The sequence below is a fragment of the Emydura macquarii genome, unplaced genomic scaffold (genome assembly GCF_026122565.2).
Source record: "Emydura macquarii macquarii isolate MOO-44397 ecotype Brisbane River unplaced genomic scaffold, CSIRO-AGI_Emac_v2 contig_1027, whole genome shotgun sequence".
NCBI classification, from domain to species: domain Eukaryota; kingdom Metazoa; phylum Chordata; order Testudines; family Chelidae; genus Emydura; species Emydura macquarii.
In genome coordinates, this window is record NW_027131164.1 from 17183620 (window position 1) to 17760335 (window position 576716).

At 41.3% G+C, this 576716-nt stretch overlaps 7 protein-coding genes, 1 long non-coding RNA gene, 2 other non-coding genes and 1 pseudogene across 24 annotated transcripts; 3 read left to right on the plus strand and 8 right to left on the minus strand.

Annotated features, from left to right (window-relative positions):
* Nucleotides 1–918: 918 nt before the first annotated feature.
* Nucleotides 919–28544, minus strand: ALLC (allantoicase). Of its 5 annotated transcripts, none has more exons than XM_067544816.1 (13): nucleotides 28413–28544; nucleotides 26008–26126; nucleotides 24107–24157; nucleotides 22475–22515; nucleotides 18894–18981; nucleotides 18055–18199; nucleotides 16847–16926; nucleotides 14513–14645; nucleotides 11957–12058; nucleotides 5622–5695; nucleotides 4768–4876; nucleotides 3817–3944; nucleotides 919–3370 (listed from the first exon to the last, which is right to left on the minus strand). In XM_067544816.1, the coding sequence occupies exons 2-13, from the start codon at nucleotides 26095–26097 to the stop codon at nucleotides 3218–3220; spliced, it is 1194 nt and encodes a 397-aa protein (XP_067400917.1). In that variant the 5' UTR covers nucleotides 26098–26126; nucleotides 28413–28544; the 3' UTR covers nucleotides 919–3217. The 5 variants fall into 5 exon arrangements, with proteins under 5 accessions (XP_067400917.1, XP_067400913.1, XP_067400916.1 ...); XM_067544812.1 differs by having other exon boundaries at nucleotides 11903–12058; XM_067544815.1 differs by having other exon boundaries at nucleotides 11903–12058; nucleotides 26008–26104; nucleotides 28413–28537.
* A 14513-nt stretch (nucleotides 28545–43057) lies between these two features.
* On the minus strand, nucleotides 43058–76975 carry COLEC11 (collectin subfamily member 11). 3 transcript variants are annotated; one of them, XM_067544819.1, is made up of 8 exons: nucleotides 76370–76975; nucleotides 75161–75486; nucleotides 67149–67304; nucleotides 61152–61223; nucleotides 49431–49502; nucleotides 48550–48603; nucleotides 45645–45740; nucleotides 43058–45486 (listed from the first exon to the last, which is right to left on the minus strand). In XM_067544819.1, exons 3-8 carry the CDS (start codon nucleotides 67276–67278, stop codon nucleotides 45077–45079), a joined length of 834 nt encoding a protein of 277 aa, XP_067400920.1. In that variant the 5' UTR covers nucleotides 67279–67304; nucleotides 75161–75486; nucleotides 76370–76975; the 3' UTR covers nucleotides 43058–45076. The 3 variants fall into 3 exon arrangements, with proteins under 3 accessions (XP_067400920.1, XP_067400922.1, XP_067400919.1); XM_067544821.1 differs by lacking the exon at nucleotides 75161–75486 and having other exon boundaries at nucleotides 43058–45468; XM_067544818.1 differs by lacking the exon at nucleotides 75161–75486.
* Nucleotides 76976–86399: 9424 nt separating this feature from the next.
* RPS7 (ribosomal protein S7) lies at nucleotides 86400–96870 on the minus strand. 2 transcript variants are annotated; one of them, XM_067544823.1, is made up of 7 exons: nucleotides 96812–96870; nucleotides 94187–94268; nucleotides 93631–93702; nucleotides 91635–91778; nucleotides 89732–89796; nucleotides 87564–87714; nucleotides 86400–86512 (listed from the first exon to the last, which is right to left on the minus strand). In XM_067544823.1, the coding sequence occupies exons 2-7, from the start codon at nucleotides 94259–94261 to the stop codon at nucleotides 86435–86437; spliced, it is 585 nt and encodes a 194-aa protein (XP_067400924.1). In that variant the 5' UTR covers nucleotides 94262–94268; nucleotides 96812–96870; the 3' UTR covers nucleotides 86400–86434. The 2 variants fall into 2 exon arrangements, with proteins under 2 accessions (XP_067400924.1, XP_067400923.1); XM_067544822.1 differs by lacking the exon at nucleotides 96812–96870 and adding an exon at nucleotides 95178–95234.
* On the minus strand, nucleotides 86616–86830 carry LOC137150862 (small nucleolar RNA SNORA73 family). The gene has a single exon (XR_010919101.1). It is a non-coding gene; the product is annotated as a small nucleolar RNA SNORA73 family (small nucleolar RNA).
* On the minus strand, nucleotides 92345–92544 carry LOC137150863 (small nucleolar RNA SNORA73 family). The gene has a single exon (XR_010919102.1). It is a non-coding gene; the product is annotated as a small nucleolar RNA SNORA73 family (small nucleolar RNA).
* A 5007-nt stretch (nucleotides 96871–101877) lies between the features above and the next one.
* Nucleotides 101878–143322, plus strand: RNASEH1 (ribonuclease H1). 6 transcript variants are annotated; one of them, XM_067544826.1, is made up of 9 exons: nucleotides 101878–102038; nucleotides 102892–102954; nucleotides 103258–103379; nucleotides 105961–106155; nucleotides 107723–107822; nucleotides 108412–108466; nucleotides 109425–109509; nucleotides 112427–112551; nucleotides 115835–119274. In XM_067544826.1, exons 2-9 carry the CDS (start codon nucleotides 102905–102907, stop codon nucleotides 115919–115921), a joined length of 819 nt encoding a protein of 272 aa, XP_067400927.1. In that variant the 5' UTR covers nucleotides 101878–102038; nucleotides 102892–102904; the 3' UTR covers nucleotides 115922–119274. The 6 variants fall into 6 exon arrangements, 4 of the variants coding, with proteins under 4 accessions (XP_067400927.1, XP_067400926.1, XP_067400928.1 ...); XM_067544825.1 differs by lacking the exon at nucleotides 101878–102038 and adding an exon at nucleotides 102292–102752; XM_067544827.1 differs by lacking the exon at nucleotides 101878–102038 and adding an exon at nucleotides 102540–102557.
* On the minus strand, nucleotides 121067–127852 carry LOC137150703 (uncharacterized; annotated as a pseudogene).
* ADI1 (acireductone dioxygenase 1) lies at nucleotides 138835–146805 on the plus strand. 2 transcript variants are annotated; one of them, XM_067544829.1, is made up of 4 exons: nucleotides 138835–138992; nucleotides 143266–143385; nucleotides 145045–145224; nucleotides 146283–146805. In XM_067544829.1, exons 1-4 carry the CDS (start codon nucleotides 138852–138854, stop codon nucleotides 146403–146405), a joined length of 564 nt encoding a protein of 187 aa, XP_067400930.1. In that variant the 5' UTR covers nucleotides 138835–138851; the 3' UTR covers nucleotides 146406–146805. The 2 variants fall into 2 exon arrangements, with proteins under 2 accessions (XP_067400930.1, XP_067400931.1); XM_067544830.1 differs by lacking the exon at nucleotides 138835–138992 and adding an exon at nucleotides 139199–139425.
* A 15649-nt stretch (nucleotides 146806–162454) lies between these two features.
* Nucleotides 162455–257831, minus strand: TRAPPC12 (trafficking protein particle complex subunit 12). Its single transcript, XM_067544831.1, has 12 exons — nucleotides 257808–257831; nucleotides 250356–251569; nucleotides 243148–243264; nucleotides 228418–228531; nucleotides 227570–227708; nucleotides 189043–189155; nucleotides 181111–181183; nucleotides 174863–174936; nucleotides 167795–167893; nucleotides 164724–164824; nucleotides 163836–163923; nucleotides 162455–163254 (listed from the first exon to the last, which is right to left on the minus strand). The coding sequence occupies exons 2-12, from the start codon at nucleotides 251562–251564 to the stop codon at nucleotides 163012–163014; spliced, it is 2370 nt and encodes a 789-aa protein (XP_067400932.1). The 5' UTR covers nucleotides 251565–251569; nucleotides 257808–257831; the 3' UTR covers nucleotides 162455–163011.
* LOC137150850 (uncharacterized) lies at nucleotides 179887–180199 on the minus strand. The gene is made up of 2 exons (XR_010919098.1): nucleotides 180150–180199; nucleotides 179887–180031 (listed from the first exon to the last, which is right to left on the minus strand). It is a non-coding gene; the product is annotated as an uncharacterized lncRNA (long non-coding RNA).
* A 141-nt stretch (nucleotides 257832–257972) lies between the features above and the next one.
* Nucleotides 257973–413508, plus strand: EIPR1 (EARP complex and GARP complex interacting protein 1). 2 transcript variants are annotated; one of them, XM_067544832.1, is made up of 10 exons: nucleotides 257973–258142; nucleotides 265656–265739; nucleotides 274776–274908; nucleotides 335991–336147; nucleotides 358596–358695; nucleotides 382825–382961; nucleotides 390583–390750; nucleotides 392241–392408; nucleotides 392501–392524; nucleotides 413168–413508. In XM_067544832.1, exons 1-10 carry the CDS (start codon nucleotides 258101–258103, stop codon nucleotides 413340–413342), a joined length of 1188 nt encoding a protein of 395 aa, XP_067400933.1. In that variant the 5' UTR covers nucleotides 257973–258100; the 3' UTR covers nucleotides 413343–413508. The 2 variants fall into 2 exon arrangements, with proteins under 2 accessions (XP_067400933.1, XP_067400934.1); XM_067544833.1 differs by lacking the exon at nucleotides 392501–392524.
* The last annotated feature ends 163208 nt before the right edge of the window (nucleotides 413509–576716 follow it).

Below are 576716 nucleotides of genomic sequence, written 5' to 3' on the forward strand. Positions count from 1 at the left end.
TCCTTCACCTTCCATTAGAAAAGGGTGGGGATCTGTTTCTAATAGCACAGAAAAAAGATGCTCAGATGCTGAAAGTCCTTGTGTGAGAGTGGTCTATTAAAAAAAAAGCTAAAACTCATAACCTGTATGTCATGCTGCTATATAGAAAACGAGATGATAGAAAAAAGGATTCAGTCTTACAGTAAATGAAGAAGGGGAGAGGTGGGGGCAAAAAACCTAACTGGCTTCAAGACTGAGCTTGATACATTTATGGAGAGGATGGCATGATGAGATTGCCTACCATGGCATGTAGCCAATCTGCAGCTGCTAGCAGCAAAAATCTCCAATGGTTGGTAAAGAGGAAGGCTCTGAGTTACTACAGAGAATTCTTTCCCAGGTGTCTGACTACTGGGTCTTGCCCTCATGCTCAGGGTCTAACTGATCACCATATTTGGGATCGGAAAGGAATTTTTATCTGAGTCAGATTGGCAGAGTCCTTGGGAATTTTTTGCCTTCCTCAGTAGGATGGCGCACGGGTCACTTGCAGGTTTAAACTAGTGTAAGTGGTGGATTCTCTGTAACTTGATGTCTTTAAATGATGTAACTCAGTCAGAGGTTAGAGGTCTATTACAAGAGCGGGTGGGTGAGGTTCTGTGACCTGCAATGTGCAGGAGGTCAGACTAGGCAGTGGTGCTGGAACAGTCTCTATAGTGGGGGTGCTGAGAGCCATTGAGCCAAACTGTAAATCCTGTAAATGATGGAAACTACTTCAAGCCAGGGAGTGCGGCAGCACCCCCAGCATCCCTAATTCCAGTATATATGAGACTAGGTTATCATGCTGGTTCCTTCTGACCTTAAAGTCTACGAGTCTGTGAGAGACTGGTTAGATAGGTGGAAACCCACATGATAAAGCAAACAATAGAAAATGTGAATCTCTTTATTATAGCACCACATACCATGGCCACAAAGTATTATGCAAACTAAAGAATAGAATACAAAGTCAACTATAAGGGTTAAGAAACAAAATGAAGAAAAGCTTCATCCTTAGAACAAGAAACTGACGTATTAGATGACTCATGAGAAGAAGGATGGTCCAGTGGGGAGGGTGCTGGCCTGGCACTTGTGGGTTCAATTCTCTGTTCTGCAACAGTCCTCTTGTGTGACCTTTGGCAAATTACTTAATCTCTCTCAGCCTCTGTTCTCCATCCACAAAATGGGGATAATGGTATTTCCCTATCCCAAAAGGGGTTCTGAGGAGAAACTCGTTAACAGTGGGGATCATAAATACCTTGGATAGGTTGCAGTATTGCAGATTAAGCACTTTTCACTTCATAAGAGTGATAAATAACATAATATTAGATGTCAGAAATATTAGTTAGGTGTAAATAAAAAGCATAGATTACAAACAGTATATATTATGCCATAACATATTTGAATGCTCCCAAATACAGTGCATTAAACAAGTAAAATCAGATACAATTCTGTAATACACAATTTTACCCCATATAAAATATACATTATATCAAATTTCACAGTGACAGACCACTTATATAGAAAGAAAAAACAGTCCCCATTTCATGGACAATTAAGCTTTAACTATATAATCACTGACAGTGCCTCCATAATTGTTACAGACAACGTTATTTTACATTCAATTATTACGCAAAATTCCAGAAAATTGCTTGCTGTATCTATCTTCATATATATCATGCAGCGTTTTAATTACTACACTATAAGCGTGAGTACAAAAATTAAAAAACACAAAACACACCATGAGGAAGCCTTCCTAGGGCCCAGCCATAGGTGCTGGAACTATGGGTGCTGGGATTGCTGCCACACCCACTGGCTTGAAGTAGTAATAATAACCCAAAATACATAGTTTCCACTTTCAGCACCCCCACAATAAAAATTGTTCCAGTCCCATTGGCCCCAGCTACTCTCCATCACCATCACACCACTTCCCTCCAGAAGCCATGGTGCAAACAAAAGGTGCATAGGAAATGAGGCAGATGTGTGCCCAGAGTTAGGAAAGTGAAGCAGTATGTGAGGCCACCGTTTCCCTGTTCCCATGCTCGTGTGGTATCGCATAGAAAGCCTCTCCATGGGGAATCAGCCCAATGCAGAGCACTTTTTTCTCTCCAAAAGAAATGTTGCCTCATTCAGTAGAATCTAGAATTCAGTAGAATTTTCAAAACTGGGTCCTTAGAGTTATGCTTCTGAAGCCATATTTCCGTACTTAAATCAGTGACCTGATTTTTTTAAGAGCTGAGCTTCCAATAGCTCCCATTGATGTCAAAGAGAACTCCGGGATGCTCAGCATTTTTGAAAATCAGGTCACTGATTTAGATTGCTAAATATGGATTTAGAAGAGTAACTTTAAGCACCCAGTTTTGAAAATCTTAGCCTAGACTGGTAAAGAAACAGACAATATTTGGGACATTATATTACAGCAAAAAAGTGAAAGGAAAAGGAGGGTTAAAATAATTCTGTGTGTTTTCACAAAGAAATATGCTTCCAAATTCCACCAATATATTGCACACACACAAACATGGGGTTGACAGAGAGACACAACTTGTCTCTCTTCTATGGTTTGGAATCCTTGCAAAATAATCCCTGAGAGCACTTTGTAATATCAGAAAGATAGGCTGTGAAGATGCTTATGAATACATAACAATTTATATAATGAATAATTATGAAATGGCTATGTATTGGAAGTGGAAACATGAGTGAAAGCAATAGAACATAAGTAGAGCTTTTTGATTGGCTTATAATAAAACATAACAAGAAAGCATAGCCTGTCTGTGATTTATTTTTATTTAAAAATACCATTTCTTTTCACCAATAAGACACTACAGGCAGTACATTTTAGGGCAATTAATTAATGGTTCAAATCGTTAGCCTTCAATCTTGATGCTCACATAGATGAGCTATGATCACCCAGGAATGCACTGTGTTATCATTGATTGATTATAAGTACTATAATCAATGTTTTTCCCAAAAATAAATTTAAACAAAAATATATTACATTCATTATATACTAGAGAAGACATTTTATTATTGCACACCCATAATAAATGCAGAATTGTTGTGTTTGAGTTATTGCTGGGAAAAAGTCATGCTTAGTTTAATGAATGTGTACCATTCGATGAATATATTCAAGTTTAATATGTATAATATGGAAAAAAGTGAACATCCATTCTATAGCCCTTAAAGCCTTTTTTTGAAAAGTCCTCTTTGTTCATTTGCTTGTATAAGACAGAGCCCGTGGGAAACTCCAGAGACGCATCCTACTTACACCTCCATCAGGAACAATAGTGAGTCTCACATGAGTGATCACGTCCTGCATTTGCAGGGTAGTACCATCAAAGAAATGCCTCTTATTAGGCTTAAGCTAAAACAAAAATGTAAGGTAAAATTGGCATACTTAAATACTGCCTTTTAACAGCATAACTGTTACGTACAGAGAGAAGGGTGCATATGTCCACTAAAACTTTAGCTACAGATAGAACAGATTCAGATAGACAGTGAAATTCAGATAGACAGTGAAGAAGCTACACAATTAAAGAATCCAGAATAATCAACTTATTATTTGACATGCTGTATAATGCCTTTCCATTCCTCAAGAAAACAAAAAGAAAAAAAGAACATGAAAACAAGATCTATGTCCACTTTCACTATTCTACTTTCTGTTTACTATACTATGTAGTTTCATCCTTTAGTGTTTGGAAATTGCTCTACTCATATCAAAACCTATAAAATGCTGGGTTTTTTTAAAGCATTTATTTCAATAGGCTAACAGTCCACAGTGCTCATGTGATCTAGAAATAATAGCCGTACCTTTGTAACAGAAAGCACAAGGTTCCATTTTGGATGCTGTTTAAAGTTCCATTTCTGTGTTATGCAATCTTTTTCTTCTTGTGTGTTCAGAACACAGGCCTCGAGTTTGCAAGCATCTGGAAAGTTACCTGATAGCAAACAGTAACATGTTTTTGTATAATGTTGTTGCATTATAACTATTTTCTTAAGATAGATTTAGTTTATAAAACAAATTTAGGCTTTCAGAGCTGACACACCGAGTAATGAATTTCACAAAACACAGATTTTGATCTTTAAGTTTGTATTGCACTTATGGTTTGAAAAGATGAGTAGAGCTGGACAAATAATTAAAAAGCTATTTCAAAATATTTTAATTTGAAAAAGATCACAAAGCTTGTATTTATTCATGAATATTAGTGAATTATGCACCCACTTCTATCACCAGGACCAATAATGGAAACATTCACTGAATAATTTATTCCATAAATTCCATATTTATCATACTACATTTGTTTGTTTGTTCAATAAAATACATTTTTCTACAAATATTTGATACCTACTGCTTGAAAGAACACAAATTAACTCTTTGTAAGAACCGATATAAAGGGCTCAGATTCTCCAATCCATTCAATCTACTCTGCTCCATATTTAACGCCAGTGGGTGACTTCAATGGAATTAAGACAAAATGTCTACTGACTTCAACACAGCCAGGATTTCTCCCAATGAATGCCCTCAAAGAATCCTCCCCTGACTTAGGGCAGCTATAGTGGCTTCTGTACTACCCCAGTCCTGGTGCAGATGTGCCCAGCAGAAGGGAGATATGTCTGAGGTGCCCCCTGAGTTCAGCTGGTCATCAACTACTGAAACAGCTTAATGCCATCTTTTGGTTCTGCACAATATATATACTGTTTAATGTATGTTTTGGTATGGTCAATAAAATGCAGGGGACAAACAAGAAGGATTTGTTTTACCTTTAAAGTGATAAGTGTCTATTTCAATGTGAGTTATTACACAAGGATGTGCCATCCGGAAAACTGCCCATTCACTTCCTGGCATGAGGATGATACCTTTGTCATCAGCCTGAAATTAACAGGAAAAAACCTTTTTCATGGTTCAATGAATCATAAAAATCAAAAAGGTAAAGGCAAGGCATGGTATATTTTTGGATTTACTATCTGAACTTGGTTTGTTAAAGAAAAAAATATACAGTAGATTTCACTTTCAAACTATTGAATGAATCTGATGAAACACAGGATTCCCCATCCCTCGTCTAACCATGAGTATTTTTTCTACAAAGACCTGTATTACCCTGGTAAAGCTACCTTCACAGAATGGTATAGAGCCATATTATTAGGACCGCGTAAGATGTGGAATCTGCAGGTCAATACAAGTATAACGCATTTAAAGAAAGAATTCACAAGAGATTCAGTAGATTTTGTTATGGACAGCTGTAAGATGATGAATAGTTTCTCTTCATCCCATTTTTAGAGGCTGAAAGCCAAAACCATCCAAAGCTCTATAAACAAAAGAGAGGTTAAGAATTCAGACAGATATGGTGAGAAAAAGACAGACCATATAGGGCTTAATAGCCTTGTGCTAGACCTAGATAATATATTGCAATGCCTACAATATGAGAGGCTGTTATCTCCTGGGAACACAAGACACTCTTCAAGAAAAATTTCTTTTAAGAAGATTTAAAAGAAATCTCAAGTTTCACCTAAGCACACACAAACAAATATATCTTCTTGGGGATTTAAAATGAAAATATTAATAGAAGAATTTTAAACAGATCTAAAATCAGAACTGTAACTCATTTATTCCTTACTTTTAGAACTGGTGGCCTGTCCAGTCTTCTTGCTGTTTCCCAGCCATCTTCCATGGATGTTGCTCTTCCTAGCCCTACAAAATAGGGAACTATGAACAGGCTTTTCCTTCAGCTCCTGGAAACCGGGCTGATAAGTCCTCTTTGTGAATTAAATAGCACACACAATACAATAGGATACCTCCATCAAGTGTCTTTATTGCTGTTTATATTCCAGGTACAACACGACATATCAGCAGTTATGTGGAACCCCTGTCTTTCTTTTCCTATCATTTCACTGCATAGCAGCCTGAGGCTATGATCACCACCTACCACAATTTTCACATAAGAAAAATATCAATATCCTCTCACCCAGTCCTGTATCCTTAAAAGAGCAAAGTGATGCTTTTTTAATGCTACCCCACTTTCGCAGTACTTTTACCAGTCCTTCTGGGCTATATTCTTTCATCCTGAGGCATCTTAGATTCTTTATGACAAACTTTCTTTCTGTGTATTTTTCCTTGCATTGCCACAACAGATGCTCAACTGTTTCTTGGACTTTGCATGCATCGAACAACCCATCTTTAGGCTTGTTTAGCAAATAAAAGTTACCATTCAAGTCACAGTGACCTGTTAGCACACTAAATATAGTTACTTCACTTCTTCTAACATAACTATTAAGTATACTATTATCCTCAGATTTAGCACATATTTCATATTTAGGACCTCCTTTTTGCTCTTTGACCCATGGTTGTTGCCATTCCATCTCAAGTTCTCCATGAATCAAAGTTTTGAAGTCCTATTTATTCAGGGGGATCTTTATATCAATCTCCTCATTTTTAAGGCATTTTTCACTGCTTTATCTGCCATTTCATTGCCCAGTGTCCTGACATGCACCAGAATCCACACTATCACTATATGTCTACTCAATTGTACTATCTTTGTAGTTAAGAACAATATTTAATTGATTAAGTCATTCCTGCTTTCTCTGGTTCCCTTTCCAATCACCATTATACCTGATAAAGTAAAGAGTCAGCTAGCAAAGCTTAACATAGCTGAGCATACATCACTTATTCAGGTGAATCCACTTATGACCCAAGGAAAAGACATGGTAATGCTGGTATTGCCCTGCAACTGGTGGACCATCGCTTTTGGTGCAGGAGAATCTCATTGTGTGGTGGAAGCACATTGTTTTGGAAATCTGGGATGACCAGCAGTGGCTTCAGTACTTCCAAATGAGGAAATAGACCTTCCTGCAGATGTATAACAAGCTTGTACCAAACCTCCAACAACAGAATACTCGATTCAGAGAGGCCATACTAGTACACAACGAGGTGACTGTTGGTTTATAGAAGCTAGCCACACCAGACAGCTGTCTATCAGTTGCAAACCACTTAAGGGTTGGAAAGTCCACTGTTGGCTTCATGGTTGTGCAGGTTTGCAAAGCAATTAATACTATGCCAATAATGTGGCCTCAATTCAGCAGTCATAATGGCCACAAAATTAGATATTGGTTATCCTCATTCCATCAAGTTTCTGTGATGGCTATTGTATCAATATCCTCATTTAATATGAGACAGTCAAGTTCACCCATCTTAGTATTTAGACCTTTAGCATTTGTTTAGAACACTTAATAAAAACTGTCACTTTTTAGCTGTCTGCCATTATGTGATGTAATTGAATGGGACTCTTTTTCATTTGACTGTTTCTGATTAGATTCTACCCATATTTTATCCTCTTCCATCCTCTGATTCTTACTAGGCTATAGAAAATCTCCATTAATAGCTCCTCTCCTAAGGGATGTCTCTGTCCAAACCACATGCTCTTCTGCACCTGTCAGCTTTCCCCCAGCCCTTAGTTTAAAAATTGCTCTATGACCTTTTTAAATGACCTGCCAGCAATGCGGTTCCATTTTGGTTTAGGTGGAGCCCATCCTTCCTGTATGGACTCCCCCTTTCCCAAAAGGTTCCCCAGTTCCTAATAAATCTAAACCTCTCCTCCCTACACCATCATCTTATCCATGCATTGAAACCCTGCAGTTTTGCCTCTCTAACTGGCCCTGCATGTGGAACTGGAGGCATTTCAGAGAATGCTATCTCTTACCTACCAGCCCAAATCTGGTCTCCAGGACCTCTCTTCTATCCTTCCCTATGTCACTGGTACCTACATGTACCCTGACCACCGGCTTCTCCCTAGCACTACATATAAATCTGTCTAGACGGCTCGAGAGATCTGCAACCTTTGCACCTAGCAGGCAAGTCACCATGCAGTTCTGCCAGTCATAACAAATACAGCTATCTATGTTTCTAGTGATCGAGTCCCCCATTACTATTACCTGTCTTTTCCTAATAACTGGAGTTCCCTCCCCCGGAGAGATATCCTCAGTGTGAGAGGATGACATCATCTGGAAGGAGGGTCCCAACTACATATACATTTGCCATGTATAAACTCATATATCATAATCATCATACTCAATTGTCCTGCTCTTCCCTTTGTTTTTTCATATACTTCCAAATGCACAACTGGAGAGACTAACCATTAAGCTGTAGTTTGATTTCCCATGACTAAAGATTTTAATTTCTCCCAGACTTCCTTTTTCACCCAAGTCTTTTATCCACCTTATGACCCTGTTAACATGTTGGCATTTGTAGCGACCAGTTACTTCTTGTCTATTTAATTCCCAACAGTCCTCATATATTCATTGAGTACTCTTATCTTCACTATTTCCATTAACCGTAGCCCAAATAGTCAAATCTAACAATTTCATCCTTAAATTTATAGGCATTTCTCCAGTTGCTACCTGAAGCACTCGTAATACTTGCACCACATGCAGTTCACAGAGATAGGGCTTGCATCTGCCCTGATTTTTGTGTGTGTGTGTGTGTGTGTGTGTGTGTTGATTTAGAAGCTAAATTAAAGGCTTAACATCTATAATCTATAACTGGTCTTATTAATGCCATATGCATCATTAACATCATGTTGTTATCTGCACTCCAATTGTCCCTAGCAATATTTTTACTCAGATTCATCCTATCTTTAATTTAGTCTTGATATTATCTATATAACCCTCCCAAGTGTGCTCCACTGGGGCAGAGAGTTCGTATTTTTAGATCTCGGTGGCGAAAAGAAACAACCGGACAAGGGGATACCCAAACAAGGATTTATTTAGCCATAATAGTTAGTGTTATCTGAGCAGCAACAACACTTAGCAATCAGTACCTGAGGTCCCATGAGTGCTAAGGCTACAGACTGAGAGGTATTACGAGTACGCCCCAATCTACTCAAGTGGGAAAGAAGGCATTTAGCAGCACAAGGGCGAGGAGGCCCATTCTTCACCCTATAAGCGAGTTGCAACCAGGGAACTGACTGCCTAGGGCATCCACTAGCACCTTGACGGATCCACGGAGAGCCTCAACAGAGCGGGTCCTGGGAACTCCTAATATACTCCTCTTTCCTTAAGCCTTACAATAAGCTTTACCCAGCAACAGGTGACGTGTATCTCAATCCACATGGGGATTGGGCCTTAATACTTGTTTTTCATTAGTCTATTGGCCATTAGCTAAGGGCTTTTTGCAATAAGGTGATGTCAGTTGTTTATCACTAAAATTGCTGATTTTGCTGCTAAAACTGCTAATTTTCTGCTGACTCTATGGTCAGCTGGCTTCTATATTCATCTCAAGGGACTTTCCAGACCCGAAGACAGTTCCTCTTATCCCTTAGGGGCCTTCCAGAGGGCAGTTTCGAGTCTGGTCCTTGAGAGGCCTAACTCTTCCTAATAAGCCTGCTATTACTTCTAGGGCCTAGCTCTTGCCATACTATGATGACCTCATGTTACAATAATCTTGCGCGCCCTGCACCAAGTTAGTTTATCATCTAACATAACTCGTAAGAAAGTAAAATTTTGAACTACCTGTATTTTTTCTGTATAGAGATATAGGGGTCATTCTTCCCCAATTCTCTTTTTTGTGAAGATTGTTCCCTTTGTTTTAGGAAGTGAACTTAAATCTCCAAGTATCTCCCCATTCTGATATGAATGCCTCATTCATTCTCTGCACTGCTATCTTAAGTTTACCATGCTTAGCTCATGTAGCATACTCATTCACAAGGAGAGTAATACCTATTTCTGCCCATATACTTGCTGTGAGAAATACCTATTCCTGCTGGGAGATTATTAATTATAATGTTAAATAGGGTTGGGCTGATAGGAGCGCCATTGGTAAGTTTATAAATATTCAACTAAGCCACTATGACCCCAACTTGTATGATTCAATCACTTAAGAAGTCACTTATCCACCAGAACACTCTTTGTCTTATTCCAACTGTGGCTAGTTTATACAGCAAGCCTTTCCTACATACCATGTCATATGCTTTTTAATGTCCAAAAAGACAGCAATCATAATCTCTCTGTTCTGTGTGGCTTTTTGTATTTCTGTTTCTAATCTTACAATATGATAAACTGTGCATCTTACTTTCCTGAAACCACTTTGCACACAATTCATAATTTCATTTTTTCCCCAAGTATGCTACTATTTCTCATTCATCACTCTTTCCATAATTTTGACCACACATGATGTGAGGGCAATAGGTCTATATGCATCAGGTCTTGTGCATAATTTGCCTGCTTTTCCTATCAGTATAACCACTGCTTGTTGCCAGTAGTATTCCTTTTCCCCATATATTATTATATAATTTCAATAAATCTCTTAAACTCCCTTCTGGTAGGTGCTTAAGCATTTCATTACATATACTATCTTTGTATTGTATTTACTGCTTGCATCCATGTAGCTGCATCACTGTAGTGCTTTTAGAGTAGACTAGCCCTAACTACAACCAGAGCTCTGGGTGTTCTAAGAGACCAGGTTGCTGGCTTTCAAAGGGCTCATGTGTAGCTACTAACAGCAGCCAGTCATAGTAAGACGGTGGTGGGTGTTCTCTCTAAACCGGCTGTGATTTCTCTTTTCTTTAAATGTTTCTTCTCACTACAGCGCTCAAGAAAGTTGCTTGACTGTAATTCCCAGGTGTGTCAGCCTGCTATTTATCCATGAACAAGTACTTTGCAGGCAGTGGATATGCTATTTTCATCACATTGCCCCACCAGTATGCCACAGCCATAACCAGGCAAGGTCACTTCTCGGGGTGCCAGAATAGTTGTTACTATACTCGATTCAGTCCTCTGGCCTCTGCTGAGACTGCCGACGGTGGTGCACATTGTGGTGCTGGGTTTTGTGATGTGGACACTTCTCCCTTGGGATATAGATTGAGAGAACCAAAACAGAGGCCAGATCTTATCCCCAAAGAGCCGTGTATGGAGGAATCTTCCATCCATATATCTCCTTTCTTCCATGTGAAAGGACGGCTCTGACACCTCCAAGGCACCATTTCCTCCCTTGCCCTGACTTTCTAGACCACCTCTCCTCATGATCTGCGATCTATGTGAAAGAGAGGATGTAATTTGGGAAGGGGTAGTCCAGTGGTGGAAATATTACAGCCCCTGCTCCAGCCCAGTAGAATTTCCTTGAAAGAGTTAAGGCAGCCCCAGACGATATTCACTATTTTCCATAACACCGCCCCCTCCACTCTTCTATTCCCAGAACACCCCGGGGTCCCTGGAAGCCACTTGAGGCCAACAGGGAGTCCTTTGTAGCATGGCTTCAGTGGAGCCTAACTGCCAGGAAGATGAGAGGTGTGGGAGAAGAGCATGCCAGGGAGTTCAGAACCTCTATATGGATGATCCTGTAGACTCCAAGGAATCTGCCATGTTTGGGGCAGCTTTTCCGTGGTGGAAGGAATAAAACCCTACTGTCTGCATGCTACCAGGGAATCTCCATGAGGAAATCCTTGCAGAGTTTTCCTTTTAAAAAGTCCCTTCCCATAGTTTTTGCCACAGGAGAAGATAATCTGGGCTCTGACTACAGAATGAGCCATCTAATTGTAACAATTTATATTTGCTACTGCCCAGTGGCCTAGACGTGAAATACTTGTAACTGATGGCATTAGACATCATGGCCCATATTGAAGATCTCACCTATCATAAATTAACAAAATAAACATTTCAAACTGGTAAATTCATAGAGCCATGATGGTAGGACCCAGGCTTGCATTTCATCTGACTTTTGTTTGAGAAAGGACTACAGGACTGAATCATAGTTCAGTAAATTCTACTTTAAACCAACTGTTGTGACTATTGTGATCAAAGAGGGAGCTTTTGTTAAACTACACAGGAGAATGATCCATATTGATTTTATGTTGTGAATACAGTTTACTTTCAGTATTTAAAACCAAAAACAGTAATGCCTTTAACGTACCGAGAATATTTCTTGGGTGGCCTAATTGAGCACTGCTAAATCCAACACAAATACCTCCATTCTCCATTGCCACCAAGTCATCTAAATCATTTGGGCCAGACGCTGACCAGTTTTTCTGCACAACACCATACACTTTGAGACGTGCAATCCCACCATCTGTCAAAAAATAGAATTAAAATGGATGATTTTATCTTTAGAAATGAGTAGAATCACAAGGACCATGCTTATACATATTCAGAAGCAAAGTAGAGCGCAGATGGCAAATACAAGATGTACATTCCTTATCATCTACAGTCTTTGGAATGAAAGGGAAGAGCTTGGGTTTCAATGTGAAAGCTGATCACTACACGTTGCCATACAGGAGTCTCTAGTTTATTACGTCATTAATAAATATCAAGGCCAGTAGGATATCCATGTTACATGTCAGTGCACTAATAAGCCACAGTTCAGCAGTATCTGAGAATACTGTAAATCCTTTTAAACCATTGTGTAGAGTTGTATTTTATAAAATTCACACTGAAAATCAAAGGGCAAAACTGATAGAAATATCAAACAAGTTTTATAACAGCACCATTCTGGATATATTTATGCATTCTAGGTGACCTTTTGAGGTTCCTTCCAGCCTAACATTTCCATCATTGCTCCAAAGTAACTTCTTGGCGGATGCCTTCTCATGAGCAATTCAGAAGTTCATTAAAATGCCAGAATATTATTTTAAATTCCAATTTAACAGTTTAAAATCATCATCTCCTGCAAGGTGCATTTACTATTTAAAAAGCTGCTGTTGTACAGCACATCCTTTATCCAGACGTCTAGTAGTGGGTTAAGAAATGTCAGTCAGGCAACTTTCATGACTGGGGATTGGGCAGTCATGCCTAGTGGTCCGAGCAGTGGCCATCAGAGGCCAAGAATAGCACCAAAGATCAGAGCCAGAGTCAGAAACCAGGACTTCAAGAGCAAGAGAGGCAGGCCTATCGCTATATCAGGTTGTGGCAGGGGAGCCAACTTTTTGCAAGGTACTTTTTGAAACGTCTTCCTGGAATACGATGCCTGGACCAATCAGGGACCACAAAAGAAGTTGGCTTTCTAAGACGGTACTCCTTGTGCTGTTTATCTCCACAGGGTTTATACAATAGTGCACACAGCTGCCAGGTAATGGTGCAGTGGGGTATATATTTTTGAAATTGAACTCATCAAAAAACTAATTAAACTCACATAAATTTGGAAATCTCAGGATATGTACATAACACAAAGAGGTTTCACTAGTTGATCTCTGGTCCCTCATAATTGCTGCAAGAAGGTCCCATAATGACTGGCAGTGAGCTTTCTGCTCCATCCACCAACTTTTATGTAAAAAACTACTTTTTGTCTCCCTGCCCATTCTGCTCCATCCTCAGCCAGTTTCAGCTACCTACCCCATTCTGCTTCCCATGCATGCTTTGCACATAAATACATAAGTGAGATCAGCATCAAGGGAAGGCAGAGAAATGATGAAAAGTAGGCTGGCAGAAACCAAGTTGTTCCTACCAGAAACAACAGCTTTAGCCAGGACTGACATTACCCTGGAAGCCTAGTCTGGCACCTCCTCCATCTCAGGCCCTCCTTCCCTTGTGGCCTAGTGCTCTGGCCTAGAAAACTGCCACACCCTTGAAGGTATAAAACGGGTCAGGACAGGCTAGTCTCCTTAGGATTGAAGTCTATCTTACCTATTTAAAATTACCTTTGGGTCACTAAATACAATCCAATTGTCAGAGAGAGGGTTATGTGCCTAACGTAGATTTCCACTATTTCCCTCTTAGCTGATGTGTACGTTTTGGAACTATTGACTATCGAGCAGTTGTCTGAGGCAGGACTGCCTGATCCTGTGACTCAAAAATAAAGAAACCTCAGCACATTTAAGGCAAAAAAGACCCAAGGCTAAAACATTAGCATTCATTGCACAAAGAGCCCAGCGTTTGAGGGTGCAGTTCCTTGCTTTTCTGCTGATTTCTAGGATTGTCAGATTTTGCTGCATTTGCTTTGAATTTCACAGGATATTTTCTGACTCTGAACCTCAAAATGCCAAGTGAACTTGATGAGATGCAAATGAAATCTACTGACCTAGGATCATGAAACCCATATGTGGCAGGGTGCAGGATCACCATCTACTCCCCAGTACACACAAGGTGTACTCCAGATTCCCTTTGAACACCTGTGTAAAAGGAAGGGCTGCTGGAAAGGAGGGAGGGAAGAAAAGGTCACTGCCTGGGGGAAATCAGGGCTCCCTACTCAGGCTGTAAAAGTTAGGTTACCCACTAAGCTGGGGAAATTTTTTGTTTGTAACCCTTTTGCTTTTGTTACCTTGTTTACTTTGTACTTAAAAGATTATGCCCTGGTAATAGACTTTACTGCCTATTGCTATGTCTTGTTTCTACTTGATCATCCCAATAGACTACCAAAAGCAGCAAAACCTAGTCTTGTCTTATCCCTAGCCCAGCACTTTGCTAGTTAATTTATTTCAAACTAGTTGCTCTCTTCCTGTTCTGATGGCAGCAGTAAGTGGGATTGGATAGACATGGAACCAACCAATCAAGAAGATGTTAAATACCACAGCTCTCTCTCATAAATTACCTGGATAGATGTTGACCCTTATGTGAGTCCATTTCTGCTTAGAACTGGCAGAAAAATAATTGTGGCTAGTATCAAGGTATCCTGGCTTCAATTGTTTCATAGGAACTAGAAGAGTCCATTCATCTGACTTCATCTGACAACAAATATTAATTAATTAGTTGTGTGGACCAAAGTGAATCTTTACCTCTTTTACTTCTTTACTCCATATGTTTCTTAATTAGGATTAAGACAGCCCAGCATGTTCTGATATATTTGAGCTCTTATTCCTCTCCATCATACTTGCTAGAATTCCCTTATTAATTACCTGTGTTTTACAGGTCTGGTTGGATGATATTTGCATTCTAAGCCCTAGTGTTCAGCAGTTTATACATTTCCAAAATAATTACCTGTGGGTTGAACTTTTAAACAAATTTATCTATCATCTGAGAAAGTTTGAAATAAACCAGCCATTTCTGAGGTGGGGCATTCTTTGATTAAATGTGTAAGGAAGTACTTTTTATTTCCCCAGATTTTTATTTAAAAGAAAAAAACAAAAAACTAAATATATGATGCTAATATACTGTTGAAGTTGAGATTTTAATTGCAAAACAAAAATGAAATAAAGAGTTAAGGGACCATATTCTGCTCTCAGTCACATCTGGTGTCAGTCTGAAGTAATTCCATTGGTTTCAGTGGGGTGACTCTGGATTTACACTAGTGTAAATCTGTAGAGCCTCACAAATCCACTGATAACCATTTTATATCCCCAGATGCAGAGGTGGATATCCGTGGACCATTTTTTGTAGATTGTGTATCGGATGCAGACCTCAAAGGTGGGGAAGCAGCTGTCTGCAGCGCCTAGTCTTTGAGGCTGCTTCCCTGCTTTCAAGATCTGTAGTGGGGGGCTGCAGGTCCAGTGCGTATGCCAATAAATATAAAATAATGAGTGCGGATTGCAAGTCAGGTAGAAGTTGATTCTCGCAAATGAGGATCAGACGCAGATCCACATTTTTGTATCCACGCAGGGCTCTATAAATCTATATAATCCTGGAATAAGCTTACGTCCAAATTTAATTTTTATTCCCACCTCTTCCACAGTTTTCCTAGGTCACCTTTAGGTCACTGTTTTCAAAAGTGCCTTAAGTTTGGGTGCCCAACTTAAGATATTTAAAGTGTCTGAAGTCTGACACCTAAAAATGGAGGCATCCAACATGAGGCCACAAGTAAGCAACAGATTCATTGAAACAAACTGGAATTAAATGAAGAAAAACAGTATACAATATAACTAAACTGTCATGTCAATTAGATACTTCATATTAGAGGCCTGTTTATTTTTTAAAAACATAGTAAGAAATTTGAGAACTCCTGAAAGGTGCCAGCCCTGTAAAATGAAGTCCTGTACCCAATGCAGAGGTCATGGGCACCGGGTAATGTTGGTGGGGGAAGGCTTAGCCTTCTCAAAGAGCCAGACGTGGCCCCACACTCTCCCTGCTGCCTCTGTAGCAGAAGCTTCCCAGGCGCTGCTGGGACTGCCGCTGTAGGGCAGCTGGGGCCACACTGGGGCCTCTACTCTGGGGAGGCTGAGGCCGGCCACCACACTGGGGCCGCCGGGGTTGCAAGCAGCCACAGCTCCGGGGCCACCAGTGGGTGATGGGGCCGCCACACCAGGGCCGCCACCGGGTGCTTGGATTGAATGCAGCCCCAGCTCCGGGGTGGCTGGGGCCACCAGCAGGCCATGGGGCCACACGTAGATGCATCTCCAGGGCAGCTGGGCCCAGATGCTGCTCGGGCCGCCCAGCTGGTGCTGGGGCTGCTGGCCGGGACTCTCAGGCAGCTGGGGGTGCTGGCCAGGATGTCCCTGTTGGGATTCCAGCGGTGGGGGGGGGAGAGGGGAGCTCCATGTTGGCGAAGGAGGGGGAAGGGCATGAAGGGGAGGATCCATAGGCTATCCTCACCTAATGGGCACTTCAGCCGGCGCCCATGGCAAAGGTACAGCATAGGCACACAAACTTCCCTAGTCTGTCCTACAGATACGTCTCAACAGCGCTTTGGAGAAGCCACCTCTAATTGTGAAAGGACAATAAAGTTTCCACGCCCAATAAGTTGTTGTCCTCCCTGCTGGTACTTCCATAGTAAATGTGCCAGTTAAAGCCACCAACACACTTGGCACTATGGACACCTGCTCACAATGATCTGGATTCAGCCCCACACTCATTCTAATAAGAGAGCTCTAAAAAGCCGTCAAGTTCAAAATTAATTCACAGTCAAATTAGGCCTAATTCAAACTGTGATCTAGAACTAAAAGCGTCTATCCCATTAGAATCCCAAGAAACACCCAGCCTCCAAGCAGTATACCTTCTTGACTGCTTTAAACTCTTCAGCTGAAGCTGCAGTCCCTATCCGGTCTCCTCTGGGCCAAAACTCTGGTAAATCCACTGCAGGAGCAAGATAAACACACAAACAATATACAGCACTATCCAAATATTTTTGGTTTTAAAAGTAAAATATATAGAATGACAGAAGTCGTAAAAGCACTATTTGATCAGCAGAGCAATGCCGCACCAAGAAACTGATCATTTTGTAGGAATACTTATTTTAGGTGTACCAGACCTATAAAAATATATTATGCTGAATGTGTATTTGAGATATTATTTCTACTGACAAAAATAAGTCCTTTAGCTTAATTATTTCAGATATTTTTCACTTTAGAATAGCTGAGTTTTTTGTCTGTGAGCCGAATCCAGCTCCCTCTTCCGCATCCTCAGGGCAATCCCTGGCAGTGGAACCAATGCAGTTCTGCTGTGCAAAGGGAGAGCTGTATAGAAGACGGTGGAGGAACAAAGCAGGGATGTGTAACATCGGCGCAGAATGGAGCCCACGCAAGCAACCAGTCTGGCACCAGGCAGGGAAAGAAGGAGCTAGAGGAAAGGCAGGAAGGGGGAGGAATGATGCTAAAAGATTTGCTCCTATATGGTTTTTCCCATTATTCCCTGAGCCCTGGATACTACTTCATTCATTCTGCTGGAGTAGTTCTTGAGCCATCTAAAGCCTGGGGAAGAGTACAATGGAAGAAATCCCACCACATCTGCTTGGCATCCAGCCTGGGTACTCAGGCTGGTTTGCTGAACTTTGAATTTAGCCCTTTATAAAGGATTTTCTTTCCTTAAAAACTAAAAAATGTATAATTTTTTAAAACGTATTTTGTTATTAAGCACACACAATACTGGAGGCAGATGGGGAGAGGGGGACAGGTTGACATGAATTTGTGGCATAAAACAACAGCTGTATTCTCCCATCATTCACTGCCTTGGGCACCCAGTGTTTCTGACACTGCATTGCCAGAAGTGCTGTTTTCCCAAGATGATATTTCCAGGAATTACATCACTCCAACTACTAACCCTACAATGCCTGAAATTTAACTATTTTGTCTACCATAAGAAACAATGTCTTGTACGTAACTTTCCCCCAAAAATAATAAGGTTCTTATATTAGCAATACAATGTAAGGAGCAAATAGCTCTTCCACTAAGACATCTGGAGACCTTCTAGAAATTAATTTGTTACCTGGAGTCAAGCTTGCTGCCTGAATTGATATACGAGGAGCACAGTTTTCAGCGAAGAAAGATGTGTTTACCTCAAACCCATGGATAATACCTGGTACTCCCAACTGGATAATACACCAATCATGTCCTGAAAGACAGAGGACAAACTACTTTTCTAACAAGTTTAATATAACACCAGGGAATAAAAATGGCAATTCACTTGAACAATATTTAAAGAGTATAATCTTGGTTTATAAATATGTTTAAGAAATGAGCCCAAGCTATTAACTTCAGATCCAGATACAGCCCTCAACAGCACCCAAATCTGAAGGTGTTCAGTTTTGTAAAATCAACTTATGTGTAAAACAATCAAAAATCTACAACACATTCCAATTAATTTTCGATGGAATTTGCATGTAATCAAAATCTGAAGAACTTCATAAAGACACTAAGGAGACTTGACAAAATATGAATAGCACCAACTTTCTGGTTGTATTAGGGGCATTTTGAAGAGCATTATATGTTGGAGTTTTAAAAAGATGTTTGGTTTCCTATGTACTGTATATATCACTTCAAATAAAAATAAAACACAAAAGAGCAATTTCATGACAACAAGGGCCATCTCAGAATATGCACTTAGAACCATAAAAAGAACTCAAACTTCCAGGAAGTTTGTAAGCCGTTTCTGGAGCTTTTTCTGTATGCATGAAACGCATGAATTTATCTACTAGTTAACCTCAACTTCAAGCTCACTACTCTTAAAACTGGAAAGTTTCATAATGATGTCAGTCAATTTCCTCCTCTCTTCTGCAAAGCCCCTACTGTTACTGTTTATTAAGTGACTAATATTAAATGTATTACCTGGAATTCTTTTCCTCCTTGTCTCCCATCCATCGATCCACTTGCCATAATCAGTAAATTCATCTGCTTTAAAAACTGGACTTTGTTTCTAAAAAATAAATAAGAACAACAGACCATATTTTTCCTCACTTATACCACTGCAACTCCACTGACTTTAGTGTACTGAGCACAGAATTTTGGCCAGCATAGCACACACAGATTTCAAGCAACTTGACTGATTTTATTGGTAAAGGAGCATGTAGGTGTCATTCAGGTCTCTAAAAAAATATCACACACAAAATATCAGCTTCATCAAACAATGGATTTATGCTAATCTATTCGGTCTGAGGAGATGGACTTCCATGTGCCCGTTTTTTCTAAATTACACAAGTGGTGTCAATCCAGAGTAACCCCACTGATTTCAATGGGAGTTTTGCATGTGTAATGATTGTAGGATCAATTTGCTAACAGTTTTTGTTTTTTAAATAGAAGTATTCGAAATTCATCATAAATTCTAATCAGAGCTAAAATATATTTTAAAGTTGCTTCCTCAAAAGAGAGTCAATCACAGGAAGAATGCATGCAAATAAAACTAGTTAATCCAACTAGTTTAAACTGGAGCGTGAAAGGTTTAGGAACAGGATTATATGCCTCCAAGGTTGCCTGCAATAGCAAGGGAGTGAAGTCTGTGACATAGCAGGTCCCTTCCACTCCTGAATTCCTAAATGTTTGTGCTATTATTTACCAAGTGATGAAAGGAAATGGTAGTTGTGGCAGGGGGGGAAATCCCACTTGCTTCACTGAAATAGTTTCCACTGTACTATAATGCCTGAATTCTGATTACACCTGAGTACCTTTCAGAAGTTATTATTACAGCAATAATGAGCCAGCAGTTGAAATAAACCAGCAATCAAGAATCAAAAAATTTGGTGATCATAATCAAGCCTGTACAAATGCTTCCTTTATCAAGAGTAGCAACAGTCACAGGTTACAAGGAAGATGTCAGAGTGGTAATTTGGGCCAGCACCCTTCAATATTACCAACTGGCTCATTGTATACCTTGCAGTCACTTTGCACAAGTGTAAATGTCTTCATGATGGAAAAGATAATGGAGAACCAGATCCTTTGTTTCTGGATGCATCCTACAGGCTATTATATTAAGCTGAGTGTTTGGGGGCATGTGACAGAGACTATTGGCACACTGGTCACTGAGGTTGCTGCAGCACTGGGAAGAATGCAGGCTTAATTGAAGCCAGTTAACCAATTTCCTTTGGGGATCACTGATACTTGGGTGGCAATTGCTAGGCTAATGGGGCAATTGGTCAGTAACTGGGAGGATATTAGTGGGAGGAAAGTAGTGATCAGAGGATGAACCTGGGCTGAGGAGTGAAGGCTATGTGGAAGCCTGGACTTGCTGTAACACTGCAGTACACTGTGATACTTTGTAATGAAAGAACAAATACACATATGCTGAAAGGGTGTGGTGTGTGTGTTTAGGACTGTGAGACCATCCGGACTGGCCAGACAATGCACTACATGGAGTAGTGACTCAGGTGCCCTGAGACAGGGAGGCATCTTGCCCTTCCTTTATGCTCAAAACAAAAACACACCTACAAAAAAAACCCTTTTTTTTTTTTTTTTTCATGTCTAGCACTGCTCAGACATTTTCCGATAAGTTTTCTGTTGCAGAATTCTGTTCTGTGGAATTGACATATTCCTGTAGAATGTGTCAATTCAGTCTTAATGTTTGATGGAAGCCAGGCAGCTGGTTTCCTGCCAGCATGCCACCCACCGCCTGCCTCCCTAGGCTCCCTACCAGCTCCTTGGCAGGCTGCCTGGAAGGATACGGGGGAGTCCAGGGATTCTTCCTGGGCTGCCCAGCTTCTCACCTGGCAGGCATCCAGGGAAACCAGACAGACAGCCCTACTCCCCAGGCTGGCCAGCTTCCAGGTTCAGGCTCTCCAGCAGCCCACCAAATGAGATGTTGAGGAGCCAGGACTCCAGGCTCACTAGGCTAGCCTGTTCCAGGCTCCCCAGCTTCCCAGACTACCAAGGGAGCTAAATGGCCTGGTAGCCAGCTGCTTGGGGAGCCACTGCCCAGCTAGCTGGCTTCCCAGGTCTATAGGCTACCTGGCCACCCAGTTACCCAGCATCCTATCTGGCTGATTCCCCAGCAGGCCGATCTCCATGCTTCCTGGACAGCAAGTTCCCAGGCTGCCCAGCTCCCTGACTAGCCACTTCATTAGGCTCCCAGGCAGCTGGGGAAGCCAGCTAGCCATGGAGCCTGACAGGCAGGAAGCCAGCAAGCCAAAAACTTACATTTTGGTTCTCCCAAAATGGAATGTTTCTGAAAATTCCTTCCTGCAAAAAGTTTCAAGTTTTTAACATTTTGTCCTGCTCTGGTGGTAAAAAACAACAACAACAACAACAAAAACCAGTCTTTCATGGAACAGTATTTCCATTTTCCAGCCAGTGCCATTCGTGTTGTTAGCACTGGGCTTGTTCCTGAGGCTTGGTGGACCCCTTAAGTTGCTTAATGTCTAAGGGCACGTCAACACTAGAAACTTAAATCGACCTGTATTAGGTCAACTTACAGCCACCACAGCCGTAATTCTCTGAAAACATCTACTCAATGTTCAGTGGCAGTCAAAAAAGTTAACAGAATGTTGGGAATTATTAGGAAAGAGATTGATAATAAGACGGAAAATATCATACTGCCTTTATACAAATCTTGAATATTGCATGCAGATCTGGTCGTCCCATCTCAAAAAAAAAGATATATTGGAATTGGAAAAGATACAAAAAAGGGCAAGAAAAGTTATTAGAGGTATGGAACAGCTTCCATATGAAGAGAGATTAATAAGACTGGGACTTTTCTGCTTGGAAAAGAGACAACTAAGGGGGGATATGATAGAGGTTTATAAAATCATGACTGGTGTGGAGAAAGTAAATAAGGAGGTGTTATTTACTCCTTCTCATAACACAAGAAGTAGGGGGTCACCAAATGAAATTAATAGGCAGCAGGTTTAAAATGAACAAAAGGAAGTATTTCTTCACAGAACGCATAGTCAACCTGTGGAACTGTTTGCCAGAGGATGTTATGAATGCCATGACTATAACAGGATTCAAAAAAGAATTAGCTAATTTCCTGGAGGGTAGGTCCATTAGTGGCTATTAGCCAGGATGGGCAGGGATGCAAAACCATGCTCTGAAAAGTCCATAGCCTCTGTCTGCCAGTAGCTGGGTATGGGCGACAGGGGATGGATCACTTGATAATTACCTGTTCTGTTCCTTCCCACTGAAGCACCTGACATTGGCCAGTGTCAGAAGACAGAAAACTGGGCTAGATGGTCTGACCCAGTATGGCCGTTCTTATGTTCTTAAATACTGTGGTGGTTCATGTCCACATTGCCTTTCTTCTGTTGGTGATGCACATCTTCACCAGGAGCACTTCCACCAATTCAGGAGGGGCAGTGTGCACTTATTTTAGGTTATATTAGCCAAGATATTCAGGGACGCAACCGCATGCTCTGGGTGTTCCTAAATCTCTAACTGCCATAAAATGGGAGTGGATGACAGGGGATGGATCACTCGATAATTACCGTGTTCTGTTCATTCCCTCTGAAGCATCTGGCACCGGCCACTGTTGGAAGACAGGATACTGGGCTAGATCAATAGTTCTAGGGGTGCATAGAGGTCTTCCCGGAGGTATTCAGTTCATCTATATCAGTTTCTTAACCTGGTGGTTGCAACCCCCAAAGGGGTTGCAGAATGGGTTTGGGGAGGGGGTCGCAAGCACAGAGCCGGTGTGAGGAGGTGGAAAGCAGAGCAATTGCCCGGACCCACAAAGCTAAGTTCACCCCACAAAGCTAAGTTGCATGCGTCAGGCCCAGGCGGCGGGGCTTGGGCTTCACACAAGGCTCACAAGTGAAAAAGCAGCTCAAGTCTCACACTGAAATGTAAGTTCAATATTTATATTCCAACTGATTTATTTTTAATTATATGGCTAAAATGAGAAAGTAAGCAATTTTTCAGTAATAGTGCGCTGTGACACTTTTGTATTTGTCCGATTTGGTAAGCAGGTAGTTTAAGTGAAGTGAAATTTTGGGTACACAAGACAAATCAGACTCCTCAAAGGGGTACAGTAGCTTGGAAAGGTTGAGAACCACTGGGCTAGATGGACTGTTGGTCTGATGCAGCATAGCCATTTTTGTGTTCTCACAATAATGCAAGCATGTTTTTGCATAATCAGTGTACACATTGGAGCTTGCTCCTTGCACAGCCGTCTTCAGTTGGTGGTGTTTATCTCTACAGCTTGATGTGTATTGTTCTGCATTTCAGAGGCATTAATTTTCCAATGATTGGCTTGATACTATTTGGAGAACTTTTGCTTCTTGCTAATTTAGGATGTGACTGGAAGGTTTCTAGGATTACAATATGTTTCAGGATGGCACACAATCACCAATGGGGACAAAGGAAGTCTTGTGCTTTTACCCACTCCCACTGCCCTTAGGTAACTAAAGGAGTTCTGCCTGTCTCAACTAGGGAGCCAGGAACAAGAATCTTGCAAGGTGAGAAGCAGAATTACAAGGTAAGTAATTTTCCCTTAAAGCCAATGGAAGTATTTCTAAGTAACATATATATGAAATTACAGAGATACATTAATAATTAACATTTGCAAAGATCATCATTTAACATTTATATTGTGACACTGCCTAATGGCCAACCAGCTCAGATCCATATTGTACTTGGCATTATACAAACAAAATAAATGTCAGAAATTAGGGCTTACAGCTGAGCCTGGAACCAGCTAGCTCCACCCACAGCAAGGGAGCAAGGGAGGACCCACAGCTGAATCACAGTTGGCTGCAACAAAATCACCTAACTCGCCAAATCCCCCAATTGGATATGGGGATCAGCAAACCTGCTCTTAAGACCAATAGCAGCAACAAGGCATTGGTTGCTCAAAGCACTTGCCCATGGCTGCATTGACTCCTGTGCTTGCTTTTTCCCAGTCCTGTCTCACTCCAGGTAACCCAGCTCCGGCCCTCAACTACGATTCCTCACTTCTGTCTTTGACGCCGACTCTTGGCTTTGGCGCCTGACTCCTGCTCTAACCACGAGGCATGACTGCCCACATCCTAGTCTCTGACAGAAAGTTACAGTCCAGCCTCTAAAGCCTAAAATCTTTAAAAGTCCATGTAAACCCTCCAAAGTGATGGAGCCTACTATACCTTTAAGAGGTTCTCCGCAGGAGCAAAAAAGTCATCTGTTGCAAATAAAACCTACACAAATAAAAGAAAAATTAAAAATAAAATAATTATAAATGTATCCTATTTTATTTCATTTCTTAGTGAATATGTTCATTTGTCCAGTAAAAAAGAAAATATTAAGTTGCCTAGAAGTTTGCACACGTATACATATAAGATAATATTTTTTAAATATTTTGATTTCTTCGTATGCATTTCTCTTTTATGCTCCAATCCTCCAAAGAACCTGCATAGCACCCCACTGAATTCAATTGTTTGCTTGAGGATCAGGGCCTTACTCTTCTTTCCACATCTTTATTTACAAAATTCCTACCTAGTGCTGTGACATAAGGAAGGATTTGTTTCATTTTCTTTATAAATAAACCATGCTGCGTACACCTAAAAAATCTTCACCTTTTTGGGTGGCTCTAAACGTCCAGACTAGAAGAATTGTTATAAGGATTCATATGACATGATGCAGAAAAACCAAGTGGACAAAATACCTTTATAATCACAAACCAGGCCACTGAGGATTCTTACCTCCCCTTAGCAGGACAAGAAGCCCCGCTAGTGGGGGTACATTACTGGTACATCCATCAAAGAGCTACAGTCCTATATTTGTGAATATGTATTTCTGTTTTGTACATACATATGCTAAACTGAAAAATCTTAAGGATAGGGTTCATTTTACATCAGAGCACCTTTTTCTTTAACCTCCATCCAGTGTTGAGAAAAAAGTTACATTATCTGTATTGTGAGGCACTTTTGTCCCACAAATGCATTCAGAAACTAAGAATAATCCTTTAATATTTTAGGTGAAAAATTTTTATTGAACTAACTAATTGAAAGAACTAGCAGGAGTCTCATTCAGTGTGAGCCTGTATGCAATTTTCACACATCGGTATCAGATGTCAGTGCATACAAATTCAATGCATTCTCCACATAGCTTGTGACTCTTCCTGTCAGCGAACCTTGGGCAAATTTGGCAGTGTCCACTTCTAAGTTTGCTAGGCGCTCCCATGGTGACTAGTTTTCGATGGTAGTCAAGAGACAAGAGTGCGACTTTGATAGGCATGGTGAGATGATGGGTGTGAAGGATTCTTCTCTTTACATGTGCATCTAAAAGTCATTCTCCTAGATTGATAAGGAACAAGCCCCTTCTCTGACTTGACCAAATGTAGGGCCAAGCAGGATTGCTGCTGACCCAAATGATGAAACTTGTAATGCCAGCAACATCAAGCATGTTGAAGAAAAGAACCATTGGCCACCAATTTATCTTCTGTCTGCAGGAAGTACTTTCTTGCAAGATGGTCATTGTTATTGACACCACTTTTGTCACTGTAGTGGAGCATTATGTGGGGTTTCTTTTTGTCTCCATCTACAACATGCATCATCAATAGCATTACTACTGACTTGCCCTTCTTTGGCACATAGGAAACCAGCGTGAGTGAGCAGGCACTCCCCAAACACTGATGACAATTTTATCTGCTGCAACGTGGATGCATCTCACTGGGTATATCTGGCTTCTTTCATTGGGTTGCTCCAACATAGGTCAAATTTTTGTTGACTAGATCTTCAGAATTTGAACACTAAGAAAACACTTTGTGTTCAGAATATAGAATTGCAAATTAAGACTTGTGGGTTCTACTCCTGGCTCTGCCAAAAGATCCCTGTGTGAATTTTGGAAAATCCCTTAATTTCTCTGTGTCTCAGTTTTCCCATCTGTAAAATGTGGATAATAATACTTAACACACAGACATGCTGAGAGGCTTAATTCACTGGTGTCTGCAAAACACTTTTAGATCCTCAGTTGGAGATAGGTGTAGAAATGTCAAGTCTAATCTGCACTAAAAGCACAATTTGTCTGTTTAATTGTATACATTTACCTTTCCTCCTACAGCTTCACATGCCAAGTCATTCAGGTGTAGAAAATCAGGTAAAACTTGAGTTTTTTCTCCTTTGAGATAGGCAGTCATCTTTCCTCTAAAAGCAGAAGTAAAATATTCTATTCTTAAGAAGAAACAAGAGAAATTAAAAGGAGCATGTTCAGCATAACTTCTCATTTCATGAATTCTGTCCCGGCTTCTCAGCAGTCAGAGAAAATTTGAAATCTAGGAGTGGGCTATTTACTTGTTGGAAGAAAAATGACTGCACATCAACTCAGGATATGCTCTTACCATTTCTACTGATTTTTAGTATGCATCTATCTGGGATAAACAAAAATATTATTAGATGTTAGAGTTAAACCTAATTTTAATAAATAAAAAGTCCACATATTTTCCAAAGCTGTAAATAGTAGTTTCTTAGTTTACCTTTCTGCATCACAGTATCAAAGTTCACTTCCTATTCCTTAACACCAGCATCATTTTTACTATTAACAGTAATACCCTGACGTCCCTATCAGGAGGGACTGCACTACATTAGCTGCTCTACAAACAAACAAGATCCCTTCCCTGGAGAGTTTGTAGTCTAAGAGGTTCAGATTTGCTCCAGAGTCCATGTCTTTGTGCCAGCATAGGCTCTGTAGGATGCAACCAGTGGTGAGAAATCTTCTGGGAGAATCAAGTGATGGTTGACCTCCCCTCAATTTGGGATATGGAGGAGGGCAATGCTAGCTGGAGAGCAGGCATAGCCCAGCGAGCTAGTGAAGACACATTATCAGCCACTACGGCTAAGCAGCTGCCATCAGTGGGGTTCCTCCATACCACAAGCCTTGACTGAAAACTGCCCTTTCACTGCAAAGATCAGGAGAACGGGCAGGTAAGAGCAGCACGGCCTGTCTTCCTTCAGGGTGAATCCCCTGGTCATTCAGATGCAGGGAAATGTACCTCCAGTGTGAGTGAATCTAGTCCAAGGTTGGAACCCTCACTTGGTCTGTAGATAAACACTATGCCAACAATCATGGTAAAATAATCACTGAATCCCAGACTACTGTCTAGGGGCCAGGTGCCATGGTCTGCCAATGGGCCCTGTGTCAGGAGATGTACGCACATACTATTCAGAATGATTATAGAACAGGGTTTGGGGACTGGGACAGAGAATGAGCCAGTGATCCATAATTTGCAGATTCACCTCTTACTCTTTTCAGTGCATAGGGGTGCAATTGCCATGCAGCTCACAGCACTCTGGAAGATGAGGGGAGATTATCTTGTTTCCACCCCCATGACCTGAAAGGAGAGGATTCTGTCCTCACGCCATCATGACACACCTTTAAGCCCAGTCCTGCTACTATAATTTAGCACAGGCAAATATGTTGCCCTGAATAGTACTTCCATTATACCTTCTAAATATGATTTTTTCTACATGGTGATTAGTTAGTTGTTTTATGCTTTCTTTATAATTTGATGAGTTATCTGACTAATGTTTTCCACCTGTAATTAGAGCAATCAGCAGCTAGTTGAAGAGAACTGTATTTAACTTCTCCCATGTTACTAGATTCTGCCACTATGAGGCTATACTACAGGTTCCTATTGTTAAACATGCATTTATGGAACAACTCCAGCAATCAAAAGCTTACTATACAGTTGATACGTTACGTTTTAGAGAAAAGTGATTCCTTCAATGCTCTTTGTATGTCTTGTATTGAGCAAATGGCAGTGTATCTAGCTGGCACTGTCCATTATTAGAAATCAATGAAGTTACATTGACATTGATCAGGATTATGGAAAAAATATCAGAGATTTGGTGCAGTGCCTCTTGGGAAGTCTCATATAGAATTTCTAAGCATCATTTCTGATGTAGCTTTATTCTACAGTATTTCGGCTATCGAAAAAGAAGTCTCTTTCATTTTAAACCCAAATTTACATCTGTCACATTGCTACCATAAAAATATTAACAGACATACTTTCAGTAACAGCCTCTACTTTGCCACCTGCAATTGAATGTTGGTGCAAATTTTATAGTCACATTTGAGCATGGATAAACACTTGAGAATCTAACTATCTGATCTGCAGGCACAACTGACAGTTCCAATTAGGACGTTAGAGGTCTGAATTCTGTGATCTGTGTCCATAATCAATTGTAGCCACAAGATGAGAGGTCAGGGTAAGGCCTTTATGTTTCATAACGGGTATTTTCTAAAACCACTTCTCTTTTGATCTCAAGGGGAAAAATTACAGGTTTTTTGTGCTGAAGAATTTCAAAATTCAAATTCTATTTAGGCTCTTAAATGGACATATCATTGTCTGATCTAGACATATCATCAAAAATAAATTAGAAAACCCAAAAGTTGTTAAACGTTGTTTAAGAGACTACGTTAGAAGTTACATTACTTTGGAAAACAAATACTTACATTCTTGGAGAGATTAATTCCAGCTGAAATATCTTTATACTCCCATGCAATGTAAAATAACCTATCAAAAAATAAAACTTATCAGCAATGGCTTTTTCATGTTACCTTGTGACTTGTTCCACTATGGTGTCTGCTAAAGAAATAAGAAATGTTTAGGAGATCAAAGTTTTTAAATGTTTGTATACAGCCCAAAGTAAGCATAGTGATGCAACTGATCAGTAAACAGTCACTGGACTTATTGATTCTGAAAGGCAAAGATTAACAGCTCATTTTTCCTTGTTTGTACTGATACAAATATTTTTCAGTGCAGCTTTTTTTGGCGCTTAAACAAGAACAGCTACAGCTTATTTATATCTTGACTTGTGCAGCACATTCCCTGGTCAGCCTAATTGATTCAAGGAGGGATTTAGCTCAGGGCACATTTTCTTGGCTGCACTTGGCTGCTTTGCATCATGCCACAAGCATGAAGCAGCCCTAAAGCTGGAATAACCAGCCACAGGAGGATCACCCACTTTGTTCTGTGATCTTTCTTGGGTACAGAGCCAGCATATTGGCTACTATGCCACACGCACTGGCTGCTGGCTAGGGAAAAGGGGCCCAGGCAGGTAATACCTGAACCACAGCAATTCCTGATTGCCATAATATTCTTAGGACCATCAGAAGCCACTTTAACTCTGTGCAGTCTTTAGGCTGCTCAAACTTCTCCAAGATACTGCACCAAGACAGCCTAGGATTGTGGGACTTGCATTTACTGTTGCAGCTCCTCTCCCAAGTCCTACTGTGTATTCGTTGGCTGCACCTGAGGTTTCTGGGTGGTATCAGGCAGACAAAGGTTTCCCTCCCCTCCCCCCCAACTAAATTATACACTTATGGGATGAAAAGTATATAGTAGATGTAGTATCTGTGTTACAGTAAAGCATCCAATGATTCTGGCATGCAGCCAGATGCACTTCTTTCTGGCATTATGAGGCCAGTTGTGTCTTCTGATGCTGCTGGATCTGCAGAAACTGAATCACCATGGTTTCATCTGCTTCTGTTGCTCCCTGTCCACATGCAGCTGCAGGAGGCCCTTTCCCTTCAGGCTATTCCAAAAAGACATAAACACAATCCCTCCCCTGTGCCACATGTGTGAGACTCCCTGCAGTGGATACCTTCATCGGCAGCTTCCATCCCTTTGAGAAAGGCCATCGCACCTGTATTTTAGATTCACAAACAAAAATTTATTTTCTCTTTGCATTAAAAAGGGAGTTGCACCATGTAACATACTCTTCATTCTCAGAAGGGCTAGGTAAAGAAAGATCCCTTAGAGTTTCCTGTATCACTGTTTAAAAGAAATACAGATAAGGTTCAGAGAGTCCTTTGACACAGCTGTGTCAAGTCCTTTCCATAGGGGTCCCAGGGAGAGTTTCCGTCTCTTCCCCCACCCCACCCAGCTCTCTTGCATACTGGAACAAAGCCTGTTAGTAGTGGAGCTGAAAATGAGCCCAGCTGGCTCAGCTTCTTCCTTCTCCTGAGCTTCCTTCATTTCCCCCTCCCTCGTCTTCAAGGTATCTGGGGTCTATACACCCCTTACATTGTATGCAACCTCCCCACTCTCCATCCCCACAAAATCAGTCCCTACCACAAGTTAACCCCCCATTCATCCCTCCCCAAAAACCACCCTCACTGTTTGGTTCTATAACTGGTCTGTTACAGAACAGAGCCACAAAAGAACCTCTGATTTGCAACCAGAGGGGGAAAGTCCCATAGCCTGGACTCCAGCCCAACCCCGAACATCCACACAAAAATGTTTAGCCCGACAGCCGAAGCCTGCCAAACCCAAGTCAGCTGACCTGGGCCATGCCACGAGTCTTTTATTCCAGTGTCGACCTCAGGGCTCTGTCCTTCCACTGCCCACAGAATAAGGGCCCTGCCCAGCCACAGGAGGCACAGAACTTAAAAATCCTTGTAGGCAGTAGGGCCCAGATCCTCTGACATAAACACTTAACACTGTGGTTCCTAAATGGGATTTGGAACCTGTCCCCAGTGCTTCTGCTTCAAGCTTTTGCCACTGGAAGTAGGCTGGCATTCCTCCCCCCACCCAAAGTCACCCAAATGACCTTCTTCAGTGATGTGCTTGGAACCTAATCACTGTGCTGGCCACTGTACCCCATCTCTCTCACTTTGAGTTGTGTGTGCTCCAATGGGAGGATTAGATCACTAATCTTACTCTGCAGCACAAACGAGCAAAGGGGCTACTGGCTCCCATACATCTCAGAGAGCAGCACAAGGAGAAGAGCAGCCTCCAGGGGGCACTAGTCCCCCTCCCACGCTGGGTGGGAGAGTATAAGAAAGATGCTTGGGTCCTCCCTACAACACGCTGATCAGCACAGCCGAGCCACCATGCCAGGGGAAGCAATCTGCCCCAAATATAGGGCTCTGTCAGTCATAGGGCATCTGGTTCCTGGTCAGCTCATGGGGAAATGCAACAATGTGCTGCCCCTTATTCAGGGTTTATGGCAAAGCTACATCTTAGCCTTAAATAAGTAAAGCATCTCAGAGGTCAGCTTGCAATAATGTTCCCAACATGTTCAAACATTAAGCACTGTAAATTAAAGCAGATTACACTATTTACCACCAATACATTCAGGAGTTAGGAAGATGTAAGGAAACATGTGAGGATAAACTGAAATACCTAATTCACACAAGCAAAACTTCATTATAAACTAGTTAAGGCTAATTAAAGGCAAAATCCACCCACTCAAGGTCATAAAAGCAAGGAAATGCCAGGTCAATTACGCCCTATGACTGCATTTCTCCCACAGCTCTTTTTACATGAAATATTACGAAACCCAACACCTTCCCATATTGGATTTTTTTAAATTTTCTTCTTTCCTAAGCTACTTTGTTTAAATATTGCATCCTACTGTGTGTTTTTCTTTGATTCCTCTTCATTTTCATTATATTCCTAGCAACAAATTTAGCGTACATAATCTCACTCATGCTCCATTAGATCTTTTAACTTGCATTGCAGGTTTAAATATTCTCTCTTAATCTTCTTTTTAACCTATGACAAATAATCTCTTACAGTCTGTTTTCTATTAAATATGCACCTCTGAGAGGGCATCCAACTATAGGCTGCTCCATCACATGTATTTATTGCTTTGTTTAAACAGTGATGGAATCTGTTCTTTAGTCCACACTCAATATGAAGATAAGTATGAAGTATGAAAGAGTGGGGAGATCAAAACAGAGCTGAATGGGGAAGGGTATTATAAATACAGCATAGATGCAAATTAGAGGACTGGCTTACAGCATGTAGTACATTTTTGACACTATGGGTGAGATTTTCAAAAGCCCTCCAGCATTGCCTAGCTCTGCTCCCATTGAAGTCAATAGGAGAGTACCATTTAAAATCCCCCAAATATTAATAATCTCGATAAAGGGAAAAACAGGCTTTGGATCAATATGCAGAAAAAACAGATGACTTCCTAGCAAAATGCAGCTGCAGAGAGGATAACTGATGGATGGATATATATGAAGAAACTTTTCTTGTAGGATAAGAGATGTCATAATATCATTTTATATTGCATCTGGAATACTGTACACAGTTCTTATCTGCACACTTAAAAATAGAAAAGATGAGACAAAGAAAGGTGACTAAACCAATACAGGCACCTACCGGAAGAGACTGAAGGACTTCATTTATTTATCCCCAAAAACTCTTAAGTTTAAGTGGCGCCACATTAGCTAATGAGGTAGACTAAATTTTCAAATAATGTGTTTTAAGTAGGTAATAAGCATATATAATTTTACATGGAAATCAGTGCATATGATAACATAATATAGGACATATAATATAAACTTTTTAAAAGTATGTTAAACTGGTCCTGTGGGCTTGCATAGATAAGAGAGGCTCATTAAAGAGAAAATGCTCACCAGAATAGTTAGAAGAAAAGATATTGTCACTGGCTGCTGAGAAGATACATATGCTTGTACAAGGGCAAGACTAAAGAACCCAGGAGTTCTATTCTATTCCCAGGATGTATGAATTTAAGAGTTGGTAAGGTACAACCATGAAGTCAGTGTACAATGATGACACTTTGTTGCACTGTGCTCAGCTACTATCTTTTCTTCTATATACACTTTTTGGATATTTAGGAGAGATTTCACACCTTATCTGCTTCAAGGACAAATTTTTTGTATTAAATTTGTGTCCACAACAGGATGGAATTTATGGGACTAAAACAGCAGGGAACTAGACAAAAACAATTGAGCTGGTATTTAGAAATGGAAGCTACGTTGTAATAATATAATTAATGGATTGCATTTTATACCATTCTATTATACTACATTTCATCTCAGTGAAAGACAAACACAATTCATTGAATGCATAACTTAATTCTCCTATTCCTGAAATTTTGTATCTAATTATAATTATGACTGCACTGAAGGATGAATCGGGAATAAAATGTGACTTGTGGATGTTGCAAGGCGTAACATGCCTTTCTTTTAGTAGGTAGCACCAACTTACTGTTATAAATCAGCTTTCAGTAAAGCAAAGAGCGTAGAAAGCTTAGGGCATGGCTACACTAGAGAGTTTACAGCAGCTCAGTCACTGCTTTCGTGAACATCAGTAGCTATTTCAGCGGGAGAAGCTCTCCCACCAACACAACACTGTCCACACCGGCACTTATGTCAGTGTAAATTATGTCGCTCAGGGGGGTTGTCTATTCACATCCCTGAGCAAGATAAATTATGCCAATTTAAGATGCAGCATAGACATAGTCTTAGTTGCCTCTTACTGCCACTAGGTGATGGTATGGTAACACAGAGACCATTAAACTGCATACCAGACCAGCAGTTGCTGAATTTTTTACAGTATTTAATATTTTTATACTTACAAGAACAGACAAAGGCACCTATCCTAGGTACCTAAGCTCTGAATGATCAGAACTTGATTATGCTCCCAGTACTGTGCATACATTAACATATTCCTACTAGTATGCAGTGTTGTTGTAGCCATGTCAGCCCCAGGATATTAGAGAGACAAGACGGGTGAGGTGATGTCTTTTACTGGACCAACTTCTGTTGGTGAGAGGACACTCCACCAGAAAAGTAGATCACGTCATGGAACAGGTCACCCAATTACACCAAGACAACCCCAGACCTGAAGAAGAGCTCTGTGTAAGCTCAAAATCTTGTCTCTCTCACCAACAGAAGTTGTTCCAATAAAAGATATTACTTCATCCATCTTGTCTGTCTCTCTAATATCCCTAATAGATCATTAGTGTGGAGGGCACTGGTACTTGGTCACAGGCCCACAGTCAGGAATTATGGTTATCTCTACCCTGCGATTAAAAAAATCCATGGCATCAAGTCTCAGAGCCCAGGTCATCCGACTCAGGCTTGCGAGGCTTGGGCTGCTGGTCTAAAACTAGTAGTGTAGATGTTCAGGCTCAGACTGGAACCCCGGCTCTGAGACCTTCGCCATCACAGAACCTCAGAGCCTGAGCCCAAAGTGGCATATTGAGAGGGGACTGGGGCCCCAAGCCCCCAGGCACCTGCCTGCGGAGGGCGCCGGGAGCACTGGCCCTTCACGACGCGCAGGAGGCGGGTGGGCAGGAGGATCTGAGGGGTGCAGAGCCTCCTGTGTCCCCCATCCTCCATGAAGTGCTGGCCTGGAGCGCACTTACCTGCCGCTCCAGCCCCACAGCCCAGTGCCAGCTCGGATGGGGGTAAGAGGGCGGGGCAGGGCATTCACGATGCACATGGGGTGGGGCGCAGGAGCAGAAGTGGGAGCAGCCACTTCTCAGCCTCCTGCACCCCCCATCCTCCGTCCGTTGTGAAGGGCTGAACTGGCACCAGGCTGGGGGGGTGAGGCCGCCCCATCCGAGCTGACTCCGGCTGCGGGGCTGGAGGCACGGGTAAGTGAGGGGCACCGGGCCAGCCCTATCAGGACAGGCGGAGAGCACAGGAGGCTAAGGGGCGGCTGTTCTCGCTTCCGCTCTTGCGCCACCCTCCCACACACGCATTGTGCCGCAAACTGTGGTCTGACAGATTTGGTGCCCCATCTCTGTTTCTGGCATTTAAGATGTCAGATAACGAAACCTGTGACCCCCCGCAGTACTGCCACAAAACTCTTCCTGCTAATGATAGACTTTTTAAATTTTTCCTTTGTTCTCTTTTTAGTTTACCTATTCTTCAGAATCCATTTCTCCTTCCCAATTATATTTTTACATGTCACTTGCCGCCATTTAAATTCCTTTCTATTTTCCTCAATTGGATTTCAGTTCATTCACCATTCACATATTTCACTTTCAGTAATCTACCTTTAATTTGGGGTTCAAGTTGCTGTTTTAATTCCCACATGGGTGTTTCATTTTATGATGCTCTGGCCACTACTACCAAGCAGTTCATCTATATTCACCTCTTGCACCACATCCGTGCTCCACCTACCACTAAAGCAAAGATTTCCTCTCCTCTTGTGTGTTCCAGGACTAGCTGCTACAAGAAGCTTACATTTAAGGTTCCTGGAAATTTTATCTCTGCATCCCACCCTGAGATGACATACTCACTCAATATGGGGCTAGTTGAAATCCACCATTTTTATTCAGTTCTTTATTTTTATAGTCTCTGTAATCTGGCATACCATTTCACTGTCCCTATCACCATTCTGGTCAGGTGGGTGGGAGTATAGCCCTACTGCTATATTGCTATTAATGAAGCACGGAGTTATGATCCAGAGACATTCCATTTTATATTTGGTTCATTTGCAAGTTTTCCTTCATTGGGTGATATGCTTTCTTTCATGTATAGCGCCATTCCCCCCAGCAGGCCGACCTATTGTGTTCTTACAATAATTTTGTTCCCTGGTATTACTTTATCCCATTCTTTAGCCTCATTCGTCCAAGTTTCAGTTTTGCCTAATATAGCAAGAAAGAGGTTTTCTTCTAATTTTCAAAACTTTATTATTGTATACAAATACACAATCAAGAACCAAGATTTATCAAACATGTCTTCAAAAACAACTATGTAAACATATGATTCAGAGTTATGAACATCTTTTTTCCTCTAATGACTTGAACAGTAATATGAAACTTTCCTATTTTCCATTTACATGCCAGATATGTTACTCCAAGAAAACTCAAACATTTATCTAAATACAACAATTATACAATTAAAACTTCTTAAGAATCATAGCAAGTACAATATTAAAAAGACAGATATCCTTCCTAAAAGTAATACCACTTATTTACTGATAAATATTTAGGGTAAGTATTTGCAATTAAAATAACTAATATATAGCACAGTGACATGCATCCACACAATGATAATAAAGGTAAATGATGACGTGGTAAGAGTATTAAGACGAATAAAAATGACATCCTAAAAGGAGCATACTTCAGATGTGTAGCACTGTTTCATGGAATCAGTTCCCCTGTAGCACCCCAGAATGTTATAGCAGGAGATGCTGTTTTTAGGTATTGGTATGCCTTGCTTGTCTTTAAGAACCCAGTCCTGGGAAGCCGGAGCTGAGTCTCCCTGAGACAGAGACGCGTGTGAGAGCAGAAACAAAACATCCCCTCAGCCCCCCCACCCCGCGCTATTTTTGCAAACAGGACAGGTGGCTCATCCCAGCGGGGTCACTGCTGCCCCCTCTGCCCCTCCCTGGGTTTTGCCTCTGTCATGGGCTGGCAGTGCCTCGCCCCTGGGCTAACCCTGGCTCATTACCCCCCCCCCCATCCCGATTTTGCTCCTCAGCCCCTCTCCTACTCCTGCCTCCATCAGCTTCACCCCCCGGACCAGTAAAATTCTGTCTCCGGATTACATCCTGCCCATCCCCGCCTCCAATGTGCCCCTTTGCCCCTTTTTAGCCCCTCTAAACAGCGGGAAACGGAGTCTGACTCCCAGTAAGGGCAAGGTGAGGGCAGCGGCTGCAGCAAATGTTACTGAGCATGCTCAGTCCCTGTGCACATGCTCAGTACAGCCCGAAACACCAAATCTGTCGGACCACAGTTTGCAGGGCTGGAGCAGTGGGTAATGGGGGGGCACTGAGCGAGCCCTTTGTGACAGGTGGAAGGTGCAGGAGGCTCTGAGGGGCGCCCCTCAGCGCCCCCCTCGCCTCCACATATCGTGAAGGGCCAGCCCAGCCCCCAGCCCCAGGCCAGGGTAAGGCCACCCCCATCCAAGCCAGCACTGGGCTGTGGGGCTGCCGCTGCAGGGGGAGAGGCGGGCGCCACCCGCTGGGTAAGTGCGGGCAGGAGGAGGAGGGGGGCCTGCATTTGCACCTCCCCCTCCCTGCCTCACGTCCCCTCCCCGTGGTTACAGGCCCCCACCCCCCGGGGCAGTTGGGGGACAGTGCTGGGAGCCTCCTGCCCTGCGCGGGGGGAGGCGTGAGGCCTGGGAGGGGCCGCAAATGTAGGCTTGGCCCCCGGAGACCCTCAGTATGCCACTGGCCCAAACGTCTACAATGCAATTTTATAGTCCGGCAGCCTGAGTTCCACAACCCTGAGTCAGTTGACCCAGGCCAGCCGCAGCTATGCTGCGGGTTTTTTATCACAGTGTAGATGTAGATCCCCTATGTGGCCAGAGACAAGGTGTTCAGCTGAGCGCCTCCCTTTCTCTTTTCAGACACCTCCATCCATATATATTGTCTTTTCTTTCACACAAGCACACACTCATTCTCGCTCACCAATCTCATACACTCTTCTTCCTTCTGCTTTGTACTCCTCTCATCTACCCTCTCTCTATCCCTCGTCTTCTCACTCTGTCACTCACCTCAGGAGGAAGGGGAAGTGTTGGTTTGTTTTCCTATCTTTCAAGTCTGGCACTGGTCCCTTCTGTTCTCTGCCTGTGGCACGCAACAGCTTAGCCTTCCAAAAGCTATAATACTATGGTTTAATTCCAGTTACTGTGTTTAGTGTGCAGGTAGTTGAGTGGTTTCGGTGGCCTGTGACATACAGGAGATCAGATTAGAGAACCTGGTGATTCCTTCTGGCCTTAAGCTCTATAACTATTTTTATGTGTGTGGGGCTCTATTTCGATTTGTGCAGATTTTAAAGTCACTGTTAACCCAGTGTTGTGTGCAGAACAATACCCTCTTCCCTGCATCAATGACCTCTTCACCGGCTTGGCTGGTGGACAAAAGTTCAGCAAGATTGATCTGAGTCAAGCCTATTTACAGATGCATGTCGATGAGAAGTTCCAGGATCTGTTGACTATAATTACGCATAAAGGGCTGTACTGATACTGTTGCTTGCCCTTCAAAATAATGTCTGTTCCAGCCTTGTTCCAGAGGGCTATGGACCAGATCTTGAGTGGCTTGCCAGGAGTCCAGTGCTATCTTGATGACATCTTGGTCACTGGCAAGAATGAGGAGGATCACCTTAAGAACTTGGATGCTGCCCTACAAATACTGGAAGAATATGGCCTACGAGTCTGCAAAGACAAATGTGAATTCTTCCAGCTCTCTGTTGAATATTTGGGACACATCATAGATGCTACTGGCCTTCGTAAGGCTCCTGCAAAAGTCAAGGCAATTGTGGAAGCTCCACCTCCTCAAAACATAAGCCAGCTTCACTCTTTTTTAGGGCTATTGAACTATTATGGAAAGTTTATTCCACAGTTAGCATCACTATTAAAACCACTACATGAACTCCTTGTCCAGAACAAAGTTTGGAAGTGAACCGAAGCCTGTGATGTTGCATTTAACAAGGCTAAATGCACATTGCTAAATTCAGAGATTCTGATGCATTTTGATCTCTCCTTACCTCTACAGCTGGCCTGCGATGGCTCCCCTGATGGAGTGGAAGCAGTCGTGTCACACATTATGCCTTTGGGAGATGAGAGACCCATTGCTTTTGCCTCACGCACCTTAAGCAAAGCAGAAACTAACTATGCTCAAATCGAATGTGAAGCACTGGGAATCATTTTCAGAATTCAGAAATTTCATCAGTACCTATTTGGACAGAAGTTCACACTTCTCACCGACCATCGACTTCTAACAGTTTTTGGACCACGCACAGGCATTCCACCACTGACTGCTAGTCTTATGCAATGATGGGCATTGCTGCTTTCCGCACACACATATGAGATCAAATATCAGAAATCCACTCGGCACTGCAATGCAGATGGTCTCTCAAGGCTGTCTTTACCAGTTAAACATCAAGATGTATTGGCCAGAAATAAATCGTCTACTATGAACAGGTAGAGAACACACCCATCACTGCTACTCACGTAAAGAAGGCAACTCGAGTTGCCCCGGTTCTGTACCAAGTTATGGACCTAGTGATACAAGGAACATCTCTGTGGGACTCTCAGTCTCACCCGACCTTCTTCCCTACATGCCCAAGAGGATGGCATTATCAATCCATTCTGGTTGCTTGTTGTGGGGGATATGCATCATTATTTCATCACTACTGAGATCACAGATGTTAGAACAGCTACATTCACGTCATTGTGGAATAGTGTGAATGAAAGAAATTACACGAAGCTACTTTCGGTGGCCTGGCCTGAACAGTGCCATTGAAGAGAAGGCAAGAGCTTGTACTTCATGTCAGAATGTGAGGAACGTGCCTCAGTTGGTGCCCCTACCCCATGGGACTGGCCTGAAAACCCATGGCAGCGTATTTATGTTGATTTTGCTGGTCCATTTGAAGGAAGCATATTCCTGGTTGTTGTAGATGCCCACTCTAAATGGCCAGAAGACTCTGTAATGCCATCCACTATTGCTGAAAGTACTATCCAGAGACGGTGTGAAATCTTCAGTCATTTTGGTCTGCCAGAACAACTTGTGAGCGACAACAGACCGCAGTTCGCCTTTCAGGAGTTTGAAATTTTATGAAAGCGAATGGGATACATCATATCACTTCAGCACTGTATCATCCATCCACCAATGGATTAGCTGAAAGGTTTGTGCAGACCATAAAACAAGCTTTAAGATCTGCAAGGGAACATTCAGCCATTCAAAATCGTCTAGACATCTTCTTACTATCCTACAAAAACACATCTCATGCTACTACCAAAGTGTCCCCGGCCTTTCTAATGATGGGATGATAGCTGCGCACTTGCTTGGATCTGCTGAAACCCACCAAAGCACAACAAGTTGTGCAACGTCAACAGTCAAACCAAGTGATCAGACATGCACACAGAGCAAAAGACCAAACCTTTAGTCCTGGACAACCTGTCCTAGCTTGGAACTATGCTTCTGGAGCTAAATGGGTTCCTGTTACAGTCATCACCCAAACAGGACCTGTTTCCTACACTGTCCAGACTGCAGATGATCTCACCTGGCGGCGGCATGTAGATCAGTTGTTGTCAAGTCATACATGTCCCAAGGACACATTTCCAGTTGAACTGCCTGACCTCACCATTACAGGTGAGCTATCACTGAGTCAAGAGTCACCTATTCCTGACTCCCTTTCTCCATCCACCTCTGCAGCAGATACAGCCCCCTCCCCTATTCGAGCAGATACAACATCCTCACCTGTTTGAGCTATGAGTCCTAAGCCCATTGTTAGACCCACACCAATAATACCTTCCGGTGCAAGAATACCAGAAGTTTGCTGTAATTCACCTAGAGAGAGAAGATTTCTTCAACGGCTGGATCTTTAGCTAGGACAAACCCACATTACGGGGCAGAATAATCCCCGGGGTTTAGCCAGGAACTGAGGCAGTCTACCCTCATTCCCTAGTTTAGTGATTGTTCTGTTAAATGGGCGTTTTCATTAAGGGGGGAGGAATATATTGTGTTTTTTGTGTCTTGCCTAATTGCTTAAGTTGCTGTACCAACAGAGCTTAGCTTGTTGCCATAACATTCCCGGCTCTCCACTGTCTTGTGAGTAGATTCTTGTGATACTTTATGCACTCTGGTCAATGCAATGAGCTGTTGGGATTCCTTTGCGGCCAGCTCCATAGAGATTGCAATTTCAATGGCCTTCTGCCAGTGAACTGGGGCTCTGTCAATAGGCGCTTCTGTATTGTTTCATTGTGCAGACCACACAGTAACCTACCACGTAGGGTGTCATTTAACACATTATTAAATTCACAGTGCTCAGCAAGCTTCTTCAGAGCTGCTCCATATTACACAATTGTTTCACCTTCTTGATTTCTTTTGTAGAACCTAAATCTCCATGCAATTAACAGCAGTTTTGGAGAAAAATGTGCCTCCAGGATTTTCACAATAAGATTTCACAATAAGTCACTGTAAGATTTTGTCTCTGGCTTATCAGGGTGCACTAAGCTGTGCAATAAAGTATAGGTTTTAGCTCCTACAACACTTAAGAAAATGGGCACCTTCTTTGCATCTGTAATTTCATTTGCAATAACAAAAAGCTGAGAACGTTCAGTATATGAGTTCCAATTCTCTAGAGTCTCATCAAAAGGTCCCAGGAGCCCTTTAAGTGTAGCCATTGCTGCCCCTCTTTTTTTTTTTTTTTCCTCTTGTCTTTTAGTATCTTTTATTCATGTGTGTTGGGGTCGTTCACACACAATTTCTAGTGATTTCCATTCACTAGCACTGCTTTGTTTCTTCCCTGTTCCCAGTCTGTCTGCTTCTCTTCGGTCAGAACAAAGCAGAGCCTGTTTTAGTTTCAGTTTGAACCATCAGTGTAAACAGCCCAGCCCCCAAAACAACAAAAAGGTTTTTTCCTTACATTGACTTTTACTTTTTTGCTTGTGCAGCACAGGTCGATCCCATCCTCATTACCACTTTTGTTATGTTGAATTCCTTTTAATTGCTTGTATTCAGAGAGAGAAATCAGCACAGGATCACAGATAGATGCAACATCAGGAGCATCTTTATTGAACTAACACTAAAACCAGCCAGGACTGGCTGATCTATCCCCTAATAGTCTAACTCTATTGCTATGGCAACAAGCTAAGCTCTATTGCTACGGCACCTAGGCTATTAGGCAAGACACAAAATACACAACAGTTACTTATTAGAATAATCAATGGTCAGTGGTTCCATTACTAGTAATAGGAGCTGAACTAATAACTATTGAAGTCACTAGGGGTATGCCTACATTGCCCCACTTCCATCCACAGCCACCTCAGTCTGACTTGGGTCAACAAGAACTCAGGAAGTAGGTCCTAGGATGCTGCTGAGGGGGTGGGTCAGACCCTAAGTCTCACTGTGACTGAGGTCCAAGCTCTGTCACTTTGTAAGGTGGACACAGGTCAAGCCACGGGCCCAAGTCAGAAGGTCTATGCAGTTCAGTATGGACAAATTAGCATTACTGTGAGTCCCAGGTCCAGCAAGTTATAAACCCAGGTTTATAATGCAGTGTGGACGCTCAAACATGGGCTCGGAAACACCGAGTTCACAAGCCTGGATCCACTTAGTGTGCAGAGTAGGTATACCCTTGGAATCTTTCCATTCACTTCAGTAGCCTTTGGACCAGGCCCATAAGATTGTAACTTGATAATCTGCCCAGCATAAGGGGCAGTGCAGAGCTCCACCTTCCCCAGAGCAAACCAGAGAGTGATTGTGACTCAGAGTCATAATTCCTTTCCTCCTCCTCCTTGTTCTTGGGGGCTAGAGGGAGTAGTTACTTCCACCCTTCTTGGAGAACATCTCACTCACCCACCCATGTGTGCTCTGCCAGCTACATTGGCCAGCAAGAGAGGGGTGAGTCAGGGCTCCTCTATTCAATCTCCTCCACACCTGCTTGCTCACAGAAGAAAGTATTGGGTGAGTAGCCTCTGCTCCCTGCAGCACAACCAAAGCCCCACCCTGAGCAATGAGGGCAGAGTAATGGTGGGCCCTACCTCTCCATGTAGTAGAGTTAGGGCTCTGACAATCTAGCTCATAGTGAACAAACGATATAGAAAGACCCTAGCAGTACAGTTGGTTTCCCTTTTATCTCATACTTCATGATCTGTTGAAGATATGGTGCAAGTACCATGAAAAATGGAGGGAAATAAATGGTTTTTCTGATGCTTTTTTTTAACTGAGCAATATGAGCAGATATTAGGATTGTTCACCAAACACTACAAATCTGTGAAAAAATGTTATGTGCCTGCTGCACATTCAAGGAAGGCTTTTAGGCATGCAGGTCTGTTTTCTAGCTCATCAGAAGGAAGCTGCAAAGAGGATATAGATTCATGCAGGCAGAATCAACTAATCACATTAGCACCTTGCAAAAATGAGTAAAGAGTGGGCAAAACTGACAATTTAGGCATACAAAGTGTCTTCAAGATACTTTATGTGGGCAAGTGCCATCCCAGGCAGGCAACTGTAGTCAAGTGGAAATGAGGCTTAAATTGCCCTTAATTAATACCATATAGCTACAATGACTTGACCCAAACATATTGGTGGTTTTAAAGGCCTCTGGTGGTTTAAAAGGTATCATTTGTAATGATTTGCCTCATTTTTTAGCAGGAGGCAAATCATTACAAAACTCAAAAGGCAATATTCTCTGAGTGCAAATTAACCCACAGAAATACATTTGCTAGTCCTTCTCAGATTTTGTAGATTAGGAATCTTTGTATGTAAATGTACGGCCACACCAATATTATTTGAGATCTCAGGTAAATCCCTGGAAAAGGCCAAACACATAGGAGCTATACTTTACCTGTACCAAAAAGAAACGCTGACAAGCAGAACTATTCACCATCTGAATTGTTCTTGAGAGTTACTGCTCACTGGCACTATGCCCTGAATTATTTTTCATATATTTGAATAATATTCTACCAGTTTTAAGAGTTCAGGAGTAAACCTTTATATATAAACAGGTTCACCTTCACAACACCAAACATGTCAGGGTAAAATTGTTTATTCCTTGAGAATAAGATTAACATGAAATTTCAAATGTTGTCATGTTCTGTGGATGTGAGCAAAAATCCTATTGTCAGTGATCCTCCATTAACCATAGTACAGTACAGTAACTATTAATTTGGTCTTGCCTAATATGTGGAGGCTATCTGGCAGCACATGTCAATTCTGTTTTGAGTTTCTTCTTGATATTTCTTCCAGATTGATCATACATGTTTTTGTGATTATTTTTTGTGATTGTTTTTGTGATATTTAGGGTTGTTTTCCCTTAAAAATTATTTAAAACATGGTGAGCACAGTTTCTGAAAAACACAATAGACAGATGTTTCCCAGTGACTATATGTAAAGTACTTGAGTAAAATATGAGAGGAAGTGCAATCCAGTATTCATCACTCTTTTCATCCAATTATGCCCTTCAAAGATATACCACATTTTTCAGTCACATGCAGTTGTGAATTAGATACACAAATAAGTTGGACTTACTGCATTCCTTTGGAACTACAGCCCTACGGGGGTATTGAAAAACAGTGCTTAAAAAATAAACAAGATTTTGTTTAAGGGAAGATAGAGCCATGAAGAGAAGCAAGGAAGAGTAGTAATCATAAAAACAAAATAAAGGAACATTGTTTTGGACCAATTCCTGAAGTCCTTACTCAGTGATAAATTCTCTGCTTGTGCAAATGGGTGAAATCCATTGAAGTCAATGGAGCTGTGCTCATTTATGCCTGCAAAGAAATTTGGTCTTTTTTAGAGAGCCCTTACTAAGGCAAATCTTCCATTGACATTAAGTTAAGGACTGAGTGAAAGCTAAATGAAGACCAGCATTTGCCCCACTGAAAGAAACTGTTGGACAGCAAGGATTTTGTGAGACTCATGATGTGCTGAGGAAGCCCTCCTTGTGTTTTGTAACCAAAAATATCAAACAAGAGTATCTTACACAAAAGTAGACTAGAGAGTGCTGCACTCAAGAAGTGCCAGGATGCAACTATCAGAAGTGCCATAAAATGCCATTCCAGCTCCCCTAAGACGTGCTGGAATGGCATCTGAGCGTGTTCAAGCAGGGCTTGAATACAACTTTTGAGAACTGGTTTACTTTGGCAAACTCTTTTATCACTCAAATAGTTTATGCACTGTACCACTCTCAGTTAAACAACATGAAAAGCAAACAGAACCTGATCTTGCATTTTCTGAAGGAACACAAAGTTGTCTTCTGTCCTTTCAGTAATGAACTATGAGCCATTTAGACTCCCCAAGCCAGTGTAAATGACTTAGCTCACTGATGTGTGTCTTTGTGTTGTTATTTGCAAACAGTTTAATAAAAAGATGTTACAAAAATGGGAGAGCTGATGGGTTGGTTTGCTCATATATGTGTCACAGAAAGAGATAAAAAGCCTGCCCTTTCAGAACCCTACAGCAATAACTGTACTAAGTAGAGCAATAGTAGTCCTAAATAGCTGGAGTATACAAAAAATGTTCATTAATGGCTTGAAATAGTCAGAAATGTCATCTTTGTACAGTATGAGCAATTAACATTAACAATCACAAATGCTGTTAAGATAAAACAATATCAAGAATCTACGTCTTCAGAAATCAAATTATAACAACAAAGATCCAAATTCTGCTCTCCATAATCATCATGCAACCTCATTCACTAATTGCAGTTATGGCAAAATATAGACCAAATTCATATTTTTATTTAGATACATATTTTCTTAGGGCAAGACATACTATGTCTTATTTAACTCTGCTCTTCCCTTCTGAAGGGTAAATATTGATATTTGAAATACCTAATTATATTTACAGCTGTACAACACTGATGTTATATACTTGTAAAATATAACTAGTACTTTATGAACAAGGGATAAGTTATACAATCTGCTTCCAATGGGGAAAAAAGCAGACATCCTCACACGTTTTCTTTGTCAAATTCACAAACAAAATACATTGTAATATGACAAGCAACATCATTCCATCCACCAGAGGTCACCATTTCCACACAGTCCTCCTCCTCATAGGCATTATTGGGTTCACCGCTGCGCCATTTGTTGAAGGTCTGCATGGGTGATCGATCAGAATACACAAAATTGCCCTCTTTTTCTAGGTCATTGATCCCAATGAAAACTCTGGTGAGCCCTGCTTGATTGATGTACGAAGCAATCAGACTATTGGTATTCTCATCCTTGGGCATGCTCAGTGTTCCTCCTCTTCCATGGCAGTACAGCTGGGCATCCATATATTTTTTCTCTTCCTTCACCAGTAGGTATATCTTATTATCTGTCTCACGCACACCAGCGACAGCTGCGGGGGAGGGCAGTGCTGAAAAGTGAGCACTCGCATTTCTATAAACCAACTTAATGTACACCACAAAAATAGATACATAAATCAAATGTGAAATGGCAATGTTCTTTAAGAGCAGCTTCATCATTAAAAAATATAGGGCACTGGGAAAGGGAGAAACATATAAAGAAACATACCATTTTTTATGAATTTTAATTCAGTTGTCAACTGGGCCACTTGGATATCCATTTCACCAATAGCCTTCCTTAGCTGGCTGCATTCACAGGGGATGCCTGTGGAGATCAGGGGGGATGCTTACTGTTAAATTATATATCCGAACATGAATAAAAATGTTTCATGAAATATATTTATGTGAATGTATTGTTCACAAAAGGGGTTAGCCTGATGACTCTGGAGAGTGAAGTCCTCTGGCCAAATAACAGGCAGCAACCATGCAAATGTCCCTACATTGACCCACCAACATCCCTCACTCTGACCTGTGGGTCTACCTATAGGAGTTCAGTTCACTCTCAGCCCTTGTCCTTTCTGTGGAGATCACAAACAACGGTGCCAGTTAGTGCCAAAACTTGTGTAGACACCTGTCTGCTGGGAACAAAAATAGTTCTTCTTTAAACTTCTTTGTTCTCAGTGTTGCATATATAAGGAATAATTCTCTTCTTCAGTCTTCACTGCAGATCTCTCTTCCACACAGGGAATCTACGTGGCATATTCTGCATTTGCTCTGCATATGGGATCTACACAGCAGATCAGAAGCAAATGTTGCTCCTACTGTGTAATGCTTATAATTAGCCCTAAAACACAGTTCTGGCCATTTCAAAAGTGTTAATTTGTTATAGTTCTTCCAATAAAAGATTTAAGCTCTAGAATTTTGTCCATTATCCCACATTTATATTGGTCTGAAAAAAAGCCATTTTAATGAGATTATTAAAAAGATTAAAAAGGTAACTTCTGTGAGCCCAGTTTTGAAAACTAAGTTCAAGGAAAGGCACCCAGTTTTGCATATGGGTATTCAAATCTGTATTTAATCTCTCCAATATCCAATTGAGGTACCTACGTATCTAGTGTCTAATCCCACCCCTGCATTCCTATTACATTTCTATTATCTAAAATAAAATCTAATCTTATTTTTAAAATATATTAGAATGCAGAAGAAGGGCTTCATATTTGTCCTAGAAGCACCAATAGTCTATTATTTTCCATCCTCTGAGTCTAAGGCCAAGTCTACACGACAAATTTACATTGGTGTAACTACGTTGTTCAGGGGTGTGAAATGCAATGCAATGATACCAACCTAATCCCTGGTGTAGACAGCACTGTGCTGAGGGGAGGACTTTCCCATCAACATAGCTACTGGGGATGTAAGCTGCTACCCGTTTAAACATTTAAATGGTGAGCAGCAGTCTTGTCATTTAATGATTTATTTAAATGTTGCCCTCGGGGAAGCCGCACTGAGGCTCGGCTGGATGAAATCAGTGGCGCCCACGCCCTGCACTGCAGTGATTGCTCTGCCTCCTCCACCCTCCGAGTCAGTCAAAGCTAGACCGCTGATGCTGAGGAGGCCATGGGGCTGCTTCCACAGGCTGTGCCTGCACACGGCCTGCAGCAGCTGTTAGCTCCATGGCAGTTCAGTGGGCCCAAGCCAGCCAGAGGAGAAGCTCGTCACCCCCTGAGGTGACGCTTTGGGCAGCAGGAGCTGAGGAGAGCTGAGAGCTGGCTCAGAGTGTTTCTTAGCAACAGGTGATCTTTTAGATCTTTTAGCCTGCAAGTCCCTTATCTCCTGGAGTGAGGTGTCGTGGAGCTGAGGCACTTTTTGAAAATGGCTTTGCAGCAGGAAGTATCTGTTCCTGAAGGGGCACCTCAGAGTCAGACAGACAGCATGCAGATTTTTCAACCAAAACAATTTTAGATGGGCATCAAAAGGCCTCTGTGTGCACTTAGTAAAATAATAGCAGTCCCTCAACAGGGCAGATTTTAAAGCCTGGAGATCTGATCTCTGTTGGACTCATTCCACGCACTCCCTCCCGCCCCCCCAACACACACACCTCTTCTGTTAACTCACTGCAGGGTAAGTTAATGCTTAACTGTTTACACGTTCTATTTTTAGACGTTTAAACAGATAGTTCATTAAAAGAATTTTTACATCCCTAATAGCTACTGCCTCTTTGGAGGTGGAGTCCCGTTGGCATAATAATGCCTTGACTGAAATGTTATAGTGGCGCAGCTGCACTGCTGCAGCATTTTAAGTGTAGACCTGCCCTAAGCTTTTCGTACTCCTAACAAGATACTCCATTGCTGTTGATCATCCAATGTTTTTTCAGAGTCTCAAATGACGTGTAGTAGGGCTTTGCAAAACAGCTTCTCTCCACCAGCATAACAGGCCAACAAAATCACAGAATTCTTGAAAAACAAAATAAGGTCAGTTCTTTAGATGAAAACATGCCCTCCTACCCTGCCAATATATTCTGCAAAGCCTGAGCCTGTTGGCCTTATAGGCTCTGGCATGAAGAAAAGACCAAATGTCTGTATCTGGAGATCACACTTCCTGCCTCAAGATCCTACCTTTTCCTTTTGAAGTCCCTGAATCCCTCCTTAGGTCCTGTTCCTGCACTGAGAACCACATGGGCAGCAGAGCTTTGTGCCCACGAGGTGTCCCACTGAAGTCCATAAAGGTGCAGGCATCCCCCACAGAGTTTTCAGTGCAGAATCAGAGCCTAAGTAGGATGTCCAGAGATGTCTTTTTTGCACAGCGGTGAATGACTGGGGGAGAGTTGCATTCCAGCTCCCATTAGCTTTCGGGAATAACTAAGTCCACGTTGAGTTAGTGGAGAGCTATGGAGCATTCTTTCAAGCAGTTATCTACTCCAGAATGAGTTACAGTTCAACTCCCATCCTCAACAAACTTTTTGTAAAAGTACCTAGTCGATGTGTAATATAATCCAAATTACAGTCTATAAATCAGAAGAGGTTAATCAGAAATTTAAGTTCTTATTGCATTCTTCAGCATTTTTAAAAGGAATGTATACTATACATGATTTACACATTTAAAAAAACTATACACTTTGAAGATGTATCATGGTTTACCTGGGTCTCCATTAGGACCAGGTGGCCCTATATCCCCATTATCTCCCTTTTCACCTAAAAAATGAAAAATATTGTCAATTTCACTGCTCAGTACATAGACTGAGTTTTATCAGTTTCATTAATAGAAAGGTTCTAAACAACAGGGGTTTTGTGTTAATGGCTAAGATTGAAGGTATAAATCAAATGCATAATGTACAGATAGGCCCCAAACCATGGAGAATTTGGATTTGTTACCCCAGACAGTTCATCTTCAAGATAGTTTGGATTCAGGGACAAACATCATAACTAGTCTTGTTCTGTTCCATCTCTCGTTATTTGTGCCAGCACTTGCACAGGCACTTTACAGAACAATGACTTCAGTTGAACCTGTGAGGAAGTAGCACTTCTGAAAATCAGCCCATTTTTATTGAGGTACCTAACATTTTTATTTAGAAGCCTAAAGTGCGACACCTTCATTGAAAATACTGTTGAAAATGATTTGACCAATGTCACATAGGAAATCTGTGGGAAAGCCAAGGAATTCAGGGTTCATGTCTCCTGAATATGTGCCTCTACCAAAATACATCTACTTCCCATCCATTCCCCTTTAAATATCTACACTTGGAGGTTGATATAATTTAAAAACTCTTTCATCTACCCATAAATCAGGTTTCTGTGACATCTTGATCCTGATATGTGTCAGGTTATAAAGTAACTAGTTCAGAGATTTCCTTAATTTGATTGATTAGATTGTGATTTAATTATAGGACTTGCTATCTATTGTGGTAAACCTTGAGATGATCTGAGTAGTTTTACGTAAGAATGGGACTCATCTCAAAGATAAACAGCCATGGATTGCCATGGAGACACCATGGGAGAAAAAAAGATAGAATCAAATATACCTTTTGACCCGATGGGACCAATTTTTCCATGTCGACCCATACTGCCCTTTTGTCCTTTGTCCCCTATTTCTCCTAAACATAACAAAAAGATTAAAGACACAAGTTAAAAACACTCTGCTTTATTCAGACCACCAGCAGCATTCCAGGATCATTTTCAATGGCAAGCAGCAAAAAATGTTGTAGCAAATTTTCTTTGCAATTATAGTAATTGATCACCAAGATTTGTTAAATTCTAGGAGTCCAGCTCTTTCCTCATCCATGGCATGCTACATAAATATCACAGAAAGCATATTTAATCTTTGCAGTGCACTTAACTGCACAGGTGTAAATGAAAATAGAATTTGTCTGAGAGCCATAAAAAAAGGCTTTGTGTGACTCAGTTCAGATAGCTTATCATGCCAAAATATTGCGGAAAATAAGGGGAAATTCCAGAAAAACTTGTGGACTAAGAGGCTAAATCTATTATGGAATTTAAGAGATTTAAAAATCTCCAGGCATAATGAGCCGATTCATCTAATGAAGTAGCACCAGAGTAACTGAGAGCAGAATTTAGTCTTTGTGTCCTGTAAGTTCAGTGAAAGGCAGTTGCATACTCATTCTTTTCTCTAAACTCTAGACATCTCAAGAGTATCCTAATGAGAAGTGGTGAAAGCCGTATATTTGCCCGCTAGATCACACACACACGAGTCTGAGTAATTCACATCACGAATGTAAAGTGTTATTAATTTTAATGAAGATACCATGCAGTATTTTAAAGTGGAGTTGTGGTAAATGAGCCACTTGAAAACCATCTTCCTCAGAAATTTTTAATGAAAAAAGGATAAACATGCACATTACAAAAGCTGACATAAATTGTCAACAGGATAGCATTAATTTGCCCTCTTCTCCTTTCAGTGTTTGTCCAAGCTTTCCATTATGTATACACAGAAAAATGTTTGATTCATTTTCTTCATCTGACTTTTTCTCAGTTGTACTTTCCTGTACCATATAAACAGAATATTCAGATGACTCATGGAAAACAGGTGCATTGGAAGAGGCATTGCAAATCACACAAAGTGAGCTGAAGAATAGAAACCACTGTTATCTGACTAATGAATCACTATAGAGTGGGTCCTGGTATCATTTATCTGAACTCTTCCCCAGAGGGTATCTGTCATGTCATTTATCACTAAAAGAAGATTTAATCAATTAGTGATGTTCCCTTCCAGTGGCTGGAATCAATGGCCACATTCCACCATCACTAGTCAAAAGGGGAATGTAATCCACCATGTGTGTCTAAGCTAGGAAAGCGAGCCAATAAGTATCAGGTGTGGCTCTTCCCCTTCACAGTCCTCAACCAATATGATAAATCATTATCCTGTTGGTATAGACAGTGTCAACAGACTTCAAAACCTACTATTCAAAAGCATGAGAGAGTTCTCCTGCTACCCAGTGTCTAGAATGCTTTCTGTAATGAATACTAAAAATGGTTTTGCCCTGTCTACACTAACAGCCAAAAGGTTTTCAGCACTGGTGGGACCAGTGTCTGACAACCATTGCTGAGCACTGGTTATTTTACTAGCATAGGCACCGCCCTCCTGCACATTACTGAAGCTTTGGCTTAAACCAGGCCACCCCTGGTCAGTAGCCATAGCTCTTTTAAGCAAATCCAAGTTGATATATACATGCTATACTTAGCTTGTCTGAGTTGGAAGTTGCTCTTTGCATGTAGTATAATATCTCTGAAACCAACAAGATCCTTAACCTTCTGGGAGGATAATCTGAACCTGGTGAATACCTGCTATGTCAGCTGACTTGTTTCAAGTAGGCTTTTCAGGAAATGTCCCAGTCCTGACTTGTAAAGAACATTAAAAGGGAGTAGCCTTGATTTTTTTACTGCACATCCTTCCATCAGGCCTGGTGGAGGGAAGAGGGGTTCAAAAGAGCACCCTGATCCTACTGCTGAGTATATGCCAGCTGGCTATGCCCCCATGGGCATCCAAGCCAGGCATGCCAGAGCACAATGCAATCTGGCCATATGCCCTGCTCGTGCCAGTAAGCCCTCTATACTAGGGACTGCACAGGGGATGTTGCAGCAGCTGGCTTCCCCAGCTGTACACCAGTTAAGGAGCTCCATGAGCTTTCAGTCCCCTTTGCCCAATGAGTCTGGCATAAGGGAATCAGAGAAGGGGAGACAATCTAGCCCAGCATTTCCTTAAGCAGTTAGATTACAACTGTTTCCGCTAAAAATCCTATGTGGTCTTGTTCTCAGTGGAAATCCACTGTGCAACATATTTTATGTATTTTCCCACAATGAAAAAACCATTCATTCAATGAGAAAAAAATCAAGGAAATATTATTATACACAATCGACCAGATCCTCAGCTTATGTATCCTCAGTTTATGTCATAGCTTAGTTGAAGTCACTGGAGCTATGACAATTTACACTAGCTGAGGATTTGGCCCAATGTATTGTCAACCTGTGGAATTCTTTGCTGCAGATCACAGTCACATACTTTGGCTGGAATGTTTTTTTAAAAGGCTAGATAATTTTAAGACTAAAAATATAATTTGAAGATAAGGACAATCAAATATCATGCTTCTGGGCAAAAACCGCAGGGTCAAGAAAAAATCTCCTTCTTACCCTGGGTGGAAGTTTCACACAACTAGCTACCAGTAGATGCATTATGCTGGGGGTAGGAAGCTCAGTTTCCATCTTCCTCAGATGCATCTGGTGTTGGTTGCTGTCTAAAAGGACATCTGAACTGATGGGCTATTCTCTACTATTCTCTACTGGCTAGCTGGCCTGATTCAGAATGGCAAGTCGTATGTCCAATGACTTTCCATTTTAGGTGTTTGCGTGCCCATGTGCATGGTAGCCGGAATGTTTTCCCCCTTAGTAGTGTCTGTAGGGCCAGCTCTGGCATCCTCTGGAGCCCCGCATTTATGCTACAGTATATGAGGCACTGTTAGCCCTGTATCACCTCAGTTCCTTCTTGCCGTCAACGCCGATGACAGGGACGGAGGGCAGGTCATGGAATGGACATAAGCAATACATCTCGAAGAACAACAGTTACAAAGGTAAGTAACTGTATTTTCTTCTTCGAGTGCTTGCTCATGTCAATTCCATTCTAGGTGACTTACCAGCCGTACCCTTGGAGGCAGGCTTGGAGTTCATAGATGTGCCATCTGTAGCACTGCCCTCCCTAAGCTGGCATCATCCTGAGTCTGCTGGAAGATGGTGTAATGGGATGTAAACATATGGACCGAGGTCCAGGTAGCAGCTTTACAGATGTCTTGTACCAGGAAAGCTGCTGACAAGGCTTGTGCCCTGGTGGAATGAGCTGTGACAATCTCAAATGGAGATAAGTTCATCTGCTCATAGCAGAGCCCGATGCAGAAAGAAATCCGTGAGGAGATCCTCTGAGAGGAGACAGGTAGTCCCCCTCATCCTTTCTGCCAGCACAACGGAGAGTTGCGTGGTTCTGTGAAAGGGTTTGGTCTTTTCAATGTAGAAGGCTAGTGCCTGCCTAACATCTAGAGTATACCATATACGCTCCTCACTGGAATTATGCAGTTTAGGATAGAATACTGGCAGGAATATGGTTGTTGTGAAATTGGGATATTATTATGGGCAGGAAAGCTGGATGTGGCTGCAGCTGTACCTTATCCTTATAGAAAATCATGTATGGTGGTCTCGAGGCGAGCTTTCTTGTCTCAGAGACATTACATGCCGACGTGATAGTCACCAGGAAGGCCATTTTACAAGAGAGAAGCGATAAGGAGCAAGTCGCTAGGGGCTCAAAAGGGGCTCATTAGTGTCCACAAAACTAAGTTCACATCCCATGGAGGTAACAGGTCCTGGACCTGGAGGTAAAGTCTTTCCAGACCTTCGAGGAATCTGGCCATCATATAGTGGGAAAACACCACCTTCCTTGGATCAGCAGGTGAAATGCTGAAATGGCTGCAAGGTGAACTCTTATTGATGAGATCATTTGGCCTTGTCCCTTGATTAGTCCAGAACAGATTGTACTGAGGCCTGCAGGGGTGGGATATTCCAATCCACTGCCCAGCAGGAAAACCTCTTCCATTTAGCAAAGTAGGATGTCCTGGTAGAGGGTTTCCTGCTGCCCATCAGAACCTGCTGGACCTGAGATGAGCATGCCTTCTCGTCAGTATTTAACCATTCAGCCTCCATGCTGTCAGGTGGAGGGATACTAGATCCGGGTGTAAGAGCTGGCCATTGTTCTGCAACAACAGATCTGGCCAATGGGACAGTTCTAGCGGGGGGGCAGTTGAGAACTCCAGCAATGTGCTGAACCAATGTTGTCTCAGCCAAGCGTGAGCTATTAAGATCACGTCTGCCTTGTCCTTCTTGATTTTCAGCAGGACTCTGTGAATTAGAGGTGTTGATGGGGTTGGCAGCAGAGGTAGGGCCATCAGGTCCCTTGCAGCCTGAAATGCCTCCAGCGTCGATGGCATGTTCAACTGGAGGGGCCTCCTTACGCCCGTTGGAATCAGGGGTGGCTCCCTCAGGGAGACTGCCGTAGACAGAGACCCCTGACTATGGTGTCTCAGCTCAGGCCGCTGGCCCAGCAAGGATCCTGTGCCCGGTGCCCCCTTTTTTGATTTCTTCAGCACCAGGAAACTCCCCTCTCGGCACGCTGTTTCTTCTGACTCCTCTTTGGAAACAGAGATGAGGAGCAGAGCCATGAAGAGCTCGGTGCTGGCAGGGCACTTTATACTGAGGCTGATGTGCTTGGTACTGAGTTGGTGTGGGAGGGTTCGGAGGCTGGTCTCTGCTCTGCCTCCATAAGCAGGGCTTTCAGCCGGATCTCCCTGTCCTTTGTTGTCCGGGGTCTGAAGCCCTTACAGATTTTACGTTTGTCTTTTGTGTGCTCTTCCCCTAAACACTTCAGGCAGCTGTCTTGGGGGTTGCTGAATGGGAAGGGCTTGGTGCAAGTCGCACAGGGCTTGAACCCTGGGGAACAGGACATGCCCCGCTACAGTGTAAAGTCCTAAACGGGACACTAAACTAACTACTAACTGCTAACTACATTAACAAAACTCAACACTTGAAAAACTTGAACTGCTAAAGGCTAACTGAGTACTTGTAATCACAAGAGAGATCTGGGTTCCAGCAACTGTCACAGATGGAAAGAAGGAACTGAGGGGAAACAGGGCCAGTGGCACCTCATATATCACACCATAAGCACGGCACAAGAGCTGGCTCTAAGGATACTGCTAAAGGGGAAAAAACTCCAGCTACCATGCACAGAAGCGCACACATCTAGAATGGAATCGACATGGGCAAGCACTCGAAAAAGAACCATTTAATTTACCCATGGGATAGCCTCTCTTCATATGATTATTTCTTCCTATGTAGTAGCCAATTTAAAGAGAGATTCTTTTGCATCATTGGTTATCAAACTATGGTTTGGGGACTATCTATGGAGTCCATTCTAGCAGACCACAGAAATGCCAAAAGAGGCATGAGGAAGTTGCAGGGGTGGAAGTCGGGAGGGAATGCGGTCCACATGCTGTATCCCCGGAGTGAACAAATTACAATTTTGGACAGGATCAGGAAGTTGTCTGCAATTCTCCACTGGTGATGATACACTTTGGAACTAATGACTAAGCATCACATGGAACTACACAGATGATAGACTTCAGGATCTTGGGAGGGAGCTGAAGAAGAGGAAAGTCCAAGTGATCTTCTTGAAGGTCCTGCTCAGGACAAATACTAATGAGGAGTGAGACGTGCACACTGATCCATGTACCCCGTTGACTGCCTCAGAAAATTCTAATAGATTGAGGCATGATTTCCCTTTACAAAAGCCATATTGACTTTTCCCCAACAAATCATGTTTATCTATATGTCTGATAACTCTGTTCTTTGATACAGTTTCTACCAATTTGCCAGGTACTGTAAAAATCATTACATTAACTACCTTCTGTAGGAGAGAGAGAGAGAGAGCCTGGAGCACTAGTCCTGGTGTATGATCTGAGGCCTTAACCATAGTCACCAAAGCCAGGCCTCATATTAAAGCAAATGCTTACAAGTTCACTGTCCAATACATGATCTTGGCAAAGATATTGCTAGTGTTGCTAAATCACAGGCACTCCTAAGAAGCAACAGATACTAGGTATGTTTTTTGTCTGAACACACTTCAAATTATTAGCCGAAGTACATCCTGACCTACCACCAGATAAAAGGATTTGACAGAAGTGATGAATAGGAATGTTTTGCCTGAGAAACCTGGAGCAAGATACAAGGAGAACTACAAGCAGATGTAATGAAACACGTAAGGTAGTACATAAGTTGTTTGTCCCAGTCTATAAATGTCAAGGTACCTTTCCTTAACCCTTTGTGTGGCTGAGGGGACAGCAGAAATTCCCACTGTTGACTGAGCCATTCCTTGCCACTGGCACTCGTGCCAGTGTACCTATGGCTCATATGGAATGCTAGGACTGTGCCTTGAGGGCTATAAACTTGGCTGAGTGCCTTTGTCACTGAACTGTGCCTGTGGTCTTTCTGAGTAGTACTATCAAGATCTGATGAACCAACTATCTGCTCAGAGCTCGGACAGCATAAGGAGAGAACACACATGCACACCAACTGACAACACCTTCCATCTAAGAGCAACATCAGCAGTGACAGCGGAACGCAGCAATGGCAGATTGACAGGGCAAAAAGACCCAAGACGAAACAGAGGGATTTAACCAAGAAGAAGGAGAGTAAGTATGACTCTTCTAAATATAAGGAATGTATGGGTCTGATTGTAAATAACACTGGACGCTTGCGTTTGAATGATCTGTAACCCTTGCCCCACCCGTTCTATGATTGCCTGATCAACACTCATAGAATGTTAGTTTGTAGCAATATTATTAAGTGTGTTATTGTAATATCACTGTATGCATGTGTAGAAGGGAATTGTATATTATATTGTAATAAGTCTGGTATTCTAATACAACACTGTATTAAGGCTTTATATATATATATGCAGGATTTCTTTATGTAATATGTTGCAACATTACATGTTTATTATGCCATGCCGCAATTAAGTACTCATAACATTGTAATATGTGCTAAGGAAATGTTACATTGTGTTATGAGTATTACAATTTTATGTTTTATGTTATATTTGATTTTGCGTCACATTAGGTTATATAGTTTGTATGATGTCTTGAATGATCTTAAGCAGCTTATTTCATATGTTACATTGTGTTGATTTTTTATTTAAAATCCAATTGTATTATAATTAGTATTTAATAAAGAGACATTTTGATTCTGAAGAAATTACTGAGTGTCAACCCTTTGAGCAGAGGGCTGTATCCGTGTCCTCCCAAGGGTAAACCGAGGCAGGCAGGTCTAGGGAGTTTTCCAATGATTTAAATGGAAAGCCTTGGTGAACCCTTGTAAATCTCCTAGGGCAGACCACTTTTGGTTACCTGCTTATAGAAGTTAGTCTTGGGATTAGTTTATTAGTATACCCAGGCCAGTATAGAGTCTCTTGGGTCCAAAGTTTTTAGGTAACAACGGGACCCCACTCAATATGCCCTTCCAACTTGCCTGTGAACCACTGATAACTACTCTCTGGGAACGGTTTTCCAATTAGTTATACACCCACCTTATAGTAGCTGCATCTAGGTTGTATTTCCTTAGTTTGCTTATGAGAAGGTCATGCGAGACAGTATCAAAAGTCTTATTAAAGTCAAGGTATACCACATCTACACATCTATCATCTGGTCCTGGTGACTTATTACTGTTTAATTCATCAATTTGTCCTGAAACCTCTTCCACTGACACATCAACGTGGGACACTACTTCAGATATGTCACCCAGAAAGGATAGCTCTGATTTTGGTATCTCCCCAACATCCTCTGCAGTGAAGACTGATGCAAAAAAAAAATTTTTATTTTCTCTGCAATGACCTTGTCTTCCTTGAGTGCTTCTTTAACACAATGGTCATGTAGTGGCCCTGCCTGTTTGGCAGGCTTCCTGATTCTGGTGTACTTAAAAAAATTCTTACAATCTTTAGTCTTTAGCAAGTTGCTTCTCAAATTCTTTCTTGGCCTGCCTTTTTATGCCTTTACACTTAACCTGCTGAAGTCCGTGCACCTTCTTATCCTCAGTAGGGTTTGTCTTCCAAAATTTAAAAGATGCTTTTTTGCCTTAAATGGCTTCCATTACTCTGCTGTTTAGCCATTGTGTTATTCTTTTGGTCCTCCTATTATCTCTTCTAATGTGGGGTATACATTAACCTGAGCTTCTATCATGGTGTTTTTAAATAGTCCCTGTGCTGCTTGCAGGCATTTAAACCTTGTGACAGCTCTTTTTAATTTCCACCTAACAAGCATCCTCATGTTTAACGTTCATTATGATGGTGGCAGGTTTTTTGGGTACTATCCCCCCATAAGGGATGTTAAATTTAATTACATTATGGTCACTGTTATTGAACAGTTCAGCTATAGTTACCTCTTGGCCCAGATCCTGTGCTCCACTTAAAACTAAATCAGGAATTGCCTCTCCCCATGTGGGTTCCAGTACTAGCTGCTCCAAGAAGCAGTCATTTATGGTACTTAGAAATTTTACCTCTGTATTATGCCCTGAGGTGACATTTACCCAGTCAATATGAGGATAGTTGAAATCACCCATTATTATTGTATGGCACTACGAATAAACAATAATAAAATAATAATAATAAATCATGCAAGTGGCAACTGGTGAGTTATAATAGTAGTTATAAAAGTAGCTCTTAAAACTGATCATGGTCTCTAAAATACAACAATTCTACACAACAACCTTTGTGGCAAATACGTATGACATATTTGAATTGTGTCAGCAAGATAGCTTTATGAGGTGCAAAGGCATATCAAATATGCAGTTGCACATGCAAAACACATAAAACTGTATTATCAATTATCTGTCTGTACCATACACATATGCACCTTTTGTGGACACAACTTAAGTACATATGTTTAAAACTTTGGCTCTTCTTATTAATATTCTCTTCACTTTAAAGTAAAACTAACAAAACAATAATGAAAGCAAAGCATCTTCTCAGTGGGGTTTACAATGCAGACTGAATTACTGTGCTAATGTATCAATGAAGCTATGGTAAATAAACTTTCATCTAACATGAGGGGAAATTGAAGACATCCATCAGCCTCAATTTTGTCAAAATATATATGGTTTTTAAAGTAGAATTGGAAGATATTTTTAAATCAGATAGTGACTTTGTGTTTATATATAATTGTCTACACAAAACATCTTTCACCAGGGCTTTTGTACTAAATTCTGCCAGCAACACCCCTAAGGGAGCAGTAGAGTCATGTGAATATTGAATCTGAAATGTAGGAGATTGCATATTAATGAGCAGTAGGTAATATTAAAATATCTATTGAGATATTGTTATCTCTTCTCTCATACCTTGATCCTGCAAGCTGCTGACCTACTCCAGTGATGTTAATAAGATTATTCACATGCTTAACAATTAGCATGCGGTAACACGCCTCCCTGGATCAGGGTGAGAGCTCAGTACTTGTAGGTTCAAGCTCTTCCACAACATCTTGAGGAAACCTAACTTATAGACCTTTGCAGTGTAATGACAGAAAGTTCAGACACATTCTGTATGTTTTTAAGTGTTTGTGTAAGGCTCTTAGTAAATTAAAATGCTGTTTAGAGCCACTTTTATTTTTAAGAATCCAGTTAACTTGACAGTGCTTTCTAACATTACTCCCCTCTCCCCCACACCCATTCTTATTTTAAATGCTTTAGGCTGTTTATCTGGGGTTGTATTGAGAGAGCATTTGTACTGATCTGGGGATATTTGCTTTGTTATCTTTTCTTATTTAAATTGTTGTGAGGAGTTTGTGCTCCTGAAAGTTTGGGCCTAACACACAGGCTCATGGCTCTGTCAAATCATTCAGATCACTCCTGACAAATAATCCATCTTCTGAACAGAGAATGTCAGTTGTGTTGAGGTGGACAGTCATTTCACAATGGGCACAAATGGAGACTTAGCTGAGTTCACCTAACTCATTTCCATTTGCAACCTTCATCAGGATTTAAACTCAAGTGGAAGGCTAATCCTTTTTACTACATTATACACCCTTGGACCATAATTTAAGACTAAATTCTGCCTCAGATATGCATGCAGCATTTTCATAACTTCATTGGGAGAAGTCCACATTCATTCAAAGACAGAAATTGGATCATGACATGTAATCATCAGTCATAGAATCTCTTCTACAGAGTATTTTCCTGTAGCTTATCCTACATAGAGTGTGATACTATAGTCTAAATTACTTTGAATGACTGATTATAATTGTTCTATGGACCTGTTTTTATCGAAATCCTACTCAACGCTTTATAAAATGCTGATATTATACAGATGGCAATCTACTTGCAGAATAACCAAAAGCAATAAGGAAAGTAACATGAGTTTATAATTAACCAATGTCTAGTGACATGGAAACATCAAACAGTTTAGCATTTGGGTTCATTTTAGACAAGTATCCAAAATGATGATTTTTTATTTGAACTATCCAAATCTTTTGGCTCTGCAAAATTGGGCTGCAAATATCACAAGAGTAGAGATTTTCTCACAAGGTTTCCAGGACTTCCTCCTTCTGATCAGGCCAGAAATATGAGGACAGCATTTATGTATTTAATTTATGTACTCGTTGATTTTTAAACATTTACAAATCCAAAGATAGTAGTTACAGAACCTTAGAATTAACTTGCCCAACAAATGAAATAGATAAAGGACACAAAAAGAATTACAGAAATATTTGAGATCACAAAGTGATACTATAAATAGAAAACACTGCAAACACTACAAAGGAATTACACACACACACACTCTGTCAAGTCAATCATCATTTACTCAAATAGCACCAGAACATAAAACATTAACAATGTTAACTTCCTTACAGATTTTGGCTGACAGTCTTCCCTACTGGGGGACCCAAAAATTGAAAGCTCCTCTCTTTCACTTAATGTCTGTGCCTTAAAAAGGAATTACTAAATATAAACCTCGGTACAAATATGCTTAAAATTATATGATAACTTAGTAACTGAAGGACACTGTCATCCAACACATCCATGGACCCCAATGGTGCAAGATCAGGCACATAAAGAGGTTAAAGACAAAGATCCCAAAGTCCTTTGTAAGCTTTAATTAAATGATCTTCACCATAAGTATTAGTGTACTCATTTTACAGATGGCTACATTGTGACACAGGAAGTGTGCAACTCACCCAAGGTCACACAACAAATGTCAAAACGTGCCTGTGCAAATTCTAATAATTGCATTTGCAGGCATTAATGCACCAAAAGTGTATGTACATGTGTGTGCAAACAGAAGTAGATAACAGGGTCTGAAAATCAGGCTTAGAATTTGCATTTTCAGTGATCTAATACTAATGTTTCACATTAATATGCAGCAGGTATCACCCAGGCAGCAAGAGTTAAGAATAACATAGAGGCCACATAAAGTAATGTCTTTCTGAACAGGGATCTCTCTGGCAAATCAAGAAACAGCATTAATGTGTTCCAAAATGATTCTCTTTGACCAAAAGAGTGGTAGCCACAGCCTCCAAAAGGGGTATATAGGCCACAGGGAAATAGCCAGGGAAGCCTTAGTCTTAGCAAAGACAGAGAGGATTCTCATCATGCACCAGGAAAACTTTTGATCAAGAATAACTTTCTTAATCCATCTTCTCTAACCGAATTACCTTTTTCTCCTGAAGGACCAACTCTCCCCGGCCGCCCTGGAACACCTTTCTCCCCCTTTTCTCCAGCCTCTCCTATTAATATAAAAGGAAGGAAGAAGAAAGAATAAAACATATTGAACCATCGCTTTCTGTAGGCATCTCAGTCTGAATTGCCATCAGTAATAAATGGTTGGAAGAACTTCATTTTGTTTTGCCATTGGAAAAAAGTCACATGTACATTAAGGAAAAAGCAGAAGGATTTTGACTTTGTTTGATAGCCTTCATTTGTTGCATGAAGAACACAGCATAGCCTATTAATCAGTCACATGGATACCTACATTAAGGGCAAAGGATGCATAACTGACCCTTAAGGCTATGTCTACACTACTTCATTTACAGCAGCACAGTTGCACCAATGCAGCTGCATTGTAGCGCTTCTGGTGAAGACACTCTAAGCTGAGAGAAAAGAGTTTTCCCATCGTCTTAATAACTTCTACCTCCGCAAGAAGTGGTTGCTATGTCTACACTAGCACTTAGGTCAGTATACCTTACTTCGCTCTAGGGTGTGGATTATTCACATCCTTAAGCAACATAAGTTATCCTGAAGTAATTTGTAGTGCAAACAGAGCCTAAACAAAAGGCCTGATTCTGCAGCCTTTATTCATCTGACACCAATAAGACTATTCACATGTGTAGACACTGCAGGATTAGTCCACCCAGCAGTACATCAACACCATCAAACTTATATCATCCAGGCTGCACAACTGTATTACATCCCAATTCAGCAAAGCACTTAAAGACATGCTGAAATCCATCTCTCTTCAGCAAAGCATGTAAGCACGTGCTTAACTTGACACACATGTTCAAGTCTCATTAAGCATGCTTAAATGCTCTGCTGAGTAGTGATAGATTGCTGAATGGGGCCTATATGAGGAAATGCCTTCATCTTCATCCCCCATAATTTGCTGTATCTCTTAATTTCTTTAGTTTGAACCCCTAAGTACTATATTCATGTTCAAATAGCTCAAGGCATAAAATATATCCTTTTCATATTTAAATAGCAGCCTCCATAAATGTAAACGGTCTTGTTTTCTTTAACTGGGTATTTGTGGATGAGCGGTTTATTCTGTACATCTGCTATTATATTTTGTTACTTATAATACAATTCAAATATCTGTACTAATTAAACAAATAAGAATCTTGATGAGCAATTAACAAAGTCCCTGCTAAGAAAACAAAAGCTTCTGTGAAAGAGAAGAACACTAGGAACATAAAAGAAAACAATGTCAATGTCTACAATGAGGGAATCAGTGCATTGACATCTTGAAATTTAAAGGGAAAGCTGGTGCCACCATACTCTGTGGAACCAGGAATGTGAATATCGATAAGTTTTCCAATAATTCTGTATCTTGTATGTAAAGCAGGGTAGCCAACATGAAGCTTATGGTCCACATGTAGCCATGTGGAGTTCGCTAACACAAACCACAGCCACCATAAGGGAGGGAAGTGCACAGAAAAGAAAGGTTGCTTAGAACAAAATGGAGTCTCAAATATTTGAAATCAGCAGTCTCCCTGGGCCTCTGCTCCTTATTCTAGTGCTGCAGTCAAAATTCCCAGGCTGCATGTGCCTCATGAGGAGAGCAGGTCCAACTAACGTCTTCAAGGCTTCTGTGGTCAAAGCCCAGGATCTCCGTGAGAAAATACTTCTGACAATTCACAGTAAATGGTATCATTAGTATGACTTTTATTAGTCTTTCGCACATTAAAGAATTTCTGTTTTTTTATCATTGAGTGGCCCACAGGCTCCATATTACGATCTTTTCTCTCTGTGAGCTGATTGTAGGCTCTTTACTTGCCAAACATAAATCTTGATAGCGTTTTCCTTCTAGCCTTTTTCCTTGGAGACTCAGAGCAAAATATTACAGCTTATTACTTCATGAATCCCTCCAGAGTGAAAGCCACGCATCAGGAGTCACTAATGTAGATCACTCCTGCTTCAGGACATTGGGCTTGCCTGCCTTTTTTTCCTAGCTTGATGCTGCAATAGACTGACACTGTATGCCTGACTGGGGGGTTAGAAGGAAATTTTCCCTGAAGTATGTTATCCCACCTTACTGCAGGGTTTCTTGCACCTTCTTCTGAAATATCTGGTTACTAGCCACTGTTGGTGACGGGACACTGGATTAGATCATGGATCTGATTCAATATGGTAGTTCCTATGTTCCTCTCTTTATGATCTAAAATGTAACGCTCATGAAAGTTGCAGAACAGATAGTCCTGTAGGTAGAAATCCTCCCTCAATTAATCCACAGAATAGGTACAGTGAGGCATCAGCAGGTTTCCTTGCAGTGGTCTTGACCTGGAGGGACCATTTCTAGGGGTGAAAGAATACATCAGTGTGTATGCCCATTCAGTCCTTGGGTGTCTGTTCAGACTGCTTGTGCCAGCCAGCACCTAAGACTGTTGTGGGTTTTGTGATGCAGACTAAGACCACCAAAAGGAGGAAGGCTTGTCTTACTTGTTAAGACACTAAAATAGGACTTAGAATATCTGAGTTCAGTTCCAGCCTCTGTTTGTTTGACCATCTGTAAGAGGGTGACAATAATATTGCCTTTTTCCCCACTTGCCTTGTCTCTTTTCTTTGCCTCGTAAGCTCTTTGGGGCAGGGGCAGTCTCTCATTATATGTTTGTACAGTACCTAGCACAATGAGATGCAGATTTTAGTTGGGGTCTTTAGGCTCTACCATAATACAAATAATAATAATAATAGTAATAATAAACACATAGGCTATTGAGAACCATTTAGCTGATGATAACTTTCTGTCATTATTAGCATGCCTTATATGAGAGCAGATCTATTAACTGGGTGAATAAACAGGAAATAGATTATAATTATTTTTATGTATTTCATGTCAACTATTTTTAACATATCATTGAGACTATTAAAACAGTCTCTGTTCTGAAGAGCTAATAGTCTCAAAGATAGAAGACAGGATAAATTGGCAAATCCAAAACTAAGGATAACTCAGAAGGATTTTTGCGGTTTTTGTATTATTTCTTCTCTATAATAATAGTAATAATAATAAATTCACTTCTTATGGGCCTGGCAGAAGAAGTGGTGTTTTTGGAGAGATTTGATTGAACAACGTAGTTTGTCTTAATCCTCCATTCCTTCTCTCATGTACTGTCATGCTTTTCTAATTATTAATCTTATACTTCTAAATTTCTAAATCATGCATCACTGTGCCACGTGGACTCCCAGAACCACAGTATCCTTCCTCTTCCCAGCCCTATCGAGGTCCCAGGATAAGTGATCCAGTCTATTTCATTAGATTTATATTTTTAAAAAAACCCTAAAATGTAAGCACATGAATAAGTAAATCTGTGTGCGACTTTTTTATTTTTAATTTCCTATTTCCTTCTTTTTTATTTTTCAAGTCTTATTTCCATTCCAGTTTTCTTTCTTTCTCTATTTTCTTCTTCTACGACTTCCCATTTTCTCTCCCTTTGGGTCCTCTCTTTCCTTCTTCTTTTGTATGTTTCTTTTTACACACACACACACACACACATGCACACTCCCTCTCTCTCTCTTCTCTGTGCCTCTCCCTCTCTCTCATCACCTTCCCTTTCATCATCTCACTAGGCCCATTTGGCATGCTATGCTATCTCTGTCCATTCCTAAGTCTCCCTTGTTATCTTTATTTCTACCCCCTCCTAGAAATCTCTTTCCCTTCCCAGAATATCCCAATTCCCCAGGTCCCCAACATCTCTTTCATCTGTTCTCCATAAACCTCTCTTCTTCCCCATTCTCCCCAACACCTACGACAGACAAGTTCCAGGGACAAGCCCCCAGAAAGGAACAGGGATAGAAGAACTTCTGGGACGTCCTTCTAAGGCTGTCAGAGCCCAGCTGGCTGTGTTGAGTTCCATTGTGAGATGCTTTGCTCCACTGTGGCTACAGATATCAATGGCAGCTCAGGAGAGGAGAAGCTATGACAACTCTAAGTGTTGCTTGTGAGCAGCATTCAACTCTGCACAGGAGCTGAGTTTTGGGCATATGGCCATACATATATTCAATTTAGAGGAAACCTTGGTCATTCCGGACATGGGCTGGATTTGAACCAACAGATGAAAAGCTCTACATATTACCAATCCTCTGAGACAGCCAGTCCCCCGGCAGTTAGTTTAGGCTTTTTAGAGATTTTACATTAAGCTTAGCAAGCCATTTTGTGCTTCACTGAAATTATACATCAATCTCCTTTGCCATGTCACTGACTATTTCTAATTAGGTGGAGTGAAACCACTAATGCATTCTCGTTTTCAAGCTTCCTTGTTGTTTTATGGCTCTATTCCTGATTGCCTTATTAAAAAAAAGAAGCCAGAATTATTGCTGGGAAAGTTCTACATGGTAATAATTGCAAATTTTAGCATTTCAAAGTGCTTTATAAGGATTAACTAATTAATCCTCCCAAACTCCTGTGAGGTGGGGTATGTTTATATAGTATATAGTATTATCCTGATTATAAAAATAGGGAAATGAAGGGAAAAAGACTAAGGAACTTGCCCAAGATCAGAGAAAGTCAACATCAGAGCCACGATTAAAGTTCCTAGTTCCCAATGCTGTGTTCGGACCTCTTGACAATTCTTCTCTATCTCTAGGTAATGCAATGATAAATTTGATAATGCTGTTATTTGTGTGATATCCATACTAAAGACGGCAGATGAATGGAAAAAATTAAGGCTCAGTCAAATCATGGATTATCTGAATGCATCAGACTAATGCTGCTCTACATTTCACCTTTTCGCCCCCATCTTGGATGTCAACATTGTTAAGACTTCAATGGCCAGCCTATGAAAAGAAAATTCTACCTTTTTTCTCAGGGCAGCAAACTGAAAGCTCTGAAAGTAAAGATTTTCTCAGCTGTACAGTAAAAATAAAGATTTTCATTACTGAACTTAATGCTGGTGGCATCCACCGTAAATGAGTGGCAACATTTGTGACAACAGTGGGCACAACCACAAGAAAAACTGTAAGGTTTAATATGTAGACAAACTATATAGTTTTTAGACTATACAAGTTTGTCAGCTGATGATATGTTAATTGTTCCTGGTCCTTAGCTCACAGCATGTCTTGCCATGTGCACTTATTGGTAATGGCACAGGTATAACATCCTTATTATATACATCTCAGCAAAATCCTGGCCATATTGAAATCAATGAGAGTTTTGCTATTGACTTCAACCAGGCCAAGATTTCGCACACTCCCCTAATTTAGATCATAATGTATAGCCTTGCCAATGCATTCTATTACTTCAGAACAACAATTAGTGTAGAAGTGCTGTGCTATTTACAGTATTGATGCTAAGGTATTCCTTTACATGAAGAGACCAATATTCTGTCATACCGTCTGTATCAGGCAATACTCTTGGCCAAAATATAGAGCAAATAATGAGCAGCTTTATTTTCATAATTATACATTGCCAAATTGAGAGGCATTGAGCATTTAAGTCAACGGAAGTTGAAGGTGTTCAGCATTCTCAGAGTCTGCCACAAAAAAAGGCGTACTTAAGTTTAGCAAATATAGAGTTAATGGTTACTTCCAAGTAGTCCCTCTCAAAGGGGCAAGAAAGGCATATAAAATGTTCTCTAGACAGTCATAACATAGAGCCTGATTCTGCAACTTTTATGTACGTTGAGTACTGTTCATGAATAGAAACCCATTGAAGTCATCAGGAAAACCCATATGAGTAAGCAAAGGCTCTTCCTTATGAGTGGACTTTGCAGAATCAGGCCTGCAATTTGTAACCATGTTGTTTTAATGGACACAAAATCATGTTACAAACTGTGTTTCGCCATGTTTGGAAAATGATTATAAATCATACTATGGAAAGAGCAATTATAAGACACCTTGTAGAGATGTTAGTCCGTGCTAGAAATTGCATATGACTTGTCACTGGTGCAATAAACCTGTAAGAAAAAGGATTACTATGTGGGCAGAGAGAGGGACTCAAACATTACCTTTGAGGCCTGGAACAAGAATCTGAACAGAGCAGGACTCTTCTGCAATATGTTGAGGATATCCAGATCTTAACAGTGACAGGAAGGCAAGGCTAATTAGAGTCACCAGAAAAACCAGATCTCTCTTCATAATGAGTGCTTGCAGGTCACTGACTCCTAAACAAAAGAATGAATAAACAGTCATAGGAATTCCAAAGACTTCTAATAGTTCCTGAGAGCATGCAGTGTGGTACCATGAATGGAGCGCATTTGTGCATACTATAGCCTAAATAGCATGAAAAGAATATGCACAGATTGTATACATTGTATAGTGCAATAGGGTTTTATGGACATTCAGCAATTCCTTTTAAGACTACACTGGTTGAGGTAAAATTCAGAAAGCAAATTAGGTAAAAAAGGGTGGGATTCTGAGTAAAATTCCCATCTGTTAACAAAAAAAAATAAGACCACTGATTGGTAAGACTTATTTCCTGTTTTCCATATCTGTCAACGGAAAAGATGCCCCGTAAAGGTGGGGTTACCATCAATGTCGAATGAGGAAACGTATCAGAGATTTACATGGAAAGATACAAATGTCTAAGCTGACATCCCAGGATAGGAGAATGCATACTGCACTAAGGAATCAAGTAAGCAGAGGATGAGAACTAACCAAATAGCCTTGAATTTTACCTTTCACAGCTCTGATAGCTGTCACTGGTATCTCTATAATATTTGATACAAGAGCCCTTATCTAGGTCATCCTCGAAATAAATCTTCAATTGCATCATGCTGTGAAAATACACCAAAGTCTTTAATAAATCAGAAGGTCTTCTACATCTGAGCAAGTTGAATAACAACTTTGAAAAGAGACTGAGGGCTAGTCTACACTAGAAGTGCTACAGTGGCACAGCTGCATTAATGCTGTAGCGCGTCTGGTGAAGATCCTCTATGCCAACAGGAGAGAGCTCCTCCATCAGCATAATAAAACCACCTCCATGAGAAGCTCTCCCACTGACATAGCGCTGTCTACACTGGCAGTTAGGTCAGTGTAACTTATGTCACCCAGAGGAAAGGCTTACTCATACCCCTGAGCGACATAAGTTATACTGACATAAGGCATAGTGTGTACAAGCCCTTAGCTTATTGAAATCACAGCCTCTTACAAATCTGTCAGTGAAACTGGCTTCATACTGTTATGCTATAGAGAGACCTCTTGGGAAAAGAAATTGCCCAGATATATAGTTTGATTAAATAAATCACCAAAAGCTGATCTACAAAAGCAAAAATGGTCTTTTAGGAAAGAAAAGAATTATCACAGTCCTTCTGATTTCTTCCTTTCACTAGCACTCTGTAGTAGCAGGGGTGGGGAGAAAATGAAAAACAGATCAAAGCTTCAAGTTATGGAGATGATGTCTGTCACCATTGTATGTTCTTCTGTGTAGCAACTGCACAGCTGTGTGCAGGGTTATAGCTAGACTGAACTAATTGATATCAGTTATCCTGGGGGTAGCTCAAGGATCAGTAATGGGACATGAAGTCTTTCACCACATGCCATCAATTTAAATCTAGCCTAGTGTGGTCGTAATTGAAAGTCCCTGACATTTGATTGCTGTATTCAGTAGCCAGTGTGAAATAAGCAGGTGGCCTCAATCCAGTTAGAGATGCATTCCACATTACAAACCCCACCATCAGAATTGGCATATTTGCTGGGAACCTCGGCAGCAAGGCTAAATATTGAATGAGCATAAAGTCTGAATTCCCTCACAATGTTAACGGCTAAGATGTCATTCTGGGTACGCTTCCACACAGAGGAATAACGGCACAAAAGGGTCCCCATATTCTCCTGCAGGGGTTACCATATGCTGGGAGAGGTGAGCAGTCAGGGAGCACTCAAGGAAGACGAGGCCATTGAAGAGAAGCTAAATGAATTCATTGCATCAATCTTCACTGCAGAGGATGTGAGGGAGATTCCACACCAGACCATTTGTTTTACATGACAAATTTGAGGAACTGCCCCAGATTGAGATTTCAACAGAGGAGATTTTGGAACTAATTGATAAATTAAACAGTAATAAGTCACCAGAACCAGAAGGTGTCCACCCACAAGTTCTGAAGGAACTCAAATGTGAAATTGCAGAACTGTGATATATAACCTATTGCTTAAATCAGCCTCTGTACCAGATGACTGTTGGACAGCTAATGTAATATCGATTTTTAAAAAAGGCTCCAGAGGTGATCTTGACAATTACAGGCTGGTAAGCCTAATTTCAGCACCAGGGAAATTGGTTGAAACTATAGTAAAGAACAGCATTATCAGACACATAGATAAACACAGGACGTTGGGGAAGAGTCAACACAGCTTTTTTAAAGGGTAATCATGCCACACCACTCTATTAGAATTCTTTGAGGGGTGAACATGTGGACAAGGGTGATCCAGTAAATATCGTGTCCTTAGACTTTCAGAAAGCCATTGACAAGGTCCCTTACCAAAGGCTCTTAAGCAAAGTAAGCGGTCATGGGATAAAAGGGAAGTTCCTCTCCTGTAACGGTAACTGGTTAAAAGATAGGAAGCAAAGGGTAGGAATAAATGATCAGTTTTCAGAATGGAGAGAGATAAATAGCTGGGTCTCCCAAGGACTGTTCAATATATTCATCCATGATCTGGAAAAAGACGTAAACAGTGAGGTGGCAAAATTTGCAGATGATACAAAATTATTCAAGATAGTTAAGCCCAAAGCTGACTGTGAAGTTATAAAGGGATCTCTCAAAACTGGGTGACTAGGAAACAAAATGGCAGATGGCATTCAATGTCGATGTGCAAAGCAATGCACATTGGAAAACATAATTTCAGCTATACATACAAAATAATGTAGTCCAAATTAGCTGTCCCCACTCAAGAAAGAGATCTTGGAGTCATCACAGATAGCTTTTTTTGACGGCTGCTGCTCACTGAACAAGTGTTTTCAGAAAACTAACAGAATGTTAGGAATCATTAGGAAAGGGACAGATAATAAGGGAGAAAACATCATAATGCCACTTTGTAAATCCATGGTGTACCCACGCCTCGATAACTGCATGTGGTTCTACTTGCTCTATCTCAAAAATATATATTAAAATTGGAAAAAATAGAGAGAAGGGCAACAAAAACTATTATGGGTATGAAACAACTTCCATATGAGGAGAAATTAAAAAAAGACTGGAGCAGTTCCACTTAGAAAAAGAGCTGACTAAGGAGGGATATAATAGAGGTCTATAAAATCATGAATGTTGTAGATAAAATAAGTGTTATTTACCCCTTCACAGAACAAATAACCAGGGGGTCACCCAATGAAATTAATAGACAACAGGTTTAAAACAAACATAAGGAAATACTTTTTCACACAACACAGCTAACTTGTGGAACTCATTGCCAGGGGATGTTGTGAAGGCCAAAAGTATAACTGTGGCCAAAAAAGAATTAGATAACTTCCTGGAGGATAAGTCTATCAATTGCTATTAGACAAGATGGTAAGGTACACAACCCTATGCTCTGGGTGTCGCTAAACCTCTGACTCCAGGTGGGACTGGATGATAGGGGATGGATCACTCAATAATTGCCCTGTTCGATTCATTCCCTCTGAAGTATCTGGTACCAGTCACTGTCAAAAAACAGTACATTGGGCTAGATGGACCATTGGTCTGACCAAATTTGGACATTTATATGTTCTATAGCCACCTTTTGCATATTTGAAGACTGTTATGTCCCTTCTCAGCCTTCTCTTCCCTAGATTAAACATGCTCAGTTCTTTCAACCTTTCCTCATTAGTCATGTTTCCTAAACCTCTTATTTTTAATCACTTAAAAAAATAATTCCATTCCATTCCCTTCCTGCTACCACCTTCCCCACCCCTCACCCCCAAAAAAGAAAACAGTAGTTAGGAAAACTTTACATAAGTGAAAGATTTAAACATGGTGTTGTGGAATAATGTGATTGGCTGGAGCATAATGGGAATAGAAAAGTTAGAAAGAAACCAAGCAATACAATCAGGAAAGCAAACACAACAATTTTAGAGGAGCTTTTATGACCCATGAAACTTTAGAGAAACTGCCTCAGCCACTGAGAACATTTTTATTAAGTCAAGTTTCTAAATAACAGATCATTGAGAGAGCATTAGAAAACCATAGAGGCAGAGACCTTCAATAGCAGAGATGCCTACAAAAACATTGTCGAATTGGCCAGAAGCCATATTAAGGCACTTTGTACGCCACATCTTTAGTGACTGGAGTCAACATCTGAACCAACAGATACAATAAGATAGCTAAAAGGTTGTCTGTTCCTGTATATTCTTGAAGTCAAGTGATATCAGAATCTAAGTTTCATTCTATCCTCCATGACTGTGAGGAAAGGCTTGGAAATGTGACCTAAATATAACTGAGGCAGTGATGTCTTCCTGACTCTGCAGATAGCCTAAAATAATTTAAGAGGTGTAAACTGCCCTCACCCATCTTAAATGGGTTGTTTGTGCTGAAACCTGAGGTTATTTGGGTAACTCCACTATCAACACCCCAGAAAGGGAATCCAGAGCAAAGGGCGAGTGTTGATGTCATTTCATCATGGTTCTACTTGGGTGGTGTCAAATGGAGCTCCCACTCACAGACTCCTCACCTCAATGAGTGGGAGCTGAGTTTTCTTGCCTCTGGAATGGGTGACACCCATCTACAGAAAGGGAGTTATGGTTCAGGATGAGGGGAGGAGGCCCCAACCAACCTAAATAAAAATGGTCATGGGCCCCTGAACCACCACATTAGACAGTTCATGTGTAAATGGCCCCTGCAACTACCACCCCAAAGAGGGATGAAGCCATAGCATGGGGACAGTGCCACAGTATAAGGGCTGGTCCTTGGGGGCCTCCATGTAAGGATGGGCCTGTGGCCCCAAATTGCCTTAAATTAGCCTTGGAACTGACACCAATAAGTCTACCCAACTTCAGCCATAGAATTAAGAGTCTTAAAATAAAATCTGTGCTGACTGGAGTCCACTGCCTGAACTAACGGACACAATAAGGTAGCTAAAAGATTGTCTGTTCCTGTATATTCTTGAATTTAGGGTTTGCATAATCCTACAGAAATTCCTATTATAATGAATGTGCTCTGCCTTGCAACACCTGAAAAAAATTTGCAGAACTGTGAACAAATTTGCCATCTTAGTCATAGCTACTGGCTCATAGATCCAGTTCTCCAAAGCATGCTCAAGCATTCTGATTTTGAAACAATGTTCAAATATAGATCTGGATTTAAAATTTCCCAAGATTTGGAGGCATTTCAGATATAAGGATCTGGGTTGATGCACTCCACAGAGATAGGGGCCAAATACAAAGTTTAGATTCAGCTCCAAAGTTTGATGTGTTCAGATCCAGTGTTTTGATTCTCACCTGTCTCTTATAGTGATTATTTTTAAAAGGGGAAAACAAGCAACTAGTGTTAGAGTATTGAAAAAGATTAACTAATAAAATTGTTTAAATGATGGTGGATGGAGCATTTTCATACATTGTTATGCTTGAAAGTTAAACGCTAAGGGTTGACTTAAAGGTTAGTGTGATGGGTTGTGAAGACAAAACTAGAGACATGAAAAAATATATCTAAATGTCAATGCTACAGATTTCTATAAATGGGGAACATAACTGTTGGTGACATTAACCAACTGTATATTCCATTAACAAACTGTAAACTCTACAATGCAAGAATTGGGGGAAAAGGTTGTGTCAGAAATAGAACACTTTGGACTCTGCTGCTGAAGAAGCATAAGGTTTGTTCCAGAAGGCAAAAGAGTAAATCTAAGCTGATGTGAAGTTTGGGTAGGCTAAACACCTAACTGATAGGAAATCATGGATTACTCCATTGAGATACATTTAACTCTGCCTCAACAAAGCTATTCCATCAACACAGGGTTCAGCAGGATATTAGTTCTGGGTGGATACATGGCTCCCCTTGCATTACATGGAGAAGTTGACTAGTTTCTCAGGGAAAATAATGATTTAAAAACAATAGGCAAATTTATTCCTGGTGTACTTCAACTGAAGTCAATGGAACTACATTAGGAAAAATGTATTCTACTGCGTGCTGATGGTGTAAAGATTTTATGTGATATAAAGAAACAAGTATTATTTTATTTCATTCCTCATTACTTGTTGGTTACCAATTGCTATACATGTTGCATAATATTTCCCACAGAGTATTGTAACCATGGTCTCAGTCAGAAAACAAGATCCCTAGTACTTGTGCACATGCAGCAAGATTTTGAGAAGTGGTCTGTGATTTTGGGTGCCCATCTTGAGACACACTGGATCTAATTTTCAATGATGCTGAGTGCTCAAACTTCCCATGGGGTTCAATAATATGTACTCAACACTTCTGAAAATCAGGTCCCCTCATTGTCTCAGTTACGCCAAGACCCTGTAAAAATGATTACATGTGACCGCAATAGTTCAGCCCCATGCATTAATTTGTAGGAACCAAAATAGTGAGGGATCCCCACATCAGTGAATGCTTTTGAAAATATTGGCTATAATTGGCATAAAGTATGTTTCTTTACTTGTAGCAAGATCAGGATAGAGCTATGTGAAATTTGACACTTAACTGGAAGGGATCTGCAATGTTACCAACCCTAAGTATTCAAAAAATCATGAGTCAACCTGCAAAGAATCCTGATAAAAAAAACTCATGATTATTTTGGTTTGTCATTGATTTCTGAGCCTTTAAGGTGCATGCAGGTCACATTTGCAAGCTTCTTTACAGCCCCAAGAACTATAAATTTATACTTAAAAAAATATATGAAAGCTAAGATTCTCCAGGAGCTGGGACTTTACAAAAACTATCAAATATTCCAATTCTCACAATAAAATCACAAGAGTTGGCAATGCTTCCATATAACAGTAATGGCTTAAACTCCATTGCAAATAAGGATATTAATAAACTAAGCCCTTCTCCTCTCAAATCCTCCCCAAATGGCTGCACAGAGAAACATGACCCACAGCTGCCAGCAGCTTCCTCTTTTTGACATTTAGAGACATCTAGCTCAAAGTTACTGGGCTCAAGTGCAGTAATATGACATGGGAAGAGAGGTGATCCAGCAGGTAATCCACTCCTAAATGATTTAAGGCTTTACAGGTTAAAGCCAACACCCTCAGCTCTGCCCAGAAACTCACAGCCAATGCAGCTCACATGGGAGGATGCCCCTTTCTAATATCTGCACTGGTTCTCCTTTCAGCAGACCGTTTCTGCCATGCACCTACCAATTTCTTGTATACGTTTTATGAGATCCATCTCCTCTGTGGGTTGGCCTAGAAGGTTACTTGCAGTGATCCCATTAATGACAGAGTGTCAAGCACCACAGAGAATGATGCTGTAGCCAGCTGGTCAGGGCACCCACCTGGGAAGTAGAAGACCTTGGGTCCAGTCCCCCTACTTCAATCCCTCTTTCGTTATTTATCCACAGTGAAATAGTTTCAATGGGAGAGAATGAGGGAGTCCCCACCTCAGAATACACCATAAGCCAATGGTTAGAGCATTCTTAAGAGACCCTTGTTCAAATCTTCTCTCTTCTGACAAAAAGGGGGAAAGTGAAGCTGGATCCCAGATGAGTATGCTAACTGCTAGGCTAAGAGTTACAGAGGTGGTCATCACCACCTCTTTCTCCTCCTGGTTTGTGTGGAGAGCCACAAGAAACATTTTAGGTGCCTAAGCCGCCTGGAGTCAGTAGGCACATTCCTGTCCGTATAATGGTAAGCAGAGCTAGGCATCTCCCTGCAGTCTGGACTTAGGCACCTACCTCAGAGAGGGGCAGAGGTTAGTGCACCCTCCCCCCACAACATTTCCCAGTGGCTAACTTAGGCAGTTTCCCCATCTAGCTCGCTGGCTTTTGGGGATGGCTTTCGAAGGCACCTCTCTCCCACCAGGTGTTATATAGGAAGCCACAATATCTTTTTGGCTGGTATCTGTTTCAGTTCTAATAAAAAATAGCTGAATTTCAAAGCTATAAAATTAAAATGCCATACCTTAAGAATATAAATTTACATATCTTGATCAAAGTTTTACAGGTATTTGTAATAAGTGAAGTCATAGAAGGATTGGGAATTTCATGTCATTTTTATGAATAATGATCTTTTCTTTAAATCAACAGTTGGTTCACATCCTCCAATCTCTTTGCTGTTTTAAATGACCACGCTTGTAAATATGAAATGTCTAACACCAAAATACTCAAAAAGCAACTGCTGAAAATGGAAAAATTGCTATTATGTTTCAGCTACATTTTCAGAGTCTTTCAACAAACAACTAATAATTTGTAATCTTTTAATCTCAGGGGTTTCTTTTATTTCTTTGTCTGAAATGAAAAATAAAAGTTGTGCATTTCACTTATTTAATTAGACATTCAATTTTATAAGAAACGTTTCCCCTCCCAAACCTCACAGCCAATAACCACATCCATAAACTGCATACATATAAACATTTTATTAGTTTCCCTTTATCCAATATACCACTAATCCCAGTCCTAATTATCCTTGATTCAATCTCCACTGAGTTACCCCTTTACTAGCCACTGATGTATTCTGTCATTCTTGAACCCTCTAGTCTACTTCAGTCTGATACCACTGCACCATATTTTCTATGCTTTGCTTTGGAGCTATATTATAAACTCATCTTTCATAATATAGAAGGCAGCCTGGTGCCCCAGAACAGATTTAGAGAGACCGAGAAATGTGTTTAGCATTGCTAGTGTTCAAAGGGGATATAGATTATTTGTTATAGAGAATCACAGCCAGTTCTCTCTTGCCACTCTGTCAATTAATAAATCATGTGTATTCCAACCAGACAAACATACTATGCTGAAATTACTAGGACCAGAACCAGTGAAAAGTTAATACATTTCAAACAATTTCTATTATTTAACAAACAAACAAACAAACATTTTTAAATCTTGTTTTAATTCACTTTCTCCTGCTCAGAAGTGTCTGATACTCTTACAGATCCTAGGTTAACCAGGGATTTTGTCAGCTAAAATCACGCTGGCTCTTGCAAGTAGTAAGGTCCATATTATCTCTCAGAATACAGTACATCAGGCTTTGCTTCTTATCCTTCACCTAACTTTCACCTGTTTTCACTCACACTTTGAATGTTGCCATTCACATGACTGGTCCCTATCATATATCCAGACTTTTTCCTCCTTAAATGCTTCTAAACAGTAAAACTGCAAAAGTCTCTCCTACCTTATGATTGCTGAGAAAATGGGGACTGCAGAACACTTTCTGCCTGCAGGGAAACTGCACAGATGACCCTCATGCTGCTGTTTACAGAAATCTGACAGTTTTTAATTTGAAAAGATGTTGTCTTTTGTTTTTCGACAGTTCAACAAATCAGGCAGAACAGTTGCAAGTGTTATCTGTAAACAACTTCCTGTTTGAAATAGATCAGCTGTCCTGCTGGACAATAATTAGGAGAGAAGTGTGGGAAAACTGAAGAGGTCTATGATGTAAGCTTCTTATTTCGGGAATGTACTTTTTTGGGAATGCACTCACTGTCCCCTCCCCCTCACTCGCAGAGAACCCCTTTTTAACCATTTACATCCAACTAGCCATACGCACAGTCCCACCAGAGCACAACTTTTCCTGCACTGTTTTAATTTCAGCAGTTGATATTCAAAAGATGGTGAGTAAAAGGTCCTACTCAAATTCCAATGTATGTGGTTAACACCTTCTTTGCCTACCCCAATTTCCCCTGTTTTTGCAACTGACTAAAGTATTCTTCACTTGTGGAATATTCTTCACTTGTTTAAAAAGCAGATGCTCCACACACTGCACAATAATGTAAATACTCAGTTCTCCACATGGCTGGTCCCTTCAAAGCTGTTCAGTTCTCCTTATCCATATGGAACTACCCCTTGGCAAAGGAAGTTCCATGCCCGTAGGAAGAGAAGAGACATTCAGAAATCCTATCGTATAGCTTCCAAGTTGGTGTATGTTGCTGCTGTTCACTCTGAAACAGTTGTCACACTTTAACCCTTTGCTATACAATGGCACTTCAGTGCGGAGTGAAGTAATTCATGCATTCTTTAAGCATTGGATTTTTTCCCCCTCTATGGTCCTAAAGGGGCAGCCAAAGAGCTATCTTGCAGAGGGGAAACCTCAGGTGTTCTAAAATCATTGTAGCTGGCTCTACTACCCTCTGCACATGGGGCACATCAGGGACAGACAAGGCTCAACGAGAGTCTATGGCATTCTGACTCATCTTGGCCCTGGTTGGACTGATGATCAAGGGGGGCATAAAATGTGGATTACAGACACCTTTGCCTCCCTTCCCATGACCCCTGTGTAAGTAATGTCAAACTCACACTTAGCACAGCTCAGGATTAAGCCCCATGTGCATGTACGTACAGTTATTCCATTAAGAAAGTCTTTGGGGAGACATTTGGATGTGTGAATGTGGATTCATTGAAAATACCTATTACCCCTTTTTGTTATCACAAAACGTTGTGCTTATTTTACCAGACTTCACTGATATAATAAAGACAGAATAGGGCCCACATTACACTAATAATTAACTATGCTCTGAAGAAGGGCTCAGCCATTTGCTGGTAACTTGCAATGTAAGGTTTCTTACAGAAATACCAACAGCACAGCTAGAGTTAAAAATCTGAACAGCCTTTTCCATTATAAATATAGATCTTTGCAGTTTAATCTCTTGGTCATTTCATTTCCACATTAGACTGGAACCTGGCAAACAACCCACTTTTTTCTTTTTTTAATTACTTTTCAATAATTATTAGACGTTAAAACTTGGCTAGATGATGGTAAAATTATGTCAGAACAAAACTCAAAGAGAGGGGACATATTAACGTAAATGTGGAAAGGCCACAAGGTCAAGTAAAGGATCCAGTCCTATTTACCTTTACTTACATAACAAGTGCCACTGACTTCAGTGAGAATAGAGGGCAATTAGCACGACACAGAATTGGGCCCTTATAGTAAAATGCTGCCAATGGAATACTAGAGAAACTGTTTGACAAAGAATGTAACTAAATGAATTCAGTCCAAGTCTTTGAAGATCATGTTACAATAGCCATGCAACACACATTTACATACATATTTAAATCTCTCTACATAAAACACAACTAACTATGAGACATAAGAAAGGAAGTATGAAGGGAAGCAAAAATCTTTGAAGGAAGCTAGCAGCAAAGGAGATATTAAACATTAAGGAATGTAGAAATAAATAAGAATATAGAATGATTGAAAGAAGGAAAGAAGAAAAAAGAAATCAATGAATGCAAAGGGGAAGACCAGGCATTGTAATGAGAATGTATTCCTGAGTGGTTTTTTCCCCCCAAGAAAAGGGGGAAGGAGGGGAAATGAAAGAGAAACCAGTTATGACTTTGGTTCATTTAAGGAGAGAGAAATGGTTTATCTATGGGAGAGGTGAGAGCAGATTTCCTAGCAGGAAACAGGAAGAGAAGAAAAAAAACATTGAACAAAACCACTGTGAAGCTGGAGGGTGCTCTTTCCAAATATTACTGGGAATTCGCCCTGCACATGGAATAAAGTGGACCCTAGACCCACTTTTTAAAATAAATAAATAGAAAAGACTGAGGGCGATCTTTACCCAGGTGAAACAACTCCCACTGAAGTGAATGGAATGCAGGATCAGACCCTATGGAGAAAGTTCTGCCTAAGGAACAAAACCTGTTAACAACCTCAAACTATTTAAAATAAAAAATCAAACAGTTTTTGAAGGAGGGAGAGAGAGAGAGTTTAAAATAATAAATCAGACCAGTGGCCATGGTGAGAACGTCACAAATGCAATTCCAATACTTCAGAGTGTAGCAACTACTCCCTCTACAATCCTGGGAGCATTCAGCATTCAGCAAAGGGGCAGGGCAGGGAGGAAGCAGCTCTGACTTTATTCTCTGGTGCAACAGCTCACTGGTGGTGCAGCCTGTACAGAACCTCTATCCTTTGGGCCATTCAGGAAGGGAATTTATTTTCTTGTGCTCTCCTTGTGGCAGTGCAAATCAATGGCAGACCTTATTTGGCCCAGTATCTAAAACACATTTTGGCCCTGCATGAAGCAGATAGAAGGGCACTAATAGATAAGAATGGCAACACGGGAAATAGACAAGAGCAGGTAGAGGGATGTTCAAGGCCAAGAAAAGCCTGGGGATAAATACTACTACTACTACTACTACCTGTCACTTTTGTAGGCCTTACTATCTGAGGATCTTAGAACATTTCATAAGCATTAATACACTCATGTGATATAGATATTATCATCCCTATTTTACAGATGGGAAACCAACAGACATAGCTGATCTACATTAATATTCCCACCATTGCTACTAACCATGGATCTACAAAACATGGAAGTTTCAGAAGGAAAAGGTTAGTGTAACAGCCAATGAGTTTTAAGGTCAGATTTATAAAAGTATTTAGGGCCCTACAGTTGCAGATTGAAAATCCACCTAACCGCAACTTTAGGCACATCAATACCTTTATAAATCTTACCCTTAGGGTATTTCTAAACAGCAACTGGGGTGGTGCTTCCCAGTATGGGTATGTAGACACCTCATTGATTGCTCAAGCAGACTTCACTAAAAACAGCAGTGTGGCTGCAGCAGCAGTTCAGCATAGTCACCAAGGTATGACCCCACGTGATCTCAAGTGCATATTCAGGAGGCTAGCCCAAGCTCTCACCACCTCATTGCTATTTTTAGCACACTAGCTCAAAACAGAGCTAGCACATGTTTGTCTACACATGCTGGGAAGCAGCTGCACAGCTGTTGCTTTGCTATACCCCTAGTCTCTCCCTTGCTGCTCTGGAGACAAATCAAATCTGAGTCAGACAGGGGACTGTGCCTCTGCTGAAAGAGCTTGCCAGCTCAACATTGTCCCAAGTAGAGAGAGCTTGCTGGCCAGACAGTATATTTATCATTTAACTATGACTACAGCAACTTGCTGCAAAGCCCAAGAATTACTCCCCATATGTGAGAAAACACTTGGACTGAAGTAATTAATGACGTGGGATGGATCTGTGAATCTGCATGCTATGAGGACAGAAGACTTTCAGGAACAAAATTTCCTCTTCTTGGTCACAAGAGAGTCCAAAAATCCAAACAATGGCTAGAAGAAGCCTTTAGGCTCAACTTTGTATAGGAAGCAGCCTACCAGGAGAAGCTTGAGTGTTAATTCTTTCCCCACTTCTCTCTTGCTCTGGGATAGGGTCATGTAAGCTACTGCAGCACTTTTCAGCGTGCTGCTTATTTCTCCATCTCACCTGTCCAGTTCTGGTAATCATTGTAAAAGAGGGGCAAGAGGAGACATGGCATTGCTACAGCTTTATCCACTTGCTCAGAATGAGGAGAGCCACTTACATAGGCTGTTTGCCCAATTTGTGGCCAGACGTGCAATTGAGGCAGTGTGCCCAGGCAACGGGCAGAGTCCTTACTCTGTCCTGTCAGCTATTTTACAGGGAAGGCCAACCTAGCCTACTGGGATTTAACTACAGCAGGATCGGGCCTGTTTTAAAACCTAATATCAATTATTTAACAAAACATTTTATAAAATTCTAATACAGCTACAAAGTTCTGCCTAGGGAAAGCCTCCTAAAACGAAGAGGAAGGGTGGTCCCGTACTTAGGGCACTAGCCTAGGATTTAATAAGAGAAGAGACTTAATAAAAGCTTCCCATGTGTACTTGGGCAAGTCACTTAAGCATAAGGAACTGAGTTTGTCTGTAAAATAGGGATAACAGCACTTTCCTATTTCACGTGAGAATGTGAAGATAAATAGTTTAGAAACTGAGATGCACAGACATTACAGTACCAGGGGGCAGCTAGAATGCTGTCAGACAGGCCTGCACACCTGGAACTGCAATACTTAAATATACTAATTTTTAAACATGTTGCTCTGTAACAAGTTTTCTACCCCACAAAAGAAAACGTAAAAGACTACACCTTAATGAGCAGGCTTTGCTGATTAGTAGCTCTGCTGGAAGTGTGCCCACTACTGAGAATTGTCTGTTTTATCTGAGAGTTGGGAAAAGCATCCTGACAAACCTGAAAAAACAACAAGAGTTCTGTGGCACTTTAAAGACTAACAAATTTAATTTTAGCAGGCTGCTAAAATTAAATTTAAATTTTAGTCTTTAAAGTGCTACAGAACTCTTGTTGTTTTTGCTGTATACAGACTAACACGGCTACCCCTCTGGAACTGAAAAACCTGATATCAGAAGCCTGGGTCCCAAGTACATCTGTCAGCAAGTGCTAAGCTTTAATTCACTATTTATCATTCATTCCTACTGGATTGAGGCTGCACTGAGGCTTTGGTAGGGGCTATACAACTTGGCCTTCCATGCTACAGCATGGGGCAATTGTTCCACCAGGCTGGTCCTACTACTGCTTACTACAGATTATGCTGTGACAGTCAGTCTATAATTTTTGCCTGATTAGGAATTTACTGTGGAAAATAGGTCCAGTTATTTTCAATAAAGACTGTTATAAAACAGATGCAAAAAAAACCAGACAAAGAGATACTAAGTCAGTCCAAACAAAAAGCCACATTAATATAATTCAAGGACAACGTTAAAGTCATGCTTGATAAAAACAGAAGATGTGGAACCAAAAATTAGTGAAGCAAACTAGGCCTAATATTTGAGACACCAAACTGTTAGACAAAATAATGAGGGGATGGGCAGAACAACCAAATAATCACTCCCTTTTTGGGGAAGAAGGGACACAGGCTACTAAAGCAAATGGCCACTACTATAGTTTCCTGGGATCCCAGACATTTATCACCTTAATCCTAACAAATGTCCAATTCAGATCAAGCAACTTGACCAGCTGGCACAAAACCCTCTGACTCCCAGGCTACCAACATTGATTTTATATGCGTCTTCTGGGATATAGAGGCTTGTTTTTTTATTTTTTTTAATATAGTATTACCACCACCACCTGAGGATATTTATGAATAAATTCGGACCAGAGTCTTCAATAAGGACTCTCTCCCCCAGGAATGAGTGTCACAGGAATATCCTTGACTTTATGTGGTTGATGCTTAACCCACAAGACCATGGAGAGAGGGTTCAAAGGAGTGTTTTGCCTTGTTCACATTTGAGATGGTGGTCAGGCTAATACTAGGTCTTTGATAAAGGCTTTCAGGAGTATGAGGAAATGCAATTGGTACAGCAATGAAAAAAAAACGTGTCAAATCCCATCTGAACATGTTTTCAGGCACATGCAGGCTTAGATTTCACCAGATTCTCAAGTGCTTCAAATCTAGGGCTGTTACTCAAAAGAGGGGAGGATCATTAGAAAGGGCAGGTCTAAATTTCATTCTGTAATTGAAAACAGGAAGAATAGTTACAGAACTTCCTTTTGCTTATTAAAGAAGAAGTTGCTGTGACAGCTAGGGAAATTAGATACTCACAAAAAACCCAACCAGTAAATCTGGGACCTTTTAAGGGCAGAATTATATCAGCCTACTATCCAAACCTGCTGTCTAAGGAGATATTTGGTAGGAGAATGAGGTGGCACTCAGGGAAATAAAGGATCCAAATCTAGCTGAGGCTGGGTACCAGCTAATGAGAGAATGACTCAAAACCAGGAATTTCATTATGAACCAAAAGATCTTCATTACTAGTCTGCCTGAGAACATACACCTTTCCCACATACCTGCCTCAATAGGCAGGCTGTTGCTTGACCAAACTCTAAAAGAAGCGGTAAAGAACCAGAAGAGAGGTGCTGCTGTTGATCCTTGTAGCAAGGTAGCCCAACATGTGGCTCAGACACCAAATTCAACCTGCTTCTTGTATTTATGGCTCTCAGGTCATTTGTTTTTATGAATAATGGAAGCTAGTGTCTGAAGTGTCTAGTGTAAAAAACCTTCCACATATGAATCAATTCAGTGATGTTGTTGAGAGTCTGAACACAGCTTCAGATGATATTAGATCTTCTGTCCTCTCTTAACCTAATTGGAGCTAAACTTTGAAATCCAAATACCACTTCATTAAAAGTCACTAATCTTAGTGAATTGAATGAAAAAGGGATTGGATTAAAACCAACAGGAGATAGGAATTTGAAGTTACTACAGGGAAGAACAGGAGACAGACACAAAAGAGGGAAGTAGTGGTGGCATCAGGATGGGCATATTTTCCTCAAATGATATTGTATTAATTGGCTACTAATTCAAGCCCACATTCCACCTGGTTCCTGTACAAATTTCCCACTGTATGAGCATCCTGTGGATAGATGGTAGCCTGTAGTCATAACTTACAGCCATAATTAGAAGTAGAGTTTGGCCCTCTCCACTGAAGTTAAGATATTGTCCTATCCATTCCAGGACCAGCAGAAATCACAAAAATCCTGGGTAATTCCTTTGCTGCTGCAGAATTGCTCCATTCCCTCTGCACTACTGAAGAGATAGGGAGCAGCTGGTGTCTCAATAAAATACAAGATTGCTTCTATCCTGCTGACAAGAAAGGACATGTTGGACAAAACCAACTTGCAAGCAACGATGTTCTCCTGCAGTTTCAGAAAGAAACCTATGGCTAGGACAGTGGAAAATGGGAGCAAAAGAGGTAGTAGTAAAATCAGAAACAGTAGAATGGACTGAGGAAAGGATCCATTTGGAGCCACTCCCGAGGTAGGAAAAGTTGTGGTATTAAGCTCTCCCCTCTCCATGGGCAGAGCCCTTATGCCCCCTAGTTTTTAAACAAAGCTCTTCACATACTTACCTCCCTACTGCCTTCTAGTATGTTAGTCCTTCCTTCTAATTCAATGCAGATGCCAACTCAACAGGAAGGTGGTCACTTGCAAGAAGCTCACTTGAATTAGAAATTAGATATTGCTCAGGGCAAATGTGGTACCTTACTCCACAGCAAGACTACATTCAACTGTTTAAAGAAGCAGGGATATTTAGTGAAACATTGCTTAGCTAGGAACCCAGTGACTTCAATTGTCAGACCGCAAAGGAAGACTACAGTTATCGTGTATCTATTGGGAGTGTCATCCTAGGCCTTAGACTTGCTTGTGTGTAGACAAACAAAAAAAAACAAAAAACACCCACCCATTTCAGAGGTGCCCATCCCCCCTCCCCCATCTTTCAGAAGTACTGACAACATCTCAAGCTGTTGAGGTAAACAGTGTAGGCTTTAAACAAATCCCACTGATCAACTTCTGAGGGTAGAACAACTCTCCAGCTCTGAAGCACCTAGAAACAAGCATGTTTATCTATTTTGATACTCTACAGACTTGCAAGAGCAGAGCTAGAACCTGGGCGCTGACAAAAGCTGCATTGTTGTTTGATAGAATTGTAGGACTGCAAGGGACCACAAAAGGCCTTCTAGTTCAGTCTCCTGCACTCAAGGCAGGATGAAATAACTAGACTATTCATAACAAGTGTTTGTCTAACCTGCTTCTAAAAATTTCCTATGATTGGGATTCCACAACCTCCCAAGGCAATTTATTCCAGTGCTTAACTACCCTGAGAGTTAGGAAGCTTCTCCTAATGTCCAACCTAAATTGCAGCAAGGGCAGTTTAAGCACATAACCTCTGAGGATAGGACAAGCAAAGGAGAACAATTTTTCTCCCTCCTACTTGTAACCTTTCAAGTACATAAAAGGTTATGTTTCCCCCCCCCCTTCTCTTTTCCAGACTAAACAAACCCAATTTTTTCAATCTTCCTTCATAGGTCATGTTTCCTAGACCTTTAATTATTTTGTTATTCTTCTCAGGACTTTCTCCAATTTGTCCACATCTTTCCTGAAATGTGACACCCAGAACAGAGTACAATACTCCAGCATACAGTCAGCATACAGTAGAGCAGAATTGTCTTCCTTAGAACAATGATTCTCAACCAGGGGTACACGTACCCCGGGGGTACTCAGAGGTCTTTCAGGGGGTACATCAACTCATCTAGATCAGTGTTTCTCTACTTGCGGGTTGCAGTCCCCAGTGGGTCACAGGACGGATTGGGGTGGGGGGGGAATCGCAGGTGCAGAGCCAGCATTAGGTGATGGCAGGCAGGACAACTGCCCAGGGCCCCACACCACAGCAGGCTCCACAAAGCTAAGTTACATGCTTCAGCTCCACTGCTGGGGGCTCAGGCCTCAGAAAGTTCACAAGTAAAAAAATCAGGATTAAGTATCACATTGAAATGCAAGTACAATATTTATATTCCAATCAACTTATTTTATAATTATATGGTAAAAATGAGAAAGTAAGCAATTTCTCAGTAATAGCGTGCTGTGACACTTTTGTATTTTTATGTCTAATTTTTTAAGCAAGTAGTTTCTAAGTGAGGTGAAACTTAGGGTACACAAGACAAATCAGACTCCTGAAACAGGTACCACTGCTTTAGAACACTCCTGCTAATATATCCTAGAATGTTTGGTTTTTTGTTTTTTTTTTTGGCGCGGCAGTGTTACACAGTTGACCCTTATTTAGCTTATGATCCACTATGACCCCCCAGATCCCTTTCTGCAGTACTCCTTTTAGGCAGTCATTTCCCATTTTGTATGTGTGCAACTGATTGCTCCTTCCTAAGTGGAGTACTTTGCATTTGTCCTCATTGAATCTCATCCTATTTACTTCAGATCATTTCAAATTTTAATCTTATCCTCCCTCGTTTGATGTTCTCAAATCCTAGTTTGATATTCTCCCATTAGTAGTTGTTCTGCCACTTACAGCAACGCAAAATAGTTTAATCTGGAGAGAAGGAAAATGCTTAAATTTCAGCCTTGTGACCTTTGAAGCATGTTTGTAAGAATGGTGTTCCACAAGCAAGTGGTCTTTTGCCTGCCTCTGTCCCATACTTAGGCAGTCATAGCTAAAGCCAAAAGTATTTATTATGCAAATTTATGTTCCCACCAACGTTGGGAACAGTAAGTTTCCATTTTACCTGAGTTTCTTAAACAAGGGCACAACTCATGAGTTTTAAGTTTCCCTACACAACCATGAATAATCCCTTCAGCCTCAGAGAAGGAATTTTTATTTAAGCCTGTTTAGTTTACTTCCCTACCAAGGTTTTCTCTGTGCTTTACAATATGGACATGTCCTCTAGAAACTGAAGAAATCTCTTACCTAATTAGATTCTGGTGACATGAGTTCTTAACTGACTTGCGTCTATTAAAGTAGGTAACTAGAAGGTTCCATAGGCAAGCAATTACCAGTCCCTTAAGTCAGCTACTTCCTCCTTCTGTAGTGTGCTTTTATAGAAGTGTTTAGTTTAATGAAATTGCTTAAGATATATGAACAATTAAACTGTTTATTCAGTCATTTTTGAACTTTACAGCTGGAATTCTGGGAACTCAAAAATAACATCTTTGCCTGTGAGCTTCTTGTAGACACCAGAAAATGTTTCCACCTGTAAAGAAAGAGTCAAGTTTAACAGTATTAGTTTACTTTCCATACGTTTTATAAAAGCTGCATGTTCTGCTGTACAGTTCAGCATACTATAGTATGTTTCAAGTTGCATCCTGCATGGTTTCTCTTCTCAGTAATTGTCTAAAGACAATGAGAAATTATAGGAATATACAGGACTCTGTCCCCATCAGTTCTAGAACCAGGGACAGACTTGCTCAGCCAATTGTGGAAGGGGATTGTACATCACTGCACTTAGGGCTATGATCCCATATGCCACTTGGCCAGAGCCATGAGTAACCTGAATGGATGACCATGTTGGTGAAGTTGACAGCTATATCCAGGAACTGATTTAGTCTAGCGTTCAAAATTCATGTTAGTCCAAGTTTGATTTGGATAGTCCTATTAAGTTACTACTAAGAAATCCTATATCAATATTAAATAACAGGCTTTCCACTCATTTTAAACCACTTAAGTTATCAACTGAGTAGTGCTGGTAGAATTCCTCAGGAAATATGGGCTTAAGTTGATAACAATTCTTCCATATGGAGATTACTTCCCCAAATTCTTTATATGGTAGGTGATAGTGTTCTGCAGAACACTAAGACTCAACCCAGTCATCCATCATATAGATTTGTGAGCAGAACAGACCCCGAAGACTTTTAGAGCTGTTCAAACCACAAAGGAGCTGAAGCTGACCCACATAACTATGTGTTACCACCTCACCCCCCCATGATGTATCTGGTACATTAGCTTTAAAGATCAAGTGTTTCATTCTAAAAAGAAACCCATCTTCTACCACTCATACTAAGAGGGAGCAAATAGGAAAAGGTCACCACAAACAAGCTAACCAAAAGTAAAGTGTAGAGCTGCCAAATACAGTCAAACTGAAGCTTGATTTTAAAACTTCTATTAGCATCTTCTTAGTGCAAAACATAATTAAATGGTCGGGGCAGACTTCTCACACCCTTGTCACTGCAGCAGAGTTTTACACTCAGCTGTGACTTCTCATAACCCCCATGTTTTAGAGAAGAGTTCAAAGTTTAGTTCCTTACCTTGTGTTCAACATTGTTCTGTTGTGCTTTGTCCAAATGGACCTTTATGAGTCTGCTGCCGTCTAGTTTCACGCGGATTCTCTTGCCCACAATTTCACTAGGGAAGACCAGATCTTCGAGAATGGCATCATGCACTGCAGTAAGTGTACGGCTGAAATGCAACATTTTAATGAATTAAACGTTCAAAGCATTGGCAAATGTCATCTAACTATAAATCATACTTCCCCCCACATACGCTGCTAAAGAGATATTGCCATAATTCCTGTGATAAAAGGAATGTTAACACAGCTTATTCACCATAGATAAATTCCATACTCCACCATATCAAAAAAGTTAGTTGTGACCATGTCACAATTCACCTCAGCAGCTATTCAGGGAGCCAAGGATATGGCAGTACAAAGTAAAACCAAGCAGTTTATAGTGAAAATGATATTTGAGACTGCACTATTTCTGTCAATGCATTATATTGAGTTTAAGGAAGTTGTAGTTATACAAGTAATCAATCAAGTTTACCTACAGCTACCATCTGTAGATGTGACCAATACTTCCTCAAATGAAGATTTTGAGTATTATTACTTTTAAGTGTAGTCACTAAATTAAGTTAGGATGTGTCCATCTGTCATTTTAACCAAAAAAAGAGGTGGGGGTGGAGGGAGAGGTTATTCTCCTCCAATGCCCCACTTCTTGCAGTATTAAAAAGAGGATTCAGTAATGGGTCAGACTCATGTCTAGCAGGTTCTGTAGAACAGCTTTTGCAGTTATAAGGGAATAATGCAAGTTTCCTCCATGAAGCCATATTGCTGCAGTATCTGATGTTTTCTACAGCTCATAGATCACAAAAATTCCTGTAAGCGCCCTATGAAATTCTTTGAAAGCCAATTTACATATGTTCCAAAACCAGAGTATAAAATATAATCCTTGACATTACAGTTGAAGTTATTGTACCCCAGAATGAAACCAATACCAAGTGCAAATTACTCAACAGTGAATGTAGACAGTAGTCCACAATTTCAGTCAGACCAGCTAGCTAGAGAAATGTTTAACAGACAAATTGTTGCTTAGATTTGAACTTACTCAGAGTACTAATGACACTATTTTTGAGTGATTATTTCCTTTAGAATACAGCTCTACCTCAAGTCAGAATTAAAAAGTTTCCCTCCTGGATCACAACTTCTCATGCAAACCCAACCTCCTTCTCCCACACCTACCCAGATAGTAACTGATCCTCATGACAAAAAAAAAAAAAAAAAAACCAAACCAACAACAAAAATACACCCTACAAAAGTGAGTCTATCCAAAGCAAGTACACAACTAAAAATCAAATCTCTTGGGACAAAACTTAAGGGTACATAGTATCTACATCCCTCAGCACGCACACTGTGACCACCATTAAAACGTTATAATTTTAACTTGCTGAACTAACACTAGCACATAATTCCTGGACTGAATTCTCTGAAGTACAGATGAAGAATTAATGCCCATTCCGTGTATGTTCCTCAGTTCCAATGCTAGCATTATAAAAGATGAATAGAGTTATTGGGGACATGCAGGGTGAAGAGAAAAAAACCCAAACCACTTAAGTTAGTTTACATGCATTGCCTCCTTGAAGGCATCTTGGAAAACCATCTTAAGACAGTGGCTAAGCAGACCAGAAGTTATTTGTAATTGCTTTTAGCAAATATTTTGCTAGCACCTACTGTAGAAGGAAGTAAGTTGGATGTAGATGAATGGGAAAATGTGCACAACATATTTAAAATGCAGTGTCAGTTTCCATGTAATGCCAGAAATCAGGCAAATCAAGAAAGAAACCAAAACCTCAGAATTGACAACCATGCCAATGTGGTAAAACATAGTTCTTACTACTATCTCACAGCCATTCTAGAACAGGATTAAAAAAAAAAAAAAAAAAAAAAAAGTGACAGTAGAAAGTTTTTGAAACACTGAAGGATTGACTTTGAAGCAAAGCAATCTGAATATGGAAGATGCAAGGAAATATGGGGTTGTAAAGGGCATTAACCTTGTGTGTGGAAAGGAAGAGGCTTTGCAGAGTCAGGCAATGTCCTAAGCCTATTTGCAATCTTTCTCAGATCCTTTACAAATGATTGAAAACGCTGTCATGCAAGCCATGTAGGAGGGATGGCACACATTTCAGCATAAAATTTACTTACCTCCTGGGACGCTTCTGCTTGTTTTTTGTACGGCTTTTCCTTGTTGGTTTGGGCAAAATTCTCCTCTGTGAAGGAAAGGGATATCAAGCCTCATGAAACATATAGTCAATATCATCAGAATTAGAGATATTTGGATCTGAAGAGTCATAGACAGACTCTCTTTCAAGTGTAACCACTATCCTGCAGAAGTGGAACAGTGGTTTCCACACAGCATGAAGAAATGCTCAAGAAATACCCAAAGCCACATTCCAATTGTAGAAGTTGAGCTTTATAATACGTCAGTTTCTGCAGTGCACTGCTGAAACCTCAAACTTAAATTCTCATGCCCAGTATGTTCAGTGGGAAGAAGTACGGGGGGGGAAAAAAAGACAAAACCTTAGAACCATCAGTTTGGGAGTAGTTTACATTTAACAGAGCTAACAGCCAAGATAATCTGTTTACCCACATGAGAAAAAGGACCTTTTCTAGAAATAGTGGCTAAAAACACCGCAGAGGGTTTTGCCCATTGTGATTTCCTGCTAGAGCATTCTTGAGATTGTTATTCATCTGCTCCCAGTGCCAGTTCCTTGGACAGCTATGATGCGCCTACATCAGTAAGCTGTACCTGTTTGACTAAAGGGATATTTACAATAGTTTTGTTAAACTGGTGCAGATCTCTGTGTGGACACTTACCTGGGTTTAAAAAATGGGTTACTTTAGTTTCTTAAAAACAGTCTTAATGGATTCTGGTTTAGCTTAAACTGATTTGTAAGTTAGAATGTTCACACCAGTTTAAAAAAAAACACCAGTGTAAAATGTCGCTTTAGTTAAGCAACTCATTGTAGAAGACCTTTATCTTCTTACATTGTGAGACATTTAACTATGAAGGTAGGAGTTAGAGTCATGGCTCTGATATTGTAGAATCCACAACTGTCATGCTTGCTATCACCAAGCCACTACCTCTGAAGACAACTGTTCTAAAGTACCCCCGAAACAGTGGTATGATTTGTCATATTCCTTTAACACAAAATTTGTTGCCCTGTTTATACCATTAAAGATTTCAATAATTAAAGTGTCCCACGTTTGTGGTACGCAATAGCTTACTCATAAGAAAAAAATCTCCATGTATGAGGCAGTTGATGTTATATTTGTGGCCTTAGAGCCCAAAGTGGAGGGTTAACAGATGCATTCCACTGTGGATATATTCAGTCACACACAAATTCAGTTCAGGTATTCTGACCCTTTTAAACCACAATACCAAAAAAAAAAAAAAGCATCTCTCTTCTTCCCTTCACATATGAAGTGCAGCCTTCATAACAATTAAGAAACACACATGCATCCATTTAAAGTTATCCTCATGGTAACCAGAGCTCAAGGAGTTTGCTCTCTGCTAGTGCTGGCTTCCCATCCACCTAGTCTCATCTCAAAAAACCTTTTCCTGGTTTAAATTGAGGTGGGAAGGTTAAGCTTAAAGGAAGCCAGGTCTCACTAGCAGTGCCCAATCTGGAATTCTTGTATTAAAGCCACAGTAAGATTTAGGTTCTTTGTTTTCACTTTAAAGACAGCAAGTGAAACTCCTCCTCTCAAAGCTTACTTCCATTCTACTCTTACTATAGTATGCAAAAATACTATGCTTACATTTTCCCTGCTTTTAAATTTCATAACTTCTAGGACTCTACTCCACCTCCATGTTATTTCTCCTTTTCAGAGTATAGTTCAACCATCCTATATAGTTTTCTTCTACCGCTTAAAGTAAATTTATGTAAACTGCTGGGATTTGTGTGCAGCCAGATTGAGACTGCCTAGAAAGGGATTTAATCTACAGCCACAAAAACACATTCACATCCCCAGCCACAACAAGTTCAGGACACCAATATGCCACATATAGAGTGATAAAGAAACCACAAAATAATCCACTATTTACCTGAGCAATGAACACCACATGCTTGCCGCTGAATTTTTTCTCCAGCTCACGAACTAGCCGGACCTGGATCTTCTGGAAAGATTTCAGCTGAGGAACTGGTACAAAGATTATGATTGCTTTTCTACCACCCCCCACTTCAATTTCCTAAAACAGAAGACAAAACATACATTTAAGTTACATTTGATTTTAAATCTCCTGAACACAGACCAACTTTGAAGTAACAGCAAGTACTTTTACTAAATCCATTAAACAGCATAATGGTGGTAGTTTTTCCATGCAAGCTTTGCTGCAATGTATATTCATGTTAATATGAATTGCTGTATGAAATGAACAATCTTTTCACCCTAGGCTAGTATCCCTATATGTCATGGGACAGCCACAATTACAATTCAGATTCACTATCCCTTTCAAGCAGGAGACTCTCACACAAGTAGACATACATATGTAGACTGAATGGGTATCTAGTACAACAGAATTGCATGGAATTTGTGTTGAGACCAAGTTTCAAATAAAATAAAGTTACTATTGGCCTACATAGAGTAAAAATCAGCACAACAGGCTGATCTCCTACATGCTGCCTAATGATCTTCCACACATCTTCATACAAATATTAAGTTGGCAAATCAGTAGATGTAACTGACTAAGCGAAGACTGACACTATTTCAATGGTACTTTGTCTCCCACCCAAATGCTTTTAAACATGGTAATGTGATTGTATCCTGCATAGTTTATCTCCCCAGTAAGTGATCAAATACTAAGAAGTTGTAGGAATACACAGAATGGTTCCCTCACCAGCCTTGGAGAATAAGCTTGTCCCCAGCCAGTGACTTTGTCATCACTCCTCAGAGCTATGCTCCATAAGCCACTTGGATAGAGCCATGACAGCCATCTCACTGGATGCCCATGTTGGGATGACTAAAATGCATTGTGTCCCTCACCATTTCATAATCTGTTCAACAAATAGCCCTCTTATCTCACTGGGAACAGCCATCTAGGCACAAGTACTACACTTCACAAGATAAGAGCAAGCTCCTTGAGACAGATTCAGGCCCCATGAGAAATTAGTGGGTATATTCCAACCATCCCCCTGAAGTCCACAATTCAATTTGCATCTTCAGATTTGTTTACTGAATTCCAGTCAATATAGCTGTGTAGATCCCAACAGATTTGCACTGGTACCATTAGGGACATAAAAGCCTGAATAAGCTGTATTATTGCTTATATACTAAGATCACCCTTTGAATCTCCGATTTGCTGTGCAGGGCTGACAAAAGTTTGTAATTTGAATACATTTTGTTCTGAAGTATAAGCCTCATGCCATTTTCACAATCACATCGTAGACTAAAATTAAACTTTGAAAAGCTGACACTTAATACTCTGAAGTGTGACTATGTGAAACTGGTATCTTGATCTACTCCTGTTTTATATAGTCTGAGTTGGTGGGTTTTATAATGACAAGAATAAGTTCCTTTGCTCCGATTAGACACCACAGAGCTGTTTAATAGAACAAAGTCTATTTTAGCCTGCATGTCATTGATGAAGATGATTCTGGAATTGCAACTTCAGTGTCAGCAAAGCAAGCAAGAAACCATTTGGATTTTCATATCCCAGACTGAGTTTGCAGGACTGGAAGTTAGGTTTTATACTTCTAAACTGAGCAAATTCTAAACTGGAGTCAGACTCATAGAAGCCCCAATGACTTCTTTTTAGTCAGTCACTTTTAAGAACTAGAAATGTACTTAAAATAAAAGCAGCTACAGCAGTCCTCTCCGGTAAACAAGTTCACAAAGCTTGAAGTCTGCCTCTTCCCATTAAATCATAACAGTATTCAGCAAGACAATCCCATGAAATCTTGCATTAATTGTTGTTCAAATTTTGCCACCTTTCACACTGAATATTAATATCTATTTAAGATACATACCAACATACTGAATTGTCCATTAGCAACAAAGTCAGTCACCTTTTTTGACTAGGGAGCAAGTTTTTTTAAACCTACCTTAGCTGCTGTGATGTTCAACTCTCTCAGCTGAGCTTTTAAGTCAGAGTTCATCTCCAACTCCAGGAGAGCCTGCAGAGAAAAATGAGAACAATTTTGATTACTGATGATTCTAAGTTGCTTTTTCCTCTTAAATCATTCTACCTTCTGATGCATTTGTGTACATGCACTAGATTTATAACAGATAATTGCATAGTGATTAGCAAAGGACTGTATAAGTAAAATATTTGTTTCCAAAAATAAATTGATCCAGGCGGTCAGGAACAAACACCCTAGTCCTCACCACCCAAAATGCATACATCATTCATTGGCTAGTTCTTACACCTTCCTCTGACATACAAGGTATTTGCTATCATCAGAAGCAGCATATGAAACAAAAAGAGTCATCAACATTGCAATTCCTTTATTCCTTAGGCAGTAGGGATTTATTCAGGCAGTTTAAATTTAAGTCTTGAATCAAAAAGGCCAGTTCTGAAATACACTATGATTATACCTGGGCTTCCATTAGTTTTTCTAGTTCAAGGTATTAAGTGATAGTGGAGATAAAGAGACATACCTGGGAAATACCAGACTCAAATTCATCTGGCTTCTCACCATTGGGCTTCACAATCTTTGCACTAGAACTGAACATGGCCTTTCTACAACATAAAGAACAGAAACATCTCAATTGTCGGCAGAAACATGATCGTTAGCCACAATGCAGTAAAAAGGACTTCATGTTAGTTGAACACAGCAGAGATTTAGGCCCTTCATCCGCAGAACTAAACAACTCATCTTGGTGTCAGACCTGAGGAGAGGTGAGCAGCTTCACAAGCCCCGCACAATTCAACAGACTCAGACCAGTCACATGGGGGAAAAGCGAGCAGTGGAGTCACAGAAGCCGGATTTCTTTGGGAACAGGCTCCTGACAGAAGCAGCCTCGCCCCTGAGCCCCACCCCACTGCGCTGCAGGGCCCCTGCTTGTTCGAGGGGGACGGTTCGGAGGGCTGCTCCCCTTCCTCCGCTGCCCGAACACGGCAGGAGCCCACCCACACGCTGAACCCGTCATTTATCGGGGCGGCCTCGGTAGGGGAGAGCCGCGTGGATTCCAGCCCGGCCCCGAAGCCGCCGGGCCCCGGCCCCCCTGGGCAGGGAGAGACCCCCGCGAGGGGTGGAGTAACGCTGGACGCGGCCGGGCTCATGCACCGGGCTTGGGGACATGCGCCGGCTCCCCCCAGGAGACTCATGCACCGGGCACCCCACACTCGAGCCCGTGGACTGAGCTGACAGAGGCCCTGGCTCTGCCCGGAGGAAACAGGCTCGGGGACGTAGGGAGGGGGGAAAGGAAGGCGGTCGGGTGCCCCCTGACTGCAGGCCCGGGACTCCCCGGGGTAGGGTGGCCCGGGTCCCCCGGCGGCCATCGGGCCGCGGGAGCCAGCTAATCGGACGCATCCCCAACCTACTTCTCCGGCCGGGGAGGATGCTGCCCGCTCGGCGCGGTATTGCGGGGACAGCGGATAAAACCGATGCTGCGGCGGGGGGGGCCTAAGCGGGCCCCGAGCACCTACCTCTCTCAGCGCCGGCCTAGGAAGAGGGAGAACTCTCGCGAGAACCGCTCAGGTCCCCCTGCCCGGGAAGAACTGGCCCCTCCCACGGCCCTGAAGCCAAACCCGGAAGAGGGGTAATCCGGCCTATAGCGTCCCGAGCCACTTCCGCCAGAATGAAGCCTAACAGGGGAATTCAGCTACTGGCACGGACGCTAAGAGACGGTACAGTAGTGTCTTTAGGATGAAGCGGTGGAAAGGAGGCTGCAGGCTGGCGCATGCGTAGTCTCTTGCCATAGAACTATGCGCAGCCGGCAGAGCGTACGCGTGTGCCATACTCAGAGTAGCACCTTTTCTGCTAGCAAGTAGCTGGGTGTCTAAATTAGCCGGGAGTTAAAACACAGAAGGAAGGGTCACACATTACGCCTGATCCTCAAAGAGATTTATGTCCAGCTCCCTCTGATCTGAGTGGTAGGTGACTGACAGGCTAGAGACAGGCACTTCCTTCTGCTCAAGCATCTGTGTGACCTCTTCTGGAATCAGGCATCTAAAAGCCAGGTCAGCTGATTGGCAGCCAAAATCCAGACTTTTCTTGTTGAAAAGCCAGGGAGAACAGTGACCTTAAACATGATCTCCAGTAAACCAGGTGAATGCCCTAACCACTGAGCTATAGAATCAAATGACTTCTCAAAATCAAAATAAAAGACAATTATAGAAACATGATAGAACTCCGGTATTTCTAGTTCCCAAGCCCTATGCTTATTCCACTAAGCATCACTGCCTCTTTGGTATCAAGAGTCCTAGAATAGCTCTCCATGATCACATAGTGGTACTATTTTCCATGCAAGAGTCAGAGCCCACCAATATAGAGGTACATACATAGCTTTTAAAGAAGAGACTCTTATGGTGGTAGCAATTTGTTCCCAGGTGGCTACCTGATGTGTATTAGTTATCTCACTGAAAACTCAAAACTAGTAAGCCTTTTCTTTTGGAAGATCTTTGATAAGAGTGTCACTAGGAGTAGGTAAATATGGTAGCTTGTTTTCCTCCAGTTTTGATTTTTTTGAGTAATGATATAGCCTTGCTTGCCATCATAGTAATCAAATATTTTATACCTGCAGAACTACTTGGAAAAACACTAAGTGAAAGCCCTGAGGTGGTAAGAGACTATCTAGTTACTGAATGACTTAAGAGAAGATGCATTTTGTTCCTGTAAGACTTAATTAAAGTGATATTTTTACCTATTCCAGGGAATCAACTTTAAATTTAGTTTAACATGCTTCAAGCTAATTGTCTAAATACACATTATTTTTTCTTCACCCCTATCAACCCTGACCAACTAAATGTTGTCAGAAATAGTTTCAGCTAAATAGCATTTACAATCAACTTAAGCATTTGTGTATTAAAGGAAAAAAAAAAAACTCCCTAAAGTCAGAATCTCAAAATTAGCCACTCACCATTTTTTTACATTTCTCTTCCTCTCTCTCCCCCCAATCATTCACTCAGCTATATGAAAAACCTTATTCTTTCTCCAGAATTCAAGTAAAAGAAAGCTATAAATACAATTTAATTAAAATTAAATAGATAGAACTGAAGGGATAGCCTGCAAATGAGATTAAGAAAGGACAAGATTTTAAAAAATGTTTTGAAAAACTTACCTAGTGTAAAATCAAGGCTCAACTAAATCCAATAGTGTTATTTAAAGAGAGTCTGAATAAAAAGGGTGATAAAACATGTCTGAATTTATAACAGAGTTCTACAATCACACTTTCCCCACAGGAAACTTAATTCTTTAATGTGGTAGTTTTCTCTCATCACCACTTTTAATATACTGGCTTTGGACCTGATCGTGCAAATACATACACATGTGCTTGGCTTTAGCCTGATGACTATTCTCATTAACTTCAATGGGACTACTTACGCACAGTGTATAAAGTTAAGCATGTGCTTAAATTTTGCAGGGTCAGGTCCTTGTGGGTATGAGTAAGAGAAACAGTACAGCAGATTCTGGAGAAATAGGATAATTTTTGTGTCTGTGTGAAAATTTTACTTTCATTTTTCCCTGGTTTTAAATTAAAATAACTTTTAGATTAAATCTTTTCTGCTCAGCTCTACCACTAGTGAACGGCCTACTGAGCAAATACATTAGCAACAATGACTACCACATAAAAAAGTTATCTTTTAGCTCACGTAATAGAGGCCTGAGTGTAGGGGGTTTAAGCAGCACAGGTTTAGTCCTTACTCTGCAAGGAGAGCATGTGTGATATATATATATAGTCATTGTGTCTGTTTTATGCAGCATATGGATTCACTATGGATTGGTACTAAATTACTGAACTATTGTGAAACACAGAAGCTCAAGATGAGCTTCATCTAATCAAGGAGAGGTTTTGGCCTTGATCTAGCAATGAGATCTGTGCAGGTGGACCGCTGTACCCATTTGGAGCCCCATTGAAGTCAATAGGGCTCATGCCTATCTGTGAATAAGTGAGTATGTAGGGTTGCAATCTAGTGGTTGGCCCACAGAGAGGATAAATAACCTGCTACTTCTATCATGAGATAAAGGAATTCTCTTTTAGAACAAATAATAGCAGCCTGTGTTTAAGGAGCTGTGTTTCAGGGGATTCTAGTCCCCATGCCCTGCGTGAGTGTCTTATTTGATTAATATAGTTGTTTCGGTATTTGCAGAACTTTTTCTGTTACACACTGGTGATAGATGGAAAAAAGCAGGGAAGTGCCCATAAAAGTTCTGATTTATTCTATAGTTTTTGTTTTCCTTGTATCCCACATTTGGGATCTTTGACATGTATTTGAAAGTCTAATGACATACATTGGGGCCTTCACAGCTAGAGAGGGTTATGCTAGGACTAGCAGAAAATCCTTTGAGTGAAAAAAAAATGGCAGATCCCTCAGTTTTAGAGACTTGTGTAATATTTGACCTTTTCCATTGTAAAGCAATGTGAAGTAATACCAGCGCTTTGTAGGAAACTGTCCCCAGACAAATTACAGCAGTAGAAAAGGTGTAACCTCCACCTCCCATGTCAAGTCATCTCAATATAACCTGTCAAGCAATGACAGTTTGGGGAAAATTTCTAACAGTTGCATTAGAGTTGGTATATCAACTATGGAAGGCATAAGAGTAGACTGGCTGCTGCCACACTGATATCAGGACCAGAGTTAGACAAAACAGTGGTAAAAAAATGCTGGAAGCACTGTGTGACATGCTGTACTGCATGTACACCCTTATGGTGTGATTTGTGTATCATTCATGTTCACCCTTACAGTGTAACTGTATTGTCTGATGCAAAGTATGTCATGTAAGGTGTTTTTTGAATGCTCATGACATACGAAACATTATTGTTATAGCGGGTTTCCTGCAGTATCATACATATGTACAGATATGAAACTCTGTTAAGACACACATTTAGGGATATGACCTACGTGCCTTGAATAGATGCAGACAAACACAAAGCTGAAGTCCCGCAGAGCATGCATACAGGAACAATGGACTGTCCTAAGCACCATTGAGCGCTTTGGCTCAAGAGGGAAAAATCATGCCCATTGCCGGACGTGGATGATCTCCTGACCTCAGGGGGTGTAGAGGAAACTTGTTAAAAGAAAGAGGTATATTTGTCTCAGGGCTCTCCCTTGGAATCTATCTTCTAAGCAACAACAAAGACTGAGAATCTGCCCATGGGGGGCGAGGCTGGTTGCTTGAGGCATTGCAGCCAGCCTGTGTGGTAAGCTAATGTCCTAGACTGAAAACTACTGAAATATTAATCTTAGTTTAGGATGCGAGTTATCTTTTAGTTAATTGTGACCAACTCTTTGATTCATTATTAATCTCTTGATTTATATTAATCTGATTTATATTCACCTAAAATCTTGCTGTAGTCAATAAACTTATTTGTTTGTTTTATCTAAAAGTGCATGTGGATAGAGTGTGTGCAGAGACCTAACTTAGAGTGGCAGAGCTGGTGCATATCAATTTCTTTGATAAATTGATGAACAAATGTAAATGAGCTTACAGAGTGCAGTGTACAGCACAGAACCTTGCAAGACAGCAGTTCCCAGGATTGCGTCTGGAACTGGGGGTGTTTGCTGGGAGTCTGTCTCATGAGTGGCGGTCCAGAAGTGCTCCTTCACTAGTTTAGGGACTGATTATTCACAGAAGGCTGGGCATGGGCTGGCCCAAGAGTGACTGGTTCACACAGCAAAGCGGGGTAAGTCGGGGTCCAGGAGTGAAGAATTGGGGTGACAGCTACACACCAGTCCAGATTGCAGGGGGGGAACATCACACACTGTTTCCCATACTTTGTTAAACACCTTAAACTGGGGAGTCACTTATACCATTTCTGGCAAAAACAATGGATTTGCATATAATTATCACCACCAGATTAAGACTGCATTAACATTGCAATTGCAGCTGCATCAGGGACCTCAATTACAAGCTTTCAAACTTTAGCCTATTTAGGAACATAGTTAAAGTCTGTCATCTACATTAAAAACTAAAACTATGCTGTAACTGGACAGGGGAGGGAAGAACTCTGGTAATTGGCTCCCCTGACTTTAGAGAAAGAAGGTGTGTGAAGTAATCTCTTTTATTGGACCAACTTCTGTTGGTGAGTGAGACAAGCTTTCTAGCCACACAGAGATCTTCTTCAGCTCTGGGAAAGGTACTTCAAGCATCACAGTTAAATGCAAGGTGGAACAGATTGTTTAGCATAATTAGTTAGTTCATATTCTAATGGATCATTCAAGGTGGCTCAAAAGCTTGTCTCTCTCACCAACAGAAGTTAGTCTAATGAAAAATATTTCCTCATTCACCTTGTCTCTCTAATATCTTGGGACCAACATGGCTATAACTCCCCTGACTTTGTCATACATTCTGGTGTAGATGGGAACTAAATGATTCCTATTATGCTTCTCTGTGAGTCCTGTCACTTAATACAAGAGTGTGACTTATGTAGCCTATAATGCTTCCCCTGGATTGTCTCTTCCACACTGAGCTTCTGAAAATCTCCACAAATCCAAGTGGTAGACAACCATGGGGCAGCTGGTGTAGACCAGCTGCTGGCATTTTTACTTCCTACTCAGTAGTGCTAGACAACAAACTAGTAAAAATGCCAGTGGCCAGTCTACGTTAGTGCTCCCACTATTTCCGTCACTGCAGCACTATAGCAATGGTGAGAACATTTCAGAAAAAAACTCTATATGGATGCAGCAAAAGTGATGTAATTATTTGATCACATGCAGCTTCAGTGTTATTGACAGAGAGGGACAGAGGTGAACGTGGATGGCATTCAATGGACCTCAAAGTCATTTCTCTTTGTCTTTGAATCTGAGGTCAGGATGTTGGTTATGACAGCAGGAGAGTTACTGATCAGTCCTTGCATGTAAATTGAATTTGTGGACCTGTCTGTTCAACCCAAGAATTGATTAGATGAATTTAACAGAAGGTCTTTTCTCTCTCCTTCATTTATTGCTGGTTGCTCTTTTATTATCTATTGGCCAAAAGAGAATATAAATAAAATGAATGTGTAAACCTATAATGAATGTGAAAACCTTCTGCTATAGCAGACCTTTAATTAAAGGAAAAGCTAACCAAGGGTAGTCATGCACAATATATTGCAAATACAGACAGTAAAAAATGCTGAGTATCTCAGTAAAAACCTTAAGAGCATTAATATTTTAATGAAAATTAAAGTAAATAAGGCTTGTGTGGAAAACTGAAAGCAGGCATTTTCTGAATGAGTATAATCTGAAGTTTCACAAATAAATTGTCAAAAGAAAAATACAATAGTTGTTATATTTTCATGGGACTCAGACCAAATCAATTATCCTTTCACTCAATGCCTGTGAAAGATATAAAGACCTTAATCTTGGTAAGAAAATGGTAATGCTGATTGGCAAGCATATTAAGGATTGGTTAAAATCTATAACCCCACCCTTACTTGAAGGCAAAATGATGTCAAAGTAATCCATATTCTTTCTATTACTAGACTCATGGTTGCCCCTGGATTTCCAAACTGTGGCTAGGAACACCTACCTTCATCTTTGTCTGGTGAAGATATTTGCATTTCCTTCCACGTACAAAGAGGTTTCAAAGGCAGCTTGGAAAGTAAAATGCAAGAGCCAGTTTGTAATGAATAAAAACAATGAGAGTTCTGTGGCACTTTAAAGACTAACAACTTTAATTTTTGTATTTGTAATGTAATGAATGTGGAACTAACGTGACAATTTGAGGGACCAGTCCATGTACAGCGTATGGATTCTAGCTGAGATTTTGAACGCTTTGCATATACCTTTATTAAGATGCAAACTCCGTTTTGATGGGAAGGATGGTCTTTCTCCTCCGCCTGTCTTTTTACCTCTCAGGGGTGGCGAGGTGAGTGGGGACGCTGGGCTAACAATGGAGAATCATTTCATTTTGATCGTCCCCTATACAAACGGGAGTCCAGTCTTAGGCAAAGAGTTGGCCACGTGGCTGTCACCTGGGACAAGTCATTTCTTCAGAACAGGCTGCCTGTGCCAAACTCATTCGGTCCCGGGCCCCGCCCCAGCCCTCTACTCTAGTCCATGAGCCCGCCAGGGGGAGCCCCTTAACTTCCTCTGATTGGCCGCCTGCCTCCGTCCAGTCCACTTGCCCCTCACTGAGAACATCTGCTGCAAAAGGACCTCTCGTCTCCCTGCCCCCTCCATCACCCGCAGCCATTCTAAAGGGGAGGGGGCGAGCCTGGCGCCGCTCCGCTCCTCCCCGCCCGCAGCCACACACCTAAGCAGGGAAAGCCGCCCTGGGCCAAGCAGCCCGCTTGCCGCCCCTCCCCCAGGCCCAGGGCAGGCAGCAGGGGGCGGACGGAAGCCAGGAGCGGAGCTGGACGAGAGGTGAGGCTGGCTGGGGACGAGGAGCGGAGTAGACGAAGCCAGACTGAATTGCTGGGCGGGCAGGGGGAGGCCGCCTCACTCGGTCCCGGCCCAGGCCCTGGGAGCGCGCGCGCGCGCACTGGAAAGTTCAGCCCGCGCACAGCAGCCTGTCGTATTGTTTGTAAAGTGGTGGGTGGTGACGGGGGGGGCAGCCACTTGTCCAGTGCTGGGAGGGGGCGGGGGTCTGGCGCATGAAGAAGTATCGGCTCCAGTCTGTATTTGTGATGAGGCGCTTTCACCTGACCGTCCCGTCCCGTCCCGAACAGCTTTAATAAAACGCTCCTTCGCTTAGTTTGGTCCTGTTCGGGCCCCGTAACCGAGCCTTCTGCCCAGTGCCCGCCCCTCTGTCAGTGAGTCCTATAGGAGGAGGAGGGCGGGCAGTGCAGGGCGCCTGCGCAGTAGGGGTTTAGGATGCTCGTGCAGAAGGAGACGTCGGGCGAAGGAACGGGGCGGTAGTTGCGTAGTGCGCCGGCGCAATAGGTAGGGGTAGCCTAGCTAGAGTTGAGGCCTCTGCGTTGCGCGTGCGCTGGAGGCGTGCAGCCGCTACGGGGACAGCGGAGAAAAGCAGCTGAGGAGCCTGTGCCTTGCGCTTGCGCACTGGGTGCTGGTGAGCGGATAGGCCGCCGCGCCCGCCGCGTAGAGGAGTGCGACAAGTGTCCGTGTGGGAGGAGGCAGGTGCGTAGGCGTGGGCAACGGCAGGATCGAGGCTGAGGACGGGCCGGGTGGGGGCCAGCCGGCCGGGCGGCGGCGGTGCCCCCGCCATGTTGCGGCGGCTGCTCGCGGCGTTTATTCATCCTTGTTTTGTCCCCGGCAGCGGCGGGAGCAGCATGTTCTACGCGGTGCGCCGGGGCAGGAGGACCGGGGTCTACGAGACCTGGTGAGGGCGCGCCCCGCCGCGGGTGGGAGGGGGCGCGGCTGCTTCCCGGGTGGTCCCCACTCTCATCCCGGCCGGGAGCTCCTCCGCGTAGGGGGCAAGGCCCAGACACCGGCCTGGATCCCCCTCCCGGACTGGGCCTAGCCGGGCTGGCTCCGTCTCACCCTCAGGCCGGGGCGCTGCCGTGGAGCCAGCCGAGGCGTCTCCCTGTCCGATCTGGGGTGGGAGGAAGCCGCGGGGTCCTGCCCTAACCTTGGAGCCGGCCGGCTCCGCGCTGACGGCCTGCCTGTCGCTGCTGTCTTGCAGGGAGGAGTGCCGAGAGCAGGTGAACAAGTATCCGGCCGCCAGCTTCAAGAAATTCGCCAGTGAGGAAGATGCCTGGTCCTTTGTGGGCAGTGAGGCTCGGCAGTCCTCATGCCATTCAGCAGGTAGCACCCCAGAGAGCCCTCTCCGACCTGGTGTCTGTACTGGAACATAGGAACATTCGCCTGGCAGGACACCGCATCATGTATTTGTACTTACTGTTAGAATTATTTTTATTGCAGTGGTGACGGCTCCTGCCCAAACAGCTTATGCTCTAGGGCCTGGTCTACATTTAAACATTGGATTGACATAGCCACGTCCCTGAAGGCTGTGAAAAATTTCACATCTGAAGTGCAGTAGTTAGGTTGACCTTACCCCTTGTGTAGCTGCATCTCCATCAGCTGCAGAATTTTTCCATTGCCCTAGCTACCATCTCTGAGAGGTGGATTAGCTACATAGACAGGAAAAATTCTTCTCTTGATGTAGGAAGCACCTTATGCTATGGCAATACAGTGGCACAGCTGCAGCACCATAGCTGAGCTGCAGCAGTGTGGACGTGCTTCTAGTATCTGATGAGATAGAGGCACACAGGTAGATAGTATAGGTCACAATGAGAAGCAGTTGTCTCAGCACACCCAAGTTTCATCTTAAAAAAACAGCTATGTTTCTTGCCCTCCCTACACTTGTTCCAGAAGTAATGGATGTTGCTTCCAAAGCAACAGCAAGTAAAAGTAGAGTATATTGGTCTGACTTTTCAGAGATACAGACACACCCACAACTCCCTCCCTGCTCAGCATTTCTGAAAACCATACCATCTTGGGTAGTATGTATTATATTTTGCATCATATAATTGAATGTAGATCAGTTGCTCTCCTGCATAGAAGCACTGATGAATTATTATCAGACAAACTTTTTTTATCATGAAGTTCACTCAAATATTTACATAAAAATTTCTATTTAAGGTTAGAGCAGAAGGGGTGTGTAACAAGACACACCCTCTGCTCGTCTTCCTCTGTACACAGAGACCACTTGGAGACTCTGTTTGTAAACACCACACCTGGTTTATTTAGATCAGGGAAACCTTGGTGCACATCTACCAGGAGTGTGTCTGATTGCAGTCCCTTTTCTGGCTGCTCCGGAACTGTTTTCTTAGGTTCTTGCTGCACTTTTCCCCCACACCTCCTGATTTACACACACCTTATCTGTGGCTCCATGAAGTTGTGAGGCCTTGTCAACCTCATGGTGCTGGCCAAGGTGACACCAGGAGGAGGATGTTGGGGATGGGAAGGTGCTCTGTAACACCAGGAGGAGGATGTTGGGGATGGGAAGGTGCTGTGTGACTATGGGAAACTATTTTCATTCCTCTATTCCAGTGGTTCCCAAACTTTTATGCTGCCCGCCCCCTCCCCAATCCTTGTCTGTGCTCCTCTCCTCATTCCCCATTCCCTCCCAGGAGCCAAGGCTGGGGCGGGGAGCAGGACCAGAAGTGAAGCTGCAGCTGTGTCTGGGCTGAGGCAGGGGGTGGTGCTGAGAGCCAGGGGGGGCCAGGGCCAGGACAGAACCGCAGCTGGAGGCAGGGCCGCAGCAGAGCTCGGGGCAAAGCGGGTCTGGGTGGTGCTCCCTTCCTGTCTCTCCATGGGGTCTAGCCCAGGCCTTCCTGAGCCTCCCCAACATTCTTCTGTGCCCCCCTTGAAGAATGCACCCCACAGTTTGGGGACCAACATTCTTCTGCACCCCCCTTGGAGAATGCATCCCACAGTTTGGGAACCTCTGCTCTATTCGATTATGTGTCCACACAGAGTTCCTCTGGGCTGGTCCTCTGGCTCCCTAGACACCTTGTATGTGCAGTGGGCACTGCCTGGGGTTCTCTGCTTGATATCCCTTTCTGAATCCCTGATTTTGAACATATAACCCTCAGGCCCATTTCCATTTTATCATTTATTGTCTTCTGCTTTCATTTGAATCCTGTGTCTAGTAGCTCTCAGATGGGATTAAATAGGTGCTATTACCCAGCTGTCTGTCACAGGATGGCATTTTCAGAAGGGCCCACCACTGGCTTAATGGAGGCTGAGTTAAGGCAATGTTGAGTGCTTCTGAAAACCTTGCACTGAGCTCATGTATCTTCAGTATCTAGTAAAACACACAAGATGTGGGGAAAAATCAGAGGGCTTTGTGTTGGTTATGTTGAGGTATTGTTTACTAGGCAACTTTAAGGCTCTGTCTTAATATTGAACTCCATTTCTAAAGTTTCATTTTATTATGCTACTGGTAATTGGAAATGAAAAAGCTATTTTAATATATGTACTACTGTTAAAAATATTACCACAGATAGAATTTTTTGCTTTTTGTGTTTCCTGGATTTTTTTTAAACATTAAACCATCAAGGTAGGCTTAGCTAAACACAATATAGAAAATTCTACATGTGTACAACACGGCTAAGTTAATTTATGAACTTTACTGCCTGCATGTCCTGACTCTTGTAATTTAATGTGCATTAATGATGTGTACATTTATTTTTCTTCTCTTTTTAAAAAGAAATTTGGGATTAAAAAGGATGCTATGGAATTTAACTTTGTACTTTTGCCAGAATGTTTTTCCTAGTAGTTTAACAAATCGCTTTTAATACTACTACAGTTACGCATGCATATTAAAACTTAAGTTTAATATTTGTGTATAATATTCCTTGGTTTTTTTTCTCTCCATAAGGTACGAGTGGCATATCTAGCGTAAGGCAGAAAAGTGACAGCTATTGGAATGAAGTGGAAACAGCAAGCCCAAGTTGCAGCACATTTAAGAGACCATATGAGCAGACTTCAGAGGAAGAACCAAACAGAAAACATGTAAAATACAATGAGACCTACTTGACACCTTCAGTTAGCAAAGATAAATTCTCATATATGGGTAAGCCTCTTTGGTAGGACTACAGTTTATTGAAATACATTGAGGGAAGATGTAGTATTTTAAACACAGTATTTAAGAAATCCCTAAAGTTGCTGCTTTCACTAACAGCCAAAATTTGGTTCAGTTGAAATCTATTATAGGAGTTTTGCCACGGATATCAGGATTTGTTTTTTTTAAAATAAATCTGCCTTCCTTCTGAATTGCTTAGAATGCTGTTAGCGGGGGAAGTGTCCCCATCACTTTAAAAATCCAAAAACAAAGGGTCAGGTAGTGACCAATGACAATTTCAAGGTAGGCATAAACTCAGAATATTAACTCCTGATGAAATTGGCTTTCAGCAACAGGTCTCGTGAATCAGTATTGAAAATTGCTTAGCTGTTGATGTACACTAGGTAAAATGGTTTTGTGTGTTCTTTCAAACTGGGACTGACTTCACTGATCTTGGTCTCAAAGGTCTGAGACTTTTGTCCCAGCAGGCTAAAAATAATTTCTCTATATGCTACTAAAAGATGGGAATGTGAAAACACTTGATTTTTAGTTCATGGCAATCTAGTTATTAATCAGGACAGGGCTGTGCTCTGTTAGATGCTGTACAGATCAATTACTTATTGGACTTCAAAATCATGACTTTCCTCTTAATTCTTTCGTTAGTATTTGCAATTTCAGACTGCTAGAGGTAGAACCAATTGGCATCATCCAAAAACTTGTAACTTCTTCTTTCAATTAGTATGAAATATTAATTTAAAATTTGTTTTGAGGTTATTGGCTAACAGAATTAGAAGGCAAATGTGGAGAAGCTTTTGCATGTCTTTCTCTGTGAGAAGCAAGACTTCCAGAGTCTATGGCTGCTTGGCTTAATGGTGTAGATCTGGTAACCTTTGTGGTATGCCTGGAAGGGTCTCTTCTTGCAGACATTTAGCCCCTAGTCTTCCCTAATGGGTGATTTAGTAAGGCATTAGAGGACCTTTTATTTTTGTCTGTGGAAGAATGATTTCGGAATGCAAGCATTACAGTTCTGGCTTTCTAATAGTAATGTTTAGAGTGCCTTCAGAGCAATAATACATTTTAAATAATCTGATTTTAAAGCATATTTTGAGCATATAACACTAGCCATTATTACATGCCTTGATCTGGCCACCGTCGACAGGATGAAATCCTGTTTTAACTGATCCAAAATTGTGTCAAAACCCTGACTAAATAGACTTGAGTTAATATTTTTAAACATGTATCTTAACTTTTCATTAAGACTGATGCTCATCCTAGAAAAATAAGGTAGGACCTGGAGTGAAGACATGAAGCTCTTCCCCACAAGACTCTTCTTGAGGTTTGACAAAAATTTGAATTTCTTGTGGAAAAAATGGGGGCTAAAATTATTTTATGAATTCTGCAGCAGTACAAAACGTTGTGTACAACTTTTATGTGTAGAAGTTGCCAGAGCACTTTTGGAGGAAATATAAATCTGTTAGCGAACAATGTTGTGTATTTAAAAGAGGCTTATGTCTTTGAACAATGCTCTGAAAATTGTTTTGTGACATTTAAATAGGTTGTATGTATCAATCTCTTGCAGGTGACTCTGTAGTTGTTTATACAGATGGCTGCTGCTCAAGTAATGGGCATCATAAGGCACGTGCCGGAGTAGGTGTCTACTGGGGACCAGGCCACCCTTTGTAAGTAATTTGAGATCATAGTTCAATCACTTGCTGTACAAAAGCTTAGTAATGTTGGTCTTGTGTAATTCATCACTTAAGTTGTATGACCTCTAAATTCAGCAACTTCAGAATGCAAAACTCAACTTTTTTGACTGAGACTTTGTTTAATGTCACCAAATTATATAAATAATGAGCTAAAAGAGTAAACTCAGTAATTACATTGGAATACTGAATCACAGTCATCACTAAGGGCAGAAATAAAGATTCCTGTAGAGCTTAGAAATGTAGGCAAAATATAAGAAGACTCAACCTGGGGAAATGGAAGATCATATTTTGAGGAAGATTTAATTTAGGCTCTTACATAAGTGGTTTCATAAGTTTACACAGAACTATATTAAAATAACTGATTGCCCTCCACCTGGAGGTGCAACCTGCAGTAGGATCAGGGCCAAGCATGCCCAAATTTTAGATTAGTTGCCACTTAACTAAAATCTCCCCTGCAGAGGGACTAAAATGTGTATGTACCAATTCTATGTAATCTATGACCGCACACTAATTGTATGCAGTAATGTGAACCACTAATGTATTTTGTGTTGCTTTTAAACAGAAATGCTAGTGATAGGCTTTCTGGACGGCAGACCAACCAAAGAGCTGAAATACATGTAAGTTGTAAAATTTTTACATGTGGAGTCATAGTCTTTTCCACATAACTTAATCAATTGCTAAAGCTCCTAGTTGTTTTCAGACATTCAATTTAGTTTTAGTTGGGCTCTGCTGTGAGAGATTTAGCAATGATACAAGTCAAGAAAGAAGCTTCTGATTCTACTAACAGCAACTCTGCATAGGCGTTGACAGAGTTGCTGCTTTCTGGAACTCCCATTGGCTAGTTCTCTGTTTCTGGGGTTTCCACCTCAAATATTTTTTTTGTATTTAGTTCTGTTCATCCTGTCTCAAGGAAGATAGCTCAGAAGTAAAGATGTGTTCAGAGACAAATGATGGCAAGACTTTTTCATGTGAAAGAGAACTTTAGGACTGTTCAGTTCAGATAGAAAATGAATAACAGCAGGATGATGGAGATCTACAGAACAATCTCTGGTGTAATGAGGATAAAATGGGTGCTCCTATTTAAAAGCCAAGGATCATCCAATGAAATTGAAAGGTGACATTCAGAACTGATACAAGGAAATACTTTTTAACACAATGAGTGATTAACTTTTGGAACAACAAAATATCATTTATGTCAAGAGCTTAGGATTCAAAACAGCATTAGATATTTATTTGAATAATCAGGACATCCACTATTAGAGGAAAATAGATCTGTTAGAGGAAAATAGCCAGGATATAAACCCTCATGCTTGAAGGGATGAGCCAATCATTAGCTGGAAAAGTTAAGAAGTTTCTTCTATGGACTGGTTATTCCTTAATTGGTTACTATGTGGTTTCTTCTACTGAAGCATGTTGTATCCTGTCTCTGACAGACTACTACACTGGGGGTCATCTGATATATTACTGCAATTCTTGTGTGTCTGTCTTCACACTAAATTAATGGTAGTTGTATTTCTTCTGTCTGTATTGTGTTCAAAATCTTCTGAATTATGGTTATTGAAATACTTCCCTTAGGCAGCCTGTAAAGCAATAGAGCAAGCAAAGAGTCAAAACATCAAGAAACTGGTTATTTACACTGATAGCAAGTTCACGATAAATGGTAAGTTAACTATTTCAGTTCTGCTGTGCATTGGCTGTAGAACACGTAACTTAATTTTATAAATCGTACAAATCTGTTTCTGTAAAATAGTTTGGGTTTTTTTTTTTATGGGGATTGTGTAGGAAAGAGATTATGCATAACTCATTTCAATTCTCAGTAATAGCAAGGAAAAGGATTCCAAGAACACCCTGCATAGCTTGCCAAAATCATATCCACTCTTTGTATTAAAATCTGGAATAGACAAGATGCCTAGGTAACTGATCTAGTAAAATGAATACAGGAAATATTTTAAAATATCAAATACTGAATGTTTATAATACATTCTGGCAGAAGCACAGGGTGCAATATACAATATGGTGTATGAATTTTCATATCGAACTTTGTAAATGTGTAGATTTTAGTGCTTTATATCTGAAAAGTGACCAGCAAAGTATTCTTAGGAAAATGGCTGTTGACCCCCTTTTTCTTGCTTTGATACACAGAACCTGAAACACTTCAAGATTATTCTGCTTATTTTTACCTTTAGAAATGTCATTCAAATCTAGTCTTCCTGGTTTAAATGAAGATTTCTGGAGGGTGTTGTCTCCCAATGTACATTATGAGATTTCACCTTAGTGGGGGGGTAGGATGTTGAATTTTTAAGACACCTCGTATAAGTAGTAGGCAGTGGAGTTAATGTTCTCTAATAAACCAAACCCCCTTTTCCCCTCCTCTTAATTGGTCAGCTTTCAGTCCCTTGTGATTTATAATTTCAGAGTATGGGTATATTCTGAATTTCTAACATGAAAGAAGGTGGTGGAGGGAGATATAGATCTCTTATGTATAAAACAGAAGCAAAAAGGGCACAATTGCATTGTGTTCTTTGTAGGTCACTTCTAAAAGACTTGATCAGAGTCCTTTTTTACTCCAATAAACTAACAATAATTTTGTCTTTGGCAAGTCAATTTCTCTGCTTCAGTTTCTCCCATTGTAAAATATGAATGCTGACTGCTGGCTTTTGGGATGAACTGATAAATTTTGGGTGCTTTCAAGACAAAGTTTGTATATGCTTAATGACTTGGGAGCAGTATCATGTCAGGCTTCCTTGTTGATCAGGTAAATGAGTGAGATTTATGTGTAGTTAATTGGTTTTTATCCCTAATTACTTCCCCAAATTAGGGAGGCTCTTGGGCCATAGAATGACTTGGGACATAGAATGATTTTTGCCTTGGGGTTGAGAAGTTAACTTTCATCTTTCTGTTTTCTACCCTGAGGCCTGAGCCAGCAGCTCAGAGGGCAAATGAGCTGGAAGTAATCTGAATCTGATTCCTCCTTTAGGAGGGGATGCCCATACCCCTGGAAAGGCCAAGGGAGAGGGAAACGGGGGGATGCTTGGGCGGAGCAAGAGATAGAGGAGTTGTCCTGCTTGCCCACTGTCTCAAACTCTGGTAGCTTCCACTTCTAAGTGGGAGAAAGTGGAGTGGAGGTTCCTAATAGCATTGGCCCCAGAAAGTGGAGGAATTGCTAAGTCAGGACTCAGTGGACCAGGGAATTAAAACCTGTGAGGAAGCAGAGGAGATGGGGTAGAGCAGAATGGGGTGAGTGGGTGGGGGAAAAGGAATAGATCCATTAAATAAACTTTTTTTTCCCTTCAGTTGCCCCACCAGGGGCAACCGTCTCCCAACCATTCCTACTGAGTAGTTTATTTCCCCGTTCATACAAATATGGAGATGGCACTGACTATGTGAACAACACCCCATCTTTTCAGCTTCTGCCAAGTATTGATCCACTCGGAAGAAAGGAGAAGTAGGTGGTAGATGCCCTGCTGCTCCTTTTACACTCTTCTGAGCTGCCACATTCCACTTCCTGACAAATGAAACCAGACCTGTGTCATGGGGCTACTGCCAAGACGCAGAGCCACTTGAGGCAGAGAGAAGGAAGAACATTTTTTTCCATTTCCTTCCCTGTGGAAGGAGAAACAAATTACACTGTCAGGAGCCTCCCAAACGTAAAGTATTTTGCAGAAGAAAAATCACTTTTATACTGGACAAATACTACCTTTGGTTTGACACTAAGTATGCCAAATAGTAGTGATGAAAGAAAATACCAATTGGCTTACTTTTGTAATTAGTGCAATGTATTGCTCAGTTTTATATTCTGTTACCAGCAGTGTGTCTGAGGCTTTTAGAAATGGAATCCTGAATGCACTGTAGTGCACCTGCACTTTGGGGCAAAATTTTTGTAAACACATCTTAGATATTAGAGAACAAAACAGCATATTTCACAGATTACTGCCTGTCTTCAATGCAGTTGTTGAGAAAGTTAGTAACTGACAGCAGTGTGGGGCTTGGTCTTGCAGCATTAAAGTCACTGGGAGTGGGACCATGTCCATAGCCTGTAGAGATATCAGAAAGAGCAGCAACTCTAGAGTAAATACAAAGCACATTACGGAGTTAATGAGTATAAAAATAGCCATTGGACTCAAAGTACATTCATCTACAAAAAAGCACAGCTGTCCAATTTTTTTAAAATATTAACATTTGATAGACATGCCTGGTTTGTTAAATATGTGAAATCAGAGATTTCACACAGTTGAATAAAATCACTGTAAATGACATATCATAGGTAGTATAAAGATGCTAACTGTGTAATATGGTAACCAGTTAAATAGCAAGATATCATAATTTTTATGACTGTTTCTCTAACCAAAAACTCGCTGTTGTACTGATTAGTGTTTGGTCCTCATATGTACATGGAAAGGATTTGTAAACCTGTTAAAACTTCCTAAATAAGTTTTTAAAGGCATGGGCATAGATAATCTTCCTATGCAGTAGACACCAGTTATTTACATTCTTGAATTTTAAAAACATATCCAGTTGTTTAGTTTCTAATAACAGTTTATTGGAATATTGCAACTTGAAACTTGTTTTTTCCATAGGTATAACGAGCTGGGTAGACAACTGGAAAAATAATGGCTGGAGAACAAGCACAGGAAAAGATGTAATAAACAAAGAAGACTTTGAAAGACTTGATAAGCTTTCAGGGGGAATGGATATTCAGTGGGTGAGTAACTTGGTATTATATACATTGTAACTGAATTAGCGCTACTAACTTAGGCACTTTTTCCTCAAAATATTTTATGTTTTCACAAATGAGAGCATCATAAAGAATTTTAATAAACAAAAAACTACCATACATTCACATAAGTACCAGGAAAGTCACTAGCTTGATCAAAAATAATCAGCAAGATTCTGTTACCAAGTAATCAATTTAAGAAGAAGCAAACATCAAAAGATCTATTAGAATGTATCAACCAATATACTTAAACATTTGCTCATATTTTGCCCACCAAGAAAAGCCCCCCACTATTAAATCCCTTGGGTATTTCCAGGAAAAGGGAGCAAAGCTCCGGTCTAAAGTAAAATACTGAGAAACTAATAGAAATGATGGTTATAAGGCTGAAATTAAAAATCTTAAAATAAGAATTCTTAAATTAATCAAACTTCAGGATGTGTCATTTGAGATTGTATAACTTTTTACTTTAGCAGAACAGAAATGTGTCAGTAGGCAGCTGGGTACAAAGCAAATTATCTGTCTAATTCAGTTTTCTGTGGCATACACAATACTTTTCCAAGAATATTGGAAGCATGAATATGGAGGTCCTTGAAATACACGTTAACTTTCAATTTTGTAGAAGTGAGATTGTGACATTCCCCTAGTGCAATCTGGACTTGTGTATTGCTGCGTCCACCCAATCTCCCACTCCTGGAGCATGTCTTACTCTGCTCTGCTGTGAGAACACCCACTCCAGGACTGTTAAAGCAGAACTTCCAGTATGTAAGCTGCTCCCAGCATAGTGCTTTTACTCTGGATTATGCAATAGAATGACTCCAGCCATTATCCCCAGTCCCAGATGCAACCCTAGGAACCTCCATCTTACATTGTTCAGTGGGTATAACTGAACATTGTAAACTCATAATAATCCATCAGTTTAACAAAGAAGTTGATATGCCCCAGCCTTGTTATTCCAAGTGGCGTCTCCAACACACTTCAAACCAAATGTACTGCATTAGGTAAAACAAACAAACAAATTTATTAACTACAGAAGGATTTTAAGTGATTATAAGTCAAAGCATAACAAGTTAGATTTGGTCAAGAGCGACAAAAATAAAACGCATCCTAAACTAAGCTTAACACTTTCATCAACCTTTCAAACTTGGGTGATGTTCACCACAGGCTGGCTGGTTTCCCTTTGGTCAGCACTTCAGTTGCTTAATGGTGTTTGTAGTTGGAGGTGGGGGAGAGAGAGCATGGCAACCAAGGCAAATGTCTCCCCTTTTTATAATGTTCTTTCTCCACTCTGGGGCTTTGCTGTTGTCCCCCAACCCTTCCCTTCCCCATGGTCAGGTGACAAACAGTGTCCTTATGGACTCATTCATGTCCTGAGTCAGTGAGCATTACCTCCTCAGGGTTCCAAGTTGGCCAAGGGAAGGGAAGTGACTCACTTGGGAATCATAGAAGATTAGGGTTGGAAGGGACCTCAGGAGGTCATCTAGTCAAGTGGTTCTCAACTAAGGGTATGCGTACCCCTGGGGGTACGCAGAGGTCTTCCAGGCATACTCAACTCATCTAAATCAGTGTTTCTCAACCTTAGGGTTTTGACCCTCAGGGCAGGTTAAGGGATGGGTTTAGGATGAAGGCAAGTTCAGGGCCAGCATTAGGGCGTGGCAAGTAGGGTAATTGCCCAGGACCCCATGCCACAGGGAGCCCCACAAAGCTAAATTACATGCTTCAGCCCTGGGCAGCACGGTTCAGGCTCCAGTCCCGCCACCTGGGGCTTCAGCTTCAGACAAGGCTCACAAGTGAAAAACAGGCTCAAATTTCACACTGAACTCTAAGTACACTATTTATATTGCAATTGCTTTATTGTGTAATTATATGATAAGAATGAGTAAGTAAGCAATTTTTAAGTAATAGTGTGCTGTGACACATTTGTATTTTTTTTGTCAGATTTTGTAAGCAAGTCGTTTTTAAGTGAGGTGAAACTTGGGGAGTGAAGCGGTACACATGACAAATCAGGCTCCTGAAAGGGGTACAGTAGCCTGGAAAGGCTGAGGAACTATGATCTAGTCCAAGTCCCTGCTCAAGGCAGGACCAACCCCAACTAAAGTGTCAAGCTGCACCTTAAAAACCTCTTAAGGATGGAGATTCCACCACCTCCCTAGGTAACCCATTCCAGTGCTTCACCACCCTCCTAGTGAAAAAGTTTTTCCTAATATCCAACCTACTCAGACAGTGCTGCATTTCATGTTCTTGGAGCTTAAGTGAGAGCTAAGAATGCTGTTTGGTTTGGGAAACAGCCAGAAATGGTGGCAGAACGTATGTTGTGGCCTTTGCGTGAGACTGCCATATGTAAGAGAGGCAAATTACTTATTTGAGCTAACAAATCCTGGGCTGCTCCCAGAGTACTGAGTTCATCTGCAAGGGTTGTAGTAACTTTTATCTCTAGTCTAGACCTCAGCACAACTATCCACGCCTTTGTCCCCTTAAGATGAAACAGCCACATGTAGGAACACATGCAGCAACATTTCAAGACCACTTGGAAAATGAAACTAGTACAGAATACTGATCTTAACTTGTTAAGCAGGGTTTCATGTCAGCAGCATGTGCAGCCAGTGCTCCAGGATTTAATTCAGTCTCCCAGCAGACTTCTGTGTGCCATTCAGGATGTTGATTTTAGCCAGTGAAGTTCTAAATGGTTACTTAAAATACTGTTTCTTTCTTGGTATCATGCTGTATTTGTACTCCTGCTATAAATGCATAGAGGCTACTGGCTGAGTGTTCTCCATGATGGATCCTTGCTTCTGGAACTTTTTACTCCTCTCTTCTACTCCCAGAACCTGTGTGTAACCTTCTGGACATAATGCAGAGCCCATCTTCTCTCTCTTCCCCTCATCCCCCGTTCAAAATTCTGGGGAGGGAAGTGGCTTAGGGTTGGAAAGATTTGGATTTGTAATTGATGATGAGTATTAACGATATTTTTGCATTAATAATGTAAGGAGTGGGCAGTCAAAGCATTGGACATGCGCTTATTGAGGCTCACCTAAATTTTAATAAATAAAATGAGGCTCTGACTCTGAGATAGGAACCAGTTAAAATACTGCTAGCTGTGTGAAGCCCTACTAAACGCAAAAGCAATCACTTAGTGCTCTTAAGAGGTGCTGTTACACTTGGGATTACTAAAGACGGACCATGTGGTCATATCTCATGTATTTGGTGTGGTCTTTCTTGATTTATTTGAATCTTGGTAATGTGTTAAGAGCTAAATAACTTTTTGTCTCAACAGATGCATGTTCCTGGTCATGCTGGGTTTAAAGGAAATGAAGAGGCTGATAGACTTGCAAGAGAAGGAGCTGGAAAACAAAACTGCTAGCATGCTATCCAAGACTAGAAAACTTCATTCTTGCTAACTAAAGACTATTGCAGCCGTAAGACATACAGACTATCTTTTCAGTATGAAAACTTCCTATTGGATTGTTCAAAATAAGTTAATTTAAACTTTGTTGGAACTATACTTCTCCCCCCCCCCCCTTTTTTTTTATTTAAAATTTTTAAATATACATTGTTCCCTACAAACACCTACTTTTCTAGGGTGTTCAGATTACTTAGCCACAGCCTTACTGGTGGAGGTTTGTTTAACAATTAACTGAACATTCAAATATTGGTCAAATTGAGGTATCCAGTGTTTAATCCCTTTTGCGACAGTGCCCCTTAAGAATTTTTTTATACGTTCCACAACTGAGATGTTTTACAAAGTGATTGTTCCAGAAAAGTTTATGAAGAGGAATATGTTGCAATCTGTCTGCTAGATAAATGTTTTATTTTCCCTTTACCAAGAGTTTTGAAAAAAATGTAAACTTGAAGTTTGATGTTAGTGTGTTTATAAACAGAGTGTAGAAAATACCAGAGGGCAGTGACAATCATTTGAACTGTATAATGCTATAAAACAGCATTTGAAGAGGTGCAGGAGGAAAGTTAACAAGTATTTGTTAGTGTTAGCTGGTAAGGGCATCCATATGTAAACTGCTGTAAAGTGTTTGTTAGTGCAAACTTGCAGTGGTAACAGTTAACATGCTAGACTGCAGGGAAGCATTAAACAGGCTTCCTCTTCAGCCACTTGAATTCCAGGTCCCCAGCTGACTTTGCTTCCAGCTTTCTTCTTCCTGAAGCAACCTCTCACTGGCCTCTAGTCAGCTATTGCCATCACAAGATGGGCTCCTGAGTAACTTCATACTGCAAACTGCCCTGTTCACTGTTGTGCTCTCTTATACCTTTTCACTGACCTTGATTATTTCACACTTGAATCCATGTGAATTCTGGTGACTTTCATACTGGTCAGTGTCCTGTGTACTATGGTTTGACACATTAGTTGATTGACTTCTGCCTTTTTGCCTATTTTTGCAAACTTCTTCCTGTGCCACTTATGTTTTTGTGGTCCCACTGCTTTTTCTGTCCCCTGCTTCTTTAGCACCCCCATGCTTTCCATGTTATTTTGCTGCTTTCTTTTCCCTTCTTTAACCTTCATAATTTTTGTTCTGTTTCCATCTCCTGTTTGTATGTTCCATTTTCTTTTCCTATGAACAAGACCTTATATTCTACTTAGTGTGTTCCTTGTCCCGACATGCTCATCACCTCTTGCCACACTGACACATTTGTTAACTCCATTCCTGCCTTGTTTCTATTCTGTTCTCTTTACCTGTGATTTGATTCTGTTAACCTCATCTCAATGGATTTCCTTTCTTTTAATCCCGTTCCAAACATACTTTACTGCTCACAATTCTTCCCTACCTGCCTCCTTTTTTTTTTTTTTTTTTTTTTGCCCATATGCCTTGCCCTGTAAGATGCATTTGGCTCCTCTTTCCAGTTCCATCTCTTGCCAGCTTCCCTTTTTTGAAGTGCAGATTGACTCTTCCCTTCCCTCTTGGTGGAATCTTCCATCTCATCCTAGCTTCCCTTCCTGTTTCTCCCCTACATTATCCTAGGGTATTCAGATTTCATTTTGATGTTCTGACCCTAAAGCTTTTCCCTTCCTTTCCTTCTGACATTCAGTAGTGTATTGACACCTGTCCACCAATGTGGTCACTCACTTGACCCGTTCTGACTCATTGCCACCTTTCCTTGGCATCAGTCATTCCCCCTCAACCTTGAGACTTGTAGCTTTATTCACTTTTTTGTCCTTTCCCTTTCAATAGCATGGGGTCCTTTTATAGCTGCACCCTCTCCATTCTATTACTGTAGCTTTGGTCCTTTCTCCACCTCAACTCCACCTCCTCTATGCCAGCATTTATGTACTTACTAAAATTTTGGTCTTTAGGAATGTAGGATCTTAAAGAAAATAAGATATCTTAATTTTTCATATATTATATTTCTATCTTCAAATGACATGGGCTGTGTCTAGATTGGAGTTTTGCCCCAATTACAATCATTGGTGTAAGATGAACCAGTCACTTCTAGTGTAGGTGGGCAAAAGATACTCTTTTAGCACTTAATCCTTTTGAAACCAGGGTAAGTTCCATTGCTTGGAATGGCTTTGCCTTCCTACAATTAGGAATTATACCATTTCAACTACATGTATGGCTGTAAAGGGGCAAATCCCCAATCTAGTCAAGGCCTTAGTTAAACTCTGCTGTAGAGTTCCCTATGTGGTGGCTTTCTGATACTCGTATTAAACTTTACTGAGCACATTTTTTACCTCACTGCAGGGTTTGATGGGTAAACTGGTCTTTTCCTGCATAACAAATCACCACTGGTTGAGGTTCATCAGCCTGGATTATAGCTTCATATCTGTGCAACTGCAGTACCCTTAAATAAATTTACATGGGGGGTCATTTGAGGGTAATGGAGACTACAGCGGTATATTGCAGGGTTGTATGTGACTTGCACACCTTCTGCTGGTGTTGATAGTTCATCAGACATTTTAGCTGTTGAAACACACAGCCTATTGTGGTTGCAAGCTCAAAAACACTTTTACAAATAAACCGAAGCCATTTAATATAAAAATTGGTGTGACTGGATTTAAGAACCCTAGTCTAACTTCAGTCACGTCTCAGGTGAAAAATGCAGCCACATGTATTGGTATTTTAATTCCATCTTAAGTTTGTCAGGGAATATTTATAAAAGTCTCTATATACCTCCGTATCCTTAATTTTACAAGAACTAATAAAAACCTGTTTTTAAGCTTCCTCAGTTCTCTGGAACACTGCATTAGTCAAGAGTGCTGCTAATATAATATAAAAGATTAAAATAATGTTATGCTTGCAAAGTAAGCACTCAAATGGGAAAATCCCAGAATTAAGGTTGCCTGTGTAATCTTACTTTGGTCCCCTTGTATGTAGGCATTGGCTGTTTATAAATAACTTCCTAATTTTTCCACAGGTCCCCATCCAGGATATTTTATCCAATTGAATACCACCCTGGAAATTTAGTTGGATTCTTTCTCTGCCTCTGTCCCAATTTTTGTATAATGCTGGGCCAGTCACTTAAGAGGCAGAAAAGGCCATGAATAAACAATTTAGTGGTAGGCCTGGGATTTGGATGATGTGTTGTAAATAAAGCCAAAGGCCCCACATTGAGTGATGAATGGAAATATTCAACAGTCACCTATACAGTGAGCACTGTCTGTCCATCCTATGCATTGAATGTGGCAAAAACAATGTTATCATGTAATTGAAGTCACTGTATCATAATGTGTACATAAAAGGCCAAATAAAGATGGAACAAACTTAATTCTGGGATTTCTTACCTTTTGAGTACTTCACTTTGCACCCTTACATAAAACTATGCTAAAATAGTGTTAATTATAGGGGAGGAGAAGGCCTCTCTGCGGAGTCAGCAGCACTGTACATTTATGCTGCGTGTACAAGCACACATACTTCTGACCAAGCTTCTCTTCTACACTAGTATTTCTGCCTTTCTTTTTTTTCCCTCATCCATCAAGCACCAACCTAGATTGTCTAGCTTTGGCCTTGTTTATTGAGAGCTTCATTACATATTTTGCTAGTCATAAATCTGATCATGATGGGAGAGGGGAAGAATGACAGTGCTTGGTTTGTCTGCAGTGTAGTTGTAGCTGTGTTGATCCTAGGATATTAGTGAGACCAAGTGGATGAGAGATCTTTTATTGGACGAACTTCTGGTGGCGAGAGAGACAAGCTTTGAGCCAAATGGCTGTTCTTCAGGTCTGTGAAAAGTGCTAAATGCAAGGTAAAATAGATGTCTTAGTATTATACTAAGTCCATATTCTAAGGGACCATTCAAGGTAGCATGACTGCAGTTGTATTAACAGGCCACTCTACCTTGAATGGTCTCTTAGAATATATTCAACTACTTATGCTAAACAATCTGTTCTGTCTTGCATTTATCTGTGAAGCCTGGAGTATATTTGCCAGAGCTGAAGAAGACCTGTGTGGACTCAAAAACTTATCTCTCTCTCACCAGGAGTTGGTCCTACAAGATTACCTTACCCCCCCTTGCCTCCCCAGAAATTAGTTTGTGATGCTGGGGAGTTGCTACAGGGGATTTTGTGTATTAAAACTGCAGTGTATGCAAGCTCCAATTTTGAATGATGCAGGCACCACATTTGGAATTTCACAGCAGGAGTGCAAATAGAACTCCGATGCTACTCCAGACCTACAAGCCCCTGCCACTGGAGCTAAAACAGAATCTCTGGTAGCCTGGAAGAGCCAAGGGGATGCAGATAAGAGGCTTTTGATTCCATTCAGCAGATGGCAGCAGTACAGTTAATGTTCTGTAGCAGTTTTCATCCAAGAATCTCAAAGCACTTTACTGATATCACTTCTCATGACCCTGCTCAAGCATTATATTCCCCAGTACACAGATGGGAAACTGAAGGAGACACACATTAAGTAAAACCTGAAGGGGTGGGGGAGAAGGAAGGGGATAGAATGTACAAGGTGAATCTGTGATAGAGCCAGGATTATCATAGAAATGTAGGACTGGAAGGGATCTGAAGAGTTCACCTAATCCATTGCCTCACGCTGAGGTGGGACCAAGTAAAGGTGGACCACCCTTGTCCAACCTGTTCTTAAAAACCTCCAATGACAGGGATTCCAAGGTGTTGACTGAATTTGTGGGTGAATTGGGGCACACCAGTAATTGGATGAGAGCCTTCCATTCTCTGATTAAGCAAAGTTTATTGGATATCTAAGCAAATGTTGACAATTCTAGTTTACATAGTCCTAGTAGTGAAGTCCCACTATGGAGCTGGCCAGGAACCGGAATGAGGCCTCAGGTCTGTGTCAATGGAGCTTGATGGCAGCCTGTGAGAATCTCAGCAGTCTCTGAGTCCCAAACATCTCAGTCTTTTATATTCTGTGATGTTGTCTTGGAAACCACACTGTTTGGGTGCTTTTCTTACATTCTGTGGAGCTTCTCTATCTTGTTTACTACATTCTCCCTCCTACCACCATCTTTTGCTGATTCAAACCAGTCTCAGCCAATTTTATCATGATCTTCTGTAACCTAGCAGGCCCTGGGCAACTTGAGTCAGGCTTACTTCTTAATCTACAACAATCCCTTCCTTGACAGTCTGGTCAGGATGTACTTCAAAATGGGACACACACTCATTAGTATTAAAACATGCACTGCTGATTTTAAAAGTGTCGTCTTCTCATATAAATCCTAATCCTTGCTCTACAATACAGACTTCTAAATCTGTTGACTGCCATTTATCATTGTCCCATACAGCCCATACCCTATGGTCTATTATTGGATAAATTACTGCACCCTTTTGGTTAATAGCCAGGGCTATTTGTTCTTCAGGAATGTTCTTCAATGGAATACACCTTTTCAACAGTAGCTTCTGCTATTGTCAATACATAAGCAACAACTGATGTCGATATAAGTAAAATTTACTAATCTCCACCAGACTTGTAACCATCATTCCTTTTGAGTGGCAGCATCCCATATGATTTTCTGAATTTCTACAGGTAAAATTCTATTTGCCCCATCTCTAAGATTTATGACAACATTTTGTACCCAGGCTTGGGCTTATATGCGGTTTAAGGCCAAAGAAACATTGCTTTCTTTAACACTAAGAGCTTTCAAAATTAATTGGTGATCTTATTCATTTATCTTTTCCCATTCTGGCAAAACATTTGCTATTAACCATTGACCCATTCCCAGTTCTGATAAGGATGAGTTTAGAGATTTCAACAAGCCTTGCATCCTGAATGTTGCATCTTCCAACTTATTTGCCAAAACCTGTAGTCCATGCTATTCAGTACTCCTAATCCAGTTCCTGTGCCTCCCAATATTTTGGCATCTACACCCCTTTTAAATCATTTAGTACATGAAAACAAATTATTAATCCATTTAGTTCATTCCATGTGTAATATAGATATAAATGTAGTACAGTTGGGTCTTAGAGTACATATGTTAACCAGTAGACAAAGATAACCACCATTTTTAATGACTGAACCGGCCTGGTTATCAATTCTAATACATGATCATGCTTTACCACATAGGGTCCTATTTTTTAAACATATGGGGCAAGGGCAGGAATTACCGAGAATTTTTCAGTAAACCACTCAGCTTCTCATATCTTCCATGGACTCTTTAACCTTGAGGTCAGTAGTGCACTCCTGGTTCCTTTACACCACACATGAAAGGCTATTGGAGGAATGCTACATCCACCATTTACCTCTATCTCCCTATTATACCACAGGCCGTTAATATTCAGTTGGTTTGCTTGATACATTCAATGCTTTTTCACATAATTCACTCTTATTTTAGTTACATTGTCCAATGAGTCGGTAATATTTACAAAGGTCTCCTGCAAGGCTATGGCATTAGTGGTATTTGCTTGGGAATATCTTATCTGTAATACTTCAGTTTGTCCTATTTTGGCCCAATGAGGCACATACCAGGACAAAAAGTGGCACCTAGGCATTACACACTTAGAGAAAAGTGTACTTCACCATATACAGCTATCCATGCTACTTTGTTTACTAATTCAAGTAGTCACATTAAAATGATACTTTCTGTTAATGTCAAAAACCACACACTTAGTTCCATTATCTCCTTTAATTATTTTCACAGTAGAATTTAAGAATATATCCTCCATCTGGTTAGTGTACTGTCACGTACAACTAACTTTATCACTTTGTTTTCTAGTCCAAAAAGTTACATTGAGCTTGCATTCACGCTCCACATCAGTATTACAGATCTGTCTTTGGGTTGCAGTTGAATTCTCTTTTACACAGCATTGTATATTAACAGTTTTCCTTTACTTCAACTTTAATTATGCTGTTATTATTTTGACTGCTGGGGAGAGCATACTCACTATACCGTTATACTCAACTACCCGACCATCATCTTAAGACCTGCAATATACAAAACATGACATGCCTCTATGGGCCATTAATCTGTTGCCTTTGTGTGATTTCAACTGAGATGAGTGGAATAATTTTTTAACCCTTTTCTTGCCTCGGTGTATTTCTAGTTGATATACAGTAGGACTGGCCTTATCCATAATTCTCACAGGTCCCATCCATATGGGCCACTGACCTCAACAAATTCAGGTAATTTCATTTCTCGGCCTGTCATGGCTTTGTAAGGGGTGATCTCATGTGCGGCCATAGTCTTTCCTAGGATCAGTATGTCTAATGGTAGCTTTTGATCCTGGTCTTTTCCTTGTTGGTTAGCCGCTTTTCTCTAAAGCGTGTTTTAAAGTGCAATTTGTCTTTTTTTACTTGCCCTGAACTCTGGGAAAGTGCGATGTGCAATCTCTGCCTAATTCGAAAGGCCTGACCCAACTCCCTTTGTCACTTCTCCTATAAAATGCAGTCTCTGATCTGAATCTATTTATTCAGGTATCTGCAGTGGGAAAACCCCTGCTCTACTAAAACTGTGACAGTGGTATTAGCTGTGTTGTTCTGGGTTGTTATGGCTTCAGTCCATTTTATAAAGCTGTCCACTATCACTGAACAGTATTTATTCCTTCTTGTAGGTAGAGGTAAGGCACCTATAAAATCTATTTGCAAACGACTCGGTGGTCCTGTTACCCTCTGATTGCCTTAACTATTTTGGAGTCTTGGTTATTAGCAGCACAGGTTAAAATTATGCACATGTTGAATTACATTCTCCATAATTCCTGGCCCCCGCCTTGCAGCTTGTATTCATACTAAGATCTTATCTACTCCCAAGTGCCCTTGATCATGCACTAAACCTATAAATTCATCTCTAATCACTTCTCGTACTACCCAAACAGGAAAGTCTCCTCCTTCCTTTTGTGCCAAAATCAATCCTGAAGGATGTTGCCATACCTTCCACTTCAGTGATCTCCCTTTTTTTAATAACTTCATCAGACTTTCATCTTGCTCTTGTAATGCAACTAGATCTATATTTACATTCTTCTGGTCTTGGATAACCATCACTGGATCACTATTGGGACTGTCCTCTTTCCAGATAGTTCCCTCCTTAGTGTCTCTCCCTGCTTCTAAATCAGTCTGGTGGTTCCCTTTTTGTGTGTTTTCACTTTACAAATCTGCACAGACTCTTCTCACTGTTCTGCTAGCCTGGCAAAATATAATAATTTTTTTACCTGGGCTACTGGTTTTCCATCTGCAGTTTTTATACCTCTTCCTCTAGATACAGGGAGCCAATCAAACACTTCCTGAACATCCCAACCAAAATCCAAAAATATTGCTACAGGCTGATTTATGGGGTATTCTCTAATGTATCTGCAACTATCACAACCTCTGCTGCCTGGGCAGAGTGAGGAGTACACTTCCCTTTCACTACTTGTCCACTTATAACATTGACAGCCGCAAATCCTGTATATTGTGTCCCTTTTTTGTAATAACCAGACCCATCTACAAAATATTATAAGATTCACACTTTGTCTCATTCCAAATAATCTCACTTTGGAATAGAGCAGTACTGAATAGTTGTGGGTCAGGCAATGGACAAATGTGTTCTTCTCCATTAATTACAAGACTATATGCTGCCAGGGATAAATTCGATTGCTGTTCTACCATCATTTCCTTATTTATCAAAGCTAAGATCCATTTTGCCAATCTGGGGTTTAAATACATGCCTATCATTGGCCTTTCCAGAAAAAAGATATTTTATGGGTGTATGTGTAGTGCGCAACACCACCGGAGATGATCCAACTAAGTAGTCCCAATGTAGGGCCCACACTAACACCAGCACTTCCTTCTCACAGGCTATAAATTTCTGCTCTACTGGCGTCAGCACACAGGAAGCATTTCCCACTGGGCAGTGGCCTGTACCATGGTCTTGACTCAGTACTGCTCCTAGACCCGTGGATGTTGTAGCTAACAGTAAAACATATGGTTTATCTTTATGGGGATATATAGGAGCTGGGGCCTGGCTTAGGCCTTCTTTTACAGCCTCATTTTGTTCTGGACCTCATTTCCATGCTATATGCCTTTTTAATAATTTATACAAAGGAACAGCTTTTTTTGCATAGCCCTTTATAAAGTCACGTGAAAACCCCAAACATGACCATACTAACCCCAAACATGACCATAAGGTAGTAACATCAGTTGGAGCTGGCAGCTTTTGAATTAATTCCACCCTCTGTCAGAAGTTCGTCCCTCCTGTACTAGGTGACCTCCAAATAAGATACCTGTTGTTGACACAATTGTGCCTTAGCTGGGCTGACTTTAAATCCCAGTTCCTGAGTTACATAAAGCACTTCAGCCAACACTTCTAAGTTCTTTTCTTTGATTTTGGTATGTATGAGGATGTCATCTACATACGAAATTACATTCCTTTGGTGCTCTAGCTTATCTCACGTCCTCATCATGTGGGTGTGACAGGTGGCCAGTGCATAATGGCATCCTTGGGGGTCTTGGGTGAAAGTGTACCATCTACCTTGAAAAGTAAAATCAAACTTATGCCAAGAATCTGGATGAAGCGGATTAGCAAAAAAGGCGTTAGACAAATCAAGTACAGAAAATCATTTAGATCCTCTAGCTATAGCCTGCCACCATGACCTTCAAATATTTAGCAACTCCCAAATGTCATAGGAGTCACTATTTAGAGCGCTGTAATCCACAGTCTCCAGATTTTACCATATGCCAGGGATGGCCAAATTTACTGACCCCCCCAAGACTCCCTGTGACAGGGCGCCTGCCCCGCACTGGCCTGGAAAGGATTCAGAGGGCCCTTAGAGAGGCTGTGCAATAGATAGCCAATAGGAAAGGGCTGCATGGCAGTCAGTCGGGACCCAGGAGGCCAGCATAAAAGGGAGCTGCAGAGCAGAGCAAGGAGAGTGACTCCCAGGAGCCCGAAGAGGAAGGACTGTCAGCATCCTGGACAGAGCATTGGCTGGCTGCTGGGGCTCAGCAGAGCCAAATGCCCTGAAGCAAGGGCAGAGGAGGTACTGGGGTTGCGTGGAAGTGGCTCAGGGAAATCCATTGATGAGTTGGGGGAAACGCAGTGAAAGGCGGCCACACAAAGGGTCTCTGGGCTAGGACCCAGAGTAGTGGGTGGGCCATGGTCCCTCCCTTCCCCAATCGCTATTGGAGTGGTAGCAGGACTGCGGTGGCCACAGTGGGAAGTGGCTAGAACGGACTGCAGAATCCCCTGGAAGAGGGGGAACCCGGATTGTGATTCAGCCGGAGGGCCAAGTCACGAGAAGGAGGGTCCAGTGGAGACAGGATAGACGGCAAGACACTGCAGAGAGGGGCATCTGCCTGGCTGAGAGCTGATTTCCCAGATAGCCAGCAGGAGGTGCCAAGTGGTGAGTCGGACCATGTTACACTCCTCCTTCTTGCTAGGCAGAATCCGCTAGCCCTACCACCTTGCGGCAGGGCAGAAGCTCTGAGCTCCCCACCCTATTCTGGTAGGAGGAGAATGGGGAGCACAAGGGGCTCTGTGAGTTGCACTTTAACTGTAAAAGAGCCGCATGTGGTTCACAAACCACAGTTTGGCCATCCCTGCCATATGCCTTCATTACAGGCTAAATGGGAGAGTTGTTGGTACTCTAATATTCCACCACAACTTCTTATTCCAGCAACAACTTTATAGTTTCATATAATCTCTCTTCTGCTTTTGCTGGGTATCGATACTGCTTTTGGGGTGGGGGATCGGGTCCTTCTATTACAACTTGTGCTTCTATCCTTTGACATTCTGGTTTGTTCTTGGCTCATACCTAGGGATATTGCTGTACTATATCTTGGATGGGCTGCTCCCATGGTGGCATTGCTACCTGCTCATTTGCTTTTAATGCTGCCACCCTGTGTCTTGCTGGCAAAACAGGTATGTCCCAAAAGGGCTTATCCCAAGGAAGCTGACACAACAGAGCACAGTTAGCCAAGTCCACAATGATCCCTAGGCATTTTAACATGTCTGTCCCCGATATTCCCAGTCCTCCCAATTCCATTTTTCCAAACTTGCCTTTTCCTGTCACTAACACAATACTATGCCTGAGTGCAACTGTAAACAGTATCTGAGTTTCCTTTCAATTGAATCCCTCTTACTGAATGTCTTCCTTCATTGCAAAAATTCCCCCCTCAGTGGGATTCTTACCGAGGATGGAATATGAGGCACTCGTATCTATTAACACGGTTTGTCTGATTGCCCGGTCTTCAATGATATTTACTGTCACTCGCCCTCCACACCTCATTAACAATGGATGCCACAAAGAAGGGTGGCAGGAGCGCTCAGTATCTCTGCTGTGTACTATGAGATCCCTCCTTTCTCGCGGGGGTCTAATCCCTTTCCTTCATGCAGTGCCAGTCATTGCAGCAATTCTGCATCAGGGAGTCCATCAGTGTTTTCTTTCTCTTCATATTTTATTAACCGCCTCCACAATTCAGCTCTCCAGGAGTTCGGTTTTCGCTTTCCAACTCCTTCACCCTTTCTTTCTTCCATTGGATCACTCTTTACACACTCCTTTTGGTCCCAAATTTTTAAACATGACTGCTGCCACTTTACCTCCCTTCTTAGTCCCATACCCTGGGAATGCTTGCCTTTGGAGCTCATATCTTTCTCCGACAATACGTTCCAGTTTTGGGAATGGCCTTTCTGCTGCCCCGCCCCCAGCTATTATGCACAGCGAGGGAGTCAGGCCTATGACCAAAGGTTCCTTAAACTCTAGCCAATCCCAGTACAGAGGATCAACCAACAGTAAACTGGTCATACTATGTAGCAATTTCTTTCTTGCTATATAGTCATCAGGACTTTCTCCAGGCACTTGTTTCTCCTGGTGAAACAACACCAAGTGATTGACTTCAGGAAAAAGCACTCGTTGCACTCCCTGTCTTACTTCCTTAATTTCCTTGAATGTCAGCTGCAAGGCCAGTAAAGTCATTCAGATCCATACATCAATTATGTCTCCTGCAGAGTAGCCTCCCTGTCCTCCAGGAAACCTTTGAGCCCTACTTAGCCAACTCATGGCTGTATCTTTTGTCAGGGGAGCCAAAGAATTTCCCATTGCCTTTACTTGTTCAGGAGTGAATGGCTTGCTTTCTGTCCGGGTTTCCTGGGCAGGTCAGGTTCCCTGTCTCTGGACCTGGGTAGTGACTATCAGAGGCATTGGTGGATTCGCTCCATTGCCTCAACATGTCTGATTAGTCCTTCATAATCCACAGCATTTCATCCTACGTGGCACGCTCATGCTCCTGGAATGATCTCTTGCATGGAAAAATGCTTTCCATGTCCAGTTTTTTAGACAATGAAATCCTCCAGGCTCTTAGTTGCGTCAGCTGTCCCAGAGACATTTATTATTTCATTGAACATGTCATCATGCGTTCTCTTTTTCTGCCTTCTAATCTGTAGAAGCCTCTCCACCAGTGTGGAGGATGTGCTGAAGGCCAAGCTTTCCACTGTAAGGCATGCAAAGCACAAGGCAATCTTTGTCAAGTTCTAGTGCAAGATTGCTATTTAAAAAACACTCCCCTAATTACACTCAGTGCAAGCCAGAACATAATCAGAATTCCTAGCTATTCAATTAACCGGTTTGTTGTTCCAGCCGTGGTGAGTATGGGCTGCGGTGTGGGTGATGGGACATGTGCTGTAACTTGTGCGAAACCTGCATTAGAGCGCAGGTGGACCATGCCCCCGGCCCCCCCCCAGCAACATGGACGTTGCTTTAAGACCTGGGACCAGTGTTAAGCCTCCCAAATTGTGGTCTTTGTCCGAGGCAGCTCTGGGGGGATGTGTGTGGAGTTTACAGCAATGAGAAAATACATGAAGCTCTCCCCCCCACCCCCCCAACACTGCTGGTAGTAGTCGCCCCTGAACTTGCAGATTCTGGGGTCAACCCCGATCTCTGCCAACCAAACCATTGGCATGATAGGGAAACAGTTGTTGAGGGACCTGGAAATCGCCATGGGTAGGGAATCACCTGCTCTACTTTTTGTGGTATGAGCACTTGTAATGAAAACTTCCACCATCTCCCCTAGGTGACCCAATGTGATATTAGTCTCCTGAGGGTAAGAGCAGCGGCAAGGGAGCAGATGCTGCAAGTGTCTTGGTACAGACGTGGTCCTTATGCTACTGTTCTGTGCACCGTAATGATGCCAACAGAGTTAATACTGCAGTGGCATGGGAAAGTGTCCATCCTTGGTGGAAGAAATAAGGCAGCCTTCCCCAGAAACCTTCATGCAAAGGATTGCAGACTACCTCCATGGAAGTTTCCTGGAGATCTCCATGGAGGATTCTCAGGCCATCCCCGAGCACATAAACAATCTTTTCCGGGGGGGCACCCTCTGTGAAACTGGAGCGGCCACTGGGAAGCAGATACGCACTGCACCTCACTTTTTCTTCAGACTGTACATAAAATATAAGAGCATGTAGCTGCTACAGTTTGATTGGAATTGCATATTCATCAGAGGTGCCTTCCCTGGCATCACGGTTGGCCACCATGCTGTCCTGTGACCAGCTGGACTGTTCTAGGGTTAAAAATAGTTCCTGGCTCTCAGGTAGAATGGATCCCCTGCTCTCCAATTCTCCTCCTCCATCCAGATGACCGCCTTGTTGTTGTTGCCTGAGGTGGCCTGGGACTCAGCTCCTGGGAGGTATCCATGCTGCGTTTGGGGGTCGTGCTGGGGTTGCTGCCAAGAACTGCATGCAACTTATTGTAGAAGTGGCATGTCTGTGGTTCAAAACCAGAACTACTGTTCGCCTCATCTTCTGGTACGCCTGCTGAAGTTCTTTGATTTTTACACGACACTGCTGCGTGTCCCTGTTGTAGTTCCTCTCCCCCGTGCCCCACTTGTTCTTTTTGTAGATATCTACATTTCTTTGGCTGGATTGGAGCACCCTTTTCTCTCCACAGAACAATAAGATCCACCACCTCCTGTGTACTACAGGCTGGCACACGTTTGAGGTGTTGAGTCACCAGGATCAGTTGCACTGGTGAGCTCTCCATGCTGATCAAACAGGTAATGGGAATTCAGAATTTCCTGGGGCTTTAACAAGGGAGGGGCTGTTTCCTATATACCTGGCTGCTGTGCAGTGGAGTTCAAAACGATCTCCAGAGAGGTCGCAGCAGAGCATTGTGGGACACCTCCTGAGGCCAATTCAGTCGACTTACACAATGCTGTGTCTACACTGCCTCTCTGCCAATCCATCAACATCAATTAAAGTGCTACGCCTCTCACAGAGGTGGAGTAATTAAGTCGATGTTACAGATGAGTTAAGTCGGTGGAAGGGATCTGGTCATGTAGACGCATACATTATTAGATTGATGTAAGGTGGCTTCTGTCAACCTAAGTGTGTAGTGTAGACCAGGCCTGAGTCATTGACTGTCTGCTGGGGGAGTACAGAAGAGTGCGCAGGTCAGGGGTAACCTGGAAACAGGTGGGACCTGTAGAGTGTAGGAAGGCTCCTGCAGGAGTCCATGGATCAGGGGAAAAAACCCAGTTTATCAGTGGCTCTCAGGCAGATGGCCTGCAAGAAGCAGGCTATGAAGGAGAAGAGAGCAGGGAGACTTGCCTGAACTCCCAATTAGATGTTCTGTGGAGTCTAATCCTGTAGGAAGTATCTGGGGCCCCAAGCAGAAGACCTGGGTCAGGGAGAAGGGACATGGCTTATATGTTCAACTTGTATTGTTTTGAAAAAATAAAACTTTGACCTTTGAAGAAAAGAGACTGAAATCCTGTAGCTGAGAGTGGTCATTAAGGCATAGGCTGGTGAGTTAGCCTGCTGGCTTACACTCCACCTGTTCGGTTCTCCTCATCCCAACTCCATCCAGACTCTGTCTGTTCAGATTGCAGAGATGCTAGTCAAGCAAACCCAGGATGATGTATTTTAGCTACCCTAGCACAGAGGTGATGTGGGGAGAGGGGGGACACAGGGTCACCTACCTCCTCATATTTCTGCCAGAATATTTTTATTTCTTTTTTTGCAGGGAGTAGGCTCAAAGTACATGAATGTACAGTAGCTTATTCAAAACAGACGCCAGCAAGAGCAAGCTTCCCCACTTTGTCCTCCCTTTGCAGCGGCCCTCCAGGCAGGCCAATGGGACCACATCTAGGGAGGTTTGGGGGGCTCAAATTCCTCATCTGCCTAAGACTTGCAGAGCTGAGCCCAGCATGGGATCACCACTGAGGCATCTGCTCCGGTGTTTGTTCGGGTCTTGCACAGGGACGGGATGGATTTAACTAGGGCCACGCAGTGGCTAATGCACAGGAGCCCCCAGCCAGGGAACCCTTGGAAGCCACAGCTGGAAACTACCCAGCCTCCAGAAGCTCAGGGTGGGGCTGTCCCACTCCCATGTATGGGTTTCCTGTTGACTCAGAGCAGGCCCTGCTCAGTCACATAGTGCTACCGGGCCCCCTTCTTGTGCGGTAACTCATAGAGCGGAGCTAGGCTAGTGATCTCGGACGCTGGGCGAGCTACGCTACGACCTGTGCCCAGCGTGGAGAGGCAGGAGCAACAGTTGGACACTACAGGGAGGGGCTGCTGCTTTCCGAAGGGGAGGCTGGGAGTAGGAGTGGGGGCGAATCTTTAAATTGTGTCTCCCCCCCACTATCAACAGTTACGCATCACCTCTGCACTAGCACTTAAACAGTCTTCAGTCCAGGTTCAGGGCTACCCATTACTGAAAATCATGGTGTGATTTCCTAATGTAGAAAAGCTCTCCGACAGAACAGGAACCAATACCAAGGGGTGCTGGTGATTGATTATCAAGCATTGTATTGGAAACATTATAGCTCTACGCTTGCCTGTGACTGGCCTCTAAGCAGCCTGCTGGCTGCTGAACAGATGCTGTGCAGCCCGTCAGTACCAACTCACCAGAGAGAGCTTTTTTCAGCCGAGTCTGCAAAGAGTTCAGATGGTGGCTGAACTTTTGTTATGGTGCCCTCTAAAATGTGCTGTCATAGGCCTCCCTCTTACATATGTCTAAAGCTACCCTCAGAGAAGAGAAACAGAAACCTGAGCCTTTCTTGCTTGATAACTTCGAGCAACAGCAAAATATACATAGCATTCTTTCAACATTGTATTTTGGGAATCAGAGTATGATCAAGAATGTACTTCCCATATGATTCTCCCTCCTGGAGGTGAGTTGTATGCCTGGTTGACAAAGGTGGAACTTTATTTACACTGTTTTAAAATGAAAGGAAGCATGTCTTCCAAAAGGAAATAAAAGTAGGGACTCTCGTCTGCTGACCTTCTTGCACCTTTGGTGCCATGGTAAAAGGTGCTATAAAAACCTTAAATAGATTAGGTTGAAAATTCCTAGCCTTAGTTCTTACTTTCTACTCTGAATAAGGCCTCTGGCTTTAATGTTTAACCTCCAAAATCACAATTTCTAACACCTGAACCCAAATTAAAGTTAAGCCTAAAACAAGGAATTCTCTCACAAATGTATTTTTAAAAATTTCTCTGCATGGGCAGCCATGGTTTATTTGGGTTGTTTGTTGATTATTGAGTTCCACTGACCAATCAGAAAGACAGTAACTCACATTTTCAGTACTGTGTCTCAGCCAGCCATGAAGTAAAAGGAATGTTTGGCTCCTGATCACCCAGCTCCATCACCACCATTAAATAAAGGGACTGCGTCAGTTCCTGCAATGGGTGAATATGGTCGCTGAAAAATTAGTGCAGTCCCTGAATGAAGCACTATTCCAGAACATGAACTGAAAATGTAACTGCTGAAGCATGTCAACTTGTTCCAGATAGGAGTAAGTGTGTTTGCTTTTAAAAATCTCAGGGAAACATTATCGCCTTTTACAAAAATACAGAGAAAAACTGAATTCAAAAAATAAGATTTTTAATCTGGAACTCTTTGCCCCACAAAAAAACCACCCAAACTGTTGTATTATTTCCTTTAATTTCTTAAACTGAATGTAACAAAACATAAAACCTAAAAATCAGATTGCCTGATGCTAACCAGTGATCTTCTCCCAGGAGACATGAGCTGAAAGATTTAAAATAATCTTCCATTCCTTGTACCTTAGAGCACTTCTTCTCTATGCCTATCTGTCTTTTCCAGACAGCCTTCCAGCTTGCTTAGCGTAGAAGAAATTCCCTCAGTTTTGTCTTGAGGGACCAAAGGATATTGTGAGGAGCATCCGACTCAGAATTGATTTGCTCAAGCATTTCATGAACTGAATTTCCAACAGCACAGGGGGCTGGAGGAAATGCAGGCCTCCAGGCCTTGGTGGGAGCATATGCTTTAGAGAAATCCTGCTGATCACTTCTGATCTTTCCCTTTGTCAGTTTTAGATACATCAGCAAAATAAAAATAATTTGATACCCATCATCTTGTTCTGAGAATATGCATTGAGAGCATGAACAAAAGAGAGAAAATGGGTTAAAATAAGAAAACAAGAATCACGACAATGTGCATTTCTTCTGGCTTTTGCCACAGTCTACCTACTCGGAAAACTTTAAGGTTTAAACATATTTGTGTATGTAGGTACAGACGTAAGAATGAGAAATTGATTCAAGTCCTGAACAGACTTGAAGTCATCCCTCCACCCCCAATTTCCCCTGGAGGTCAAGAGGAGATAATACCTCCTCCACTTTCCTCTCCAAAAGCAGCTCCAAACTCTTGGCAACCTTCCACTTGATTTTCCCCTCTGGCTGAAGAACAAAAGGAACAGGCCTACCCCCACTGTGGCAGTGAGCCTAGAACACAGATCTTTGTGCTCGGGCAATGGGAATGGAGAGACAAGTGTCTTACAGCTTGCTTTCTAGCAGTTTGTGGCGCTGCAAATTGTAAGCTGGCCCTGGATGAAATGTTTGGACAGAGAAGATGGAGGAACACCAGTGATGCCTTGCTCAAAGCTAGAGCTAAACACATTTAGAAACTTAGGTGAACAGAAATGCTGATGAATCATACGTGCCAATATGATACCACATAAAGACATTTTTTATTTTTTTCAATTTGCCTTTTCAAAATCTAGGAAATGACACTAACGGTTAAAAGAACATTGAAGTTGCAAAGTCGAGCACTCAAAAGTTAGGAAATGACAAAATAAAGGTTAATTTGGATCCCAATGTGCATTATTTACGATAGTCTCTAATTACATGATCCATACAATATTTTTTCCACAGAACATCTGCCTGATGCAGTGCACAGAAGTCACCATACTCTGGGGATGAATCAGGGTTGTTTAGTGAACTGTTGTCTGTATGACCCCTGCTTCGTGTGTTGCAGAAGTTGGAAGGTGTTTTAGCGACTGAGGCAGTGGATTTCAGGCAGGGAAAGTGGTTAAGGCAGTGGAATGCTGTTCTAGAGAATTGGACTCTATCCCTGCCTGTCACAGAATTCCTATTTGATGTTACAGAAGTGGTAACTAATTATGTTCCTCATTTTCTGGGTGTCCAACTTAAGGCCCTGGGGCCTGATCTGAGCTGCAAAAAGAAGTCAGGGGGAGCTATGCTTTGGACATATAAAGTTCTATGTAATGCTAAGTGTGGCGCTTTGGGGTTCAACTCAGAACAGTAAGGGATTGTGTCACTGACTATTCCGTAGCCCTGGGCAAGTCTGTACTGTGCAGCCTTGGTTGAGAACCTGACATGAGCAGCAAGCTCACAGCAGAATAGCCTCACTCTGGCTTCCACCAGCCTTGGTTATTCTTTGCAAGGTGACCCCAATAACTCCCCAGTCCCAAATTTCCCCCAAACGATCTGTCCTGTAGTGTCAACCCTCTCTTGGAACACTTACAGAAGTTAAGTTCACTACTTCTTTAAAGAGTCATTAAACAGCAACCCATTAATTTAACTGGTGTTTGACAAACACTTATTTCAATCACAGCCCTGTGCTGGTTTCTATTAAATGTAAAACAAGTTTCATTAATCAAAAAGTCATAGGTTTAAGTGATACCAAATATAAGGAATAAAGTTAGAAAGGGTCACAAGCAAACAAAAGTAAAAATACGCTTCTAAGACTAAAATCTGATTTAACCAACTAGACTCTCTTGTTCAAAGTGTTTCTGACCAAGTCTCTTTTGCAGCAGGGTTGACCCGACCCTCTAGCAAGGACCTTCACAGAGCTCAAAGTGCTCAGTTCCTTTGTATCTTCAGGTGAAAGATGCCAAAATGACTTTTTCTCTCTCCTTATATCTTACCAAAGTTCATTGACCCTGCATCAGGAAGGCTGCTGAAGGGTACAATTTCCATACCCCCACAGAGACTTAAGTGGTCATCTTTCCCCACTTGCTCTCCTGATGGCTTTGTTTACTATGCATGTAAGTGTACCTTTATCATCTCTGCCTGACGATCAGGCTGGTCAGACAGACAAATACACATTACTCTATCTAGGGCAGACTGAGCTTATACATTGCTTGCCAAATACATTTTAAGAATATAAACATATTCTAGCACATATTTATAACTTTGTACACACCCTGCACATACTCCACACAATGATTTTCAGGACAAGTATATAACCAGTTTGTATATGATACCTTACATGACATCTTTTAGATACAGATTATGACAACCATGTGTTAGGTATTCAGTGTACGTCAGGCCTGACAAAAATTGCTGACACAGTAATGAATCATCATTAGGCCTCTGTGTCACACTAAGCCCTGATCTACACAAGACAGCTTAATAACTCCACCTCCATGAGAGGCCTAGAGTCAATATCAATGTAGTTAAGTCAACACAGTGTCAGCGCATATGCTGCATTGCTTACATTGACTGTTGCTGGCTTTCAGAAACCAGCTTGCAATGCCCCATGCTGATAATTCAATCATTGCAAGCACTCCTGGTGAGGACACGCACCGTCGACACAAGGAGCAAAGTGTAGACACGCACAAGCGATGCAATTACTGCAGCAGCTGTATGCCGACATAAATTCAGTCAACTTAATTTTATAGTGTAGTCATGCCCTAAGTTGTGTGAAAAATCAGATCATAGGTGCCTCAAAGTGGGTGCCAAACATTAATGGTCGCTTTTGACCTTAATCTCTTGCCTTAATTCTTCATCTGTAAAATGTGGATGATGCCATCCACTCACCTCACAAAGGTGTTATAAAAATAAATCAATTCATGGATGAGCAATCTTAATACTGTTATTTCCTAACTTTGAGTGCTTGACTTTTGCAACCGTAATGTTCCTTTAATGTCATTTTTGTGTGTGTAAAATAATTTTTAAAATAGAAGGAAAACCAATGGGATGGGTCATCCTTCTACTTATGTATCTTATCTGGTCCATATATTTTTGTTTAACTATTTACATTATTAATTAATCTATATTGTGGTAGAACCTAAGACCCCCAGTCCTGGACAAGGAGCCATTGTGCTAGATGCTGTACAAACACAGCATCATAAAGCTCACCAGGTTTCTTTGGGGCAAGGATTTTGTTTTCTTCCATGTTTTGCAGAACACAGAGCACTGCAGATGTTCTGTACAGTATAATAATAATATTCTTGAAATAATACTGAAATAGTGTTATTTTGAAGGTACCAAAATACATGCTTTGGACAGTTAAATGGCATTATTAAAGGGTTTTAAAAGACTGACTTTGAATGTTATCTGGATCAAAGAACACTTATAAAATGTGAAAGTTGTAGTTGGGTGAGCACCTCTGCAAAGTATAAGGAGACATAAAAACAGACATAGCTCAAACTTGTACACAGTTTACAAAATGGGGACTCAGGAGACAAGTTGTCCAAGCCTTTAAATTATCAGGTTTCAACAAACTTGTGAAATAAGGATGTGGCCCATCCATGTTTATAAAGCTTTGTCTGACAGTGCAGGTAACAAATTTTGTTGCATGCAACAAGTTCAGCATGGTAATCAGTATTAAGAAAACAGTCATCATATCACAGGATACTAAGATCCTACCTAAAGTCTACGTCAATAATGAAGCTCTGGACAATGTGGATCACTTCTGATATCTTGGCTTTTTAAATCAGCTCACTTAGCCTTGATTCAGAACTTGATGCGAGAATCAGCAGTCTCCAGCACCTTTGGCAAACTTTCCTCATGTCAGGTACAACAAGCTGCTAACCCTGAATACAAAGGTGTCCATCTATCAGGCTTGTGTCCTCAGTACCCTCCTTTACAGCTGTGTACTCCAAGCAGGAGCAGTGATTGAACAGTTTCCACCTTCACTGTCTCAGAAAAAGTCACTTCGGACCAATGGATCACTAACAATGAGATCCTTGAGAGACCCGGCCTACACTCTATGTAGGCTATGCTGGACGCTCACAGGCTTCGCTGGCTAGGACACGTAGAGCGCATGCCTGAAGATCATCTGCTGAAGGTTGTGCTCTATGGGTGACTCAAGAACTATCTGCAATGCACAGGAAGGCCAAAGCTCCGATGCAGCGACAAGGTCAAGCAGGGTCTCACAAAATTCAGCAGTCCCATTGACAACTGGGAGAGCCCTGCCACAGCTGCTCAGTCTGGAAAAGCCGGGTCAAGGCTGCTGCGGTCATTGTGGTGAGTCATCAGAGAGCCCAGGCCGAGGCCTGTAGGCAAGCCAGGAAGCAGAGTGGGCTCCAACCTCCATCTGGCAAGTGAACATGTAGCCACCGTGGGAAGGTCTGCCACTCACACATTGGGCTCTTCTCATAGACTTTAAGGTCAAAAGGGACCAATATGATCATCTAGTCTGACCTCCTGCACAACACAGGCCACAGAACCTCGCCTACCCACTCCTGTAATAGACTCCTAACTTATGACTGAATTATTAAAGTCCTCAAATCATGATTTAAAGACTTTAAGATACGGAGAATCCACCAGCAAGTGAGCTGTGCCCCATGCCACAGAGGAAGGCGAAAAATCCCCAAAGCCTCTGCCAATGTGCCCTGCGGGAAAATTCTTTCCCAACCCCAAATATGGTGATCAGTTAAAGACTCACCAGCCAGACACCCAAGAAAGAATTCTCTGTAATAACTCAGAACCCACCCCATCTAACATCCCTTCACTGGCCATTGGCATATCTACCACCAGTAGTCAAAGATCAGGCAATTGCCAAACTAGGCTGTCCCATCCATAAATTTATCAAGCTCAGTTTTGAAGCCAGCTAGGTTTTTTGCCTCCACTGAAAACCACAGGTTTTCTCCCACACTGCTGCCAACCATCATTGACTGACTGACTTCATTGTATTTCTGTTTATCTGTCAAAATGTTGGATGGCCATATGACGACTATGGTTCAGGGTTAAATCATGGCACCACAGCATATTTTTCTTTTCTGTCCGCAGAAGCGAAAAAAAAAAAAAAGATTATTTAATGTAACTAGGCCACAACCATGTTTCACAATTGTGTTTAAACATAATTCTTTGTATAACATTCAGTCCAACTCCTGTCCTCTCTCTAAGGTTAACTGTTCTGTAGCAGTCACAGGAATTTGCATTCTAATCCTTTTTAAGTTGCTAGATCTTGACGTCGGCTGTAACACGGTCCCTTAATGTTATTTTAGAATAGCATTGTCCTGTCCATTCTAGCAAAAAACCAACATGTCAGAAGTCTGATGCTCCTGCCCGTGCCAAACAGCCATGCTACAGCGTAATGATGCTTGGCAGAATTTGATTTATTTTTTTTAATCATGCGACAGATAATATCAATGGGTCTTTTAAAGCATTTTAAAAATATTTTAATTGATTTAAAAGTGCACAGTTGTGGGAAATTATGGGGGGAGGGAATGAGTTTATACTGAGATTCAAAAAGTTAGAGCTTTATAACCATTAAAATGAAAGTTGTCAATGTCACATATCAAAATACACGATGTAAAAATCCTTAAATCAAACTCTTAAGGTCTGGAGCAGCATTTTCCGTACTCTGCCTATCTGTACACTAAAATGTTTTTCTCCCCTGCGTCTGTACAGTGAAATTGAGGTTTTCCAGCAAAACCTGCTTCCAAACTAAGCCTCGTTCAGCCTCCCACACAGCGCATTAAATGGCGTTATCTTGCAGCATGGGTGAACTAACCTGGGGGTACTGGGATATTGTAATGTTACTGCCAAGTGTTTCAAGGCAGCTGCTGGATTTCCTCTTCCAGGCAACCCACTGCAGCCCTCGGGAAGCTGTTATTAACCAGGTAGCCTGTTTCTGCACAGGCTGTGGGCCCACTTTGCTCGGAGAGCTTAGCCTCCTCGTGCACACTGGGGGGGGGGGAGGGAAGCCACGGGCCCCCTTTGCTGCCGGGGCGCTGAGCAGGGCGCGAGGCGGGTCACGCGCTCTTGCTCTGCCGGTGCCTATGGGCTGCAGCCCGGCCCGGCCCGGCTGTGCAGAGGGAGCGTGGCTGAGCCGGGCGGACCCGATTGGCTGGCTTAGCGCCGGGCCGGCGCGCTGTGGGGGTGGCCGGGCAGCCCTGGCTCGCTCAGCAACAGCCGCCGCGGGTCGGGTCAGGAATGGTGGAAGCGTGGTACATGGACGAGTCCGTAGAGGACCAGAGGGCCCCGCACCGGCTGGAGCCCCACCGGCCGGTCAGCCTGGAGCAGCTGCGCCAGCTTGGGGTCTTCCACTGGAAAGTAGGCAGCGAGGCTGGCGGCTGCAGCCGCCGCGGCGCGGCGCCGGAGGGTGCGTGGGGGGGCGGTGCCTGTAGCCCACTCAGCCCATCCACTCAGCCAGGGCCCGCGGGAGGGAGCCCGCCCCGCCAGGGCCCGCAGTCTGCAGCCCGACCGGCTGCTGCAGCCGCTTGCGCAGTGCGGCCTCTCCCCTCCCCCCCGGGCCTAGCGCGTGCGAGGACGGAGTTCGGCGCGGCTCCAAGCACCCCGGCTGCAGCAGGCAGCCCTGCGGTGCCGCCGCCCGGTCCCTGCTCCCAAACCGGCCTGCAGCAACAGCCAAGGTGGAGCGGGAATTGGGGACCCTCTCCGGGTTTTGGTGTGCGCGTGAGTGCTGCTTTGCTGCTGTTACCAGAGCCCCCTCCCAGGGTGAGACCCACCTCTCCTCTCTGCCTGAATCACTTACCCTTTGCCTCTTAAATTAACTCTCTGCACTTAAAGCCCCTGCATTTGCTAAGAGCCTGTGTCACAGCGAGGGCAACCACAGCTGACTGATGCTCCTCTTGCCTGTTCCTGGAATGCCATGCACTGCCTTAACACGGAGTTGCACACCCACATGGCTCGCTTTGCCTGTTAATATTGGAGCTAGGGGAGACCCATCTTCATGGACCTATCAGTGACAAAGGAAATCCAAATGTATCCGATGGTCCAAAAGGCTTGTCTGGGCCGGGACATGGTTCTTGGTAGAAAGGTGCTAATAAAGTGCTAATCGAATCTCAGTGCAGGTGGTGCCTAAGGAGTGTCGGTGTCTTGGCCTTGTAGTTTAAAAATCGTGATTTGTTTTTTTTAAGTGGAAGTGAAAACTTAAGATCTCTGCGGGAATCAGAACTGGGTGAACATGTTCTAATGTAAAGGTGGTATCACATGAATTCCATCCTAGTGTAGGGTTTAATGTACATGGGACAAAAAGTGTTTAAGTGGCGTAGCCTCTTAAGTCCCCACTTTTAAAAATTGACTTTCATTGAGACTGAGGTCTTATTTAAATGCAAAAGTGGGTGGTGTTATATTGGTATAAATGTCCTCATATTTATCCCCACAGAGGAAAGGGAACAACTCTACTGGTATAACCTCATTTTTACAGATGCAACTTGCATTTGCATCGGGTTGTATTGGTATAACTATCACTAAAAATTTGCACCCTAACCAACATAGCTATAGTCGTACAAAAACTCTATGTAAACTAGGTCTTAGGATCCTGACCATTCGCTTACACTGGAAAATTAGATGGGACCTTGCTATGTCACTCAGAGCTGTGAAAAATTTACACTCCTGAGTACAGAAGTTAGGTTGATGTAGACATGGCGAAGTTGACAGAATTCTTTCCTTGACCTAACTACTGCCTCTCAAAGAGATGAATGAACTACAGCAATGGAAAAACGCCTTCCTTCAATGTGGAAAGTGTCTATGCTTTGGCACTAGAGCAGCACAGCAGTTGCAGTGCAGTAATTGTGCTGCCATAGTGTCTGCAGTGTAGACAAGGTCTGTCACATTTCAAAATGGGACTTAAGTTCCTTATGCAGGTTTGAAAATCACTCTCCCCACTCCTCAATCTACCCTTCTATAGCTAGCATAGAGGGGAGTCCACTGGTCAAACAAGATTTAGTTTTACGTTGTGGAAGGGCTAAATGTTTTAAGCCTTGGATTTGTGCACTGGGAGTCTTTGTTTCAGGCTATCTGCAGACACTAGAATCATGTTTGGAAAGTCATCTCTTCATAGCTGTGAGAGCTAGAAACTACAGGTTTGTTAGTTTATTTGTAAAGTAAATCTGAATGATCATGTAAGCCACATAAATGCATCAAGGAGGCTGGATCTAGCCTATGGGCTGTATACTTGGCACTCCAGCTTCTTGGAGGGGAATGGGAATTCCTTTCCACATTGGTCAGGGGAACTATAGTTTGCTGACAGCAATGTTTAAATTATGCTGGTAGCTGCTACAGTTCTGAAACTAACGTTCACAAGACCTAAAATGAAAATCCTTGTACTATGTGTACCGTCTTTCCCCAACCACAAAATTTCTTTGTGATGCAAGGTCATGCATATCAGGTCTGATTCTCAACTGTTCTGCATCTTGTGTTTGCATTTGCATTTGCATTTGACATAGGTGTAAATAATGAGTAGCATTTTACACTAGTTTATATAGGTGCGTGACTGTAGCCCTGATACAGCAAAGCACTTAAGCATGTGCTTAAATTGAGTTGACTTCAGTGAACTTGAGCACACACTTAAGTGCTTTGTGGAACAGATTGTATATGAGGGACATGGTATAGAGAATTGGGTCCATTACGCCTAAATTAGTAGGATAAGTGCTAAGGTCTAGGAACAACTTCCTCTTTTGATTTTTCTTCACTGCCCTTGACTCTCAAAGGAAGTCAGGTGTGTGTATATGCTTCTCTGATCATACATTTTTTTCTTCTTTTTTCCAAATGCTTTCTTGAATCTGGTGCTTTGTCTGATTTTTAGATTGTCAGACAGTGAAATGGGAGCAGGTAACAGATTTTGTATAAATGCAAAGCATATTACAAACCTGCTGTAGAAAAGTGATTTTTGGATGAGGGATAATGGGTGAGGTTAGTAAAGACAAATAAACAAAAATATGATGTAATTCTACCTTTAGGTATTTGAGCAGGTAATCATGATTTCTCCTTCCCACAGGCTAATTCAAAGGAATTCCTAAAGTGAAGCACATGTACATTGGTGGTGCTCTATAACTGCTGGGCTGCATTTATGGAACAAGTGTCATTTTGTGGTCAGATGGAAGAACTGCATAATTGAGCAATTCTGGCACCTAGGCTACAAGCCAGACAGTCTTGTATTGAAAAATGTATCCCTTATGGATACACAAAGAGAATTCATTAATTCCTGTCTCCCAGTCTTATGTTGGGTTCAAGTAGTCCTTATAAGAGACTCTTATAAACCTGATATAAGAGACTCTTTATAGCATGGTATTTATTGCATAAAGTGTAGACATATCAGTAACAAGTATCTGAGCATATTGTTAATTCTCACCAAAAAAAAGTATTAGAACTGAGAATGTTGAACCTCAAATAATCTATTTAATTTGAGTTATTAAAATGATTCCCACATCCAGGAAGGTGGAACGATAATAGATACTGAGAAAAGAAACTTAATCTGTAACCAGAGCAATTTAATGAAGTTTTAAAATAATTGATGAAGCCCCTCTCTCCCAATGGTTGTTGCTAACTTTGAACTGAATGCTATTTTATTTATTTATTTCTTTTGCTGTCATGCTGCTGCTTCCCCTAGCCAGGCTAATTTGTTTTGGAAGCGTGCCTTGCCATGGTTGGCAGGCTGCCTGGTGGGAGAGTGATTGTGGAGTAACTACAAACAATGAGACTGAAGTTACCAGGAGGAACAAACTTCAGAAACTGTGCAGGGACAATGGCAATCTTACTGATTAGTCATGAGGGACTCCCAGTTGTTTTCTTTGTGAGGGAGGACAAGATACGATTTGCTCTAACACTGGGATTCTGGCTCTGGAATGAGAAGCAGACTTCACAGGCGCAGCTTCCCTGGTGCATCCCGCTGGGACACCCACACTGGCTCTGAAAGGCTAGCTTTTTTATAATCCTTTTTCTCCCTTTACACTATACAATAACAAATAAATAACCTTGCTGCACTTGTTATTAACGAGTATGTTACTTGAAATGTTATTTACACATTAACTGGCTGTGCTTTTTGGTCTTGGAAGTAGTTGTGTTGGTATCCTGTCTCGCTCTCATGGATGTTTGTTTTTAATTCCTCCTTCCCTCCCTCTTCTCCCCCCCTCTGCCAAAAAAATCACACAGTTGGATGCTGACAACTATGAGACTGACCCAGAGCTATCAAGGATTCGGAAAGAGAGAAACTATTGTTGGATGGATATAATAACGATACATAAAGATAAGCTGCCAAATTATCAAGACAAGGTAAAGCTGCCCTGGTTTGGAACTGGGAAGTTCTGAATTCTGCCACTAGAGTGTGCACCAGCTTTTGAAGTGCACACTCAGATCCTGCTCTTTGAACAATGGATTTTTCCCCATTTTTAAAAATCACATTCTTCCGTGTTCAGCTTTTCAAATGGCAGTGTGGATTCCATTTTTAAAACAGGAGAGGGTTTTGTTTTTTCTGTAGTTGCTTTCCCTTTAGTATCTTACCTCTGTTGCCTTTTAGAATGATTTCCATTAATAAGAGTGGCTCTGATTTGTCATGTTGCGGCTGCACAGCTGCAAATGGAGCCCTGCAAACACTATTAGATTATCATCCAAACTAAGGTCAGGCCTTTGCCAGTTAGGTCTTTCGCAAAATCTTTGCCTGGTTAACTTCAGAGATGCAAGACCTTAGCTTGGTCACTGCTGCCCTAGGTCATGGTGGTAGTTTTAATCAACAATAACAGATCTTTCAGTAGTGTCATACATAATTTCTCAGTGTTCTCAGAAAAAGGAAGCCACTGTTCCTTCTCTTGGCCCGGTTGTCAAGGTGATTGATTTTAAGGGCTAAGAATATTTTAACATACTCACCATTGGAGGGAGTTGGAACTTCTGCTAAATTCATTTTGATGGTGGGCATTTGTGAGCATACTCAGCTGACAGTTTTGAAAGTTGAAACATGCCTACAGCTACATGCACTTTGGGGATTGGCCTGCAAAATGTATTAGTTTGTAATTAGTTCTTTTTTCTCCCGTTAATTTTTTTTTAAAGTCTGTAATGTACTAAACACTTGAGGATTATGTGGGATTTGTGCAGTTCCCCAACTAAGAAATGTTTTAATTTGGGGAACTAATGTCCTGGCTGCTTCAGAACAGATCAGTAGGAACAATGTCAAGTTCCCAGTTAAGCATTTTATAATGAAACTCCTTCCTCACCAGTTAAGTGTACAGGTGTGCCTCTCCAACTGAATGTGAATGATACCGTAATTCAGGAGTTCGGTGCTGATGGTGGGGTTTCTCCATATCCATCTTGAAGCCTTGAGGAACAACAACTATTTATCACTTCCTTTGCTACCCGTGGCATTGCAATAGTTCCCCTCCCCTCCTGACAAGTCCTCATGGGACTCCTTCAGAGCCTGTCATTATTGTGCCTACATTGTCTGAAAGAGTCCCTACAAAATATCCTTCACCTCCCAAAGGCTAAGAGAACATTGTCTCTGCTGGTTAGGAAGCAAGGTCTTGGATCTGGGACTCTGGCTTTATTGGCAGTATGAAGCACTATGCACTGGCCAACCTGGTTGGCAAATAATTACTTTTATTGGTCTCATGTAGATGATTAGATACAGTAGGCAGTTGAGTACAGAAGAGTTGCATTTGACTTATCAATATAAAGTGACAGGAGACTTCAGCTCTATCATATTCATCCCAAATAAATGTACAACTATAGATTAATATTATCCTACCAAGCATAGACCAGACTTCATGTGCAGTTAACATAGTCTAGAAGTGCATTGTTCAGACTTTTTTTATCTTTCTGGACTCCTTTGTAAAGTGTCTCCCAGACGTTGGGGGAATATCTTCATGTGCCATTGTACTTAGATATATTTCTTTGTTCAACAAACTTAAAAAGAAATGTAACATCCCCTCCTTCCTACCCTAGATAAAAATATTTTATGAAGAACATTTGCATTTGGATGATGAAATTCGCTACATCCTTGAAGGAAGTGGCTACTTTGATGTTCGAGACAAAGATGACAAGTGGATCCGGATTTTCATGGAAAAGGGAGACATGATAACTCTTCCTGCTGGCATATATCACCGATTTACACTGGATGAAAATGTTTGTATATTGCTTTACATGTTACATTCCTAGGTGTATGTATTGACAGACAAGTGTACAAAGGTATATTGCATATTGGTGACTAAATACGCTATTTAAGATCTGCAGTTCATTAAACCAGGAAAATGAGGGATACAAAATAATTTACAGACTCTGAGCTTTCACCTCTAAGATGCCAGTTTATATGCCGCTAATCAGTAGTGACTGCAAGTCATTGCTATCTTAGACCCATTTTGTATCTTGTGTGTAATCAGTGTATGGTCTGAGTCCAGTTTCTACAGCTGTCTGTCACACAAACTGCCACCACAGTTGGCTGAGGCATGGAGACAGATTCCTCCAGGCTGAGGGCAGAGCTCCATAGGGAAACTTGAATTGCCTCTGCTCTGTACTACTTCTGTATCTTTCATGAACACTAAACTCACCAGTAGAGAGTGGGTAGAGCCACAGCAGGCAGTCAGGAATCCTAGATTAATTCCCAGCTCTGCCATTGACTTGCTCTCTGACCTGCTGAGAGGGGTTATATGATGTAATACAGCCCTAAAGCTTTGTGTGCCTGTGGGAATAACCTTGAATCAGCAATCAGTGTAGCTGCCCTGGAGCTGACTCCCAAGTGTAGACAAGGATATACTCACTTGGTGCAAACCCCAGCATTACATGTCTGTATTTAGAGGTCTGCCCTGGTACAGCTACACCAAGGCCTGTGTCCCAGTATAGAAAAAACTTGAGTGACTCGATCAAGGTAATGGATTTTCCCCATCTATGAAATGAGATAATACCTTATCTGCCCTACAGGGGTATTGAGGATCCACTGAAGTGTGTAAAACAGTATATCAGTGTTAGATACAGTTAATACTACAATGGCCATGTTGCTAGGATCACTGAAGCAAAATAGTGATGGAATTCACAGGGTGTTGAAGCTCTTAAAGCATCTTGAGATGCTTTGAAAGATGCTCCAGAAGTGCAAATGATCATAAACCTCAACAGGAATTGTTAACTGTAATTCAGATCCCTCCAAAAGGAGCTGTGATACTATTTGCAATTTCCTTTTCCTTCTACAGAACTATGTGAAGGCAATGAGGCTGTTTGTTGGAGAACCAGTCTGGACAGCATATAACCGGCCAGCTGATCACTTTCCCGCTCGAGGACAGTACATGCAGTTTTTGGCACAAGTGGCACAGTAATACTCTCTGAAGTCTAATGCATGGAACGTCCTCAAGCCTGAGCAGAATGTAAATTGGGAATCTTGTACGTCAATATCACTCACTGTAGGAGGTGTTCTTTCCCCTGTCCAAATGTGCTTCTCTGATTCTAATTTTGGGAGGGTGAATGAGGAGTAGCGGACAGCACTTAATGTCCATCGTATTCTGAAATGATGTTATCAAATTACTTAAGATGACTGTATTTAATTAAAAACCTGCTGCATTCTCTCAAAGAATCTGTAGAAGATTAATTCACATAATCAGGACTTTCATATGCAGCTTACCTAGCTCTGCCCTGGTACGAATGGCTGTGACTTTGTTGTACTGAATTGCAGTGATTTACTTCTATAACATTTTAATAAAATTATTTTCTGCCTTGAAATGTCTTTTAGCTATTTTCACGTCCTTTCACTAAGAACCCATTGGACAATAATGTTTCTGTAACTGTGTTAACTGTGTTTTGTTCCTAGGTCTGTCACTGACTTGCTTTTTAACATTGACAAATCATTAACTCTGCCTTAATTTCCCCATTTGTAAAATGGAGATAAGTAGAGTTACCCACCTTAGTCCAGTGTTTTGAGATCCTTAGTCACTTTGTAATTGCAGGAGTATTATTGAAATAAGCCACTTCAGCAATGTATAATGACAATGTTTGTTTTTTTCTAAATGTTTGCTTTTAAAGGGAAGTTTGCCTACAGTGCAGAATGTTATGACCTGCTCAGTCTCCCAGTGTGGTTGTAACTGGAGTGTAGATCAAGGCATACAAATTCTTCACTGCTGGGCACAGTGTGCAGTTGTTTACAGCTGTGCACAGTGGATATGAACTGTTACCATTCCAAATTAGTAACATTTTAAATCCAGCTTGCACAAGTGTAAATGACTCTACAAGATAGTGGAAATAGAGGCCTAGGGCCTATATGAGTACCTCTACATGGGGATAAAAGCCCTGCAGCACAGCTGTGGCTGGCCTGGGTCAGCTGACCCAGTCTGGCGGGGGTCAGGTTACGGAGTTAAAATTGCTGTGTAGACACTCAGACTGGAGCCTGAACTCTGGGACCCTCCATCCTCACAAGGTCCCAGAACTCAGCTGATGTGGGCCAGCCATGGGTTTTTTATCTCCATCTAGACGTGCCCTATGAGTCTTCATAATGTAGTCATTGGATTAGATTGATTCTGCCTACCTTATTAAAAAGATTCTTCCGGTTGCCAAGATCCTGAGTTCCCTTTCTTAAGAAAATGGTAACATTTTCATCATATTGCAGTGTCTCTGTATTTATAAAGACTTGCAGCTATTTTTAATCGCTTAAATGTTTCTGAAAATGAAGTAGTGGTTTTGAAGAAAAGCTGTAGTATTTAAAAACTTAAAAATCACAAATGTATATAGAAACGGCCCCAGCTTTTTGTATGTCACTTATTCTAGCTAGCGTGATGGGGTATGTAAACACCACACAGGCCATGAAGAGGTTAACTAGAGCTTTCTCGCTCTAGTTATTGCCATTAATTTCACCTCCTGCACCTGGAAAGGGGGTGGTAGGCTGAGAGGAAATTAAAGCAAGGTGCACAGGGCAATCAAGCAGAGAAAGCCCTGGGCTGAAGATGTTTTGGATTCAATCGTGAGAGGAAAGGACTGGCAAGAATCAGGGATAAAGGGATTAAAAGCTGCAGGAGAGCATTACCTCCTATGGTGAGCCCTCAGAACAGGCAAGAAATGAGGGGAGCAGGAATGCAAGTCAGCATCCTGAGAATAGGATGGATGACCAAACGCATAGGAAGAGACTGAAATCTTAAGCCGTGCAAATATCGGCCTGGTCTGGATGGTGTTGCCATAAGCCCAGATAAAAAGGACCTAAGTATAAATGCCAAGTACACCATTACAGAAGTACTAAAGTCCAAGTATGCTGTGGAAATAGTATGTATGTGTTTACAAGTTAAAGTATAAGGATAAGCATAAGTACTTTCAACTCCCGTATTCCCTGCAATAGTCTACTCAGTATGAGGACAACTAGCTAAATTGTATAAGCACATAGTGGAAGAAAAAAAGCAACAATGAAATTTTACTCATATGCACAAGTAAGCCTGGAAGAACAATGAAAAAATCTCTCATAATTTTAAATACGTTTATAAATTTCCTTTCCATTTTATATATACAATGATATTATGTACAGATAGCATCATTCCATGAGATGGGCATTTCAGTAACAGCAACCATATCGGTTCCTTTCCAGCAGTCTCCCTGCAGCTTCTGAACTGGGAAGCAAATCTCCCTGCTGCTGGTTGCAGTGGCCAATCAGAAGAGAAGGGAGCAGAGCTGCTACCTTCCCTGCTGGTGCAACAGCAGGACCAATAGAAAAAAGCCTCGGCAGCTGGAACTCAGGGCCTGGACAAGTTGGCATAGTGGGTTGTGAGGGCCAGCCAGAATCTGGGACAAGAGAGAGGGATGTGATTGTTCCCAAAAACTATTCTGAAAAAGTACTTGCAGATTTTAAAAAAGTTACTTATAAGTACTTTTAAAATGTTCTTAAATACAAGTACTAAGTATAAGATATTAAAGTACTTAGGTACGTATGCAGGGCACTTCAAAATACTTACATAGGTAGTTAAATACATGGCTACAGTGGGCCTGGAGGTATTTTTTTGTTTGCCACTGGTGAAGAGACAAGGATTGAAGAGAGCCCAAGGGGGGCAGAAGACATTTGAGTTGGATGTATACAATTTGCCAGCTGAGGTGGATGTTATTTGGAACTCTAAGGACAGTGCTACCCTGGAAGGGGCAGGGCTAGAATGTTACCTGGTAGCAGCAGGGCCAAGTCATCACAATGCCAGATCAGCCAAGTCCCAAGGGAGTGCTGAGACAGCCCTGTGAAAATGCTGTGTCATGCCACGAGGGGGCGATCTGTGTGGTGAGTGGGATACAGGCACAGACTATATCTTTTTGCGTTCAGACAGCACCAGTACTAATTGGAGCTTCTGGGAACTGTCACAACAGCAATAAAGTAAGAAATGATTATGCCTGTTCCCAGAGGCAAGATTGTTTCCTTGAATTATAACCCCCCCAAAACTAGATTTCACAATGTAAAATATGACAGCTGCTTTCTTAGAGTACTACTAGTAGGTAAGTCGCGCTTGAGCATATAACCAAGTGCAGCCCGTTCACAGGGTTTTATTTCTGTTTTTACCAGAAGGTGGGATGAGGCTGGTCTCTGCTCCTATTTTTCCTGTTGCCCCTTCTGCTTTCCTTCTGTCCTCTTTATAATTGTCTACAAGAAGGGAAGTGGAAGTTCTGAGCTCAGATCTTGAGAGCACATTTATTGCTCAGTCTCCTTGGGACTGACTGCGGGGGACCTCTCATTAAGATATCAGAGGCTAATGTAACCAATGGGCTAATGCTACTAACTGATGTCTTTCCCTTTGCCGTCTATTCCCTCCCCTTTCCTCCCAGTTGTCATGTCTATAGCGGTTTCTGTCAAAATCTCACTGTCATGACACAGAATACAATATTGGGAACAAAACTGAAGTGCCTCCTTGCTGTGTTGCCTCCACAGATGAATATTTACAGCCTGGTGGTACAGCGCAGTATGGCACCCATCTCTCTGCTGTCAAGAATAACACATTTATAGCATGGTGCATTCTACTGGTGAAGTCAGATGGTGGATGGGGGGGAAACGCTGTTTAATAAATATATGCCATTTGTTGGAGCTGCCTTCTGAAGGCAAAACTTTGGTCTCCACAAATGTTTTTATCAGCAGGAATAAAAAAAAACTGTGGCCAGCATATTGATTCCATGGTTGCAAGGGACTTCACAGGAAAAAGGCAAGCTGGGCAGAAAGTTATATTTAAAAAAGAATAGAACACATTTATAGTTTTGCAACCACCCTCAGAGCTGGTCAGATCATAGACTTCCTCAGATGAGAAATATTTCTTTTGACAAAAAAAAGAGTTGTTCAATGGAGTTTGCCAGCTCCTGGAGCTCCAGGCTGAGCCTCTATGGGGACCTACCTAAGGGACTACAACTGTCATGGCTACCAGAAGGCTCTGATGCCATTTCCCAGCATGCTTAGAGGCAAGAGTGGGGAACTAGAAATGCCTGCTGAGGCCGGCAGGGAGGCTTCAGCATGGGGTGATATGATCAAGCAGTTCGCTGGGCAGTGATGAGCTCTGACTGTTCAGCCGTTCTCTGGAAAGGATCAGCCTGACAGAGAGACAAACTTTAGTTCTGGTGCTGAGCTGTGAGGTTGGGAGCTGAGAGAGAAGTAGAACAGCACTGGGAGTCTCTCATTAACTCTCTCCTTACAAAGGGTGTCTTGGAGCTGCTGTGGGATCAAGTGCCTGAACCAGGTAATTCCTACCCTGCAGAGATCTGACCTGGTGCCAGCTAATAAGAGCCAGCTGAGGCTTCCACAGGTCTCCAAACCCAGTAGCCAGTGGACCTGGTAGGAGCCAGCAGAGGACACTTCCCCCACCCTGGGGTGAAGACACAGTAAGGGTAAGGGACCTTTATTGTGTAAGTCACTCAGTGTTCACTCAGTGTTCAGCACTTGTCTCAGGGGTCAACCTCAGCATATTATCTGCCTAGGAAAGTGCCAGGGAGGGGGCTGGGAAGAGCTGGGAACATTAGGAGGTTGGAATTAGTTGATTTGTTAATGTTCAATACTTACCAGTTACCCTAACCTTTTCCATCCCCAGATTTTATTTTCCTGCTCCCAGTAAAGTCTCCTTTTGCTATATTGTTGTTTTGGGGTGTGCCCTTCCATTGCTGAGATTTGTGTTGATGTACTTAATTGTTTCTTGTGTACTGGGTTTTATACCCTCTGCCTGTTAGTAGCACTATTTATTTTCCCAAGGGAGAGCAACCCTTGTGTCTCAAGCACAGCAAGGAATTATCTTTTGGTGGAGGCACCCGGCATTGGGAAAAAGAACCCATGGCCTTACCTATTTAAGGAGAGGGACGAAGCCTCTCCAAGTATCTAGTAGAGGGAGGAGGCTTGAGCCCCCACCTCCATGGAGGGGCTACATCAACTAGCTCTAGAATTAGAAGAGGATAGAAATGAAAACTTTCTGCTCCAAACCCACAGGCCTGTATCACTGTAACTAAAGGTTCAGTGATAGGGAGACTGTGGAATCCACCAGAGCTCCTTTGCCTTCAATCACTGGCGTCTGCTTCAGCTTCTAAGATGATATAAACCTGGTAGCTCAAAAGTGCAGAATTATGGCAGGTGACTGTTTCCACTTCCTCCTCCCCCAACTACAGTGTGCACTGCCCTTCTGCCTCCCCTCCTTCCCCCTGAGGCCACTTGATGTACTTCTGGAAAATGAAGAACAGCTCCTTAGCGAAGAAAGAGTGCTTGAGAACCTTGAGCAAGCTAGACTGCTGCCTGCCTTGTGCAGAGATAGTGATTTGCACTCTTAATTAGGAAAGGGGAGAGCCCCGTTGACTTGTATTTGACAGTCACCATGTCTGTGTGTGCACTTGATCAAGGAGCAGCTTGAAACACTTTTGTTCTTTAAGTCTGAGAATGAAAATTCTAGTGTTCATACACCCGAGGGAGCGAGCAATGCGCACCAAGGAGAAGAGGCGCTGTGCCAATGCCCCTGAGTCCTGATCTGCTGTACCACTCCTGTTCTAGTGCCGGGACTCTCCCAGCATAGACTGACAATTATCCCATTGCATAGTGAAGGGGTTTGCTAACTGACTAGTGAAGGGTTTGCCAGGGGTGGTGGTGGGGGGGGCCAGGACAACACAGCTGCTTAAGCTTAGTGCAGCCCTGGGAGCCTGTAAACATGGCTGCCCAGCTCCCTATTGTGAGGGTGATTTGGTGAGGGACCAGAAATAGGCCCCACTGTCACAGAACACCCACCCATCTAGTTTCCTCCTCCTACTATGAAGAAGGCCATCCTGGCTGGCGTTAGGAGGAGGTTGACAAGGAAAGACTCCCAAATCTGTGGGTCACGGATGGGGTGTGCATGAATTAGGAGGCCTGGGAAAAAGTGCAGCCAGAACCTCAGTAAGAGGTTCTAAAGGAGCTGGAAGAGGGGCTGTAATCTGATGCGATCTACACAGATGTCCCTTCTGCTGTGAGGAGACCCTAGCGCACAAGTGTCAGTGGAGTTTGCAAACTGCACCAGGTGCACACCCATGCTTACGGCTGCATAGAGGAGCTGCCAGCTAATATCCCCAGCAGGCGGGGGGAGTGGAGTACAGACTGGTCCACTGGGTTCCCCGCCCTCCGCAGATGTCGGGGCAGGACATGAAGGAAAGGAAGAGGATGGTATGAAGCACAAGCACGTAGATGTCCTCTGGGCACGGTTCAGAGATGGCCAGGCTGGCTGTCATTCAGACTATTCAGGTGACATATCGGTGTGGCCGGGGAGGCTTGTGGGGCAGGAGACAGATGAGTTCTGGAAGGCCAAGATGGAGGGGAGGGCTGGGAATGCCATCCCACAGGACAAGCAAGCAAAGCAGGAGACAAGGCTGTCCTCCCTTCCTGGAGCACACAGGTGGGGGACAGGGTGGGCAGCCCATCGGCCGGCAGAGCACTCTGGAGTCCACCCAGTCCCTCTGATCGTAGTCCAAGAGGTTTCCAATTCTGATGGCACCAGCCGGGACCATCCTCTGGCTCACCAAGAGAGACTGCAGCTGAACACAAAGAGGGGGTCATATAGCAGGGGTTCTCTGAGGAGGTCCTCCCCATTGGTGGCCACTATGGGCCTCCCTGAAACTAACTTCCAGGTGTGACAGGGTCCCCGCAGTGCAACCTGGACCGTGGGACCACTGCGCCCTCCAAACCTACCAGCCTGGGCTGTCCCTCACATTGTGATGCTGTTGTCAAGGTACAAACCTCTGACAGGCACTGCGCTCACACAGCCATCCACAGGCAGGGATACGCCCAACGGAGTTACATGAATGATTTCGCAGCCACTCATGGATCATCAATAGAGAGGCTTCAGCTAATTCCTCCCAGCTCCCCTGCCTTGCATCCCAGAAACATACCGTCTTACACCCCCTCCCCCAACCAGACCCCAACCTGCTGTGGGGAAGGTGAAAAAACCCACCTTGCCTTGGCCAATCTGATGGTGAGGGAAATAATTCCTTCCCAGTTCCCTGGAAAAGCAACGACTAGCATAATGCTCACAGAGTTGATCTTGCTGGACAGTCTAGCAGGAACAGTGGGGGGGAGGATGGAGCAGAGAGAGGGCTCCAGGCCATTTCCCCCACCAACAGCAGCAACAGCAAAGCAGAAGCTCCTCAGCCGCTCTAGCAGCACCAGCCTCCTCCTTCAGCAACAATGGGAAGTCCCGCCCTGCCGCAGAGTCACAGGTATGTTCTTTACAGTAAATAAATCTTCTGTTATAGCAAAGTGTCCCATACGGTTTGAGGTATACCGAGACACACATTAAAGCTGTTAGCTGGTCTCTTCATGGTTCATAAATATTTCGTAATTTTGAGTAAGTCCATGTATGTCTGTTCTCTATGCTTCTGTGGCATTTCTATGCAAGTCAAAGGACGTTGCATAATTCTTAATAGTTAAGTGAATATTGTCTTCATGGTAAACTTTTGAGGCAGGGGATTGCAGAAAGGATAAGGATGGTCTCATGAGTAAAGCAACTGAATATTATATGGGGGTTTGGATGCTATTCTGGTTCCTGTTGTAGTACTTAAATGCCAAATGGGAAGTTAGGTATTAAAATCCAACATTTAAGTTTCACTGAGATCCTCAAAACCCCCATTCAGCCACTTAACTCTGGAGATGCCTAAATGCCTTAAGTGCCTAAGGCCACGTTTACACAGCAAACGTATGTCGACTCAGTTTACGTTGGCATACTGTTGCTGCAGTTTTTACATCGCTTGTGTGTGTGCACACTTGGCTCCTTGTGTTGGCGGTGCGTGTACTCACCAGGCGTGTTTGTGTCGATGGAGTGTGATGCATCATGGGTAGCTATCTCACTGTGCAACTCGCCATTGCTCAGTGCACTTTTGGGACGTTTTGGCAATGCATGAGGGGGCCGAAATGAGTTATGCAGGGGTGACTGGAAGCATGGGGTCAACTTCCCAGTTTCCAACTGTCTCCATCCCATAATTTTTGTGCCTTTTTTCCCCACAAACCCTCTTCACTGTCTGCCATCTCTGACAGAAATATGGGGCCTGCACAGTGCTTCATTATTGTCATGAGCATTGCAACGCAGGGTGCAGGATCTTGGAGTATTTGCAGAGCCAGAAGAAGAACTGAATGAGTGGGTTGCATGATGATTCCCTGGAGGACAGATTGCTGTGGGATATAGCGAGAAACCATTCCAGGTTGTTCATGATGCAACAGCAGATGTTAGAGCACCACTTCTGGGCCTGAGAAACAAGCCCTGAATGGTGGGATTGCATCGTATTGTGGGTTTGGGATGATGAGCAGTGGCTGCAGAACTTTCAGATGTGCTAGGCCATATTCCTGGATCTGTGCACCAAGCTCTTCTCAGCACAGGGACACCAAAATAACTCCACTGACAGTGGAGAAGCAAGTGGTGCTCATATAGTTGAAAATTCCACTGCCAGATGGCTACTTGTCAGATGGGAATCCATCGGGAGTTGGGAAATCCATTGTGGAGGTCATTGTGATGCAAGTGTGCAAGGCCATTCATCGCCTCCTGCTATGCAGGACTGTGACTCTCAGCAATGTGCAGGACATAGTGGATGGGTTTGTAGAACGGGGTTCCCAAACTGTGGTGGAGCAATAGACAGCATGCGTATCCCTATTTTGGCATCAGACCACCTTACCATAGAGTACATTAACAGAAAGGGCTACTTTTCTGTGGTTATGCAAGAATTGGTGGATCACTGGGGAAACTTCACCATCTTCAATATAGGCTGGTCAGGGAAGGTCCATGACGCTTGCATCTTTAAAAACACAGGACTGTTCAGAAAGCTACAAACAGGGACTTTCTTTCCCAAGTAGCAGAGTACCATTGGGAATGTTGAAATGCCAATAGTGATCCTGAGAAACTCAGCCTACACCTTGCTCATGAAGCCGTACACCCTGACAGCACCAAAGAATGATTCAACTACAGTTCACCTAACTTGGGATGTATGAGACCTGGTTTCAAGTCCTGCAAGCAGAGTGAGGGTTCAAAGTAGGTCTCCTAGATCCCAAGTCAGTGCCCAAACCACTGGGCTCTTGGACATTTTACCATAGTCATTCACTCATTCACTCTTTTGTGCAGGTTAGGGATGCTTTGAACACACCTACTGGATTGGGCTCCACAGGCAAGAGAGCTGGAGGAACACCTAGTTTGAAATTCCTGCTAAATTTAGGCATGAGAGCTCCAAGCAACTTGTTAGCTGTGGGGTGACATCAGCTCTTAGGTAGCTTTGCACATTCCTACTGGGGTAACCTAGGTGTTTATAAGGTTAGGCAGCAGCTGAGTAACAACTGTGAGAGTGTCCATGGTGCATAAATGTTGGCTTTAGGTGCCTCAGTATCTTTGTGAATCTAGCCCCTAACTCGCATTAATTTCAATCAGAGTTAGGCACGTAACCTGCTTGGGCACTTTAGAAAGTCCACTAGGTGCCTATCTGTATCTTTTACTTAAATACCTTGGCAAATATGGCCCATGCTGACTAAAAACACTCCGACAATTCACTGATTCCAGTTAATACTTCATAGAGTCATAGAAGTGTAGGACTGGAAAGGACATCAGTAGGTCATCTGGTCCAGGCCCCCCTGCACTCAAGGTAGGGCTAAGCAATAATTAGACCATTCCTGACTGGTGTTGTCTAAGCTGTTCTTAAAAACCTCCTATGACAGAGATTCCATACCCTCCCCAGGCAATTTGTTCCAGTACTTAATTACCTTGACAATTAGGAAGTTTTTCATAATGTCCAAGCTAAACCTCCCTTACTGCAATCTAAGCCCATTGCTTCTTGTCCTATCCTCGGAGGTTAACGAGAACAATTTTTCACTCTCCTCCTTGTAACAACCTTTCATGTACTTGAAAGCTGTTATCATGTCCCCCCTCCGTCTTTTTGTTTAGTGATCAGTTTTAAATGCAGAACATGTGTTGATAACCTTACTTTTTTTCCTTATGCATCCAGCACACTTAGTGTAGTTTTATTTAACTAATAATTTTACAATGCTGGTTTTGTGTATTTTTAATTGAATTCCAATTTCCATCCAAATGCAGCTTGATACAACTCATGAGTAAAAATTATCAACTAGTAAATAAAAAATACATCATTCACCACCTAATAAAAATGTACAAAAGAATAAATGTATGTTGAACTATAAATGCTTAAATAAATGTGTATAGATATAGTGCATATCTTCCTGGTTAGCAAAAATCACCGGGTTTAGTGGACAGGCTCTATTTTGTTGCAAATCAACTTGTTTTAATGGTTACCAACCAATGAGAACAAACTTTTCTTTAGGAAAATAACTAAAAAGAATAAATGCAAAACAAGATTAAAATAATTTATTTTAATGAAGGTTTCCTACTTGATTATTTAAATCGCTGAATGCTGTTTGGGGATCAGCTGCTATACTAGAGCAACCTTGATTTGTTTTGATATAGAGATTCAGATAGTCTTTATTTACAAAAATCAGGCTCAGAAGACTCATTCAGCGAGGGGGCATAGTGTGATGTCTATGGATACAGTAGTACACTAAAAGGTGAAACACCTGGGTTCTAATCCCAGCCTGCCACTGCCCTGCTGTGTGACCCTGAATATGTCGCTTCATCTCTTTCTTGCTTTGCCTTTGTTTCCCCTCTTACCTTTTGTCGGTCAAGTCGATTTAGATATGCAGAGCTGGCAGTCTCTCAGTATGTGTCTATACAGTCCTCACTCAGTCAGTTGATTGAGGCCTGTAGGACCTTATGGTAATACAGATAATTCTTATTTTTTACAGTTTTGGCAGCAATCTGTTAATTTTTAATAACTTTTTTCTTACTCTGAATTATACTATAGTTCCGTGAGAGAGACATCCAAACAATTCCTACAGGTTATGAGGGCCATTTCAAATTAGATTGATAATACAGGGCTAGTTGATTATTAGATGTAAATCCAGAACAATAAACATGGTATGAGAGCACTTAAACCCACCTAAACTCAAGTTGTGGGGGCAGAGAGATCTTGTCTGAAAAATAAGTGCAGAAAAATAAAATCGATTAGACCTGCATAACTCTCTTTTCTACAAAGGCAAATATTTGCATGGGCTGGCAGCCACCTGTAACTACTTAGCTTCATCCCTCCTCCCCCCCCCCCAGCCCTGGTCTGTTTATTCACCTCCTGCACATTGTCTGTCTAAATCCTACACTGTGAACTCTCTAGGGCAGAGTATGTAATCTGTACATGACCTTGTATAATGGGATCCTTGAATGCTACCAAAATAAAAATGATAAAATTATTTATTGGGCAAAAAAACAACAACAAAAAAAAGTCAGTGCCAATGGTGTTTTTTGTTTTGCTTTTTTAAACAAACCCAGAACACAGCACGTCAGTGTGTCAAGGGCCAGGCTCACAATTTGGGCGTTCCTGGTTCAAAGTGCTGTGCTCAATTGACCAGCCCGTGCTGGCTGCTACTGTGAGCCATTCCTTCCCTGTTTGGTTCCTAAAATGACTTAATCTGAGCATCGGTAGGAAGGTCTCTAGTGATGCATTGACTGTAGTGTGCAAACCATTTTGGGGAACACTGTTTCTTATAATATTACCACTGACGCCTCACCCTTGTTTTCGGGGGTTAATCTAATTATTAATGATTCCATGAAACAGAACTGTGGGAGAAGATTCAGTAGGTGAGGTTTTTTTTTTTCTGTTCAATGCTTGCTTTCCCTGCAGCCAGCCTCTCTGGGATACCCATATTTGGCAGAAAGCCAGCTTTTGTTTTATTATTTTGTATGTTCTTATCCCAGATGACAAGAAATAACTGATGTAGTTGACCAGCACGTACTGCAAGTAGGTATTAGTTTAGGGCCCGTTTCATGCACATCCTTCCCACTATGTCAAAATGATGCTAGCCGTTACAATCTGACCATATCATTAAAGGGAGTGGGAAAAAGGGAAGTTGTTATGTGATGGATATACTAACTATAAAGTCAAGTGACTAAATTACAAAGAGGTAGAGCAGGCCTGGTTTGTATCTGAGGAGGGAGTAAGGTCTGAAGTTTCCCACTAGAGTGTGCCCCAGTTTTTGAAGTGTGTGCTTAGCGTCTGCTTTTCAAACAATGGATTTAAAAAATGCTTTAGAAATTACATTGTGCAGCTTCACTGTTTTCATGTTAAGATTGACAGTTTTGACTTTTTCTTTAAAGACAGAGGATATTTCTCTTCTCCTAGAACTAGTTTCCCCATTGTCCCTCCCCTATTTTTGTGGGTAATTTACAATCCACATCTGATGATTTTAGAATGGATCACATTATTGACAGTGACTTTCATTTGTAACATTGGAACATCTGCAAACGATTGCACAGAGTCCTGGCTGGATCAAGTGTTGATCCAGAATAACCTGGATAATGCAACCATCAGACTCCTTTTTTTTTTTTTTTTTTTTTAAATCCGTCTCTAACATGGTGAGTGTGACCATTTCATTCATTCCTTTGAGATAAGAATCTCTAAGCTTGTAATCCTCAAACTAACTTGAAGAGCTGAGTAGGAAAGCAGCTTTCTACTATAATTACCTGAAAGTTAGCCTGCCCTAGATCTCGTTTGCATTCACTGCTGCTGAATTGCTACACCTATTTTAATACTAATGCTACTACTATGTAAATGAGCAAGTGTCCTGCTAATTACAGTACCTCATTTCCAATCACTAATTTCTATGTTAAAGTGAAGAGTGGTATCTTCCAGTAGGCTGTTATAGTAGACTGCTCTTTTAGCTCATGTCCTATCACAGCTACCTTTCCACTCAGTCACCCTAGTAGCTCTTCCTAACAGCCTGGATAATAGCAGCAGTGTAGGTAGCAGCTTGAAATGTGTAGGCACACCGGCCTATACATTGCCACCTGGCCCCAGTATGGGTATGGCTACCTTTGAATTTTTAGTCATGTTTTAACACACTGTTCAGCATGATCATAAATTCTAGTAGAGACAGGACACAAGTTTATGGCTACACCTAGGGTTAAGTATGACTGGGAAAAATTGTGGGTCCAGGCACAAATCTTTATGTAATGTATACAGTATTATTCACAATCATGTTAGTTAGTATGTATAAAATCACAACTAAAAATTAAAGTGCAGATATACCCTTTGGGTTAAGTTTACTCCTGTGCAGAGTCCACACACAGTTTATACATGATTTATGCCTTTATTTTGGAGACTTAGGTTTGTAAACAGTATAGGTCAAAGATCATCTTTTTATGTTTGTTCAGAACATAAAAATGGGGCCTCAGTACAGGGGTCTCTAGGAGCTAATGTAATATAAATAATATACTTGATTGCCCTTCAACCTATCCATTTTTGGATGGCCAATGGAAAAAGGTTGTAGACCTCATGGAAGAAGTGGGTGTTAAGAGAGACTTGAAGGAGAAATTGATAGAAACTTAAAGATGTGTTCAGGATGGATATTCCATGCATAATGTGTTTATTTGAAAGTGTGAAATAATCAAAGCTTATTTAAAAACTGATGTTAAGGCAATGTTATGCTTGAGACTTTAATGACATAAAAGTCAATTCATTCCAAGGTATGCTTTTCTACATCCTCCTGAATTTGGCCAGATGAAACAACTTGCTGGAGTAAGGGCTAAATTCTGCACTCATTTACACTCGGGAAACCTCAGGACTGCTTGGATTTCACTAAGGGCAAAATCTGGCCACAAGGCATTAAAGTTAACACCATATACAGCTATTAAAAATCCTAGATGTGAGCTGTATGGCTGGGATATGAGGAACTCTGAAGCTATTAAGCTGTATGTATGTAAAATCTCAACTATGTTGCAACACTGACAATTTATTGCATTTTATAACCAGTTAACAATTTAAATAGATTCTGCAGTAATAATTAAATCCACCTTCTACATTTTTAAATTTAATTAAATATTCTGTAAGTTTACCAACAATATTATTTGTTTAACGGCTCATTGAGTTTAGAGGTCATACAGTCCAAGTTTCCTTAATAACACTGTTATTGGAATAAAGACTTCTGGTAATAAAAAACATAGAAAACATGCTGAAATGGCATTTGTGCAATAGGCAGTGTATCTGCGTTTAAAGTAATTTGTGTAGCGGGGTCTCTGGTTACATAATTAGAAAAAAAAGCTGGGTAATGAAAAAAAAAAAAACATTTTGCAGGCAGTTTATCATATGCTCAAAAAATCTTTAGTGTTTTGGTTTTTTGAAGTTTGATTCCCCCAGTAGAATCAGAATCCAATTCTCCGTTGCCCCCTTGCACCTTGTTGTAGTCCTTTACACTAGTGCCAAGTGAGTGTAAGATGCTACCAAATCAGAATGGTAGCAATTTACTCCCACTTGGCACTGGTACAAAAGACCACAATAAAGTGCTGGTGAAGCTGGTCCATAGTAGGCCTTCTGAAAGTACAATTATAGTTGCCCAAGAGAACATATCAGATACTAAACTGACACTACACTTGATCCAACTTAATATGTCAAGAGAAGCTGTGTCCCACAATAATGTTATTTACACTGCATTGTAAACTGAGCTATTTAATTGGAATTGCTTTCTGCTATTTTCCATGTCTACAAGCAAAATGGGTGATAGAAATATATCCGGGCTACATAACTGTCTAGAAGAAATATTAAGCATGGGAAAAGGGGATCAGGAAGGGAAGACTGTGCATATAATAAATTATAATGAAAACAGTATTGTCTTGGGTTTCACTGAACAACATCTTGCATCAGAACCTCATCTGCTGTAAACTACAGACTTCAATTGAGAAATGACAGTATACTCCAATTGAGGATCTGCCCCATAGTCTTTATGCCACATCTAAAATCATAGCAATATGTTGTGTTTATAAAAAGATACACTACCTATAGTTTGTTTTATTTCACTGTGCTAAAATACTTGCCAAAAAAACCCTAGGTGACACTTAAATCCACCGTACTGAGGAAATTTTAAGTGCTAGCAGTGATATCTTACAAGAAGTTTAACTGAATGTGTTTTCTTCTTGGATTAGTTTGGTTCAGATTCAGCTCTGGCACACTTACCCCAAACCACAGAAGTCCTCAGGGCCCTCACCGGGGGGGAGGGTACACTTTACCCAGGCCCAGAGGCCCTCGGGGACCCGGCCCAGGCTGCAACCCGCATTACCACGAGGAAAACATTTATCATGGCTCATGAGATTGTATGTATGGGATGAGGGATTGTGGCATGTGTGCGGGAGGGGGCTCATGTTACAAGTTTGTACTGGGCCCGAAAAAATTATGCTTGGGCCCTGGAAGTTCTACATTTAATATTTTTAAACTTTTGGAAGCATGGCTACCCATTGTATCAACACACCACTATCTTACAGGAGATATAACAGTATTCTACTATAATGGGCCAAAATACTTTGTCAGCACAATACTAACTGTAGGTCCACATTTTCAAGTGACCAGGGATTATAAATAACTCAGTATTTGGGTGCCCAAAGTGCAACACCTCAAAGAGGGCTGATTTTTAGAGGCAAACACTTAGAGCTTTCTGAAAACCACGTCCCTTTAAGGTGTCTCAAGCAGGACACCTAAAGAAAAACTATTGCCAGTTACTTTTAAGAATGTAGGCCTGTACTGAATAGAAGAGGTGGTGTGGAACCACTGTAGCTCAACACTGCGCATCATCCCAAAGCAGTAATTCATGATGATAGGCTACTCCAACTGCTGTAAGAGAATCTTATTGAATCCTACCCGACCATTATTGTGCTCGTGTACCATATATTCTCTATTTGTCCTACTTAGACTACTTTACAGATTAATATAAAGTATGTGGATTGATTCTCTATAAAATAGGGATACATTAAAGGATGATAATGGTTCTTCTGTTGATCCAGAGACTGCATTTGAAAGTTCAGAGTTTTAAATACTGGATTAAAAAACAAAACAACCAACCTGACTGCACAAATATGAGGAATTCAGTTTATTGGCTTGGGAGGGTCAGACATGCACACTAGAAGAAGCTGAAAGCAAATCTGTGTTCGGGATTTAACTTTTACAATAAATACTACTTAGACAGACATCCTCCTAGCCTTAGTCATGTTATGAGACTAGCTAATGTCATGTTTCCTCCCCTAACTGCTGAAGATTTTTAGAACAAAAATCATCAAGACAAGTTAGCTCAAATGTGCCACTCCTTTTAAAAAAAAAAAAAAAAAAAAAAAAAAAGGAATCCATCTGAGTAAATGTGATTGTTTGTGGATACTACAGTTAAGAATAACTGTAAATAGTAACAGACCAGCAGAGATGAAGCTGGCTATAGATCAGCACAAAATCCCAATAGTGACAGGAAAAGATTATTGTTACAGACCGTGTAGATACTATAGTAATTCTGCCATATGTTCATAATAAGAGATTTTATTTCATTTAATTTGCAAGAGGAATATTTACATATTAGCAAGAGTATATACAATTTTAAAAATTAGCCTTTCAGAAAAAACACAAACCCTAGTAGACAAGAATAGGCTATCCTAACTTAAGACACTGAGTGTTAAAGCTGTCACCCTCTTTGACAGCTACAGCCTCAAGCAGCGCCTGCTTCTTCTGCATGCTGCGGGATGATTCCAATTCATACATAGTTGTCAAGTTGAAAAGAACACTCTCGTGTAGGTAGTGTTTAGGGTCCTGCTGAACCATTCCTTCCAACTGCCGGAGGGAATCCTTCAGTTTTCCCAGATAAAGCAAACAAACGGCCGCATTGTTATTAGCCTAGAGAAAAAGATTATAATGTATATAAAATATAGAGTCTGGAATCAGACCAAATATTATGTCTTCAGAATTATTATTTTTTTTGCAAATCGTTGCAATTGTTGAAATGTATTATCTATCCTACAATCCAATTCTTTCATTCTTGGCATTGGGAGCTTGGTTACTTTCTAAAAATAGTAATTAAAACAGGTTAAAAAGTGTGATTTTTCATGCTGATAATGTCCGTTTAATATTAGATGATGAAAATGTATTCCCCATACATTGGCAGTTGCCATTTTGTTTTCTAATATGTACCTTTAACAAAACAGAGCTAATACATAAAAGCCCCCTTTTAAATGTAATCCATTACAATGTGTGTAGTAAACAATCATGCTCTTCATGTAAACAAGTCCTGCCCTTCCCCAACTTACCTCTTTGTTTTCATTTCATATCTTATCTTTATGTATAGTGAAAGAGCATGGCCCATATCTCATTTTTCTCTAAAGCTCCAAGCACACTTTGGGTGCTATCTAAAGCTAAGGGATAAGCTATTATAGGAACCACTCAGGTGTCAATTCAATGTAGCAAAGCTGGAGTCTTACCACGGCATTTGCTGGGTCAATCCTTAAAATTTCCGTGAAGGCTCTGTGAGCTTCTGCAAAGTTATTCTGACCAAGGTGCAGAAATGCTCTAGAAAGTAAGTGACGAGTAAGTCAGTTATCCTGAAAAACCCAAGGTGATAATACATTTCAAATGGAACTGAGACCATTTTTTATTTTTCCTATTACAGATGTGAGAGTTTTTGACATTTGCTCTTCACAGTGCAATCATGAACCAGCTGTGAGACACTGATTTACAGACAAATGAAGTGACACTTCAGATCATTGGCCACTTTAGATATTCTGCCATCAAAGCAATGCTTTTCTATATTTTGTTATTAAAATGCAGTGAGACTTCCTAAAATAATTTCTCTATGCAACTACAAGTGTTATATCTGTTTTCAGAACACACTTATAGTAGTATTTTACTTGTCAAAACATATTTAGCCAATAAGTTAAACACCAGAAACTGAGGACTCCATCATGCAATCTGATTTACGAGTGCATATCCTGGCACCCGTTTGACGCTAACTAGTGCTGGGTCTGCACTAGCTAATCTGTTTGCAGGATCAGAATCCAAAAGAGCTTCTTTGTTCCTAAAAGTATATATTGAAAAAATAGGGTAAAAATATGCAATGCTTTGAAGAATGAGAAATAACTGTGTAAAATCAACTCTTATAACTAAAGAGTTGGAAGCCAGGATAATATGAATACACCAAGTAATACAAATCTCACGGGTGTACGTGCCATTCAGTCTCACTTCTGACAGATGTAGTTACATAAAAGAGAGTGTGAAAGAGAAAGGGATACTCTCAAGGGTACTTTAAAACTCACAATGCACACTTTGCAAAATCCTATTTTTAAGTTTCATTTAACTCTTAAATTATCTACCTGTTCATTAAAACCATAATTTGGTGCTGTAGTCCATCCAATTTCTGAGTCATTTTCTCAACATCTTGAAAATATTTTTCTGCAGTTTTTATATCTCCAATCTGGATGACAACAATCACAAGAAAGTTAGGACAATGGATGAGAAAGACCCATGCAAATGATATCTTCATGGGATATCCTTCCACAAAGAACAAGAATGTGGAAACATATGAAGTATTAAAGTAACTAGCATCATAATACTACCTCTCCGATTTGTCATTATTCACTGTGAATGGACTAAAGCCATTATCAAGGCAGACTTTTACAATTCCTCATTAAACTCAGAGAAGTGAATAACAAAAAACACATACAGCATCCTCTTCTCTAAGGCCATGGTTCTCAAACTGGGCTCAGTGGAGCATTAGAATATTATGTAGTGCTGGCTTCGTCTTCTCACTTCCAGCTGCTTTGATAGGTGTCCAGGCTCTCCATTGTAAAGAAGACCCCAGAGGTTTGCAAAAGTAGCTGAAAATGAGCAGATAGCAGACTCCCAACAGCTACTACACAGGAGAGGAAAAGGATCACTTCTCAAAGCCAGGAGCTGCCAACCATAAGTGAGATGGTGCATGGTAGCCAGGCAGCTTGTGCAAGACCCATTCCTCAGATCTATGACCAGAGGAGACCTAGTCCCCTTCTGAGCAATCACTCTACAGCCAGAGACCAGAGAACAACCCCTGCCATGGCTGCTACTGAGAGAAAAATATCAGGTAGAGAAGCCACTTAAAAGAGTCTCAGTGAGGGTACTGGGGAAGGGGTAATATGGTGGATCCAGAAGTATTGGGCTAAATGATGAAGGGAGTGGGTGGGTGGAGGGAGTGATGGACTTTGAGGTCAGAAAGCAGAACCGATAGGGATTTTTTTTGAGAGGGTGTGGTCAGGGTTTGAAGGGAATCAAATTGCATAGTTTTTAAGTTATGAGTGACTATTTTAGTAAATAAGCTTTTCTTCACTTTTAGCAAAAATATGTATTTTATAAAACTTGTTATCACGAACAATTCTTATTTCTTAACTGTATCTCAGCATTCAATTCTCTGAATAATATGCAATTACTATACATAAACTATCCATTTGAAACTATCTTTATTCCATTACACAAACGGAAAGTATTTATCCCTTTTGCTTTTCTAGGATATTTGACATACAAGAATCAGTTTAAACTAATCTTGGAGGTTTAACCATTTAAAACTTACTTTCCTGTCACTGTATTTTATTTAATTAATTTAGGAATTGCAATAATTTTTTCTGAACTAATGTAACTATTACAATTATCAATGCTTCCAAATTAACACGAAAATCCTCTTGTTATCCTCTCATAATAAAATCCCTCAGTTAATGTCCCTCCAATGTAATCTACACTGACTGACTGGTTTCTGTTAGTCTGAAAAACAGGATTATTTTTCAGAATTTTTTTAGGGGCTATTTTTAAGTTCCCTTTGTTGCAATCTATTGCGGAGACTGGGGTTGAAGTAATCACAGAACAACATAAGAGCATTGATTTGTAAATTAAACAGTAATTTCACTTTTCAAGTTCTCTGATGGTGTTATTCAAATGGCAGCTAGCAAGCAAATTCAGAATCCTTTAGGAACATAAAATGAAATACTGAAGACCAAACCATCTTCACTGTTTCCCCTAACCTATCAGTCTGAATTTCTGTCTGTGATGTGTCTCAAGTGGTTGCTGACATTACCTCTTAAAGCCATCTCTCTGGAATAGACTATGTCCTTTTCCGCTTTTTCCTAATCTCTCTTCTTATTTAGTATTGATATGATGGTAGCTACTGAAGCTCTCATTCAAGATCAGGGCTCCACTATGCTAGGTATTCTATGAATACGCAAGACATGATCTCTGCCCTAAAAAGCTCATAATGAATTAAAAATAAGTGACATTTGGAAGGTGAAGGATACAGGTAAAATCAAACACAAGCACCACACACACTATTTTGTATACTTAAAAACAAAATTAAAAACCCTTCAACTATACCTGTCTATTTAGGTTATAATTAATGTATTTTATATTTCTCAATATTATAGAAATTTCACCTTTAACATTCAGATCAATTTTGATTCAGAATATAACAAACAACCACCACCACATTTCTACTGAATAAATGAAATAAAATTCTTTCTACAAGCACTGAAAAATCCACATTTGGATTTGTTGATGACAATTTATTATTTCAAACTAATAACAACAACGTAATTATGTTTTGTCCAAGTAAAAAGAAACCCCAAATAGAATAGTTTAATTTTATAGCCTTATCATCAGAGACAAGAGGGTTTGTAAATAATTATACCATTTAAGCACTAATATTTTCTTTTACTAATAAAATGGAAAGTTTAAAGTGTTTATTAACACTGGAGAATGTTACAAACCCCTTCTTTATGGATTTGCTGGATAATAAATATTAGGACTTAAAATTTCACAAGGTAACTGTGAAGCATGGTAATAATGGATCATTTTCTGAAAAAGTCTTATTCCAACAATATTTAATAGGTGTCATCTACACAACCATATGCACACTCTTTGTACACTGCTGGCTTTTCTCTCCATAATGGAAATAATACCATGGCAGAAGGAAGGTAAGGAAAGTCTCACTTAGCTTTTGGATAACGCTATTTGGGGAGCGGTTTGACCAAACACCATGAAACCTGCCTGACTGGTTTGAAGAGGAGGGAAATTAGATTTGGGGTGAAATCCTGGCCCCATTAAAGCCTTTGGGAGTTTTGCTATATATTCTAGAGGGACCAGGATTTCACCCTTTGAACAGATATCATTACAAGATATAATTTCCATAGTGTCATTTTTGTTAGATAATGTAATTAAGTTAGATGATATAATTCACTTTATATTTTCTAATCTAGTCAAATGTTTCATGGTAGAAACTGTGTTTTATCTTATTTTTTAAAGCCCCTCATACATTTAGGTTGCCATCTATATGTCTAATGAGAACAGCAATAGAGTTTTAAATACAGCAATTACCGATTACTATCAACAACAAGGTTGCTTAGCATATTCAGAGTAACATATATACCTGAAGAAAAATCCTTCCAATTCCACTCAACAACTGAGGTTCCTGTTCTGGGTAAAATGTGATGACTGTGTGATATGCATCAACAGCAAGCACATAGTCCTAAGGGGGAAAAAAGCACATGACTAGATTTTTCAGCTCAGCATTCACTCGGTGTTTTATGTATGCTGTTTTTAAAAAGTATGCAGGCAGTAAACAGATATTAATGAGAACAAGTATAGAATTAAAATCATTGCAATGTTTAAAATGTTAATGGAATATCCTTCCAGCATGGTAGTGTTAGCTACTGGCTATTCAGTTCTATTGGAAACGTACACTAACTACAGCCAGTAATAAAGTGGCAGATTGTCCTTTAAATTTCTTTTTCCAACTAGATCACGTCTCTCCACAGCAAAATTACCAACAGAATCTGACCATTTACTCTCCAGCTTCCAATAATGATTTAGGATGGCATTTTCAAAAGCACCTAAGTGACGTAGCAGTACAAATGCCACTTACTTCATGTTAATGAGAGTTATGCACCTAAGTGATGAGGGACTTCTGAAAATTCCATGTGTATGTTGTAATACAAGAACTTCTGGTGGGGTGCTCAGAATGAAAACCGTATGAGAAACCACCATCTCAAGATAGTTGGCATACACTCTGCCTACTAGTTTACCATTTTGTTTTATTTTGCCTCTTGAAGGTGCTCTGATCTTTACAAGTTTTAATGCTGAAAAGCAATAGGGGTCACTTACTTTTCCTTACTTACTCGAAACAAATGCTGCAGACATTTCTTCTGCCTTTTCCTCTACTCTATAACTGATAGGAGACAATGTGCACTGCATACTACGTTTTCTTAAAGCTATATTTAAAATGAGTAAATCCTGCCTATTCCTGACCCGGATTACAGCCTGTAATAATCCAATTTTGCCATAACAAAAATCAAAGAAGTCTTCAATTGCAAGCAAATTGCAAAGTGACTATAATTCATTAACAATAATGATAAAGGTATAATATTTAATAATTGACATATTTAGAACTCTTATTGAACACCACCTTGTACTAAATGTTACTGCATCAAATTGGTTACTACAGAAGTTCAAAAATACAACAGACCATATTTGGTTGGTCTTCTTTTGAATTCCCTGCCTTGCCTTTCATCAATATATGAGCGACATTTACACTGTTGAGAATGCTCACAAATTTATAATGAGTAAGGTGATTTTGGCCTCTGGTACCGGAACTCTTGCTAGTAAATTCAATCAAGATCAAGGTCCCATTGTGCTAGGCACTGAATAAACAACACATGGTAAGCGACAGTACCTGCGCTGAAGAGCTCACAGTCTAGTGCAAAGCATGGTAGTGACTTTGTGTTGTGGGAGTTTGAATTGGGACTCACCAAACTCATCTCATATAGGGACCACCAAACTAGTATTAGGTAGGAACAGCTTTTAATCCCTGTTGAGCTAGGCATGATTCAAACTGGTGAGCTATAGATGAAAGGCTCTAGAACTCTTTAGTAATGCACTGAGATGCTTCGCTAAGCATTAATGTTACACCTTTGAGAACAAGGCTTGCTTTCTGGAAAAATAAGTTTATTAAATCAAACTCTGATCTTTTGGAAGCGTATGCCAATGGGGTCTTCCACTCGGGACACAGGCAAAATCACGCATACACTGTTTTTAAACACACATTAAAGGTGTTTCTTTCTTTTTTAAGTTAACTTGAGATATAACTTGAGTCCTATCCATAGACAAAACCCCTTACCTCGAGTGTGGCAGAGTTCTTAACTCTAGTGGCTGGCCCAAGAGGGGGCATATGCTAAAACCAGAGTGAGTACAACTCGTCAGCTGTTAACATGACCACTCTATAGCATGGACACAGGCTAACACAACTTGAGTGCTGCTAGATCTCCACTGCCTTGCCTTCCCACAATTCTAGCTCCCCGCCACTACCCAGAAAGGGCAGAAAAGTTCTCCCATAAATCAGTGGGAAAGAATTCATAGAGCAGCTCAACTTGCTGCAGTGCTAAGAACCATGAGATGCATGCCCAGAAGTCTTTGTGCCACATACGAGTGCAGCATCTGTGTAGACACAGCTGCTTGAGTTTTATTTTGCAGTGTGGCTGCTCCACCTTGCGCTAGGATAACTCGAGAGGAATAACTTGGGTAGAGAACTTGAGTTAACTCTTCAGTGAGGACACAAAGCAGTCTGCCACATCCTATTAGGTCTAAAGGGGCAATTACAGTAACAAAAACGCAACAGTAAAACAAATAGTATAACATCCAAATTCACTTTTAAATGCAATGTTTTGCAGTATAAAATAATTCCAATAATTTCTCGGAGGTTCTTACACTAACTTTTATACATATATGTAGTTTTTCACTCCCACAGGGGTATCAGCAGGGTTTGAAACCACAAATCTTCAGATCCAAAGCACAGACCTCCTCCACTTCAGTGAAAAGAGTAGGTAGGAGGAAAGCATGCTGTTATCCATATGTGGACTAGCCCATACCGGGAGACACCAAACACATACAGTCAGTGGGTTTCAGAAGTGAAAAGCTGAACATCAGGGTAATTGGTTTCCAGTCCTGGCTCTGGGAGCAGATTGTTATGTAGCGGTTACAGACAGCATAACTTAATGAAACAATGCCCCTGCTTGGGACATACATACTTTTGTACATTGGATGTAAAAGGGTGAGCCTCTACCACTTCATTTAAAGCACCACACCTCTTTGCATGGATGCAGTAGCGGAGTCATAAATCTGTGTGGCTCACCCACACCACCATGGCACACAGCCACACTGCACTACGGTTAGTTACACAAGCATCTGATTTGAAAGGTTCCTTCTGGAAGACTATGTTGCAAAGTGGATAAACTTAGCTCTGTGATATTAGAGACCTGTGTTTCAATCCCAGCTCTGCCTGAAGTTGGCTTGTGTAAGCTCCCAGTTATCTGTAAAAATTGGACAGTTACCCCCTCCCTCAAGGTATGAAATCTTGGCTCATAAAAAAGGGATGAGAAGGGTACACAAGAAACATTAACAGCAGTTACTGGAAGCACTAGGACTAGAACTCAGTCTTGGGGCTTTAAAAGTTTCATGCACCTTCCACTAAACTACAAAACGTAAATACAGAGTTCTCTCTCTCACATGTTGCTTCCTTTAAAAAAAAAAATCACATGAGGGCTGCCAATGGTTGCATTATCATGAGATTGCCTGCATCTGGGGACAAATTTGCATTACTCATGCTCAATTTATGAGAATGGGCAACATTGTGTTAAATTTTAGTAACTTTTGAATCAAGCACTATATTTAGACCTAAACCTAGATAGACTTACTCATGTAAACAGTCCCATTGAAGCCAATCTGGCTCTTTGAGTGAAGAAGAAAAGCAAAATATGTTTCTTGTACTTAAATGCATCTGTATATATATTAAATAAACTTGGCATTAGACAGGTTGTTTTAAATTTGTTATTTATTTTAAACCTAAATAATTTAAATATGATTTTTAGTTTATTGGAGGTAGGAACAAATGTTCATGCTTGGGGGTATGCTGGGACCAGGTACAGAAAGTAGAGACAAATCACCATTTTTTTTTTTTTGCACCTTAATCTGGCCATTAGGATTAGGGTATGAGACAGGAGGAAAGGAATAACTTGTATAGTGACTGTGAAAATAAAAATTTCACAGTGTTATGATTGTGCCAGAAGATAGTGCTGCAGCATAATTAAAGCAAGAGAGAGGACAATTTATGCTGTCTCTCTCTTCTAAATCAGAACAAAACCCAACTCAGAAGAGAGTCCTTGGACATCAGGCTCTTGCGTCACAGGTATAGACTGATGTCTTCCCTCCTCCCCCACATCGCTTTAATTGCAGTAGACCCAGATTAAAAAAAACAAAACAAAAAACTCTTTTGGTTTCGGTTCTATTAGCAGCAAGTTATGCAAAAGTGGGAACAATTTTGAATATATATATACTTTTTAAAATACAGCATGTGCTTTTACTTAGAATGCATCTAATACATTATACATAGGGATGTTATTTAAGAGTTTATTTTTCAAGAAGTTAAAAAATTTGGTAAGACATTGCAAAAATAATTTCAGTTGGGGATTGTAAAAATCAAACTTTTTAAAAATTAAAATGTTTCAGTTTGAATCAGTAAAAATGCAATGCATATTTTTTTCTGCAGTTAATCAGATTGCTGTCAGGAGGTAATGCACATCATCAGTTGGATCTGGAATGAATACTCCCGCATGCTGCTGCAGTTTAGATATGATAAAGACAGAGAAAGATAATTCTGTATCTGAGAAAGCATGGTCAAGTGGTTAGAAGACTAGCGTTGGGTAAAGGAGACCCATGTTCAATTGTCTTTTCCACCACAGATTTCCTGTGTGACTCTGGGTCACTTCTCTGGGCCTCAGATAACCACCTGTAAAATAGCATTCTTTTCTACTTAACAGGGGTGTAAGTGAGGTGCTCATATACTGTGGTAATGTGGCCATGTACGTACAGAACTCCATGGGTCACGTACATTTCCCTTTCAGGATGGTCAAGAATGACATTGAGGGGAATTTATTGGGTTTAACCTTAAAGGCTGGGATTGTTAAAAGAGCCGCAAAGCGCGAGGCACCAAACTCCCAGGGAAACTATTTAAGGCTCCTTTGACAATCCTAGCCTTAAAGATAATCCCTAATTATATTTCAACAAATACTACTGTACACTTTTTTGGCCAAAAGAAAAGGTAAATAACATTTACAGATGGAAATTAGTCAATTTTTTTACACCAACATTAAAGGGATTATTATTATAGTTCAGTAAATAACTATTATTATTAATACCACTCTGCCCAACAGCACAAATTATTCAAGTAAGTGTACTTCAGAATCAACACAGGATTATATTGCAATATAATATATTGTCACTAGATGGCGATAGATGGCACTGACTCAGTTCAGGAGAAACCCAGAATTCGTTTATTTATTAATTACTCGGGAAAACAAAAAGCTTCAAAACTGAATGATATATTTTACAATGATTAAAAATGTGAAAAATATTCCTCTAGAAGTATGTTGCATACAACTGAGATCTCTTACAGATATCTGAAGCTTTGTGTAATTAGTTTCCTCAAAAACCACTTATCTTCAAGAAAGACATGTTTAAAAATCATTATTTGAAGGAATAATTTGTTATCAATTAAAGCAGAAGGCTGAGATGAATATCTGAGTATTGTTTGTTATTAAGACTTTTAACATTTGGGAAAATTTAAAGTAAAAAATAAAGAAGGCAACTTACTTCTGCCAGAGGATTTGTGGCATATACAGTACAGATTATCTAGACATTTTGTCCTGGTTTTAACTGCAATATGACTATGTTTGAAAACTGCTCTTAAAAGACTCTAACAAGGCTGTTCTTGACGTTATATGCATCATGGGAAGGCACATGCAACATATTCAAAGATGAGTTTAAAATAGGTAATGGCTTTGTTGGGGGTTCAATAGCAGTATCATGTGGGAAATCTGAATTCTGGAAATAATCTTGGAATTCTAGTTTCCCAGACTGAGAGACAGATGATACAGATACTTGGTTTTGAGAAGTGCAGGGAGGGGAATGAGTTGCAGTGCTCTTGAAGCAACATTGTCAGAAATACCAATGACTGGGCTAGAGGTCGGCATTCGTGCCTCTATTGAAGTGAGATGAAAATATTACAAAAAGGACGAAAGAGGAACAGAAGCAGCAGTGGGATATAGATGCAGAAAAGAAGAGGTGAGCAGAAGTGACTAAGGGAGATTTGAGGGGGTTAGGAAAAAAAATCAGCATAGTTAAAAGCAAAGCTATGGTAACTATTTGGAAGCCTGCAGCATTTGTTAACTATATTTCCTGGACTGGGTGTTTTTTTTACTCCATCTTAGCTTTACGTTTCAAATGGAGACTCAGTGTTTAATTTTTTTCCACCTGTATTTCAAAAAGGAGAGTTTCCTGAAAACTGGCTGCGTCTCAGGAATCTAATTCAAAACAAAGACTCGACTGTGTTAAAGTCAGAATGGTGCTTCCTTCTGACCGCCCTGACTTGCTATGCTGTTATAGTTATGTAAGAGGGAATTGTGCTGATCTCACTCTAACTATTCTGAATATAACATTTCCATCTCCTGGGATGTTCATAATAACAGAATGCTGCATTTTAAGGCAGTTCCTGGGCAACTCGTGCTTTCATAACTGTACACTATTTGAGATATTATTTCAGTGTTAACAACATCAAGAAAACATGGCTTGTGAATAGCTTATTCAGTCTGGAAAGCCAGGTTTAGGAATGACGTTGGGCCACTACGATCATAAGAATAGCCATACTGAGTCAGACCAATGGTCCATCTAGCCCAGCATCCTGTCTTCCGACAGTGACCAATGCCAGGTACTTCAGAAGGAATGAAGAGAGTAGGCAATTGTCAAGGTATCCATCCCGTTGTCCACTCCCAGCTTCCAGAGTCAGAGGCTAGGGACACCCAGAGTATGGGGTTAAATCCCTGACCATCTTGGCTAATAGCCATTGATGGACCTATTCTCCATGAACTTATCTAATTCTTTTTTGAACCCAGTTATACTTTTGGCCTTCACAACATCCTCTAGGATCAGAATCTTGTTGCACAACCATGTGGACAAAGGAGAAGATGAATTTGGATGCTTTGAGTCTCTGTCAAGCACAAAGCCTACAGTATCATACTGTGTGCAACTAGAGTAACATTCCTAGTACATAGTTTGAAAAAGACAAGAGAGAACATATAATTGGTTTTAATGACAGTATTTAGTTAAGTGTTTGAAAAATTCAATTTAAAAATGCAAATTCTGTATTGTTATTGCATGAGCTCTGAAATGATTTCAGGAGAAATAAGTGCAGATATGGTCCTGCAGAACGTTGCTGCAAATGGTTATCTATTAAATAAGTAATTACTGAGTCTAATTAATTCTTCACTAAGCTAAACCTTGTACAGTCAAGTAATCTTCCCCTATCTATGCCCCAGTAATTCTCTTGCACTTTCTCTGACATTCTATTCTAGTATATACGGTAACTCTGCAGTTATTGCCACCCACGTACCTTCATCATTAGCAGACAGTTTGCCATGGAGTACATCACCCGGCCCAGACGTGACCTCCACAGCTGAACAGAGGCTGCAAAATAAGAGCAGCTTGTGAATGTGCACAAATAAATTAGACGTTCTTTCTAGCCATCAATTATTGACCCTACGAATTCTGATTTAAAAGATCCCCCTTGTTAACATCACTCGGTTTTAGCCTAGAATTTTTCATTCTTTCCCATGCCGCACTGTCAGACAGAAAATACTGCCTCTCTCAAAGTGACTAGTTTGATTGGTTCTAGGAATAGAATATTTGCATAAATGATGCAACAACGTAAAAGCAATAGACACCCTCACAGCTTTTAGTTCAGGCAACATATTAAATACTAAAAGAAGCCACACATTTTCTAATATCAGAACAAGATGTACACGAAAACATCTAAATAATTATGACCATCAGCATACAATCGTGTAATTTATGGAATTAAATTTAATCAACTAAAACCCAAACATAGCTAAAAATCTCATCTCAAAGCCAGAACATGCAGGGTCAGAGCGCAGTGAGTCTGGGACTATTTGCGTTTGCCTCTGGCTTAGTGATATGGTGGAAAAATCTGCCAAGCCTGTCTGTCTTCTCCCATGCTCCTGGAGCTTGCAGGCTTCAAAGCTGCAGCAGCAGATTTCTCACTCCCTTGGTTTGAGACAGACTCATGATGTTGTGAGAGAATGGTTCACATAGATCCTTATTTATCCACTGTTACAGGGACCATAGATCAGTACTAGAAATAAAATTAGTCCTTTGTTCTACAAAAATGGACATTAGGGATATTAATTTGGTACCTGACTGATTTTGAATTAATTATTTGAAACCAAATATTATGTCTCACCCCTGACAATTAACTCTCAAAGTCACTGTATTGGGGTTAGAGAGACAGAAAAAAAAAGGGGGGGGGGTTGCAATAGAACACTGACAACTCTTTGTTCTTGTGTAGCAATAAAGTGCTCCGCTATAAAAACCCTTGCAGGTTACAGGGACTTTTTTTAAAAAATGATTTACAAATGTCATTGCAAGTAAAAAAGCTTGGTGAGACAGGCACAAAAATATAACTTTCTGTTCTAGACACATTAAAAATTGAGAGCATAGTTTTGTCTCCAAGATTGGACCTGGTATTTAATTTATAATAGTTTCCTTAGTCATAGGCCTCCGATATCATTCAGCAGTATGAAGTCATATTTTAGATATTTTCCATCCCAACTTACGTAAAACTTATATTGCTATTACTGGAGAGTGCCTTGCATACAATGAGAAGACATTCTACTCCAGTGTTTCTCAACGACCAGTCCATGGACCGGCACCGCTCCCTGAGATCTCTCTGACAAAGTATTGGAAACCGGTCCCTGGTATCAAAAAGGTTGAGAAACACTGTTCTACTACTCCATATTCTCTACCTTTTGTTTCTTTCTGTGCCCATGGCAGAAACAGGGCAGTGTTAAATAACTCTTTTTTTATTATTCCCAATGATGTTACCACCCATTTCTGATGCAATTTTAGGTTTTCAAATGCTTTTCCTAATGTTTTTGTGCTTGTGTTGAGTCGCTAAATGTTTATGTTAAAAAAAATCTGGGGTTACATTGATTTGAGTTCAAGTTAGTTGATTAACTGACAATCTTCTATTATGTAGCTCAAATCATATTTCAAACTTTTTGTGCTGTGTTTAAAAAAGGAATGCATTTGATTATAGCTTATTGTTTTGTATTGTGCCTGGCGCTTGGTTATAAAGAACACTTTCTGTTATTGCTGACACTATTAAGATGTATATGTGGTAGCCAGGACAGGCTGAGTAAAGTAAAACAGCAGACAATGAGAACTTTCAAATATGCTGGAAAATGTCACCTAGGTGATTGTGTGCATTTCTACAGCTGCTCAATATATGGAAGACAATGGGAGTTTTGCACATGGAGCAGTTACAAGCTCAGGCTGAACACATATGCAAGATGCATTAAAAGGACACTCAGGAAGGATTCTTATTGCTGGCAGCCAGGGATTAAAGAATGACATGGGAAAACAAAAAAATAGAACTGCAATACCTGATGATTATTATCTGTAACCCTGTAGTAGAAATGACAGTAACTCACCTTGCAAGCCCTTGCTGCCACACTTCCCATCTGTACATTCCTTCTTAATGGTTATTAATTTAGGCTCTGATTATACAGTGGCTCTATGCGCTGAACTGCCATTCATTTCAATGGGAGTTCTGCGCGTGTTGCAGCTGCAGATTTGGTTCCTTATAGAAAACAAACATGCTGCCAGGCAAATGGTGCAGTGCTAAATCTCTCCTCCTACTGAACAACTGGAAAATGAGACGTTCTGCTCCACACTAGAGAAGATGCATGGGATGGGCTGGTTGGTGCAGCACCTACTCACACTGGCAATAAGGAAATTACTCACCAGACATAATCCCCATAATGAATTAAGGTTGTCTTCAGCCACAGTTAATAAGCTTTGTTTCAGCTAGATTTTGCACAAAAACATAAAGCTTCCTGCAGCTCAAAGTGCAGCACAGGGTCAAGTGAGGAGCGGAGCCGACTGACCCTTCAGGCAAGAGCAGCCAACAGTCCCTGCAAGCATCCCCAGGGCCCTTTGGCAGTGTTAGGCAGATGGGCAGCTGTACTCTAAGCTCGGCAGCATCTCTCCTAGCTGCTCAGCAGCTCCCTCCCCTGGTTCCTGCTGACTGCCTCTTTTATATTTCTGCCCCCAGTTGAGCTGAGCACAGCTCAAAAGTTGCAGACACCCCAGCAAGGAGCCAGTTACCTGCAGGTGAGAGGGGCAGCCTGCAGGGGATGGGGCTACTAACCAGCTAGGAGAGAAGTCTCTGTGTATGTGGCAAAAGGCAGTCAGTCTCTTAGGGGAAGGGAGGGGAATGGCAAGAAGGCATGGGGAAAATAAGGAGGGAATCCTCATGGGAGAAAGCCAAGGGGTGGAAAAGGGAAACCCGATGAAGGAAGCCAGGTATGGGAAGGGAACAGGGGAAAGTGAAGCCAGGGGGAAAGAGAAGGAGCTTCATTTTTTCAAATAATCTGAGAAAATGGGGGTTGTTGCAGGGTTGTGTGCAAATGGTGAAGTACTCCACTTTTTTATCTTGTCTTTCTCAGAAGGAAGTAAATTTAATGTTCACTAGAATAGATACGTCAATGTCTGGCTGTTAGGTGCTTGCATGTGCATCTTCTTCCCCCTAATAAGCATTTAGCTTATGTAGAAATTGTCTAAAGCAGTGGTTCTCAACCTTTTTTTCCCCGAGTACCACTCAGGAAAAAAAAAGGGGGGGGGGGAACTTTCGGCGGCGACGGAGTTTCGCGGTGGCGGCGGGGTTACATGGGGGGAACAATGCCCTCCGCCGAAACCCTGCTGCCGTTTGCCCCTTTTTGGTGGCAGGGTTTCGCGGGGGTGGGTGGGACTTTCGGCGGCGGATTCGGTGGCGCGGTACGGCTCGCGTACCACCCAGCCTTCTTCGAAGTACCACCAGTGGTATGCGTACCACCGGTTGAGAACCGCTGGTCTAAAGCAACATTTCACATTGGTTGGCAACTATATGATCTCCTCCCACCCCAATTTAGGGATTTCCTAGACACTCTAGGGAAACACTGATTTCATAGACCCTCTAGGGCAGGGGTGGCCAACCAGCGGCTCGCGAGCCGCATGTGGCTCTTTGCTTATACAAATGCTGCTTGCGAGCCGCATGCGGCTGTTTGCATGTGGCTCTTAGCTCTTTGTGGCTCTTTGACACTCAAAGTGAAATTGACCAGCTGGAAGGGTAAGAGAAGTGAAAGGGACCAGCTGTGGAGGGTAAGAGAAGTGAAAGGGACCAGCTGGAAGGGTAAGAGAAGTGAAAGGGACCAGCTGTGGAGGGTAAGAGAAGTGAAAGGGACCAGCTGCAGAGGGTAACAGACTGAAATTGACCAGCTGCCCCCGAAATTGAGGATCAGCAGTGAATTTTCGGGGGAGGGTAAGGTAAATGTGGCTCTTTGTGGTATCTACATTTATTTTTTGACTCTTCATCTCTGACTGGTTGGCCACCCCTGCTCTAGGGGAACAGTTTCCTGGAGCAATGTTAACCAGGTCAACTCACAGATGGTTGGCAGCAGCAGAAAGGTTTCTGGCTTCCTGTGATAGAGGTTTTAACGGTTAAACCCCTAGTTTGCTACGCATGGTCGGGGTTCATCTGCCCGTTACAGTGCCTAAAAAGTCACGTCAGGTAAAATTTTCAAGAGCATTTAAATGACCTAAGTGCCTCAGTCCCATTTTCAGTGGTGAGTCTACGGTTGCCACCTCTGAGGTACAAAAAACCTGGCACATCCAGGATGAGGCTTAACCCATAAAACGTGAAAGCAGGGACTGTGTACTGAGCACCCTTACAGATTTCTTGGGACATCTACCTCAAAAAAGGATGATGCTGGGAAAATGGTCCTGGATAGGTGGCAACCCTAAATGTAACGTAGGCCTGGATCCACAAAGGGACCACAAAGATGTTGCAACACTCAGCATTGCAATGCCTAACTTGTAGCCACTTTGAAAATCCACAAAGTCTGAGTTAGGCATATAGGATCCCTATATAATACATGAGGAGAGATAGGCACCGAAGAATGAGGTCCACAAAAGCCGGCACGTTAGGCAAAGAGCCATCTAAGCTAATCAATGGGAGAGGCTGATGAGAGGGCTGTGACCTAAGCCCTGCTACAAGACAGGGAGGCACCTATGTCTGCTTGCAATCGCCTTCTGACATCAGATGATTTAGGAGTCTAAGCGGGTCTTTGCAAGAAACGCTTAGAGTTGGTAGCAGTTGGTGCCTCCCTTATAACTTTTAGCCCAGTGGTTAGAACACTTTCCCTGGATGTGGAAGGCTTGGGTTCAAATCCCCCCTCTGGCTGATGGGGAGAAAGGATTTAAGTAGGGGCCTCTCATCTCTCAGAAGAGTACGCTAACCAAGGGGTTAAGGGATATTTTGTTGTGGGGCTCCCTCAATCTGTTCTGTAGAAGCTGTTCCACTTTGTATAAAGACTTGCATAGACATAGGGCCAGCGACAGAAAGTGAGAATGAGACTATAGGCTGGTGATTAGGGCATCCCCACCTGGGATGTGTGTGAACCAGGGTCCAATCCTCCTGCTCCTTTCACTCTTTATCCAAGTTCAGCTGGAGAGACAGAGAACACCGCTAGCTCCGTGGTTAGACTCCTATTTAAATCCAGTATCCCTCTCAAGCAGATGGGGATTGAACCCAGGTCTCCCACATCCCAGGCAAGTGCTCTTACCACTCTGCTAAATGTTATAAGCGAGGCAGCACCATCAACACATCCCCCTCCTCCAGCTAGATGCTGAATTGTCCCCAATCCAGTAAGCATGCATGTTGGGCCCAGCAGGAGAGACAGCCATCTCCCCGCCTATCTTCCCCTGCTTTGAGGATCTTGCTGGGGGTTAGGCATCCGGACGCAAGGAGTGAGGTGTTGTGCACGTGCACGGACGCAAAAACCTTGGCGTCTAGGGAACTTTTACAGCAGAAATGTTATCCCTCATCTTTACCTGTGGTTTTCTTTTCCTCCCTTCCCTCCCACTCTACCTGTTTAAAGTGGTTACTATAGGGCTGCAAAAAATAAAGGTTATATGGAAAAAGGAATGTTCTTGTCAGGATTCTCAAATAGCATCTCCTGATTCAATCCCCTTTCTTCCTGCCCCATGATCTTGAATAAGTAAGTTAATTAAAAGAAAAAAGAAAATGTCTCCCATAAACATAAAATCAAAATAGGTAATACAGAGCAAAAGACCCTTCCAATGAACATAATCTGCTAGTATCACCAGCTGGGAGGGAAAATTTGGATCTAAAGAAGTTTCTCAGATTTCAGGGGGGAAGACTGATGGAGGCATTGAACCGAATCTTAACGCAGAATGCCCATCTGGTCTCTCTCCAGTGCCTCAGCAATGCATTGATTTACTTGTACACCCATCACTAGAGAATGGCAGCCATGTTCTTTGTTTCATCAAACTACAAAAGAGATTCGATTTAATGCACCAATTTGATCAAAATAAAAGGGGAAACTGTGAAATGAATTCCTGCAAATAAAAGTACAAGGTGTATCATTTCAGAGGCTGAACAGACTATAAAATCACAAAAGTGCTGTTTTAACAGCTTTGGGGCAGTCTTGTGAAAACTTCTGGCATACCTAGGCAAGTGATAAAAACACACTGCCTGTGAAAAAAGATTTAAATAATACTTACCTTGTCTGTTCTCTGGTGTAATGTTAATCATACTTCCATCTTCTGCTAAGCCTTGCTCCAAATTTTCCAGTATCTATAGTAAATTTTTTTAAACTAACGTGAGTTTAAACAGGCATTCTGAAATTAGGCAGCATTTTGTATTATACACAAGTTATCCACAACTGTCAGTCTTTATGTAAATGAATTCAAACAGGAGTGTTTCACATGGACACATTTCAAAACCACAGATTATTACTATAGTTAGATCAATCATAAACAGAGAGCCTTTGTAATGTAGTGTTGATGTTAGAGTTCAGGTTTATGATACTCATAAAACATTACAAGACAGCATACACCAGGGACATATGCATTTTGTTAAGCAAAATATCAAATATGCTCCAGAAGAGAATGATGATTAACTCTTGCAAAAATGTCAAGCTGATTCCAGAAGAGAACTAAGTGGGTTTTTAGTTCTGGTTTTAAAAATAATTCGCCTTTTCTGTTCTTAATTAAATACTGATCTGTCTAACTCTCACCCCATCTCTTTCCCAAAGTTGGGATTTTGTTGCTGTTTTTTATTTATTAGCTAATTTAAATAATGTAAGATACTGAGTGAGATAAAAGTCGTTTGTTAGATTATCTGGAGAATGAATATGTATAACTATTGGAGATTCTGGCTTAAGATATCTGTACTTTGAAAATATAACCCTATGGTTTCATTTGTAATGTAAGCCAATTGCACTTCTCCACTCCCACTGTGGTATATCTAAATGTCTCTCTGACTCCTGAAGATCACCCTATTTTTGCTGCTTCCCATACCCTCATAAATCATTGCATTTCAGTTTCATCTTTTTGGTCACAGTAAATTGAATGGGATTCCCTCCAGAGCCTGTTAAGCCATTTACTCTTTAATTAGCTGGTGGGTTTCGTTTATCAGCAACATAGGAGGGACTCCCTCTCCTGGGGACTGAGTGTACTGCCTACCTAGTACTTTCAGCTCCTGCCAGTTTAAAGAGAGATTATGTACAGTGCAGTAGCACTCAAAATGTGTGATTCTGCTTTCCAAACAACAACAGAAATAAGGTACAATTTTCAAAAGAGATCAAGTGATTCCAGAGTTTAAATTCCATTTTCAAAAGTGTCTTAGACACATAAGAGCCTTTTGAAACTGGGCTTTAGGAACCTAAGCGACAGTTTTTTAAAGATGCTAAGGGTGCTAAAAGATGAAGCTAGGAGCCGAGTGGGATTTTCAAAAACACCTACGCACCTAACTCCCAACTGGAGTTTAGCACTTTTGACCATTAGGTGTCTTGCTGCATCTTTTGGCACCTAAATACCGTTACAATATGGCCCTAAGTTACTTAGGTGCTTTTGAAAATTTTACTCATATTCCTTAATGTCTGGGGCAGGGGATCAAGTTCAGGTCTCTCCCACATTGCAACCTTGTATTTTGATTTGTGATTGAGAAAGAAAAAAGACCTGTCAGGTGAAATCTTTGAGTTCGTTAGGCAGTGGTTAGATGTTACATCAGATGATAAGCTAGGTCCTTAACTGAATGAAAGCAGAGTGCTCTACTGCCCTCAGTCTGTTTAAATGCTGCTCCTCCTGTGGGCAGCAGGCCAAGAAAGAATTTAGCCCTTCAACAGCCAGGCGGATTAAGGGTGAATGGGGTGAAGTAGAGCGCTCCCCACCCAGAAGCCAGAAGGTGATGTTGATGCACTGAGTTTACCACCAAGATGCTGCTCTTGGACTCTATTATGGGAGACACCATCTTTGCAAAGTCTTTAGATGACAAGTGTCCACTAAATATTTTGAGTCCTGGCCTAAATGCCATATTTCTATAGTAAATTAAAATGCAGGAGACAAGTCTGGACTTTTTCTTACCCATCTCATACCTGCAAGAGGATGGGGATTACAAAGGACTCAGCTAACTCTCTAGAGGATGCAGATCTTGATGTGACACGCAGCAAATGCTACCAGTTGATCTATGCTGTAGTTTGTATCTTTTTTTTTTTTTTTTAGGCTTAGTTATTTTGTCTGAAACCAAGGGGCCACATTAAAGGTAGAAAAATAAAGTGTGAAAAGAGCAGGAACAAGCCCAACTTCCTCAGCAAAATGTACAAAAAAAAGGCCATTTTAGTCAACGGGTAGGCAAAAGGAAAGTTTATTTTTCAATAGAAGAGAAGCACAGATTAAATGCAACTCTCAACTAATTCCACTGATTTCAACATGGTTACACCGGGGATGATTTTAATCCAAGGCAGCTTTTTCTTCGTTTTAAATTTTTGTCTCCAGGTGAGTGTTTGTTAGAGTTTCTTTCACAGTAAGATTAGCATTTAAGCGGTCTCATCTAGGTTTTCAAGTGAACACGTTGTTGAGGTGACTGGAAGACACAGTCCATACCTTTGTTGCTGCTTCTACCTTTTGTCTGGAGACAGTTCTCTGCAACGCTGGCTTAAGAGGGCAACAGCATATTGATTTATGCAGGGAAAGCTAGTGGTACCACACAGTGCACTAGCAATTTCCACCCCATTTCCCTACCCTAAAACAAGAAGTTCTGCAGAAAAAGGCAGAATTTGCAATGAGACAAACTGTAGAACATTAAATTCTGCAGTTCCTGTGATTTTTTTCCCACTGGTTTATACTCATAGCTACATTTGAATTCAGCAGAAAAATATACAGGATCTAAAATTCCTCGTGGAGGCATATCAACAGCTTTACATTTTATGAAGTAAAACTGGATTCTGGGAAAAGTTTCCATTCAACAGTCTGCATAAGGAATGCATAGCAAAATTCTAGCTATGCATGACCCTGATTAGGGTAACCTTTGTTTTTCTGTATGAATTTGGTGTTTATCACAATGGGAGAATTATAATACTCTATAATACTAATATTATAATCCAAATAAGGATTATGCAGGCAGGAGTCGTACTAATTGACCATACAAACTTTGATTAGGTCCCTTGGTATTGACTTGAAAAGCTTTGGTGATGCCATTCCTGGAGCTCTCTTGAATAGAACCTGCCCATTTGGCTACAGTTTATATTGTAACATGACTAAGTATTTACTCTTTATTATTTATTAAATCTGATTGGCTGGCTGAGCCTTAGAGATGACTTCATGCCCCTTGTTTATACTAATGAAGTTTAGTATTATTCAGACCACATCTGGAATATTGACTGCAACTGTGTGCACCTGATTATAGAAACATACTGGCAAATGTGAGGGAGTTCAGATAAGAGTAAAATGATCCAGGGCCTGGAGAGACTGAGGGTATGTCTACACTGCCAGCTCCTTGGGGATCGATGCAGCGGGATGGATTGAGTGGGTTGATTAGACCTGCTCAACCAATCCTGGAAGGGCTCTCCGGTGGATGCCTTTAATCCCCCTCCCCGAAAGGAGTAAGACTGTGTGGACTGGAAGGCGTCTCCTGTTGATGCAGCGCAGTGAAGATGCCACGGTACAGCACTGTAAGTAAATCTAAGAGAGATACGCAAACTACAGTATGTAGCTTGCATATCCCCTGGTGACTGTCAGCAGCAGTGAGTTAAGAGAAGACTGAACGAGTTAAATGTGGTATGCATAGATAGGCTAAAGTGATCTCTACAGGTACCTAAATGGTGTAAACACCAAGGAGAGAGAGGTAATATTTAGGATGATACAGAGAAGTTTAAGATGGAGTAATGGGATGAAATTAAGTAAAGGAAAACAGAATATGAGGAAAACTCTCTTACAATGAAGCTGTATTAGTATTAGACTAGAATAGTCTTCCAAGGGAAGTGGCGTCAACCTCATAGGCTGGCTCATTAAAAACTAAACCAAACATTAGAAAACAATCATGCACTGGCAGGGAGCTAGAAGATGAGCTAATAGATCTTTCCCCACCTCTAGCTTTTATGATTCCAAGATCATCTCTCTTATATAATGGGTACCCATACACACTTCTGTAAATGAGAAGAAGGGTTAAGGATTTTGAAATGTTCCTCCTTCACTTTTAAAGTAATAAAACAAAACTCTAATGGGTTTATGACTGCAAAGTTCCTGTCAACAATTCCCTTATTTTTAGTGTTATTTTCTTGGTTGTGTCATGACATTTTCTTTTAATTTGGAGAAAGTGTTCTACTTGTGAACATAGCAGACAAGATCCTGATTAATAGATTTGTGGACCATTATATATACAGAAATTTCAGATTTAGTAATGTTAAAAAAAATAATTTCTAATGTTTTAGGTGTAATGTTTTCAACTGTATGAAATCCTCAAGAGTACTGTTTGTGCAACTTCCTCTTTATTCTCTCCTCTCCTCTTATACCTGTTCCTGCAATTCCTGTCTTAGAACTGCACCGGAAGACAAAAACTTTATCTGACAGCAGACAACTAAATCCATATGGCTGTAAGGCCTCCAAAATAACTGAACAGGAATATAGTCTTTAAAAAGGAAAATAAAAGGAGGAGATATATATCTTTTCATCCCAAGGTTGACCAGACATCTTTGTTCTGGCAGGGAGGCAGGGCTAATTATGTCACAACTGGGATTTGTCTGATTCAAAATAGTCAGCCAGCTGGCTGATGATCACCCATTCTGTGCCACAAATTCATTCTCAACAACAACACTTTTCCACTGCAAGTCCCTCCTCCCATGTTAAAGGGACTCAGAAGTCAACTAAATATGTTGGGCTCCAGTGGTACCTCCTCAGTGAATCGTGCAAGCTCTGACACATGCCAAAGAGTGTGGCAATTCCAATATTGGATAGCACCGGACCAGGATTTGAACCATTATGACGTACTACATGCCAGTGTATGCAAAATTCAATATGGAGGTACCATGCTGATGCTGAGCTCAGAGGCAGTTAGGATGTGAGTTTATTTAAGATAAAGAAGAGTGCTTATCCAGGAGCAAGTGAAGGAAAGTCAGAGAAGAGGTAGGATGTAAGGCCAGTAGGTCAGAAAGTTATAGACTTACAGAGAGTCAGAGTTTAATGCCAAAAGGGACCCCCAGATAGATCAGAGGCAACCAACACTTCCCACACACTAAACCCAACAACAGTGGATACACTCTGTAAAATGATGAAAAGCTTCCCCAAAAGAACTTCCTCCCAATTGCCAAGCTCTGTACGTCCCCATAAGTGTTTCCAAACAGTTCTTCCTTCTAACACCATGGCAAGAGCCACAGAACCCTTCATCTGTCCATCTCTTCCCCTCTCTGATGGGGCGTCTGCCCCACACTGACACTTAACGGGTTAAAAGCAGCCCTAGGAAGTTAAAAGCACCCTAGCTGCATGGGAGGCAGACGGTAGGAGAGAGGCTGGGAGGAACAGCCAATCGAAAACCAGCAGGTCCATATAAAAGGAGCTGCAGGGCAAAGCAGAGCAGAGCAGAGCAGTCACTGCCTGGAGCTCAAAGAGGGAAGACTGTGTCTCTCGCAGGCTGAGAGGCCTGCGGCACCTAAGAGAGTGTTACTGCCGGGAGTGCGTGGTAGCAGGCCCTGAGGAAGGTCAGAGAAGGTGCTAGGGCTGGAATTTGAGGCACAGCAGGAGGTTGTGATCCACAGTGTCCCTGGGCCAGGACCCAGAATGGTGGGCGGTCCCAATTCCCTCCCACTCGCCACTTGGAAAGTGGCAGAATAAGTTGCTGTAGGCGCCACTAGAAAGTGGCAAATAAGATACTGCAGTAGCCGCTAGGGAAAGTAGCTGGACTCCTGAGGAGCCAAATCTCCCCCGGAAAAGGGGGAACACAGATTGTGGCTTGGCCGGAGGGCAGAATCATGAAGAAGATGCTGCGAGTCCTAACAGCTGCAAGAAGGCCTACAGGCGAACTGGGAGGGAGAGTGACAGTGCACAGACAGGGGCATGGGTGTCAACTTGAAGCTAATCCCCAGACAACCAACAGGAGGTGCCAGTCCAACAGTGAGTGCTGTGAATCCGTCACACCCCTACTATAGAAAGAATGGAGTTCTGTTTTTTGGTTTAAAATCCTAGTCATTCTTCTATGTTTTGTTTTATTAAATACATGGTTAAACTTGCCAACTGTCTTAAACAATATTGGAACTTATCTAACTTGGCCATTTGTATTATTCAAGGAATTTCTGAGAGTAAATATAGCGAATTACAAGCAAATACTACAAACAGTGAGGTAATCATATCTATTTATCTTTGGTAAAGTTGCAAAACTTTTCAGTATCACAACTGTATGCAATGCTACATTTTTTTAAAGAGCTAATCTGGAATTTATAATAGTGTTTCAGTAAATAAAAACAGTATCTCCTAATTGGGGATACTAGAAAAAATATTTGTTGTAAATTTTGTAAAGGAAAGCTTTTGTCACATTTGTGTACAGGGTGTTTGGCCCAACGGACTAAGATGTGAGTAGTGCCCACAACAGCACTACTCTAACTTCAGAACTGAAAAAGCCCTTATTAACTTTTCAGTCTTTTCAAAGTACTTGATTACAATTTTCCAAATGCTTGTCACTTCCACCCTTGTATGCAGTGTTGTTGTAGCCATGTTGCTTCCAGGATATTAGAGAGACAAGATGGATGAGGTAATATCTTTAACTGGACCAACTTGTGTTGGTGAAAGAGACAAGCGTTTGAGTTTACACAGAACTCTTTTGTGTAAGCTCGAAAGCTTGTCTCTCTCACCAACGGAAGTGGGTCCAATAAAAATATTACCTCACCCACCTTGTCACTTCCATCGTCAGTTATCCAGAGCGCTAATATCTTTTGAGGGCGGAAGCAGACTTCCTGGTCTTTAGGAGCTATACTATGTTCTAGTTTCATACAGGTGTACAAGGAGATAAACCCTCCTACTCACACCGCACAGTCCCCATCACAGTGGTCCCCAAACATTTTACCTCATGCCCCCCTCCTTACCCGTCTGTGCCCCCCATCACCCCCCAGCCGCAGTTGGGAGCCGGGGCCAGGAGCAGGATTGGGGCCCAATGCTTGGGCCGGAATTGCAGCCAGGCTGGGAACCAAGGCTGCAGCTGGGGGCAGTGCTGGAAGCGGAGCTGCAGCTGAAACAGAGCAGGACTGGGTGGTGCTCTCTCCCTGGTCCATCATGGATGCTGGCCTGGGTCCCGCTGCAACACCCTGAACTATCCGGGTGTGCCCCATAGTTTAGGGACCTCTGCCCTATCATGATGTTGGGTGAGAGCCAGAGAAGGGTGCAGGCATGTTTCTACCCACCCATTGTCTTGCTCACACCAATCAACAGTTGGCAAATATGGGGAAGGAAGGAAGCATTTTACATCCCAGAAAGGACTGAAAGTAAATAGTTTTCCAGAAGCTGTGGAAGGAGTGATACAATCCCTTCCCTGTGCAAATCCTAGGGGCTTGCACTACAGGCCACCCCACAGTCAGGGCTAGTCTAAAGGCTCAGTCTAGTCCTACACCTGATGCTCTGGGTAAAGGCAGTAAAATACACCTGCATAAACATTAATAGATTCTATTTTCTAGACCACTGGTTTTCAAACTGTGGGGTGCACTGCCCGGGGGGCAAGAAGGGGGGATAAGAGATGGCATAATGAGGTTATCAGGGGGCACAGCCCTGCCCAGCAGCAGCCTGCTATTCTCCCCCTCCTCATCTCCGTGATTGCTGGGGACTCCCTGTGTCCTCTCTCATGTACTGCCCTGCTGCAGTCCAGACACCTGGGCAGCTGCAGCTCAATGCATTTGAAATCCTCCAGAGCTTGCAGAAGCAAGAATCTCTTGGCATGGAGAAGGAGGATGAGGAGCTCCAGTTTGCTCTGCTCTGCTCCATGCCACCATGGGCTCCTGCAGGCATGGAGCCAGTTGGGTCCTGCCCATGTGCTAGGCCTGCGTCACCTGTTCCTCTCAATGAGTCATATTCTGCCTTGGACAAGTAGGAGTTGGGAGTAGGCCTGTCATGTGACTCCCATGCAGAAGGGGGCGGAGCAAAGAAGTTTGGTAATCTCTGGTCTAGAGAAGCTTTTACCTTTGTGCAGATTGTTTTCATGTTGTGCAGTCTATCAAGTGACTCTTGGGGATTTCCTAGGTACTGTTGAAGTTCGGCATGTAAAATCCGCATAGAAAAGGGAACCATGGAACCTAGAATCATAATGAAACATTATTAAATTGGATTGTTACAGTTATCAATACATACTGTTGCCTAAGGCCTATATGGTATTTCTTAAAATGTATTTGCATATTCACTAGAGAAAGTGATTAGGAATTTAAATCTCTAAATTCTCTTCTTCCTTCATTTAAAGCAACAAACATTTTACTTGTGGCATTCTGCCACTGTCAGAAAACAGGATACTGGGTTAGACCCACTGGTCTGACCCAGGATGGCCGTTCTTATGTTTATAGAATCACGTATATTTGGACAGAGAAATATGAATATATACACACAAGCATAATCACAATGGTAAAAATGTGTAACTAATTCATCCTTAAAATAATAGCATATGCTCTACAAGTCCAAAGGAAATTATAGCAATTTATTAGCAACTGCAAATAAGGGTTTAGAATGGAAATTCATCTAAGATTTTACTATAGAGTTGCTACGAAAATACAATAATCCCTAATTTACAAATAGTACAGAAGAATTTAAGACGGCTTTTCTAATGGTAACTCTTAAAGATGACACACACATTGAGAAAGATAGATAACCAAATATAAGAAAGCAACACAAACTAAATGCTTCCTCCAAATAAATAAAAAGCAGATTTGAAGAACCCCTAAAAAAAAAAAGAAAAAAAAAAGAAAAACTAGGTAAGAGAACAAAAATAGCAAATTAAGGGACAAAAATTTAACAAGAGTAATACTGTGACATAGGTACATTAAATCTGATGTGCAATTAAAGAAAAACAAGGAAGTAAAAATGTATTTGAATTTCTATTAGAATTTATTTGCATTGTACTAGTACCAAAAGGCCCCAGTAAGGAACTCTGATCCACTGTGCTAAATGCTGTACAAACAGAGACCACCCCTGCCCTGAAAAACCAAACAGCTTCCCCCAAAACCCTAGTTCAGCTTTTATTGTATTAAAAATTGTCTCCTGTGAAGACAGTAGTATTCCTATGGAGGGACTCATTGCACTGTGAATCCCATATTGAATAAAGTTTTCCTTTCAGTGTGATAGATGGATACCAAACAGAATGGGAGGGGGAAGAGAACTTGAACCAATATTTGCAACTAAAAGATTGTTTTCCTTTAATGATATTAGAAAGTAAAAAAAGATACAGTAAACTAAGTACCCACTCCTGCTAGTAGCAGAGCATCTTAATTGACTTCAATAAGATTCAAACACGCTCTGTACCTTATTTGCTCTCAGATATTTGCACACTTCAATGGACACTGAGAAAAACTATCGAAAGGAAGAATCAGATCCTAAGGAACTGAAAATTATTAGTAACTGATGGGGGAAGGCAACTAAGAGAGAAAGAACACTTGCCTACTAGTACTCTAAGCTGACGGCACATTCTAGAGCAGGGGTTCCAACCTTTTTGGCTCGAGGGCCACAGATATCATTTTTACAACCCTGAAGGGCCAACAGTCTTTGCCAACAGGCCCCCCTCCCCACTGCAGCCAGGTGGAAGGAGTATAGCAAGGAGGCTGCCTCCTCACTGATCTCCCGTCTCTGTCTGCAGCAGGGAAACTATACCTGTAGCCCTGTGCGCTCCACCTGGGTGGTCCCTAGGCAGTGGCTCCTTTCTACAGCTGAGGGACTGAAGATCAGTGCTCCCCTCCCTCTCGCTCCAGCAGGGACCCCAGCACCTACGGACCCAAGCAGAGCACTTTTCTCTCTGCTGGAGCTGGGGGAGGGGAGCGCTGGTCTCTCCTCTCTCTGGCTCCAGCAAGGACCTCAGTGCTTATGGACCCATGCAAAGTGCTTTGCCGTGCTGCCTGCTACAGCCAAGCAGAGGGGAGTGCTGATCTCCCATCTCGGCTGCAGCAAGGAGTCTGCACCTGTCTTTTAGCCCCACGGAAATGCGCTCTGCCTGGGTCCATTCTGCAGCCAGCAGGAGGGGAGCCGCAGGCTACTCTGAAAGCCCCTGTGGGCCACAGGTTGGGAACCACTGTTCTAGAGGGATTATCGTCCACAGAGTCCCATTTTTGGCTCACCTGTTCTCATAAACAGGACTCAGGAGCTTATAGGAAAGGTGATGAGATTTTGCACCTGTTCTTATAAGGCAAAGGGGGAAATATACATGTCATTGTCTCTAAACAGCTTCTTTAAAAAGACAGAATCTTAACCAGAAGTCTAACTCAGTCATTATGACCTTAAGAGAACTCCCATTATGTCTAAGTAAATTCCCTTTCGCCAAAGGTAAGTATCCCCAAAGGCTCTTCTGAGAGACCGCAGTGTATAGTCCTACACAGGGAACACAGGTTGCATAAAGCATCAGATATACAACACAGATTAAGAAAGCAAAAATGCCTTTGTCATTTCTTTTTAAGGAAGCATGTAAAAAAGGTTATCAAACCAATGGCAAAGAGATTAATATGTCTTCATACTGACAAGTGTTCAAGCACAATACAGGACAAAACAAGATAAGGAGAAATGTCTAGGTGGCTAGAGAGCCAGCCATGCAAGCTGGAGACAACAAAAGTGTATGCATTACTGAATCTCTTTGTGAGGAAAACAGGCAAAACTGTTTTGTACCAGAGTGCTATGAACCTCAAATGCCTGTCTTGCAAATCTAAAGAGGCAAACATGACCTAAGGCTGGCTACATTCTCTACCACAATGCTGGTTCAATAAGCTCTAATTCAACCCTCAAGTAATAATACTGCCAAGGGGTAATAATAAGAAATGCATGCAGTATGGTTTTTTGGAGAAAAGGTGGCTTAATCATAGAGTTGGAAGGGACCTCATCTAGTCCAACCCCCTGCTCAAAGCAGGACTAACCTCAGCTAAATAATTGCAGCGAGGGTTTTGTCAAGCCGCAGCTTAAAAACCTCTAAAGATGGAGATGCCCCCCATCTCTAGGTAACCCATTCCAGTGCTTCACCACCCTCCTAGTGAAAATCTTTTTCCTAATGTCCAACCTAGATCACGCCCACTGCAATTTGAGACCATTGCTCCTTGTTCTGTCATCTGCCACCACTGAGAATAGCCTAGCTCCATCCTTCCTGGAACCCCCTTTCAGGTAGTTAAAGGCTGCTATCAAATCTCCCCTCATTCTTCTCTTCTGCAGATTAATGTAATGGTGTAGTATGATCCTATGCAACCCCTAATATATATATAATAGATTTTTCTGTGCCAAGCAAAAGCAAATTAGGTCCAGTTTGTGTAGCAAAGCTTCAGAGAATGTGGACTGTAAGGTGGAAAAATATCTGAAGGTTTAGCAGCAATTTTTGTTGATGGAGATGTCATACCAATAACAACCCTGAAAAGAACTCAGAGCAAGGCTGTATCATTGGCTCCCTTTGTAAAACCTAATAAAAACCCAACCCAGTAACATAACAGCAGCGATGTCATGTGGGAGACCTGACTTCGGAACTGAATCAGCATAGGTCAGTCCATCGGCAATACCATAGAGGAAACATACTAACAAAGCATAGACTGTGTAAACTAGCTTTGGGACTGTCTATTTTGGAAAGTTATTGATCCTCTACATTGCTGCTTATGAGGGCACTAGTATGGGGGTATGATCTCAGAGGCGGAAAGGGAAGGAGTAATCCATAACCACATTACTAAACTGTATCACCAGGGGCGTGCACAGGGATTTAAATGTACCTACTTTTGGAGGGGCACATTAAACATTGCCCCCCTATGCCGCCTGCTGCCTCTCCCACCTCTCTAGCACCCGCTGCCTCCCCCAGAAACCTCTCCCATTGTCCCAAGCTCCCTTCTGCACTCCCTAGGCGGGCTCCAAACACTTACTGAAGGCCATGTGGAAGGGACGGCATTCAGCAGGCTTCCCCGTGCCCCCTCTGGCACAGATGTGTTGCCAGCCTGGCTTCCCTGCTCCAGGCACCATCCTAGGGCTCAGCGGGAGCGCTATCTGCAGTGTCTTTCCCAGGTGCGTCCCTTTAACTGCGCTCAGTCTGACTCCCACCCAGGTAGAAAGGGGGAAGAACGGGCTTGGGGAGGGAAACCTGGGGCAGGAGGACTGAGGCAATGCTGGAGATGATTATTGGGGGAGACTGTGCCCGTTTGCTCCCCCCTTGTGCATGCCTCTGCATATCACTAAAGTTGGTATCACTTTATGTTAGAGAGATGAATGGCCAACTTTCCTGGCATATAAATCACACTTATTTTGGGAGTAGAGAAACTCATTTGCCAATTATTTTCTGATGCAGAAAGCTATGGGAACTCCCGGTGGGTGTCCTGCAAAAAGTCACATACCAATTTGAGTACATGCTGAAAGTCCCCAATAGCTCAGGACAGGCATCTAGCACAGCATTACCTAAACATATACTTTATTTGTATTATTAATTTATGATTTGTTAAGCACAAATGATGTGTTATTTCATTCATGGCAGCTGGCCAGAAAACATTCCAATGTGATCCATTAGCATGAACCTGTCACAGCTTCCATCAAAGACTACTGCAGCATGGAGCCAGTCCACAGGAAGGAAGAGATCAATACAGTGCTCCCACCACCCTATATTTTTATTTTATACTCTTTGTGGCTCATGCTGACATCCCAGAAAGATCCAAAACACTGGTGTTTTTTTCTTCTCTCTCTGTTGCCTCTCTTGGAATAAATCTTGAGAATATAGTTAGAATCCTTTTAAGTAAATAATTTTTACTATAGTAATTGTCATCTAAGCATGTCTGGAAAAATGTATTGCTAGCAGCCAGGGCAAGCACACACAAGGTTCAGACAACTGAAATTTAGTTACTTACTATTCACTGAATAGGCTGCCAACCTGAACTTAAAAATCCTGGAGGCACTGACTGGCACTGCCCTCCCACCTCAGTTTCCTTGTATACTCTATTGAATAGCAGAAGAAATGGATGATTTGCTTGCTCAGTTTGTTACTTTGCTAAATTATTCTGCATGGCAACTTGCAATTGGGGAGGCATACACATAGCTATGCATATGCTCTCATGAAAATGTGGTAAAAGGAACTACTGTCATCTACTGAGGAGGGAAACCAACTTTTAACTTGAACCTCTGAGAGGGCACTCCAATCAGTCAATGAACCCAATATTTTGTAACTGCAGGTCAAATCAGATCAGCAAACTGTGCTTTAGAAAAGGGAGAAACTTAAATGCATACACACACATCTTAATTTTAAGAATTAACTTTGTTTATAAAAAAACCCTGGGATTTTTTTCCTTGTTGGACAGTCAAGTTTGAGATCCCAACTGTTCTCAGACAATTCAGCTTGATTCTCCCTCCCCCACACATTTGATCTAGGAACGTCTATCTTCATTTTTATTAAATGATTCTGACGTGGTTACTCCTGGGTACAACTAAGGTAGCTCAGCAGCACCCATATGAAAACATGATATTATGTTAATTTAACAAACAATCAGGGACTCATTTTGCGGATTAAAAATAATGATCATTATTTTATTTTAGACTTTACAAGTCTTTCCTGATCATAAAATACTTAGATATAAAACATATACCAATCAACTTCCCTTGAAAAAGATCTATGGCATTCCCATAAATTACATCTGAAACGGTTTGTTTTTTAACTCTACATAATTTTTTAAAAGAAACCGACAAAAATAATTGACTATTTTCTACCTACATACAATCGCTAACATCCCAAAAATTGGATCTGTGGCTTTTTCTTAGATTGAGGAAGAGGAATAATTATCTCTAAACTGCTGTGATAGAAAAATGTTGAGAAAGACCTTGAAAGGATGAGAGAAGCAATAGCAAGTTACTAAAAATCTTTTGAGAAGGTGGATGATTGTGAATCTTTCTTATCAAAAGACTCTGCAAGGTGACCTATGTGTATATCACGGTGGAAAGGAAGGTTATGAACATAATGGGCTCTAAATGCAGCTCAGGAGAGTTTCATGGGGAGAATGGAGGATGAAAAAGGTAAAGACCAAACTGTAATATGACTCTTGTGAATCTTCAATGAAGTCTCATCAGCTCTACTGATAAAAAGTAAAAAAGCAATCAAATGAGAGAATCACAGAAAGTGCTGACTTTGAAGACTTAACTGACTTAAGAGAGCTCAATAAGAATTTTGGTCTAAACAATAGGACTTTGATTTGTTGCTCTGCGACACCAACACATCATGTTACATCAAAGGCATGTCTTTCAGTTTCCTCCTGCTGAGAGCAAGAAAGCCAGTGCCAAAGGAGCTGACATGGAAGAGCCCATTCTAGTAGAAAAGAGCAAATCTACAAAAAACACTGCTTTCACTCTGTCCTATGAGGCATGGATGTTGAGCCTTCTGATTAAAAAAAAAATCTTTTCGATAGTCTTAATATAAGGATAATAACAAAGGAAAAATGTACTGAGAAGAATATTAGTGCTGCAAATGTAATAAATCTTGCCTAAAAAAGCACAATGAAAATATCCAAAACATTTAAAAAAACAAAACAAACCCTAAATATAGAACCAAACAAAATAATCTAAATAAATTTTAAGTTAGCACAGAAAAAATTTGCATTTTAAAGGATCACTAAAAATAATATACTCATCTTTCCACTAAGTAATTAAAATATATACAGAAAAGCATATCCATAGTAAAAATATCACTGCACTGAAAATGTAGATCTCTAAAATGAATACATTATGGTTTTAAATAATTACTGAAACAAAATGAACCAAAGCAATTCTACATTAGTTTAGTAATGTAATAATTGAATATATAATTATAAAAGTTTGCTTAAACTGTGAGGTAATTAGTCATCCAAACAGTATTTTTTGTTAACCATGTGACAAATTGAGGTGTTTTGTGTGTCCATATTGAGATGGCAGAAAAAATACATGTGCTACAATAAGCAAAACACAGGATAAAAAAAATCTACCATTACAGTTGGGGAAGAAATAAATTTGAGTATACTGCCAAATTCATAAACACTGATGGAGAGAATGACTAACAACATTGACACTCTGCCTCTCCATCTACTCAAGTACCTCCCACAAAAAATAAAAATATGTAATAAACAAATCAAAACAACCAACCCAAAACACCAGCAAACAACCAGAATATTTTTCTTAAAAAACGATGACAGCCAGAGACTCCATGAAGTTCATTAGGGAGTTCACTAACTGTTACTGATTTGATGTGGAAGATGCTCAGCTATATGGTGATGGCTGGCAGTGTTAAGTGGACAGACAGGATTTTGCAATATGAAAAATGAATAGTTGGTTATTAGTTTAAAAACCATATTGCTGAATCTGTAAATAGGATAAGCTAGGTATATTTTACAATGTGAATCAGTGATAGTGACGAGAAATAAAACAGGAAAGCTAAAATTGTAATTGAACAAAAGCTGTGAAATTTAAATGTATTATGTTGTTGTAAAGAATTTCTATGTGAATTGTCTTGTGCGTGACTACTTTGGAAATATCTAGGTTATGAGCTGTGAGGGCATCACTCTCCTCTTACAATAAAAGAACATATTCAAGTTGAGCAGGATCATGTAATCAGATTTATCTAGGAAAGCACAAAGAACATCATCTTTAGAATATAGAGAGTTCTTTAAGACCACAGGTATTTCACAACTGTTGCTTAAAGAACAAGTTGCAACAATTAGTATTCTGGAACTTTGACTCTACATAAACTTCTGAGGACTACATGCTATCTCTAGTAGCCACTAGTAATTAATATTTCTGATATGAAAAGGAAGGGATCCCTTGAAGCTTTGTGGAAAAAAAGGCAAGAACAGGAGACTGTTGTTCTCTCATTATTATTGCACTATTCCCTCAAGTCTAGTCTCTTTTTTCTCCTCATTGTCTCTACAAAATAAACAAAACTCTCAGTCCCAATTCATCAAAACTTGGCAGCTTGTAAGCACAACCAATCCTCTCTGCAACAGCTCCTCAGTAAGCTGCAGTGGAAGAAAGCCTGCTGCAGTTCTCTTCTAAGCATGCTCTTACAGCTCAAAACAAGTATTTGCACCAACTGCTGTTTAATCAGTTTTAGTTTTACTCATAAAAGCCTTATTTTGACACTGCTAAAGTTAAAGGGAATTTTGCTACAGACATTAAAGTGAGCAAGACTGAGACCTAAGGCAGAAGAGTATCAAGGAAAACCAAAACCAAATGAAAAACACACTTAGGGGGGAAAAGGTGAAAATTCAGGCAGTAAAAATTCATTCTTCTTGCGATGTTTAAGCTTTTAAAAGACTAATCTTCTGAATCTATATGAAAATTTAAAGAAGACACAGCAATATATAAATCTACATTGTACAAAGAAAAACTGCAAAATCTCAAAAGTAAAATAGGGAAAAGATTTCTCTTCATTTCAAACCTCCTAAATTATTACGCTGGTAAGTTAAAAAGATACTCAGAATTGCCAACTCTTGCAACTTTTTCATGAATCTTGGAATAATTTGTTTTATTTAAAGACCCAGCTTCTCAAACAAGTGATATTGTGAGAGTTACCTGTGAAGAAAAGCTTGGAAACATGGCCCAAGGTACATTAAAAGCTCAGAAACCAGAAAACAAATAACAAGAACCCAAATTTGTTATTTTCTTAAGTCTCATGGTCTTAAAGTCAATCATGATTTTTGGGGGATATGATACTGTGAATATGAAAAGCGCCAAATTCCAGATTTACTACGATAACAGTCCCATAAAAGTGAACCAAATAATACTTAAGACTAAATAAAGTCAAATCATGAATGATGATAGTCTGAGAATCAAGTAAAAGAAAATAGGTTAGAGGGAAAAGATCTTTCCAAATAAGTGGAAGTGGGGGAAAAGTAAGTTAAAAGGGATGCAAGTAGTTTTAGGTCCAAACTTACGGCTTGTCTGCAGTGGTTATAGCGCTTAGTGAAAATGTTACCTACACCGACAAGAGAGCTTCTCCTGTTGGTGTAGGTACTGCACCTCCCTTAGAGGCTGTAGCTATGTGGATGGGAGAAGCCCTCCTGTTTACATAGTACTAGCCGGTATAACTACGTTGTTCAGCGGTGCGGAAAATCCACACCCCTGAGCGACATAGTTATATTGGCATAAGAGGGTAGTGTAGACCAAGCCTTAGGCTGTAAATCAATAAGCACTTTGGGCTAAACTGAGACTTTGCTACAAGCTCTGAAGTTGTGTTATCCCAGAAGCAGATCTAGAACTAGACTGACTCAGTTACAACCTGCTTTGAGATAGGACGCTGGTGAGAAGTAATTTGTGGCAGGGTTGGTGCAAATTACTCTCCCTGCCAGGCAGGCTCAGCTGTGGAGGCCAGCACATTTGGGAGCAGGAGGATGTGTCGAGTGGGGGAACTAAGGCTCTGCCCAATTTCCACATCCACATAGCAATTCCCACCTGTCTCTGTGGTTGGGGAAGTAAGGGCCCCAGGTTTATAAACTAACAATTTTTATTCATGATTTTTTTTTAATGTAAATGTTCTCCTGCAGTGAAACAAGCATCACTTTACTAGATCGCAAAAAGTGAAAAGGATATGGACAGTAGCAATCATCCAGTTAATTTGCTAAGAGAGGATAATAAAACAAAGATGTTACACTTCAGTAGAGAAACTTTTGGAAAAATTTGAGAAATGGTTAATACCTAATCAAGTACTAGAGAAGTATCAAGAAATAAGAGAAAAATGAAAAGGTGTTCACAGATTAATGCAGATCAGTAAGTACGGCGAAGTAAGGCGTAAGCAAGGTAGTGCAAAAAGTAGTCAAAGTTGAAAAAAGGATAAAGAACAACAGATGCAGGGAATAGGAATTTCTTAGACTCCTATATATAGGGCAAGGTTAATGGAACACTGAGTGTCCATGATTAAGTATGCAACTGTCAGGAAATATCAAACTTAAGGTTTCAGGCACAACTTTAACTCTTCCCTTGTGCACATGCAATACAATACAGTCTTGGTTCCATGATTACATACAATCGCTAAAGAGAGACAACTGTAATATACTTTTTTTTTTTTTAACCACTTCAGCTATATGTACGGAATAGTGTATTCTTATATATTTACACTATGTTCACTGTGAAAACGATTTAAACACTTACTGACACTTTCTATATGGTAAAGTGTCTTCTCTCTAAAGTATCCAGTTTAATATTTTTGGTCCAAAACCTGCCAACACTTATGCACACAAGTAATTCAATCATAGAATCATAGAGTTGGAAGGGACCTCAGGAGGTCATCTAATCCAACCCCCTGCTCAAAGCAGGACTAACCTCAGCTAAATAATCCCAGCGAGGGTTTTGTCAAGCCGCAGTTTAAAAACCTCTAAAGATGGAGGTTCCACCACCTCTCTAGGTAACCCATTCCAGTGCTTTACCACCCTCCTAGTGAAAACCTTTCTCCTAATGTCCAACCTAGACCTCCCCCCCTGCAACTTGAGATCGTTGCTCCTTGTTCTGTCATCTGCCACCACTGAGAACAGCCTAGCTCCATCCTCCCTGGAACCCCCTTTCAGATAGTTGAATGCTGCTATCAAATCCCCCCTCACTCTTTTCTTCTGTAGACTAAACAAGCCTAGTTCCTTCAGCCTCTCCTCATAAGTCTTGTGCTCCAGCCCCCTAATCATTTTTGTTGCCCTCCGCTGGAGTCTCTCCAACTTCTCCACATCCTTGTTGTAGTGGGGGGCCCAAAACTGGACACAATACTCCAAATGCAGCCTCACCAATGCAGAATAGAGGGGAATGATCACTTCCCGTGATCTGCTGGCAATACTCCTACTAATGCAGCCCAATATGCTATTAGCCTTCTTGGCAACCAGGGCACACTGCTGGCTCATATCCAGCTTCTTATCCACTGTTACCCCCAGGTCCTTTTCTGCAGAACTGCTGCCTAGCTCGTCGGTCCCCAGTCTGTAGCTGTGCATGGGATTCTTCTGTCTTAGGTGGGACTACTCACATGCATAATTTTTTTTGCAGGACTTTGGCCTTTGGGCTTGATTCATGACTCATGGAAGTCAACAGAAAGAATCAGTGAGCTAGGCTTTTTGGTCACTAACCTCAAAGAGTGCATTTTCTTTTGAACCACTAGCACAGTCTTCCTCAGACAGTGTACATCAAAGGATTAGAGTTCACCATAAAGTTAATTTAGCTGTGAACTGTGAAGGCCTACACAGAGTAAAATCCCATATCTAGGTCTGTTGAAAAAAACCCTCTTCTGTTTTATTAACTGAGAAATAGTATGATATCATGTAGTTCAATATTATCCACAAGGGGGACATGGGCTACCATAATTTTCATTTCATCGCTTTTGAATATTTAACCTTGCAACTTTAACAGTCTCTTAATGTAATTTCAAAACAAAACAAAAAACTTGTTTAAAAAAAATTTAAAAGAAAAAAGATGGACATGAAAAAAAAGCATCCTTCTCCCGGATTTCAAAATTCTGCTTACTTGCAAAAAAAGCAGCATAGTAAATTACATATTGAGAAACTATGTGGCTATGCACAACTGGGATGTCCTGTCCCATACTCTTTAGGAGATTCACACATGATTAGTCAGTTGCTTGGAAAACTAATTTGGGTACATATAAATGCACAGGCCTCCTTAAGGCCCTGATCCAACAGCCAGTTAGATCAATGGAAAGGCCCCCATTGATTTCAATAAGCATTAAATTTGCAAGATTGGAGCCTTAGATTATACAGTCCTTTGGATCCTCTATTATATATTATTCAGTACTGAATACACTGATGCTGATCAAATAACAAGTACATCTCCATGTAGAAGTATATAAAAACAAATGGTATGTCCTGAAATTAAAATGTATATATATTGCTAAAAGTGTTTTCTACTCTCCAGTTGATGTTTATAATAAGGTTTTTCTCAGGAAGGGTATAATTGACTAGCTATATAGCAGAACAGTGAATGTAAGTAAAGTATAACTCACTTGAAAAGCTAGTGAACAAAAGAGAACAACCTACTTCTCTTGCCAGCTGCTGGAGCTCTCCTTTAGCTCAAGTACTGTAGGTTTGTGCCTCCATACTGAAGACCCCTAGATTTAAACCCTGTTGATAACCTTTAGGGTTCTTAAAACAGCTTTGTGTATAGTAAAAAGTATAGATAATGGGGATTTTTTTCATTACTTTTGCCCTCCAATTATGGTTACTTTTAATGATAGTAGATTCAATCTTTTCAGAGGCTATAATTTTCAAGTTGCAATGTCCCTTTAATATATTAACAGCATAAAAAAAAAGGCAAAATTGAATAATAGCAAAAAAAAAAAATCTCTTAAAAGCAAGATGGATAATCCAAGGACCTTGGAACAGATGGAACAACCAGTAAGATCAGGTAGAATTTGCCAAAGCTAAATATTCCAATTCATGTTCCAGTAAGAACAGCTGCACATTTTGACAGCTGTCATAACATAAACACCACCTGATGTCAATCACCAAATTCAAATTGAGAGACCAGAATCTAGCTGCAGCAGTCCTAGAGCAGAAAATTGAGGATTTAAGTGGCTGGCAATTAAGTGTGAGTATTTCCCCTTTACACCTTAAGTGCCTAGACACACTTCCTGATCGGCTATCTACAGCCTGCCCAGATGCATCATGGGTAGCAAATAGCAGCAGCAGTTGTAAAATGAGTGCTCAACTAACATATGGAGGTCACTGCAAAGAGAAACTATCTAGGATTATCTGTGTGATCCTAATTAATCTCTCTCTGTAGGAAAACCTTCGATATAGAAGGAAAAACACTAATCGTAGTCTCAAGTCATTCTGGATCTGTACCATTTCTTTCATACCTTTCTACAATCTTCCTATGTACAAAAATTCTTCCATCTAGAAAGGTTGCCTAAGGAAACAAGCATCCTTGTAAGGAGGGAATAGTGAAAACTAAAAGGAGAGAGAGGGGGGGAGAAAACAAGACAAAAAAGACAGGAAAAAAAGGAAAAAAGAGAAAGTAAAAGGAGAGAGAAAAAAAGACAATACTAATTATTTAGCTCCAATAGTATACTTGAAAGTGCACAAATTTATATGGAGACATAGATACAATTTTCAAAAGTGCCTAAAGTACCATTTTCAGAAGTGACTTAGGGTTTGTCTACACAGTGGGGTAATGCCCATTATGGGGAGTGACTTCTAAAGCCCACTTAATGTATGTTGGGTATTAACTGGTCTGTATAGGCCATCCTGGTATATATAGTACATAGTTTGCTGTTATGAATTAAGAGGTAGTTTGGATATCTTGCAAAAATACTTTTTCAGAGGTTTGGAGGATAATGAAGCTAGAAGAAAGAGATAAACGAAAAAGGAGGATGGCAGGTCAGAAATAACAGTGGTTCTTTTATCATCGGTGACCATCGTAACTTTTCCTCCACTGAAAATTACATAGCACGCTAGAATTTGGAAGTGAGCAACCAATCTCCACTTTTGGTTGCTCACTTCTAAAGTGTGCCATATAATATAAGTGCCATATGTAATTAGACTAAGCAACCATACAAATGACTACATAAATGGAGATTACTTACTGTAACACAGACATGTGGTCCCTATCTGGATTCCATAGATGGGTGCACACATGCATACCATGCATCGGAGTTGGAACTGTCTGTAGTAGTGTCCATCGATTCCCGTGTGCGTCGTGCATTGGCCACCTGGTGCATCTGAGGCCTTATGAGGCTGCATGAATCATAGGTCCTCCAGGTTCCTCTTACCAGTAGGCAATAAGCCCGCAAAGAGGAACTACTAGCAAAACTACTAACTGTGGTATGTAACCTGTCACTTAAATCAGCTTGATTAAAACCAGATGATTGGAGGATAGGCTCATGTGATGCCAATTTTTAAAAAAGGCTTCAGACGCGATCCTGGCAATTACAGGCCGATAAGCCTAACTTCACTATGAGGCAAATTGATTGAAACTATAGTAAAGAACAAAATTATCAGACACATAGATGAACACACTTTGTTGGAGAAGAGTCAACATAGTTTTTGTAAAGGGAAATCATGTCTCATCAATCTACTAGAATTCTTTGAGGGGGTCAACAAGCATGTGGACAAGGGTGATGTGGATATAGTGTACTTATGACTTTCAGACAACCTTTGACAATGTCCCTCAACAAAGGCTCTTAAGCAAAGTACGTGGTCATGGGATAAGTGGGAAGGTCCTCTCCTGGATAAATAACTGATTAAAAGATAGGAAACAAAAGGTAGGAATAAACGGCCAGTTTTCAGAATGGAGAGATGTAACAGTGGTGTGCCACAGGGTTTGTACTGAGACCAATACTGTTCAACATTCATAAATGATCTGGAAAAAGGGGTAAACAGTGAGGTGGCAAAATCTGCAGATGATACAAAACTACTCAAGATAGTTAATTCCAAAGCAGACTGTGAAGAGTTACAAAGGGATCTCACAAAACTTGGTGAGTGGGCAACAAAATGGCAGCTGAAATTCAATGTTGATAAATGCAAAGTAATGCACACTGGAAAACACAATCCCAAATATCCAAGTAAAATTATGGGATCTAAATTAGATATTTGGAATTGGAAAAGGTATAGAAAAGGGCAACAAAATGATTAGTGGTACGGAAAAGCTTCCATATGAGGAGAGATTAGTAAGACTTGGACTTTTCAGCTTGGAAAAGAGACGACTAAGGGGGATATGATAGAGGTCTATAACATCATGACTATGTGGAGAAAGTAAATAACAAAGTGTTATTTACTCCTCATAACACAAGAACTAGGGGGTCACCAAATGAAGTTAATAGGCAGCAGGTTTAAAACGAACAAAAGGAAGTATTTCTTCACACAATGCATAGTCAACCTGTGGAACTCTTTGCCAGAGGATGTTGTGAAGGCCAAGACAATAACAGGGTGCAAAAAAGAACTAGATAAATTCATGGAGGATAGGTTCATCAATGGATTTTAGGATGGGCGTGGATTGTTGTTTGCAAGGAGCTGGGAAAGGGCGACAGGATGGATCACTTGATGATTACATGCTCTGTTCATTCTCTCTGAAGCAGCTGGCATTGGCCACTGTCAGAAGACAGGATACTGGGCTAGATGGACCATTGGTCTGACCAAGTATGACCGTTCTTATGATGGAGGGTGGGTACTGGAATCCAGATAAGGACCACACATCTCAAAAAACCTCCAGTTATAGTAAATAACCTCCATTTCTTCTTTAAGTGATAATCCCTATGTGGATTCCATACATGGGTAGTGAAGCGAGCAGTACTCAGTGTGGAGGTGGGAGTGATGCTCGCTGGAAATCATAATCTGCTGGACAGTTTGACCAGCTGTTGCATCTGCTACCGTTGCCAGGTCAATGGCACAGTGAGAGGTAAAGGTGTGGATGGAGGACCACGTGGCTGCCCTACAAATGTCCTCCCATGGGACATTCATGAAAAGAGTGGACATGGTGGCATGCACCTGCGTGGAGTGGTCGGTGACTCCAGGGGGTGGAGAGATGTGCAAAAGAGCATAACATTCTGTGATACAATGGGAGATCCATTTAGAGAAGTGCTGTGAAGAAAAGTAGACAGGATGAGGTTAAGGTCCCAAGGGAGGATAGACTTCTGGACCAATGGGAAGGTGTTGAGGAGGCCATGAAGGAATCAGGCAGTTGTTGGGTGGGTAAAGGAGGATAAGCCATTCATGGGAAGAAGGAAGACATTGGGGGCTGCCAGGTGGACCCAGATAGAAGAATGGGCCAGATCAGAGGGCCTAAGGTGGAGAAGATAGTCAAGGATGGTGGGAATGGAAACAGCATCCAGGGGGTGGAGATGGGGGGATGCCCATGCAGTGAAGTGTCGCTATTTCACCTGATTGCAGGCCCTGGTGGATGGTCACCAACTGTGTGAAATCACGTCATGCACAGGCATGGACTATGTCAATGCAAGAGCCCCATCCAAATATCAGGCCATGAGGTGCAGCGGGCCTGGGTTGTGGTGCTGAAGACGACTGTGTACTTGCGGTGAGGAGATCTGGAAGAGAGGGGAGGCGGATCGGAGGGTATGCAGAGAGGTGAAGGAGGTCGGTGAACCAGTATTGGCAGGACCAAAATGAGTTTATGAGGATGAGGACTGCTCAGTCCCACCGCACTTTGCGGAAAACTTGTGGGAGGATTGGGATGGGTGGGAAGGCATAACGGAGTTTGGTTGTCCAGGATAGGAGAAGCGCGTTGCCTTGAGAGCCGGATCTGAGGGCTCCCCTGGAGCAGAAGAGGGGAAGCTTGTGGTTGGTGGTGGTTGCGAAGAGGTCCCAGCAGGGCATACCCCACCGATGGTATATGGAGCGTACAGTGGGGTCATGCAGTTCCTGCTCATGGTTGTCGTGAAAGGAACGGCTGAGTGCGTCCATAAGGGAATTGCTGGTGCCCAGAAGGTGGAAGGCGTGGAGTGTGATCCCGTGCTGGAAGCAGTAGTTCCAAAGGTGTATGGCCTCCATGCAAAGAAATAGAGATCCAGCGCCACCCAGTTTGTTTATATACACAACGGCCGTCATGTTGTCAGAGAGTAGATGAACATGGCAGGAACTGATGAGGGGCAGAAACGTTTGGCAGGCTAGGTGGACAGCCCACAGTTCCAGGATGTTGATGTGAATCCATTCCTCCCTCGGGGGACCAGATGCCCTGGGCTGTGTGACCTTCCTGGTGGGTCCCACCCCACAAGCAAGGCATCCATGATGAGAGTGATGTGGGGCATGGGAGGGTTGAATGTGATCCCAGCCAGGACCTTGGACAGATTGCACCATTACATGAGGGAAGCCAAGACCAATTTGGGAATGAGGGCCTGCTTGCTTAAGTGAGCCGATTGTGAGTAGTAGACCAACCGGAGACATAGTTGGAGGCAGTGCATGTGCAGGCGGGTATATGGGTGACTGAGGTGAAGGCTGCCATGTGGCCAAGAAGGGAGAGGCACTGTCGGAGGCGTGCACGTGGATGATGGTGCAGTTGTGTGATGAACAAGGTGAGGGTGATGAAATGGTCTGGAGAGAGAAAGGCTCGTCCCATAGGGTAGTCCTGATGCACTCCTATGAAGGTGAGAGTGCGGGTAGGTAGGATTGACTTATCCTTGTTGATACAGATCCCCTAGCTGGCGAGGATGTCACACAGGGTGGTAGGGATGTCACATGAATGGTAGTGAGGAGGCGCTTGTGGGATGAGGCAACCAGGAGACAGTCATTCGGGTATGGGAATAGGGATTGACCAAAACATCGTATATAGGCCACAATGACCACAAAGACCTTCATGTACATGTGGAGAGCAGAGGCTATCCCAAAGGGGAGGACCTGGAACTGGCAGTGAGAGTGTCCCACCATGAAGCAGTGGAACTTGTGATGAGCGGGATGGATCTCTACATAGAAATAGGCACCTTTTATAATGAGAACCGCGAACCAGGCTCCAGGGGAAAGGGAACAGATGATGAGGGGGAGGGTTGACCATCCTGCAGTGGAATGTGTGTATGAACAAGTTCAGTGCTCAGGGATCCAGGATGAGGTGGTGCCTCATGAGACTGTGGATGCACCACCTGGCTGATGCAGGACACTTGATGCATACGTGGGTGGATAGACACTATTACAAACAATTCTATACACACCCATGTATAGAATCCATATAAGGACCATCACTCAAAGAAGAATTTACCTTTTTGCCACAGTGCTGCATAAATTAACAAAAAAATATATCCACCTGAACCACCTGATATTAACCACAATTTGTGAAATGCTGTGTTAGTAGATTTAATCAAAGAACATAAGGAACAGCCATACTGGATCAGATCAATGGTCCATCTAGCCTAGTTTCCTGTCTTCTGACAGTGGCCAATGCCAGGTGCTTTAGAGGGAATGAACAGAACAGGTAATCATCAAGTGATCCATCCCGTCACCCATTCCCAGCTACTGGCAAACAGCAAAAAAGACAGAACAAGTTATAGGTTGAGCATTAAAACCACAGGTAAGTTTAAAGGGATAGTAAAGATCTGTCAGACAACCCAAACAAAATAGCTGGCAAACTTCTCTAGCCCTGCTACAGGATTTAATGTTTAATGTTGTCAGCAGGGTCTTGAGGGATGAACTCTTCGCTAATGCTGGAGGTGTGCACAAGAGTCTGAGGTCCATTGATGCTGCATTACATGTGGCAACAGATGGGAATGCTGACACCATATATAACAATGGGTCCATTCTCTCTCTTTTCTTTTCTTTTTTCTTTCTTTTTTTTTTTTTTTTTTTTGCAATTTACCTACCTGTGGAATGGATTAGGAGATGTCTGCCACCCTATGCTGACACAGCTGCTGCCATATCTTTTGTGTGTTTTATCTCACATTTTTCCTTTTTCTGTCTATTCTTTTTTCATTGTTTTCCCTCTCCCCCTTGTTTCATTTCTTTCCTACCCATGAAATTTCTCCTGCTCCTTATTCCTTCCAACTCTCTGATAGCTCCAATCCCACTTCAATTCCTCCATTCACCAGAAGGTTTATTTGTTGAAGGAGATGGACATCCACCAACACCATACAAAACTGAGCCAAGACACAGGAGTAGGGAAAAGAAGCCTGGGCCAGCAGGCTGCTCCCTGTACCTTCAAACCTGTATAAATGAATTGTTCCACAAAATCAGCTAAATTGGGGTCACATGAGAGCAAGGCAGGAAGGTAGGGATGTAAATAGTTATTTAATAAAGAATCCCTTAAATGGTCTAAAAATAGAAGGTTTAAACGCATGGTGGGGAGGGGGAACCATGCTGGACTTGGCTCCTCGCTGCCAAGTGAGAGCTGCCTAGCTGCGGTTTCCCCCCACTGAGTGTGCAGAGCCATAGCTGGGCTGCTGTCGCTTGTGGCAGTGGCGTATGGTGGGTCTCCAGCACTTGGAGGCCAATGCTTACTTTGCACCCTCCCATCCCCAGGCCTAATAAGCCCCCCATTCAGGGCAGGAGGGGTCCCCGGCTCCCACTAGATGATGCCACCCCTCAGCTGCCATGGGGAGGGGTGGTCTGTACCTGCAAAGGGGAGGGGGTGGCACACCACATTCCTCCTCCTGCGTCCTGGGGACTTTCCTGGGTGCTGATGATGGTGCCAGAGCCAGACTTACCCACCACACGGTGCCTCTCCTGCTCAGGCCTCCTGCGCTGGGCTCTGCACCTCCCCCAGCAAGAGCTGCCTAGCTGCTCTCACTCACGAGAAGCTGAGTCGAGATGCTGCTCCCCTCATCCCCCAGTTTAAATAGTAATCAGTTGTTTAAAATGTTTAAACAGCTGATTACCGTTTAAATGTGTAGGCTTTCACATCCCTACAGGAAGGCAGGGGGCTTTCAAGCATCCAGCTACCACTTCACCTACAGTTGCAGCAGCACATTTGCTGTGTGACGGGTGTGGATCTGTAGTTTCCCAGCCCATACTGATCTTCTGTTTTGCTCCATGCCCCTCCAAACTAGTCTTTTTGAAACCCACTGGGCAGTGGAGGCTCCGGAAGAATGCAGGCACAAGTTATATGCAATTTGCTGCAGCAATAGTGACATGACACATTTTTGTAAAACATATTCAACAAGTATTTGCCAAAAACTCTGAATAAGTGCAGGCACTGAAAATATAAGTGCCTCTGCGACAAAGAGGCATGAGAAGTTTCCTGTTAGATCTAGTTTAGCTGCGATTGCATGCACTTAGCAGGTGCAATTTCACCTACTATATATTATATCCCACACAAGAAATCAGCATAAGGGACTTTTCAACAGCATGAGTTACTTTATGGGTTAGCATATTGGCTCCTTGATCCAAAGACTCAGTTAAGAGGGCCGCAACTTCAAAGTAGAATTAAAACAATGTTATTTGTTTGAAGAGCAGTTAAAATCAGGATATTTTAAAAATAAAATCTTACATAACCAGGTATTTCAATGACATGATCATTTGCTTTCTACTAAAACCTCAAACTATTCTTGGATGGGGTGCAGACACAAAGGGAATGTAGTCCTAGTTACTGGGAGCAAAAACCTCTCGAATAACAGTTGAGGGTTGTTTAGACTCACACCATTCTCTGTCGGGGGGGAAAAAAAAAAAAGATTTTCAGCCTTCATTAGTCACCCAGAAGTGTCATCCTGTGGCCACAACACAGTTGCAACTTGAAAACCCAAATACTTGTGCTAAGATCAGTAACATAGCTCATGAGAAGATGCACAGTGTGAAGTCAGTTTCTGGAACTCTTACAATAAAATATTGAAGAACATGTTCCTTGGTTAGCATCTGCATTTAACTTTCCACAAAACTGCACAAGACAATGGAGAACTGGATGGCTGATTTTATTTTATAGGAATAAGGAAAGTGATAACACCGGGAGGAAGATATAAGAAACAAGGTAGTGAACTGTGCATGCAGGGGAACCCTCTTCCCTTATATTTGTGTTGTGTCTTTTCCAAAATTCACAAGATAAAATATCTTCAATTTCTATGGCATTTAAAATATTCAAACAGATTTTAATTTAGAGTTTAAATTTAATTTAATTGTGTTAATTTTCAACATCTATTAACCAGAAACAAGCCTAAATCATCTCATATGTGAATGGGATAGCAATTAAAATGTGTTCTATCAATCCTCTCACAGAAACATAGGAATTAGAAGTGGAAAAAGACCTCTATTATTGCCAGTGGCTTTATAAGCTGTAATTGTGATGAATACAGACACAACCACTATGTATAATAATAGCGTAGGTTGTGTACACACAAAGAAAAAAACCACAACGCCATGAAAATCATGGAATCCGTGACTCATGAAAGCCATGACAAATATTCAGCCTCAGATGCCCCAGTGTATTATATAAAACAGATGTGCAGGCAGCAAATTGGAAGACAGTTCATTGCCCAAATACCTAGCCTACTTTCATTAGCTATTACAAGGTAGAAAGCTAAAGGAAAACAGACACCTTTATGTTCCTCTCTCCAGAAGAAAATGTCTAGCAAGGATGACCTTTTTGTACACTATCAGCTATTGAATTCTGGACAGAACAATCAATTCTCCTTGTAGCTAAACTTGCAATTGTGGAGAGTAAATGAACACTCTTCCTGTATTAATGTAGAGAAACTCTAAGAATAAATTCTGATTATAACAAACTATAGTTATTCATTAATATCATGCAGTGCACATTGAAATCACTTGTTAGTATTCTGTGAGTAAGTTTAGTTTAAAGTGACAGTAAAAGTATAGAATTAGAAATAAAAATAAAAGTATAGAATTAGAAATAAAAATAACTTTCAACAACTTTCAAATGTTTACTCTTTCTTCACTCTAAAAATCTGTGATAAGTTCTCAAATATCTGAAGTTGTGTATTGGAGGTAAGACTGTGGCTGGAGGCAAGTTTTTTAGACACTATTTTTACTTGAGTTTGATGTCTTTATCTACATAGCTAGTGTTGATATTCTAGATATTCTGAATTAAGGCAGCATAGTCTGGTTACCTTATTCAACCTTAAAATGTCTCCTCATATCAACCTTGATTTCTTACCCACACTAATGTTTTTTTCTACCAAAATAATCTCTGGAATCAAGTCCAAAGTATCAACTATAAGAAAACAGGTTAGTGGGTTTCCTTTTTAAGATTATATTTTTCAAGATTTCAAAGACTAACAAATGTATTAAACTCCCAGAACATTCAGTTTATGGATTTTTTTCTTTTTAAAAGAGAACTAACAGATTAGGTTTTAGATAATTTATTGAAATGACTAGCTGACCCCTTGAAAGAAAGTAATGTAAGTAAACAAGTTTGTTTCTTTTCGGTTGCCATTCTATTCCACAAATTGGTAGAGTTTTGGATTTCTTTGTATGTGTATAAATCTTACCTGCAGCAAAGCTTGCATGTGGCTATTCAAACAATTCAAAATATACATATTTTATAAATGGAGCTGAAAATTTACTTTAAAAATAAGGACAGCAATGAGGAAAGTTAGTGACAGTCATACTATACAGAAAAGATATCACAACAGGAAACTGCTAAGAAAGGAGACCAGAGGAGGTAAGAGGTAAATTAGAAGAGCTGGGGATAATTATGTAGAACCAGCAGTAAGTATAAAAGAAAGACACACGTGCTGGAGTCTACAGAAAACTAGTTTGAGACAGAGTAAGTTTAATTCTAAAAAAGAGAAAAAGGGCATGCCATATCACAGGTGAAATTAGGATGGGGTTTGTAGTAGAGAGAGAGCAAGACAGCCTGGAGCACTGGGCCTGGTCCAAGATCTGAGGCCTGAACCAGAGACTGTGAATTAAAGTTAGGCAAGTATTAAAGTAGATGTTTGTAAGTTTATGAATTTGGTAGAGTTGTTGCTAGAGTATTAGGTATCAGATATTTATTTAAATATATTTCAAGGCTAGTACAGATACACTCCAATCTAGTACAACATAAGATGGTTTGATAGAATAATGAATAGGGATGTTTTGTTCAAGATATCAGGAACAGGGGGAGGCAACAAACAGATGTCATGAAACATGTAAAGTGGTGTGTAAGTTGTGTATTCCACACAACTTTGTTTCAGCCTATAAATGTTGGAGTATTTTGCATTAATCTTTTATGTGGCCAAGGGGACTGCTGAAATTTCCGCTGCTGACTAAGCTATTCCTTGCTACTAGGCACTCATGTGTTAGCGTACCTCTATCCACGGAGTCAGAGCATTACTATTACTAATATTGTGCCTAGGGGGTAATAAACCTGGCCAATTGTGCCTATGGTTTTCTTTGAGTAACATCGAGATCTGCTGAATGAACGGGCTGTCTGATCTGCTATTAATAGTGATAACATCGGAGCTTCAAGAACAGAAGCACTGGGCAGCCTGTGTGGATGCAGGGACAAAGGATGTCAGTGCTTGGCCACATTCTTGGGGGGCTGGGAGTTGGGCCCAGGCTTTGGACACAAATTGTCCTCTGCAGGACCCCTGACTTGGGCTAAAAAGGCCATGTACTACACAAGCAATAATCATGTGCAAACCACAGCAATTTCCTAGCCTTGGAGTTAGGGAGGGGTACCATGGTAACAGGGTTATAATGTCCCCCCCTTTCTATTCCTCCCCTCACCATCTGGACGAAGAAGGTGATAAGAAGTGCTTTCTCAGGAAGCATGCTTGTTAGAGAAAGCTCAGGATATCTTCCCCCTTGTTCTTCCCTTGCAGTTGGTTTGTTAAGGAGATTTATGGTCATTCCCTGCTGTCAAGATAGCCAAATTCATGGCAAAAATGCATATGCCACGCAGGTTAAGTGGTAAATAACAAATAGGGGCGGGTATAATTATATGCCTCCATAGCCATTAATATTCATTTTATAACCATTTATATCACCAAATAGGGATTTTATGGGGTGTTGTAGGAGTGTGTGTATTTACATATTATTTTAGATAAAAAGTTGTAAAGTAGTGAACTCGGGGCTCACCGCTTGTCACGAGGCGAAGGGAACGAGTGGACTAGAGGCTGTAACCGAATAAATGCTCCTTATCACTCCACCCGGATCAATCTCTTTTCAATTGACCCTGCTACAGCCTGAACAGCATTACTGAGACAACGACATTCCAGCCTTCAGCACTTAACAACACTGGGTAGTACTACAGAGGTCTGGTGAACCAGCTATCTGTGCAGAGCTGGGAAAGAACACAAACACAAGCCAACTGACAACAGAGTATAGGATTACAACCACTGTGTATGAGGTCGCATGCCATGCTTTGCAAAGCACAAAATGATTCAAAAACAGTAAATTTATTGGGAGCTCACGTGCACAGACTATAAATCTGAACATTCCAACTCTAATTATAAAGGCCGGATTCCCCGCACTTTCTCTGTTCTCTTCAACCTCAAGGCTGTCTGTTTACAGATTCCAAAGAAAAGGGGGTTATGTAGTATCAGTATGTATCTGCACAGGCATATATTCAGAGAACTTTGTTTATGGACAAAATAGCCTTCCTTTCTTTCCTAATGAAATTGCCTCTGCAGATCTCTATAGATTAGCAGACAGTAGCATTGCACCACAGGAGGGTTAAGGAATAGTAATTACAGAGACCAAAACCTGTTGGCCAAATGTACCACCAGTCATTTTGGAAAGTGCAAGAGGAGAACGTTTGCAGTGTTGTTGCAGTCGTATTGGCCCCAGGATATGAAAGACTCAAGGTGGGTGAGGTAATATATTTTATTGGACCAACTTCTGTTCATGAAGGAGACAAGCCTTCGAGCTACACAGAGCTCTTCTTCAGATGTCACCCACAGAAGAAGGTAGCAGTACATGACCTACTCTAAAGTTTACAATCTGGAATACAGAAAACAGAATGAAGATGGAAGAAGGGGATAAAGCATAGAAGCAGAATGGCCAGGGCAAAGGTTGCCATATATACTGGTAGTTTTTATTTTAATTGCATAAACTATATGCCAACTTCTCTCCTGTTATTCCCTGTTTGCTGCTGGTAGTGAGTTTAAAGGAGGAATCTGAACAGAGAATAATGACCTAGCATATTAGGTCCAGAAGGAGGTTCCATGCACAGAGGGGCAACCCAGAAAGAAACATGGACATGACTGTGATAAAATCAGATTAATGCTGCATCACAGCCCAGTCCCGCTCTCTGGGCATACACCAGTTTGTTGTGATAGAATCCAACCACTGAATCCCACATGCTTCTAAGCCTCCTAGGTCTGAGTAGTGACTAGAGCTGGTCAGACATTTTTTGATGATACTTTTTTAACTGAAAAACGCACTTGCTTGGGATGTAGGAGATGCAGGTTCAAGTCCCTACACTGCCTCATTCAGATCTGGACCTGAGTCTCTCACAACCTACTGGGCTACTGGCTATTCTAGAGTGGGTGTCTCACATATGTTTTCTGCAAAAAAATTCAATAGGGTCCATCTTCCTTCTGGACTGGAATAAAAAATTTCAAAACCTCAATTTTTTGTGAAACTGAATTCTTGTTTTCTTGCCAGTGCTATTTGTGACTGATAATTGTTTCTAGCTCTGGGGCTCCTAAGTACACTCCTAGGTGCAGATCCTGTGGGCAATGGGATCCCTGTAGACAAGCTAAATACCTATACCTAAACCAGTGCCACAACTCTTCTGAGCCCAGAATTGCTTAGACATGTTTTCTCCAGAGTCCACCTGTCTGTGGGAGTTCTGTTTTCCTAGTTATACCCTTCAGGGACAACATGGCAGTAAAGCAAGGGACACAGGAATAGCAAAGATATTTCTTATTCACAAACACTTTACTTAAAGAAAAAAAAAAAAGAAGGTAAAATAGTTACATATCTTATGAAAAAGAGCAAAACCTGAACTCATCCCCCTGCTTTCATGTCACCATCCCTGAGAGTCATGGATTTGGTCCCAGCCCTTATGTCAGACAGCCCTTGTAGCCTTTATGGGTTGGCTGTCTTGCTTCTGGTGACGGTAAGGCTCCCCGCATCAGGGAAGCAGCCTCCTTAAATAAAAAGACTCTCCTCTTTAATGAGATGGCCAGGCTGGCCAACTGCAGCTCTCCCAGTCATGTGCTCAGACCAGGGGATTCCAGACCCTTCCCTCTAGATAGGACTGTGTACCATTCAAAAAAATCAATGGGCCTTGCCAGCAGAAACCTCACTATTCTAGTAAGGAAGAGTCATTCACGGTTGATGGCAGACGACTGCTGTCTCAGTTTCTCCGATAAAGTCTGTCCACTAGTCCCTTTGCTATAAAATGAATGCTCTAATCCACATTGAATGTTACAATCACAAATGGTGAAGAAAAAATGAAATTCACCATTTGACAGACATATTCCTAAACTGTCACACAGGGCAACAAAGTTGGCATCACTGGTAGGCAGCCTACCAGCCTCTCTTTTCAATTTCATGGCTCCAGCTGTGAGCCCCCTGCTGCAGAGTTGAGCTGTGAAATTGACAAGAAGGACAGCCAACAGCCAGTGTAGGTAAATGCAGTGTCTACAGGGATGCTGGGTTGCACTGTAGCCTGATTTTATAGTTATTAATTTACTGAATAGGGTAATAGGTTTGCCAATTGCTTTAATTAAAGGATTATGGGGTTCGTGTCCTAAATCAGGCTTCAGGTAAGTTTTATAAGGACCCCGGGTACAACACAGGAAGAATTTCAGTGATAACCAGGATTTGTATAATTTTATAAATTTATTAAAACAACACAAAATAATAAACAAATGATTACTATAGAGAAAATAAAATGAATAATCAAACTGATAATGGATTAATACAATCTTAAAAGTAAAGACTTATTTGATAGATATATTTATGATATGCTTTATACTAGTATACTCACACCCTTCCTGGACTTGGTGAAAGAGATGTCTAATTCCTCAAGTTGGAGTTGAGTGGAATAAGAGCTGCTTTAAAGCTAAGAGCTATAAACTAAGACTAACATTACAACTTTAAGAATATAAAATAAAGAATAAATCTTAACACTAAATAAAACTTCAAACAGGGATAGCTGACAGTCGACTGCCCCGATGAGCTGGATTTGATCTTACTTATACCCCCCAAGAATATGTGTCCTACATCCGGGCCCATACTTGGCCTTTCCACCTTCAAACTTTTGGGGTACATGTTGTCTATTGGCTACTAGGTTCGTACGTATTATTGACGTATCCACATCCTTCTTCAGGTGGTCTTTTATCTCACCTTTGTTATTTCTAGCTTATTGTGGGTTCTGTGGTGTTCTTGTGAAGTTTCTTGGTAACCAGGACAGCCCCTTCCCCTTTTAATGTCTCTTGACTTATCTAGGGTAAAGGTTATGACCATATAAGTCCTATCCTGTCCTACATTGATACTTATCTAAACCAAAGGTTGACGTAACCTGTCTAGGGTAAAGGTTATGACCATATATATATATCTTATCCTATTCTACATCTATCTAAACCAAAGGTTGAATATATATATATCTTAACAGTAGCTGTCATCCAGGATGTGGCCTGGAAGGTACCTTGCATTACAGTTGAATAAAATATCTAATTTTATTATTTCATCACACAATCATATCAAAATATATATGAAAATATCTCTAATAATAATGCAAGCAAGCAGGCTAGTTCTTTAGGCTACAGCACTAACTACACTAGCATAAGAGCTATGCCCCCCGTGGTGGCTATTATGTCAGTGTAATAGGCCACTTACATTGGCGGCAGCAAGGCTGTAGTGTAGACACTGCTATACTTAGATCAACCTAAGATACTTTTTGTCAACCCAACTCTGTAATGTAGACAAGGCCTTTGTCTCTGACATCTCTTCTTTTAATACCTTTGTATTACAGTAGTGCTTGGAGGCTTCCACCTAAGATCAGGGCCCCATTCTGCAAGGCACTGTACAAACACATAGTCAGAAACTATCTTAGCCACAAAGAGCTTATGTTCTAAGTAGATGAGAGAGAGAAGGTGGAAGAAAAAATCTCTGTCAATTAAACTTAATATGGCCAAAGTGAACCTCTCATATTTCCTCTGAAGTTCATCAAGCTCTTTCAATTTTCTAGCACTGTTGACAACACTACCCTTATCTCCTGCCGTGATTACTGTAGCCTCCTCCTGTCCTCCTCAATACCTGCATTGCCCATCTCCGGTCCATGAAAAATACAGCAGCCAAGATCTTTTTACTGGCCAATGAATCTAACTAAATCACTCCACCTTTGAATTCCTTGCCTTATTCTGCTTTCTTCATACTCCCTCTGTATCTGACCTTGTCTGTTCTCTTAGCTCCCTACTGTCAGTGAGGCTCCATGGAAAGTGGGAACTAAATTAGGGGAAGGGCAATTTAGGGGGTAAAAAGTAAAATTTGACTCTGTTGCAAGCCTCTCCAATCCTGCAGGAGCAAAGAATGTTAAAAGCAGCCCAGAGAAATATTTAACATTTCTTGTCTGGAGCATAAAAAGCAAATGGTTTCAGTTTGTAATGTATTACATTTCTTGTTATTAATATTTTGAATGGGTAGAAATTATGCACATTACTTAAAGTAAATGTATTAAAACTAATTTGTGTAAATTATTTATTTGTATCTATACTCTTCTTAAAGTGCATTTTAATCCCTTGCCTCATCTAAATATTTTGAATTAAAAAAAAAATCTTACTTTTATGCTTGTTACACCACAAAATTAGAAGAAAAATAATCAAACAGCAATGTATTGTGGATACGTTAATGTACTTTAGCTAAAATATATGTATGATTTATGTTTATCATTTAAATTAGCTGGTTGATGATGCATAGATTCTATCTTCCTTTTATTCATGTCCTAACACTGTGTAATTTAATTCTAGGCAGAATCATCTGCCTCTCATGTCCTCTAGAAGATTGTGTAGTTCTCTTCTCAAACTTGAGTCATGAAGGTGTTTCTGAGCCTTAATCTAGTACTCATACCATACTTTATAAGAGGCAGGTCAGTTCCATACAATCTTCATCTGATTTCTCTTAGAGGTGATCAGATTACAGAGCAGGCTGATATGCCTTACTGTTAAATAAGAAGTGAGGCATAAGGTCAAAATTTCCCTGTTGTAAGATCCTCATTCTATGGTTTTGGCACCTCAGATATATAATCTTGAAATAGAATGCTCACCTACAGCTCATACCTTCCACCAAAGATGATTTTAGTAATTGTATGAAGTTCATGACAAGCTGTTATTATGGAGAAAGACATTTCAGATCTTGGATGTAATGGCACTGCAGAAACAGAGTATTTCATATCCAGTCTTAGGAAGAGTCAATGCAGTATCTGTTGAATAGCCTACTATATACAGTCTGCTATCTAAATTCTGCGTATTATTGGAAACACTGCTGTGGCTGAAAACCCTCATGCTCTGGCACAAACTATAGACACTTCTTTCTTGGCTAAAACTGCGGCTTTTTAAAGCTGGAGAAGTTGCCAAACATTTCACCTTTACTGCTAACATCACATCCTGAGGATCACGGCAAGAAAGAAGAAAAATATTTGTAAAGCATCAAAATGTAAAAGTAAGTAGTAATTAATACAAAAATAGGAAATTATGAAAGCTGCCTGATAAGGAATGAGATCCTCATCCTCACTCCAGCCCCCTTATGCAGCATAAAAAAGCCAGAGTGACAAAAAAGGGGCCCTAAAAGCCCCTTATCCAGCTGGGGAGGATTCCCCTAGTATAGGAACCTGGGAAGGCTGCTTCCCAAGTAGCTCCTTGCAAGCTTTGGTGTAGGAAGGTGCTGAGAAGGAAAAAGCTACAGCTTACAGCACTGTGGAGATTCTGGGCCTTCAGGGCTGTATAAGTTACATCAGGGGCCTCTCCAAACCTCAGAAGAGTCCAGACTTGCAAGGGCTCAAAGATGGCTTAAAGCCACCATAGCAACACCCCACACACCCACACAAATGTGCTGCGAGTCGTGTTGCTCATTTTAAAGGTGCTACATAGAATCTCTGCCTAGTTTAGTGTCAATGGCTCTGTCTGGTGATTCCCCTCACTTATGAGAATTGGCTCGTAAGAGTCCAAACTGGTCTTTTCTGGCCATCCTGGTCTACTGAGAGGTTTAAATGGAAGAAATAAAGTCATATGATGCCCTGCATTAAATATCTTCTATAAATGTGAAGGATCCTGGATTTTCTTGAGGCAACCAATGGCTATCAACTATGAATTACAATATTGTGGAAAGTAGCTCGTGGAGTTGGGGAAGGCAGCTGTGCCTAGTCAAAGAGAAGAACAGGAGGGTTCCTATGTTGTGCTGGAGATATGAGCTAGACTACTTAAAATTCAAATCCTGCTGTCACATGGCAACCATTTTAAGTAACAAGAACCAGTTTATATTTAATACTCAGGTTGGAGGAGAACGTGGATCAGTAGATTGTAACTCTGGGATATTATAGACCTATCATCAACACTTTATGAAAAATAGATTATGGTTTTTTCCCCAGATTGTTCAAGGCGAGCATAAAACCTCTAACTACTTTATTGCTTGTGAATTACTGGACAAGAATTTTTTGTTCAAATTTAGATTATGATAAACTTGGGAATCATCTAGCACCAATGCTGTGGTGTTATTAAAGTTTAAAACACTGAAAGCACCCACATATAGTTAGTAAAGAGTTCACTTTTTGAACTACAACAATGACACTTGAAACGTATGGAACCTCCTCAGCGAGACAACATGAAACAGGAGGACAGAGATCTCTCTAAACATTAGCAATATCCTTTCATCCAGCTGTAGGATTTGCCTGGAGATCTATTTAGTTTTAGTTAAAACTTAGTTAGTTAGTTAAAACTTTTAGTTTTAATTACTAAAAAGATGATAAATATCACATTTTATTAGCATTTTTTCATGAAAGCCATTTCTATTTCTCAAATTAGCTCTAAGTTTAATTTTACACCTTTTTCTTATAGTAACTAATATTTTTCAATCAGTGACAAACAGCTTTGATTTAAGAAAAGCTTTGGAATACTCAGAACAAATGGTACAAGTAGTACAGTATGAGAAGCAGGTTATCATTTTTTACATATTGTAATTGGTACAGTATTATACTTTCCTTTTTTCCAGGTCAACAGTTTGTTATATTATATTTAAGAATTATAATAGCCATACTATTGTTAATACATCACTGTGTTTTTAACTTCTTGTAACCTGCTTGTAATATTATCCTTTAAAAATAAGTCAGTTTTTTTTTTTTTAAATACCTTTTAATCTTTCTTCACTACCTATTGCTTTACTCAACTCTTAAAATGTTTATTACTCCTGCAAATTTAGCCTCTTCAGAGCATACTGAACGAGTTTAGGAAGAAAAGGAAAAAGAGGTAATCTACTTTAATCCAGGAATCATTTTTTCTTTCATTCTGTGTGACTTTGTCAATGAACATCTGCCTACTTCTGTACCAGAAACATAATTACTACTACCTTTAATTTTTATTTATTTATTTATTTTTTAAATTCTAAGTGCATTGGATAAAAATTATGTAAAATGAGATCACCAAATTAAGGGTAAAAATACCAACTAAAGCCAAGTGTCTCTTGAACTGATGTTATATTACTGTACTGGACCATACACAGAACTTTGCCTGTCTGCAGCAGGTCCTCAAGGAATCCATTTTGAAGCACTTGGAGGAGAGGAAGGTGATCAAGAACAGTCAGCATGGATTCACCAAGGGCAAGTCATGCCTGACCGACCTGATTGCCTTCTATGATGAGATGACTGGCTCTGTGGATGTGGGGAAAGAAGTGGATGTGATATACCTTGACTTTAGCAAAGCTTTTGATATAGTCTCCCACAATATTCTTGCCAGCAAGTTAAAGAAGTATGGGTTGGATGAATGGACTATAAGGTGGATAGAAAACTAGCTGGATTGTTGGGCTCAACGGGTAGTGATCAATGGCTCCATATCTAGTTGCGGAGTGCCCCAGGGGTCGGTCTTGGGGCCGGTTTTGTTCAACATCTTCATTAATGATCTAGAGGATGGGGTGGATTGCACCCTCAGCAAGTCTGAGGATGACACTAAGCTGGGGGGAGTAGTAGATACACTGGAGGGTAGGGATAGGATAGAAAGTGACCTAGACAAATTGGAGGACTGGGACAAAAGAAATCTGATGAGGTTCAACAAGGACAAGTGCAGAGTCCCAAGCACTGCTACAGACTGGAGACCAACTGGCCAAGCAGTTGTTCTGCAGAAAAGGACCTGGGGTTACAATAGACAAGAAGCTGGATATGAGTCAATAGTGTGCCCTTGTTGCCAAGAAGGATAATGGCATATTGGTCTGCATTGGTAGGATCATTGCCAGCATATCGGGGGAAGTGATTATTCCCCTCTATTCAGCACCAGTGAGGCCACATCTGGAGTACTGTGTCCAGTTTTGGCCTCCCCCACCACTACAGAAAGGATGTGGACGAATTGTAGAGTGTCCAAAGGAGGGCAATGTAAATTATTAGGGGGCTGCAGCACATGACTTATGGGGAGAGGCTGAGGGAAAACAAGGTTACTTACCAGTAACTGATGTTCTTCGAGATGTGTTGTTCATGTCCATTCCACTATAGGTGTGTGCACGACTCCGTGCACAGTTACCTGGAACATTTTTCCCCTTAGCAGATCCCGTAGGCCCAGCTCCAGTGCCCCCTGGAGCCCCGCGCACATGCAGCAGATATGAGGCACTGCTGGCCCTAAGCCCCCTCAGTCCCTTCTTCCTGCCAACTCCAACAGCGGGGACGGGAGGTGAGTTGAGGAATGGACATGAGCAACACATCTTGAAGAACATCAGTTACTGGTAAGTAACCTTGTTTTCTTCTTCGAGTGCTTGCTCATGTCTATTCCACTATAGGTGACTAACAAGCAATACCTTTGGAGGTGGGTCGAGTTACTGGTGAGTTGCCCTCAGCACCGCTCTGCCGAATCCCACATCCTCTCTTGCCTGCTGGACGATGGCGTAGTGGGATGTGAAGGTATGTGCCGATGACCAGGTGGCAGCTTTGCAGATGTCCTGCAGGGGCACTCTCTCCAGGAAGGCTGTAGGTGAGGCTTGGTTGAGTGCGCTGTGATGGTTCCCGGAAGTGGCACCTTTGCCTGCTCATAGCAGAACTTGATGCAAGATGTAATCCACGAGGAGATGCGCTGGGTGGAGATAGATGAGCCTGTCATCCGGCTGGCCACTGTGATGAAGAGCTGCGTCGATTTTCGGAACAGCTTTGTGCGCTCAATGTAGAAGGCCAGGGCTCGTCTCACATCCAGCGAATGCCATCTCCTCTCCTCCTCCGAACCATGAGGTTTGAGAAAAAACACGGGGAGAAAAATATTTTGATTACAATGAAATTGGGAAACCACCTTGGGCAGGAAGGCCAGATGCAGCCTCAGCTGAACCTTGTCCTTATAGAATACTGTATAAGAGGACTCCGAGGTCAAGGCCCTAATCTCGGAGACCCTCCTGGCTGAGGTAATGGCCACCAGGAAGGCTACCTTCCATGAGAGCATGAGCAGAGGGCATGAAGCTATGGGTTCAAAGGGGGGCCCTGTGAGTCTTGAGAGGACAAGGTTGACAAGGGAAGCACCGGGTCACGGACCTGTGGATAAAGCCTCTCCACCCCCTTGAGGAACCTGACCGACATGGGATGGGAGAACAGCGGCTGATGGAAGGCCGAAATGGCCACCAGGTGAACCTTCAACAAGGCCAGCGCCAGATCCTGGAGCTTTAGCTGGAGCAGGTACTCCAGGATCGCCTGTATAGGTGAGAGGCTGGGCAGAATACTCCAGGACTCCGCCCAGCAGGTAAACTGCCTCCACTTAGCCCAATACACAACCTGTGTAGAAGGCTTCTTGCTGCCAAGCAGGACTTGCTGGACCTGCACCGAGCAGGCTCTCTCTCCCTCTGTCAGCCACAGAGCCTCCATGCCGTGAGGTGCAGGAAGTCCAGGTCCAAGTGCAATAGGCAACCATAGTCCTGGGATAGAAGATCGTGTTGCCTCAGGAGCTCCAGGGGTGGGGCGATAAAAAGCATGCTGAATCAATGCTGTCTCTGCCAGGCCAGAGCGATGAGCATAACGTTCGCCCTGTCCCTCTTTATTTTCAGCAGGACCTTGGGTAGGTGAGAGGCAGAGAGCCGAGGAGCGCGCTCCCCACTGCCTGTTTATGTAAAACATGGTTGTGGTGTTGTCTGTCAGCACCTGCACCACTCTGCCTGTCAGGAATCAGAGGAACACCTTGCACTCTAGGCGAATGGCCCTCAGCTCCTTCACGTTGATGTGCAGGTGCCTTCCCTCCCCTGAGTTCCTAGGTTGGCGCTGATGTGGGCTCCCCATCCTATGTCCAACGAGTCGGAAATTAGGGTGACCGACGGGACTAGTCCCTGAACGGAACGCCCTTCATCACTGCCCTGGGAGTCAGCCACCAGTTCAGGGAGGCTAAGATGGGCGGGGGAACTGTGACCACCCGGTCCAATGGGTGTCTGCTTGGCACATATACCGAGCCCAAACACGCCTGAAGCGGTCTGAGCCTCAGGCAAGCTAGTCTCACTATGTACGTGCAGGCCGCCATGTGCCTAACAGCTGTAGGCAGTGCCTGGCTGTTGTCGTGGGGCATCGGTGCACCTGGGAGATGATAGAGACCATAGTCTCGAAACATGGCTGAGGCAGGAAGCGTCCTGGAAAGCGTCCAGGGTTGCCCCAATGAATTCTATGCGTTGCACTGGGGTTAGTGTGGACTTCTGTTCATTTATGAGTAGTCCCAGCCTGCTGCACGTGGAGCAAGTGAGAGTCACGCTTTCCTGCACTTGGGATCTGGACCTGCCCCATATCAGCCAATCGTCCAGGTAAGGAAAAATGTTCACACCCTTTTGTCTCAGGTGGGCAGCTGCTACCGCCATGCACTTGAACACCCTTGGAGCCGAAGATAGGCCAAAGGGTAGGGCTGTAAACTGGTAGTGGGAGCCAGCCACCATGAAACAGAGAAAACGCTTATGGCTGTGGATGATAGACACATGAAAGTATGCGACCTTGAGATCGAGGGCAGCATACCAGTCTCCTGGATCCAGAGAAGGGATTATGGAGGCTAAGGAGACCATGCGAAACCCGAGTCGCTTGACATATTTGTTTAGACGACGCAGGTCTAATATGGGTCTCAGACCCCCCTTCGCCTTGGGGATGAGGAAGTACCTCAAATAGAACCCCTTCCCCCTTCTGCCTTGAGGGACCATTTCCATCGCTCCCAGGTTGAAGAGGATGTCCAACTCCTGCAAGAGGAGTTGCTCGTGAGAGGGGTCCCTGAAGAGGGATGGAGAAGGAGGGTTGTTGGGGTGGGTAGATGTAAACTGTAGGGCATAGCCCCCTGAGACTATCCCAAGGACTCAACAGTCTGAAGTGATTTTTGCCCATTTGGGATAGAAGGACCTTAATCTGTTTAGGAAGGGGGGGGTGGATCCAGGAGAGCAGTCGGGGCGCCACTCTCGGGCGCATCATCGAAATTGCCTCCTCTGGTTGCCCGACCTTCTAGGGGGGCCCCTGCTGGGGAGCTGAGGACAAGCTAGGGGGCTGATTTTGCCTTCTAAACCCCCTATTCCTATCCCTATTCCTAAAGAGTTGAAAAGGCCTGGGCGGAGGCCTTGGCTGCTGCTGTGCCTGGGGCCGTGACTGATGCCTGGAAAACTGGGGCGCATCAGTCTGGTCGGAGAATAGGCTGACCCATCAAAGGGGAGGTCCTGAATAGACTGCTGCACCTCCTGGGACAGGCCCAAAGATTGCAGCCACGAGCACCTTCTCATACAAATGGCAGAGGCTATGGCCCTGCCCGCCAGGTCTGCAGCATCACAGGACGTCTGGAACGCTGCCCTAGCTACCACGGTTCTTCTTCCATGATAGTGCTAAAGTCTGCAGCCTGGTCCTGGGGCAGGGCTTCAGCGAACTGCCTGAGGGAGTCCCACAGGTTGAAATTATATCTGCCCAGGTGGGCCTGATGGTTGGCAATCCTGAACTGCAGGCTTGCCGTGGAATAAACCTTTTTCCCAAACAAATCCAGCTTTTTATTGTCCTTGTTCTTGGGAGTGGACCCTGGCTGACCTTGCCTGTCTCGCTGGTTAACCGCGTCTACTACTAGGGTTCCCGGAGCGGGGTGAGTGAACAAATACTCAAACCCCTCGGCCGGAACGTAATATTTTTTCCTCGGCCACTTTTGACGTAGGGGCAACCAAGGAAGGGGTTTGCCACAGGGCCTTTACAATCTTAAGGACCCTTTCGTGGACTGGGAGGGCCACTCTTGCTGGGGCAGCCACCACCAGCACATTAAAGAGGCTATCATCGGCCTCTTATAACTCCTTCACCTCCAGCCCCAAGTTGGAGGCCACCCTCTTGAGCTGCTCCTGGTGCGCCCAGAAATCCTCCAGTGGTGCAGAGTGGTCCCGGGAGACTGCCTCATCAGGTAAGGAGGAAGAGGACTGCCGAGGTGTGTCCTGCGGGTGCGCCTCCTCCTGGCGAAGGGTTGCACCCGTTGAGGATCCCCCATGGGGTCCAACTCCTTGTTTGAGGAGTGGTGTCTATGGGCCGTCTCCTGTGCCAGAGGCACGGACTGCACCCCCGATGACATAATGCACTGGGGCCCCGGCCCCACCTAGATACCCCATGGGGCTCAATAAGGCCACTGTTGCGGTCATTGTCCCTGGGGCCAACCAGAGGCTGACTGTGCCACAGGCTGTGATGTTTTGTGGGGGCGTCGGCTCACCCGACGACTGTCCCCCCGGGAGACCCCAAGTCATCCTCATAGTCAGAGGCCCTGGACTGGTGGTGCCGTGTACGTCCTTGGTCCTGGGCACCTTTCCTTGCCGGGGACCACCCTCTTGATGCCGCCGATCTGGAGGACGATGAGGACTGCCTCCGTCACCACAAGCAGTGCCGACGAACGGGGGTGCGCTCTGAAGAGCTAGAGGTATCGGAGCGTCGTCTCGGTACTGATGATTTCCTCTGCCACTTGCCTTGCGGCCCTGCAGACACCTTTGGTGACTGAGGTCGGCGCCGCTCCGAACTCCTTGGTGCTGAGCCAGACTCTGGTGACCTGGTTCCGCGTCGCGGACTGCACAGTGCCGGGTCTCCCTCTGGCGACCAGGTTCCGCGCCATCTCGGTGTGGGCGAACTCCTCGGTGCTGGGTCCTCTGACGGCAACCGGGTTCTGCACTGTCTAGGTATGGGCGAACTCCTTGGTATCAGGGGGATAGGGTTGGCAATAGCCCCGACGGGGTCCCGGGTAGGGAAGCAGCCCAGAGAAAAGGGCCACCCAGAGGGCGGGCTCGGACACCCCCTGTCCTGACTGTCTAGGTATGGGCGAACTCCTTGGTATCGGGGATTTGGAATGGGAGCTGTCCGACTGCTGCCTGGTAGACTTCAACTGGTGCCGCCTCCTGGCATACGCTGCCTCCGGTGCTGGGGATCGACGTCGGTGCCGAGAGGGAGACTCCACATCCTGTGCCAGAGCAGGTCGGCTCGATGACGCTGACCTGGAGCGACTACTGGGGGAGTGGCTCTTTTCTACCCTCGGAGACCGTCCGGTGGGAGATCTTCCTCCCCGTATTGGGGATCTCCACCGCCATTCAGGGGGACCCAACGCGGGTTTTCCCCGTGACACTGGCCCCTTCTCCCTCGGCAGAGGGGTGGTGGAGGTGGCGTAGGCAAGGCCAACGAGGCTCTTGCTGCCTGAAAAGCCTCCAGTGTCAACGGCGTCAGCAGGGGCACTCTCCCACTCCCCGGAGTCAGGGGAAGCTCCATGACCGGAGATGCAGGCACTAGAGAAGTCTCGATGGGCCGGGTCTGGTGCATCTCCGTACTTGACCCTGCCCGTAACGACAGTGCAGAGGAGCGTCTGCGCTCCGCACGCTACTTCTTTCTCTTCAGTGCCGGAGATGTTGCGCGGTGCCGAGTCGAGGGCGGTGCCGACGGTGCACTCTGTACCAAGGTCACGCTTGTTACTGAGATGGAGTGGGTCAGCTTGGACACTGGGCAGAGCGCTGCCTCCATCAACAGGGCTTTCAACCGGATTTCTTGGTCCTTTTGAGTCCTCAGTTTGAAAGCCCTGCAGATCTGGCACTTCTCTTTTCTGTGAGCTTCCCCCAAGCACTTAAGGCAGCGGTCGTAGGGGTCGATGAGCGGGAAGGCCTTCCCACAGGAGGCACACGGCTTGAATCCCGGCGACTGGGGCATGGCCTGGCCGCTCTAAGTCCCCGCAGGGACTTGACTTATCTCTAACTACTCTTAACAACACTTAACAACTACTTAACTAACTAAAACTAACTTAGAATATCAAACAAGTCCAAACAAGGGGAACAGTACTTGCTGAGAGGAAGGCTAGTTACCTCAACCATCACAGGCAGAAAGAAGGAATTGAGGGGGTATAGGGCAGGCAGCGACTCATATACTGCGGCATGTGCGCAGGACTCCAGGGGGCGCTGGAGCCGGCCCTACGGGATCTGCTAAGGGGAAAAAAGTTCCGGGTAACTGTGCACGGAGGCATGCACACACCTATAGTGGAATGGACATGAGCAAGCACTCGAAGAAGAACTCGGCTTATTTAGTCTGCAGAAGAGAAGAGTGAGGGGGGATTTGATAGCAGCTTTCAACTACCGGAAGGGGGGTTCCAAAAATGATGGAGCTAGGCTGTTCTCAGTGACGGCAGATGATAGAACAAGGAGCAATGGTCTCAAGTTGCAATGGGGGAGGTCAAGGTTAGATATTAGGAAAAACATTTTCACTAGGAGGGAGGTGAAGCACTGGAATGGGTTACCTAGAGAGGTGATGGAATCTCCATGCTTAGAGATTTTTAAGATGTGGTTTGACAAAACCCTGGTTGGGATGATTTATTTGGGGTTGGTCCTGCTCTGAACAGGAGGTTGGACTAGATGACTTCCTAAGGTCTCTTCCAACCCTAATCTTCTATGATTCTACAGTATTACATGCTTGTTATCCTTTCTATATAATATAAGCAATGCATTAGCATGACTGTTAATCATTTTCTTCTAAGTAGCAGCTAGATGTTCACCCCATTTAAAAAATGGATGATAGTTTGTGTCCTTAGAGAAAATTGTTCTTTATATTCACAGCAGAGATAAAAGTATTGCATAAACTGCCTTACCTCTGCGTCCAGGGTATAAGTGAGGGTAATATTCATAGTACAGATCAGGTTGGTCCAGGTTTCCAAAAGGTTCAAACTCCACTTCTGCATTTTGGAAAAGATTCAATTTCACCAGCAGTGCTAGTCTCACAAACCACAGCTAAAATGGCAACGGAGACGAAAATGCCAGGTCAGTTATCAGCTTTTATTGTAAATGAAACGAAAAAAAATTACTTTCAGTGTTCTATTATGTCAGAAATTTCAGATTACTATAATTCAAAAAAGTCATATTTGAGGTTTGCAATTTTTAAAAATTGCTGTAACTTTCATGGACTTCCACGATCTTGCTAGTTGCTAGCAGAAAGGAGTCAGAAGCGTGGTAAGTGTTTTCAGCTAGTGAAAATTTTGTAAAGTTGAACATGTCATTTTACCATGAAGTTTTATTGATTTAAAATTCTTAAAACTTAAGTTTAACAATTTATTTCCACATGATCACAAACCATGTTTACAGCATCTGTATCAACATTACCTAAAGTAACCTTTGATTAACATTTGCATAGATTGTCCATTTTAAAGAGTCATAATCTAATTACAATGAGCAAGAACATTTGAAGACAGCCACATTAGTCAAAAGAAATAAAGTCTGCTAATGAAAATGTATGGAATCAACTTACTTTTACTATGCAGCCTTTTAAAGTAAAATCTATTTTTATATACCTAGATGGGAGAACTCTTTTGTGCAGTTATACCCCTAGAATAGAACTTTACTCCCTGAAAAGGAATCAGACTACACTCAAGAGTCTTCCCGTGTGGATTTCTTTACAGTAATGGGGCCTTAGGCATCACACATAAATGTAAGGTGACTATACCTGCAAAGAATCTGTAGTATGATTAGTAGGTAGTCCACTTTTGCCATAGCCTTGACCATGGGCAGTCAGAAGTCGTCCACACAGGTCAACTGCTGCTCTCCAGTTTTTGCTGTTCTGTAAAAAAGAAGGAAGTCAGTAACCAAAAAAAAATGAAGTTACTAAAATACACAGCTGCTTATTTTGCTTCAAACAGCTATATCTAGCCATTAGTAATAATGACAAGATCGGTAAAGCTGGCCAGTAAAAAGTGGAAAGTCAGTCATAAAAGTTGCATGTGTAATTAGGCAAAAAGTGAAATCGAACATGTGACATAGTTTAAGATTACCAGATCACTAAAACTAAAAGTATACACTATTTATAAAAACACCCAGGGGGTTTTCAGTTAAAGCCATCTATCATATTTTTCTAATCCATTCACAATACTGAATGCTTTTTTGCCATCTCAAAGAATGTAGAATAAAAACAAGTTATATTACCCATTTTACTCAAAGTACTCTAATATTTATAAAGCATTTAAGGTCTGATGCTGTTCCTACTGATTTCAATAGTGCAGGATCAAATCTTTAGTGAAGTTTATTCAATAAATTATTGAATGAAATGAACATTCCAAACATCGCCATCTGAACACAGGATATTAACGATTATTAACAATGAGTAAGGAGAAAATAGATTGTTTTTTAGGAGAATAAAGTAAAATTGTATTTAAAAAAGAGATTCAAGATTAGAGTTGATTTTTATTTAAACATTTGAATTTCCATTCAATCTTTCTCAAAGGCTAAGACCACTATATGATATTTCCATGTATAAACTCAAAAAAAAAAAAAAAAAATCAACCACAACACAGTTTAATACATTGCATTGACATCATGCTGTATAACTATATACTTATCAGCAAATTAAAATTTCTACCTTGTGTAGTCTACTGCAGTTTATTAAATAGCAAATAAATTTCCAGAGACTTTAACCCAGACTATGGAGCAACTATGAATATTCTATAAATCTCAAAATTTTTCTGTTTTGCAGAAAACCTTAAGGAAGATTACTGTATATTATTGTTATTATTATTATCTGTATTATCATAGCATCTCAGAGCCCCATTACAGATCACTACAGGCTACATCAGACCTCATAACGAAAGAGTAAGGCCAGGTCTACACTTACCTGGAAATTCGGCGGCAGTCGACGGGAGTTACGCAAGCTACACAGAGTAGTTTGCGTAACTCCCCTTGACTCTAACTCCTCTTCTATGCGGCGTCTTCGCTGCGGTGCACCAATGGGAAATGTGTTCCCATTGACGCAGCACTATGCCACCTGAGGGGGTGGTTTTAATGCATCGACTTCTGGATCGATTGAGCAGGTCTTCACTGACTGCTCAATCGATCTAGATACATCAATCAGACAGCTGCAAATTTTCAATTAAAAAAAAGTTGCTTATATGTAATAAAAATAAACATTTGAACTGAAAGCTGTCATGCAGACAGTGATGAAGATTAAGATGCAGAAAATGCAGTTCCAAATAGATTGCATGAGACACTTTTTAAAATTTTAAAATCTGTAAACAGTATTCTATGAGATGGTCTCTACACATTCACACTACTGGGATGCACTGATGGTGCTCTTGGACTGGAGAAACCTTCTAAGAGCAGTGCCCAGTGAAGCATTCTTGTATCTCCTGCCCCTCTCCTTGCTGCTGTGAAAGTTTAGAGGACAGGGCTATAAGAGAGGGCATAGTGCAGCGTCGTATTTCTGTGCCTTCCACCACCTCCTTAGGTCCAAAGCTGAAATTAAGACCCCTAAGAGGGGAAGATGGGCAAGAAGTGAGAGTGTGTAGAACTAATCTCAAAATAACCTTTATTTCTTCTTGAAGTGACCTCTTCGCATTCCCACTTGTGGGAGTTTAGTAAGCAGTACTCCTCCCTGGACAGTGGGACAAGGATGTCTAGTTAAATAGAGACTGCAATACTGCTTTACCAAATTGTGCATCTGATCAAGATGCCATACCTAGGAAAAATGTTTTGTGAAAATATGAATTGAATTCCAAATGGCAACTCTATAGATTTTTAACATGAGACTGTCTAAGGCTTAGTGCACACTTACTGGGAAATTTGGCGGCGGTCAACAGGAGTTACGCAAACTACACAGAGTAGCTTGCGTAACTCATGTCAACTTATTAAATAAATCCTCTTCTGCGCGCCACCTCCACTACGCTGCGCAGACAGGAAATGCATTCCCATTGGTGCAGCACTACGCCTTTTGAGGAGGTGGCTTAATTGAATCGACTTCCGGATTGATTAAGCGGGTCTTCACTGCCGCTCAAATTGATCTGGATAGATCAATCTGATGGTGGCAAATTTGCCGCCGTCAGTGTGTACATACCCTTAGGCAGAACACAGAAATAGCCTTCACTCTAGCCAAGTACACTCCAAGCCCTTCTGAAAGAAGAACAGACCTGTGTTTATAATAAACTTCAGTACAGACTCTAACCCACTTAGAATGGCATTGCGATGAAATTCTCTGAAGTTTAGTCTTTTCCCCATAAATGACAGTCTAGGTGATTTCCTATATTCCTTAGACTTATTAAAATAATAGATTAATATTCTCTTAGCATCTAAAGTGTTAAATTAACTTCCCAAGTGAGTGTGAGACCTATGGAAAAATACTGGCAAATTTATGGACTGGTTTAGATGGAATTCTGTTACAATCTTGGGGAGAAATAAGGTGTGGACAAAGGACTACTTTATCTTTGTGACAGATGGCAACAAGAGGGGGAGTGGGCAGCCATGAGAGCCTGCAGCTTGTTCACTCTTTTAGCAGATGTAATAGCTACAGGAAAAGCTGTCTTAATTGAAAGATGTTCTCAGTTTCATTCTCCCATAGGTTTGAAGGGAGGTTTAATGTACTGAATAGATACTAGATTGAGGTACCACATACATCAGGTTATCTAACTGTTGTGCAGACATTTATTAATCTCTTCCAGAATTGTTTTACTATATCATGGCTAAATTCAGTCATTTGATTTACTAAATTGTGATAAGTTGAGTCAGCTAACCAAGTACTGTTTCTGATGATATGGAGAGTCCCAAGGGTTTCAAATGAAGTAAGTAATTCAGTATAGATTGAATAACAGCTTAAATTGGATGTATGCTATTGTTGGCTAGGCATAAAAAGAACCTTTCCCACTTGCGATCGTAACAGTGGACAGTCTAGATCTGTGAAAGTCTAAGGCATGCCATACTTTCAAGTGAAGAGAGCCTGGGTCTAAGATGGCAAATCTGACCTATTGGCTGGGTCAATAGGCTTGGAATTTCAGGGAGAGACAGATAGTCTTGCAATAGTTGCAACAGATCAAAGAACCACTGTTGTCTCCATCTACACTGGGGCAATCAAAACAGTTCTGGCTCTGTCTTGTTTGATTTTCCTGACGACTCTCCAAATTAGAGAAATTGGAGAGAACACATAGAAGTGACCTACCCTGAAGTCTAGAAGAAACACATCTGAAATGGACTGATTGCTTGTTCTAGCTCTGGTGCTATGTCTTATTGCAATCACATCTATCTCCTGATACCCCACAGGGAGATGACGTTATTTTCCACTGAGTTCCTGAGTGACCACTAGTGTTGATTGTGCAAGCCCCTGCTCAGCTGACCTCCCTTTACGTTATCCCTGCCTGCAAGGAGACAAGCTATAGGATGAATTTACTGTAGTATGCATCACCTTCCAGAGCCACGGCCTCTTTGCACAGTTAGCTGGAATGTGCTCTAGTCTGCTTGTTCATGTAAAATATTGATATAGTATTATTAATAACTATTTGAGCCACTCTGCTTTAAAGTTGAAGGAGAAAGAACTTGAAAGCCTAACATATTGCATTTAATTCCTCAGATGGGAAAGTCTGACTGAGTCGTGGAGGGCAGTGGGGTGGTTCTCAACTCCTGCCACGTGTATCCTGGGGGTAAGAAGAGGTCTTCCAGTGAATATATCAACTCATTTAGATATTGCCTAGTTTTACAACAGGCTACATAAAAAAGCTAAAATTTCATACAGACAATGACTTGTTTATATTGCTCTATATACTAAGTACAATATTTATATTCCAATTGATTTATGTTTTAGTATGGTAAAAATGAGAAAGTAAGCAATTTTTCAGTAACAGTGTGCTGTGACACTTGTATTTTTGTGTGATTTTGTAAGCAACTAGTTTAAGTGAGGTAAAACTTGCGGGTATGGGAGACAAAGACTCCTGAAAGGGGTACAGTAGTCTGGAAACGTTGACAGCCACCGCTCTATGACATATGACTCTAGTAGTGATCTTCTGATCTTAGCTAGTTCTCTTGAATAGGGTCCCTCTCTCCTAGGTACTGCTCAGGACCAACCTTGATTATTTTATGAATTCTGGTGCATTCACAGTCAGAGGACATCTGACTGTAGGAGCACGTGCCACCTTTCTTTGTTATATGAACAAGGTATGTCCATTTCCCAAATGAAGGTGATACAGAACAAGTGATGCAGTGGACCAGTGAGCTAGCCTTTAATCTATGGACACCTGACTTCAAATTCTGATTCAGTCAAAAAATAACCAAATGTGGTTATCTCTACAAAGTCTCGGATAGACAGCCATTCACTTTACAAAACCACTATGCAATTATGGAGGCCATGGTCATCAATTGTTCACAATTTGCTGTGCTCTAATTTCTGAGGCCAGAGGATTGGCTCTTTTGACACTGGCTGACACCTGTGAAGGGAAGTATTTATGCTCAGTAGATTCATTCTTTGCCAATTCATAGTGACCAGCACGTGAGGTATGGCCCCAGTAAAGGAGGCAAACATCAGGACTGAGATTTTATGGATCTCTGCATTTCAGAGCCGGAAAGTTTAGCCATTAATACTTCCTGTATTAGCATAGATTGGAGGCAATTCTGACACTCCTTTTTGGCCCAGGGGTAAAGGTGCAGCAAAAGGAGCAATGAAAAGATAAATATACTTCCAAACAATGCACATGAAGCAGGAAGCAAGAAAAACGACAGGACAAGATGAACACATCCTTAACTCCTGTTTTTTTGTCTTCAGTTCCAATGTATTGGATCCAAGGACCTGTGTCAGGGAAGATCCTAAATCAAAAATCAAGAAAATGCAAAGAGAAAGAAAAACAGAGGAACTAAAGCCTAACTAAGGCAGAGGCACTGGGAACTATCAGTTCCAATGAATCTGGGTCTAGGATCTGGTGAGATGCCTGATCTGTCTGCTACTACAAGTGGAAGGAATAGAGCAGGCAATACAGCCTTTTATAGGCCCACCCTCTGAATGTTCAGAGCTCAGAGGGGAGGGCTATGAGATGCAAGAGCACCCCAACAGATATTGCTACTAAATGTTTCACCAGTCCAAGCTGCACCGTTGTTACATCCTGAGAGTGGGAATGTGCAGAAGCTAGTAAAAGTTTTCTGGTTTTATTTTTTTAAAATGTTTTTTTAAGGAAAAGAAGCAAACTAATTCCAACTGACACAAGGGAGAAAATTGAGGAGAGAGAATGTAATACTAAAACCTGAATTTGGCTAGGACAGCAGGTTTAATATCCTTTCTTTTGGAAAAACTGTCATAGGATCTTTAATGTCCACAAGTGGTCAAAACCTCAGTTTTACAGATTGCCTGAAAGACTGCACTTCCAATATGCTGGGACTTTTTTTCAGTACTGATACAGCTGGAAAAGTAGCCTCTCCTGAGTCATCAACACTACTGACTTCAGCACCTAAGCTCCCTTGGAAGTCTCCCTCCCAGTTACTGCTCAGGACCAACCTTGATTACTTTATGAGTTCTGGTGCATTCACAGTCAGAGGACATCTGACTGTAGGAGCATGTGCCACCTTTCTTTGTTATATGAATGAGGTATGTCCATTTCCCAAATGAAGGCGATACAGAGCAAGTGATGAAGTAGTCCAATGAGCTAGCCTTTAGCCTATAGACATTTGACCTCAAATCCTCATTCTGTCAAAAAATAACCAAAGTCTACCAAGTCTTGGGTGGACAGCCATTCACTTTACAAAACCACTATACAGTTATGGAGACTGGAAGTCTATTCTCAAGAAAAGCTCAAGAGTAAGTAAGATAGAGATGTTGCAGATCATTTCTGTAACAGACTGGCAGAGTTACGAAAAGAAGTTCATACAATGGCTATCCACAAGCTGTCTTGGCTTTAATGAAAATCCAATTTACCTCCAGAGAACAAAGAAAATGTAACAACACTGTTTACTGGAAAGGTAAAAACCAGTTCCATTGCCATTGAGTGATTTCAAAGACTCAGGAAAAGCCAGGTCCCCCAAACGTCTATCAGACACAACTGATGCTGTTCATGTAGAATTGTAAACAGATGCATGTTCTTTCTGTCACTCAGGTCCTCCAGACTTCAAAAGAATTAGATGACGAATTGTTTGAAATCACTTAATATCGTAAATGATTAAAAAATTAAATAACTTGAAGGTTTTTTTTTAAAAAATAAAACTTTTAAGTTGTTAAATATACCATATAACTGTAACCAAACTTACTATATTTGACAACATATATTAGAGCATAATATTAATCTTATGCATAAGTAATAGTATGTCTAGGATTTTTTTTCAAAGAGAGGCTCAAAGGGGAGTCGTTAATGCTACATGTCACACTATTAAAGTAATTAAAAATGTCTTCCTCAACTATCTATAATATTCTTCTCCCTTGTAAATTCCAATGGTAGACCATTTTTACATTACTTAAGAAAATGTAGTTAGTAACACTTTCTTAGGCTAACTGCTTGCAGAAATTATTGTTTGCTTAAAGTACTAAAATACAAATGAACATTCTCAAATACAGCATTTATCTAAAACTCTTAGTACTGTCTGAAAGATTGTAAATATGTTCCAATGGGAAATATCAAATGTGTGTGTTGTATTTAATAACAAATACAATGGCATTTATTCAAAAGGAGGTAAAAAGTTAATCTATGGAATGATTGTGTTTAAAATAATTATTATTTATATGTTCTAAGCATTATTTTTACTTGCTACCATAAAACAAAGCAATGTTGCATATATAGGTTATTATTTACTTTTATTACAGAGACAATTGTTTGTCCATACATTATAAAAAACTGTTACAAACCTTCTGTAATTGTTGTTCTTCAAGATGCATTGCTCATGTCCATTCCAAGTAGGTGTGTGCATGCTGCATGCACAGTTCACTGGAAGCTTTTCCGTTAGTGGCATATGTAGGGTCGGCACTAGTACCCCCTGGAGTCGTGCCCTCATGGCGCCATATGCAGGGCCCTGACAACCCTCCGCCTCTTCAATTCCTTCTTGCTGGCTGACTCCAACAGAGGGATAGGCTGGTGGATCTTGGAATGGACATAAACAACACATCTCAAAGAACAACAAGTACAGAAAATTAGTAACCATTTTTTCTTCTTTGAGTGATTGCTCATATTGATTCCAAGTAGGTGATTCCCAAGCTAGACCATAGGAGAAGGGGTTGGAGTTCAAAGCCACACAGACTGAAGCACTGCTCTGCCGAAAGTGGCATCTTCTCTGGCATGCTGGGTCATAGCTTAGTGAGAAGCAAAGGTGTGAAGAGATGACCATGTTGCTGCTCTACAAATGTCCTGGATCGGTATTTGGGCCAGGAATGCCGCAGAGGATGCTTGTGCTCTCATGGAATGAGCCATTAACATTGGGGCAGGCACATTCACAAGTCATAACAAGCCCTGATCCATAAAGTGATCCATATCCCTTACCCTCTTCATGTCCCCTTTCCTTCCTATTTAGCGTATCCCCTCCCCCGTAACCTCTACCCCCCAAACAATAATAAAAAAAATCATGGAACTAACATGTTTGCTGTAATCACATTGTTCACTCCATGCTACTTATGCGTTGTACTGCTTCCCCCCACACTGTGTCTGTCTTGTCTATTTAGATTGTAAGCTCTCTGGGCAGGAACTGTCTACTACTCTGCACACAGAGGAGGCCCCATTCTTGGTTTACCCTTATGCACTACCATAACAAACAACAACAACAACTTTGGACTTAAGCAGTCATTTGGCATGGGCATCCTGTGGATTTTGCAGACAGTTGGCTGGATTCTTTGATACTTTGTTTGTTCAGAAGATTACAACTTTAGGTAGTAGGTTTTGGCAGTAGGGGTGTCAGATGCCCCTTTTCCGAGTGATAGTTATTATTTTAGTTATTTAGTTATTAGTTCTTCCCAAACCATAGAGGTTGGGATGTTTCGGGGAAGCCCCCTTTCTCTGTGAACTGAGGATCAACTCACCTTTCTCAGAAAAGGAAGCTCACATATTCAATCAGGTCAGGTGACCTTTCAGGCAACAGGCTCTTTTGGGCTGCAGGCTATTGTAGGCCTTAGACATAATGATGATTCCAATATGACCTTAGTTTTAAGTAGGCTCTTAAGTTCTGGGACTGTGATGCTCTGGATTTGAGCATCAAAGAAGGGAAGACAGTGACAGTTGGAGCATCTGTTGCCTTTCCCCTTTTTGCCTGCTGATACGACAGGTTGCCTTGAGAAGCTGTCATATTATAGAACTAATTAATAAAGTTTCAGCCACTTGGTCAGAAATCCAGATGTCGGTATATTCATCCTCATTGGCACTGCCAATGGCAGATAGTTGTTCCCAAGTGGGTAATACAATTGTATTCTGCAATTTATTTATACAAGTTCACTATTTTTCTTTGTCAATGTGGCTTTAAGTTTTAGCTTTCTTTTTTATTTTCAAGGAGGAAAAAATGTTAAAATGTATTTTTTTAAAACTTTATCCTGGAGTAATGTTGATTTCTGACCTTTTTTTAAAACTTTGTTATACAAGAGTAGCAGATAAACCATTTTGAAATATCAAGATCCCAAACTTCCAACTTTGGCTAGTATTATAAAAACTCTAACCTGCCATTTATTGATCTAAGCTTCTTAAATATGCTATAAGCTAACACAGTTTCCTATGATGTCTTCTAAGTAGACTAATACCTGCTGTGAATCTTACCAAAGCCACTTTCTGATTCTATTATCAGCTTAATACCAATATATTCTTCTTATTCTAGGAAGTACCATCTACAGAAAACACTAGCCTACTTACTGGGAATGGTATCCTGATCTTGTTGAAATCAATGGGAATTTTGCCATTGACTTCATTAGGGTCAGGATTTCACCCCAGCTGTTTGCTTAAGATCCCAATGTTTTGCACATCAATCCTTTTAGAAGGAAATTTTGGAGGTGAATTTAGTGTTTGTTGTTGACAACCCAGAAACCACAGTGACCAGTGTCTCACAGATAGTGTCCCATCAGATACCTTCCCCACTCATTCCAGTTGAGATCTTTTCCTGCCTTCTAAGGAGGTCTTTTTTTACTGCCCATGCCCTACACTCTTTACAGGTTTGGGGTTCTACTGGGACTTCCCTTCAGACTGGCTTTCCATGCACCACAGGGGAGGGCCTCCTGCCGTCCACCATTAAAAATTATACTTGGAAGGTGGAGGTTCCCCTAGAGTTGCACCTCGGCCCATAGGTCATCAGACCAATCTGTTCTTTCTGGGCTTGTTATAGTATGCCTAGGGTTATTACACACTGCACCTGGTAGGCTACTTGGAGGGTTTACACTTGTGATCTCGTTACACAAACCTACCCGCTGAAGTCTCTCACTCCCCTCGTCTGCTCTTTTTACTAAGAGAAATGGACTCCAATCAGTTCCTAGCATTATCGAGTAAGGCAATGACTTTACTATGTCCACTCTCTGCTATTTAAACTTTCCTTCACTTCCAATGGAACAACTGCCACTGGATAAGCATTCTTTTCCCCATGTAGCCAATAAATTGTTATCATCACTCTCTCCTGTTGCCACTGTGGTCTAATCAAAGTGCTCTGTACAGGAGAACATGCTTCCGCTGAATCCACAATGTCCCTTTGTAATTCTCTGGCCTACTTCGATGGGAATTGTTTTTATCTCAGGTCCCCCTTCTGCACCTGTTCCCCCACAGAACTCTGCAAACCCACAGCACATGTAGGAACAGTCTTTCTTTATATGACCTTTTCTTCTGGACTGGTAACAAATCACTGAGCAGGTAATGGGGTCTTTCGTGACCAATTCCAGGGCTTAATAAATAAGGTTCCTCAAGCTTCTTTTCCCCCCTCCTTTGCTGTAGAAAAGAACAGAGTTCTTTTCATGGGAAGTCTGTTTCCACATGTGCCTCTTTTAATTTTACAGCAGCCACTAACAATTCCAGCTGATGTTTTCTGACCCAGACTCTTATAGACTTGGGGAGACTCTGTGTAAACTGTTCCAGAATAACTGAGTCCATGAGGGCCTCTAAGACTTGACTATCAACCAATGATTCTGTGCAAAAGCCCTGAGACATATCTCACCATTCCATCTGCTTGGAAATTTTGGTGGCATTCTTCCACTGACAAGCCCATCCTGTCCAAAATAGCATCCTTAAGTGTACCATAGTTTCTTGCTTGGTGTTTGTTCGGGACCTCAGGGTCCCACTGGTCAGGTAAAGGGCTAGCCGCAGTGCCCAGGCCCTCATGTCCCATTCGGCACTAACAGCCACATGTTCAAAGTTTAGCAAAAAGGTATCGTGGTCACCCCCCGGGGCTATCTTAAGCAGTCCTGGCCTACCACACCACTTCCAGTTCCCACACTGGAACTCACCAGCCTCTGCAGGAGCTGCTGCTGTACCTGGGACTGCTCCTTGATGAACTCTTGCAATGTCTGCAGCTGCTCCACCTGCCAAATCTGAAGTGCCTGCTTCTCCACTTGCTCGGTTTTCTGCATCACTTGTTGTTCTACTAGCCAGTGCAGCATCCTGTCCATTGTGCCTCAATCTCACTGCTCAAGTATCCTTTTCTCAAATGTGAGGGTTAGAACCCACACAAGCCCCCAAAGTTGTCACAAGGTGGATCATCTCCTATCCTATGAGTACTGCTGCCTAGCCTGTTCCTCCCAAATATATATATCTTCCCAGTTACTGGGCCAATTGCCTCGTCTGCCCAGCAACTGCCACCCAAATGTCAGTGATCCTTCCAACAGAAACAGGTTAATTCACCAATTAATTCACTGAGGTGCTGCAGCAACCTCAGTGCCACAGCTAGTGAGTGCTGTGTCACATTCTGCTATACCAAAGAGAAAAGAACAAGACATTCACACAAGTGAGAAAGGTCCATGATGTAGAACATCAGACTGAATTAAACCACTTAAGACTCCATTACTACCAGCAGTTTGATATAACTATTCTGACAAACTAAAATCTAATTCATTTCTGGTTTGTTAGAAAAAAATTCTGTACTTACACCCTAAGTATGGCTTATTTGGAAGCTGTAAAGCACAACATCTAAACCTCTGATTTTACAAGATAGGGACTGAAATTTGCCTGTACGACAGATCATACGTAGGTAATCTGTAACTGGTAAGAATGAGTTGAAATATGCATGTTGACTGGAACAGTGAATCAGAGTTGATTATTTTTACTACTATATATCATTTGTGGAAATTAATTCTTATTGTTAAGTGGACTTCACTTTTCCCATTGCGGTATCTCAAAATGAGTCAAAAGCATAATAATTTGATTATAGTTTGTACCAGGAAATCTGACTTCTGCTTCTTTCCTCCAACTCCTGCAGTCACTTAATTATGCAGATACCTGTGATGGGTATCAAACAGAATATTAACAGGGATGGAAAAGAATTTTCCCCATAAAAGTCTTCAAGAGTTCTCACTTATTTTTCCTGCTTTAATTTCCTTGAGACTCCCTTAACAAGACTTGAGAAGACAGCTACTATTTTTTCCAAGCCACAGGTATGGTCTCTTTTGGATACATAGCTGTAATACAACATTTTAGCCCACCTAAAAATAATTTTTTGATAGTCTGTATTTTTTCCTCAGTGCTTTTCATTACGTCAAACCCACTTTTTGCAACTTAGTTTTCTCATAATAAAACAAATAAAAACCAAAATATCTCACTGACTTGGGGAGCGAGAGAGAAACAGAACTCTCTCTGTTCATTTGAAGAAGTAAGTATAGCACTTTGATAACTGGGTAACAGGTGTGGTTTAAAAACATAAGATGGGAAAGTAAGGTAAGGAACATAAGAGGTGTGACTATTTACAGATGACAGACATTTTCACACAAAGTAAGGCAGAGACAAGTTTTACTTTTCAATAGTGGGTTGGTTGCACAGGTCAATAATATATATAGAATTTTTAAGTGCGTGTTAGCAGCCTAGCCATCAGGCACAGTAATTAAATTTCATTTGCCCAAATAGTTCTCACATCAACCTGTAATCTGTCCAGTCCCCCAAAAACTTCCTTCATTTGCTTTTGTAAGTTTTATTACCTCTCTGTAAATGCGCCATTATCTAGGATATTCTTGTCCTCTGATATGTTTTGAGCAAAGTCTTCCTCGCACAGTGCAAACTTCAGTGCACCTATGGTAACTGGAGGAAAATGAAGTGACAGTCTAATTCCATGTTCCATAGAGTGTCATTTGGAAGCTGAAAATTCAATCCTCTTTTCTCAGTCAACTAAGCAGGCTGCAGAAGAATTTTTTAACATCCATGATGTGCTTTATGTGCTACTTCTTTTTCCGTGAGTCATACAGTTCAATGCCAGAATGGATCATCAGCTCATTTATTCTGACCTCCTGTATAGTTTGCCACCACCACCCAACTACCTGCATGCTAAACACAACAACCAGAATTAGACTGTAATATTACATCCCACAAGAGACACTTGACTATTATGTGCCACAGGAAGAGAATAGGAGGAACTGAGGTGCACCAGTGCTCGAGGCCCCCACAATGGCAGGCACATGATTAAGTGAGAGATACCTAGAAAATCCTGGCAAGAGACCAGCACCCAAACACTGCAGAGGAAGGCAAAAAAACCTCCAAGGTCACTGTCAACCTGACCTGGGGAAAATTCCTTCCCAACTCCACATATGGGAATCTGCTAGACCCATAGCATGTGAGCAAGAACCAGCCAGCCAAGCCCCTGAGAGAGAAAGCTTGGTGCCACCTCAGAGCCTTGTGTGCCCTGGCCAATGTCATAAAAGCATAAAAACAGACATACTGGGTCAGACCCATGGCCCATCTATTCCAGTATCCTGTCTTCTAACAGTGGCCAATGTCAGGTGCTTCAGAGGGAATGAATAGAACAAGTAATCAATAAGTGATCCATCCTGTCAGCCATTCCCAGCCTCTGGCAAATAGCATTCCCTGCCTATCCTGGCTAATAGCCATTGATGTCCCATCTCAAACAGTGGCTGTCCTCCTTCAGAGGAAGGAGATCAAGTATCCCCACCCAGAATACACTGGGGCAAAAAAATCCCTTCCTGACCCCGGCAGGCAGTTGGCTGAAATACTGAAGTATGAGCTTTTAGGAACATAAGATATAAACCGCAAGTGAGCATTAGGGCTCCTGAGCCCTTCCCCGCTTATCACATGTAACCCCATCATAAATTGTACTCATAAATTTGTCCAATCTCTCTTAAAACTAAGTTGTTTGACCCCACAACTCCTACTAGGAGGCTGTTCCAGAATCTCGCCCCTCAGATGGCTAGAAACCTTCTTCTAATTTCCAGCCAGTATTTGTTCATGGCTAGTTTTTATCTATCTTATCAGTGCAAACACTACCCTTTAGCTTAAATAGCTCTTCATCCTCCCCGGTATTTACCCCATTAATGTATTCATGGAGAGCAATCTTATTCCCTTTCAGCCAAGTTCTTCCATTCTCCTTTCATAAGACAGGCCCTCTGTTCCCCTGATCATCCTAGTAGCTCTTCTCTGCACCTGTTCCAGTTTAAATACATCCTTCTTGAAAATGGCTGACCAGAACTATACACAGAATTCCAAATGAGGTCTTAACAGTGCATTGTAAAATGGAATTAATACTTTTCTGTGTCTACTGGAAATGCTTCTCCTGATACTTGCCTTTTTCACAGTCCCATCACATTGATGCTTAAATAGGTTGCTGAACATTCATACTGTGGAAGTTCAGGATAACTGCTCTCATCTTTTCATTTCATTTTTATTGTCTGACTGATAATAAATGTATCAAAGAACCCAGATGTTGTCATTTTCCTTTTAATTCTTTAAGATAAAGTTTTCACTCACACATGGAAATTAGAGTCTAATGTTCCTCATATCAAAGAATTTCAAGTATGTTGTCTTCATATAAATACTTCAGAGTGAACCAGAAGTTCAAAAAAATGAAAAATACCCTTTCTCCATCCCCTTCCTCCCAAAAAACAGACCAAAATGCTATACATGAGTTTTCTACGACCCTGGTTTGTTAACTGATTAAGAAACCAACATACCATTAGTAAAACATGATGGGTAAGCAGAAATGTAAGGATGTGTAAACATCGACTACAAAATTGAAACAGTTCATGATATATTTTATTCAATTAAACTTTTGAAGTAATAGCTGATTAAGTGCACTATGCTATGAATTTGAAAATCTTAATTTTAGCTTGCCCATATTAAAAACATTGATTATCTTCATACTATGTCCTTTAAAAGCACAAATGTTCATCAAAGGCTATAGTATTTTGGCTTCTAATTTTATAGCAGACCATGAACACATACATACGTACTTTTTTTTTTTTTTTTTTTTAAACTATATTACACAATCGTTAGCACCCAAGTATCTAAAGGGGAATACAGAATTTAATAAATATTAAATGATGAAAATTAAAAGTATTCTTACTTACAATTAGCTGTTTCAAGCCTACAAAAGACTGTTCTACAGAACTGGCATTTAAAACTTGTCTCTTCACTGCAGCTTGCTCACCCAGGAAACGGAGCATTAAGTCTTTTACCGCATCTCCCTGGGGCAAGGATAAGAGGAAACACATACTATAACAAAAAACATTTTAGCATTCCTCTATTAACATAGATCTCTGAAAGAAAAGACAAGTAAAATACTTATAATGGAAAGATTTTTTTCAGTGAAAGTGCGTGTTTTCAAAGATGAATTCTTTTTGTAAAATGAATGGAAATCTTTACATATCTGAGACTTTTTCACAAAATAAAAAGTTCAAAAATTATTTCACATGACTTTCCACATTTCTTTCCTCACAATTTGAAGCCTGCCAGACAAATAAATGCTCATATGGTGTTTGTTCTTGCTCCTTGATTGGTTGAGCCTACTCTGGTCAGAAGGGTTAGCATACACCATTTTGATTCATTATTTCAAAGACTGGAAGGAACAGGAAGCAATTCTGTGTGCTGGCCTCAGCAGCAGCATGATGAAATTGGCTCTTGAGGCTCGCTGAACCCATCTCCCCACCAAAAAAAAAGTCTCTTGAGGATACGAGGAGGCAGTAGTCCTGCCAGGCACTCAGTCTCCAAAATATTCTGAAAGGGAGAGCAGATCATTCATCAAACCTGTCTAGGAGGGAGGTAGCCCTACAAGACAATGGTAGGCAGAGCTAAAGTGGGATTGTGTGAAGATAGAGGGGAGTACGGCCTGGTGGAATCTTCCACAGGTTCAGATAAGCATTCAAACTCTGTGCACTGAGATTCGTCCATCACTAGATTTATATTTGGCTATAGTGAAGCTGGCTTACACTGTGATTTTACATGCAGTTTGGCCTAGTAGAGGCTAGTTTACTGTTTGCTATTAAATAGTGAGGAAGTTTTATAACATACTGTTATAGTCTAGCTATACATATAGTCTAGCTATGGATGCTGGTTTAACAGCATGCCTTCATGCTTAGTTTATCTATACTAACTCTGGGATTTGCATTTTTCTTATATTACTCCTCTCGTCATCATAGTGTCAGATACTCTATTGCTCGCAGCCCCATTGTGCTGTGTGAGAAACACAGAAGGAGTCAATTTGCCCCAGCAGAGAATTCCTCTGTTAGAGAAGAACTCTCTGTTGACACAAATATGCTGCAGTTGTGTCCTGGCATCTATGGCCCCCACTCCCATGCCTGATATAGGATTGTATTCAGGGTAGGAAGGGACGTGTCTAGGGCAGCGAGGAAATGCAGTAGAGCTAATGGTACAACTTAGAGCACCAAGATATATCAGGTCTGAGGCTGGCCCCAAGAACCAGGGAGCTGTAATTAGCTCCCTGAGCTCTCCTAACTTTTGTACCAAATGGAGCTCTGGGGCAGGAGAGAATCTATTCTAAACTATAGTCAAGGCCACCTGTTCTATGTGGTATGTTACACCTTAATTATGCAGCAGACACCCCATTTATACAGCTCTTTTCCCAGTGCCCCCCACTATCAATGACTTCCTTTATCCCCCAAAGTCCAGTAGTACAAACAAAAAAGTATTTGTGTTACTTGTTTATTTTGATATTAAATTCAGTTTATTTAATTCTATCCAATTTTAAATGCACTGTGGATCCTTGTACTGAGGCACTTTAAAACCACAGTGATGGTAGCTGTTATACAAACCGCAGATTTGATTGATTCATATATTATAAAGCCAGACGGGGCCATTGTGATTATGCAGTATGACCAGCTTTTGATAGCCAGATGTCAAACTCTCTGCAATGGCACAAGAGAGTAAGTATCAACCTCAGAGGAGACTATTATAAAGCAGGGCACAAAGCCCAAACTAGTTATGAATTCTATATTTAGATTTCACCGACCAAGTATCAAGTGTAAACTCCTTAGGTACTCTAAAAGCCTAACCACAGAATCAGACAGTCCCCTTGGGTAGTCCAATCTCTCTTACTACCTAGGCAAGCTTGCCTTTGTGATAGATGGTCTTTTACACTAAAAACAACGATATTCAGGTTACTCCCAGTTCCAAAGGACCAGCCACTTACCCCAGGTCAATTGCACTTTAGATCTTATACCAAAGACAACACTTGTAGCCTATAATAAACTAACTAAAGATTTATTAACTAAGAAAAAGAAATAAGAGAGTTATTGACAAGGTTAAAACAGATAAATATACATAAATGAGTTACAGTCTTAGGTTCCAAAAGATGGTAGCAGCTTATTTAATAAGCAAACTCTATATGTCCTTGAGGGCTAACCAGGCCAAGCACTAGGGATCTTTTGCTTATGCTTAGTAATCCTTGCCCCTCAGAGTCCAAGCAGCATAAAGATAGTTTCTCCTTGTTAGGAATTTTTAATCCCTCCCTCCATAGTTCAAGCTGATAGGACAAGTCCACATGCACATCTCTTCATGGCTGTGGGGAGGGAGCAATCAACAGTCTTTTGTCCTCTGATGTTCCACAATGGTTTGTCTGATATCTATAGGCCTTTTTTGGGCAGAAGAGAACATTTCCTGCGGTAAATTAGTATTTCACACTTGGCAATGCTTCTCTCCTGATTGGTGGTTTACAGTTTCAGAGCAAACACTTTTACAGTTACTGAGCAAATACTTGCATATTACCTTATAACATGGGATACAGATATTATAGGTGATATTAATGCATGTAGCAACTTACAAGCATTTCTTAAAGTCTAAATACTAAACACATTTTTATAAAACTTAATACCAATTTTAACAATACTAACACATAGGTGAGCCAGACTGGTTCCCAGCTATGCATTTGTCAGTGCTCAGCTGAGGCCAGGGGACCTTGACATGAGCTACGTCTCCTGCCAGTGTCACATCAGGATCCAGTGAACTTTTACACTTTAAGAAATGCGTCTTGTCTTTTCCTTTCCATTTTGGGCACAGAGATTTCAAATTGGAGGAGGAGGAGAAGGATTTGAATTCCTCATCCTTGTTAGTGGCAAATAGTTGATCCACTGCATCCTGCCCCAATATATGCCATTACACTACCTTAAACTGCATATTTCTGCTAAAATGATCATTAGTAAAAATGTGACTTTAAGGATTTAAATGGTCAGGCTTCAGCACTAACACCTCATTGACACAAATGGGGCAGTTCACACCTCTCAGAGCTGATTTACTAATGGTGAGAAAAAGGAAATAATTATTACTGTCTTTTACAGCTGAGGAATTGAGGCAAAGACACTAATTTACCCAAGATTACACAGGAAGTCTGTGGCATAGCCTGGAATTTAATCCAGATATCTCACTCCCAGTCCAATGCTTTAACCACAAGGCCATCCTTCCTTCACATATTCCGTCCTTACAAAATAGTCCTAGTACACCAAGTTTTGCTGGGCATTTCTGGAGGACAACAATATATAGAAACTAACAACTTACTGACTGAGGATGTTTTGTGGTAGCGCCTCCCTTTTTCTTTGGCCACATAGAATACTATTCTCTCCATTCTCAGCCAAGAGGAAGAGGAGAAGATATCAGCACATGCAGTTCCATAGCAGGAGCAGAATGCTAGATGTCATGCTGATTAAGACAAACATCTTCCTGCACAACATTTCAGCAATTCAAGACCCTTCCACTCAGAGAGGGCCATAATCATTTAGCCCTTATGATCCTCTAACCTCTTTACTGTCACTGGGTAAAGTTTAAAAGGAGTTACCAGATTTTCTAGAAATAGTAAATTTAAGCAAAACCACAACTTAAACACAATCCGGATGTCACTTTAGTGATTTTCTACCAATGAGGATAAAATTTGCTGTCACCATCACTAGCCAGCAAATTTAACTTAAAAAAAATCAATTATTAGTTGCTGCTACCATCTAGAGTCTGAACAGTAGACAATTTAAATAGTAATAGATAGTGGAGAGGAGAATCTAAACATATCCTAGAAAGGAAGCTGATTTCGGAGAAATACATTAAAAGACCAAGAAAAGGGAAACAGTGGGAAATAGAGGGCAATAAGTGAGTGAATAGGGAAAGCTGAAGGAAGAGGAAATGAAGTGAGAGAAAAGTTGGCACAAATGGCAGGGAGCATAAAGAAGGCAGCAAATCAGGAGTGACTGAAAGTAACTAAGGATAGTAAAAGAAACCTGAAAGCAATAGTTTGCAAGATTAGAGAGATACTGAACAAAGAGTAGGTAGCACTAATCTAGTTGGAGGAGGCAGTGTGGTTTAGTGGGAGAGGAATAGCCTGGAAGTCAGTCCAGACCTGGTTTCTGTTCCTGGCTCTGCCACTCATCTGAAACCCTGTTCAATCACTTCATCTTTCGGTGCCTCTGTTTCCCATCCTTTGTCTAACTTGTCTGTTCTGACTCTAAGTTCTTCAAGGCAGAGACTTTCTCTCAGTGTATGATTGTACTATGTCATACATAATCTCAGCTGGGGTCTTTAGGCACTACTATAATGTAAAAGATAATTGTCTACACTACAAAAGTTACCCAATGCTGACAACAGGTGTCAGAAGTGGGTACAACTGAGCCAGTGCTGAATAAAGTTTAGTTGCAAGCTGTCAAGGGCAGAGGTCAATATCATTTTAGAAACTGTGGCTAAAACCTCAGGTTTGCTGTATACAAATGAAAGACTCAGTCTGGAATGGTGAAGGCGCTGAAGAAAGAAAACATATCAGTGTATTCAGCTTGTTTGTGTGTTTAAACAGAACTCATAAGAATGCATCCTGCAAAAATAAGAGAATTAGAATTGTAGATATACTGGAGAATATTTGCACAAATACCTGAGGGAGTTGGAACAGAAAGAAGAGAGAAAAAGGTATAATGGATGACCCAAGAATGGAGATATAGGGGAAGTGTCAGCTTAGAGAGTAGATAGTAAGACACAAAGTCTTTTGACTATATGGTACTGGGTCAAATCCAGCCCAGTTTAGCTATGACTAAGTAGCTATTGTAGCTTCTTGTAGCTGTTGAAGCCTATGGGAAATTAGTTGGTGGTGTTCCAAATGGAATGGGAGAATTAATTACCCTTTGGTCAAGCTAAGTTTATACTTCTGGGGTGATTACTTGATCTGTGAATAAACAGGACTTGAGTCTCCAGGGCTGTCAATTCACAAGAATTAATAAGAAAACTGTAAATAACAGATATGGTTTACAGTTTTCACAGTGAGAGAAGCGGAAAATGAAAAAGACTACAAATAACTTGGAGGAGGCTACATGACAGATGAAGGATGCCATGATGGTAGCCAATTACACATGAAGATAGGCACAGCAAACAGCACAAAATTGACATTATTCCACCAAGCCCTCATACTCAGGTGACGAGATGGGAATAATCCATACCAGGTTTTCCCCAAGAAAATTCGGAAGATGAAATTCCTTCAGCCAGAAACAGCACTTGTTGGAAGTGAGAATATACGCACATTCTTTTTTGTATCACTCAGCTTGGCAAACCCACTACTACTTCTAATATTGCAAAGTCATTTTCTGAGCTAGAAAAGACACACTGACAGGGTAGGTCAATACAAGCCAAATAAAGAAATTTCAGTCCCATCTTGCATCGCCATTAGGGTTCTCTATTAGCACTACATGTAAAGCAGCAGGCAGCCCCTTGAAATCCATGTGCATCTCTTCCCTGCTTCCACAGCACCCTTATGCAGCAGGCTGTAGGAACCGCTCATACGGACAGAGCTGCAGCTTCTTTTTTCTGGTTCTTGCAGTATTTGGCACAGCTGCAAAAGCACATGTAGCCCAGCCTCATGGAGGCCTCAATGCAAACCCCACCTTAATCCAACCTGCATTTATCTTGCCTAGTGAGTGCAGGATTGGGGAGAGAGAACTACCACAGGAATGGGGGACCACTTTTCTCTCTTCTCTCCTTGGCTGCTGGGAAGGAAGCATTATTTTTTAATTCTTTCCTGCTCTTCAAACTTTTCTGGATACTTTTTTGCCTCCTATTATAGTGTGTTTTCTTCCATCCCTTATGTTGTCTTTCCTATCATAGTCTGCTGTTTCTGCTAACCAAAGCAGAAATAACAGACTGAAACTTGTGTGACTCTCAAGGATTTATTATTCCCATAACTGAAGCATCAGTGAAACGTAAATGAATTGTCAGTTTTATTCAGCTGCTGTCTGGGTTCCTGATCATCAGGGAAGCTTTGGCCACTGCAGATAGGAAAAATACTCCTCCCTGCTCTCTCACTGCCTTTCTCTAAATGTCACCTCTTATTTCACTACTGAGTAAAAGTGAATTTTATACTACAGTACTACTAAACAAGGCTTGAAAAAACGGTATTACCTGACCCTACCATCTAGAAGACAAAACCTACTTGCTGGAGGTGTAGATATGAAAGAGAATGAGGAAGCTCACCTGTAAAGTCCAGAAGCAAAACTCTGTTGAGAAGCTTAATCTCTCAGACAATCTTAGCAGCCAGAATAGGGTAGGATACAAGGATTTCTACAGTGGAGCAGTCCCTGGCCCCTGCTTTCACATCAGTCTCTGGACAATAGATGTCAGATAAACGTGAAATTCCAGTCTTACTATAATCTAGAAAAAAGGAGTTTTGTGTTTCTTCTCTCCTATGTAGTGCTGCTGTCTGCTGAGAAGTGAATGGGTCTCCACTACTCTATCCCTCCACCAATCTCCATTTTTGGATCCTGTTCACCAGTAAATGGTTCCAATGCCTGCCTCTGTTGCTGTTCCTAGCTTTCCTAAGCAGTGTCAAAATGCAAATGACCTGATTCTTGTCAGTGTTAGTGCTGAAAATCAGCTGTGAAAAATGACAAGACTTTGGTCATTCTGCCATAGCAACCAGAAGCACTGGAGTTACCTGTCTGTAGACTTTACAGGACACCACATGGCTTTAGTCTATATCCAGTGTATTTTTGGAATGTTATCTTTGCAAAAGCTAGAAATTACTTTTAAAATGGAAGCTTAGATTCTATACAAGTTGTTGACATCAGTCTCCACAAATATGTAACAAAACTTTCTGATCACTATACATGAGTCGGTTTTTTGAGTCCCTTCATGAATGACTGCTCAGTCAGTGATCTTCAATTCTATAATTAGCATTGATTAGTACACATAAAATGAATACAGACTACAAAACAAGGCAATAAAAAGGTGATCAGACCACCAGATGTGTCATCCAATTTCACTGCCCTAACATACAAATGAAAAGTAGGATGTAGCTACAAATTCTTACCTGGATGTTGTCAAACTTTAATCCAGGCATGGTGAGATTCTCTTTGTCTATAAACAGAGTACTATATTGCTGAGTGGCTACTGAAATTAAAACGTTTCTAGTTTCCTCATTGGGAAGCCAGGCATCATTTCTTCTGTCTAATTCACTCATATTCAAGGCTGTGGCAAAAGGATCATCACTTCCAGCAAAAACAGCTTGAATCTGTGAAAATGGCTTAGGAGACTGTGATATTTCTAAAGATGTGGTAAGACCTGCTTCAGACCTCCCATTTCCTACAGAGTAAGTAGGGTCAGCAGAGTCATTGGAATTGTCCCCAACTGTACTAATAGATGACATTTGTTCTGGGACTGAAGAACCTGCATTAGGGTTACTGACAGAAATAAAAGTGGATGTAGTAAATGAGTCAAAAAAATCAGCAGCTAGGGTATTAGTGTTAACAGGTTCACCAAAAAACGTGCTTAGACTAGGACTTGGTTGAACCACATGTGGATGAGTTTTCACTGGAGTCTCATTTGCACTACTAAAACTAGGAGACTTCACCATTTGAGGCTCAAAGCCATCATGTATGAACAACTGTGGCTGAGTATTAACATTGTTAGCTTGACTAAAAATGGTGCATACAGGGATAGGCTCTGCTTCAGGAGATGATTTGATGTCAAGGGATGATGATATTGGCTCCTCAGAGTTGCTTTCATCAATATTACTTGGTGTTGAGTCAACTGGAGCTTCATTTCCCACTTTCAGTTCATCTTTCACTGCTTCTTGAATCAACTCTTCCTTTAAAGATGCCTGATCATCTGTTCCAATATCAGAAATGTCTTTAGGTGTTTCTTCATGTTCAGTTTCACTATCATTACCCAGGGCTTCTTCCTTACTCACTTCTTCTGGTGTACAAATGTCCTTGACTTCCATTTGTTCCATAGTCTCCTGCAGGCAACCAAGTTCACCGGTGTCATCTTCACTATTGTTTGGAGAATCAGAAATAATGACACTCTCCATCATATGTTCATTAAGTTTATCTATGAAGTTACTGGAATCCTCCGAGATGGTCTCATTCCCTTCAGATTCAAATTCATCACCACCAAGATCAATGGTTTCCTCGTGAAAGAAAAGTTCTTCCTGAGCCTTCTCTTGAATTACACTTCCACTTGCCTCTTCATTTGAAACGCTCTTCTTGGCATCCTCATCATTACTTTCATTATTTTCCATTGTGACTAGAGAAAGATATTCCAGAAGTTAATTTTATTGATCAATTAAAATCACTATTCCTAAACTCAAGAATCCTTATTAAAAAGGCAAAGCAGGACTTTTTATGTAGTTATTTGACTATTAGAGTGTTTATTTTTTACTCTTCTTTGTTGACCAACTATTCCGTATTTGGCACAAAAATGTTTTAAATTTACCTTTGCCACCATGAATTTGTGAGTCCCAAAACATTGTAATTTCAGGAAGGCAATGGTGTGGCCATTAAGCCAACCTCCCCAAAAAGACATTTAGCATTATGCTGCAAATACTTCCCTTCAGTTAAACAAATACTATTACAAATTACTTAATTTGTATTTTTCGTACAGAAATAACTTTCTGCTAAAAATGATTTACTCTGACCCCTGGTTTTGATACTGCAAGAATCAAATAGTACATCTAAAGCATGCCAAAAATGTAGGCTTGCTTTCTCCCATGGCAACAGTCCCTCTACCCTATTTGACCAATGTCTTGGTATCCTATGGGCATTCTACTTCATTGCCCTGGAGGTTCACTTCCTTTGAATTGTTCAGGAAACTTCTTTCAACGTCACCATCTCCCCTGATACATGTTGTCATTCATCTACATGCCTCAGAATGTTTTACCAAACTAAAAAACGTTAATATTCTTTCTAAAGGGCAAATGGAGACAGAAAGGTATAGTTGGGGGATTGCTTGTGTGACAAACTAATAGCCTACACTTTCCTTTTTCTAGGTCATTCATTCAATAACAATTTAGATAGGTGACATTCAGATGGTGAATTGTGATTATTGCTATTGATTGGTTAAAATTGCTCACACAACCTTTATTTTTGTTACCTAATCCCCTCTGCCTTGTACTTGCGTCAGTCATCTGTTATGTCTTGCCTTTTGCACTGTAAGTTTTGTAAGGAAGAAAATTTAATTTACTATGACTGTACAGTGCCTAGAACAAACAAATCCCCTCCTTAGCTGAGGCTTTATATTGGAATATATATTCTATATATTGGAATATAAATATTAATAGTAAATAACAAATATGTATAAAGGAAAGGGGAAAACCAATAAGTATCTGCTCTTGCTCCCACTGAAGACAGTGTGCATTTTGCTACTGATTCCAATAAAAACAGTGCTGGGACCCACAAAAAGAGATGGTTATGCATCTTATGATTTCTGAATTCTTTTGTTCACGTCTAGGTGTCTGCCTTTCAAATTTCAGCTAATGGAAACCTACCTAACATCTCCTATGAGATTGCTCAGCACCTAATATGATGAGAAGTGATGGATGAGATGCTATATTCTAGAAGGAATCAATAATAAGCAGCACTTACATAGAACTTTCTATCCAAAGATTTTATGGTACTTCTGAGATTCAGCTGAATGCTTATGAACACATTGGTGAGGCAGAGACATATTACCCCCCACTTTACAGATGGGAAATTTGAGGCAGAGAACAATCTTTCTTGTCAAAGTAGCCTCAAATGTGGGAGTTGAAGGGTAACAATGTGTCACTTTTACCTACTCTATTTGCTTCTGTTACCTTCTTGTTGGAATCATCCAGTATAAACTTGGTGGTGTTAAAAAATATATCTTAGTGACATAAGTTTTTGGCATAAAGATTTATGGCATGGTAATTAGATTCCTCTTAGTAAGAAATGAAAGACTGAGGAAATTATAGGACCCAGTTTTAAAAAAACAGAGAAATGGAGGGCAAATTGATTTGATTTACCACTCAAACAAAAGTAAGTCCCAGTTGCTATACTGAAGATTAACAGTCTTTGACATAACACAGAGAAAGCACATTAAATTCATTCCAAAGAACATTTGAGACATTCTGATTTCCTTCCACAGAGGCACAAGACTACAGTGAGACAATAGCAAACTCTTAAACCTCATATGGAAGGAGGAAAAGGTTTCTAAATGGACTTTTATTAGTCTGATTCATGATGATGTAGGCTTTGCAGTCACAGGAACTTCTTCCCAAACCAAAAGTGTAGCCCAAATGAGGTCAAGAGTATTGCCACACATTCTCCTTTCCACATAGTTGTGAATTTAGACAGATTAAGGCCTTGTCTACACCAAAAAACCAATGTCAACTTACAGCCACCACGATAATTACAGCAGTGGTTGATATCCACACTGCTCTCCTTGGGTCGGTGGAGTGCGTCCTTACCAGGAGCACTTCCACCAACCTAAGGGACAGTGTGGGGAACTGAGAGCCCTCTCTCTCAGCTTCCTGCCTGAAGCCCACAGGCTCCTGAGCTCCCTGTGGGCTGCCCCCCCCGGTCCTAATCGAGAGCCCAGGGCAGCTGCGCGGGGACTTCTCCCATGCCTGGTCCCAGCCAAGAGCTGGGGGAAGCCATCCCCACTCTCTACCAGAAGGGCAGCCATGTCAATTTCACAGCTCAGCCCTGTAATTGACATGGCTGGCAGGGAGGGGAGCAAGTGGAGAAATTCCCCAACTTCTGACCTCAGCTCCCAGCCAGGACTGGGATCCAGCAGCCCTGGCTTCTCAGTTGGGAGTGGGGTAAGAAGCTGCCTGTGTCCTGGCTCACAGCCTGGAGGAGGGCTCCAGCCACCCACAGCTTGCCTGCGTCCCAGCTTCCAGCCAGGAGCTGAGCTTCCAGCCACCTACATTCCGGCAACCAGGACTTCTTGTACTATTCCAAGTTGAGTGGGAACCAGCAGCGCCTCCCCCCCCCACTTTCTTGCCAATTTCACTGTTTGAAATTGACAAGAATGACCGGCCCTACACCAATGTAAGGGGACAGTGTCTACAATGACACTGTGTCGCCCTAGCTATGCTGACAAAAGCCCTACACCTCTCATTGAGGTGACTTTTGTCGACAAAACTCTCTAGGGTAGACCAGGCCTACCGTTCTGTCCATACTACATCTTTAACTGTGATTTTGTAACTAGCACGGTCATCTTAACCAGTTAAAAGTAGTACATATTAGTTTGTGTCCACATAGAATTGTAGAATCATAGGACTGGAAGGGACCTCGCGAGGTCATCTAGTCCAGTCCCCTGCACTTATGGGAGGACCAACCATTATCTGGACAATCCCAGACAGGTGTTTGTCTAACCTGTTCTTAAGAATCTCCAATGCTGAAGATTCCACAAACCCCTAGGCAATGTATTCAAGTTCTTAATTACCCTGACAGGTAGAAAGTTTTTCCTAATACCCATCCTAAACTGCCCTGACTACAATTTAAGCCCATTGCTTCTTGTCCTATCCTGAGAGGTTGAAGAGAACAATTTCTCTCCTACTGATAACAACCTTTTGTGTATTTGTAAACTGTTATGTCCCCCCTCAGTCTTCTCTTCTCTAAAACAAAAAAAAAAACATTTTTTTGTAATCTTCCCTCATAGGTCATGTTTTTCAGACCTTTCATCATTTTTGTTGCTCTTGCTGGACTTTCTCCAATTTGTTTACATCTTTCCTGAAATGCAGTACCCAGCACTGGACACAATACTCCAGTAGAGGCCTAATCAGTGCAAAGTAGAGCAAAAGAATTACTTCTTGTGTCTTGCTTACAACACTCCTGCTAATACAGCCCAGAATGAAGTTTGCTATTTTTTTTTTTTTTTTTTAATTTTTTTTTTTTTTTTTTTTGGGGGTGGGGGGGGAGGGGGGAAGTGTATTAGCTTGTGATCCACTATGACCCCCCCACATCCCTTTCTGCAGTACTCTTCCTAGGGAGTCATTTCCAATTTTGTATGTGTGCAACTGATTGTTCCTTCCTAAATGGAATACTTTGCATCTATCCTTATTGAATTTCATCCTATTTACATCAGACCATTTCTCCAATTTATCCAGATCACTTTGAATTTTCATCCTATCCTCCACTGCACTTGCAACCCCTCCCAACTTGGTATTATCTGCAAACATTATAAGACTATTCTCTATGCCATTATCTAAATTATTGATGAAGTTATTGAACAGAACTGGACCAAAACTGATCCCTGCGGGATCCCACTCGATATACCCTTCCAACTTGACTATGAACCACTGATAACTACTTTCTGGCTGGGAATGGTTTTCCAACCAGTTATGCACCCACCTTACAGTAGCTCCATCTAGCTTATATTTCCTTAGTTGTTTATGAGAAGATCATGTGAGACAACATCAAAAGCCTTAGTAAAATCAAGATTTACCACATCTACTGCTTCCCCATATCCACGCTTGTTACCTTGTCAAAGAAAGCTAACTGGTTGGTTTGACATGATTTGTTCTTGGCAAATCCATGCTGACTGTTACTTATCACCTTATTATCTTCCAGGTGTTTGAAAACTGATTGCTTATAAATTACAGTGTGTATATTTATTCATCAATACAAACCTTGGAAATTTGATTTGATTCCACTGAGAAAAAGACCCCTCATTTACTATCTATCTGAAAAATATCTGAATGCGAGAGGAAAATGGAACATTCTGAAGAAAAAGAGGAATTAAATTTAAGAAACGCATGTAGATGTGGAAACCAAAGAAAAATTAGTCTAATAAAAAACTTGATAAAAGATGTAATTCTGCATAGAAAAGCTAAAGACAGAGAAATTTTTTAAAAAAATGTGTAATGTGCAAATGCAGGGTTTTTTCCAAAGAACTCAAAGATGAAGATTTCTACAATTCTCTGGCAAATTTTAAAACCTAACTGGTGTTTTTAAATCTCCTTTTTATCATCTAAGCTTTTGTATACCCCCAAGTGGAGTTCTCCATCACTGCTCCTGGCAACATTCAGCAAATACACTCTATTTTATCTTTGTCCTATTACATTTTGATTGTGAAAGGCTTAAATTAAATAAAAACAAAATGCTATATTTTCCCATACTTCAAAACCTGTGCAGGTTTGGAGAAAGATGAATTTAAGATTACTTCTTTAACCTTTGAGGCTCCAAATCTTAGACTAAGTAATGATTACATTTTTTTTTGATGAAATGAAGGCTTACCTTCCTACATATAAAACCACAATGAGGTTGGTATGGAATGCATTCAGAATCTCACTGAAAACAAACTGCTTTAAACAGACACAGAAATACTGTAGGTCTCATTGCAGCATGGGGCCTAAATTTGATTCCAAAATCTCAATGAAAAGTTTCTACCAGTTATACTCATTGTAAATACTTTTGGCCTGCTCCGTGAGAAGCTCATAGCCTTCCTTTGTCATCTATAATAGGGTTTCAGGATGGGTCACTAGAATGTTTTAAAGGGTTGCATGGCAGCTCCCGTGGCTCCTGTCCCACGGGGCTGGCTGGACTCGCATCCCTGCTCCGGGTACTGCAACCTCTGAGGTCCCAGTATCACTCAGATTTAGCCCAGCCCTCGTGATGATGGGAGTCCAGGTAGGCCAAGTTTCAGTGAGTGGCACTACAACTCCACTCACACAAATTTGGTCCAGTCAAGGGGGTGGGGCCAAACTGAGTGGTCCTGGTGCAACCTGGAGATTGCAACACCTAGAGCAGAAAGCAAAGCCCAGCAGCCAGCCCCACAGACAGGAGCCGCCAGTGTTGGGTGAATGGTGGGGATCTGATCAAAGCCACCCCTGGGCCTCCACCCCCAGACTATTTACTGGGTGGTGACAGGCCATAAACATTTACAAATAGATCCTGAGCCCCAAAAAGGTGGAGAACGCCTAGTCTATACAGAACTGGCAGATGAATACATGTATGCTCTCTGCTTTGCCACCAAATTCCATGTTTCTGAGTCTTTGTGGGCACCTGGGCATATTCCCCAGAAGAAATAAACCCTCGCCACGGCCAGTCCGTCCATACTGCCGCCCATTCAAGAGCGTGGGGGCACAGCGTGGGTCTGAAACTCCCTGGCAGGTACCGCACGCCGGGCTGAAGGGGCTCGGCAGGAGGTGGGGGGATGAAGCAGTGGCCAGCACAGTCTCGTTCCTAGCCCGGGGGCGGCGGGAGGAAGCACGTGACCACTGATGGCTCGTGTAGGAAGGGAAAGGGGGGGGCGCCCCTACCCCTCGGACCTAGCGCCAAGGCCTCTCGCGGGGTTCACTTTCGGGCAGGCCTCGCAACATGCCCCTCTTCGGGGACCAGGACGGGACTGAAGACGCTGCGCCCGCCGCACGTCCGCTCCTCTGCCGCCGCGGCGCAAGTGGGAGCGCGCAAAGGAGGCACCTCTGCGGCTGCCCCGCCCCGCCAGCTCCTTCCAGGGGCACCTCCCGCTCGCCGCTTGTCCCACCGCCGCTAACCACAGCCCTGGGTCTGACCCTCACCTGCTTAACGGCGGCGGCGGCGGCAGCCTGGCACCGTCACCACTGCCCGAACCGAAAGCTCCAGTCCACACTGTCCAACAGCGACACACTGCGCCTGCGCCATCAGCCGGGGACGGCCGCTACGGCGCCTGCGTCTCCTTCCAACAGCATCCCGGACCGGAAGGCGGAGAGCAACGGATGCCGCAGTGGCTCAGAAAGGCCCCCCCCCGGGCTGCTAGCGAGTATCGAACGAGTGAATGAGGGGAGCCAGCCGAGAGGAACGGACGCGCGGCTGTTGAGGGGCGGGGGGAGCCATGGAGGACGACGCGCCAGTGATTTACGGGCTGGAGTTCCAGGTGCGCGAGGAGGGAGAGGAGACCCCCCAGGAGGGGAAGATTTGGGGCGGAGGGGGGCGCTCCAGAGGCTGGCGTTGGAGGGGAGCACGCCGGGGGGCGGGGGGCGATGGAGGTAATGCCCGCCTGCGGGGGGACTGCGTTGGAGGGGGCGGGGGAGGGAAACAGCCCCGGGGAGGGGGCCGTTGCCCACCGGGGTTGGGGGAGGGAATGGCAGTGGGTACGAAGCAGTGGGGCCTCTTTTATTCAATAGCTATCGTTCATCGTCTCTCCTTCGTGTTATTGATGTGTTCTTCCGTGCCTGGGCGCTCCAGCTAAGATGGGGGCGGCTCCCTGTGCAAGGCACTGTACAGACGTGGAAAAAAACAGTCCCCGCATTGTAGAGCTTAGGATCTAATAGACAGGAAAGACCAACAGCTGTCGAGATACGGACAAATAGTCAGAAGATTAGAATTTGTAAGTTACAGTTTCACCCCAGTCAACCTCCCTTACAGCCCTTGCCCATCCCCAGTGGCCTCCGTATAGTGCACCCATGGCCTCAGTCTGGGCAGGGCTGGGGGAGAAATGCCAACAGCCTTTTGTTGCTTCTCTCCCCTGCAGAGTGGGGAGAACCCTGGCTTATCCTTGCAGGGCAGGCCACCCCGCCTACATGTCTTATGAAGAGGACTGCAATATATCTTGTGATACAATATCATTCATCCCATTACCCTAAATCATTAGAATGACTATAGCTATTTGCAGCTATCCAAGGTTGCCACATTTGTGAATTTGTCCCCCAAGGAAAATTTGGTTATCAAACCACTGTGTTTTTATGTCACAACAGGATAGGTTTTTTTGCAGGTCCCGAAATTGAAATGGTCCAAGAAAGGGCAACTGAATGGCTTAATGATGAGCTATTAGCTATGATTCTCTGTGTCAGCACTGTTGCCCTATCTGTCCACCTTTCATTCAGTTGTATTCACTGTGATTGTCAATAGAGGTGTTTTTTGCAAGTTGTGTTTTTGTGTGTGTACTATTGTATTAAACATTAGCCTCTGTCCTCTACTGGATGTTAAACCTGTTCAAGTCTAATTCTCAGCAATTGTCCTTTAAAATTTGGCAATTTTACAACATTAGGTATCTAAACACCTTTAAAAATCTAGTCCTTAGTCTCTTATTTTGAGTAACACAATGAATACTGTGTTCTAAGCAAAGTACTGTCTGATATATTAAATGTAAATTGTATGGTGATGTTCTCTAGTTCCAACACCATTTAGATCTCATCCTAACCAGTGTTCACGAGTCTGCTCTGAGCTGCTCCCCTTATTCTCCGAGAATAATGCATCAGACGAAGTGGGTTTCTGCCCATGAAAGCTTCTGCCCAAATAAATTTGTTAGTCTTTAAAGTGCCACAGGACTCTCTCTGTTTTGCAAAAAACAGACTAACACGGCTACCCATCTGGAACTCATCAATATGCAAGGCACTGAATTTAGCCAAATGAAATGGAAATCTACCAGCTTCATGGATAGACTAAGGTATTTATTACTGGGTATTTCTGGCGTTCATAGACTTACAATGTGACCATAGGTAAGCCACTTAACCCCTCTGCGCCTTAGGTTTCCTATCTGTAAAATGGGGCTAATATTTCCCTTTTTAAAAAAAAATAAATTCATGTTTGTTAAGTGCTTAGGTACTAAGTTGACGAATGCCATAGAAATGCCTACAAATAAATATGAACTCCACTTTTGTAGAGCTTTTGATGTAACCTTTCCTGAAGCACTGTAGTAGCACTGCAGGTGGGAGAAACACCTCTTCTGGACAGCTTCTAATTCTGCTGGAGCAAGTGCTTCTTTCTGCTGCCTGTACTTTGTTTGGCTCCTTCAGTTGCTTCCAGGCTCCCCAGCTGCCAAGCCCCTGGTATCCCTTTATGTGGTGGCCTTACAAAATGGAGAATTATGCAGCCACATAATCTTATAGTACACTGGGCCTTGCATCTAAGCCACAGGCATTTCTGTTTGTTCAAGAACCGCAGTTCTACGCCTCAGTCCCATGCTGCCCGGGAAACCTAAGTAGAGTTCCAATGCTTGTGCTCTTCTTATGCAGTACCTTCCTTAGCCAAATGAATGTCGATTTTGGACTGTCTTGCTTTTCCTATAGGGTGAATTGCTAGCTGCCTGGTTGGGCTTTGACTACTGCTGTTTGCTTGGCTCTCCAAGGCAGCTCACTTTCTGCTGTTATGCAGACTATGAGGTATTGCTTGTTTGTGAGCCAATGTAATAGCAGCCTTATGCAGTTCCTTGGATTGCCAACTTTTGTACCATCACAAGATAACTCCTTTTTTATCCTCCAAACCTTTGGTCTTTGGTCCTGCCAAGCACTCTTACTCCCCTGACAAGTAATTCTCTGTGAAGGCAAGCTCTTCCCTCAGTCTGTTCAAGATCCACCTCCTTGGACTGAACTCTGGCTGAGGTCTTGCTGTAGCAGTACATCAAGAAGAGCCCAGCTGACACTTAGGTCCTCTTTTGTCAAGGGCACAGTTCCATCCTTGGGTTGCCTTCCCCACCCGTGCTTGGAATTAACAGTGGGTCTAATAATTTAGCCCTGCATGTTTTAAGAGAACTGTGCCAATGATATTTACTACGTGTTTCAACAGGCTTGCTTAGAGCTACTCAGCTGTAAAGAGAGAACAGCTGAGAGATAGGACACATCTTTACACAGAATCTGTTATGAAGTAGTTTTGCTTTTAGAATGATGACATTTTCCAGACTGGCTGTCCCATGAATGTTTTGGAGGATGTCTGATCCAGAATTCCCAAAGAGTTAGCTAGACTTTTTCTTTAAAGTTGTTTACTGATTTTAGTGCTAGTGAAAGATGTCCTCATGGCTGACCTGGAGTCTGAAATAATCTATTATCTGCAAAACAGGTGCAGCACCGGGACAAATTTCCGTCAGTATGCCTCTACATCATACTTACCTCTGTCTTGGACTTTCTGGTGAGAAGGCTGTCTACTATGGTGTGGTGATATTTGTGTGGTGGACAAAGGCTATAGACTTGCTTTATGCATGCTGCCAAATTCCATCAGATATCATTGACTTTTGAATACTGTCTACTTAGGCTGAACTTAAACTGACCTATAACCTTTTCATTCAGATAGAATAAACAATGAGTTATCCCAGAAATCTCATTAACTGCAAAATCTTGCCCTGGAAGGTTATTTTACATTGATATTCTGGGTATAACTGTATCAGTCCCGAAACTCGTACCATTAGCAAAATGCTAATAGTAAATAGATATATTGGAGTATTGGGAAGAAGAGAGAGAATGCTATTACTCCCAGCCAGGCTGCTCTTGGGTACCTCTCCTGGCTGCAGAAAGCTCCCCACACACACTTGCTACCTGCCCCCATAGCTCTGCAACTGCAGGCAGAGGGTTCACTGTACAGGTATGCCCCTCCTTCCAGGTACAATTATTAGCTCGTTTCAATAAAATAAAGAAAAGTCATGTGAACTTGATAGGATTTGTTGATTGACACTTTACAGAAGCAAATAACACTCAGGGATCAACTCTCTGATTGGTAGATATGGACATCTGAGGTGGTTTGTGAGGAGGTAGTGATCTCAATTCGTAGCCTCCAACATAAGAACCACTGTCATAAGTTAACAAAAGCAAGTTGGGGAAAAAAAAGTTCCTGTTTCAAATGTTATTAATTGAATGTCAGCATGAATCAACCAGCAACTTTGTCTCTCTTCATTTCCTGTCTCTGTGCTGAAAGCACCTGTCGATGTTTAGACATGGTTCTCTGCATCCATGGAGTTCATTGGAATTGTCAGATAGCGCCGAGCCAGACTTGCGAGGTGGGGGATTCTGCCTTCCACTGAGTTCCAAAACTGTAGTACAGGCAAACTGCAGTTCACTTCTTTCATGATATTTTTGTAAGCAGGAATTGCTAGCCTAAAATTCTTGTCAAAGTCAGGAATTGCATGAAGCAAGGTGAAATCCACCATCAACAGTTGCATTTATGCAGGGTCAAAAATACGCACAAACTTTTAGGAACCCTGCTATAGATTGTTGAAACTTTTAAACTGGTTTTGCTACATGGCTTGATTCTTCCCTGTAGAAGTAGTATTGTCTGAGCTTTTTTGCCATGCAAGAAAACACCTGCTGAGCATTGACATTTAACTCAGCACATGACTGGTGCAGAGAAAGTAAATGAGGAAGTGTTATTTACTCCTTCTCATAATATAAGACCGAGGAGTGAACAAATGAAGTTAGTAGGCAGCAGGTTTAAAATGAACAAAAGGAGGTATTTATTCACACAATGCACAGTCAACTTGTGGAACTCCTTGCCAGAGGATGTTGTGAAGGCCAAGACTATAATGGGGTTCAAAAAAGAACTAGATAAATTCATGGAAGATAGGTCCATCAATGGCTATTAGCCAGGATAGGCACGGATTGCTGTTTGCCAAAGGCTGAGAATGGCTAATGGGATGAATCACTTGATTCCCTCTGAGGCACCTGGCATTGGCCACTGTTGAAAGACAGGATACGAGGCTGGATGGACCATTGATCTGACCCAGTATAGCCGTTCTTGTGTTTGTATGGATATAACTATGGGGTTCGGGTTTTCTGTGTCTCAAGCTTTTTGCTGAATTAGGCTGTGCATGCTTTAGTGGGAGGAGGACAGCAGCAGTGCACAGAAACTCATTACTAAGGCTTATCATTAAGGTAGGTGAACTGAACTTAGACCACCACTTGCCAAAGATTGAAGTACTACTCTCCTATACATTGACTGTATGCTCAAAGCAAATGTCCTGCCCATCCAAAGTACCTCTATCACCTATTGAAATTATCATATTTATTTATATTGCTATAGCACCAAGGAGCTCTAAATATAGACCGTGACCCCATTTTGCTAGCCACTGTACAAACACAAAATAAAAAGACAGTCCTTGCCCCAAGGACCTTAGGTCTAAGACTGAAGTCAACAGATGCATGTAGACAAACAAGGAAGTACAATTAAACAAGAGACAATATTGGTCAGCATGGTAGGCAGTGATTTCTGCACGTGAATCGTTGTTTGCTTTGCTGTTGTGACTTTCTCTGAATCAACTTGCCTGAGCAGACAGAATAAAAAATGAAAGATTTGCATACTTGTGCATGAACCGTCTGAAGGTCTTTATCCCTATTAAGAATCTAACTGCTTCAGATACTGGTAAGCCCCTGTTGACAAATCTAAATCTGATAAACACAGATGCATTTTCCATTGTTTGAATGAGGAAAACATGTAGAAAGTCAGTTCTTTATCTTGAAGTGTATTAACATTTCCGATTTCTTTCCTAGACCTTCCATATATTCCACAGGATGGGGACAATACAATTCTCATTTTTAATTATTTTTTTTAGAGGGGGGAGGAAGAAAAAAATGTTTGTTGTACATACACAAATGTCAGCATATGGTGACATTTTTTTTTAAATGCACTTTGAGTCTGAACTGCTGCTTTCAAGACGTTAAGCCCCCTTGAAAGGCCTTTTAAAGATGAGGAAATGTAATTCTTACCTGTATGTCTTTATTCCATGAAAGATCCAGGAGATCTTTTCTTCTTCTTCTTCTTCTTCTTGTTTTTGTTTTGCTCCACTTGTTAAGGAAGTGATGTCTATTTGGTTGAAAGAGGTTTGTAATGACTGGGTTGTTTCTTGTGGTGCTTTCATGAAAAGAACTTGGCAGGGGATTGGAAATGAAAAGAAGTTCTTACTATGGCTGGGGGAAAATTCACAATATAATCTTGTATAAAAATTAAAAGCTTTTTGGTGAACTTTCTTGCTGTCACTGGACATTACAGACTAGCAACACTGAGTCTGTATAGATCTAATGTGATGTAAGTTTCATTGCATAGATCTGTCATTGTAAATCCATAGTGATTCACTTTTATTATTTCAGAGTTTAGCATGTCCTAAGAACCAAACCATCAGTTAAATCAAAATTTCTACTCACTTTATGATCTGTTTAAATGCTCACTGTGTTTTTTGAATAGTAAATGCATTTCACTTGTTACCCATGTCAGGTTTAAATTTAAAGTAAAAAAAGTAGTATAGCATCTGAAATGTTTATCTATTCAATGGTGTTTCAGAATGAATTCTGAACTCCAGGTCCAATCTGATCATAACCCCTAAACAGATGGTTGGAATGCTTGTTCTATTCAATAAAGATCTAAGTGGGTTTTTCCAAAATACTATTCTGTAATTAACTTGTAGTTAAAATGAAATAAATAAAATAAAAATACTCTTAAAAGCATGCTTCTCCAATGTTCTAGGCACCTTAGTCATCAATTAAAAATGGATACTTAATCAATAAGACTATTGTAAAACAAAACAGCACCTAGCCTTTAATCATCAGTCAGCCAAAAAAGAATGGGTATTGTGCGGGTGGGAAGAGCTATTAGCTACTTTAGACCTTCCAAAATGCCTGCTTAAAAATGTGGGCTTTGCAGCATGCCGCAGGGTCCACAGCTTTGGGATATTTAAGAGCAAGTGGGGATGTGAATTCCAATGTTGTTTGAGGTTTTATTACAGCATCGAGCAATATTTTTACTGGTCTCTTCAGCAGACTGGCCAAAGACTGAAATATTGTCTAACTCTGAAAGGAAGTCAGTGTTGAGGACAGTGTTGAGTAATGAGCAGGGCAGGGTGGGGATGGCTGCATTATCACTGCCAGTGATTTGTCTTTTTTTAATAAATAAGTAGAGGGTAATAGTTTCTATTTTGGTGAAACTGGTAGGATTTAACTCTAGTGGCTTAATGTTAAAAAGCAAGGAGGACCAAGAACTTCTTTCTTTCTAGCTTGCTCTGTCCTGTTAATAGTAGGGAAAAGAATTAATTGGTGACTTTCTATTTAAAGGTACACAATGTTTATTTTGAATTATTTGTTTAAGAATGCCCTTTGTCATTACAGCTGCCTCAAGTATTTTTGAAGCCACTCTTGCCCCCTTCCCACATTTCATGATTCTGAGTTAATTAAGAAGAATTAATTTAGGAGAAATCCTTAACATTGAATCTTGTTTTTGGTTTTTTTTTTATAAATATGGACATATAATTTATTTAGCACCCATAGTATATTAGGCACTTCACAGAGGTGAGAAGCACTAGGAAATTCAAGGCATGTCTACACTGTGTGCTCTGTTAGCAATCGATTGCCAAGTGCTCTCCTGTCGACTCCAGTACTCCACCAGAACAAGAATCGTAAGTTATGTCAGGGGGAGAGGTGTCTCCCGTTGACATAGCGTAGTGAAGACAGCACAGCTACTCAAGACAAGGTACATCACTGTCAGTTATGTTACTTATGTAACGTACCTTGCATCGACAGAGCCGCACAGTGTAGACCAGGCCTTAGATAAATAGCCTATATACAAACACAGTGCAGGGGAAAGATACAGTGTAAAAGTTTGGTGCTTAAGGTAAACAACTGGGATGTCTTTTATGTTCCAAGATTTTCACAAATTATTAATAATGTGTTTTTTATAATGTTTTTCTTTTTTTCTAGGCACGTGCTTTAACACCCCAGATAGCAGAAACGGATGCAATTCGATTTTTGGTTGGGACACAGTCTCTTAAATATGATAATCAGGTAAACTTTTTGTCAGAATATTAAGTATGTTAAGTATCAGGAATGTTCTTAACTTTTTTTTTTTTAACCAGTATATTACTTTATTTTCCTGCTAAGCTTGAGCATTAGATGATGCTTAATTTTTATATTTTATAATTATATTTTTAAAATAATGTGAACGAAATGTACAAATTTTGATAAGTGGTTAGGTAAATGAGATGTCATAGTTTTAAAAAAAGGTTAATATATTTTCATAGTCACCCCTGTTTTCTAAGACTGGTGAATAATTAAAAAGTTTGTCATAACTTATTTGAGGCAAATTGCAAAATTAATCAAATTAGTTACTTAATGTATTATTTATCGGTTCTATTACTAAGTTACTCCTTTTGATTTTGTAGAACCATTTTTAAACTGCAGAACTGGTAACCGAATTAAAATAAAATGCGGCTTTCCATTTTGAAATCATAGTTAGGCCTTGACTTCAATGGATTCTTTAAACACATATGTATTTGCGGGATCTGGGGCTTTAGGTTTTAATTAGTGATTGTCTACAACTCTGTTCCCGTGAGCCTAACTTAGTGTTTTGCCTTTGAATATCTATAAAACTTCCATCACTCAGTTTCTGTAGGGAGTAAGGGCTATGTCTGGCACACTGACGTACAGCCTATACACTTCTGCCTATTTTGTCCAATTTTTCAATGTATATTTAAAGTAACTGGGGTTTGTTTGTTTTTTTAGATTAACTGATTAACTTTAGGACAATCCTTTATATTGAATACCCAGGTTTGATGCCTAAACTAGATTAAGAAACCCAGTGTTAGTACACTCACTGACTTTTCACATAAATCCACCTCCGCGAGCGGCAGTAGCTATGTCAGTGGGAGAAGCTCTTCCACAGACATAGTGCTGTCTACACTGGCGCTTATGTCGATGTAACGAATGTCACTTAAGGGGGTGGTTTATTCAGCCTTAGAGTAGTTTCAGTAACAGTATTTATTCACTAATGTCTTTAGCACACAGCCAGAGCTTGGATTCAGCAGGGGCATGGTGTCACGGTGCGTTGACACTCTCAAGCTGCTATCTTATTTTCCAGAATCTCAGCTTTCATTATTTTTTAAAAAAGTCAATCTCTGGCTGTTATGATTGTGAAGAAAACCTCAAATATGAAGGGTATAAATGATCTAAAGATATTTAGAGAGAGAAGAGAGCCTGGAACAGTAGTTCTGAGATGTGGGAATTGCCCATTCATCTCAGTGAAATTTTGTCTCAGGTGCCCAATAGTAACTTTAATGTCAACATTAACGGTTTCATTCTTCATGTGAGAAAGGAGAGAGAATCACAAATCTGTACAACTCACTGGGACTATCTGATTTTGGTGCTACTAGTGGGTGTTGAATTTGAGAGATGCCTTCCTCATCCCCAAGAAGGAGCCGAGCCCAAGAAGCTGAGCAAAGAGCATGGACAAAGTCCAGCCCGTCAATGGGGAGCTGAGCTCAGAGGGTATACACCAGTGCTTCATTTGTAATGAAAGAGGTGCCAGGGCTCAAGCAATTTTTTTACATTCATAACTCATGCAGCAAGTCCAGAGGTGCCGGGCTATGAACTACCAAGCCTAGACTAAGCACTGGCATGCACAATCATATTTTGAAAAGCTGTTCAGTCCACTTTGAGTAGTGTCTCACTTTGGTGATTCATATGATTGAACAGTACCACACCACCACCTTTTCCCCCCAGTTTGACCACTCAACACAGCACCCATAATGCCATAGCAAACGCAACCATTTCACCTTCTTGTTTGTTCAGATAGTCACATTGGTCTGATTGGCACTCTGTAGTATGAAACCCTTGCCCTGAAGAGTTTACACCTTCCAATTGACAGAGAACATGGGAAAAATAAAGACATACCAAAAGTGAGAGAATGAGGAGAGATGATAGAATATGTCAGCATGGAGCAATGTTCCTAGAGTATTATTTTCAAAATTCAGATTTTGTTTTTGTCCTGTTAAATATAACCTGGCATGAGAGGGAGAACAGATAGTGCTAGAGCTGAAATTAGCAGTGGAAAGCTACCTGAAACTGAGTTTCAGAGAGGGGGAAACCACATACTGTATAAGAAGAAGCGAAGCTGTTCAAGGTATAAGGATCTGGGTATGGAGTTATATATCTGTATCTATGGTTGGTAGAGGGAAAATAAAATGACTTACAGAAAAAATTCAGTTTAAAAAACTAAGGAACAAAACTTTTTGCGTTATATCTCAGTTAATCTACAGGCATCTCACTATTGATTGTGAAGGTGTTTTATACTACCTGGATAAATACATGTACTTTTTGCCTAGGATAATTGACTTCACAATTTATTTAGCCGAGGACTTAGTTATTAGTTTGTAAGGAGGAAGCACCTTCTAGTTATCACCTAATATCCAATGAGTTTCAAATCATTAACATTTACTGAAAAGAAAATGTTGACATGATTGTGACAAGCTGATTGTGTGAGCATTCTCTATTGTAACCCTGTACACACACGTTGAACCTGCATCAAATACACTTTTTTCGCTATGTGACTCTTTTCTCTTTTTCCAGGGAATAGCACTAACAATAGAAGCGCAGGACTTCTAGCTATTAACAAATAGTTGTGGTTAATGGCCCTTGGCTGTGCTTCATGCCATCATCTCCTCCCAGCTAGTCATTAATCCCCAAGAAATGCCATAGGTCTCAATCATTATTGTTTAATCCAGCACCACTGTTTTTTCTAGAAACTTTTTTTTCCAATTACTTGACCTATCTTTAGGAGCTGGCTGGCACCTTGGGTGTTGTGACTTCTTACCAGGACTTCTAAACACAGTCAGGAGAGTTTTTTATACAGCATCAATATGTGCAGAATCTCTTGTTTTCTTTCAAGTCACATAAAGGTGTAGAAGAAAGCTAATCCTACAGCTGTTTTGATTTATGGAGGTAGAAAGTTCCAAAACAGCCTTGCAGCAGAAGAAATGGAGGTTTTTACAGAAGATTCATTGAAAACAGAAAACACTTCAGTTATAACATTTATATTAAAAGTGGAGGAACAATAATAAAACGTTTATAAAATTATTTGTTTTACGGCAACACCCAGGATGTCAGTGGTTCTCAAGCTTTAAGATCTAACTTGCTATATCTAGTGTTTGGCATACAACCATCATAACTTAATCAATGTAATTTACAATGGACTCTTATTCTGATAAATCAAGCCGGATGCCACAGTTTCATAACCTCTTTGTTTGGTGCTTTCTGAACACATGAAAATCCAGTCCTCTGAAAAGATTACAATCTAAAAACACCTGGAGGGATGGGGTAAAGGAATAGATATATATTAAAGTTGTCCTGGTGTCCGATACATTCTTGGTTAGTTCCATGGGTTTATTTAACTTTTTATTAAGGGATCAAAGGTGGGGAGAGTGGGAATAAAAGGAGGAAGGAATCGGAAGAGGGTCAGTGCGGAGGATGATGTGCAGAGGGAAAGATGGAGGGGAACAAGGGTAACCGGGAGAACCAGGCTTACAGCACAGGAACTGTAAAGGAGGGGGTGGATGGGAAGCTAGAGCTAAGAACCAGTTAAGGCATACGTGCAGAATACAAATCTCTAAATATGTCTATTCTAGCTGGGATCCAGGACTGTGAGTGTATGCTGTTGCACTGGCTCCTGTGGGGAGTGGGATTCTTGGCTCCTGGGAGCTAGTTCCACTTTGAAAAGTCCTATGCTTTCATCCCACATAGCTGGGGGAGGCAGCAGTGCTTGTAGCTTGATAGTTCCTAGATGATGGGTGATAGTGGTGCCTGTTAATATCTAGTTTTGCGGAGCATTTTTTAAATGAAGTTGCCAAAAAACTATCCATGCAGACTCATTTTATCTTCTCAGCTATAGATGTTCTTAGAAAATCTATTTTCATTGTCTTGCCTAAGGAATGGCACATACTGCCCCTGTCACACCACACTGAAAATGTACCATCTTGTGCTGAACTGAACTAAATCTGAGTTTTGGTAATTCAAACTAAGCTATTTTATGGATTACTAAACTGCAGCTGCATTATTGTGCATAAAATTAGACATGTTAATCTCACATTTGGTAGCTTTCTAATTAGGCATTTCTTCATTTACATTTGTCCCCTAGCTTCCTTTCTGAGAATAGTTTAGGAGTTCTGTGATGGAAAGAAAGTATGCTGCCTCTGACATTGTGTACTAGATCATAAAAGGCTTGTCTACAGAGAAATTTAACTTTACTGGTTGAACTAAAGGTGTGACATTTCTATATGAGTTTAAACCTGTCATATCAATTTAACTCACGCATTTTAGTTACAAGTGCAAGGTTAACTGATATAAACCAGATTTCTACTGATTTAAGTTTCCACAAACAATTGCTTTGGTTTAACATAAGTCTAGTTAACATTGTGTGCTAGCTTTGTGTGTAAACCAGGCTGAAATCTTCATACAGTACAGAGGGCAAGAACCAATACTCTTAAAAACTATAATAAGCCACGCTTTAACTTTTTTTTTAAGCAGGAATGGAAATCCTTTGCCTGCTTTCTCCCCATATAACCTTGCAGAAAGGGACAATTATAAGTATTAATCCCAATTTATTTTCCCAGTGCCATCCTCTTCCGTTCACTGACACATTCTGTTTCTAATTCCCCTCCCTCGTGGTGATGCAAGTTCCTTGGTCTTGTGCCTTTAAGTACTGCTATCTTCCTTCGCTGCTTCTACATGGGGCTCCTAATGCTGTTTCACATGTCTATGGACATGGAAGAGTAGAAGCTCTAGGTATAGGAAAAGAGCACTGTACTAGGCTTTTGCTTCTGTCAAGCAGGGAAAGTAAAAGATGGGTTTACTATCTGCAAGGCCCTAAAGTGACACCCTTGACCTATGACTTAGAAAGGGGAACTGAGGTGGTGGTTAGAGGTGAGAAGGAGACGGCATAGTTACAAAATGGACTCCGCCAGTCTTGTTTGAATGGGACTTTCCTGACTTGAGCCATTACAAGCCATAAATGTGTGTGGCCTGACAAGTATTCAGTTGTAGGGGGTCATAAAACTTTAAAAATCTGTGTAAAGTTTTGTTCTGGAGAAAATCAGACAGAAGTGTTTATTGATCATTCTTTAATGAACTTGCCATATTTTGGAAGAAAACTAAATATGAGTTAGTGTTCTTATTTTCCATTTCTAGTCTTCCCAAACTACTTATAGTTTGTACATGGTGAATTTTCCCACTATAGCTATAGCACAGAAATTATTCTGCTCTCACGGTACTAGTTATAACTCCCCTGCATGGGCACACCTTTTCTGGCATAAAAATGCGAGGGTAATTGCTTTATCACAAAGCAGAATAATTCTGGACTGGAGCATCCACACAGGGGCATTATTCAGCTATAGCTGTACTGACAAAGCTCTCAGTGTAGACAAGCCATTACTTACCACTTGCTAATTCTATCCCTTTTCTAAGATGCTTGTCACCATGGTATCTAAATATAATCATGTGTTGTGTGACTTAATCTATTAACTCATCTGTGCACTTGTTAACTTTTTTTGATGTCTTACTTGGACAATATTAGTTAGTGAATTTCAAAATTGAAGCCCATATTAGAGGATGATGTGAGGTGATTTCTTATTTGCTCGAGTTTGCCATTATGGCATCAGATTATGTTAAGTATAAATTAGGCCCAAATGTATTTGAATAAAACACTAAATATGAATGAAAGAAGAACTAACAAGATTCCGTCAACTTTAGAAATATGTGCTGCACGCTGAAAATAGCCAAGTTAAGAGGAACATTAGCACAGAGAACAAAGAGAAAAACATATTTTTTTCCATTTTAAACCTCCTCCACCCTTCTTACTGATAGCCGGTCAACATGTTCACACTTTGCTGTGGGCATCTCCTCCTGTACCCATGATGCATGTCACAGCTACCAAGAAAGGATATTTTATATTTTCCCTATACCAGAAGGGTTTAAAATAAATAACCTTTTTGTCAAATGTGAAATTTTATTTTAATCAAGGATTTATTCTCAACCTTCATGAGCTGACTCTTTGCTCCTGCAGAGTTGCCTGGTAGCTGTGAGGTCAGCTGAAGCCGAAACTTCACAGCACAGGAGAAACTGGCTATATGACTTTGAGGGGCCTTAGATAAGGGCAAAAGGTATTCTTTTGTTTTATGTGCTGAATGACCCTTTTAACCTGGTTAGTGGGGGACATATAATACACACTGCTGAAGTAAATGGATTTTTGATTTGTCGTTCACCTTTAGGGAACCAATTGCACTGTCAAGGAGTCTATTTAATAATTTCAGTAGGAGGATTCACATTTTTTTGAGGAAGCTGAGAGCAAGGAGAAGATGCAAACAGACAGGACTAATATAGAGTGTGCTGCAGCATTGGCGTAAAGTTTTTTAGTTTGAATCTTCCCACATACAAGATAGTAAAGCGATTCTCACATTCTAAACATCTTGCTATATATCTTTCTCTGACTTGAAATGGTAAACTTGACGGATCCTGTCTGTCTCAGAATGCAAGACTGAGAAGTAATTATAAAAGTTTCACTTCATAGGAATAATAGGAATTGCCCTTCCATCCCAATTATGGGGCTGTTCAGAGGTACTTTAGGCCAAAGAATTATAAAAGGAAGGAATTCTTTCATTCCCTGTAATTGCAGTGTACATTGCTATTGCCTTCGGTTTATATTCACCAACCAAATTCATAAATCTGGTATTTTGCTTCCAGTTTGTCTGCCAATAGTGGGAATTGTAAGTTTATCTAATACAACTATGTATTTTGCCTTTGATAAAGAGTCTCACAAAATGCTTTACAGAGAGTGTCTGTTGAGAGCTACAAAGAGAAGGCTTGAAGCTCAGAAATGAAATGAGGTAGAAATCTTTGTAGATGAGGCAACTCAAGTCATAATCTGAGGTGCAGTGTGGGAACTGGATGTAGAGGAGGCCAAGGTAGGGTCTCTCAGAGTAGATCAGTGGTTCCCAACCTTTTTGAGTGAAAGCCCCACTAGTTCACACTAGGTAAAACACGTTACCGGCCCCCGGCCCCCCCACATCCAACCCATGACCCAGCCATAAACGCATATAATCCCTCTAAACACACATAATGATGATAATACCACTAAATTACATTAATAATAATTAATAAATTACTCTTATCTATAAATCTAAGTCTTCCCTCACGCTGCTGTCACCGCACGTGGTCCTGCCTCTTTCCATCCCTCATGGACTGAGGGTAATGAAGGGAGCAGGCGCTGGCAGGCTGACCGGGGTTGCTCCAGGCCCCCACCGGCACAGGGCTGCTCCGCTACAGCCGGGCGCCCTGCTTGGGGGGCTGTTCCTCCGGCCGCCATGGGGTTTGGGGGGGCTGCTCCTCCGCTTTGGCTGGGCCAGAGCTCAGGGCTGCTGCTTCCTCAGGAGGGCATGCTCTTCCACTCCGGCCAGCATAAGGCTTGAGGCTGCTGTGCCTGGCTGGCGCAGGGTTTGGGGGGCTAAATGACCTCAGTATTATTGAAGCCTCACAGACCCCCTGTAATTTTTTGCACCCCCCAAAGGAGGTTCCTTATCCCAGGATGGGAGCCATTGGAGTAGATGGTGCTCAAGCAAGAGTTAAGGTATCGTGAACCCAGGGACAGTTTTGAAAGGCAGGAGGGTCACTTTCAATTGGACAGGAAGATAAATATGTGGTTGGTATAGAATGAATGTCTTGTTTCGTAGATGGGTTTGTGGGTTGGGGTCAATGTATGGTGACTGGAGAGAAATGACTCCTTGAGCAACTGTTGAGCTTTTTAAATGTCTTAACATCTGATAGGTGATTAGAAGAATAATACTGGTATAGGGAACCAATATCCGATTTAAGGAAGTAATTGCTGATGACAGCACTGAAGAGAGTGAGAAAAATGTGAATGCTAATTTGAGATGAACTAGATTAGAGGATATAAGCCTTACTGTGGTTGGGAGTTGATGGATTGAGAGCAAGATCATCCAGTAGGGAAGGGAGATAGATTGTCTACTCAGTATTGTAAAAACTTAAGAAAGAAACAAACAAATCCTAAAACAGCAGTTTTATGGACTGATTGGTTCTAACTAGCACACTAAACACTTAAAAAATTCACCTGCAGCACTATGTGTGGCTAAGCTTTTGGTATGACCTAATTTTATAGTCAGGAATAGGATGTCTTTAGTTTCATTTGTTTTTCTTCACCATGCATGTTGTTGAACCTCTAACAGGGCTTATTTGCATGTGTAAAGTTACGCATGCATGTTAAGTGTTTTTCAGGGCCAGTTTTAGTCACTTTCCCCTGTTTTTTGTGTGTGTCTTCCATGTGACAACCGAAGAAGCTATTTTTAAAAATTGGGAAAAGTAATTATAAAACAAAACAAAAAATTGGCAAGGGGGAAGGTTGTGAGTAACAGTCTTGTGTTGTTAAATATTGTAAGCGATTAGCTAGATTCTAAGTTGACTGTTGCTATAAGTTGAAAGGTTGACTGTTTTCCCTCCTGTAAATTGTTTTTAAATGGTGACATTTCCAGATGTCAGTGATAAGTGTAGATTTATATACAGTAGCTGAAAAGAGTGCTAAAAAACGTTTAATAGGGCATCAATTTCCCTGTTGAATCTACTAAAAATCCCTCCTGTCTTCTGAAGGGGAGGTTCATTTCTGCTGATCTGGATACAAAATTATCTTAGACATTTAGATGGAGGATTTGAATGCTTTCATTTTAGTTCATTGCCAGGAAGTGATGAGCTGCAAGTTTAGGCCTCTAGTACCTCATTTTCTGTTAACCATCAAATGGAAAATGCAGTTGTGTTTTGAAGTCTCAGTACCAGGGAAAATAAACAAAAGGGATTTCTTCACAAAAAGGTAATTACATTTTAGAGAAAATATTCTGCATGAAATTAAGTTTTATATTGTTAGTATAACAATTAATTAAAGTAGATATCAGTTGTAAAACTCTCATTAGATGATTCTGTGCAGTCATCTTGTATAATTAAGACCCATAGGAAAACTTTGGAGCCCTAATGTTATCTTTTTATTTGTAGATTCATATCATAGATTTTGATGATGAAAATAACATTATAAACAAAAATGTTCTCATCCATCAAGTGGGTGAAATTTGGCACATTAGCGCCAGTCCTGCAGATAAAGGTGTACTAGCTACCTGCTACAATAAAAGTAAGTGCATTTTAACAACTTCTTTGTGCTTGTGTTTTAGTATTTCTGGGATGTACAACAGCTGCACATCTGGCAATGCATAAATAGTTTAAAATGGGATCTCTTCTATTATGGGCACTCTTCCAAAATGCTTTTTAAAATATACATTATTGAAGTCAGATTAAAAAAGAAATGTAAGTTGTTTGCCTGGTTAATGCAACTCTAGTTCAGTAAATTTATATTCATATTCTTTTAGGCTTCACTACTTTTGGAGTTCATGTTTATTGGTTTTTCAAACTTGCAACATAACAGATGGCTTCAAAAAGTATATCACCATCATCAATCTCTTCTAGCAACTGCTAGTTGTTAAAAACTACATATAGAATATTCATGTACACACACAGGATTGTATAGCCTTTATCTAAAATATCTCACCAGCAGTAGCTTAAGACTCCTTGTCCAGCCTAATCTTGCATGCACAGCTATTGTCTGAAGAAGCTCTGTATAGGTCCTGGGCCACACAATTGTGGAGACTCCATATTCTGAGGCTTGAAAAATTGCGCTTTTCCCACTGATAAGTGGGAAGTTTATCTCTGGTAAGCAAAGGGACCTACAATATTAGTTTGAGTAAATATTCTGCTTTGTTAAAATAAATTCTAGCTCAGACCATCATGAAGATAGCCTTCTCAATGTGAATTGAATATAAACTAATGAACTTTTTTTCCTGACTCTGAGGATAGATCCAGAACATCAGCTTCTTCTCAAACTTTAGCCTTGTAACTGTATCTGTGAAATGAAGACTGCTCTGATCAGTCTTTCTGCTGGTATTCTAAATCAGTAGTGAAAACTGTCAAAAATAGCATTTCTTACACTTAACAAAGCTAAGATTAATTCATAGGGGAGTGGTGCAGTAGCAGAAACCTCTTTAGTTTCCTGAGCGGGAATTGGACTGAAAGACAGGGACAAAATGTTACTTTCGGTCTTGACTTATTAGGCATAATGTCCTCACCCTGCCAATGATCCATGGGGAGGTTGAAAGAGCTGGAATCTGCCCTAAAATTCTGTACCTATTTTAAACAATTTCAAGCTGGTTTATCAGTAGCTCTCTGACAAAATCACCTAGTAATGTGCATGTACACTCTTTAAAAAATGAAAAAAAAAAAAAAAAGTTAGTTTCTTAATGCTGTTTTTCTTTAACTTTCTTGAGCTGGTGAATACTAATTTTCAAGAGTTTTGAACTGTTTTGTGAAATGGTTTAAAGAACAAATTAGATACTTGTTTTTGTTTACAGTTGTATAGCAAGTAGGGTAGGAAGGTAGGTGTCCTATTCAATTTTTATCAGTTTTTATGTAAAATAGATTTATTTCAATGTAAGCATTAATAGCAATAGACATACTTTAAAAATATCTTCAGACATAGATTTTCATTACTGTGTTCTATTTTCTAGAAAAAACGTTCTAATTTTACTATTAAAAGGTTATAACATGTTGCAATGTTTGTAAAAGGAATATATGTAATAGTTTAAGAATTGCATTTGTTTGGTTGGTAGCTTATTTAATATGCTTAAATTAGAGATGATGAGGCTGTGTCTAAACACCTCAATTTTTTGGTGATCTTCTGTTTCAATCTATATCCGTTTTTGATCTCTGTAGCTTGGACCCATGTTCACATTTTAGTTTTTTCTGTTCTGGCCTTTGTGCATTGTAGCTCACATTTGTTTACTTCAACAAGTTTGTGTACACTAAGTTGTATTCCTTGGGCTTCATGCATCTTCATTTAGAATAATTGGCCACAAGCATTTAAGAGAAAACAAGTTGTGATTCAGAAATTATTATTGATGTTTCTAAATAACAATGTCTGGAGCAGAAAGCACACAGAGTGGTGTTCTTATAACAAGGAATATTGAATGTAGCAGGCAACTTACTTTAAGTAGTAATGCAAGCAAATGAAACAATCAAAACCCTTTTAGAGCTACTACTTTGAATGCATATTTTTTTCACTGTAAGAAGGGCCTCTAACTTTCATCTTGTCTAGCTACCAGGCACATGAAGTATTGTCTTGGGATAGCCTTAGTTATTCATGTTGAAGCCATCTCTCAGTTGGTAGCATAAGACTCCTGGCAAATTTAGATAGGCTCCCATTTTCAATTGCAATATTAATTTTGGCTTTTAAATCACTGGACTGTATTGTCTCCCTATTTCTATGAACAGCACCCTCTTCAACCTCTCTCGCCTCCATGCTAGAACTAAAGTAACATCGGCAACAATAACTGAAGTCCAGTACTCAGATGATTGTGCTGTAGTTGCACACTCAAAGGAGGACCCACAAATAGCCCTTAATGTTTTTCTGAAGCTTACAAAAGCCAAGGAGTAACCATGAACATTGGCAGAACAAAAGTTCTCCCCCAGTCTGCTCCATGTCAATCATGAAATCAAGCAAGGAATATCTACACTGACAGAGAGGAACAGGAAAATGTAGAACATTTTGTATCGTGACAGCCATCTCTCATAGAATCAGGGACCCAGGTCATCTAGTCCAACCCCCTGCTCAAACCAGGACTAACCTCAGCTGTATCATCCCAGCCAGGGCTTTGTCAAGCCTCAGCTTAAAAACCTCTAAAGATGGAGATTCCACCACCTCCCTAGGTAACCCATTCCAGTGCTTCACCACCCTCCTAGTGAAAAACATTTTCCTAATGTCCAACCTAGACCTCCCCAGCTGCAACTTGAGACCGTTGCTCCTTGTTCTGTCATCTGCCACCACCAAGAACAGCCTAGCCCCATCCTCCCTGGAACCCTCTTTCAGATAGTTAATGGCTGCTATCAAATCCCCCCTCATTCTTCTCTTTTGCAGACTAAACAAGCCCAGTTTCCTTAGCCTCTCCTCATAAGTCCCTTGCTCCAGCCCCCTAATCATTTTTGTTGCCCTCCGCTGTACTCTCTCCAACTTGTCCACATCCTTTTTGTAGTGGGGGGCCCAAAACTGGGCACAATACTCCAAATGCGGCCTCACCAATGCCGAATAGAGGGGAATAATCACTTCCCGTGACCTGCTGGCAATGCCCCTCCTAATGCAGCCCAATATGCCATTAGCCTTCTTGACAACCAGGGCACACTGCTGACTCATATCCAGCTTTTTATCCACTGTTACCCCCAGGTCCTTTTCTGCAGAACTGCTGCCTAGCTTGTCGGTCCCCAGTCTATAGCTGTGCATGGGATTCTTCCTTCGTAAGTGGAGGACTCTGCACTTTTCTTTGTTGAACCTCATTAGATTTCTTTTGGCCCAATCCTCCAGTTTGTTTAGGTCCTTCTGTAGCCTATCCCTACCTTCCAGGGTATCTACCACTCCCCCTAGCTTAGTGTCATCCGCAAACTTGCTGAGGGTGCAATCTACCCCATCTTCCAGATCATTAATGAAGATGTTGAACAAAACCGGCCCCAGGACCGACCCCTGGGGAACTCCGCTTGTGACCGGTTGCCAGCTAGACATGGAGCCATTGATCACTACTCGTTGAGCCCTATTCTCTAGCCAGTTCTCTATCCATTTTATAGTCCATTCATGCAACCCATATTTCCTTAACTTGCTGATAAGAATACTGTGAGAAACCGTATCAAAAGCTTTGCTAAAGTCAAGGTATATCACATCCACCGCCTTCCCTACATCCACAGAGCCAGTCACCTCATCATAGAAAGCAATCAGGTTGGTCAGGCATGACTTTCCCTTGGTGAATCCATGTTGACTGTTCCTGATCACCTTCCTCTCTTCCAAGTGCCTTAAAATGGATTCCTTAAGGACCTGCTCCATGATTTTTCCAGGGATTGAGGTGAGACTGACCGTTCTGTAGTTCCCTGGATCCTCTTTCCTCCCTTTTTTGAAGATAGGCACTATATTTGCTTTTTTCCAGTCCTCAGGGACCTCCCCCTGTTGCCACGAGCTTTCAAAGATAATAGCCAATGGCTCTGAAATCACCTCAGCCAACTCCCTCAGCACCCTCGGGTGCATTGCATCCGGCCCCATGGACTTGTGTATATCCAATCCTTCTAAATAGTCTTGGACCTGTTCCTTCAGCACTGCGGGATGTTCGCCTCACAAAGGGCAACCATAAATGTTATGATTGAGCACAGACTCCACTGTGCCAGCCTTGCCTTTGGCAGACTGTCTCGCCGGGTGTTCAGCAACCATGACATCAGAACATACACTACACTCTGAGTATACAAAGCAGTGGTAATTCCAACTCTCCTCTACGGCTGTGAGACCTGGGTGACTTACAGAAAACACCTGAAAAACCTGGAACGCCAGCATCAGCACTTTCTCCAGAAGATCTTCAGCATAAACTGGGAGGATTGCTGCACTAACGTCAGTGTCCTCACGGAGGCCAACATCATCAGTGTTGAGGCCCTGATTATCCAGCACCAGCTGAGGTGGAGCGGGCACTGTGTCTGTACACCTAATGCATGCCTACCAACTCACAAAGGAGAAAGGAAATGGGGAGGCCAAAAAAAATGCTTTAAAGACATTCTCAAGATAAATATGAAGAGATGTGGCATCAACATCACACATTATGAGACAGTAGCCCATGACGGGGCTAACTGGCAAATACTTGTCAGAGAAAGAATGACCACTTTTGAGAAAAATCGCCTCGCTCTGGTCAAAGAAAAACAGCAGAAAAGAAAGGACAGACAACTGTGATGCAGCAAACGTGCCTCAGCCCTGCCTTCCAACACCACTTGCAACATCTGCCAATGAATCTGCAGCTCAAGGATCAGACTCCTCAGTCACCAAAGGACCCATCTAAAATAAAACCTGTGGAAGAGATCATTCTCTACTTTCGAGTGATCACCCACGACATTAATTTTAGCTTTCAAATCACTGCACTATATTGTGTCTTCCTATTTCTATGAACCTCCTTACCCCATAAAGACCATTTCATCAGATGTGCACCTCGACTTAGTGTCTGTTAAATCACATTACTTCTTCATGGAAAACTTAGATGGTATTCTAACCTGTTGTTTTTTCCTTCTTTCTGGTTCTCTTCTGTTTGAGCTACTTGTAAATTAGTTTGTCATCCATAATAGAAGTTATTTTATCAGGGACCTATTTTTTTAGTTATATTTTTGTTTTTAACTTGATTATTATAGAGAATAGGGAGATGTCTTTTATATGATGGACAATTATGTAAGTGCTGTCTAGTAATTTTTGATACTTGAAAAGGTGTTTGATGCTAAATTTCACTGGAAATTGATATGAAATATTTTGGACGAGACTAGGTAATTATTACAAGATCTGTCTTTCCTTTCTAACCTAATTGAGCAAGAAAATTTAACCCCTCTTCCAACACGCACACCCACCAACCCTTTCAAATAAGACTGTCCGTTTTGGTCAATCTGAATTATCTTTTGCCCCTCTTAAAGCTGGGATTGAAAACGTCTATCACCTCACTTGTACTTCAGCAAGACAGCAATAACATGTCAAAATGAAGATTGTGTTTGGGAGTGTGTATAAGTGTGAGAGAGGTGTGTTGTGCTAATGCAGAGCACAAAGCAAAGTGTAAGGAAATGTGACTTGTGGCTATTTTTAGTAGTTGTCTTTGAAGTTAACAAAACGATGGGCAAAACCTGAGGAAGAAGAAAAGTGGGATAATTACATTTTCACTTCAAAGCTCTTTGAGAGAAAGCTAATGGGTCAAGCACTTATGAATTCCCTCTATATATATCTCCATGCTTACAAGAGAAAATTTATTATATTAAAAAAGCCTTGGATGGGGATAATCTCAATGGGAGGGGTTTTTTGTTTGTTACTTTTTTGAAGTATATTTAGCTATCAAAGTCAAGACTGAACAATGGCTTTCAATTGTTTCATAAACCAGAAAAAGGCACAGTATATATGCATCTAAGTATTTGTTAATCTTAATTATTTCTATCAACATATTTAAATTGATAGACATAATTACTTTTTTGCAGGCTACTGGGAAATCTGAACCTTTCTTTTTTAGATGGAGTTTGAGTATATTTGTGTACCCCTTTTTTCACTTAAATAACATTCCCTACCTACATTGCATAGGTGTTGTGAGGCTTAATGAATTAATTTTTTGGAAAAGATGTTGTAGATGTGCATGTTACTGTAATCCAGTGTTTTTCACTCAGTCTCATGTATCACCTTTGAGACTGACTACTTTTCTTCCTAAAATTTCTCTAACTTTTGTCTGTCATGTGTTGCAACAAGATTAACTTTTTTGAATACTGTGTGTCCCTAAAACATTATTTTTATGATGTTAGCTGTCTTTGTATTTTTGTTGTTGTTGTTACCCTCCTGGCTCAGGGTGAAAATCTTTTTTTGCAGGTTGTTTGATATCTTTCCCTCCAATTTTCAGTACAATCCATCCACCTTTTCAATTTAAATTATCAAGATGTTACACAGTGATAGTGTAATGGCATCAAATCAACCGAGGGCATTAACACTTTGGTTCTGTTTAATGGACTTCATTATTCTGAGATGCTTCCCTTATCTTCTATTTTTTTAGCACAATATAGATAGCCATGGTACTGCAAAATGGTTTATAACCCACAACACGTCTGCTTAATTTTAGTTCAAAGTATGATAAGAACTGGCTATGAGAAGCCTACATTCAATGCAGAAAGTTACACCGTTCAGAGATCAAGATCTAAAATGGAAGAAGTAGGTCATATGTATCGCTTGATAGTATGGTGGTAGTAACAGGAGAAAAAGCAGTCTTCCAGTATTATATAGTGTTGTGAAATTTTTGCTCAGGCCTCCTTGGTTATGGAGGCCATGAACTAATGTAATGGTCAAGAGGAGTGACCTTCTACAGGGAGTCTCATATATTTCCTCAAGAGTAAGGAGATCATGATACTCATCAGCTGTTTGGGAGGCTTTTAAAAAGTCAGAGCCTCTCCCTAGCATCATCTGCTTTTTCCTTCCCAGAATATGTGATAGAAGCTCCCAGTGCTACAATTGGAGCGGTAAAATTTTCTCTTCTGAATCGTCTGGCTGGGAAACCACCTCCACAAGAAGCATGATGCCAAGTTTGGAGCATAGGAACCATATATTAAATTTAAGACCAAAAACACACCACTTCCTTACTGCCCTTTGACGTCTGATGCATTCATGTAGCAAGACACGGTAAAAGTGCTGAAAGAAATCTTTCACTATCTGAGATTCAGTCCTGTGTGTATTGTTGGTGAAAGCAACATCCAGGACCCCTGCTGATGGAGGCTGTCCATGCTACTTTTGCCACCTTAAAGTTATAGACTGGCTATTTAAAAATATATATATTCTTTGGACTAACCAGACCTTATAAACTACCATATGGTATCCAGCCTACTATTTTTGAACAAGATAACTGGGAAGCAATCAAAGAACTACCTTGAAACATGCCTGTCCACACCTGCATCATGGATCTTTGCCACATGAGGTTCAGGCAGGCCAGGTCATGGGATAGAGAGTTCTTCATGCTGATGGCACTTTCCCTGCCCATGGACAGAGGGAGGATGTCCTTACCTATCCCTCTGGATCTGTGTGTGGTGCTCATAATGGCAAACTATTGTCCTGTCTTGGAGACATAGCAGGTGTTGATGGGAAGTCTCTGAAATAGCTCTGGTCCTTCTTCTTAGGATGCTTACAAAGTGTGGTGTTGGGAAACTGCTCCTCTACTTCAGAGCACTCACCAGACTCAAGGGAGTCTCACAAAATATGATTCTCCCCTCTGTCCTTTAAACATCTGTGATTCCATTGAGGGTGGATGGAAAGAAAGTACTGTAACTCCTAACAATACCATCACAAATGACTGCTTATGATGAGTGGTCATCTAAAGTGTTCTGTATCTTGCCCAATTGAAATAAAACCTTAAAAAGAGGATGCTCTGTTACACAAAATGCTCTTAAGGAAATGGTTTGTTTTAAGCAGGAAAGAGAGGAACCATTGGATTGTGGTGCAACTTTCTAACGAAGGTAGGAAATCTCCACTTGGTTGGATGAGTGGCTGTGAGCCAGAAGCAGCTGATACAGGAATACAGGTTTTCCTAATTCTGAATGCCAGTTCTGGCACTTCTGTCTAGCATGTGTATGTGGCAAAAGACCAGCTGAAACCTGTATTTTAAAATAGTACAAGAGGATTAGAAAGCCATTATTAATGCTCTGATATTGTTTCTATCACTCAGAAGGGGTAACTGTGATGGTAAAGAAGTTCCTGGTGAGCAGTAATTAGGTTACACGTAAAGAATATTGTTAGGTATGTTTATATTAGAGACAGAAGAATCACTCTTGTAATGTGACTGATAATGAGATTGCTGTAGGACCTGTTAGTATGTGTGTGTGAGAATTTGTTTTGATGAAAGGAGGAGGGGAAGATGGGTATTTAAAAAAAAAAAAAAAAAAGTCAGCACACATACGGGCTTGTCATCTGTTCTTGATTTGTCAGCACTTATGAACCCTTAATTAAGAAGTCAGAAGATTTTTTTTTATATGTTCAGTAGCTCCTCAGCCAGAACTGTACTGGTAGATGGTAGTGAAGCTTTTTATTATACCAAAATATTTTTACATTTAGGAAGTAATATTTAATTTTTCCTCCTATTTGTTTCTCTTTCTGGCAATTTGAAGAAAATAAAAAATGCACAGATACCACCATTGTGCTGGCAACTTGCGCAAATCATGACTACTACAGTAAGTGGTGCTTGACTGATTGGGCTAGCATTTAGCAGTATTTACATAGTGCAGCAACATCATTTGATTCATAAGAGATTCTGGTTTTTTTAGTGACTTACACTACACTTTTCACTACACTCACCACCATACGCTCTGAACCAGTTTTGGACTCTAGTTTCAAATATTTATTGGAAAGTAAAGATCAACATTAGAACAGCCTGCAGAACAAACTAAACATGAACACAGAAAACAAAAGTGTGCAGGGAATGATGATGGGGACACAGGAATGCAAAACATACTATTAATGTACTCCTAGACCCACCAAGAATAGATTAAAAACATGAAGATCCAACATCACATAGCAGTGAATGAAGAGGTGCTATTCATACCGTCTCACTTCCAATAACTTCTCTTCACATTAATGTGATGGCTCTTTGTTTTTTAATGACCCATAAAGGTAAAACATCACATAAGCTTCATTGCCAACTGATATACAGTCTTGGTTATGACTACAGTAAATATCTAAGATTGTTATGTACACATCAGATTTTCTTGAGGATCCCAAAAGTCAAGAGAGACAAGTCAAATCTGTTACCTGAAAACATTTTAGAATAATATAACCAATATAATGCAACACATTCAGTCTAAAACAGATTTTGATAGCACTTGGCTATCAAATTTACATATATTTTGTGCAGTGCAACACTGCTTAAAATAAGGGATGAATGTTTCTTAATATTAAACCACATGAGTGCTTGTTTCAGTGGAACAAGTATCTCATTCCAGCTGATTTGGAGCTGTAATCCACACACTCTACAGTTCATAGTCATACATAGCTCTGGAAGTGTCAGATTCAAGATTCAGTTCATCCACCAATGTTGTTCAATGCGTACATCAGCGACTTGCCAGCCGCTCTCATGCAAATGTATCTATGCCAATGATATCAGATGCAGCTATCAAGCTTAGTCCTTCTGAGAAATTGACAGGGTCCTGAAAGATGATATGAAGCTTATGGCAGACTATTGTATTCGATGCCGCCCACAGCTGAGCTTTTCCAAGATGGTTTCTAACATATTTCATCTTCATAATGCAAGCACAAGCCACCAGTTAAATATTTTCTTAAATAGCCAACACCTGAAGCATGACCCAAATCTAGTTTACCTTTATGTGACATTGATTAGGTCATTGATGTAATGCAATCACTTGAAAAAAACAATAGCCAAAGTTAACACTTGGAACAACTTGCTCAGAAAACTGGCCAACTCAACCCTAGGGTCCAAGCGCTCGCACCCTTAGAACATCAGCCATTGCCTTCTGCTATTCAACAGCAGAGTATTGTGTACATGTCTGGTATCGCTCTTCTCACACATGGCTGGTTGATGTAGAGCTTAACAAAGCTATGCTCAGTGTTACCGGGACGTTATGTGCAACTTCGTTGCCATGGCTGCCAGTACTTAGTAACATTGCACTACTCTATATTTGCCATGAGGGGCTTCCATCATGCTTCTGGTCAAGATCTATGAGAACAGCAACTTGCCTCTCTTCTCAGACCTCTTCAACCACCTGCCAGTTTGCCTGTCTTCTAGGCGCCTTTTATGGTCACTTATGCCACTATAGGACATGACAGTAGAATCTGCTTGGCATAATGAGAGGTCAGTGACAACAGTCGTTAATCACTCTCTCATCACTGACCCAACCATCTGCGCACCAGCTTTTGACCTGCCAAGGCGTCTGGTCATCCCTGAACTGGTTTTGAACAAGACAGGGCAATTGTGTAGCTAGTCTCTTCAAATGGGGTTTCTCTAACGACATATGATGTAGATGTGGTCAACTTCAGGTTGTCACATATCCTTGACGAGTGCCCACTGATTTACTTCTATTGGTGGGCTACCAGCTCTTCATTTGGTTGATGATGATGCTGTGAAATGGTTGGGCACACTGCACATATGCTGAGAGGAAGAGAGAGGAGACAGTTTTTGTTCCTCAAGCAAAGAATAAAACTCATGGACTGCTCACCTGTGATTAATTAGATTGCCAGCAACTGTTCTCCAGCCATCATTTCAAAATGAACTTTGATTGGTAAGAAGTAATAGACAATGTTCCCTGTCAGGAAAATACCAAACATCTCCCAACAGCTGAAAATAGACTATGCACTATTACTTCTGACGGTGATAAATCAGACTGACTGACTGGTATTTAAAACTCATCAGTATATTAAATTCACTGCTTGCTTGCATGTGGGAGAAACAAAGTTAACTATCTGAACTGCAACAACTTGGTGACCTGCTGCTTTCTCAAGAAAAATCTTTCACTCCTGAAAAGTAAATTTTTCTGCATGTGAAATCAGAGGGGTCAAATATGTTTTTCAAGAATGAAGAGATAGTTGAAACAAGTAGGGAGAATTTAATACTTATACTGAATATGCTATTTAGGCAAACATTCTTGTAAAATAAATCAATTCAGTTGGAACACTCTCTGAATTCTGTTATCTCTAGTAAAATAGCTTTGGTATCTTGAACTAAATTGATTTAAAAAACCCTTCCTCTTGTCATTCACATTAGCAGTTGCTGTTGCTTCCTAATTTGCTATTACATTCTTAATAGGGAATCCAGTCCAATGCGTTCCTGATAGTCATCGTATCAACTATTAGCATTTTAACCAAGGTTTTGGTTGTTGCAACCAATATTTTACATTTAGATCATCATATCTTAATAGACTTGGACAGTGCCTGTCTTTTAAAAAAAAAAAAAAATCCAAACAATTATTTTTTTACTTTAGAAAACCCATAGAATCTAAGATGAAAAAAGTTAATTTAGCAATCTAGTTCATATCTCTGCTAGTTGTAGAGTTCTTTCCTATTATATGTACAAATGCTGTTTATCATTTACAGAGACTTCTGCTGCTACTTCAGATTTGTGTCAGAAATAATCCCACAGAAGGATAAGTGAAACTTTTTGGAAAAAATATCCAGCAGTCTCTATTTTGTGAATTATCCTCTTCTAGCTCTCAGTCAAGTTCAGGCCTTACTGAGCTAGGCATTGTACAAACACATAGTGAGAGACTATTCATACCTTGGAGCATTTACACTGTAGATAAAACATACAAAGGGTGTAAAGGGAAACAGAAGCACAGAGCTGGGTGACTTACACCAAGATAATACAATTGGTTTCTTAACGCCTAGTCTGGTGTTTTTATCTACTAGAATATGCTGCCTTCCTGAGATTTTTTTTTTTCACTTTTTCACTTTTATCACATTACTCCTTGCTAAATCTTGTTGGACCATCTTGAATACTTCCACTTCATCTGTAGGCTTTGTCAGTCTTCAAAGAATCATAGCTATTGTCCTGTTTCTCACCTTCGCTTCCCCCCAAATATTTACGTGTACGCGCACAATTCTTGTTGAGCACATATGTATGTAAAATATAATTTTAATTGTTCTCAAATGCTTAAGTAATAATTTCTCCTGCTCTACCCTATATTCTACATATTCTATTCTATATTCTATATAGTCCAGGATGCTATGCAATATTATACATACTATTTAGAGAGGGACTGTTTCTTCCATGAAATGAAAATGCCTTTGTGTTTGCAGCTCCAACTTGTAATGGATTTCTTTTGCTGTCATGTTGTGTTGCAAACCTGTGTAACTTGGTATCTTCTATCACCCTTAGGTCATATTCAGCATTTGTCTTCAGTTTGTGCTTTTTTCCAAGTCCTTTTTTCACTCCTGTTGAAGCTGTGTTTTATATTATTTCCCAGAATACATTAACTTACACTGTGTCTAATTTTGTTTCTCACCATATTTCATATATATATTTGGTGGTATTTCTCAGTCATTTCCTCTTCCCGATTTAAATTGTCTGCAGATGTAACTAATATGCTGTTAAATTGGTTTTCAGTCTGTGTGACAATGCTCTTGTCCAGATCGGTTTATATTAACTCTTCCATTAAGATGTTGCTAAGCACTGTATTAAATACTGTTTAAGTAAAGTCAAAATATTATACATTCATTGTATTCCCTTCTCCTAATGCTTATGCAACTTGATTTTAAAAATTAAAGTTTATCTGATGTTTTTTATAATCCTCTACTCTCTATTATTTTGTTATCCTTTAAAGAAAATATTCCCTCCGCCTTAAACTTGCTAATATTTTTAAGTGCCCAGCTTTACATTTACCATTTCTTTCTTTGCAAATGCATGCCACATTTTTGTACTGTTGTTTATTCCAGACTTCTGGTATCACTCAAGTTTTTCTTGTCTCTTCAGAAATAAATGTGAGTGGTTTAAGTAGTTAATTCTAAACACCCTAGAATGTGTGCATCTGGACCTGCAGGTTTTGTAGAGATTTATTTTTTCCATATATTTCTCTTGCCTGCTTTTTATTAATATCTATATTTATAACATTTTCATTACTGAATAGTTTGGCCATACCTTTCTTCATTTATTTTTCTTATTTAAAGATAGATTGTAATGGAAACTGTTCAGGGCCTCTATTTTCTTGTAAACTTGGAAATTATATTCCATCCCAGTATCTGGAGGTCATTTCAGGATCGATGACAGGAAAGTACTATTTTCACACAGGAGATTCCTTTATCTTTTAGAGCCATAAATCATTTGTATCCAAAGACAAGTGAGGCTTATGAAAGAATTAGTCATGACCCAAGGCCTTCTTGTTTGTATTTTAAAGCTTTCAGTAAGGATATATATCAAATTTTTATGGAGACTATGCTTCTACAGCCTTTTTTTTTTTTAAACAGCATTAATTCCCAATCTTGTTATCTTCAAGAAACTAATTTTTGTCTTTTCTGAAGACTACCATCTGTGCATATTTCTCACTCCTGGATATAAGCTCCCTAAAGTGAGATAGGCAGATACCACTCCCATCAATAAAATGTGTTTCTGTTTGAAAAGAAGATAGTGGGTTGGAGTGTGTGCCATCCCTCTGCTTCTGGTCATTTGCCACCCTTGATATTAACTACTTCCCTTGAAATCTTCTGGTCATATCCTTCTTTACTGTTGGTGGTCTACCTATTTATCTGCCATTCTGGCTCTCAATCCCATTTCCTTTTCATTCTGCTTTGACTCTTCTCCTTCTTTTCATCCCTGCATTAGGTTCTGTTCTTATTTAATTTTTGTTTTGCTCAGCTTTCAGCTCCCAGGCTGCTGCTGGCTCAGAAGCACCAGCAGGGTGCTAGTCTCCAGCAATATTTAATGATCCTTGGTACCATGAGCAGAAAGGATTTGAGAGTCGGCAGATGATAGCTTGGTCCTTGCTGCTCTCCAAGGCCATGTCTACACTAGGAAAATAGATTGCTTTAAACTGTATTAGCTGTGCAAGATCATCCCTAAGGGGGAGCCCAAGGTTAACTACAACCAGCTAATGTTATTAAACATAGCTTGCCCTGTCTGTACTAGGTACATGGTCCCATTTTAAAGTGTGCTAGCCAACACAGTTTTAAACACAATCTGTTTTGCTAATCTGGACATGACCAAGGCATGGAAATGATGCACACATGGTGCCTTTAGAAAAGGAAACCTTTACATTTACTTCTGCTTCTCTGAAGATACTATCATTTTGCAGGAGTGTCACTCACCCACCTACCTCCCTCAGAATCTAGAGGAGAGCCTTTTTGAGATGGGTGTTCCTTTATTATTGCCATTTTAAGATACTGACTTTATCTTATCATAGTTTTGGAATTGGCTTTGTTTTGTTTGGGGCCCTTTTATTTCCCAATAATAGGAAACTAACTTGAGGTTTCAGAGGTGATGGTATTGGTACGTGACCACCAGTAACAAAGGTAATCGACCTTCTTATAGTGCTTTTAGCTGCTGCAGCCCTGAGAAATTAAAAAAAAAAAAAAAAAATCTTTAGAGTTTAAGGTTCTACCTATCTCTGTGTTAGGAGTGAGAATCCTGCAAGATCGTATCTTCAGAAAAGTAGAATTATAAGGTAAGTAACTTTTCCTTCCCATACCCCTAGGGTGAGATTTCTTGCAGAATAGAGAACATCACACAACCTGGTGCCTCTAAAAATGATTTATCCTTTAGATTTTTTAAACTGAACATTTGCATGTACCCTTACAATAGAGGGGAAATAGAACATGAATGAACTCATTATAAACAATTTATCATGAAACAAATCCTACTTTTCCTCTTTGGTTAACTTAGATGTTAAATCCTAAATCTTTTTAGAAAAAGAGTAACTCTTCTCCTTCTGTTTCGACTTCTGTTGAAATCAGGTTTGCAAGATGCATTTTAAAATCACTCATCATTCATATCAGTGGTCTGTGCATCCTTACAAGCTAGGATGTAATAGTAAAAGGGACATGGGTAATATAAGGTGTGTGATTATGTGATATGGTTATGTGAGAGAATATTTATTATATTCCTTGCTTTACTACTATATTAATTAACCCTCTATCCTTTCCTTAAAAGCAAATTACATTTTATGTACAAAAAACCCCTACATTTAAAAGAACAGTAAGGTTGCAAAATCATGCACTCAAACATTAAGATGCTTGTACAACCTTAATTCTGCCCTTTGTGCAGATGCATTGTAATAAGTCTTTAAATGACATAATCACATATTTTCCAAAGGATCATTGCCTCATTCAATCCATAAAATATGCAGTATTCACCGAATGAGCAGCTATTTAAATATTTTATTTTATCCTTACTGTTTAGTGTGTGGCTCCATGGCTTCTTTATTACACACCATGCACACACTGCTCTGAATACAGATCTTAAAATACTGATGGGCTTATATAAGGAATTAATCATTATAACATCTGAGTACTTCACAAAAATGATTGAATTTATTTTCACAATATCCCTGTGGGATGAGAGGGTATTTTAGTTTTACAGATGGGAAACAGAGGTACACATACGTCAAGATTAAAAGTGTGCACTGAATTTGGGCACCCAATTTGAGAAGCTGTGCTCTGATTTGTCAAAGTACTTAGCATTGTTTAGCACTTTGTTCAGAGCACAGCTCCCATTGACTCCAGTTGCATTAGAGGGAGTACTCAGCATGTCTGACTAGCATCATGTAGAAACTCTAAGGTAGAGGCAGGGATAGAATCCATTCAACTGCCTTAACCATGAAACCCTCCTTTTTTTCCCCTGCACTCTGTGCTTCATTTACTACACACCTTCCATGTTCTGCAAGAAATGAGCAGGGATCCTACAGACAATCTCATTCACTACACAACCCTGCTTCATTTGAGCACTATCCATTCTGGCTTTGAATGAGGCAATGGTCCTGTAGAAACATAGTATGTGATCATGTAATTAAAGACTATCATAACGCATGTGCACAAGGGAGCCAAATTAAGATTGCCCAGACAAACTTAATTCTTGTTTGCCATGTTGGTCATTCTGCCACTTTCTAACTTTTGAACACCTGTCAACCTTAGTGTTCTTTTAATGTTTTTGTATGTATTTAAATAAAGTGAAAATACAAGTTCTATTGATATCTTCATGTTTTGACAGCAGGGTTGGAACCTTTAGATCTGCAGTACAGAATTTCTTTTATTTGAACTAACAGAATAATTGGTGGTAGTTGACTATCATCCTCTATATGGGGCAGCCACTAGACTTAGATGATGAGGTGCACATTTTGCCAGTGGGTGGGTTTCATGGCTGTTTGCTGATGGCAGAGGAATGGTGGGACTTGGGAATCCTGTGTTCCATTCCAGTTTTTGAGGGGAGTGTACTCTAGTGTTAGACTCCCTGATCCTTTCTGTCCCTGATCTCCAAGCCTGTTCTTGCTGCTCCTCCCCTCTGCATTCAGACACATTGTTTTTTCCTTCTTACAGTCTGGGTACCAGCAGTGGGCATATAGAGAACACAGGACAGACAACATCCTTGTTCTCAGTGTCTGTGCCTGGCATCCAGAAGAAGGGCAATTTCACAGAAAAGTCCTGCTCAGACCCCGTAGTCCTGACTGGAGCATGCTCAGTAATAACAGTCTTCACTTTGGTTGCCAAAGTTGAATGTGTCTCAGCATACGTGTACTGAGATTTCATAGGTTTATAACTTGGCCTAATTTAGTTGGATTTTCATAGAGATAGTAAAAAGCTCATCTGTGACATCAAGGTGATTTTTTTCCCCCTTGCCACACCTCCCAAATTTCAAGTCCCTGCTCCAAAACAAGGAGACTCTAGAGCCTCTCAAGTGAAACAGTCTAAGAATTTTTTTTAATTATGGGCAAAATAATTTTCCTTAGCCTCTTTTTGCTATGTGCGCAGCCTATAATACTGCAGTAATTGTACAAGGTTATCTGTCTGGTGGTTGTGATTAATGTTATGTCCAGGATAGTCAGAGATTTACTTCAGGATCTGAAAACCAAATTTAAGGAAATAGAGCAGGTTGGCAATAGGATCTCTTTTAGTAGGTAACTGTCTCTTTTTTGGATATTAATCATTCTTCAAGTTCATGTAGGACAAGACAAATTAGAAGTTTGAGCACATGGTAGCATGTGGCCTGATCCAAAGCCCACTGAAGTTGGTGGGAGTCTTTTTTATTGACTTCAGTGGCCTTTGGATGAGACCATAAGCTGGTGTAGACAAGGGGATTTTACATGTGTGTGTATAAAATAAAAAAAATTATATAGCTCAGATGAGCTGCATTTAACAAATGACCCATTTATTAAGGGGGGAGGGGAGAGGAAAGGGGAGTACCTGAAGCTATGGAGAAGGCCAAGTACACAACAGAGAGCTGGATTAAAAGCTGATTGAATGTACAAAGAGAGGAAGTAAGACTCAAGTAGTGGTAAAGAGAAGAGTTAAATTACCCAGGATCAATTTCTACACTAATTAGCAATCTTGGAATGTATTCACAAAAGACACTAGATGCATCAAGGTTTTTTCCTCCACCCACTTCATAAAGGTATATGAATTAACCACAAAAGAAGCCATATTAGACTTCATTTTAAGCAGAACAGAGGCTATGATTGGAAATCTGTAAGTAGCTAAGAATTTGATAAATCAATTAACAGTTTATTAGGCTTCAAATTAAATTTGACACTAAACATAGATTGGTAAATTTCAGTAGACTGCAGATTATGCTTCCAAAAAAAATCAGATGGCCTTGGATAGGTTGGAGGGAAATAGAGGGTAGCTGAAAGAAAATGGTGCTATGTTCACAGGTTGTATGTGACTTTTTTATTAATAAAAGTTATAATAAAGAATAATTGTAGCCCACTAGGTTAATTGGCAAACAGTTCATCTCTGAAAACCTATGTTCATCTTGGTTAGGTCAAAACTGAAATGAATTTGGTTGTCTGGTTTAATTCCCCCATGGATATTTGTCTATATCACAAAAATACCATCTCCAGTCTGGCACAGAATATAGTACATTCCAGAGAGTGGAAATAGGAAGTAGGCTGTACTTAATTGAGGTACATTGGCAGAACAACGTTAGGAAGTTTGCACCCCCATTGCCCAAACTATTCGGACTAGCTTCAGTCAGTTAAAAAGCGAAGTCACATTTGCTAAATTAAAACTGCGCAGGAATGACATTTTTAAAGCATGAATAAGAAATGGGACAAAGTATTTAGCAAAAGGAGACCAGCTCAGTTGAAATATACTCTTTAAACATCAAGGAAGACTAAAGAATGGGACAAGGTCAGGGTCAAGAATACGACTGCAAAATAAACATATAAATGAATGAGAGAAATTATATATTAAATGTTGCAATAGATCAAGTAATGAAGATAAATTAGTATAAGAATAGTATAGATAAATATATAAGACACCAATAGCCATCCAAGCACTAGCCATTCAGTGCAGCCACTAAGGAAAAGCATTTGAAGTGTGTAGGAAATATTACTAGGAGATTGAAAGAAATTTTGTTTGTGTTTATGAGCATCATATGTTAGACTAGGATAAATTTTTCACTGGGTTAAGGTGAAATGCCAAAAAGGCTGTAGATCATGCTAGAGCAGAGAAGTTGGGGAAATTAAAACAATGAAAAGCTGACAAAGCACCAGACCCAGTTGAATTACGACCCATATATTCTCTCGACATTACTTAATTTTCACAATATAGCCAGGGAAATAGGAAAGACATTTTTAAAGAGACTTTTAAAGCAGGCTGAGGATGGAGGAAAATACCTGCAGACTAGAGGGTAGCTAATATAATTTTGTATTTAAATGTTACAGGAAATTACAAATCTGTAAGCTTAACTCCAGGGTTCAATGAGTAAAGTGGAAATCTTATGGCGAGACAGAATTATGGAACCTTTAGAAACAAATGGATTCATAAGGGATGCTGCTTGTTGCAATTCCAGTATATTCTTCTTCTCTGGCATTAGGAGACCTTACCAAAGGACTTATACAACTTGGTTCATGCTTGCAAGGTTATCTGCATAAACTTCTTAAAATGAAAGCTTTAAAATCAGAATGTGTTATGTGGGTCACAAAGGCAGTGTTCAGAACTGATGTTTGAAATGGGTTAGGTAATTGTTCTCAATTAAGTAGGAGAAAGTGAAGGGGGAAGTAGGCTGAAAAAAGTTAGAATTAACATTGGTAATGACTGAAAACTTTTCTGTCTTGCTAGGCTATTGGGGTAAGATATATTGACCATACAAATAAACTATTGGGTATTTAATTAGTTTTCTAAAGCAGGTAACTGAATGTTCTTGCTCTTGTTACTGACCTGTATCAGTATTGCTTGTGTGGAACTGATGTTAATTGGTGATGAATTTTGGAGATACTTGCATAAACTTGCAATCTGTAGGGTAGGAAGAATGGTCTAGTGGATATGACATTGGACTGGGAATCTTGGATTTAATCCTTTGGATTTAATTCCTGCTACAAGACTTGCTGTTTGACTCTGGGCAATTCACTTAATCTCTCCTGTGTCTCAATTCCCCATCTGTAAAATGGGGATGATATTTCTGTATATTACAGGGTGTTATGAGAATAAAATACATTAATAATCGTGAAACAATCAGTCATGAGGACCATGGAATTAACAATTAGGTGAATAAGAAGGGACATGATAAAGGTATATAAAATAATGAGTGGTTGAGAGAAGATAGATCAGGAACTTCTGTTCTCCCTCTCATAACACAAGAACAAGGGGGAACATTCAATGAAATTGATTAATTCAAAACTGATAATAAGGAAATACTTTTTCACATAACATAATTAGACTGTTGCACTCATTGCCACATGATGAGAATGAGGTAAAGAATTTAGCAAGATTCAGAGTGGGATTGTATGCTCATGCATAATAAGAATATTCAAGTCTTAATTTGAGCAGCACCTCACACTGTGGTTCCTAGGCACTATGGTAATACAAATAATAAATAATCAGTAATGATGATAGAATACTGGAAGGGAGATAAAACCTCATGTTTCAGAGGTTAAACTATTGTCCATTTGGGATTAGGTTGAGACTTTCATGGGGAGCAGATTATCTGCCTACTGTGGAGTTTTCTTATTTCAGAGGAATCATCTGATTCTGGCTGCTGCTGTCAGAAACAGGATATTGGATTAGGTGGACCACAGGTCTTAACCAATATGGCACTTCCTGTGTTTGTAGACAGATAGAGATATTAACTGGCATTTTTGTGGCAAAATCACTATTCAAGTTTTTGAGCTATAGCTGAAAAATCCTTGATTGATCACTGCCTTGTACACTGGGACAGCAGCAAAAGGGGGATAGTATGCTGTTGAGCTAATAGCAAAAAGAAGAAACCAAGTGTAATTGGTATGGATTGCTAAAGTTTTACATACTGCACTGCAGAAAGTAATGATCTATACATTTAGTAAGTGCTATGTTGGAGAGAGTTAGTATAAAGGATAAAAATGGTTTATGCTCAAAAAGAAGACACTGATATTAGTAAAAAGTGTTCACAGATCAGTTACAGAAAGTGGAGCATTGCTTCTGGACCTCAGAAAAGAGCATTGACTGGTAGGATCACATCATAATGCAGGTTTGGAATGATGAGCAGTGGCTACAGAACTTTCAAATATGAAAGGCCACCTTCCTGGATCTGTGTGCTGAGCTCATCACAGCCCTTCAGCACAGGGACACCAAAATGAGAGCTGCATTGACTGTTGAGAAGCAAGTGGCAATTGAACTTCGGAAGCTTGCAATTCCAGGTTGCTACCGGTGAATGGCAAAATCTATAGTGGGGGCTGTTAGCATGCAAGTGGGTAGGGCCAGTAATCGTCTCCTGCTTTACTATACTGTGACTCAGCAATGTGCAGGAAATAGTGTATAGATTTGCAGCAGTGAGGGTCCTGAACTGTTCTGGGGCATTGGATGGCAGGCATATCTGTATTCTTCTTTGAGTGCTTGCTTATGTCAATTCCAAGTTGATGTGACAGTGCATGCAGCACACACACCAGAAAGATTTTTCCCCTAATGTATTTGTTGGTCGGCTTTGGTGCCCTCTGGAGTTGTGTGTTCATGGTGCTGTATATAGGGCCCTGCCAACCCACCCCCTCTTCAGTTCTTTCTTACCATCCATGACAGTCGCTGGAATATAGGTTCTCTCTTGCTTAGGCAAGTGCTCCCTTAGTGGAATCTTTCTTCTACCTGTAAATAGAGTTCTAGAGTTAGTGTTAGAATAGATAGTTTTAGTACTGTAAGATAGAATAGATAGGACTTTGCTTATCGGGATCCCCCTTTTCCCCAGGACTGGTCTTCAGAGTTTAAACCGTGTGGGGCTTGCTACAATGCCTAGGAGCGATCACTGCATGTCTTGCTTAAAGTGTCTGGGAGAATCCCACCAAAGGGATCACTGTAAAATTTGCAGGGGATTCCGTCATAGAACTAAAAAAGGAAAGGGAACAAAGGCTGAAGTTCCTCCTGATGGAGGCAGCCCTTCGCCCACATTCAGAGCGAAGCCTGATTGACCTGGTACCCAGCACGTCGACCTCGGTGCCAAGTGCACCAGCCTCAATGAGGGAGACCTCAGCACTGGGAAAAGACTCTGGGTCTAGAGATCCTTGGCACCAGCAGGTCTCTCCGGCACAAAAGAGCTCCTCTCATGGAGAGGTATGGCACCACTCCCAATCACCAGAGCCATGAAAGAAACAGAAAAAGACAGACAGGAGACGCTCGCCAATGCCAAAAACATCAGGGCGTAAAGGCTTGAGCAGAGTGCAACCCACACCGGGCCACTCAAGCTCCAAGGTACCCAGTACAGTGCCATCAACTCTGGCCTCTGAGGGGTCCATCGAGTCTGGTACCTCTGGACTCCCCACTGAGGGAGAGCCATGGAGAGACACTAGAACTTCCCTCCATGCCAGAGACTTTCGAGGAGGCTAGGGACTTTATAGCCGTTACGGCACCACCATTTTCCACCAAGCACAAAAATATACTTGGTGCCGTCCAGAGGAGAACCGAACCGTCCATGAATGCAGCACCAGTAGCCTTTTCCCTAGCACTGTTTGGCACCACATCATCCTGGTCACCTTGGAGTGAGTCCTCACCATCAGTGTCTGAGGCAGAGTCCTATGTCTTGAGGAGGAATCAGCACCGGTCAGAGCGATGGCACCCAAAGTCCGAAGCAGGGCAGACCTTCCCTCCTATGCCCTGGCCAGCGCAGTGGCAGATGTCAGTGCTATGGCCCTTTGGATCCCATGGGCATTCCATCAGGCTCAAGATTCATATTCAAGGAAGTTGCTCTTGGGCGCCTCTGAAGGGAGCTCTGCCTCCTCCTTCAAGCCACGGACAGCCTAATGGCATCAAACCTGAGGAACCAGCTCAGCACGATCCAGGTGGGCCAGAAGGACAGAAACAGGGCCCCATGTTGGTCGGAGCATCATCATCATCGTCGTCACCTGACGAAGCAGTGGTGGGGTCCCACATGGCAGCAGGGTTCACGAGGAGCTCTTACAGAGGGTAGCCCAAAACCTGTGGCTCAAGGTAGAGGAGATGTCTGAATCCTCAGATCCCAGAGTGGACATCTTGACTCCTGCAGGCCCTGCAATTGATCAAGACAATTCATGAAACCACCAAAACATCATGGCAAACTCTAGCCTCTTTGCCCCCCAGAGCAAAGAGGATGGAGAGGAAATACTTTGTGCCATCAAAAGGGTACAAACATACCCACCCTCCACCGGGCTCACTGATGGTAGTGGCTGCGAATGAGCGCAAGAGGCAAGGTCAGCAAGGTCAGCAAGGTGAAGGATGCGAAGAAACTGGACCTCTTTGGTAGAAAAATATACCCAGGGGGTCCAATTTCACATCACAGATCAGCAAGTGGTACTTAGCAGGCACAGCTTCAACTCCTGCGAGGCTATGTTGAAATTCAAGAAACTAGTACCATCGGGCTCCAAGGCAGAATTTTCAACCTTACTGGAGGAGGGTAAAATGATGGCAAGGGCCTCATTGCAGGCCTCACTGAACGTGGCGGATTCAGCAGTCCAAACTATGTCATCAGCAATGACTTTGAGGTGGAGCTCTTGACTGCAGGCCTTGGACTTCCCATATGAGGTCCAACAAATAATCTTCCTTTTGAGGTCCCAGCCTTATTCTCGGAGCAGACAGACTCAAAGCTCCATAGGCTGAAAGATTAAAGTCACACTAAAATCCCAGGGTGTCCATACCACTGCACAGCAAGGGAAACATTTCAAGTTTCAGATCCTGCTGTGCTTCTATCAAATGCATCCCAGGCAGGACTTCAGCAAAAAGCAGGGCAGAAGCTATAGAACGAGGCCACCTCTGCCTTCTTCCACGCATGGACCCTAGCCTACACGGCAATCCTCCGGGATAAAGCAGAACTTCTGAGGGTGCTCCTGAGGATGGCGCACCAGTTCAAATCCCGGATCCACCACCCCTGTGTTTTTTGGACTGTTTATCCCTCTTCTATCATTTGTGGTCCCAGATTACTCAGATCACTGGGTGCTATGCATGATAAGACTGGGATATTCCCTTTAATTCAGTTCTTTCCCTCCCACCCTCCTTCTCTATCCTTCTTCAGGGACCCTTCTCATGAGAAACTTTTGATCCAAGAAGTGCAGACGCTCCTATAAGTAGGAGCAGTAGAGGAGGTCCCTGGGGAGCTAAGGGGCAAGGACTTCTACTCCCGCTGTTTCCCAATCCCCAAAGCCAAAGGCGGTCTCTCACCCATCTTGGACCTGCGAAACCTCAACAGGTTCAAGAAGAAGCTGAGGTTCCACTTGGCTCTTTGGCCTTCATCATTCCCTCCCTAGATCCAGGGCAGTGGTATATTGCATTTGATTTTGAAGGATGCATACTTTCATGTATCAATAATCCTGAGTCACAGAAGATTCCTCAGGTTCATAGTAAATCATACCCACTATCAGTTTACAGTCCTCCCCTTCAGCCTGTCAGCGGATCCTCGCATGTTCACCAAGTGCATGGCAGTCGTTGCCACATTCCAGAGCCAACGAAGGGTGTAGGTGTTTCCATGCCTCGATGACTGGCTGATCAAGGGCCACACCAGGGCGCAGGTGGAAGCGCATGTAAGCCTGATAAGGTCAACTTTTGACAAACTAGGCCAGTTGGTGAATACACAAAAGTCATTTCTCACTCCCACTCAAAGGATAGAGTTCATAGGAGCAGTATTAGATTCGGGCCAAGCCAGAGCCTTCCTCCTGGAGTCTCGTTTACAGTCTATCTGCTCGATCATAGAGGACATCAGACGCTACACCACCACCTCGGCACAGAATTACCTGAAGCTTCTTGGGCATATGTTTGCTTGTATGTGGTACAGCACGCAAGACTGAGGCTCTCCAGTCTTGGCTGGCATTGGTATATCTCCCAAACGGAGACCAATTGGATAGAGTAGTCTCACTCCTTCAGTAATTGAGATTCTCTTGTGGTGGATCAATCCACAGACTGTCCATGCAGGAGTGCCCTTCTCCAGACTTCAACCATCGCTATCTCTAGTTACAGACGCATCAGCGATGGGCTGGGGAGCTAATCTAGGGAGGCTCACGACCTAAAGCCAACGGTCCCAAGTGGAGCTCTCACTCCACATCAGTGTCACAGAGTTGAGAGCTGTGCACTTGACCTGCCAGACCTTCCAAGCCCAATTGGAGGGCAAATGTGTATCGGTCAGGACAAACAATACAACAGCAATGTTCTATAGAAACAGACAGGGTGGAGCACGCTCCTCGCCCCTGTGCCAGGAAGCCCTCAAACTGTGGGACTTTTGCATAAACCACTCAATACATCTAGAGGCATCTTACCTTCCAAGATGTCAGAAAGAATTGGCCGACCATCTCAGTAAGTCTTTTTCCAATCATGAGTGGTCCATTTGCCTGGACATTGGAAACAGCATCTTCCAACAGTGGGGACTTTCCCATATAGACTTGTTCTCAACAAAACACAAGAGGAACAGCCTGCAGTTCTGCTCCTTTGTGAATCACAGCCTGGGCTTGATCTCAGACACTTTCCTCCTCCTTTGGAAGGGGCATCTGTTCTGCGTTCCTGCCAATCCCACTTGTTCACAAGGTTTTGCTGAAAGTCAGGAAGGACGGCTCATCCATGATATTGATAGCCCCAGCCTGACCATGTCAACACTGGTATACCACATTCCTAGACCTGTCAGTGGAGGCTCCAGTCAGCCTGTCCCTAGTTCCAGATTTGATCACCCAGAACCATGGCCACCTTCAGCATCCCAATCTCAAATCTCTCCACCTCATGGCATGGAAGCTCCATGGCTAAACCCTCTGAAGTTAACATGCTCAGGACCCTGAGAGAGGCCTTCCTTGGCAGCAGGAAACCATCCACTAGGGCCATGTACCTGGCTAAGTGGAAAAGGTTTTCAATCAGATCAATGCAGAGGGATACTTCACCTGCGCAGTCATCAATACCCTTCATCCTGGACTACTTGTTGCACCTGAAATTTCAAGGGCAGTCAGGGTAATCAATCAAGGTCCTCTTGGCTGTGATTTCAGCGTTCTAACCCTGGTTTACTGACCAGTCAGTCTTCACCAGCCCTCTTGTCGGCTGTTTTGTTAATGGGCTAGATAGACTATACCCCCAAATGTGACAACCAATCCCCACATGGGATCTCAGCCTGGTACTATTGAGACTGATGGGGCCCCTGTTTGAGCCCCTAGTGACATGTTCACTGCTCTATCTATCCTGGAAGGTAGAATTCCTGGTGGCCATAACATCAGCCAGAAGAGTCCCTGAACTTAAGGCCCTCACATCTGAGCCTCTGAACAGGATCTTCTGTAAGGACAAGGTCCAACTACGGCCTCACCAAGTCTTTCTTCCAAACATAGTCTCTCAATTCTACACAAACCGGGCTGTATTCCTCCTGATTTTTTTTCTATCTAAAGCCACATGCCAACTGCTGAGAGTAGAGTCTCCATTCCCTGGATATCAGGCGGGCATTGGCTTTTAATATCGAAAGGACAAAGCCATTTTGAAAAACAACTCAGCATTTTGTACCAATAGCAGACAGGATGAAAGGCCTGATTATATAAACAGACAGGGTGGAGCACGCCCTGTGCTTTCTCAATATCATCCTAGAGAATCTCATTATGAATCGCATCCTGTATCCGTGCATGCTATGACCTTGCAAAGGTCCCTGCCACAGCGCTGACAGCACACTCCACAAGGGTGCAGGAGTCTTCGGCAGCATTCCTGGTACAGGTCTCGATCCAGGACATCTGTAAAGCTGCGCTATGGTTGTCTGTTCATACCTTTTGCTGCTCACTAAGCTATCACACAGCAAGCCAGGAATGCTGCTGAATTTTGCAGAACGGTGCTGCAATCCACGGGTTAATAAGCTTCGAATCCTCCACCTCTGGAACTGCTTGGTGGAGTCACTTACTTGGAATCAACATGAGAAGAAAAATGGTTACTAACCTTCCGTAACTGTTGTTCTTCAAGATGTGTTGCTCATGTTCATTTCAAGATCCACCTGCCTACCCCGTTGTCAGCTGTCTGAGTCAACCAGCAAGAAGGAATTGAAGAAGCGGGAGGGTCAGCAGAGCCCTATATACAGCACCGTAAAGGCACGACTCCATGGCGCACCAGAGCCGACCGACGGATACCACTAAGGGAAAACCTTCCGGTGACAGTGCATGCGGTGCACACAAACCTACTTGGAACAGACATGAGCAACACATCTCGAGGAACACCAGTTATGGAAGGTTAGTAACTGGGTTTTTTTGGCCTCAGCCTGCCTTGCCACAGAGCAATGGAAAGGGCTAACTTTCTCTGGTTATGCAAATGTTAGTGGATCACCAGGAAAGGTGCATGATGCTGACATCTTTAAGGTCACAAGGCTGTTCAGAAAGTTGCAGACAGGGACATTCTTTCCCAACTGGCAGATTAACATAGGTGATATTGAAATGCCAATAGTGATTCTGAGGGGACCCACCTACCGCTTGCCGCCTCGGCTCATGAAGTCACCTCGACACCTCAACAGCACCACGGAAAGATTCAACTACCAGCTCAGCAGGTTCAGAATGACAGTTGAATGTGCTTTTTTATTGATTCAAAGGATGCTGTGTTTACTCACTAGATTGGACCTTAGTGAGAAAAATATGTGTTTGTTGTATCCTGCATAATATTTGTGTGGCAAAGGGGGAAAAGCTGCTGCCAGGATGGAGGGTGTGGGGGTGGAGCAACTATCTGCTGAGTTTGAAGAGCCAGACACAAGCCATGCCAAGAGCTCAACATGGCCTGTGCAGTTGAGGGAGGCTTTGAAAGAGCACTTGAAGAGTCAAACACATTAATGTTGGATGCTGGACTGTTCTCCGAGCCTGAAAGATTGGGAGCTGTTAGGAATTGTATAGTGCTTGTACATTTATAACTATGACTGTGTTTTACTGAAGCTGTGAATTGTGTGGTGCTTGCCTTACAATTATACATATGAATGAGTTTTACCTCTGACTTCTGTGGTGCTGTACACTTACAAGTACTGAGTGCTTGAATATCGCCATGCAGTCTGCAATGTGTGTTGTAACTAATAAAGAACATTTTATTTGCAAATAATAGAAATGTATTGAATGGCAAAATATGTGCAAGAAACAAACAATGGAGTATAGACTTCTAACATAAATTAACAGAATGGAATTTTAAAGGTGGCAAGGCAGCAAACATTTTCTCCATTTCATTGCACAAATGTAGTCCGTTGTGGCTACACATACACTCACCTGTGAGAACCAAGATCGGTGTATGTGAAGCTGTGGTTTTCTTTGCTGTCCCCTGGCATGGTAAGGGTAAGCATATGGCCTGTGATGTCATGTGGTATGTTGGGGGTGTAGGGAGCTATCATAAGATCTTTAAAGACTGCAAAATGTGGGGAGTCTGGAATTTTTGGACCTGTAGATCAGCCAGGGTCTACAACATTTGGGTTTCCTGCCTTAGAATCTCCATTATGTCCTGGTTCATGTCCCTCTCTTTTTCCTACTGGAATTCCTGTGCCTTTCTAGTGTCCACTCTTTACTTCTCCATGCCATCTGCCATGTTTGCTCTCCAGGTCTTTTGATTGAGGTCTGATTGAAGTACTGGCTTCCAGGATTTTGCTGAATGTATCCTCCCTAGACCTCTTCTTTTTCATCGTTAGGGTCAGGTGTTCTGTGGGTGTAGCGAGGACACCCTCAGGGCTGCAACAACAGCAGCTTCTTATAAAAATGGGGAAGTATATTGGATTTACAATACATTGGATTTACAGTCATAATGGAAAGGAAAAGATAAGTTTCAAAACTCCCTTCCCTTATTCCCATAAAATCTTCTAATAAGACATGCTTATTGACAATCCAGCTTTGGAGTGCCTCTGCACAGCACCACTCTCCAGTCCCAGCCATGGTGCATATGGCCCTGAGTCAGGGATGAGAGCAGGGAAGAAAGCAGGGGGGTATTCAAGCTTTTTGATTGTATGAAAGAATAACATTTTGGTCCCTATTTCATGGGTATGAATAGAGAGCAAAGTGAATATTGACATTATTTTCCACAAGTGGTGTTGATTTTAGCTGATATATAAATCCTGAGGGTAATAAAGGCTCAGAGAGCACAGCTGTTACTGACATCCCAAAGCTGTCCAGGCCCATATGCCACTAATCTGTTTACTGCAGTGCTGCCAGCTGAACTCATGGTGGAGTGGCATGGGAAAGTGTCCTACTGCGGAGGAAGAAATAAGGCTGCCATCCCTAACATTTCGAAAGTTTGATTTTGCTTTCCCCGACTTTAAAATTTTAAGCTATGCAACCGTAGATCTGTAGCTCAGTAATGTTAATACAAATATTGTATTTTCTGTTCCTATTTTTCCTGGTAAATGTTTTTTAGATATGTTGTTTGTTTAAAAATGTGCACCACAAAATATAGAAAGCAGCACACAGGTTGCAACCTGCATGTCTACTGGTGGAAATCCAGATGCAGAGCCACTGAGATGGAAAAAATTGGATATGGAGGAACACGAGGCCAGTACTGCCCCAAATGGGGCTGTGATGATTCATCACATCCACCATGGCAGCCTTTGCCAACATGACATTTAAAGTTTAAAATTAAAGCTGTTTTCCCTCTCTCCACCCATTGCTCATGGAGAATGGGGAGATCACAAGGAGATCATTGGGGAGATCACAAGGAGTGATACCGCCACTTTTTATCCATCAGTCTGAAATTTCTCTGGGGTAAAGGGATGTCAGCTGGCACTACAGAATATGCAATTTACACCTCCCTACTCCAACTCTAGGGAATTTAGACCCAAATGCACAACATGACAGATTTAACATTGCTTAGGGGCCTTACATTTTCATTTCCTGACTTTTCTTTAACTAATTGTGCAGCCTAGCATTTCATTATTTTTTTTGCCTTTAATGACATATATTATAAAAATTTCTTCTGAAGAGTTTCATCTTGACTCAATTTAAAACAGCAAAGGTCTAAACCCTTAGGCAAGACCACCATTCTTTTTAGTACTGATAAATGAGTTTTTGTAAATTTAAAAACGGTTTGATTTCAGTGCAGCAGCAAAATACATGTGTAGGCTGTGTACCTGAGTTAAGTGCTGGTCTTTGAAAATTTGGGCAAAAAGTATAAAGACATATTTCATTTTGAAACTTAAATACATGAAAACCAGCTTGTCCTTAAGCTGCAGAGTTCAGTGTTCGACTTTTCCCCTTTAAAAATTGAGGACATTAAAAATCCCTAAAAATGTGTGTGCTTTGTTCTACATACATATGATTTTTAACCATTGAAAAATTATGGTATTATAATGATGTAATGACATATGAAGCCACCAGAGGGCAAAAACATGTTTAAAGAAGGCTGATATCTTTCTATATCTTCTGGACTGTTTTTTTGTTTGTGTGCTTCAGCAAACAGGACACTTACCATTTTGCAGGTATTTATGATAAATAGCTTGTTTTTGTAAGTCCACAATATGTCACACTTCATTTCAGTCAAAATTAATTACAAGTCTTTCTATTTAAAAAAATCTATTCCTTCATTTCAGGGGTTTGAATTTGATGTGAGATCATGAGTATCTGGCGTATTCCATCCTTACCCTCCATTAACATGTTTGCATTTTAAAAAATTTCATGCAGTGTGAATCCTGCATGAAGAGAGGATTGAAATTATGTTGCTGTTAATGCACACTTAGTGCTTCTCAAATGGCGCAGACAACAGGGTGAAATTGATCTAATAATTTTTGCTGGCCTTTGCCAGATTGAAAGGATTCCATGCAGCAGAAGTGCACGTGCGATCATGCTAGGGGCCATTCAAGGAGGGAAAGGGAAAAGAGATCAGTATTTCTCTCTGACTGCTTTCTTAGCATCATTGAAAGGTTGCTGCAAGAGAGCTGTTTTCCATGGCTCAAGAGGAGCAGTTAAGTCAATCTGACTGGAATTGGATCACTGTTGCTTTGCTGTTTGTTCCTGTGGTGCTATGATAGTCATAGCTGTTCAATATTTTATTAGATTCTATTCTATATAGGTTCTTATACTACTTATACTACTCTCATCACCATAATATCGGAGCGCATTTCCATAATACGTTAAAGGATGTGACTAACATCTGTTATCTGTGGTTTGGTGTGTCTGTCTGTCTGTCTGTCTCTCTCCCACTCCCCAGGGGGAGAATTGGGTGTGCAGTGCTGTTTTTGGTTTGTTTGTTTGTTTGTTTGTTGTGTTAATGTACATGCTGCTCTGTTTATATTAGAGAAAGCAAAATCAAAGAAATGTATTTTGCACTGAGAGAGCTGATGACATTTGTGAGGGCCCATATTTCCAGTGGGAATTTGATCCACTGGCTTGGACTGACCCCTGAGAAAACTCTGTCTTGAGCACAGGTGAGTCTTACCCTTTTGGTAGAAAGGTCCATTCTACCAAAAAGAGCAAAGTTGTCGACTGCAATCTTCTTCTCAGAGCTTTAGGCTTTCTTTTAGACAAACTGGATCCAAGCTATTGAGTATGTTGAAGATTAGGACTGAGATCTTGAACCTGACTTGATATTCTATGGGAAACCACTGTAAAGAGTGTGGGACAGGTCTGATCTGCTTACAGTAGCCTATGTTGCTGAGGAGATGTTCCTGTTATAGTTGGAGTTTCTTAAGGACTTCACGGTTAGGTATATTGTGTTGCTGTAGTACAAACAGGAGGTGAGAAAGGTGTGTATAAAAGAGGCCAAATTATTATCTGCCAGGATGGTATGAAGTTTCCTAGCCAAGTGGTTTCATAGCTGATAGACACAGAATAAATGAACATTCCATTCTCACTTCTTTCCCTGTAGACAAATGAAATTAAACCCTGAATCTACATGCCTCTATCTTTCCTAGGGTGTCTTTTTCCTGACTTCCCAAATTTTCTGATTAGTTACATGAATTCTCCTTCCTATTGCTGTATTCAGCAAGACATCTTTAATATTGATCTTAAAAATATTTATCTTTATCCCAAAATGTCATTAGTTATAAAAACAGTTGACAGGAAGATGAACCAGGAGAAGTTTGGGTTCTTCTGTTAGTCAAAATGTCCTCACATACCAGAACTACATAGAACTTGATTAAAAATTTGAACAGCAATTAATGTCTATATTAATGTGTTTTCAGAGTGCTTTTTCATCCTTGGGATCAAATCCTCCCTTTACAGCTCAGGGAGCCCCATTAAAAATATTATTGTCACTCACAATGGAGCCTAATTTGGCAGTCATTCAGCCCCCTGCAACTGATGTAAGCTGGTAGTATACATCTTAATTACAGTATTGCTCCACCACTTGTGTGGCACAGCAATCCTCATGGCAAAACTAGGAAATATAGTTTGGGCTAGCACATTTTCCCCTGCTTTTCTAATCAAGAATATCTGAAATCTGTATGTCTTAAGAAAAATGTAAACGACAGCTGAGAGATTCACAGTGTAGAAAGAAATTAGCACTCCTCTTCTGTCCTATTCCTACTGTGGATCACAGAACTAAGTGTTTAGGGTCCCAATGGAATTAAAGAAGTTTTTTCTTTTCACTTTAAAAATGATTTTGATGAATTACCTGAATGCCAGGTATTGCGGAGCATTAAGATTTACAATAGTTGCACTACAGTGGAGAAGCTATTCTGAACCCAAGCATTGAAGGTTATTCTTTGGCTCCATTTTAACAACCTGTACACATCTTGGTATTCTGGAAGCATTTTTTCCCCTCTCACTTGAAAGATTGACTTAGCCCTATTATATTGAGTCTCTTCTTTCATTTTAAATCTGTGTAGGAAAGATCACAACAAATTTGCTGGGTGGGCCGGTGGACTTTTCTTTGGAATTCTTCTGATAATTATATCAGATATTCTACTTTGTTTATGCCTTTGCTAGGTACTATATATATATAGTGCTATGTCGAAGTGCAAATTTTAGCTTTTTATCTATAGATATAGGTATATTTCAATCACATTCTTGAAAGTTAAATTGCTTTGACGCTTTGAAGCAGTGTAGATAATTAAAACTGAATAATGAATCTGACATTCGGGCTGGGTTACAGATATCAAAGCCTAGGTAATGTTGCGCACCACTCATATTTGTTTGGGTTATATGCATTTATCATGCAACATATTTCAAAGTGGTTGAAATTCAGAAAATCTTCCAATGGAAAATGAGAAGTAGCCCGGACTGTCGTGGACTAGTGCCTCAAACCATGGAACATATATACTCCTCCTGCTCTAAGTGTTTGTTTAAGGGTAGCTTCACTGACATTCACCGACTTACCCCTGATGCTATGAACTGGATTTCAAACCTGGACATTGACCTATAAACTGATCGATGCAAACCAAACCAATGCCATTCGAAGAAGAAGAAAGTGGTTGCTGTTAGAAGCATTTGCACCCAAGAAAAGATCAAAGAAACCTCCCAGACTCAGTTATTCTGTGCAGCTGAATGCTTTGTGCTAGCATACTAGTTACTAAATTGATATTGAGCATTGGAATGGATTTCCTGATGTGAAGATTTGGGGAATAGTGGGGTGATACAGGGGAATAAAAAATTTAAGTTGAAGAAGCCTGATTCTTTGCTCACTTCCACTGATTTCAGATTGACATAACTCCATTGATTTCAGTGGGATTGTTCCTAATTTACACCAGTGAAATTGAAATAACATTTGCATTCTGTCTTTTCTCTCAAACAACCTCCTAAAGACTTTACCTTTTCTCCCAATCCCACATCAGCCTCTGAGGCCATCCCACAGCCAGTGAGATGTGCCATCTTCAGCTTTCCTGAGCCAAATCCTTGTTGGGAGGTTGGAGGGGGGAGTCTGATGTGGGATTTCACTTGTGTGACCGTGTCTCAACACACTTTATTATTTTTTTTTTCCAGCAGTGTGTTCTAATCAGCACAGTATCCCACAGAACCTGCCCAGGGCTGAAAAATGTGGCTAAATGATGAAAAATAAAATCCTTAAGTCTAAACTAGCTTTATTAGCACATCATTAACATAGCGTATAGATGCTACTATTTTAAGAGAAACCACTGCAGCAACTACAAGTTTTCATTTTGATAAATACTGTAGCAAGCCATGCATGAGTTCAGTAAGATGAGGTGAAATTTTGTCAGTTATAGGAGCTATTGATTTTAACCCATGTAGATATCTGGTTCAATCTGAAAATGATAAATTGTGCTAGGATACAAAATTAATTAAATTTTTTAAAAGGAAAAACAGGAAGATGGTGTGATTTAAATGTCAAGCTTTGGATGTGAGACCAAGATTCCTATAACTAAACTTGCAGAACAAACTGGATTTAGAAGGCTAAATAAGATAGTTTTTTTGCAGTGTGCACTTACTATATTGAGTTACTTTGGAAGATTATAACCTCTAAAAAACCAAACATATTAAATGTACATTAGAGGGTTAGTAATCTTCCAAAGTAACTCAATATAGTAAGTGCACACTGCAAAATAAACAAACAGCTCAGATGTTTCCAGTTGAATCACTGCTTAACACAATCCTTCACTTACTACTTTGGAACCAACAATTTTGGAACCAAATAATTTACATGTATTTGTCTTCACCTTTTCTGCTTTAATTTATTTGCTTTGAGCTGATAAAATAATAATTTTAATTATTAAGAGAAGAAGTAATTCAGTGAAGAAATTTAGAAAAGTTGTTTAACATTCATTGTAAGAAACAGAGGTAGCTATTTAAAAAAAAAAATTCTTAAAATATTTGTTTGCATACTAAGTAATTGTCTTTAAAAGACACAATCATCTTGGATTTGGGATTTTGATATTACTTCTGTGAAATGAGCCCTACATAAATGTTTAGAAAGTTTTAATACAAATCTGTTCCCAGCCACATTAATCAGACAGCATTTTTTCTTTCAAACAAAACATTATCTGCCGCTTGATTTATGAAACCAACTTTAAAATTCTAGGGTTGACTGTTGTGCATAAAAGTGATTTGGCTATCACAGTCAACTGCTTAACTTAATCAGTGAAATACAGTATAGATTGAATTAAGAGAAAATCAGTGGAGTGATGTCCATCACTTCCATTTTAAATTCAAAATGTTCAAAGTGTGGCTCATGAGCCATGTGGCTCGCAGTCATGTTTACATGAAAATTGAAGACTAAAGACTAAAACTAACAATTGCCAGGTTTTATTGCTGGTGAATTCAGTCTAACCACCTACAAAATACAACTCCAAGCAAAACATTTTGTAATCTTTTCCCCCTACAGAATAGATGTGGCTCTTGGCCTCCAGCTAGTTGTCATTGTGGCCATCAGCCTCAAAGTTTGTTTGCTCTTGACTAGTCTGTGAAACCCTAGCTCTTTGGGATTATTTTATATTGCTTTGATTTGCCTATAGTGAACAATGTATGAGATCAGAGTCATAAGGATAAAAATACCTTAAATTTATATTAAAAATACTTTATAATTCATAGTAGTTCTTTTCAGTGTGGTAAAAGTGTAGTTGTATGGCACTGTCATGTAAGCATTCTTGAACTTTGTACCTATTCAGTAATTTTGTGTCTGTGACCTACTAATTGTCATTGTTAAAACCTTTATATCAAGTTTAAGAAAGAAGTTGGGTTCAGTATTAAATGGTGTGTTAAGGAATCTTTTGGTAAACTAGAACATGACTGTGTTTATATTCCAGTGGCAGTACTCTATATTCTATTGTGTCACTCACACTCTGTTAAAAGAACAGAGAGGTTGTGCAGGCAACCTTAATTCTAGCATTTCCTAATTTTTGATGGCCTGACTTTGCATCCTTAGTGTTCCTTTCATTTAAGTGTTTTCTGTGTGTGTAACTTGCTCTCTTTTTAAAAAAGCAAATCAAAATAAATTCTATCATGTGGCTAATGTTATATTGATATCCACATGATTTGTCACCAGGGCTAGAACCTTTAGAACTGCAGTACAGACCTCTGCCACTTGAGCTAATGGAGTAACTAATACCAGTAGAAAGTTGTAACAGTTTTGGGGTTATGCATGTTGTATTTCAGCCTTCATTTTGAGTGGAACCTTGATTATTTCCTTTGTTGTATACTATAACTGTCATATTGGATTGTAACATCACTCTTGTGTTAGGGGGACTTTGGTGTCTGATCCTGAATGAGACCCATTAAAGGGCCATCAATTTCGAACAACTCTTCCCTATGGGAAAAATGGATTTGTTAAACAGAGAGACCAAGTTAAAGAAAACTGATTTACCCAGTTTGATTCCAGGAGGCTGGAACTTTAACCAGCTGCCTGGGGTTTTGGAGCTGATCAGTGAATCACCTGGGCAGGACAGTGGGCACTGAAATCTTATATAAGGGCAGTGGCTGCCCCAGATGGATGCTCTCACCAGCTAAACATCACAAGGAAACAGGAGAAGTGCAGGAGAAACAGGGAGGGAGATGTCTACCCACATGACACATGGACTGCAGTCCTACCAGACCCCCTGGGTACATTCTCGATGGCTAGCTCAAGGAGAGCTAGCATGTGTCTGTCTTCCTGCCCTAGGAAATACCCTCCCAGCTGCTGTGCACGTGTGCCCTGAGAGGCCTAGAGCAGAGACAGTATGCAGTCTCTGCCCAGACCCAGCTGACTTGGAACCACATGAGATTCAAAGGGTGGGTCCAGTCGCAACAGACTGGTTATTGCCCATAAGAGGGATTAGGAGAATGACAAATACATGACAGACCTGACTGTGAGGACCAGCACTAGAGGGGGATGAGACCCACGCTTTGCCCATGGTTTTTACAGATATTTGCTAACATCAGAAGAATGATGCGTCTCAGGCATCTTGGGTTCTCATCCACACGGATGGGAATGTGTTCCAGTGGTTACAGAACCTTCTGTCCCATCCCCTCCAATCTGTCCCTGTCCGAGTCCTATATTTCTCCTCAGCCCTTGTTCCTCCCCTGGACAGTCCCAGTCTCTACTTCTTACGCTTCTCATTCCATTCCCAGTCTCCCACCCAGCTGATCCTAGTCTCCCATTTTTCCTCCTTTGTTCCCAGATCCCAGTGTCCCAGTCCAATGATTAATGCAAATGAGTAGAGTAGCCCTGTTTATTTTAATATTAAATTCAATTCATATTACATTGTTCCCATGTTTGTTTAGAGTATAGGAGTATTGGATCAGTGCAGTGGAGGAGGATGTTGGGTGATGCAACTGGGCTCAGGAGTAGTCTGGTTGCAAGAAAATAGTTTGAGATTTAAAAAACCCCCCAGAATATTTACTTTTGGACACTGACATTTTGCTGCTACTTTGTCTAGTGTCCCACTGAGTGCTCCACTTCAGGTGCGCATGTGCCTTTGATTGGAGATTTCAGGTAGCAGTGCCCATTTGGCCTGCGCCTGCACCCTACCCAGTGTTGTACTCTGTGCCTTGGCTGTCTAGAGCTGCGCGGGCGAAAACTGTCCTCAGTTCCTTCTCAGCTGCCTTGGCCTGAGATAGTGTTTCAGTAGTGTCTGCATTGAGATTACCACAACTGCATGCTTGTTCTATCTAGTAATTAGTTAGTGTTAGTATTAGTGTTTGTTAGTTGTAGTAGTTTAACGTTTTTTCCCCATATATATATATTCCTTAGAGATTAGTTGTAAGGACCATTGTACTTTCACTTTGTTTTTCCCTATGGGAAACTTAGATCCTGGGAAGGCATGCCAGGATCTCCCAGGTTTAAATGTCTTTCGTGCTGGGAGGCGATCCCAGTGAGTGATAGGCACACCTGATGAGTCTGTTGCGTTGGGGAATCCCATGCACCTCAGAAGTGTAATTTCTACCTGGCCCTAAAGTTGAGGGCCAGAAAGGACTGAGCCCTGGTCTACACTTACTGGGCGATTTGGCAACAGTTGATGGGAGTTACACAAGCCACACAGAGTAGCTTGCGTAATTCCTGTCGACTGTGTGCTTCCCTTCTGCACAGCATCTTCACTGCATTGCGCTGAAGGGAACCGTATTCCCGTTGATGCAGTGCTACGCCACTTGAGGGGTTGGTTTTACTGCATCGACTTTTGGATCGACTGACCGCTCAATCGATCCAGATAGATAGATCTGACAGCGGCGACTTTGCTGCCGTTAATGTAGACATAACCCTGAGAGATTAAATTAGGTCTCCTCATTTTGGAGAGTTTACGCCAACTGGCTTCTGAACCTGGCCAGGCCCTCTCCCCCATACACCAGTCTCCTAGCAAATCAATCACCTCTGCCTCATCAGTGCAGCACTCTCCTAGCACCTCCATGTGGAACACTCCAGGATCCTCTAAAAAGGACTTCAGGAAATGCTCTTCAAGCTCATCTGGTAGGGAACCTACTTCCAAAGATATCACAGTCCCCAGTTGAGAGAGCTGTTTTGGCACCCACCTGTCTCTGGCTCATTACCCACGAGGCTACAGGTTCCTCAGGTACTGTGAGCACTAGCAAACCCAAAGACTCTAGTGGTTCAGGTTCTGGAAGATCTCCACTGCTGTCAGGAGATCGGAGCAGCAAGGAGAAAAATACCATCTTTTCTAAACCAATACTGATAGAATCTGCCAGGCCCTCTATATCCAGCACTTTGGTGCCGTAGAAAAAATGACTGATAACTAGTGATCAATTCTCAGAATGTATAAGACCTATGTTACCATCGGCTTTTTCTGCCACAATTATTTCTGATCAGGTGATTGTATCGTACTGCAAGAGTTTAGATTCCGTCGGCACTGGCAATAACAGACATACATGAATTACCTTTGTTCAGCACTGATCTGTTCTCAGTACTGAGGACCTCTTGGTCTCCAGATATTCATCTGGTACTGTCAGAGTCACTACCTATTTTTACAGGTGCCTCACCTCATTTAAGTGATGATGATGAAGATGATGGGGACTTCTCTTCAGTCTCCCAAAAATCAGTACAGGTCTTCCCAGACAGTTCCAGAGAGTCAAACACCTTCAGACTTCATCCCAATGATATGGATGTCCCTGGGTTCCCCCACCCATGCCATTTGGGGCCCTTCATTGGGCAGCTTACCAGCAACAATTCTCCAGGGCACTTAGTACTACTCGCCATGAGAAGGGCAGACAGTCCCCACCATTCTCATACTCTACAATGCCTGATCCACAGGAAATGTCCTTTGAAGAGCATGAAGAGAGGGTGGACAAGGAGGTCACCCCAACAACCAACATCTTATCTCTTCATCTCCACTATCTCTGGCTGATGACTTCAAGTAATTCCAGGACCTCATTAAAAGGATAGTGGGCTCTGTATGGATACCACTCAAGGAGGTTAAAGAGTCACAGCATCTATTGCTTGACATCTTGCACACATCATCTGCCTGCATTGCGCTACCTGTTAATGAGTATCTGCTAGACCCTACAAAAATTATTTGTCATATGCTAGCTACAATACCACTTACTTTTTATCATCCCTTTTACAAGTATTATGCCACATCTAAGGATTCAGAATTTTTATTTTCTCATCCCTCTCCCAACTCCCTTGTGGTTGAGTGTGTTAATGAACGTGGAAGGTAGCATCATGCTCAATCGATGTTGTATGATAAAGACCATAAGTGACTTCATTTATTGGGTCATAAGTCATATTTGTTGGCTACTCTATGATTTAGACTCTCCAATTACCAGGCCCTCATGATAAAGACAACATATGAATTATTCCAAGTTTCATTCCTTTATTGAGCACCTTCCACCAGGTTGTCATTCTAGGCTGTCATTACAGAGGCTCAACAGCTTGCCAGAAAATCCTTGAAGGCCTCTCTGGATGCTGCTGATAGAGCCACTTGTTCTATCACTATGGTGGTGGTCATGATGAGAGCCTCCTGGCTTCAGCTCTAAGGATTTCTGAAGGAAGTCCAGAATACAGTTGAGGACCTCCCCTTCGATGGTTTGAAATTTCCACAAACAGTCTCTGCATAGATTGAAGGATTCCAGGGCCACCTTATGTTCTTCGGTAGTTTATACCCCGGCACAAAAGAGAAGGCTTAGTAAGTCCCAAGTGGTGCAGAGATCTCATCCCATTCAGTTACCTTCTTCCCAGAGACCTTATGAACCTCAACCTGAGAGACAAAGATTTCAGAAGAAGAGACTATCTACTTTTCAAGCAACATACTCGCAATCCTCATCATCGAAACATCAATTTTGATAGGATGGTCAAGTTGAGCTATCATCCCCCTTAACACAAGCTGTAACAACCTATATGCCTCCCCCACTTCGGCGACTGCCTTTCTCACTTCTGGAGGGCTTTGGGAACGTACCACCAAGGACAAGTGGGTTTTGGAGATCATTTCAATATGATACTCCATCCACTTTACTTCCCTCCCACCTCCATTCCTCAACCCTCTTCAGGGACCTATCTTATGAGCACGTTTTAGAGCAGGAAATAGATTCCCTCCTAACCTGGGACCTATTGAACCAGTCCCTGTGCAACACAGAGGGAAAGGCTTTTATTCCAGGTATGTCTTGGTTCCAAAAAAGAATGACAGATGAAGACCCACTCTATATCTAAGATTACTCAACAGATTTGTAAAAATTCAGAAGTTCAAAATGGTAACTTTGCAGCAATAATACTATCGTTGGATCAAGGGGATTGGTTCTTGGCCCTTGACCTACAAGATGGTTATTTTCATATAAAGATTCACCTCTCCCACAAGAGATTCCTGTGCTTCGCTCTGACAGTGGTTTTCAACTTTTTTTCATTTGCGGACCCCTAAAAAATTTCAAATGGAGGTGCAGACCCCTTTGGAAATTCAACTTGTGGTCTGCAGACCCCTACCATACTTTAAACTGAAAACTGATTGAACAGAATCCAACTGTAAATGTTGCATGTGCTCAGCATGGCATTTGATGCACTGTGAGAAAGCGTGTTAAATTGTGGGCTTCTATGGTAATGACAACACTGCCAAGTTTTGACCTGTAGGTGGGGGTATTCACATACTTTTGATCAGAAAAACAGAATGCCTTTTCTGAGATCTGAAACTTATTTTCATAGTCCTCTTTCATGGACCCCTTACACAGTCTGCAGACTCCCACGTGTCTGCTGACCACAGGTTGAAAATCACTGCTGTGGGTCAAGAGCATATGTAATGCAGGGTGCCTCTATTCAGTCTCTCCTCAGCTCCCAGAGTGTTCTCAATAATTTTCTCAGTGGTAGCTGCTTATCTTCGCAAGGAAGGAATCCTGACAATTGGCTGCTCAAGAGACGTTCCTATATTGAGATCCCATTGGCCACTCAGAGGTCCATAGACCTTTTTGTCAGACGGGGTCCACAAGTAACCATTCAAAAATCCACTTTGACCCCAGTGCAAAGACTGGAATTCATAGGAGCTTAGCTCAATACAGTAACAGCCAAAGTCTACCTCCCATCAAACTGGTTCACAGCTCTATAGAATTTAGTCACTGTAGTCCAGATCTGTTCCCAGATATTGGTTAGAAATTGTCTCCAGCTGTTGGGACATATGACAATTGGTACTTTTGTGATAAGCTAGGCAAAGTTTCATGTGCACTGCTTCCACGGGTGGCTAAGAACTGTTGATTCACTGAGCAAACACAGTTTGAGTGAGCTACTCTTGATGCCTGTGGGTGTGAAAAGGTCAGGACCCTCGCAACATTTGCACAGGGATCTCCTTTGCTCAGCATTCTCCAACATTAATAATAATGGCAGATGCATCCCTACTGGGATGGGGAGTCCATCTAGGCACTCTCACTGCTCAAGGCAGATGGTCACCTCTTGAGACCACTTTACACATAAACCTGCTAGAACTCAGGGTAGTCAGGAATGCCTGTCTCTATTTTCTGCTGCTAAGGAGGGAGAAATGCAAAAAGATCATGAGGAACGATGTGGTGCATGTTGTTTATCAGCTGTCAAGGCAGAACAAACTTGCCCTCCGCCTGTGCTGAAGCAGTAAGACTCTGGAATTGGTGCATTCAAAATCAGCCTCTCAGCTTCCAGGTGTGCAAAAGATCACTGTGGACGTGCTCAGCAAGTTCTTCACACAGGATCACAAATGGGAGATAGATCCCTTTATGCTCTAGTGCATATTTCAGTGTTGGGGCTTTCTGTAGATAGATCTATCTACATGGCCAAAAGCAAGAAATATTCTTAGTTCTGCTCAAGAGGAGGAATGGGTCACCATTCCTGAGATGCCTTTCTCCTTTGCTGGAGCTCAGGTCTCCTGTATGCATTCTCTCCAACTCCTCTGATATCCAAATTGCAAAAAAAGAGGACAAGACCAGGGTTATTCTTGTGGTCCCCCTGTGGGTGGGACAGACATGGTTCCCTTACCTCACCCAGCTCACTGTTTGTCAACCTTTCTCTTGACAGACCATCACTCCTCTCCTCTCAAGATGGTGATCAGATTCTTCATCTCAACCTTGGAGTTCTTCGACTCAAAGCATGGCTGATAAATGGTTCATAGGCTTGGAAACAACTTGTTCTGAAGAAGTAAAACGAGTATTATTACATAGCAGAAAACGGTCCTCTCATAATGCTGATCTGCAGAAGTGGATGAGAAGTGGATGTGACCTAAGACATCTTTCACCTGTGTTTTCTCCACTGTCAGATGTACTTGATTACATCTTAGAACTAAAAAGGTCAGGATTGTGTCCGAGCTCCATTAGCGTGCACTTGGCAGCTATTATGGCTTTTCATCCTCTAATGGAAGAATTCTTGGTGTTTGTTCTTCCTACAACTATGAGGTTTCTCAAGGGCTTGGGGAACCTCTTTCCACTATTTAGGCATTCTACCCTGGTTTGGGACCTCAACCAAGTGCCTAGATGCCTTACAAGACCCCCTCTTTGGCTACCTGCTCCTTCCTTGACTTGTCTATGAAAACAGCCTTTCCTGGTGGCCATTATTTCTTCTTGAAGGACTGGAGATGTAGGGGCTCTGATGGCATGTCCTGCCTTCACAGTATTTTTTTTAAGGACAAGTCGCTTTATGACCACATCTAATATTTTTACCTAAAGTATCCTCTGACTTCCATGTTAACCAACCAATTCATCTTTCAGTTTTCTTTACTAAACCACACCTAAATAAGGAAGATGTGACATTACATATGCTTGATTTCAGAAGGGCATTAATCTTTTATCTTGACAGGACCAAGCCATTTAGAATGTCTCTCAGATTGTTTGTGCATACTGCAGACAGATTTAAGGGATCTGAATTTCCAAGCAGAGGCTCTATAGATGTATTTCTGTCTGTATCATCTTTTATTAAGGGTAAGATTTAATCATGGATATTTTTAGCAAAAGTCATGGACAGGTCAAAGGCTATAAACAAAAATTCCCCGTGACCTGTCCATGAATTTTACTAAAAATATCCATGAGTAAATCTTAGCTGCTCCTGGGTGCTGCTGCTGCTCCGGGGGGCCCCTGCTCTGGTGGTGGAGGCTGACTGCCCCAAGACATCTACTGCTCCAAGGCCCCCAAGGCCCACTACTCTGGCTGCTGTTCAGGCCGCCCTCAGGACCACTGCTGCCCCTGCGGTCCCCAGGGCCAGTCACACTAGCTGCTGCAGCTGTGGAAGTCACAGAGGACGCAGAAAGTCATGGAATCTGTGACTTCCGCAACCTCTGTGACGGATTCGCAGCCTTACTTGTTATCAGTCCCATGATCTTCATCCATCTTCTAGAGTACTAACCCACTTGATGAGGTCTCTTTCTACTTCAATACCCTTTCTTAAGAACGTTCCTATTGATGAAATATGGAGAGCCACATCTTCAGTCTCCAGACATACGTTTTCTGAACACTGTGCAGTGACTCATATTTAGAGACAAATATTGTTCTATCTTCACTTCTGGACTTGACTCCAAAGCTGCCCCCTACCATCCCTCCTCACCCCACTAAAGGGTACTGCTTGGTAGTCACCTGAAGTGGGGCACCCAATGGGATACTACTCAAAAAGAAGAGGCGGTTACTCCCCCTGTGCAGTAACTGTGGTTCTTTGAGATGTGTTGGTGCTCCTCTACGTGCCCTCCTTCTCGTCTGCTTCAGAGCTCTCTGCTATGGAGCTTCACAGTGGAGAAGGAACTGAGGGTGGTTTGCATGCACAGTTCTATATAGCCATGGTGTAGAGCATGAGGCTGGGTAGAATGCATGCACAGATTGAACTGGTACCACTAGCTAAAATCTCCAATCAAAGGCGCATGGGGCATATGCACACCTGAAGTGGGACATGCATCTTGAAGAACCACTGTTACTTCACAGAGAGAATAACTTCCTCTTACGTTGCATGTCTTCGCTTTTTAGATAGTTAACTCTGGGACAGGACTGTCTTTACTCTATATAAAGTCTACTGAAACAGTGCGCTGACCCCGGTTTGGGGTCTTTGTGCATAATTGCAGTATAAATAAAAAGACTAACTGGATAGTAAAGTTAGCATTCTTGTACTGGATTACAAGATACTAGTAATTTACAAATTGAGAATTATTGCTGATTAACAATGGGACAAAATTTATCCTACCCCTTTTCTCTTGTCAGTTTTGTTGGAGCAGGAGGTGTTGCCTTTTTGACTATGTGGCTATTGATATTATGATATATCAGATATATGGGATTCAATTGAAAACCATTGTCTTTTAGTAACTTATATAATTTCTTGTTGCAGTAACAAATAGCTTTCTTTCCAGGGCATTTTTACTTTCAGGTTTATGTGGACAATAAATACAATAAATCTATGTGCAGCTACCAATTGTTTATCTATTAATATTTTCTTCCATGAATTGCATTCTATGCTTGATATGTGAGCATATTTCAATTGACTCTGGAAGTTAGCCAACCTATCCAGATAATGCAGAGCACTGAGCAAAATAATGGCTTTGGGATCTCAGCCCCCAAATCAGCAGCACATTTCACTGATGAAAGAAAGTATGTGTTTATAAAGGTATTAACACAATTTCCTTTGACAGAGGCTGAGATGCACGAAGTGGGATTGCAAAAATTCCAATACACCGTTAACAAGCATGGGAAACTTCTTTTTTTTTTAAAAAAAAAGAAAGTAAGCAATTGTTATAACTGTGAGTTTGAATTAACACGTTAGGGTATTTATAACCTACATGATCATTTTGGTGGTCCAGCAGTACTTCCTTGGCAAAGTCCATATAAAAAATGCTCATATTGGAGTATAGTGAGATTTGTCTATTTGAAGTATATTTCTATAATCTGTCAAGTGAAACTGTTATACCAGGCCATCTGCAACCATGCCTGTAATATATGCCATCTCTGATATTCAACCAGCCGGGTGCCTGCTGTATGCTGTTTCTGTCACCCAATTCTGTGTAATGTGACTATTAGTTACATTTCTCTCTCCCTTGTGTCACATCCCAATGTCCTTTTGGCCATTGTATGCTTAAATCATGATCTCTGGTTTGCTGTCCAAGGTGTGTGTGTTTTTATTATTATTCTTTGAGTGCTTGCTCATGATGATTCCAAGTAGGTGAGTGCACATTGTGTGCACAGTTGTTGGAAAATTTTTCCCCTAGCTGTACCCTTTGGATCAAACCACGCGGCCCTGGAGTTGTGCCACCATGGCACCGTATATAGGGCCCTGCCAACCCACCCTCTCTTCAGTTCCTTCTTAGCACCCGTGATGCTTGTTGGAGCTTCTCTCTCTTGCATTCTTCTCGTGTTCTATACCAGTCATCTGTAAATAGTTAAAACAGTTAGCATAATTAAAATAGTTAGATTAGTTAATAGCTAAGTTTCATTTTGAGGGTCCTCTTCCCAGTTTTTCCCCTACCCCTCCCTGGGGAACCAGTGCATGCCCTGATCCCAGGGATTTAAGCTGTGTAGGTCCTGCCATAAATCTATGCCCAAAGGTGACTCACATAGCTCCTATATAAAGTTCCTCAGAAAGTCACACCAGACTGACAGGTGCAGAATCTGAAGGGACTTTAAACTGAGGACAGAGAAGGAGAGGCGGGTGAGGCTAACTCGCCTCCTCATGGAGGTGGCTCTCCAGCCCCAGCCAGCGGGCCAGCCAGTTCCCAGCTCTTTGGTGTGGAGCACACCATCCTCAATAAGGGAGCTGATGACACTGAGGGAATCTGCGGCACCCAAGGACTCTCAGGCACTGGAGTTGTCTCAGCACTGCTCCCACTCACCATAGCCTCACGAAAGGCACAAGAAAACAGATAGAGGGCGCTTCCCCATGGTGAGATTGAAGGATTGAAGGATGCCAATGGTGTATGCACCAGACAGGAATCCAAGGCCCTGATTCCAACTGGGGTGGCACTGTCATCTCCGGGCCATATGACGGCGCCTGTGGACTCCCAGACAAGAGAGAGCCAGGTGCGGGAGCTGGATCTCCCATCCACACTGGACACTTTCGAGGCAGCTAGAGAACTGATTGTCATGATGGCTCACTAGTATCTTGCCAGATTGGAGAGAATGGTGGTTGTAAGGCCACCAGCATCACAAAGGAGTATAGTGATGTCTAGAGGCAAAACGGCCATGATGCGGCCCAGCTCCTGATCATCAAGGAGCTGCTCCCTGGCACCATCTAGGTTGGCACCATTATGGTCCCCATGATCCAACTCAAGGTCCTCCGACTTGGAAGCCTACCTCCAACCACAGCAGGGACTGCTCGAGGAGAAGCCGACATGATCAGAACCCTGACAAGTCTCCCTCATGAGGCCCTGGGAGGCTCAATGGCAGCTACCACCACAGTGGCCCTTCTGGACACCTTGGGCTTACCACCAGGCACTAGGTCCTTTACCAAGGAGCCTCAACGCCCCACCTTGGAGAGGCACTATCTGGTGAATGGTGGGTCACCTTGTGGTGCAAAGGTTGGCACCACCCCTGGCATCAAGGCCGGCACCAAGAGGGATATGCAGGCCAGCACTGTGTCAATCATGGGCACCGGCCATGACACTCTCATCCAAGAGGAGCCCGGCAAACCTGACAGGCAGGATGATCAGGCCCTGGTAGGGGCATACTCATCCTCATCACCAGATGAAGCAATTGCAGGAACATCAGTGGGTCCACCCCCCATGGACAACAGGGCCATCTAGAACTGCTGCAAAGGGTGATGCAAAGCATGGGGCTTCAGGCAGAGGAAGTGTCTGAGTCGATGGACCTCATGGTCAACATCCTAATACCCAAAGATGTCTTGAGAGTGGCACTCCCCTCAAGACTATCCAGTCCACCACGAAAACTTTGTGGCAGCCAAAGGGGTAGAGAGGAAATACTTCGATCCATCTCAGGGCTTATGTGTATCTGTTCACACACCCTCAGCTGGGCTCACTGGTAGTGTTGGCTGCAAATGAGAAGAGGAGATGGGGCAACAAGGTCCATCTCCAAAATCTAGAGACTCAAAGAAGCTGGACCTCTTCAGTAGAAAGGTCTACTCCACCGGAGGGCTCTTGCTTCAAATGACTAACCAGCAAGCAGTTCTCAGTCGTTACAACTTCAACTCTTGGTACTCCATGTTGAAGTTTAAGGGCTTGATCCCAGCTGATTCAAGATCAGGATTTGAGACTGTCATAAAGGAGGGCAAAACAGTGGCAAGAACAACACTGCAAGCTGCCCTGGATGTGGTTGATTCAGCCGCAAGGACAATTCCCTCAGTGATTGCCATGAGGAGAAACTCATGGCTGCAGGTGTCACCTGACCAACCAATTGTCCAGGTATGGGAACACTTGAACCAATTGTCGTCTGAGGAATAGTCTACAGATGTTCCAGGACTTGCCCTGTGAAGGCTCTGGGTTATTCTTGGAGCGAATGAACTCCAAACTCCAAAGCCTCAAAGACTCCTGGGCGACGTTAAAATCACTGGGCTTACATACCCTGACCCACAGTGGAAGTACTTTAAGACCCAACCACCCTCACGCTTTTATCCCTCACAGTCCAGACAGGATAACTCTAGGAGGAGGGGCAGAAACAACAGAAAACATCTCCAACCAAGGCCAGAGCTCAGCTTTCTGGCCCTAAACCATCATTTTGAGAGTGCACCCAAGGGCGACCAGATCAGTTCCCAGATCCTTACCCCTGTTTTTTGAATTGTCTGTCACAGATCTATTGTGCATAATTTCAGACAGATGGGTGCTGCGCATGGTAGAAATGGGATATTCTCTCCAATTGTGCTCTTCCCCCACCCTTCTACTCCCCACACCTATCCGTCTTTAGGGACCCCTCTCACAAGCAACTTCTCATAGAAGAGGTGCAGGTGCCCTTTAGAGCACGGACAGTGGAGGAAGTTCCTCAAGAGTTTTGGGGAGAGAGGTTCTGCTCCTGGTAAATCCTAACCCCAAAGGCCAAAGGTTGTCTCAGACCTATTCTTGACCTGGGAAATCTCAACAGATTCATAAGGAAGTTGAAATTCTGCATGGTCTCTTTGGCCACCTCTCTGGATCTGGGGGAATGTTACGCCACCCTCAATTTACAGGATGAATACTTACACATATTGATAATCTCGCACCACAGGATAATCTCGCACCACAGTTCCTCAGGATTGTAGTAAGCCACATTCATTATTAATTGAGTCCTTCCCTTCGGGTTATCTGCAGCTCACAGAGTATTTGCTAAAGCCATTGCAGTGGTCGCCATGTTGCTTGGACAACAACAGATTCAGGTGTTCCCATACCTGGACAACCAGTTGGTCAGGGGACACTCCAAGGCACAAGTAGAGGTACATGTATCTCTAATTTGGGCAACGTTCAGAGAACGGGAGCTTCTGCTCAATCAATCCTATCTCACAATCAGAGCATAGTGTTTATAGGAGCCACATTGGACTCTGTCCAGCCCAGAGCATTCCTACCAGAGTCTCACTTTTACAATATGTGCTCCATCATAGACAACCTCAGACACTCCCCTGCCACAATGGCACAAATTTGCCTAACGTTGCTCGGCCACATAGCTGCATCAAATATGTGGTGCAACATGCCAGGCTTTGACTCAGACCTCTCCAAGCTTGGTTGGCATCAGTGTATCATCCAAACAGAGACAGTCTGGACAAGGTAGTCACTCTCCCTTCAGGACTTATCGAGTCTCTCTGCTGGTGGTTCGATCCAACTACAATCTATGCTGGAGTGCCCTTTGATGCTGGTCATGGATGTCTCAGAACTGGGGAGCCCACGTAGGCATCCTCAGGACTCAAAGGCTCTGGTCTCAATCGGAGCTCTCCCTCCACATCAACGTCAGGAAGCTCAGGGCAGTCCATCTGGTCTGTTGTACGTTCTGCCTTTACATAAAGGGCAAATGTATATCAGTGATGACAGGCAGCACCTCGAAAAAGTTTTACATAAATAGACGGGGAGGGCGCATTTCTCTCCCATGTGCTGCGAAGCCCTCAAACTTTGGGAATTCTTCATAGCCCATGCGATCCACCTAGAAGCATTTTACCTGCCAGGGGCCCAGAATGGTCTGGCAGATTAGCTCAGCAGGTCATTCTACAGTCACAAATGGTCCCTCCGACCAGATGTTGCGAACACCGTTTCTGAAAATGGGGAGTTCCTCAAGTAGACTTGTTCATGACAAGGATCACGAGGAAGTGTCAGCAGTTTTGCTCGTTCCTGAACCACAGCCTGGGCTCGATCACAGATGCATTCCTCCTGAATTGGGAGGGACTCCTTTATGCGTTTCCGCCATTCCCAGTTGTCCACAAGGTCCTGGTCAAGGTCAGGAGGGAGAGAACATCCGTTATCCTTGTAGCACCAGCCTGGCCTCAGCAGCACTGGTACCCAATACTGCTGGAAATGTCGGTGACCAAGCCAATCACTCTACCAGTGACGCCGGACCAGTTTACCCAGGACCACAGCATCCTGCAACATCCCAGCCTAGTCTCTCTCTACATCATAGTCATGAATAAGCACCTTAGAATCAAAATGCTTAGAGCCCATCAGAGAAGTCCGTCTCGGTAACAGAAAGCCATCCACAAGGGCTTCATACTTGGCCAAGTGGAAGAGATTCTCACTCTGGTCTTTGCAGAAGGTACCCACTAACTCAGGCATCGATACCCTTCATTCTGAACTATGTGCTGCACCTAAAGCAGCTAGGCCTAGCAATCTCATCATTAAAAGTGCACCTAGTGGCAGTCTCTGCATTCCACCCAGAATCTCAAGGCCGTTTGATCTTTTCGAACCTAATGATGAGCTGTTTCCTCAAGGGACTGGATAGGATTTACCCACAGGTCTGTCTCCCAGTACTGGCCTGGGACCTCAACTTAGTGCTGTCTAGATTGATGGGACTGCCCTTTGAGCAACATGCTCCTTTCTCTACCTCTCATGGAAGATGGTGTTCCTGGTGGCAGTAACCTCAGCCAGGAGAGTCTCGGAGCTCCAGGCCCTAACTTCTGGATCCCCATACAGAGTGTTCCATAAGGACAAGGTCCAGTTATACCCGCATCCGGCATTCCTCCCGAAAGTGATGTCCCGGTTTCATATGAGCCAAGACATCTTCCTACTGTCTTTTTCCCTAAGCTGCATACCAATAATAGGAAAGATACCTTCATTCCCTAGATGTCAGGAGGGTGTTAGCATTCTACATCAGGAGGACAAAGCTGTTTTGTAGATCGGACCAACTCTTCGTCACAGTAGCAGATAGAATGAGAGGCCTCCCGCTGTCCTCGCAGAGGATTTCATTATGGATCATGGCCTGCATTAGGGCATGTTATGACCTGGAAAAAAGACCTGCCCCTGCACTCACAGTACATTCCACAAGGACGCAGGCCTACTTTGCAGCCTTCCTGGCTCATGTCCCTACTCAGGAACTATGCAGAGCATTAACAGAGTCGTCAGTCCATACATTCACCTTGCACTATGCCATCACTCAACAGACTAGGGATGATGTGGCATTTGGCAGAGCAGTGCTCCACTCACCGATCTTGTAAGATCCGACACCACCTCCGGGGGATAGCCTGCAAATCACTGACTTGAAATCTACATGAGCAAGCACTCGAAGACAAAAAAACAGTTACTTACCTTTCGTAACTGTTGTTCTTTGAGAACACATTCCAAAACACACCCGCCTACTCTTCTGTTGGAGCCAGTCAGCAAGAAGGAACTGAAGAGGCAGCAGGTTGGTAGGGCCCTATATACAGCGACATGGGGGCACAACTCCAGGGGGCACCTGGTTCGATCCAATGGTTAGTGCTAAGGGAAAAACTTTCTGACTGTGCATGTGGTGCACACACACCCACCTACATGGAATGGACATGAGCAATACATCTCGAAGAACAACAGTTACAAAAGGTAAGTAACCATTTTCTTTTTTATTTCATCATATGTCAATATTCAGAGTACAAACATGGAAGTGGGTTATCCAGAGATGTAAAACATAACGGCTGTGTTGATATGATGCAATTTTGAATTTATTGTGAGCCGTGGTTACCTGTGATCTGTTTGCAAACAATGAAAACTCTGCAATTTATATAGTTGCTGCCACATGTTGAAGCAATAAGCCAGCTGCTACTCATGGAGAATGACCTGTGTATGGACATATGTCTGCGTTGGATTGTACTGTATCTGGCAACTACCTATTAACCATGCCTGTTGTCAAATCTGCTTACACACGTGCTTCCTTCAGGATTTACAATAAGCTTCTGTACTACACACACAGGAGCAGAGTGGAAATGTATCTTCAAAAACAAACATTTGTCTTGTATCTGAAAAGATCTAAGTATCTGAAGTGTTTGCAATGGTTACATTTCATTAAACTTATCCTGGAATGTTTTAAATACATGAAGTAGTACATTTAGAGGAATGAAAATTTGAAATGGCACACTGCATGTTTGTGTTTCGAATAGGCAAAACCCCTTTTAAAAGTTGTTAATGTAAGACAGAATAACGAAGTATTTGACACCTTGTGATTGTAATAAGACTTATTTCTCTGTAGATGCAATATAGTTTATTTTCTTACGAACAAACTATAAAGACTACAGAAGTATTATTTAAAATAAAGCATAATTGAAATAATTTCTTTTGAATTTCTCCATTTTATTCAAGGGGATAAAGGATGTTTATGTTCATTAATAAGGGAGAGTGATAAATCTGTTTGTCAATTCAAAGAATGAGATTTCTGAAATCTAGCTGTTTGTTCCTGTCATACAGAGAGCATTAATGGGCACCAGCTGGGCTCTAGCTCTAGCAGCTATACCACTTCAGCTTTGCACAGCAAGAGCCGCTGTGGCAATGGTGCAGAAGTGCCTCCTGTGCAGATTTAGGAAGTATACACTTCAGTTGTTGTTCCCTGGGCAACAGAATAACTGCAGCCCAGCTGTCTCTGCACCACCTGAGCTGATCAAAGAGCAAACCCTGTCAGGCAGTGAGACTTCAACTCCTCCAGCTCCAGTGTGAATATCTGCAGGCAGTGATGTAGGAAGTATCATCAATTGGGTTTCAAGGTTAAACACAGGGGAATGGAATGAAATGACAGGAAAGACTAGACTGAGAAAGCAACTCTTGTATACATCTACTGTGTATACAGTTATTAATTACAGAAATGTATAAAAATCTTATATACTAACATAGTCCTAGAAAAATATGTTTCCTTTTTAAATTGCCTTGAAACAAAAGGCTAAAAATGGCTGGCTTTAAAGTATTCTCATGGAAAAAGAGAAGTGATCATGGACAGCTTATTGTATGTGTTTAGTCGAGAATGATTCAAGGTTTAAATCTATAATTGTATAAAATGATATATTTAAAGAGGTCTCAGTAGATAGAACTGGTCTGCATTTAAATGCTATAAGACCATAGCAGAAGTCAAGATTGCAGTTGATGTATATGTCAGAACACAATTCTGTGGCAATGTGGATTTTATTCAGCAAGGGGCGCCAGAAGAATAAAAAGTAGATGATTGGAACAGCTGTGAGTTGTAATGCTAGCTGACAAGTCCCTATATAATTGTGATCTAAATCCAGTTGAGTCTTTGCAGGATCTTTCTCGGGTTTTTTTGTAGTACCCTCTTGTGTGTACATTTAATTTATTCCTAGGATTTCTCTTTTATCATATGGCAGCACCTACTGATGTAAATTTGGTTAAGGGGTTGTCAGTGTTTTCACTTTCTAAAAATCCTGTTTTCAAGAGAGGCTTTTTTTTTTTTTAAATAAACTTTGCCATTAGAATTTTACTCCAGTCTGGAAACTGCCATTAAAAAAAAAAAAAGAAATATTGGAACAGCTTGGTCAACTTTTCTTAATGTTTTTCCTTTACTTATGTTCTGTAGGTTCACTGTTTCTTCAAACAGACTTTCCAATGTGCTTCAACCCTGACCTGGAGGGTCCACGTGTAAGGTTAAGGGTTGAGTCTCAGTGTTGATGCAGGCCTAGGCTTCTCTATTAGGACTGTCAATTAGGGTGTCAATTAGAGCCAACTGTCATGGTGTTTTTTAAGATAGGCTCCCATCAGTCTTCTGAGTCTCCCTCTCAGTCTCCCGAGTCATCCTTGGGTCTAGCATATCTGAATTATGGACGTGCCCCCTAAGTCATTTTCAAATATATTTTGTTCTGTGTGCAGAACACACAAAATGAAGTTCATAGCTGGATTTCTTTCTGCCTCTAGCTATTTGGGGAGGGAGCGGAGATGGGATGGGGTGGAGGAAGGAAGATCGTGTCAGAGAAAAATGAAAAATTTCAAGCTGTTTAGTTCAGAAAGTCACCTATGGCTCAAACACCAGTGAGGGTATCTTTTTGTTCTCAATAACATAATAACAAACCAAACTCTAATTCAGTATGCTTATTATCCACATTGACATGCTGGATTACAACTGCTTCTAATGGATCTATTCTGATTTACCATGTCAGTCATCCAAATATCAAACAGTTCCTCAGTATATACGTTGAAATTATATGCTGTGTCCTTTTTTAAAGCTGCTGTTTATCAAGCAGGATAAATGTTTTTATTTTTTTTTAAAGTTTCCAAATACAAATGTACTTAAGTTGAACCATTAGGTATCATTAACTTGTTGCAATTTTCCTGCATGTGTGTGAGTGTGATTGAGTGTATAGATAAATTAAAAAAAAAAAAAAAAAAACCAAACAAACAAAAAAACCCATGTCTGTGTAATGATTGTAAATGGCTTTCTTATAAACATTACTGTCCAGTCTGTAAACTTGTGGACCTGATGATATTTGCTTGTTTATTAAGGAAGAATTCTCTCAACTGCAGGAATTACTGGGTGAAACTCTTTGGCCTTTGTCATACATGAGGTTAGACTAAGTGACTGCAACAGTTCCTTTTGGCTTTAAACTCTATGAATCTATAATGGATCCCAGGGCATTTTTTCATAAAGGGAATGTCTCTTCCAGTGTCCTGATCCAATGTATGTATCTGGAGTCAGTTCTGCCTTTCATTAACATTTTTCGTTTGCTTTCTAGCTCCTAAATGTTTGTATAGCATTGTAGAGGCATGTTACAGTGGCTACTGCATTGCAGTTTGGTTGGTAAAATGGGTTGATTACTGTATGTAATCAAATTCTGTAAAGCAGGAACAGTAGAAGACTACTAGTTAAGACTACATATATGTTTCTCCTTTAACTCTTATCATTTCTTAGAAGAGGGGTGTCAAACTCGATGATGGTGATGGGCCAAATTCACATAAACTCCAATTTGCAGGGGCCATGCAATGCCCTCCGCAGAAAAATTAGGGCCGCTTTCCTCTTTTCGGCGGGATTTCGCGGTGGGCCCTGTCTGCATTGCCGCTTTAAGGAATTTCTAACAGCGATGCCCGCCGCCGAAAAATTCAGGGCGTCTCACGCTTTTCGGCAGCAGGCTTCTGCGGAGGAAGGTATTGCTGCTTTAAGACTCTCTTAAAGTGACAATGCCGTCCACAGATAAATCTCTTAAAATGGCAATGCAGCCAGGGCCCACCGCAAAATAAACTGAAACTTTCAATGGCAGCACGTGGGCCAGATGCGGCCCGTGGACCGTATGTTTGACACCCCTGACTTAGAACTTTCTGAAGTGCTCACCTTTTAGAATGAATTTTTTTTCAGCCTTGACCTCTTCCCAAAGGTGAACACTTTAAGTTAGAGCAAATGCTGTTCAATTGTTTTAGAATCCAAGAAGGAGCATATTTGTGGGTGAGAAAGCAGGATATGCCACGTGTTTACAGCATGTTCCTGCAACTTCTTTTTGAGCAGCTCTTGTGGTGGAAAGTTGAAATAGCATGGAAATAGCCCTCACTGAGAGGTGCTTTTGAGCATTCCAGTGTAAATTGGTATTGATTTGACCGAATTGTGACCCATTGAAAATTGCACTCTGTGTATGCAAGTACGTTTTGCACTGAGTTTTCTGACCCTACTTGGAAAGTGTGCAGCTAAACAAGGCCATACTGTATGTGTCTACTTAGGTAACATAGATCTGCAGTGAAAAATGTATTGAAGGTGAACCATGAATGAGACAAAACATGGGTCTTGTAAGATGAGCAGAGAATGACGCAGATGTCAGTAGAAGCTTTTGCCTCATTCGCTGAGCATTTTGTAAGGTAAGAGTTTCAAACCTTTTTAAGGTTTACAGACAGACTTCCTAAGGTGTGCAGGAGAGTAGTTCCTTGAGTGTACATCATAAAGTTCATGAGAATAGATGTTCCAATGGTGTCTAGTCAAAGAGAATGTCAGCAAGTTGCTTCTAGTGTTTGTTTTTACCACTAACACCACTGTAGCCATAGAGCTAAAAGTGGACTACTACCAATAGGGGGAAAAATCCTTTAATGTAGATGTGGCCTAAAGAAGACTTGGTGGCTACTTTGAAAGAAGTTAATACACTCTGTGGCTGATAATTAAGTGGCTTAAAAGAGAGAACCTTAAAGGCCTAATGCAATAGCTTTGTATAAATGTCAGTAATAACTCTTGTATTCATTTAAATGTCCATTTTTTGTTTTGTACTTTTCTAAAATAAACAAAAATATTGAGAATTATATTACATAGTTTTAGAAATAAAAGATTTTATGGTTTGTTAAAGATATTCAGAATAATTATTTAACTATTTATGTAAGATGGTGAGTACTGCGTGTATATAAAGTTACAGAAAAATGTTTGATATTGTATCTGAGAAATAATGTATGAGAAAGTGGTAAAAAGCTATATGGATGTGCACAACTGGGCAGAGTTAAGGTTGTAACAAAGAGGATCTCCAAAGGGAATGCCAGGGGGTGGGATCTTGCATAATGAAAAACACATTTCTATTTGCATGTAGGTACAGGTTCACATCTTTTCTAAGTGAACAAGAAAATGTCAAGGGCAAAAGTGAAACTGTTTAATAGTAGTAAGAATGGAAAAGTTAAGGTTATTAAAGTAACAAGAGACCTCCAATGTAACTTGGGCCTGAAACATATGGATGTATGGCCAATTCCACAAGTAGTGTACAGTTAGTGATCGCCTTGTAAATCCATTGAGAAGGCAGCTGTGGAAGCCTGGTTCATGTGTAGGTGGAGCTATTTTATACTGAGTCTCCTGTAGATCCATAGCTGCGGATTATTTGATTGAGGAGTTGTGACCCATGATAGAACTTCACTTCATCTGTAATAATGGGTTGACACTTTACATTCTATTCCAGGCTTTCCTGGCTCTTTCACCAGAGAGAAAACTATCTGTTTTTAAATTCTTTATATAAAAGAGAAATTAAGACCAGGATTAGAGTAGGCATACCTAAAATTACTTCCTCAGGAGGCTATGACAATTCTATTTTGGTTTCACACCTCTGGGAGTTAATAAAGTGTTAGAGCTGTAGATAAGTATATTAAAGTGAATGTAAGGAAAGATTAATAATGCTCCAAATTAAGTTCTTCAGCACCAATGAACTCAGCCAAACATCTAATTTCAACATACCTTCAAAATTTAAAAATAGAACTGGTAAGGCTTGCAAGGAACATACAGTTGTTAAGAACAGACCATAGTATGAGAGCTGGACATTGGCCCATGGTTTTCATGAGCATTTCCAAATCCAGCTATGAATAAAGTCTTTTAAGATGATATATGTTTTGTGATTTTGAGCATCTACTATGCAAATTAGTTGTATAGTTCCAGGAAGACTGCCCCTCTTTAATGCATAGTGGATTCCATCCCCTAGCCAGTCCCAAATGAAGTGAAATTGGCATGCAATATTATAGCATCTGACACATGAAAATCTGAGCCACTCTTCTGCTTTAGATCTTTTGGCATCTGTTAGGTGCATACAAAAGTATTTGCCTTATGAAGTGAGGAGTCATCAACCTTTAAATTCAGATTCTTCCATCTAGTTAGAATCGGGGAGAACATTTTTAATAAATACTGAATTTTAGGAAATACTGTCATTTCAGTGAGGTTGATGCTTTTTCCATTTATAGAGGGGGAAGAGGGAGTAATCGCAATAGGTTATTTTTAATCTTGATAAATAATGGATAAAGATTTCTCATTTCAATTTCCATAAATTTGGAACAGAGAGCGCTAAATAATTAAATTACTTCCCCTATCAGGTATGTCTATACAGCCTGCAGCAATGAGCCTCCCAGCCCAAATCCACAAATTTGGGCTTGCTAGGCTTAGGGCTTGAGAGCCTGAGTTCCTGTCCAAGTCACAACTTCATAGCTCCACTACTATTTTTAGAGTGCTAGCACAAGCCCCACTAGCCCAAGTCTGTCGACCTGGGCTGTGAGGGTCGCTGCAACAGGCTGTGTAGATGTACTCATAATGAAAAGGGACAATTGACTTCTCAGTTAGAGGGACTCCTTATAAGTGTTTGATAGTCTTCATTCTAACATTGTATTATAAAGATATGCGCTAATGTAGGAAGCTTACAACAGTTTTTTAAGATGAAAATTGAATAGTTAAAAATTACTGCTTTAAGTTAGTAGTACAAAACAACAGCCATTAATACAGGAAATCTGTCATGGTCAAATTACATTTCAGAAAGATAAGCCTCTCTTGCATTTTGGGAAAGCAAATGGCATCTGATATACATCATATCATCAGAGCAGATAAACAGCTTCTCAGAGGGAACACTATGCTGGGCTCCAAGGAATGGCATAGCCAGGTCTGCAAGATGTGGAAGTCTGATACATCTTTATGCTTTCACCACTCAAGAGAGTCTCCTGTGCATTGAATAGTGAGGTACATTTCCAGCTTAGTCTTGATTGCATTTATCGTTACTGTAGTTTGAAAGTAAGATAGAATCTTTGCCCAGTTACTGTGCACACTTGAAATTTATGTGTTTTCTTTACTGGTGGCCGCAGGTAAAATTTTCGAAAGCACCTAAGTTACTCTGGTGCTTTTGATAACTTTGCCCTGCTTCAGATTCCCTCTCCAGTCTTTCAGCTGCTTTCTTTGCTAATAGTAATTATTTTCCTTTACTCTTTCAAGCCTCTGTGTGATGTGCTGGATTTTGCATTGTCTTGGTGAAATCCAAAATCGAGAATAGCTTAATTGAGGCTCCAACTGACAAGTTACACTAACCTTCCTTAGACTCAATATTGCAGAAATGCTCAAAGTTTGAAATTAAGATCCCAGATACCTTTTGTGGAGCCAAAATACTTTCATTGCTGAGTCTCGAATATAATCATATAATCAAATATAATGCTTCAGTGCATAAGCTGGTCTTCTGCAGGAATCTAGGAGGAACTTTTCCCTTTGGTGAACAATTGGCCAGGTGTATTCTGGGTTTTTTGTTTTTGTTTTGATTGGGTTTTTTGCTATCTTCTAATGCATCAGGGGTTGGTTGCAGCTGGAAATAGAACACCAGATGGGGTGCATTGAGGTGGCAAGGAGAATCCTTTTTCTTAGATGCTTGGCCGGTGCTTACATGCTCAGGGTTCAACTAATGACCAGATTTGGGGGGTGGGAAGGAATTTTCCCCTAGCTTAAATTGGCAAAGACCTTGGGGCGGGTTTTGCCTTCCATTGCAGCAGGGATTGCGTGCTAGGATCTTCTGGGTATATCCCACCTAATCAGTTCCCTATTATTACAGGGGCCTCAGGCATTGATGGCAACTTGGTCTCTCCTGTTCTCCGCTTGTGAGAGACAACAAGTTAGTCACCTGAGGACTGAAATGCTTTAGTTTAATTGAGGTCACTGTGGTCCACACAGGGGCTGCTGGTTGAAATTGAATGGCCTGTGATACACAGGAAGTCAGATTAGATGATATGGTAGTCCCTTCTGGCTTTAAACTCTGATATACATGAAATAGCTTTGACAACAGGAACCAGGACAGAAATACTGGTATCTCCTAAGCTTATTGTATGGGTTAACTTCAGAGGGTACAAATTTGGATAACAATCTCTGCTGGACTTTTCTGTTCTACAGCCAATATCTCTACTTTGGGTTTCATGGAACAGGAAATTTTCAGAGTGCAGTGGATGATCCAGTAGACTCAGACGAAGAAATGAAGTGCTATTAAAGATGTTTTAAGTTTGTTAAAGCAAAATGTGGTGGTGTGCTTGGGTCTGCCTCATCACTGTGATGGGGGAAGGAGGGGTGTGTTTAGCATTATCATTACCTTTAAACAAACTTATTTGTGTCGTTTCCCAGAAAAAACAAAACTACCACCACCACCACTGTGAGAGTGAAGCTTCTACCAAACTAATCAATCTCCCAAGTTCCTCCCAAAAGAATCTAGTTGAAAATCACTTGCCATTTTCTCCCCACAGGCATAAGGATCTTAACCATAGTTAACACTCTGGAGAGTCTAGGTGCCATGACCTCTTCTGAGCTGCGTACTCCTTTCATGGTTCTCTGTGACTCTATTGGTGGTAGTGGAAGAGCCTTCAGATGCTTTTTTTACAATATGCTTTCTCATAGCTGATATTGAGTACACACACACATACCATCCTCTCATGAAATGTTGTCTTCACAGAACTTACTGTAAATTTAGCTTAACTGGGTGGTGGTTATTATTTGTATAGTGGAAGGTGCTTAGTATGTTAGGTGCACTGCTTTACCGCTTGCTAAGGAAAATAGTGTTGCTTTTTCTTTTTCATTCAGTGCCTACATTGAAATGAAATGGAGAGCTTGATGTGGTATTGGCTGAGTTTTAAATATTGATCAATCGCTCAGCTTACACTACAATTAGTTCAGGTCTATTTGCATAGGAACAGACGACGGGGGATTGTCCATATCGTTTTGATTCCAGATTGCTGCTTTTACCAAATTCATGACTGTGAACTTCCAGACTGTGTTCTTGTCACATCCCTAGTGTGTATGCCTGCCAGATAACAAGTCACGTATTCTGAACTCTGCACAATACATTAAACCTCCCCTTCAGCCCTCCTCCTTTGAAGTGATTGTCATCTTCTTCCATTGCTCTTCCTTAATTTCATCCAGATTTTATCTCTATTACTTTTCCTTTATCTCATTGATAACTGAGATTATTATTAATTATTTTGGATTAAATGCTTACCTCTCTCTGTCCCCGGGGAAGAAGTTCAGATCCTTATTCATATATGTGCTTCAAACTGCTTTGTAATATGGACTTGTTTGGTTTCTGCATCCATGTTGCCGAAGTCTTAGTCGAAGTGGGCTTCTTTTCTACTAAAGTTGCTCCTGTTTCCTTTCTCTCAATTCTCAAAGTCAGCAGAATCACCTCAGTTCATAGCTCTTTAATCAGTCACTCCAGACTAAAACCAATCATATATACTCAGAAAAGGAAGTCCCTCTTCTCACAGTTCCTAATACAAAGAGACTGTTCAAAAGGAGACCTTTAAAAAAAATTAACCATTACTTACCCATTGGATTTTCACATAGACTATTTTAATAGGTTTCAAAACCCCTCTCTCTATTACCTTTGATGGCAATAACAAGGAGACAGCTAAGATTTTTGTATGTGCAGCAGTATCTTGCACTGACCTGCGATTGCCTTGTGGACCTTGGACCAGATTCTCTGTTGCTTAGCTTCTTGCGTAGCAGTTTGTGCCGATGCAAAGTGTTCGCAGATCATTGCCATTCTGATCTAGTAATGATGATACCCACTTTACACTAGTGCAAATTGCTACACATGGTGCAGGGTGATGAAGTTGGGGACCTGCAACATTGTTTTCCTTCTAGTGCTGTTAGACTGTTCTCATAGATACACCAATATTTTGCAACATCAGCATTTTTAAAAAAAGGCAAATTTAAACATAAAGGGATTTAAACAGATGTTGCTTTTTTAAAAAAAATCCTGTATTTGTCTTTTTCAGAAACTGTGTTTACATTCTGAAATTAAAGGGAGGAATTTGAATGCATATAATATATATATAATATTTAGAAGAGAACTCTTTTTTGCTAAAAAGGCTTTCAGAGCAAAGGATGTGACTTAATGGCATAGATAAAATTGGGGATAACCCAGCAAATCAACAAAAGGAATTTTAAAAATTTGGCTAAATTATTACTGTTAAGGTGCAAACTATACACTTGAAAGGGTCATTTTCATTTCTAACATTAATTGAAATGAACATATGGGGAATGGAGCTTGGAAAATCTGCTTTCATCAGAATTGAATTTTGGCTTTAAAACATGGAAAAGTGGGTTAAATGTATGCTAATTATGAGTTGTGCAGTGAACTGATTGCTGACTTGAGGTCTGCGCTTTTATCTGTGTTGTATGTACTTTCAATTCAGCTTAATATAAAATATTTTAAACAGCAGATGTGCATTACTTAAAGATTTGTGTAAACGTTGATGCATGTATATGGTATATCTCCTGTACAATGATCTGTTGACATTATCCTCTCTTGCTTAGCTTCAGACAGTAAAGTCATGACATGTGCTGCTGTTTGGAGGATGCCGAAGGAATTGGAATCAGGCAGTCATGAATCCCCTGATGATTCATCAAGCAACACTCAAACCCTGGAGCTACTCTGTCACCTTGACAACACAGCCCATGGCAATATGGCCTGGTAGGATTCTGCATATTTTATATTCCCAGAAAAAGCCTAAAGCCCTGTGCTGTTAGTTTTGTGCAGATTTATATTGTAGAAGCTGGATTACAAACTTTAAAACTATTATTTCTTAAAAAATGATACAAATTAATGTTTTGGTCCCAGGTATTTCATAGATTAAAAGCGTTTATTATAGTCCTGCAAAACACACATGCTATAGCAGCCTGTATACTGTTCTGTAGTGCCTTTCCTCCCTTTCATATAAGATCTATGTGCACACAAACAGGTACTGTACTTAACATTTCAGTCTTTGTACAGAACGTTATTTTGATATCGCATATTTATCTTTGTTTTTCTGGCTGCATTGTGGTCATTGGTATAAATGTAAGTAATTTATTGTTCATTGGGTTAAGATTTGCTTATGTTACATAGATCATGTTTATTCTTTTGTGTCAACTACAATTTTTTAATGAGCGAAGGGAGATGGCAGTGTGATATCATAGTGGTCCTTTTCCATCTCCTTTTTGTTATTTGATTGAGAGAGTGAAATTTGCTCACTGTATATTCACGAGTACCTTGCTGTATGGGTATCTATGCAGCATGTTTCTGTGCAGGACAATGGAATGTTGACACTCAACCCATACTTCATAACCGCATGATTTGGCATCTACTGTGACCTCTGGGCCATTTTCCACTCTTACACCAGCAAGCAGAGTACTAATCGCAGGAGAACTCTCTATGCTGTTTAATATTGTGTGTGTGTTGTGTGTGGTGTGTGTATCAGACAGAGCATGGAGCATTGAACAAAGTGACATGATCTCAGAATTTACAGGCCACTTGTACTGCCACCATAAGGAACTTTGAAGATATCACCTGGAAAACGGTGGAATGAAGAGAAGGAGGACGAGACATGGGAACTGAGAGATGTTGGATCATATTTACATACACTGAGTCTGGACAGTGCAACATAATACACTTTTTTGCAGTGTCAGGTGTTGCTCTATGACTATCTTGTGGGAGTCTATTGAAATTACATCAAAGGAAATAGCTCTTTGATTCAACCCTTTTTTGTCAAATTCTCCCCTTCTTTTTAGACTTCTCGATGTGGAGGGATTTCTCCCTGTTAATTGGAAGGTAAAAATGGATGTGGAGAAGCAGCTAGTTCAGTTGATTTTTAACTGTGGGCACAAATACTTGACCAAAATACTTGAATATACTTAGTAGGTCACCACTGATTTTTGGCATTGACCTCATGGCAGATTCTTCCTTATGCCTTTTGCCTACATTGCTGACCTCTCTAGGTCCTTTTGTCTTATTTCTCTGTCATCACTGATGTTTCCAAAATTACCCAATGTATTATTGGCTACAAATTTAATTAGCATATTCAACTCTTACAAATAGTTTATAAAGATATTTAAACCAGCCTAACACCTATATTTGCACTGGACACTATCTTCATTTCATGACATAGCCTTATCTGGGCTGGCACAGCTGACTGTCACATTGTCATGGAGTGGCACATTTCATGATTTCTTTTTGTAAAACAGGGTTTAAAAAGCTCCTGTACTGCATAGAGGTGAAAGGTAAAATGGAGAATGGCCATCAGCAGATCACCTACTGCCGGCTTCCTCCTTTCAGTTAGAGGATCTTGTTCCGGAGTGGGTTAGTCTCACCCCTAGCCTCATCCCAAACCCCACTAACTCTCTGAATCTCTCCTCCTGCTGCTTGTGTAGTGTTTTGTGATCCTTTTGTTTGCAATCCTTTGTCTAGTTTTCAAGCTATGCAACAGACCTGATATCTAAGGCAAATAAAATTTAAACTTCAAGTTATTTTGTGAGGCCCTATACAAATTGCTTGACTAATTATTTTTATATATCTATTAATTTTGCAATTCAATAAAAATGATTGTTAAAAAAAAATAAGTTCAGTTTATAATTTGTTTAGTTTATTTTTCTTCTAGATTCTTAAAGATTTTTTCTTAAGGCCGTGTTGTGGAATCCCTTCACTGGAAACCCAGTGGGACTATTTGAGTAATTAGGTGCTCACTAGTGTGTGCATGGTCTCCATAGTATGGTCCTTAATCTGTGTGTCTGCCCTGTTTTTTTTTTTTTTTTTTTTTTTTTTTTTTTTAATTTAATTTAATTTAATTTAATTTTTTTTAAAGGAAGTTCCTCTGTGGTATAGCTGCAAAGTTTGGATCCAGACTTTTTCAGAGTTGGTGTAGGTACTATTTGAAGCACTGAGGGCGAACAGGTGTAGGTCTGCCCAAATCAAAAGACTCTCACCCTCAGTTAAGGATGAGGAACCACTGGACCCAAGCATCAGGTGTTTACATGGGACCACAAATGAAAAAGACAGGGTCCGGAGTGAGGTCAGAGATTATTAATGAGGGATCCAGAGGGAACCCAGAGCAGAGAACTCCAGACAGATCCCACTGTCAGTACATTCTGAAGCACATGGCCTAGCAGCTAAGTCACGGTGGGTGGCCTACTGAGTGCAGGCCAAACCGAAAGGCACTGATTTTTAGAGTCCTGCCCTTCCTCAAGCATGGTGGGTCCTGGCTTTCCCCCCTTCCCCCAAATTGCAGCCAGACAGTGGAGTTCAGCGAGGAGGCTGCCTCGTCACTGATCTCCCATTACCCTGGCTGCCGGAGGGAGGGTGCAGTGGGGTTTGGGTGTGGCTTTGGTAATTTGCTTAGGTGGCTTCAGTTCAGAATCACTTCTAATTATTTTAGTAAGGATTAAATACAGTACAGTAAATACTTAGTAGTTTCAAAGACCTCCTTCCTTGTAAGAGACCACTCAAAGGAATCTCTGATTGTTTTACAATGTTAAATTATCTTTATTAGTTGAACGTCTCTCTAGTTTGACCAGAGACCAACCAGAACTGGTTCCAGATAGAGTAGCATCCTGTACTGAGATCCCCACTGAAACACTTTGGCCTTCAGTACCTGCACAAGTATACACAAACAGCTGGTGCACAGGGGACTTTGCATGATGCAAAATATTATTTCAAGATTTTATTCTGAAACACCAGACAGTAGTGTTCAGTAAAGTTGTGGGTTTTTTAATTTCACCTGCATATAGGTTAACTGCGAAGCAGAGCAATGGGTTGACAAGTGCCTATATAGATGTTTAAAAATCTGTTTTGTTTTTGAATTCGGTATTTGTATTTTAGGTATTTTGTGAAACTAAGTGATTTGCCTAAAATCACCCAAAATATGCATGGAAGAACTGGGATTAGAATTTACCTTTAGCTACAGGAACATTCTTTATTCATTTGGAGAAAAAAAGTATTTAAAAATCATCATGAAAATGCACAAAAAACTTTATAGTCAAATGGGTTATTTACATTAAAGAGGCTGATTTAATGGCTGTATAAACATCATGTTAATCATTTATATTGCTGGCTGTGGCTGCCTGGACTACATGGTCAATGTTTTGTTCCAAAAACACAATAGCCTACTATTTTAACTAAAGGGTTTATATGTTCTGTAGTCTAGCTATCGGAGACAATGTTATCACACCCACTCTGAGTGGGATGGCAATCCATCCAGGTTAGTTGGGGGGCGGGGAGGAAGTCTTTAACTGAATCTTGACAGCTCTTGAAATTGCACACATGAGGTGATAGCAGATTTTAAAAGGATTTTTTTAAAGTCAAGTTTTGAAATGAATAGTTCGAATGAAGATGGGAAATACTTATGGGGGAGAGAAGGGCAATTATTTTCACTGCCAGGATACTAAGTATTAGTTTTGTTTCACTTGCTATTCTGTCCTTTAATGACATTGTTCAAAAAGCTAATTATGCATTTCCTTATCTTCTGTACCTCATTTAACTTTTGAAAATCTATGCGCCAGTGTCCTTGTAATTTCTTGTTAAAACAAACGTATACACACACGGATCATATAATACACACACATTCTTCTGAGCCAAGACCAAAAATGAATTCCTAATGTGCGATGACAAAAATTCCAAGTTTTCCCTACCTGTTTCTGAGCTTCATGTGTCCTCTGCTCTAAGATGTTTGGAATATTTTTCTAGTCATATCTTGAGAAAACCATAACCATGACATGTATGGACAAAGACATTTGGAAGTTCTGCTTGCCATGCGTATTATCAGTACCACCAATGCTATTCATCTTCAGTTTAAACGAATCTGTAGTTCTGCTACGCTTTAATGTATCTTGGAGTTAACAAAATTCTTACTCGGGACATAGCATGAATGAGCACAGAGATGGATATGAGCCCCACTTCCAATAAACATTTAAGCACATATTTATATTTAAACTTGTGTAGTCCTGTTAAGTACTTTGCTATCTTGGTGCATAAATAATGTAGGTCTTTTCCATCTCTAACGCCTACAGTTTTATAATAAGTTTCCCCTTTTCTAGATGTACTTCTTATGTGTCAACCACATAAGGAAGAGTCTGACAACTTAGTCTGTTGTGCTTATGCAAATTAGGATACAGTTATTGTCATACATACCACGAGTTAGTAGCAGGAGGAGGGCTTCTACTCTAAAGAAAAAAAGGAGTTTTCTCAGAATCTGTGAGAAATCTTCATTTCAGAAAACTTCTGATAAAATTGTCCTTGCCAACTCATGGCTTTGAAAGCTGAGTTCACTTTTAAAGAGTTTTCTCAACTTCTCTTTTGAGCCTGTAAGTTGTTTCATTGATTTCAATGGGATAACTTGCAAGATTAAGGGTTTGCCATAAGAGACCCTGTATTTAACTGTTGTTTATTTATACAGTGATACTGTGTGTGGCATTTTTGAGAAATAGACGATAAATCCTGAGGAATTTACAATTGGAGTTAAGATATTGCATGTCAAGAGAAATTGGTCTACATGCAGTGGGGGCAGGAGATGCTAAGGGGAAAGGAGAGGCAAGCAACAATACGATTGTATGCTTAAATTTGTTCGTAATACATACATGGTGAGGATTTCCTAAAACTTTTTTCTGTTTAGATGGCATTGAGGTGAGACTAGGACTTATAGACCTCAAGGAGGAGGGAGGACAACTGGATCAGAAGGGGAATTCCAGATGTAGGAGTGATTCCATCTAGAAAAATGCATGATAAGATGAGAATGATGGAAGTAAAGGAAAGCCAGTTAAGTATGCCAGTTAGGTAAAATGAAGCAGCAAGAGAGAAGTGAAAAGAGATGAGAGAAGAGAAGTAAGTGGAAGCTAAGCTGTGCAAGACCTTAAAGGTGAGTACTGAAAAGTTTGCATTTGATCCAGGAGGCAGTATTCAGCTACTGAAAAAATTTGAAAAGGACTGTATGTGGTCAGAATGATAGCAAAACTATCTTTGATTGGAGATGGATACGGTGAGGAGTTGCTTCTTTGATTAGTTCCCAGGCAATTATCTCAAATGTTGGACTATAAATATTAGGAGATATGAGAGTAACTAGAGGGAAGCAGCAATTTAAAAAATTGCCAGCTGTTTTTGGATCTCTTGAATATTTAGCTCTAAAAGCTTTTAAAATTTGTGTGTTCTGAATTTATGAAAGATGGGGCAGGGAAGAGAGAAAAAGCATCTCTAAATGAGTACTTTTTATGATCTGGAAAATATGAGTAGTGAGGTGCTGTTACTTGTACTAAAGGATATCATATGGCTAAATCCATACTACTTTGTTAAAGGGCTTATAAATCACCTGTTAAGGTAATTTATCAGCAAGCACTTTTTTGCATAACCAATAGTAAAAAGAGACTCGGAAGCAAGACTTAGGTTATGTCTACATTACAGCTTATGTCAGCACAACTTATGTTGCTCAGAGGTGTGAATAAACTAACCCCTGAGTGACATAAATTAAACAGACATATCCACCATTGTGGATAACGCAGTGCTGGTAGAAGAGTTTCTCTGGCCTCCAGCCCCTGCGTGCAGCAGTAGCTATGTCGTAGTTAAGCTAATGGGAGAAATCTTCCATAGGTTTAGAGCAGCTACACTGGAGATCTTATAGCGGTGCAGCTGCGCCGCTGTAAACTCTCTAGTGTTGCTGTGCCTTTAGTTACCATGGCATTGGTATTGTGTTGTATTTTAATGTTAGCATTTTCTTTTTTCATGCTGCTGCTTTAACTGTTATAATTAAACGTATCTTATGGAAAGGCTTAAGTACATTTTCTTGAAATAGGCAAGGAGTTTTGGATCCAACAACTTTGTTTCTGTTTAAAGAGTAAGTATTTTAGAAAACTGAGTTGTGTGTTAGTGTGTGTTGGAGGAGATGACCGGGAAGGCACAAAAAAAATACTGGGCTGTAGTTACTTAGCATAGACGTTGTTGAACTAATGCTTTCTCTTGATTTCAAATCTTTTCCATTTATAAGGGCTGCAGACTTTTCCTATGATCTGTTAGCAAAGTGGGTTCTATCTGGCTTATGTATCATAAGTAATAAATATTCCAGAATTATAACGTGGATAACAATTCCCAAGCATTAATATGCCAGAATAGAATAGTGTTGACTCTGCAGTGCTAACCGGTATACAGTGCAGTAAAATTTTATTTTGTCAACAAAATGAACAGAGATCACTCTTAAGTATATGCAGAGAGCTGCTGCTTGAGAAGATAGCATATTAGGAAGACGGGATATTTATTACTCTGTGTAATCTATTGTAATTTTCTCCTAAGTATTGATTTGGTTAGCAATCAGAAAAATGTGAAGTAAACTGTAAGAATATAGGTAGTACTTTAAACTTAACCACTATACCAGTACTGAAAGCCTCTTGTCAAGTAGAAGGGGCAAATAAAAGTTTCTTTATGGATTGAAAGAAGCTTTTTTAGGAAAATAATTATCTAATTTTGCTCTTATAAAGACACTGAGTCATTAAATAGAAAATAAATGCTCTCTTCCCTAACCAAATCTGTATTCACTGTGTTATAATTAAAAATAATTCTTTCTTTAAAAGGCCTATCTTCATATTACATACTATGCATATGATATGGGAAATCCCTTTTAAATGGCGGGGGGTGGGAAATCATACTAATTTTTCTGCCCTTGTCAGAGATGCTTGGTTGTTTCCTCCTCCTGCTTGCACTTGAAGTTGGGGGGCAAGTCAGCAAACCACTAGTGACACTTGATGGAAATTAGGAATCCACAATATTTATTTTTTTCCCCAATATCAGCTTCTTTGGGGCAGCCATGTGTCTGCCAAATTGATGATGGCAGGATTAACCCCATGCATGAGTAAACAGTGGTAGGGTTAGTTCTTTTCAGCATGAATACCTTCTGTTTCTCTCTGTGGCTTCCCCATATCCTTCTAATTAGGAGGGATTGGAGCCACCAAAACTTTAATTCATACAGGGAAATTTGATTGAAAGAGACAAGCATTTGATGCCTTCCCAGAATACACCAACCATTGAAGCTCATGGGAAAATGGGATTTAAGTCAATTGCAACAAATTATGCTAATAACTAGAACTGGGGACAGCACAAATGCAGGTGCCTGGTGCAGGAAAAGCCATTTGTCAATCAAGGAGGTCACTCTTAATGACTGAAAATTAAACCAGTATTTTATTCACAGAGAAGGCTTCTTATTAATCCACACATAACTTTGCAATATGGAGTTTAATAATGAAAGAGGCATTTATGAGCTCCACAGGAAATAGATGTTCTATAGCAAGAAGGTCATATGATGTACTGATTTGAAATCTATTGTTACTGTACTCCAAATTATTGCAAGTTGTGATCTTTCTAGTTCTTTTAAGAAGTGTTATCCTTAACTTATGGGTAGGAGCCAGCCGAAGAGCATTCAGGTACTTCATGTGTTGTTGATTCAGTAACTAGACCTCTTTCTTTTGACTTGATACTTCACTTTCTAGACAAAATCTCTTCTCCTTCATTTCCCCCTCTGTCTGGTTTCCTTTCTGTTCTTGGCATTGTGTTTTCTTTTATATTGCTCTGTAGCATATAGCCCCTTCCTGCTCCTCTTCCTTTATTTGTACTCTAAAATGCGGTTTAAGAAGCAATCAGGAAAACTTTCACTTTGATGTTCTGAAAACCTGATAATTCTTTTAAAAGACCTAAAATCAAGCAGTCTCCTCCTACTTCTCTGCGAAGTTAAAGAACAAAATGCTGCATTAAGGGCCATCTTTTTGATCGTCTATGAAAGTTGAGGATATGGGGTAAGTGTATAGCGCATCCAATTTAAAAAGTAGGGGAAATTTAGGGCAGCACAATATAATTGGCCAGAGTAGAATTTGGCCAGAATGCTAAGGTGTTTGTTCCTATTATTTCAAGTACTTTAGTGAGAAGTTAAAAGACCAAAGTTCATCTGGATATCAGTTTGGTCTCATCTTAAGAAACTAACACCATCCCACAGCACAATATTCTATGATGTTTGTTCAGTCTGCATTGCAAGTGACAGAGCATTGCTTTTTATTGCTTTACTAGTACACCTTCCCTATGAATTAGAATTTCCTTTGAGGTCTCCTATCCAACGATTGTCTAGGCTTAGCCCTCCTCAGCTGGTAAGGTCACAGGCTCACAGTACTAGGTAGTTTGAATGCACTAAACGCACATTTCTATTATTTTACCATACAAATCTCCTCTACTCTGTTAAAGTGTAACGGCTTCATAATATTACTATATGGAGTGTATTATGGCCCCAGTTCAGGAAGGTAAATCCATTCAGGGCAGCATTTGATCATTTTAAGCATGTGCTTAAATCCCATTGAAGTCAGTAGGACACAATCACATGCTGACAACTGAGCACAGGCTTAAATACAATACTAAATAGAGATGCACGTAAGTGCTTTCCTGTATTTATTGACCCCACCATGTAAGTGTTGCAGCAGAATTCCTGCACATGACCACCCCTCGCGCCGCCGCCCCCCCCAATTCATTGCTAACAGTCAACCCACGACCTGACCTTATTAGGGTATGCCTATGTAATCGGCTGTGCCTTCGGCTCCCACCTCATATATGGGAAATGAAACTGACCATGGGAAACGAAACTTACCAGCAACCAGGAAACTGAACTTATTGCAAGTGTCCCCCAGCCAATCCGGTGATGGCACGAAGCCCATAATCCATCCCTTGCTGTATCTGACCAATCAGTTAACCCTTCATGTCCCATTTAGCCCATAAAAAGGGGTCTTTCCCAAGCCCCCGCTGAGAGCCTCATCGATACCAACCAGCCTGATCAACTGGTCCTGACTCTCCCAATCCTGTGTCCCCCTTCCCCCCCCCAAGCGCGAATCGTCTTTTTGCCAGCCGAGTTCAAGTCATGCTGTGTGTTCTCCTAGTCTGCATGGTGAGGAGTTAACTATCAGTCTGTATTCTACAGCTAAGCTGTCTGTTTAACATTCCTTTGTATGAGTCTGTGCCTTGCAGTTAACTGCCCGTTTGTGTCTTGCAGTTAACCGTCTGTGTAACACCCTTCTGTGGCCTGCAATTGATTAACTGTCTGTGTAGTATAGTGGTAAGTGTCTGTGCCTCCACGTGGGAGACTGGGGTTTGATTCCCCGCCAGGGAGCCACTCTCTGTTTAAAATTAGTTTAGGTTTTTATAGTTAGTTGTCTGTTTAATACTTTCTTATATCAATTTATGTTTTGTGGTTAATTGTTTTTATATCCTATTATATTAATCTATACCATATAGTTAATTGTTTGTTTAGATGGGTATAACTAGTTAAAAATCTATACTACTCCTGTTTTTCATAATAAAATTCATTTATTCCCTAACTGACTCATTATTGACTCTGGGGGATCACTAACCTGTCGGAACAGTAAGCTTATTTTCTTTTGATTTATTTTTTTACACATCCACAGACAAAAATGAAATAAGAAAAACTTCATCAGGAAATGCAAAAAATAGGTTTTTCATAATTCTAATAATTCACATTGCATGCAGGCAATATTTTAAAGCACTAGTTATGCTATTCTATTTATAGCTAAATATAATCAGTAGTATTGTGGAAGAAGTATCGTTAAGGTTTTGGTAGTAACATTAATCCAAATGGTAATCATGTATATTTCCTGACTTGTCTTTAAGATTTCATTTCATTAATGCAGTATTATAGTTGCATGCTTAAAGAAACAAACATAATTGAAGATCTAAAATGTTTTAGTAAAAAAGTTAATATTAAGCAAAGTTTTTTGAAAATCAGAATTCTGCTGATAGCATTTTGCTATGTGGAACACTTAAAGATATTGTGTAATTAGAACAGTCTACTTATGAGTAATTTTACATTCAGAACAAATGAAAATTGTCACTTATTTTAACATATTATTGGCTCGTATACTAAAAATAGATCCATGAGGTAGACCACTGTGAAGCCTCATAGAGTATGTCTACACAGCCTGCAGGAGTGAGCCTCCCAGCCCAGGTTGACAGACTTGGGCTAGAAGAGCTTGCACTAATGGGCTAAAAATAACTGTGTAGATAAGAGTTTGATGTTGTGGCTTGGGATGGAATTCAGTGGGGTGGGCTTCAGAGCCTGAGCCACAACTTCAAATTGTTATCTACAAAGCTAATTTTAGTGTGCTAGTGTGAGCCCCACTAGCCTGACTTTGTCCACCTGGGATGGGAGGCTCAATTCCACAGGCTGTGCAAACATACCCGAGTGTGTGTGTGTGTGTGTGTGTGTGTGTGTGTGTGTGTGTGTGTGTGTGTGGGGGGGGGGGCTGTCTCTGTGAGTGCAGGGGGTGCAGCTGATCACATCCAGTTTCAGGATCACAGGTATAGTTTGAACTATTTCCCTTTTACAGAAATTGCCAAAGAATATAGCGTTGTATGCCAATGTCTATTACGCATATCCTAGACTCCCCATTTTCTACACACAGTGCACAAAACTTCAGATCTATCAAGATACATAACTTTTATGAAGCTGATTCATTGTAGACAGATTCAAAGAACTTTCAGCACTTAAATAATTGTTTCACACCTCTTTGATTTCTTGAAATTATATTCTTCATGACCTTTCTCTGAGTGCAGAAAAATGCAGAAGAATAATATAAAAGACATTTTTTGGAAAACTTACCATATAACAAGTGAAATAGACTCGCCTTTGATTGCAATACAGTTTCCTGCCCCTTTCTAGTAACATCACTGACCTTGTATTCTGATCCTCTATAAAACGTCTTCACTTAACATTATATTTTGGTTTACAAAAGAACGCTATTTCATAACCTTAACGGGTGTGACCAGCCCATGTCTAGGGTAGCCCACATGAAAATGCAAAGGTCAGGGCAGGCTGCAAAAAAAGAGCAGATTCTTCCAAACGGTTGGCTAACACTGTAAACATTCACAAACAGTGCTTCTGATTCCCCCCATCCCCACCCCTCCATACTGGTTATCAAGAAGCTAAAAACAAGAAGTTACACAGCCCCCTTTATTGCATTTCAGTCTCTGGCCCTCAATTAGCAAACTAGATTAAGTTAGGATCTTACCCAAAATACCACGCTTCCAGCCAATCCTTTAGTAACTAAACTAAAGATTTATTATAAAGGAAAGAAACAAATGAAAAGAGAAATATTAAATGTTCAAAGCAATCAGATACATACAAATGACTTTAAAGTCCATATATATCAGATTCTCAGCTGCATTGTGGTGTTTGCAGGCTTGTGCAGTTCCTCTGGTGAACATTCAGTATCTGGATGGATCTCCGTCCTTTATTTCACAGCTTCAGTTTCTTCAGAGGTAGGAAGCAGGAATGAAGACAAGATGGAGATGGTGCATCTGCATTTTAATGTTTCTGCCATGAAGCTTGTACTTCCTTTGTCCCAAACACATCACACGGCACAGAAAAGCCTCAGAGTCCCCTGTCCATAGGCATGTTCCTACATGTCCTGGTGACTCATAAGGTGTAGTCCCTGGATTCATGAATCTTTCACTGTATTCATTATACATTTCAGATCCCTTGATGGGCCATTAAGCAGGCTGAGTGCTGCTACCATCCTGTCTGGGGAGTGTCATCCAGAAACACAGCACAAGTTTGAAATACAAATATACCATACATATTTAGAACTTATAATACAAAAGTGATTCATATATAAATATGCTTATCAATCTTAGCGAATCATGACTTTTCCATCAGTACCTTGTATGACATATCCTATAAAATATTATAACTGGTCACTCATGCCAGACAGCATCACAACAGGGTTTTACTCTCTTGACATCTCTTCTTCCCTTCTTTTAATATAATATTGTATCACTTGTCTATCTTTTTTAAACATTTCTATATTTTTTTCCATTTCTATCATCTTCCTTTATATGGGGTCATCTTCTGAAAAATATCTGCAAATGGCAGGAAAAAGTGTAAAAAGTTCTTGTCTCCTCTTGATTTTCAGGTAGGATTCTCATGAATGTCCTCAGACTTTTTCACTAGTGATAAGTAGATGGTATAGAGTGTGTGTACAAAATTGTACTTAGTGTTATGCTACCAAATATAATCAAATATTTCGATAGTGTGAGAGAAAAACAAAACAAAACAAAAAAACCCTAACCCCACAATGATGTATTAGCTGGCTAGTGAAGGAGAAAAAAATGTATCATATGTCTAATTTATTAAGATCTGTCAGTTTTTGACTAATCAAGGGATACTGGACTTTCTCTTCAAACACTGAAAAACTTCAGTGAAGGTGAAGTCTGATGCTACAGCAAGTATACAGCAAAAATATTGTGTATTTTAAGACACCTGAATTTATTCCACACCTGAGGGCTGATTCAGCAAGGTTCTTAAGCATATACCTAACTTTGAACACGTGAGTATCTCATTGACTTCATGTGCTTAAAGTTAGGCACATGTTGAAGTACCTTGCTGAACTGGGGCCTCAGTACGGTTTTTGTGCATTTACTTGCCTCCTGCATCTTAACTTGTAAGACATAACGTAGAAAGCGGGAGTAGGAAGGAATTAGAGTTTGTGGCATTTTCTTCAGCATGCAAGGTGGCAGTAGTTTTTCCTCAATAAACCTCTTTGCCGATGGTGCTGTAGTGAAAACAGGACTCAGATGTTTTTATCACCATGTTGTTTATTGAGATGGTTCAAAAACAGAAGGAAATTAGTTTCTTGAAAACTTGTTTGTTTTAATTTTTTTCCATCAAAATTTGAAATTTAAATTAAAAATGTCAGTGAAATGTCGTCATGTTCTGAATTTTGAACAGCTCTTTGCATGTGTAGGGGCACTTTTCAACTTGTCACTGGGACAGTCATTAAAATTTATGGGGAGTATGAGGCCATATCTTTAGGCAGCTATCCCCATAAGAGAGTAAAATAGGAATATTTTCCTGTGTTCTCTGATTGTGATGTTTGTTTGTCTTCCAAAGAGCTATTGTATGTTGAGGGTAGAGTATTTGTTGCTTTGAGTAGCATACAAATTTTGTAGCACGGTGTCTTGGAAACATATGGATTTAGTAGTATTGCTGCTGCTTTGGCCAATAGAAGCCAAAATTTGGGCCTTGCAAAGTGGATTCTGTTTGGGTGAAAAGTTGATGATAAAGATTTTTAAAAAATGTGTAACATTCCTGTTTAATAATGGCAGAAACAAACTGTGCACAGACAGAAATACCAATGAGCTATTCCAGCCTCTGTCCCAAGAAGCAGCTATACTTTTGCCTTTGCTTTTCTGCAGTGACCCCTAGGGACTCCTGTGTTGAAGAGATGGACTGAATAGGCAAAAGTTTTGTTTCAGTCTCTAATCCCTGCATTGGGATGTTGAAAACCCTGTTAGCTCCCGATCGGAGAAGCTGGCCTCTAGAGGTGAGCCTAGACTATTAATCTAACAACATCCACTAACGTATCTGTGTGGTTATCTGCATTGCATCCACTCTTTCTATGGAGTTTCTCTCTCCTTGACTATCTCAGTGACCCTTCATGAGCAAGCCATTCCTTACTCTTTCATAACAATATTTTATATGATCATAACACTGTTCATCTTGTGGTTCCCAAACCACATAGAAACAATGTGGAAAAGCAGATACCATTTGATGGTGGGCAGCAGCCAGACAGCTAGCTCACAGCATGCTGTGCAACAGAAAAGGGAGTGTAGATTTTCTCCAAGTACTTTTGGGGCAAGCCCTAACTTAAAAAAAAAAAAAAAAATCATACGACTTTCATTTTTATTAAGGAACTTCACAAATATGTATGTTTTATCTTGGTCTTTTCCATTATAACAGATGTCCTGTTCATCATTAATAGCAATAAAACCTAGTCGTTACTTGATAGTAAAATATCAGCGGGATACAAATATATGAAATGAATTATTCACTTCTCTCTAGCTTTTATCTGGATAGTCCTGAAAAAGAAAAAAATGTCAAAGTGACTTTTGATTCTAATCTAGATCTTCAAACTGTACTTCTGTTTGTTTAAACCATTTTGTTTGACTATTGGGCCATGTTTCTGAGCTGAAGTATGTTCTTTTAATAAAGTATATTATGACAGATAGAGCTTTCCTCTGAAACACTATATGTTCTTCAAAATTCGTTTTTGGTAATTCCTCCCCAACCACCTGTGGTGTGCTGGATTTTTCAGTCAATCAAAATATTTTTCCTTCATTAGTTGCAATCGACCAGAGTTTGTATATTTCCCTTAATAAAAAGAAAAGTAGGTGGTGTGTATGATTTCTATAATGATGGTTAAAAAATTGATAAGAGTTTATTTAATCCAAAGCAATATTGTTGGTTTTAACTTTGTTTCAGTTCTACAAAAGTGTTGCATTTTGCTTTATTCTTCTTTAGTTTATACATGAAGATCTTTAAATTGTTTACTTATAAGATCTGAGTAAATTAATATACCCCATAAACCCCAGATAATTAAATTTTCTTTTGGATTAATTTGAGTTAATGTTTTGAGTTTTATTTATTTTGCCCTTGGGGAGAAAAGTGTCTTCTAGTTAATAAATTTGGATTGCATGCTTTCTCTTTTAATATCTGAGAAAATAAAGCTCTTTGTCAATTTTTTCCCCAAAATCCCAGCATTCCTATTTCTTCAAAACATCACTTTCTTGATTTAGTTCTCAAAGTATCTGCATGGGTAAACTGTCCTATAGATAGTCAGTCAGAAATCATTCAAGTGCTATTTTGATTCTAATACTTTCTGTTCAGGCCTTGAGATCTTAACAGAAGCCTACTAGCGAGAGGCCAATATGAAGGATCAGGATTTGGGTGGTCACTATCAAAGGCAAAGGGCAACAGCTTGAATCACTTGGCTGCTACTTATACTTTCCTAAGCAGCAGCAGAATGAAGTTGACTTTTGATTTCTGAATAGCAGCTGTGAAATCTAAGATGTGTCTACACGGGAAAGTTTAATCCAAAGGGTTTTTTTCTACAATTTAGGCAACTTGCACAAATAGCATGCACACAGACTGCCTGTTCTGTTTTCAATTTGCATTGTGTGAACACACAACAGCACCAGTTTGCTGCAAACTGAGGGTGTACTGTTCTCCGGATATCTGTGGTCTTTCATTTTGCTGCTGAGCAGTGTGCATTTTGGGATTATTTCATTGTGAACTGTGGGGAAAAAAAAAGGTTTCAAATTAAAAAAAAAAATAAAAATCCCATGTCTCCAACCCAAAGGTCTGCTTGCCTAGCCAGGAGCGTGGTTTGGAGGACAGCATTCTGGCTCAGTATAGCTTCCATGAGTTGCCTTAGCATTTTCCTCTCCTTTTCCATCCTCTCTTTGACCATGGCAATGCTGTTCCTGGCTACTGCCACAATCTTCTGAGAGAGCTGCATTTCTTTCTCTCCTTGGGTCCTCATGTACTACCTCCTCCTGTCAGCCAGTCTGGTTTTCCTCTGGAAGTCTGCTACGAATTCTGCAAATATCTCATCCTGAATCTTCCTTTTTCTCCCCGTCAGGTTGCTTAAGCCTCTCAGCAGTACATAGAAGCCCTGTCCTTGATGGTCTAGCCGTTGCAGGTACTGTGGCTATGGGAGTAAGGGGAAAAAGATCAGTTGCTTATTGTTCATATTCTAGCCAGACCATGATAGAGTTTTTCAATATGTATATGTTAATTTATCTTCCCAAGTCTTCCCAATCTTGGGAGAACCTCAGAGATAAGTGGTCTGCATGTGAGGAAGGAGCTGCGGGTGTTGGGATTTCTGTCTGTGTGTGCGTGCTGTTACGCTGCTTGGGAGGTTGCGGGGTAGGGGTGGGTTGGAATTATGTTCCCATTCAGATTTTGCAGTTATTCTTGTGGTGTCAGAGGTTATGGTTAGAATGTGTTTCATTTGTACCTCAGTGGGAATAGTATTCTTAGTGCTTATACCAGCAACACAGTATCCATGTATACCGCATGTAAATTATGAACTCTAACCAAACTTGTTTTCCTGTCTATCCCCACTGTCTCCATAAACTGATGAATTTTGCACAGATGAATGCATGTTGTTCAAATCTATTGTGGGCACAGGTAGTGGGGGAGCCATTGGCGGCTGTCCGTTTGAGATGGGAAATGTGGGGACATGGTGAGTTTCGCGCTCAGGACTGATGAGGGAAAGAGAAACGATGTGCCCTCCATACTATGGCCCCAAAAACAGTTGATCAATCATGAATTTAGCATGTCACAGAGGCTGATTGCTAGGCAGAGCAGCCACCATTTTGGAAGTATACAGGGGTGCTGAACAGGCCGCATGGGTCAAGGGAAATGGGGGCTTGATACTTGGAAATACTCCTAGCTCACATCTGCCTAAAATGGCTGGGGCTATGGGGTACCTGGAACCAAATCCAGAACATTAGTGTAGCCAATCATAATAAATAAATTATGAAGATAGGTACTTATATGCTGAAGTTCCTTCCAGGGGATCTCCCTCTTTGGTTCTGGTCTGTGTTTCTGGGCCTGGGACTCAGGCTCAAACAATGCAGGGCAGGAATCTCAGCCTGCTGCAACAGAGCAGGACTCACTCTGGTCTTTCAGCTGGCCAACATCAGGGTCCTTATGTGACAGTCTACAGGATTATGGTCACCACTTTTACAGAACTATGATAAATCTTGTGCAAAGTATGCCTCGTGCAGTATCATTGGAAAAGTCGTATTGAAATTTGTGTGTCATCCTTGTATATGAAGCTATGAGATTTTGCTTTGTTTGTCACTGAAACATATGTGAGTCTGGGAAACACCCATAGACTAGCCCCTCAGAGATGACAAAGAAACTGTAAACACAAAGGGCCCTCCATGCCTCATGTAGACAAAAGGTGTGAGAAAGGATTTGCAATTCATGTGAAAAACAGTTGCTCAAGCCCGTACATCATGGGGCTGCCTAACCCCTATGACACAACAAAGATTTTTCCAGTACCTGGAGCAGAATATAAAATAAGGGACAGTGACATCACCATCTCACCTCTCCTTCCCCACCTACGCTGAAGGCAAGGAGAATGTTTGGAAGACCAAGAAAATTTAAACTGGGGGAGTGATCCTAACTGGAAAAGCTTTCCAGTTAACACAGACTGCTGTAGGCTTTTGGTAAGAGAAACCTTATTGCTTCAAATTTGTTTTAGCTTAATAAAGTTTAGGATTAGACTGTGATTTTATCTTTTTTCCTTTTTGTAACCAATTCTGAATTTCTATGCCTATACTGTTTTTAATAATGTAAAATCTATCTTTTCTGTAGTTAATAAACTTATTTTAATGTTTTATCTAAACCAGTTTGTTTTTGGCTGAAGTGTTTGGAAAATCTACTCAGGGCTGTGCATAGTCTTACTCTTTGATGTATGATGAACTAACTAATGAGTTTATTCTGATGAAGGGGATCTTGAGCAGTGTAAGACACGCATTTCTAGGGTGCAAGGCTGGGGGAAATGGTGAGTTTCTCCCCGTATACAGTTTACGAGTGGCTGTGAGAGCCTTCATGTGCTTTGCTGGGTGTGCCTCTGCGTGCTGATGGCTTAATGAATAGAGCCTGGAGAGATTTGCTGTTCATTAGCTTAGCAATGTAGGAGACAGCCTGGGCAGGAGAGTTAAAAGGGTCACAGTGGTTCCACAGTCCAGATTGCACTCCAGAGGATGTCACACCTGGCTCACAAAAAGATCTTGGCTCTTAGGGGACAACTCTTCCCCAGCAAACTCCTGCTCATCCTCTGATGGGTCTGCTGATTAAACTCGGTGGTGGGGTGCAGAAGGCATTGAATGGAGTCAGGAATGGGTGTACTATAAGTGTGTTGAATCTTGTCCACTTCATCAAAAAATGGACTGGTAGATTGTCTACTTTTTTAAATGTTTAAATGTACTTTCTCTTGTTTTGTATCTGGTACTGGTTGGCATCTTGGCTGTGACCCCTCATGGACATCTGTTGAGCAACATACACTAAAAGGTCTTTATTCCAGTGGCTGGCCTCAAGAGTTTCCTGAACCAACACTTCTCCCCAGATAATAATAAGATCTAGGGTATCAGCATAGCTCCAAGGATCTGTGTGAGGCATGAGATAGGGCTTCTGGAATACTATAACAGTTGTATTGCAAGAATGATCCACAGGGATCCGGGAGCAAATGGTAAAAGCTGGCTTTATGTCAGCCTTTGGGGCGGAGGGGGGAAGTCCTGGGAATTTGACACCAGAGCATGGGAAGAATACAGGTAAATGGACATGTCATTAATGGTCAACCCACGTGACACTGTGAGATAATCTTTGGAAACATGCAAAAAGTGGTGTGCAACAACTGTGATCACATGAACAATTCAAAGCAAACCTAGACCACTTTCCAAGAGGACTCCAGAGTTCTTGATAATGCGGAATTAGTACATGGTGATGGATTGTGTTGTATGTACACAGGCATTTTCAAACTGAATTAACTTGTTTTGATCTGGTTTAAAACCCTTGTTTTAGGGCATGTCCTCACTACAAAATCAAGTAGATTTAAGACAATGTAAAGCCAACACGGTAATTAAAGAGGTGTTTCACATCCACACCATGCTTCTTCTGTTGGCGATGCATGTCCTCATCAGGAACACTTCCACCGACTTAACTGTGTGTGGGGCATTGTGGGGCACTCACAGTGGGAGCCCCCGTCCCCCAACCCAGGGCTGACAGCCTGGGTGGAGGGGAGGCTCCAGCTGTGAGCCCTGCACAGGGCTGACAGCCAACAGGTGATGTAAATAACACAGTGTCTACATACACAAACGCTGTGTCGCCCTAACTACATCGATCTAAGCCGTATGCCTCTTGCACAGGTGGAGTTAAGTCGATGTAGTGAGCGACTTACATCAGTGGGAGCCGCATTTTAGTATAGACACTTACAGAGTTGCTTTATGTTGACCTAACTCTGTTGTGTAGATCAGGCCTCAGACAAGGCCTAAGTAGCATCTTCTCGGTTTCAGAAAAGTTGTAAGCATCAGCTATAAGACTGCATCTATTTGCAGACCCAAGAAGGCAACACTGCATTGGTTTCCATTCTGTTCACCTTTAGAAGATTATCATCACATACATAATAACTAGAAACTTAAAAAATAAAACATAAATCCTGCAGAAATTGGTGGCTTAAGCCCTTTTACTTTGAAAGCAAAGCCACTCACTCACCAGTGGCAAGAGGTTTGAGTGAATTTTTCAAAGCCTGGTGTTTTCCCATTACTCTTAACACGTGAGTTATGACTATGGAAAAGTTGTTTCCATTTAAAGTGAAATCCTGTTACAAAGAGTGATTTGGGTAACCTTCATTTTGATCATAAAATCTGAATGATCGCTACAGCCACATCCATAAAACAATGAACTCCCATATGAGAGAAATTAAATAGAAGCAAAATGGGCATCTTGCAAGGACAGAGTGAATGCTCCTAGGCCTTTTCATTCTGGGGTATGTCAGTTGGGTTATAATTGGCTCTAATTAGCACACTTTTCAGTTATAAAATTCTTTATCTTGAAGCTCAGTGACAGTCAAAGATGTGAAATTTCTTCTTGTCTTTGAAAATATCATAGAAAGTGCTTCCAATCTACTCCTTACAATTGAATGTCCAGTGATTAGTTCAAGTGAGGGGCAAACACATCAGCATCTGTAACGAATGGCTTTTAGAAAATTAGTTTTTATCTCTATTGCCAAATAATCACTACAGAAGTAATTGGCACAACTAAATTTCAGTAATCAAATTTGTCTAATAAAATAGGCCAAAATATCCATTGCTGTCTTCCTTAGTAATTAAAAAATTAAATTAAAAAAAATTGAAATTAAATTAAAAAAAAAATCACTGATGTTTTTTGTGTGCTCCCTGTCTTTTGGTGTGAGAAACACTTTCACTGTTCGATGATCCAGTCCATTCACAAAATATCAGAATAGTCATCCGTCCTTTTTGTTTCATTTTGGATGTGGAAAGTCAGAAATGAGTTTAATCAGATATCAATTATAATGCATTAATATTTTATCCTTTTCCTTGTGTTTATAAAGTTCTTTTAACCTTTTCAAAGAATCAATAGATGTCTTCTGGAACAGAACTACATGGAATAAGGTGTCCATTATGAAATATAGATACTAAGTTTGTTGTTGTAGCCATGTTGGTTCTAGGATAGTAGAGACACTGGGAGAAGAGCTCTGTATAGCTTGAAAGCATATCTGTTTCACCCAACAGAAGTTGGTCCAATAAAAGATATTACCTGACCCATGTTGTCTCTCTGTAGATACCAAGTGACAGTTTTAAAACCAGTTAGCTACTTCTAATTATTGTAGACAGAGTTGATAGCGATGTCTATTGTTTAGGCTGTTTAATGTTTTCCATTATAAAGACTTGTTTTCAGTTGCTTATAATTTTGCCAAACTATAACTGTTTGGGTTGAAATTCTCTGAACTTGCTCTCTGATTCAGGCTGAATCTTTCTGAAGTTTCAGTGCAAACATTTCAATCATTCCTGAGAATAAGGTTAAGGAAAGAGTAGGTAGTTTTGGCAGTGTCTGGTAGGGGGAAAAGTCTTAGGGTTCTATGTTAAGAACTTGAGCTCCATGTGCTCAGTAGAACCTGCTAGAGGTTTGCTGCTAAAATTCATAATATGCCAAACATACTGAGCATGCTCCAGTATCCTGGCATTCACTACAAATGAACTTCACTGAGCATGTTACCATATACTATTGAGCCTCCTACATAGTAGGTGCAGAGTTACAGCTCTATGGTAGGAGGAATACAGAAGCAGTAGCCAGTTTTTACCACCATTTTCTCCCCACCTAGGGGAAGGTGCAGTGGGTGAGGAGACAGGAGGAGACCATAAGTTGTTGTTTCAGCTCATCCATTATCTGGTGTTAATTTTGTGTCCTTCATAGCCCAAAATGATCCTGTCCTTACATTCCTACTATAGGAGGCAGGCAAATATCATTCACCCATTTAAAAAATGCTCCCCCACTGCCCTTGTGTCTACATTGCTTCCATATCTTTGTTGGTAAAGTAACTCAGAGATTACACACAGTCACTTCTATAATAGCTGGGAACAGAACTCAAGTAACTAATCAAGCAAATCCCATCCATTTAGTCTCGTTGCTTTCCAAAAGTGCTCCTGTTAGGATATGACACAATTAAAGTTATTCTGTAATTTGAACCCTTCATGCATGTGCATTATGATTCAGTGTTTAATTACATAATGACGTTCTATTTGTTTTGTATGGCCTTTGCCTTGTCCAGTGCACAGAATGGACAGTAATTGAGGCAGGGGATTGCAAGTAGAGAAAAGAAGTTGTCTTGTAATTAGACAGACTGGGATCCAGGAGAATTAGGTTATGTTCTGTGAGGAACTGTACCTTTAGAAGGCTCTGTCAAGAACCAGTTGGAACCAAGTGGCCCTGAGTTGGCCATCTTGCTAGAGGAGGTCTTAGACAGGCAACTACCACAGCAGATTGAGAAGTCTGAGCCCCAGAACATGGCACAACCAGAGCTAATGGACTTTCTGATGCCTGAATACAATGGTGCTGGTGTGTAAAGTGAGACCCACAGGTCTACCCAACAGTACAGTGCACTCTGAGACACATTGTCAGTTTAATTAGTAGTTTGGTTATAAGTTTTTGAAATTCTGTAGTATGTTAATGCTGATTGTTAATTGCCAGGGGAAGCAGGATGTGGGGAAGTGTACCCATAAGAGGATCTGGGAAGAGCTAGTTAGTACCAGTTATGTTGCTCATGTTTAGCAGTACTGATCAGTTAGAACTCAGACACTCAATGAAGCAGACCTCTGTCACTCCTTGGGTCTGCATGAACGCTGAACACCTTCCTCTGCCATAGACTTCATATGTGATGTTAAGGACTTTCGTAACACACATGCACCAGGGGCCAAATTAAGTTGTACAGGCACCCTTAACTCTGGCATTTCCTAAATTTTGAGTACTTATCTTTACAACTGTAATATTCTTTTAATGTTGTTTTTTTGTATGTAACTAACTACATATTGACAAGCATGGTCAAATTCTGCTCTTCAGACACAAAGGGCCAATTTCTGTAGAAAATGATTGACGTTACACCAGTGTGTTTTGAGGACAGATTTGAGGACAGAATAAAAATGGCCTACTCGTGCAAGATTTCATTGTTTTGTGGTTTTTCATGTGTTTTATTCATGTTATGTTTGTTTTTCAGTGTTACATGGGAGCCAATGGGAGATGGCAAAAAGCTCATTTCACTGGCTGATAATCACTTATTATTGTGGGATTTGCAAGAAAGCTCAAGCAACGCTGTGGTAAGAAAAATTACTTGTAAATTATGATGTGACTGAGTATGGTATATAGCAAGTGTCAAATTAGTTGTTTCGGTTTGACTGATTATCATCTAACTAGATATTTTATAAGGATTCTCAAATACATTATATTACTATTGACTTTTAAAAGTTAAATTTTCACCTAATTTCATTAAAATTAGCATAATAGCTTTCTTCTAACATCCTTAGAATAGGAGCTAAAACTTGTTTTTTGAGTGTATGTCTACAGTGCCGAATGAAGTCGACTTACTTAGTCGACTTTCATCCGTCGATTTTTAGAAGTCGCAGCAGCATGTACACACCATGCTGTTTGTGCAGGTTTCGTGCATCCACCCTCACCACGCTTATTTCAGCTTTCAAAAAAAGCAGTGCACTATGGGTTGCTATCCCACAGTGCAACTAGCTGCGGTGGTTCCCCCTTCCTTCTTCCCCGAAACAAACAGGAAAACTATTTTCGTGCCTTTTTTTTTACTCCGCATGCTCACCGTTGCTGCGGAGACATGGAGCCAGCTCAACTCTGCACTATTATTGTGAGTGTCACAAATACATCACGGCTTATCATCGAGTATTTTCGAAGTAGAGCAAGAAGCCGAAGCACAGGCAACAGCGATGCCACCGAGGCTGCCCTACTACAAGCCATTGAGCAGAACAATTCCAGGTTGCTGCAGGCTGTAACGCATCATCTGCAGTCTGTGGAGCACTGGTTCTGGTCCTGGGAAACAAGCATAGACTGGTGGGACTGCATCGTTATGCAGCTGTGGGATGATGACCAGTGGCTGCAAAACTTTTGTATGTGAAAGGCAACTTTCTTCGAACTGTGCTCGGAGCTGGCCCTGTCCCTGGAAGCGCATGAATACTCGCTTGAGACAATCTCTGACGGTGGAGAAGAGAGTCACCATAGCTCTGTGGAAGCTGGCAACCCCGACTGTTACCTCTTGGTTGGGAATCAATTCGGAGTCGGTAAATCTACACTGGACACCACCGTGATTCAAGTATGCAGGGCCATCAATACACTTCTGCTACGAAGGATAGTGACTTTGGGAAATGTGCAGGACATAGTGGACGGGTTTGACACGATGGGGTTCCCAAACTGTGGGGGGGCCATTGATGGGACGCACATCCCTATCTTAGCGCCTGTCCACCTAGCAACCGAGTACATAAACCACAAGGGGTACTTTTCCATGGGCTGTGTGGATCACCGGGGTCATCTGGGAAGGTACATGACACGTGCATATTTCGTAATTCGGGGCTTTTCTCTAATATGCAGGTGGGCACTTTTTTCCCCAACCAAAAAATTCACATCGGGGGTGTGGAAATGCCTATAGTGATCATGGGGGATCCTGCTTACCCCTTTCTCCCTTGGCTAATGAAGCCGTACACTGGGCACCTTGACAGTGACAAGGAGTGTTTTAATAACAGGTTAAGCACTTGCAGAATGGTTCTAGAATGTGCCTTTGGGCATTTAAAGGGAAGATGGAGGAGTCTCCTCACTAGGCTGGACATGAGTGAGAAGAACCTCCCTTCGGTGATATCTGCGTGCTGTGTTTTTCATAATGTGTGTTAAGCGAAGGGTGAGAAGTTCCCCCAGGGTTGGGCTGTGGAGGCAGAAAGACTGGCTGCCAGTTATGAGCAGCCAGATGCCAGCAGTATGCTGAGAGCTAACCGCAGAGCACTTTGTAATCTTCGAAAACCAGGTTCTGCAATGAAATGCAGGACTGATTTCTGTTCCTGTATGTTGTTTGGCTTTGCTAAACAACCCCCCACAAATCGATATCTGTACCCTCCAAATCCCTCCAGGACAAGATATGATTCAATAAAGAAACGTGTTGAAATGATGCAAACTTTTATTTATGAACGTTCAAGTCATGGGGGAAGGGGAGAAGTGTTCATTCACAGTCTCAAGGGATAGTGTGGTTGCTTGCTGGCCAGCTGTCAGCAGGGCCGCCACTGTTTTCTGCTCGCCGCCTCCGGGATTGAGGCGAGCAGGTACTGCAGCCTGGCCATTCTCCTCCGAGATCTCTTGGGGGCTGGGGAGGGGCAGGGCAGCACAGCCCTAGGTGGAGAAGCATTATGGAGGGGCTGCAGCAGGACTCTGTCCTGTCTCTGCTCCTCCTGAAGCTCCACAAGCTGCTGGAGCATGTCTGCCTGGTCGCACATGATTCGCAGCATCTCCTGCATGGTACTGCAATCATGCTCCTGCATTTCTCTGTGACTCTTCCTATCCATGTCCATATTCTGGGACAAGGTCAGCCGCCACGCTAAAAGCTCTGTCTCTGCGGCCACAGAGGCGTTCATGAGCTCGCCAAACATGTCATCTCTTGGGTTTTTTTTTTCCTCTTTCTCATCTGCGATAGTCTTTCTGCAGCATTTCTTGAGGGTTGGGCCAAGGCGAGGTATCTACAGAATGAAAAGAAAGTAACAAGGTAGCTATTGTTAGCAGACTGAAGAAAATGATACAACTGCAACAACGTAGACAATACTCCCCATGCAGTGCACAGGGCAAACACAGACCCTCATTCCATTCCTAACATCCCAGAAGGGTTGGCTCGCTGTGCCCTTAAAGAGATGGTAAGCCAGGGGATTTGTGGATAACATGGGGGGGTGGACGGGTATATAGTCTCTGCTTAAACCAAATAAAAGTAATCAAAGTGACTTGGTGGGGCAGTACAATGGGGAATACAAAGGTACAGGGCATTTGCTGTATAGCTCTGGTATTTTAAACATGCACCGTCTTCCCTAGGTGACCATGAACGATATTAGTCTCCTGAGTGTAACGCGTGAGGAAAAGTAAGATTTGCTGCATGCAGCGGGGTACGAGTCTGGACCTTACGACGCTATGCTGTGTTCTGCCATGATGCCTGCTCCCTTGACTGCAGCGTGGCACGGCAAAGTATTCTACTGTGGAGGGAGGAACAATGCAGTCCTGCCCAGAAACTTTTTGCGAAGGATAACCGATTTACCTACATGAAAGTTTCTGTGTGATATCAATTGATGATTATCGGAGCATATCTGATCACATAAATAATCTGTTCCATGGGTAACCCCCCAGTAAAATCCGATAAATGCCTGAAATCCCTTTCCTGCTCCTTCCTCCTCCCCAATGCAAAAGGACAGAACTGCTAAGAAGAAAAAAACCTCACCAGATGTGCCTTCCCCGGGACCATTAGTGCTGTCCTGTGTGCTGCTGGACTGCTCTGGGGTCAGGAATAGTTCCTGACTTTCAAGGAGAACGGACACCCCGCTTTCCTGCACCCTGCTCTCCTCAGCCGCCGTCTCCTCCTTGTCCATGGAGTCATCATCATTGTCCATGGACTGTGATCTAGCGGAGGGATCAATGCTGCGGGGCGGCACCGTGGTGGGATCGCCACTGAGAATTGCATTCACCTCATCGTAGAAGCAGCATGTTTTGGGCGAAGAGCACAAACAGCTGTTAGCTTCCCTGGCTTTCTGATATGACTGACGCAGCTCCTTGATCTTCACGCGGCACTGCTGCGCGTCCCTCTTGTGTCCCTTCTCCAGCATGCTCTGGGATATCTTCCCATAAATGTCCAAATTCCTGATGCTGGCTCTGAGCTGAGCCAGAACGGACTCCTCGCCCCACAGCCCGATGAGATCTAAGACCTCTGGTCAACTCCATGCTGGAGCGTGTTTGGGCTTTGCAGTAGCAATGAGGAGTACAGCGACAAAGCTCTCTCCACGCTGGCAGCACAGGAAATGAAAAGTTCAAATCTTTCCGGGGCTTGAGGGGAGGTGACATTTCCTGGTAGCGTGACCACAGTACAGCACAGCGCGAATGTCCAGAGTGGTTACAAGGGGGCATTGTGGGATACCTCCCGGAGGCCAGTAAAGTCGATTTAAGTGAAGTTGTGTCTACACTGACACTAAATTGAACCAATAAATTCGAATTAAGCGCTACGCCACTTGCAGAGGTGGTTTTATTAAGTCAACTTTTGCCGCGACTTAAGTCAACTTAACTGTAGTGCCAATGTAGACCCAGGTGTTCGGAGATCGATGTAAGTGATTTTACGTTGACCTCCGTCGCCAGTGTAGACCAGGCCTGAGAGACTATTATAGTGTAACTATGAATTAAATGTGATAATCCTATGCTTATGGAACCTTCAGTCTTCTTTTCCTGTTGCTCCTCTCAGTCACCACTCTTTCCCTTCCCTTTCTGGCTGCAGCTTGTGGAAACAGGCACTCTGGCCCCTCTCTGGATATGAATGTTCCAGGTTTAGGTAACTTTTTGTCCCCCTTCTCTCTTACCAACAGTTATGCCTTTGTTATTTATTTATTTATTCTATTTTTTGTCTGCTTGAATTGCCTGTCATGGTTATCCCAATGAGTCTAATGTCAAAATGATGTTAAAGCAATGGTCATTAGACAAGTTAAAGAAAATCCAATTAAATCAAAGATCAGTGGAACAAAAGCTGACTCTATGGACTGGGTAAGAGAGGTTAAATCTTGAAGTTATTGATTTAAACAATTATGCATGTATCTCCTGAAGCCCAAAGGGAGGTGGGGTGTGGAGAGAGATTTTTACAGGTTATCTACTAGCATAGCAGTATCACAAGTCACTATTTCAATGTGTCAGTGCTGCTGCTGCTGCTATTTGTCTGTATTACTATAGCACATAGCAGCCCTACTCATGGACAAGGATCCCGTCATGCTAGGCTCTGTATAAACACAGAAAAGATGGTCCCTGCCCCTAGGGTCTTACAATCTTGGTATAAGACAAGAGACAACAGATGGATACAGACTAACCCGCAGGGGAATACAAGTAAACAGTAGTGGCTAGCATGAAAGAAAGTGGTCTCTGCATACCAGCAGTCTATTCATTGTCAAGGGTTTTTTTAGGCATCACATCAAAGGAGAATTTTGAGGAGGGATTTGAAAGTGGTAATGTGGTAGCTTTGAGGGTGTTTGTGGGAAGTGCCTTCCAAGTGTGTGGGGCTGTGACAAAGTGGCAATATTCTGTAATATTTTTGAGTCCTGTTTATGCCTCAGTTTCCAATATATGCTGCATTGTTACCCAGTGGGTAGAAAAGGAATGTTTGCTTTCAGAGCAGGCTGAGACCTTCTTGACACTAAAAAATATGTCGATATCAGATATGTCGACGTACAGCCACCGCTATAATTACAGCGGTGGCTGATGTCCACACTGCTCTCCATGGGTCGGTGGAGTGCTACCTCACCAGAAGCACTTCCATTGACTTCGTGGGCAGTGTGGGAAGCTGAAAGCCCCATCCCCATAGGCTTCCAGGCTCCCTGTGGGGTCCCCTCCCCACTTCCCCAGTCCCAGCCAGGAGCTGGGCTCCAGCAAACCACATCCTGGCTCACAGCCAAAAGCCGGGCTGCAGCAGCCTGTGTTCCATCCACGTCCCAGCTCGCATCTGGGAGCCGGGCTCCAGCTATCCCGGGCTTGCAGTATCCAGGGCTTATCGCCTGGCTTCCAGCCAGGAGTAGGAACCAGCCGCCCCAGCTTTCTCTTCAATTTCACCACTCCAGCAGAGGGTGAAATTGACAAGTATGACAGCCCCTCCACTGCTAAAGGGACTCAGTGTCTACACTGACACTGCGTCGCCTTAAGTATGCGACAAAAGCCCTACGCCTTTTGTCAAAGTGGTTTTATTTTGTTGAAAAAACAGGGCAGTTTTGTTGGCGGGAAGGTGATTGTAGTGTGTACACCAGCACTGCTTTGTCGACAGAAACTGACTTTTGTCTACAAAACTCTCTAGTGTAGACCAGATCTAAGAGACATAGAGGTGGAACACCTTTATATCAATGGAGCATTGGAGAAAACAATGACAAATCCAATCACCCAGACACTGGACACCTCATAGTCAACAACTCAGAGGGATTTGAATCTCCCCACCTCTCAGTATGGAGACCGAGCATCATTTCCCAGCTAGAAAACAAAGGACTGGGAAGGTGAGAGGTGTGAAGAACAATAGTTGGCTGCTGGAAGGAGTCATGACTCTCACCAGCAGTCTGAGGAAGGATGTCAGAAGGAAAGAGACAGACAGACAGACAGCTTGAACCAAGGGTTTCATTACAGCTTGATTGGGCTCTGGGCAAACCAAAATGGACTATGCTTTAGCCTTCAGTTCTCTCTGTCTCATAAAACAAGAGCAAGGGGACATTCAATTAAATTAAAAGATAGAAAATTCAAGGTTTTTCACACAATCTGTATTTAAACTTTGGAACTCATTGCCACAGGAAATTGAGGCCAAGAATTTATCAAGATTCAAAAAGGTCTTGGATATTTATATGACTATCAAGTACATACGAAGTTAACATAATTAATAATAAGTTTTGGATGATTATTAAACCTCATATTTCTGGATTGATCCAATCTCTAACTATTAGAGATCAAGATAACATCTAATATAGGGGATTATATATACAGATTAATATACAGATTATCCCATATCTGCCTGTTGCATGATTCTTGCACTTTCTTGTTCTGAATCATTTGTTACTGGCCACTTTCAGAGACAAAAATATTGCACTAGGTGGTCCATGGATCTGATCCAGTATTGCAATTCCCATGTGGTTTGGTTCACACCTATCCACCAAAGAAACCTGAGAGTATAATCAAAAGGTTCTATCATCTCACATCTTGATGCAACATTCTCTGACCTTGACAAATGCAATTTTGCTCCACTTACATGCATTCAGAATGCTTCTACGAAGATCATTTTCCCACCATATCGCTTTGACCACATCATCCCATCTCTTTGAATTCCTCCTGTGGTTTCTTCTTTGTTACATCAAACTGCATATATTCACTTTCAACCTTAACCGTCAATCCCCACCCTACCTATCATGCTTACCTCTGACTGGTCCATGATGCCTGCCTTCACTGCCCACTTGTTAAATTTTAAAAACAAACACCTTCATACTTTGTCCCATGATACACCTGTCACGGATCTACTGGTGCTACACTCCCAGCTTTGAAACAGTCTTTATGGGGAACCCCTTCGGTGTGCCACACCCCTTACAGGTCCCTTCCTTCCTCCAGGTTAAGGCCTGTGGCTTCACTGCCTCCTTAGATTGGACCTCTGGGCCTTCAGTATTCTTGCTTCACGCTGTGAGCTCTGTTCGGTTAATCCAACTGAGACAGACTCATGATGGAAATTTGTACACTCTTCAAGGATTAATGCACCTCACAAAGCATTTGCAGTGATACCAAGCAGTGCTGTCAAAACAATCAGGTTTATTAGTTCCCTGGAACGCAGCTCGGGAAGTACTTTAGTTAGCATAGAGAACAGCATTTCCCGATCTACCTTCTCTCTGCTGTTCATTATTTTCTATATTTTGTCATGTCTCCTCTTATTTGTCTCTTTTCTAAGGTAAACAGTCCCAATCTTTTCAGTCTCTGTTTACATGAGAATTTTTCCATACCCTTGAATTCTCTTAGGTCGTCTCTGAATCCCACCTGCTTCTGTAATATCATTTTTGAGATGTGGTGATCCGTTCTGCACACAGTGTTCCAGGTGAGGCCACCCTACTGATTTATATAAAGCCATTATAATAATTTCTGTATTATGCACAATCCCATTCCTTATGCATCCTAACATCTCGTTAATTTTTTGACTGCAGCTGCATATCGTGCAGAGGTCTCCTTTGAGCCGTCTACAGTGACACTCAGACCCTTTTCTTGAGTTGATGCAATTAATTTAGAATCCTGTAACGTGTATGAGTATTTTAAATTTTTCCATTCAATATGTGCTCATTTGCATTCATCAACATTGAATTTCATTTGTCATTGCATTGCCCAATCAGCTGACTTGTTTTAATTTTTTTTTGAAGTTCCTCACAGTCTCTCTGATCTGACTGACCTAAATAACTTTGTTTCTGATACACTTAAAGAATCCCGTATTTGTTTTATATCTTAGGTTATTTGCTTAGAGACATCCATTTTAACCCTTCTTGTTTCCCTCTTTGTAGAGTCATAGAAGATTAGGGTTGGAAGGGACCTCAGGAAGTCATCTAGTCCAGCCCCCTGCTCAAAGCAGGACCAACCCCAACTAAATCATCCCAGCCAGGGCTTTGTCAAGTCAAGCCTTAAAAACCTGTAAGGATAGAGATTCCATCACCTCCCTAGATAACCCATTCCAGTGCTTCACCACCCTTCTAGTGAAAAGATTTTTCCTAATATGCAATCTAGACCTCCCACGTTGCAACTCGAGATCATTGCTCCTAGCAAGTACCTACTACCACTGAGAACAGCCTAGCTCCATCCCCCCTGGAACCTCCTTTCAGGTAGTTAAAGGCTGCTATCATATCCCCCCTTATTCTTTTCTTCAGACTAAACAAGCCCAGTTCCCTCAGCCTCTCCTCATAAGTCATGATCAAGTCCCTTAATCATTTTTGTTGCCCTCTGCTGGACTCTTTCCAATTTGTCCACATTCTTTCTGTAGTGAGGGGCCCAAAACTGGACACACTATTCCAAATGTGGCCTCACCAATGCCGAATAGAGAAAAATACTCACTTCCTTCGATCTGCTGGCAGTGCTCCTACTAATGCAACCCGATATGCCATTAGCCTTTTTGGCAATTAGGACACACTGTTGACTCCTATCCAGCTTCTTGTCCACTGTAACCCCCATGTCCTTTTCTGCAGAACTGCTGAACTCTTCCTTGCGCCTGCTGTACTTCACATTCCTATTTATGGGCTTCACCAGGACCAGACTTCAAACTTTGGAAGGATTTCTGTTTGGTTCAAATAGCATCTTGGACTTTCCATTTAGCCATACTGATTTACTCTTAATCTTCCTGGTTCCCTTTTTGTTCAGGGATACACCTGTCTTTTGAGACTTTTGTTTGTTTGTTTTTTATAAGTAGCATCTATACCACATCTAAGGATTTTACTACTTCTACTTTTAATTTTAGGGCATTTTTGACTAAGAGTTTCATTTTATTGAAATCTCCTTTCCTAAAGTTTAGTGTCACTATGTCACTTTTTGGTACTCTACCTGTCCCAAGAATGTTGGGCCTAATTTTATTGTGGTCATTATTATGTAATGGCTCAGCTGCTGTCACGTCTAAATTAGCTCCTGTATGTTACTTAAATTAAGAATAGCTTGTCTTGTTGGGTGCTCCAGAGCTAATTGTTCAAAGAAGTAGCACTCTGTGTCAAGAAATTGTTTCTCTAAACTATGTCCCATTGTGCTTATTTAGCCAGTGTATACGTTGGTAATTGAAGTCCCACCATTATCATCATTTTGTTAGATTTTGCTGTCTTTCAATATTGTGCATGTAATTTCCTTTCCTTGATTAAGAGGCCAGTAGTATAACACCACTAATATATTTACCTTCTTACATCTTGGGTTTGTATAAATATAGGTTCAACTGTGTGGTTCTGTCCACTCAAAATGTTTATCTTCCTAGATTCTATGATATCCCTTAGATATGACTCTTCTAGTGTCTTTCCTGTACAGCTTGTAACCAGGTATTAATGTCCAGTGTCCCAAACCACCTCATTGCCATTTGAGCTGCAAAATAATATTTTATATTAGCAAATTGACAATGAGATTTGCTTAAATCCAGCCCTCTGAAAAGTTCATCAGTCTGTGTTCTTTAGCTTAATATCCATTGCATTCATTTTTATGGAGGGACTTAATTGCCAGATACCATAGAATCATAGAAGATTAGGGTTGGAAGGGATCTCAGGAGGTCATCTAGTCCAACCCCCTGATCAAAGCAGGACCAACTCCTACTAAATCATCCCAGCCAGGGCTTTGTCAAGCAGGGCCTTTAAAAACCTCTAAAGATGGAGATTCCACCACCTACCTAGGTAACCCATTCCAGTGCTTCACCACCCTCCTAGTGAAATTATTTTTCCTAATATCCAACCCAGACCTCCCCCATTGCAAATTGAGACATTGCTCCTTGTCTTCTGCCACCCCTGACAACAGACTTAACTCCATCCTCTTTGGAACTCCCGTTTCAGGTAGTTGAAGGCTGCTATCAAATCTCCCCTCATTCTTCTCTTCTGCAGACTAAATACAGCCAGTTCCCTCAGCTTCTCCTCCTAAGTCATGTGCCCCAGTCCCCTAATCATTTTTGTTGCCCTCCACTGGACTTTCTCCAATTTGTCCACATTCTTTCTGTAACTGGGTACCCAAAACTAGACACAGTACTACAGATGTGGTCTCACCAGTGCCGAGTAGAGGAGAATAATCACTTCCCTCGATCTGCTGGCAATGCTCCTACTATTGCAGCCCAATATGCCGTTAGTCTTCTTTTTCTAATTTCCTTTTATGTAACACACAGCACTCCTCAGGAACCTTTTAAAACTCTTGTCAAACTATTTTTGGGGGGGAATAAAGTCTATTTGCATGCAGTAACTGTCCTTGTCCGATTGAAGTGTTAGGTTCTTACCGACGTGTTTAGCATTTTCTCTCTTCTTCTCTGCTCCCTTTGGGCAGCTCTGTCTTCCCTTGCTTAAGATTCTCTTGAATGTTAATTAGATTTTCACTATCCTGGTCATTCTTTCAAACACAATCATCAGAGTTACCATGTTTCTCCCTAATTCCAGTCTGTATCAAATATAATTTCTTTTGGGACTCTGTCCAGTCTGTCATTAGTCACACTTACTTAATAAAATATCTTCTAATGAATGTTTAATTTTTAGGGGGTTTTCTCATTTTTTTTGGCCAGCGTTCTAGTTACTAAAATGTGTTGCTGTCAGTTTAGATACCTACTATTTGCTTTTTCTTCCCCTAAATTAACTTTCATCTGCAAAATACTTGTTTTCTGGTTTTTCCTCCATCACCAGTATTGGGGGTCTTCTCATGATTTTTTAGATCTATAGGCTCATCATGACTATCTAGCTAGTTAAGCCACAACAAATCTATTTATGGTAATGATACTGACCTCCTCTGTAAAGCACTTTGCATCTGCTGATGAAAAGAGCTATAAAAGTGATACATATTATTTAACCTCAGCATAACTTTTGAAATCAATGCTTATATCATTAAAGCAATATCCAGCTTCTGATTCAAAAGACTGCTGATCCATCAGTATTTCAGCCAGTGTTGCTTAGCTAGTTTATTTTATAAATTCTATTACTTTCAAAGTAGAAAATATGCCTGTAGTGCATCAGACAGTGATAGCAGAATAATGGCTCCAGGAGCAAAGTTCAGTGATAAAAGTACTAAGGGGGGATTTGGCCAATAACACCAATTATGTGCCTGTACTTGAAAAATCTGAATAACCCATATTACGTTAGTGGAAGTTTAAAGAACGAAACAAGATAAATATGTGGACAGTAGTATATCAATACATGACTAATCAGATTGTTTAGATTGCAGCATGTTGGGATAGTCTGTGAAAAGCCTTAGTTTGAAAAGGCTAGCAGTGTTACTGATTTTCTGAGGCGAAACATAGAGAGTTCCATCAATTCCTCCATATCCCTATCTAAAATATTCTGATATCTCATAGTGAGCACACGGCTTGTGTCATCTACTTTGGAAACTTCAGTTATTTGTGAATACGTTTTTCTCTAGGAAACACTGTTCTGCCATGATTAGTCTTCTTCTTCCAGGACATTTCTTAGTGACTCACTTAGATGATATTTGCTTCTTCAGTGAACCAGAACTCACTTGTGGAACAAAGGTTATCCTTTGACAGCTGAATTTTGGAAACCAGTGGAAGGTTTTCCCTCAGAATCACAGATCTCCCAGCATTTCAATCTTGGCCAAAGGTTTCAATTATTATTAAGCTTGTATATTTCCATCTTGGTTGATTTTGCCATGAAATCTGTCTTAAACACCATCTAGATACCTTACTTACTATGAGTTCAATTGTATGAGACTCACAGGGAACAATAAAAACCTTTTTATAAAACCAAAATAGGTTTCTCTCTTCGAGTGATTGCTCATATCCATTCCAATATAGATGTGTGCGCGCCCTGTTCAGATTCCCGGAACTTTTTTCCCTTAGCTAGCTCCGTAGGGTGGGCTCAGGCGCCCCCTGGAGTGCCGCGCTCATGCCGTGGTACATAGGGCGCCGCCAACCCTGTGGCCCCTCAGTTCCTTCTTTCTGTCTGTGACAATTGCTGGAACGTCTGCCTCTTGCATACCGCAAGTAGCCTTCCTTAGTCTTTAGCACGTTCTTTGTTATTCAAGTTGTTGTTAATAGTTATTATAGTAATAGTAGTAATTAAGTTAAGTAGAGTAGTGCCCTTAAGGGCTAAGTTTGAGCCATGCCTAGCTCCACCAGCTTTAAAGCCTGCACCATGTGTGCAAAATCCTTCCCCATGAGCGACCCTCACGACCGTTGCCTCCGATGCCTCGGGGAGCAACATAGGAAGGATAAATTTAGGATCTGCGGGTCCTTCAAGCCCCGTACCCAAAAGGAGAGGGACGCCAGGCTGAAGGCGATCCTAATGGAGTCTGCACTTCATCCGGACTCCGAGCCGTCGTGTTCTCCAACAGCACTGGGCGTCTCCTTGGTGCGGAGTGCTCCACCGGCACCGGCGTGGTCGGTACCAAAAAAGAAGCTGCCGGAGGCCGCACATATGGACTCCCCTCTGCTACGGGGACAGCAGGGGGTACCTCAGGAGATGCCCCAGCCACGTGCCGTGGAGAGTACTCCGGCACCAGCATCTCCCCACAGGGAGTCTCCCCCGACTCCTGGAGGTGGGGGAGCGCTCCTGCAAGGGCTGTCGACGCTGGAGGCTTTCGCTACGGCACGCGCCCTCATGGGTCTGCCCACGCCTCTGTTCCCCCCTCGGCCGAGGGTTCCGGGACCAGCGTCTCGGGGTAAACCCGCGCTGGGTTGCCCTGGTGGGTGGAAGAGACGGGAGTCGAGGTCTCCCCCCAGATGGTCGAGGAGGGTTGAGAGTGCGAGCTCCCCTCCCTGCTCCGACTCTGAGTCGTCGAGCTCCTTGACACCGCGGTACCAAGGGTGGTCGAGAGGCAAACGCTCGAGGCAACGACGCTACAGTTCCGCCTCGAGCGAGGACCACTGCTCGGGCTCTGGTACTCCGGTGCGGAGCCCAGCTCGGCACCAATCCCCAACTCCGGCATGCAGAACATCGCTGACACGCAGCGCGCCACAGATGCCGGTACCCATTTTCACCGCGGCACCTCCTGCCTCAGCACCACCCGCCTCTGCATCGCGTGAACGGTCCTGTTCCCCGATCAACGTCGTGACAACATAGGCGTCACTGCTCCCAATCCCGACCTGGGAAGTATCGCCGTAAATCATCCAGACGGAGGAGGCGTTCCACCTACAGCTCCTCCAGCAGCTCCTCCCCCCGTCGGCACCGCAGATCTTCGTCGTCTCGGGCCGCTCACTTTCCAGGAGCCGCAAGCGCAGGTCAAGCGCAATCTCAATCTCGAGATTAAAGAATTGTCAGAGGAGGAGGACCCCCTCTTCGAGGTTTCTGAGTCAGCAGGCCCCTCGCAAGTCGCCCTCCCGGTTCATGAGAGGGTGATGAAAATAGCCAAGACCCTCTGGCAAACCCCTTCCTCAGTGGCCCCCACCTCCAAGGGCGCTGAGCGAAAGTACTATGTACCCAAGGAGGGGTTTGATTTTCTTTATACACACCCTGCCCCAGGTTCACTAGTGGTAGACTCAGTTAACCAACGGGACCACCAGGGTGGCCAGGGCAACACCCCCAAGGTCAAGGACAGCAAGAAGCTGGACCTATTCGGCCGCAAAATGTACTCTACTGTGGCCCTGCAACTGAGGGTCGCGAATCATCAGGCCCTCCTTGGGAGATACAATTTAAACCTGTGGTCCTCGCTGCAGAGGTTCTGCTCAGGGTTGCCCCCAGACCAGGCCGTGGACTTCGCCACTGTGTCCCAGGAAGGCATGGCGGTAGCAAAGGCGGCACTTCAATCGGCCAGTGACGCAGCGGATACTGCCAGCAGGGCGATCGCTTCAGCCATCGTCATGTGCCGCTGCTCCTGGCTTCAAGCTTCAGGCTTGTCTCAAGAGGTCCAACAGACAATCCAGGACCTCCCTTTGATTACACCGGCCTCTTCTCTGAGAGGACAGATGAAAAACTCCACGCCCTAAAAGACTCACGAGCCACCCTGAGATCCCTAGGGCTCTACACCCCGCAGGCCTCGAGGCGCCAGACCCGCCCTCAGACCCAGAGGCAACCGCAGCCTCCACCTAGGCTGCCCCCCAGACCTGCTCCACCCAGGAGGGGTCGGGATCGATACAGGGTGCCCAGCCGCCGCGACCAACAAGGGTCCTCTGCGGGGTCCCAGCAAGGCCCAAACAAGGGCAACGCGGGCAATAAAAGATTTTGACGGGGCGCACGAGGTTGGCACTCCTCCTTTTCCCCTGGATCTCTCCAAGCCCTTTACACACAGGCTTCGGCCGTACCATGCCGAGTGGGAAGCCATTACCACAGACCAATGGGTCCTCGGCATAGTCCTCAAGGGCTGTGCCCTACAACTTACAGCCTCCCCCCCAATTCTCCCCCTACCCAGTCCCTCTTCAGGGACCCCTCTCACGACCAACTCCTCATACAGGACGTCAACTGCCTCCTCACGCTCGGGGCGGTAGAGGAGGTTCCTCCACGGGGAAGGGGATTCTATTCGCGGTACTTCCTAATCCCCAAGGCCAAGCGGGGCCTGAGGCCAATTCTGGACCTCCGCCGTCTGAACAAGTTCGTCAGACGCACCAGGTTTCATATGGTTTCCCTAGCCTCCATCATTCCCGTCCTAGATCCAGGGGACTGGTATGCCGCCCTCGACCTGAAGGACGCGTACTTTCATATCACTATCCTTCCAGGTCACAGAAAGTTCTTACGGTTTATGGTAGATGGATGCCACTAACAGTTTTCAGCCCTACCCTTTGGCCTTTCGTCTGCGCCAAGAGTGTTTACGAAATGTATGGCAGTGGTAGCGGCCCACCTGCGCCACAGAGGGGTACAGATATTCCCATACCTGGACAACTGGCTGATCCGGGGCAAGTCCAGGGTCCATGTGAGGAACAGCCTGGCCCTTACCTGCGCCACATGCACCAGACTGGGGCTGCTCATCAATGAGCAGAAGTCCACGCTCACCCCAGTGCAGCGCATAGAGTTCATAGGGGCCACCTTGGATGCCACCCAGGCCAGAGCCTTCCTCCCTCAGACTCTGTTCGAGAACATGGCTGCCATAATCGACGATCTGCACAGGTCCCCCACGACGACAGCCAGGCGCTGCCTTCGGCTGTTGGGACACATTGGCGGCATGTACTTATGTGGTGAGGCTGGCTCACCTCAAGCTCAGGCCTCTCCAAGGGTGGCTGGCCTCAGTCTATGTACCAGCCAGACACCTGCTGAACAAGGTGGTCACGGTTCCCGCCGAGGTACTGTCCTCCCTGGACTGGTGGAGGGACCCCGGGGGGTTCTAAGGGGCATCCCCTCAGAGACTTGGCTCCCTCAGTGACCCTGATAACAGATGACTCAGACGAGGGGTGGGGGGCCCACATCAGCAAGGACCCGAGCACCCAGGGACTATGGTCACCAGACGAGAGGGCTCTCCATATCAATGTGAGAGAGCTCAGGGCGGTCCGCTTGGCCTGCAAGGTCTTCCTCAATTTCCTGAGGGGCAGGATGGTTCAGGTCCTTACAGACAACACAGCGGTCATGTTTTATATAAACAGGCAGGGGGGAGTGCGCTCCTCAGCTCTTTGCCAGGAGGCTATTCGTCTTTGGGACTTCGCCGTGAGGCATGATTTTCATATATCTGCCTCTCACCTCCTGGGGGTCAGGAATGACGAGGCGGACCGCCTCAGCAGGTCGTTCTTACCCCGCCGCGACTGGTCACTGCACCCGGAGGTGGTGACTTCAATCTTCCGTAAGTGGGGGGTTCCCCAACTGGACCTGTTCGCATCGTCCTGGAACAGGAAGTGCCTGAAGTTCTGCTCGCTCCGAGGTCGCGAGCCGGGCTCCCTCTCCAACGTGTTCCTTCTAGACTGGACGGGGACCCTCCTGTATGTGTTTCCCCCCATTCTGCTCCTGCCCAAAGTCCTCTTGAAGATCAAGAGGGACAGAGTGGACATGATAGTGATTGCGCCCGTGTGACCGAGGCAGCACTAGTACAGCATGCTGCTCGACCTGTCCATCGACACGCCGATCCCGCTCCTGAGGCGCTACGACCTGCTCTCACAGGACCAGGGTCACCTGCTGCACCCGGACCTGGACTCCCTCCACCTGACGGTGTGGAGACTCTGTGGCTGACGGAGGGAGAGAGAGCTTGCTCCGCACAGGTCCAACAGGTTTTGCTGGGCAGGAGAAAACCTTCCACTCAGCTGGTATATCGGGCTAAGTGGAAGCGTTTTACTTGTTGGGCGGGGTCCCGGGGTATCCCACCATCTGGCTCGCCCATACAGGCGATTTTGGAGTACCTGCTCCACCTGAAGCTCCAGAGTTTAGCACTGGCTTCCCTGAAGGTGCACCTGTCAGCTATCTCGGCTTTCCACCAGCCGATGGAAGGGCGTTCCCTGTTCTCCCACCCCATGTCAGTCAGGTTCCTCAAGGGGGTGGAGAGGCTGTATCCCCAGGTCCGTGACCTGGTACGTCCCTGGGATCTAAAACTGGTCCTCTCCATGTTGACAGGACCCCCCTTCGAGCCCATGGCTACATGCCCGCTGCTTGTCCTATCGTGGAAGGTAGCCTTCCTGGTGGCCATTACATCGGCTAGGAGGGTCTCTGAGATAAGAGCATTAACCTCGGAGCCCCCCTACACGGTCTTCTATAAAGATAAAGTGCGGCTGAGACCCCATCCAGCCTACCTGCTTAAGGTGGTGTCTCAGTTCCATTATAACCAGGATATCTTCCTCCCCGTGTTCTTTCCCAAACCACACAGTTTGGAGAAGGAGCGGAAATGGCACTCACTGGACGTCAGACGAGCCGTGGCCTTCTACATCAAGCGGACCAGGCCGTTTCGGAAATCAACGCAGCTGTTCGTGGCAGTGGTGGACCGGATGAAGGGCTCACCTGTCTCCACCCAGCGCGTCTCCACCTGGATCACCTCCTGTATTAAAACCTGGTATGAGCGGGCGAAGGTGCCGCTTCCAGAAGCTGTGACAGCGCACTCAACCAGAGCCCAGGCCTCATTTGTGGCCTTCTTGGGAGGAGTGCCCCTGCAGGACATCAGCAGAGCAGCGACCTGGTCGTCAGTCCACACCTTCACGTCTCACTACGCCATCGTGCAGCAGGCGAGAGAGGACACGAGATTCGACAGAGCCGTGGTGATGAGAGCAGCTCACCATTGACTCCTACCCACTTCCAAGGTATGGCTATTTAATCACCTATATTGGAATGGATATGAGCAATTACTCAAAGAGAGAAAACAGGGTTACTTACCAGTAACTGTTCTTCGAGATGTGTTGCTCATATCCATTCCACACCCACCCTCCGTCCCCACTGTCGGAGTCGGCAGAAAGAAGGGACTGAGGGGCCACAGGGTCAGTGAGCTGACCCTACGGAGCTAGCTAAGGGAAAAAAGTTCCGGGAATCTGTGCACGAGGCGTGCACAACCTATATTGGAATGAATATGAGCAACACACCTCGAAGAACAACATTTACTGGTAAGTAACCCTGTTTTTCTAATCCTTAAAGTTATGACAGTTTTAAATCCAGTATTTTAGGCCTTTCCAGGGCTAGACAAGATTGATGGATTACTGGAAAGCTGGGAGTCTTTCCTTTCCAAAGAGATTAATTTCATGTTTCTAGCTATGCAGTGCTGAGAAGTACTGAACTTCAAAGCTATGGCTATTTGATTTGTAGAAAAACTGATTCAGGAATGATTATTGCCCTAACAAGGAGGGAAAATTCCACAATTAAGGAGAGGAGGAGGAGGAAACATTTCTTTAGCAAGATTATTTTTTAAAAAAATGCTGTTCTGGGAATTGAAATGTTAATGATAATCCCCTAGAAATGGATTAGTGAGCAGAGAACGGGGTGATATTAAAAGTGCATGATAAATGTATTTCTCAGGTAGGCCATCACCTCCACATATATGGGGTCTTTTGAACGTGAATATGATGTCAATACAGATAAGATTTTATTGTGTCTCCATACAACCTGTTTGCATGGGATTGTTGAGTACAAAGTACAGCACAACTTTAAAAAACAAAGTTTCACATTTGAATGTTCTTCTGCTGGTACACATGCGCACGCGTGTGTAAAAATAAAAGCAGGGAGATTAACAAACAAGAATAGAGCTGTGTAGGCCTTGAAATGCAGCTTCAATTTACAGCACAAGAAATCTGTTCTGACCAGATTTAACAAGGAAAAAAAATCAAATGTATAATCAAAAAGTCTTTACATAAAATTTCTCATTAGAGTCATTCACAGTTGATTATACGAGACATCAAATTCTGGGATCCAGAAAAGACTTCAAAGTAAGGAAGAAAGTCCACATCCATCTACTATATGTATTTACAAGCACATTACTCAGAAGATAATATACAATAAACAATGCCTACTAAGATAATCTATTGAATTCAAACTGGAACAGGCACATAGAAAGGTTAGTAGGATAATCAGAGGAATGGAGAGCCAGTCTTATGAGAGACTAAAAGAGCTTGGCTTGTTTAGCCTAGAAAAATGCTTTAGAAGGATTATGATTGCTCTTTATTAGTATGTAAGGGTGATAAACACCAGGGAGGGAAGAAGAACTGTTTAAGATGAATGGAATGTTGACACAAGAACAAATGGGTGTAAACTGACCATGAATAAATTTAGGCTGGAAATTAAAAGGTTTCTAACTATCAGAGGAGTGAGAGTCTGGAACAGCTTTCCAATAGGAGTAGTGGGAGCAAACTACCTAACTAGTTTTAAGATGAAACTGGATAAATTTATGAACAAGATTACGTAACTAGGTCACCTTTGGTAGCAGGGGGCTGGACGTGGCGACTTAAGAGGACCCTTCCAGTCCTGCGTCACTATGCATCATTGCTTCTTAGAATGTCATAGCAGCAGTCATGGGTCCTACAACCTGTTCAGTTCTGGAAAAGAATAAAGAAGAAGTAATTGGCCAGTGAGCGTCTATTACATGTTTCTCAAACCTTCACAAAATAACCACTTTCATTGCCATTGACTTTTCCCAGATAACACCATATATGCAACCATCCATTTAAACTAAAAGAAGATACAATCTAATACTAAAATAAAACATCCCACATTTTTTCTTATGGAGAGAATTTTCCTGATTCAGAAGTCACTTACACACATGTTAATCAGGAATAATTCTTCTGAAATCAGTTGAATTATACCAGTGTAAATCAGGTTTGACTGAAAGCAGAATCAGGCCCAATATATCTATAACCATTAACAAAAGTAATGAGATATTTAAAGTTCCAATCTTAAGAGCCTATCTTAATTGCTAATGCTTGCTGGTCAAAGAATTTTACAGCTTCCTTCTGGTGTAAATCTGTCTCCATGTAGAAAATACTCATCCTAATCAGAAGGGATAATCCTAATCCTTCTTTTTATGTGTTTTTCATACACAATTCTAAAGAAGTGATGGAGAGTTGAGGAAAATCAAAGTATCTGTACCTTGAAAAGTTGACATTCCTATATTTCTACATGTTTCTGCAGGTCAAAATGTAGAACCATAATCTTTTTATGGGCTTCATCTACTTGATCTTGCTGCAGTTTTGGGACCCTTTTCTTCCGCATCTACTATCAGCTGGTTTTTCTCTTGCAACTCTGTCAAAGGCCTTTTCCAGCTCAATGAACACTCTCTGAATATTTTTCCATTTCTCTCTAAATTTTTGTGTCTCAGTGCTAAAACAGCAGCTATTGTGTTTCTCTCTGTCTCTCTCTCAAAAAAGTCACATTATGAAAGTTCAAAGTACAATGTCCCTTTCACATTCAGATGCCAGGGTACAGTACTGGTTGTTTTCCTTTTCCTTTGATTTTTGCTACCAAAGATTATTCTGATTTAGAAAGAGGGTCACAAAATTAAATAGAATAGTTGGAAACTTCTCCTTCAAATCAGAATCAGCAGTTTCTTAAGGATTTAACGTTGATTACCGAAGAGTGAGACTTGAGAATAGTTACTTCAGGTTGAGCATATTCACAGAACTGCCCCTAGTTTTTTTTTCCTTCTGAAATGTGATTTGTCTTATCTCTCCCTTTTTGTTTCATCCTACAAAAGAATAGCTTGAAAGACAATGGTATGCCTCCACCTTTTAGGAAGAAAAGAGGTAAAAAGTGCCGTAAACAGTTTACTGGCACAACCCATCCTTGTTATAGTCAGTCTTTAAGTTTATGTTGACCTGAAACCATAGAGCACATACCTCAATCTTTCTCCTCCAATTTTCTTTCCATCTGACCCTTCTACCTAGAAGACAGAAAGGAAGTAGAAAGGAAAGTAAGAAAAGTGAAGAGAAGCAGCAGAGAGAAACTCTGCTTTGGAGCCTACAAGTATCCTGAAATTGAGTCATGCGGACTTCAGCATTTTGCCTAGTGTAGCTTCCACTGTACCTTCCTTGCATTCTGATCATCTTGCTAGTTATCATACTGTTTCACATCCTATTTTGGGGTTAGATTATATATAAGGTTGTGATGAGCCATTGCCAGCCGTGTTTGAATTCCACAGTTTACTTTTATCTCTGTTGGTCAGTGTTCACCTTGGCATGGGACTATCACTGTGTTGATATGCTTGCTTGTTTCTTTTCTAGTAATAGACAAGATAATGTGACCATGCTAATTTTGTCGAATCATTCCTTCTTGGAAAAGTACTAGAAACAACTGCTAGGCAATTGGTTTTCTCCAAAGGCACTAACATGTGGGGTCCTACAAAATTTCCATCTTGTCTCCTTCCCTGTTTTCCCAATGCTAGTAGGAAGCTATTAAGGTGTGACTATGAGGTTCTTGTGTTATCACTATACTGATGGTACTTGCCTTAACAACCCTTTTCTATTGAACTCAGATTCTATAGTGTTGTGTGTTGCTACTGAGAAACATGGAAGAGTGAAGGCTGGGTCTGCACTCTCTTCTCATTTTGTGTATCCAATTTTATGCAAAATGATTGATACCATCAGGGTCCTATTGGAAATCTTAGATAGTATTACAGTTCATAGTGCCGTTCAATATCTCCAGCTAGCCAGAAAAGTACTCATTTCTTTGTATTATTAACCTGACAGTAGTTGTTTGGCTGTTGCAATCCCCTCTATGTAGGGGTACTCTGAAGCTCCAGCTATTGCTGAATGCAGATGCCTGTTTCCTGTGTAGCGAGGTTCACTACCATGTGTTAATTTGTCTCAGATGGTGATCTTTAAAAATTTAGATCTTTAGGGACTTCATTACTTGAGATACCATCTTTCAGCCTATAACCTCTAAAGACAGTAATGATAAAATGAGACGTATGTACTACTTGAACATATTGAATACTTCATGCTGGGAGGCAAGGCTTCCTCAATTAAGGGTCTGTATTCACTGTACTGGGAGGTCCATCAGAGATTTTAGTCTAGCAACCTTCAGGGCAAGATACAAGCCTCATTTATTAGCATTTGATTAATTGTTTTTATTTTGTTCTTCTTTTGTGGTTTATTGTCTGTAATTAAAGTGCCAAGCTGCTGTAGAGAGGGGCATTGTAAAAATTATTACGTTACAAAAATTCATTAAGGAGAAGGGGAGGGAATTTTCTCATTCTTTAAATTATATATATTTTCAAATTTCTATTTATTTTTCAAATCATTCAAAAGCATAAGACTTGTAATATGTTTTAGATACTTCAGAGTTGTAAATTTAAAGAACTGAAATGTTTCTGTGAAAAAAGGACTATTATATCCTTTGTTTTTATACCCTAAAAATATATGGCAAATAAGTTTTTCTCTTTTCAATGTTACAATGGGTAAGCCACTTCAGATAACTTTAGGCCTGTGATTTTGGCTGTTAATGATGACATATTAACAGGCATCTTTCCTCTTCCTGCATTGTATTCCTTACTTTAAGCTGTATGTTTTCAACCACGGACAGGCAGGGGTCCAAAAGATCTGTTACTGCAAGAGCTTGTCTACACGAACAGTGAGACTACAGCAAGCTGGGGTATGAAACTAGCCGGCCGTGGTCTAACTGCCGTGACTCTGCTGATGAACATTAACTGTTTGGTAACAGGCTTTGAGTTTGTCCTGTTTCAAAGAGGAATAGATCAAAGTGCTCTAATGAACTGTTGGCACCCGTTAGCAGGATCCACACAGAAAATTAGGCAATGGCAAACTAGTACCCTGTGGATTCACACCCAGCTTCCTGCTGTCTGATTGTTCGTGTAAACGAGACCTGTAATAAGGCCATTCTTTACTCACTACTGAAAGTGTAGTAGCTTCCTTTCTCTTCTGTTCCTTCTCTCCAAAATCATAGATGCTAAGACCAGAAGGATGATCGTGATTATCTGGTCTGAACTCCTGTATAACATAGTCCACAGAACTTCCCCAAAATAATTCCTAGAGCAGATCTTTCAGAAAAACATCCAGTTTTAATTGATTTAAAAATTGTCAGTAGTGGAGAATCCACCACAACCTTTAATAAACATCAAGTGATTAATTACGCTCACCATTAACAATATACACCTTATTTCTAGTGTAAATTTGACTAGCTTTGACTTCCAGCCATTGGATCATGTTATACCTTTCTCTACTAGACTGAATAGCTCATTATTAAATATTTGTTCTCACTATAGGTACATAGATTGTAATCAAGTTAACCTTCTCATTGTTAAGCTAAATACATTGAGCTTCTTGAGTCTATCACTATAAAGCATGTTTTCTGATCATATAATCATTCTCATGACTCTTACCTGAACCCTCTCCAATTTATCAACATCCTTCTCCGAGATGAAGATAGGACCTTTCCTTTCTGTCTTCCTCTTCTCACATTCAGGCACAAAAGAAAACCAAGCTGGTTTTGAAATTATTTGTTTCGCACAGGCTCTTATTTCAGTGCCATATGACTTTTCTTCCATTTCTCGATTCATGCATATATGAGGGTGAAGGGGAGAGAGTTTGATTCTTCCATAGCTCTTTGCTATCTGTTTAATAGAAGAGAATTCCTTTTTGATTGCATTTTGTTTGATGTGGGTTGTGGTGGAATTGTGGTTGTAGAAGTGTGTAGATTTGTTTGAAATAACTTTTTTTACAGCTGGAATCTGTCATGAGTTGGTTGAGAGCTTGACTGAACTGTACACATGTTCCTCCCTTTTGGGAAAAAATATGCTTTATTTTATAGAAGTGGTGAAAGGATTATGTGATAAGAAGTGGGGTGACTTGGTAAATCCTAAATGTATACAGTTCCTCCTTTATACTACAGATGCAGTGGAGGTGTTCCACTTCTAAATCATATTTAGATGCCTGGAGAAGGTCTGTCATGATCTGGGGTGCACTTTCTCACTAGAACTTTTTACTCTCGCCATACGACCTATCACCTGCCTTTTACTAAACAGTAATAAATGTGAAAGTATACGCTAATGGGCCAGGATTTTAACAATTTTTTAGTGCCTTTATTAAATGGCCAATGCCTGCAGCATGACCCAAACCTGGTTTACTTTGGCGTGACATTGGATTGGTCATTGACATACTGCAATTGCTTGAAGAAGTCAGCAACCATTGCGCTTGGTCAGAACAACTTGCTCAGAAACTGGCTGGCTCAACCTGGGGTGCAAACACCTGGATGTTTAGAACAACAGTCCTGTACTGAGTAACATATATGTGATATATTTTGTGAGAAATTCCATGAAACTGCATGCACATATATATTTGTGCTTGTTAAACCATCTTCAGATGTTTGAATACTCCCATGTTACCTTTCTGATGTTTCAACGTATTATATGAAATGATTTAATTTTCTTTGGAAATGTAAAGAAGGTTAGCAAATTATCTTTATATCCATTACCTGCTGAGTGACTCTCACTGAATAAGCCTTGTACAAATTACTTCATATTGTGTAGGCTAGAAAACAAACTTGATGGTCTAGGGGTTTGTTGGTTTCTCTGTCTGTTTGTTTTGTCCCCATTATTATCCCAGTATCTCTACATTACATTCTTGCACTTGGAGCAATAGGTCAGCATGACATTTTTCTCCTGTGCCTACATTTATTTTAATTTTAGCATTATTTGTAAATACTACTTTTTTTTTGTATAATGCACAGCTCTCTAATTCCGCTGCACTTGAAGGAAAAGGGCAATTAAAATTTACTTCTGGACGATGGAGTCCACACCACAATTGTACGCAGGTCGCAACAGCCAATGATACTGCCATTCGAGGATGGGATACACGAAGTATGAGGTAACAAAAAAAATTGTTCTCTTGTTCTTACAGAATAGACTCTCTATTGAAGGTTAATTTTCATCACTTTTGACTCTCTTTGAAAAAAGGATGGAAAAGATATAGCTATGTAAATAATTGTAAATGGAATGGATTTGGATTGCATTGTTGGTGTATTCAGAGCTCTTAAGTAAAAAGTTTACTCTGTTTTTTTCCTAACCTTCAAATCTAACTTGTATATTGAGTGTCATTGAACTTTGTCCCAAACTGATTGTTCAGTACACAGTAAAAGTATTACTTAAACTAGAGCTGTTTCATAATTCAGCATGAAAATCAATGTCTGTTTAAATCAGAGTACTGATCGTGCGCTAATTATCTCCATAGTATGATATTTAAAAGTAATTTAATATTTGGAGGTAAGTTTACCATTTACTTTTACCATTTTAGTAAGTACTATATCTAAGTTTATAGCATACTATTCCACACAGTTACTAAATTTATTTAAAAAAAAAATAAGTGAGCCAAGACAAACAAAATGCTTCAAAAGTACCAGGTTAGGGACTCTTTACCTTTTCTGGTTGTGATTTTGATAGGCAAAGGACTGGTGATGTGCACATCTGTTGCTATAACAACAGAAGCCTCTGCAAGCTTTTTTAAGATACCATTTTTCCCCTTAGCACACAGTAATTTATCACTAAACTGAGAAGATGGATGTCTTGTAATAACTTCTGTTGCTTTAAAGGGGGAATGACTTCAAATTTAGTTCTATGGCTCCTGTAAACCCCAGATACAGCGATAAATCCCCATGTTTCCCAAGCGTGTGTATTTGTGCCAAAAAAGGTTTATTTAATGTAATAAAGGAAAGCTAAATATACATATACAATCATTGAAAACCATTTCTTCTTGTACTTCCAGCATCTTATTTGTCACTTCAATTGTTCTATAAGAGGACACGCAAAAATCTAACTTCATATTTATTAAAAAAGGCTGGCTTTAATAAAACATATAAGAGGTAATGTTAAAGGGTGAAGGAGGATTTTTTGGGCTCCTCCTTTTGTTTTCTGTAATTATCCACTTTTAGTATGTTGTATCGACACTTGAGCTTAAAGCCTGACTATTTTCTAAGAAGGAAAGTTTAAGTGCTAAAGACCATGCACACAATACATTTAAGTTTCATGCTTTTTCCTACTTACTAGTCCTGATGGAGAAATCTTCTGAATATTGTGTTTAATGAGGTATACTAATAAACACCAGTGAAAAATATTTATTCAGGTTATTGACAGTAGCTGAAATAAAGTGCTACAGTATGGTTTACAAAAGCAAACTCCACAGTTACAGTTTATCTAAACAAAACAAGCTATAGAACAGATCACGACTCAGATTAGACAATCCCAAAACCAAAAACAGCAGTGGGCTTCAGCCAATGACCTATTTGCAATGTACATGAAAAAATACAAACAAGAATAATTCTGAGCTAAAGAGACAGTAATATCTCTAGAAAGAAGTTAGTCTGATTTATCTACTGAGTAAGTAGAGTCACTGTATTTACTAGAATATAACTATTCTGCACCAGCTACCCATGCTTTGCCTATGTATGAAAATGTTTCATCAACTGCATGTGGGCCTGTTGGTGGATAGTTGTATTGAATCACAACTCTTTCATCCCCCAAGGTTTGTCTGAAGCTTCTGTCCTGTAGAGCTTAGGAACTCACAGGACTAAGATGCACACTAGGATTCTCACATATCATTTGTCCTTTAAGATGCCAAATTCTGCAGGATGAACTCTTCAGACCCATGGAGCTTCTGAGTTTGGAAGGAGCACAGCTGCATAATTGACTAACATTGGGGAAAACAGGCAGGTCCTTTCCAATAAGGAGAGCCAGACCAACAGACTTAAAGAAATCTCATGTAAGTAGGCAGAAGTAGGAGTTGAAGCCATGAGAGTAGATGAATTCAGCCATAATTAATGAATACAGGAGTAAGACGAGGGAACCAGGGATAAAAATCTGCAGAGAGTGACGAAGGGGGGGGATGAGATACTGAAGAGAGGATAGAATAGAAGCAGGGGAGTGCAGTGAAGAAACCCCTAAAGTGGGTAGTAAATGATGTTGAAGGTGTGTTAGACAAATGTAAGAGGAAAAGAACAGTAAAAAGACTTTCACACTAGCGCAGAAAGAGGTAACTAGTAAAAGTGATAAGAAGAGTGTATGTCAAGTTGAGAAGATAGAAACCAGAGTATATGGATTCTAAGAGAAAATTAAATCAGAAGTAGTTCAGGCAATGAGAATACATTTCAAGAAGCTTGGAAAAAAGGGGAAGGAAGAAGGTGGGACAGTAGTTGAAGAAACAAGTACAGTCAAGGGAGCACGTTTAAGATTGGGATAATCATGACATATGTTTAGACAATAGGGGATAGAGAGTAGAACGGGAGAAAGGGTGAAGAAAGTTAGTATTTGGAAAGTAATGGGATCAAAGCATCAGACAGATGGATTAGAAAAAGGGAGATCTCAGACACAGGGTGAAGGGGGCGATGTCAGGCAGGGCTGGTTGCAGAGAAAATGAGAGTTCTTGTAAGGTTCTGACAACTTTCTCCTTGAAGAAACTGGTAAGATGCTGAGCAAAAAGGAGGAAGTGGAGAGATGGTTTTAGAGGGTGTCAAATCCAGAGGAAAGCCATTGGGGGTGTGGCATAAGACTAGACAAGAGAGGAAGTAGAGCTGTTTAGCACAGTAGATGGTGTAGTTGAAGGAAGAGACTGAGTGAATTTGGAGTATAGAAAGTCCACTTTTTCATTAGATTTGCTCTATAGGCACTCAATAGTACAGGAGCTGGAACAAAGGAAGCAATTTTGATAGGGGAACCAGGTATGCAGAGTGATGAAGTATGCATCCATAGTGATGTATGCCAGAGTCCTGGTTCGTGCTGCACGCATTTCCTAAGATGATCCAGATTGCTAGATATGAGCATGAGTAGGTAGTTTAAGGGCCGTATCTCACCAAATGATAAATGCCAGAGCTTAAAATGATGGGTTAAACATAAGGAAACAGTAGTTTCCTAGTTTCCGAAAAAACCCTAACTGGGTAAAACTTTTCTTGCAGGGGGGAGATGGATGTAATACACAGGCAGTTACTGTACCCACTTTGGGATGGGGAAGGTCTTATCAGAAAATATTTTGGTTTGTTAACAAATTGCATAACAAGAGAAATCACTTGTTAGAAAACTGGCCTAGAATCATCTGGTTGTAATGCCTGCCATTATCCACAGGTAACCCTAACACAAACAAGTGAAAGAGCAAAGTTTTGAAACCAGCTGGAAAATCTATATAAGTAACTATTGCTAGAAGCTAAACTAAACTTTCCCCAAACTATATGCCAACAATGGGAACTCTAGGGCCTTGTCTACATTACAAAATTAGGACCAAGTAAGTCACCTGGTCATCAACTATTTGTGCCTGTGTCTGCATTCAAATTTGTCTCTGGTCGTTGTAAACACTTTGTTACAGTGATGCAGTAAAACTACCTCCCCAAACAGCTTTGAGACATGGTCAGCCTACTGAGGTCGAAACAGTGGGAGTATAGACACTGCACCATCTTTGTCAACCCTACAAGTCCTCCCTCAGCTGTGCCACAATGCCCCATTCCATGTGATGTGACCACTGTGGTCACAGTTGTAAACTACCCCCCAGGCATGATGGAGACCAGAAGCCACCTTTGCACGATGCCCCCCCCCCCCCCCCAAAAAAAAACCAAAAAACAAAAAAAAAAAACGCTCTTTGTATTTTTGAAATGCCTTTTCCTGATTGCCCAAGTTGGTGAGTACACCTAGCATCTCTCTCTTTTTGTGTGCAACTGCTTAGCTGACCATGTTGGCTGCATACACCAGACTCACAGGAGTAAGACAGGAGGTGTTGGATCTCTTGGACCTGTGGGTAGAAGAGGCTGTGCAAGCAGAGCTATGAACAAGCCATAGAAATATGAACATTTATAAAAAGATTACATGGGGGATGCAGGCAAAGGGATCAGAAGCAGTGCCATGTGAAAGCAAAGGAACTGTGCCAGGCATATATCAAGGTGAGAAAGACCAACAATCAATCTGGTGTTGAGCCACAGACCTGCCGCTTTTACAGCAAGCTGGATGCCATATGTAGCAGACGTCCCACCAGCATTCCACGCACTACTTTAGATTCCTCAGTGGAGTCTGAGAGAGAGACCTCTGCCATGAACAGCAAGGAGGACTAGGAAGGAGACAAAGTGTGTGTCCATGCTGCAAACCTGGACCTGTTTGAGACTTTACCACAGTCTTGCCAGTCCCACCAGCTGAGCACAGACGAGCCCAATGAAGGGGAAGGGAACTTGGGTAAGTTTGCACATGCATCTTCCCTTATGTTTACATTTAAAATTACTGCCTGGCCCATAGCTAAGTTAACAAGACACATGTATCGACTTTTCATTGGTTTAATCATATGAGAAGAGGAAGCAGTACAATAAACAGAGGCAGAGGTGGTATCTGCTTTTTATTCCCCTGGTGGGTTACGTGTAGGAGGCATGTGGTGCAGTTTGTTTATATACTAGGGATGTCTCTTGTACCTTCCTGAGAGAGCTCAATGAAACTTCCATGGAAATACTCTGCAATCCTCTCCCAAAGATTTCTAGGAATGGATGCCTTATTTCTTCCTCTGTGGTAGGACACTTTCCTATGCTACTCTGCAATGAGTTCAACTGGCACCATTGCAGTAAACGGACTAGTGACATAAGGACTTGGGCAGCTTTGGGATACCAGTAACTTTCTGTGACTGTTACCCTAATATCAGCTAAAATCAACATACCTATTGAAAATAGCGCCAATAGTCACTATGCGGTGGGCTTGTACCCATGAAATAGGGACCAAAATGTTGTTGTTACATGCACCTGAAATTCCTCTCCCACTGCCACTCCTACCCCTGTACCCAGGAACTCCAAAACTGAAGTGTCCATAAGCATGTCTTTTTAAAGGTTTTTATAGGAATAAGGAAAGGGAATTTTGAAACTTATCTTTCTCTTTCCATTGTATCTGTAAATCCAATGGTATATTGGTAAGATTTTATCAGCAGCTGTTGCTGTTGTGCCCTTAACGGATGCCCCCTTCAGAACTGCGGAATGCCTAACCCTGATGATGAGAAAAGAGGACTAGGGAGAACATGTTCAGGGAGATCCTGCAATTCAGTGCTACATTGGACTGCGAACAAAGGGCCTGCAGAGCCGACATGCCAGATGGAAAAGAAGAAGAAGAAAAATGCCAACAGAAGAAAGGCCCAGGAGTTCCAGCAGGAAAAGGAGAGATATGCTCTAGGATATGATGGGGCTTCTTAGACATCAGCAAGCCAAATGCTGCAGACCCTGGTTGACGTACAGATCCAAAAATCACAGGCTCCCCACCCTTTGCAGTCCTTAGAGAACTTCATGGTAGCCCATCAATACACCCCAACAAACCACGTGGCATCATGGGCTGCAACCTTACCCTTATCCCTCAACACCAGGAGAAAGCAAGGAAAACCATACACTTACCTGAGAGAACCACAATTGCTGTATGTGTAGCCACAACAGACTACTTTGTGCATTGAACTGGACAGAAATGTTTTCTGCCTCGCCAGTTTTAAAATTCCATTCTGTTCATTTATGTTAAAAGTTTGTATTCCATTGTCTAGTGTTTCTTTCACATTCTTTTTCTGCACTGCTTTTGCCATCCAATAAATTTCTATTTTTTGCAAATAAAATGTTCTAGTTGCAACACACATTGCAGAATGCATAGCAGTATTCAAAGCACCCACGAGACTCAGGTTCAAGAAAACACTTAGTTGTATTTATAAATGTACAAGAAGCACTGCATAATTCATAGCTTAAGTAAAATACACTGTCATAAATGTATAATAATTCACAACATAATTCCTAACAGCATCCAAAACTTCAGGCCTGGAGAACAGAATGCTACTGTGGCTGACGGTTCAATTATTCTTTCAAAGCCTCTCTTAACTGTATAGTTCCGCACTGAGCTTTGTGTAAGGGCCCTTATGTCTGGCTGTTCAAAGTCAGCAGACAGTCATTCCACCGCCACCCTGGTGGTGACTTTTCTCCCTTTGCCTCACAGATATTATGCAGGACAAAACAGGGAGCAATAACCATTAGAATATTTTTCTCACTGAGATCCAATGTAGTGAGTAAACACTGCTGGGGTCCCTTCAATCTTCCAAAAGCACATTCATCTGTTATTCTACATCTGCTGAGATGACCAGTATATGACTTCCTGATCCAGGACAGCTAGGAGTAGATAGGTCTTCCAGAATCACTACTGGCGTTTCAGTATTGCCCATGGTAATCCACTAGGGGAAAAGAATGTCCCTGCTTATAGCTTTCTGAACAGTCCTTAAAGATGTGAATGTCATGCAGCTTCCCTGACTAGCCCCCATTAATGTCGATGAAGCAGCAATGCTTGCATAACTATGGAAACATAGCCCTTTCTGTTGATGTATTCTGTGGCCAGGTGAGTTGGTGCCAAAATAGGGATACGTGTGCCATCTATTACCCAGTCACAGTTCATAAACACCATTGCTGCAAATCCATCAACTATGTCCTTCATATTGCTGAGAGTCACAATCCTGAATAGCAGGAGACAGTTTAATGGCTCTGCACACTGGCATGGCAGTAGCCCCCACTGTGGATATTCCAACTCCAAAATGATTTTCCACAGACTGGTAGCAATCTGGTATTGCAAGCTTTCACAGTGCAGTCACCATTCCCTTTTCCACTGCCAATGCAGCGCTCAGTCTGGTGTCCATGCACTGGAGGGCTGGGGCAGGTTGGCACACAGAACCAGAAATGTGGCTTTTCCTATTTGAAGATTCTGCAACCACTTCTCATCATCCCAAACCTGCATTACAATGCAATCCCATCTATCAGTGCTTGTTTCTCAAGACCAGACACAGCACTTCGCTATCTTCAACTGCTCTGTGAACATTACCAACAACCTTGAATTGTTTTTTTACTGTCCCAATCTATCCTCAGAGACATGGTCATGTCTCCCATTGTTGCAGCTCTGTAAATACCAGAAGATCATTGCAACGTTCATGAGACTAGTGCAGAGGCCTGCACGCTCCATGCTTCTGTCAAAGATAGCGGAGACTGAAAAGTGCCACATGGGTTTGTAGATTTTTTTTAAAAGGTGCAAAAATTATGGGATGTATATGGTATTATGGGATGGAGAAAATTGCACACTGGGAAGTTGACCCTTAGCTCCCAGAGATCCATGGGTTAGTCATTTCTATCCCACAACGCATTGTGAAAATTTCCTAAAAGATATAGTGCCGGACAGAGACACGTGGCACACTGGGATACCTACTCAGGGTTCACTGCAGTTTGCATTGACACAGCCACTCCTGGTGAATACGTGCAGCACCAATGCAAGCAGCCAAGTGTGTATGCCCATGAGCGATATACAGACTCAATGGCTGTATGCTGACATAATTTATGTCAGGCAATGATTATAATATAGATATGGCCTAAAAATCTGTTTCTCTAGTAATTTGGTTAATCCGCTTGGCATTGACAGATTTATCAATAGATTTCAGTTAGCTTTCATAGTACATTTAATTTTTAATGTGTGTTTTTCAGACAGATCTATTGCATAGAAAATGCACATGGACAGCTGGTACGGGACCTAGACTTTAATCCCAATAAACAGTACTACCTGGCTAGTTGCGGAGATGACTGCAAGGTGAAATTCTGGGATACTAGAAATGTCAGTGAGCCAGTGAAGACACTAGAGGAGCATTCCCACTGGTAGAATAAATTATCTGCATGCTGTTTTGTGGGTGGATGGTTTATGTAATTTATTTTGCTAATTATTTTACTGTTTAAAAACAATGCAAGCTAGCTGTGTTTATGCTATTGTGAGTCGTCATTTTTTCTGCATGGTGGAATGGTTTTAATATGTGACTACTGTATAATTTGTAAATTAAGGGTTGGGGAATATTAGTCTAGTTTCTTGTAAGGTGTTTTCAATACTGTATGAAGGGTGTGATTCTAGGCTGTATCTCTAAGAGGCACAGCATAGGGAGAAGGGGCAAAGGTGGCTTTTAAGACATCTCTGTGCCCTCTGAGTTCTGGGTTGCTTTGCGGCCCTGGAAATAATTTAGACAGCCCTTGGGCTGTCTCAGTTATAGCAGCCTCCCTGGGCTGCCTTATGGCAGTTGCATTGCCCAGCATCTCCACAGTGCTACATGCTGCAGCCGCCATCCATGCAATTGTTTCTCACCCCTCCCCCCAGCACATGCAAAGGGGGTCCTTAGATCAGTTTGTGCCCTGTGATAGTATTCTCCCTTGGCCAGATCCAAGACTTTGTGAGTCCCTTTACACCATTCTGGCCCCTCTGCATAATACGAAGGAGCCAAAGCAAGGTGAGAATTTCACATTTAGTTTTTAAAAATTACTAAAGAGATTCCATTTTTGAAAGTTTATGTAGTAATACTTTTGTAGTCAAGAGAAGCTGAGCACTTCATATTGGAATTTGGGCTGCAGAATCACTTGCAACATAAATCTGGACCCCGCAGCCTCTTTGACAGTAGCTTGAAGTGTAAATTAACAGAAGCAATGTTTATACTTGTTCAGAAGATTAAAACAAAAATAGAACAAAAGAAAATCATAAGGTAATTGGTATTAGCTTAATTCATAAAATGTAAACGTTAGTGAAATCTAATCCTTTTGATTTAGAAAGTATTTTAACAGTTCATTGTGGTAATGTGAGATTTTATTTAATGTAGCAGTTTATTTCTAGTCCATATTTTGCTTTTAGGGAACCTTACTATATTTAGAATTTTTAGAATGTCTGTTTGATATACAGAAAAATAAGCAGATATTTACTCTTGTGGAATTATATTAGGATTTGTTGTGCCATCCTCCCTCCCCCACCTGCAACCTGTTTGCTGAATTTTAAAGATATGCCCTTGGAAAATCAAATTTACATGGAAGTTTATAGCCCATGAAGACAGCAAAAAACAGTCTCTAGAATGAGGGTGTCAGATTCTAACCCATACTTATAGATTCTAAGACCAGAAAGGACCATTATGATCATCTAGTCTAACTTCCTGTATAGCACAGGTCATAGAATTTCTCCAAAATAATTCCTAGAGCGTAATCCATTTTACAGATTAGATTACTTTTAAATTATTTGTTCACATTTAAATTGAAATTATGTATTTAAATAGTGCAGTATATTTACTTGCAGACTCTGTGGAATAGACTCTAATATGTTTATCATTTACATATTATAGGGTATGGAATGTGCGATACAATCATTCTCATGACCAGTTAGTCCTTTCGGGCAGCAGTGATAGCAGAGTCATTCTGTCTAATATGGTATCAATTTCTTCTGAACCCTTTGGACATCTGGTAGATGATGATGAGCTTAGTGACCAAGAGGATCACCATCAAGAGGAGAAGTATGAAATGTATTGATTTTCATGCAAACTTTTATAGTATGAGGTGTTTTTTATTTTAAGAACTAACATGATGTATTTTTTACTGACTTCAGGATTTTTGTATACACACCTTTCAGGTATGTTGTACTTTTCAATTTAATCTACTACACTCAGAGTCTTGGATGGGATGCACATTTCTAAAACTAATTGGCAGAGTTGCTTTTCACTGGTATAAGTGGGAAGGGACACTGAACGCCTGACCCAAAGCCAAAGTCAATGGAAAGATTCCCACTAACCTCAGCCCTGAGCCCTAAGCCCACATTTAATAATATATATGACATGAGAGTTGAAAGTCTTCTGCTTTAAATCAATTTTCCTCTTAATTCTTTCTTCCTTAATAATCTTTTCAGGAAGCTACAGTTAAACTTCCCCACATAGTCATGAAAAGAAAAATGAAAACATATTTAAAATAATACCAACATTAATTTCAGTCTTAATTTAACTGATGGGCTCTACTAGAAAATATATTAATGTATCTCTGTACTTAAGGGTTTTTTAAGTTATTTTCAACTATAGGTAAGGAATAACCCACATCATGGTGATCATTTGTAAATGTATATTCACTCCACTCGGGTGTGTAAAGAGGCTAGACACATCAGAAGTTATTTTACTAAAAATATTACTTAAAAATGTTGTGTAACTAAAATGCACTTGCTTTTTGTGTCCTTTTTTCTTATGGGAAAAAGCCTATATTTTCATTATCGCTTTTAATATTAATAGTTTAAACCCTTTAATTTTTAATACTTGGAAAACTACTTTGGCAGCCTAAAACTAGAGGGAAAAATGCTCATTCTCCAACCTCTACTTTTGCATATAAATATTTTGCTCATACATATATATGTGCCTGTTCTTTGCACATATAAACACCTCATATGCACTGAACACGTTCTAAAATATGTGCCCACACAAGTGTTCTTAATTTATGCTAGTGTCCAGAAAATGATCTGGGTGCTTTATAGTGAAAATAGAAAGACATGGTTCCTGCCCTAAATCACTGAACAATAGGGTCAGATGGGGGTGAGAAAAGAAAAGAGTTGCAGCAATAAGATCATACAGTACTCATTTGTGCTACATGCACATCTGAGTTATACATCTATATTAGATTTTTATCTCTATATTGAGTAACAAATACAAGTCACAGGAGGCTCCTCACCTTTGCTCCAGCTGATGTTGAGCTCCTGGCCTTATTTGTTCTGCCAGTGGAACAGTTGTTATTTCCATGCCAAGAAAGGAAGGTGTTACCCCATAGTACTCATTGAATACTGGGTTGGAAAGAATATCTTCCGGAGCAGTTGGCAGTTTATCTGGCTGGAAAGTCATAGCAAAGGTTTAATCTGGAATGTTGCCCACTGTCTAGTAATAAATAAGTATTGTTGATGTACCTAAAGCGCAGCTCTATAACCACATTGTCCTTGTGATTCTCTGTGAATGGTCTATGCATTGGCGCACAATCCCTACAGTTAGGTAGACTCTGTAGTTCCCTGTGGATTGGAATCCAGAAAATACAGTGTAAATAAATACTGCATCCTGTGGGGAAGGGAAGGGAGGACTGGGCAGGGTTAAAACAAACAATAAGGTGCAGCTAAGTAATGGTATCTAAGCAGTACTCCTGATACCAGGCATTTATTAGTTTATCCAGAGAGATTCTAATTTCTGTCAACCTCCAGTACCGCACAGTTTACTGCTTACTAGGACAAGGAATGGAGAAACTAATAATATGCAAAACAAATATAGGAAACTTGATACATATTTTACTTTGGCCACTAGAAACATTAACCACATCACAAATGACTTGCACAGTGATGGAATGGAACATTTTCCTGTTCTTATAGAACACTCCATGCTCACAGCACAAGAGTGCCATCAGTAAGCCCCAGAACCAGTGGGATATAGACTGTTTTCATAGAGCTTTCCCATAACTTCATTTTTGTGCTTCCTGTCTTGATGAGGGCAGTTAATACAACGACTAATCTATTTGACAAGGGTAGTCAAATGTCTGTATACAGATGCAAGTTTTAGACTCATTTCTAATAACTAGTTCTCTGAAAGGATCCCTTTGTTAAGAAGTCTTACGTAGCGGGTTACTTTAGCCAGCTTGGATATAGTGTGCCTTCACTGTGTTTGCCTTTTGAGATCTTCTCATGCGTTCAGGATTGTTTGTCACACCTATATCTGTTGAACATTTGCATCTCAGTTATATGGAGAAGCTAACCCCCTCATCAGGAAATCTTCTAATGGGGCTGTGATTGGCGTCTGTATCATTCACTGAGCCATTGGAGGCCCTCTTGCTTTCTTCTCTCCTGAGTTTAGCATTCATGTGAACTCGAAGTATAGAATCATAGATATGTAGGGCTGGAAGGGACCTTAAGAGGCCATCCCCTGCGCATAGGCAGGACCAAGCATACCTAGTCCATCCTTGATAGGTGTTTGTCCAACCTGTTCTTAAAAACCTGCAGTGATAGGGATTCCACAACCTGTCTTGGAAGCCTACTGCAGACCTTAATTGCCTTTATAGTTAGAAAGCTTTTCCTAATATCTAACCTAAATCTTCTTTGCAGCACATTAAGCCGATTATTTCTTGTCCTACCTTCAATGGACATGAAAAACAATTTATCACAATCTTCTTTATAACAGCCCTTAGCATATTTGAAACCTGTTATAAGGTCATCCCTCAGTCTTTTTCTCTGAAGATTAAACATCCCCATTTTACTTTTCCTCATTGGTTGGGTTTTCCATTTTTGTTGATCTGCTCTGGACTCTACCCAGTTTATCCACATCTTTCTTAATGTGTGGTGCCCAGAATTGGACACAGTATTCCTGCTGAGTACAGCAGGACTGTTGCCTTCTGTGTCTTACATATGACACTCCTATTAATGCTACATTGCAGAATGATATTAGCCTTTTTAGCAGCTGCATCACATTGTTGACTTGTATTGAATTTCTGATCCACTATAACCCCCATATCTTTTTCTAAAATCTTCTAAATCTTTTTTCCCTTTTATAGATGTATTGTTACAAATAACTATAATGTGGCTAACTAATCCTGAACTGTGCAACCATGAAGGTTTATACACAGGGCTCAGAACTACCTTCTCCCAAATTCTTGCTCATTTTATAATTAAGCTTGTCAGGTTCTTCTTGGAGTGCTTGCTCATGTCCATTCACAATTAAGTGTATGTGCGCCACACACACTGGTGCCGAAAATTTTCCCCCAGTAGTATCCGTTGGACCGGCTCTAGCGCCCTCTGCCGTGGCACACGTATTCACCCATATATAGGGCGCTGCCATCACCCCTCTCTCTCAGTTCCTTCTTACCACCTGTGACCGTGCTGGAACGGTCCCTTGCTTCTGCAAGTTTGCTTCCAACATGTTTTTTTTTCTCATTGTCTCAAGTGTATATAGTTAGTTTATTCATTGTTACATGTCAGTCTATAGAGAGAGTGTTAGTTTAATGTTTGACCCAGGGACGGGCATGCCCTAGTCTCTGGGTTTTAAACCCTGCACTTCATGTAAGAAGCTTATGCCCATGAATGACCCGCACCAGAACTGTTTGAAGTGTTTAGGAGAGACTCATATGCAGGAGAGGTGCAAAATCTGTAAAAGTTTCCGACCTCATACCAAGAAGGATCAGGACATTAGAGTAAGGGTCTTTTGGTGGAATCAGAACTCAGGACGGCATCAGAACTGGGCCGGTCGGACTTGGTGCAAAGTACATCAGCTTTGGTACGGAGCGCTCCCCCAGCACCATAATCTTTCCAGCACTGATCGCTATCTCCGGTGCCGAAAGAAAGACCAAAGAAGATGCACTCTGGATGGGAACGCTCACCAGTGCCAAAGAGGGATAAGAAGATTGCGGAATTCTAGGCGAGACCTGTGTCGGGCTGCCTGTCCTTGCAAATCCTAGGGGGATCATCACCCATCCAGGTTTTGACCCCCGTCCCAGTCCTGCCACTGAATCCTGGGAATGGCAAGGGTCTTCGGCACCTAAATGTGCCTACTACACTGGAGGCATTCCAGGCCATGAAGGACCTCTTGGTGATCCCCTTACCCCCAGTGTCCCGGGAACAGAGGCCTCTGCACCAGAACCAAGCTCCTACTCATTCGGCCACGGGCTCATCTAGGGGACAGCCTGCAATGAGACCTCCACAGTGGTTCCCGTCACCATCTCCAACTTGCCAACAATCGCTGGACCTGTGGCAATGGTCCCCAGAGCCACGCTATGGGAGGTCGGGCTCTTGATGCTTGTTTCTGGATCCTCAGCACTGATCCCCAGAACATCACTGGTCCCCACAGCCCTGGCACCAGTCCTTGGATTCCCGACGTAGATCTCTGGAATCCCGACTCTGCTTGCTGAGTCCATCTAAGAACCCCAAAGGCAAAAGCTGGTCATGGGATAGCCAGCACCCAGGCTCTGAGCACTGCTCCCCAGCACTGCGACACCAGCACACTCAATATGGCAGAGAGGGGCAAGTGGCTTTGGCACCATTGTGATCCCCAAGGAAAAGTTCCTTGGACTCTGAGGCAGAGGAGGTGGTCCTGCCAACAGGGCAGTCTTCAACCATGACCGTGGGCTTCCCCATTATGCCCCCAGCTTGGCCTCACTTGGACTATCTGCTCCACCTAAACCAAGAAGGTTTAGCCAGTCCTGTCAGTTAAAGCACCTGATGGCCATATTGACTTTTCATCCACTAATGCAGGGCAGAACAGTCTTCTCGCATGAAATGACAGCCACATTCCACAGAGGCCTGGAAAGGCTCTTTCTGCTGGTGCGAGACCCAGTCCGTCAATGGGACCTTAACCTGGTCTTATCCAGGCTCACTGGACCACCCTTTGAGCCCTTAGTGTTCTGTTCTCTTATGCACCTCTCCTGGAAGGTCACGTTTTTGTTGGCGATTACATCAGTGAGGCAAGTCTCGGAGATTAGGGCTCTGACCTCTGAACCCCCTTACATGGTTTTTTACAAGGACAAAGTCCAACTCTGACCACACCCGGTTATCCTACCAAAGATGATATCTCAATTCCATATCAACCAGGCTATTTTCCTACCAATCTTCTTTCCGAAGCCTCATTGTTCCAACGAGGAGAAGTGACTCCATACCCTTGATGTCAGGAGAGCTCTCGCTTTCTACATTGATCAGACTAGACGCTTCCGTTGATCCTCGCAACTCTTTGTTGTGGTTGCTGAACGGATGAAAGGACTTCTGTTGTCGTTCCACAGAATTTCATCCTGGATCACAGCCTGCATCCAAGCTTGCTATGAGCAGGTGAGAATAACACCTCCAGCATCACTGACAGCCCACTCGACAAGGGCTCAGGCATCATCAGCGGCCTTCCTGGCTCAGATCCCAATCAACGATATCTATATAGCCACAGCCTATTCTTCCATGCATACCTTCATTTCCCACTACGCCATTACACATCAGGTCAGGGACGATGCTGGCTTTGGCAAAGCAGTGTTCAGTCAGCATGTCTATGAACTCCTACCCACCTCCGGGGATACTGCTAGTAAGTCACCTAATTGCAAATGGACATGAGCAAGCACTCGAAGAAGAAAGAAAACTTATTTGCCTTTGTAACTGTTGCTCTTCAAGATGTGTTGCTCTCATGTCCATTCCACAACCCTCCCTTCTTCCCCTTAGTCGGAGTCCAGCAACAAGGAATTGAGAGGGAGGGGGCCGGCAACACCCTATATACAGGTGCATATGTGCTGCGGCACAGGGCGCTAGAGCTGGCCCTATGGGTATCACTATGGGAAAAAGTTCTGGCACGGGTGCATATGGTACACATACGCCTAATTGGGAATGGACATGGGCAACATATCTCGAAGAAAAACAGTCACGAAGGTAAGTAAACATTCTTTTTCAGTAATACACTCCTACTTTCAAGAGTTTATGTAATAAATACAATCCTTATGAACTCTAGATCACATACCTCCCCAAATGCCTGTGTGAAAAAAATAGGTCTTGCACCATTCCCAGAAAGTTAACAATTTCAGGCTTCAATGGGGAGCAGTATACAGTCATTAGATTCCCTCATGGAAGCTGTAGAATTAGAGGAGGGTATCTGATTCGGAGGACAGGAAGGCAGAAAACAATTAGAAAAGGAATGAGTTCAGATCTGCAACCTTATAAAGGCCTCCAATGCCCCATATGGTTTGTAAGGTCCATCATTTTTCCTGCACTGAGCTATTCTTCAATCTTTTTCAAAACATAAAGGAATCCCCAGTCAAATAATATTAATCTGGAGTTAAATTTGAGTGGCTTTTATTATTAAAGTTTTTTAATATGATTTAAGGCTTGTCTACATGAACATTTAGTTATCAGGAAACTGGGGTGTGAATCTACCTCAGACTAACTGGTCTGCTTTAACTGTCCATGCAGACCCACTAAAGCGCATTATCAGTTCATTAATGGACTTTAATCTACTCCTGTTTCAAATAGGACTTTCAAAATCTACCCCTGTTTGAAAGAGGACTTTAATCTACCCCTCTTTCAAAAAGTGGAGGTTAAATCCTATTGAGGAAAATAGAAAAGAGAATGAACTCTGACAAATGAAGTGTAAAAATATAATTAGGAAAGCCAAAAAAGAATTTGAAGAACAGCTAGCCAAAGATGCAAAAAAGTAACAGCAAAAATATTTTTAAGTACATCAGAAGCAGGAAGTTTGCTAAACAACCAGTGGAGCCACTGGACAATCGAGTTGCTAAAGGAGCACTCAGGGAAGATAAAGTTATTGTGGAGAAACTAAATGAATTATTTGCATCAGTCTTCATGGCTGAGGATGTGAGGGAGATTCCCAAAACTGAGCCAGTCTTTTTAGGTGATAAATCTGAGGAATTGTCCCAGATTGACGTGTCATTGGAGGATGTTTTGGAACAAATTGGTTGATTAAAAGTAATAAGTCACCAGGACCAGATGGTATCTCCTCAAGAGTTTTGAAGGAACTCAAATGTGAAATTGCAGAACTATTAACTGTGGTATGTAACCTATCATTTAAATCAACTTCTGTACCAGATGATTGGAGGATAGCTAATGTGATGCCAATTTTTAAAAAAGACTCCAGAGGTGATCCCGGCAATTACAGGCCGGTAAGCCTAACTTCAGTACCAGGCAAATGGGTTGAAACTATAGTAAAGAACAGAATTATCAGACACATAGATGAATATGATTCATTGGGGAAGAGTCTACATGGTTTTGTAAAGGAAAATCATGCCTCCAATCTAATAGAATTATTTGCGGGGGCCAACAAGCATATAGACAGGGGTGATCCATTGGATATAGTGTACTTAGATTTTCAGAAAGCTTTTGACAAGGTTCTTAACCAAAGGCTCTTAAGCAAAGTAAGCAGTCATGGGATAAGAGGGGAGGTCCTCTCCTGGATCAGTAACTGGTTAAAAGATAGGAAACAAAGGGTAGGAATAAATGGGCAGTTTTCAAAATGGAGAGAAGTAAATAGTGGTGTCCCCCAAGGGTCTGTACTGGATTCAGTACTGTTCAACATATTCATAAATGATCTGGAAAAAGGGGTAAACAGTGAGGTGGCAAAATTTGCAGATGATACAAAACTACTCAAGATAGTTAATTCCAAAGCAGACTGCGAAGACTTACAAAGGGATCTCACAAAACTGGATGACTGGGCAACAAAATGGCAGATGAAATTCAATGTTGATAAATGCAAAGTAATGCACATTGGAAAACATGAACAGTTGGGATTATATAAAATGATAGGGTCTAAATTAACTGTTACCAATTAAGAAAGAGATCTTGGAGTCGTTGTGGATAGTTCTCTAAAAACGTCCACTGAATGTGCAGCAGCAATAAAAAAAAACTAACAATGTTGAGAATCATTAGGCAAGAGATAGGTAATAAGTCAGAAAATATTATATTTCCTCTTTATAAATCCATGGTACACCCACATCTCAAATACTGCATGCAGATCTGTTCGCCCCATCTCAAAAAAGATATATTGGAATTGGAAAAGGTATAGAAAGGGCGACTAAAATGATTAGGGGTATGGCTTTTACATGAGGAGAGATTTCCCTTGAGGAGAGATTAATAAGATTGAGACTTTTCAGGTTGGAAAAAAGAGGAGTAAGGGGGGATATGATAGAGGTCTATAAAATTGTGACTGGTGTGGAGAAAGTAAATAAGGAAGTGTTATTTACTCCTCATGACACAAAACTAAGTGTCAGCAAATGAAATTAATAGGCAGCAGGTTTAAAACGAACAAACGGAAGTATTTCTTCACATAATGCACAGTCAACCTGTGGAACTACTTGCCAGAGGATGTTGTGAATCCCAAGACCATAACAGTGTTCAAAAAAGAACTAGATAAGTTCATGGAGGATAGGTCCATCAATGGCTATTAGCCAGGATAGACAGGGATTGCTGTTTGCCAGAGGCTGGAAATGACAGAGGGGATGAATCACTTGATGATTACCTGTTCTGTTCATTCCCTCTGAAGTACTTGGTATTGGCCACTGTTGGAAGACAGCATACTGGGCTAGGTGGACTATGGGTCTGATCCAGTATGGTGTTCACATGTTTTTATGACTAGATCAAGCACAGTAGCAAATCAGTGGAGTGTGTCAGCAGGGTCCACATAGACTGTTAGTCCATAGCAGACTAGTGCAAGGTAGAGTAACACTCCCTTGCCGCAAAATAAATGTGCACGTAGACAAGCCACTGAATAATTTTTGGGAGGCTGTTTAACTTAGAATTCTAGGCTTTGTAATTATTTTAATGTAAACATAAATTAGGTAAAAGCTTCAGTTTCAACAGCACTGCCAAACATCATAATGAAAATGGAAGTTTGTATATTATACATTCAATGTATTATATTTAAACAGCAAAGCTATGATACAAACTGCCACAAACAGATACATGGGTGTCAAAAGCTTAGATTTGCTTTATGCTCTGGTAGTACAACACTACTGAATGCTTCATGTAAGTAACATAAAACATCACTTACAGCATTTAAAAAATAATCATTGATGCATACAGATACAGAGAAACCTGTACAAGAGGCAATTCTTATTAGTAATTTCATTTCTGAGAAGAAAGCTCCAAAGTATCTTGAAATGTATTGATTATAATTTTGCTCTCTCTTTATTATGTGATCAGATACTACAGTAATGAGTGCAGTATAAAAACCTATATTGAACAGAAACCACTGAATTATGAAACCACCTTCTGTAAGCAACCAGGTTAAATCCCTTGAATACTAGCTTAAATTAGGTTTTACTGTACATATACTATAAGGTCTAATATAAGATGTGTATTTACCAATTATTTAATTGTTAGCAAAGTTGGACCAACACTGAGTGCTTTTTAAAATCCTACGTTGTATGTGCTCCCTTTACAGAGATCACCTTTTTCTATGCCACTTTATCAGTCACTGTCCCTCTAACTAGGTCTGCAGACTTGAAGATTCACTTTTTACTGTCCAAAGTTTTAGTTGTTTTTTTGGATCAGTCTAAATTCTCTTTCAACTATAATGCAAACCCTCTGGGTTGTTTTTTCTATGTATTTATGGTTTTTAGACACTGATCCACATTTCAATAAAATCAAAACTTCATTTTTAGGAAGTCCTAAATTTCTCAGGTGATAGTCAAAAATTTTATTCAATAATCTGTTTCATAGCCAAATGCTTTCTCTCTCTTTATTACATCCTCAAGTACCCTTTCATTGTGTTTCTTCTTGGTGTCTTCCTTCCCTGTTATAGTTCTGCATCACCTAATACTTTTCCTCCTCAGTTTTAAATATTGCTCTTTTGAGAAACTATCGTAATTATTTATCCTAATGTCATTGGAATTAATTTCCTTCAGTTTCAAAATATTGTCATTCATGTTTGCTGAATTGCCCCAGTCTTAAGGGTACCAGGAAAATGGCAGTGTTTGTAAAAAAAAAAAAAAAAAAAAAAAAAAAAAAAAAAAAAAGTCTCTAAAAGGAAGTTTTCAGAGGCAAAATGCCATAGTGCAGTGTTGTATTATTCCATTTCTCCTTTTGACACACTGGCAATCAGATAGGATTTACGAAACTCAGGAAAACTGTAGGTAAAGCTCATGGATGTCAAGATAGTATTAATAGCTGAGGAAGGGTATGTCTGTTTTTCATTAAGTGCTTCAAGCTCCAAGCTGCCGCAGAGATCTAGGGAGCAACACCCCTGATCTATCCCAACTGCTAAGAAGGGCGAGCATCTTGACTTATTGCAAAGGAAGGTCTTTTCTTCTTCTAGCCTCCAGTTCAGGATAGCCAATTGCCAAGCATTACTGGTGAAGTGCGACTTCCCAAACTATTCAAAATTCGTAGAATTTGACAGTCTCCCACAGCAGGACACAGCTTGTTTCCAGGCTTTCATACAAGAAATCAAAATGGTTGCCAGGACCGCTCTCCAATCAGCGGTAGATGGAGCTGATACATCTTCCAGGGCAATGGCTACTGCCTGCCATTGTGATGCGGGGAGTCATGCTTCATATTTCAGGGCTTTCTATGGAGTTCCAGAATACCCTTTGATGAGATTTATCCATCTTCTGATTAAACAGGTATGTATTTATACACTTTAAAGGACTCTAGCACCGCCTTCCATTCCCTGGGAATATACACACTTGCCCTGAAGAAGAAAATTCCACCAGCAACAAGACAAGCCCAGGCCAATGGCTCAACATTTCTTCCATCAGAGAGACCTTATGAGAGAGACCCCGTAAGAGGCAGAGACTCAAGACCCACTGCCCTACACCTTCTTCAGTGGGTACCAGTCCCAGCCCTTGGCTAAAAGTTATTTTAGACAGGAACTTGAGAGCTGCAAGCCACTGGGTCCAATACCTCCCAGCTCCCCCGCACTCTTTGGGGGATGTCTAGCACTCTTTTTGAACACCTGGAGTGCAATAACAGACAGACGGGTGCTCAGCATCATCCATTCCAGTTGTACAATAGTTTGCATCCCTACCCCCTTCAAAACCACCTTCCCCACTCCCTCTCGGGGGGCTATTCCCAGGAGAATGTTCTCAGACAAGAAGTGGAATCTCTATCTAAATGAGGAACGATAGAGCAGGTTCCTCTTCAGTAACAAGGAGGGGCTTTTACTCAACATATTTCCTAGTCCCCAAAAAGACAGGCTTGCAAAATGTTTTTCCTGTTCATTCAAAGTCACTAAGCCCTTATGACGTTAGAGAATATCATGAGCATGTTTTACATCAACAAATAGGAGCAAGATCCACTCCTCTGTATGCAGAAGCAGTCAGTCTCAGGAACTGGTGCATTGGCAATCAGGTTACCCTGTTGGCAGGTAGACTTTTCCTGCCAGGAAACCAGAATGTATTAGCAGACTTTCTCAGCAGTTACTAAGTGGTCGATCATGAGTGGGAGCTTCAGAACTCTATGATAAACAATATTTTTGCTCTGTGGGAGAACCCCACCAGGGACCTGTTCACGTCCCAAACAAACAGGAAGTGTAACATATACTGTTCCTCAGAGGAATCTTGGGTTGCCATTCACAAGGCATTGCTCTATTCTTTTCATTGTCAGATCATCTGAAGTATGCTTTCCCTCTACTACCACTCTTGCCTCAAATTTTGCACAAGATTCGGCAGGACAATGCATGAGTTATGCTCGTTGCTCCCGACTGGCACACACAGTTTTGATTCCTGAGCCCTTCTATACATGTCACCTTGGACACTGATCGTTATTCCTGTTTCCTGATCTTCTGACTCAAGGGAACACCAAAATCAGGCATCCCAACCCACAATTTCTTCATCTCAGAGCCTGGTTTTTGGGCGGGCATGGTCCTTAAAGCAATCATGTTCTGAAGCTGTACAAAACATCCTGTTGTAGAGCATTCTTTATGATCAGTGTAAAGCTACCAGTGAGACATGGTATGCCCGATTTACAGATCAATAAGGTTTAATGTTTAAAGATTTCTTAGATGGTTCAATACAAAGCCAAAAATTATCTACAAAATATCATATTCACTAGACCCAAAGAGTTGTGTTCACTCAAGATGTTGTATACAGGAACGACTTGCTTCAGGAGCTCTGCCAGTGGATCAGGCTGACAGCGTCTCATGCGAAATCAGGTGGCGATGAAGCGCGCCCCCTTGCCTGCGTGGTGGCTTTTTAGACTTTTTAGACTTGTTCTTTCATTTGCTTATCTTGGCTGACGTTCTTATATCCTTCACTTTCCCTATACTACAAACTACATATTTATGTTCTTACTATGATAATTGGAGCAAAACAACATCTGCCAGTGTAAGAGGTGGTGAGAAAGAACATGCCTTAATGTAAAATGTATAAACTCTTGTCTTTGTTCATCTTTATCTATATAGAACTATAAATTAACAAACTATTTGCTGTGTTGTACAAAACCCACACTATTTACTGTCTGCTATAGTGCGCAGAAACTGAGATACCACAAGGTTACTCAGCACTCTATTGGTCTCTGCCAATTGTAAAAAGCAGTCAGGCTGCTGAGGCTAGGCCTCAAACACTGGTCAAGCAACTCACCAGTGGTCAGGCAACACAGACCAAGGTAGGCTTCCAACACATCCTTTCTAACAGTATTCCATTAGTAAATGTTACCTTGCCAAGTGGAAGTGTTTCTCTGTCTGGGCACATCAGACATATTTCTCCAGAAGCCACAGATGTTCCTTTCATTTGGGACTTCTTTCCTTGAACACAGCAAGTTTGTCAGCCAGGTCCCTATGGGTTCATTTGTCAGCAATCAAAGCATACCATCTGCCTTCACAGGGATACCTGATCTTTGCACACCCTCTAAGTAGCAGATTCTGGAGAGGCCTAATCATATCCTTTACACCTATTTAAAAAAAAAAAAAAAGATTCTTCAGTGGGACTTGAACCTTGTTCTCTGAGTACTCACTAAGCCTCCTTTTGAACCTTCGTTTCTTGCTCCATGAAGGATTCCTGGTAGCCATTCTATCCACTTAACTCTGTTCTTCCCAAAACCTTATGCATCCTCAGAAGAAAGGAGGTTCCATTCCCTCAACATTAGGCAAGCCTTAGCCTCTTACCTGCAGAGGATGAAAACAATTAATAAATCCCCTAGACTCTAGCAGTAGAAGGAGAGGCAGTTGGACTGTCCTGCCCTTTATCATAGAATCATGAATCATAGAATATTAGAGTTGGAAGGGACCTCAGGAGATCATCTAGTCCAAACCCTGCTCAAAGCAGGACTAACCTCAGCTATATCATCCCAGCCAGGGCTTTGTCAAGCCGCAGCTTAAAAACCTCTAAAGATGGAGATTCCACCACCTCCCTAGATAACCCATTCCAGTGCTTCACCACCCTCCTAGTGAAAAACTTTTTCCTAATGTCCAACCTAGACCTCCCCCCCTCCACCACCTCCCTAGATAACCCATTCCAGTGCTTCACCACCTTCCTAGTGAAAAACTTTTTCCTAATGTCCAACCTAGACCTCCCCCCCATTGCTCCTTGTTCTGTAATCTGCCACCACCAAGAACAGCCTAGCCCCATCCTCCCTGGAACCCCCTTTCACGTAGTTAATGGCTGCTATCAAATCCTCCCTCATTCTTCTCTTTTGCAGACTAAATAAGCCCAGTTTCCTTAGCTTTTCCTCATAAGTCCTGTGCTCCAGCCCCCTAATCATTTTTGTTGCCCTCCGCTGAACTCTCTCCAACTTGTCTACATCCTTTTTGTAGTGGGAGGCCCAAAACTGGACACAATACTCTAAATGCGGCCTTACCAATGCCGAATAAAGGGGAATAATCACTTCCCGTGACCTGCTGGCAATGCTCCTCCTAATGCAGCCCAATATGCTATTAGCCTTCTTGACAACGAGGGCACACTGCTGACTCATATCCAGCTTCTTATCCACTGTTACCCCCAGGTCCTTTTCTGCAGAGCTGCTGCCTAGCTCGTCGGTCCCCAGTCTGTAGCTGTGCATGGGATTCTTCCTTCCTAAGTGGAGGACTCTGCACTTTTCTTTGTTGAACCTCATTAGATTGCTTTTGGCCCAATCCTCCAGTTTGTTTAGGTCCTTCTGTATCCTATCCCTCCCTTCCAGTGTATCTACCACTCCCCCCATCTTAGTGTCATCCGCAAACTTGCTGAGGGTGCAATCTACCCCATCTTCCAGATCTTTAATGAAGATGTTGAACAAAACCGGCCCCAGGACCGACCCCTGGGGCACTCCACTTGTGATTGGTTGCCAGCTAGACATGGAGCCATTGATCACTAATCGTTGAGCTCTATGCTCTAGCCAGTTCTCTATCCATTTTATAGTCCATTCATCCAACCCATACTTCTTTAACTTGCTGATAAGAATACTGTGAGAGACAGTATCAAAAGCTTTGCTAAAGTCAAGGTATATCACATCCATCGCCTTCCCTACATCCACAGAACCAGTCACCTCATCATAGAAAGCAATCAGGTTGGTCAAGCATGATTTTCCCTTGTTGAATCCGTGTTGACTGTTCCTGATCACCTTCCTCTCTTCTAAGTGCCTTAAAATAGATTCCTTAAGAACCTGCTCCATGATTTTTCCAAGGATTGAAGTGAGGCTGACCGGTCTGTAGTTCCCCGGATCCTCTTTCCTCCCTTTTTTGAAGATGGGCACTATATTTGCTTTTTTCCAGTCCTCAGGGACCTCCCCCTGTTGCCACAAGCTTTCAAAGATAATAGCCAATGGCTGTGAAATCACCTCAGCCAACTCCCTCAGCACTCTCGGGTGCATTGCATCCGGCCCCATGGACTTGTGTATGTCCAATCCTTCTAAATAGTCTTGGACCAGTTCCTTCAGCACTGCGGGATGTTCGCCTCCTTCCCATTCTGTGCCACCCAGTGAAGCAGTCTGGGAGCTGATCTTGTCTGTGAAGACAGAGGCAAAAAAGGCATTGAGTACCTCAGCTTTCTAAACATCCTCTGTCACTAGGTTGCCTCCCTCATTCTCTAAGGGGCCCACACTTTCCCTAATCTTCCTCTTGTTGGCAACATACCTGTAGAAACCCTTCTTGTTCCCCTTCACATCCCTTGCTAGCTGCAACTCCAATTGTGCTTTGGTCTTCCTGATTTCATTCCTGCGTGTTCGAGCAGTGTTTTTATAATTCTCCCTAGTCATCTGACCAAGCTTTCACTTCTTGTAAGCTTCTTTTTTGTGTTTAAGCTCACCAAAGACTTCTTTGTTAAGCCAAGCTGGACGCATACCATATTTGCTATTCTTTCTGCACATCGGGATGGTTTGCTCCTGTGCCCTCAATAAGGTCTCTTTAAAATACAGCCAGCTCTCTTGGATTCCTTTCCGCCTCATATTAGCCTCCCAGGGAATCCTACCCATCAGTTCCCTGAGGGAGTCAAAGTCCGCTTTTTTGAAGTCCATGGTCCGTATCCTGCTGTTCTCCTTTCTTCCTTTTGTCAGGATCCTGAACTCGACCATCTCATGGTCACTGATGCCTAGGTTGCCACCCACTTCTACTTCCCCTACCAAATCTTCCCTGTTTGTGAGCAGCAGGTCAAGAGAAGCATGGCCCCTAGTTGGTTGCTCCAGCACTTGCACCAGGAAATTGTCTGCGACACTATCCAAAAACTTCCTGGATTGTTTGTGCTCTGCTGTATTGCTCTTCCAGCAGATGTCAGGGTGATTGAAGTCCCCATGAGAATCAGGTCCTGTGAACTGGAAACTTTCCCTAGTTGAGTAAAGAAAGCCTCATCTACCTCATCCTCCTGGTCTGGTGGTCTATGACAGACACTCACCACGACATCATCCTTATTGTTCTTGCTTCTAAGCTTAACCCAGAGACACTCAACTGGCTTATCTCCAGTTTCATACTGGAGGCAGGGTGCTGTGACCAATAGACACTGCTTTCAAAATTCTTCTGCTTGGGGTGCATAAACCTCATGCATACCCCCAGTAGAATACAGATGTGGACCACACAGCTTGAGGAACCTCCAATTACTATAAGGTCAGTAACTTTTTCTTCAGTCCTAGAGCTAAACCTCACACTCAAACACACCCTTTCAGATTACTTTTAATTTTTAAAATTTAGGAAAAATATGATACACTATCTGAATTACGTCACTTTATTAGCAATATATCTATTATGCGTAAACTCAACAAACTTATATATTTTAATATTGATGTTCTCAAACGTGTCTGCCAAATGATCTTCCTTAAGCAGGTTTTAAGGTATTTTCACACTGCTAACATAGTGTTAACCTTGACTGTTTTAGAAAAGATTGTGGTTTTTGCATCTCAGTAAGAGAAATCTGGAAATCATAGGATTACTGTTTAGCATCACCCAGCAAAGTGACCTAATTAAAAGCTACTTATGTGAATGCACTGTGAGAATGTCTGTGGTTGGAGCTTTGTTGGTAGGGTGTCTGAGAAACTAGGTCAAATCCAACAAACAGCAATTTCCAATTCTTACATTATTTTGTCTTTAACCAATGTATAATTATTTCCTATAAATTTCTTCACTCAAGTTAATAAACATATCATATTTAACCACCAATGCAATTTTATTTTAAAATTCAGATTTCATGTGTTTTAAAGATGTGTTTCTGTTGGAGAGATTGGGATTTTATTGATGCGGGAAAATGACCTGTCTTTCTATTGCATGAATGGTTAAAAATGATTGATCCTTTCCCATACAAGTAATATAAAAATAAGCTGTACTAGGAGTAATATTCAGCTAATATGCTGTATTTCTGTCAAAATTGGTTATGATGAGGGCCACATTGGAAATCTATAAAATCAAATAAATTCACACAGCCATGATATTTGCTAGGACTTGTATCTTCCTTAATAGAGAAACAAAAATACCATGTTGGTTGAGTTTACCAGCAATAAAATCCTGTAGTTGATCAGCTCTAACCTGCAGTTACAGGGAGAGGGTATCTGCAGGGTGCATTTTAGGACTCTGTGGGGCATGCTTGGCCCTCAGGCTGCACTTTGGGGACCCCTGCTGTATATTGTTGCCACTCTACTGGGTTGGGTTTTTTTCTAAACAATTTTTAGGTTGAACAAGATTTAACTTTAGTTCTAATGGAGAATTAATGATTTCTGACGACTCTTTTTTTAAACTTCCTTTTAATTGAAGTTTTTGATGATGAGATGGAATCAGAGGCACTACAAACCTAAGTGATAGTTAGCATGAACAATAATTGGAAATAACAACACTCTACATGAAAACAGTTGTCCAAAACTAAACAGGTTTTGCTTACAAGACTGTAACACAGTTAACCTCAAAGTTAGCTAGTCAGATGAAAGCTCCCCGCTTTTCCTGGGAGAAACTAGTGTCGGTCATGCTATACAAATAGGATAGCAAAGAGGAAACCCTATCCAGTTCCAGCTCTCTGACACAGATCTCAAAGCTGTGCAGGATAGATATATATAGATATGATGATGGATGCAGTCCAAGAACTTTGCTAAACAGATCGGCAAGTAGATGTGTCTGCTCAAAAGAAGCTGTTAAAATGGTATAAGAAAAGTTAACACTAAAGCGACTTTTTGAGGAAAATTTATTACAAGGAAGATATAATGGCCAATGTGTTTCTTAAACACATAAACCCAGAATATAATCAAGCCAAACTACTCCTCCAAGAAAGTAGTAGGCCAGGAACCTAAACCTCTGGTGCACTAGATGAGCCATATCACAGGTAATATTCCTTTTAATCATAAAACCTTTTGAAAAAAGCAGTTAGACATTCTCATAAGAGTTAATCAACAATTACAGACTCTTGCATGATACTGTTTATTGCTATGTCAGGGAATAATACAGTTGTAACTGATAATCAAATGTAGAAACATTGTTAAATACACTCTTGATATAAACAGTTGAAGAGCAGATTTAAATAAATCAGAGTTCATATCTAAATCTTAATTTACCGATGGTTTACTTGATGGACCACTCACTTTACTTACTGTCTATGAAAACATCTGTTTCCTTCGCTGAAGTAAATTCTTACGGCCAACATATCCAGCCTAAATCTTACTGGATGACCTATCAGTTGTTTGATGTATGGGGGGTCTCAGTTGCTTCTCGGTCTGCATAAAACTGATTTTCAACTTGATCAAAACAGACAAACCAGTGAAATCTCTGTCCTGGGATTCTGAATCTGAAGTTCTGTGAGCATCCTAGCTTTACATAGTATCAAATTGCATATCCTCTGGGATTCTTGAGTTACCAAATTAATACAAGGCACAGGATATCCAGCAAACATTTTATTTGGATGTCTCTGAGCAAGGGATAAAATGACCCGTCTCCAACAGATTTTTCATGTGAAAAGCCATCTTCTTTTGTTGTGATTTCTACTTCCTTTGACATCTTCACATTTCAGATATATTGGTCCTTATTCTGCTCCTGTTTATGCTGGTTCAACCCCATTGGGCACATTATCCAGGTAGCACAACTTTTAAAGGATAATTTCTTATTTTTTCATCAGAGCATGTATAGTATGTCCAAGGTCAGAAGTGGACGTAAGTTTCTATTAGACCTTCTGTCCTGTTCCTGCAGTAATTTTCATCCTGAGTTCAATGTTTGCCTGAGTATCTTGTATAGTATCTAGTCTTTTATGTAAGAAACTGTAAAATGCTACCATGTCTAGTCCTGAGCACATGTGGTCTGAATTATTTTTAGTAGTATGCTCTCCTTTTGGAATACTATTGGATTACTTTTAATCCTCAGAGGGAAATTCATCAAAGAAGGACCTATAAACAAGGGTTCAAAATAGCAGAGTTGAACTGAAATGCAGAACAGTAGTTCATCTGCTAATGCAAGACTTCTTTCCTGAAACATACAATCCCTCTTCATTTATTGACATTAAACTATACAAAATATATTATTTGAATTGATACACCAATGTCATATCTTACATACAGAAAGTAGTGTAAACTAATAGTTTATCCATCCCCGTTTATCCAACCTCTTGTTAACTGAAACTCTTGGTTAACTGAAAGTCGGTCATGTCCCTTGACAACAATGTGCACCATGCATTGCTCCCTTGCTTATCCAAAGAGATGTGAAACCTTCAGAATAATAGAGTTTTGGATAAGTGGGTGAGCATTGCGTGAATCACATTGCTATCTGGGGACATGACCAACTTTCTCTTAACCAGGCATGTCAGTTAACAAGGAGTCAGAAAAACACTATACAGGTGATAAAATGTGCATTGTGGGCTTAGTAGATCTGCTATTAGATGGAGTGTCAAAGTACACTTTCAAGAGCTCTGCAGAATATATCATACTGCTCAACAATTAACCAATAAGCTGTATGTCATCTCTTCTGTGACATTTATGGTAGTTTCCCTAAAATAGTGTAAGTAAAGATGATGGTCCTTGAAACTAAACATCAGGAGTCACACTGCAATATTAGAGAGTGTCATTAATTATTAAATTTAATTTTAATTGTGATATTAAATTCACGACTGGTTAGATGGACCAGCAATAATACTACATGCAGCCCTGCAAACCATACAAATTCTATACCAGATTTGTTTTTACGCTTGTTGTTCTTGTAGGGATTCATGCTTTGAACTCTGGGTGAATGGTATTAAAGGGCAGACAGTCAACAACAACAACATTTCATTTTTGTCGTAGCTGTATACGTTAAGTGATTGAGTGGCATTCATAAGGTTCCCTGTCATATCCTTCTGGTAGGAGGATGGCAACTGTAATACAAGTGTGTTTCTGGGAGGTAGGGGGATGCTTCTGAAAGCCTCACTGATTTCCATCAGACAGGAGAGAAATCTGACGTCATCTGCTGAAAATTCACTGCCCACCCGTTTACAAAAAAATGTACTGAAGTGGCATCTAATTGGAAAATGGATTAGATCTGTGAATGGGGCCAAGAAAGGAAGTATGCACTGTTAGTACTATCAATCCATATTGTATACTTTGGACATTGAAAAATGTTTAAAAATCAGTGCACCCCATTTGTGGTATAAAAGACTTTATCTGTCTCTTAGCATTCCAATTACCAGGTACTCAAAGGTATTAAGTGATATATAAGGTAAAAAAGCAAGAAAGTTTCTCCACTGGAGCTAATATTAATATACTTTTGTGAAATGGGCAGGAGAAGAGGAAAGGTTAAAATGATGCAGTTCAAATCTTTCCCTTCCTCTGCTTTCCAATGCTCTTGAGATTATGGGCCCAATTCTGCAGTACTCCCATGGGAACTTTGCCTGAGGAAGGACTGCAGGATCAGGCCTTGCTGAATTAAAAGGCACTCGGGGTCAAAAATCTTTGAGTTTTGTCCTTAGTTGGTTACATAAAGCTAGTTTTAACAGACTCAAAATTCATTTAATAAATAAATAAAAGAATAATAATCTGGGGGAGGTGCATTTGAGAGAGATTTATCTTAGACTTTATGTTAATCTGGGGGGAAGTGTATTTAATTATTGCTTTTTTGTTATGCCCTGTAGTTTATATTACTTTTTTTTTTTAATGGAAATGCTTAGGGTAGGCAATACGTTGTTTCTTCCATGAGACCTAGAACTTCCTTGAACTGAGATTAGCTGACATTTTAGGTAGTGAAAATGAGAATCACCACTCCCTACTAATGGCCATTGTAATATTGACACGATCGTACTATGTTTTATAAAACCTAAGCATTAGAGGTTGGCATGTGTAGAATGGTGTATTCACAGAGCCCACTTCTGTACAGTAAATCAGGGCCTGTATATCTTTGTTTGCGACATTTATAGTGCTTTATAAATTAGGTACAGACACTGCTCTTTACTGTTTTTATTCCAGGACTAAAGAGCCCCTTCAGGACAGCATAATAGCTACCTATGAAGAACATGAAGACAGTGTATATGCAGTGGAATGGTCCTCAGCAGACCCATGGCTATTTGCCTCTTTGAGTTATGATGGGAGACTTGTTATTAACAGAGTTCCAAGAGCACTTAAATATCATATCTTGTTATAATTTGTTTGGATTATGATATAATCATTATCTTGACATCATTTTTAAAAGCTTACAACTTATTGACTGTTTAGTTTTCCAAGTTCAGTACTTTTTTTGTTCAGTGTAAACATTTAAACATAGTTAATTCAAAAAAATAAAATAAGCTTGTCTAATAGTGAAATTGACATTTTCATTGTCTTTGCACTTTCTTTGGAACAGTGGTGGTATATTTTCCTGAAGTTGTGCTAGTTTGATTTTTATAATCACTTTCATGAGGCGATGGTTCATATCTAATTATTGTAAATTTGACTGTTTCTTGGTACATATGGCCTAGTATACCACTGCATTACAACAGTGTTATGCCAGTATAATTGATTTCAAGGGAATTATCCTTGTACTAGTTTAAAAAATTGGAGTAAGGCAACGATACATAAGATTTAAGCGATGAACTGGCTTGCAAGAATGTTTTTCTTCTTTCCTTTCAACATAAGCAGCCTACTGTTCTTAGTTAGGGCCTTATTCTGTTAACTATTCTGGCTCATTCTTTAATGATTATATAGTGAGGTCTGAAGAGCATTCTTAATTCACTCCTACATTTTAAACCACTCTTCCTTCTTTGCTTATTCTAACCAGAAGCTTGAGGATGAAGTCATGCAGACAGCTACAATCTATTACTTTCATTCAGAGTGCCAGCAGAGAAAAGCCCCGTGAAAAATATTTTGCAGCTGAACCATATAGGAATGTTGACGACATACTGTGCTGTAATTTAGCAATTTTACACAATATTATATGGCATTTTTGTCCTACATGTTGTAAGTGATTATTTCTCTGTCTGACCCAAAATGTCTTTTAGAAGTTGGTTGTCTTTTATTTATTTTAATATGAGTGCCAATCTCACTGTTAATTTGAAAGTTTCTTCAATGGTTGCAAGAAATCTGTTTTCTCTGTCTTTCTTGGCTCAGCGCTATTCTACAACGTGCTTGCGTGATGTAACAGGCTTTCCACTGAGTACAGACCTGCTTTGCCAAATCCTCTTCAATTTTTGGCACCTAGGTTAGCTACTGCGGTGACTTGCCTGTTAAAAATACTTAAGATTGATGGAAGGAGAATTCACAGGAAATTTGAAATCTAGATGGAGAGCATGTAAAATAAGACTACATTTGGTGACCTCCTCAGATTGTTCTTGCTTTGCTGCCTGTTGTATTTAGGTGCTTAGACCAGAAATCAGTGATTTCTTTTATGCCCTCTGTGCCTTCTAAGCACTATTGTTTCCAGCTAACTTCTGTACCTCAGGGATGTGTGAACTGCTTCTGTAATAGTAGCCAATTGTACAGTAAACAGCATAGTATAAGACTAAGCTGAAGAATGCTGGTAGCAAGGGATAGAAAGATCAATACCAACTTCCTTCTATTATTCCTGCTGTTGCTATAGTGACTGCTGGTGTTGCTGGTGAGGGGCAGCCTACTACTTAACCTTTGCTTGTCCTTACTCAGTAGCTGGATCAACATACATCCAAACGTGGTATTTTTTTGTGTAGATACTGTTGTTGATATGGGATCACACTGTGAAAAAATGACTGACTATATAATCCAAAGTGGCCAGAAAAAGATAACAGTTGGATTCCATTCAAGACTGTCTCAAAAGTTTGTGTAGAAGAACCAATAAGAGTGGATGAATTGTAGCTAATTAGTTGTTATTGACTTTTGCTTTTATTACTATGTTACTCATATCTCCTTCATGTGAATGCCCTTCTCAAAAATTCTGACTGTTCTAAAGTTTAATATCTCAGCTATTTCAAACTGCATCAGCCTGAAACTGAGTCCAAGCTACCAACCTGTATACACTTGGCTTTAACGAAGAGTAAATATGCTTTCCAAAGAGTAAATATGTTTTAAGTTTTTGCTTATCAAAAACCAGGAGTGGGATGCACTTTCATAGGTGGCTTTAATATTTAAAGTATTAAATATTAACATGTAATATTTAATATTGGTTATTTTTTGCACACAAAAACCTGCAGTCTGTTCTTAATGTGTGCTACTTAACTGAAACACGTAGCTGCAGAGTATGTGTACATTAGTCACTTGAAGTGGGATTTCTCATGACCAAAGTCCATATGGTGGCAAAGCAATTTCTTTTGCAGCTATATGAGAAAATCAGGAAGCAAAATAGACTAAATTTGTTGTTTTGGTTGTTTTTAACATGTCATAAAATATGGCTCTCATCCTCAGCTGGACTAATTTGATGTATTTTCATTGCCTTCAGTGGAGCTGTGTCAGTTTACTCAACTTGAGAATTTGGCCCAATTCATTTAAAACAAAACAAAAACTATTCACCTGGCTTAATTATACTATTTTTTTCCATAAATGATGACTACATTTCACTTAAAGCAAAGATAAGTGCACCACAATGGAAGGAGGGGGGGAGGATCAAAATTAAATAGTTTGCTGCCACGTCTAAAACTGAATCCTAGCCACGTGATCAGCACTCACAGTAATGAAAATGATGTTCAAAAAAGAAATAATGTTAGTATTTAAAATACTATAGAAAGAGGAAACATACTTAACAAAAATCTTCAAGTTATATTATTGCTTTCTAATTTCATTTTTGAGAGAGGGATGGAGGTGTGGATTGTGGGAGGGAAAAATGTACCCGAGGGATAATGGAATGGAATGTACTCTATAAGACAAGAAGAGAATTAATTTTTGCATACTTTCAAGTTCCCACATTGCCCTTCTCTTCCCCACCACACTCCCCCACTGCATTTTTCTCTCTGATAATCCCTCTGGTTCCCCTTGTATTTTAAGGGAATTTAGAAAACCCTTACATCTTCTCAGTCACAGAGGTAAAATTCTTACAAAAGCCCTGTATTGTTTGTAGAAATTGTCTGCTTTCTTACAAAACCCACTAGTTTTCACTCACTGGCAGTTATGTTATGGAGTAGAACTGGTCCAGAATTTTTCTTGAAAAAGCTGATTTGTTGAAATTAAAATCTTTCATGGAAACCTATGTTTTTTGACAAATCTGCTGTCCTGAATGTTTTTCAGACCCAGGATGGAATTTCAGGTTAAATCGGGAGAGACAAGCTGACCAACCCCAGAATAGCCAAAAGTGGTCGTTCAGAGCATTCACCTGGGGTGTAGGAGATCCAGGATCAAATCCCTGCTCCGCCTGATTCAGACCAGGGTCTCCCCCATCCCAGGCGAGTGCCCTAAACTAGTCCCTGGGCTGTAGAGTCAATGTCTTTTTCGGGCACAGTGAATAATTATTTTATATGAAGTGAAACAGTTCCAATAAAAGAAGATGAGAGAGACTGTCTCCATAATCCAATGGTTAGGTCAGGGCACTCACTTTGGATGTGGGAAACTCAGGTTCAAGTCCATGGACAAAATCCGGCAGAGCTGGTACTTGAACCTGGTCTCCCACATCCCAACAAGTGCCCTAGCTGCTGGGCTTTTGGCTATTCTGGGATAGGTGTCTCTCATGAAAAAATTATAAAGGCCTCAATTTCATTCTGCATTGAAACAAAAACAAATTTCAAAATCTTTAAATGTTTTCTGAGATGGAAAGGCTTTCCTGTCAACGCACACAGATCCTCACAGTTCTCTTTGTGATCTCAGAACATGGGGCATTGCTGCATATCACTGAAAGCAATTGTATATCAAAGTGTGGAATGGAAAGGAGATGCACAACCTTTTAAAATATTGTTCTTAATGGTTTGGTTTTGATTTTTGGTCTTGGAGGACTACAAAGTCTAAGAATTTTAAACTTTAAAAGCTTTTCTCCATAGCTTCATTAACGTACCTATTACAAAATTATCGAAATACTTGACAAGGCAGCTGGAGAGGTATTGATGTCATAGTAAATTTGAGTGAAGTGGATAAGCAAGGAATTGTGAATATTCTTAATAAGCAATTTATGCATGATCCAGAATCCATTGAAGTCAATGAGATGGTCTTCCATTTGTTAGGATAGGTTTGAAATTTCAATGACCTTAAATAAAAAGGTTAAATTAAAAAAAAAATTCTGTACTGACATAAACTTTGCCTTTGTTGTTAGTGCTAAAATTAGCCTGACCTGCACACAAGCTCATGAAGTTAATGAATTACTTGTCAACACTAATGCTAATGAAAAATAAGTATTGATGGCATGGGGAGCCTTGACATTTGCTCTAGAGCCATTCTCCTTATTTCTGGCACACATTTTTAATCATTTTGCAAAGGCATGTAGAAAAGAAGAAATATGAAGCGCATTAAGAACAAGGATAGATCTGGAAAAGAATAATAATTTTAGGGTTATAATACTGTCTGGCAATCTCATTGTAGTTCACAACTTCAAATATCTAGGTCTATATTTGGATTCCTCACTTTAAATTCCTAATCTCTCAGCATGGCGCATCTCTAAATATCCTAAAGTTTACAACCTGAGTATTTGAAACAGATTCATCAGGGTAGAGTCCCAATCATGTTAAGACGCTATCTATGGTGCAAATATAGCTCTGTTCTATTAAAACAATTAAATGAAACTGAATTGAATTGGTTGAGAAATCTTTATCCGTTATAAAAATAGTTGAGATCAATGAACTGTATTCAATGTTCACTAATAGTAAACTTTAAAATGTTTCATTACTACATGAATACAGCCTTTACCTGGGTTTAGACTGAGCTGTGTTTTGTGAACATATCTTACTATTTCCAAACTCTTGCCTCTTGTGCAGGAGAGAGGACTGTGCATGATGCTTTGCTGGAGGATCTGTGATGTAGATGCAGTTCTAAATGTTAGAAAAATCTGTTCCTGCTCTTCCTGAATTGGTCTGAAAAGGCAGGTGGATTGATGAGTGGGAGTGATGTGCAAATCCATTTGCAGAGAATCCATGACCGCTCTGCTTAGAGAAGGAGCTGCTGAGCTCCAACTCATGGATACTCTCCAAATCAATTTGCACATTGCTCCCGCTCATTCCACCTGCCACTTCAGTCAGTGAGGGGCTAGTGAAGTGAGAAGAAAATGATACACAGGAGATTTGGAGAACAAGAAAAAGACAAGGGAGGGGGGAAAAGTGAAAGGGAGACTGACAAATATAGAATGAAAAGTGAATGGGAAAAGACAAGATCAGGGAAAGATCAACTTGAAAAACAGAAATAGGAAATATAGAAAAATAGACAGTAAACGGAGTTAAAAGAAAGATGGGGGGGGGGGGCGGAGCAGATAAGAAAGGCTTACAAAAAAGAGAATACTGGTTCACCAAAAGAACCTTAAAATCTTATAAGGAAACTTGTCTGTGGAAGGATCTGCTAGAAGAATCTGGAATGCTAAAGACCCATTAATATACAAATAGGGAAATTAAACAAAAAGGTGATTCTAGAATTGCTAATTTACTGAACTCTCTTTTAAGATCTGTTTTTATCTAATTGAAATTGCTGAGACGTCATGGTGATAGTCGATTTAGACAAGCTCAAAATACAGTTACTAAAAATCCTGAATTACAATCCTGGCTCCTGCACTGACTCTCTTGGGAAAGGAAAGAATTTGGGGCTGTTCTGAGCAAATCCTGCCCTTTCCATAACTGGCATGCCCCGTAACATCAAAGACACAGCTTTGTAAGGAGAATCCTAGTGCTCTAGCATATAAGATGGCTTTGGGAAGGACGAGGTGATGAATGGATCTGTGACTCTAGATCCACCAACCAACCCCTCGTGGGAACTCACGGCAAGTGTGTGGGCTGCTGCAATCCTAAAACTATAGCAGCAGTCGACAAACAGCAGGGCTGGTTGGGAAGGATCTTTAATGTACTGTTGTACAAACAATCTGTTTGCTCAGCCTGTGCCCAGAGTTCAGGATTTTGGTGGCCAGAAGTATGGAAAAGCTTTTGAAAATATATATGATACAAAATGGGCAAGGGAATGCTTGGAAAATCCAAACCTGGTGCATCCTATTCAGCAAGTATGGATGAGATGCATCCTAGGGTGTTGATAGAATTTGCTGTCATCATATTCCCTGAACCACTGGCAGTTTCTGAAAAGTCATAGGGAATTGAATACCAGAAGACTGGAAGATAGCAACTGTGGTACTGATCTTCACAACTACAAGGAACAGCAGTGCAGGGAGATGGAAAAGATGCTTTTAAATTCAAGAGACTGGAGAAGATTGGTGGACTTCTAGCTTGGTATTACTCATCAGATTTTCATATAAATACATAATGAAGAACACTAACAAATATATAAGAAATGGAGATATCCCATGCATGCAGTAAAGATTGTCTTGCACATATTAGTGATGATTATTGTTGATACTGGACACTTAGTGATCGGTGTGGATACCAGAGAGACACGGTAAACCCGATTTGCAGATCAATAAGGTTTAATATTTAAGGTTTTCTATAAATATACTAGTTAAATACATTAAATAAATTAACTACAATATATCATACTCACTGAGCCTGGAGAGCTAAGCAGTTACTCAGAAGGCTGTATACAGGAACGGCTTTCTTCAGGGTCCCCGCCAGGGAGTCAGTGGCCTCTGGTCTGACCGGCAGCACCTCCCGTGGAGTCAGGAATTGATGGAGCATGCCCCTTTGTCTAAGTAGTGACTTCTTATACCCTTCAATAAACAACTTTAACCTAATTACCTCTCTACTCATTATCATATATGCCAATTACCTACATTGGGTTTTCACCCTTAACTACATTCCATTCTCACCATTATAATTGGGGTCATCAAAACAACATCTGGTGATAGGAGGGGCGGTGTAAAAATATGCCCCTTGGCAATGAAAAGGTGTACTCTCAGGCGTTCAAGGATAACTTGTTCCCATCACCATTATCTATGTGCAGCTGCAAACACACATGTTGCGTGTTTTGTCTTGTTATGTGCCGTGGTATGCAGAAATGAAGACATCAGCAAGGTTACTCGGTAGTCCTATTCATCTCTGCCAACTGGAGGATGTCATGCTACGGGGGTCAGAATAGCCAAGCAAGCAACTGAAGCTATGCTAGGCCTGTGGTCAAACAACTCAAATTGTACTGGGCCTCCAACAATTATGAGGGGAAGTGCATACAGTTTAATTCCAGAGGGGTAGCCGTGTTAGTCTGTATACAGCAAAAACAACGAGAGTTCTGTGGCACTTTAAAGACTAACAAATTTAATTTTTGTAGGCATAAGCTTTCGTGAGAGTCTCACGAAAGCTTATGCCTACAAAAATTAAATTTGTTAGTCTTTAAAGTGCCACAGAACTCACATACAATTTAGATTACTTTTCTTGTTTCCAAACAAGATGGTTGGAACATATCATACTCCTGTGCTAGAAGTACAACCTGTTTGTGTGTAAGAGGAGGAAAATAATTATATGCTTTCTTTTAGATGGGCTCTTACAAATAAATATATGGGACACAGAGTTGAAGATGAAGAAAGTAATGAGCCATCTTCGACTTATGCAGGAAATAATGAGGATGGAAAAGAATACTTGAAATTTGTGTTTAAGTAGACTGAGAATAGATTTTTCTTGTTCACAGTGTGTGATTTATACTACTTGGTCTAATGAAGTAACGTGGAATCTCAATATGCTCTACTACCTTATGCCACTGCCCCACATAATAATCATAATTAATAATACTTAGCTGTGATACAGTGGATTTATTAGCAAATCTCAAAGTGAGTTACAGTCATCCTAATTTTATAGATGGCGAAACTGAGGCACCATATCCATATGTACACACATGGACAAACAGGCACAATATTTTGAACAAAATCTGTCTAATATTGCTCCCAGAAAAAGTTTATGCTGCCATAGGTACTGTTACAATAACATAAGCAAGAAAGCATCCTGTTTGTTTTTCAGGTTATCGGATTTAAGAGAACCTTGTTATCTTCCAGGAACATGATGATACTGTTGTGAAACCCAGAGCTGCAGAAGAGTTTGATTTGATGCCTGCCACACCTACAACTTGTCTGAAGATGTGAAAGGCCAGCTGCTAGCTTTTGCCTTTAGGAACTAGTGTGTAGATAGAGCATAGATACTTGTGATGCTGCTGCTCATTTCTTTGTCTAATTTGAAAAATCTGGAAAATCAGGAAAAATCTGGCAGACATATTTTTGTGGGGAGGGAGTATAGTAGGTTGTCTGCAAAAGTACAAATGGAAATTTCATCAGCAATGGGATCTATTTAAACTTTGCAAAGCAAATGCCAGAGAACGTCAACTGTTCTCACTCTCCTGTCAGAATCATAAATGGCAGGTATTTGGATTCAGTTTGCTAACAGGATTCATGTTTCAGGTCTCTGTTTTAATTTTCTATTTTCAGTGATAATATGGTTTGAATCTCTTTCTCAGATTCGAGTAAACTTTCATAGTTGACTGTGATGTTATATCATGTCTCAGACTCATCTGTCAGCTAACACAGTGGAGTACTGTGACTTTGTTATGAGACTTTGTGCTGCTGTAGCTGAAGACAACATGGTTCCTGCTCCGCTGTGCTACACCAGAATTTGAATTCTGCAGAGTTTTGGATTGGCCATCACCAAGAGCTCAGAAGTGCAATGAACAAATGTTGTGTGTGACTAATACTTCCATAATAATCAGAAAACAGAGTCAGCTGGCGAGAAAGAGGAAGTGATTGTTACGTGGTTTCTTCCCACACTGTCTACAAGGAGAGACTTGCAGGGGGAAGCTATCTGAAGTTATTACAGATTCCAGTCAGTTCACATGAGCTGCTCTTCAGAGCTGTCAAATGCCTATTGCCTTTTCCAGCTCAGATGGGGCCATGTTGATCTGGAGTTTCCCATCAGAGGCTACTGTGATTTATGGATTTGGGGTGTGTTGAAATGTGCTTAATTTGTTTCTTTGCAAAATAATTATATCAGAGTAACTTCAGTCATCAATTCCTTCCCTCCCCTTGACTACCCTGGCTACCTCAGAAAGGTGTCATTTTGAGCCAGCTCTTTCACCTTCCAGAAATGAATCCCCAGGAGAGGGCAGGCAGTGTTTGCATTGCCACCATTCCTGTGTCTTCTGCAAGAGGACTACATTTAATTTGCTGTCAGGGCTACATGAGAGCCTCACCAGTGGATGCTGACCAAGATCCTGTCAGAACAGGGACTATAAAGACCTTGAGCTCCCATTAGGCTGTCTGTGCCAGGGGTATGCAGCTCTGGCTTACACTAGGAGAAATAATACCAGTCTGGTAATACTCATCTTACTATTTAATTACTGAATGCAGAGTGGTCCACATTTCTTTTTAGCATGTGCTTTCAAAATGAAGAAATATTTGAAGAATATTTCACACTTGGTCAGATTCCCAGTGATTGTGAACTGTCCTGGAGTGGAAACCCTTTGTCAGTGCCATCCCTTGCTAGAGGGAGCCACAGTGAAGCACTTCATATTGGTCAGGGGTTTAGGATTTTTTGTATAATAAATTAGAACTACTGGGCCAAATTTAATCTCTATGTAATTCAGCTGACAATAGTGGAATAATAGCAGGGATGAATTTGGTCCATTATATAAATGTGAATGTGATAGAGTACTGAGTATAATGTGTACTGCACCACAGAAGGATGACTGGATCAAGAAAATCTTGGGAAGACAGGTCTGGATCAGAAAGTCCACACTGAGAAGGCAGGGGTTTACTAGCAGGGCCAGGAAGCCACTGGAACCTTTTATCCTTTCTGGAGCATTCATGAGGAGGAGAAGGAGGACGATTACTTCAGTGCTGCAGTTGGCTGTTGGGAAGGAAAGATTCCTTCCGTTAATTGTGTTTTTATTTTGTTTAAGGATTATTTGTTTTAGCTGTTTTTGTTTTGTTTTGGATCAGGAAAGGGTTTGAAAGGCTGGTTTTTCATCTCCTCCTGGAGCAAAGAGGAATTTAACTCTTGTTCATCCTGCCTGAGAATTTGTCGTCTTTTATTACAGGGAGAAGATTCAGGAATGTGGTAGTTCTGGGAGAAAAAGTAAAAAATTGAGATTGTAGGGGGTTTTAGGAGACCAATGCAGACTTCTGTCTTGGTGTAGGGTCCAATGTTGAAACTCCAAGGGCCTGGGCAGCTGGAGTTCCCCTCTTTCACTGGTACTGAGTCATCTTGGGAAGATGATAGTCACAGTGTGCCTAGGAGAAAAAATGATATTTGGAGTAGGAACTCCTGTTAAAATTTAGCCCCGAAATTGAAGAGCTGGTTGGGTGATTTTTCCCAGGATCCACATTCATTCCTGGTGTAAATGGGTGGAACCCTTGTTGATGTCAGTTAGGGCTACACCTATTTGCTGTAGGACTGAATTTGGTCCCCTAGGTCTCTGGATATTACTTGATACAACTTCTCCCTGGGACTCATAAAGATAATTCTGAAGGACAATTCAGCAGATGTCTTGTATTTTCAAAAACGTTTCTGTGGGCTAGAGATCCACTGAAAAAATTGTGTGAGCTGAGCGTTGTGCTAATACTATCATTGTATCCAGGACACTTTTTGGCGCAAAGGACAAACAAATTCAATTAGTATAAATTTGTTTGCTCAGTGGTGTTGCCTCTCTCACCACTCAGTTATGAAAGAAGTGCTTCCATGAACAAGTGCCATAATACCCATCCTCTCGGCAAGCCTGTTCACTCCTGAGATACAAGCTTTATCACAGATAGAGGGAGGGGAAGGACTTTTATGGGAATCTCTTATTAAAATATTGATTTCTCTTCATTACGTTATAGATATAATCTGAAAAACACTTTACAATTTTAATTTGGGTTTGGTGTTAAATAAAATTAAAGCAGGAAATACTGACTTGTAGCATGGAAATTATTAATAGAAAAATTAGGATTAATTGAGCATTTTATGTGAACTCCACTAGTTAGTAGAGAACAGCAGGATGGCATGTGGTAGACTTGTATGGCTTGTGTTTTTTACTTCAACTGCTGTGAAAAGTATTTCAATATTTGCATAATTTAGAGCATGAAATTATGATTTTTGAAGATTCAAATTGGAGTAAGTATTTACATAATCTAATTACATTATGTAAATGTTTTATTGTGATATTAAAGCAAGTGTAGAACTTGTGGCACAGACACATCCCATTCTTATGCCATTTGGGAGCCCTGATTTGAGTACACAGGCTATGATTCCAACCCTTGCAGGCAGCCTGATGAAAACTCCACATGTTCTATGGAGGTGAGGAGAGCACTGGATGCTCTATTCTTAGCATGATTTCTGCAGGCTTTTTGATGGAGCATCATCTTCTCCAGCGTAAAGTGGTGCAACAACAGCTGCCAGAAAAGGAACCAAAGCAGATTTAAAAAGCTAGTTGTGGCCTTTTACTATATTAATCAAAGCAATACTTCTGTAGTGTGCATTTGCATTTCAACTGACATTAAAATAACTCCACTGTGACTTTTCTCTAGCAGCAGCCATGCCACCTCTAGTCTCTTCAGATCTCACAATCCAAGCACAATTGGGCCCGCATAGTACTTGGATGGGTGGCTACCAAGGAAAACCCAGGATGCTACAAGAAGGGATGTCAATAATTATGTGTTGGAGATTTCTCTCTGGCTGGACCTATGCGAGGAATACTGGTCCAACTAATGCAGAGCACCAGTGATGGTGGCAGTGGAAGACGCTGTCATGTCATAGTATTTTTATCTCCATGTCAGAATAAAATAGATATAGAGGCCCATCTTTATTGCTGTCTCCACCATTGCTGCCACTAGTTGAGTTGACCACAGGGAATTGTGGAAAACCTCTGAATCAGTACAGAGCCAATACCAACAAGGTTCTAGAGAGAACTAAGCTGCTGAGTTGCCTTCTGATGAGATATGAGACAAAGGGTCCTGACCAGTTGGGCTATCAATGATATAAGAAAGCTTCTGCACTCGTAGGGGACTTGTAGCCAAATTCAAATTTGAGTTAAGTTCATTTTGCCGAAATCAATCCGCACTGAAACTTAAACCCAACTGGAGAGTCTTCACTTTCTGGATTAAAACAGTTGTGAAGAGATGCTATTAGTTATCAAATAAAACGACTGGATTCTAACTCCAGGGAAATCCATATTATTGGTGTATAAAGAAATTCTTGTGTAGATACATAGGACTAGATCATCAGCTGTTGTAAATCAACATAGATCTATTGATTTTAGTGGTGCCACACTGATGTACAACAACCGAGGATCTGCTCATAGACTGTTAATTATTTTGGGGTTCATCAATATGGAAAACTAAATAAATGTAATGTAGTCGTAAAGTAGTTCTGAGAGAGGTTAAATATGCCAAAAGTAAATAAACTTGGAGTACAATCTTTGCTAAGCAAACACAGATTTATTTACTCTGTATATTTTTTTTTATCTAGATTTTAGGGAAAGAAAGCAAAAGTTAATTTAAACAACAAGCTAAGGCACCTCAGTCCATAGAGCATTAACAGCTAAGGAGAACAACACATTGACCTTATTTGTTGCTACCCATGCATCATGTGTAGAAATGCTTGTCATAGTCATAATGATTTAAGATCAGGCCGGGCCAATATTTCTTCGTTCTTCCTCCACAGCCGAGGCAGTTTCCTCTATATGTAGTACAGGGAAGCAATAGGTGTATCTGGTGAAAAATGGCAATGCTTCAGAGGTGCCCTTTGCTACAAATCCAGCACAGCTAGCTTTTGTTTGTCTCATAGAAAAGAATTTGCAAAGTCATGAGCTGTGTGAAGTTTAAGTTTTGGCACGGACAGATATGATTTTTACAATATTCCAGTGGGTTATTATACAACTGCCAGTGTAAATATCACTGTAAACAACCAGTATTGTTGGAGAACTCTAAAGTTTGCTAAAATTCTCTTCAAATTTTAGATGATCTATGCTGTTTCTTTCCACAAAGAATACCGTAACTCTAATAACATAAACCTGCAAGTTTGTGTTCGTATGTCATAAAGCTACACTGATGTAGTAGTCACACAGAACTATCCTTTAACTGCAGACATTGGAACACCTTACTGCATCTATTTAAGCTCCCGGCTCTTCTCATATGAGTACAGGTATTAACTCTCATCTGGCATCCTGTGCCAATTCCAATCTGGATAATTGCATTATACTTTTTCTTTCGACTTTCCTTTTGATACAATATTGGCTTTGGGCCTGATCCATCACCCCTTAAAATCAAGGAAAGATATATTTCAAAGAGTACTGGATCACCTTTTCATGTCCTCAGTTGTGTTAAAACTGTGCACCGCTTACAAAGGTGTCACTCCCCACCCCAGAGGTAGCTGCACTTCAGCTGTGGGCAAAGTAATTCATATATTACAGTTTTTGCTCATAGCAAAATCTATAATTAAGTTGCAAAATGGTTTCCCTTGTAACTTCCTGTTTCTAGATCTCATAAATTTCTGAAAATGTTTCCTTTTATGCTGAAATTTTGCTTGTTTGATTTTAGCCCAAAAGGTTGTTTTTCCAAGGTTTTGGAGATTATTGGACAAGTTGAAGGATAGTTGAGAAAGCTCAAGTCATCCTTCCACATCTACAGAAGCTGTTCCTTTAAAAATTTGATCTTTTCTCTACATTATAAAATTTTACCGGAGAGGCCTTTTTAAAAACACATTTTATCAAAAAGGTTTTTAATAGAAAATGGTTAGGGAAAGATTTTTAAAATTTTAAGTTAATCAATTTGAGTATTTTAGAGGATGTGTTAAACCTGCTGAAATTGTCACTAACTGATATGAAAATCTGATAGGACCTGGATGGCATGTGGATTCCAAATGAATCCAGTGGAAAAGTGGAGTTTGAAGACCTGATCCATAGTACATTGAAGTCAACAAGTATCTTTCCATTGGCTTTAGTAGGCTTTAGATAAGGCCATACATGTGTAAAATAGTTAAGTCCGTATCCTACGAAGGCATATGTATATTATGTTGTGATATCTAGGTCTCCAAATTGAGTGAGCTCAACTGTAAATAAGTGAGTAAAAGTTAGGTTAACTGTCACAATAATTTATAACAAGAAATGTTGATGGGGAAAAGGTGCAAAAGGGAGACAGAGTGAATTAGTCCAAACAAAAAGGCCTCCTGAGGTAACTGAAGGATTCTGATTGTGATAAGATCAAGGCTTGATAAACAAGGGAAGTGTGGGCTGGGAAATCAATGGACTTAAATATGTGTGTTAGAAATTAGGTCTAATTTGTGAACAAAGTAATGAAGGGAAGTTTTCTCTCTACCCGTCTCACATCACTCTCTTTTGGGGGCCTCAGAAAGAAGCTTTAGGGGAAAGGCTGGCAACTATGAATGGCACTGACAGAAAGACGAGAGAAGGGGAATGAGCGAGCTTCACCATTGTGGCTGCCACCCCCACCATCTCCTGGGATCCAGTGTGTCATCTTTGTGCCTTCCTTGTTCTGATCCTGATGGAAGAGATGTCTTGGCTGGACCAAGAGAGGGATCCAGATAATATCACCACCTCCACTGGCTCTGGTTAAATTCCCTGGGATGTGAGATTTCTCTCTCTCTCTCTCTCTCTCTCTCTCTCTCTCTCACACACACACACACACACACACACACACACACACACACACACACACACACACACACACACACACACACACACACACACACACACACACACACAACCTTGTGTGTTCTTTTTATTCTCTTTCCTATCATTCTTCTTTTGCCTTTGGTTTAATAAGGGCCTGGCTTAGCTGGCCAAGACTGAATATTTTGCAACATTGCTCTGAGCGTGGTACAAGAAAGACAGCTAAAAACAATGCCCTTAAACAGCCCAATGCTGATTTAATTTTGCCAGGTGTCAGAGTGGCTGATAAAACCGTGTGCTGTGTCTGTGGTATTCCAGCATCAATGATGCAAATGAGTCAGTTAGGGATGTAAAAATTAGTTTAATTAAGAATCTGTTTAAACATTCTAAAAATAGAACGTTTAAACTGTTAAATGCTTTTTTGGGGGGGGGGGAGAAGCCATGCTGGGTTCAGCTCCTCACTGCCAAGTGAGAGCTGCCTAGCTATGGTGGTAGCTGGGTGGCTCTCACTCACTGGGAACTGAGCCGAACCCAGCTGCAGCTCCATCCTGCCCCCGCGCTGTGCTCCGTGCCTTCCTGCAAGAGCTGCCCAGCTACTCTTGCTTGTTGCCAGGAGCCAGCCCAGCTGCTGCTCTCTTTCCCCCCACCCCCAGTTTAAACAGTAATCAGCTGTTTAAACTGTTTAATTACTGTTTAAACGGTTAACCTTTTACATCCCTAGAGTCGGTGCTAGTGACATGAGCTTCATTTTCTCTCTTTGCTGTTCTTTGCTTTCCGCCTTTATGTGTGTGTTTTGTTTTGTCTTCTAGGAAACAATTATGTATGAGTGATAAGAAGGGAATGGTAAATGGTAAATGTGAAAGCTAGGTGGGTCTCGTGACAATTCTTGTTCCCCACAAACACTTTTCTGTAGGAAGATATGACTCTGGGTTAGAAATGTCCAGATATACAAATCCCTTTTGGTGTAACTGGTTATCTTAGATTGAGACATTACTTTTATAGTGTAAAAGGAATACATTATATTAATATTTAGTGCTGTAACGGCATCGGCACCTGCCTCTTCATGAGCGCCCCCTTTCTGGCTGATACGTGCCTGCCATCACTATTTTTTGAGCGGGTGGTGCCCATCTGTTGTGGGCACCTCCTTTCTGGTCAGGTGAGAATCTGCTTCTGTCTTTGGTCTTACAATGGAGTGGCACTCACCTCTTGCAGGTGCCCCCTCACCAACCGGTCTTCAGTGACTCAGCTCTCTGGCCAAGTCTCTCACACTAACCCCCCTTCTGGGGATATACAGTCTCACTCTTTCTCATGGCCCTGGTATGGGGCCATAGCACCAAGACTTCCTCCCTGGAGGCACTGCCTTTTTCAACAGCCCAACAGAGACCTATCTTGGTACCCTCAGTTAATGTCCTTTCAGCAGCCCTCCCTGGGCTCAGTCTTCAACCAGACCAGCAGGGCCTATCACAGTACCCTTGCCTGGTCTGCTAAGTTCTGGACTCTGTCCCCTGGGCGCAGTCCCTTGGGCTCAGCCTGTCTGTATTGACCTGTCCACTGTCCTGCTGCTCTTCCAGTCAGCCAGGCAACCGGTCTCCCTTCTTTAAGCTCCAGGCAGCAACTGACTGCTTTGCCTCTGCTGATTGCTTTTCTATGGCACTTCTGGCCCCCCGATTGGTCACTCCTGCAGCCCCTCTGATTAGCTGCTTTCTTGTAGCCATTCTAGGCTGCCTGGAGGACTTCTCTTCTAATCTTTTCTGGGGTGGGGTGAGGCAGGGCCTCAAGGCCTCCAGCAGGTGGCCTCTGGATCTAGTCCACTCTGTCACACATGCCTTGAGCACAGGTGACTGGACTAGAAGACCTTTCAAGGTACTTTCCAGCACATCTATTCTATTATATAATGAATGGATGAATCCTTGGATTTTTTGCTTCACATTAATCCCTAGTCATAAATTATTACACAATATTGAGTACCCTGTTGGTCCCACAGTTTACAAAATGGTTATTGGAACTGCCTTTACTCTCGTATGGAAGAATTTTGCTGTTTTCATTTAACAATGGCTATTTGGGGTCTTTTAGAGTAAAGGTCTCTCTGTCTAGGTATTTACATGGCCTTTATCACCATAGTAGCTGAGCTGCAGGGAGTGAAAGAAGGAGCGATTCTGGATCCAGAAAAGCTGGTGGGGAGGGAAATGACAAAAACACTCATTCTGAAGCAAGAAAATATTGAAAGATTTTGGATTTCTCCCTTGCCTTATCAGAGATTCTCTATCCATGATTTGCCCCAGGCTGATATTTTACCCATTGTTGCCTAGATATTAGTGCTAGATTTGTACAAATGCTCAGCAATCAGCTGCTTCCATTGAGCATGTTTTCAAAATCTGCCCCCTAATATCTTGATAACATAAATTCCTTGCGAATATTCCAGCTATGTTGCATAGCCCCAATGTCCCTTTTAGAGAGAGAATTTGAGTTTGAGGTGTTGGGTAACAGTTATGTTTGTGTTGTTCAATCCTGTAAGGATGTGCTTAGCTCGATGCACGAGCATTCCTACATAAATTGATACTTTCTGTATGACAATAATCAGAACCAAACAGATTACACACGTGATTTCAATGGGATTACTCGCATACATAACATTTAGCGCACGCACAAGTGTTTGTAGTGTCATGGCCGTATGCCGTCAGCTCATCAGGTCAAGGACTGCATGTCTTTGTACCCTTTGTCTAGCACAATGGAGCCCAATCCTGGCACTACCACAATACAAATAATACATTAGTTTCTTCCTTCTAGAGACAACAATGGCCAATACAATATGCCTGTTTAGATATTTTTTGTGTTTGAAACTACATATAGATCTTTGGAGTGTTTGCCACTCAACTGTTTGCCAGTCTTTTAGAATTATGTTAAAAATGCCATAGCTTATTTCAATAAATGTACGTTTAAATTGTCTAGAGCAAGGGCTAGACCAAGTGGTCTGTATGCAGTGTTGTTGTAGTCTTGTTGGTCCCAGGATATTAGACAGACAAGGTGGGTAGATGATATCTTTTATTGGACTAACTTCTGTTGATGAGAGAAACAAGTTTTTGAGGTTACATGGAGCTCTTCTTTAGGTCTGGGAAACTTATTCAGAGTGTCAGAGCTAAATACAAGATGGAACAGATTGTTTAGCATATTAGTTAAATAGTTAACACATATTTCAAGGGAACATGCAAGATGAGTGGCCTGGTTAACATCTCTCCAGTCACAGGGAGGAAAAGAAGTAGGGGGAAAAGCAGCTGGGAGAGTTTAATGAGTTATAGATTGTTGTAATAAGCCATAAATCCAGAGTCTTTATTCAGTTTATGATTTTGTAGTGTCTAGCAAAAATATGAAGTTAAGCTCCCAGGCTCGCCTTTTGAAAGTGTTGTGCAGGTTTCTTTTGAGGATGAAGACTGATAGGACAGATATAGAGTGATGCTTTTGTGAAAAGTCGTCACCCACAGGTGATGGCATGTTTTTGTCTGTATCATTTTTCTGTGCAAGTTTGTTCGAGAGCATAGTGATTGTTTGGTTTCACCCACATAGTTGGTATTGGGGCATTTAGTGCATTGGATGAGGCACATCCCAGGTTGCGATAGGCATGGGTAGGATCCGTGGATCTTGAAAGGTGTGTTGTGGGGGGTGTTGATCATTTTAGCAGTGGAGAGATGCCAGCAGATTTTGCATCTGTTGTTCTGGCAGGGTCTGGTGCCGCTTTGAGTTGTTGTGTCCGAGTCAGTGGGGGGCTTGCTTCTGATGATAAGCTTGGAGAGGTTGGGAGCTATTTGAAGGCTGGAAGAAGGAGTTCAGAAAAGACTTCTTTCAGGATGGAGTCCTGATCAATGGGTTGTAGTTGCTTGATGATATCCACGGATTTCAACGTGGGGTGGTAGGTGACAAGTAGGGGTGTTTGGTGAGAGGGGTTTTATTTCTGTATTGAAGCAGGTTCTCTCAGGGTATTTGGGTGACCCATTCCATGATGCAATTTACTTCTCTGGTGGAGTGTCCTTGTTTGGTGAAGGTAGTATTGAGTATGTTGAGGTGTATATTCCAGACTTTGTCCTCAGAATTTATTCTTTGGTCTCTGAAAGCCTGGTGATAACAGATTTTTTTGGTGTGTTTGGGGTGGTTACTGGATTTATGAAGATAGGTGTGGTGATTTGTGGGTTTCTTGTATATAGCTTTCTGTAGGAGTCCATTGTTGAAGTTGATTGTAGTGTCCAGGAAGTCGATGCTGGTGTGGGAGTGATCCAGAGAGAGCTTAATGGATGCATGGTGGTTTTTGAAGTTGTGGTAGAAATCTATGAGGGAGTTTGTCATTTGGCCAAAGGATGAAAGTATCATTGACATATCTCAGGTATATTATTGGTTTTGTGATGCATTTGTCCAGAAATTCCTCTCCAAAGTGGCCCATGAAGAAGTTAGCATATTGGGGAGTCATCCTAGTACCCATGTGTTAACTACCTAAACTATGCAATCTTTCCATCTTGTATTTAGCTGTGACACTGAGTAAGTTTCCCAGACTTGAAGAAGAGCTTTGTGTAAGATTAAAAACTTCGCTCTCACCAATAGAAGTTGGTTCAATGAAAGATATTACCTCACCCACCTTGTTTCTCTGTTGACAAACAACTGAATACTAATCCTAGATCTGAGAGAGACTCGTTTGTTGGCCTTGATCAAGCCAATTAACCTCTCTACTGTGGCTGCCCCATAATTTAAATGGGGATAACTGATTTTCTTTCTTACCTCCCGGCGCTCTTTTCAGGCTTAGTTAATGTTGATAAAGCGTTTCAAAAATGAAAGTGTTATCCATCTATCTGGCCCTCATCTCCATAGTTTCTGAGCACCTCAGAACATTAATGGTTTTAATCCTCATAACACCTATATGAAGTAGGGAAGTATTATCCCCATTTTACAGATGGAAAACTGAGGCACAGGGTGGGTTGAGTGATTTACCTAAGGTCACAGAGTAAGTCTGTGGCTGAGTTGTAAAATGAATCCAGGTCTGCTGAGATGCCGGCCTGTGTCCCAATCACTTGATCATCCTATTTAAGTGTGAAACATTATGGATCGTTATTAACAGCATAATGATTCAACCACAGGTGTAATTTTACATTTGAGAAATTTACAATCTGAGGAGAGCGGTCAGAGGGATTAGTGCCCAGATGTTACCGCTAAATGCTTGAGTCAATTCAACCGAGTCTGTGTCAGCAGTAACATCTTTACTAGAACACACAGGAGCAATCCTCTTAATAATTAGAGGTTAGTGTAGGAGAAAGGAGAGGAGGAAACAAACCCCTGCAGTCCCCTGGTATAATATACAGCCAGCTGTAGGTCATGGAGCTCTTTGCCATGCTCTGATTAGGATCATGATCACGTATATTCATTCCTCTCACCCTAGGCGAAGATGGGGAATCGACTCAAATGGTCAAAAAAGCTACAATGTGTTCAAAGCTGACCCTCCCCATGCTGTAATTCAGAATTAAACGTGCTGTAGACAATATTTTAAAAGCTTTGAGTGATCTAACAGTGAAGCAAATGGTCAGTTATCACTCTTCAGTGACGATATGTCTGATTTTAAGGGTGAATGTTTGGAGGTTTTAATTAAAGAGAGAGAGACTCCATTGCATTAAAGAGACTCCATTGCATCTGGCAATGAAAAAAAAATTAATTTTGTTTAATTTTTAATCAGGCAGCTTGAGACAACCACTGAGCACCACTTGACAATCAGAATACTAATGAATTGCACAGTGTGATAGCCTGCCTTTAAAGACTGCAAACAATACTCTCACACAGAGTTGCGGGATTCTATTTAGCTGCAGTCAAGATATCACGAACTCAGTCTTCCACCTTGTGAGAATTCAGGGTATACTTGCCTCCCTCTCATCTAATTTAACTAGGGCCATACCATAGTTTATTTGCTGTATTTGGCTTGAAAAATAATAAACTGTCAAAAGGTCTTTTGGCAAGCCAACTAAAGCCTGTGGTATGTCATGTGAAACAGAATAATAGTTTCTCTCTTTATGCTTTCTTCCCTGTTTTCAGTCTTTGATTTTCCCCCACCTCCCCAGTGATTTATTTATTTTTACTTTCCTTTTAGTGTATTCTCAACTGTGCTATCTGCCACCAGAAAACCAGGAGGTTTGCTACCATTTGAAGTATTTGATTCTCATGCTTTCTGTCAATGAGATATTGTAGTCGTTGCTCTGCAGCAAGCAATTTTCCCCCAAACAAACAAACAGGTGGAAGGAAGGAAGGAAGGAAGAAATAAATTGTCCATGCTTAAAAATGTTTTTTTTCTTATTAACCTTTATAAACAGTTATCTATAGCAAGGCTGAATATGGAGGGAAATTCCTAATGAATTCATATGAGCTTTGAAACATAAATTAAGTAGCCTAACCATCCATAGTAGACAGGTCATACTGGCCTCACTGTGAAATAGATATTTTATTGCCCCTTCTCTGTCACATTGTCAAGCACAGTGAAATAATTATACTCTAGCTAAGGTGAAGGATTCACACTAGACAGTGTTAGAAGCCCTTCTCCAGTTCACGTACAATTCCAGCTTTAAAAGGTAGCCTACACTGTACTCGTAACCCTTTTGTTAGCTGCTGTGGGATGTGGCTGCACCCACTGGAAGCATGGCACTTCTGTGAGTAACTGTCCTGCATGCCCAAGGGGAGCACCAGCATTTTCTAGGTAATCAGTACATGAAGTATAGGGAATACTGAAGTAATATTGTCTAAGGCAGAAATAAAAAGTTTAAGGGTGACCATTGTATGTTGCATGTAATACAACATATTTTTGCTTTATATATTGCATCTGCTAAGTACATTCAATTTTTCAGGCATATAAAATCCTTTTTTGTTTCACTGAAAGCTGAAGGAAGGTACAAATTAAAGCTGGAGAAGAAAATGAACATTACCTAAATATGATGCGCAACCCATTGGGATTTCAGCTGACCTTGTGTCATAATGTAACCTTCATTCCACTTAAACTGCCAGCATGAGTAAATTAAGTCCATTGTGTTTTAAGAAGCATTTAAAATGGAATTCTGAGGGATCCAAGGATTTAAATGAAGCGCATTAGGCTCCTTCGCTCGAGGTAGATGTCTTCTCCATTAGTCCTGGTTTTGTTTTGTTTTGTTGTTCTTTATCCTGAAGCCTTCTTTTGGCTGTTTTGGACACGTCAAACTAGGGACGGAACAGTAACATCACTCATAAAGACTAATTATGATTAGTTAATATTTATATGGGGCTTCTGAGTGCCACCATCAATCAATGTAAAGGACAAGTTTTTGTAGAAGCTATTCATATATGTACAAGTTACTTTCTTTATCCCAAAGGGTTTCCAATCGAAAGCCAAAAATCCTCAACTAGGAACGGTGCACTCCTGTGTAGGTAGAATTTTGTGAACCTCTCAAAAGATATTATCTGGGTCATTTGCCCCCATCCCCTTTGTAGGGTTATTTGCTGTCTAGCCCTGAAAAAAAGAAGGCCAAGATTCGAAAAGCAGAGATATTTCAAAAGAGAGCTGGAGGAAATTAAGTCCTGGGAAGGGAAGGGAAAGGAAGGGAAGGGAAGGGTGGTTATATCAATGCCATGGAGAATTTGAATTTGATTCTGGTTGGCAGAAATCTGATGAGATGTAGGCCATAGAAGCTTGTGAGTAAAATCTGAGTGAAAGTGGAGTAAGGACTTCAGTCTTTGTCCCAATCACACACCTCTCAACCTGCCAAGGCCCAAATATGAGCTGCAGTGTGTGACAAAGATGCAAGCTAAGGGAAACAAAAAATCCTATTCATGCAGAAAATTTAAGATGTTGTGGGGTTCATTCTGGTTACCAATTTTGGTTGGGCATATTCCTGGAAGTTTCATCACATGACATAATCTAATAGCATATTGGGCTGCATTTGTAGGAGCATTGCCAGGAGATCGAGGGAACTGATTATTCCCTTCTATGCAGCCTTGGTGAGGCTGCATGTGGAGTATTGTGTCCAGTTTTGGGCTCCCCACTACAAAAAGGATGTGGACAAGTTGGAGAGAGTCCAGCAGAGGGCAACAAAAATGATTAGGGGGCTGGCACACAAGACTTATGAGGAGAGGCTGAGGGAACTAGGTTTGTTTGGTCTGCAACAGAAAAGAATGAGGGGGGATTTGATGGCAGCCTCTAACTACCTAAAAGGGGTTCCAGGGAGGATGGAGCTAGGCTGTTCTCAATGGTAGTAGATGACTGAACAAAGAGCAATGGTCTCAAGTTGCAGTGGGGTAGGTCTAGGTTGGACATTAGGAAAATGTTTTTCACTAGGAGGGTGGTGAAGCACTGGAATGGGTTACCTAGGGAGGTGGTGGAATCTCCATCTTTAGAGGTTTTTAAGCTGCAGTTTGATATAGCCCTGGCTGGGATGATTTAGCTAAGGTTAGTCCTGGTTTGAGCAGGGGGTTGGACTAAATGACTCCTGAGGTCCCTTCCAACTCTAATCTTTTAGGATTCTATGAATCTTTAATTAAAGATTAATCTTTAATTCCCAGTATGACACACTGCACCCCATGTACATCCTTATGGTGTGATTGTGTATTGGTTAATCCAAAGTATGTCATGTAATATGTTTTTGGAATGCTCATGACATACTGAACTTTATTGTTATAGTAGTATGTTTGTTGCAATGTCATATGTATGGTTATGAAGCTCTGCTAAGTAATATTCCCAAATATGTCTCTCACATGGCTTGAGGCAGATTAGGCAAACACTAAAAGCAGAGAGGTAGTTCACACCTTACTAAGGCATGCATAAAACAACCCAGCTCTTCGAGGAACAATGGACTAGCCTAAGCATCAATAAGGGGATACTCATGTGTCTCAGAACATGGAGGGATCCATGCACGGACACTGTTCATCACCTGACCCTGAAGGGGGGGGGTCAAAGGAACATGTTAAAAAGGGGGACATTTTGGCAGCTCTCTCTTCCACTTCCATTTACAAAACAACATCAAGCAACTGAAGGACTGTTCACAGGGGGAGGGACTAGCTGAAGAAGTCAGCCAGCCTGCGTTGAGCATTATCTGACTTCGTAAAGTTACTGAAAGTGTTAAGCTAAGTTTACAATGTGATTTGCTTTTATTTCATCCTGATCAAATCTGATTTATATTCCTCTGGCTTATAATAATTTAAAATCTTTCTGTACTTAATACATTTGTTTGTTTGTTTTATCTAAAGCCGTGCATGTGGTTTGGGTGTGTGTAGAGGCTTCATTTAGAGTGATGCATATCGATTTCTTTGATAAATTGATGAACTAATAAGAGGTTGCAAGGTTCAGTGGGCAGCACTGAATGTTGCCAGACAGAAGTTCTTAGGGTTGCATCTGGGACTGGGGGTGGTTGCTGGGGTCATTCTATTACATAATCCTATGAGTGGCTGGCCAGGAGTACTCACTAAATTAAGGGTCACTTGCTTGCAGGGGACTGTGCATGGGCTGACCCAGGAATAGGGGTTCACACAGGGGAGCAAGTGCAACTTGGGCTCCAGGAGTGAGGGATTGGGGTGACACAGCTATACACCAGTCCAGATTACAGAGGGGAATGTCACACCTGGACAATCCTGGAGAGTTAGCAACCCCAGGTTCATTCCACTACAGCCTCAATATCATGGGTCTTTATTTCGGACGTAAATATTTCCTAGCAGTAACAGTGACCGAGCACCAAATTTGTGTGATAACTTTGGAACTAAAATGAGTGATGTCCATTCCCATTTGAGGGATGTATTCGTAGTTCTAGCAGGCATTCCTGCTTCAAATATTGTTTAATGATGCTATCTTCAGGAAAGTTAGTACTGGAGAAAGCTATACAAGAAATACCATCTCAATCAGTTCTTAAAGTGTCCTCTGTTCTTCATGAGTTATTCATTGTGCAAGTAGCACCTCAGAAACCAACCATGCAATATATGCTCTTCCCCTGCCCTCCCTCCCACTTCTGCTCTCTTGACCACTGGGAGTTGTAATGTTAGTAACCGCAGGTATTATTTGCTTGTTATTGCTCTGCAGCAATTTGTGCTACTGTGTTGCAAGTTTCATAATTTATTTTTCAACTTTGCTATGGTATATCTGAAAAATCCCTGGCATGTCTCAAACAGTGTAGGGAGGCCAAAGCTCATGTGGCTAACAATTGGTACAATTTAATTTTTTCTTCTCTTTTAATGGTACATGTACAGAGGGTTTAGTTCTTGTACTTACATTTTAAAGTATGTTGCATTAGGAGTATTGGTTTTCTTTTTTCAAAATATCCCTGAATTAATTTTAAAAGATGGTTTAACTTGGGATTATTATTATTAATAATAATAATAATAACAATAATAATAATAACCAGATCATTATTAAAACTAATTGTCTAGTACACTTAAGTACATTTGTTCATATCTGAATATCACTGACATCATAGGAAAATTTTTGAAAGCCTTCACAATCCATCACTAACTTTGAAGGCTTAGCATCTGAGTTTCCAGTGATCTGCTGCACACCATCTGTCTCCTCCCTGGTCATCCCTACTGTGATAACCCTCCACCATTCTTTCCACAATAACTTTCTTAAGGGGTTTCCATGTCTGTTCCTAATGTGACCAAAGTACATCTAGTGATTTTTGACATCAGGATCTCCTTCTCTCCAATAATATTTCTAACATAGGCATTTGTCCTTTTTCCCCCTCTATGCAGGAGATGTTCAATAATCTTTGCCAGTATCACATTTAAAAACTTCAGTTTTCTTCTCATCAGCAATTAACATCCATAAATTGCTATGGAAAAAATTAGGATTTCATCAGTCACACTTTCATTCATTTCCTGGGGGAATTCTGCACCAAAAATTTAAAAATTCTGGAAAATTTTGCATATTTGATTGATCAAACACAATATAATCAGGCCAGTTTCAATTATTTTGGTAATTTATTTCAAAATACCTGTCACCAAGTATGTTTGTAACAATACAGAACAAAAGATTCAGGACATGTTTTTGACAAATTGATTCCTTACTAGGCATATAAATACAGAACTTTGTGTAATAATTCATTTAAATTACAATACAGAAACGTATTTCCTGCACTCCTCAGAAGCAGTGCAAAGGCTTAGAGGCAGTTCCGCCAACAGCAATTCTGGGCCCAAGGGCAGCTGGTTCCTGCCTCCGTAGAAAGGGATGGCTGAGGTTTACAATCATGGGCAGTGGGTGAGTCTTCCCCTAGGGGAGGCTAGCTTCCCATCCCACTTCTTCCACTTGTGGCTCCACCCCAGGCCCTGTTTTCGTTCACCTGTCCCCCACTCTGCCCACTTCCCACCGTGTCCCTCCCATCCGGCTCAGTCCCCCTCCTCTCTTCCACACTTCCCTTCCCCCCAGGCAGTGAATGACAGTGGGGTGGGAGTACTGAATGGGAAGCGGGGAGAAGGGACGTGGTGAGCGGTGGTGGAGATGCAAATGGGGGAGGAGAGGAGGGACTCATCTGGGGGGGCTGATTGTGGGGGAGGGATGCGGCGGGGTAGGGGTGGGGATGGGGCCTGGGGTGGAGTGGGCTGCACTGTGGGCAGGGCTATGGGTGGAAGAGGTGAGACAGGGAGCTAGCCTCCCTGACGGGAAGCTTCACCTGCCACCCCTTTATTTTAAAAGGGCCGGGTCCCTTGGCAATTGCCTCCTTCGATGGGCCGGCTTGGAGATGTCAGGGGTAATGGAGGAGCTGAGGCAAAGGGAAGTAAATGCTGGGAAGTAGCCTTGGAGTGAACCTGGATAGTTTTTGGATGTGGGTGGGAGAAGTATGGAACAGTTATTTTTCGGGGGGAGAGGGATTGTTAGCCACTCCTCCCCATCCCCATGTGGCCCTGTACCCATACTGAGCCACCTCTCCTTCTCCCGTCCCCACGTGGCCATGCACCTCCACTTAGCCATCCCCTCTCCTGCCTCCATGTGTCTCTGCACCCCCGCTCAGCCACCCCGCTTCTCCCCGTCCCCATGTGGCCCTGCACCTCCACTCCCATTCATCCCCCATCCCTTCTGTCCCATCACTAGCTCTTCTGAACCCCAGTCTGTGACTATCCAGCAACCCCATGTACCACACGCTGTCCATCCCCCCCCATATCCCGTGCCGCCTCACCGGGCCCCATGGGCAGGATGCTGTGAGGAATGCATCCTCTTCTCCTTCCTATCTGCAGTTGGGCTGCCACCTCCCGGGAGTGGCTGCCCTCTGTTCTGGCACCACAGCAGACTCTGGTGGGTGAAAGGTGCAACTGCTGCACCTCTCCAGTGGAATGTATTTTCTGCGGAGAAAAAAAATTTCTGCAGGGGTGCATGAATTCTGCGCATGTGCAGTGGCACAGAATTCTCTCAGGAGTAAAAATGCCACAGTTTTTCTATACTTTGTTAAGGGAGGCAAGCCATACCTCGTTGTCTTCCAGTTTCTTGGGAGTAGCCTCCTTTGTTGAGTATGTATGACTCCAGATAATTAAATTAATCTCTCCTTCTACAGTTTGTCTATTAATCTTGATGTTTACTTGGATCCTGTTTTTGTTAGTTGTGTTAACATACATGCATTTTGTTTTTGTTGCATTCAGGAATAATTCATATTTCTCACTAACTGTTTTTATAGACTCCAACCTTTGTTGCATTACGTCAATATTTGGAGCAAAGATCATTTGTCATCAGTATATCTGAGGTCAGTTAAGAGCTGTTCACCTATGGAAATCTCAGGTCCTTCCACTTAATCAAACCTTTCCAAGTCTTGTCTCTGTTTAAGTTCTGCATATATGTTAGAGGCGTGGGGACAAAATATATCCTTGTCCTCACACCCTGCCCAGTAGAAAACTATTCAGTGTCACTTACTGCTCTTTTTGCACTGTGGTCTGTGGTTCATGGTAGAGACTTGCAATGTGTTCAAGCAGATGCTTTGGAATCTCCATATCTGCCACTATCCTGTAAAAACAGTCGTGTCAGACAGTATCAAATGCTTTTGAGTAGTCATCTTGTACCAGCTTGTAGTGGTGGTAGTTCGGCTTCTTTCTTCGTTTCATGTGGTCCTAGATTATATAGAGAAGAATTTTGCTTCCGTGTGATAACAGGAAGATGGTACTATTATGTTTCCTTTTGGTAAGGGCAGAAAAATTCCCTTCACCCCATCCTCTGGCCAATTTCTTGTCATCCATACATCATTACAAATTTTCCATTTAAGACCAGTACATAAAATAATAAGATCTTGCCTGGTACAAGGCAACTAGAATTAGCATTAACTAATTATTATTAGCTAATAAGTTTCTTTCATCTAAATCCAGGTAAATGAAAAATATTTTTAACAAGTAGCAGGTTTTTCTAAAGACCAAGGTGGTTTTCATTGTTGTTGTTTTTGGTTTTAGGATCAGGTGTTCTTACTGTGAACTTTAATAGAAAAAAATTTTGAATTAGATCTTGTTTCTTAAAAATAGTACTGACCAGAGTCTACTGGGACAAACTCCAGCTGTGCAGCGCCCAGCCAGGTACTTGTGGGTATCCCCACACCTGCCCGGGGCCTCTCACACGGGCCCACTCCAGAGTAGGAAAAAGCCCACCCTTGGTCGAGAAGTTTGCTTCCAGACCCTTTGCTGTGTGTGGAGGTGAGGCCAACTATATTTAACCGGTACATTTCCACCTCTTCCACCATTTCTGGCTCTTTCCCCACCAACAAAGTGATGTTCCACCTCCCTAGAGTCAGTTTCCATTGTGGAGGGCCTGTCCGTCGTGTTCCATCACTCCTATTGCCATTCTGGCATAGCACATGGCCCTCACCCTTCGCTTTCTGGGTTGTGGGCCCACGGGGTGTGTCCATGTTGCAGTTTTGGGCTGAGCCCATCTGGGTACATGGGTGGGGCACTCGTCTAACACCATTCCCAGGCCTGATTCCAGGGGTAGGTCCCAATATCCCTAATTTGGGTGAGATTCTCATCGTCATTTTGAGAGGGTCTTAGGGTGAATCTTTTTTAGTTTGGAACCTTCCCCCAGACTCGTTCGCCTAGGGTGACCCTACCAGTAACACTAAGCTCCGGACAACATAGCCCTGGGCTTCATTGGAACACGCAAGCCCCTCCACCACAAGATAATGATTCTCATTGGTAATTCAACCTTGAAGAGTCTGTAATCTATGCAGATCACTATCTGAGCTCCAGAAATCTGCTCTATTAAGCCACACAGAATTTTGCAATATGGTCAGCAATGCACTGGAGGTAATCAAAGCAAAGAAAAGCAGTGAACATCTGTAACATCTGGCTATTACAGCAGCATGACTATGCTGTTACATCAAGGGTACTTTGCCATGGCAAGATATAGAAAATGCAACAAGTAAAGTAGGATTAATTTCACATTGCAAGAATGTGTTTGTTGCATTTCCCGTATATTTCAGTAACTATAGTCCTGAGGGACAGGTTGGCAGGCGGGCAAGTTATTGTCCTTGTGAGACTCAATTAGATCTAAGTATGCTGATGTAGCACTACACTGTTGTCAAGGAACCAGCTGTATGACTAGCATTCTGATGTTAACTTTCATAGTTCTGTATGCCAGTGTTAGTGCATCATTGCTCATGTAGTGTACGCACATCTCTGGGTTGGTTTACACAGTTCCGAAAGGTTCCTCAAATACACAAGATGAGAGTGAGACAGCAGAATGCAATTTGTAGGGGATAGGGAGCAGAGAAAAGGGAACAGATACCCAAGTATTACTTCATTTATTATTGCTTCACATATATGAAAATTTTGTCTGCATCCCCTTTTTGTGGAACTCCCCATTAATATCTACTTTCCTTTGCTTCATCTCATGCTAGTCCTGCGGCATGGCCGTGCTTATTATTTTCATCCCTGTTTTTCTTTCAAAAAATGAATTTAGTGCTTCTGAAATGTGCTTGACTGACAACCCTGGAAACTGTAGTCCTCATAGCACAGAATAGGCAGAGCAGGAATAGTATGAGTTTGTCAAGCATTGCTTGGCCAATGTGACTCAACCCTCGATTAAGTTACAGCGGCTCACAGAACAGAGACTATGCTACGTGTTGCAAATCTAAGTTTTACATACAGGGAGAAAAGTATCATAAAGTCATGCCTAGGATGCTTTAGAAACAGAAGTCTAAACTTATCATGGTGATAGTGCTGATGTACATTTTTTTTCCATTTCTGCAGTGAACAAAATTCACTGACACATTCTGAAGAGGGCCAGCATCTGGCCATCTCGAAGAAGTGCTGCAAAACATACCTGTTTAATTAGATCTCTTAGGTCTGGCTGAAGATTACTGATGTTGAGTTGGGGCAAAGATGGGAAGCAGTTTAGGTTTTTTTAGCCAGTATTCACTAGCCATTTTATTTTTAAAATGCTTCTTTTATTTCATAGACTTGTTTTTAATATGCAAGTTAAAAGTTAATTTCTAAACAAGAAGGGAAATTAATGTGTAGATAACTAAGTTGTGGAAAAAGCACTTTGATGCCACAGTGATAAACACAGTAAAAATGCCTAGCTAGATAGAAAAAGTGAGATTAGAAGACCCCTAACATCTATTTTATTGTTTTGGGAATGGCCCCACAATCCAATCTGGGAATAAGGGAGAGTGATTATTTGTTATTTACAGGAGGAAAATAGGTTTGCTGGTTGAAAAGGACTAAAGGGCAAAGCTTTTGGGTAAGTGAAGTGCATAGTCTCTGTAACCAGGTCACCCATTGACAGATACACACACAGAAACATATCTGCTATCCTGAGACTAAGGCAGTGTTAATAGGTTTCATGCACTGAGAAGCACAATCTGTTTCGAGAAAAAGTGCAATAATTGGTTACCTTAGGAATGTCCTAATTGAATACAAAATTTCCTGAAGCGTTGGACTGCTAGTGCTATTTGACCAGCTGGATATTTCCTGAGAGATTTGGGCAATATTCAACTCAGCAGATTTCACCTATCCTGGCTGCTGCTGTCAGATACAGCTTTGAGCTTAGGAGGATATTGGCTGGCCCTCCTGCTCATCTGCTTCTGTAGACCATACATGGTATGGGAGTGCCAGAGGGAGGAAGAGGAAGGGAAAGTTGTGCATCCAGGCCCTCATACTCTGGGTTCATTAGGGATGGGGAGATCTTCAGCCTCTTATTCTCCTGAACCTTACAGGAGATCAGCTTTCACCCTCCATCCCCTGGACTTTAGCAGGGTGTGGGCAGTGAGGATCCCTGCTTCTAGTGAGTGGGATGAACTTCCTAGCTAGGTCATCCCACCCTTGTCCTCAGTAGGGAGCTAGGAGAAGATCTCTGCCCTTAATCCATGGAGGAGCTTGTCATGACACAATTAATACAACACGCCAGCCTTGAAACTCCACCTTGCTCATGGGGTTTTTGAAGAGAGAATGTGGGAAGAAAAGTGATATTCAGATTTTGGATCCAAATATCACCTTCAGAATCTGAACAGCATCTGGATTCAAACAGCAGTGCTATAAACCAGGGGAAAGAAATATCAAAACAGGAGACAGAAGCACTCATTTACAAAAACACCTCTTCCTGCGCACAATATGTTCAGGAGAGAGGATGTAACTATGCAGACAAGGACAAGGTCATGTCTCTATATCTTGATTTAGTGAACATTCTAAAGCACATTTCTGTTCTGAAAAGGCATCATGGGGTACCACCTCATTCAATAGACTTGCTCCTCATTTGTATAAGTTGCTTAGTTTAGTAATTAATGTAAGTTTTTACCACTTCTATTAGCTCTACATAGCCCAATACAGCTGTGGGAGAGAGAGAGCTGGATTCTATTCTGGTTTTACTCATCATCAACAGTCTTATTAACTACATTCTGATTATGGAATCTTTATTGTTCTTTATGGTTAACACATCATCAACTCTATTTGACTTTCAGTTGCTAAATTGTGTTTGTTGGTCTAGGCATGTTGAAGGAGAAAACTATTATATGTAAACGCAGCAGGTTAGTTCTGGAAACCATTGCTAGGAATAAACATGGAATGTCCCTGATGCCATTTTTATAATCACTTTCCAGAGAAGAATTACACTCTAAAAGTTTTCAAAATTGCAAGAAATCTAAAATCTGTACTGAACCTGCCAGAGGTTGTGGATGAAAAATTTGCGACGACGAAAAGGTCAGTTTTAACAATCTCTCCATTTAAGTAGAACAAGGTTTTAATGGAGGTTGCTTTTCACTACATATGGAAGGCTGCTTGGTCCCATATTTTTCCCCATGCGTTAAAGCTTTGATCAAAGGGGCTATTTAATTGACAAATACTACAAAATAACTAATCAAAGTTTTCAGATCAGCCAACCAAAATGCAGTTAGCAGCAATAAATATAAATCTTAAGCTTGAAGGTAAAAGCTGTTGTGGATAGGGGTGACTAGTTGTCTTTAAATGCAACAAAAATAGTGTAGGAATATATGTGCTTCTGCAGCATTGTAAATAGATTAACTAAAATGTATGTTAAGGTAATCATGTAATAATTATTTACTTTAAACCTAGTACCTCAGCAGGCAGTTCTGCAGATGGGTGAATATCAAGTCTAATTGTTTTAGAATCTTTACCCAAGGGCCTAGATCTTTCTTTTTTTTCCCCCATTACTTTTATTTCTTTCTCTCTGTCTGCTATTATCTATGATGATTTAAAGTTGTAACTGTATAGTTTAACGTGGGTTATGTTTTTATGGCTGGTACAATATGAAATGAGATCCTGATCCCAGGCAGAATGAAGAGAATTGGATTTTTGCCATGAACATCATGGGGAGCTGGTTTGGGATCTAAAAGTCACTTGTATTCTATTCCCTTATAACAAGGAAAAGACTGCACAGAAGTGATTTCAAAATAATTTTAATTAAATAACTTAAGGAAGCTTTTTGGAAGCATTAGAAACTCCTTTGGCTTTGATAAATGGCAAGGATAGAAGTTAAGAGGTGCTAAGCCTAAGGACCTCCTAGTCTGCACTTTACGCTTGTAAAGTGAACACTTTTTTTTTTAATAGGCTTGGCTACCATGGTTCTGAGCAACCATCACTGTTGATTAAAACATTGGGTAGAATAGGTTTCTGTGACTACAATTCATCAGCACGCAGGGGTTATGAACCTCAGCCTATTAGAGGTATATTAATGATATGTTTAATGGTACAGTACTTCTTCCTTCTAGTTTTGCTGAAGAGATTGACTTCCATAACAACAGGTCACCATCACGGTAAAATCTATTAATGATTCCCTTTTCAAGGTCATGGAAATTCTGAATCATTTTGGAGATTGACTTTGCAGGCAGAAGCAAAACCTTGGGAGAAGACATTTATCATTAGAAAGGTAAAAATGGATGAAGGATATGTTTCATTCCTCTAAAGAGCAAGAGCTGCATCTACTCTCTGTCTCCTGCTTCTTGGGGATCTTTTCCCCCTCTCCTACTTTTCCTTACAGCATCAAAGGAGCAAATCACTTGCCGATACATTGAGGTCTGCCAATTCCTAAAACTAACCGTTCCTTTTTGGACTGGAAGGCCTTACATTATAATAAGTTTTAAAGTATAATAGTTTTTAAGTATTGGTATGATGATGTTTAGTGCAGACCTGCATGGTGAGAATAGAACATGGCAATAGAATAAAGGTGATAGGGCTTGATGTTTAAAGTGCTCTAAAAAAAGTGCATGCAGGAAGGGTCTGTCACAGTAGCAGCTTTGGTAAAGTAGTGCTTAAAATGTGCCCCTCAGTGACATATCATGGGAGTCTCATGACTATACATGCATCATGGGAGAGGTCGTCTGGCCAGGGAATTTGGCAGATAAGGGATTGTAGGGGTTTCAGACTTCCAAGCTACAACTCACATGAGGGGCAATGCACCACAATAGGAAAACGGTACAATGTTGTATTTGAATTGAATTGAAACCAAACATTTTTGGTTTCAGTTTGTTGAACTGACCCCAACGTTTTAATTTTGGGAATGTGAAATTTTTAAATTTTTGATTAGATAACATTAAAACAAAATGTTTTATATCATCAAATCAATTTTTTTTTGAAGTTTCCATCCCATGAAAAATTCCAACATTTCAGCTTTTTCTCCTGAGATGGGACAAAAACAAATGTTGAAATGTCAGAATTTCTCAGAGCACATAAATCCTGAATTTTTGCTCTGGTCTAATAGCCATATTTAGCAATACATTCTTTAATTTATGTTGTGCTTTTTAAAGTTATGGATTCAATTGATGCAATTTAAAAATTTTCCTCAAGAAGTGAATAGGGGAGGTCTGTTCTGTCCTAACACATGTGGCAAGAGGTAATAGTGGTTTCTTTTTATGGCAATGGTAGATCACACACTAAATATCAATTTAGCATAGACCAGTAAAGGAGATGATTCTTCCACCTCCTCTAGATCCAAATAATCTCAATTTCACAATAGAGCTTGCCTCTCTTCTGAATTTTCAAGAAGACTGATATTGGAAGGGGAGATAAAAATCTACTTTATTAGGAGTGTCAGTCAGTCAACTGTATCTGTGAAGGGTGATGCAACTGGGGGAGGTAATTATACAAAATGTTGTGCCATATTCCAAATCTTTAAGCTTAGGGTAGGTATCCATACAAAGATTGTTGGGACAGAGAAGGACTAATTGAAGAGAATATTCTTATTTTGATATAGAATTGGATTATGTGATTGGGAATTTAACTTGATCAGCCACTGCCACTGACTTAGATGAACCTTAAAAATTTTTGCTGAATGTATAAATCATTTTCTTGATTAAAAAAGCTTGGCTTCACAGCATGAGAGCTATGAGAACTTAAAAACACCTTTCTAAGTGCAAAATTATTTGGGTAAATGTTACCACCAAGATGGGTTTGGAAAGCGATTAAGAACTCTTAACAGATACGTTACAGTTCAAAGGAATATTTTTGGGGACGTTCTATGACCTGTGTTATACAAGAGATCAGATTAGATGATCATCATGGTCCCTTTTGGCTTTAGAATCTGGGAATCTGTGAACAGACCAGACTAGGAAGAGAGTCATCTGTGAAAATCATAGATTGGGTCGCTTTCAGTGATGTGTTTTCTGCTATTCATCATTCATGCATTTTTTCACTGTTATGTCATTGCATGTGTCACTGTCACCTATGTTATGGCAACAGTGACTTTTTCCCTCGATCATCTTTCATGATTTCTAAAATGTCTTAAAAATAACCACAATTTTTTTAACGTTAGGTTTAAGGGTTGGGTCATTCTGCTCTAGTTGGAGCAGCTTAGAATGAGGTTGACTAATATTTTGCAGATTTGGAACAACTGGAGAGAGAGTTGTAGTGGTGCTTCTGACAACTTAAAATTGAGTTAAACCTACGTATTAATTTCAGCCATTGATCCTCTTCACCTTTTTACTTCCAATTATTTTCTAATATTAGGCTCAATTATGGCTTTGCCATGAGTCTTGTGTATGGGGCAGCACGTTGTTGTACTGCCCCTGAAGCAGGATGCAGAACCAAGGCTCTGTCCTCTCTCTGGGCCGAAAGCAGGGAATAGCAGCTCTATGGAAGCTGCCCCTTCTTCCTACCACACTGTGATGCTGTATGATTGAAATATGACCATGTATGTCATTGTTGCTACCACTGTTATACAGTTGCAACAACTCTTATACAAAGTGTGTCATGTAAGAGGTCCATGGAAAAAGTTACAATCTTTCAAATATGATTATCCTGTTTATATGCATGTAACATCTTATATTTAAAGCAATGAATATTGCCTATGTACTTGATCCCAAATATGTTTGTTCCTGGGTGACACCCACCAGAGAAGATTTACATTTGAGCCAGACAGCTATTTGTTGATGGCTCATTAAGGACACTACACTCTAACAATGGACCATCAAAGAAACTTCTCCCACCCACCAAGCTATTCCTGTGGACGCTTTAGAAAGAATATGAGCAATGGCTGCTCCTGGGAGTCATCAAAGCATTTAAGGTCATGTGATATGCTAGTAATGTGACCCTGGACGGTGCCTGTAACTTTCCACAAACTGAGGCTGTGAGTTTTGTTTGAAACAGAAAATCCCCAGGCACATGGTAAAGGGTATAAAAGACCCCTGGAATGACTCAGTTTTGCCTCTTTCCTGCCTTGACTTTCTGGACTGTGGATTTTCAACTAAAAGGAGTATTTGAACTGTGGACTCTGAGGACCTTCTAATCTTTTGGAAGTTGCCTTAGAGACTTTACAAGAGAGCAATTTATTGCATCAATGCTTTGATCCTGATTTATGAACACTGAAAGATTACTTGTGTGTATATGATCTATTAACCATGATTAATGCTCTTCTTCTTTTCTTATATTAATAAACGGTTAGATTTTAGTTACTAAAGGATTGGCAGCAGCATAATTATTGGGTAAGATCTGAGCTGCATATTGACCTGCCTAAATGGCTGATCTCTTGAGACTGGAAGGATCCTATATGTGATTAAATTGGTTTGTAATAACCACTCATCATAGTGCCCAGTGTCTGGGTGGTGAGATATAAGGGCAACAATACCTAAGGAGACTGCATTTTGTGGCTTCTTGTTAACTGATGTAATGAGACAGAATTTTACTTTTGTTACTGGTTGAGTATAACCTAATGATAGAATAGCTCCCAGTTTGGAATGAATCTGCCCTATTTCTCAGCAGTCTGTCCTGAATCCGGCATCCTCAGCTGTGAAGCACTGAGGCACAGTGACACATACATCTGCTTGAATATGGGTAGCTGGCACAGGGGAAGTTGGAATCACCTTATGTTCCCTTACTGTCCTGCATGGGCATGGAGGGTGGGCCACAATCTGGCTCATTATTATTTGTTCAGCCACATGGCTCAAAAAGTGTGATGTGCTGTGCAGAGAAAATAAAAATGGCACTGTCTCGGTCCCTGACATAATGTGGGAGAGTAACAAATACAGGGAATAATATGCACTCACCTGGAATGCTGTGTTCAGTTTTAGTTGTCCTTTTTCCAAAAAGATATAAAAGCACTGAAGAGGTGACAGGTGATGGAAATGAGCAGAAGATACGAAAGACTTCTGTCTGAGGAGAGTTGAAAAGACTGAGACTGTTTAGAGAGGAGATGAAAAAAAGAAGTCATGACAGAGATATGGAAAATAACACAGACTCTGGAGAAAATCTTTATCTCTTCTAATAATAAAAGAAGAGGGACCAACCAATAAAACTGAATGGCCACACATTTTAAACTAATAAAAGGATTGTTTTTAACACTGCATATTAACCAGTGGAACTCACTAGCACAATATATTGAGGCCAAAAATTCAGTAAGATTCAAAAAAAAGATTAGATGTTTATAGGGATAATGAGAACATCCATGGTCATATTAATTAGGATCCTTTTAAAAATAAAGGATATAAACTCTTGTGCTATATAAACCAATCACTGACTGCTGGAGATTAGAAAAAAACTTCTACTCTGCATAGGCTGTGTTATGACTGATGATTGCAGGGTTTCTTGCATCTTTCTCTGAAATGTCTGATACTGGTCACTGTCCACCATGGGATATAGACTTACATGGACCAGTGGTCTTAGATAGTATGGTAATTTCTATGCTCCAATGATATTTTCATGGATACATCAGGGAAACAGAAATCATGTGCTTGTGGTTTGGCCCAATTCAACATGTGACACATTCTGTGTTCTGACTTATTTTTTCTTTTCATAAAATTCATGTGAAATCTGAAGAAAGAAATCAACAGTAATTAACAGAAGTTGAACCTTTGGATGCTGAACATTTTCATACCTTTTTTAGGTGGATATGAAAATGATAGATTTCATGGTATGTATTTTTTAGTGTAGGATCCATACTAATTGTAGTTTGCCATCAGTGTTAAACTGGATTTTGAATTTAGCTGTAGCATTATAGCAAGAGCTTATGCCAATTTACAGTGCTCTGAGGCTGGTGAAAAACCCCACTGCAACAAATATATTTAGAGAAAACTGTAAACTGAAAGCAGAATAGCGCCTCTTTTAAGCTTGTTTGGAAAAACATTTGGACAGTTTTTAGTTTAAACTATGCCAGTATAAATCCAGAGTAAAACTAATAATTCACTGATAATTAATAATCTTGTGGGATGTATGTATGAGCCCACAAACGACTTTATAGTGCTGGAAATATGTTCTTAAAATGTATTTGCCAAGCAATGCCTAAGCCGCACCTGTTCTAGACAAAGGAATGTGGTTTCGCTTGCTTGAATGGAGCTTCACTGTAAATTAAGTAAGGTGTGACCAAAGACACAGAAAAGCTCATTTTCATGCAAGGTAAACAAAGTCACCAGGAGAGCAGGTGAGGAAAAATGACCACTTGACAATCTCGACTGGGGATGGAAACTGCATTCCCAGGAAGCCTTCTTGCCTCCAGAAACAGGGTCACTGAAGATTGGGAAGATATAAGCAAAGAGAAAAAAGCGATTTTGGCATCTTTCACCTGAGGAGACAAAAGAACCGAGTGCTTTGAGCTCTGTGAAGGGTCCTGGCCAGACAGCCTGGGCAGCCATGCTGGAAAAGAGACTTGGTGAGAAACACTTTGAACAAGAGTCTCTAATTTGTTAAATCAGGTTTTAGTCTTAGAAGTGTATTTTTGCTTCTGGTTGTTTATAAGCCTTCCTTCTATTTGGTGACACTTAAACCTATGACTTGTTTTTCTGTAAACCAATTCAGTGAATTGATTAAAATTGAATGTGTGTTAACCCCAGTAGGGTATAAGCCACTGGTATTGTCTCTTTAAGGGAGCAGTGAACTTAACTTCTTTAAGTGTTAAGTGAGAAAGTGGACACTACATGGCAAACTTTTTTGGGGAAAATCAGGACTGGGAGAGTGTTGGGGTCACCCTGCAAGGAGTACCCAAAGCTGGCAGAAGCCAGGGTGAAGCTACTGTGCTGTGAGTATGCTGCTGGTGTCAGGGGCCTGAATCAAGGCTGCACAGCAAAGACACAACCAGGGTTATAGGGCGGAAGGTGACACAACCCCTTAACAGTCTGGGTTAAACCCCAAAGTGTCACGCCTGGTTAGAACTCAGGATCTCCTGGCTTCCAGGTCCATGTTCATTCCTTCAGAGTGTGTGTTTGTGTGTGTGAGAGTAGCTTTCCTTGTACCTTGAAATTGCTAGAAGAAAGGACAGTTTGGACTCAGGGTGTTTTCAAACTCCTTCCCTTCACAGCTGTTTCTTTAGGGAGGAGACAAGTAAAATCCATTTAAGGGGCAAAGGCATGGGGCCAGCAGCTCTTGTCAATTACCAGACCCAGAGAAAGAGACTAAGTGATTATAAAAGCCAGCAAGTGGCTTAGCTGAGGAAGGACTGTAGGTGGGAAGCCCTGAGAGCTGTGGCTGGGTAGAAAGCCACAGCTGGATCTTTTAGGTTTTCCTTTGGTGAGAGTTTGTGGCTATTAGGACAAGAAATGGAGCCTGGAACCAAGGACTGAGGACTAATTTGATGTGGCTGATAATTACCTAGGCTGGTGAGGAAGCTAGCCTTGTCACATGGACAATTCGTGCATTGTCAGCTTCAAACCCAAAAGTGAGGTTATTGATAATATCAGAATTTCCTTACTATGGGCCTGGTCTTGAGAGCTGCTCACCCATTCCCACTGGCTTCACCAAGAGTCAGCATTTCTCATAATCAAATCCTGTAAGGGTGTCTGCTGTGACTGTCTTTTATATCAAGCCTACTGCATTCTCGCTCTGCTGTGGTTCATTATACATTCCTTCCATATGACCTGTATTTTCCCACTGAAGTGCAGCCTACTTGGATCCCAAGAACAGCCCTGCAGAGATGAAACATTACCAGGATTTTTTTTTATTTCTATTAACGTTTACGATGTTGGTGTTTCGTCAGCCAGGCTTTTCCACTTATGTTAAAACTTAGGGGGTACATTTTCCTGAGCACACAAGGTACATTCTCTCTCTATAGGAAGCCTCTTCATGTCCTGTCCAAAATGTCAACGCTCTCTGTGGGTGTTTTCACCTTAAGCAGCGCCTTGCAGTGCAAGGACCCAGATGTTTAAATGCATGAAATGAACACTTTGTTGAATGCACCTGGCCAAATTAATTATCCTATAAAATGTTCTTGATGGAACAGTAGTTAATAAAAGAGTGGCAGATGTCAGACACAGAAGTATCCAGTTTACTACGTTGCTTTATAGTCTGTTGTGACAGCTAAATGAAGCAGCACCACAGCTGTCAGCACGTTAACATTTTAGGATCACACAAAACACACTTGGAAGAACTTTCCTCGTTATTAAGATGTAATGACTTGGGGGCATCCTTTCTCCTTTGCACCGGAAGTCTGAAATGTTTTAAAGTGGTGTTCTCCAGGTGAAATTCTGAAAGAATACTATTGAACCATGACATACGCTAGATTGTTTTAGTTTGTTCTTTCATCCTTAACCCTAACTGGACTCAGAAATTAACTGTTCCGGCTAACCACCAAAAGATCAATTAGAACAGGATTAAAGAATGGGTGTCTGGATACCTTTCCCTCTACATTTTTTATTGTTCAATAATCATAGTATCAAAGCTTTACAAAAGGCCTATGGTCTCATCTTTTAAAAGTGTCATATTTGTTATGTCTTGTTGAGCTGTTTTAAATCATCTGTACAAATTTAGGACCTCCTCAATCCTGCCGTTTCTTACACTGTTGTGCAAAGGGGTCAGGGGACGGACTAACCTCTTTCTCCCACTGCAAGTTGAAGGACATTGTTCTTCCACAATTCACAGGAGCATGCTAGAGGGGGGGTCTGGCTACCATGAGGTAAGACATAAGAGTTAGTGGGGATGTCCCGTTCTCTTTGATGTGTAGCCAAGGCTTACATTTTGTCATTCATTTGTTGTGTGGTTTTATGATTAACTAACATGTTATGTCATATATAATCTGTAATATAAAACTGTATGCTAAATAGAGTTAAATTGTGGGATTATAGAAGTGTAATATTGATAAGTATTTAGAAGTGATATATATGTACTAGGTATCTAAGTAAGGAGAGTGAAATGTTTGGCTCTTTGTTTTCAAAATATTTTAATCTAAGCTGGAGCTCTCATATTTCAGATTTAAAATAAAATTTAGAGACTTTATATAGGGATATTTTTAGAGCTAATTGAAAAGTGTAATTTCTGTCCAATGGGAAATTCTGGTATTTCAACATTTGTTTCTTTGTAGACTCTGAATGAAAAAATCAGAAAAATTAAATTAGGAAATGTTGAAATGTTTCACTTCAGTTTACAGAACTGAAACAAAACATTTCCTTTCAGCTGAATTTGATACTGAAGTGTGCCTGCTTGAGCTACCATGGTGTATCATGGGAGTTGTGATTTGGGTGCTTCATGGACCCCATTCTTCTCTCGGGCGAGGTCACTGGGTGGACTACATCTCCCATGATACATTGCAGCCTTTCAGACAGTGAGTTATGGGAGATGTAGTCCAGCCAGGGAGCTCCAATCATAAGGGACAATGGGGACAAAAGGCATCTATACTACAATACAACTCTCATGAGATTCTGCTGCAGCTCAGGTGAAGATAAGTGGGTACAAATTAATGTTGAAAAGACCTGAAACTAAACATCTCAATTCAGTTCAACAAACCAAAATGTTTGGATTTGAGATGAATCGTCTTGATACATGGTATTTTGTTTAAATTTTCCCAATGAAAAATCAAAGAATTTTTAGCAACATTGATAGTTTTCTGCAGAAAACTTTGATTTTTGCAGAAACTACATTTTCCATTGCAAAAACATTTCAGTGGAAAATTCCTGACCAGTGCTCAAGTGCATACTCTCTCTGTTTATATGTTGTTGTTAATAATTTACCTTTCACCTTAAGATCTCAAACATGAATAAAATTATTCTTGCAATACACTAGTTTGCAGATGTTGCTAGACTGCTGCCATCACTTATTCTCATTGAATCTTTCCAAATGGAATGAGATTTCAGTATTTTCTTATTTTCTATGAAAGATAACAGTAAACTATCTTTGTACAACAATTTTCAGTGTTATCTAATTTTTATCTATTGTCCAGTCCCATTCTTTTCTTCTAAAAAACATCAATTTATCTGCAAGACAGAGGGGGAATGGCTAGCTTCTCAGACTGCATGGGCTAAGCTTGGGGATGAATTTGGCCCTTAATGTTTTCCAGTTTAGGAGTATATTTATGCCATAGACATTGTATACATTTACTAAGAGGAGAACATATTTAAAAGTTTGACAAGTCCTTAGTATCTGTTCTAGACATTCATATTTTGATATCTCCTTCTTATGATTCCAAGAAGAGGATCAGAAAAACTAAAATACAATCCTCAGGATGGTGACTATGAAGCATGGATAACGGCGCAATCTTTCGGGGTTCTGATCACCCACAACTGCAAGTGAAGTAAATGGGAGTTGAGATGGACCAGAACCTTTGAAAATCTGGCCCTTAACTTATTGTCACGGTCATACCACAACTCCTGTACTTTCTGATGCCACATCAGGATAACAAATACATGGCCAATTAATTACTTTGTGGTGTGGAAATAGCTCATGTGACAAGAATTTCTCATAAATTCTCTCTCATGTTTGGCCCTGAATTCTGGAAGCTTATGATTTAAGCCACAGCCCTTTGGACAGATATTTAATTAACACTTGCTAAATTTCTAAGAATGTGTTGCCTAAAATTGCTCTATTCAACACAATAAACAGAGTCTACAGTGAGATGTATCATCACCCATCCTCACCTTTTAGATTATGACAAATAACCTTTAATTATTGTTTTTGAAGTGACTGAGTCTTTTTCAGGTTTTGATTTCTAAGGCACTTTACAATTTAAAATTAGGTAAATATGATGATCTATGTCAATAGAAGCTAAAGGAAGATTAAAAAGTAAGACTAGTTTGTAGCTTTGTAACAATAGCATAAAACGTGGAATAACGAACTGTAAATGTATCTAATTACATAAATAATGCATTTATATAAATGCCTAGTATGGGTGTGCTAATGAATCAATTATTTTTAATTGTAGCATGCTTGATTGTTTCAGAAATATAATTGATTGTAATCAAGAATCAATTAAATGTTGATAGTAATTGTGTTTATCAAATTTAAATACATTACATCATTGTGGCCTATAACTGTTTCAGGAAAAGGAAACACAAACGGGTTGTACTAATTGAAGAAGAAATGTCACGTGTTCCTGCCATGGCCTGGTGGAGTAGGACTTACTGTAATGATGTCTGATGAAGAGAAAATGGTTTCAGAAAGCAAGTTAATTTTGTTTCTGAAGAAGTCTCATTTCAGGCTGTAATCTCATTTGATCTATTAAGGTAAGCAAGGATCGCACTTCAGATTGCGGCATGAAACAGGTGGCGGTACTAAACCAATGGTACAGTATGGGTGTAAAATGATGTAAAACTGAGGTCCTGACAACATGTTGCAAAAAACCTATGGTACTTTTAATAAGCATAAGAGTGCTATGCCTTTGTTCATGTCAAATTTCAGTTTGCCTGCATTTTGTATGGTTCCCCTGCAGGTGCAACTCAGATTCACTTTCTGTTCTAAAATATTTTGTGGTTTTGCTGGGCATTATTGTACAGCTATGAGATTCTATTCCAGAAGTGGTGACGGCTGTAAATTCTGTAAATACAGAATACATTTTATGTAGAATCTATTCTAGAAAACTTGAATGTAAGATATTTTAAAAAATCATTGAGAGAGTCGAGGTGGCAAATGTATACCATGAATAAACCGAACCTTATTAGAATATAAAAAAGGTTTTAAAAAATTGTAACACTTGAAAATTGAGAGACAGTGCCACACTGCAATTTCCACAGAGTAGAGGAATCTATTATAAGATTTACTCCCACTTTTCACATTTTTTTTAAATGGATAAAAATTCTGCAGCGGAACTTAAGAATTCATCTTATAGTGCACGAGACAGACAAAAATCCAGCTCTCTCCCCCCTAGCTGTGCTAATACAAGTATGAAGTAGTACCAGCTGAAATAAGCAGATATGTATACAGGCAGGGAACAGATCAAGTCAGTGAAGAAAAGCCATTTTGACACCCCCCACTCATTTTAATATCATAACCATATTTTAAGATAAATGGTGGTGTGTTTCGTCTGTGTGCAGAGGACTGACAGGAAATCAACAGAATTGACACGTTCCTGTGGTACACGTCAATTCCACCGAAGCAGCATTTTCCAACGGAAAACTGTTCTGTTGGAAAATATCTGACTGACTATAATGAAGAGCTTCTGAGCTTGAAGAGTAATCAGGATTAGTCAGTTTCTTTTCAGTGGGACTGCTGATGTGAGTAAGTGCTACGTAACTTGAGGAAGGATTGAACAATTGGGCCTGTTTTATCAGGAAAGTTATGGATTGCTTTCAGCACTAGTTTCTGGAAACTAAGAGTGCTCATGTGTGCAAGAAGGGGGGGAATGAGAGAATTAGGACTGTGATTTAGTTCTCACCTTCCCCAATCTGCATCTTCTCTCTGTGTTTCTTCTCTTGGTATCTCCTTTGGTCTTTTCTTGATGTCTCTTCTCTGCCTTACTTTATTATCATTTTCTCCTCATTTCTAGCTCTTTTCTCTCCTTTTGTGTTCTGATACTTTTTTTGTTACTATTTCCATATTTTCCCCCCCTCAAGCTCTTTAAATGTGGAGGATCAGATCTTCAGCTGGTGTAAATTGTCATAGCTCCATTGACTTAATTCGTTACTCTGATTTACACCATCTAAGGATTTGGCTTGTTGCCTTCTACAAGAGGAAACAGATTAGTCCATAAACAATTCATAGTCCTTGTCGCCATTCTAGCCCAGTTTTCCCTGTCATTGAGTTCAATACAGCCACTCACATTCATGAGTGCTATCCTCTGGAGTAAGTGTTGAAGAATCAGGCCATATGATGTTAGTTACTATTCAAAGGCCATATTCTTTCCTTAATTTTTATGCCACATTCCCATTGACATCAATGGAAGTAAATCTTTGGATTTATGGTAAGTCTATGGCCCTGATCCATTAACTCTAATTAAATGTAATTTAATGTCAAAGAATTAAGTTTTAACCCAACTTTGTGTGTGTATTCTCTATGAAACTACCTCGATGGCAATGCAATGTAGCTTAAACATGTTGCTAATTAATCTCATGAATACGTTTCTATTTAATATTCTAAGCAAGTGACCATACTGATGATGATGCGACACCTACAACTAATCTACAAGGGACAACAGAGGGATTTGTTCTTGCATTTTTTTTTCAAAAAGGCATGCACCGAGAGTTGTGCTCACATTGCGATTGGGTGCTCAACACCTTGTTATGCTGAGAGAGACACAGATCCACCAATTTTCTTCCAATTCATACACACGTCTGTGGATGGAGAACAAGTCTTTTCCTTGCCCACCATTTTAGCCATATAATACACACCCCCTTTAAATGTCTCCATCAGCTCACCCTACCTGTCACACCAAGTTTAAGCTGCTTGCCTTGCCACTGCTTTTAAACTCCTGTGTAGCAGTACCCCTCCCTAGCTGTTTTTGTCTTGTTTTGAGCTGCCTCCTCCCCCTCTACTCCACCAATTAGTTATTATTGTATTGCAATAGCGCCTAAGGACCCAGCTGGTCATCGGGGCCCCATTGTATAAGGCACTGCACAAGCATGTAGAAAGGATGATTCCTGCCCCCAAGATCCTAGAAATGAATTAGTTCATAATTAAGCCACCTTCCTCTACTCATTTGTCAGTTTCACTCCTATTCTCTTTGCTTTCTTCTGTGGCACAACAATGCATGTAAATCCTTTCCCAAACTCATCAGCAAGGCCCCTACCCCATCCATCATAACTTCCCCCTTGATGGCCCACTTCTTTTGTATTCTCTCTTGCATTCATATTGCATGGAACTGGATCGGGAGGGGGTTCACCGGGCCACGCCCCAAATACTTTTAAGCAGGCAAGGGCCACTTTAACTATAGAAAAACTAGGCAGCTGCTTACAGCTGCAGATTCTGGTTTGGGTGACTGGTGGCTGGGCCAACCCGAGCAGCATTGCCACCCTCTGTGCCAGGTTGCAACACCACTCACTTATGATGGAGGGACAGCTGAGCCACATCTGAGTGAGTGGTGCTATGACCTGGCTCTGTGACCTGATATTTGACCCCCTCACTTTCACCATAACCACCCAACCATCAGAAGGCTTGCTGCACTCTCCCTGAAAGTCCAACCCCCTCCCCCCCGGGTGCCTGCTGGCGAGAGCCTCTATTCTAGGTAGTGGGGTGATGGGGGAGCAGCACACTGAATGGAGCAAATCTGACACCCTCACACACTTCAAATGGCACTCCACAGCCTCTGGCTCTAATCTACATCAGCCCTAAATGCCCACATTGAGAATGTCATCCTGTTGAATTGAAGGAGGGTGTGTTGGAAAGGGTATTACTGTGTTGGTGTAGTTGAGTAGCCTGAGCTAATACTTGGAGATTGGTGTTGTGCTGGGTGCATACATTGTTTGGAGTTACTAGTTGTTTTGTTAGGGTTTGCATTGTTGTAAGGACATGCACTTGAACAACCTTAATTCTAAATGAATGATATTGTTTGTGTGAGTGTCGGATGATGTTTGGATGGAAAATGTCATCCCTTGCAGTACTGTAATGCTACCAGCACTTGTCCAGTGAGTCAGAGTTTGACAAGCACGCAGCTCATGCATTTCTTTCAGTGATAATACTGTCAACTCCAATTTACAGCAGGCTGGTGTAATGCAGAGGTTACCAATAATTTATAGTGATCAGAAGATCAATCAAGATTTAGTGCTAGCTTTCTGAATGAACAACTAAGAGCTAGAATGCCTCATGGGGTTTGCTGTTTGGACTCATTAGCAGGACGGAGTCCTCAAAGTTAACCTGAAATCTATTGATGGGATTTTAATTTTAGGAAGTAAAAATACTGAAGCTTGAACCTTGTGAAATTAAAATCTGTTCACTATATCAATTGTGGAATTCCCCGCCCCTTGTTTTTTAGGCTTAAAAATGCAAGAAGAGTCTGGCTAATGGCCACCATTGTTAACAGCAGAATACTCGGACATGGCAGGGCAGTCATGTGGAAATCTTCCAGAAGGGTTTGCTCTTCTCCAGTGGGTGACCTCTTTGCCTCACTCATAGAGAGAGTCTCTGAGATTCTTGCCGTGATCTGATGGAGGTGGAAACTGAACTGCAGTTTTAAAATCGGTAGGCTCTATATGAACACTCTTTTATGGCACATATTGTGCCTTTTTAAAAATGTCCTTCACTATAACATAGCCTTGGCTTACACTGGCATTGGAACATTTCATGCATCCTGTTAAAATAAGGCATTTAAGAAATTTTATTTCTACTTAATTTTTGTTTATACTATACAGAGCATATCAAAACAAAAACCCAGACCTGGTAGCTTACTTTAAGCAGCAAAGCATAAGTTGCCAAGAGCTTCTGAAAGAAACATAGTGTGAAACCCTGAAGGAAAAAGAGGATCAATGATTGTTTTATTAGGAGAAAAATCCTTGGACAATGAGACAGAGGAAAATGTATTTGTAGACTCTGCTCAGTTAGTTCTAGACTTGATTGTTTGTTTGAATAAGCTCATTATCTGTCTCTCTCATCTTGCCATCTACTGAAATCCTCCCATCAGGAAATCATTGTGTGATATGAGATCTGCAGCTGATATGAAACCAAGATTGCTAAAAACAGATGGTGATAGAGTGAAAATAGAAAGGACTTTGCTTGACAAGCAAGCAAAGTTACCTTCTCTTCTTTTCTCTGGCTATTAATTTATTCCTCTGGAAGGGCCAGAGTATGTTAAGTTCTCCCAGCAAGCTTCAGTGATATTTTAAAATCCCGTGATATAGTGTGTATGTGATATATCTATATCTGTTGGTCTCTGTCATCTTCTTTCTTGCCACTTTCCTATTCAGGGTAGACAACTTTTATAATCTTCTTCCAAAACTCATGATTATACATCAGACTGTCATGCAGACTGGTTTCTCTGAGGTCCGCAAATATCTGATCAAAGTAACAAGTCTTTGGTCATCTCCCATCCACATTCCTTGCAAGAGCCATTTTACTGATCTGGCTCCCTGGTTTCTACTGGATTTGCCCATTCCAGTGTAGCCTAGTCTCCCTCGACTTGTCTTCAATTGGAGTAGTCTGCATTAGGCCTTTTACAACCTTGTTTCATTTCCTATCATGGAGTGTCCAACTATTTGACCCTGTAGCCCTTACAAGTAATCACACAGCTGATTTGTAACACAATGTTTACATCAATCAATCACGGGTTCTTTCCCCAAACAGGCTACACAGGAGGTTCCCTTAGAAATCCCTATCTTTCTCTCTTGGACTGAAGTGACTGATGGTAGAGTAGCATAGATTCAATTATAACCTTACAGAAAAACCAAATAATTGTACCTACTATAATTATTAAACTGCAATCCGTGTACCCAACAGGGCCAGGCTAATAAACACATTTCAGACTCACACTATAAAAAATTATCATAAGATCTATGCTTGCCCTTATTCCATATGAGACTTTCTGGGTGTCCATAATTAACCATAATCATTAATATTAACCATTTACATCAATCCTTTCTCAATTATTTCGTAAGAATTCCTATGAGTCAATGCGGTCTAACTACCTACCTTTTATATAGCAAACTAACTGCCAAGCCCTGCTCCCCACTTCTTACAAAATCTTGTGGTATACTGTCCTTTTCGTGGTCTCCTGTTTATCTTCTCTGAATGTGAGGGCAAAATTATGACCTAGAGGTTGTATGCCTTTAGGCCTATAATATTTTAGCTAACCCCCAGCCAAAAGCATAACTACTTCTAATAGGTCTCCTATTAATGCAACAAATCCTATAGCACTAAGCCATCAGTAAGCAGTGTGTTCTAAGGTGTCTTCTTTCATAAATTATCACTTACATGATCTTCTGACCAATTTGAATGAATTCAAATCAGTGGGACTGGATACTATTCATTCCAGGGCATGGAAGGAATTGGCTGAAGAAATCTTGGCGCCACTGGCAATAATATTTATAAGCTAATGGATGACTTGAGAGGTCCCAGAAGACTTGGAGAAGGGCTAACATAGTGCCTATTTTTAAAAAGGGGGAAAAGGAGGAGATGGGGAATAATGGACCGGATAGCCTGACTTCAATACCTGGGAAGCTACTAGAGAAAAGTATAAAACATTCCATTTGTGAATACTTGGAGGATGAAGGGGTAATCACTAGCAGCCAGCATGGATTTACTAAGAACAAATCATGCCAAACCAGCTTGATTTCCTTCATTGACAGGGTAACTGGTTTGGTGGATAGGGGGAATGTGGTGCACATAGTATATCTGGTCTTCAGAAAGGCTTTTGACACAGACCCACATAACATTCTGATCAGTAAGCTGGAGAAATGCGGCCTTAGAGGAACTACCTTCAATTGGATACATAATTTGTTAAATAACCGCAAACAAGGAGTAACAAAGAGATTAAGGGGAAGCATAATAGTGGTCTTCAAATGTTTGAAAGGCTACCATAAAAAAGATGGAGAAAAGTTATTCTCTCTTGCCACAGAGGGCAGGACAAGAGACAATGGGTTCAAACTACAGCGTAGCAGATTCAGATTAAATCTCAGGAAAAATGTCCTAACTGTAAGAACAGTAGGACAATGGAACAGACTTCCTCAAGATGATGTGGAAGCTCTTTCACTGGAGGATTTCAAATGGAGGCTGGATAGCCATCTGTCTTGGCTGGTTTAGACACAAATCCTGTATATTGGCAGGGGGTTAGACTAGATGACCCTTGTGATCCCTTCTAACCCTATGAGTCTATGATTCTATGACAGCCACAAACAAAAAGGGAATCAGCACTGAGCCGTAATCCAGGCCAATGTTTACTGGAAATTCTGCACTATAACTCCATTTAGTTTTGATAGTGGTAGTTATTCCATCATTCATATCCTGGTTAAGATGGACATTATCTTCTTGGCAAACCTCTCCATCACAAACTCCATTCCATCAGTCCTTTTGATACACAGTCTTACACCTTCTTAGGTACATAAAGCCCATACCCATTTGCCATCTCTTTTCTCTGAACTTCTCCATTAGGATTTGTAGTGCAAATATGGCATCAGTTGTGCTCCTTCCCAGCATGAATCCATACTGATCTTTCCAAATTTCAACCCTTCTGTGCAGCTGTTTTTCAATAATCTTTTCTTATACTTTCATAGCATGTGATGTCGGCTTCGTTGGGTTATAATTAGCACACACTGTAATACCTCCTTTATGTTTAAAAATAAGCAACACAAAGATTTTATGCCATTCATACAGCATTTTCCCTTTTTAAAGAATATCATTTAACAAACTGGTAAGGTACTTGATGTCTTCCCTTCCTAGTGACTTCACTGCATCCATTGATACTCCATTTGACTCAGGTGCTTTCTTCTTTTTGTTAAATGCCTTTGCAACCTTTTTTTGTTGCATGCAATCTATTGCACCCCCGTCTGGTTTACCAGGATCTTAATTCTTCCCTTGGGCTTTCCTTAGTCATCACTTTTCAAAATGATCACTTCAAACTTTACTGATCGATTCACCATTCATTTGCAATATGGTTTACTAATTTCTAATGTAAGCCAAGTCATTCACACCTCTTGCCATTTTCTCTCTTGCCTTGGTGAATCTATGGATGATCTCCCCCTTGTAGCCTCCTAATCGATCATATAGGTCATCACTACACATACTTTTTGCTGTTACATCACTTCCTTTTACTTCCTTTTTTGCCGCCATATATGCCATCTTCTCACTGTTCAATCCACTGGCCTGCCATTTTTGAAAATTACCATTTTTTCCTCCTCAACAAATACTTTAACTTGAGGATTCTACCACCAAGTCTCCCTTCTTATCCTTTTGACAGCAGTGTTATCACTTCTAGGACTTCGTATGCCACTTCCAGCAAAGTTGACTTCATTTTGAACTGTCCTCCACATCCCCTTGTGTATAGTCAAGAAGTCTGTGCCTTACTCCTTGTTTGAAGATTTTTACATTCCCATCTTTAAGTTTCCACATTAGTTAGTGGAAAGTTAGGCCTTTCCAATTCTCAGGGGTTCAGATACTTCCAAGGTGTCTCTGTTCTGATGTCTGTATGAATAAGTCTGTGCTGTTTCACAATGCACCCACTGGGTATTACTTTACAATTGATTATTCTTGATCTATCTCTTCCCCTTATTAAAAGGAAATCAATTTTGGATTTGTGTCCTCCACTGGCATAAGTTATGTATGTAATGTCTTTTCCTTTTCTGAAAGTGTGCATTTGTGATCACCAAGTCCAGTGCCAAACAGGTCTGTAGGAAATTTCTTCCTAGAAATTTATGGGTCCAGTGCCATGCTCTCCATGGACTGTTTCATATCCAGCTTTTGCAGTTTCAATGTGTGCATTTAGATCTGCTCTGAAATTATCTTGTTGTTGGATGGTATGTTTCCAAAAAGGCGCAATTCATCAAAAAACTGCTTTTTTACCTGTTGGTCATCTCCTAACTGTGGGGCATACCCACTTACTGTATTTATAATTACCTCTTCCCAATGCAGTTTAACATTCACCTATTAGGCTGACTTTCTCATAACATCTATCACAGGCCTCTGCATGGTTTCATCCAGAATAACTCCAATATTGTATCAGGATGTTGAACTGCCTGAGAAGTAGATTTTGTAATCCTTAACCAGCATCTTAGTGTTGTAACCTTTCCATATGGCCTCTTGTAGACGTGCCATATTTTCTCTTTTCCTCTTTAAGACCTGAAGAAGAATCTCTCAACTTCTTCCAGTCAGCATTCCTACATTCCAGCTTGCACATCTCTGCCTACTAGCTCCTTTAATTTTAGCAGCCTTTGCCCTGTTGCAACATTCAGGCAAGGCTGTTGTAAGTTGTATGCAAGGAGCATGTACAGCCCACTGGGGTACCCTTGAGGTACCCTTGGCATGGACTTGGCAGTTCACATGCACATATCTATTGGACGAGATTTACAGGTTGGCTGCTAAGGTTTGAAATTGGAATTTTCCTTCTCCTCAGTGAGCTGTCTGCTAAGGCTAATGAGATTCACCTGCCCCATCGGGTGGGCTTTATTTGCCTTGATATCCTTGTCATATGGCCTAAGTGGCATTTCATAGAGGTAGTTGTACCACCAGCTACCCACCAGGCCCTGTTAAGAGATGTCATCAGTTGATCTGTGACTACTTATTGAATATTCATACACCTGATGGGAATCGGTAGCTCCTGTATCTGCTATTCTCTAATATATAATGTATATATGTTAAATTTTCTAACACACATTTTGTGTGTGTGTATAGATGTGTGTGTGCTATATATATGTATATACACGGCACAGATGAGCTGTGGTAAAAAGAGAGACAGATTGATCTTATTCTTAAATTTTAGTAGTCAAGAGCTTTTAGAGTTCAAGTTAGCAAATTCTTAAGAGTTAGTGATTTGTAAATGAGATGGAAGCTTGTTTATGTTTGTAGCCTCTGCAGACTACTGTACATACAGTATAACCATTGTCAAATTGGTTGATTTATGCCCAGATTCCTGTATGCCTTAAACTCTAATGAGAAAGGGCCAGTCTTCTTCTGGGTGCTTGGATTTTATTAATATTCCTCAACTGTCATATACCAACATGAATTATTTGTGGTGGAGCTGCAATTATTCCCTAGCTACTTAATACCAGCTCAGAAAAATATTCAAACTCTGGTCTCGTCACTGGAGAGAGATGGCACATTAATTTACTTTACTTATTCGGCAGTTATTTAGATTTATTATTTTCAGATTATTTTTTCAGAATTTTGGTCTCAAATTACCAAAGGTGCATCTCTGGAGGAGACTTTATCATTTGTTTCCTCTGTTTAGGAAAGGCTATTGTAAAGAGATCTTTTACTTCCATATTTCATAGGTAACTTTAGCTAACAAGCTTCATGACCCGATCAGGTTTATCTCAGAGTATAGGCAAAATACATAGCTTGCCAATTGAGGGCTCTCTGAGTTCAGTTTTTCTGAGTCTTTTCTGTTCATATCATTTCTTGTGCTGACTGTTTACAAGTGCATAACTGCTCCCAGTAGCCTGTAATTGCAAGGTCAGTCTAAGGTAAAGCTTTGCCTTGTTTGGGGAAAGACATGAACAGTCTGTTTAGACTAGAAGCTGTAGCCTTGTCCTTTTCTTGAATCCTTTGGCTAGCTCAGCATGCTACATATAATCAACAGGGGCATCAAAGTCATTCTGAGTACATGATTGGGGTCACTTTTGCCTCCATATAATTGGCAGCTTACTATGTCCTCTTCCTGCGTGAGTTTTTATGTGGTGGGGCAGAAAAGAAGTGCCATTACTCTGAATGACATTTGACTTTGAGTGTTACCCTCTTCATAATTCCAGACTTTTCTTAGTGCAATGACCCCTGTTTTTGCAAAGCCTCTGCAATCCTACAAAACTCTTATTTGGTTTTCTTGTTTGTTTCCAAAAGTAGAGTTTTCAGGGCCAACTGGAATTCATCAACTGGAGGAGGGGAGAAGGGGGAGAAGTGGAGGAAAGAGGGGAGAGAGAATGGCTTTTAATTATCAAGGCTTTCTTTATCTGTCTGTAGGGAATGTGGCAACTATAAAAGAGTTAAATTGTATAAGGTTACTACTTTGACAAGCAGCTTGCAAGTGTTTCTGGGCCCCTTTGTATCATCAGCAATTGGGAGCTTGCTCTGGTGATGCATTTTGATTGGAAAGAATTTACGGGCAGGGACCTTAACCATTTTTTAAAAACAAAAAAATTTTAAATGATAGAACCAATTTAGGTTGCTAGGTACCAATCTTCCCTAACTGGAGTTGTTTATCATAGCATTTACTACACCTAATAACTTAAAACAAGGAAATAAAAAATTATGGATGTGCTAAATCTTGCACTGACCATATAATAAACACATATCTTGGGCAAAATCTTGACCCTACTAAAGTCAATGACAAAACTCTCATTGACTTCTGTGGCACCAGAATCTCACCTGAGAGTCTTAAATATAAAAATTTCAGTACGGTGTGATCACTTAACAACTTTCACTCTTTTTTAAAATAAATTTTTTTTGGAATTTCTCAGGGTTTTTTTTCCTTTTAAATCTTCCTTTATTCTTTTCTCTCTTGTCTGGGTAAATGAAGAAATAGTCTGACAATATTAAATACATGAAATCAGAGATGACCATATTATTAAATAAAAGAAGCGAATGTTGCAGGCTAAGCTCGTACTGATTGCTGCAGAGCCCTGAATTATTCAATGCTCACTTCATATTCCCTTGGTAGCAGGTGCCACACAAATCCATTTTCACTCCCAAAGTTGGTAGAAAGAGCTGAAAAAGCAAATTAAGTTCAGATCCAGGATTAGAACTAAGTCATTTTGGTCACAGCCAATGCCTGATCCCCCGAGACTGTGTCTACACAGCAATCAGAGGGGCTATGTTTGCACTTTGAGCTGGGAGTGTACATGTACACTTGGTAGCTTGATGATGGGTAGTGCGAGTATAAAGATTGCAGCTGCAGAAGCATGGGCAGTGCCAGTTGAGGCATATTTGAGCCATGCCGAGTACAAATGGTGGGTATGTACTTGGCACTGTTCAGCCATCCCTTCATTGCTGCTGCCTGTGTTTCCGCAACTACACTACTATTTATACTCATGCTAGTTCTCATCGAATGTGTGTATGTGAGCAGGGGACTCACACCCCCCAGCTCATGCATAGTGAGGCTATAACCAGGGTGGGGTTGCAGCTTATGTAGACGTACCTCAGCTAGCTTTAATCTAGTTAGTGCTGGTACCAGTAGCAGTGAACCAGCAAAAACACAGGCTACACAGGCTTTAAGACAGGCTGTGCAAGCTGCCCTGAAACTCTCTGTGATGGTCTGCCTGGCCCTGAAAAATCCTGGAGGGAAAAATGATTACTTTTGAAATGAGACCTGGATCCGCAAAGTGTTCAGGCTCATGTGACCGATGGAAGCAGCGATTTCAGAGTTAATGACCCTTCAGTGAAAACACCCTAGACCTGATTCTCATTCACACTAAGCGTATGTCTACATTGCTGTTAGATGCTTGTAGCTGGCCCATGCCAGCTGATTCAGGCCTGTGGAGCTGTTGAATTGCGACATAGTTTGGCTCAAGCTGAAACCTGGGTTCCTAGACCCCGTGAAACGGGAAGGTCCCAGAGCTTGGGCTGTAGCCTGAGCCTGAATGTCTACACCTCAATTAAACAGCCCCCACAAGCCGGATTCCTGCAAGCCCCAGTCAGCTGGTACAGGCCAGCCGTGGGTGTCTAACTGCAGTGGAGACATACCCTCAGGTCCCTTTATGCTGCTCTGGCTGTGGAAGCAAATTACAGTTAACATTAAAACGACATTCACTTCACTTTAAGGTCCCTTTATGCTGCCAAATCACTGTAAAGGGGCCATAGGATAAAGAAGAACTGGACCTCTGTCTTCAGCCACCTCCTATTTAAACCAGGTTGTTAGCTTTAGCATAGTATCCCATCAGTGGGGTTTCTATGGCACTACTACTTGATATTAGACCTGGTAACGCTGATAAAACACACGAGTCTTTAAGGCCATGTCTACACGACAAACTTATGTCGACCTACGTTATGTTTGCATACAGCTGCCACAGTTAATGTTTTTGCAGGTGTGTATTTGCTCCTTGTGGTAGCAGTGTGCCTACTCACGGGGACCAATTGTATTGATGCAGAGTGCAGTGTACTATGGGTAGGTATCCCACTGTGCAACTCACCACCATCCAGCACAGTGTGTTTTGTCAAGTTTTTGCAATGCCTGATGGGGCCCAAACGAGTCATGTAGGGGTGACTGGGAGCATCAGGCCAACTTCTCATAAAGCAGTGTTCTTCATGCCATAATTTCATCTGCATCCCATAATTTTAATGCCTTTTCAAATTCCACGAACCTGTACGTCCCTTCTTGCTGTCCATCAGCTCTGACAGAAGCATGGAGTTTGCACAGCTCTGCACTATCGACATGAATGTTTCAAGCATAGGGCGCATGATCCTGCAGTATTTGTAGAGCCACAAGAGGAGCTGAGGGGGGAACATGATGATTCCTTGGAGGACAGATTACTGAGGGATTTAGAAAGAAACAATTCAAGGTTGTTGGTGGCATTCAAGGAGCCAGCTGGAGATGGTGGAGTGCCAGTTCTGGGCCTGAGAAACAAGCCCTAAGCGGTGGGATTGCATTGTAATGCAGGTTTGGGATGAAGAGCAGTGGCTGCAGAACTCTTGGATGTGCATGGCCACGTTCCTGGATCTGTGTGCTGAACGTGCCCCAGCTCAGGGACACCAAAATGAGAGCTGCACCGACAGTTGAGCAGAGAATGACAACTGCACTGTGGAAACTTGCAATGTCAGATTGCTACTGGTCAGTTGGGAATCAATTTGGAGTTGGGAAATCCACCACAGGGGCTGTCATGATGCAAGTGTGCAGGGCCCTCAATCACTTCCTGCTACACAGGACTGTAATTCTCAGGGCAATATGCAGGACACAGTGGATGGATTTACAGCAAAACGGCTCCCAAACTACAGTGGAGTGATAAATGACATGCATATCCATGTTTTGGCACCAGACGATCTTGCCATGGGGTACCTCAACGGAAAGTGTTATTTTCTGTGGTTATGCAAATGCGGGTGGATCACCAGGGACACTTCAACATCAGTGTGGGCTAGTCAGGAAAGGTGCATGACACTTGCATCTTTAAGAACATAGGACTGCTAAGAAAGCTGCAATCAGGGACTTTCTTTCATGACCAGTGGATTGCCATTGAAAATGTTGAAATGCCCATAGTGATCCTGGGGGACCCAGCCTATCCCTGGGTCCCCTGGCTCATGATGCTGTACACCATCTGCCTTGCCAGCATCAAGGAGTGCTTCAGCTATAGGCTCAGCAAGTGAAGAATGACAGTTGAATTTGCCTTTGGTCTTTTGAAGGGTTGCTGGCATTGTTTACTCACAAGATTGAATTTAAATGAGAAAAATACCTCAATAGGTATAGCTCCCTGCTGTGTCTTGCACAATATCTGTGAAGCAAAGAGGGAAAAAGTTTCTGCTGGGTGCAGGCTGGAGGTGGAATGGCACTCTGCTGAATTTGAACAGCCAGGGCTATTAGTAGAACTCAGTGAGGAACTATACAGCTCAGGGAGGCTTTGAAAGATCATTTTAACAGTGAGCCAGAGTAGTGTGGGTTGCAGTAGTGTGTTCTACCTGGCCTACTCTCTTGCGGTCAGGAATGAACCTTGTAGTGATTGCTAAGTATGTAGAAATATAACATTGTCAATGCACTGATGAATGTTGTTTGTGGGTGATGTTATGAGCTGTGTGACACAGTTCAGTAACAGGTGACTGGTCACTTTCAGAACTGCTCAGCACCAGCCAACGTATGTTGTGAACTAATCAAGATGAATTATGTTCCGAAAAATAGAATTTTGTTCTGTAGCTTGAACCAGGCAATTCAAAAGAAAACCATTTAAAACTTAATAAAATGTAATAAATTAAGCAAACAGAACGTAAGAAGGGGAAATCATGTCCATTTCACCTACACATACACCAACTATGGCTTTCACAGGTCAGTGAATGTGAAGCCGTGATTGTCTTTAATGTCCCCCAGGGTAGAATGGCAGGGGTAATGCAGTCATCCCTGATGCCATGTGGAATGTTGAGGGGGGGAGGGCATAGAGATGGCTGCAGAGGGAGGCAAGCCCGGGATTGTTGAACCTGCAGGTCTACCAGAGTCTTCAGCATCTCTGTTTGCTACCTGAGAAGTGCCTGCATGTCCCTCTCGTTTTCCTGAACCTTTCTCCTCTCCTCTCTATCCTTCTCCAGGCTCTCTGCAGTGGCTCTGTGCTCATTTTTTGGTGCACAACTGGCTTGCAGGTTCTCCTGGAACATGTCATCCTGAGTCCTCTTCTTTCTCCTCCTTATCTAGCTGAGGCATTCTGCAGGTGTGTGTGGGAAGACTCTGAAGGCCACAATGGCAGCAGCTGTAGATACAACACACACAGGCACCATTGTCAGTGTATGCACAATGGAAATAGAAACTTAAGATGCTGAACTCACTCTCCTTGCTCCCCAAAAGTTGTAATCCTACATTCTCACTTCTGCTTGGTATTGATTGAGCACGGCACCAGTCACAGCATCAGCCATGGTGAGTATAGCCCTTTGGGAACTAGGGAAATGAGGAGGGAATAGCTCTTTTGCATGAATCTAATTGTATTGGGCAATGGAACTGAATGTTGGCACCAATTTTCAGAGAGAAATTGGTGATTTCTCTACAGACGATTCATGGGACATTTTGATGCACATAAAAAAATAATTGCTTCCCGTGACCCCCACTGCCTAACTTTAAAGGGGAATGAAAAGCAGATACCAACTCTACCTCTCTTGGTAGTTCCACTACCTCTTCTAGCAGGAATAAAAATGAGTAAATTTAAAGATTATTTTGGGGGTGCCTTCTCTGTAATTTCAAAGTAAACTGCATATTTACCTGAGGTTCAGTCCCCTGCATTGACTTGCCTGTGCTCGAGTGGTGGGACTGGTTGGACAGTGGTGGAGTCAAAAATGGGTCCTGGCTCGCTGCGCATTGGATCCCCTGGTCACCTGTCCCCATACTCCCCATACCCCATTCTCCTCTTCCTCATCCACTTTCTCCTTCTGGCTGTTCATGGCAGGGACCTTTGACTTGGGCTCTTTGGAAGTGTCCACAGTGCTGTTGACGGTGGTGGTGGGGACTCCGCCGAGTATGGCAACACAGGTCTTTGTAAAGGCAGCTGCTCTGTTGCTCGCCAGTAGATTGATTGTTGGCTTCCCTGGCCTTCTGCTATGTCTGACACAGCTCCTTTGCTTTCACACAGCACTGCTGCTGGTCCTTGTTGTAAAGCCCTTCTCCTGAGCAATCTGCTCATAGATGTCCATGTTTCTGTGCTGGTTCAGAGCTGTGCCTGTGTAATGCTGACAGATCCCAGTTGTCGGCATCTGGGATCAAATCTGGGACCTCTGGAGTTTAACACATGAGCTTCTACTGCATGAGCTAAAAGACTTCTCTCTCTTAGTCAAGGCTGTAGCAGATTTATCAATCGCTAACTGGTCTTGGTGCCACCAGAGGGGGACAGAGTGCCGCACCAAGCAGGCATGGGTTATACCTGCACTGCCTCTTCTCCCCACATACCCAGGAGATCCAATATCTCTTGTCTACTCCAGGAGCGCATCTGGAGTATGTAGGTGGCATGGTCAGCTGGGCAGTTTCACTCATTAATGGAGAGCTGCTAGGTGTGTTCACCAAAACAGGTAATCAATAAAAGGAATTAAAAAAATTCAAGGGTCTACGTGACCCCTGGGCAGCGGAATTCACGATGATGACCAAAGTGGTCAGTGTGGGGCATTGTGGAATAGTTCCTGGAGGCCTGTAATGGTCTATACAAGTAATTCAGTGTCTAGATGCACATTGCCTCAACCTAACTACATCAACCATGACTCTACACCAATCGGAGAGGTGATGCTATTAAGCCGGCGTAGCAAGGTCGGTGGGAGCCAAATTTACGTGAAGACGCATGCCACCACTAGGTCGACATAAGATGCCCTGCATCACCGTATCTTTGTAGTGTAGACCAGGGCTAAGGCTTGTCTTCAATCATTCCTTAGCAAACTAGAATCACCACACAGAGGCCTACCAGTTTACATCTTGTCAGTGGTAACTCATAGACTAGAAATTCTCATCCTATTTTGAAATTATGGAAATAATAAATATCTGCATTATTTTCTGAACACACTTGTTACAAATGATTAATTTGTCTGTAGAAGTAACATTACACTTATTTCTGCATGACTTCGAGAAATGTCCCTGAGAATATATAATTTAGTGAAGTAAACAAGAAGTGATCAGCTTCACTAAAAGCAACAAAATAGCAATTTAATTTATCAGATGCAATGGATGTTGTCTTTGATGATCTAAACAGCAAGTTTAAGGCATTTTCTAAGCATTACGAGGCCTCTATCAATTAATTTTAAGGTTTTTTTGGAGTTTTTTTGTTGTTCTTCCATATTTGTAATTCCCTTTTGAGAACATTACAAATTTCCTTCTGTACCGGCATTGACCTTTATTTAGTAAATATTTGTTTTTCATTTGTTTCAAAATGAACAGAAATGATCATTGTTTTTCTTTAACAAGACCAACTACATCTATAGCTCTTTATCTTACCAAGATGGCTTTACTTGTGTATCCGTATATAATCAATGATCACATAATGGCCCTGGATAATGTTTGTTTGTTTGCAGCACAGACAGCACAAGAAGTACAAAAATAATGGCGGGTGGAAGAGGGGGACTCCTGGAAATGAAATGATAGAATTTATTTAGCTTTAAAATGTATGTTGTGCCCATCACTGTCTCATCAGGTGACAACCTCAATAAATATAGATTTCAATAATAATATGTCTGAGTGGCAGTTATACAGACCCTGGGAAGTAGTAAAAATGAAAATCTAGCAACAGTGTTTGCTCCAGTCTTACACAAGTGTGCACCTAGAGTGACAGACACAAAATGTCTGACCCAGAAATTCCTGGTGTATTTGTGAAAGAAGAACTTTCCTCTATTTAGTTTAAACATATCATCAAAATGTTTAATACAAAAAGATCTGAAGTTATCATATCTGCTAGAGCAAACTATTGTGATGTTATGGAAATAATAAACTCCTTTATGTAGGTAATCAAACACATAAATATAAGGACTGATTAAGTTAGAGAAATAATACAGAGGCTGAAGGCTAATGAAAGTATTCAGTGTGTCGTATTAAGAGGAAGTTGTGTTGCTAGGAGACAGTAACCACAGTGTGTCAGGACAACATATATATTTATTTAAAATAAGTAATGTTGATGAGTGCAAGTACTTAAATAACGAGCAAAGATATCTTATTGCAAAGATTGAGTGAAGCACTTACATTTATTTGATGGAAAGCCAATGAAAAAGAGGAAGTCTTCAAAGTAAACCCAACCACAGTGCATCATAAGAACAGGATGGTCACAGAGATACATTCACTGCTTGATTAGAAGTGAACAGGCACCAGCTGCAAAGGACACAGATGAAACGATTCCAGCTCATGTCAAATAAGAATAAATAAAGATAATAAACAGATAACAATCAAACATTTATACCGTTTTTTCATCTTGCTAATGTTAACTCAAGCTAAGGATGTTGGAGGAGAGGTGATTGATATTGCTGCACAATGGACTATCAAGACTGTGGAGAGGGACTTCTAAACCGATTTTGCATAAAGAAAGAGATTCTGCATTATCAGAAGGAACACAATGTTGTGTGAAAGAGGTCAGAACCCACTGGGAAGCTTTGGGAAGACCAGAGAGATGTCCAAACCAGAGTCCCACCCCTGGAACAAAATCATAGCAGGTATCTAGTGGTTGCTTGAACTGGTAAAATTGGAATGTGACAATCTATAGACTTTGGGTTTGGGAAACAAGACTCTCAGCAACAGTATGCAGTTACAGACTTAAAACGAGATGCCCTGTTTTCTGATTAGACTACAACAAGGTAACGCATGAAGCCCACCCAACACATGTTATGATTGGAAACGCTGTCATATAACATCTAACCTGTTTAAATTTTTTTTGATTAATGAAACTTTTATAAAAGTGTGAGAATGTGAATCTGTACTTTAAACAGCCCCAATTTCAATAAAATCTTGAGAAGCATGGCATAGGTAATTAATTCATTAAAGTTACTTAACCAGCCTGTTTACTGTATCAACCCTCACACTGGGCATGTATGACAAAAATTAAAACTGTTACCAATAATTGACAGAGATTAAATCCTCCACTTCCTCTTATTAATTAAATAAGCTGGGTGAATAACATTAAAAGTCTCTCAAATATTCATGTGCATAAAAAGTACTGAATTTGCTTTGCCTGTATTTGAGCCTCTTCTAACAATTCTGCTAGATTCTCTTCTGGTCAAGTTTGCTGGCAAAAAACAACAGCAAACATAAGAAAATATTTGTGTAAAGCAAATTTTGACCTCCTAAATGCAAGCTGATTCTAAGAGTTATGCTCAAAGAGTCAGGGAATGGAAAAATACAACATGCGCTGTATAGCAAACCAAAACTAAACAAAGCTCAAATTTTGAATATAAAATTTAAAAAATCACTCATGAACAAACAATAAACCTAAGGCTGATTTGTAGAAATTCATCTGTGAAAGATGAATAAATTTTTGAAAACCACAAGCTGATTATGGATAATCTGCAAAGAAAATAAAGGTAAATTAATTGAATACATTATTCCCTGTAAATTTAGTCATTCAAATCTAGAAATAGGTTCCTTCCACTGTACTATCTCCAGGGCAGGTCCAAATTAAGAAATAATCAGAGAAAACTGAACCTTGACTTTCTAGTCTGTCTTGGGCAGTGGCTTCTATTATTTTAATCTATCACTAAGCCAAGGGGCATTTAATTGCTCCTTCATTTAGCCTGAATGAAATGTGGCTAGCCTGCCCATCAGTTTCAGCGAGGTCTGTGACTGCCCTTAGATTAAAGACATGCCTGTTGGCAGCCACCAACACCCTCCAGCACAGCAATATATCTTGCTGGTTGCCATACTAACACTTAGAGTGGCCTATCCAGATATACCTATCAGGATTAAAACTGTATTTCACTTCAGGAGTACATTTAATTGGCAAATAATTAAGTCAGGTTTAAGATCTCAATACTTAGAACTAATCAGCCCAATTTTATATCGCTACTTTAAAAAAAAAAATCTAAAATGACCCTTCTCTTCCTCAGGAGACTTATGCACACAATGGTGATGCAGTGCCGAAGAAGATGAACCATTCATTTTGTCCCTGGAAAAGCTAAAAGGCCAGTTCTTTGAGAGCAGGCACAATGTATTCAGGTGGTCAATGAGCAACAATCAAAAATGTTGAAACAAAATAATAAAGAATCAAAATGGCAAAAAATATTTAAAGTGTTGTCTTGTACCTAAATATGATTTTCTGCTGTGAATTTTAAATTTTATTTTTTTCTACTAGGCATTCATTGTTGCCGTGTATGGATATGTAGTTATAAATAGTAAACAATGGTATTCTGAACACATCACACCCAGTTCTGCTGTCTTTTAAGGTCAAATTCCATGATTTTTACTTTGTGGTGTCTGTCTTTTCATGGAACCATTACTAAAGTTAGACAACATTATGCACAAAAAATTGCATGAAAAGATCATTATTATGGTAATGGCAAAGTAAATCACTCAAAAGTTAGGAAATACCAGAATTAAAAGTCCCAGTACAAACTTAATTCTGCCCCTGCATGTGTATGCATTAGCTGAGGTTAGTCCTGCTTTGAGCAGGGGGTTTGAATAGATGATCTCCTGAGGTTCTTTACAATTCTAATATTCTATGATTCTATGATCACATACTATTTGTTCCACAGGACTCCAGTTGCTTTCAGTGCACAGGATGGATGGGGCTCACTGAGTGAGCAGCTAATAAATATTTGTTTTTTTCCCCTCTCATTGTTCAATGTGTGGCCCCTTTCCTTATTTACTTCACACTAGTCAAACCCTGCTCTAAAGATAGAATTATTAATTTCTTCATGGGCCTTTCTATAGTGTTCATCACTATAGTAGTTGAGTGTTTCACAGACACGAATGAATTTATTTTCACAACACCCTTGCGAGATAAGGCGGTATTATCCCTGTTTTATGAATGGATTACTGAGACACAGAAAATTAAGGTAAAAAATGTCCACTAATTTTGGGTGCCCAATTTCAGACATCTAGGACTTGATTTTGTTTCACCGTATTTAGTATTACATAGCACTCAGGTCTAAGCACAACTCCAACTGAGTTCAGTTGCTGCTCCATTCAGATTAGGCTGCTTCCCCTTTCACCTTGTCTGGGCACTAGCTGGGTGGCGGCTTTGAGAGGACAACATGAGGTCCCTGTTCTCAGAGCTAGTGCCTACATCCTGAATAACCTGGAGCAACCTACAGCTGCATTTGCAAGGGAAGTTCTGCTCATTCTCAGACGTGAGCATGACCGTTACAGATGAAACCTTTGGAGGATCTAGCTAGGGAGACCAGATAGCAAATGAGAAAAATCAGGATGGGGTGAGAGGTAATGGGCACCAATATAAGAAATATCGGGACTGTCCTTATAAAATTGGGACATCTGGTCACCCTATATCTAGCAGCTAAAACTTAAGAAGTCTGTACTGTGTACTAATAGGCTCTGATGGAAAGAAAACAATGAAGATTCAGCCACAAATAGAGTTTCTGGCATCATTTGCACACAGTGAAGGTTGTGAACACTAGCAGACCACTTCTTATAAGGACTAGTGACACCTGTGCTCATTCACCCCTAGTCTTCTGAGAGCATTCAGGGCATAGAGCACTGCAGTCAAAGAAACACGTAGAGTAAGACTGTGACAATAGGTCTGAAAGCAAGCACTAGTGACCTGCCTTCATATGGATGCAAGCTGAGAAAATTAAACTGAAACTGCACACTATTTAAAAACCTATGTGTAAAGGGTTAGAGAAGCTGGACCCAATGGACCGAATCTTCAGGTATGGTGTAAACTGGCATAGCCCCATTGTAGTCAATGGAGCTATGCTAAGTTATACCACCTGGGGATCTGACTCAGTGAAATTATCATGGATGCTGCCTCATATTCTTGCTTCATGTTGTGTCTGTTGACTGAGGAAATGTCACAAGATCACAGTCACTGCTAAGCTTGTTTTGAAATCAAGTGAGGTTTGGTAGTACCTGAGAGGAGAGGAGTCTTTTGAGTATTCATAGCTATAAAGAAAGTAGTCACAAAATTTCTGGGTTTGATTCAGATGAAATGCTTGGAATAATAACTTGTATAGTCACTGATGGGGTCAGTTTGATTAGGAGGGGGCAGATGTGGACTGTAAGCTTTCTGTAAGTCAAACTACTTTCTGAGATGATGGTGTGGAATACGTTAGCCTGAATGGGCCTGGCACTCCATAACGTGAAGTGTTAAAGAATGGAGTCTCTTATGGCAATCACTGATGAGTCTGGCTAGGTTTTTCCAGGCATTAAGTATGAAAACCTATGAGACAATCTTCTGATTGCAGCGCTTTCAAAATATTTATATGTGCGATACAATACTTAGTAGTGGAAATATTTCAAGGTGAGAGCTGACATTTACTTAAAGTTGGTGAATGTGTCTGATCTCTGGCATGCTCTTATCAAGTATCTGGTGTCACGCACTGACAAAACAGTAGCTGGGCATGTTATTTCCCTGCTACCTCTGGATAACATCAGCTTCTTAGCTGATGTTTTTATTTACCAGATTTCAGAAGCACCTGTAAAGCACAGAAGATGCTATGAATAGGGTGAAATCTGATATGGGAGGTCTTCAAACAAGCGCTTTTGTTGGTGGGGTGGTTGAGGGACATTGAATGGCTAAAGGAGCAAACTAAAGTGTATTTCTGAATTTGACTCACCTTCAATCATTCCAGAGAAGCCAGAAGCAAAATCATGCCATAGTTTCAGAAAAGTGTAATCTGAATGCCGTGAAAAACGTGGTTCATTTGAATTTGGATGCTTTGCATGAGTAAACTTCGGTCTGCTCTGAAGTCATTTGTCATGCTCGATGGGAAGAAAACCAAACTGAAGGAAGTGCGTGCACAATGCTCTCAGCACAGATGTGGGTTTAGTTGAACTTCACTCTTCAGTTCACTGAGTTGTGTGACATTAAGGAGACAAGAAAGGCAACATCAAAAGCAGTTCTTAAATTACAGAGAGGACAGCTGTTGTCTCTTGACTCCTGCTGACTTTGGCCAGATTCGAGAAATACTTGGCTAATTAGCATGATGTGCTTGTATGACCTGTGCACTGCATATACAAGCACATTCTACTGATGTGACGTGCTGGCTGTCAGAGAACACCTTTCTCAAAGGTCCAACTACAATAATCACTGATGATGGATTTGGAAAATGAACAATTAAAAAAATAAATTACCATTGCTTAAATTAGGGCCTGGGGCCATGTCTTTGTATGTTTTTGTACACAATACAGCCTCTAGCATGATAGGAGCTTCTAGGTGCTATTGTAATATGAATATTTAATAATATTTTTGCCCTGGCACTAATGCATAATCCAAAACAAGCAATTCCATAATGGCTCAAGGAAGAGAAGAAATTATCCACACCAAAAGGAACAGCTGCTTCAAAAGATGTGGCAAATGGAGTTAAATTTTTGCAACAAACAGACAATGAAGCACCACAGTCAAAAAATGAGAGCTCAGAAAATAAGAGGAAGAGTGCTTGAATTATCTCCTTATGATCTACAAATTTCTAAATGTTGTGGAGACCCCATTAACTCCTGTAGCAAGTGTGGGGTGTGTAAGTCCACTGGACCCACATCTTCTTTACATGTGCAGTTCAAAAAATATTCCTTTGTAGAAGGACGACCTGCCCAGTTATCAAACTCTTGTAGAAGCACCTTGCTTTTTTGACAAGCAAACAGCAAGGAGTAGATGAGGATATTTCAAATGGACGCAGATGAACATTAACTTGGAATGATCATTTATGGATTGATGTTTGCAGGAGAGTGACAGAAATGAATAGTGTTTTACTGGTATTTTTTAAGTCATTTAATTTAACTCATCAGGTTTAGCTAACTCAAGGGAAAAAATGAGAAGGAATAATTCCAGAGATGACTACTGATGTAATCTGTTGCAATTAATACACTTCAGTGCTCTTGACAATGCCCAGTACACCACCAACTGATGAATGTAGCAGTAATGACTCAGGAAACCATCAGAAATAAATATATTCATTCTAGGTTACTTTTGAACTTAGAATCATCATGGCAGTGAGTAAAGCCATCCAGTAATTTGAGGCAGTGCATCATTTCAAGAGATACCTGCCTTACATGTTACATAAAGTTCACCTGTCTGTGAAGGAAAGTTGTGAAGTTCACCTGTCTGTGAAGGAAACTCACAGAAGTGAATTGATAAGAGCTTACCTGCTTGGTGCAGCAAGTTATGGAATCTAACAACGAATGCCTGGGCATAAAACCACTAAAGGAGCTCACCTCGGTGCTGCAATTCATTTTATGAGCCAAACTCTTTGGAAACAAATTTTGCAAATGCAGATACACATAAGCACAGAGACAGACTTGGTAAAGACTGATTTTAGATACTGGGTCATGCATGCTGCATTTGCTGTCCCCAGTGTGCAAAGCAGAATTGCACCTTAAACCTCATTTTGTGATTTTGCCATTTAGTAGTTTCCTTCACGTTGTTACAGCTAAACACGAATCAATCCAGGCAGGAGAGAGACTGGATGATCAGATAGATCCTGACAAGACTAACCGATACCTTATAGAGCTTTCTTGCATGACTGCTGGGGTTAATTTTTGTTATGTGCTAGGTTTATAAGCTTCAGCTGTGAAGAGGTACCCTCTGAATGCAAGCTACCCTTTAGAGTGAAGATCTGAATTCTGCTTTTATTGACATCAATGGGAATTTTGTCACTAACATCAACCACAATACAAATAATATTGAATTAATGGGAGAATCTCATGAACTCACAGGGCTAAAGGGAGATGTGTTTATATGACAAAAATCTGAAAATATGAACTATGCTCCAGAAGTATGACTCTATGTATGATTGATTATTCCAGGAAAGGACAGCATTGTTCTCAGTTTTATACTTATTAGCATATAGCTTCTGTTCCTGTTCTGTTCCTGCTACTATGTAAAATCTGAGCTACAAGAACATAGGCAGTCACTAGTTAGGCATGAATTTTATTTAATGTGAAAGCTTCGTATGTGTTTATTTTAAGGAATAAATAACACCTTTTGTCTAGCTGGTATAAACTGACGCATAATGGATAGATTCTTGACTTTCTTGTATTCACTACTAGCTGCCGGTCCAAGCCTGGCACCATAATGGTAAGGAACACAGTCTTTGGAGATGCAGCATGTCATTTGCAGTGAATTCCTGGATGGTTTTTCTTAAATTGGTTCTTCCCCAGGAGTACTTTAAATGTGGTTATTCATTTAAATAGTTTACCATGGGGAAAACAAAACTCTACAAAGTGCAAAATCTCATTTGCAAAGAGGATCCTGGGGACTAGGAGTGGATATACATGTGCCATGTGTTACAGCTTCTATTCTCTGGTTTTCCTGTTGTTAGGAAATAATATGAAAATTACCTAAAATAAGGACAGTATGCATGATAATTGAACAATGAGTTCATATCATTCCTGCTAGCAGAACCCAGACTGTGGGCCTTGAGCAGTGGAATATCCATCTACAAGCAGTGTAAGGTATCTGTAAATCCTTTCCTCAGTGTGGGGCCAGGAGCAAAAGCACAACTTACAAAATGGATAGCACTGGCCTGAGAGAGACAAAGGTGCCTGGAAGTCTGAATGGGCAGAGCTCTTATGGAAATGGGCCTGCAATTTAAAGCTGCTTTTGCCTGGTAAGGAGTAGAGGAGGTGATGAATATATACCCTGTGTATCATCAGGGTGACTCAGACCCGGGCAAGAAACTCAGAGTGTGGGTGGATGATAAATTTCCTAGGAAAGCAAAGTATTTTTGACATACAATTAGATTTTTCCAAACCTGGAATGTTTTCTTGGATGATAATATGAAGACAATATTACATATTATGTCTATTTAAAATTGGGGCATGAACATGATGGATCACTCTGTGGACTATGATTTGTGAAACTAAACCAACTTGGTTTGGCCATTGTAGCGGTAAGACAAAACCAAAATCAGCATTGCCTTGTCCCAACATGGAATAGTAGTAGACAGCTAAAAAGTGATTTTTTTAAAAGCCCTTATATACAAATGCTAGAAGTCTAAATACTAAGATGAATGAACTTGAGTGCCTCATCTTATATGAGGATATTGATGTAACTGGCATCACAGAAACTTGCTGGAATGAGGATAATCAATGGGACACAGTAATACACTTAGGACAGAAGAATCCCATGCACTGCTATAGACTGGGGTCTGACTGGCTAGGCAGCAGTTCTGCAGAGAAGGACCTGGGGGTTACAGTGGACAAGATGCTGGATATGAGTCAACATTGTGCTCTTATTGCCAAGAAGGCTAACAGCATATTGGGCTGCATTAGTAGGCGCATTGCCAACAGATCGAGGGACATGATTATTCCCCTCTATTCGGCACTGGCGAGGCCACATCTGGAGTATTGTGTCCAGTTTTGGTCTCACCACTACAGGAAGGATGCAGACAATTTGGAGAAAGTCCAGCGGAGGGCAACAAAAATGATTAGGGGCTGGAGCACATGACTTATGAGATGAGACTGAGGGAACTAGGCTTGTTTAAGTCTGCAGAAGAGAAGAGTGAGGTGGGACTGGATAACGGCCTTCAAGTAGCTGAACGGGGAGCGGGGGTTCCAAGGAGAATTGAGAACAACTGAACTCCATGGTGACAGATGACAGAACAAGGACCAATGGTCTCAAGTTGCAGTAAGGGAGATCTAGGTTGGATATTAGGAAAAAACTTTTTCACTAGGAGGGTGATGAAGCATTGGAATGAGTTACCTAGGGAGGTGATGGAATCTCCATCCTTAGAGGTCTTTAAGGCTCATCTTAATAAAGCCCTGGCTGGAATGATTTAGTTGGGGTTGGCCCTGTGTTGAGCAGGGGGTTGGACTAGATGACCTCCTGAGGTCCCTTCCAATATTCTATGATTCTATACGAGGGTAGAAAATATATCGGAAGGACACACTAAACCATACTGGTGGGGGAATGGCACTATATGTGAAAGAAAGGACAGAGTCAAATGAAATAAAAATCTTAAATGAACCAAACTGCCTTAGAATCTCTATGGATAGTAATTCTATGCTTGACTAATAAGAATACAGCGGTAGGGTATACTACTGACTACCTGACCAGGATGGTGATAGTGACTGTGAAATGCTCAGGGAGATTAGAGAGGCTATAAAAATAAAAAACTCAGTAATAATGGGGGATTTCAGCTATCCCCATAATGACTGGGTACATGTCACCTGAGGTTGGGATGCAGAGATAAAGTTTCTTGAAACTTTAAATGACTGCTTCTTGGAACAGCTAGTCCTGGAACCAACAAGAGGACAGCCAATTTTTGATTTAGTCCTAAGTGGAGCACAGGATCTGGTCCAAGAAGTGAACATAACTGAACTGCATGGTAATAGTGACCATAACATAATCAAATTTAACATCCCTGGGGGGGAGGGGGAGACGGGAGAGGGAGGGACACCAAAGCAGCCCACCATGGTAGCATTTAATTTCAGAAAGGGGAACTATGCAAAAATGAGGAAATTAGTTAAGCTGAAATTAAAAGATACAGTGCAAAAAGTGAAATCTCTTCAAGCTGCATGAAAACTTGTTAATGACACCATAATAGAGGCTCAATTTAAATGTATACCCCAAAGTAAAAAACATAGTAAGAGGACTAAAAATGCCACCATGGTTAAACGACAAAGTAAAAGAAGCAATTGGAGGCAAAAAGGCATCCTTTAAGAAGTGGAAGTTAAATCCTATTGAGGAAAATAGAAAGGAGCATAAATGCTGGTAAGTGAAGTGTAAAATTATAATTAAGAAGGCCAAAAAGGAATTTGAAGGAGAGCTGCCAAAGACTCAAAAAGTAACAATAAAAAATTTTTAAGTACATCAGAAGCAGGAAGCCTGTTAAACAACAAATTGGGCCACTGGACAATCGAGAAGCTAAAGGAGCACTCAGAGAAGATAGGTCTATTGTGCAGAAACTACATTAATTCTTTGCATAGGTCTTCATAGCTGAGGACGTGAAGGAGATTCCCAAATCTGAGCCATTCTTTTAGGTGACAAATCTGAGGAACTGTCCCAGATTGAGGTGTCATTGGAGGAGGTTTTGGAACAAACTGATAAATTAAACAGTAATAAGTCACCAGGACCTGATGTTATCCTCCCTAGAGTTCTGAAGGAACTCAAATGTGGAATTACAGAACTACTAGTACTAACAGAACTAATAGGTATGTGACCTGTCATTGAAATCAGCTTCTGTACCAGATGACTGGAGGATAGCCAATGTGATGCCAATTTTTAAAAAGGCTCTAGAGGTGATCCTGGCAACTACAGGCCACTAAGCCTAACTTCAGCACCAGACAAATTGGTTGAAACTATAGTAAAGAACAGAATTATCAGACACATAGATGAATATGATTTGTTGGGGAAGAGTCAACATGGTTTTTGTAAAGGGAAATCATGTCTCACCAATCTTTCTCTGAGTGGGTCAATAAGCATGTGGACAAGGGCGATCCAGTGGATATAGTGTACTTAGATTTTCAGAAAGCCTTTGACAAGGTCCCTCACCAAAGTCTCTTAAGCAAAGTAAGCAGTTATGGGATAAGAGGGAAGGTCCTCTCCTGGATCAGTAACTGGTTAAAAGATAGGAAGCAAAGGGTAGGAATAAATAATCAGTTTTCAGAATGGAGAGAAGTAAATAGTGATGTCCCCCAGGAGTCTGTACTGGACCAGTAGACCTGTCCTGTTCAACATAGTCATAAATGATCTGAAAAAAGGGGTAAACAGTGAGTTGGCAAAATTTGCAGATGACACAAAACTATACAATATAGTTAAGTCCAAAACAGACTGTGTATAGTTACAAAGGGATCTCACAAAACTGGGTGACTGGGCAACAAAATGGCAGATTAAATTCTATGTTGATAAAGGCAAAGTAAGGTACATTAGAAAACCTAATCCCTACTATACATATAAAATGATGGGGTCTAAATTAACTGCTACCACTCAAGAAAGAGATCTTGCAGTCATTGTGGACAGTTCTCTGAAAACATCCACTCAATGTACAGCGGCAGTCAAAAAAGCTAACAGAATGTTAGGAATCATTAGGAAAGGGATAGATAATAAAACAGAAAATATCATATTGCCTCTTTATAAATCCATGATACACTCACACCTTGAATACTTCGTGCAAATCCAGTCTCACCATCTCAAAAAGGATATATTGGAATTGGAAAAGGTAGAGAAAAGAGCAACTGAAATGATTACAGGTATGGAAAAGCTTCCATATGAGGAGAGATTAATAAGACTGGGACTTTTCAGTTTGGTAAAGAGACGACTAGGGGGATATGATAGAGGTCTATATAAAATTGTGACTGGTGTGGAGCAAGTAAATAAGGAAGTGTTATTCACTCCTTCTCATAACATAAAATTTAGGTGTCACCAAATGAACTTAATAGGCAGCAGGTTTAAAATGAACAGAAGGAAGTATTTCTTTGCACAATGCAGAGTCAACCTGTGGAACTCCTTGCCAGAGGATGTTGTGAAGGCTGAGACTATAACGACACTCAAAAAAGAACTAGATAAATTCATGGAGGATAGGTCCATCAATGGCTATTAGCCAGGATAGGCAGGGATTGCTGTTTACCAAAGGCTGAGAATGGCTGATGGGATGAATTACTTGATGATTCAAGTTCTATTAATTCCCTGTAAAGTACCTGGCATTGGCCACTCACAAAAGAAGGATGCTGAGCTAGGTGGACCATTGGTCTGACTCAGTATGGCTGTTTTTATGTTGTTATGTAGGTAAAATGGGACCTGGTTTCAAATTTTAGCTTTGGTTTTTCCAAGACCAAAAAATGGATCCAAGTACAGCTCTTCTACTGGGATACAAAACCAACAAGAGGCTAGTTTTCTTAAGAGTTCAGTGCGTGTTGAAGATGCGCAGCAACTTGCAGGATCAGGCCCTAATGTAGGCTCCAACAGGCTGCACTCTTATTTAAGAGTCTAAGTTTATAATATTTAAGATGATTCCTTGTTAAACCTTTATAGTAGTTACAGTAACAAGTGTGAAAAAAGCCTTTGGGCTAAATTTCGATCTTACAACAATAAAATCTGGAATAATTACATTAAATGGAGGACACTGGTATGAAACTGGTGTGAGACCAGACTCATGTTGTTAGTATTTAATTTAAAATCTTCTTCTTATGGTACAGTAAGGGTCTAAGTGTTTGGTTACCCCTGCCTGTGAAAATTAATGTTAAATGCCTTTCTCAGTGTGTTACTGGAAATGAGGCTTAACATCTTATGTGGACATTGACCATACTAGTGTTCTTGGAGATAATACAGTTAAATGCCCTTTGCAAGAAAAATACATAACTTTAAAATATATACATCTGTCTTTTATTTCCCTGTATTTTTTGCTTGTTGTTTAACATAAATATAGAAACTAACTGTAGTTCCCAAAGGAAGGAATTACATATAGGAACAAAGAGAGCATGTGTTTGGTCTTTCATTCTTCATGAAACATTATAATTTAGTTTTCTAAATGTAAATGCATGGCATGTTTTTTTAAGCAGGCTAACTAGGAGAGGTAAAGTAATAGTTCACATACTGTCCCAGGACAGTATTTATCATTTTGATGTATAACTCAGCTAGTCCTCAAGCAATTCTTTCCACTAGTGTTTTATACAATTATTTCTATTATATTATTAATGGATTCTTTAAAAATTTGTTAGCTTCTGATAGTTTTTTGTTTGTGTCTCATTTGTTCATTCTTTCTAGAAAAAGACTTTTCCTATAAAGACAAATAACCTTGTTGTCTGTGTGTAGCTGGTTTTCAGTTTAGTTAAAATAGGATTTTAGTTGCTGTAACAGTAAAAGCTATATTTTTGCTTTAAGCCAAGTGAGGTAAAGCTCCCTGTGTTTCCCCATTTTTCTTGACTTTATTACCTAATTGATATTCCTCATTACAAGGTGTCTTTTTTTCCCAGTCAGGCTGCCTTCCCCACTGTATGTTCTAACTGCTACTAAACCCTTAATGTCACAGTGACCAAGGGAAAAATGCCGTATCTGAAACTGGAAGACAAAAGAAGCAGGAGGGATCTGTGAAAATGCCCACAAGAAACGAAGCACAGTATGATGAAAATGATTCACATCTCTGCAGTGATTCTTCAGTAAAAGGTAACAGAGCAGAACCAAAGACCATTTTCACTCTTCTTGAATTCATTTCCCCTCATCTCTAAAGTATTTTCCTGCTGTCCACTGGAGGTTTGAAATGGGCTGTGTGTTTGAAGACAGGATTTTTTTCTTATAAAAATTAATTGGTGGGGGGGAGGGATAAGGGGAGCGAGATTTTTTTTTTAGTTAGTTAGTTAGTTAGTTAATGGTGGCATCTGTAAACAAGCAGTGCAGAAGAGAGATCCAGGCAGCTGTCTCTCTATCCATCTCAACTTTCACCGATCTTTGGGGAAGTCTGTTTTAGAAAATAAAGTTCAAGGGTACATTTTTTCTAAAGCACGTAATGATTATTAATGGGATTTAAGCTCATTAGTCATGTAGGTACTTTTGAAACTTTTACCCCAAACCAATATTACCTGCCTGGTCGAAGAACCAGTAGCTCTTTAATAAGGCTGTCAGTAATTATTTGTTGGCTTTTACAGTTAAGATCAGTTGTTTTAGCTAAAAATAAATGTAAAAATATAAGCTTTATCTGTCCTCCACACTCTTTGTAATAGTAAATGAATGATCGTTTGGTTTGCTGACTTAGGGCTTGATCCTGCTCCTATTGAACTAAAAAAAAGTACCCATTGATTTTAGTGGAGCAGAATCAAGCTCATAGGACTGATCATGCGAAGACTCACAGCTGTGCTTAACTTGTGGCACTGTAAGGATTCCCACTGAAGTCAACGTGAGTAAAGTTAAATGTGTGGGTATATACTTTTGCAGGATCAGGCCTTAGGGCTAACTGGGGCCTAGTGCTAATTGCTTCCCTCAACTCCTATGGAAGTAAAAAGTCTTCATTATTAAGATAAGCTAAGAGCTGGATCCATTTCCCATTAGAGTCAAAGGGAATTTTACATTTGAGTAGAATGGGAGCCGGATCATCGCCTTAAATTGTAAATTCCTAGGAGCAGGGATTATGGGCTGTAAAATTCCATGTCTGGTACCGATAGTATTATTGGCCAGATTTTCAGAAGAACTCAGCAACCCTTAGAGAACAGAGGTGCTGGTTGCTGACCTCTTTTGAAAATCTGGCCCATATATAAGTAACAATTCTAACCGCTATTGTTCTAGTTGGTGATATAATTTATCTGATATGGTTTAGGCTATTATTCCAGTGAATGTTAAATGGGAGCTGCTGAAGCCAATGGATGTGACTCTGTTCTAGGGAGGCAGAAATTTACTAGCAGGTGAGTAATAGACAATTAAGCAATGCTTTTTATAATATCAAAGGAGAATAAAGGAAGGTCCATTTAACTATTGCACAATTAGAGACATTATCATTAAATGCAAAGTACCGTACTTCACAGAAATACCCTAGAGTCCCCATGAGTACATGTTAAAAGAATAAGCCTGCCAAGACAATACATTCTCTGAAGCTATATATCTGAAAGGCTTCTACTGTATTACTAAGATTGTCTAGTGAACTTTAGACAAATATTGTCTCAGCATTTAATATTGCTAATCTCACCAATGTTCTTGATCCAATAGCTACAGCTTGGTTTTCCTACACATAAGAGTAATTGCGGAGAATATACCACTCAGCTGGCTTTGTCCCAAATGTGAGACTATAATTATGGGAGAATGTAGGGCCAAAAAAATCCCGCCAAACAAAAAAAAGTACAAGCATCTTTAACAGATTTGGGATGGCCTGCTCAGAGTTTTGGTAGCAGAATATGGAGAATTTAATCTTTTGATCACTTGCCTGAATCCAATCAGATTGGTAATGGCTATGAATGATTGACATTTGTTGATTGTTTGATGGCCTATAAGAAATTGTGCTTAGTGGAGTAACCTCATATAGTAGGTTGCACTTCTTATTTCTGTGATGGTCTCAAATCATTTCCTGGAGCATAAATCAGAAAAAAACCATCATTGCCCCCTAGTTCCTACTGCTCAGTACCCTTTGCTTACTTTTTCTGTTAAGATTGCCAATCAATTAATTATTGAGACTTAATCACTTAGGATTTAACCCTGGTCCCATGGATGGGAATAACAAAACATTAAATTATTTCACTGCAACCAGAGTTTGGCTCTTAAGTTATCCCATACTTTAAGAACCTCCTGATCCAAGACTGTGCATAAGTGCTCAGTACTATTAATATAAGATCACATATGGAATCAGCCTGATAAATGATCACTCTTTGAACTCTAGCAGTGGTCTCTTAAGCCTGGTCAAAGAGTGGGGAAACGTGATGGCTGCTGCTGCACCTAGACTGTGGACAGTTGGCTTCTATGTATGGGGCTGTGAATCTGGTAATTTTGACAATCATTGAATTCACAGTTAAAACGTTGGTGGGAAGGGGGTGAGACAGAGAACCCATGGATTCATTTTTTGTCATAAGCAACATTTTCTGTAGCTACCGTTTCATAGTTTAGCACTGTTCTAATGTACTGTGAATAGTTTACAGCAATAATAGAGGGATAACATCAGGTTTCTGTGGAATGGAAAAACATTTGCATCTGAAATGAGGGACAGGTGAGAGGTGTGGCAGTGAACTAAAAATACCATGCCATTGCAATTTTCCTTTATGGAATCATTTTCTCAGTTTGAGCTGTGGATAATTACAATGTAATGGAAGTTGTTACCATTATGGCTTCCACACCTGTAGTACTGGAATAATTTATAATGGCCTAGAAGGTGAAGTCATTCAAATTAAAAGTATTACATCTGTCAGGCTACATATTAACAGAAGGTATGTCTGGTATTTTAAATCATGTTAAAAGAAGCTACAAATCCTTGCATTGGAACATGGCTGCCATTACACCGGTGTCTTTTCCGGGTACATACTCCATCTTTATTACTATAGCCTCAGTTTAATCTGCATCCATTTTCTTTCTCACTACTCAATGTGCAGTACTTCCATTGTCCATCTTCAATCAGCCTGCGTCGAATCATCTGCATTTTCAGTGTGTGCTTATATCGCCACAATAATTGCCCAGTTGTATATAAGGCAATGACATCAGATCAATGCTCTCATTGTCAGAACTCCCGGGTTCTGATCCAGACTCTGCCATTGACTAGTAGTGTGAGCTTGAAATACCCTTTAGTGAAATTCAAAGTCCTTACTCTGCTAGTACACTTCCTTAAGAATTTTTTATAAGGTATCACCATATTTGTAAGCTCTGTAAAATTTGTTATTGCATTTACTAAAGTCAGCAGCATTATATGGTTTTATGTACAAATATTTACATTTAATTATATTTATACCTCCTGGCAAATGTTTACAATATTGTATTTTATATGCCTAGTTTTGTGTAAGTGCAGATGATAAACAACAGCTATGGGAGCTGGTCTGTAATATGGGGTGACTGTAGGCACCAAATGCTTGTTATTCAGGCAACTGTCTCTGGTCAGCCATGACAGGCTACAGTTTAAAATTTAATAAACAGCACATTGGTGACACAAATTCAGTTCCAAAAACATAGCAAGTTTGGTTTAGCCTTTTTGACTTTGCAACATCTGATGTTGGGTAAACAGAAAAAAGGAGCGCGACACTTATTTGACACACAATAATATATCTTTCTGCATCACATAAGGCATGATTTTATACAGTACAGACAGCTGATAAGTACCCAGTTTCCCTGCAGAGTCTGCCTTGACTGATCTTCAATCTGGGGAATCCTGCAGAGAATTGAGGATATGCATTACAATGCACTGTCTCCTGCAGGAATTCTGTGCACTTTCAAGTTGTCTTCACTGTGTAATTGGTATAGTTTTTAAAGTCAGGTAATAGCAATGGGAAATTAAGTAATATGAAAAACCACAATGCAATGTCTGACCAATGTTTATACATTTAGAGTAATATACATAGTAATTTGGATCATTTTCTGGATTCCAGTACATGGCACAGTGTGCTGTGATGTAAAATTAAAGCAGAGCACTTCCCATATCTGGAGCTCTATTACTGAACACGGGTTACATGCCAAAAGAGCAGTTCTACTGTACAGAGGGACAAAGATGGAGTAGTGTGATGTTATGGGGAAAGGCACAACTCTTTTCATTTTGACATCTGACGATGAAGTAGCCATAGCACATAGACTTCACCTCCTGCCTTTCATTCATTTCACACTACTATTGGTATTTATTCATTCCTGTCAGCATTAAAAGGATTAATATTATAATATGGTGCAAACATGTCACAGAATTAGATAGTCAAAAACAGTGAGTTCATTACTAAAACCTGTTAAAGATATGTTGGCAGATAGAAAAGATTTACAAACCAAATCGAATATTTAAGGATCTCAGAAAAATGGTTAGCGAGCGCTCTGGAGTCAGAATTGTCAGGAGAGAAGGCTCAGCATTTTACTAACTGCATGAGCTCTCATTTCCATTTGTCTCAGATGTTTCCAGAAGTCTAAACAAACTCCTGGATGTGTTCAGATACTTAACACAGGTATTAGCATAGCCATGCCCCTACTAACATTACATGTTCAATTTACATAGTAATTTCTCTACTAATAATTTGATATGCACCTTCACAATTATCATTTAACTAGTCAGGATATAAGCAAATACTGATTTTTGCACAGAAATTTATTTGGGTGTAGACCATACAGCAAAGGGCCAACTGATACATTTTCCCACTACCTCCCTGCTGCTGGAGCCTTTCCCCAATGCTGGAGCCTTTCACTGCACCATGTAACTACATGTGTATTGCCTGTGCTCTGCATGCCATGCTAAGTGCAGACATATAGCCTATGTGTATCAGATGGTAATGTGTGATGGGGAGTCAAAGATGATGAAACTCATGTCTATAATTCAGCTAAAAGCATAATGTACAACCTGCTTGATATTTATCTGTGACTACAAAGAGAACATAGATGAAATGATCGTGAACAGATAATAAGTGTGTGTGCAGAGATAATAGTTAACTTAATAGTTAACCCAATATATGTATCTGCAGGTCCTTCCTCCTGTAAGCCAGGTCTGAGTGTCTCAGTGACACTCTCCCTGCTCAGCAGCTGAAAGGGGGCACTTTATTTGCATGGGCTTTGTATCTGCATGAGTACAATTAAGTATTTAGCATAACTTACCTAGGTGCTGAGCATAATGGGAAATGGTTAGCAGGGCTGGTTTTGGGCTACAAACCACTTTTGTGTTAACTGCTGGGGTAATGAAATGTGTCCTTCAATTGTATGAACAGATGTCAGCAAAACTGTGCTTAGTCTGTTATGATAGAATCTGCACCCTAAACTAAACAGAGCTCCACAAGGGTGGCAGACAGATGTTTCAGCCTGGAAACATGGGGGGAGAGGTGGAGCAGTCTCCTATTGGGATCACACTGGCCCTGGTAAAGGGCTGCCCCCAGGCATGGAGTGATTCTCTCTCCCCATTGTTAAAAGATAGAATTAATGACTCATCTTGGAGTCTTTTGTTTCTTGAAAGCAGGGACATTGCCTGCATGTCAGCAGAAGGTTTACCCATGAGCTGAAATCACTAAGAGCTGAACCAGTAGAGGATCTGGGAAACCTTGACTGACAACTAACAGAGCTGAGTGAGCGCCAGGCAACGCTGGTGAGAGGCTGGCACAGTCAGTGCCAGCCTGATGTGGTCGGTGGAGAGGCCGGCACAGTCGGTGCCGGTGCGGTCAGTGGAGAGGCTGGCACAGTTGGTGCCAGCCGGGTCAGCGATTGGCAGAGGGGTCGACACAGTCGGTGCCAGCCCGGTGCAGTCAGCGGGAGCCAGGTGTGGTCGGAGCCAGCGGTCGGTGGGAAACAGGCGCGGTTGCTGCCAGCGGTCGGGGACTCAGCGAGGCCCAAAGGCGGTAGGAGACAGCAGCAGAGGGGGCCTGGTCAAGCCCGTGTCAGACAGGAGCGGCATAGGGGGTGGAGCCACCCCCAAGAGGTGGACATTGCAACCACACCGGTCAGTACAGGGGGAAGAAGGAAGGGAGAGGCAAAAGACACGCCCCGTACTCTGGGAGAGGTTTGGTTCATTGAGTTCATGAACTCTGTTTGCACTGTTCCCCAAACCAGTGCTGTGTTACCTCTCTATTGCTATTAAAAGGTTTCTTTCTACACTCAGACTCTGTGCTTGCGAGAGGGGAAGTATTGCCTTTTGGGGGCGCCCAGGGAATAGTGTGTAATTTCCCAGGTGACTGGGTGGGGGCTCGAGCCAGTTTGGTGTTGTATCATTGAGAGGGACCCCTAGATATAGAATCCGGCCCTTGCTGCTGCCGACGCGGTCTGGCAGAAGGGTTACACTCCTCCTGAAGTAATTTCAGACTGTCTGTCCCTGGAGCTAATTCTCTGTGTAGGTAGAGGAATCTCTCTCTCTCAGAAAGCACTCTGTGATATGAGAGAAAATTAGGTCATAAATGGTTGGTTCTGCATTTTTAAATCGAACCAAACTGTCCTTGACACACAGGTAGTCAAAAGTAGGAAAAATTCAACAGAATGTGGCAGGGGAGGGAAACAAGTGAAGAGAGCAAAGGAAATGACAAAGACTAAGATAAAGCATGCATCCTCTATCCAGCCTGTCCACCTCTAAGAAATAATAACAACTCCCAACATGCCACAGTTTGTAGTCCACAACTTGTAGTTCCCACTGCTGTTGAAGCACACTGGACTTTAGGTTACATATATTATTCTGAATTCTAAGAAATAAAGTAGTGTTACGCTGCAGCCTTCAGCAAGAGCATTTTATGTTTTTATCTAATATCTCTGTATGCTGTCGACATAACAGTCCACACTGAATTGGGGCCCTACTGGATAGGGATTGACACAGAAGATGTAGACTCTGAGCAGCATTTAGAGGCAATGTCCAGATAGGTGAAGTCAATGTTCTGTTCAGGTTCTGTTCAGATGCAAAGGTCTGTTGCATGCAGAGCTAATTGAGAATCAGGCCTGAGTTTTTGACCTGACTTCATCAGTGGGGAAAAGATGAGAAGGGCAAAGATGAAAGTTACTGCAATATGATGGGATATTTCGGGAGGACTGTTCTTGGCTCTCAGTGGAGAAATAGAATGTTAGGGCTCCTCTTGCCCCATCTCTCTCAGTTCCCAGACATGTTCACAAACACAAAGCAGCAGGCCAGAGTCCAAATTGCAGGCAAAGTATTGAGTTTATTGGTGCGAAACAAGCAAGCATAAAACCATAGCTCTTCACACCAGTAGAGTTTCCTTCCACCTAACCATAGCTCTATATGCCCATATATCTCCTCTCTCCCTCCTTCTTCTTGATACGCTTAATTATACCTGTAGTGCCCACCCCTGGTACCACCCCTTACAATTTATGGTCATATTCCATTTTGTAGGAATGGGTCTGGGGGCTTTGATACCACCTCTTTTGTACCCCATGAGGGAGGGTGAGAATGGAGTGAGGTTGTATTTTGGCCATGGTCACTTTTATGGCCCTTTAGTGTTTCTTTCTCACACCTTCTCTTCCCCCCTTGCTCTTCCCAACTGATTGCTTGGACTTGCTCTGGCATCTGTCTTGAAGAGAAGTCAAAGCTATCCTTCATTTGTACATTCAAATATCAAACCCCCAATATACCTTGAAACATTTTAGCTACATCCCTTATCTTTTCTCATAGTAATAAAGAAGACTCATCTGGTTGTGGGTAGGTAAAAGTAACACACAGTGTCTTTGTTTATGTGTATCTTAAAGACCTTAGCTTTCAGGCGGGCAAGTAGCCCAAAAGCAGGCCCAGAATTCTATCTCAGGCAGATACACAGTCCTAATACATATATAAACCTAAATTTTATACTGCTAATCCTAACACAGAAAGGTGGAGGGGAAGTTTCCTTTCAGTGGTGCATCTGTGCAAGGGTCAAGGACACCGTATTTAATCTGAGTGTTTATAATTTCCCTGATAATAGATTTTCATGTTGAATGTAGAGAACAAAGAACAACCCTTCCCTGTCCTCCTCATGAATACTAAGTCACCTTATCCTTCAATATACAAGGCAAAGTAATAGCATCTCAATATGAGATGCATTTTTGTTTAGAAGGTTAGTGCAAAATTGATTTATGAAACAATTTCCTCAGTTAATGTCAGCACAGGCACTTTTTCTGGTAAATAATTAGATATGCTTTTCTCTAAGATTGGCGAGGCTAGATACTATAGCTTGTTTCTTGATATCAACACCCACAGTAACATCCCACTTTGCCCTTTATGAGGAACATTTGTTCAAACTCTAACCTATTTTAAAAAAATTTTCTTCAGTCGAGTATTTTTTAAACTTATTTTGTGACTTGTTATTTTGCAGATTCATAATGATAGTCAAAAGGGAACAATCCTATATTGCCAAAGTGTTAGAATAGGTGATCCAACAGGGTATTTTCTTACCTCTAAATTCTGTGATTCAAAGCTTATTAAAATAACTTCAGCCTGTTAAGGTAGTGTCGTTTAAAAATACCTAACAAAAAACTAAGCCAAACCCTAAAAATGCTATCATCACGGCTTCTGCTTTAGGTTAAGCAGGTTAAGTTTCCTACAGGACTCCTACCTGTAGGAAACGTGCCATGCTTGTGCCCTTATCCTTTAACCAAGTATTCATATCAAAAGACAGGTCAGGATTTTCATTGCTTGCAGACTGATTTCCTCACCCTTCAACAAATGTAGGCCCAATTTTCAAATTTTGCCAAATGTTAGATACCTACCTTTGTATTTAGGTATCTGAATATCCATATTAGACATGAAATTATTGGATTTAGGTGACTATGTTTAAGTATGTAATAAAGATTAAAGCACTTTTGTTTTAAACTCTGCCCTGTACTCTTTTCTGGAGCTAATGCCTTCTCAGGAATCATAATATAAGAGCTCCAATCTGTTTTCTTAACCTTCATTTCTTCATATCACACCAAATTTATACAAGAAATGAACAGAGTTAAATGTGATGTGCCAGCTACTTCAAGGTTTATGGAGTATGTTTAAACAATACATCTGAGAATGAAAAGGCAACAGCCCAATAGAATTTATTCAATATATTATTGACATATTAACATCAAGAGGTGTGTGTGTGTATATGTGTGTGTGTGATGTTTAGAGGTGTATGAATAAGTTTACAAACTGATTTGGTTTAACAGATCTTTTTGTTGGACATATAGATTTTTGTAATGTATCTAATAGCTGGTACTAGAGGAATTTTTAATTCAGCATTGAGAGCAGTTTTACTTTTCATTCAGGTTTCTGAAGGGTATTTTAACCCTGAAAAAAATTATTTTCCTGGTTCAGTGTGAGTTCTGGTTTCAAAATCTGGGATGCTATTGGTAATAATTTTGATATTACTTCAATAGAAATAGCACCAAAACTATTATCTCATCTCACCAGACCATTATATAGAACTTAGTTTATGCTGATTTGGTTACTGGTTGGTGGGATAATGACGAAAGTCAGTCCATCCCATTATTTCAGTCAGCCAGATAATCTCAGGTTATTTTTTTGACAGCACAATAAATGGCATGCATTTAAAACTCGATTGCTCTATAGTTTTTGGAATGTGTAGGTTGATTTTCATATATAATAAAAATTTGTTTAATATTTTATTTAAGATAATTTTGAGTTAGAGAACCTTAATTCTTCAGTTGTTGATAAAGTTAGGAAATTGTTCTGTGCAAAGAACATTGATGCACAGAATTAAATGGACCTAAAATTAAACTTCTCTGTGGTTGAACCTATTACCAAGCATCACAAGCTGCAATGTTGTGAAAAATATGAATGAAACAGTTATGGACAGTTGCAGATAAACTTCCCAGCCTATTCTGGTAGGATAAAAGAGTATCATATTAAAACAGTGGACTGGCGTTATTATATCAAGAGAAACTACTGCCAACAATACAAGGATCTCAGTAAATCCAGACACACACACAAAAGATTAAAGTCAGTTCTGTAACAGGACAGGAAGAGAGTGTAGCGTTTTTCACACAGATAATTTCTGACAAGATGGGCCTGAATTTAAACTGCCATGACCTTCTCCAAAGCCTTTGCTAATAAAGGTAGATTAGAAATTGCACTAAAAAAATCAACCACCCAAACCAAAAGCTTCCTTAGAATAGAAATTACAGCCTTCTTGAGAGGCTCATTCCTGAAGATTAACGGAACATTTGCTACACATGAACAGAAGGGGCCTAAAATTGGAAGGCATAATTTTATAAATCAGGTATGCCAGGAGAGAGACAGCAAGTCATGGAGAATGGATGCAACGCTACCTCTGCAATCTCAGAGGAAGTAATTAAGATAAACTTAGTAAGAAAAAAATCACTCCCTTGACGTGGCCATTACTGAGAGATCAGCAGGTCCCCATAAAGGCTAGCTGTGGCAAATGGAGTCTAGACAGATACAGAACTCTGATTTTATTGATCTTGGTAATAAAAAATTTAAAAAGTGAAGAAAAGGTCTTTTTGCAGGAGCAAAGAGAAGACAGAACACTGATTGAAGCATGGTATGGTATCGTATTGATCACTATGCAGTGCAGCTAGGAAGTGAAATTAAAGATACTGGGAGAGAAAGGCCAGCAACACCGACAAAAACAACTTAGCAAGGTGAGCTCTCAAGCATCTGGGAAAAGTGAAATACGCTAACCCTAACATACAGCATAACATGATGAAATTTAGATAGGAAAGAAAGTCCTCCAAGATGGGAAGGGGAGATTGACCACTTGCTGAAATACAATAATCACAGATGTACAGTTGCCAAGACAACCTTACAAGGTGCTTGCTTCATCTTTGATTGGCGGCCAATCGTTGCAGAATGTAGTCTTCAACACAGAAGTTGGTATAAAAAGCCTACTGAGGAACAGATGATACATGGAGCTCCCAAAAACTGGCCTATATTTCACCATATACAGAAGTTAAAATTTGTTAGCATTTATATTACAGTAGGCCCCATTGTGCTAGGTGCTGAACAATATATATGAAGACTTAGAACCTGCTTCAAAGAGCTTGCAGTAAAAACAGACAAGTGACAGGTGAAGGGTTGTGTGTAGGGGAAAGTGTACATTCATATTTAAAAAAAAATGTTCTTAATAAAGTGCCAGCTATTCCCACTGTCCCTCATCCTAACCGTCATTAATATACTGGCAGACATGACAACAGAGTTGGCTTCAGATTTCTAAAAGAGGAGCCTGATGTATCATTCAGGGAGAGTGTTCTAGAGAAATGGGTGCTACAACTTACTCTTCTGGAGCATTCTGCATTACTCTTTGCTGCCTTGCCTCTCGGTTACTTGTTCTGAAGCTACAACCTACTACCAAGCAACACGCAGATTTCTACCACGTTTTAAGAAACCGCATGTATATTGTTCCCCATTTTCCAGCACACCGACCTGTATTTTGCTTCACTGACCAGGAACATTTCCCTGTGTGGTAATCAGTGAGCTAGATTGATCATTCACATATATTGCCAAGTTTAATTGATTTCATTATTTCTAAAACACAGCTGTCCAGTGGACAATAACTCATGCAACCACCTCACTTGCCACTTAATTTAATATCCCCAAAGTGCAGCTTCATTTTGCATGTAATTTATCAATAACCAAAAACTTTTTAATAATATTTTCATTATATTTTCATATACAATAAAACAAATTTCAGCACTGAGTACTCTGTCATACTCTGTGTCATAGCAAGCAATAGAAATGCTTGTTCAAGAATACACAAAGTAGAAAAGAGATGGCCAACTCTGTGACTTTTAGAATTTTGTTGAGGTATAATATTCTATAGCATAAACCATCAGTCCTTTAGGGATTCTGGAGGGTAAGAGTTGCCTGTGATTGGCAATACTGGTATAGATATGTCATCAAATATTCAATACATGAGTCATAAATAATATCAGTCTTTCAGTTTCCCTCTTGGTCTATCCTCAATAGGATCAACCCTTTTAGGTCTTCTATCTAGACCTTTTCTGTTGGTAGAGATTCTGCTTCTGGTCTGAATATTAGTCTTATATTATCAAATCATAATAGCATATCTGCTTTTAGAAATAATCAGGTCAAGACTTTTAAACTGTGGGTAGAATTTTCAAAAGCTTTGGCCTAATTCTATCCAATTTGAAACCACGGTAAGACTCCTGTGGACTTTAGTAGGAATGGAATTAGTGCAACACAGAGTGCTTTTGCAAATCCTCTATTAGACTTAAGACTACACTTGTTCTGAAATTATAATTTGAGAGACAGGAGTCAAATAAATGCCTCCTTTGTTCCTCATTCCTTCAATCTCCTTCTCTCTCCCTGCTCTTTCTTTGTCTCTCAGATGAAGTCCCTCTTGTCAACAGAGTAACTCCTGTTCCCTACATGCTTTAGCTTAACCACTGTCTCTGCTTTCTATTGAGACACACTGCTGACAATCTGTTGGCTCCTCCTGGTCCTGGTTTTAGAATAATAGAATCATAGGGTTAGAAGGGACCATAAGAGCCATGTAGTCTAACCCCTGCCAAGATGCAGGATTTGTTGTGTCTAAACCATCCAACACAGATGGCTATCCAATTTCCTTTTGAAAACCTCCAGTGAAGAAGCTTCCACAACCTTCCAAGGCAGTCTGTTTCATTGTCCTACTGTTCTTAAAGTTAGAAAGTTTTTCCTGAGATTTAATCTAAATCTGCTATGCTGTAGTTTTAACCCATTGCCTCTTGTTCTGCCCTCTGTGGCGAGAGAGAATAACTTTTCTCCATCTTTTTTTATGGCAGCCTTTTAAGTATTTGAAGACCACTATCATGTCTCCCCCTCAATCTCCTCTTTTCCAGACTAAACATACCCAGTTCCTTCAGCCTTTGCTTGTATGGTTTGCATTCCATCCCTTTGATCATCTTTGTTGCTCACCACTGGATCCTTTCCAGTTTCTCCACATCCTTTCTATACATTGATGACCAAAACTGGTCATAGTACTCCAGCTGAGGCCTCTAACCAATGCCAAGTAAGCAGTATTTATCACCTCCCATGACTTGCATGCTATGTCTCTGTTAATGCAACATAATATTGAAGTTGCCTTTTTTGCAGCAGCATCACATTGCTGACTCGTGTTCAGGTTGTGATCAGCCACAACTCCCAGGTCCTTCTCAGCACTGCTGCTGCTAAGCCGGTGATCCCCTATTCTGAATTTGTGCATTTGGTTTTTCTTCCCTAAGTGTAGCACCTCAAATTTGTCTTTGTTGAATTTTATTTTGTTGTCTATCGCCCAGTTCTCCAATTTATCAGGATCCCTCCGAATCTTAGCTCTATTCTCCAAAGTATTGGCAATCCCCCCCTACCTTTGTGTCATCTGCAAATATGATCAGCATGCTCTCTATACCTACATCCAGGTAATTAATATAGATGTTAACACTGGACCCAGAACAGATCCCTGTGGAACCCCATTTAAGACCTTCTTCCATTCTGACATCATTCCATTAATAGTTACTCTTTGTTTGCAGTTGTTTAATCAATTTTGTATCCACTTAATGATAGTTATGCCGAGCCCGCATTTCTCCAGCTTACTTATCAGAATGTCAAATGGGACTGTGTTAAAAGCCTTCCTGAAGTCCAGGTATATTATGTCCACCACATTTCCCCTAACCACCAAATCAGTTACCCTGTCAAAGAAGGAAATCAATTTGGTGCGGCATGATGTGTTCTTAGTATATCCATGCTGGCTGCTAGTGATTACCCCTTCATCCTCTAGGTATTCACAAATTGAATGTTTTATACATTGCTCTAGTAGATTCCAAGGTATCGAAGCAGAATGTGTTTCATACTCTCCTGGCCTGAGGAATGGGATATGCTAGCAGGGAGAAAGGAGGGTTCCCTTGGGGAGAAGGGCTCATTGAGATTCAATGAACACAAGAGTCCTGATCTAACTGTGTTTCTTATGTCCAGAAATTTGCTTCATTCTGGCACCTTCTCCATATTACCCCCACAAAAACCTGGAAACAGCCAGTTCTTAAACTTTTAAACACCTCAGAATTTACACCTTTTCCAAATGGCTAAATAGCCATAGGACACACATTTTAGAATATGAATGAACTATGTTCTATAGAGTAATCACATCTGCTTTGGAATCTGGGCCTAATAATTACAGAGTGTGGGAAAGAACCAGAATTAATTGAGTAAGTCTCCTGTGTATATCAGGTGTCCTACCAGATTAAGCACATGTTTTAGGGTTGCTCAAAAATACAGAAAAATGGGTTTGCAACTAAACACTTTTTTTTTATTTTTCAAATAGGTTTTGCTTTCCATGGAAAATGTTAGTATTTTGTCAAAAAACTGAATGCCCCCAAGCCAAAGAAATGATGCACAGACTCCCCTCAACAAGAATGGTGCATCATGGGAGATTAGTCTATCCTACAGAGGAGAATGGGCACATCAGGCGTTTGAACTTCAGCTCCCATGAAGCATTGTAGTGGCATTTTGGAATTAAAATATTTTGTTTTTCAGATTAAATATTTTAGTTCATGGCTGAAATATTTCAGATTTTGATTTTTTGCCAAAAATGTCTAGGGGAGGAAAAATATTTTTTCAACCAGCTCTGGTATATTTTGCTGTAAGTAATACATAGGTAGTTTACGGTGTATAACCATAGTAGAAGGATAAAGGGGGAAAATATGCTTTTCCTATAATAAATCTTCTTAATTCCATTTCAGTTCTCCTCCTCATGATTGATGCTGTGAATTTTGTATGAGGTTTGGACTGAACTATCTCAGCCTCTTGGCTAAGATCTCTTGTGGTATCCACTTACTATTTGATGCATCCTCTTAATGATGACTTTCTTGCATCCTTGCAAGGAGATAGTCTTTATGATATTTTCTAGTATGCCTTTTCCATCTCTGTTTATCATGATGATCTATTATGCTGGAGAACTAAAAGAAAACCTAGCCGTTTTCAGCACAAACCACCAAGTTCTTAGGATGAAATACATTAAAGATTTGTTTGTAGTGGGAAAAATTGAATTCTGCAACTGTGGTTTTAATTTACAGTAATCAAAGGGCTTAATGTTGCCATTAGTGAATAAATCTTCCACAAGAGGATTGTTTTATTTTAATTTATTAAGTATTGCTGTTTTGAGTACTCCCCATCACTTCAGGATGCAGCCAAACTGAGAGATCCAATCTAACAATGTTTTCTTCACTGAGCTTGATCCTTTATTGAGCTTACAGGTTTATTATGTATTGAAGTTGAATATGTTTTTAAAGCTAACATTTTTACAGAGATCCCCAGCCATACTAATCACCAGCTTTGGCCTTCTATCTATAAGTGACAGCTTTATTTTTTTGACATCTTGTACACTGCCAAATTGCATCCTTACCAAGAGCTCTCCATAGGTTTTCTGCTTCCGGATCAACCAAAGGACTTTTCTGGATTTGCTGTGACATTTAGCCTCCACTTATCTCCTTTCCTTAAAAAACAGTACCCATATCTACCAACCCTATTATTTGACTATTGAAGACCTCCTCTTATCACACTTTGAGAGGTATCCTGGACCCAGTCAGATCACTGGGAATTTTTCCATTGACTTCAACTGGGCCAGGATTTCATCCTCTTTTTAGCTTCATGGATTAAAGTACAAGGTTTGCTAGAAAAAGATCAGCACTCATCTTTTATACCTCTACTATGATGATCTGTTACTCAGGACTTCCAAGTAGATTTTCATGCATTCATCTGTTTTTGTTTTGTTTTTTAAAAATGCAACAAACCTGACTGTATCTACAAATTTTGTACAAGCTTTTCTACCTTGTGTGCTCTGTTAAGCTCAGCAGTAATATCATAAGGCTCTTCCTGGGAAATCCACACATCCCAGGACCCCAATCGGGTTTTAAAGGAACACCTTCAACATAAAAATCATGTTTGTCTGAAAATTTTGTACCTACTACAATAAGTATAATTGTAATAAGTATAAGTATTCTGTAAGAATGGAAATCATGTTATCATCCATCCATCCTTCTATCCATCTTTCTTTCTTTCTTTCTTTGCGCATTTGACAGCACTCTTGATGGTCAGCTTCTCAATTTCCCCTGTGTTCTCAGTGAGACCTCAGTCCTCTTTAACATTTTAATCATGGGGGTATCTATGTACTGTAAGTGTTTTCAGGGCTAGAGCCTTAGTTTCACCCTTGCACAAAAAAAACATAAGTAGCGGAACAAGATATACATTTTATATTAAAACATAGACAATAACATTAAACAATATACTTGCCACTTGTATAAAGTCTTTCATATATAGAATGCAAAGCATTTTACAAGGGAGAACCTAATTATCACGATTTTACAGATGGAGAAATAATAATAATAATAAAAGTCATGGAAATTAAGGCCAGAAGGGACTGCAAGGTCTTCTAGAAGTCATCTAAGGAATGGAGAAATTAAGTGACTTGCCCATAGTCAAACAATGAATCAATGGCAGAGTCAGGAATAAAATCCAGAGGTGAAATCCAAATCCTACTGAAGTCAATGGGAGGTTTGTTACTGAGTTAAATGGAATCAGGATTTTACCTTGAGTCTCCTAACTCCAGGTCATCTGAGCAGCACTGTGACAGATATTACAATTGCATGGAGATTATATGGTATTCACTCTACAAATGATTTATATATCACGGTGTTCTATTCCATGGGGGAAGGTTGCCAGAGCTCCTACAGGAACTAAAAACAGTGGGAGGTGGTTAAGATGAATCATAGAGACTCAACAATGCTAGAGAGGTACCAACTCTGGAGTGGTTTGCATATACTGGTTCAAGAGACTAGGAGACAAAGAAAGAGCTTTTGATACAAAAAGACTGGGTTTAAAATGAATTAGGGCCTTCTTTTTTATTCCAGCAAATGGAGAGGACTTTCTGTCCAAAGGCCCCAAACCTGAAGGAAGAGTTGGAAAGACTGACATTCTAGGGCTTCATATGACTGGTGGGTGGCTCCTGGCATGGATAATATATTTAAATCTGTTTTTTGTTTGCACTGTTTTCTCCATAATGCTTTTACCTTAAGAATAAATGTGCTTGTTTAGAAAGAACTATATGGTGACTTGTAAACTGCTGGCAATACACTGTCGCCTTCAGAGAGAAAGCAAAGCACAAGCTGGCCTTTAAGTATACTGACTTGCTATGATATCACATTGTAAGACAGGGAGCTGTGCAGCCTTAAAACCTCCTGGACAGAAGGGAGAGGGACAATGGTCCCTACCCCGAGACAAATGATGACTGTGGACCACAGAGAGGGAGATAGAAGAGCAGTTACCCTGAAAGTGTGACAAGCACTAGCTAGTATCCAGCGTATATGTAAAAAAACAAGAGTTCTAATGAGATATCTGTGATGAGGAAAAACTTTAACTATAAAATAACTATACTGACAAGTCTGCAGCAGATTTTTATCCTGTGCTGAACTACTATGCAGATAGTGTATTACAGTCTCCATTATGTAGTATTAACTTGGTCAGCTGAAATGTAGGCTGATATTAGTATAGCGATGAGGTTTTTATTAAGTTATACCCTTGTGATATAGCGTGACATGATTAAATATCAATTAAATCAGTACAGGTATTGGAAGGGCGAACTCTGAATGCTTTGTTTATTTGTACTGTCTTAAATTATACATAGATGTATATTTAAAGATTTGCTAATTTGAGAAGCATAGAGAAAAATATAAAATGGAAAGACTGAGCAGATTCATCCCAACCTATAATTTTCATATTTTATCTAGTAAAAATTCTCTTAGATAGTTTGTTGTTTATTTTTGGTGAGAAAGCAGACCCAAATGGATTAAACTTTGCCTGCAGCTTTGTTTTTGTGCAAAAGTCAATTATGTCTGGCTAAATATCCTTGAGGTAAACATGTGTGAGGCTGATAATGCTGTTAGAATAGCAACAGCAGTTGTAAAGGAGAAACTGGCGTTCATGTAGTTAACTTATTCCACATTGCTATAGTGCAAAAAATTACAGAGTCAGGAAGCATTAATCAATTTTTGTTAACTTTCAGAATTTGCTTTCCTGATGAAGCTAATATTACATCTAAATATTGTGTGTTCTACTGCTGTGAATTTCATCCCCTGTTTACTTGAGAACTGCTCATTATTTAGAAGTTGTGATTTTAAAATGATATTTATAAGATATAGCTGGGCTGAATATGGAATGGGCCAAATCCTGTAGTCCTTAATTGGGAAACATGTTGTCTGATGATTGGCTCTCTTTTAATAATTTATTCTGTTATACACATGTCGTATATCTACAATGACTTCTCTAATACAATTACAAATGAGAACTGTTGCCCTAGTGAAATCTTCTGTGTTACTTCTCTCTTGAGTGGAAGGCTGGTTAGGGCACTAGGCTGAGATTCAGGAGAGCTGGGTTCAACTTCCTTCACTGCCCCAAACTTCCTGTGTGATGGCCCAGATTGGCAGCCTTAAAAATCTCCCCTGATGAGGTTATTGTGGTGGATAATTTTATGGCCAATACCATTTGTTATGGACCTGCTAAGGAGGGGACTATAACTCCCATCAGCCTCCTCTCCATTGCACTTGCTAGGTAAGGCAAATGATCTTGAACCAGGAAGTGGCCAAGTGACCAGCTGTTGTGGGGAAGTGATGGCCACCTGGCAAGCCTGGAGTTCTAGGTCTAGAGAGCCCTGACTCTCAATTAGACTGCCCCAGAGACCCAAACATTTACTGCTATTGCTTATTTTTAGCTGTTATGGTTTAAGCTTTTCTACCTAGATATTTGTAATCTTTCCCTTTCACTTAGTAAAATGCCCTTTCATTTAGTCATGCGCCTGAGTGGTTACTGGGATCCACCAGGGCTAGCAATACAAGACCTAGCTGCTGAAACACTTATGGTGCTCTCCGCTGAATTGTGGTGCACTTGGCAAGCAATTGGAGCCCTAGCGGTGTGAAGTGCTCTGGCACTTAACATCCCCAGCAATTACACAATTTTACCTCTTGGCAATATAAAAAATTGCATACTTCAGGGTGGAACCTGGTCACCTCAGGGTCTAGGGAGGATTTTCCCCCCAGCCATGTTCAGCATTGCACAAATTGGCTGTGTACATTTTGAGGATTTTCCTTCCTCCCGCTGAAAAAGTTTTAGTCAGTGCATAGGGGATTGCTTGGTGACGGAGGTAGGATATTTGATTTGATGCCTATTGGTCTCATCTGACATGGCAAATTTTCTGCTCCCTTACAAGTGTGCTTGGAATATTGAATGGAATATTAGTCTTCAAAAACAAGGGCTATGAGAAGCTGCACTGTCAAAATGCCTGATTCTCCACTCTTGTTACATCAGCACAATCCCACTGACATCACTATAGTTACCCTGGTGTTGTAATGGAGTAGAGAATCAGGCCCAGTTTGTTAATTTTCTCCTAGGTTTGCATAATTTGTGTTACGGTGGAGGACACTTTAATACTGAGAAGGAATTGATCCAAAGCTGTTTGGGCTTTGTGACCTAAACACAACATGCCCTGGACACAGAATCTTGCATATTACTTCAGTTTGCAAAGTCAAAAGTTAGGAAATACCAAAATTAAGGTTGCTCACACCACCTTAATTCACCTCTGTCCCTATAGTATTATGATAGTCTTTAATTACATGATCACATACTATTTTTTCCATATGATCCTTACTGTATTTACACACAGTCTGGATGTGCTGAATGGATAGTTATTCAAATATCTTATTATTGTCATCACTCAGTGTGTCGCCCACCACCCAAACTCAGCCCTAAATGCAGAACTATTAATTTTCTTGTGGGCTTTTCTATGATAATCTCAGTTGAGTGCTTCACGAATATTAATGACTTCATCTTCGGAAAACCACTGTGATTACCACCAGCAACACCACTGCTGGTACCATCAGTGCCCCCACTGGAGTGGCAGCTTCAGGCACAGGTTGGGACTCCGCTGCCAAAAGTCTTACCACTACGGACGCTCCCTCAGATAGCAGAAAGGGACAGGGCTGGAAAAAGGGTCAGAGCCTCACCCAGAAGGCTCCTTCCACAGTGTTGGATGCTACTGTCATGGCCATGCCATTGGCTGTGATCCCCCTCCCCCTGCCATCCCTTACACTAGCTGTGGGGGCGCCCCGTCTGCTACCCCATCACCTTTTGCCACAGCACTTCCACCCACCACTGTTGCTACTTCCGCTGCTGCCACTGCCTCTTCTTTTAACATCAGGAGTGGCTGGGGTCCCTTTCCGCCCTAACCATAAGGCACCACATCTGTTGCCGTCTCACCCCACATTGAAACCTACGTGCAGGCACTGGCAAGGAAGGTGGGTCCCTCCACCATAGTGATGCCCCCCAAGAGATATAGGAAGGTCATCTTCATTCTGGCATTGGAGACCACCACCCAGAGGTGGTGGAAAAAGGCACATTGGTGGGGTGTCTCTTTGTGCTGCTTGACCCCTTACACTCAGGACTTGCAAGGGTCCTTACCTCCATCCTGCCCTTCTTCTCCAACGCTGCCCTCCTGTTTTCTCTCTCCACAGTGGGGAAGCTGGCGTCCACCAGCATCCCTCATTCATTGGGTGTAAGGACCTCACCCTCCATCATGTCCTCTTGTTCTGCTGGCAAGTCGCCATCCAGCTGCTGGTGGTGGTGCATGAAGGAGGAAGCTTGAGGGGATCCTTTCTGGTGCTCTACCAGGGTTCCCACTAGCCAACTCCACTGCTCGTTAGGGCCTGAGGGCATGTCCGGAAGGATTGTCCCTCGGCCTGGCAAAAAGGGATGCTAGGCACCCCCAGGATCTGAGACAGCACCAGCCATACTACCACCAGCAACTCTACCCAACTGGTTCCTTCCCCAACCCCACTCCTGCTGACAATCCTGCTCAAGCACTGGTGGCAACCTCACCCCACCACATCCAGACAAGTGGCTGGATCCCGCTACTCATAAAAGCCATCTGGTGGAGTCCACAGAGGACGGGGGTCATGGTGACATCTGGGAACCTTGGAGATGGACTATCTCAGGGTGAGACCACCCCTCCTTCTGTTGTCCCATTCCTGCTTCCGCAAGCTCCAATTCCATTGCCCTTGCCCCCTGGACGCATACCATCTGGCCATCCCTCTAACAGTACTACCACTGAGGGCTGGGTACTAGTAATGGGGGGTAAATGGAGCAAGCATAAGACATGGGCCCAGAAACTCCCTTTCAAGAATGGAGAGGAACCTTCCCATAAGGCATCTAGGAGGCAACACTGTCTCCCTTATGGAGTCTTTTATGGATGAGCTCTCAGAGACATCCTCTCCCGGCCTTTGTCACCCATTCCCCCTTTTGGCACCCAGGTAGAACTTGCCTTGGTCACTGATGGGGACTGCCTTTTGATAGGCTGGGACCTCTAGGACATCTTACAGGAGTTGGATGATCTTGGTCTGGTCTCTGTAGCCATGGCAAGGACAACACCTTGCCAAGGGACCTCGATCTAGGTGCTGAATCCACCACGGTACCCCACCTCCACCTCCTCTTCTCCTGCCTACTGCCCAGGACAATGGCCCTAATTTTGTTTCTAGGGTGTCTCCTGTCTGGCTGTGGATGGCACTGTGTCCAGCTGCCAAGCCCATTGAGGTGACAGCTGGTGCCAAGCAGCTGAGCCTACAGCTTTCAGGGGCACCCCCTCCTCAGACACAGCCATTGTTCCTGGAGCAGCTCGGGGATCCCGACAAAGTCAGTGCCCAACCTGGGTGCTGTGGCTGCAGGCACTGAGACCACCACATTCCCCAAGCCTGGTGTCATAGAGGGCCCCCCTACACCTGAGAACAACTGGGAATCCATGGGCTCGGTTAAGGTTACAGAGCTTTTGACCCCCCACTGTGTTGCAGGATGAACTGTGCCAGTTCCTAGCAGACATGCATGGCTCCAGGGGGATGGTGCAGCTGAGTCTCCAACTGTGTGGGGATTTTAATCTTGTCCTCCAGGCCATGAGGGCCTTGATGGGGGAAAGCAAGGGAACCAGGGAACAGGATGCTGCAGCCTACCAGTGGGCCTGCTATTCCCTGATTGCATTTGGGATCAACCATGGGTTGCTTTGCAGCCCTGTGTGAATGGAGAGCAATCCCAGCCATGAGGATACTCAATCTCCCACTATGAGTCCAAATACCTTTACATCACTTAACGCCCGGGACTGTATGGTGAGTCTCCACAGGTGCTAGGGACTTTTCTTTCTTCTGGTGGGGGCCTACACTGTGGTCTTCCTGGAGAAGACTCTGGCTGCCAATTCCAGCAGGTGGCTGGAGTGAGGGGATCGGGTGTATGTCAGCCACCTCACCAAGATCTTGGGCGGGGTGGCCACCCTGTTCTCCCTAGACCTATGGCTCAGTACGTTGGGGTTGCCACAAGCATGCCAGGATGCTTGCTGTACCTCTCAGTCTGTGTGGAGGGGTTGATTCTTAATCTGGTTAACATCTATGCTCTGATATTGGGTCTAGAGTGAGTGCAGTTCTATTGGTAAGTATCCACCTATGTTGGCACTCTGGATCCCCATGAGTGCCTGGTCCTGGGGGGAGATTTTAACATCACCCTGGATGCATGGAACCACCTTGGAAGACAGATGTGCCAGGCTGCCATGGATATCCTCAGGGAGATTGTTGACCAGCACTCCCAGGTGGACGTCTGGCATGACCACCATCTGGATAACACTTACACCTTTTCACTTATGTCCGGGTAAATGATACTTGGTCATGCCACTCCTGGATGGACTGTGTTTATATCTCTTGATTTAATAGCTTGCAGGCCCACTCCTCCAGCATCAGGATGGTCCCATTCTTGGGCCATCACCTGGTGGCCATGACACCTGTGTGTCTGGGGCCAACCTACCGGTATTTCTATAGCAGCCTGTTGGAGGATGTGGGCTTTGTGGTGTTATTCCAGGAATTCTGATTGGCCCAATGGAGGCAGAGGCATGTCTTTCCCTTGGTGTAGAGGAGGTGGGATGTGGAGAAGTTACATGTCCAGCAATTCTGCCTTGACTACGTCCTGAGGTGCTAGCTAGAGGATGGATGTGGCAACAGAGTAGTTGGAGCAGAAAGTTTGAGTTGAAGAGGGGCCTGACCTCTTGCACCAGGGAGCCATCCCTTGGCAGAAAGTGTCAGAAGAAGTGAGATGAGCTCCTGGCCCTTAATGACCATTGGGCCTGCATGCCTTTGTCCCCCCTTGCACCCAGCTCCTTTGGAAGATGGATCGTGGCTCCCACTTTTACTGGCGGAGGATGGCATCCCTCTTAAGGCTCATGTGGAATATGGGGAAGTACCAGGCCCTTCAGTGTTAGCCTCTCCTCCCCAGATCTGACCAAAACCGATGTCTGTGGGGTCCTGTGGGATGAACTCCCTCCGGTCAGCACAAGCAAGTGAGACCAGCTAGAGCAACCTCTGTCTTTGGCCAAGATCTCAGAAGCCTTCCATCTGATGCCCTCCAACAAATCTCCAGGTATTGACGGGCTGAACATAGCGTTCTACCATGCATTCTGGCACGTCCTCAGCCTGGACCTTGCCATCATTTGGCCGAGTCCCTGGAGAGCAAGATACTCCCCCTTTCATGCAGGTGGGCCGTGCTTCCCCCTGCTGGCTAAAAATTTCTTGCAACCTAAGGAATTGGCACCCAGTTTTGCTCCTCTTTGTGGATTACAAATTTGTAGTGCAAGCCATCTTGCTGTGGCTAGGGTCCATGCTAGTGGACATGATCCACCCTGACCAGATTTACATGGTCCTTGCCAGACTGTCTGTGATAATTTCTATCTGGTCCAGGACATACTCCATCTAGCATGTAGAGATGGTCTGTCAGTAACCCTCCTGTCGCTGGACTAGGAAAAGTCATTTGTTGGTGGATCATGAATATCTCATGGGCTCTCTGCAGGCATTCAGGCCTTGGGCTCTGCTTTGTGGGGTTTCTCCAGGTGCTGTATGCCTCTGAGGAGTGTCTGGTCAAGTTCAGCTGGACCTGTCCGCCCAGGTCAGTTGGGTCAAGAGCTCTGGCCCATGGTCAGAGACAGGTGGGCTTCCTCCCACAATCGTTCCATGCAGTCCAGTGGGGTGTGGGTCCACTGCTCTATCTTAGTGTGTACCTTTCTGCCTCCCCACTGCAGAATTGGAACAATCTAGGAATCAGGGTGGCTGACCAGTTGAGGAGGTGGATGGAGTAGTCCAGTGCTTTTTCCTTTGGGAGAGGGTGCTGGTGGTCAACCCGCTGGTACTGTCCATTCTCTGGCATTTGCTTAACACCTTGAGCCTGCCCCTGGGTGTAGAAGATCCTGCAGGTTTTCTGGCTGGGGCTGCACTGGGTCTCTGTGGGTATCCCGAGCTTCCCCCTTGGGGAGGGCAGATGGAGCCTGATTTGCATCTGCAGTCTGTCTTTTGCCTTCGGGCCCTTAAGAGAATCCTTAAAGATGCAGGTAGTCTGGTGTATTCCTTCCTTTGCCATCTTTGAGGACACCATACAACCAACAGTTCCTTTATCTCTACGCAAGAGGTCTTCCCGAGACCTCAGTGAGCTGCTGGTCTTCTCCCAGGACCTCCTCAGGACCTGGAAGCTAGCTGCAGTGATTAGGCCCATAGCAGCGCTGAAAGGAAGGACCTCCTCACAGAACCCTAGCTATACAACCCCATCTCTGCATGCTGGAGGTGGTGTCTCCTTTGGCGTGCTGGAGAATGATCCTGGCTGGTACCACCAGACCTTGAAACCTTCTGGAATGATCAGAGGGACTGGGTGGACCCAGGGTGCTTGGCCAGAGCATGGGGCTGTCCACCCTGTGTGTCGCTGGTCGTGTGGTCCGGGAGGTGAGAGCATTCATGCTTCCAGCTTCTCTCGCTTTCCTTATGTGGGTTCCGTGGGATGGTGCTCACTGCCCAGCCCTCATCCCGGACCTTTGGAACTCATCATTGGGCCTCTGACTCACTAGTCTTCTGCACAACATCCAGCCAGTCTGCATCCAAACTGGGCCTAGAGAACATCTGTGTTGTTCATACCATCCATTTTGTCACCCTCACATTCCGCCCCCACACCAAGTGTCAGGAGTTGTTGCCACTTGCAGAGTGTGAGGAAACTAGTGGGCCAATCTATACTCCACTCTGGTTCCACAGTGCCCCTCCTCCCCGGGGATATTAACTGTCAGCTTCTCCATGGAGCTGTAAGGATGGATTTGTACCTGGGTGTGGTTCACCAATTCCTCTGACACCTTCCCTTCAGTGGCCAGAGGGGGACCCTGGCACACATTTATGCAGGGTGCGTCAGGTTAAGGTCTCTCTTCCAGAACCTCTTACTGAGATTCTGGCTGCACTTCTCATACGTGGTTCTGTTTTCTCTTTTGTTGTCCAATATACTCACTTAGCAGACTGGGCCTAGTGGTTCCTCCCCTTTAGTTGAGGGGGCAGACCTCTAACTTTGAGCAGGCCTAGACCTGCCTGTCCCAGTACCCACAAACAGCATACACACCTTTCAACTTCTGCATCAAATGAGGCAGAGGTCCTACAGATGCAGTCTGTTTCACTTCACGACCCTGATTTATTCTCTGAGCAGGTTCATCCTGGGCACTGAATGAGGCAGTGGTCCTGTGGAAAAAGTAGTATCTGATCATGTAACTAAAGATTGTGTCATAATCTATATTCGCAAGGGAACGGTTGTTAGGTATATCCTAACTGCTTAAATTCTGATATTTCCTAATTTTAAGTGCCTGACTTTGCAACCTTAACATTCTTTTAACATCTTTTTATATGTAATTTCCAAATTCCATCATATGAAAACATAAGGACACACACAGGGATCATCAATAGAACTGGAGCTTCTAGATCTACAGCACAGATCTCTATCACTCAGGAAAAGGAATTACATAGCACTAATAGGTTGTTATTCTCAATATGGACCAGCCACCAGTGGTAAGTTGAAACACTGATAGCAGTGGAGTAGAGACTCAGGAACATTGGGTTCTATTCCAGCCTCTGAAGGGGAGTGTTCTTTCATGCTTATAAACCATTCTGTCTCTCTTACCGCTAGCCTGTGTCTGTTCTGCACCTCTGCTCCTATTCTCTTGTCCTCCAGTATTATAATGGAAAGTGTTAAGTAACCCTAATTAAAGGTGATATTGTATATCAATCATGATAGCCATTTAGTCATATGTTATAATACATAAATACAATACTCCAAAAAGACAGTTCTCCACTCTCACTCTGCGCATTGGGTTTAAGTTCTTTTAATCCTCACATGAAAAGGTCAATAAACTTAAAAGCATACCAGTATTTTGACTTTTATTTTATTTACACAACGTTAGGATTATGAAATTTAATCTGTTTCTGCATAAACCCTTCCTTGTCAGTGAAATAACCCCTTTGTCTTCCCTTGGAAATGCTCATTTCATATTGTCCAGAGATCAGTACATAGTTTAACTTCTTATTGGATTATTATTTGAGGTGGACATAAAACCGTATTGTATCGTCTGCTCTTACACGTCTGGAGAATCAACAGTTGCTAATAAATATTCAGACTGTCAAACAGTAGGACTGAAGACAATTAAAATATTTCTGTTATATGCACAAGGAAATTACCTGTATTTTTAAAATGCAAATTAACTTAATGATGTCTCTCTCCTTTCTCCAGATATCTGTGCCTCTGCCAAGCCATAAGGGAGGAACTGCTATTTTGACAACCTAGGGGATTATTCCTGTAGGCCCTGGGGGAAGAGTAAATTTGCAAAGTAGGTATCTGGATGACCTTGTACTTTTGAGCCAGACAGGCATCATTAGAATGTTATTTTGCTGGAGCGATATCAAGAGTGGCGGTGACAGCAGTGGGTGGTGCTGTGAGCATAACAGCACAGTAGGCATTTGTAAAGATGGAGGTTGAAGAAAATGGTTCAAATATTCCTTGCAGCTGACAGCCCTATATTGCACAAAACTATAGAGAAGTTAGATACTTTCAAGGCTTTATTGAACCATTTGGTTTCCACAAAAATGAGAAGTGGGATTTTGGTGGCTTCTGATATGTTTTACACATCGCAGCTAGATCTGTACTGCTATTGAGCTCTGCTATGCTCAGGGGAGTGTTCCAGCTCTCCTTGAGGGCAGAAATTCAGTGGAGTCCATACATGAATGTGGCGAGGTTTTTCTATTAGTACCTCATGCTGTTCACAGTTGTTGGAACCCTGCAGGGAACTAATGATAGATTTCTCCTGGCTCATTACAGCAGGTGGGGTCATTAACAGCATGGAAAGAAGGAATGGAGCACTGATTTCCAGAGCACCAAGGAGTTTGGGCTGACCAGTCCTTGGGAGGAGTAGCTGAGCCTAGGGAGTCAGCTTGGGCTGAATTTGTTAAATTGTTATTAGCTTCTTTGCAAACAAAGCTGAAAATCAGGAAGGGGTGAATTTTGACTTTATAAATGTGTGTCGACTGTGTTTTGGAGCAGGGTGAGAAAACTACCAGCACATGTGGTGCCTAAGATTTTTTTTCCATGGTCTTTCATTTAGTTCTACCTACCCTCTTAACTGTACCCTTGGAAGCAGCTGGTACTGGCTATTGTGAGAGATAAGATACCAGGGTAACTGCAGGTCTGATCAAATATGGAATTCCTCTGTAATTTATTAAGCCAATCAATAGTATTCTAAAGCAGAGATATATTCCTCCACTAATTTCTACAGGTTGTTTTTAATATATAAAAGTTATAGTTCTCTATTAAATTCTATAACTTTGAAAAATTAATTTCTGTTGAACTCAACTGGTTTCTAACCTATGGGTTTAATTTCTCTTCAGTTTTATATGACTTTCCAAAGGCACTTGAGGCATTTAGAGTTCCCAGGGATTGGGTCCCAAGGCTAGCTGAATGTCTGTTGTCTTTATCCATATATTTTGTGTTCACGGTCTATACTTATGTCATGTACATCACAATAGTATCTGAACACCTTCCAGAAATCACTATAGGTAGAATCCTCCCCAAATAATGCTCCTTTATGACAAGTCAAATATGGCACTAATCGTTTCTTAAAAGGCCTTTTCTCCAAGGAACTAAAATTTAAAAAATGAAATAAAATAAAATACAAGTAGAAAAAATTATAATCCTAAAAACTAGGAGAAAGCAAGTCACCTCACTTATCTAAGGTGAGCCGTCCTGTACAGTTACAGAAATGCCTTTTGGGAAGTTAGGGAAGGAGTTCCTGTTATCCACTGCAACAAAGATTCTGGGAATCTGCACTATTTAAGCCTAAAGGCTTATTCCTGCAAGGTGTTTAGCACTTTAGCATTGGCCTAGCAAAGCACTTAAGCACATTCCACTGGATCTACTCACGTGCTTAAAGATCAGTGTGTGCTTACGTATCAGCGTACTTGGTCTTTTGAGGGATTGAACCTAGTAACCTGAAGGCAGAGCAACTGGAAATTATCTGTCAGTGAAGGGGATCACTCTTGGCTATGAGGAAAAATACTGATGGTGGTTTTGAAGGCTGCAGTATAATCAAAGCTCCTATAGGTTCTAGAACAACTCTCACAGAAAGAACTAAATATTAAGATTGTTAGTATTATTTTTAATGTATTTAGATAAAAATAATACTTGGCTCTTATATAGTGGTCTTCATACATAGATCCTCAAGTGCTTTTTAAAGGAAGAAAAGTACCACTGTCCCCATTTACAGAAGCGTGAAATACCCTTGCCCAGAGTCACTCAGCAGAGCCAGGAATAGAACCCAATCTAAGTCCAGTCCCTATCCACTGGATCTCACTACCTCCTAATATTTAATTCTTAGGTACGTACATTTGCAAATAAAATGTTTTGACTATAAAATGGACTGTTTACTGGCGAAGATGCTACTACTTTTTCATCATGTAAAATGTGGGATGTTAAATAGAATCTTCTCTCTTGAAATGTTACACTTTTCCCTTCTAGCACTTTCCACGTATATCACAAGTCATGTTATTTTGGGGTCTGCAATTAAAAAAAAAAAAGGTGTCTGGAACAAACCTTCCCATAGAATAGTTTGTTTATGAACATATCATTATGGGCCTCAACTAACGTATGCATGACTATTATGAAATCAGTTTAAATACGTAAAATTACATACTTAGGACATGTAATTACACAGTAAGACGGGTACTTAAGTAATATTTCTGTGCAACAGAGTGGTGCAAAAAGAGTCAACACATTTGAAAAATGATGTGCATAAACCATAGTTCTGAAATTCAATTATCTACATTGTTTCAAAATATGTTTTTACTAAAATAGCAAAAGTAGATAAAATATAGGATAAAAATTTCAAAGATACCCAGTCCCATTTTCAAAAGTGACTTAGGTGCTTTTGGAAAAAAAATTAAACATAGACTAATCACATGTAAATGTTGCTTAAATTCAGAAGAACGCTTATGGTATAAAAACATACCAGAATATATGTAAATTTATTTCAAACTTTTTTGTCACATTTTAATTCAAATATTTATTTATTTCTACAGCTCTCAAAACTATTCTAGGTGCTTTCCAGAGCAAAAAGAAAGGGAAGGTATTTCTATGGCACCCATTACTGTAATATCTGGGCATCTCACAAACATTAGTGGATTTAGCTTGACAACATTTGTGAGCTTTACAAAGTAAGTGAGGACATGATTGCTGTAATCATTCAAGAAAGGTGGTGTGGAAAAACCTCTGACAGTTTCATGAAACAGGAAAGAGAGATCTTCATGGATCAGCAGCCCAACTTCTCCTCCGGTAGTGTCAATCTGGATTTAAATGAAGATATTGGAGTTGCTCTGGATTTGCACCAATGTAGCTCAGAGAAAAACTTGGTTCAGTGAATGTTGCTCTTTTACCCTCTTCCCACTCTAAATTAGGTCCTAAGACAAAAAGTCAAATACTCGTTTAAAAGGAATAGAACTGATCATTTTCTTTCTGATTGCTGAATAAGAATGACAGTAGTATAAGACTGATTCAAAAGTCTTGGAAAGAGTTAGTGATTGTTAGAATAACTCATTATTAATGACAGGAAAATGGATTCAGACAGAAATCTGCTCCCTAAAGTAGTTCATCTAAAGAATATTTGACAAATCTGAAATTGTGTCTGAATAGACAAGACTCTGAAAGAAAGAAAATAAACTTAAATGTCTAAAGCTTTGGGCTGTAGAACTTGTTAGGCTGTGTAAGACTGCAAGAACAAAAAGAAGAACACAGAGATAAAGGAGAACTATGAGGGTCATAGTTTCATGTAGCAAGGTCATGGGTGTGAGAGGGTCATTAACTAAGCCTTTGTATCACGATGCTCCACAATGGCCTATTTAGTTTTGATAGTCCTTCTTGATGGGTGTTGGACCTTTTCTCTGCCTGGTTCACAGGTTCAGGGCAAGCATTTTTACAGTTATAAAGCAAAACTTATTTCATAGCGTGGGATACAGACATTAAAAGTGAAATTAGTGCATACAGCAACTTACAAGCATTCCATGGAGACTAAACACATTCTGATAAGTCGAACACTTATCTTGAACAATACTAACATACAAGTGAGGTGGTCTGCTTTCCAGCTATGAATTTGTCAGTGCTCAGCTGATGCCTACAGCCTTGGCAACAGCTGGCACCTGGACTGCCAGCATCACACCATATTTGCAAATGAAATAGTTGTCCAGTCATATGTCCTGTTACTTGTGACTGTTGATTATGTGTCCTATACTCTAAGATCCCACCCTGATTGCCTACATGTGACACAGAGCATGGACATGGGCTGAGGCAATTGTATGTCAGAGTTGCCTGAGATTGGTGGGTTATTTCATTAATATTGTGACTTTTTGGTTTGAATGAAAAAATCTAATCTATGATCTCAAGAGGAAACCGCTGTAACATTTGAATATGTAAATGTTGAAAGAGTTTGGGTCACATACTGATTTTTGCAGTATGCCAGTATCAATCAAAGTATTTGAATTTAATATAAAATGTAAATATTTAGGAGTTCATAGGAGGTAAAGATACAGTGATTCTGCATTCACTTTCTCAGGGTTACAATTGCTCAGCCTGCTGGCAGGGAGAGACAGGTGTTTGGACTGACATGGGGAACAATAAAGTTAATTTAGTATTTTAAGAGGCAGGCAGCCTATTATATCTAGATAATCTCCATTTGTAATCGGATAGTATGGAGAATTGTTCTGTTAGCTGAAGAAATTCCACTAGATCTTGAAGATTGTTATGTGAGTGGCCCTGAAAGAGGACTTATGACAACTAGAAAGAGAGATAGAGAGACCTATTTTGGCAGATTTATATTAGCTTTAACACAGTATGTAGGAAAACTTGGATATAAGTCAAGAAAATCTCCAGTTCATGATAGATCTGGTACTAATTCTGAGAAGATGTTCTGGGTATACAGAACTGCAGTTGTAGGGGGAGAATTATCCAGCAGCTAAAGCCAAGGATCATTGCTAAATGATTGAGATCTAGGATATACATCCAACCATTTGATGTTCAAGTAGATACATGCCCATGGGGATGATAGAACAACCTGGACAGGGAGCTACTGGAGGATGCCTCTATATGTATTCTTTATATTTACACACAGGACAAAGAAAGGGCAATATCACGTGGTCATATCCTATTCAGAGCTGTTCCTGAACTAAGAATACTAACTTACTTGTAAAATGAGGGTAGTTAGGAAATATGACCAAAAACATTCAGTGCTCTGCTTGAAAATTTTGGCCTGCAATCACTGATATGGTAGTTTGGATAGAAATAGCATCATGGAAATTAGGGCTGGAAAGGACATATTACATAATCTAAATTACCCCCAATGAGCTTGCAGGATATTGTTGCTACAGTATATTTTCTAGTGTCCACTCTTGTTTTAAATGTACCCAGAAATGGGGCTCCAATAACAGTCTTGATAGACTGATTTTCAGTCAGTAAAATTCAGTGGGCCAGATTATGGAGATTCTACACTTACTGATGAGAACTTACTTGTGACCACTTCCAATCAGGGGACTTCAAGAGGTTGTCAAGTCAAGCCCCCTGCACTGAGGCAGGACAAAGTAAACCTAGATCATCCCTGACAGGTGTTTGTCCAACATGTTCTTAAAAACCTCCTATTATGAGGATTTTACAAGCATATTCCAGTGCTTAATTACCCTTATAGTAGTTAAGAAGCTTTTCATAATACGTAACCTAAATCTCCTTTGCTGCAGATTAAAGCCAACACTCCTTGTCCTACCTTCAAGGAACATGGAAAACAATTGATCAGTCCTTTTTAGAATATCCTTAACATATTTAAGGACTGTGACCTGGTCTCCCCTCAGTCTTTTTTTTTTCAAGCCAAAGATGCCCACTTTTTTTTTTAACTTTTCCTCATAGGTTAGATTTTCTAAACCTCTTATCATGTTCCTTTGCCTGGGACACTCTCCAATTTATCCAAATCTTTTCTACAATATGGCACCCAGAATTGGACACCAGTCTAGCGGAAGCCTTACCAGTCCAGAGCAGAGCAGGACAGTTACCTTTTGTGTCTCACATACAACACTCCTGTTAATACTCCCCAGAATATTAGCCCTTTTCACAACTGCATCATGTTGTTGACACATATTCAATATGTGATCCGCTATAAGCTCATATCCTTTCTGCAGAACTACCACCTAACCAGTTATTCTTTATTTTGTAATTGGGCATTTGATTTTTTCCTTCCTAAGTGAAGTGCTCTGCACTTGTCTTTATTGAATTTCGTCTTGTTGATTTCAGACCAATTCTCTAATTTGTCAAGGTTGTTTAGAATTCTGTCTTCCAAAGTGTTTGCAACCCCTCCCAGGTTAGTGCCCATCTGCATTTTATAAGCATGCTCTCCACTCCATTATCCAAGACATTAATGAAAATATTGAATAGTACTAGACCTAGGACTGACTCCTGCAGGATCCCACTGGTTATGCCCTCCCAGATGGACAGTGAACCATTGATAACTACTCTTGCAGTTTGGTCATTCTGTGAGTTGTGCACTAATTTATAGTAATTTCATCTAGCCCACATTTCCTGAGTTTGCTTATGAGAATGGAACTATCTGAGTGACTGTTTACTAGCATGAGTAGGGGCTTCACAATCTGGCCCTTTATTAGGAAGTTAGGTCTAGTTGGTTGTGAGCAGGAAAGGAAGCAGAGCAAGCCACTGTGGGGAGAATTATCAGAGGCACGTAAATGATTTAAGAGCACAAATTCCACTGACTGACTTTCAGCAAGATGTATGTTCTTCAGTCAATTTGGCACTTTTGAAAAATCCCACTTTGTGAGATAAATAACCCCACCACATTTTGATAACTATACATTGTGTACAATTAGTATACTGTGAGACAAGATGCAAGTGATTTTAACCACAGACATAGAGTGTGTGTGTTTGTATGTGTGTGTGTGTGTATGTGTGTGTGAGAGACACACACACACACACACACACAACAGTGCTGGAAAATTTTTCAAATTATTGTAAAAGGTCACAGTAGCTTATATGTTTTTCAGTAGAAGTAATGCTCAATCACTCTAGTTCTTTCATTGAGTATAGTTATATTATTAAGAACTGCTGATAAACTCATATTTCTTGTTCAATTCACCCTACCAAATTGGAAAGATCTTTTTAACAACTAGCCTAGATCTTGCTGTATAACCACTAAATACGAATATGTTGCTGTTAGAACAGTAGCAAAACTAGCCCCAGATCCCTAATCACTTCAGATCAGAGTCAACCAATAAGAACCCTCTCTGACTCCACTACATATCACATTTCATTTTAGATCTATTTTATGAACTGTCCAAGTTCTATCCCATTACCTACTTGTAAAATCTGTTATATACACATTTAACCAGGTCTTATGTGTTTAGCCACATTTTTAGTTCTGTATTTTTAAAAATGTTCAACTGAACATTTCAATAACCTGAAGCAAATATTTTAACATACACAAAAATATATGATTGGGAATAATTTCTTCAATCCACACAACAGATGTGTCAATTAGTGCCTGGTTCTGTCAGACCCATGCTAACTTTTCTGAAGTCAATTGGCACTATACCTGCATATCTGAGGATGGAACTGGGCCCATGTTCTATAAAATGCTAAAAATATTAGCCAGCCCCCTTGCCATATGCCATCAGTGCCTGGCAGTGGGCCAGTCACCCATGTTCCACAGCAGAATGTACTTCCCTTGTTATTGCAATGCCATGTTGGCACAAAATTCTTTCTTCCCCGTGTGAGAAAGTCTGAACAGCAGAAGAAAGGAAGGCATGAAAATCTGGTGTATTATGATTACTAGCAAGCCAGTTTGTATTGCAGATGGTGTTTTAGAAACATATGAAGACCACCTTGTGGCTGCCAAAATATATGCAAGAGTAGGGTGCAATTTCCAGGCACTGGATGTGAAAGCCATCCTAACGTAGGCTGAAACACACAAAAGTGACCTTGCAGAGCCCAAGACAACAGTTGTCATTTTCACTGAAAAAAGGGAAGTGATCTCATAGTCCAAAATCACAAGAGGCAGTGGTGAAATATACTTGCACCAAGAGACTGTACCTGGCAGTCAGGCCATAGCCATTGTTCAAGGAAAGAGCAATGTCCTAATAGTCACAATCAGAGCATGAATACAAGTGGATGAACCAAACTCATTGCAGTCTGGCCCATCATGATGTAAATGATAAGGTGACCTAGTGGACTGAACACACGAGTATGACCCAGGAACTCCCGAGTGTGGTCCTGGCTCTGTTGCTAGGGCTATGTTTATCCAACAAAACTAAGTCAACTGCCCCTGGCTTTAAGATCAGTTCTAAAAAATGATTTGGGATCAAGACTAATTTTGCAATGTTCTGTGTGGTCTTGGGTAAGTCATGCAATCTTTCTCTGTGTAAGTTTTTCCATCTATTTAATTACTCAGTCACTGTTCATAGAGAACTTTGAAAAACTTTGATAAATTACGTCTGGTTCTGTTGCCTCTGTAGCTTGTGGCCTGATCTAAACTGTATAGGTAGGTCGATACCTGTGAAACCTGAGTGGTAACTGGCCCCCAGTAGCAGCCATTTTAGATCCTAAATGGACAGTAAACCTGCCCACTCCCTTGGGAAAGATACACAAACTGTCTCTCCCCGCTTAGTTTAAATATGTAACAAACGTATAGTAGGCATCGCCTATTCAGTGTCTGAATAGAGATTTGTAGTGGGGAGAAATCATATTCTCCCTGGCTGAGTGACACTTGTGGATAATGATTCGATTATACGATTGAGGGAGACAAGGTGGGTGAGGTAATATCTTTTATTGGACCAACTTCTCTTGCTCAGAGAGACAAACTTTCAAGATACACACAGAGCTCTTCTTCAGGTCTGGAAAAATGTACTGTGACAGGGTCAGACTAGATGGCTACCAGAGAGTCCTAGAAGGCCAATATATCAGCCCCAGGCTCAGCAAGTCCCTTTTCCCCTGAAAGCTGAGCAGGGGGTTTCTCCAAGTTAATTAACACACCTGGAGCCAATCAAGGCCCCATCTAGGACTTGTTAAAAGCCTTCCCACCAGAGAAAGGATGTGGCTGGAGTTGTGAGTGTGAGGTGAGATACTAAAGTATGTGAGCAGGCAAGAGGCTGTCAAGAACTAGGAGGGTTTAGGAGAAGGAGTAGGACGCTGGCAGAAGAGAACCCTTCAGGTACAAAGAGGGCACAGGACCTTTCTCAGTTCTGGAGGCCTAAGGGAAGAGACCCTGCCAGAAGGGAAAGACTGAACTGGACATTTGGTTTGGGCACTACAACGTCCAGTGGGGCTGTCAAGGGCCAAGAGCCTCCCCTGGCAAGGAGGCCAGGAAGGACCCCTGTCCAGGCAGCGTACGGACATTAAGTCAAAGGGCACAGGGAAGTAAAACAGGGAAGCTAGCAGCTTTCCTGAAGCCACAGCGCAAGGCTACTTCTTGTAGGGTCCCTGGGTTGGAGTCCGGAGTCGAGGGTGGGACCAAGACCCCCCCCACCCTCACCGGCCATTCACTGGAAGGCAAGAGCCCCAGCAAAGAGACAAGGGCCTGTGAAAACCAGAGACGGGACTGGGAGCCAGCAGGGAGCAGCCATCTTAGAGAGGCTGTATTACCCTCCCCCACCACTAGAGGGTGGAGGAACACTAAGGGGTGAAGCAGTTCCCTGACCTACTGCTAGAAGGAAGCGCTGGACCCAGCGAGGTAGAGGAAGAGCTTTGTCACAGTACTCAGAGTGTCACAGCTAAATAAAAAGTGGAACAGATTGTTTAACATAAGTAGTTAACATATATTTCAAGGGAACATTCCAGGTGAAGTGGACAGTTAACACGCTTCCCATCATAGGAGAGAAAGAAAGGGTGGGGGAAGGTAGCTGAAGGAGGCATTGTTAGCGAGTTACATATTGTACTAAACTATAAATCCAGTGATTCTCTTCAGTCCATGGTTTTTAGTGTCTAGCAAAATTATGAATTTAAGCTCCCAGGCTCATCTTTTGAAGATGTTGGGCAGGTTTCCTTTGAGGATGAGGACTGATAGGTCAGATATAGAACAATGGCTTTGTGAAAAGAGTGCACCCACAGATGATTTGGTGTTTTTGTCTTTTATCATTTTCCTGTGTAAGTTCATTCGAGAGCGTAGTGATTGTCTAGTTTCACCCACATAGTTGTTATTGGGGCAATTAGTGCACTGGATGATGTACACCTCATATTGTGATAAGCAGGACCCCTGGATCTTGAAAGGTGTGTTGTGGGGGTGTTGATCATTATAGCAGTGGAGGTATGTCTACAGGTTTTGCATCTGTTGTTCTGGCAGGATCTTGCGCAGCTTTGAGTTGGTGGATCCTTGTCTGTGGAGAGCTTGATTTTGATGATGAGCTTGGAGAGGTCAACAAACCCCCAACCTGTGGAGCGCTGCCAAGCCACACAGTTAAGGCCACAGCGATCAGGATGAGGGGAGGAGAGAAACTCTTCAGCTACAAAGCCATCAGGGAATCTGGTCTTGGTCCACTGTTTCCAGGGCCTGCAGTAACCTCCACAGACCCTGCAAAAAGGTGGGAGACCCTGCACTAAGGATCTGCAGAAAGTTGGTTGAAAGATAGGGAACTCATTTAACCAAGTGGCTCTGAACTCTGGACCCATATAACAGGTGCAGCACCCTTTCTACACCTGCCTGATGATTCTCCAGATAGACTGGATGGGATACATTGCATTGTGTGGGAGTAAGTGACTACATTTCGGTGTAACCGTGAGTCAAGATTATTATTGTTATAGGAAATTGGTGGCATTTCTATTGGAGCTGGTTCTTTCCTCAATCCACCTTCACCAGCTCAAGTCACATCCTCGGTGCTGCTTCTTGTGTAACCTGAACTCTATGGGAGAACAGAGTGTCGTGATAGAATAAGGCACCATGTTAGCCTCACAGTGACTTTGAAACCACTGAAAAAGGACTTGGGTCTGCAAAATGCTTTGTTTGAAAGAAATTGGTATGCATCGTATTATTTTTCTTCTTTTTTGGTCTCCTACACGGAAACTGATTTGGTTATCTCTGCTACACTTTGATCTGAAATAATGTTGTCTAGACGTAACGCAATCTTACCTCATGTCCCCGTAGTGTGTTGGTCCATGACCAATTTGCTATGTGGTACAATTAAAACAGAATATTAACCTTGGTGAAGTATGTCTTGGCAAAAAATAAAATAAAAAAAGGCATAACGTTTTAAACTAGGGCAATTTTTTATAGAAGGATATTCTAAGAATCTTGTATATTAACATTTAGGCATCTGGTACAAATCACATTTATCATACACACAATTACATTTCTTTAATCAGACAGGTCTCTTCTGAAACTTTATGGTTTTTAAGGGAGTACCTGCTTAGGGACACTTAAACAATAATAGTCAAACAGCTCACATTAATCAGCTGCGAGTGATTTAAATGAAGCCTAATAGAAAAATAAACACCAGCAAAAAGCGGAAAAAAACCTCAATGAAAGCAATTGCACAAAAAACAAACAAGAAAGCCCCACCACCATCATCAACAGACACCTTATGAAATGTTTGACATCTTGTTGGGTTTTCAGCTATAATTGGTCATTTTAGAGTTGAGATATCCAGTGCACTGTAATGTGTCATATGTTGGTTTCTAGTGTTTAAAGGGAAAAATAAATGAGAATGTACTTCTGGGATGGTGGTGATATCCACAAGTTTCCTCTTAAATATGCACAACACACTGGATTGTTAAAAATAATCCCCTGAGAATCATGCTTTTTTGTTGGTTTTCTAGCACAATACACCCTGCATTCTGACAGAAAATTGCTCATTAATCTCCAAGAAATGACCAATTTCCAGCATAGCCACCCAACTATATTGCTGATGTTTACTTTTTTAAGCATTGTGGGTGCCGTTAATTGCTTGCTACGGTTGTAAAGGTAGTAATCCCTTTTGAATGGGACATTAACTCTCAAAAAAGTCATTAGCTTCAGTCCATATGCTGTATTTAACATTTACCTTCAAGTAAATGTTATGTTTCATATCTCCACGTAAATCACAAAGGCCATCATGTCACTGAAGATTTGGGACTTAGGAGTACATCTACACTACAATAAAAACCTGCGCCACTGAGTCTCAGAGCCCAGGTCAGTTGACTTGGGCTCATTGGGCTGAAGCTGTGGGGCTAAAAATTGCAGTGTAGATGTCCAGGCTCCTGCTGGAGCCCAGTTCTGAGGCCCTCCCCCTTGTGTCTAATTGCCATGTAGATATACCCTAAGTCTTCTGTATTTCCCTGTGTTTGAGACTCCTGCCTGCATTTGGCTTAGCTACCTCCCTTCTTGAGGCTGTTCTATAGAGATTCTTATACTCCACTCATCACCATACAATCAGGGAATAGGTGATGCAGTCAGTGTGTTCTAAAGGCAAAAAATGTTCTCTTCAAAAACATTGTTACCCATTGCTCCGTGGTCGCAGAGGGGACTTTTCAATGGCAGCTTCCTGCTGGTGGAGAAACTTTTGACATGAAGATGTTCACAAGTCCTGCTTACTTTGCACAGAGAAGGTGAAAATATCAGCAAAGGCTGCACACAGGTAATTCCAACAAAAAGACCCCACAGCATTCAGCTCTATCCAGAAAACAGCATGCTTTTCTGACCTCGTGTGTCTCTTTCTTGCCCTCACCATACTGTCTGTGCCTGTGTACTGGCAGGCCTTTATTTTATTTGGGAAACCAGTTAGCCCAAAGTTACTAGTGTATGACTGCATGAAGCGCCTCATTACCAAGCTAAGCATTCATTAGTTCAAATTCCCTGAGTGCTAATCCTCCCTTTGTCCAGCTTGCAGCTGCTCTGCAACAAAAAGGAACTCCCAAAACAGGCTTGATTATAAATAGTGTCCACTGGAACCAACGTGTCTGCTCATGTCCCTTCAGACTACAGCAAGTGTTGAACTCACACAATAACCCAACAACCACCCAGTTGTGGTTGCTTTAGCCACATGTAATGAGGTCTACATTTAATCTCTCTCAGGATAGAATGCCATGCTACTTGCTAGTCAGTAATTAACTAAGGCCCTACCTAATTTGCAACATTGCAGATCCCGCAATATTAGGATTCAATTGCAATTGTGATGCTGAATTCAGGTGTACATACATTACATTTTAACAATGAGTCCTGCTGACAGCCCAGTGCATGGCGGGGCTCCCACTAACAGCCCCAGGGTGGTAGGGCACCTGCTGTCAGCCCAGAGTGGACAGTTTTTCCAAATTACCGCAATTAATAAAGGTCCATTATTACTTTTCCGTGATTTTCCATGTCTTGTCCACAACTCAGCTGCAATTATTTGACAACCATCCTGCGATTCAAGTATGGCCTTATTCATAACATATATTCCATTGCCAGCTTTGTCACAACTGTATCTTTGTAAGTCAGGCATCAAATTAATAGATTATATTCTAGTTCAGGGTTTCTTAACCTGTGGGTCTGGACCCAAAATTGGATTGCCAGAATGTTTCAAAGGGTCGTATGGCAGCTCCTGTGGCTCCTGTCCCATGGGGCTGGCTTGGCTCACCTCCCTGCTCCAGGCACAGCAATCTCTGGGGTCCCAGAGCCACTCAGGTTGACGGGAGTCAGAGTAGGCCAAATTTGAATGAGTGACACGGCAACCCCAGGAGCCAGGTCACAACTCCACTCACACAAATTTGGTCCAGTCAAGGGGGCAGGCCAAACCTGAGTGGCTCTGCAACCCCAGAGGTTGCAGAGATGGAGCAGAGAGCCAAGCCCAGCCAGCCTCACAGCACAGAAACTGCAGGAGCCGCCATTGTGGGGTGAGTGCTGGGCAGGACCCAACCCCACCCCCGGGGGGGGAGGATCTGACCAAAAACACTCCAGGGCCTCTACTCCCAAGCTATTTACTGGGTCGCTACAGGCCATAAACCTTTACAAATGGGTCTTGAGCCCAAAAAGTTTGAGAACCACTGTTCTAGTTGTTTTCTAGTTTCACTGAATTTGGGAGGAAGGTTTGGTGTTTATGATCATCAAAGCAGTTAGTTTTTAACTGACATATTTGAAATGATGCAATGGAATTCTCTTAGTTGTAAAAAAAGGAGGTTATATCATATGGACACGCAAAATTTAAAAACATAAACCAAAACAAGGTGTGTGACCCTGTCCTGCTCTTCTTGGGATTGTAAAGAAAGTGAGTCTCTGTCACTAGTGAATTAGAACAGTGGCATTGTTCACATTGCCAACTAAATGAAAGCTTAGGCGGATAGACCCATCTAGTTCATCCACATTCTGGGCATAAAGGCTTCTTATGGTGAAAAATCTGTCTTCACTTAACTGATTTTCCAGTCCAATTAAGGCAGCAAACAGTCCTTTCTGTAAGTAATTGGAAATGTCCTTTACAATGAATTTTACTTTCTGGTCAAAGTGCCATTGTAATGCACAGGGTAACTTCTATTAAAAATTGGTGTAGTGGTTTTATGCCCTTGTTAATTATAATATAACACATGTAACAATGTCCAAGTAAAGGCTTAAATACAACAAAAGCTACCTCGCCTTGTAAAATGGTCACAATTAATTAAATATGGAGGAATTAATAAATGCAGCTTTATATTATATACAAAAGGTCTCTAGGATGGGGATGCTAAGTAATTATAGCCATTTTACAGCTTGGAAAATTAGAATACACAGAGGTTGTTTACTATTTATGATTATTTGTACTATGCCACTGGACCATGTAGAGGTCTCCATCTGAGATCAGGGATCCATTGCGGAAAGCAATATACAAACACATACTAAAGACAAGTTTTGTCATGAAGAAGTTACATTCTAATTAGACAAGACAGACAGTGGGAGGCCTCACCTGCAGTACTGTGTCCAGTTCTGGGCACCGCGCATTAGGAAAGATGTGGAGAAACTGGAGAGAATCCAAAGGAGAGCGACTAAAAGGATAAAAGGTTTAGAAAACATTACCTAAGAGGAAAGGTTAAAAAAACTAGGCACTATTGTCTTGAGCAAGGAAGACTGAGGGGGGGACCTGATAACAGGCTTCATATATGTTAAGGGCTATTATAAAGAGGACTGTTATCAATTGTTCTCCATGTTCAGAGAAGGTGGGACAAGCAATAATCTGCTTAATCTGCTACAAGGGAGATTTATGTTGGATATTAGGAAAAACTTTCTAAACATAAGGATAGTTAAGAACTGGAAGAGGCTTCCAGAGCAGGTTTTGCAATCCCCATCATTAGAGGTTTCCAAGAACAGTTTGGACAAACATCCATCAGGGATGGTCGAGGTTTACGTGGACCTGCCTCAGCGCAGGTGGCTGGATTTGATAACCTTTCATGATCCCTTCCAGCCTTATATTTCTATTATTATTATCCCCATCTTACTGATGGGGAACTGAGGCATAGATAGATGAATTGACTTGCCTATGGTCACACTGGAAGTCTGTGGCATAGCCTGGAATTGAACTCAGAGCTATAGAATCTCAGTTAGCATTTTAACTATAAGGCTGTCTATATGACTTACTTTAGGCATTTCTGTTATCTATGGTTTATTACACTTCATAAATGCACTAAAGACTTATCCAGTAACCATACCATCTTCCTAATACAGTTCTCATGTGTCATAGAATCATAAGACTGGAAGGGACCTCGAGAGGTCTTCTTGTCCAGGCTTCTGCACTCAAGGCGCAGGACTGTGGCTCAACCTTTCCAGACTACTGTACCTCTTTCAGGAGTCCGATTTGTCCTGCGTGCCCCAAAGTTTCACCTCACTAAAAAAACTACTTGCTTACAAAATCAGACATAAAAATACAAAAGTGTCACTGTACACTATTACTGAAAAATTGCTTACTTTCTCATTTTTGCCATATAATTATAGATCAGTTGAAATATAAACGTATTTGCATTTCAGTGTAAAGAGCAATATAATATAGAGCAATATAAACAAATCATTGTCTGTGTGAAATTTTAGTTTGTACTGACTTTGCTAGAGCTTTTTATGTAGCCTGTTGTAAAACTAGGCAAATATCTAGATGAGTTGATATCTGGAAGACCTCTGCGTACCCCTCAGGGGTACATGTACACCTGGTTGAGAACCACTCATCTAGAGCATCCCTGACAGGTGTTTGTCTAATCCGCTCTTAAAAATCTCCAGTGACAGAAATTTCACAATCTCCCTAGGCAATTTATTCCAGCAATTAACTACCTTGACAGTTAGGAAGTTTTTCCTAATGTCCGATTTAAACCGCCCTTGCTACAATTTAAGCCTATTGCTTCTTCTCCTATCTTCAGAAGTTAAGGAGAACAATTTTTCTCCCTCCTCCTGGTATCAATCTTTTATGTACTTGTAAACTGTTTCATGTCCCTCTTCAGTCTTCTTTTCTCCAGACTGAACAAACCCAATTTTTTTCAATTTTTCCTCATAGGTCATGTTTTGTAGATCTTTAATCATTTCTGTTGCTCTTCTCTGGACTTTCTACAGTTTGTTCACATCTTTCCTGAAATGTGGTGCCCAGAACTGGACACAATATTCCAGATGTGTCCTAATCAACGTGGAGTAGAACGGAAGAATTACTTCTCATGTCTTGCTTACCACACTCCTGCTAATACATTCCAGATTGTTTGCAGCAGCGTTACATTGTTGAGTCATATTTAGCGTGTGATTCACTATGACCTCCCAGATCCCTTTCTGCAATACTCCTTCGTAGGCAGTCATTTCCCATTTTATATATGTGCAATTGACCATTCCTTCCTTAGTGGAGTAGTTTGCATTTTTCCTTATTAAATTTCATCCTATTTACTTCATACCTTTTCTCCAGTTTGTCCAGATCATTTTGAATTTTAATCCTATCATCCAAAGCACTTTCAACCAACCCCAGGAAGGTATCATCCACAAAATTTATAAGAGTACTGTGTATGTTGTTATCTAATCATTGATGAAGATATTTGCATTGGACATATTACATTATTTTAACCCTTTGCTGCCCACCATTTTTGGGCTTCATTTGGTTGTTGTTATGCTTTTATTAATATTATCTTTTTATTTAACAATAAATAGGTGCCAAATATTGACAGAGATATAGCATGATAAAATGTAAGTACTTACTACCGTTGCATAAGTTGAAAAGGTGACTTCTCCATTCAAATATTAAATGAAAATTATAATGCTTCAAATTGGATGTATCCTGTTTGGTAGCAATTTTGTTTGCTGATACCTTCATCTGAGATAGACTTTTGACTTGGCTATGTATGCAGTGCTGTACAAGCCATCGTGGACAAGCTTCAAAATATATACTTTTACAAAAATGTCGTTTTATGTATAGGCCTTAAGGGATCCGCCACCAGGATTCTGGGTGAACTGCCCAGACACCAGGGTTCAACTATCCGTGATGCTGTGATATTGTCTATTGACACGTATTTTTCTGACTCAGAACTAAATAGGATGATGGGGATATAAGGGCAGAGTTGAGGTGGTTTGGTGTCTAGTCAAAGATTTTAGTGGTGGAAAAAAATATACTGAAAAGCATTTGAAACTAAAAGTCATGTGGCTGTTCATAGCAGTGTTTTCTGAGAGAAGTTCTCAGTTCTGTAAAAAAAAAAAAAAAAAAAAAAAAAAAAATCTTCACGGGATTATTTTCAGGTTGTCTGGAGTTCGTGGAAGGAGACTTTATTTATTTTATGGCTTTACATATAATTTCTCTAATATAATCTTTTAAAATTGCCTGGTAGATTATATTAAACCATAAAGGAAATATTAGTTTTGCTGCAGCTGCTGCTTCTTTTTTTCTTTGCAAGAGAGGTGCATGTGACTTATTGTCTTATATATTAATGTAAATGAAGTAAAGTATCGTCAGTTTAACAAAGAATGAAAAATTGAGAAGAATTTAGAAATGTATTATTGGAGTGTGGAGAAACTTAGAGAAAGCATGTCATGAATATCACGTTGTTTAGAATTTGAATTTTCAGGATCTGAATGCCACAGACGCTTGAGTGAAAAGTATGTGTCTGGGAGGAGGGGGGAAGGAAAGAGAGATAATTGCCCCACTTTAATTATTTATTTTCCTCGAAAGTTTATTATCCCATAGCATACTGAACATTACTTACTGTGGAGGAATCCATATTAGTTGACCCCAGTTGTAGTGGCCATCCATGTTTTTGCCAATTTATTTTTATACTGGTCTGTATGACCATACCCAGTACTGAAACAATAACAATATGTGAAATAGTCAAAGGGATGGCTAGAGTATACCTTCATTCACTCCTGTTGTCACTTCCCTTTTTTTATCCTTCTGCATAAGTTGAGGGGAGGCAATGAAAAGAGGGGGCTGTCTGGGTACCTGCTGCTTGGCTTTGTGTCAATGATTGAGAAGCTGAGGAAATGTCAAGCCAGCAAGACTGTTCCAGGATGGCTTCTTAGTGCTCACTTTAAGGAATTTTCTTTTCTCCTAAGTGCACAGACAGTGCTAATGACTCTGATACTGTTTTGACTTAATGTCAAGACCTTTCTGTTTGGGAATTAAAATTGAATTTTTTCTCGTCCTACAAGGAATTCATTATCCCACTCTCTCACAGTGGCACCAACAGCAAAGGATGTGAAGGGGGGAGGTTGTTTAGCACATCAGCAGTGGTAGAATAAGGATCATCAATCTATGGAGATCCTGTGATGATGCAATTATGGAATCATTGCGATTTGAGATTTTTGTGGCATAAAGGGTGAAAGTCTATGGAGGCCCTATTAGTATGAGGCCATTAGGATGTGAGAATAAAATGGCAAGAGTTTCAGGGGTCTGGCAAAATGTAGCCTTTGTGGGTGAATCAGAGGGAATAGAAAATGTCATTAGGTCAGTTTCAAAGTAATTATATATCTGTGCAGCCATAACAAAGCTGAATACAAAGTAGAGGGCTGTGGCTTTGATGGGATGACTACAGGGGGCTTTGTGGAGTACAGACTGAAGGTCTTATCCTATGAGGTGCTGAGGATGTCAACTCTCATTGATATAGAAGGAATTTGAAGGCATACAGCACCTTTCAGGATCTGGGAGATGCTAGGCCCCAATGCAGCAAAGCACGTGCTGAAGTTCATCTGAAGTCAGCAAAGTATTATAACTGAACAATGCAATGTACTTAAGAACATGGTTAGATCTCACTGAAGTCAAGGGGTTGCAAACATTACCTTAAAGTTAAGCATGTGCTTAAGAGCTTTACTGAACAGGAATGAACTTAAGCACATGTTTGTGTTTCGGTGAATCAGGTCCTAAAAGAGGTAAAGGGGTCCCTTTAAAAAAAATCCCTGTTGCTGTGGCTTATAGAGCCATGGTTTATTTTCATTACAAAAGGAGGGAACGTAGTTCAGGTGAGCCTACTGTAAAGCCTCAGCCTCCTGAATCTAATGCTGACCTGAAATAAGTAAGAGTATGGCTTGTTCTTTCCTAGTCCTTTGACTATATCATTAGGTTAATATTGTTATTTAAGACTAATGTATGACAAGGAAATGGTTTCATTCTCAGCCTGTGGAGACCCCATAACAATGCCATAGTGACTGAAGCTATAGTGATGTACTGTAAGATTACAATGGCAAAAAGAATTCTGTGCTAGTCTATGACCCCATGATCATACCGTTACAATACAGTCAGAGATGTGAAGTTATTATGGGAAAACTATTTCCTTGCAAGTCTATAAGGACCTTTTGATGATGCTATTATGAAGCCTTTACAATGTAAGGTTATGATGGCAAAATGATTTCAATGAAACCGCATTATGGTTTAAAAACAGAATTAAATGATGTTGGTGGAAATTATTCCTCTTTTAAAAATCAAAGAAAATTAAACAGAACCCACTCCCTGTACATCAAAACAAGCAAACATTAAAATTATCCAAGATTGACACCACATCTGAGTGGGAGAGCCAGGATCTTGATCCTTGAGCAACAGTTAAGGTTTCCACTCAGGTTATCTAATAGGAAAATGTGGTTGCATTAATTTCCAGGGTCTTATCACCAAAGTAAACCAAAATGAAATGTTTTTGCCATTGTAATAGTTTTAAATTAAATAGCATTTTTCTGCATTCTCCTTGCTCTGTTACAGACTATTATGCCATGATTTCTTGCTTTTCTCATGTTTGTAGTTTGTCTGACTTTCAGTTACTCTGATAAGTGTAGCTTTGTCTTCCTTTTAATAAAAATTAAAATTCTGTTGCCACTGCCAGTATGAGATTGTGAGTGACAACTGAGACTGATTGCCTTGGAAAATAACATATTTTAAAAGCAAGTGAAAATTCCAACAGCTAAGACTGACATTTCACCAATAATATGTTTACTGTTCCCTGGTTATTGTTCACCTGATTTGAAATCTAGACCTAATCTGATCACCTAGTTTAGCATTAAAAAGTACCAGTCGTAAAGGAAAATATAGAGAATAGAATGCAGACTAGAGAAGCACTACACTGCTACAGAACAATGGGAACAATGAGGTGCAACAAATGAAGGTGTGCCTACTTGTGCTACCAATGTACCCTGAAAAGCAGGTGGCTTGGTGGTTAAAACCTTTGTTAAACATGCTTCTGTAATGTCACTAGTTGTGGAACTGATGGTGTTAAAATGTTATCTTAAAAACTTCTACTAATCTTGCAGATTGTCATATGGGCCAGTCCTTTTAAGCCACCGTGTGGGGTGTGAAACTTGAATCGTGGCTGATGTATCCTTGTGACTCTGGCATCCATATGTTCCATGGCAGCTTGAAGAATAATTAATTAATTGCTTTTTCTGAAATTTTGTTTCTGAAGACTGAGATTATTTAGCCCTTTAATTTTACTACCCTTAAGGACATGTTTTTGGATATAAGGGCCAGGATTGTCTTCACTTGCTAAAGGTTTCATCAGTTTACTTTCTCCTGTAGCTTTTGCAAAGCCTCAAACAGCAAGAAATCTTCTCTTTGAAAAGTTATTATATCACTTCACACTGGTTTCTAAGTTACACTTTATGCATCTTCACTACGGATATCAGTAAATGGATACCTTCTATTCTTCCTTTGCGAACACTTGCCATTTCAGCACTGTAACAGAAAAAGAAAGTTAGATTAGCAAATGGCAAATTAGGACTGTATTTCCTATTTCATATAAACTACAAATTATATATTTTAAAAATGATTTAAATCTCAAAAACTGTGATCCATCTGTCAGTTCATAAATCAAGTAAATATTCCCAAATAAACTAAGAGATAGATGTGGGTCATCTGATTTATTATATACAGGGAATAAATAAACTATCCAACACTTGGTTATGAGAATGTCTTTATTATACTAGAAAAAAATGCATATTATTATAACAGAAGTCCCAAATATCACCATCCCCTTCTTAGTCCAAGTTCCTATTGAGTTCAAATCTTCTTTGACACAGTTGGAACAATATATGTGGCCCGTAAGATGTGCGTATTAATAACCAAAGTAAAACTGCATGAGTTTTATGCTGTAATTCTTGTCCTCTCTCCTCTTATTGCCCAAAGTTTGCCGTATTGCCAGCCCCAAAAGTTCAAAATTAATTAGATTAAAAAAATAGATTAAATAATGTTTTTTGAAATGTCTTTTGATTTTGAACTCCATTGCCCACCCCCAGTGTGTGTGTGATAAATTAGTGTTGCCAATTAAAAGCAAGAAACACTGTTTTGGCCATTGCACCTATACAATTAATTTTCTGCCCCATCTCTGACATTTACTGTACCCTCATTTTTCATAAGAGGGGAGGGAAGAGGACAGAGCAGGGCCTCCCTGTGCTGCTGGGCTTTTCTGAGCCTTCTTCCCCTCTTGTGAAAATGGTATTAGCTGGTCTCTCTTTTCCCCACTCTGCCTCACATACAAAAAGGGAGAGGCCAGAAGACAGAGAGAGCTCCGCCTGCCTCTTGCAGCAGCCCTTATTGACAGCTCTTTTACCAGGGCGTAGAGAAGTAGGAAGGAAAGCCAAGTGGTCGTGGTTGCCCTTGGGCCTGAAAATCATGTGAAGACTTGTGTCAGGGCAAGACTCACTCCAGCAGGGGCCAAAATCCCATTACTCAGAAGAGTAGGCAATGCTGCCTTTGTTACTTTCACTCATCATGCCATGTCTTAATATGGGCCACAATTCTGCAGTCTTGGCTATGTGGCAGGACAGCTGTACCTTGTGAAGCCCCATTGAAACCATGGATCTGTATATCCAGTTTTCAGCATAGACGCTTTAGGCCCTAATTCTACAAAGACTTACACAGGTGCTTAATTTGACACACAGCAATGAGTCCAATTGACTTTCAACCACTCATAGTGCATAAACGTAAGCATGCGCATAAGTCAGAGCCTCAGAGTGTAGGCTCGTCAGGGCCAGGAGGTTGTCTTTTCATTGTAATGGCCTGTGCACTTTTATGGTGTATATAAATATTAATAGTGAAAGTTTTAAGTAAGTGAGGAGGGCAGTATTTTCTAAAACTAGATAATATAAAATATTTTTGACACCATGCTTTTAAACCAATTTAACTCAAAAATAGTTATAAGAATGTTTGCCTTTAGGTCTTCCTCATGACATCAGATAGTTTGCTAATAACTTGATCTGCATGGGAAGGTGAAATTTATTTCTCTGCTTATCATGGTGGTCGATATGGTGTAAAACGGCACTAAATCATCATAACAAGTAGCCTAGATGCCTTCATCCTCCTGTATATTCTTACATAATTTAAATTGCACATGTATGTTAACCTTTCCCACATTACAACCACTACTTAAAACTAGGGCTAGATTTTTAGCTGGTGTAAATCACCAGCTGAGGATCTGGCCCAATATTTATAACATCTTCCCCCCCTGCCCCATTTTTTCAGGTGTATGAAGTTCATTATTCCCTTGAGAAAGAAATTTTCTGTCAGTCATTAACTCCATTATTTTTAATCATTTATCACACATTAACTGCAACCTGTACATTTTAGATGTATTTCTTTCTTTCTTTGAGAGTGTGCAATTAATCTACTAAAAGGCAAAAAAGACTATGATTGTTAGGTAAAAAAATCAGGACATTAGAAATATTGCACACTCCTTTTGTTCAGAAATGAGATGAGGTGAACCATCTGTGGCACATTTTGAAAAGCCAAATGTGTGATGGTCAAAGGTTTGTGGTTAAGGAGTATTTAGAGGGAGTTGAGAGATGGAAAAGCTCTCATGTGAAGAGAGATTGAAAAGATTGGGATTAATTACTTCAGAGAGGAGATGAGTAAAAGGAATCATAGTAAAAGTAAATAAAATAATGGATGATACTGAGAAGTTGGGTTGAGAATGTCTTTTCTTCCTATCTCATAAAACAAGAGAAATAGGACATTCAATTAAATAGGAAGGCAGCAAATTAAAAATGTATACCAGGAAATCTTTTAGACTGTGAAGCTCTTTGTCACAGGATACCCAAAAACTTAGTAAAATTCAAAGAGGTATTGGGCTTTTATATGGATAACAAGAATATCCAGAGTAGTAATAATAAATACTTAAAAGAAAAGTGAAATACATTTTTAGTTTTACATTTTCCCTTCCTGACTTTCCACCAACTTTCAGCTTTCCTGCCACTTTTGGAACAACCTGTCACTCAACATTTGCCAAGCACCATCCCTCCCTTAATTTAAAAACATATACAAATCTACTGTTTCCCATAGCCTCCCAACAATAATACCCATCTAGCAATCTGTGCCTGCTCAGTTTATTGTTCAAGGTCTTGTTTGTAAGTTTCAGGCCATAAATGTCTTGAGGTAGGTCTCTTGTACTGTCTTTAGCAGTATTTGGGTGCCATGCACAGTTGTGTTGCTATATGAATAACAGTAATGCCTCAGTTTGCCTAGTTAGTTTCAAACTATTTGACGATCATTCTCTCTGGCTATTTTTGAATTTTTTATTTTTTTATTTTTCAGAAAGTAGAGTAAAAAAGCACTAATTCTCAATCCCCTCCTGGTTATATTTGTTGAGAACTTGCTATTTTTCAACCGCTTCTAGAGCTGGTAAAGAATTTCAGAATGCAAGACTACATTTTGTTGATCATTTTTGGACCAGCTGCACAACTAATGTTTTTCTTTGAGTAGATGCAGCCATGTATTTTATTTAGTGCATTGGAGCTGGAGAACGTTGCGTAGAAGTCCTGGTAGGGATGGCACTCATGCCCTATAGCATTAGCCACTCCCCTGGCCATATAAGGGCCTCCCTCAGTTCCTTCCCACCACCTGTGGCTACAGTCAGAGCTCTGTATGGTGTTTTCACCTCACACTTTTGGCGTCAGATTTCGGAGAATTTTTTTTTGTATTTTGTAGTTAGTTTGTAGTACCTTAGGTTAAGTGTAGCATTAGTATAGTATTAGCTGGAGTAGTTGGCTGCCCTATGTGATGCGCTCACTAGAGTTCAAGCCTTGTCTGTTAAGTGGGGAGGCCATCCCTGACAGTGATCTCCACATGCTTATGATGCTTATTGTGTCTTGGTGAAGGACCCATTAAAGAATAGTGCTCTGTCCACAGGTTTTTTACAAAGAGGACTCAGGTGGCAAGAGACTTGAACCTGAAGCAGCACTTGCTGGAGCTGCTCTGGTACCAAGGCCCTCATCTGATCAGTGGTGGCCTTTGGATCCAGCAATTGATGCCACTCTGCCCCCAGGTCCTGGTGTTTCATCCAAGAGGAAGAGAGGTCATTCATCCACTTCTGGTATGGTGAGGAAAAGGTCCCATAAAATAAACTGGGACCAGTCCATGGCTCGGAGAGACTCCTCCTCATCTTCTAAGAGGAGTGCTGACCAGCACCATACTCCCTGCAGCACACAGGATGGAGCAAATCTGTACAACAGCTCCCAGGTACCATACCAACATCAGTGAGAGCCTGTACCATCAACTTCAGCTCTGGCCATGAGGCATCTGCTGAGTCCGGTATTGATGCCAGCTCCAACTGTTTACATGACAATAGCATAAAAGGCGGCATCAGATCTGCTTTGCCTTGAAGTCCCTGACTCTCCACTGGAGTTCTCTGATGCCATAGCTCGCTCCTACCGCCTCATCCTCCATTGAGCCCTTGGCATCTTCTGTCCATGTCACAGAACTGCCAGATTTGTCAGCACCACAGCTTACATCACCCAGGCCTCGGTCTGTGGAGCTGAGGCTGGTGCAGGGCCTGGCACTGAAGGCCTCCCCTCGATGCTGGTGCAGCCTTCGTCATTATTGTTGTCTTGGCTGCAGATCACTTTGTTGAGTTTGCAGACAAGTTGCTGGAAGCATCCAGGGAAGAGTTTAAGGCATTCACTGTAAAAGGCTGTATGGTAGCCAAGACCTCATTGCAGTCAGCTCTGGACATGGCACGTGCCTTGGCCAGAATTATGACATCAGCTATGACCATGAGGAGGCCCTTATGGCTGCAGAATTCAGGCATTGTGCCCTAGCTGCAGCAGACCACTGAAGACTTTTCATGGCCGAATTTTGTTTTCAGGAAAAAACCAACGGAATCTTGCACTCTTTTAAAGAAGCCTGTGCTAGTTTAAGTTCTTTGAGATTATATAGTTTGGCCGTGAAGAGGCACACTCTAGCAGTCAGCAGCAATACCGGTTGCAGAGTTTCTTTGGACAGTACCCCTTTCCTGTAAGGCAGTGGGACTGCTCCAGGAAGGGCCACAGATCCCAGAGGAGAAATTTCTCTAGTTCTGGGTTTAACCAGCTGCTCCCCTCCCCCCTAGCATCCAGAAAGCATCCATTTTGACTCATGTGTCAGGGTTTCTCTTGTTACTTGATGCTCCAGAACAGCCCAGGGCAGCTCATGGGCCAAATGCAAGAGATCTCAAAGTAGTCATCATGGTACCAAGAGCTGGTGCATGGCTTCTCAGGTGTTATACACCTGATATAGGCAATCCACCCGGATCTCAAATCGGGGCCCCTGGGGGGTTTGTGGACCATCATCCCCTTTCTTGGTTCGGGATCGTGGCCTGTTTCCGGGTCTAGCTCAATGTCGAGTCCTCCAGTTGTTCTCATACAAAGTCCCCATCTCGCTCCAACTCCCCTGAGCATCTTATACGGGCTGACCTGGGTCTGTGTGGGGGTTTGTTGACGGCTCCGGAGGGTTGGATGTCCACTCCCCTGGGTCAGCTCCCAAGGGGTGGCTAAGTAGTTCCTTCCTCGGGGCCCTTGTTCCCTGCCTCCCAGGCTGCCACCAGTTGTCACCCCACAGGATCTCCCAGAGTTCTGGACAGTCCTGGCCCAACACCACTGGGTATGCTAGCCTGGCAGCCACCCCAATCTGGAGAACTTCCACTCAGTGGCCAATCTTGAGTCTTACCTGTGTGGTAGGGTAGGGCTTTATGTCACCATGGATACATTGCAGGTGTATCATGGGCCCAGAAAAATTGAGGCCAGGGACTTCACAGATAAGGGTCTGGCTGCAGCCAGAGTTGACTAAGGCAAGCATGGAGATCTGCTCCACCTGTACCAGGACCAGGAGTTTTTCTGGGATGTGCTTCTGCGCCCTCAGACCAACTACGCAGACTTGTCCATAATTACAGTCCAGATAAGGACAGTCCTGCCAAAAGTGTCCCTCTAGTCCACATTCCCAGCAGTGGTTGCGGGCTCCCCCTGCCCAGGATCCTGTCTGTGATGAATTCTGGGCCTCTTGTGGACCTCTCTCACTTTTAGTCACAGCTTGGCGGAGGGGCCGCTTGTGTTCCGAGCCTGGTGGGTGAACCAAGGGATGAGGGGTAAGGAAGCATGGGAGCTCCATTGGCTTGGTCCTATGGGGATCCCCTCCTTTTGATCTGTCATCACTCTGGGGACTCTTGGACCTCTGTGGTCATGTGTCTGCTCTGTTGGCCACCAAGTAGTCCTCTGTCAGGGAGGCTGCCTCCGCCAGGGTCATTGGGTGATGTTGCTGAACCCACTTCTTCCTCTCGGTGGGCAGGACCTGAGTGAATAGATCCAAGGCAAAGGCTTCAGTGACCTGGACCCTGGTCCTCTGTTCTGGCTCTAGCCAGTGCCAACAGTTATCCCAGATCTGTTGGGTCATGGCCCTAGCTGGGGCCCCCGGTGGATACCGCGTGTGGCAGAGTCGCTGGCAGTATGTCTCGGGCATGACGCTGGCTTGATCCATCACAGCAGTCTTGACCTTGGGGTACCCTAAGGTCTCACAAGGGTTGGGGTTGTGGTAGCCGGGTTGGGCAGACCCCATCAAATACAGTGCCAGGAGGGTGGCCCAGTTTTCAGGTGACCACCTGAGAGCAGAGGCAACCTGCTCGAAGGTTACAAGAAATGCTTCAGGGTTGTCCCTTGGGCAATCTTTGTCGGGCATACCGGTAGACTCATCAAACTGCCTCCCATCTCTGGCCCTGCCCAGAGTACATTTGGGGGGCAAAAGGGTAGAGGGGTGTTCCCATGGGCTCAGTCTACCAGACCGTTCCCTACCTCCTGGCCATATGACTCAAAAGTCCGAGTCAGGGTGGCCGCTGCTAGGGTTAGGACTGTGCAGTCTAGCAGCCAGAGTCAATAGTCATCCTTGGATCAGGGCTGTGAGGCCTAGTGGCCAGAGTCAATAGCTACCCTCAGATTAGGGTGAGGCAAGGAAACAGTCTGTAGCCCTTGCTTTCCTCAGGTAGGGCAGGACAGGCAAGCAGTCTGTAGCTATGGCAGGTATTTGTGCACCTCTGCAGTCTGAAGCTCAGATAAGGGGCTGCTGTCACTCCAAGGGGAGTGGTGGGATGGTAGGAGACGTGGGCCTGCTTGACTCCACTGCGTCTCAACCCAGGGCTCTGTCCATGATGGGGATGGTCACGACCCTGGTCAATGGGGATCCTACCGCAGTACACTGACCTATCTTGGGTGGGAGATACCACTCACTCAGTTTCACTGGGCTACTTCCTATCATGCCTCCTGACGCTGTTGTTCGGGTCTTGTTGGGGTCTTCAGGTTCCCTGGTGTCGGTAACTCCCTGGATGTCTGACTCTTGGCAGTAGGCCGTGGGCAGCAGGTCTCTGCTTCGGTCTCCAGGGCCTCTGGTTCCCCTCAGTTGGGGGCTGAAGCGGCTCCTTGCTTGGAGCCTCCACTAAGTGTCCTTCCTCCTCGGTGGTCAGTCTGGAATGAGATAGGCTTCTCTCTTTTATACTGGGACAACAGTTGGAGCATGCCCAGCACAGCTTGGGAGGTGGGACTTCTGCCACCCATAGTGTAGGTTTAACTCTTTCCTGCTCAGTGCAGGGTAAACCCACTCCATCACAGGGAGCAAGTACAGAAAAGAAGTCCTCTGTCATGTTCACTTCACACTATGCCTACTCAATCATATAGATCTCATCCTAAATAGTGGGAAGTCAACACTGATTCCAAATCAAAAAATTCTGAGTTTGAGAGCATTTTTATTGACCGAGAGTTTCCAGGTGATTCGCCTCCTATGTCTGGAGCTGCAATCTCAACCCTCAACCACAGTCTGTGTGTGCCTGAGGCTGCTAGTCCATGTGGCTGCATACACACAGGTAGTCCAGTATGCCAGGCTGTAGCTATGTACTCTTCAGATGTGTTTGAAGTTGGTCTATCATCTAATTTGTCATCCTTTGGACAGGTTGGTCCAACTCCCCTGCTGATCCTAGACTCCTTACAATGGTGGACGATTCCGGACAATGTATGCCATGGTATTCCTTTTACTCAGTCCTCACCGACCAGGACTATAGATACCCATCCTTCCTAAAAAGGCTGGGAGAGCATCTGGGATTGCTGAAATTTCAAGGTCTGTGTTCAGAGTTGAAGCTTCTCTGCATATCAGTGTCCTAGAGCTTTGTTCCATCTACAATGCCTGTCAGACCTTTCAAGATCACATCAGGGACTCAGCCGCTCCCATATTCAGTACAATACCACCACGATGTACTATGTGAACAGATAGGAGGAGCACACTCCAATGTGCTTTGTCAAGATGCAATCAGACTCTAGCAGTTTTGCATCAGGGAAAATATTACCCCAGTGACTGATCACTTATTCTGACCTCCTGAATCGGCATCACAGTCAGGTTTTGCATCCAGCACTCATCTCCCTGCATCTCACCGCATGGATGAGAAAGAGGAGGGATGTTCGGAAGCAGTCTGGCAAATCTTGCTTAATAGTAGGAAGCCCTCCACCAGAGTGGTCTATTCAGCCAAGTGGAAGCAGTTCTCAATCTGGTCATTATCCAGGGGAGTCTAATCAAAGCTAGCTTGCATCCAGGACATTTTAGAGTGCCTGTTACACCTTCAGTCTCCTGGTCTTGCACTTAGTTCATTGAGAATCCAGCTGGTGGTGATTTTGGTGTTTCATCCACCCATCCAAGGAAAGCTGGTGTTTTCAAACTCCATGGCAGTGAGGTTCTTGAAAGAAGTCATTCATCTCCACCTGCTGGTTGAAGAGTCAGTTCCTTTGTGGGACCTTAATACTCTCTTACTGATCCTCCGTTCGAGCCTCTGGCATCTTTCTCCCTTTGGTGCCTTCCTTGTGGTGATAACGCCTGCGAGGAAAGAGGGTGAGTTACACTGATGGTGGCCCCCCCAACACACAATATTCTAAAGACAAAGTAACACTGAGGCCGCATCCTAAGATTTTCTTCAAAGTGGTTTCCCAGTTTCATGTGAACCAAGCTATTTATTTACCAGTTGTGTTTGTCTCTCAATTGCATTCAACCCCAGAGGAACAAGGTCTTCGCACACTGGATGACAGGTGATGTTTAGCTTTTCATCTGGAGAGAATCACACCTTTCCACTCCTCATCTCATTTGTTCGTTTCATATGCAGACCGAATGAAGGGTCAAGCAGTCTCTTTGCAGATGATCTCCAGGTGGATAACTTCCTGTATCATGACAACATACGAAGAAGCCCAGGCTATGCCTCCTGCACGAGATCCCAGGCAATGCTCATGACATTTCTAAGTGACATTGGACATTTGCAGGACTGCCAGTTGGTCCTCTGCACATTCTTTTACAAACCACTATGCCATTACTGCTTCATCCAGATCAGATGCCAATTTTGGGAATGCAATCCTGCAGTCTTTCTTTAAACAGACTCTGAGCCCCAACTCTTGCTTGTGAGTCATGTAAGTAGCTCTGGCAGTATCTATTCAGTATCTGCTCATGGTTACATACCCTCAAAAAAGAAAAAATGGTTACCTACCCGTAACTGTGATAGAGATGAGTATTCCATGACCCAACCTCTGTCCCCTCTGTTTCAGAGTCTGTAATTGATATTTGGTGAGAAGGAATTAAGGGAGTCAGGGTGGCACTGCCTTTATATGGCCAAGGGATGGGCTTAGGGTGGCAAGGTGTGAGTGCCACCCCTCTGAGTACTGCTACACAAAGTTCTCTGGCTCCAGTGCAGTGAGTGTGCACACACCTAAGTAGAATACAGGTCTGCTTCACATCTCAAAGAACAAAAGTTATAGGTAGGAAACCATTTTTTCATTTAAAAAGTAAAATTAAGTGAAAATTACCAAGTGGTTCAGACCACATGGTCTCCTCTGGATAGAAATGTGAAGGTCTCCTGAAAGAAGTAGAAACTAAGAAGGAGACTGAAGAGCCTAATACTAAAGCAATTCCATGAGGAAACTCCACATATTTAAATCTCAGCTTAAAAAATTAAATGATGAAGGGGAAAACAATAGGAAGTTGACGGTTTGGATATGAGACACTGTCCTTTTTGAATGGATTTTGAAGATAGTTGGGATAGACACTTATCTTCAACTATTCACAGTAATATGTTGTAATACCATGAAGACTTATCAAACTATACCAAATGAAATGTTTGTGGAATGGACTTTAGCATAAATACATTTTTCATTTTCAAATACATTGATTAATTAGCAACTTTTGCACTTCAGTTACAAATGTATGGTAGGATCGCTGTTAAAAAAAATTAAAGTTGTGTCCAAAAATGAAAGGAAGAACAGTAGCCTAGCATTACAGAATAATTCTTACTCAACAATTTTCATATAATCAATCAAGCAGAATGCATTTCTGAATTTCCTATATAAATCTGAAGTTAGTTTTCAAGGTCCGGTACACCAATTTTACCCAGATCCTACTCTGCTTTACTGTGGTGTTGAAATATAGGTTTGTCAGCTCAAGACTGAAAATGATATAGCCTGGATTTTTTCCACTTCATCTCCCTAGACTTCATACTTCATATGTATTTCTCATCCCTTCCCTCTCTCTCTCTCTCTTTCTCTCTCCCACTAGAAATGTCTCGGCATGATTTGATTTCCAGAAGATGTAACCTTCAAATGACAGAACAGGACTCATAGAATTCAGATTCTATATATAGAAGATTTCCCTCTTAACATTCTTATCACAAGTTTTAATTTGTTTTCTCTTTGATTTAAACTGTTGCCTTTGGTTCTGAAATAGTAATTATATTGTAAAATAGTACTACGGTACATTTCAGTCATCATTCCTTTCCTATCCTGATTGTTCTGAAATTTGTGGCCATTTCATATAAGGATATGATAGAATCATAGAAATGTAGAGCTGGAAGGGACCTTGAGAAGTCATCTAGTCCAGCCCCCAGAACTGAGATAGGACCAAGTAAACCTAGACTACCCCTGACATGTATTTGTCCAATCTGTTCTTAAAAATCTCCAATGATGGCAATTTCATAACCTCCCTTGGAATCCTATTCCAGTGCTTAACTACCCTTATAGTTAGGAAGTTTTCCCTAATATTTAACCTCCCTGGCTGCAAATTAAGCCCAGTACTTCTTATCTTACCTTCAGTGGATATGGAGAACAGTTGATCAGTCCTCTTTAGAACACCCTTAACATATTTAAGGACTATTAAATCTCCCCTTAGTCTTCTTTTCTTAAAACTAAACATGCCCAGTTTTTTTAACCTTTCCTAATAGGTCATGTTTTCTAAATCTTTCATCATTTTTGTTGCTCTCCTCTGGACACTTTCCAGTTTTTCCATATCTTGTCTTAAGTGTGGCTCCCAAAATTGAAGATAGTATACTAACTGAGGCCTCTCCAGAGCTGGACCCAGTACTTTATAGATAGAATTTGAGTCTATCCACTTGTCTTTCTTGTAGAGTGCAATTGTTAAGGTGAGTTATGGATAGAAGGCTGTTTCTAAGACAACCAGATTCTAGCCTGATAATGGCCCTGTAGATTACGATTCATGCTTTCAACTTGGTCCAAAAACAAGTAGGAAGCTGTAGTGGTAAAAAGGGGTATCATGGGTCCAACAAGAGGTAAAATGTGAATGAAACCCTTGTCCATTGTTGCAACATTTAACAGCTAAGTGTTGTTGGAATTTTTGTGTCAGGTTGTTGCTGATTTCCTTGCATTGTAACAACCACAATAATAATCTTTTAAATCTTTTATTAAGGATACATGAGGGGAAAAAAGGAAAAAACAGGTCAATAACTTTTATTCGCTCTCCCTTTAATGGGAGAGTTTTGTAGGGAAACCTTCCTGTTTTGACAGTCATCTTTTAGATGATATTAAAAGATGGTAATAACTATCCTTTCTGGGAGAAAGAAAAGAAGCCAACTGAGATAGGTTGGAGCTGTTGTTAAAATGCAGTCCCATTTTCTTGAAGACAAAACAAGACAGACTCTCACAAAAGGGGAAGAATAGAATAGCAAAGATAGAAAATGCAACTTCTGTCTCAGTGCTGATTCTTACTTGTAACCTCACTGGAGAAACACACACACAGCACACAGGCTTGTCAGCTACTTTGAGATGTGGAAAACTTGCACCAGCATCAGGCTGCTTAAGACATTGCTGTTAGCTACCTCACAGGTTCACAGCAGTGTTATAAAAAATGCAGTCTTGGCCAGCTAAGCTAGACTCTTATTAAACAGAAGATGAAAAGAGAGAGAGAGAGAGAGAGAGAGAAAATAAGATGGGAAAGAAAAAAATGCACAAGGAAGGGGTGACAGCAGGAACCAATGTCTTACCTTCCAGGTGGTGTTCAGGATTTAACTGAAGCTGGTAGAGGTGGTGATGTCATCGGTTTTCTCTCTCTCTGTGTTTCAGGAGCAAAACAATAAAGGCCCAGTGATGTCATGGTGGATTCTGGGATCCCAGGCAATGGGGAGGGCGGCAGCAGTCATGTTGGTAAACTTGGTCCTTTTAGTCTACAGTGACCTCCCTCAGATAAACTATGTCCCAGACGGGATGATGTTAACATTAGCCAATCAAAACACATTTTGGTGATTTCAAGTATAAACATTTCCTCTGATTTCTAGACTCTTTCAGCTCACTGTCATGCAAACCCATGACTTTACCAGGAGCCTTGAAGACAACTTTTATCACAGGTCTTTTAACTTAACTATTCAGGTTGTAACAGCCCACTCTTTCCAACTTTTGCTCACTTTTATAAACAATTTCATGTAACAGACTGAGCTGGGTTTTTTGTTACCCTGGACAACTTAAAGTACATCAATGTACATAAAAGAGCCTTCTTGAAACATGCTGTGAACAAGCCTTTCTGAGGCTATAAGATACAAGTCTATCAGAAGCTGAGGGTAGGAAGAAGCAAACATTACATTTCTCCTTTGGTGGTGTTTTCTATACAACTGTTCTGACAAACCTCTCTTTTTATGGAGATTTTTCTTCTGCCTGTGAACAGTTATCTAGTTAATGTTTCAATTTCTCTGAACATTCAGGAAGTATACATATCCAAAGGAATTTTAGGCCTGATCTCACAATTAGATGCTTACAGAAGTACCACTACACTGGTACAGAGACACTCTGAAGTCAATGGGGCTACCCCTAAATGCATGTCACTGTAGAATTGGAGCCATGGATATTAGCCTTAGTCATTCTTCAGGGCTTATTTCTGTAAAACTCTTTCATATTTCCAGAAGACTTGAATTTGCTATGAAGACTTTAATGCTAAGAGAAAACTAAGTATCTAGACTTGTACATGCATTGTAATGTATTGTTATTTCAAGTGTTCAGAAAATTTAAAAATCCAAATTTTAACAAAAAGTGTTGATTTTTCTCAGAATTTTCCCATTAAACTTTTGGCTTTCTTTTATTTTAATACAATCCTGGTTTTGTTTAATTTTCACAAAAATTACTCTCCAAACCCTCATACTTTCCTTCAGAGCATGAATCACCAAGCTTCTCACAGGACTGTCTTTGTCTTCACTAGAGATCAAACTCATTGTGAGTCACAAGTTTTTCAGTCAACATGTTCTATGTTGAGATGCTAGAAACCCCTCAGTCATGTCACACCAAGAGTCAGCTGGAAGGCTTTTGAGGTATAGGGAAGACTGTGAGCTAGCTTGTCTAGTGTTTTGCTAAATTGAGATGTCTTCAGTGAAAATGCATGGCCATGACTCATCACAACAATAGATAGAAAATGGTCCACCAATATCTTCCCACATGGCCTCACATTGTGTGTCCTATTTTGCCATCTCCCAGTGCTCTGTTCCCTGACCTGAAAGCTTCCTGCCTCTTTATACTGAGCAATGTTCTAAGTTCCTCAATGCTTGTACTACCTTCTTCTTCAGTTATCTCCGACCTCTGATACAGTGGCAAGAAGAATACCTGGCTGGATGCCCATGTATCAGCATGCAGCTTTGTGGCCAGAGGTTGATACCAAAGCTTTGGTCAACCTTTGGTTGAGGCAAACGAAACCTAAGACCTTGAGATTTGATAGAGGAATGTCCAGACGAGTGATCATGTGATCAGCAGGACTCAGACAACAGTGCATTGAGAAGAGATAGGGGCTTAAGGTGAGCAATCGGAGGGCAGGGACACCTGGGTCTCCCACATCGTAGATCAGTATTCTAAATCAGAGAATAATAGAAGGTTAGGGCTGGAAGGGACCTCAAGAGGTCATCTAGCTCAAAGCAGGACCAACCCCAACTAAATCATCCCAGCCAGGGCTTTGTCAAGCCATACCTTAAAAACCTCTAAGGCTGGAGATTCCATCACCTCCCTAGGCAGCATGGAATACAGGGAAGGCATTCTGTGCACATGGGCAACATGGAATGGCAGCATGGGATACAGTGGCAGCATGGAATACAGGGAAGGCAATGTTCAATGTTCAACAATAGTAGCAAGAGAAGAAAAATAGTAGGGCATCAATGTTAGTATCACTGGTGGAAGGTGTATATAGGAAGTAAATGGGAATAAGTTTCGAGGTATAGGTAGGGATAGAAATGCACATGAAGATGAGAAGTTTAACTTGACATGGTATGCCAGGAGAACCACTAGAGGGAATCATATGGATTGGGAAGAAAATGTTGGGTTTTTTTGGATAGTCTGGTGGGGGTAATGTAGGTACCAGTAATACCAGAGATGAAGAAGTTATAGTAAGGAAGACTCAAAGATGAGGGTGAGGTCAAACATTTTAACTGTCTGGACAGGAAAGGTCAGATTTTTAATAAGCTGTGAGGGAGGAAATGTCAAGATTTGGACACTGCTGTATATGAGAGCTGGAGTAGTTGAGATCATAAACCTATGTGAACAGGAGCATGGTTATCAGCAAGGAATAAGAAGCGGGAGAGAGAATAGTTAGCAAAGAAAAATTTTTTTTGGCTTTAGCCATGTTAGGTTACAGTTGTCAGCAAGTTGTCCATGATGAAATTTTGAAGAACCAAGTTGAGATGTGGGACTGAACACAGGAAATAGAGGTCAGGTGTTGAGAAGCTGATTTGTGAGTTATCAGCATAAAAGGACTAGCTGGGTCTTGACAGTGGCTGAATGAGTAGGTCAAGAAGAGAATCCTGTCAGTAAAATGGGATCAGCAATATTTAGCTACTAAACAATGTTTGTAAAGTGTACGCATAATTACAACAATTTGGCAAGGTGGGGAGAATGGAACTTGGACTCTCCTGTCTTCCAGCCCTCTGCTGGATTTCCTTTTTTAAATAGTTTAGGTAGTGTAGTTTGAAATTTTTCCATTAGAGCTGGTTGAGATATCTGTTACTTTTTTCTTTCATTAAAATTCAGAGGCATTTTTTATTTGGAAACTTTTTACAAAACAGTTGATGCTCATAACATTTTTCATTTTCAGTCATTTTTGATGAAATCATATAAAAAATGTTAGTGAAAATGTAACCTATTGGTTGTTGTCCCAACTTTTTTTCACCCTATTTGTTATATTTTATTGTCACTGTATAACTTTTGCTTGTATTACTTCTTCTGTCCCAAATCAGAACTCTCATAATTCCTAAATGAATTTCAAATTATTCAGATAATTCATTTTATTCATGAACATTCAGACAAACAAAATGCCATTTGTACAAATATTCATGCAAACAACAAATAATGGATTTGTAAATCTGGGAAAACAAAATTTGAGATTGAATTCAACAAATAGTTTTGCATTAGTTCTTCCTGCTCTTTTTGACATATAGTGACTCATTGTGAATGATGCTCATGTTGAAGCAATGATAAATATATGAGCTTCCCTACTGTGCAACATCCAGGATCCCATAATTTGTCTGGTTTTGTTCTTGCTAAGCATATCTCAAAATAATCATGACAGCCTGTGTTTCAAGGGAAAGAGGTAATGTTTTTCCAGTGAAAGCATCTTAGTTGGCTGTTGTGGAATAGAAAACCAAACCGCAAAAACCGCAAAGTAATTTTGCTTATGTTGCTTGGTGAGAAGCATAATTAGGTAATGATGTTCTGTCGGACAAGAGCTTTCAAATCATGAGGCACATCTTTCTGGTGAGGCATGGAGATTTGGTAAATGAGACATGATGCAAAGCTAAAATGCTCTGAAATACCTTCATACTTTCCTCTCCCTCTTTTCAGGCCTTGTAGAAGTGGCAGAAGCTGCCTCTAGGAATTCCCTCCTGCTTTCCCATGTCCTGCATTAAGATCAGAAGTGGCAGGAGCGACTACCTGCAGTCATCTCCTCCTTTACTGCTCTGCAGCCTGTGAAGGCCTGCAGCACTAATCACAGTGGGAGAGCTGCTGTGAGATATATGAAAATGACAGTGGAGGCAAAAGTATATGGAGTAAGAACCACAAAAATAAAATAGAGAAGAAAATTCTGAATAGGCCACACAGCCAGACACCTGGATTTCCATGTTCTGAATGTGAGTCCAACAATCACAGTGTGTGTTGGGTTACCATGTTTAGGCAAATGATGACATGCAACCATGGAATCTGAAGATACATCTCACCTAAGAGTTTGAGGGGAGAGTGGAAGAGATTGGTCCGGTGGGAACAAGAAACAAAAATGCAGGAAACAGTTATTTAAAAAAAAAAAAAAAAAGCCTTATTAAGTAAACATACACTTAGGGTGTCATGTGCCTTCTCATTACAGATCACTAAAAGCAAAATTGCTCAGATATTGGTGAACTCCTAACTGCTTCACACAGCTGTGGGAAATGTATGAAATAATGATTTGGAAGTCTGAAGCCAACAAGTTGAAAGAAAATCCTGTAATCAGACGACATGGGCCTTCTTAGAATTGATGACCTTGCAGACCATAGAATCATGGAATATTAGGATTGGAAGGGACCCCAGGAAGCCATCTAGTCCAAACCCCTGCTGAAAGCAGGACCAACCCCAACAAATCACCCAGCCAGGGCTTTGTCAAGCCGGGCCTTATAAACTCTAAGGATGGAAAGTCCATCACCTCCCAAGGTAACCCATTGCAGTGCTTCCCCACCCTCCTAGGGAAAACGTTTTTCCTGATATCCAACCTAGAGCTCTCCCACTGCAACTTGGGACCATTGTTCCTAGTTCTGTCATGTGCCACAACTGAGAACAGCCAAGCTCCATCCTCCCTGGAACTTCCCTTCAGGTAGTTGAAGGCTGCTATCAAATCCCCCCTCACTTTTCTCTTCTGCAGACTAACCAGGTATGGACCATGTATGGAAATAGTTTGTGGATATTAAAGAAAATCTCTTATTTTCATAACAGTTAGAAATGATCCTTAGATTCATAAACAGAAAAATATCAAGTAGGAGCAGAGAGGTTATTTTGCTTCTGTATTTGGCACTGGTATGACCACTGCTGGAATCCTGTATCCAGGTTTGGTGTCCACAATTCAAGAAGGATGTTATAAATTGGAGAGGGTTTAAAGAAGAGTCATGAGAATGAATAAAGAATTAGAAAACATGTCTTAGAATGATAGATTCAAGGACCTCAATTTATTGAACTTAAGGAGATTAAGAGATGACTTGATCACAGTTGATAAGTACCCACATGGGAAACAAATATTTGATAATGGGGTCTTCCCACTAGCAGTCAAAAGTATAACATGATCTTATGGCTGGAAGTTGAAGCTAAACAAATTCAGACTGGAAATAAGGTGTAAATTTTTAACAGAGAAGATGTTTAACCATTGGAACAGTCTACCAACGGTCGTGGTGGTTTCTCCTTCACTGATAATTTTTAAATCAAGATTGGATGTTTTTCTGAAAGATGCTTCAAGAATTATTTTGGAGTTGTTCTATGACTTATGTTATACAGGTGGTTAGACTAGATGATCACAGTGGTCCCTTCTGGCCTTGGAATATATGAGTCTACATTGGAACCCTGATTAGCTGATCTAATTAGGACTGGGGCCAGATTGGATAACCAAAAATCTAGATACAATGGAGAATGGGAAGAGGGGCTCTGCTGTCAACCCTGAGTGGTGGGCGTCTGGCTGTGAGCCCTGCGGCTGTCAGCCCCAAGTAGCTGGTGATTTAGTTAATATTGAGAGCTGGATAATGGAGGCTCAGTTAAATGGGGTTTTACTATATTTAGAATCTGACTTAGCACAGCTGTTTTTCTATGTGCCTTAGTTAAAAGAAGGGAAGATGGATGATGAGTTATTTTTTTTGGAAATAAACTGCAACCCAAATGGACAGGGTCTGGCACTCCTTGAACAACGATTGGTGGCTTTAGCCACTGATGGGGAGGAGGAAAGAGGGAATTGCATGTTTAAACTCCAATAAGAGGTATAAGCATCAAATCTCAATCTGCTTCTTCAGTGTCTCTGCTGTTGTACACCTCCTTACTCCTATAGGTCAGTGGCAAATTTTAGCCCCATGGAGCATAAAAGATGATATGATTCTTTCCATCACAATGCTTTCCTTGGGATACCCCCATGACTGGGCAGCTACTTACTTACTTACTAGACTGAGAACTTACTGGCGCAGCTTCTTGAGTATTTGGAAAGTGCCCATAGTAGGCACCACCATAAATAAATAAATATCATAATACTGCAAAAACAACGAGAGTCCTATAGCACTTTAAAGACGAACAAATTTAATTTCTGCAGGCATAAGCTTTTGTGGGCTGTAACCCACTTCGTCAGATGTAAGGAATAGAAATCACATAGGAGTTATATATATACATATCCAAGGGTAAGTAACAACAATGGGGAAGATAGATAAAAGCAAAGTCCATTCAGTTAGAGTAGTTGAGGCCTATTCACAACCATTGATTAGGAGATGAAAATGTGTGAACAGTGACAATTACTTCTTGTAATGAGATAACCATTCCAAGTCCCAATTCAGACCCAGTTTGATTGTGTCAAGTTTGCAGATGATTTCTAGCTCAGCAGTTTCTCTTTGAAGACTGTTTTTGAAGTTTTTTTGTAGAAGTATGGCAACTTTCAAGTCAGAGACAGAGTGTCCTGGGAGATTGAAGTGTTCTCCGACTGGTTTATGGATGTTGTTATTTTTTATGTCTGATTTGTGTCCATTTATTCTTTTGCGTAGTGACAGTCCAGTTTGGCCAATGTACATAGCAGAGGGGCATTGCTGGCACATGATGGCATATATTACATTAGTAGATGTGCCAGACGGGTACCTAGAAGTCACCTACTACAGGACAGACCCAACAAAGAAAACAACAGAACACCACTGGCCATCACCTACAGTCCCCAGTTAAAATCTCTCCAACACATCATTAAGGATCTACAACCTATCCTAGCAGATGATCCCTCACTTGCTCAAGACCTATCCTTGCTTACAGACAGCCTCCCAACCTGAAGCAAATACTCACCAGCAACCATACATCCTACAAGAAGACCAATCCAGGAACCTACCCCTGCAACAACCCCCCTTGCCAGCTCTGCCCACACATCGACTGGTCCTAACCACATCAGCCACACCATAAGGGGATCATTCACCTGCACATCTACTAATGTAATATATGCCATCAAAAATAATAACATTCATAAACCAGTCGGAGAACACTTCAATCTCCCAGGACACTCTGTCTCTGACTTGAAAGTTGCCATACTTCTACAAAAAAACTTCAAAAACAGTCTTCAAAGAGAAACTGCTGAGCTAGAAATCATCTGCAAACTTGACACAATCAAACTGGGTCTGAATCGGGACTTGGAATGATTATCTCATTACAAGAAGTAATTGTCACTGTTCACACATTTTCATCTCCTAATCAATGGTTGTGAATAGGCCTCAACTACTCTAACTGAATGGACTTTGCTTTTATCTACCTTCCCCATTGTTGTTACATACCCTTAGATATGTATATATATAACTCCTATGTGATTTCTATTCCTTACATCTGACAAAGTGGGTTGCAGCCCACGAAAGCTTATGCCTGCAGAAATTAAATTTGTTCGTCTTTAAAGTGCTACAGGACTCTCATTGTTTTTTATGTATACAGACTAACACGGCTACCCCCTGGAACTTTTTATCATAATACTATGAGCTGAGTCCTTTTGACACAACCTAGCCCAGATATATTTATTTGTCCATGTACGCGGGAGGTGTGGCCTCCCTCAGAGATTGACACTGAGGGAGAGACAAACCCCTATGGGGGTTGGAACCCAGGAAGGGAGCACCTGACCGGAAGCAGGTAGGTGGGGCTACGCCTATAAAACCCAGGCCTGCCCGCTCAGTCAGAGCCCAGTGGCCGAGAGAGGAAGGACGCCTCTCCCTTGGTGCTTGAGTGTACGGCCGCACCCAACCACTACCCAGAGGCGACGCTGCCGGATCTACCCACTGCCTGGGGCCCTGAGAACCTGGAGGAGCTGCCTGAACCGGATGAGCTGAAGGAGACTCCTGGATCCTATGACCCGGAGGAGGGGCTGCCAGAGCTGCCTACTGCCTGGGGACCTGGAGGAGCTGCCCGAAATACCAGCCCCTGGTGAGCCAGAAGGGACACATGGACCCTGGGACCTAAAGAAACTGCCCTCCACAGAGGACCCCGAACAGTTCTCAGACCTGCCGTCAAGCGACGAGGAACTGGGGTATGGCAGAGGAGACCAGGTACTCTAGGGAGAGGGTGGGAGGAAGAAGCCCAGGGAAGCTGACTACGGTCCGGCTGAGCTTACACTTGCTGTGAGTCAGCGTGTTTTGGCCGGAGCCCACTGACTGACAGGGCCCAGGACTGGGACGCAGTGGAGACGGGTGGGCCTGCCTCCTCCTCCCCTCTTCATACCCTGACCTAGGGGTGCACGCCCGTTAAGGGTCAGAGCCTGTCCCTTACTGCCTGCCACGCCCTGCCGAAGGGCTGGGTGTGGGCTAGCGATCTGCCCTGCTAAGGGCTAGAGACTGCTGCCCTTCTGCCCTGCCTAAGGGCCAGGGCCTGGGACCATTTCCTCACCCTCCCAGGTCAGAGACTGCTTACTCGCCTCACCAGGGGCTCGAGATTGTGTCGGCCTGCCCTACAGCAGAGCCAGGCCACAGACTGCTACTCACCCTGCCAAGGGCTCGAGGCTGTGTTCCCCCAGTGCCGGCCTACCCTGCCTGAGGGCTGGGCCTGAGGCTGGTTCCTTGCCCTCCTTGGGGGCTAGAGACTGCTTTCTCCTCTTTCCGGCCTGCCCCACTAGAGGGCTAACCTGGAGACTATTGCCTCACCCTGCTGAGGGCTGAAGGCTGATTCCCACTGCCGGCCTGTCCCTGGCTGAGGGACAAACCATAGGGTGTTTGCCCACCCCATGAGGGCAAGAAACGATTACCCCCTACTAAGGGCCGGAGGACGTAGGCGCTGGGAGGTGTGGCCTCTCGCGGAGATTGACACTGAGGGAGGGCCACCAGCGTCACCCCCTACAGGGGACCCTCTACAGTCCATCAGATACAAACACTGACTCCTTTTCTTTCATTAAATGATAATTTTCATTCCGGTTGCTTTAAAAAAGAAAATAAATAAAAAGAAAAAGGACATTTTGCATTCTGTAGCTGAGCTGTCTGATGTAATGTGTTAAAGGACGTCAGTGCCACTAGTGAGCAAAGAGCTTGAAAAATGACCAGACAGTACCAAGACCACAGCGCATGTTATCAGTAGGGCTAACAGTATAATAAATCAACCTCTCTCATGTCAAGGGTCAGTTAGTTTGTTGTTTAAAGCCATTTGGCCAGTCTAATCTGCCCAGGCACATTCTATTCATTTTGAAACTGTTTGCACCATTATGATGCTAGAATTACTCTAAAGATGCGCTGCCTAACTCTGTGGCTCTCTGGGCTTTAAGACAAGGAATCTGGAAGGAAATATATATATATGGAAAGATTTGGGGGCAGGGTAAGGCAAGGTATCAGATCACAGTGACTTATTTATTTACTTTTTTATTAAAAAAAATCAGTATTGGGTAGAGCTTGAAAAATGTGAGTGTCCAGAGGGTCTTTCCTATGGTTTCAGTGTAGGGAATTGAGAAAATGTCTTAGATGCTGCTAGTTTTTCTTTTTGGGGGAGGATGTTTAGGAGACAAGAAATTTCAAATATAATCCACCCCAAACCCCTCCTCCCCTGCCCCCCCTCAAAATCTAGTCAGAGTGTTTGTCTTTCTCTCTAGTATATTGGTGTAGGTATAGAGAGCATGGCCACTTTAAAACATCACCCTGAGGTTCTGAGAGGAAGTGCTGTTTGTTCTGGGGGGAGGAAAATGGTGAGAGGGAGAAGAGAGGGGTATGTCTCTGTAGTTCCAGACAAGAGGTACTATAGCGAGTAGGCTCTCATATAGTGAAGCAGCTGAGAACCATCCCAAGAGGGACAGACTGTCCGACAGGGGACATCCCAGGATGGGACCCAGGAGGAGCACTGTGCCAGAGAGGAATCACCTGAGAAGGACAAACCAGAACTGAACCTAGTATCACTGTCACCCAGAGCTGTATGGGATCGTGAGTACTGGGGATTGTGACCTGGCATTGGGAATAAAGAGGAAAGGCTGTTGCTCTGTCTGGGTTTGCAGAGATTGGCAGAAGAGGACACTGGGCACTGGAGGGGCTTGTTGGGAAAATTTTTCTGGTGCTGAAGGCGATTAGGAGACTGGACTGGAACTCTTCCCAGGATTCCTGAACGCTGGGTGTAGACACAGTGCTCAGTGACTTATCCTTTTGTAGTGTGGCACTACTGGGCCTGTGGGACCTTGTGTTGGATGTAACCCTGATTTACTGCTCCCCCTATAATCCCCCCTGTTGTTTTTCTCCATTCATCCATCCATCTGTAAATACGTATTTCCCTTTCCTATATTAATTGTATTATTCTGGTTGTGTGTGTGTATATGTTTATTTCATGGAGTTTGAAACAGGTGCCCGTGGGTGGAAGGGAGTTTCCCTGCTATGTTCTTTTGCCCAGAGCCAATTACAGCGTGGACTCCATCTTGTCCATGGGGGCACCTTAGTTACATGGGAATTATACAATGTTCATCATGTTGATGTCTAAGCATTGCACAAAATTATGGAGAAGCACAAGAATCCAGATTAACTGGTGTTCTCCATCGTGTTTGGGAAAATCCCATACATGTGGCAAGTCTGCATGCGAAAATTTAAAATATTTCCATATCTACTCATAAGCCTCATGTTCCATAGCATTATTAATACTCCTGCTTCCCACTGACCCTGGCTGGGATTCTTGGCAAGGCTGCTGTGCTGCCGAGTTCCATGCATCACACATGACAATCATGCATTTGGCAGCTTTGTCCTGCCTGCTCACAGCTCAGCCTGAATGTCACATAGCCCAGCTGGCCTGAGAGCAGAAGCTGCACTTCCTCCAGAGGCCTTTTAGTGAGCTTCAGGGCAGCACTCTGCCTTCCCTCCAGATGCTCCCTGTGCTGAGTCCATCTGGGAAAGGAGCAGCACAGTGACTTGACTGCAGCAGGTGGCAGATTGGCTGGGAAGAAAGAAGATTATGTAACCTAAATAACAGCCTGGGCTCCTTCAGCCAGACCCCAGAAAAACTAGAGACTGCTTCTTCCCTAGCCAGCCCCTCAGAAACCTGTCCAGACCCATGATCCCCAGAGAGAGAGACTAACCAGTCCCCAGGACCTGCCCTATTTGGGGACTGGAGCCCATTCAGCCCCCATCTATCCAGCATTCCCAGACACCTCAGCATGCAGCACGTGTACCTCTTTCTCCAGACACACCCTGACATCACCCAGCCATGCCAACCCCCACAGCTAGTCAAAAGCACTCAGTGACACCCCAGCATGCATGCACATAACCATCAACCCAGATAACCTCCAGTATTCCCCCAAAACCTCAATACCAGTTACCTTCCAACCTATTAACCCCTTATCTGTCCTTGCCTCGTAACAGCCAAGTTTTGTGCAACTCGGTTTCCTACTCCCACCACTGCTTGGGGGTGGGAGGGCAGTGTTTATGTAGTGCCATAAGATGAAGTTTATGCTGTTATGAAATTAGTTCATTAAATAATTTGCATAAAATTTCACACATGGAGCTGCACAAAACTGGCAGCTATGAGAATGGTACTTGTACATTTAATTCTAACTATCAATAAGTGTATTGAAGTTAGTAGGACGCGTGAGGAAACATGCATGTTTCTCTGCAGAGAAACACTAAACTTAGAAAAGCAGCTGAGTGAGGTGATGGACTGAATAAATTTTCAGTGGGAGTCTAGCTTGATCCAGTAAAAAGAACTACACAAGGACAAAGCTGTAAAACAATTCAGTGTAATCAGTATCTAAAGGACGGATTCAAAAGCATGGTAGACCTGACTGATTAGTGAAGTGTGAATTTGATTATTGTGTTCTTGTGTTTGCCTTACAGAATTGCAAGCTTCTATTTTGGAGTGTGTCAGAAGATGAGATTTGCTTATGAAGGAAATCACATGGTATTGTTTTTTGTTTAATTTCTTCTGTTTTTCCCCCCTCCTCTTGAATGATGATTTATTTTTACACGCATGCACACACATGCTTGTGTGCACCAACCATAGATTTTTTTCCAAAGTGGGGTAAGTCACAAGACCTCTCAGTTGGTTGGCACAACCAGGTCCTGTTAAAAGCTTTACGGATTAAGACCAATATTTTGGGATGACTTCTGTAGTGAATGGGGAGCCAATAGAGTATACAAAGATCAGGTGTATTGTGTTCCTATTTATCTTTATGGTTTATGAGATGCATTGCTACATGCTGTAACAGCCTTAGTTGTCTTCATCGGTTCTGTACAGTTCTAGGTGGAATGAGTTGTAATATTCTAATCTGGAGGTGCTGAAAGCATAGATTTGTGATGGTTGGGTTCTCATCTAAGAGGTGGGAGTGGAGTTTTCCTGCCAAGCAATGATGTAGAAAGGCATTCCCCACTAATGTGGGGAGTAGGCGTTAGCTCACAGGACTGGGTTTGAGGAGGCTCAGAGTGTATTCCAGAGTCTGTCACTGAAACATTGCGTAACCAAGTCAACTCTCATCATTTCCATTTTCACAGCCGCTGAATGGGGATGATCTTGTTTACTCACCTTTATAAACTGCTTTGAGATTTGCAAAAGAAAAAACTATGGTATGCAAATTATTATTAGTAGGTTGGGTAAACAGAGTCAAAAATGCAAACTAAAAGGAACAAGAATTCAATCATTTCACACACATGTGAACACATTTGTATGTGTAAAAAGTGAGATTTTCAAAAATACTCTGCAGTAACACCATCATGAGAGCAAAGCTGAGACAGTGTTGAGTGCTTTTGAAAATTCCACTCAAAATATCCAATATGAAATTATTTAAAGAACTAGCAGGGGGAGCACTCATGGCTGTGCAGTAATTTTAAAACAGTCTAAAAATACAATTAAAACCCCGTAATGTACATACTGGAGAATAGGAAAACAAAGAGTGATGGCAGAGGGCAGTAAGAACTGTGTGAAGTAAAAATAAAAAGTATTCACTATTGGAAACAATTCAGTTGGTGCCCTAGATAGCAATGAGACAGATTAGGCCTAACTGAATTAATAAGAGAGAGTGGTAATGTCAATCTTGGGGAGATTACTGAGAAAGATGAAGTCTGTAGGAATTAAGAGGAAACAGGATGATCCACTGGTTAAGACACTAGCCTAGGCCCTGGGAGACCTGGTTTCAAGTCTCTGTTCTACCACAGACTTCCTGTATGACTTTGGGCAAGCCACTTGGGGTAGGATACATAAAAGGATCTAGGCATAGCAACGCTGAGTGTCATGGTGCCTAGAAAATCCCAGCAGCAACAGTGCAATCCACAAAATTTAAATTAGTTGCCTAGGTTCCCTATATAATGAACAAGGAGAGACAGGTGCCAATGCCATCCACAAAGGGCAGCATAGTAGGCAGAGAACCACCTATGGTAGCTAGTTGAGGGAGACACTGACAACAAGGGTATGTGCTAAGTCCCACCCTGCTCTTGGAAATGGGTGTCAAGTTGAGACTGCAGAGGGTGCCTCTTGCTGTGTAGCAATCCACACAGAGGAACCCCCTGCATGGAGTCAGATGGCCTAGGCACCTAAGCCACTTCTTGAGGGACTGAATCAGGTGCTTGCTTTACTCCATGCAATATGGCTGCAGGGTTGGTACCACCCACTGTTTCACTTTTAGCCCAGTGGTTAGAGCACTTGCCTGGGAGGTTGGAGACCCCAGTCCCCCTGCTCCAATGACTCTCATTATTTATCCAAAGTGGAATAGCTTCAACAGGAGAGACTGAGGGAGCTCCACATCAGCATATCCCATAGTCCAATGGTAAGAGCTTTCTGCTGAGAGGAGGGAGACCCCTATTCAAATCCTTTTTCATCTCTTTCAGGGAGTGGGGAAGTGAACCTGAGTCTCCCATATCCCAGGAGAATGTTCTAATTACTGGGCTAAAAGTGATATGGTGGACACCACCACTACCTCTTCCTTTAATTATATTTTGAATGGGACCAAATCTGGTAGGTGCCCCCTGAGCCTGCTGAATCAGGCCCTGCATGTGATTTAGGACTATCTTCCTGGTTTGTGACTCACTCTGGGGCTTAGCCGGGAGTCAGGTATCTGGATGCCTAGAGGGAGGCAGCAGTGCACAAGCCCAGAGGCTGAAATGTAGGGGGCCTAGAGAACTTTTGCTTTGAAAATGTAGGCACCAAGTGAGTTTAGGTGCTTACAGAGTTCAGTGGGATTGTTGTGGATCACTGTGGAGCCTAAAACTGGGACTTAGACACGTACAGTAGAACCTCAGAGTTATGAACGCCTCAGGAATGAAGGTTGTTCGTAACTCTGAAATGTACGTAACTCTGTACAAAACGTTATGGTTGTTCTTTCAAAAGTTTACAATGGAACAGTGAACTAATACAGCTTTGAAACTTTACTATGCAGAAAAAAAATGTTGCTTTCCCTTTTTTTTTAGTAGTTTAAATTTAACAGAGTACTGTACTGTATTTGCTTTTCTTTTCTTTTCTTTTTTTTGTCTCTGCTGGTGCCTGATTCCGCACTGCCGGTTGAGGTGTGTGGTTGACCAATCAGTTCGTAACTCTGGTGTGTGTAACTCTGAGATTCTACTGTATGTCTGGGGCTTAGCACCTTTGTGACTCTGGGTCCTGGTCTCTCTGTGCCACAGTTCCCCATCTGTACATTGGGGATAATAGCACTTTCCTACTCATATGGATGTTGTGAGGATAAATACATTAAAGATTGAGAAGTGCTCAGTTATGATGGTGATGGCAGCCATGTAAGTGTGAATTAGGGTGATCAGATGTCCCGATTTTATAGGGACAGTCCTCATATTCAGGGCTTTGTCTTATATAAGTGTCTATTCCTCCCCTCCCCCCACTCCCTGTCCTGATTTTTCACACTTTCACATCTGTTCACCCTGACTGTGATAGATGAAAGGAAGACCATCCTGCTCAGGGGTTGAATGTTGTTTCTGACAGCATGTGGACTGAGACATTCTGATGTGTGTACTCGTTCCAAAATTATAGCAAGTTTTATGTTATGAAATGTGAGAATTAGCAATCTTTAGCCAATTAGTTCCACCCAGGAAGTCCCTATTTTCAGCTTCTGGGGTCTGATCCAATGTCCACTGAAGTCGAAGGAAGGATTCCCAAAAGCAAATGTTGGATTGGGCCTTTGATTTGTAACTATAGAAAACATTGTCATTGAAACCACCAATATGTGACAGGTTTTTTGGTCCTTCGAGGAAGATGCTCTTTGGCTGACTAGCTCAGCGCCTGCATTCAGTGTTGTAGTGACAACTAGATGAGTCTTAGTTACAGTTATGTTGAATATTAAATATTCACTGTTTAGTTCTACACACAAATAATGGAAAAAGTATCCAGTAGACATTTCTTATTCCACCAGTTTATTGTTGGTTCTTTTTCAACCTGACATAGAATTTTATTTTAATGCTTGCTGAAGAGAAGTTAAAATGAATGTTTGGCTGACCAGATAATCTGAACTATGATTCATTTGAGCAGGTCTAATATTACGACTAAACTTGATCTCTTTCTGAATCAATATATTGCTTTTGTTTATATTCATTTTAAAATTATTGTAAAAATTACAGTGATAATATTGATTATTTATGTAAGTATTCTTGTTATTGTTAATTAGGGAAGACATGATGTTTTGCAGATATATAAACAGGGTCCTGCACCAAGGACCTTAAAAATAAGCTCTGATTCTGCAACATCTTGCATGTGGGCAGGCTGAGATGAATGGGGCTGTGTGTGGCAGGCCATGCACACACAAGAAGTTGCAGGATTGGGCCACAGTAAAGATGACACCATGAACAAAATGATGGTAAGAGTGGCTTAAAATACACTAAGAAGAGCTGCTCTTTTTTTTTTTCAATCATTTTAGCTGTCTTGCTGTTTTCGTGTATTGTTTTATGTAAGCATTTCAGTTTAGTTTTTATTTTTAGTTTGTTTTTAGTTTTCCTAATACTTTCATGGTCAGGTGCTGAGCAATGGGGAGCATTTGGAGATTATTTGTGGACTGCTAGCCTTGAAGGGTGAGTTTTAACGAGGCATCTGTTATGTTTCTCCAGTGTGTTAACAGCAGGAGGATCCTGTGTACTTGCATACTGAAGGGTGGAGTAAATCAGAATTGTGCATTCTATACCCACAGGCAACTATGTGGGTGGGGCATTTATACTAGCCCATCTAAAGATAAAAGCTTTTTCCTTTCCTCTCTAATCCTTGTTTTTCTTTATCAAATTGTTCAGAAAACCTTCTGTTCAAATGTCCTGTCTCCTTGTATTATGTGAGGTATCCCAAGTGGTTGCATTATATAATTATTTATGTGATGTAAAAGGAGAGGATGCTTTTCAGCATGATACATTAGCTGGGGAAACATGAAGAGAAGTTTCCCAAGTCAAAGAAGAAACATGCTTATAGAAATCTAAAAATAAAAATACTTTTAACCTTCCCTTCTCCCCCTCCAAGCAAAGGCCTCTCTAATCTGGAATGAAATTGTCTTTGTTTGCAGGACTTGTTTGTGAGTAATATAAGCAGGATGAGCTGTAAATGCCCATGGCACCCATGTGGCTGGAAAACAGCTTGTCTTTTTACATGACTGTGGTTTAAAGGGAAATAATAAATTTTTAATCACAACATTTAATATTTTATATTAAAAAATACCCAAACATATTGGAATAGTGCCTGGACAACATCTCTCGATTAGTGTAAGTGTCATCAGAAAGTGAAGTTCTGAAAATATCCACTTCTAACCCTGCCCCATTTGGTTGTCTGATGACACAAGGGCAGTGTCTCCCAGGCACAAGAATTGACTCATTTGAATAAGAAGCAGATGGATATGTCCCCTGTCGTAAGATCTCTCTAGTGTTGGAAAATTCTCAACTATGCTTATAACTGAGAATCTAATCCTGCACACAGTTCTGTGTGGGTGTGGTAGTCTGCTTGAAGCAGCAGGGCCTAACACTATGTGATGCACAAAGTGCAGGTGTTAGATAAATCTAAAATGAAATATACATGTATTTTTGTAATGGGTAAGTTTTCCAGGAAAACAAAAATATGAACAGTTCCTGTGGGATATGTTTTTGATGAAGGATTCATTGGATGGTCTTGTGGTGGCATTGCTAAAAGTTCTGCCTCCCATATCGAAAGGCGATAGATCTGTCTTCTCATGGGAAAGTAGCTGTTCTCCTGTGTCTGAAGATAAGAGTCGGGCAACAGATGATCCTAGAGGCCTCAAAGGCCTATCGAAACAGATGGTGCTGGAAAGAAGTATGAGACTATCATTGCAGTAGTTTGGGAATGATCAGTATGATTATGAAGTAAAATTGAAACTATACAGGTAGCCAGTGAAAGGGCTTAAGAACAACCCTGTATTAGCAGACACTATCTTGCATTTAGAATAAGGCCTAATGTGAAATCTAGAGAATGCATGCATTAATAATATAGAAGAGTCCAGTGCAGAAATAAAAAGTCAAGCAAATAAAAACTAAAATATCAACATTGTGAAGCTGCAGTTTCACTCTCCTAACACTTTTGAGATGATGAAAAGCAAACCTAGTGACCAGATATGAAATAGAAATCTATTTTCATTCCAAGGTTTCTAACTCTGGTAGCCTCCATATGATATTCTTTCGAGACAGAGCCCGCAAATGCAGGGTGATGTGCGCTTCAGCTATAAAATCATAGAAAAGGAGGCCTCGAAATGAGCTCAAGAGGTCATCTAGTTCATCCCCCTGCACTGAGTCAGTATGATAGATTGATAGATTAATTGCCTAGAAAAGAGCTAGTTAATAGAAACAGAAGATTTGCCAAAAGCAAATACATTTTATCTCAGTTCACTTTCAAACCATTTATGACCATCCCAGATCAAGCGTGGGTAAAACACATAGACATTGTCAAAACTGCTGCAAGAGACAAAACAGTAAAAGACACACACATCTTTATATTGTTTGTGTTATAATGAAAATTAATATTACGCTGCTAGAGAATTTTGTCCACATCTTCAACAAATAAAAGGAGAGAATTATCCAGTTACAAACTGATGATGTCCTATAAATTGTGAATTACATCAATCCAGGGCAGTACCAAATCCAAGCATTTTCTTCAAATGACTCGGTAATATTTCAAGATCTACCATCAGTATTGTAATTTAACTTGAGTAAGCAACTTGTAATACATCATTTGTGCCCTTTAGTAAAGCAATCCCAGTACTGTGGTTCTCCCTGAAGCCAGACTGAAACTTCTCATAATCTATTCCCAGACAAAATTGCCTGTAGTTAAAGGACAACCACCTTCTCCAATTTTTCCCTTCCCGATATCCAAAGGAGGAGTTTTAGTAAGATATCAGTCGTAGGATAGAAATCTGCAAAGTACAATGAGGAACGCTTTGATTGTTTCTATTAACAATGAACAGCTACAGATAAGGAACATACCCAGAGAGCAAACACTCATTAACCATATTAACTAATGTGGCAAAGCACCGGAAGACTGTCCCTGGGCAGTCATACAGGCCAAGAGTCAAAACAAGAAGTAACGGAGCATGATTGCTTTCCCAACTATGTGAGCTCAGCAAGGAACAAAGAAAAATGTATCAAACTTACACTGATAGCATAATTACCAGAAGCAGTGCTGAACAGTAGCAGCGGATTAGAAATTCACTCTGTTCTTACCAAATTCCTCACAGGAGGCAGTTGAAGGGTTTTGCACAACAAATGATTTGTGGTTCAAAATATGATCAATAGTACAAAATAAGGCTTCAGGTCTGTTTTTCTCATTAGCAATGAGAAGAGAAAAGTAGACCTGGTTGAAAGAAAAGCAATGTGATAAGACTGTGCATGAGCTTTGTGCATCAGGAGATTAATTTCAAGACCAGACACATTTTGAAGTTGCTCCCAGTCCTCAGCTGCCACCTTCATCCCAGTCAAGTTTGTGACTAGCAAAGGGGCCAAAGACAAAAGATTGGAAATGATTCAATAATGGTACAGACAGACTAGTTTGATAAAGAGAAGAAAATATCAACCGAAAAATACCCTCACAAAGATAAGATAGATAATAAATGGTAAGAGATTAAGAAAATGAAACCTAGTTTTCACATTCAATCCATCTATCTTGGAAAAATGTAGCGAACTGATGTCAATAATAAATAATCTTAGTGGTGAAGAATCCTAGAGATGCATGACATGCTGAAAATATTGGGTCAGATCAGAAAGGTTAACAAAATAAAGATAGCTCCAGTGCTATTTTACTGTAGTGTATCCAGGAAAGGCCATTTTAGTGCACACTTTTCTGTCTCTCGCTTCTTCAACTATTCCTTTAGCACACAATCATGGACAACCTAGTGCTCTAGCAAGGAATGACAGCTTTCTATGTTAATTATAACAGAAACAGCAAAGCACTAGAAGATGGAAGAAAATAAGCCAAAAACTGAAGTCAATGTTGACACACTGAATATATCTAAAATGTAACTTCTAATAATCTGTGTCCTTATCTTGTAGCACACTGCAGGTGCTTAATAAATTATGATAACTGCTTTCACTAAGCACCTGGAACTCCCCATACTATCAGTGTAAATTCTGATGGCAGGGTACTACTGTGACAGAGATAATTTCTCCATTAAAACAAAATGGCTGCATTAACCAATAGATTTCACAGCAGCAGTAGACTTTACTTGGGGGTTCATTGAAAGAGGCCCATCTGGGATGCTTGAAAGGAAACTGGGCAGGGAGAGAAGAACTGCAAGGAGACCTGGATGGGAATAAAACCAGTCTGATGATGTAAAAATGTTCTGAGGGAAAAAAATAATGTAATTATGTAAATAGTTAAGCGTGTATCATTTGTAATTTGGACATTATTTCTTTTCTCTCTATTTTGGATGGGTCATACAGCCTGTCGCCATTCTGGATTACTTGGAGACAATTGGCAGAGCTGAGAATGGGGATGTTCACAACCCTGCATAACAACAATGAAACCATGAGAGCTACCTTCCATGCAGACTAAATGAGGGAACAATCAAATGCTCCTTTATTCAGTGATAGCTGAAACAATGGAAAAGCAAGGATGAGACTGTATGCAAACCTGAGCAGTGGCTTGACCGTGCAATCCAAGAGATTTCTTGAGGGTCTGATAACAAACACAAGGGTGGGGCTTTGATTTGATTGAAACTGTGTCTATGTGTGAAAGCGAAAAACTCACAAAGAAGTTAGCAAGGAAGCCAAGAGACATCCAGAGAAACACTTGTACCATGACCCTGAGAAAACAGCTGAGAGAAAGAGAGCTTTTGGGTAGAGTGCTGGCTAGAAAAAGGCTTGGAATTGTGAGCAAAGAAACTCTCTCTTGCTGTTTGCTTCTTATTCTGCTAGGGGAAACAAGACTTTATGTATTTTATTTGTAAATAAACAGGATTACATCAAAGAAATACCTGATTCCATCATCAATTTCTTCTCTAAGGGAAATGATCAGCAAGATCTATATTTTGACTAACTGCTTGGATCAAATAGTAACATTACCATTATCTAAGAATATCTCTGAAAAAAATTGTGAACTGAAAAAGTAGAAATATGACATATATTCAAGAATAGAAAACAGAGATATTAGAACAATTATCTAGAAATCCATGTTAAATAGATACAATTAGCCAGGAGGGTATAAGAATTGCTCCAACCTTTATTTTAGTGACTCCCAGCAAGAAAACAAAAATCATATCTCAAATACCTGATTAAAAGGATGTAAGACAATAAAGACTTACTAGCTAAATTGTTCATTCAGCAATGTTAGCTTAGCTGAAAATCAGGTCTACAGAATTTTGCAAGCTGTGAGCAGTAGAGTGAGAGAACAACACATCTCTCTGTTCTCTCACTTTCTCATCCTTCGTGGTCTTATGTAAAAGTAATTTACAGTCTATAGCCAAGATTTTCAAAAGTGATGGTTTGGAATGACAAAATTTTTGGGTACCCATCTTTGAGACACCCTATAATGGCTCATTTTCAGAGGGTGGGTCTTAGCACTTTCTAAACATCAGGCCCCTTTATGGTTTCACAAAGTAGGCGCCCAAAATCACTAGCCATTTTAAAAAATTGTGGCCTGGATTTTCTTCAGTAAGTGCAGATAGGAAATTTAATTTTGCTTCAGCAATATTTTAGTTTTGCATTTGCATTATAGGTGACCCAGTTTTATTCTTTATTGTGTAATTCTTATTTCAGCTTTTATGCTTACAGTGTAAAGAATATAAATATTGCTAGGGCCACTTATTAGCGCAAATGCAAATCTAAAAGTATTTGAAGCAAAAGTAGAATCTGCTAGCATCACTTATAGATGATAGTTTGGTGAAATTTTTCTTGCATACTACCATATAAAGCACCAATATAGGAAATAAGGTAGTAATTTTCTACTGCTTGCTTTGAATATTTCAAGGTAAGATGTTTATAAACTTGTAATTTCATGTTAACTTTTTATTTAAGCTGTGTTTTGGATAAGTGTATTACATTTAAAACCAGTCACTATTACATGCAAAGCATGAGAAGAAGTTAGGGATTTGAATGTAATAGCGCTTAAATTAAACTGTAACACATTTTTTTTCTTAGTTCATGAAACTGTTTTCTGGAGGTTGTCAGATTTTGTACAGAACCTAAGCTGTTTCTAGTCATTCTGATTGTTAAACTAACTTCCTGCATATAGATATTTACTCTAATTTTTATTTAATATATAACACATTTGGGAATGTACAACTCATTACCTTTTCAGTGAGAAAGTATAGATTATACTTTTCTAATGTGAAATTTAAAAATCTGCATGCATTTAAGCCCAATGCCTAGTTTGGCTACATAGGGAATAATGAACTAGAGAAAGCAAATTATTAAGTATTACAGAATTGGTGCAGGGGAGATGTTGTGTGAGGCTGAAAGATCACAGATGATTCTGTATTAGGGGCACAAAGGATTGTAGAGTTGTGTGAGAAAAAAGCAGGCGGATTTTCAGTCTCAGAAAGAATAAAGTGGGTAGTTTGTGAGGTGCTGAGTGTACCAGCGCTAAAAGAAGATGGGTGTCTCCTGTTCCTAGGCAAACACTGTATTGAGAAATAGCCTGGGATCTTGATGACTTGTGGCTCTGTAAATTCTTTTGTTCTATGGTTATGTAGCTTGATTTTGGGTGTTTAGTAATTTGAATAATTTGAATGCGGTTATAGGCTCGCCAATTGATCTGATCAGAAGATCTTCTATGAAGAGGTGACTTGCTCTGTGGATATGGGGAAAGCGGTGGACGTGATATACCTTAACTTTAGCAAAGCTTTTGATACGGTCTCTCACAGTATTCTTATCAGTAAGTTAAAAAAGTATGTGTTGGATGAATGGACTATAAAATGGATCTAGAACTGGCTAGAGCATAGGGCTCAATGAGTAGTGATCAATGGCTCCATGTCTAGCTGGCAACCAGTCACAAGTGGAGTGCCCCAGGAGTCGGTCCTGGGGCCGGTTTTGTTCAACATCTTCATTAATGATCTGGAAGATGGGGTAGATTGCACCCTCAGCAAGTTTGCAGATGACACTAAGATGGGGGGAGTGGTAGATACCCTGGAAGGTAGGGATAGGAAACAGAAGGACCTAAACAAACTGGAGGATTGGGCCAAAAGAAATCTGATGAGGTTCAACAAGGACAAGTGCAGAGTCCTGCACTTAGGACGGAAGAATCCCATGCACAGCTACAGACTATGGACCGACGAGCTAGGCAGCAGTTCTGCAGAAAAGGACTTGGGGGTAACAGTGGATAAGAAGCTGGATATGAGCCAGCACTGTGCCCTGGTTGCCAAGAAGGCTAATAGCATATTGGGCTGCATTAGTAGGAGCATTGCCAGCAGATCGCGGGAAGTGATTATTACCCTCTATTCGGCATTGGTGAGGCCCCATTTGGAGTACTGTGTCCAATTTTGGGCCCCCCACTACAAAAAGGATGTGGACATGTTGGAGAGAGTCCAGCGGAGGGCAACAAAAATGATTAGGGGGCTGGAGCACAAGACGTATAAGTTGAGGCTGAGGGAACTAGGCTTGTTTAGCCTGCAGAAGAGAAGAATGAGGGGGGATTTGATAGCAGCCTTTAACTACTTGAAAGAGGGTTCCAGGGAAGATGGAGCTAGGCTGTTCTCAGTGGTGGCAGATGACAGAACAAGGAGCAACGGTCTCAAGTTGCAGTGGGGAAGGTCTAGGTTGGACATTAGGAAAAAGTTTTTCACTAGGAGGGTGGTGAAGCACTGGAATGGGTTACCTAGGGAGGCGGTGGAATCTCCATCTGTAGAGGTTTTTAAGCTGCGGCTTGACAAAACCCTCGCTAGGATGATTTAGCTGAGGTTAGACCTGCTTTGAGGAAGGGGTTGGACTAGATGACCTCCTGAGGTCCCTTCCAACTCTATGATTCTATAATGAGGTTCTTGTCCCAGATTCAGGCTCCAGAAGAGTTTTATAGGGATCCTGGGGTGCACGACAGGAAATTTCACAGTGACATCCAAATTTATATAATTGTATAAGCTTTTATTAAGATAGCATAAAATGATAGACAAATGACTGATTAAAAGAAAATGAATAGTCAAATGGATAATGGATAGGATTATAGTAATATTTTAGAGACTTGTGATATATATATCTATGTTACGCTATGGATTAATATACTCACACCCTTCCCTGATGACCTGGTTGAGAGAGATGTTTGGTTCCTCAACTCTTGAGTAGAGGGGTGGAGAGCGAGGCAATACTTGAGGGCTAAAAGCTATAAGGCTAAGACTAACACTACAAACAGTACTAAATATAAATGAAGAACAAAATCTTAACACTAACTAAAAGAATCTTCAAGAAGAACTAGCTGACGATTGCCCCAAGTAACATGATTTGCCCTTTTTTATACCCTGAGCAGTAGGGGTCCTCCTTCTAAGTCCAAATTTGGATTCTTCACCCCCAAATGATTAGGGTACACTTATTCTATAGGCTGGCAAGTTCGTGTGTATTAATGACATACCCACATCTTTTCCAGATGGTTCCAGATGGTTAGTTTATCTCACCTTTGTTATTTCTGGCCCTTTTGTGAGTTCTGTGGTGTATCTATGAAGTATACTCGAGACATAACTGAGACAGCCCCCCCTGTTTTGATGCCTCCTGACTTATCTAGGGTAAAGGTTATAACCATATATGTCTCATCCTTTAACTCATCATTACTTATCTGGGCCAAAGGTCCCGAACATATGCTGACTGCCTTAGCTTTCATACAGGATATGTAGCCTGTAAGGTACCTTGCATTACAGCTATAATACTTTAATATAAATCTATGTCTCTATTATAATCAAACAACCATACTTGAATCTATAAGGAAATATATATATATATGCAAGCAAGCAGGCTAGTCCTATAGGCTACAGTTGTTTGCATGAATTTAATCTTAATAAATATTTTGAAGAAAAGATGGTTATTATGACTGTTTCTTTTGAATCCCAGAAAGGGTTCACGACAACTGTCAATTGATTTCCTAAGAACAGGAAGAAGAGACATCACACCAACCATTCTGAAAAGGTTAAAAGGCTTAAATTCAGCTCCCATTGAAGATAATGGAAAGACTTATGGGGCTAGTGTAACCTAGCATAGCTCCACTGAAAGGCCATTGACTTCAGTTGGAGTTGGATTAAGTGCTAAATGAAGTTAGACCCTTTGGGGTGAGATTCTGATCTCAGTTGCATAGGTATTAATTCAGAGTCACTCCACTGATTACAGGAGTTACTTCATATTCACCCCTGTGTAAGTGAGAGCAGAAGCTGGTCCTGGAAAAGAAGAATAAAGAGAGAGCACAGGACTTTTTAATAAATAACACTTGCGTAGTGCTTTGAGGTCTTAATTATATATCACATCGAACACTCAACTCTTCTATTATTGGGGCCAGTTTGTGCCTTTCTTACGTGGTGAGGAATTACTTTCCCTATAAATCCTATTGATTTTTGTAGCACTGCTTGGGTGATCAGCTTCCTCACCAATACGAATAAGAGCTACCCTCTTCCCACTACCTACTGTAATGAATCTTTATCTGTCAAATATGTGCTTTACCTGTGAGGGCCCTACCCTGGATGGAGCTCTAGAGAACACCTGGCTGCATATACAGAAGCAGAGTTGAGATCTAGATTACAACATTTGAGGCTCAGAGAGACCTTCTCCCCTTCCCTCATAAGTCCTTGTTTGCGCATGTTTGGTTATTATTTATTGCACGTAGTAGCCATCTATTGAATTGCTTTCCCTACATCTGTGTCAGATTCTTAAACTCTCCTTAAGAATTATCTGTTCTTACGCTAACAAGCAAAGGCCACACTATCCCCCCCTTAATTTTTCTTCTTTAAAAAAAGATAAAGGTAATTGGATGCTTAAATATTTCTAAGCAGACATTTAGAAAAAAATTGTAGGTCAGATCATGTGACCAGCTTTTGGGAAGAACATAACTGGATTTGTGCAGCCATGCCAAAGGCACACCTCTTTCGCCACTCCCCATTTTCTGGCAACCAGAAGATGGATGACTACACCAGCTCTACAGTGCCGGGGGATTCCCCTATGCCAGGAGGAAGCTTGGGACATTGGTTAAAGTGCCTTTGCAGCAGATGGTGTATGGGGGCAGATATTTAGCAGGTGTGATTCTTTGCGCTTTATTCCAGATAAAAGGGCAGAAGTGGTGAAAAGGGGCTCTAAAAGCCCCAGATCCAGCTGGGGGAGAATTTTCCAGTGCAGGAACTGAAGAGGTTGTCTTGCAAGGACCAGTTGCCAAGTCGTGGTGTAAGGACTGGGCTTGGGAGGGGTGTGTCGGGAGTAGAGCCACAGTGCATGATGATGCAGAGAATCTGATTCTGGGTGTCACCTCTGTGACACTGGCTGGATTAGGGGGACCATTTATGATATTATTTAACAGCAGTATTTCAAAATTTACAATAATTCATATGAGATAGGCCATCTCAGGTACTATTACAAAGATTATAATTTGTTGAATATGTTGATATCATTTATGTGTATGTGTCATATTTATATTGGAAGTTATGGATATTTTTGATGTATCTGTATTTCAACTTGTGCTGTGTTTCTGGGTGACACCCCAGACAGGGTGGCTGCAGCACTAGCCTGCTAAATGGTCCATTAAGGAAACACACAACTACAATGGGCCCAGGGAGAGAAGAAGACAGGGCTACACCTGATGAGTCACCAGGACATGCAAGAACATGCCCTGTGGACAGGGGACCCTCTCTGAGTCTGACTCTGAGGCTTTTCCATGTCATGTGCTGAGAGCTTGTGTTTGAAACAAGCCACATGGCAATCCACATAAAAGGCAGCTGCACCACATCTATATTGTCTTTAGTCTTCAGTCTTCACCTACCTCTGGATCGACTCATCTGGAACTGAAGCTGTGAATCAAAGGACTGAGACCCATCCACGTATTGGATGTACACCAGAGGGACTATACAAGCCTGCAAACTCCACAACTCTACAGAGAACCTGATATAGATGGACTTTTGGATCATTTGTATGTATCTGATTGCTTTAATCATTTAACACTTCTCCTATAGTTTGTTTCTTTCCTTTTATAAAAAAAAAATAGTTTTAGTTACTAAAGGATTGGATGGCAGTGTGGTATTTTGGATAAGAGTCAAACATATTGATCTGGTAATGTGGCTGATCCTTTGGGGATCAGGAGAACCTTTTTGGTAAAGGAAATAGAATTTAGATAATTTATCTCTTTACTGGACCTACTGGCTGATTGAGAGCCTAATACTGAACTGCAGTAAAGGGGGCTGTGTATCTTTTGCTCTAGCTTCTAGATAACCAGTGTGAAAAATCAGAAGCATTGTTTGTCATACACTCATAGAAGATTAGGGTTAGAAGGGACCTCAGGAGGTCATCTAGTCCACCCCCCTGCTCAAAGCAGGACCAATCCCAACTAAATCATCCCAGCCAGGGCTTTGTCAAACCATACCTTAAAAACCTCTAAGGACAGAGATTCCACTACTTCCCTAGGTCACCCATTCCAGTGCTTCACCACCCTCCAAGTGAAAACGTTTTTCCTAATATCGAACCTTGACTTCCCCCACTGCAACTTGAGACCTTTGCTCCTAGTTCTATCATCTACTATCACTGAAAACAGCCTAATTCCATCCTCCCTGGAACCCCCTTTCAGGTAGTTAAAGGTTGCTATCAAATCCCCTCTCATTCTTCTCTTCTGCAGACTAAACAAGCCTCATTCCTTCAGCCTCTCTTCATAAATCATGTTCTCCAGCCCCCTAATCATTTTTGTTGCCCTCCGCTGAACTTGTTCCAATTTGTCCACATCCTTTCTGTAACAGGAGGCCCAAAATTGGACACAGTACTCCAAATGAGGCCTCACCAGTGCCGAATAGAGGGGAATAATCACTTCCCTTGATCTGCTGGCAATACTACTCCTAAAGCAGCCCAATATGAAGTTAGCTTTCTTGGCAATAAGGGCACACTGTTGACTCATGTACAGCTTCTTGTCCACGGTAACCCCCAGGTCCTTGTCTGCAGAACTGCTACCTAGCCAGTCGGTCCCCAGTCTGTAGCAGAGCATAAGATTGTTCTGTCCTAAGTGCTGACTCTGCACTTGTCCTTGTGGACCCTCATCAGATTTCTTTTGGTCCAATCCTCTAATTTTTCTAGATCACTCTGTATGCTATCCCTGCCCTCCAGTGTATCTACCACTCCCCCCAGATTAGTGTCATCTGCAAACTTGCTGAGAGTGCAATCCCCACCATGCTCCAGATCATTAATGAAGATATTGAACAAAACTGGCCCCAGCACCAACCCCTGGGGCACTCCACTTGTTACTGGCTGCCAACTAGACATCAAGCCGTTGATCACTACCTGTTGAGCCTGATGACCTAGCCAGCTTCCTATCCATCTTATAGTCCATTCATCCAACCCACACTTCTTTAACTTGCTGATAAGAATACTGTCTGTGGCTGGTTGGAAAATCTAACTTCAGTGTTACCCACCAGGGCTAGGAGAATCTGTTCTCCTTTTGCAGCCTGCCCTGACATTGGCATTTTCAAGTAGCTATCCTAGGCACGGACGGGGTCACAATCCCTTCCTATAGGGAGCAGGGCTTAAAGCCATCTTACGTACTCTTGCCCCCTCAGCTTCAAGTGTATAATGAGAGATTTTCAAGTCAGGCTATTATTGAGTTTTGGGGTAAACGACATCTCCTTGAGATGATACATGTTTTCATTATTGTGCTATGTGGACCAACTGATTTCACTCCTGTGATCCACACTGAGATATTTTAAGAACCAGTGTATAAAAGTGTAAAAAAACATTTTAAATTTGTTTTTCTGGTTTCATAGTTATAAAAGCTAATTACAAAAACTTTTACTAAAAAAACCTTACATATTTTACATCTGGCTTTGCAATAGTAGCTTTCCAGTTACATCATTGCAACTATAATAAATTATTGAAATAACTGCCTAAATATATACCTCATCTACTCTTTCCATTTTAATTCCAATTTAAATATTTCATATATTTTTCTTATAGATTCTGCACTACTGATTAATAATTGCACCATCAGAAAAAATACAGCTTTGGTTTGAAAGGTGTGTTGGGAAACTACCATTTATGTTTATAATTTAATGTAAAAGAACAAGGTAGGATTGTCTGTCTTGAACACTTCAACAGGATGAAAGGGAGATGGTTTCTGCACCAGCACAGCATATTGGGCCGTACTGTAGATTTGATTTTAGTCCCATTATTAAAGAGGACAAAGCTAGAGATGGGCCTGCAGCAGAACTTTAAATATGAACACCCAGACTTATTTTTTTCTGAAATCCGGACCCAAATCTAGACCTGAACTTTTTCTTTTTTTTTTAAGAGCCTATTGTCATAACTGGCTGACTCTAAACTCTGAATCAGCATAGAAGTTGAACTGGTGATAACTATCCAGGTTTCCAGAAAGAGAAAACAAAACTTTCTCATCCCAGGGTATTGCTGCAGTCTTTTGTGTCTCCTTGTCTTTTGCTTTACTTTTTCTGATTGTCCTTTCACACCTGTTTTCCAGCCTCTTTTTTTCATCTCTTTTTACTATTCTCCTTTGTGAACAACTTCGAAAGTCTTTTATGATGAAATTAGACCTCATAAAAGGTTCCAGATTAGTAGCCATGGAGATTTGAAAACTTACCTATCCACAGAACAGGAAAAATGTGTGTGTAATTATATCTTTAAGGGTGGGCAGGTAGTTCAGTCTCATTGCTGATTCAATCTTTGACGTCGTTGCTGAAACTATCAACAAAAGTGCCAATCCATGCCAATTTTTTATGATGTGGATGCTGTGCTAGACATTTTACAAGCACTATAATAGACAGAGGGAAAGGGAGAAGAAGGTTGAGAGTGAAACAATAACACACATAAAATAGGGAATGTATTAACTGTACGGTATATATCAATGATAGCGATATGCCAGAAACTTATATGAAGCAAAGAGAAGCCGTTTTCTGTGTTTACAGAAGATGTAGTTTTGGAAAGAGAATCAATTAGCCTGTCAACAAACTCCTAGAGAATTTGTGGATGAGGAACATCCCTTTTTTCCTTTTTGTAGATTGGTTTAAATTGAAATATAGAATAAAGGCTTACTGTTATCATATCAGATATGGAAATGTCAAATCCATTTGATGGGAAACCAAATTTACAGAAACTGTAATGAACAAAGAAAGAAATTTTGGACAGAATCCCTTGAACGACAAGAGTCATCTTGAGGAAATTCTGGTGCTATAAGGTCTTTTACAACAAAGGGATGTCATAATCATATGCCTTTTCATTTTAAATAGTACGTGATTAGAGAATGAATGAATGTTGATTAATGAACAAAGGCATCAAAATAACTGCTTATACGAAAGACCGGGTAAAACATTTAACTATATATTAGAGTGTGCTATGTGTGTGTGCATGCATGTGTGCACTTGACTATGCATGATCATTATCTGAGAACTGAATTTCTGTTTCAATAATTAAATAATTGTTTAATTTTATAAATAGAATTACTTTTGTTGAACTGTCAAGTAACAGCCTCATCACCTTTGACTGTTACAAAGTGTAGCTGGTAAATTGGCAAAGACTTGTATTTAGGATGCGTCGCTCCATATTGGTATAAAAACCCAGTATCCAGGATAGTAAGGAGTTGGATAAGTTCACCACTATGTGATAACACTTTAATTTTTGGAAAAAAAAGAAAAGATTTATTACTTCTGAATACGTTTTAACCATTAGATTATATTTTGATTAATAAAACTCATAACTGAAATTCAACACATACAGGAGACATTCTATGGTTCATCTATTAGTTAAAATTACTTAACTAATAATTTCTGTTACTGTATGTACATTAATGTTCTCACAAAGGTTGATATAGGTTTCTTTTTTCTCACTGCAATAGTCGTAAAATATGCATTTCAGGTTTCTCAGAGAAAACAAAATCCCAATAAAGTTGCACATAGTCATTTTACATTGACTCAACTTCCCTTCCCTTTAAGTAAGGCTTTTACTGCCTTACTGTGTCTGGCATTCTTTGTTATTTGCAAGTTCAGCACCAAAGTTGGATGGTGCA

What these genes read in the sequence shown, in the direction of transcription:
- RPS7 (XM_067544823.1), bottom strand. Translation starts at nt 94,261, where the DNA reads ATGTTCAGTTCTAGTGCAAAGATTGTGAAGCCCAATGGTGAGAAGCCA. An exon ending in ATGTGGTGTTCATTGCTCAG is followed by an intron (nt 89,797 to 91,634) that starts GTAAATAGTGGA and finishes TTTCCTTCACAG; the next exon opens with AGGAGAATTTTGCCCAAACC. An exon ending in AAGCAGAAGCGTCCCAGGAG is followed by an intron (nt 87,715 to 89,731) that starts GTAAGTAAATTT and finishes GTTGCATTTCAG; the next exon opens with CCGTACACTTACTGCAGTGC.
- ADI1 (XM_067544829.1), top strand. Translation starts at nt 138,852, where the DNA reads ATGGCGTTATCTTGCAGCATGGGTGAACTAACCTGGGGGTACTGGGAT. An exon ending in GGGAAGCTGTTATTAACCAG is followed by an intron (nt 138,993 to 143,265) that starts GTAGCCTGTTTC and finishes AAAATCACACAG; the next exon opens with TTGGATGCTGACAACTATGA. An exon ending in TGCCAAATTATCAAGACAAG is followed by an intron (nt 143,386 to 145,044) that starts GTAAAGCTGCCC and finishes TTCCTACCCTAG; the next exon opens with ATAAAAATATTTTATGAAGA.
- ALLC (XM_067544812.1), bottom strand. Translation starts at nt 26,097, where the DNA reads ATGACTGCCTATCTCAAAGGAGAAAAAACTCAAGTTTTACCTGATTTT. An exon ending in GAGGGAATGAACAGAACACG is followed by an intron (nt 18,982 to 22,474) that starts GTAATTATCGAG and finishes TTTATTTTTTAG; the next exon opens with AAACAAAGTCCAGTTTTTAA. An exon ending in ACAGGCCACCAGTTCTAAAA is followed by an intron (nt 4,877 to 5,621) that starts GTAAGGAATAAA and finishes TGTTAATTTCAG; the next exon opens with GCTGATGACAAAGGTATCAT.
- RNASEH1 (XM_067544824.1), top strand. Translation starts at nt 102,839, where the DNA reads ATGTTGCGGCGGCTGCTCGCGGCGTTTATTCATCCTTGTTTTGTCCCC. An exon ending in AGATAAATTCTCATATATGG is followed by an intron (nt 106,156 to 107,722) that starts GTAAGCCTCTTT and finishes AATCTCTTGCAG; the next exon opens with GTGACTCTGTAGTTGTTTAT. An exon ending in GGGGAATGGATATTCAGTGG is followed by an intron (nt 112,552 to 115,834) that starts GTGAGTAACTTG and finishes TTGTCTCAACAG; the next exon opens with ATGCATGTTCCTGGTCATGC.
- EIPR1 (XM_067544832.1), top strand. Translation starts at nt 258,101, where the DNA reads ATGGAGGACGACGCGCCAGTGATTTACGGGCTGGAGTTCCAG. An exon ending in CTAGAGGAGCATTCCCACTG is followed by an intron (nt 390,751 to 392,240) that starts GTAGAATAAATT and finishes TACATATTATAG; the next exon opens with GGTATGGAATGTGCGATACA. An exon ending in GATCACCATCAAGAGGAGAA is followed by an intron (nt 392,409 to 392,500) that starts GTATGAAATGTA and finishes TACTGACTTCAG; the next exon opens with GATTTTTGTATACACACCTT.
- COLEC11 (XM_067544818.1), bottom strand. Translation starts at nt 67,278, where the DNA reads ATGAAGAGAGATCTGGTTTTTCTGGTGACTCTAATTAGCCTTGCCTTC. An exon ending in TGGTCCTTCAGGAGAAAAAG is followed by an intron (nt 49,503 to 61,151) that starts GTAATTCGGTTA and finishes TGTTATGTTTAG; the next exon opens with GAGAAATAGGGGACAAAGGA. An exon ending in ATTAAAATTCATAAAAAATG is followed by an intron (nt 45,487 to 45,644) that starts GTATGTTTCTTT and finishes CTCACTTTTCAG; the next exon opens with CACTGCCCTCCCCCGCAGCT.
- TRAPPC12 (XM_067544831.1), bottom strand. Translation starts at nt 251,564, where the DNA reads ATGGAAAATAATGAAAGTAATGATGAGGATGCCAAGAAGAGCGTTTCA. An exon ending in TAGGCTTGAAACAGCTAATT is followed by an intron (nt 228,532 to 243,147) that starts GTAAGTAAGAAT and finishes TCTTTTTTACAG; the next exon opens with AACAGCAAAAACTGGAGAGC. An exon ending in TTGGAAGGATTTTTCTTCAG is followed by an intron (nt 164,825 to 167,794) that starts GTATATATGTTA and finishes GTTGTCATCCAG; the next exon opens with ATTGGAGATATAAAAACTGC.